This window comes from Geotrypetes seraphini, chromosome 3, assembly GCF_902459505.1.
Source record: "Geotrypetes seraphini chromosome 3, aGeoSer1.1, whole genome shotgun sequence".
Classification (NCBI taxonomy): Eukaryota; Metazoa; Chordata; class Amphibia; order Gymnophiona; family Dermophiidae; genus Geotrypetes; species Geotrypetes seraphini.
In genome coordinates this window covers 2,021,802-2,598,517 of record NC_047086.1, presented here as the reverse complement: position 1 = coordinate 2,598,517, position 576,716 = coordinate 2,021,802, and the positions used below count along the sequence as shown (strand labels likewise).

The 576,716-nt window shown below is 45.8% G+C and overlaps 2 protein-coding genes across 4 annotated transcripts; one reads left to right on the top strand and one right to left on the bottom strand.

Moving 5' to 3' along the window:
- Positions 1–178,785: 178,785 nt before the first annotated feature.
- On the top strand, positions 178,786–180,798 carry MARCKS (myristoylated alanine rich protein kinase C substrate). The gene is made up of 2 exons (XM_033939626.1): positions 178,786–179,015; positions 179,289–180,798. Exons 1-2 carry the CDS (start codon positions 178,908–178,910, stop codon positions 179,898–179,900), a joined length of 720 nt encoding a protein of 239 aa, XP_033795517.1. The 5' UTR covers positions 178,786–178,907; the 3' UTR covers positions 179,901–180,798.
- Positions 180,799–226,338: 45,540 nt separating this feature from the next.
- On the bottom strand, positions 226,339–571,403 carry HDAC2 (histone deacetylase 2). Of its 3 annotated transcripts, XM_033936642.1 has the most exons (14): positions 571,217–571,268; positions 545,749–545,861; positions 510,703–510,820; positions 447,499–447,573; positions 423,412–423,550; positions 396,908–397,049; positions 373,154–373,246; positions 372,968–373,076; positions 348,106–348,246; positions 294,710–294,818; positions 288,629–288,759; positions 286,202–286,357; positions 244,047–244,104; positions 226,403–226,681 (listed from the first exon to the last, which is right to left on the bottom strand). In XM_033936642.1, exons 1-14 carry the CDS (start codon positions 571,266–571,268, stop codon positions 226,651–226,653), a joined length of 1,467 nt encoding a protein of 488 aa, XP_033792533.1. In that variant the 3' UTR covers positions 226,403–226,650. The 3 variants fall into 3 exon arrangements, with proteins under 3 accessions (XP_033792532.1, XP_033792534.1, XP_033792533.1); XM_033936641.1 differs by lacking the exon at positions 244,047–244,104 and having other exon boundaries at positions 226,339–226,681; positions 571,217–571,403; XM_033936643.1 differs by lacking the exons at positions 244,047–244,104; positions 510,703–510,820; positions 571,217–571,268 and having other exon boundaries at positions 226,339–226,681; positions 545,749–545,767.
- Positions 571,404–576,716: the final 5,313 nt, after the last annotated feature.

Here is a 576,716-nt window from a genome sequence, read left to right as displayed (position 1 = left end):
GATACTCATGAAAGCAGATAAAAGAAAAATCAAAGCCTTCAAGCTGTGGTGTTGAAAAAGACTTCTACGAATCCCATGGACAGCTAGGATCACCAACAAAGATGTTCTTGATCTTATAAACCCAGAGTTGTCCCCGGAAGGCAAGATTATCAGAGAGAAACTAGCCTATTTTGGACATGTGATGAGGGCAAATTCACTAGAAAAGGAGTTACTTCTCGGAATGGGAGACCAAAGGTCCGTTGGCTGAATACCATCAAGAATGACACAGGAATGAATATCAAGCAATTGAAAGAAGCCATGGAAAACAGGTAAGCATGGCGAGGACTGGCCTACAGAGTATCCAAGGGTTGGACACAACTGAATGGATAGTAGTAGTAGTCTCTGTAGGTGCCACACAGAGGGCACTCATAAGAATAGCCTTCCTGGGTCAGACCAATGGTCCATCACGCCCGTTCTCAGAGTGGCCAATCCAGGTCACTAGTACCTAGCCAAAACCCAAGGAATGAGTAGCAATATTCCATGCTACCAATCCAGGACAAGCAGTGGCTTCTTCATGTCTTTCTCAATAACAGACTATGGACTTTTCCTCCAGGAAATTGTCCAAACCTTTCTTAAAACCAACTACGCTATCTGCTCTCACCACAACCTCTGGCAATGTGTTCCAGAGCTTACCTATTCTCTGAGTGAAAAAATATTTCCTCCATTTGGTTTTAAAAGTATTTTCCTGTAACTTTATTGATGGTGCAATCTTGCAATAAATCGCCCATGTTTCTGACTCAATTTATTTATCAACCACCTATGCAGCACTATGCAAAAGGCTTTAAAAAATACAAAAAAACAACAATAAACAGATACAGTTACATAGTTCTTAGTCAGATAAGAATTTTTTAAACAAGTAGGTCTTTTCTAGTTTCCTAAAGGAACAATATGAATCAGTTTGACGAATCAGATTGAACTTTGCCTTCTTTAAAAGCCAAGGTTCTATCAATGAACTTCTTGTAACAGCAGTTTTTGGGGTTCAGAAATGTAAATAAATTGGTACGACGAATCAACTTGACGGATCTATGCAATTCAAAATGAGAGATATCTAGATGGATCAGAAACTGGTTGGCGGGTAGGAGTGAAGGGCCAATACTCAGACTGCAGGAGGGTCATGAGTGGAGTTTCACAGGGCTCGGTGCTCAGGCCGCTGCTATTTAATATATTCATAAATGATCTAGAAACAGGGACGAAGTGTGAGATAATAAAATTTGCGGACGACACCAAACTATTTAATGGAGCTCAGACAAAGGAGGACTGCGAAGAATTGCAAAGGGACTTGAACAAACTGGGGGAATGGGCGACGAGATGGCAGATGAAGTTCAGCATTGAGAAATGTAAAGTATTACATGTGGAAAGCAGAAACCCGAGGTACAACTATACAATGGGAGGGATGTTATTGAATGAGAATACCCAAGAAAGGGACTTGGGGGTAATGGTGGACATGACAATGAAGCCGATGGCACAGTGCGCAGTGGCTGCTAAGAGAGCGAATAGAATGCTAGGTATAATCAAGAAGGGTATTACAACCAGAACGAAAAAAGTTATCCTGCCGTTGTATCGGGCGATGTTGCATCCGCATCTGGAGTACTGCGTCCAATATTGGTCGCCGTACCTTAAGAAGGATATGGCGTTACTCGAGAGGGTTCAGAGGAGAGCGACACGTCTGATAAAAGGGATGGAAAACCTTTCATACGTTGAGAAATTGGAGAAACTGGGTCTCTTCCCTTGAGAAGAAGAGACTTAGAAGGGATATGATAGAGACTTACAAGATCATGAAGGGCATAGAGAGAATAGAGAGGGACAGATTCTTCAAACTTTCTAATAATAAAAGAACAAGAGGGCATTCGGAAAAGTTGAAAGGGGACAGATTCAAAACGAATGCTAGGAAGTTCTTCTTTACCCAACGTGTGGTGGACACCTGGAATGCGCTTCCAGAGGACGTTATAGGGCAGCGAATGGTACTGGGGTTTAAGAAAGGATTGGACAATTTCCTGCTGGAGAAGAGGATAGAGGGGTATAGATAGAGGATTACTGCACAGGTCCTGGACCTGTTGGGCCGCCACATGAGCGGACTGCTGGGCACGATGGACCTCAGGTCTGACCCAGCAGAGGCATTGCTTATGTTCTTATGTTCTTAGGTAGAAGGAAATAATCCAAATAGCAATTTATAACAGAAGCAGGCAAATTTGAATAATATTCTAGCTTCAACAGGTAGCCAGTGCAGTTGCCGGTAATAAGGGCTGACATGTTCTTGTTTTTTCAACCCGAAGATTAAGCAAACTGCTGTATTTTGAATTAATCTTAATATTCCAAGTATTGTTTTATAGGATCCCAGATAGATTATATTGCAACAATCAAGAATAGACAAAATTAGTGCCTGAACTAGTAATCTGAATGGAATTGGGTCAAAGTATTTTTTAATGATTCGCAATTTCCTTAGATAAACATAGAAACATAGAAAATGACGGCAGAAAAGGGCCATGGCCCATCTAGTCTGCCCACACTAATGGTCCACCCCCTAACTACCTCCATGAAGAGACCCCACATGCCAATTCCAACTTTTCTTAAAATCTGGCATGCTGCTGGCCTCAATTACCTGTTGTGGAAGATTATTCCAGCGGTCAACCACCCTTTCGGTGAAGAAATATTTTCTGGTGTCGCCATGAAATTTCCCACCCCTGATTTTCAACGGATGCCCTCTTGTTCCCATGGGTCCTTTTAGGAAAAAGAGATCCTCTTCCACCTCGATATGGCCAGTGACATATTTGAACGTCTCGATCATGTCTCCCCTCTCTCTGCGTTTCTTTACAAGTATATCAGTATGTTCCACTAAGGTTAAATGACGATCTAATGTTATTCCCAGAACTTTAAGAGAAGAGACTATTGGATATTCTAAGCCTCTTAAATTAAGGGTCTTATCCTACATCAGCATAGATATCAGGAAATCTCCTAGCATTGGGGAAGCCAGTTTCCAAGTCATTTTCTTCCCAGCAAGTGTCGCAGGTCTCTACAGCATCGAGTCTCTTGATGCAGACCACACATCAACACCATCGATCTAAGGATCTACAGGCTGTCTCTCCTCCTAGGTGTGCATCCTAATCAAGGTCACCCTCTCCAAGACAACCTGTGGCATCGATAGTTCCGGCTGGTGAGCCTTCTGTATTGGTGCATGCTGTTCAGCAGGCGACACATGCCTCAATGACATCGAGTCTCTTGATGCAGGCCAAAAGATGTCATCATCATTCTGCTGAGCTGCAGGTTGTTTCTCCCATGCGGGGGGTGTCTTCTGCCTGGTTACCCGTACCGAAGCAACCTGCTGCACTGATGGTACCAGCTGTTGAGCAATCGCTACTGGTGCATTCTTTTCATGAGAAGCTCAATGAATTCTTTCACAAGGAGATTGCCACTGTTTTTAGGTCACATTGTATGCATCTCCTACACTCAACTCCCTTGGTACCAGCCCCACTTGATCATACCACTGCAAAGCATCAAGGTACCGATACCACTGATCCATTGTAGCATCGAAATATTGCTGAGGGATCTTCTATGAGGCGTCATGGTTCTATGTCTCGGTGCCGATCTTCCTCCAGACATGGTTCTTCACATCGAAGTTCTACTTCTTCTCAACATTGCTCCTCTTTGAGACTTAGCACTGCTACTTTGGGCCATAAGTCCTCTTGTTCTGTGAGGCGATCCAGACCAACACATCAGAGTTCCTCTTTTAGTCAACCTCCTCTTTCGAAGAGGCAACAGGAACTTCATTGATCCATTTCTGCCTCTTCGTCGGACCGGTACTAAAAACGTCACAGGACTTCTTCTAGACATTTTTTCCCAGAAGTTTTCTCGGATTCGAAGTCTGACTCAGAATGTGAGTTTTCCCTCTCTGAACCTGAGTCTGTTGGTGCTGTTAATCCCAAATGAAGATCATCTCCTGAAAAATTCTCATTTGCCACTTATATTAACCAATTGTGTAAAGATTTGTCTCTTTCAGTGGAGACTGATGCCTCGTTTAATGCTGAATTCCATATTGAACTTTTATGGACCTTCCAAAGATCTCTTCAAATTGTCATTGCATGAACTGTTTAAACAAATCCTTTTCAGAAATTGGGAAATGCCTTTAACTGTCAAGGCTGCTCCAGAGAAGATGAATTCGCTTTAAAGAATTTTCTCTACTCCAGGATTTGATAGTCCACAACTTCCACATCATTCATTATTGGTGGAATCGACCCTCAAAAAATTTTTTCCTACTAGAGTTCATGTCTCATTGCCTCCAGGATGCGAAGGCTGTACTATGGACAAATTTGGCTATCACCTTTATCAAAACTCTATGTTGTTGAGCATAATCCTTAATTACACTTTCTACATGTCTTTGTATCTTCAACCTCTTCCGAAATCACAACTCTAATTTTATTATTAAAACTTTCAATGCTATTAATAAATATATAATTTATAATTTAATTAGTAAAGTGTTCAGACCCTCAACCAATCTGTTTAGTGATAACACTAAACTATGGTTGCCAATGGGACCATCATCGCCTCTACTGTCCCAAAGCCACACTCTAACAGCCACAGTATCAAATAACCAAGTAGGATTAAAAAGAGTCACTTATCTTGTTTGGGGTTGTTTATGTTGTTTGTTGTTTGCTGATTGATGAGTTAGTGGCTTAATCGATCTTGTTGGCTTCCATAGCTCTCAATGTAAAGTGCTAGTGCTCAATAATGCTCACAAGGTGCTCTACATGTAACAATTTATCGCCATCAGTGAAAGTTTTAATAATAAAATTAGAGCTGTGATTTCGGAAGAGGTTTAATATCATCACAGAATAATAAAGTGTAGCTCCTTAGACAATTAGAAGACAAAATCAAAGACAAAATCAAAGACACCACAATTCAAGTAAAAGGATCCATTTTCCCCCTCGAACAAACCTTAAAAATACTGGGAGTCACACTGGACAAACATCTATCCCTTGACAAGCACACTGATATCACAGTCAGAAAAAGTATCTCGGTGCTCTGGAAACTCCACACCATAAAAAAATACTTTGACGACACCTCATTCCGCCTGTTAGTACAATCCTCCATCCTCAGCTTACTAGACTACTGCAATATTATCTACTTGAGCTCCACAAAAAAAAACATCAGGAGACTCAAAATGATCCAAAACACCACGGTCTGCCTCATATTCGGTCTGAAAAAATGGGAACACGTCTCCCCTTTTTACCACAAACTCCACTGGCTACCACTGGAATCCAGAATCCTATTCAAATTTGCCTGCTTTTGCTATAAAACAGTGTTTGGTTTATCCCCAAGCTACATCATCCCTCACTTCCTCCTGAATCACATCATCAAGAACACCTGCAGAATTCAACTCTTCGCCTACCCCTCCCTAAAACTATGCCACTCTAAAAAATTCCTTGACAAAACCTTCGCCTTCCAAGCTGCCAAGCTAAACCCATGGCTAACCCAAATGGCCCTCAAGGCCCCCAACTACCTCGGCTTCAGAAAAATGCTCAAAACCCACCTCTTCCAAGACCAGGATCCTTAATACCCCTTCCTAACTAAATAAACCTCCCCCCTCACCTCCTCCCCCTCCCCCCTGGCAACTCTGATCAAGTTGGTCTTGAACCGCTGTTATTCTGTTTAATCAATGTGAACCATTTGTAACTCTATTTAATTGATGTGAACCGCCTAGAACTCTTCGGGGTATGGTGGTATACAAAAATAAAGTTATTATTATTATTATTATTATTATAGAATACCATTTGTATCTTCAACATGTTCAGTGGTTGACCGATTTCGAGCAATACATTCCTTCAGAGCATCTTCTGTAATTTCAGTGGACTATTCATTCTGGGGCCGTTAGATGACCATGGAATAAAGGGAGCACTAAAGGAGGACAAAGCAATTGCCGACAAACTGAACACATTTTTTGTGTCTGTATTTACCGAAGAGGACATATCCAATGAACCTTCTTTAGAAAAATTCAAGCGTTCCTTAAAAAGCTTCCTGTACAAGGACGCATTTGAAACATAGATAGCTTAACTTACCAATCACTAAATTTTTTTGATCTTAATTAGACCTACGAGTAGGTCGTAAATTTATCTTCTTTTTTCTATGATCATTTCTGCCTTTATATCCCTTTTTTTCTCTTTTGTGTTCCCACCATATGTGTTTTTCCCTAAATGTTTCTTCTCTTTCTTTAAAGATTGTAGTTCATCCCCCTCACCCTCTGTATCAGTTATGTATTAGAACATATATAATTTGTATTCAATTGTATAAAAAATGTTTTGTTTTGTCCCCTATTTTTTTAAATGTTATACGCATTGAAGTCTATGATATTGCGTATACAACAAACCTTAATAAAACTTGAAACTTGATCCAATATACCATAAGCCGACAGGCTATGGACATAGGAAATGAAGATGAGAAACTGACAGGGTCGATGGTCAGCCTAGAAGAGGTATGCAGACAAATTTATAGGCTTAAAAACGATAAATCCCTGGGACCGGACGGCATCCATCCGAGTGTAATCAAGGAACTGAAAGGGGTTATAGCTAAACTGCTTCAACTAATAGCCAATCAGTCAATCAAATCAGGAAGGATTCCGGAAGACTGGAAAGTGGCAAATGTTACGCCAATCTTCAAGAAAGGTTCTAGGGGAAATTCGGGAAAGTGACCCTGACTTTGGTACCGGGAAAGATGGTAGAGGCGCTGATAAAGGACCGCATCATTGATCACCTTGACAGACACAATCTGATGAGGACCAGCCAACATGGCTTCAGTAAAGGAAGGTCTTGCTTGACAAACTTACTGCACTTCTTCAAGGGAGTAAACAAGCAGATAGACAAGGGTGACCCGGTCGACATTGTATATCTGGATTTTCAGAATGCGTTTTACAAGGTCCTGCATGAAAGACTACTTTGAAAAATTTCGAGCCATGGAATCAAGGGTGATATACTCATGTGGATTAAAAATTGGTTGGCGGATAGGAAACAGAGTGGGCGTAAATGGCCAATACTCAGACTGGAAAAGCGTCACGAGTGGAGTGCCACTTTTTTCTCTTCACTAACCCACCCACCAGGCTATTTAAGACACCTGTGTACAGCTCTACTAGGCTTTCCTATACCAGGTTATGATGTTCTGGAGACAGGTATGTACGTTTTTATTCTGATATTTGTGGAGGGTGAGGGGGTCAGTGAACCCTGTGGGAGTGTGGGGGTGTCTTACGTTGATGCATGCAGTTGTCATCTGGTCAGTATAAGCAACTTTGTGACACTTAGACCCTTCTAAAACAGGTATAGTTCCAAACGTATATGTTCTGTCCAGGATGTTTGATTATTGCTGCAAGATGTCCATGTGTAACCCACCCTTGAGACTGCCCAAAGCCCACTCATAACATGCCTCTACCATGCCCATCTCGTGCTCTGAACATACAGAGGCTGTTTTGATTATCGGCACTTGGACTTCCTGGCGATTAGGATGTCCAGGAGCTGATTTAGGATGCTTTTTAGGCTTCTATGTCTTTTGATGGGCCCCTAAGTATTTGATGTACCCTGGTGACCTATAAAAGAGAAAAAAAGACAGTTTTAGTTTAGTTTAGTTTAGTTTATAGGATGCAGCGTATCAGCTACCGAAACTTCCGATACGCTTTCTCCGTTGGTGAGTACCAGGTCTAGTATCGCCTGGTCCCTAGTGAGCTCCAATACCAATTGTTTGAGCCGTGCACCCTTCATGGAGGTTAACAACCTTCCGCTGCCGCTAGTTTGTGCGGTAAGTGCATTCCAATCTGCATCGGGCATATTGAAGTCCCCTAACAATACTGTGTCCCCACGCAAGGTGATGTTTTCAATGTCTTCGATTAATTCCATATCCTTGTCTACCTGTTGTCTTAGAGGTCTGTAAATCACACCAAGATACAGGCATTTATCTTTTCCTCTAGCCAGGTTCACCCAGAGGGATTCCCCGGTGTACTTGACATCTGTGATTATGGTAGTTTTGATGTCTTCTCTAGTGTATAGAGCTACCCCTCCTCCTAACTTGCCCTCCCTGTCTCGACGGAGTAAATTGTAACCCGGTATAACCATATCCCACCCATGTGAGTCCTTGAACCAAGTTTCGGATATCGCCACTACGTCTAGGTCGGCGTTCATTATTTCCGTCTCTAAATCCAGAATTTTATTGCCCAAACTGTGTGCATTGACATACATAGCTCTCCATACCTTATGTTTGCTAAGTCCCTGTACCGAGTTTCCCACCTGAGTTAGTGTGACCCCTAATGTATTGTTTACAATGTGTGCACTTACCTCAGACTCAGAGTGGCAACTCAACTCCTCAGGATAGTTACTTACTGCTCCAGAGTATGAGTGGGTACCCTCCCCCAACTTACCTAGATTAAAGCCCTTCGAAGTAGGCGGGCTAGTCGACGTCCGAAGACGTTCTTACCTCTTCTGGTCAGGTGGAGTCCATCTGGTCCCTGAATAAATACCTGCTTCTGTTTGGGTTTTTTTTTTTTTTTAAATTAAGTTCTTCTTGTCAACATATTTTAAATCCATATTTAATTTTCTTTCCAATTGACATTGAGATACTCTGTTCATCCATGAAAATTAACAGCTGATCCAATATTTTTTTCTCTCATTTCCCTCATGCGCTGACCTTTTTCTGATCTCTAGAGCCCTTCACAGCGACTGACCGGCGGGTTTTGAGTGTTTTGCTTAACTGGGCAAAAGAAGCTTCTGAGCTGGCCATTCCCGCATACTCAATGGCATTGAAGCAGATAGTGCTGTAAATATCACCTGCGGCTAGGTTAGGGGCAGTGCAGGGCTGTGGACCGTGCTTAACAGGCCAAGGCTGAAAGGTTGTCCTCATTTCATTCAGTCTGAATATCAGTTGGCACATGGTTATCTTTGGCTTGAGATCTGGCATTGAATATTCAGGCTTAACTAAGCCCATGACTGTGAGAGACTTACAAAGCCACGATCAGTGGTTCCAAGGAGCCCTGCCGGATTCGCTGATTGTGGCTCCAGAGTTGTGATCGAGATGAGCTGGCAGGGAGAGCAGGGGCTGCCTGCTCAGTTGATGGCTTCTTTTTTGTTTTGGGGAAGGTGCAGCCGTTGTGACAACTGCTACTGTCAGCTCCAGGGATGCTACAAAAATTTCAATAGAAATGGGTGGGGGGCACATTCTCTTCACAAGGAAAGCTCATTAAAATAAATAAATAGTAATGATCTCCTTGCAATGCATTTGCATAGGGTTCTCAGTAGCAGTCACAAAGAACCCTTTTGAACATCGGGAGGAGACCTTCTGTGGCACTGCTTTAACGAGTCATACCGGCACAGAAAGCTTTTGAGCATTGGGGGTGAGGGGTAAAGCCTAGGAGAAGCATAGAGGATCCTTTGCTGTATATGTCTTTGTGATAGGAAACAGAATACATGTGGGGCTGAGAGGTCCTTAGCTGTGGGGTGTGGGGTGACGGTCAAAGATTGGGATTAGCACAGAAGATCTTTTGCTGGGGGAGAGTGAGGACAGAGCAGAGATTATGATGATGTTCCTGTAATTCTGTAGCAAAAAAGGAAAATATTACTTTGGATTTTTTTACAAGTTTTGGTCTATATGATGTCAGTTCTGTTTCTTAGGAGGACACAATTTGCAGCCCTGGTTTGGAGATTTTGCTGTGGCAGGCACTGATAGACAGTCTACAGCTGACAGCTGGGGGAGGGGGGTGGGTCTGGATGTTTCTGGGGTGGGAGAGAAGGGTCTCTCTGTCTCCAGGGCCTCAGCTGCTCTTGGGGCTCACACAGCTGCAGAGCTCAATGTCCAGAGGATGGAAAAGTGCTTTTTATTCCTGCCAACTTGTCAAATGTATTTGGAAAAAGTTCTGTGCCACAGTTCATGCCGCACCTGCTCAATGCCCAGAGAATTACTCCGTCCTCTCTCATTATCCCACACGTCTGTTTCTGGAGTGACATGTCAGCTACGCTAGAATGGAAGGGGTGGGAGAGGATCTTGGGATCCTAGCGAGAGCAGTCCTGCTTCTCAGGTATGGTTATGTTTCAATTGATGGAACTCATAATACCTCTGGCCATAATCAAATCTAAGCTAAAATCCCACCTTTCTGAGACTGCTTTTAACTCCTAGCTACTAGACAACTTTTCAGCGCATAATCAAAAAACCCAGCTCAGTCGGCACGTGGACATCCGAATTGCCAGGATGTTCAAGTGCTGATAATTGAAGCCATTTTTCTGCATGTATAGCAAGATGTTTTCTTCACTGTGCATTCAGAGTTATGGAGGAGCTAGACTTGGATGTATTGCAGAGATCATCAAACCTTTCCCAGACGTCTTGGATGGAACTTAGACCTCTTTTGGAAGTGTTTAAGGCTATTCTTATGTTCCTCCTCCTTCTTTCTTCACAAAGCCAGGCAGCAGCAGCAGCAGAGTCTGACCAGAGGTCCTGGTGTGCTGGCTGCGTGGCCTGCTATCAAAAGGTGTGCAGCCACACAGCTTAGAGCGATCATTGCTTTATACCAGGGGTGTCCAACCTGCGGCCCCGTGAAGTATTTTGTGCAGCCCCAGTTGAGGGTAATGCAGTGATTTCCTCTGCTGCCCCTCGGTGTTTACCATCTTGCCGACTCCCTCCTCTATCTTGCTGCAGCGTTTGCGCGTTTGTGTGGCCTCAGAAACATTTTTTTTGGTCAATGTGGCCCAGGGAAGCCAAAAGGTTGGACACCCCTGCTTTATACCTTTTCACTTTTTATCTAAACAACTTTCTATTTCCTTCTCTCATCCCCTAGCTTTCATATTTCTGATCCTATTATTCCCTTTTATCTGCTACCCATTACCACATTTCTACCCTCCTATACTCATTATTCTGCTCATTCATCTCCTCGACAACTCACCCACATGGATCTACCATTTCTAGCATTGCTTACTCCACCATTGTTGCCCATCATTTCTTTCCTCTCTTTCTTTCTCTTTCCCTCCATCAAGTCCAACATCTCTCCTTTCTACCCTTCCACTCCCTCCTCCCAAGTATGACCTCTCACCTCTTCCATCCCACAGTCCATATCCCCTCTGCCTTTCCCTATCCATGTTTTCTCTCCCTCTTCTGCTCTCCCCAAATTGTCCATCTCTCCCTCCCCCTTCGGATCCCTCCCCTGAATTTCTTTCCCTTTGCTCATCTTGCCGTCTCCACCAAATCTATCTCTCTCTCTACCCATTTTGCCCCTCCACATCCATTTATCTCTTCCCCCTCTACCTTCTCCCATGTCCATCTGTCCTCCTCCAAATCCATATCTCATTCTCCCCCTTCTGTCCCCCTCTGCCACCTCTCCCTGTCCTCCATCTACCCCCTCTGCCATCCCCAAGTCCATCTCTCTCTGTCCATCACAAATCTGACATCTTTCCCTCCCTTATTCCATTCCTCACATCTCCCTCCTTCCCTCATTTGAGTCCAATATCTCTCCCTTCCCCCACTCTCTCCCCCAAGTCCTATATGCTCTCTCTCTACCTTCTACTCTTCCCCCAAATCTTAAATGTCTCAAGTGGGGCCTTTTTTCTAGGGCACTCCGGTAGAAGAGGCACCTTGCTACCAGCTCGCTCTGCCATGTCCCCTCGACGACATCTAATCCTTCCCACCTTCCACCTCCCACCAAGTCCACCTTTAATTTCTTGTAAAAGCGCAGTGCTGCCCTGCTGCCAGCCCCGGCATCTTCTCTCTGACAACTTCCTGTGTCTGCTAGGGCTGGCCGCAGTGGAGAGAAGACACCGGGGCCAGCAGCAGACTGCACTTTTTATATATTCCTTTCTGTACTCCTCTTCATGAGTTGTTTTTTTTATATTTCACGAATGCCAGTTCTTTTGCCTTTATTTTTTCCACCACTAGTTTGAAGAATCATATTGGTTTCCTTTTTCTCGTTTTTATTTCTTTCTTTCACATAAAGGTAAGTAGCTCTATATATTGCACCTTTGAACTTGGACCACTGTTTTTTCACTTCACTTAGGTCCTCCCATCCAATCAGCTCTTTCTTCAGGTACTCTCCCATGCTACTATAGTCCACATGTTTGAAATCCAGGACTTTGAGATTTGTGTGGTCATCCTCCTCTTTAATTGTTATATCGAACCAAACAGTATAATGATCACTACTTCCCAGGTAGGCCCCCACTCAGACATTAGAGACACTTTCACCATTTGTGAGAACTAGATCCAGTATCGCTTTTTCCCTCATTGGTTCCTTCACCATTTGTCTGAGCAGAGCCCCTTGAAAGGTATCCACGATCTTTCTACTTCTTTCTGATTCTGTAGACGGAACTTTCCAGTTCACATCTGGCAAGTTGAAATCACCCAGCAACGGCACCTCCCCTTTTTTTCACAACCTTTGTATATCCATAATCAGATCTTTGTCAATTTGCTGCGATTGAGTCGGATTTCTGTAGACAACACCCAAGTGGATAGAAGTTATATCTTCTCTTTTCAAAACAATCCATATCACTTCTTCCTTTCCCCAGGCCCCCTGCATTTCAGTTGCTTGGATATCTGTCTTTACCTAGAGAGCTACTCCTCCACCTTTTCGACCATCTCTGTCCTTTCTAAAAAGATTATAGCCTGGTATGATGGCATCCCATCCATGGGAATCACTGAACCATGTCTCTGTGATAGCAACAATATCCAGGTCTGCCTCTAACATCATGGCTTGCAGATCCAGATTTTTGTTGCTTAGACTTTGAGCATTTGTGGTTATTGCTTTTCAGCTTCTATTCCACAGCAAACTCATTTTTTTGTATAGTTTTTAATTTCAGCTCATTTCCTGTTGCATCACTAGGAAGTGAATTGCTAATATTGTTGTTTTCATTGCTATCTTTATTATCAAATCATCAAATTTCTCGCTTCATGAGAGGTCTCATTAATCTTAGACCTCTGCTATGATAACCTCCGTCATTGTGGGACCTCAGTATAGCTTTGATCAGTTGATAAAGGACCCTTTTGAACCACTGGGATCTGCCTCTCTCATGTTCCTTTCATGGAAAACAGCTTTTCTTACAGCACTCACATCCGCCAGAAGAGTTAGTAAGCTTTAGTCACATATTATCCTTATCTACAGCTTACAGAGTATAGTTACAGATTCACCCAAAGTTTCTTCCCAAGGTCGTCTCGGACTTCCATCTTAATTAACTATCACAAATAGCCAATCAGAGACTTCCATATGCTCCTTCCTAAGGAAGGCCCTGATTGGCTCAGATGCCTCAGGCCCCTCCCAAGGAAAGAGGGAAAATATCTACCCTATAAAAAAAATTTAAAAAATTCCTCCACCACATCCAACACCCCTCCCTCATGACCCCGACAATCACGCGCTTCCCCCCCCCCCCCAAGCCACCGTCCCCTCCCCAGAACCTGAAAAAAACAGCAGGAGTGATGCCCACTCCCTCCTGCCACTGCAGTGCCCCCCTCCCCGCCCCACACTGGTGCCTGTATCTTTCTGTTGGGAACAGTAGATACCGTAAACACCTCCTACTCCTCCTCTGGCCGCTACACCACTGGGCCTTAGGCCCTGCCCAATGCATCAAGTGATGCACGAGGTGGGGCCTAAGGCACCATGTGGGGCGGGGAGGGGGGCACTGCAGTGGCAGGAGGGAGTGGGCTGTGGTGGGGGAATTGGCTATGGTGGGGGAATATTTAAATTTTTTTTATAGGGCAGATATTTTGCATATGTAAAATATCAGTGCTAAGACAAAAAAAACAGGCAGACCTGTCGGTAGCACAGTTATCGACAGATCTATAGCAATCTGGCCTTGCAAATCAGTAAAACCCAATGCTAAATAGCCAAGCAATGTAAGTGAATCAATCGCTTGGCTATTTTGCATGGGGTTTTATTGATTTGCAAGACCAGATTGGAAAATGGGCAATCACGGGGAAAAACACACGGTGGGCCGTTTTGTGAATCGGGTTGGTTAGCAGCGATTGTTGCTAAACGTATGAAAATAGGTTTAGCAACAATTGCTGACTTTAGTGAATCTAGGCCTAAATCGTCAGACTAATGATCCATCAAGCCCAGTAGCCTTTCTCACAGTGGCCAATCCAGGTCACAAATACCTGGCCAAAACCCAAGGAGTAGCAATATTCCAAGCAGTGGCTTCCCCCATGTCTTTCTCAATAACAGACTATGGACTTTTCCTCCAGGAACTTGTCCAAACCTTTCTTAAAACCAGCTACGCTATCCGCTCTTACCACATCCTCTGGCAATGCTTAACTGCATAACATAACATAATAGCAAATTTCTAGAACGCATAACCATAAGTTAAATGCGGTTAACAAAAGATTATGCTATGAGAAAATACAGGAATAATGTGATATACAGAAATCTAATTGATCAACAATTTGGAAAAAAAGAAAAGTCTTCAAAAGTTTCTATAATGTTCATAAGATGTGGATCGGAACAATAATGAATGGAAATCTTTATCATAATAGACAATGCACATGATGTTTCTTACTGAAGGGAACGTAAATAGGAAATGAGATTTTCTACTATTCTCGTGCGCCACGATAACAAATCTGTCAACAAGATATAATGGGGCAACACCAAAAGTAACTTTATGGTATAGGCATCCCAACTTAAAGATCACCCGGGTCTCTACCGGAAGCCAATGCAACTCACAATAATAGGGGGTAACGTGGTCATATTTAAGAACATAAGATTTGCCGCTGCTGGGTCAGACCAGTGGTCCATCGTGCCCAGCAGTCCGCTCCTGCCGCGGCCCTTAGGTCAAAGACCAGTGCCCTAACTGAGTCCAGCCCTACCTGCATAAGTTCTGGTTTAGGAGGAACTTGGCTAATTTTGTCTTGAAACCCTGGAAGGTGTTTTCCCCTATAACAGCTTCCGGAAGAGCGTTCCAGTTTTCCACCACTTTCTGGGTGAAGAAGAACTTCCTTACGTTTGTACGGAATCTGTCCCCTTTTAACTTTAGAGACTGCCCTCTCGTTCTCCCTACCTTAGAGAGGGTGAACAACCTGTCTTTATCTGCTAAGTCTATTCCCTTCATTATCTTGAATGTTTCGATCATGTCCCCTCTCAGTCTCCCCTTTTCAAGGGAGAAGAGGTCCAGTTTCTCTAATCTCTCACTGTACGACAACTCCTCCAGCCACTCAACCATTTTAGTCGCTCTTCTCTGGACCCTTTCGAGTGGTACCATGTCATTCTTTAAGTACAGCAACCAGTGCTGGACCCAGTATTCTAGGTAACGTCGCACATGGCCCGGTACAGCGGCATGATGATCTTCTCCGATCTGTTTGTGATCCCCTTCTTAATCATTCCCAGCATTCTGTTCTCCCTTTTCGCCCTAAATCATTCTTACTGTTGTATTTTGAACCAGGGTCAGACTAGCCAAATTTTTCTTGGTACTTGTCAAATCCTATATAATAAAACCCTAGAGCGCACATGCGCTCTTGAAACTTTGTGATCCCTGCCACTGTGATTTCTGATCCGTGGCCGCGTTCCATTTTAGAACGCGGAGGAAGGGATCACTCTAGCCACTCCCCTCATCCCGCCCTCACTCACCAATTGCTGGAGGAAGCGCAGGCAAGCTCTCTCCCTGCCCGCATCCTCGCCGTCCCGATTGGTGCTGGCAGCGGTTGCCGGGAGGAGGACTTCGTGAAGCACCGCAGCACGCCAACACCTTCACATTCCCCTGAGCATCCTCGCCACCCCAATTGCCGCTTCCGCGACGCAGGCGGGGATAGGAAAGGGTAAGGGAGCCGAGTCAGCGGGGGTTCGGCTGGGAGGGAAAAGAAGCAGTCTGCCTCGGGTTTTTCAAGGCCTGTCTTCTTCGGGCAGCAGCAGCGTTTACAATTCGCTGCTGTTGCCAGCTTCAGGCCTTCCTCTCTGGCGGGTTCTGCCTACTTTCTGTTTCAGGAAGATGACCCGACAGAGAGGAAGACCTGAAGCTGGCAACAGCAATGAATTGTGAATGCTGCTGCTGCTGCCCAATGAAGTACAAGGAGGAAAGGGAGCAGAGGGGGAGAAAATGGCTTGGAGGGAAGAAGAGATGGCAGGGCATGGAGGGAAGGAGGAATGTATGCCAGACCAAGGGAAAAGGAAAGGGGAAAGGAAGGAGGAGATGCCATATGGAACAGAGAGAGAGAGGGTGGACACTGGATGGAAAGAGAAGAGAGGGCAGTGAATAGAAGGGGCAAGACAGAGGGTGAACAGTAGATAGAAGGGGTAGAGAGAGAGAGAGAGACAGACACTGAATGGAAGTCTGAGGGACAGGGGGAGCAGACGTTGGAAGAAGTGGGGAGGAGAAAGAAAAAAGGGCACATGCAGGATTGAGGGAAGAGGATAGAGTAGAAATAAAGATAGACAGACAGGGGGCCAGGGAGAGACAGACAGAAAGAATGACAGACAGACAGCATCCAAGGACAGAGAGACAAATTTAAAAAAAAACAGACAGACATGTACTCTAGCACCCGTTAATGTAACGGGCTTAAACACTAGTATACAATATTACAATAGTCCAGTATACTCAGAAGTACCGTACTTTCTCGCATATAACGCGCGTGTTATACGTGGTTTTTACATACCGCGCATACCCTTGCGTGTTATACGCGTGAGCACGTTGTACAAATTTTTTTTTACATAGTTCCCCCCCAACGTCCGATTCATCCCCCCCCCCCGCAGGACCGCTCGCACCCCCACCCCGAAGGACCGCTTGCACGCACCCGCATCCCCACCCCGAAGGACCGCTCGCACCCCCACAGCCTTCTGACCCCCCCCCATCATGTAGAAGCTCCTACCAGTGTCCTGTTGCTTCCTCTTGGCGGTCCCAACTCCCCGACACGATCGGGGCAAGAGGGAGCTCAAGCCCTCTTGCCCCAGCCAACCGCGGCACCCCCGACACGATAGGGGCAAGAGGGAGCTCAAGCCCTCTTGCCCCCCCGACTCCCCGACATGATCGGGGCAAAAGGGAGCCCAAGCCCTCTTACCCCGCCGACTCCCCAACTCCCCGACAATATCGGGCCAGGAGGGAGCCCAAGTCCTCCTGGCCCTTGCGACCCCACCCCCCGCTAGTTGTTCGGGCCAGGAGGGAGCCCAAACCCTCCTGGCCACGGCGACCCCCTACCCCCACTACATTATGGGCAGGAGGGATCCCAGGCCCTCCTGCCCTCGACGCAAACCCCCCTCCCCCCAATGACCGCCCCCCCAAAGAACCTCCAACCGCCCCCCCAGCCGACCCGCGACCCCCCTGGCCGACCCCCACGACACCCCCACCCCCCTTCCCCGTACCTTTGTGTAGTTGGCCGGACAGATGGGAGTCAAACTCGCCTGTCCGGCAGGCAGCCAACGACGGAATGAGGCCGGATTGGCCCATCCGTCCCAAAGCTCCGCCTACTGGTGGGGCCTAAGGCGCCTGGGCCAATCAGAATAGGCCCGGGAGCCTTAGGTCCCACCTGGGGGCGGGGCCTGAGGCACATGGGCCCAACCCGATCATGTGCCCAAGGCCCCGCCCCCAGGAGGGACCTAAGGCTCCCGGGCCTATTCTGATTGGCCCAGGCGCCTTAGGCCCCACCAGTAAGCGGAGCTTTGGGACGGATGGGCCAACCCAGCCTCATTCCGTTGTTGGCTGCCTGCCGGACAGGCGGGTTTGGCTCCCGTCTGTCCAGCCAACTACACAAAAGTACGAGGAAGGGGGGTGGGGGTGTCGTGGGGGTCGGCCAGGGGGGTCGCGGGTCGGCTGGGGGGGCGGTCGGAGGTTCTTGGGGGGGCGGTCGTTGGGGGGAGGGGGGTTTGCGTCGAGGGCAGGAGGGCCTGGGATCCCTCCTGGCCCGATATTGTCGGGGAGTTGGGGAGTCGGCAGGGCAAGAGGGCTTGGGCTCCCTCTTGCCCCGATCGTGCCGGGGGTGCCGCGGTTGGCTGGGGCAAGAGGGCTTGAGCTCCCTCTTGCTCCGATCGTGTTGGGGAGTCGGGGGGGCAAGAGGGCTTGAGACATACTTGGGACATAGAAGGGAGGGAGGGGGCATGAACTTGGGACATAGGATAGAAGAATGGGGGAAAGATATGCTGAGGTGGGGAAGGGAGTAGAAAGGGAGAATTGTTAAGCATGGGTGTGAGTGAGTGGGAAAGAGATGGTGTACATGGGGAAAGGAAGAAAGAGGAGAATTGTTGGGCTTAGGGAGGGAGAGAATTGGTGATGGGAAAGGAATGAGGTAGAGAGAAATGAGAGGGAGAAATGTTGGATGTGGTGGTGGAGAGGAAAGAGTGGGACAGATGGAAATAGATGCAAGAGGGTGGAATGTTAGAAATGGTGGTGGAGGGAATGGAGGAAGAGATGTGGCATGGAGTTGGAGGGGTGATAGAAGCACAAATGTTGGGCAGGGGCAAAAGATGGTGAACACAGTCTGGGGGATAAGAGAGGGAGAAATATTGGATGTGGCAGTAGAGGGGGTAGGAGAAAGGCACTCTGGATCCCTCTCTCTCTCTTCCCACTCCCTTTGCAGCAAGGAAGGGAATGAGAGAGAGAGAGATGGTGGACAGTGAGAGAGAGGGAGATGTTGCAAATGGGGGTGGAGGCGAGAGGAAGAAATGCTGTGCATTAGTAGGGAGGGGAAAAAGAGTGTGCTTTGTGTAGTTTAGTTTTGTGGCTACCATTGTGTATTATTAAGAAGATTATTTTGTGTGTATATGAAAAATGAATGGAAGAAATAGCATTTACAATTGGGGGTAGAGGCAGAGCTTGGGCAGGTCTGGGGCCCCCCAATCAAAAAAAACGTTCTGCTGGCTATGTGTATATAAACCAACCTTATATCGCATATCAAGTGTTGCTGGAAGATTTATGCAAAAAGTTCAGTAAACTAGCTGAGCTCAGAGCCCAGAGCAAGCAGCAGGACAGGTTAGAAGAAAAGCAGGACTGGCCTAAAATCTCTCTCCTGAAACGGGGAGCCTCTTCGTTCTCCATCGCACTGCATCCCAGACTTTTGTTGTATTTTCATTTCTGCATCATTATTTCTGCATTTTTTAAAAGATGTTCAGCTGTTTGCTTTGTTTGACAAGAAGTTTTGCCTGGCTTTGTCTTTGACTCTATGGGCAGATTAGAAATGCTTTACAAAATGTCACTGTGCATAAAATACAACACCCCATGTGGCCAACTAGTGAAGAAAAGTGGAGCTGTGCAATGGAAGGTGTCATCTTTTCTTTCCTTTCCTTTCCTTTCAACGGGGACCAACACGGCTACCCCTCCACTTCACGATGACAGCCATGTTCTCTCTCTGCCAGTTCAGTCCTTCCGCTCGTCTGCTTCTCGCACTTTCATGTTATTGCTATCAAATGCAGGGCAGAGCATCTATTAATAATCCGCCCATGGTGTAAGATCTATAAATAGATCATCTTCTAACGCTGATACAAACGAAAGTGTCGCAGGAATCGCACAAGCGCTATCTAATTAATCGAACCAGTCCGGTAACCTAGCAACAAGCAGAGAGATCTCTGTCATTACTCCACTATCTGAAAAATGGATGAGGAAAAGTTCCGCTTTTCAAATGACAATCTGAGATCAGGCAACATTTTTCATTCAAGCAGGAGTCTTTACTCTTTCCGATGAAAACACTTGTGGGAGGCTGCAGAGACTGGCAGGGGAAGAGAAACAGAGAAAAAACGACATGGCTTCCACACAATTACACCAGTTACAGCAATCTGAACACAGAGGCAGATTCAGTGGTGGAGCTGGGATTAGAACCAAGATAAGACTCAACTGAACCCCAAAGAATCAATTCTGCAATCATTCCAAACCCCATTTGAAATGACAAATTTCTATTTAGAGATATTTAAATGTTTTTGAAAAAAGGAACTGAGTAACCCAAGTTTGCTGACTTCAACATACTGTATCTCTGCTGAACTCCATGGATTCCGTTTTCTTTCGTTGGTCCAAAACCCCTAAATTAAAAAAAATATTTTTAAGGTTTATTATTTTAAGTTGCTTTCAAAGAAACATAGAAACATGACGGCAGACAAAGGCCCATCCAGTCTGCTATATCAAAGACTCCATACGTACATCATAGTTCAAATTCACAGGGTCCCTATTTTATCAACAATGTGATTCACTACAGGAAGGATACTTATTTGTATACTCAAGGGGCCTGTTTCACTATTTAATCAGCTTCCTCAGAGAATAGATTTCAAAAAAATGTGTCTACAGTATCCTTCTCAAACAAAAAAACATATATATACGAAAATCTGTAAGGCAAGTGTGGTGCTGCTAAAGTCTCAGCACCCTGAGGTTGTGGGTTCAAAGCCCATGCTGCTCCTTGTAACCCTGGGCAAGTTACTTAATCCTCCACTGCCCCAGGTACATTAGATAGATTGTGAACCCCATAAATTATTGTTTTAGGTTGCATTCAGGACATAATATCATATTAGGGCACAAATAGCTGTTGAGGAAAGGCTCTGGTGTTAATTTAATTCTCTCTCGCCCACCCCAAAGCAGAGCTTTTTGATTTATAGGCTCTTCAGCCAACCAGGAACATGGAATTACTTCGGTAGGATTTTTCTGCCCTTTCTTCATTCTTCCAGGTGTAAGTACTTCTGCACCACAGTATGGCTGGGAAAATCATATCACCAAAACTGCTGCTCAGGTTACAACTTTTGTCTCTGTGCAGACAGAATGTTACCCAGGCAGAGGGGGTGGTTCCATGTGCAAGCTGTCTTCAGCATGAATCTCTCATGAAGGAAGTGAAAGAACCGAGAGAGGAGGTGGCAAGACATGAGAATGAGAGGTACATTGATGAAATGGTTCATGAGGTGCCAAAGATTTCCAGCAGTGGGGAAGAAGAGGTTGTGCTGAGGGAAGACAGCTCGACTCAGATTACGGAACATTGCAACATTGGTAATGTGACTCCCCTTGCCCTTGAACTGAAGAACCTGGAATGCTGTCCTGGAAGTGGAGGGACCGAACCTTGAAATCTCAAAAATTACTGGATATGTGACCACTAGGAGACGTTGTTTCAACCAGTAGCTGCTCAATTTTCAATACGTGTCCAGAAAGTTGGGCCAAACAGGGGTACAATGCCTGTACCACAGCAGTGTAGCAGGACCTACATATGCTCTCTTTGAACATCGAAAAGTCCAAAGTAATGATTTTTCCCAAGGAAGGACTTTCCATCCAGACCACTCTTAAATTCAAGTCTCAACCTATTAAAATCATACCTTCACTCAAATTACTTGGAGTCATTCTTGATAGTAAATTTAATTATCATCTTCATATTAGTACTGTGGTCCAGCGTTGCTTTTATCGGCTACGTGTGATCAGGTCACTATCCAAACTATTAGACACTGCTTCTTTGAACATCTTGATTCATTCGCTTGTGATTTCGTGCATTGACTACTGTAATGCCCTATATAAAGGCATAACTAAAAAAGAAATAAGAGGACTCTAGATAATACAGAACACCGCTGTCAAGATTATATTCAATGCAAAGAAATCCGACCATGTTATCCCCCTCTTGCAAGAAGCCCACTGGTTGCCAGTGGAACACAGAATCACTTACAAAATTCTTCTGTTAACATTTAAGATCAGACAAAATAATCAATCCAAATTCATTAATAATCTTTTTATCCCTTATAATCCTTCTAAGATTCTAAGATCAACAGCCAAAAATCTTTTTTCTATTCCGTCACTGAAGTATATAAATACAATCAGGTCTACTATCTTCTCTGTTACCGCCCCTTCTCTCTGGAATAGTATCCCAAATTACTTATGTGAAGAATCAATTCTTAATGATTTCAAAGATGAAGCTAAAGACATTTCACTTTCTTGATGCCTTCGAGACCTAACTGTCCTTTTAAGGGCAATTGAGTTCAATTTTATTTACAGTTGCCCCTCCTATTGTTTTTTTCCCTAATTGTTCTCTTTTACTTTGACTATTGTAGTTCTTGCCCTTTTACCTTTTGTTCCTGTTTGTCTTTGTTTTAAAAGTCTCCGAAAGTTATTGTTAGATGACGCTTTGTCATCTTAAATTTGTATTTTAGCTAAAGTATGTTTTTATGATTTTGTACACTGCCTAGAATAGGGGTGCCCAAAACGTCGATCGCGATCTACATAGAAACATAGAAACATAGAAGATGACAGCAGATAAGGGCCATAGCCCATCAGGTCTGCCCACTCACTGACCCACCCCCAAGTCTACTATCCTAGGGATCCCACTCCTGGTGACAGGTTCCCTTGGCTTAACCCTCTAAGGGATCCCACATGGGCATCCCATTTGCTCTTAAATTCTTGCACGCTGTTTGCCTCGATCACCTGCACCGGGAGCTCGTTCCAAGAATCAACCACTCTCTCGGTGAAGAAATATTTCCTGGTGTCACCATGAAATTTCCCGCCCCTGAGTTTGAGCAGCTGCCCTCTTGTGGCTGAGGGTCCTTTGAGAAAGAGAATCTCTTCTTCCATCTCGATATGGCCGGTAATATACTTAAGCGTCTCAATCATATCTCCTCTCTCCCTACGTTCCTCGAGTGAGTACAGCCGCAAATTTTTCAGCCTTTCCTCGTATGATAGATCCTTGAGCCCCGAGACCATCCTGGTGGCCATCCGTTGCACTGACTCTACTCTCAGCACATCTTTTCGGTAGTGTGGCCTCCAGAATTGCATACAGTATTCCAAATGAGGCCTCACCCTGGTTCTGTATAATGACATTATGACTTCAGGCTTCCAGCTGACGAAACTCCTGCGGATGCAACCTAACAACTGTCTTGCCTTAGATGAAGCCTTCTCCACATGATCAGCAGTTTTCATGTCTGCGCTGATGATCACTCCCAAGTCTCGTTCTGTTGAAGTTCTAGCTAAGGTCTCACCATTCAAGGTGTAAGTTCTGCACGGATTTCTGCTGCTGAGGTGCATGATCTTGCATTTCTTAGCATTGAAGCCCAGCTGCCAGGTCAAGGACCAAAGCTCTAACATATGTAGGTCCTGTGTCATACTATCGGGGGAATTGCCATCTCTCACTATATTGCATAGTTTGGCGGCGTCAGTGAATAACGTTACCTTACCTTGAAGCCCCTGAGTTAGGTCACCTATGAATATGTTGAAAAGGAGCGGGCCCAAGACTGAGCCCTGTGGTACTCCACTGGTCACCTCTGATGTTTTAGAGAGGGTACCGTTAACTATGACCCTCTGAAGTCTGCCACTCAGCCAGTCATTGACCCATGTAGTTAGTGTTTCTCCCAGCCCCATTGATTTCATCTTGCTCAACAGCCTGCGATGCGGGACACTATCGAAAGCTTTGCTGAAGTCTAGGTATATGACGTCCACGGATTCTCCCAAGTCTAGCTGTTTTGTTACCCAGTCAAAGAAGCTGATGAGATTGGATTGTCAGGACCTACCCTTTGTGAATCCGTGTTGACTGGGATCCCGTAGATTCTCCTCATCCAAGATTGCATCTAATTTACATTTGATTAGTGTTTCCATGAGTTTGCATACTATTGATGTGAGACTCACCGGTCTGTAGTTTGCAGCCTCTGCCCTGCAACCCTTTTTGTGCAGTGAAACTACGTTAGCTGTTTTCCAGTCTATGGGGACTCTCCCCAAACTTAGGGAGAGATTGAAGAGTCCTGATAGCGGTTCTGAAAGGACATCACGCAGCTCACTGAGCACCCTGGGGTGTAGATTGTCCGGTCCCATGGCTTTGTTCACCTTGAGTCTTGCCAGTTCGTAGTAAACGTCGCCAGGTGTGAACTCGAAATTCTGAAACGGGTCTTCCACGCTGGGCCTTGCCTGCAACTGCGGACCGTGCCCCAGTGCCTCGCAGGTGAAGACCGAGCAGAAGTATTCATTCAGTAGTTCTGCTTTATCGGAATCTGATTCTGCGCAGTTCCCATCTGGTTTTCTAAGGCATACTATCCCGTCTGTGTTCTTTTTCCTATCACTAATATACCTGAAGAAGGATTTGTCCCCTTTCTTCATGTTCTTTTCCAGCGTCTCTTCCACTCGAAGTTTGGCCTCCCTGACTGCAGTTTTGACCGCTGCAGACCTCGCCCTATGTTCTAGTTTAGCTTCCCTAGTCTCCGTTCGTTTGTAGGAAATAAATGCTTTTTTCTTCTCCTTGACGAGGTACGAGATTTCTGCGGTAGATCGCAGAGCCAGTGTTCTCCCCAGTGCAGACATGGGCAAAGTATGGCCCGTTTAGTTTTTTTAATCCAGCCCGTGTCTACCTTTAAATTGTGCTGGTCCAGCAACGCACAAGGCAGGCGCGAGCTTTTCATGGACAAGCACGGCTGTGCGCTGCTTCCTGAATGGCTGCTGTCAATTCTCGTGGGACTTGCAAGAACTGACAGCAGCCATTCAGGAAGCAGCGCGTGGCCAGGCTGGAGCGCAAAAAGCTCGCGCCTGCCATATGTGCCGCTGGCCCCGAAGAAGAAAGAGAGTGGCTGGCTTTTAGCGCTCCAGCAGGGCTTGTCATTCTGGACACTTTTCGACTGTCCCTTGTGATAACTGCGCTAGAAACTTTGCTCACATGTCACTTTGGGAGTTTTCTCTTTGTCCTCCAGCTCTACTGAAGCCTCAGAGGTAGGAGGAACACTCATCTAGAAGTGAGGTTTATGCTTTGACAGCTAGATTTAAAAAAAATCCTACTATAATGGCTGGATGTTTTTTATTTTAAACTTCACGAGGGAGGGGCCATATATTTTACAAGATTTAATCACTTTCATGTTCAAAGTGTTCTTGTTTTAGATCGGGTGTTCTAAAAGGTACAGCCCTGCCTCTCTTGAAAGGACTCTAGGATTTGAGACTGACAGGAGTTTTATAACCTTTTGACGTTAATAACGTACATTAGCTGGGATGCTGTAGCAATTTTTCTGCTTTTTAGATTAGGGCAAGAGTTTTAAGGGTTACAAAAATTCTCTGATTTGAAATCTGGTCTAGGATTAAGAAATTAAAGTTCTGTACTGAAAGGGCCTATGTAGAAGTTCTTTATCAAACCTGTGTTTACAGTCAACTCAAGTTCATGTTGGTATGAGGGAGCAGTTTGCTGTATTTTTCAACCATACAGAATTTGAGGGCTTGGGTGTCCAGGCTGAAGAGCAAGTTAAAAAGAGAATTATGCCTGATATTTACATTTAATTTATATTGGAAGGGGAAAAGGGCAGACAGTAGATGGAAGGGGCAGATGCTGAATTGAAGAGACAGAGAGGGCGGACGCTGGAAGGAAGAGAATGAAAAGAAGATGAAAGCAGAAACCAGAGACAACAGTCTGCCCTTTGGGGAGGGGTTATTTCTTTTTGCCTTAGCCCTTTCTCTTACCATCATCATTCTGTGGCGCATCAGAACCCCCCCCCCCCCTTCTCCCCAGTCGCCTAGCCTCTCTGGCAAATTTAAGAACCCATTGTGGTCCACGAGTCAAAAAGTTTGCCCACCCCTGCCCTAGCATATTCCCCCATGGTCACTGTCTCACCTTTAAAGTAATTACGGCAGCCTGCAGAGCGAACGTAGCAGGCAGCCGTCAGCCTCTGTAGCACATTCCCTTTGCGACAGTCCCGCCCCTGACGTTAGAAGGGTGCAGGACCGTGGCAGAGGGAACGTGCTACAGAGAGGCAGCCTGCTACGTTCGCTCTGCAGGCTGCTATAATTACTTTAAACTTATGGTAGTTAGGCCCAGAGGTAAGAACTGCTCGATGATCCAGTCTGAGGGAAGCAGTGGAAGTAAGGCCCCGCACATCTGGGTAAGAGTGTGCCCATCGTGAGGGCCCCGGCGGAATGGGGGTTGCCTGGAGAGGGGGAAGACAAAGAGAGTGAGAGAAACAAAGACCTGGACAAAAGGTAGGAAGACTCAAAATGTTAGCAGAAGGAAGATAGAGAGAGGGAGAAGCCTGAAACAAAGGGGAGGCAGAAGAGAGGGGGCAGATGTTGGACTATGGGAGGTGCAATCAGAAGAGATAGAGGGGGAGAGAGACCCTGAGGAAGAACAGAGAGATGCAAGATCATAACAGAGGAGGAAGAGAGCAGGAGATATGTTGCCAATAGAGGTGGAGGAGAGAGGAAGAAAAGTTGGACTCCTGGAGGGACAGAGAGAGATGTTGGTTGGGGAATGGAACGAGGTCTGGAGGACAGAAGAGGTGCACACAGGATATATAATAAATAAATATGGGGGTCTTTTACTAAGGCATGCTCAATGCTAACGCGTCCATAGAATATAATGGGTGCATTAGCACTTAGCGCATGGTAAATTGGCTAGCGCACCGTAGTAAAAGAGGGGGTATATGTTTAGTATTTTTATTTTTGGTAGATCATTTTGACTTGGTCATTTTAAAAGTAGCTCGCAAGCCAAAAAAGTGTGGGCACACCTGGCCTAGAAGGTTGATTGGGCGGTATAAGAAATTTTAAATAAACTTGAAACTTGACACTGTTTTAGGCACTTTTTTCTTTTTTTTTTTGAGCAAATTTTGTATTTGTTTTTCATTATACTTTTACTTAAATACTATAAACAACAGTGGCAATACAGGAGTCTTGCTTATAAGCATGTATCGTCTTCATCTTGTCTGGATGCCTAAAGGGTTGGTATGGTAGAGACTTGACAAACAGTGTGAGAGACAATCCCTGCTTGACAGATAGACAAAACAAGACAACTGGGGTAGGGAGTAACAAGATAGACGTAGACACTTGGAGTTAGGAGTTAAAAGCAGCTTAAAAAGCTCTGGGTGTATTTTTGCATGCGTCAGTGGCCTTACTAAAGTGAAACCAAAACTTTAATAGACAGTACACCCCCACAAATTCATGGTTCAGAATTCACAGACTCAGTTATTTGCGGTTTTTCCCTTCACAAATTTGTAATGACTTTTTCCTTTGCAATACAGTACTGTATTCAATTTAAAACAATATGCAGTAATTCTTATTTCTTACTGTCATTAAATTTGTTTTTCCCATAACAAACCTGACTTCTGAGACTAAGAATCATTAAGCACGCATCATCCTATCTAAATTTAGAAAACTAGTTAAAACAAACCTCTTCAATTGATTTGTAACCAAGAACTCTTAATACCTTTACCATGAACGCTTCCTACATGTACTCGTTGCCTCTACTCTATGTTTATCACTTGACTTACTCCCACTCTACTTGTAACCACCCTTCCCCATTTGTACTCGACGATGTCTTTGTAATTTCTTTTCGCTGATTGTCCAGCTCTTCTTGTTGTAAACCGCCTTGAACTACCATGGCTTTGGCGGTATATAAGAATAAAATTATGATTATTATTATTATTATTATTAAAGCAAATCGAACAATGGATGGCCAAATTCAAATTGAAACTCAACCCAGAAAAAAACAAATTCTTCCTGGCGAGTCCGAACAACAAATTCAAAGATTCTTCAATCTCTTTGAATGGATAAGACTTTCCAATTGTCGATTCCATAAAAATTCTGGGAGTGACTCTGGACCTTACTCTAGATGCACACACGGAGTTATTGGTTAAAAAAGGCTTTGCGACATTATGGAAACTAAGAACCATCAGAAAGTACTACAACACAACTTCATTCTGTTTACTGGTGCAATCCTCCATTCTAAGCATGCTCGACTATTGTAACATCATTTACTTGGGGTCTTTCAAGAAAACCATTCAAAGACTCCGAATTATTCAAAACTCGGCAGAACGATTGATTTTTGGTATAAAAAATGGGATCACATTACCCCCTATTATCAAAAACTTCATTGGCTGCCCCTGGAGGCAAGAGTTCTGTTCAAATTTGTCTGTCTTTGTTTCAAATCTATTCTTGGTTTGGCCCCTATGTATTTGCTCTCTCATTTCAACTTGGATTGTTCCTTTAGGCCTACATGCAGAGTCCACATGTTTATCCATCCTCCAATAAAGGCCTGCCGATATAAAAGATACTTGGACAGAACCCTCACTTTCCAAGCAGGTCATCTGAACAATTGGCTGTGTAACATTATCAAGCACTCCTCATCCTATCTAAGTTTTAGAAAACTAGTAAAAACAAACTTGTACAACAAATTTGTAACCTAAGTACTCCTAAAGCCCTTTCACTTTATACTCTAACCGATTTGTAACCAAGAACTCTCAAGCCTTCTTAGTACTCTGCTTATATGTATTTGATGACTTTTTGCTGATCATGCGTTGATTGTTCCAGCTCCTCTTATCTCTGTATCCTACTTACATGTATTCAATGACTTTTCATTGTGCCTATCATCGTTGATTGTCCAGATCTTCTTATTGTAAACCGCCTCGAACTATTATGGCTTTGGCAGTGTATAAGAATAAAATTATTATTATTATTATTTTGGGGGCATATTTAGGCATATTTGTACTGCATCCGATATTCGCGGTTTTTCAAAATTTGCGGTCACTCCTGTGAATTTCAGGGGAGTACTGTAGTTCTAATTGTTCTAAAACCCCATGGTCCGAATTCTCTAACTGGTGCTGTTGTCAGCAGTCAACTCAAAAGTGGCCACCGATCATGTGTCAATCTCGTGATGGCACCGGTTAACGAATTGCGCCTTCGGCAAAGGTAGGCACTGGAAATGTAGGACAGTGTTTTCCAGGCCTGCATTTCTGGCGCCTACTTTTTGATGGGAATTGCGCCTCTATTGGCACTTTATGGTGCCTAACGCCAGTTCTGGCATTAGCCATGCCTACAGTGACATTAGGGCACCATAAAGTGCCTATGGAGACGTGATTTAAATGGTGTTGTTCACTGAGCTTGGGCCTCTGTGTGTGTGAGGAGAAAGAGGGCAGATTGGCTGCAGGCCTCTGTGGAGCTATAGGCATCATTTACAAACACTCTTTTCAATGCTAAGTAATTCAGACGCTGCCTCGGGCCTTCCTTCTGCTGCACTGCACTGGCAGATGCAGAAAAGGGAAATACCCACAGCTAGTAAAAATGACTCGTACAGAACTTCTTCCTTTTGCTTCACTCTAGTTATGTAAAACCAACTTCTTTCATCTAATAGCTCTCAAATGTAAAATGAGAACCCATTTCTGTCTGGGAAGTGACCCGATTGTGTAAATCAGTGTACACTGAAACCGAGATTCAGAATGCTTATCTCATCCAAAAAAATCCAAAGGCCACATTAAAACTGTAGAAGCAAATGTGTGTCAATCTACATTTCAGCACGTTTTAAGATAATCCACACTTTCAGTTTAAATGGCTGTGGTTCCATTCCTTGTAAGATCCAAATACAGTTTATTTATGTTTCATTCCTATGTGTTATTTATTTTTAATCTTAATTTGGTATGTGCATAGTAAGGTGTTTTGGTTCACTGGAGCCTATTTATTAAAACAAAACCCTGCCTGACTTCTCCCGACTTGCTTAGTTAATCTCAATCTGAATGTCTAAATTGAACAAAACGCTAAGCTAAATGGAATGTCTTATTTGTATCATCACTGTCTTGTATGTAACAATGCTGCCTTTTTTGTTTCATCGCTGTAAACCGCTCTGAACTGCCATGGTACTGCGGTATACAAAAATAAAGTTATCATTAAAAAAAAAGTCCTTCACAAAAGTTGAGAACTTACCCATTGTGACCAAGCAGATTTCATGTTTCATTTTCTTAGAGAAATAAAGCTGGAAAATTTTGTGGAGAACTTTCTTTTCTCCTGCTCTTATAATAGGCCCCGAGCATCATTGTTCATTTTTACTCAGTCTGTAAGAACAGCACACCACCTGTCAAGGGGCCAAACATGTTGTAGTCACATCACTATACCCTACATACCCATCCAACTATTGTCCCATCTCCTTATTCCTCTTCTTATCCAAGCTACTAGAACTTGCAGTTCACCACCATTGCCTGGACCTCCTTTGATCTCAAGCTATTCTTGACTCACTTCAGTCAGGCTTTCGCCTACTGCATTCCACAGAAACTGCCCTTGCTAAAGTTTCCAATGACCTGTTCTTGGCCAGATCCAAAGGCTCTACTCTAGCCTCATCCTTCTTGATCTATCTGCTGCTTTCAACACTGTTGCTCACCACCTACTCCTCAATATACTGTCCTTACTGGGATTCCAAGGTTCTGATCTCTCCTGGTTTTCTTTCTATGTCTCCCATCACACTTTCAGTGTATTCAATGGTGGATCCTTTCCCACTGCTATCCCAATAACTATTGCTTCACTCTAGTTATGTAAAACCAAGGCTCTCTTTTTCTCCACCTATACCTGCTCCTCCCATGGTTTTCAGTTATCACCTCTATGAAGATCTACCTCGCCACACCAGATATCTTTACAGGGAACCAGGCCTGAGTCTCACATTGCTGCCTAGATGTCTTACCGCCATCTAAAACTGAATATGGCTAAGACTGAGCTCCTCATCTTTTCACCTAAATCCATTTGGGTTTTTGCCAGGTATTAGGGACCTGGATTGGCCACTGTGAAGATGGGCTACTAGGCTAGATAAGTAAGTCTATTTTTATGTTCTTATGCCAACACTCTCCTCCCTGTATGGGTCATTTTGACTCCTCTCTCTCTCCTTCTCTACTCAGATTAAACAAACCACTAAAGCCTGTTTCTCCTTCCTCTATAATATTAACAAATTCCAACCTCTCCTTTCCGAGTACACTACTAAAACCCTTATCTACACTCATCACCTCTCGCTTAGACTACTGCAACTTCCACTCAACCATCTCTCTCCCCTTCAATCTGTTCAAAATTCTGCTGCACGACTCACATTACCCCTCTCCTCAAGTCACTTAACTATCTCCCCATCCATTTCCGAATATAGTTCAAACTTCTCTTACTGACTTAGAAGTACATTCACTCTGCAGCCTCTCAGTATTTCTTCTCACTTATCTCCCCCCCCCCCCTTCATGAACTCCATTCATTGGGTAAATATAACTTATTGGTGCCCTTCTTCTCTATTGCCAACTCCAGACTCTGTCCCTTCTATCTTGCTGCACTGTATGCCTAGAACAGACTGTCTGAGTCAATACATCAAGCTCTGTCTCTAGCAGTATTCAAATCCAAGATAAAAGCCCACTTTTTCGAGGCTGCTTTCAACTCCTAACTCCCACTCACTGTATGATACTTATCATTTTCTCTGCATGAAACTCCCCAACCCCTATCTGTCCCATGTGTTCTATCTATCCTAAATTAGATTGTAAGCTCTTCTGAGCAGTGACTTCTATTACATCTTAAATGTACAACACTGAGCATGCCTTTCAGCACTATAGAAATGAAAAAATAATAGTAGTAATGGAGTGAAATATAACAGATCCTGCCAACTGTGTTGTAGTCTGTATGCAAGTTGCAGTGACCTGTGTTTGTCCATTGAATGTTAGTTTCAAAATCTCTGCTGAATGGAAGTTGGGGGTACTCAGGTGAAATTTGTTTGACTTAGGGGGTACTTGGCTTAAAGAAAGCATTCTTGTTCACTTTTGGATTTTCAGAAGGCGTTCGACAAGGTTCCTCATGAATGACTACTTCGGAAAATTGCGAGCCATGGAATCGAGAGGTAAATGGACAATACTCGGACTGGAAGAGCGTCACTAGTGGGGTGCTGCAGGGCTTGGTGCTTGGACCCGTGCTCTTCAACATCTTTATAAACGATCTGGCTATAGGTACGACAAGTGAGGTGATTAAATTTGCGGACGATACAAAGTTATTCAGAGTAGTGAAGATGCAGGGGGATTGCGAAGATCTGCAATGTGACATAATCAGGCTCGAGGAATGGGCATCAACATGGCAGGATATCCGGGGCGGTACTTGGAGAGACCTCCCAGGAAAGAGACTTGGGAGTTCTGATTGACAAGTCGATGAAGCCATCTGTACAACATGCGGCCGCGGCGAAAAGGGAGAACAGAATGCTAGGAATGATAAAGAAGGGGATCACAAACAGATCGTATAAGGTTATCAAGCTGCTATACCAGGCCATGGTGCACCCTCACCTGGAGTACTGCGTCCAGCACTGGTTGCCGTACATGAAGAAGGACACGGTACTATTCGAAAAGGTCCAGAGAAGAGCGACTAAGATGGTTAAGGGGCTGGAGGAGTTGCCGTACAGTGAACGATTAGAGAAACTGGGCCTCTTCTCCCTCAAGCAGAGGAGATTGAGAGGGGACATTCCTGAAACATTCAAGGTACTGAAGTGAATATACTTAGTAGATAAGGACAGGTTGTTCACCCTCTCCAAGGTAGGGAGAATTAGAGGGCACTCTGTAAAATTGAAAGGGGATAGATTCCATACGAACGTAAGGAAGTTCTTCTTCACCCAGAGGGTGGTAGAAAACTGGAACGCTCTTCAGGAGTCTGTCATAGGGGAACACACTCTCCAGGGATTCAAGACAAAATTAGACAAGTTTCTGCTGAACCGGAACATACGCAGGTAGGGCTAGTCTCAGGGTGCTGGTCTTTGACTGCTGGGCACGATGGACCACTAGTCTCACCCAGCAGCGGCAAGTCTTATATTCTTATGTTCTAATTCAGGCCCTGATACTCAAAAGCTTACTTGCAAGGTAGCTCAGCCTCTGATACAAAAAATGGTTCTTGGGGGCTTTTATGTTTGTCCTTTAGACCACTGGTGCAGTCTCTGATCCTCTCAACACTGGACTACTGCAACATTGTTTACCTAGGTATCCCCAAAAAACAGTACAAAAATTAAGAAATAGTGCAAAACACAGCAGTTCGTTTGATCTTCGGTTTGAGGAAAAACGACCACATCAGCCCTTTCTACAAAAAGTTGCACTGGTTGCCAATGGAGGCGCGTATTCTGCTCAAATTTGCCTGTATTTGTTTCAAGCAGGTCTGGGATCTAGTGCCTTCCTACCTGCTACCACACTTCAAATTACACAACCCCACATGACAAACCAGTAACTGAAACATCTTTACGTACCCAAAGATCACAGGCTGCAAATACAAATCCTTCTTGGACAGGACCTTCATGTTCCAAGCAAGCAGACAGCAATCCTGGATGGATAACTACATAAATAGAGCTAGTCTGAGCTACGGTGCATTCTGAAAAATCAAAACCGTTCTGTTTGATAAATTCATCTCCTAAACAGAAGCCTCTCCACTCTTAATGATATTTTCCCCCTCTCTCTACCTCGATGTAATTTGCTGTCCTCTACCTATTTCTTATGCAACCCTCACTTCTTGGTTCCTGTAATTCGCTGATTGTCCAGCCTTCTTCGAATGTGAACCGCCTAGAAGACTTTCAACTATGGCGGTATAGAAGAATAAAGTTATTATTATTATTATTAAGTTATTATTAACATTAAAGCGGTTTACAAAACTAGAATTGAAAAAGAACAACATTTCTTGGGAAAGTAAAGTAATGAAAGAGGAAGACAGAGGACACATCATTCATTCATCAGGCAGACTGACACACGGTACTGACCTTCATTAAACATTCATTTCATCCAGCTGCTACAATACTCGTGGATCTCCAATAGTGCTACATATCTACTGGGGACGCTTGGCAGAAAAGATAGGATTTCAAAAAAACACCAAATCTTAGGTAAGAAAGTTCTCAGTGGACTTCACTTGGAAGAGAATTCTGTAAAGTTGGAACAGATGCAAAGAAAGCTGAGTGCCAGGTAGATGCTAATTTTCTCATATGAACTGGAGGTAATGTTAATGAGCCATGGAGGAACTTAAGGTCTGGACAGGTCTGTAAGGGACCAAGAGATTGGCCAAGTAATCGGGTTTACCTGAATATAAAGTTTTGAATGCCAAGGGTAAAACTACATGTATTAAATGGAACTTGGGTAACCAATGATGCTTTTTAAGGAATGGAGATACATGAACATATCTGCAGGCATTAGTGAGTAGCCATATTGCAGTGTTTTGAATTATTTGCAGGGTTTTTTTTTTTTTTTTAGTACACTCAATGGAAGACAAGTATAGATTAAGTTGCAATAATCATGTTTTGAAGCAACCAGATCATATAGAAGCACAACTTGGAGTATCAATGTAAGGATGGATTGCACGGATTTGACACAATGAATAGAAGCAAGATTTAACCACTGAGACAATTTATGGATGAAATGTAAGAGTAAAATCTACGTAGACCCCTAGATATTTCATAGTTTCTATTAACTGAATGAGTTGAGAACATAAGAGTGGAGAAACCGAGGGTGATTGCGGATAACCAATTACTCACATTCCAGTTGTTTTATGTGAGTTCAGTATTAATTTATTTTCCAAGATCCATTTGTTAATCATATTCAGACATGCTTACAAGGGATCCATATGTGGATTAATTGAATTTTGAGTAGAAACTAGGAAAATATCATCTGCATAGATATAACATTTGATTTGAAATTCTTGGATCCTCAAAGCAAGGTGGCTTAGAAAAGATATTAAATAGTAGAGGAGAGAGGACAGAACCATGGGGGGGATTCCCACAAGAAAGTTGACAGAGAGAAGATGTGGTTGAGGAGAATGATAATGAAACAGATCTGTCTTTCAAAAAGGATTTAAACCATATTAGAACAGTTCCAGAAATATCTAGTAACTCAAAATGAGATATTAGAAGAGAGTGACTGATCAAATATCCAAAGATATGAGAAGAATGGTATTGCCTCGATCAAGGGCTGAATAACAGTAATTGAGTAAATAAATAATTATTGTTTCAGTTGAGTGAAATTTCTGAAAGCCTGATTGTGATGGATTAAGTATGTTATCCCAGTGTTCTTCAACCACCGGTCCATGGACCAGTACCGGTCCACAGAAATTTCCTGCTGATCCACAGGGCCAGCACGTGCATCAGGCCCAAAACAGTGTTCTTCAACCGCCAGTCCACGGTGCGATCAATGCGGTGTTATCTTCAAGCCAGCTCCCTCTTTCTAACTGATTCATTACACAAAGTCACGGGCAATGGCTCCAATGTGCATCCTGCGCCTGAACCGGAAGTCTTCTCTCTGACATTGCAACGTCAGAGGGAAGGCTTCCAGATGAGGCACGGGACGTGCAAGGTGCAATTAGTGCTATTATGGGGGCAGGGTCTAGGGTGGAGATTGGATAGAGATGGGGGGGTCTGGCCCACAACTTAGCCCAGTGTTCTTCAACCGCTGGTCCATGGACTGATGCCGGTCCACAGAATAATTCTTTTATTTCTGCCGGTCCGTAGGTGTAAAAAGGTTGAAAAACACTGTGTTATCCTTAGACAAGCAAGCAGCATATTCTCACATGTGGGTGACGTCATCCATGGAGCCCCAGTATGGTCAGTGAAAAGTGTAGATCACTTTAACCTTTAGCAAGCTTTTAGACTGCCCACACTGTGCATGCGCGAGTGCCTTCCCGCCCGATGCCAGCTCGCGAAGTAGTCAGTTTTTTTGTTTTCCGTGGAGTGAAGACGTATCTCTTTTTTCTCCGTCGAGTTGTCTTCCTGTTTAATTTTTTTAACAAACTTTTTGAAGTATTTCAGTTTCTTCTTCTGTTCTTTACTATGAAAATCAATGAAGAAGAATAGTAGACATAAATGTTGGACTTTCTTTCTTTAAAAAACAAACTTCTTTTGAAGTTCAACGGCCCTTACGCAAAGTTCTATCCTTTCTTCATACCGGGATCATCGATGGATTTTTGGCCTAATTTCTATTTTAATCTGGCTTGCCCTCTTTGACTATATCTGACTCTGGGGCTATGGTTTAGGAGAAGAGAAGCTATATTGTTTAATGTCAAAGTTTTCCTTCTTTTGTTTCTCTTCTTATATAGATCTGGAGTCAGATTTCCAATGACTGGGTCTTACCGATACCGGTAACTTCATATATTAGCATTGAGTCTATTTGATGCATGTCCTCTGTACTGATGTTTCAACTATGTCGATGCAGATGTATCACAGTGACATCGATACTTCCATCTGCTTGCATTGAAGGCATAGTAGTATCGAGTCTATTTGATACATACCTTCTGTACCGATGTTTCTACCATGTAACAAAGATGCATTGCAGTGACATCAATACCTCCATCTGGCATATAAGCATTGAGTTTATTTGATGTATTCTTTTTGGTACCGATGTTTTAGCCATATCAACGCAAATGCATTGCATTGGGCAGTGCCGTGTCAATTAAGCATCGAGTCCATTTGATGCATGACTTTCTGGGCGATACAGGTTGTCATTCTGAAGTGCATCGCCTTTGCAGGCACTCATGCTTTGACACCTGTGGCACCTTCGATACCATTTGATACTACATGGTCATGGTGCTTCCACTTCATCGATGAACATCGATGCAGATTATTGTTTTGAAGTGCAGTACAGTACTGATCATTCAACAATGGTACTTTCTCCAGGTTCTTCTTACATAGTAGCATCGATGATCATCAAACCTTTGTGCAGTATTTCCTTGCATAGAGCAGTTTTTCTTGAGCATCTACGTCGATGGTACCTGTCCAGCATACATCATCGAGTAATAACTCCACTTCAGCACTGGTGTCTCCTTCTGTGCAGATTGTGTCTTTTATTGGACGTGCATCCTCTTTGAAGTCTTCTATCCCTTGACAACCTGTGCAGGATATTGGTTCCAGGGTGATGATTTTATGCGCATTGCTCTGCATCGTTTTCATCGACTATGATCTACTTACTTTTGACAGAATCCACCATGGGTGTAGGGCCTGTAAGGTGGTCTTTTTCCTGTTGTTTGGACTCAATCACACACAGACTAGTGGGGGAATCTAACATGGATGTAGAACCTGTTAAGTTAGATGCCAGAATCAACCAGCATCGATCCACGTTGCAACTGCCTTTCCATACTACTTCAGGAAGCCACCATGGTTGTAGTGCCTGTAAAGTGGTCTTTTTCCTGTTCTCTGGATACAAACATGCAAAGACAAGTGTGTGTAATCTAACATGGGTGTAGAGCCTGTTAACTTAGTTTCCTTACCATGTTTAAAGAAGACAAGCAGTGTTTACTTTTGTGCTTAAGTACTATCAATGGACATTCTCTTTCTCTATTTTATCCGTTGAGGCGAGACGCTCCAGGGACTACAAGGACCAGACGGACTCCACCTAACCAGAAGAGGTAGAAACGTATTTGGACATCGATTGGCCCGACTACTCCATAGGGCTTTAAACTAGGTAAGTTGGGGGAGGGTACATACTTATATCCCAGAGCAGTAAGAAACCACCCTGAGGAGGCAAGTCGCACTCACACTACCAAGTCTAAGGTAAGTACCAATGATACCCATGACAAGTCAGGGAGAAATATCACTGAATTTTTAGGAGCCACACTAACTCATAAAGTAAACTCTTCACAGAAATGGAGGGCTATGTATGTTAATGCGCACAGCCTGGGTAATAAAATTCTAGAATTAGAAACTGAGATAACTAACGCCGATCTTGACGTGATAGCGATATCCGAAACCTGGTTCACGGAATCGCATGGGTGGGATATGGTTATACCAGGGTACAACCTACTTCGCTGCGACCGAGTGGGTAAATTGGGAGGAGGAGTAGCGCTATACACCAAGGAAAGCATCAAAACCACCAGAATCACAGATGTTAGATACACCGGGGAATCCCTCTGGGTGAACCTGGCCAGAGGGAATGAAAGATGCCTATACCTTGGTGTGATATATAGACCTCCCAGGCAACAGGAGGACAAAGACATGGAATTAATCGAGGACATAGAGAACATCACACTGCGCGGGGACTCAGTAATGCTAGGAGACTTCAACATGCCAGATGCAGATTGGAATACACTCTCCGCAACTACGGGCAGCACCAGAAGAATATTAAACTCCATAAAGGGCGCACGTCTCAAGCAATTGGTATTGGAACCCACCAGGGACAAGGCGTTACTAGACCTGGTTCTCACCAACGGAGATAGCGTCACGGAAGTCTCAGTAGGAGACACACTGGCCTCCAGCGACCATAATATGGTATGGCTCAACCTCAAGAAAGGTTTCCCTAAGACAAACACAGCAACAAGGGTTCTCAACTTTAGAGGCACAGACTTCAACCGCATGGGAGATTTCGTCCATGAGGAGCTACATAAACAAGCAAAAACTGATAATGTGGAGGATATGTGGTCGTCTCTGAAGTCCATCCTACACGAAGCAACAGACCGATACATAAAGACAGTAAGTAAACGCAGGAGAAACAAAAGACCCCAATGGTTCAGTAAAGAAATTTCAGACCTAGTTAAACAGAAAAAAGACGCATTTATCGCCTACAAACATTTAGGCAGAGAGGGGGCGAAAGAGGACTATCTAGACAGATCTAAAGCTGTCAAAACAGCAGTCAGAGAGGCCAAACTCCGAATGGAGGAAGATCTAGCACGGAAAATCACGAAAGGGGATAAATCTTTCTTCAGCTATATTAGCGACAGAAAAAGAAACAAAGATGGGATAGTACGCCTGAAGCAATCGGACGGTAACTTTGCAGAATCAGACTCTAAGAAGGCAGAATTACTAAACCAATACTTCTGTTCAGTGTTCACCCGCGAAGCGCCGGGAGCTGGTCCACAGCTGCAGACGGGAGATAACCGGAAAGACTCGTTTCAAGATTTCGAATTTACGCCCAGTAGTGTCTATAGCGAACTATCAAGACTCAAAGTAAATAAAGCCATGGGACCAGATAACCTACACCCCAGAATGCTCAGGGAGTTAAGGGAAGTCCTGGCAGAACCATTATCTGTTCTTTTCAATCTTTCCCTAAGCACAGGAAGGGTCCCATTGGACTGGAAAACCGCCAACGTAATCCCACTCCACAAAAAGGGCTGCAGGACAGAGACAGCAAACTACAGACCAGTGAGTCTCACGTCTATAGTGTGTAAACTCATGGAAACACTGATCAAACAGAATATTGACACAATCCTAGATGAAGAAAAACTGCGTGATCCACACCAACACGGGTTCACCCAGGGCAGATCCTGCCAATCTAATCTGATTAGCTTTTTTGACTGGGTTACTAGACAACTGGACGCCGGAGAGTCACTGGACGTGGTATATTTGGACTTCAGTAAGGCATTTGATAGTGTCCCTCATCGAAGATTGCTGAACAAGCTGAAATCGATAGGATTAGGAAACACTCTAACTACATGGATTGGGGATTAGCTGAGCGGTAGACTTCAGAGGGTGGTGGTGAACGGTACCCCATCCGAAGCATCGGACGTGATCAGTGGAGTGCCGCAGGGATCGGTCCTGGGCCCGATTCTATTCAACTTATTCATAAGAGATATGACGCAAGGACTTAGAGGAAGGGTATCACTGTTCGCCGACGACGCCAAACTTTGCAACATAGTAGGCAGATGCTTATTACCTGATAATATGACACACGACCTACTGCTACTGGAACAATGGTCAAATACTTGGCAGCTAGGCTTCAATGCTAAAAAATGCAAGGTAATGCACCAGGGCAAAAGAAACCCGCGTAGAACTTATGTACTAAATGGTGAGACCTTGATCAGGACCATGGTGGAACGCGATCTAGGGGTGATCATTAGCAAAGACATGAAGGTTGCCAATCAAGTGGAGAAGGCTTCCTCCAGGGCAAGACAAATGATGGGGTGTATCCGCAGAAGTTTCGTCAGCAGGAGACCTGAAGTTATGATGCCGTTGTACAGAGCCATGGTGAGGCCTCACTTGGAGTACTGTGTTCAGTTTTGGAGACCACACTACCGAAAGGACGTGCTGAGGATCGAGTCGGTTCAGCGAACGGCCACCAGGATGGTCTTGGGGCTCAAGGATCTCACGTATGAAGAAAGACTAAAGAAATTGCGGCTGTACTCACTTGAGGAAAGAAGAGAACGGGGAGATATGATTGAAACGTATAAGTACATCACGGGACGCATTGAGTCAGAAGATGATATCTTCTGGCTCATGGGACCCTCGACCACCAGAGGGCACCCGCTGAAAATCAGGGGAGGGAAGTTTCATGGCGACTCCAGGAAGTACTTCTTCACCGAAAGAGTGGTGGATCATTGGAACAGACTCCCACTCCAGGTGATAACGGCCAGCAGTGTGACGGATTTTAAGAAAAAATGGGATACTCATGTGGGATCTTTAAGGGAGTAAATTCAGGGGGGGGGGGATACTTGGAATGGGCAGACTTGGTGGGCTATAGCCCTTTTCTGCCGCTTTTTTTTCTATGTTTCTAATGGTTCTCCGCTTTATCTTAAAAGCAGGATCAACCAGGTTTTTGACTGAAACATGCCTTCCACTGTACCATCAATGTTCATACAGTATTTTCCAGAAGGCTCATATAATCACTTTGAAGTATCTTTCCACTATATCCTTTTTAAGATGTTTTTTCATTTTACTCTAGTTTATCTTAAACAGAGTCTCTGCTCCGAAGGTATCAGTACACGGTCTAAAGTTACAGGATTATATGGTCAAACATCAGTGCGCACTACCCAAGTTCTAATAGATAAGATTATAGTTCTAGACCTGTTTCTGCTCTGCATTCTATACAGGTCATATTCATATATTTCAGTTTCCCTTTCAATTTCTAGCCAGAGAAACTGGCAATTTAGCAGCACATGGGGAGGAGCCAAGCGGCACACGCGGTGCCGAGCATCAGGGGAGGAAAGGAGAGGCAAGAGAAAGAGGAAGGCAACACAACCTACCAGCAAGGACAAGGCAGGAGAGAGCCGAAAAAGGCAAAAGCCAGAAGAAAGAGCAGAACAGGAAGCTCGGGGCAGGCGAGAGTAAGCTCCGCCCACCCCCACCACATCGGCAGAAGCAGTGCCGAACTCCCCCTTAAAAGGGGAGGAGCCAAGTGGCACACGCGGTGCCGAGCATCAGGGGAGAAGAGGACAGGCAGTAGAAAGGTGAAAGTGGAAGGCAGGACAACCTACCAGCAAGGACAAGGCAGGAGAGAACCGAAAAAGGCAAAAGCCAGAAGAAAGAGCAGAACAGGAAGCTCAGGGCAGGCGAGAGTAAGCTCCGCCCACCCCGTTGGCAGAAGCAGCGCCGAACTTCCCCTTAAAAGGGGAGGAGCCAACGGTGTGCAGCCATTCGGCGCGCAGCGAAGGCGCTCGCCTTAGCGAGAGCGCCTTTGCGAAGGGCCGTAAGAAGGGCCAGGTCACTATAAACAAGGACACAAGGGACTGACAGCAAGGTAAGAAAGCTTCAGGCACTGAAAGTAAAGAGGAGGCAAGCACAGAAGGAACACACACACACACACAAGCAAAGGTAAGGTAAGGGAAAGTAAAGACAGCACACACAAGCATAAGGCAGCAAGGTAAGGAAGCAGCAGGCACAGAAAGTAAGGGGGAGGTAGGCACAGAAGGAACACACACACATAAGGAAGAAGCAGGTACTGAAGAGAGCACACACACACAAGCAAAAAGGCACCGGGACATTAATAGAGAGTACTCCAAATAGGCAGACAGCAATGGAACCAGAGGGAATCCAGAAGATGAGCTTCCCAGTGTACTGCACGGACTGCCATATGTACGATTACCTCCCCTCGGGGAGGCAGTCGTATGTATGCGGTCGGTATCAGGAGCTGAAAAGCTTGAAGAAGGAAGTTAGTCGACTGAAGTACAGGATTGAAGAGCTGGAGGGACTTTACATCGCAGAAGACCCGCTCAGGATAGACGAAGACCCAGGGAGAGAAAGGCACATCGAGGAACAAGTCAGGGAGCTCGAGGAGTTCATCAAAGAGGCTTATAGGAGGGTGGAAGAACAAGAACATCGTAGGAAGGACGAAGATACACTCGCAAGGAATAGAAAGCAAGAGCAGTCGGACTCCAAGGAAGAAGAAGCTCATAGAAGAACTCCTCAGGAAGGGGAGGCAAGGTCTTTCCGATGCCTAGAAGAGGAAGCAGTAAAGCACACGGAGGACACAGACCTGCGACTGAAGCAAAAATTGAAGAAGGGAAAGTTTGCGATCCTAGTGGGAGACTCAATCCTAAGGAATGTAGACAGTCACATAGCAGATGGGAGAGAGGATCGACTAGTGACCTGTCTCCCAGGAGCAAGAACAAAGGATATAAGAACATAAGAAGTGCCATCTCCAGATCAGACCTTCGGTCTATCTAGTCCGGCGATCCGCACACACGGAGGCCCTACCAGGTGTATACCTGGTGTAATTTTTAGTCACCTATATCCTTCTATGCCTCATAAGAACATAAGACATAAGAAGTTGACTCCGCTGGGTCAGACCAGCGGTCCATCGCACCCAGCAGTCCGTACCTGCGGCGGCCCAGCAGGTCTATGACCTGTCCGGTGTACCTTGACATAGCCCTATGATCACCCTTTTTCTTCTATCTATACTCTTCCTAACCTATCTCTACTTTTATTTGTACCCCTCAATCCCCCTGTCGTTCAGGAATTTATCCAATCCTTCTTTGAATCATGGACAAAATTGGAGAGATCCTGGAAGGAGCAGAGACAGAAGAGACTGCAGTAGTGATCCACATCGGGACAAATGATGTCAGCAGGAGAGACTACAGAAGAAGTGCACTGATAGAACAGTTCAAGATTCTGGGAAGGAAGTTGAAGATGAGGACCCAGAAGATAGCGTTCTCAGAGATCCTACCAGTACCGAGGGCAGATGTGAAGAGGCAGACGGAACTACAATCAATAAATGTTTGGAGGAGATGGTGTGAAGAAGAGGGGTTCCACTTCACGAGGAACTAGACAGCGTTTTGGGAAAAGAGCAAGCTCTTTAGGAGAGATGGACTGCACCTGAGCGCGGCAGGAACTAGACTTCTAGCAAACTACGTCAGGAGAGGAATAGAACAGGCTTTAAACTAAACAGAAGGGGAAAGCCGACAGTCGACCAAGGGTCGACGATTCGGAAGAAGGTATCCTGCGAAGATACTAAGGGGGAAAAATGGGAAGAAACAATGGGCAAAACACAGGAGTTGACTAACCCAGAAGAGGAGGATAAAATACAGGAGTTGACTAACCCAGAAGAAGAGCATAAAAGGACTGCAGCACATGAAAAGAAAATAAAGTTCGAAGCACAGCGAAAGGAAATGAAGACAAAAAAATACCAGGACCTAAATTGCATATATACTAATGCATGGAGCCTAAGGAACAAAATGGGGGAATTAGAAGTCATGGCCAAAACTGAGAACATAGACATCATAGGGGTCTCCGAAACATGGTGCAATGAAGAACACAAATGGGATACAGCACTACCGGGGTTCAAACTCTATCGCCAGGACAGGTCAGGTCAGAAAGGAGGAGGAATAGCCCTATACATAAAAGAAAGCTTACACTCGACCAGAATGGGCACAGCAGAGACGACCAACAAATTGGAATCGCTATGGGTTAAAATACCGGGAAGGAAAGGTTCCGAGATAAAGATGGGCCTGTTCTAACGTCCACCTGGGCAAACCAAAGCTATTGATGATGAAATGGAAGCCGAGATGAAGCGAGAATGCAAAAGCAGTAACATGATTATTATGGAAGACTTCAACTATCCCGGGATAGATTGGAGTCTTGGAAGCTCAAAATGCACCAAAGAGACCAGATTCCTGGAGACTATACAGGATTGCTTCATGGATCAACTTGTTAGAGAACCGACAAGAGGGAATGCCACTCTGGACATAATCCTAAATGGGCTAGAGGACCTGCAAAGGAAGTGGAAGTAGTGGGACCGTTGGGAACAGCGATCACAATATGATCAAGTTCAAAGTTGAAGTAGGAATACCGAAGGGAAAAAGAACCATAGCGACAAATTTTAACTTCAAGAAAGGAGACTACAAAGCGATGAGAGTAATGGTAAGGAAGAAACTTAGGAACACTTCAAAGAAATGGCAGACTGTAGAACAAGCCTGGTCTTTATTCAAGGACACAGTGATCGAGGCACAAAATTTGCATATCCCAAGATTCAGAAAAGGGTGCAAAAAGAATCGAACAAAAGAGCCGGCGTGGATAACCAAAGAAGTGAAGAAAGTGATAGGTGATAAGAAGAATTCATTTAGGAAATGGAAAAAAGGCAAAACTGAGGAGAATTGGAAAAAGCACAGGAAGTATCAAAAAGTATGTCACCGTGTGGTCAGAAAAGCCAAAAAGGAATATGAAGAAAGGCTAGCCAAGGAAGCATGAAATTTCAAACCATTCTTCAGATATGTTAAAGGGAAGCAGCCGGCTAGGGAGGAGGTGGGACCGCTGGATGACGGTGAAGGAGGAGAGAGAAGTGGCGGAAAGACTAAACATGTTCTTTTCGTCTGAATTCACAAAAGAGGACACATCCAACGTAGATACCGGAACCTGAGCAAATCTTCAAAGGAGACCCTGTCTCTCCTTTCCTCTAGGGCAGGGGTGTCCAATGTCGGTCCTCGAGGGCCACAATCCAGTCGGGTTTTCAGGATTTCCCCAATAAATATGCATGAGATCTATATACATGCACTGCTTTCAATGCATATTCATTGGGGAAATCCTAAAAACCCGACTGGATTGCGGCCCTCAAGGACCGACATTGGACACCCCTGCTCTAGGGTATACATATTCAGGGCTTCCAGTCTCTCCTCATACGTCTTCTGGCGCAAGCCTCCTATCATTTTCGTCGCCCTCCTCTGGACCGCCTCAAATCTTCTTACGTCATTCGCCAGATACGGTCTCCAAAATTGAACACAATACTCCAAGTGGGGCCTTACCAATGACCTGTACAGGGGCATCAACACCTTCTTCCTTCTACTGACTATGCCTCTCTTTATACAGCCCAGCATCCTTCTTGCAACAGCCACTGCCTTGTCACACTGTTTTTTTCACCTTTAGATCTTCGGACACTATCACCCCAAGGTCCCTCTCTCCATCCGTGCATATCAGCTTCTCTCCTCCCACCATATACAGTTCCTTCCTATTATTAATCCCCAAATGCATTACTCTGCATTTCTTTGCATTGAATTTTAGTTGCCAGGCATTAGACCATTCCTCTAACTTTTGCAGATCCTTTTTTCATCTTTTCCACTCCCTCTTCAGTGTCTACTCTGTTACAAATCTTGGTATCATCTGCAAAAAGGCACACTTTTCCTTCTATCCCTTCAGCAATGTCACTCACAAACATATTGAACAGGATTGGCCCCAGCACTGATCCCTGAATGACTCCACTACTCACCTTTCCTTCCTTCGAGCGACTTCCATTAACCACCACCCTCTGGCGTCTGTCCGACAGCCAGTTTCTGACCCAGTTCACCACTTTGGGTCCTAACTTCAGCCCTTCATAAGAACATAAGAACATAAGAAATGCCTCCGCTGGGTCAGACCTGAGGTCCATCGCGCCCAGCAGTCCGCTCACGCGGCGGCCCATCAGGTCCAGGACCTGTGCAGTAATCTTTTATCTATACCCCTCTATCCCCTTTTCCAGCAGGAAATTGTCCAATCCTTTCTTAAACCCCAGTACCGTTCGCTGCCCTATAACGTCCTCTGGAAGCGCATTCCAGGTGTCCACCACACGTTGGGTAAAGAAGAACTTCCTAGCATTCGTTTTGAATCTGTCCCCTTTCAACTTTTCCGAATGCCCTCTTGTTTTTTTATGTTCTGAAAGTTTGAAGAATCTGTCCCTCTCTACTCTCTCTATGCCCTTCATGATCTTGTAAGTCTCTATCATATCCCCTCTAAGTCTTCTCTTCTCCAGGGAAAAGAGACCCAGTTTCTCCAATCTCTCAGCGTATGAAAGGCTTTCCATCCCCTTAATCAGTCGTGTCGCTCTCCTCTGAACTCTCTCGAGTAACACCATATCCTTCTTAAGGTATGGTGACCAATACTGGACGCAGTACTCAAGATGCGGACGCACCATTGCCCGGTACAGCGGCAGGATAACTTCTTTCGTTCTTGTTGTAATACCCTTCTTGATTATCCCAGCATTTTATTCGCTCTCTTGGCGGCCGCTGCGCACTGTGCCGTCAGCTTCATTGTCATATCCACCATTACCCCCAAGTCCCTTTCTTGGGTACTCTCATTCAATAACATCCCTCCCATCGTATAGCTGTGCCTCGGGTTTCTGATTCCCACATGCAATACTTTACATTTCTCAACATTGAACTTCATCTGCCATCTCTCTGCCCATTCCCCCAATTTGTCCAAGTCCCTTTGCAATTTTTCACAGTCCTCCTTTGTCCGAGCTCCACTAAATAGTTTGGTATCGTCCGCAAATTTTATTATCTCACTCTTTGTTCCTGTTTCTAGATCATTTATGAATATATTAAATAGCAGCGGCCCGAGCACTGAGCCCTGCGGAACACCACTCGTGACCTTCCTCCAGTCTGAGTAGTGTCCCTTCACCCCTACCCTCTGTTTCCTACCCGCTAACCAGTTTCTGATCCATCTATGCACGTCTCCGTCAACCCCATGGTTCTTCAGTTTCCGGAGTAGACGTTCATGAGGCACCTTGTCAAAGGCTTTCTGGAAATCTAGGTATATGATGTCTATGGGGTCTCCTTTGTCCATCTGTTTGTTAATTCCCTCGAAGAAGTGCAATAAGTTGGTCAGACACGATCTCTCCCTGCAGAAACCATGTTGGCTGGTTATCAGAAGTTCGTGTTTTTCAAAATGTTCATCAATTTTTTCTTTTATTAGTGCTTCCACCATTTTCCCCGGAACAGAGGTCAGACTCACCGGTCTGTAGTTTCCCGGGTCTCCTCTTGATCCCTTTTTAAAGATGGGCGTAACATTGGCTATCTTCCAATCCTCCGGAATCACACCTGTTTTCAGAGATAGGTTGCAAATTTGCTGTAGTAGTTCCACTATTTCCTCCTTTAGTTCCTTCAGCACCCTTGGATGGATTCCATCCGAACCCGGGGATTTGTCAGTTTTTAGTTTTTCTATCTGTCTGCGCACATCATCAAGGCTCACTTCTATGGATGTTAACTTTTGTGCTTCAAGTTTGTTCAACAGCCTCCTATGAGGAACTGTATCAAAGGCTTTGCTGAAATCCAAGTAAATTACATCTAGCATATGTCCTCGATCCAGCTCTCTGGTCACCCAATCAAAAAATTCAATCAGGTTCGTTTGGCACGATTTACCTTTTGTAAAGCCATGTTGCCTCGGATCCTGTAACCCATTAGATTCAAGGAAGTACACTATCCTTTCTTTCAGCAAAACTTCCATTATTTTTCTAACAACTGAAGTGAGGCTCACCGGCCTGTAGTTTCCTGCTTCATCCCTGTGACCACTTTTATGAATAGGGACCACATCCGCTCTCCTCCAATCCCCAGGAATCACTCCCGTCTCCAGAGATTTGTTGAACAAGTCTTTCATAAGACTCGCCAGAACCTCTCTGAGCTCCCTTAGTATCCTGGGATGGATTCCGTCTGGTCCCATCGCTTTGTCCATCTTCAGTTTTTCAAGTTGCTCATAAACTCTCTCCTCCATGAACGGCGCAGAATCTACTCCATTTTCTCGTGTAATTTTGCTAGACAATCTCGGTCCTTCACCAGGATTTTCTTCTGTGAACACAGAACAGAAGTATTTGTTTAGCACATTCGCTTTCTCCTCATCACTTTCCACATATTGGTTCCCAGCATCTTTTAGCCTAGCAATTCCATTTTTCATCTTCCTCCTTTCACTAATATATCTGAAAAAATTTTTATCTCCCTTTTTTACATTTTTAGCCTTTTGTTCTTCCGCCTGTGCCTTCGCCAAACGTATCTCTCTCTTGGCTTCTTTCAGTTTCACCCTGTAGTCCTTTCTGCTCTCCTCTTCTTGGGTTTTTTTATATTTCATGAACGCCAACTCTTTCGCCTTTATTTTCTCAGCCACTAGGTTGGAGAACCATATCGGCTTCCTTTTTTCTCTTGTTTTTATTGATTTTCTTCACATAAAGGTCCGTAGCCATTTTTATCGCTCCTTTCAGCTTAGACCACTGTCTTTCCACTTCTCTTATGTCCTCCCATCCTAACAGCTCTTTCTTCAGGTACTTTCCCATTGCATTAAAGTCCGTACGTTTGAAATCTAGGACTTTAAGTATCGTGCAGCCGCTCTCCACTTTAGCTGATATATCAAACCAAACCGTTTGATGATCGCTACTTCCCAGGTGAGCACACACTCGAACATTAGAGATACTCTCTCCATTTATGAGGACCAGATCCAATATCGCTTTTTCCCATCTTTGATTATCAGTACTTGGACAATCTGGCTTTTTGATCGTCCAAGTACCGATTTAGGCCACTTTTTGGACGTTTTTTAAAAAAAATTTATTATGAGCCCCTTATTTTTATTATGGAAATCTATTATAACAACATCAGATCAGGTTGATAAGCTTAGTAGGCGATCTGTAGAAAAATTGGCTACCTTTTTCAATTATAAAATTTTAACTATAAGGTCATGATTTTCAAACATTCCAAGGTTATTTAATTTACCTTGCATTGAAAATTCTTTTGATAAGATCTCAGTCGATAGATATTGGCACAATTTTGGCATAATAACTGAATCCCAACTGTTGAAGCTTTGTGCAAAATTTGGTCATAAAAAATGTTTGCTTGACCCGTTTTCTTCATATATTTTCTGTAGCATTCCCACAACTGCTATTTCTTGGTTTACAACGTTAGTAAACCATCTCCTTACTAGTGGTTATTTTGCACTGGACATGGGTCGCATTGTACTTACTCTGTTGCTAAAAAAAGCCCAGATTTAGATCCAACTTTAGCTTCCCATTACCGGCCTATCGCAAATATACCACTGTTGACAAAGATGATAGAATCCATTGTTTCAAAACAACTTTCGGAATATTTGAATGAATTTTTTATCCTTCTCCCATTCCAAAATGGATTTTGCCCAAACTTCAGTACTGAGACTCTTCTTATTTCAATGGTAGCTAAAATTCAGAATCTTTTGGCCCAAGGTTGATATGCCATTTTGCTGCAATTTGATCTTTCCATGGCTTTTGATGTAATTGATCACGACATCTTAATTCAATTGTTAACTAATATCAGCTTAGATCAAAAAGTTCTGAATTGGTTCATAGGTTTCTTGAAGTTACGATCTTATCAAGTACATGCTGAAGTTAATTCTCTCCATCTTGGTCTCCTATTTGTGGAGTATCACAGGGATCGCCACTGTGTCCCATATTATTTATCATATATATGACGATATTAAAATACCTGAATATATCCACCTCGGAATCGATCTTTACCTATGCTGATGATATTTTTATTTTACTTGAAGTTGAGCCGTCACTGTCTAATTTAACAGCAGATATTAATTCTTGCATTTCTAGAATTCAAGATTGGACTTCTTCCGTATGTATGAAACTAAATACCACCAAGACAAAGCATTGAGCTGGCGTTAGTTCTAGCCACGTAGGCTAAAATTCTGTGCGCTCTAAAAACGCTATCACAGCTTAATAAAAGGAGCCCTATGGTTTGTATTGGATTAATGGTCTTGCAGAGTTATTTTACTTCTTGTTTGTACTAGGAGAAGGAAAGTTAAGGGATACTTTTTCTGCCATTATGCTTCTATATTTCTGTAGGAAATATCGCGGTGTGCTTTCCTTCCACACACAAGATTTTATTCTGAGTTTAAGTTGATTTTTGCTGGTCCAGCATATATCTGCAAGAAGTCCTTAATGAAATGAACAATTTATTTTTCTTTTTTCTATATATATCAGGATCCTTTAATCTGTTCTTCATTAGCCACAGTCTGGCGATGAGGCATATCTGGAGTTACTGGCTCAGAAATGTTCCACCCTGAAGAGTGGCACCCTTCTCATGTATTTCCCCCCTTGTTGGGGCTTTTGGAAGGAATTTCTTATGATATAAATAAAAAGGCCCCATCCTTAGTCTGTTGTTTGGTCTTTATTGCCGTGAAATTTAGAATAAAGGAGCAGATTTTAAACCACAATAGGAATGCTACCTTCTGGGTAGGGGATTTCCTGTGAGAGGTTGTGCAGGGAAGTCCCTATTCAGAGTGTCACCTCACACCACAGCTTAGAAAGTACAGGAACTTTCTCAAACACAATTTCTCCAAAATATCCTTGTTATTCTCCTACTGATTAACACTCCCTTCTTCATCAAAATGAAACAAGAGAGAAATCAACAGTAGAGTCCTGGAAACCCTCAAGGCCTATAGGGCAAACTGGAGCCTTGCCCAGGTTTGTTTTGTAAACAGCTGAATGAGCCCAGTGTATCTCTCACAGGGCACCTGCTTCTCAGTGCTTGAGTCCTTCTAAATCTCTACCAGAGCTGTTTTGGATTCTTCAAATTGCTCCCCTGAAAATTCCCGACCTATGAAGTCTCAATCACACTCAGCTGAAGGCTCTGAAGCTCTTTCATTCCTTTCTTGTAGTTATGTGTAAAACAGCAGATGATGGTACTCAAAGATAAACCCTTAGCATAAGGTATGATGCGATACTACATATGGATACTTGATTTTAGTTTGTCTTTGCCATTTTCAGAGCAAGGGAGGGTAGAGTTAGAAAATGAAGAGCTCTGTATGTCTCTCTCTCTATTTATCTCTGCCTCTTATAACTGCTTCTTTTCCTCTGTAGATGATGATGCCCGCACATCTTAATTGGCTAATAAGCCATTAATAAGCCTTAATTGGACTCTATTCACCTATTATTGATGTCAGATGGTACCAGTTGGGATTTCTGCTACTATATAATGCCAGCCGACCCAAATCCTGCCATGTTCAAGTGAAAAGGGGCTCAGCCATGAGAAGAGCATCCTGCCTTGTTACTGAATAGTGCGCTCAGCTTGGGGACCAGCAAACTCTGGCGCAGTCATAAGGGCGACTCCATTAAAGGCGCACACTCTGTATACAATCGTGCTGGCTGCTGATCTTTTCCAGCACCATTGGTGGAATCTGGCCGAATGTTTGTCTGTCTCTAATTGAATTGAATTTTGCTATTTAGTTATAATCTAATGCCTGCAAAATTAAAATGCAAATAACAGATGTAACAAAGCCAGAATAAATAAAATGAATTTGCCAATAGTTTGTTCCTGTTAATGCTGATAAAGTATGTGTGTTTCTGTCACTGTGGAGGCTGATGCAGAAACCTTTAGGAACATAAGAGCTGCCCTAGTGGGTTGCACCAAGAGTCCATCTATCCCAGTATTCTGCTATCAACAGTGGTCAGGCCAGATACAAATGCCTGGCTGAAACCCAGAGAGTAGTTAGATTCTCTCTGCTAGCCCCAGAGTTAAGCAGTGGCTTTATAACTTTATTTTTCTATACCGCCAACACCCAAAAGGTTCTAGGCGGTTCACAAAGTAAGAGGACTTAAAATTTCAGTGCTAATACAAAGCACTCAAGAAGGCACAATACAATATTCCATTTATAAAACTACAGTATAAAAGCTATGACATAGTCTTCAATCAAGTAAATATTTTGAACAAATGGGTCTTAACTGATTTTCTAAAAGTGTAATAAGATGCAGTCTGTCGAATCAGATCATCTAACCATACTTGAATTTTACCTGCTTGATTGGCCAAAGATGGGTCAAAAAACTTTTTATAACGACAATTTTTGGGATTAGGGAAAGTGAATAAACCAGCACGCCAAGTAGACTTAGTAGGCCTATACAATTCATAGTGGGAGAAAAGATAAGATGGAGCTAATCCAGATAACAATTTATAGCAAATACAAGCAAATTTGAAAAGTATTCTTGCTTCTATGGGCAGCCAGTGTGGCTGGTGGTAATAAGGGCTGATATGGTCCTGTTTTTTCAATCCAAAGATTAAACGGACCGCTGTATTTTGGATTAGCCTTAATCTTCCTAGGATAGTTTTATAAGATCCCAAATAGATTATATTACAATAATCTAGAATAGATAAGATTAATGCTTGAACTAATAATCTAAAAGAAGTAGGGTCAAAATATTTTTTAACGGAATGCAATTTCCATAATGCGAAGAAACATATCTTAACAAGCATATCAGTGTGTTCCCCCAGAGTTAAATAACGGTCTAGTGTAACTCCTAAAATTTTGAGAGAAAAGACTATCGGATATTCTAGTCCTCTTAAATGGAGAGTTTTATCTGTGATTTTATCATTAGGACTAGCCAGGAAAAATCTAGTTTTTTCGGTGTTTAATTTCAATTTAAATTCAATAGTCCATTGTTCAATCTGATTTAGGATGAAGGTAATCTGATTTTTATTTCAGTAATAGGGAGATAACTAATATTATCCTGTGATGAATAACTCTGTTCTCTATGATCACAGCTCTAAGATTTTTTTGAAATAATTTGTTAAAACATATAGTGAAGTGCTCAGACCTTATACCTGTGATTCAGTGGTGACACCGAACCGAGGTTAGCAAATGGACCATCATCGCCTTCACCGTCCCTTACCCAACCACAAAAAAATCTTCTATAAAGGCAAAATCTACTTATCTGAAATGGCTGGGTCATTGGAGTTCTCAACCTCAGTGGTGTCAAAGTGCCATACGTGACAGTGTAACGACTTAAAATAAAGTGTTCTTAATCAAACCATCTCGTGATCCCTGTCCCCCCCGACTCGAGTTTCAGCTCTTCATCAGGGAGGGACACTGTTATGGGCTCTATGGATCGGGACGGCATCAAAACCAGGGCTACTTTGACACCACTGAAGTTGAGAACTCCAATGACCCAGCCATTTCAGATAAGTAGATTTTGCCTTTATAGAAGATTTTTTGTGGTTGGGTAAGGGACGGTGAAGGCGATGATGGACCCTTTGCTAACCTCGGTTCAGTGTCACCACTGAATCACAGGTATAAGGTCTGAGCACTTCACTATATGTTTTAACCAATTATTTCAAAAAAATCTTAGAGTTGTGATCATCGGCATAAATGTGAAATATAACATTTAAGCTTTGTAAAAGATTGACCAAGGAAGCAACATAGATGTTAAACAAAGTGGGTGACAATGAACCTTGAGGTACCAACAAGGGATAGTCCAAGAATTGGAATACTGACCATTGCTGAAGACTTGATACGATCTTTTTTCCAAAAAGCCCTGGCAACTCTTATGTTCTTATGAGTGTTCATTTTTGTGGTGATTGTTTTGGGGAGGGGGAGTTGCAGTAGTCTGTGAGATGCTGGGGCAGTTGTGGGGGTGTTAAGTTTTTCAGGGTGGGGCATTTGCTGCAGGAGTTATTTTTGAGGGTGTATCTTTGTCAGTGCCAACTGCATTAATGCTTTTTAAAAAATTCCTGACAGATAAGCACATAACTGACTATTTTAATTACAAAATGGCCAAAATTATAGGTTTAACCCCAGGATGTGCTTTGAGGCAGAGCAGGGAGGGACAAAAAATCTTTCCAGGTCAATATTCAAAAGGACTTATCTGAAATTGTGGCCCACACTATAAGAGAATAGTACTGAAAACGTTTTGTGAGCGCTCCGGTGCTGTCTGTTTTACACCAGGTAGAGTGAGGGTATTTCATCCAGCTCTCAGCCACTGCTGTCCACACTGCTCAGCGGGTTACGCTAGGACAGAAGATTACATTGCTTAGATACACGTATACTGCAGAGACTGATAAGGAACGGAGGGAGGAGGAATAGGCTAATGGTCTAAGCAAGGGGAACCAAAGCAGCAACTTGTGACCCTCCTTATGGGGCAGGTTCTGGCAGTATTGCCAGTTGGGGTCATGCCCCCTCCACCCCCCGGTGGTAGGCAGCAGCACAGCAACTTGGATGTCTCGGGCTGTATGGCAAAAGGCGATGGTAAACCACGCCTGTATAAAGTCAAGAAAACCTTAGGGGGGGTGTTCCTCATTGTGTGGCTACTAGGAGTCAGTTTGATTCAAGGGCAAATCTAGGGGGGGACTTGTGTGGTCAACATGAAAGAACATCTGGATTTGGAGGGGGTCCCTCAGTGGTCACTAGGGGTCAGTTGATTCAAGGGTGGGTCGGGGGGGGGGTTAATTGTGTAGTTACCTGGACTCAGTTTAACTTGAAAAGACATCTGGATTTGAAGTTTGACACAAGGGTGCATCAGCCACCAATGTCATTTCTCTAGCGCTACTCAACGTACAGAGTGCTGTTACTTTCTCTGCCCCCAGTGGACACACAATCTGAGGTGTTTTTTCCACCTGGGGGAATTGAACCCAGTTCCATCATTTCTCAGCCCATGGTGTGGCAGGTGCTTTTGCCTCTCCAGACACTGTTGAGTACTCAGGGCTTTGTAACAGGCCCTGGCTGGTGTTTGCCAAGAAATGCTCACCGCAGAGTTTAAATATTAACCCATGACATGTGCAGAGCATTGCAGTGCCAGGTGTCAGGCTTGGGCAGATAGGACCGTGATATCCCCAGCACTGGCTCCTTCTTATTTGTTCAGTTTGTAAAACACTGTTCAGGGGATCCCCATAGTAGCTGAGAGCCAATGACATCCTGACCTCAAGGCCTGCTTCAGCTGCCGTTCCTTCAGGATTTACATTTATCAAACATATGATAGCAGATGCCCCAATTATCCACGGCAAATCTGGAAGGAATTCAAAGGGTCTACATTTCAAGAAATGCTGAAAGAATGGTGGTTTCTGCAATGTTAGGCTGGGGTGTGAATTGTTAGAGGAAAAGTTATTTCTGTTTCTTGTATTTTCTCAGGGACTTTAAATGTTTATTAACTGCTGGTATGTTATGGTGAGAGGCACTATATGAATCAAATAGGTCAGATTTCTATAAAATTCTGGGTGGGCTAGAACAGGACACGCCCTGAAAGCATTAAGCAGCAGACTGAACAGAAACTGGGAAAGCAATTTTTCATCCTTCTTAGGGCCTGTTTTACAAAGCTGTTATCAGAGGATGTGGCAAAAGCATTTGGCTTTAAACATGGTTTAGTAAAGTTCCTGGAAGAAAAGTCCCTTAACCACAATACAAACTGGGGATCAAAGAGCAAAATGAACAGTCAAGTAAAGGTCCGGGTGGCGTGGGGGGAAACAAACACTGCAAGGTCTAAGTTGAAGAGGGATAGAAAATAAGACCAAGAGTATTATAATGCCTCTGTATCACTCCATGCTGCGACCTTACCTTGAATATTGCACTTAGTTCTGTAAAGATAGAGCAGAATTAGAAAAGATTCATAGAACAGTGGCCAAGATGATAAAGGGGATGGAATGCCTTTCGTATGATTGCAACTGATTCAAAATACTGCTGTGAAATTGATCTTTGGGAAACGTAAATTTAATCACGTAACTCCGTTGCTCCAGAGTCTCCATTGGCTCAAAGTTTATTCTAGAGTTCAATTTAAATGTACTTGTGCTGTTTTTAAAATCCTATATAAGAACATAAGAAGTGCCTCTGCTGGGTCAGACTAGAGGTCCATCGTGCCCAGCAGTCCGCTCACGCGGCGGCCCAACAGGTCCAGGACCTGTGTAGTAATCTTCTATCTATACCCCTCTATCCCCTTTTCCTTCAGAAAATTGTCCAATCCCTTCATAAACCCTAATACCGTACTCTGTCCTATCATGCCCTCTGGAAGTGCATTCCAGGTGTCCACCGTTGGGTGAAGAAGAACTTCCTAGTATTGGTTCTGAATCTGTCCCCTTTTAATTTTTCCGAATGTTCTCTCATTCTTGTAGTTTTCGAAAGTTTGAAGAATCTGTCCCTCTCTACTTTCTCTATGCCCTTCATGATCTTGTAAGTCTCTATCATATCCCCTCTAAGTCTCCTCTTCTCCAGGGAAAAGAGCCCCAGTTTCTCCAGTCTCTCAGTGTATGAAAGGTTCTCCATACCCTTTATCAAGCGTGTCGCTCTCCTCTGAACCCTCTCGAGTAACGCCATATCCTTCTTAAGGTACGACGACCAATATTGGACGCAGTACTCCAGATGCGGACGCACCATCGCCCGATACAACGGCAGGATAACTTCATTGGCTCTGGTTGTAATACCCTTCTTGATTATACCTAGCATTCTATTCGCTCTCTTAGCGGCCGCTGCGCACTGTGCCGTCGGCTTCATTGTTTTGTCCACAATTGCCCCCAAGTCCCTTTCTTGGGTACTCTCACTCAATAACATCCCTCCCATTGTATATCTGTGCCTCGGGTTTCTGCTTCCTACATGCAATACTTTACATTTCTCTACATTGAACTTCATTTGCCATCTCGTCGCCCACTCCCCTAGTTTGTTCAGGTCCCTTTATAATTCTTCGCAGTCCTCTTTAGTCTGAGCACCACTAAATAGTTTGGTGTTGTCTGCAAATTTTATTATTTTGCACTTAATCCCTGTTTCTATATCATTTATAAATATATTGAATAGCAGCGGTCCGAACACCGACTCCTGCGGAACACCACTCGTGACCCTCCTCCAGTCCGAGTAGTGGCCCTTTACTTCTACCCGCCAACCAATTCCTGATCCATCTATGTACATCTCCTTCCACCCCATAGTTCTTCAGTTTCCGAAGAAGGCGTTCATGGGGTACCTTGTCAAAGGCTTTTTGGAAATCTAAATATACTATGTCTATGGGGTCCCCTTTGTCCATCCGTTTGTTAATTCCTTCAAAGAAGTGCAGTAAGTTCGTTAGGCATGATCTCCCCTTGCAAAAGCCGTGTTGGCTTGTTTTTAGAAGTTTATTTCTTTCAAAATGCTCATCGATGCTGTCCTTTATCAGCACTTCCACCATTTTCCCCGGCACCGAGGTCAGATTCACTGGTCGGTAGTTCCCCGGGTCACCTCTTGATCCCTTTTTAAAGATGGGCGTACCATTGGCTATTTTCCAATCCTCTGGGATCACTCCTGTTTTCAAGGGATAGATTGCAAACTTGCTGCAGTAGTTCCACTATTTCCTCCTTTAGTTCTTTCAGAACCCTTGGGTGGATTCTGTCTGGGCCCGGCGATTTGTCAGTTTTTAATTTTTCTAACTGCCTGCGTATGTCTTCAAGGCTTACTTCCATGGATGTTAATTTATCCATTTGGTCTCCTTTGAAGATTTGTTCAGGTTGCGGTATGTTGGATGTGTCCTCTTTTGCGAATACAGACGAAAAGAACATGTTTAGTCTTTCTGCCACTTCTTTCTCCTCCTTCACCACTCCCTTCCTGTCTCCGTCATCCAGCGGTCTCACCTCCTCCCTAGCCGGCTGTTTCCTTTTAACATATCTGAAGGAACGGTTTGAAATTTCATGCTTCCTTGGCTAGCCTTTCTTCATATTCTCTTTTGGCTTTTTTAACCACCCGGTGACATTTTTTTGAATACTTCTTGTGCTCGTTCCAGTTCTCCTCAGATTTGGTATCTTTACTCCTCTCCTTCCTTTATCTTGGAATTCTTACAGACTTTCTTTCGCAAAAGGTAACCAACAATTTAAATTATCTCTTCATTTCAAAAAATGGATTAAAGGAGTCAAGGTTTTTAGTCAATCTCTGATCTTTAAGTTTTCTCAACTTTGGAATGATCTTCCATTTCTTTTAAAGAGTTCCGGCTCACTTCAGTTTTTTCAGAAATCTTTAAAAACTACTTTATTTGCTAAACACTTTGAAAATTAATTTCTCAAAATTTAGTCTTATTTTTTATAGTTTTTATTTAAGTTAATTATTGTAAACCGAGTCAAGCTTTCTTAGAATGATGACTCGGTCTATAAAGCCAAGCCTTAGATTAGATTAAAAAAAGACTAAAACAGTTAGCTTGGCAAAAAAGAGAGGAGATATGATTGCGGACTACAAAATCCTGAGTGGTGTAGAAAAGGTAAAAGTGTAGCGCACTGGTTAGAGCTACAGCCGCAGCACCCTGAGGTTGTGGGTTCAAACCCTGTGCTGCTCCCCATGACCCTGGGCAAGTCACTTAATCCCCCCATTGCCCCAGGTACATTAGATAAACTGGGACAGATAGGGAAAATTCTTGAACTATCTGCATGTAAACTGCTTTGAGCGTTGTTGTATACAAGTCTGAATCCCCCTAAAAAGTACAAAGATTAGGGGATACTCAATGATAATAGTTTATGATTTTTGAGAATAAAAGAATAGTGGATGATTGAATAATATCTCTGAAACTGAATAGGGAGAAGACAAAATTCCTTCCAAAAGGAAATTACAAAGGAAACAGGGGTATCCACTCCTTCCCCATTAATTCCATTGATTTTAAACTGGAATAGTCCATAAAAGATTAGTTAAATAAAATAGTAAGAACTTTTGCACTATTAAGGAAGTTAGAATAATTAGGAAATATTTTGAAAATCCGATCTTCAGATTAATTGTGCAATCTTTAATACTTTCAAAACAGGATTATTGTATTATTCCAGGACAAGCAGGCTGCATATTCTCACATATAGAAACATGATGGCAGATAAAGGCCAAATGGCCCATCTACTCTGCCCATCCGCAGTAACCATTATCTCTTTCTCTCTCCGAGAGATCCCACGTGCCTATCCTAGGCCCTTTTGAATTCAGACACAGTCACAAAAGGGCCTGAGATAGGCACATGGGATCTCTCATCCATGGAACCCCAGTACAGTCAGCTTTAAAAGTTCATCACCACTTTAAGAACTAAGAAAGTTCATTAACTGCCCGCACCGCACATGCACAAGTGCCTTCCCGCCCGATGTAGGCTCGTGGTACCTCAGTTCTCAGTTTTCCGCAGAGTTATTCAGTTTTTGGTCATTTGCCTTCATCTATTTTTATACTCTCTTTACTTATATTTTCTTTTAAAAAAAAAAAAAAAAAAGAGAGTGAAGAAACTTTCTTTTTTTTCCTCCCTTTACTCCTTGCGGGCTTTGGCTGGCGAGGCCGTTTCGTTTTTCCTCAGCCATTCAGTTTGGCTGAGGCACTTTTTCCATTGATGTCCCAGTTGTTATCGGGTTTTCAAAAGTGTTGCAAGTGCCAAAGGCCAATTTTCATCACTGACCCTCATAGTTGGTGTTTGCAGTGCCTTGGCTCATAACACTGGGTTGATTCTTGTGCTCGATGTTCTACCCTGCAGAAACGTTCCATTAAGAACATAAGAACATAAGAAATGCCTCCGCAGGTCAGGGTCAGACCTGAGGTCCATCATGCCCAGCAGTCCGCTCACAAGGCGGCCCAACAAGTCCAGGACCTGTGCAGTAATCCTCTATCTATACCCCTCTATCCCCTTTTCCAGCAGGAAATTGTCCAATCCTTTCTTAAACCCCAGTACCGTACTCTGCCCTATTACGTCCTCTGGAAGCGCATTCCAAGTGTCCACCACACGTTGGGTAAAGAAGAACTTCCTAGCATTCGTTTAGAATCTGTCCCCTTTCAACTTTTCTGAATGCCATCTTGTTCTTTTATTTTTTGAAAGTTTGAAGAATCTGTCCCTCTCTACTCTCTCTATGCCCTTCATGATCTTATAAGTCTCTATCATATCCCCTCTAAGTCTCCTCTTCTCCAGGGAAAAGAGACCCAGTTTCTCCAATCTCTCAGCGTATGAAAGGTTTTCCATTCCCTTAATCATACTTGTCGCTCTCCTCTGAACTCTCTCGAGTAACGCCATATCCTTCTTAAGGTACGGTGACCAATATTGGATGCAGTACTCCAGATGCGGACGCACCATTGCCCGGTATAGCGGCAGGATAACTTCTTTTGTTCTAGTTGTAATACCCTTCTTGATTATACCTAGCATTCTATTCGCTCTCTTAGCGGCCGCTGCGCACTGTGCCGTCGGCTTCATTGTCATGTCCACCATTACACCCTAGTCCCTTTCTTGGGTACTCTCATTCAATAACATCCCTCCCATCGTATAATTGTACCTCAGGTTTCTGCTTCCCATATGCAATACTTTACACTTCTCAACATTGAACTTCATCTGCTATCTCTCTGCCCATTCCCCTAGTTTGTTCAAGTCCCTTTGTAATTCTTCACAGTCCTCTTTAGTCCAAGCTCCACTAAATAGTTTGGTGTCGTCCACAAATTTTATTATCTCACAGTTCGTTCCTGTTTCTAGATCAGTTATGAATATATTAAAAAACAGCGGCCCGAGCACCGAGCCCTGTGGAACACCACTTGTGAACTTCCTCCAGTCTGAGTAGTGGCCCTTCACCCCTACCCTCTGTTTCCTACCCTCTAACCAGTTTCTGATCCATCTATGCACGGAGAAGATGTCATAGCCTTCGATATCAAAGATATCAACGCCGGCATCTGGTAAGCCAGCTAAGAAGCCACCAGCTTCCCAACAGATCTTGCAGGTCACTCTTGCATCGAGTCCCTCGATGCCAACTAAGCAATGACCTCTTCTGCATCTTGCCTCTCCTACATTGAGGTGTGCATCCTCTTTGAGGTCACCCTCTCCGAGGCAAGATGCGGCACCAATGGTACTGGCAGAAAGGTACCGATGCTTTCATTCCGCGAAAAGCTTGATACACTTTTCCAAGTGAGTGATATGTTCAAGCTCCTTACTCCAACATTGACTCCTTCATTACCGGTTCATCCTGAGCATAAGACAACCAGGTCCTGCGGTACCGACACTGGCTCTCCAGAGCAGCATCGACGTTCCATGCCTAATCATAGACCACAGGTCCAGTTCTCCATCCAGTTCATTGAGGCATCGTTATTCTCCCTCCTCATCTCAACGCTCCTCTTCAGAAGCTTTCAAAAGGAAACATCACTCTCCTTCATGGTCTTGCAAACGTAAAAGAGTGCCACATCAGACATCGTCCTCAGATCATCAGATCGACAGCAAGCTCAACGCAAGCATCGATCTGCTCGACGCACTCCTTCACCAAAATCCTTTTATGACTCTGACTTACAATCTGATTCAGCTGAGTATACAACGGAGGCTTATGATACTACCTTGGAAGTCTCCACAAAATTCTCCACCAAGGGCTAAATCTCCTACTGAGAAACTTTCTTTTATCAAATGTATTCGCCAGTTGGGCAAGGAATTACCAGTCAAGCTAGAAGCTGATTCTGCCTACAGTGCTGAATACTTGGAGGCCTTAGACTATGATGAGCCTCCTAAAAAACTTCTTAGACTACCTTTGTATGGTATACTCAAAGAGACTCTTCAGAAAAACTGGGAAATGCCTCTAACCATTACAGTGGCTCCCAGAAAATTGGACTCTCTTTATAAAATAATTTCTTCTCCAGGTTTTGACAAACCACAGCTTCAGCACCAGTCACTAGTGGTAGAGTCGACTTTGAAGAGATCTACTCCATTGAAAGTTTATGCCTCAATGCCACCAGGGTGTGAAGGACGCAATATGGACAAATTTGGGAGTTGTCTGTACCTGGTGAAGAAGTCCATAGTCTGTTTTTGAGAAGTGTGCTATTTGGGGGCTCTACTGGGGACTCACTGAGCTGCCTGTGTTTCTTGCTTCTTTTTATGTCTTGATCCATTAAAACTCAGCCCCTTCTCCAATGAGCATAGTCCTCCTCTGCACAACCCTATGACACCTCTCCATCAATTGTTTAAGGTTGCCAGTTATGGTGAGCACTGGGCAGGGTCCTTACAGCAATCATTCATTGAACAAGAGCACTGACCACCCCTTGCTTCCCTGGCATGCCTGACTGGAGAGGGTGGAAAGCAGGACATGCCTCCTTGCCCATTAATGGCTCAGTCTGCCCCTATTGACATGACATGGGTCTGTCACCCCAAAATACAACGTCCACAGTTACTTTTTCAAAGCAACAGCACGTCATCACCTGCCTTCCATATCACTGGCACGCACAATTTAACTGCGGATAAGTGAGTGGAGGGACAGTGGGCCTCCTTAACAGAACCTGGAATCCCCTCTCTGCAGAAACAGAAGCAGCTGAAATCCTGTTACATTTAGAGCTTCTGTTCTTTTAAGTTGTAAATGGAGGTGTTTCTTTTCCAGATAATTGGGGAGGGGGGGAGTATACAAAAATTGCTCAATTCTTACTGTAGCTATTTGTGCACCTGGGCAAGTCAGTTAACCCCCAATTAGGCCCTCCAGGGACAGAGAAAGCATGTAATAAATATAAACTGCTTGGGTAGTGCCAACCTAATACATGACCCTTACCTTTTCCAGAAGTCTCCAGTGCAGAAGACACACAAACCAGGGCAGGGGTGAGAGAGAATTAAGGGAAGTGGGTTATTTTCCAGGACTGATTTCATCTGGGGTATTTTATCAATATTTATTGGTTAGAATATACAATCAGGAGTGCTAATTATGATCCCTGCAGCTGGCATCATTCTTGGGATACTACGACGTGGCTTAAGGCCAGTGATTTCCTCAGGCTCAGTGTTCTGGGCAGGTGTGTTTTTAGCATATGCAGGCACAGAGGGACAGATGGTGCCCTGATCAGAGACCCAGGGGAGGCTCTTCTTTCACTTAGCACTTAGCACGACTGAAATGCAAAGGGTGAGTTGCAATACCAGTTTTCTGATCAGCCTGAGACCAGACCGCAGCAGCTGGGCTGTACCCCAGTGACACGGATCCAGCCTTAGATAAGCATCTGCTCCTGCCAGCAATGCTGCATCCGGATTTCGGCTGCCCTTGCATCACCATAGCAACCTTCACTACCAGCTAGAAGGATTCAGGGATTATTCTGTGCTTCCTTCCCACCATCCTTACAAGCAGCATCAGGAATGATGATAGGTATTATTTGTCACATCTGTGTATCTTCACTGGACCGTTAGCTTCTCCGAGCAGGTTTGCACAATGCTGTGTACATTTAACAATGCCTCAGAGAGGCTTCACTCACAATAATAATAGGAACACTTATATTCTCTCTTAGTGTATCAAAACCTGAATCTAAATCAACCAATATCTCACTGCACCCCTCTCACCTCTTCTCCTTCTCATTAAAAAATGAGGTCAGTTGCGAAAGATAATACCTCAAGTAAATTGAATTAGAGACCAACATACAGACACATTATTTTCCGCCTTCCATAAGAATTGCCATCAAGCCCAGTATCCTGTTTCCAACCGTGGCCAGCCCAGGTCCCAAGTACCAGACAGAAACCCAAAGAGTAGCAACATTCCAGAGCTGAGATTGTGATGTCATAATGCCTCATTCCACCAATGACTAAGAGCCCACCTCATCAGTGATGTCACAATGGCTCAATTGTTCTAGACTTGGCTCACATAAGAAGTGATGAACTGGGACAGACCAAAAGTCCATCAAGCCCAGTATCCTGTTTCCAACAGTGGCCAGCCCAGGTCCCAAGTACCAGACAGATTCTATGCTACTTATTTTAGGATTAAGCAGTGGATTTCCCCAAGTCATCTCAAGAATGGCCTATGGATTTCTCATGTCATTATCACATCAGTCTCTGCCTTCCATATCACACTGAAAATACATAAACAGGGGATTCACAAAAATGTTCACAGTGGCGCTGAATTTACCATTCATTCACCTTCTTACTTCTTTCTTTTATATCTGAACATGTAATGCTGAAGACTATAAGGGAGTTCCGACCTCCACCTGAGTGGGTAAGCTCCTGGTGGAGTTATTCTTCATTATTCCCAATGCAGCATTACTGATTCATATTTATTAACTTATTGTTTTCAATTAAATTATCTATTTATTAATTTTATAATGCATAAATTCATAACTTAAATAAGTTATCACACATAAGTTAAAGTTAAACTTTGCCTGTTCAAATCAGCTGCTGGTGATCAAAAGATGGCCGTGGCGTTCTTTGGCAGCGCTAAAATAGATCCTCCCTCTCATGACGTCATTACAGTGCCATAGCACCTAGAACCTATTCAAACACATAAATTACCCACAGGCTGAAACAGACTCAACTGTCAACCTGTGCCATCCAATCAGAGGTTTCATTCATGCCGTTTGGAGCTCAAACATCCATCTTAGCTCTCTAAGGTTCAGCGTACGCTCAGGTGGAGGTCGGAACTCCCTTATAGCCTTCAGCATTACATGTTCAAATATAAAAGAAAGAAGTAAGAAGGTGAATGAATGGTAAATTCAGCGCCACTGTGAACATTTTTGTGAATCCAATTTGAATATATGAATTTTTGAAAGATGGTTCAGATGCAGACTACTAAAGAACTATTTAGTTTTACAGAGGAAAAGAGAGTTACTAAATAGATCCCCTTTATATGATGGTAGCACAGCCACATATGAGCTCACCTTCATGGTATGAATTGGAAATTCAAGACAAAAAACTGATTAGAGCTGAGCTGCACGCAAATATGCTAGCTCAGGATGTGTCTACAGCTATGATACCACGAGGTTTGCGAATCTAAAAAGGGCCCATACTATTTGCTCAAGACCTGATTTGAATCTCCTAACTCCAGACAAATGCGTGCATCCCATATCACACCAGCATACAAACACATCATCATCATCATCTGTATATGATATGAATTTTATATCAAATACGTTTGCTTCTTCTTGATGTGTCCTTGCTATTTTTGAGTCACAGACTATACGTCTGCCTGGCACTGACCTAGGGTTATCATATTTATTGTCGTAAAATCCTGGATGCATGGCCATATCCTGTTCCATACCCAGCTCTGCCTTCTTCCGCCTCCAGCTCCGCCCCCATAAAGCCTTGTCTCTTCTTTCCCAACCTCTGGGTCACATTTGGAGGCCTCCAGCAAGCAGGATGCTTGCGACATCATCCATGCATGCTTGTTGAAGGCCCTCCAGACTCGGCCAGAGCTTGGGGCTTTCCAAAACCCAGACAAACTGCTGGGCTTTGGAATGTCCGCCTAGGCACCCAGACAGTCCTCTAAAAAGAGGTCATGACGGATTCTACACTGACTTTAGTTTCCAAATACTGCTGTCGAAGCCCACTCCAGCCCATCCAGATCTTCCTTTCCCTAATCAGGACACAGAGAGAAGAAATCTGCCCTGTTTTGCTGTGTTTTGCTTTTTGGTCACAGAAGTCTGCCCAGCACTGGCCTTTCTTCCCAATTACTGGCATTGTCATTGAAGCACTGTTAACTTTTATTTTGATTCCTTTCTCTTTCCATATAGGGATCCTCTATTTATCTCACACATTTATGAATTCAGTCACCATTTTTCTCCACCACCTCCCCGCTCCATGAAGAAAAGACTTCCTAATGTTACTCTTATTTTGTTATGCCTCCTGCAGCTTTGCCCTGGGTGTTACAGGGCTCTAAGTTATGCCTTTTGTAATTTAGTATTGTTTTAGGACCTTACTGCTATAGTCATTTCCTGCCAGGACATATGAGATAAGCATTATGGGCAATGTAGTCTGAGAGATGGTACAGTTACCCCTGCTTGCCTGTAAAAACTGTATTTCTATTGGTCTTTATTCTGCAAAACCTCTCCTCTTTCTCTCAGCTAAACTTGAATCTTTTGTCCTATTGCTGTGCTTTCTGATTACTCCTTCACCTCTGCCTAATAAAATCATCAAAGGGCAATCTTTCCTCGGTCACCTAGGGCTAAACTCAGCTCTGATTGACCTCTCTCTTGCACCCCCCTCCCCTTATCTGGGTGGGTTCTCTTTAGGAGTGCTTATAGACGGAGAAAGCGTTTCTGATGCTACAGTGGGTGATCATCTGGCATCTAGTGATCACTGCATGGTACGGTTTAATATTAAGATGGGTATAGAGAGGCTCATTCAAAAGCAAAGGTTCTAGACTTTAAAAAAACGAATTTTGTTCAGATGGGGGATTACGTCAAGGAATTGTTTGGATGGGAACATCTGAAAGGAGTGGAAATGCGATGGGCAAAACTGAAAGGAGCGACAAACCTTTTTGTGAGGCAAGAAAGTAAAAGTAAGAGGAAAAGAAGGCCACTTTGGTTCTCAAAACTAGTAGCTGAGAAGGTAAGGAATAAGAGGTTAGCTTTCATAAACTACAAAAGATCGCAGAAAGAGGAAGACAGCCAAAAATATCTGGAAAAGTTAAGAGAGGCTGGTCGTGTAGTCAGGAAAGCAAAGATGCAAATGGAAGAAAAAGTAGCTGGCATGGTAAAACGGGAAGACAAAACATTTTTTAGATATATTAGTGATAGGAAGAAGTGCAAAAGTGGCATTGTGAGACTCATAAGTGAAGGGGAGGAATATGTAGAAGCTGATAATGAAAAGGCCGAATTGCTTAACAAATATTTCTGTTCTGTGTTCACGGCTGAAGCACCAGGAGTGGGACCGCAAAAGACAAACATAAATAGGGATGGAGGAGTGGTAGACCCTGATTGATTTTCAGAGGTTTGTGTTTGTCAGGAGCTAGCTAAAATAAAGGTAGATAAAGCGATGGGGCCGGATGGTGTACATCTGAGGGTGCTGAAGGAACTTAGGGAAGTTCTGGTGGCTCTGCTGACCGACCCTTTCAACGAGTCTCTAGAGTTGGGAGGACTGGAGAAGAGCAGATGTGGTCCCTCTCCACAAAAGTAGAAGTAAGGAAGAAATAGGGAATTACAGGCCAGTAAGTCTGACTTCTGTGGTAAGCAAATCAATGGAAATGCTTTTAAAACAGAGAATGGTGAAATTTCTGGAATTCTGTGGCTTACAGGACTGGAGGCACCATGGATTCACTAGAGGTAGGTCTTGTCAGACAAATCTGATCAATTTCTTTGACTGGGTGTTCATAGTCTAGGAGCAACAACGTGAAATAGAGAGTCAGTGGATCAGGAGTCTTTCATGGAAAATTTAAGATGGGTCATCCTGTTTGGGGAAGAAGTTTTCTGAAGTGCCTGTAAGAGGATGATGTTCTGACCAGTTGACTGCATTTGGGATCTTGGGAGGCTGCTTGGTAGGGTAGGAGTCTTGATGAATCTCTTATGGTGCATCCTTTAATTGAGGAGAAGGTGAAGAATGATTGAGGTTAAGTAGATCGTCCAGGTCTGGTGAATGTGAACTGATTGGTGAGGTGGTTGGGCAATAGACCGTACAGTGCTTTATAGATGAGATGTCTAAATCTGAAAAGTACTTGGCTCTCAATTTTCAGCCAATGAAGTTTTTGGTAGAAAGGTGTGATGTGATTGAATTTTTTCAGGTTGAATATGAGTTTCACTGTGGTGTTTTGGATGATGCTTATTTTCCGGAAGTGTTTGCCTAGTCCTGCTAGGTAGATGATGTTGCAGTGGTTTACTGTGGAGATCTCAGACCTGATCAAGGAGAAGAAAAAAGCAGTCATCTCTTACAAACAATCAGGGAAGCAGGACTCTAGAGCAGACTACCTGGCCAAATCAAAAGCTGTCAAAACAGCAGTCAGGGAGGCTAAATTCCTCATGGAGGAGTCTCTAGCAAAGAACATCCAGAAGGGAGATAAATCCTTCTTCAGGTATATCAGTGATAGAAGAAAAAACTCAGGCGGGATTGTACGTCTTAGGAAACCAGACGGAGACTATGTGGAAAAGGATTCGGAAAAAGCCCAACTATTAAATGAATACTTCTGCTCAGTCTTCACCCGAGAAGCGCCAGGGCTCGGCCCTCAGCTACAGACAAGGGTTGGCTCAGTTGACCCGTTTAATAACTTTGAGTTTACGCCCAGCAATGTCTACGGTGAGCTGTCAAAGCTCAAGGTTAACAAAGCAATGGGGCCGGACAACCTGCACCCCAGGGTGCTTAGGGAGCTGAGTGATGTCTTGGCGGAGCCACTGTCCGCGCTCTTCAACCTCTCCCTTAGTACAGGCAGCGTCCCGTTGGACTGGAGGACGGCTAACATACCCACTCATGTACCCACTCATGTACTAGCGCAGTAAGGAATTTTCCAGGAGAGGTGAATCGACACTCCATTTCTGAGACCGAGGTAAGTTCACACAGTAAAAACAATCATATAAAAGCCGCTCAAACTCAGGTTGGAAATTCTACACAGGGTCTTAGCAAACATAAAGTATGGAGGGCTATGTATGTTAATGCACACAGCTTAGGCAATAAAATTCTAGAATTAGAAACAGAGATAACGAACGCCGATCTCGATGTAATAGCGATATCTGAGACTTGGTTCACAGACTCACATGGGTGGGACATGGCTATACCAGGATACAACTTACTTCGTCGGGACAGAGAGGGAAGGATAGGGGGTGGGGTAGCACTATACACTAGAGATAACATCAAAGTCACCAGAATCACAGATGTCAACTACACCGGGGAATCACTCTGGGTGAACCTGGCCAGAGGAAACGAAAAATGCTTGTATCTGGGTGTAGTATACAGGCCCCCAAAACAGCAGGAAGACAGGGATATGGAACTAATCAAAGACATTGAGAACATCACTTTACGCGGGGACACGGTTCTGTTAGGGGACTTCAATATGCCCGACGCTGATTGGAAGACACTTTCCGCTACTACCAGCGGCAGCAGAAGGCTTTTAACCTCCATAAAAGGGGCGCGACTCAAACAAATGGTGCTGGAGCCCACCAGAGATCAGACTTAAGAGGGTGGGTAAATAGTGTGGGCAGACTTGATGGGCTGTAGCCCTTATCTGCTGTCATCTTTCTATGTTTCTATTTTCAAGCGGCACCGGCACTTGTGGGCTGCGTGCTGGTGCCAAACGGGGGGTGAGTTAAAGTTGGTCGGGCGTGGGGTTCCTGTTCTCGCGGGGGGGGTGCCGATTCGAGCGGGAGGGGGCCCTTTGCGACCCAGAAGATAGCATTCTCAGAGATCCTACCAGTACCAAGGGCAGATGTGAAAAGGCAGGAGGAACTACAATCAATAAATGCGTGGATGAGGTGTGAGGAATAAGGGTTCCACTTTGTGAGGAACTGGACAATGTTCTGGGGTAAGAGCAAGCTCTACAGGAGAGATGGACTGCATCTGAGCGCGGCGGGAACAAGACTTCTAGCAAACAATGTCAGGAGAGGAATAGAACAGGCTTTAAACTAAGAAGAAGGGGAAAGCCGACAGTCGACCAAGCATCGATGATTCGGAAGAAGGTATCCCGTGAAGATACCGAGGGGAAAAAAGGCTGGGAAGAAACAATGGACAAATTACAGGAGTCGACTAACCCAGAAGAGGAGGTTAGAAGGATTGTAACAAAAGAGAAGAAACTAAAGACCGAAGCACTGGGAAAGACAAGAAAATACCAGGATCTAAATTGCATATATACTAATGCAAGGAGCCTAAGAAACAAAATGGGGGAATTAGAAGCCATGGCCAATGCAGAGGACATAGACATCATTGGAGTCTCTGAAACATGGTGGAATGAAGAAAACAAATGGGATACAGCACTGCCGGGGTACAAGCTCTATCGCCAGGACAGGTCAGGACAGAAAGGAGGTGGAATAGCCCTATACATAAAAGAAAGCATACAATCGACAAGAATGGACACAGCAGAGACGACCAACAAGCTGGAATCGCTATGGGTTAAAATACTGGGATGGAAAGGGCCTGAAATACAGATGGGCCTATACTATCATCCACCCGGGCAAACGGAGATATCGATGAAAAAATGGAAGCCGAGATGAAGCGAGAATGCAAAAGCAGTAACACGGTTATTATGGGAGATTTCAACTACCCCGGGATAGACTGGAGTCTTGGAAGCTCAAAATGCGCTAAGGAGACAGAATTCCTGGAGGCTATACAAGATTGTTTCATGGAGCAGCTTGTTAGAGAACCAATGAGAGGAAATGCCACTCTGGATCTAATCCTAAATGGGTTAAGGGGACCTGCAAAGGAAGTAGAGGTAGTGGGACCATTGGGAAACAGCAATCATAACATGATCAAGTTCAAGGTTGAGGTAGGAATACCGAAAGGAAAGAGAACCATAGCAACAACTTTCAACTTCAGGAAAGGAAACTACGAAGCAATGAGGGAAATGTTAAGGAAGAAACTTAGGAACACTTCCAAAAAATGGCAAATGGTGGAACATGCCTGGTCTTTTCTCAAGAACATGGTGAGTGAGGCGCAAAATCTGTATATCCCCAGATTCAGAAAGGGGTGCAAAAAGAGTCGAACAAAAGACCCGGCGTGGATAACTAAAATAGTGAAGGAAAGCGATAGGCAATAAGAAAAATTCATTCAGGAAATGGAAAAAGGACAAAACTGAAGGGAACTGGAAAGAGCACAGGAAGTATCAAAAAGAATGTCACTGAGTGGTTCGAAAAGCCAAAAGAGAGTATGAAGAGAGGCTAGCCAGGGAAGCACGAAATTTCAAACCGTTCTTTAGATATGTTAAAGGGAAGAAACCGGCTAGGGAGGAGGTGGGGCCGCTGAACGACGGAGACAGGAAGGGAGTGGTGAAGGAAGAGAAAGAAGTGGCAGAAAGACTTAACGTTCTTTTCATCTGTGTTCACAAATGAAGACACATCCAACATACCAGAACCTGAGCAATTCTTCAATGGAAATCAAGCAGAAAAATTAACATCCATGGAAATGAGCCTTGAAGATGTACGCAGGCAGATAGAAAAACTAAAAACTGACAAATCCCCAGGTCCGGACGGAATCCATCCAAGGGTTCTGAAGGAATTAAAGGAGGAGATAGTGGAACTACTGCAGCAAATTTGCAATCTATCCCTGAAAACAGGCGTGATCCCGGAGGACTGGAAGATAGCCAACATTACGCCCATCTTTTAAAAGGGATCAAGAGGTGACCGGGAAACTACAAACCGGTGAGTCTGACCTCGGTTCCGGGGAAAATGGTGGAAGCACTGATAAAAGAAAACATCGATGAACATTTTGAAAGAAACGAACTTCTGATAACCAGCCAACATGGTTTCTGCAAGGGGAGATCGTGCCTAACAAACTTATTGCACTTCTTCGAAGGAATTAAACGGATGGACAAAGGAGACCCCATAGACATCTGGATTTCCAAAACGCCTTTGACAAGGTGCCCTATGAACGCCTACTCCGGAAACTGAAGAACCATGGAGTGGAAGGAGACGTACATAGATGGATCAGAAACTGGTTGGCGGGTAGGAAACAGAGGGTTAGGAGTGAAGGGCCACTATTCGGACTGGAGGACTCGGACTGGTCACGAGTGGGGTCCCGCAGGGCTTGGTGCTCGGGCCGCTGCTATTTAATATATTCATAAATGATCTAGAAACAGGGACAAAGTGCGAAATAATAAAATTTGCAGACGACACCAAACTATTTAATGGAGCTCGGACTAAACAGGACTGCAAAGAATTGCAAAAGGACTTGAACAAACTAGGGGAATGGGCGACGAGATGGCAGATGAAATTCAACGTTGAGAAATATAAAGTATTACATGTGGGAAACAGAAACCCGAGGTACAACTATACGACGGGAGGGATGTTATTAAATGAGAGTACCCAAGAAAGGAACTTGGGGGTAATGATGGACATGACAATGAAGCTGACGGCACAGTGCGCAGCGGCCGCTAAGAAGGCAAACAGAATGCTAGGATAATCAAGAAGGGTATTACAACCAGAACGAAAGAAGTTATCCTGCCATTGTATTGGGTGATGGTGCATCCACATCTGGAGTACTGCGTCCAATATTGGTCGCCGTACCTTAAGAAGGACATGGTGTTACTCGAGAGGGTTCAGAGGAGAGCGATGCATCTGATAAAGGGAATGGAAAACCTTTCATATGCTGAGAGATTGGAGAATCTGGGTCTCTTTTACCTGGAGAAGAGGAGACTTAGAGGGGATATGATAGAGACTTACAAGATCATGAAGGGCATAGAGAGAGTAGAGAGGGACAGATTCTTCAAACTTTCAAAAAATAAAGAACAAGAGGGCATTCGGAAAAGTTGAAAGGGGACAGATTCAAAACGAATGCTAGGAAGTTCTTCTTTACCCAACGTGTGGTGGACACCTGGAATGCGCTTCCAGAGAGCGTAATAGGGCAGAGTACGGTAATGGGGTTCAAGAAAGGATTGGACAGGTTCCTGCTGGAAAAGGGGATAGAGGGGTATAGATAGAGGATTACTGCACAGGTCCTGGACTTGTTGGGCCGCCGCGTGAGTGGACTGCTGGGCACAATGGACCTCAGATCTGACCCAGCAGAGGCATTGCTTATGTTCATATATTCTCTCGTATGAGAAAAGACTAAAGAGGTTGGGGCTCTTCAGGTTGGAAAAGAGACAGCTGAGTGGAAATATGATGGAGATCTGCAAAATCCTGAGTGGTGTAGATCGGGTAAGAGTGAATCAATTTTTCACCCTTTCCAAATGTACAAAAACCAGAGGACACTCAATGAAATTACAAGGAAATACATTTATAACAAATAGGAGGAAAAACTTTTTACTCAAAGAATAGTTAAACTCTGGAACTCATTCTTATACATTCATTAGTGATCTCTGCCCATACGTTATACCCATTAAAAAATACATGATTAGATTAACTTGTCTCTTCTTTGATATTTCTGGGCTGTAGACTGTAAAGTCTGATATTGTCCTACTTTAACTCTATCAAGGTATTGCTAATAATGAGATTAGAAAACTTCAAATTATACAAAACACCTCCATCAAAATTATATACAAAGCAAGAAAATTTGATCATGTCAGCCCATTACTAAAAGACGCTCATTGGCTTCCTATATCCCACCGCATAACATTCAAAACCTTACTTCTCACTTTCAAAGCAAGACCAGGAAGTGATGTCAGAAGGAAGCCAAGGTTGGCATGAGCAGCAGGTGGAAGATGCTGCTCGCACTGGCAAGCATCTCAAGAAGTACGTGAGGGGGAGGGGGAAGAGAGAAAGAAAGGTGCCAGCGGTCCGCCCCCCCCCTTACTGTGCCACTGTTAGTGGGTAAATGTGAGAGACACTGCTTAATACAAAGCCTGTGTAGAGCATTTCAGCTCTGCGGGAAGATAGTGTGATCCTGTGCTGAGGGGTGAGACCTGAAGCGGCTCACCAAGTGTACTAAAGAAGCTGACTGAAGAGTTTAGGAAACACATTGGAGGAAGTTTTAAAGCTTTTACCTATTTCTGTGAATAGTTTGGACATGGAACCGACAATCAAGTGTTCAAGTCAAGTGTTTACGAGGTAATTTGCTTTCAGTCTCTGCTTGATTCATTAAATAGTGATTAAGTACAGACTGAGGCCTGGAAAGTGATCCTTTGACCTCCTGGAGTAAGTCTGGCCCCTGACCTATGCCCAGCTGAGAGACATAGTGACTATGTTTAAAACTCTTTTTGTAAGCCCTGGTGGTGGATGCCGTGCCCCAAGAATGAGTGTGAGTGAGACCAGGGTTACACGTGCATAAAATGTTGATGATTACATGTGAAATTGGCAACATTCATGATTTTGAAAGCTGAGAAAACCCATGTGCGAGAGCCCCTCTCTGCAATTTTTAAACTCTCACTGGAACATCTGTGTAAATTCATGATACGAAGCTTTGACTTTAAACAGAGCCTTTAGGAGGTGTCATCGTGCTGCCTGCAATGCGGTGGAAGAAGCATCTTGTCCCCAGTCCATGAAGCAAGCAATGCAGACAATAGGGCTCAGTTCCTGTTCTTCTCATTGTCTGCCTGCAACAAAATGGCAAGACACAAACCTTACTGTTGGAAAACAATCATCCCACTCTTCCAGACTCCGGCCAGCTTGCATTCAGAGGGCAGTCGGCCAACAGTACTTCTGTTTCTGAGGATGAAAGGAGGAGGACTGTGCAGAACTTACTTGACCATGAAATAAAAAAAAAATGCTTGTCTCACTATCTTAAACTTGTAAGCCTCTCTCTCCGCACATTATTCTTCCCTTTTCTCAGTAACTGCTCATGAGGTCATCCCCAAAGCCATCCAGAAACACAGAAGAGCAATAGCACTTCACATTGGGTCAAGACCCTGCAATTGTATCACTAAACCAAATAAAGGAAAAGAAAGAGATGGGAGAGAGGTGAGAAGACCCTCTGACCACAGAAGTGGAAACAAATCTGAAGCACTGCAGTGCATGGAGGTGAAGGAGAGGATGGGACACCTCTGTCCTCAATCTTCAGCTGCTACTATGCAACAGGGCATCAGATAATCTGGGCTGTCCAAAAGCCAGCCTAAAGCTCTGTTGCATGGGCCTCCAATGGTCCCTTCCCTCTCTTCTACCCCAGTACACAATGAGAAGCCCCTTCCCCTCTCCTGTGTCACAGTGAATTCAGCACTGAGGCAGGAAGGAGAGGATAAGCAGTTTGGCGTTTGCATTTGATCCTTCAGCTTTTCAGATTGGAGCTCAAAGTCACTTACCTTCTGGTGTGGTAGCCATTTTCCCAGGGCTACATTTACTAAACTCATTAGCATTTGTGCCTGCACTACATAAAGAATTGATAGTGACTGAATTGAAGAGCTTTACAGGTTTGGGAAGGTCTGTGGTAAGGTTATGGTAATGAGGGAGTCAGAGAGTAAGCTGCCTCTTCAGGATAAACCACAGCAACACTAGGTCACTGGACAACGCAAGTGAAGGTAACCCTTTTGTATCAATGACCTTTTGGTCAAAATATGAAGAGGAAATTTTAAACAATCCAGCAATGTCAAATGTGTGATGCTAAAACGATAAAACACCTTTGACAGCAACAAGGCGCAATCTGGGTTTCCTATCTAATCAAGAAAATGTTACGTAGGCGCTCAGCCTTTATGATTGCTTGGCATGTCTAAATTACAAGTAGGCTGGACTATGCAGTCTCCACTTTTAATGGCTTATTTAGCTACAGTATCAAGAGACTTCAGTCCATTGCAGCAGCTAAGAGTGTTTTGATAGGGTTACACCTGTTTAAAAAGAGACCTATCGGTTGCCCTGTGAACATTGTATGAAGTATAAACATAGTAATATCTCCCCTGTCCCTCCTCTCCTCCAAAGTATACATATTCAGGTCTTCTTTTGGCACAGCCCCCCTAACATATTCATCACCTTTCTCTTGAAGGCTTCAAGACTTCTTATATCCTTCACCAGATATGGCCTATAAAAATGTTAGTTTTGGCCCCTAAGACATTTTTCTCTGATCAACCATTTTATTTAGCTAATTTCCTCACTCTTTATTGCTCAAAATCAGAAGCATCTGCTAAATCCTCTACTCTCTAGAACAAGACTTGGTTTTACTCACTTCACTTTTTTCAAAATCTAGCCCCAGCACTATGGAATTCTCTTCTCTTCTCTTCCCTCCCTCCCCCCCCCCCCCCAAACAGGATACTGGGCTACATAGTTTATAGTTCATTATTCATATTCTGCCTTTATAAAAGCCATATCACAACATTACATACATAATAAGATACAAAAACAAACTTCATACAAAACAGTGATAGGTCTGACCCAGTACGGCTAATAACATAAGAATAGCCTTATTGGGTCAGACCAATAGTCCATCTAGCCCAGTATCCCATCTTCACGGAGGCCAATCCAAGTCACAAGTACCTGGCAAAAATCCAAAAAGTAACAGCATTCCATTCTACCATCCCAGGTCTGTCTCAACAGCATACTATGGACTTTCCTCCAGGAACATGTCCAAACCTTTTTTGAAAACCAGCTACATTAATTGCTCTTACCACATCCTCTGGTAATGTGTTACAGAGCTTAACTAGTCTCTGAGTGAAAAAATATTTCCTCCTCTTGGTTTTAAAAGTATTTCCCTGTAACTTCATCGAGTGTCCCCTAGTCTTTGTAATTTTTGACGGAGTGAAAAATTGATCCACTTGTACCCATTCTACTCCACTCAGGATTTTGTAAACTTCAATCATATCTCCCCTCAGCCATCTCTTTTCCAAGCTGAAGAGTCCTAACCATTTTAGTCTTTCCTCATATGAGAGGAATTCCATCCCCTTTACCATCTTGGTCGCTCTTCTTTGAACCTTTTCTAACGTCAATATATCTTTCTTGAGATAAGGAGACCAGAATTGAACGCAATACTCCAGATGAGGTCGCACCATGGAGCGATACAGAGACAATATGACATTCTTAGTCTTATTAACCATCCATTTCTTAATAATTCCTAGTATCCTGTTTGCTTTTTTGGCCGCTGCTGCACATTCCCCTGTCCTTTATGTTTTATCCTTATAGACCCCTCCTTTCCTATTTAAATTGTATTTCTTCCCCTGTTTTCCCAATGTGTCCTGTTCAAATCAAATCTGTCTATTTTTTAAAATGATTTTTATATAATTGTTAATCATTTTATTCTGTATTTTTTATTAATGTAAACCGCTTAGTATTTATGATAAGCGATTAATCAAATAATAAACAAACTTGAAACTTGAAACTTGAAACATTGGGTGGAAGGTTTCATCGTATTGTCTTCAATGACTCCCAGAAACTTTTCTTTGGGGCTAACCCCCAAGGTGGACCCTAGCATCCGGTAACTGTGATTTGGGTTATTCTTCCCAATGTGTATCACTTTGCATTTGTCTGCATTGAATTCCATATGCCATTCAACTATCATGACCTCATCTCCCCAGCCCTCCGCACAGAACACTGGCTACCAATCAACAAACGCTGCACATTTAAGGCTCTTGTAATAGCGTAAAAAAGATTCCACGCCACCACCCCAGCCTACATAAGTTCCAAGCTATACCTGTACGCCCCTACCCGCCCCCTCCACTCTAGAGCGGAGAGATGACTGTGCATCCCCCCCGGAAGGTCTCTCCTTATGAATACCGCCCGCAAACGCTCCTACAGCTACATTACATTATTGATTTCTATTCCGCCAATACCTTGTGGTTCAAGGTGGATTACATAAAAGTTTTCAGAAATTACATAAAAGTTTACAGGAATAGCATAAGAGATGTCGTAAGAGTTACATATGAATTACCAAAGAGTTGTCGAGATCTTAAGGTGATAAATGTTTGGGTAATAAGAATTCCAAGAGAGTTGTCGAGATCTTAAGGTGGTAAGTGTTGGGTAAATAGAGGCATTTAGCATTAGTTGGGTAGCTGGGGGCATATTAGAGTATATTAAGGGTATAGAGTGGGTAGGTGGGGTTTGGGTAGGAACTGGTCGTGTTAGATAGGTTTTATGTATTTTTTGAAGAGTAGGGTATTAGTATCTTTCTTGAAGGTTTTGTAGTCTGTGGTCGATGACAACAGAATGGTGATTTGTTTGTCCAGTTTAGCTGCTTTGGTGGCTATTAGGTTGTCATAGTTTTCCTCATTTAACATTTTTGGTTGGTGGGTTGTGAATAGTGAGTGGGTTCTCCTGTGCCTGGTTGAGGTGGATTGGGTTAGTCGGTTATTCCAGTAGGATGGACTTTCTCTGTTAATAGCTTTGAATAGTAGGCAGCTCTGGAACCAACTCCCCCCACAAATCAGATCACAGAACTCATTAATGACCTTCCGAAGAGCTGTGAAGACCTTTCTCTTCAACTAAAGGTCCAGCTGCAAACAATCCTTTCTAAACTCTCTCCCACCAACAACCACTAGTTGGTGACATTCTGGTCCAATCTACAGTACTGTATTACCTCCCCAGGAATTTCCTATGAATTTCCCCACCCAAGCTGTCCTTAAGTTACTGTACAGTCCACCCTTGTCGTTATGCTACTGTATTGGATGGTATTGTATTGTAGTATATTGTCTAATGTAACATACTGTGAATGTTAGCTTGTAACCCGTTACGAGCTCCCGGGAGAATGGGATAGAAATCGAATTAAATAAATAAATAAATAAATTTACAAAGGTGTTCCTACAGTTTTCTTATGTTCATCTAGAGCAGTGATTCCCAACCCTGTCCTGGAGGACCACCAGGCCAATCGGGTTTTCAGGCTAGCCCTAATGAATATGCATGAGAGAGATTTGCATATGATGGAAGTGATAGGCATGCAAATTTGCTTCATGCATATTCATTAGGGCTAGCCTGAAAACCCAATTGGCCTGGTGGTCCTCCAGGACAGGGTTGGGAACCACTGATCTAGAGACAAAATGAATTTCCATTAAGAAAGTCCTAAAGACTTTGGGCTCCTTTTACAAAGCCACAGTAGTGATTCCCCCCATGGCAAATGCACTAAAGCCCATTCAGTTCTGTGAGAGAATCGCTACTGTGGCTGTGTAAAAGGGACCCTTATTTCTTTGAGATGGATTTTTTTAGGCTTTATGTTTCCTGTTGTTTCTTTTCCATTGTTGTCTGTCTTCATTGCATTCTTTAGTTCTTGAGTTTGCATTTTCTACCTTTGTTATTTGAATTATTTCATTGATTTTGGTTGCAATTTAAACCAAATTATAAACTGCTTTGACTGACTTTCCTAGGATGGTTAAATATCAAGTATTATAAGTAATAAATAAATAATAACTGTCGCACTCCTCACAGAAAAAAGTGTTGATGAAGAGTTTTCAGAACTGAAAGTGGACAAATGCAGATGACAATCATCGCAGTGTGGCCCCGGGTTCCCTTTTTGCTTTGCCACTGCTTATTGTTCTGCCACTGTTTTCACTTGGCTTTTTGAGCCCATGTCCTGCACACAGCTTCTACGGAACACTTTATTTCGGAATGGCATTTTTATCCACGTTTTTTTTACCATAGGACGTCATAGAGACCCCTGAAGAAGCCATTCTGTCAAAACATGGACCGTGTTGGGTCCAGGGTCCAAAGCTTTTCAGTGGACTGCGTCCTAGAGGTTTTTATGTGGTTTACCAAGCTTTAATATTATTTTAATATTAATAAGTCCATCTCAGGAACATAATTTCTCCACATTGTTTTTTGTTTCTTCTTGGATTTGTCTGTGGAGATCATTGGGTCAATTCTCTTGTTTTTGTTTCTGCCACAGCTTATGCCGTACAGGAGGCTGGCCCTGGTTCACTTCGGGTAAGAGCAGTTTGGGTTTGTAGGAATGAATCTCTGTACTGGTTTATAAGTTTGTGGCTGGTTTCATATAGACAACAGTGTTCTTGGCTCTGTGAATAAACCCTCTGCAAATCAAAATTCCAACATGGAAACAGAGAAACATGACGGCAGATAAAGGCCGAATGGCCCATCCGTAGCATCCACCATCTCCTCCTCTCCCTAAGAATTTGCATGTTCCAGTCCCTCACTTCCTTGAATTCAGACACAGATTCTGTCTTCCGGGAGACTGTTCCATCCATCTACCACCTTTCTGTAAAAAAGTATTTCCTTAGATTACTCCTGAGCCTATCACCTTTTAACTTCATCCCATGTCCTCCACTCTGGAGTTTCCTTTCAACTGAAAGAAACTTGCCCGATATGTATGTATGTAATGTAGGTATTTAAATGTCTCTTATCATATCTCCCCTCTCCCGCCTTTCCTTATATAGATTGAAATCTTTAAGTCTGTTTCCATACGCCTTATGATGTAGACTACTGACCTTTTTAGTAGCCTTCCTCTGGACTGACTCCATCCTTTTTATATCTTTTTGAAGGTGTGGTATTCATAGGCTGTATTCATCGATTCCACTAATCTGAATTTTACTACCTTATTTTTTAAAAGTATTCTTAATAAAGTTATTTTATTTTGAACTCCTTCTCTCACCCTAGTAATTTGCAGCGTTTCCACTTGTGGCAGGAGACAGGAGGTTTGGCTAGGGATGGAATGGGGCAGAGCTGGAGGCAGAATGGGGCAGGGCTGGGGTGCAGAACAGGGTGTCCTCTTTTTTAAAGAGGAAATCTGTCAACCCTACCAGTGGGGCTAACCTGCCAGGTCCAGGCAGAGAGGGAGTTAAATGCCCTATAGCAGAACAGTTCAGAGAGACCTGAGTCAAGAAGTTTCTAAGGGAGAATGCCAGGGAAGAGAAATATCCAGAGCCAAATGTTTCCCTGGGGTGGGAAACTGTAAGCAGTGGCGTACCTAGGGTATGTGGCACCCGGGGCCCATCATTTTTTGACACCCCCCCCATGTAAAAAAATATTTTTTGTAATGACCATGAAACAGAATAAATGGTCAGAATAGAAACAGGCAGTGAAAATTTTCTTATATTCCAAACATAACATAACATAAATTATGTCTGAATTGTCATGACATCAGAAGTACATATGGAGTAGTTGCAGGTGATGCTTGGGACAGTTCTGATTGTGTTAGTTCGGTTTTATGTGTTTTTTGAATAGAAGGGTTTTTATTTCTTTTTGAAGGTTTTGCAGTCTGTGGTCGATGTCAATTGGTTGTAGAGTTGGGGGTCGAGTGTTGCAGCTCGAATGGCTAGGAGGTTGTCGAACAGTTTCTTTCTTTTGACGTTTTTGGTTGGAGGGTGTGTGAATGGTGCGTGAGTTCTCCTATGTCTGTTTGAAGTGGATTGAATTATTTAGCTGAAGAAATTAGTTACCCCCCCCCCATTCCACACACATTAATTCTCTTCCATTTTTGTTCCCATTATAAAAAACACTGATAAGTTCCCAGAAAAAAAATACATTAAAATAAGAAGTGAAACAAAGGCCCCTACAGATGAGAACATAACATAAGAATAGCCTAACTGGGTCAGACCAATGGTCCATCATGCCCAGTAGCCCATTCTCATGGTAGCCAATCCAGGACACTAGTACCTGGTCAAAACCCAAAGAGTAGCAACATTCCATGCTACCGATCCAGGGCAAGCAGACACTTCCCCCATGTCTTAATAACAGATTATGGACTTTTCCTCCAGGAATTTGTCAAAATCTTTCTTAAAACCAGCTACACTATCTGCTTTTACCATAACTTCTGGCCACTTCATTTTTAAGTTTAGATCTTTCCTTTCAAACAGAGACCTTGCTAGATGTCAAATACAGCACAAGGTAACTTCACATGGACTTAGCTGTGCAGGAAATGTGAATCTCCTCATACACCCACCATATAGTGCAAAAATGTGCAAAGGTCTCTTTTTTTCTTTCGATCACTACATAGCCTAATGCCACACAAGCAGTGCTGTTACAAACATATTCTGTAGGTCAATGCTAAGGATAACAAAGTTTCCTTCCTTGGACCAGAAGGAGATACTGATAAACCACTGGAAGAGATCCCAACACAACACCCAAAGTGTGTGAACCAATTGAGTGGAGTGGACTAACTGGGGGGTGGAAATGGGCCCAGAGTTTGCTCAGCAGAATTTCCCAGACCACCTCTTCCTCTCAACACATTGACACGCTGCCACCACCACCACTAGAAACACCTCACTGGGTAGGCCAGCTATGCTATAAACTTTATAAAACACATTATTATATTTTCTTATAAAGCACATATTTTAACTGAACTCTCTGACATCCTCAGCCTTTCCATTCACAAAAATAGAAGGAAGAAAAGTTCCCATTTCCTGCTGTCTCATGTCCCCGGCCTATAAAATATTTTTTTTCTGCAGACCCTTCAAAAGTCTGACCAAATCCTCGTTTCACTTGCATTATAAAGTACTGAGGATGCCATCTCTCCCCAATCCCAGGTCCTAAAGTCTAAGACAGTAGCGCAAACTAATGCTGCCAGATTCAGGAAAAAAAATTTTGATTCGATTCAGCCTATTGAATTGGTTTTTCAATTCGATTTTCCTGCCCAGTTGGGTGATTTTTTTCAAAACTCCTGGTGGGTTTTATAGCTTTTTCACCCCCTTTGGCTTCTCCTAACCACACTGGCGCTGTGGTGTAAATAAAATAAAGAAACAAAAAGGACTTTTCCTCTCTCTGTTAAATCCTAGCTCACGTTTGCAGTCCAACACCAGCTCTGTCAGGATACACATTTCAAATCTGACATATTATAATCACAAAACAGAAAATAAAATTAATTTTTCTACCTTTTGTTGTCTGGTTATATTTCAAATCTTGTTGGTCCAAGGCTCTGGTTTTCTTCTGATAACTTACTTGCCAGGGTCTCCTTCTTTCTGCGTGCTAACCATCCATCTGCCAACTCTGTCCTCCCTTTCCATTTCCCTTCCCTCCCCAGGAAGTCTGGTATCTTTCCTTTTTTTCATCTCCCTCCACAGATCCACCTTTTCTTAACTACCCTTTCATCTGGCATCTCTCCCTCCTTCCCCACCACCCCAGAGTCCACCATCTCTTCCTTTCTTTTCCCAATTACCCTCCTATCCAGTATCTCTATCCCTCCTCTACACCATCCCTTGTGTCCAATTTCTCTCCCTTTCAGTTCCTTCCCTCCCTAAATCTCATGGTCCATCATTTCTCTCCCTCTCCTCTATTTTCAGACCCATTATTTCTTCATCCCCCCCCCCAAAGTTTGGCATATGCACGTCTCTTTGAACACCCCCTTCCCTCCGTGTACTTCTAAACCAGGGTCCCCCCCAAAGGCCTGTCCCCCCTTAAAGGTCTGCCTGTCCCCCCTTGAAGGCCTGCACCCCCCTTGAAAGCCTGTCCCACCCCCTTGTAGGCCTGTCCCCCCCTTGAAGGCCTGTCCCTCCCCCTTGTAGGCCTGTCCCCCCACCTTGAAGACCTGCCTGCCTGTCCCCCCCTTGAAAGCCTGTCCCCCCCTTGAAGGTCTGCACCCCCCCCAAAGGCCTGCACCCCCCTGAAGGCCTGTCCCCCCCTTGAAGGCCTGTCCCACCCCCTTGTAGGCCTGTCCCCCCCTTGTAGGCCTGCCTGCCTGTCCCCCCCTTGAAGGCCTGTCCCCCCCTTTAAGGCCTGCACCCCCCTTGAAGTCCTGCACCCCCCCTGAAGGCCTGCACCCCCCCCTGAAGGCCTATCCCACCCCCTTGTAGGCCTGCCCACCCCCTTGTAGACCTGTCCCCCCTTGAAGGCCTGCCTGCCCCCCCCTTGAAGGCCTGTCCCTCCCCCTTGAAGGTCTGCACCCCCCCCGAAGGCCTGTCCCCCCCCTTGAAGGCCTGCCTGCCTGTCACCCCCCTCCCCCTTGAATGCCTGCCTGCCTGCCCACCCGCCCCACCCTGAAGGACCGCTCGCCCCCCTGGCCTCCCCGCACCACCTATGAAGCAGCACTACCTATGCTCCCGGCCTTGCCGTTCAGTCCCCACCACCCCCGAAGGACCGCTCGCCCCACTGACCTTCCTGCACCACCTATGAAGCAGCCACAGCAGGATCGCGACGTCAGCTATCCCTGCGCTGCTTAGGCACTGCTTCCTGCGCCGCGTTCCCGCCCCTCCTCTGACGTCAGAGGAGGGGCGGGACCGCGGCGCAGGAAGCAGCGCCCAAGCAGCTCAGGGATAGCTGACCTCGCGATCCTGCTGCTTGCTGCTTCACAGGTGGTGCAGGAAGGTCAGTGGGGCGAGCGGTCCTTCGGGGGTGTGGGGGGACTGAACGGCAAGGCCGGGAGCACCCCTTCAGGGCTGGCACCCGGGGCGGACCGCCCCTCCCGCCCCCCCCTTGGTACGCCACTGACTGTAAGCAGTCAGTTCAGCCTCCAGGAATTAAAGACTGCCAAGGTAGAAGAGAACCTCACAGTGTATTCTTAAAGTGTATAAGTTTGAGGTGTGCCCAGAAGGGATCAGAGACAGCACTAGTTCCCAGAGTGTTTGCGCCTGGCTAGGAGCTAGCCCCATGAAGAGCACTGACTGGGGCTTAAAAAGTCTATGCTTGTGAAGTAACAGAGCTGATTACCTGCAACCTGTGTATAAGTCTACCACATTTGCATGGTGCCCTGTAGTCAGCCACAGTAGACAACAGCAAAGTGATGCTCATTGGAAAGAATAATCCAAATCAAGTTACTTGATGCTAGGGTCTACCTTAGAAATCACCACTCAAGAGAAAAGATCTAGGTGTCATGGACAATAAATTGCAATCTGTTCAGTAAAGCAAACAAAATGTTAAGAATTATTAGGAAAGGATGGAAAACAAAAATGAAAATGTTATAATGCCTCTGTATCGCTCCATGGTGTGACCTCACCTTGAGTATTGTTTCAATTCTGGTCTCCTTATCTCAAGAAAGATATAGCAGCAATAGAAAATGTTCAAAGAAGAGCGACCAAGATGATAAAGGGGATGGAACTCCTCTCATATGAGGAAAGACTAAAAAGGTTGGGCTCTTCAGCTTGGAAAAGAAACCGCTGAGGGGAGATATGATTGAAGTCTACAAAATCCTGAGTGGAGTAGAACGGGTACAAGTGGATCGATTTTTCAGTCTTTCAAAAAGTACAGAGACTTGGGGACACTCTGGCCTGGATTTTCTCTATGATGCCAATATCAGCAGCCACCTAAAAAGCAACTGCCGATTGCATGTGCCCTAGAGAGAATTATGTGTTCGGGACAGATAGGTGCTGGGAATGTAGGCCAAGTTTTTCTGGTGCCTATCTATGCTATGAATCGCTTCTATGTAGGCGCTTTACAGCCATGTCCAACATTAGCCACGCCATAAAACGCCTAAGACGACACAATTCTGGTACCAGTAGATAATTTATTTTTACTGTTGATTCCAGTTTTAAACGGCATTTCTGAATTAACTTAGGTGCCGGTAGTGTGCCTACAAGTGGCTAAGTTTCAGCACCGTTTATAGAATATACCCCTCAATGATGTCAAATGGAAATATCTATTGAAAGAGAAATGGGGAAAGCCACTGCTTGCCCTGGATTGGTAGCATGGAATCATGGTACTCTTTGGGTTTCTGCCAGGTACTATAACCTGGATTGGCCACCATAAAGATGAGATACTGGGCTAGATGGTCTTATGTTGTAACCAGGTTGTGATGTCCTTTTGCAGCTGGAAGAAGTGTGCAGAGGAGCTGCAATCTCCCTAGTACTTGGCTGGCCTGGCAGGGTCAGGATCTCTTCTGTGGTTCATCACCAAGCAAACTGGAAATGTTCTGCTCATATACTGAAACCTCCACAGTGGATAAGTAGCAGAATAGTCACCACAGTGGGTTGATAAATGTTGAAACTGGTTTCTTGTGATCCTGGACATAGTAACATAGAAGATGACGGCAGATAAAGACCCGAATGGTCCATCCTATCTGCCCAACCTGATTCAATTTAATTTTTAATTTTTTCTTCTTAACTATTTCTGGGCGAGAATCCAAAGCTTTACCCGGTACTGTGCTTGGGTTCCAACTGCCAAAATCTCTGTTAAGACTTACTCCAGCCCATCTACACCCTCCCAGCCATTGAAGCCCTCCCCTGCCCATCCTCCACCAAACGGCCATACACAGACACAGACCGTGCAAGTCTGTCCAGTAACTGGCCTTAGTTCAATATTTAATATTATTTTCTGATTCTAAATCTTCTGTGTTCATCCCACGCTTCTTTGAACTCAGTCACAGTTTTACTCTCCACCACCTCTCTCGGGAGCGAATTCCAGGCATCCACCACCCTCTCCGTAAAGTAGAATTTCCTAACATTGCCCCTGAATCTACCACCCCTCAACCTCAAATTATGGCCTCTGGTTTTACCATTTTCCTTTCTCTGGAAAAGATTTTGTTCTACGTTAATACCCTTCAAGTATTTGAACGTCTGAATCATATCTCCCCTGTCTCTCCTTTCCTCTAGGGCAGTGATGGCTAACCTTTTTGAGCCCGAGTGCCCAAACTGCCGCACAAAACCAAAGAATTTCCTCAAAGTGCCAGCACGTCAATTAAACCTTAATAACAAGATTTTAGTATCTAAAAACTCTTTATAAAGTTGCCTGAACTATGTAACATCATTTTTAAAGGTTGGAATCTTTGTATTGTCAGAGAATCAATTTGATTCACAATCCTTTGGTTTTCATTTCAATTTATTGGCAATTTATAATGTTTTAATGATTTCATTCATGGGCCGAATACACACATACTTTTCTCTGTCGCCGCACTCTTTGACCAAAAGATTTGTAAGCCTGCAACCACGTCAAGGTAGACTCTTTCAGCAGCTCCCCTCCCTCCCCCTTACCTTTGTGGCCAAGTCAAAATGATCTACCAATAATAAAATTTTAAAAACACAAAGCACGCTGTACGCAGAGAAAATGTTAATTATCATTTATATTCCACGGGTTTTCAAAGAGGTCAAGGCAGATGACTTTATGCAATGTCACCTCAGTAACAACTATACAAAAATAGACAAATATACCCCCTCCCTTTTTACTAAACCGCGATAGCAGTTTTTAGCGCAGGGACCTGCGCTGAATGCCCCACGCTGCTCTTGAAGCTCATAGGCTCCCTGCGCTAAAAAATGCTATTGTGGTTTAGTAAAAGGGGGCCATAGTGCAAAATATAGACAGCATATATAAATTCTCAAAACGGACACATTTTGATCACTAAATTGAAAATAAAATCATTTTCCTACCTTTGGTAATTTCATCAGTCTCTGGTTGCACTTTATTCTTCTGACTGTGCATCCAATATTTCTTCCCTTTTTTCAGCCTCCTGTATGCTTCTTCTCCAGACCTCATTCCCTCCCCAAACTTTTTCTTTGTTTCACCCTGTCCCCTTCTTTTTTTTTCTCTCTCTCTCCATACCCCCTTTCATTCTGTATGTCTGTCTTTCTCTCTCTCTCCGTGCCCCATATTTCTTTGTTTCTTTTTTTTTTTTTATTGGCTCCCTGTCCCCCCTTTCTTTCTTTCTCCTTGCCCTCCCCTATGCCAACACCATTGGGAAAATGCTGCCACTTCCACTGGGGAATAGGCTGCCACTGCCGCTATCGGGAACAGGCCGGCGCCGAGTTTGCCCTGCTTCTCTTCCCCACGGGGCCGACCAACTCTCGCCACTCGACGTCAATTCTAACATCGGAGAGGACGTTCTGGGCCAGCCAGGCAGCGATTGGCTGGCCCAGAACGTCCTCTCCGACATCAGAATTGACGCGGGTGGCGAGAGTTGGTCGGCCCCACAGGGAAAAGCAGGGAGAACTTGGCACCGGCCTGTTCCCAATGGCGGCGGTGGCACTCAAGTGGCTAAAGAGACGCAGTTTGCCAGCCTAGGGAGAACACTGGAGGGTGGCCAGCTGTGCACCCCCTTGGAGCGTAAAACCGGGGCAGACCGCCCCCACCCCCAACTTGGTATGCCACTGTCTATACCTCACTCCCTCCCTATGACCAAAAATTCTCCTTTCTTCTATTCCCCATGTACACAACCATCTCTTTCCCTCCCTTCCTCTCTCCCAAGTCCTTGCCTTCTGTGTCCAAAAACACATTCCCTCCCCCACCTCAGCATCTCTTTCCCTCCGTTCCTCTCTCCCAAGTCCATGCCTTCTGTGTCCAAAAACCCATTCCCTCCCCCACCTCAGCATCTATTTCCCTCCCTTCCTCTCTCCCAGGTCCATGCTTTCTGTGTCCAAAAACCCATTCCCTCCCCCACCTCAGCATCTCTTTCCCTCCCTTCCTCTCTCCCAAGTCCATCCCTTCTGTGTCCAAAAACCCATTCCTTCCCCCACCTCAGCATCTCTTTCCCTCCCTTCCTCTCTCCCAAGTCCATGCCTTCTGTGTCCAAAAATCCATTCCCTCCCCCACCTCAGCATCTCTTTCCCTCCCTTCCTCTCTCCCAAGTCCATGCCTTCTGTGTCCAAAAACCCATTCCCTCCCCCACCTCAGCATCTCTTTCCCTCCTTTCCTCTCTCCCAAGTTCATGCCTTCTGTGTGAAAAAACCCATTCCCTCCCCCACCTCAGCATCTCTTTCCCTCCCTTCCTTTCTCCCAAGTTCATGCCTTGTGTCCAAAACGCACTCCCTCCCCCTTTTGTGTTTCCCGTTTGTCTCCCAGCCCATCTTAGCAACTTTCTCAGCAAAATGTAGCTCGAGCCGCGTAGGCTTGTCTTCTATTTCCTGCCTGTCCCGCCGCGCACACATAGCCGATTGGAAATCTTCCCCGACTTCAGCGCTGACGTCAGGGAAGATTTCCGATTGGCTGTGTGAGCGGCAGGGCAGTCGGAGTAGAAGACGAGCCTCGCGGCTCAAGTTATATTTAACCCCGCGGGTCCCCCATCGTCCCTGTTCAGCTCTCTCTCCTGTGCACTCCCTGGTAGTACTGCCCTGATGGCGGCCCTGCGCGTGCCAGCTGCAAGGCCTTCGCGTGCCACAGTTGGCACGCGTGCCATAGGTTCGCCATCGCTGCTCTAGGGTATACATATTCAGGGCTTCCAGTCTCTCCTCATACGTCTTCTGGCGCAAGCCTCCTATCATTTTCGTCGCCCTCCTCTAGACCGCCTCAAGTCTACTTACGTCTTTCGCCAGATACGGTCTCCAAAACTGAACACAATACTCCAAGTGGGGCCTCACCAATGACCTGTATAGGGACATCAACACCTTCTTCCTTCTACTGACTACGTTTCTCTTTATACAGCCCAGCATCCTTCTGGCAGCAGCCACTGCCTTGTCACACTGTTTTTTCGCCTTTAGATCTTCGAACACTATAACCCCAAGGTCCCTCTCCCCGTCCGTGCATATCAGCTTCTCTCCTCCCAGCATATTCGGTTCCTTCCTATTATTAATCCCCAAATGCATTACTCTGCATTTCTTTGCATTGAATTTTAGTTGCCAGGCATTAGACCATTCCTCTAACTTTTGCAGATCCTTTTTCATATTTTCCACTCCCTCTTCGGTGTCTACTCTGTTACAAATCTTGGAATCATCTGCAAAAAGGCACACTTTTCCTTCTAACCCTTCAGCAATGTCACTCACAAACATATTGAACAGGATTGGCCCCAGCACCGAACCCTGAGGGACTCCACTAGTCACCTTTCCTTCCTTCGAGTGACTTCCATTAACCACCACCCTCTGGCGTCTGTCCGACAGCCAGTTTCTGACCCAGTTCACCACTTTGGGTCCTAACTTCAGCCCTTCAAGTTTGTTCAACAGCCTCCTATGAGGAACTGTATCAAAGGCTTTGCTGAAATCCAAGTAAATTACATCTAGCATATGTCCTCGATCCAGCTCTCTGGTCACCCAATCAAAAAATTCAATCAGGTTCGTTTGGCACGATTTACCTTTTGTAAAGCCATGTTGCCTCAGATCCTATAACCCATTAGATTCAAGGAAGTACACTATCCTTTCTTTTAGCAACACTTCCATTATTTTTCCAGCAACTGAAGTGAGGCTTACCGGCCTGTAGTTTCCTGCTTCATCCCTGTGACCACTTTTATGAATAGGGACCACATCCGCTCTCCTCCAATCCCTAGGAATCACTCCCGTCTCCAGAGATTTGTTGAACAAGTCTTTAATAGGACTCGCCAGAACCTCTCTGAGCTCCCTTAGTATCCTGGGATGGATCCCGTCTGGTCCCATCACTTTGTCCACCTTGCCCGGGTACCAAATTTAGATTATGAGTTTTCTAGGAATAAAAAAAGTACCTGTATTTAATAAATGTAAACCCCTTTGGCATATCAAATTCATAACCCTTTACCTACCTAGTCATTGCCAGCCTTTTCCCTGAGATTGGCCAGTCTCCTCTCTTACTTCCTATGGGACCACTCCCAGTTCCAAAGAATGACCAGATCTGAGGCTGGACTTGCCAGTAGCTCTGTCGTCATATGTAGCTGGTCTGGCTTCATGGCTTGTGCCCTTCATGTTTTGATGCCAGGTGATGGCATTGTCATCTGAAGTAAACTGTCAGAACGTGCACAAGGAAGGCTTAGACAATGAAACATGGAAGCTTCCAGAACACTTTTTGTTCTTATTCTGATTTAATAATATAAAAACATAACATAGCATATGCCGCAATACACTGTAAAGTTCAGTAAACCATAATGAGAAGTGAGGATACAGGTACAAATAACATAGGATAATGACAAGGTCAGAGTCAAATACAAAAATGGTAACGATACAAAAAGAACTCTTGGTGAGGATATAACGTATGATCATGACAAGGTGTGAGTCAAATACAATTATGGTAAGGTAATACAAAAAGAACTTGAGTAGATGAACAAAATTTTGAATGTCAGTACAGATATAGATACAGGGACCCCGAAGAATAAAGCGAGAGAAGTGAGGGGGGGGTGGCAGTAGTAACAGTTGAATGAGTCTGTGCAAAGAGCTCTTTCCTTCGTCTTGAGGAGTGTATGAGACCTGCAAAGAGAGTACAGGGTTTAATGCTCTACTAGGAATTTGTTGAACAAGTATGTTTTCAATCCTCGCCTCAAATGCATATATGACGAAGAAGACCCTACAACGGGGAGTAGTTCCCGATTGAAGTGAGCTGCTTGTTAGAATAGTAATTTTGTCACGTAAGCTTTTTTAGGTTTTCCTTGCAGGGCCAGGTAGGCAAAGATGGAGTTGGTGCACAAAAGGCAGGTTGGGGGTAGGGGGAGGGTGAACTCAAATACTTTGGTTATGTAGTTTGGTTGGAGGCTGTAATGAAGCAACCCATTTTGAATAATGATTGGGAACTAGCGCAGTTGCTTGTAGTAAGGTTTGACATATAGTAAGCTGAAGATTAGGCACACTGCAGTGTGCTGAATTGTTCAGAGTCTGTTGAAGTGTTTTTTGGGGCATGAGATGTAAATGAGTTTGCAGTAGTCTAGTAGGCTGAGGATCAAGGCTTAGCATAGGATTTGGAAGGGAAGGGTGTCAAAGTATGAATGGATTGATCCTAGTTTCCACAGTGCTGCAAAGCCTTTGCGAACCACAGCAGCGATTTGGCTTTCCATGGTCATCTTTCGCTCTAGAGTCACTCCTAGCAGTAGGGGTGTACCCCTGATTGTGATGTTTTCCTCGTTGGGGTTCGAGGAGCTTGTGAAGAAGAACTTGGGGTTTTTTTAGGATTTAGTTTCAAGTTGTGTTTCAGGTTGTGTTCCATTCATTGGATAACCCCCCTCTATTCGATTCCTTTGAAGGCAGAGTGAGTATTGTGAGGACTGTGATGTAACTATTGCTCTTAACTCTTAATATCCTATTTTGAGTGTTTATTTCTTAATGAGTATAGTTATTGTGCTTGTTGGTAGTAAGATTAGGGATACTGGACCACCACTTCCATGGTTTCGCTTCACTGTCCTAAACTATCCAAAATACTACTGATGTTCTAACTGTAGAAAGAAGAGAGTTATCTATACACACTTTAAATATATTTTCACTCTTGGATTCCCTGGTCTTAGTTTAGTCTGTATGGAGAAAATTTGGTGGTGGCATTTATTAATGGCTGCCTAAGAGCCTTCGTTCCCTTCCCCCTTCTTTTCTAGCTGAGAAAGTGAGTATGTTGAAGGGAGGCTGTTTGCTTTCCTTTGCCAGCTTCTCTCCATGTAGGCAGTTGAGGTAATCGGTTCCTGAGAATGTCCTTCATAGATTATCCCCAGCAAAAGCTGTCCTGGTGCCTGGCTCTTCAAGCCTGTAGTTCAACTAGCCCAGGGTCACCACCATGAAACAGTCTTATTGGGAGTAGTTCCTGGCCTAAGTGGAACTTAGCTCAGGGACTGAGGCTTGAGAAAGCTTCAGCAGAGTGTATGATTTTTAAAATGTTATTAATTTATTTTAAAAACATAAGCATCTTTTCTTGTGAGTATGTACAATTTCTTTTCCATACAACCTTTTCACTCCTGTCTCTTCTTTTACATGAAAATTTACCCAAAAATAAAACGGTGCTAGGGTTCAGGGCTGGAGCAGGAGGCCTTTTGTTATCTGTCGGGCCTTTCAGATGGTAATTGTGGCATCCATGGCAACCATTGAAAGAAGGCGGCCTGGAGACAAAGGCCTGAGTGGGAATAGTAGAGCTCACAGAGTCCGTTCATGTCAGCCTGGCAGGGCCTTTTGTTCTAGTCCTGCCGTTAAAGCCAGGCTTCTTGGACCTTCCACATTCTACCCAGGCCTCTTTAGTTTTGGGGGAGGGGGTTGCAGAATCCTGAAAGTTTAAGGCTCAGACACTCATTCCTGACAGCGTCACTAGGTCAGCGTTCACAGCTGGCACCTTCAATTAAGACTCGCAAAAGGCCTGAAAGAGAAGCTAGTTTTGTTCTGAATGCTGTTTGAGGCACAATTAATGGGGTAATACGTTACTTACAGAAAATAAATCAGTTGTGTGCCCTTTAAGCTTTACTCGCTGGGCAGAGCATAGTGGCTCTAAATGAGAAGGCCTTAAAGCCTCATCCACTTTATTTATTTATTTGGATTTATTAAACACCTTTATGAAGAGATTCACCCCAGGTGGTGTACAGCAAATACAATTCACCATAAAACAATTTTGTTAACAGCATAACAGTAATAAAAAGACAAAATATAAACATAAATACATGGAATGAGGTAAAGTCAAAATCAGTCAATTGAAACTTAATAATAGGAAGGACGACCATGAAACAGTTTAAAAAAGATAATTATCAAGAGCACTGAAATTCAAATGAGAGAGATATGAGGCGAATCAAAAATTAAAGACGATAGCTAAATGATGCGATAACCGGAATAAAGCTAGCAAAATGCAACATTTGTACTCTTACATTGCACATGAGATCAGAAACATGGACGATCCATTGCAACGTGCAGGAGTGCGCTTTCTTTGGGTCGAGGGAGTAAAACCTGTGAAAATTCACCATCAGATATTGACTCAGTATGGACATAGCGCCATGAATCAATGAAAGGTTTAAAGTGGGAAGAACAGATGTAACGGGCAAAGGTCATTCTGGTTGCCCATCAACATCTCACCTTGAGAGGGCAGATGCCTTGATGAGAAGTGTCTCAGTTGGCTGCAAATTTGGAGATCAGCTATGGATCTGCATTTGCCATAATACATGATCACTAGGGATACAGGAAAGTCTGCGTACAATGGGTTCCCTAACAGCAGCGTATAGAGGTTCCTGAGTGGGGATGATGAAGATCCATGTATTCTGGAGAGAATCATCACCGGTGATGAGACAAGAGTGAGTTTTAGGGTAGGAGTTTTAGGGTAGGAGCACTATCAGGTCCTGGACCTGAGGGGCCGCCGCGTGAGCGGACTGCCGGGCACGATGGACCTCCGGTCTGACCCGACAGAGGCAAGTCTTATGTTCTTATGTTCTTATGTTCACTGTGACCCAGAGAGCAAAAGACATGATGAAATAAAGGAAGTGGTGCTCACCTGGCTTCGGGAACAACTGAAAAACTTCTTCTCTACAGGAATGCAGAAGCTAGTCGAACGATACAACAAATGCATCATCTTGCATGGGGACTATGTGGAAAAGTTACTTCTATTAAAGCAGTTACTTTTTGCTTTACCCTCGTACATACTAAAAGGGTGACCTAACACTTATGAAGCATCTAATAAACACGTCAGAACATTCAAATAACAGAGATATGACACTAATGCTGATTATCTTCTGATGCACACCCCAAGTGTGACCAATGTCAGCCTGAGACCTTCTAGACTCGGCACATCTGACAGACCTGACAATCTGTACATGTGTTGCCAAATACAGGTGTGGGGAGGGGGGTATGGGACAATATTTTATTATAGAGCACATAGGTGCACAGTAAACCAATGGAAATGCTTCTTAAGCAGAGGATAGTGAGATTCCAAGAATCAAATGGACCTCTGTTGATTTTTTTGATTGGGTGACCAAACAGTTGGATATGGGAGGGGTGTACTTGTATCACCAATTGACCAGTTCTTCTTATCTGTAAACCGCCTAGAACTCCTTAGGTGTTGGCAGTATAGAAAATAAAGTTATTATTATTATTTTCATAGGGCAACAGCTCCAAAGTTTTTCTGATGTTCATAGCGGAGCCAAACAGCTTCTCCCGTTGAATACGATGGGCTTTAATAGAATGCTTGTGCAAGGTGGAACACTTAATACACGATTCAATTTGGTGATCAGAGCCCAATCATTGAAGACACCAATTATGCAGCTTGGTTATGGAAATAGGCCTCTAGCACCTGCAGCACTTTTTAAACCCCGTTGTAGGTTTTGACATGGGAAAAATCTCATTGGCGATACTGAACTCAGTGGTGAACAAAGTCCCGCTGGGGAAAGAACCTTAAGTGAAGCCTGAGGTTGAACAAAAGAAAAGATATATATCTATTTTTATTATTATTATTCTTTTTAAACTATACAAACAAAAGTAAAATTATAAACTAGGAAAAAAGAAATGCGGAAAATGAAGAACTGAGGTACCACAAGCGGGCGTGGGCAGGAACGGTGCAGACAGTTCCAAAGTTTCTTAAAACTTAAAGTGACAGTACACTTTTCATGCTGTCCGTACCAGACTCCATGGATGATGTCACTCATATGTGAGAATATTCTGCCTACTTGTCCTAGGATAAAGGCTATTACAAATATCTAATTGTAATGAAATGCAAACTTACATGATAATTTTAAATGGATTCAAATGAAAGATATGTGATTAATTCAATTTTCATAGTTTCCAAAAGACACAGGGGCTTTTTCACTATAAGTCAGCGCATGTTGTCTCCCATAGGACCCATTTTATTCCTAAGGACCTGTTACTACTACTACTACTAATAATAATTTTATTCTTATATACCGCCAAAACCATAATAGTTCGAGGTGGTTTACAATAAGAGGAGCTGGACATTCAGAGAAATAGTCACAATGCAAAGTCTTAAATACATGTAAGCAGAATAAAGAGATAAGGCTTTAAGAGTTTACAAATCGGTTAAACAAGTTCATTTTTACTAGTTTTCTAAAACTTAGATAGGATGAGGAGTGCATAATGATGTTACCCAGCCAATCGTTCAATTGACCTGCTTGAAAAGCAAGAGTTCTGTCCAGGTATCTTTTAGAATGGCAGGCCATTATTGTTGGATGGATAAACATATGAACTCTACGTGAAGGCCTAATAGAACAGTCCAAATTAAAATGAGAAACCAGGTACAAAGGGGCTGAATCAAGAATTGATTTGAAACAAAGACAAGCAAATTTGAACAAAACTCTTGCTTCCAGGGGCAGCCAATGAAGTTTTTGATAATAGGGAGTTATATGTTCCCATTTTTTTATACCAAAAATCAATAGAACTGCTGAATTTTGAATAATTCGGAGTCTTTGGTTTTCTTGAAAGACCCCAGATAAATGATGTTACAATAGTTGAGCATGCTTAAAATGGAAGATTGCACCAGTAAACGGAATGATGCTGCATCAAAGTATTTTCTGATGGTTCTTAGTTTCCATAATGTCGAGAAGCCTTTTCTAACAAATAACTCCGTGTGTACATCTAGAGTAAGGTAATGGTCCAGAGTCACTCTCAGAATTTTTATGGAATCATCAATAGGAAAGACCTGTCCATTCAAGGAAATTGATGAATCTTTGATTTTATCATTCGGACTCGCCAGAAAAAATTTGTTTTTTTCCAAGTTGAGTTTCAATTTGAATTCAGCCATCCATAGTTCAATTTGCTTTAAAATAGATGCCAGCTGATTCTTCGTCTCAGAAATCAGGTATGTTAGGGGAAAAACTATAGTGATGTCGTCAGCATAGATATAAAATTTGACTTTTAAACTTTGCAATAAATTCCACAATGAGGCTAGGTAAATGTTAAACAGTGTAGGGGATAGGGGGGAACCCTGCGGTGAGTGAAGATGATGGTGAAGAGTTGAAAGCAGTGAGTGAAGAGTTGAAAGCAGCTTCAAAAAAATGTAGGCTTTTAGCTTAGATTTGAAGACTGCTAGAGACGGAGCATGACGTATTGACTCTGGCAGTCTGTTCCAGGCATTCCGCATGGCAAGAAAGAAGGGACGGAGTCTAGAGTTGACGGTGGAGGAGCAGGGTGCAGATAAGAGGAACTTACCAGATGAACGGAGTTCACGAGGGGGAGATAAGTAAGGAGAGATATTGAGGGGCTACAGAGTGAATGCACTTGTAAGTTGCTAAGAGGAGTTTGAATTGTATTTGGAAACTGTTTTTGGAAATGGATGGGGAGCCAATGAAGTGACTTGAAGAGAAGGGTAATGTGAGCGTGGTGGCTCTCGCAGAATATGAGTCAAGCAGCAGCAATTTTGAATGGATTGAAGGGGAGAGAGACGATTGAGTGGAAAACCTGAGAGAAGTACGTTGCAGTAGTCTAAGTGAAGGGTTTTGGTAGTGTGCTCAGAGATATCATGAGCCAATCTCCAGCAAAGACCCCACCCTCACTCCCACTTTGAACGAAGATATTAATGTGCAGATCCACAGTCAAAAAAGGGATCAATCGAGTTAAACTGCATATGATTGTTCCTCTTCACATTTTGTATTCATAAAATTTCAATAAACAAACCTTGACTAAAAAAAAAAAGGGATCAAATGTTCTTAAAATTTTCACAAAGGATAATGCAATAGTAGAATTATCAATATCCACATTTAGCAAAAGGTCTTAATTTGCTCATTCATAATATCCTAAGGTATACAAAATCTGTCTGAAATAGGACATATGAGTATCGTGAAAATTTTCTTTTACTGAAGGTTTTTTTTTATTTAGGTTTTTTTCATTGTGTAACACTTGATCATTCAGTTGTACAGTGTTAACTTTTACTAGACAGACTCTCATTGATATCCACCGTAATGCTCTCACAGTTTCTCCTATAATAGTTTTGTTGATCCCCTGTGTCTTTTAACAGCAGCAGGAAAATAAACAGGGGTATAAACTGGACAATAATGATGAGTCTAGTTCAAAATGGCACTTATGTATGTACTAGTATTATTGACAGATGGGTTATAAAGTTGAAAGGGGATAGATTCCGTACAAACGTAAGGAAGTTCTTCTTCACCCAGAGAGTGGTAGAAAGCTGGAACGCTCTTCCAGAGGCTGTTATAGGGGAAAACACCCTCCAGGGATTCAAGACAAAGTTAGACAAGTTTCTGCTGAACAGGAACATGCGCTGGTGGGGCTAGTCTCAGTTAGGGTGCTGGTCTTAGACCATGCAAAACTGCCTTTTCCTTTTCTGCCACTTCATTAGATACATGTCTAAAACAAAAAAAAAATTTTAATAATTTATATTCTGCATATCCTACAATTCTTTGCAAATTACACATTATTCAGGCGCTCAAGCATTTGTCCCTAATTGTCCCAGTGGACCTGTGGGATTTGAACCCACAACCTCAGGGTGCTGAGGCTGTTGCTCTACTCACTGCACCACACAGTCCCAGTAGATTTCTCTGCCAGCACCATGCCCAAATGCATGAAGACTCAAGGTTTCAGGAGGTGCATTTCTGAGCCCCATTTGAGGTGTCTGCAACATATCGAGAGCAGTAAAGAGAGCCGAGCTCTGATAGAAGCCACTTGCTGAGAGCACCTTACCATGAACCAGGACAGGGTCTGCTTATCCATGCACTTGAAATCCAATGTGGATTGGATGTAGGGGATCCTTTATCACCTCTATGTCCACCATAATATCACCACTGAACACATGGCTTTAGAAATCCAGCTTTACCACTCGTTGGTTTAAGATGAGCACATAAGAACATTAACGCTTCACATACCATAGCTAGATTGTGAGTTCACTGGGATAAATAGGGAAAAACACTTAGAAAACTTTTTTTAAAATTACCTGATTGCAAACCCCATAGATGCCACATAGTAGATATGTCATAGTACATCAAGAACTGTAACCATAATTATGAGTTGCTTACTGAGACAGGCTGCAGGTCCATCAAGCCCGGTATCCTGTTTCCAACATTGGCACCCAGGTCCCAAGTACCTGGCAAGATCCCGAAGCTTATCCTAGAAATAAGCAGTGGATTTTCCCAAGTCCGTCTAAATAATGGCTTCTGGACTATTCTTTTTTAGGAAATTATCCAAAACTTTTTCAAACCCTGCTAAGCTAACTGTTTTCACAACATTCTTCAGCAACAAATTACATGTTCTGGTTTGTTTTAAATCTACTACTTAGTAGCTTCATCGCATGTCCCCTGGTCTTCATAATTTTGGAAAGAGTAAACAAGTGATTCACATCTATCCTTTCCACTCCATTCAGTATTTTATAGACCTCTATCATATCACCCCTGAGCCGTCTCTTCTCCTAGCTGAAGAGCCCTAGTCGCTTTAGCCTTTCCTCATTTTTGTCACCCTTCTCTGTAACTTTTCTAATTCCTCTATATCTTTTTTAAGATACGGTGACCAGAATTGCGACTTTATTTCTTTTAATGTCATCCTCCCTTTTGTCCATTCCCTTTTTGTCTTATTTTCTTTAAAATATTGTATTTCTTTCCCTCCTCACTATGCGTAAGTCTTGTGGATATACAGTATGTGGCATGTTTTGTCCCCCTGAAAGTTGTATGGATTTTAGTTATTTACATTGCTTTGAAGTTTGATTAAGTCTTGAACTCCAAGATTGAAATTGGCGAGTCTAAGATCCTCTGGAAACATTGGCTGCAGGCAGGTATGCGTACTCTAGATAATGTGTTATCAAATGGGAAAATGCTTGATTTTTCACAACTACAACAATAATAATAATAATAATAATTTTATTTTTACATATCGCCAAAGCCATGGAAGTTCAAGGCGGTTTACAACAAGAAGCGCTGGACAATCAGCGAAGAGGTTACAATCAAAGTCAACAGTACAATTTTACATAATGAAAGAATTGGAAAGCTATATAGTTCTTAGCAGAGCTGTGTAGATTCTTAGTTTATAAATCAATTGAACAAACTCGTTTTTACCAATTTTCTAAAATTGAAGTAGGATGAGGAAAGCGTGATAAAGTTCCATTTGCCTGCCTGGAAGGCAAGAGTTCTGTCCAAGAATCTTTGGTAGTGGCAGGCCTTTATTGTCGGATAGGTGAACAGAAGTATTCTTCGTGTGGGCCTAAAAAACTTGCCAGATTAAAATGGGAAACTAGGTAAGCGGGAGCCAGATCAAATATTGATTTATGTTTGAATCATTTTTATTAAACAGAATTTGCGGAACAATAGGCACAGCAATACGTTTTTCAAAACATACCAAAGAACCAATCCCCGCCCACCCAACCAAACCCCCCACCCTCCCCCCCACCCCCCCCCCCCCACCCCGGCAGCAGCGGTGTAATCAAAAACAAATGGAACTAAGAAATTCAAACAGACCAAAGTTGGGATTGAACATAAGTAGTGAAAGTCAAACTAAATAGATGCCAGCATTTATAGTAGAGACGTCCAGATTTGGAGGATAAGTCCAGTATCTCACGGCGCTCCAACAGCATTTGGTGTAGCATTAAGGCTCTCCATTGTGAGATAGTAGGGGGTTGAGGCGAGAGCCATTGTAATAATATACATTTCCGTCCCAGAAGCACCGTTTTTCGGATAAAGGCTGCACAGCCTGGTATGGGCGGATGAAATCGAATCTGCAGGGTAAAGAGAAAACTGGGGTGTAGTCTCCAAGAGCAATTCCAGAGCCGTGCCACCCAAGTCACCACTTGCATCCAGAAGGAAGAGATCATGGGGCAGGACCAAAACATGTGTCCAAACGATGCCATAGGACAGGCGCATTTACCACAACAATGTCCCACACTAAGTCCCATGGTATGTGTCCTTTTCGGTGTATAGAAGGCTCGGAGGAGGAACTTATAATTCCGATCTCTCTCAACAGCACAGATAGTAGCAGTCCTGCCAGCACGCAAGCCCTTTCGAAGTACATCAGCCGATATAGGTAGTTGAAGATCTACAGTCCATTTCCGTGCCAAAGAAGAGAAGTCCAAGTCACCAGCACGCCCCTGTAACCACTTATGATAGAAACGAAGCGGCACAGACTCTTGTGCTGTAAGAGAAAGTGCTTCTTGAAAGTTGTCCTGAATCTCCTCACAGAGCCCCAGTGGAGTCAAAGCGTGCAAGTAATGGTGAAGCTGCCGGTACGCCAACCAATCCGTGGGTAAGAGGTGATATTTCTCTTGTAGGTCGCCAAAGGATAATGGAGAACCAGTAGGCTGAACGGCCTGAAACACATATGTAAGGCCGGCACGGGACCAACGTCGAATCACTGTAGAGTCCAAACTAGGGAGAAAGTCCCCATTACCCACTATGGGCAGGTAAGGTGTAATGTGCGAAGTAGTCCCAAGTGCCTTACAGAACAATTTCCAGGCTTTACGCATTGCAGGCAGAAGTGGGTGGGACCGCAACTGGGGTATATCAGGCAACCTAGAGGTATGGAGGAGATAGCTAAAATGAAAGGGCTGAAAAAAGAAGCATTCAATCACAGGCAATGAGAAATCAGTAGTATTACAAAACCAATCATGTATGTGACGTAGCTGACAAGCCAGATTTAGTCTAGCTATACATAATAATCCTAACCCCCCTTTAGTGAGCGGCAGCGTTAGTTTGGTCAAGGCTATCCTCGCTCGTTTACCCTGCCACAAGAATTGTGATAAATGGGATCTATGGAGCGCTAAGTGTTTTGTAGACAGCATGACTGGTAACATTTGTAGTATATATGTCCATTGAGGTAGCACCATCATATTATAAAGGGCTATACGGCCTGACAATGAAAGGGGGAGTTGCCGCCAACCCTGCAAGGTGTGATAGGATTTACGAAGTAAGGGCAAGACATTAGCAATGTATAGTTTATTTAGATTCCTGGGAATAATCACACCTAAGTATGTCAGAGAAGAGGAGGCCCACTGCAAAGGAAATTCACCCGGCCAAGTCTGTTGTACCTCCAATAGTGTAGGGAGAGCTAGAGATTTCTGCCTATTTAATTCCAGGCCCGAATAGAGGTGAAATTCATCTAATATTTCCAACGCTCGTGGTAAGGAAGTATGCGGGTCCCCCAGTGCAAGTAAGAGGTCATCCGCGAAGGCCAGCACTCGCAATTGGGACTCACCTTCCGAAAGACCTGTAAGGACATCATCTCTGAGAATGGTACGCAACAATGGGTCTAAGTATAATAAAAATAATAAGGGAGATAATGGGCATCCCTGTCGGGTCCCCCTACCTATCTCAAACGGTGAGGAACGTATCCCGTTGACCAACACCGAGGCCGTCGGATTAGTATATAGAGCTTGAAGGCAGGACATAAATCCAGGAGGAAGCCCTACATAGTGAAGGACCTGAAACAGATAATGCCAATGAACTTTATCAAAGGCCTCAGCTGCATCAAGGCCAGCCAACAAACCCGGGCGTTGTTCCAGCTGCGCACGAGAATAAGCTAAAAGTATACGGCGAACATTAACCGTAGATTGTCGGCCTCTAACAAAACCCACTTGTTCAGGTACAATAATGGAGGGCAAAATACGGGCTAGTCGGTCCGCCAATATTCGAGCCAGTATCTTGACATCCACATTCAGTAGTGAGATGGGGCGATATGAATCCATACTGTCCGGTGGTTTAGAGGGCTTTGGGATTAAAGTAATCAGAGCTACATTACAGTGTCTAGGGAAAGCCCCACTGTCCTGAATAGAAACATAATAATTTAAAAGAGAGGTGCTTATAACCGGGGACAAGATTTTGTAAAATTCAGGGGAATATCCATCCGGACCTGGTGCAGTACAAGATTTTAAAGTGTTTATGGCCTGGGTCACTTCAAGGGCATGTAGCGGGCGATCTAACTTAGATATCTGAGCAGCTGTCAGGCGAGGTAACCCCGCATCTGCAAGATAGTCATATACATCAGGACCTGCGTAGGGGCCAGGGGACGCATAGAATTGTTCAAAATATTTCTGGAAACCCTCCGAGATATCACCTGGAGCAGTTAAAAATTTACCAGATCCATCTCGTATTGTGGGGACATAACGAGATCCCTTCCAGCTCTTAGTTATAGAAGCCAATAACTTCCCGGCTTTATTACCATGTTTGTAAAAGTGAAATTTACGGTAGAACAGGAGTTTTTTAGTACGTTCATGAATTAACGCATTTAAGGTCGTGAGCACCGCCCTATATTCTTCATGATTGGCGTCAGAGGGGTCCTGCAATAAGGCTTGTTTCAGCGTTGTTAACTGTCTTTCTAGGTGTACTATGCGACATGCTATTCGACGGGTTCTAGTCGCAACATATGCAATAATATCACCACGCAATACCGCCTTGGCCGCATCCCAAAACAAAGTTGGCTGGTGTATGTGTTGGGCATTATGTGTGCAGTAGGTCTCCCACTTCTCCAGCAAATATGAGGTGAAGTGTGTATCAGTATGTAAGTAAAAGGGAAAACGCCAACCTGGCCCAGGACCTGTAGGACCCCCCAATGTCACGTCAAGCCAAATCATATTATGATCAGATATTTCTAGGGGACCTATTGTGGCCTCAGTGACTTTAGGAAACAACGCCTCTGAAAGTAGTATGTAGTCAATTCTGGAAAAGGAGCCATGTGCTCTGGATTGGTGGGTATAATCCCGTTCGGTCGGATGGAGCAATCTCCAGGGATCCACCAACCCCAGAGTTCGACACAGGTATGGAATGCCCCTGGCCTGGCTCCCCCCCTTCCCATCGGCTAACCCTGAGCGATCCATAGCCGAATTATGTACTTGATTCATATCCCCCACCAATATTAAAGGGCCATCCCGATCCTGCACACAAATATTCACCAAATTCTGGAAAAATGCATGCTGATAGTTATTCGGACCATAGCCCACCAATAATCGAAATGCCCCACTAGGCCCCTCCACTTTCACTAGTAAATACCTGCCCAGGGGGTCGCGTCGTAGGACCCGTATGACCCCTAAAAAGCCCTTACGAAATAATATTGCCACCCCAGCTTTTTTCCCCGGAGAGGAGGCAAAGAATATCTCTCCAACCCAGCCTCTCCGAAGTTTCAAGTGTTCACTATCAGTCAGTCTGGTCTCCTGTAAGCAAGCTATATCTGCAGAGTGAAGTTTCAGTTGATTCAATATTTTAGTACGCTTAACAGGTGAAGATATCCCTGACACATTCCAAGAAAGTATGCGTAATTTCCGATCACCCATAATATATGATAGGGTGCCTGTAAAGACATCTATGCCCACTATAACTATAAGTCCCAGGGCGCCCAGCCTCACCCCGAGGACCATCACTCAACCCCCAATCAGTCTCTCTATTGATCAGAATGTGTACCTTGCCAACAGAAAAAATAAAACTGTAAGTACAAATATACCACACCGCTGCTGCCCCAGAACAAATCCCAACCCCCACTTCCCTGTTAACACACCCAAAACCTCCCATTTAGGAGATCTAGAGTCACAGAAAATGACCTCTCCGGGACAGCCCCGACAAAAAATTGTCAACTCCAAAGATAACCATCCTGAAGCGTGTATTCTTCAAACGTAATGTAGCCCAAATATCCATGTCAGCCACCACTCGCAGCCATATCCCTCACGCAAGTCATTCATTCGGAACCGCTAGCTGTTTGATGTAGTCATCTGCGGCCTCCGGGGTCTGGAATGATTTCCAAAGGCCATTACATTGAATCTTCAGATGAGCCGGGTAAGTAAATTGGAAACGCTGCTTCAAATCCACCAGACGGGAGCACAGAGGGTAATATGGTCTCCGCCGCTCCTGCAGGGCCACAGAAAAATCCTGGCTAATGCGGACCGGATTTCCATCAAATTTCAGAGTATCTTTCATCAGTCTGTATTGTCGCAGCAATTCAATCTTGTGCTGGTAATTCAGGAGTTTTAGGATCACCACGCGCGGGCGCGCCTCCAGGCCAGGTCTAAGGCCTAAACGATGGGCCCGCTCAATGTGCAGGGGACCCATCGAAGGGCGCAGATCAAATTCCGCCTTAAACCAGCTCTCTAATCTTTCCGGCAGAGAGCGGTCCGGCAGCGTCTCGGGGATGCCCATCAGACGCAGGTTAGAGCGACGAGACCTGTTTTCCAGGTCATCGAGTTTGTCTGCCTGAGCCCTAACCTGCGCCTGCAGCGTGTCAATTTCAGTGCCCCGTGCTGTAGTGGAGTCCTCGAGGTCTGACATCCTCTTCTCAAGCTCCGTCGTGCGGGCTGCAGCTGCTGCAAGCAAGGATTCAATGCTGGTGATCCGGGCAGTAAGCGTCTCCATTTGGGGCCCCAGGACCTGCTCCAAAGCATTTTTTATATCTCTCAGGGCCGATTCAGTCAGGCCAGAGACCGCCGTCGCGGGGCTCGCCGCCATTTTAGGTTCCACGAGTCTTGCACGGTCTTTATCTTTTTTGGCTATTTTCGGCGGCATAGAGTCGGGCGACCTGGCGAGATACCGGTCCATGCAACGGCGATTCACGTCGGGTGCTTTTCAAGCTGCAGTTAAAGTTGGATGGGCTGTAAATCAGGCACGATTTCACAGGGCTGTCCCGGAGCGAACGAGGAGACGTCCTCACTCGCTCATATCATCACGTGACCCCTCTCAAATATTGATTTATAACATAGACAAGAGAACTTAAACAGGATCATTCGGTATTACAAAGTCTCAAGCACATAAATGGTTGAAGTTGAAGCAGGCCGTTCAGAAGGGGTTCCCTGATTGGCGAAATTTAAATAATCAGTATAGCTTGCCAAGCCTGTGCTTCCAGACAGATTTGCTAGGGCATCAGGCCACCAAATGGTATAAATTAATATCAGAATATCTAAATAAAAAACTAAAAACTAGCCTAAAAGACATTTGGAGCATTGAGATAAAGCAGCAGATTTCTGCTACTCAATGGCCACGAAGTTGGACTTGGAGGATGAGATGTACAGCGTCAGCATCTATGACAAACTTGATTTTTTCTGTTACATAGAGTTTTTTGGACCTCTGTTCGTTTGCAGAAGTTAAACAGTTCAAAATCTAATAGATGCTGGCATTGTCATCTTTGAAATAGGGACACTGGATCATCTTTTCAGGCGGCTAAACTAAATTCATGGCTTGCCCAAGTTGTGCTTGATGCCTCTTCATATCTCAATTTTAGAAAGCATATAAAAACTCAACTATTCAACAAACCGAATCCTTAACGTACTTGATTACTATCTCCTCTTACTTTTAAGATTGTGGCTTGTATGTATTTTTTTTCCCTTCACTTAAATTGTAGACATATAACTAGTTTGACTTCTATGACTTCATTGTTCATATTTTCTATTTCAATTGCATTGTTTGTATTTCATCTAACTGCTGTGAACCGCCTAGAACTCCCTGGGTATGGTGGTATACAAAATAAAATAATTATTATTATTGTCCTTTGATACTCAATTTGCATCGATTCCATTAACCTATGATGTAGTAATCTGTGGGACTTTGTTGCATACTAAACCCCCATTGGACCGGTATAAAAGCCAGCTTTTCATTATTATGACTGGGATTGCTATGCAAATAGTTACTCAGAATTGGAAAAGCTGGGACCAGCTTAATTTTTCCTTTTGGTGGGTGAATTTATGTATATGTTATAAATATGAGAAAATGAACTCAGCTATGTTGGGGCATAATCATTTATTCTGATTAGTTTGGGGGTCCATTAACAACTTTTGTTACTTCGGTATAGTTTTCTTACCTTTAATTTTCTGTTGATTTACACACACATCCAGGGAAGGGTGGGAGGGGCGATATCTCTTTTGTTTTATTCCTTGATTGGATGTATTGGAAGGGGGTGGGGGAATTCATTTGCTATTGTTATGGATTGATTGTAAGTGCTGTTTCTGATTATTAATGTATAGGTATAATTTTATGCACTTTCTATTAGCATTGAAAATTGAATAAAGATTTAAAAATAAGTGAAGTTTGATTAAGTGATCCATCAAATCTTAAATAAACTTGGAATTAATAACATTCTCATTTTTGATTTCCATTCCTCTCCCAACAATGCCTAACATTCTATGTTTTCTTTGCTGCTGCAAATCAAACAGAACATATGCAAAACAACGATCTGGAACTTGCTCCACACTTCCACTTCACACTACTGTCTGGATTAGTCCTAGATAAGACACAGGGCCAGATGCTCAAAAAATTGCTGTTAAAATTGGCAAGACGGATGTTCACCTTCAAAATGGTGGGTCTTTCCTTTCCTGATACATCTTGGGACATTCTGGGAGGGGCCTAAGACTCTGGTTTAGGTGCCTAAGGCCTCACCCTTAGGAGGGGCCTTAGATACCTGAGGCTTTAGGCACCTGGGCTAATCAGATGCATCGGGAAGGGGAAGGTCCACCATTTTGAAGAGGCGAGCCTGCCGGCAGCAGAGAGTGGGCATCCTTCCTGCCGATTTTTAATTACAGAGGGTGCAGGGGGGCCGGGGGGCCGAAGCAGGAGGGAATTGGCTTCCCTCCTGCTGATATTTTTTTTTTTAAGTTTGGAGTAATACACATATAACTTTTGTGGCCATTAAAAATTTTTTAAAGTTGCAGTTTAGATCACTTTTTTAAACACTATCGTAACCTCCAGACCTGTTAGATTTTGGAGTGCTTCATTTTAATACTGAGCAGCTTGTTGTAAATCAATTTACACATGATTATTGGAGATTGCTAGAAGACATTTTGGGCATCAATAGCTGAAATACTTTGACGCTAAACAGGTTAAAACTGGTTTAGCTTTGATCGTTAAAGGCACGGTAAGTTTTGAGCATATGGACCACAGTGCTTTGGTCATGTAGTGATGAATAATCTTTCCATATGGTGTGTACTCTCTAGCGGAACAATTGAGCCAAATGCTCCTTAACAGTGGGCCAATTCTCTCAGAGACAGGAGCAACTCTGAACTTGGGAGTAACCCACTTTTGTCCTTGATTCAGTCCTGCTTATTGATAGAGAAAGCATAGTTGCTTACCTGTAGTAGATGTTCTAAACTAAACTAAACCTTAGGTTTCTATACCGCACCATCTCCATGGTCGTGGAGCTCAGCACGGTTTACAGGGGTTGTAATAAGAAAGGAACTCCAGGGAAAGGGTTAGATGTAGATCGGAGGGGAGAAGAATGTTAGAGAGCTGGGATGTCAGAGAGGGGAGAAGTTAGATTTTAGAGAAAAGCCAGGTTTTCAGGTGTTTGCGGAAGGGTTGGAGAGCACTCAGGTTCCGAAGGGGAGAGGTGAGGTTATTCCAGAGCTCGGTGAATCTGAAGAGGAGGGAAGTCCCCAGTTCTCCACAGACAACAGGATTTATCAGGCATACAATCCCACCTACCTCTTGGTTACTTGATTCTGAGCTTTAAACTGACTGACTGACTGAGGAGCCCACTGTCCCCCCTAGTTCTTAAACCTGTGCACACAATTTGATGCATGGAGGAGGATAATCAAAAATGTGGTTAAGTCTGAGGTTGGACGTTTTGTGCAAGACGTCCACTAACTCAGCAAAAACAATGTCCATTTTCAAAACTGCCACGTCTATCTTTTATTTTTGAAAATGAGCTAAGTAGAAGTTTTGGTCCTTAGGATGTCTACCTTTTTTTGCTCATTTTCAAAAATAAAAACGTCCACAAGAAAAACATACAAAAGCAAGTTTTGTAGACGTACCCATCAACTATCTCCTGCCTCTAGCCGGCTGGCTTGTCTTCACACGAATGGCGGGTCAGCCCGGTGCATCATGGGATGCACTTGAGAAGGGCCTTAGACCCTGATTGGCCCAGGTGCTTAAGATCCCTCCCATGGGAGTGGCCTAAGGGATCTGGCCAATCGGAATCTTAGGCCACCGCCGGGGGGGGGGGGGGAGAGGGTAGTAACCTTACGGGGTGGGATGGGTGGGGTGGAATTGGGCATCCGGCAGGAGGAATGTGGCATGAGGGAGCGGGCATCTCTCCTACCAGCTGATTTGAGGTTGTGTATGAGGGTTCCTTGCCATGGCCACTCTCAACCAATTATGGCAAGGGAATTTCCCCATCCAAAATCAGCTGAGTGGCAGAGACTTCCTTAAGCTGCAAATCTGTAACCAGCACCCAGAACTTGGGCACCAATTACAGAATCATGGCTTTGGGGAATCCCTGCCACTCAGCTGATGGGGGTGGGGGAATCCCCCTGCTACGAGCAGCTGCTGCGGTTTAACGGCAAAGATAAGTGGCTGAAATGTAGCCTTGGCCTACATTTCAGCTGCCTATCATGAAGCGATTCTGTAACTAGCGCCATGGACTGATTGACAGGTGATCGGCAGCTGCTTTTAAGGCGGCCACCGACTTGGGCGTCAGTTACAGAATCCGGGCCAAATTGACCACATGTATGGAAATGATAGAAAACTGGATGAGGGATAATCAGTTCAATTTGAATTTGATGTTTTTAGGGATTGATGATGTGCAAGTAAGTGATATGAAATTTCCAATTTTGCCACATATGAGAATCTTGGGGGTATTGTTGGATGCAAGACTTACTATGCAGGACCATATATTGCAGCTGATTAAGGGGTTTCGGACAGGGATGATTTCTGCAATGCATTGCTTTTAGGTATCGTAAAATACATAAGAATTGTTGCAGCTGGGTCAGACCAGTGGTCCATCGTGCCCAGCAGTCCGTTCACGCGGCGGCCCCCAGGTCAAACACCAGTGCCCTATTAGAGTGAAAGCTCTGCAGGTTACGCAATGGTCGTTTGAGTCAGTTGGGGACACAGACAACAGCAATTTCAGTTGCAGGTCCAGTGGAACCAGATACCAGGTCATTTGAGATGATGAAGGGAATTGAAACTTAGGGGCCCTTTTACTATCTGATTTAGCACATACTAGAATGGCTGACATGTTGTGAAATAGTCCTTTTTGATTGATGTCTTTGTAAGATTTATATTTGAAATTTTAGAAGAGGGAATGATGTAGTGGGGTCACTTGTTGCAGTTGGTTTTGTTGTGAAAATTAAGTGAAATATTCTGTGTTTGTTTTTTTGTAATCTGCCTAGGTTGTAGGCGGAAAAGAAACTAAAAAAACAAACAAAACCCAAACACTTTATTTGATATACTAAAATAATTCAAAGTAAGTAAGCAATTTACATAAAGCAATAAATCAAAAGGAAAATTCACGAAGGGAGGCCTAGCCTACATAAAAATAGCATTACTGGGTCAGACCAATGGTCCATCAAGCCCAGTCCCTAGTACCTGGCCAAAAGCCAAGGAGTAGCAACATTCCATGCTATTGATACAGGGCAACTTTAAAAGACTCAACAATGAGGCAAAAAAGGTCTAGGGGTTCCCACAGTGGTAGCGGTGAAGAAAAACAACTCAACTAACAAAATGAATGGCTAACTAGAATGAAGGACAGCGATGGGAGAATTTCTCCAACGCTACTCAAATCAAGGCGGAGACAACCAAGCCCCCACCTACACACCATCACCGGGCACCTAGGTGTGCTTTAAATCAAATGGTGCAATCACCATAACATAATAAACAGTGAAAAAAGGGCATTCAAACACGGCTACCACTCTGGAAACCCCCCCAGCCAACTCCCAAAGCTGAAAGGAATTTTAGGGAAAAAGAGTACTTAGCTCAGTGAAAGTTGTAATCCAGGTGTCCAAAGTAAGACAATGAACGCCACGAGAAGCCAGGTTCAACCGGCTTGGTTTCGGGAGCAAGTCCCTTCCTCAGGAACCTGTGATTCAAAAAGTCAAACACATGATCCAAGTCAGCTGGGCGGAGGGAGGAGCTAACAGAGAGAAGCAGAGACGGGGCTCAAAAAGCCAAACTTCATGACATCACATATCAAACAACCAATCACACACGCAGACACAACTGAAGAGTATAAAGAAACACAAAACTACACAATACTGTCCTTGAGGAGACACACACTGTAGGTGAAAGATCCAGAATTGCTCCCTAAGTGTAAGATGAGCCATTTTGTCACCCCTGAATTCGCTTGGAAGTTGTTCAAGTACAAACCAAGACAGGTCAGCAAATTCATGATTTTTTTCTAGGCAATGGGGGACAAAGGGGGCAGAACTGGAAGCAGTGTGAATCCTGCTTTTGTGTTCTAACAGTCTCGTTCTGACTTTCCTGCTGGTGCGACCCACATAGATTAAGTCACAAGGACAGGTAATCACATAGATAACCCACTGCGAATCACAGGATGTAGACTGTCTTAGCTGGTAATTCCGGTGAGTGTGAGATGGATAATGTATTGCCACATGTACTACAATGTCCGCACGCTTTATGCCCGCCCCTTGTGCTGGCACGAACGGCTACAGATGTCAAACAGTTCTTTAAATTCTTAGGGCGGGAGAAGCCATTCATTTTGTTAGTTGAGTTGTTTTTTTTCACCGCTACCACTGTGGGAACCCCTAGACCAGGGGTGTCCAATGTCGGTCCTCGAGTGCCGCAGTCCAGTCGGGTTTTCAGGATTTCCCCAATGAATATGCATGAGATCTATTTGTATGCACTGCTTTCAATGCATATTCATTGGGGAAATCCTGAAAACCCGACTGGATTGCGGCCCTCGAGGACCGACATTGGACACCCCTGCCCTAGACCTTTAAAGTTCCTCTGGCATATATTTTTTTGGAGTCTTGTAGCGTTGTACTGATACAGGGCAAGCAGTGGCTTCACACTTTTCCTTCAGGAACTTGTCCAAACCTTTCTTAAAACCAGCTACGCTGTCTGCTCTTACCACAACCTCTGGCAATGCATTCCAGAGATTGGTTTTAAAAGTATTTCCCTGTAACTTCATCGAGTGTCCCCTAATCTTTGTAATTTTTCACAGAGTGAAAAATCGATCCACTTGTATCCATTCCGCTAATCCAATGTCTGTCTAATAATAAGCTTTGAAATGTAATTCCCTGAAAATGTCCAACTACTTCTTATTGTAATCCGCCTAGAACTGAAAGGTTAAGGTAGTTATGTAATCAATCCTAACCCCTCCTCAGCTGTCTCTTTTCCAAGCTAAAAAGCCCTAACCTCTTTGGTCTTTCCTCATACAGGGGAGCTCCATCCCCTTTATCTCTGAACCTTTTCTAATTCTGCTTTATCTTTTTTGAGATTCGGCAACCAGAATTGAAGGTGATACTCAAGGTGAGGTTGCTCCCTGGAACTATTATACAGAAGCATTACTGTATAATATTTTTGATCCTATTTCCCAGGACTGTGTGCACGTATCCAGTTTGCTCTCCTTTGTTAGTGCACAATTTTGGACTATGCTGTGATGCCTGTTTACTGTATCAGTTTTGGGGGACAGTCAGTCACCCTAGGTTTTAGGCAATCCACAAGAGCTATGCAGGAGACACAGTATGTACGAAGGGTAGATTAGCCACACAAAGCAGGGGAACCAAATTCAAATCCTACCACAGTGCTTGTAATCTTGGGCAAATCACTTAACCCTCTAGTGCTTCAGGTCCAAACTTAGCTTATGAGGCCTCCCTTATCTAGTGCTCCTGGATAGGCTATAAGCTCTCCTGTGGTGTCTGAACAGGGCTTTAGAGCTAAGTAGTTGTAATACAGTCTCTTTCTCCACCTCCTTTCTCTTTAAATTAACTCCTTACTTGATCGGTGGGCTCAGTGAATCTAGCCCCATGTGCCTGTAATTTTCCCAATGTAAAGCTGAGCTCTCGAGGGGCTTTTTGTCCGAAATGCTCAAAGGCTCTCCATTCCCCTCTTCACACTTCATCTCCACTCCCACTTTGTCCTTCTCAATCATCCACTAACTTGCTTCTCAATGACCCTGACTCCTGGCTTTTCTTTCACACAATGGCAGTCCCCACCTTGCTTTTCACTTGCAGAATGCTGTCTTTTACATAAAAATGACACCGGCTTCTGCTCCTCCCTTAAGGAATAATTCCTTTAACTGCTGAACTCACACAGTCAAATATAATAAAGTCATAAGCAAACAAATCTTTGCTCTGGGCTGCCCCCCTCTCCTTCTGGAATTGCTCACAAGGTCTTCTCCGTCCCCTCCTAAATTTTCTGAGCTGATGCCCAACTCTCCTGGACCTCTGTGCAGTGAGCAGACATGACCTCGGTCCTGGGTTTCTCAGACATCTCTGAACAAGAGACAGTCCAGCTAAGAGAGAAAACATAATATTTCAATGTCATGCTGGCTGCGATCTCTTTTAAAGAAACCAGTGGACTGGCCCTGCCCTGAAGTGTATAATTTCTGACGGTGAATTGTTCTCTGCCTTGGATGGCTGTGAATGGTGCAGTACAAATGTAAAAAAAAACCAAAACAATTATAGTGCCAAGTTTCTCAGACCACTGGGGTTGCCAATTGGCAGAAAATTTACTCCCAGAAAAAAAGAAAAGAAAAGAAATGGATTTGTCTGGCTCTTGTCTCCTGTGTTGTGGGCTCAGTTCTGCCAGGCTGTTGAACTCAAGCAGCAGGAAGCAGGTGAGGGTGCAGGAGAAATGCAGCCGCGCACCTGATGGAGACCGTGAAAGGTGAGGCCCTAAGAAGGTCTGACTGTCATTAATAAAGCATTGGACAGAGGAGCCCGAAATAATAATAATAACGGTTCAAGACAAAAGCACGCGGACAATTGCGTGTAGCGCTCACTTGTCTTCGTGCAATTCTCCGCGCACTTTTGTCTTGCCACCATAATAACAGGTTTCTATACCGCAGGACCGTGAAGTTCTATGCGGTTTACAATGATTAAAAATGCTACAAATTAAGTGGAACTAACAAGATTAAAAGCTAGTGACTAACAGCTCTAGAGATCAGTTATTGTGGAATCAGATTGTACAGGCCAGTTGCCTAAATACTTCAGGAACAGATATGTTTTTAGGTGTTTCCTAAATTCCCCATAAGTAGTAGGCGTAAGCAATTGTTCCAGATCTTTAGCCCATAATGCTGCCTGATGTGAGAAAAGATGCTGATGATGTCTTTTAAATTTACATCCTCTAACCGGTGGAGAAACAAAATTCAAGTGTGAGCTTCTCTTATGTCTGTTGGCTGAGAAAGAGAAAAGGTCAGTTATATATTTAGGGGCCAAACCAAATAGTACCTTGAAGCAAAAACATCCAAACCTAAACTTCACACATGCCTCCATCGGCAGCCAATGCAGGTGTTACACGATTCAACTTCTTCAACCCAAACATTAGCCTGACTGCCGCATTTTGCACCAGTTGTAGTGGATGCATATTCTTCTGGGATATTACCAGATAGGCGATATTGCAATAGTCATGTTGGCTTAGTATAAGGGATTGTACCATAATTCTGAGACATCAAAATATGCTCTAATGGACCAAAGCTTCCAGAGAGTAAAAAACCCTTTCTAACCAAAGAGTCCACCTGGTCTTTCATGGTTAGGCCCTGGTCCAATATTACACCCAAAACCTTCATAGTAGATTGAATAGGGTAATTAAGTTTATTGATGCACAGTGATGTTTTAGTATCAAGCGGGTGTGACGAAGCTACAAAAAATTTATTTTTTTCTGAATTAAGCTTCAGTCTAAATTCAGGCATCCATTGCTCCATCAAATTTAGTACTTCTGTTGCATTGAGAGTAACTTCAGAGAGAGAGATAGCGAATGGGACAACGATCGTAAAGTCATCCGCGTAACTAAATAATTTTATCCCCAGCTGGGTCAATTGCGCACCTAATGATGACATGTAAACATTGAAAAGCAATGGGGATAATGGTGACCCCTGTGGAACACCAGATGGATTACTCCAGGTATCAGAGAGATCGTAATTGAAATGTACTTGATAGGTGCGGGACATAAGGAAACCTCGAAACCAGTCTAACACCTCTCCTCTGATACCAATTGCATCTAAGCATTGTAACAATTTCCCTCTGCGACAGGGAAGAAAAGATGTTGATCACACATCGGGGGACTTGTCCAAAGTGAACTTTATTGGTCAACAGCATGATAAGTGTTAATGAAGTCCAAAACTCAGAAGGACTGCAGGGCACAGTGCACTCAGGTGCCACACACTGGGATAAACTTTGGCTACTTCATAAGAACATAAGAATTGCCGCTGCTGGGTCAGACCAGTGGTCCATCGTGCCCAGCAGTCCGCTCACGTGGCGGCCCTCTGGTCAAAGACCAGCACCCTAACCAAGACTAGACCTACCAGCGCACGTTCTTGTTCAGCAGGAACTTGTCTAACTTTGTCTTGAATCCCTGGAGGGTGTTTTCCCCTATAACAGCCTCCGGAAGAGCATTCCAGCTTTCTACCACTCTCTGGGTGAAGAAGAACTTCCTTACGTTTGTACAGAATCGATCCCCTTTCAACTTTAGAGAGTGCCCTCTCGTTCTCCCTACCTTGGAGAGGGTGAACAACCTGTCCTTATCTACTAAGTCTATCCCTTTCAGTACCTTGAATGTTTTGATCATGTCCCCTCTCAATCTCCTCTGTTCAAGGGAAAAGAGGCCCAGTTTCTCTAATCTTTCGCTGTACGGCAGCTCCTCCAACCCCTTAACCATCTTAGTCGCTCTTCTCTGGACCCTTTCGAGAAGTACCATGTCCTTCTTCATGTGCGGAGACCAGTGCTGGATGCAGTACTCCAGGTGAGGGCGTACCATGGCCCGGTACAGCGGCATGATAACCTTCTCTGATCTGTTCGTGATCCCCTTCTTTATCATTCCTAGCATTCTGTTCGCCTTTTTTGCCGCCGCCACACATTGCGTGGACAACTTCTTCGACTTGTCGATCAGAACTCCCAAGTCCCTTTCCTGGGAGGTCTCTCCAAGTACCGCCCCGGACATCCTGTATTCATGCATGAGATTTTTGTTACCGACATGCATCATTTTACATTTATCCACGTTGAACCTCTTCTACCTTGTCGATGCACATTCCTCGAGCCTGGTTATGTTACATTGTAGATCTTTGCATTCCCCCTGCATCTTCAATACTTTGAATAACTTTGTGTCATCCGCAAATTTAATCACCTCGCTCGTCGTACCTATGTCCAGATCATTTACAAAGATGTTAAAGAGTACAGGTCCAAGCACCGAGCCCTGCGGCACTCCACTGGTGACTCTCTTCCAGTCCGAGTATTGTCCATTTACCCCTACTCTCTGTTTCCTATGCTCCAGCCAGTTTTTAATCCACGTAAGTATTTCACCCTCGATTCCATGGCTCGCAATTTTCCGAAGTAGTCGTTTATAAATGACTTGTCGAATGCCTTCTGATAATCCAGATATACAATGTCAACCAGATCGCCCTTGTCTATCTGTCTGTTTACTCCCTCAAAGAAGTGCAGCAAGTTCGTCAAACACGATCTGCCTTTGCTAAAACCGTGCTCACTGGTCCTCATCAGCCCGTGTCCGTCAAGGTGATCAATGATGCTGTCCTTTATCAGTGACTCTACCATCTTTCCTGGTACCGAGGTCAGATTCACAGGTCTGTAGTTTCCCGTATCTCCCCTCAAACCTTTCTTGAAGATCAGCGTAACATTTGCCACCTTCCAGTCTTCCGGAATCTTTCCCGATTTGATCAACAGATTGGCTATTAGTTGAAGCAGTTCAGCTATGGTCCCTTTCAGTTCCTTGATGACCCTCGGATGGATGCTATCTGGTCCCGGGGATTTATCACACTTAAGCCTATCAATCTGCCTAGACACCTCCTCTAGACTGACCGTCAATCTTGTCAGCTTTCAGTCTTCATTTCCAGCATATAGCCTGATGGGTTTCGGTATGCTGTGTACATCTTCTTCGGTAAATACAGATGCAAAAAATGTGTTCAGTTTGTCGGCAATTGCTTTGTCCTCTTTTAGCGCTCCCTTTATTCCATGGTCATCCAATGATCCCACCGCGTCCTTCGCGGGTCGTTTCCCCTTAATATATCAAAAGAACGGCTTGAAGTTCTTCACCTCCTTACCTATTTTTTCCTTGTAGTCTCTTTTGGCCCCTTTTACCGCCTTATGGCACCTGCATTGATGTTGTTTGTACTTGTTCCAGTTTTCATCCGTTTTTGACCTTTTCCATTCCTTAAATGAAGTTTTGTTGTCTCTGATCACTTCCTTCACGTCTACAGTGAGCCACGCCGGTTCTTTGTTCTTTTTCCTCTTGGATCTCTTGTTGACCAAGCTTGCTCTAGCGTTTTTACAGTGCTTATCCTCTTCTTAATCTTCTTCTCTACCATGAGTCTCATCCCTTCATAATTCCCTTTTCGGAAGTTCAGTGCTGTGGCTGTCGTTTTGGACTGATGTTTCTCCCCTGTGTCCAGATCAAAGCGAATCATATTGTTATCGCTGCTTCCCAGCGTCCCTTCTACTTCTACATCTTGAGCCAGTCCTCGCAGGCCATTTAGAATTAAGTCCAGAATTGCATTTCCTCTAGTATTTTCCTTGACAAGTTGTTTCAGGAAGCAATCGCCTACAGCATCCAAGAACTTGGTCTCTCTAATGCAGCCAGAGGTGCCTAGGTTCCAGTCTATTCCCAGATAGTTGAAGTCACCCATGATAACTGTGTTGCCTCCCTTGCAGTTGGGTTTAATCTCGTCTGTCATTTCTCCGCCAATTTCTTCAAACTGCCATGGGGGTCGATAGTAGATTCTGATCCTCATTTCCAGGCCATTTGTTCCTGGAATTTTGACCCATAGAGACTCTAACTTATCCATCAGTTGTGGCGTGTTCTCTCCAGTAGATTCAATTTCCTCTTTGACGTATATGGCAACGCCCCCACCTTTTTGAGCCACTCTGTCTCTGCGGTATAGTTTGTATCCTGGTAGCACACTGTCCCAGATGTTTTCCTCAGTCCACCATGTTTCCATGATGCCTATGATGTCAACATTATCTTTTTGTGCCATGGCTTCTAATACACCCATCTTATTTCTAAGGCTTCTTGCGTTCGTGTACATACACTTGAGTTTGCGGCCTGTTCCTTTCTTGCATTTCCTTCCCTCTTGTGTCCTTTTTGATCTGTCTTGCCTGTAATCTGGTGAGTCTTTCCCTCTGTCTTCTTGCACGGTATCCTCCTGGTATACTGGTTCCCGAACCATTGACTCTCTCTCTCGGTCGACTGTCGGCTTTCCCCTTCTTCCTAGTTTAAAAACTTCTGAACTTCTCTCTTGATGTTGCTTGCAAGTAGCCTCGTTCTGTCTCTGCTGAGGTGGAGTCCATCCTTCCTGTAGAGCTTGCTCTTCCCCAGAACATCATCCAGTTGCGCACAAAGTGGAATCCTTCTTCCTCACACCAGTGTCACATCCACGTGTTGACTGCTTGCAGCTCCATCTGCCTCTTCTCCTCTGCCCTGGGTACCGGCAGGATCTTCGAGAATGATATCCTCTGCTTTCTGGTCTTCAGCTTCCTTCCTAGCATACGGAACTGGTCCTTCAGTACTTCCCTGTTGCTCACGTTGTTCTTCCCCACATAGATTACCACCGCCATATCTTTTTCTTTCACACTGTTGAGGATTTTGTCGATGCGGCTCACAATGTCTTCTATCTTGGCTCCCGGTAGGCAGGTCACCAGCCGATCAAGTCTTCCTCCCGCTATGTGGCTGTCAACTTGTCTGAAGATGATATTAATATCCCCAAAGGCAGCTGAAGTATATTGCAGTAGAAATTATGTCCTCTGGTTTTTACCATTTTCCTTTCTCTGGAAAAGATTATGTTCTACGTTAATACCCTTCAAGTATTTGAACGTCTGAATCATATCTCCCCTGTCTCTCCTTTCCTCTAGGGTATACATATTACCCTAGAGGAAAGGAGAGACAGGGGAGATATGATTCAGACATTCAAATACTTAAAGGGTATTAACGTAGAACATAATCTTTTCCAGAGAAAGGAAAATGGTAATCTCTAAATGATGATTCTCTAATTGGCACCAGTTGACATGAGTGCAGGTTAGAGAATCGGGGGTAAGGCATCCAGGGCCGATGAGAAGAATACACGAATACAGGATGTCCGGGGCGGTACTTGGAGAGACCTCCCAGGAAAGAGACTTGGGAATTCTAATCGACAAGTTGATGAAGCCATCTGCATAATGCGCAGCGGTGGCAAAAAGAGCAAACATAATGCTAGGAATGATTATGAAGGGGATCACGAACAGATCGGAGAGGGTCATCATGCCGCTCTACTGGGCTATGGTACGCCCTCACCTGGAATACTGTGTCCAGCACTGGTCGCCATACATGAAGAAGGACACGGTACTACTCGAAAGGGTCCAGAGAAGAGCGACTAAAATGGTTAAGGGGCTGGAGGAGTTGTCATACTGTGAGAGATTGGAGAAACTGGGCCACTTCTCCCTTGAAAAGGGGAAACTGAGAGGTGACATGTTTGAAACATTCAAGATAATGGACAAGTTGTTCACACTCTCCAAGGTTAAAAGGGGATAGATTCCGTACAAACGCAAGGAAGTTCTTCTTCACCCAGAGAGTGGTGGAAAACTGGAACGCTCTTCCGGAGGCTGTTATAGGGGAAAACACCCTCCTAAACTGGAATGTAAGCAGGTAAGGCTGGACTCATTTAGAGCACTGGACTTTGACCAGAGGGCCGCTGCGTGAGCGGACTGCTGGGCATGATGGACCACTGGTATGACCCAGCAGCGGCAATTCTTATGTTCTTATCTGTGACTTAGGGCTCCTTTTACGAAGGTACGCTAATGTTTTTAGCGCACGCACAAAATTAGTGCGTGCGCTAGCCGAAAAACTACCATCTGCTTAAAAGGAGGCGGTAGCAGCTAGCGCACATGGCATTTTAGCGTGCGCTAAAACCGCTAGCGCACCTTTGTAAAAGGAGCCCTTAAAGTAGATGCGATTCTATATGGGACGTTGGTGCTTGATTAACATATGATTCTCAGGTGCTTCTGAGGCAGCCGCAGCGACCAGCAATCTATATAGAATCAGGCCCTTAGGCACTACGATGGGGTGCTGAAAAGTTCTCAGCCCACCCAAGAAGGAAATCTCATGGAGCCATGAAACCTACAAGTTATTCCACATATTCACCCATAAGTACATCATGTCTGAAGTTTCTGTACCCTTCCAAAAAATACTCTGATATCTGGTCACTGAAATGTTGCTCTATTACTGCAATCACCTCTGAATCACTTATGGTTTGGAAACAGAAAATAGTCAGCTGGAGTCAGATCTGGTGAGTAGGGTGGATGGCCTAGACACTGAAACACCAACTGCATCAAAACATCCATCATTTTGCCAGCCTTGTGTGCAGGTGCATTGTTTTGCAAAAAGAGGACGCCTTTCCACAGCTTCCCTCTTCTTTTTTTCTTTCAATGTCTCCTTTAATCAATACAGCAAGTTACAGTAGTATTCTGCATTAACGGTTTAGCCCCTTGGAAGATAGTCAGTCATTACAACACCTTCTTGATCCCAAAACACTGTGGCCATAACCTTTCCTGGTGGCTTTTGGTCTTGAATTTCCTTGGCCGTGGAAAACCTGAGTGCTGTCATTGCACAGACTTGTTTTGTCTCAGGATTATAGTGGTGTAACTATGTTTCATCAACAGTAATTATTCATTCCAAAAGTTGGCACCAGTTTGCTGAAAATGCTGCAAAATCAACTTGGAAATGTCCACTCACCATTGTTTCTCATCAGCAGTCAAACATTTGGGCACTCACTTGGCTGACAGCTTCTGCATACCAAGCTGCTCATGGATTATACACCCAACACGTTCCCTGGATATCTGTAGTGTCATCGCAATGGTTTTAGCCAATATTTGCTGATCTGCCAAAATCAGGTCATGGACATGGTCAACAATTTCAGGAGTTGACACCATTTGAGGCCTCCCAGACCCTGCTTCATCTTCGGTCTCAAAATCTCCACGCTGAAAGTTTGCACACCACGTCTTAACTGTGGAGTATGATGGGCATTTGTCACTCAATGTTTGCATCATACATTCATGGATTTCCTTTGGCGTTTTCTTCTGCAGGAATAGGAACTTCATGACGGCTCGGAGTTCCACACTTGAAAATTCCACACATTTTGCTGACATGGTTCAATCAATGATCTGAAACAATGTCATAACTTAGCATTATGATTGTGCAAATTGGCACTTTGCACAATAAAATAACACACTTTTCAGCTATAGTAGCAAAATAAGGCTCAGAATTTAGGAAGTTGGTTGGGCTGAGAACTTTTCAGCACCCCTTCGTATCTTATGCTAGGGGTCCACCTTAGGAATCAGGGTATCGTTGTAGGCACTACACTGAAATGTTCTGCTCAGTGTACGGCTGTGGTGAAAAAGCAAACAGGAAAGAGATGATAAATAAGACCAAGAATATTATAATGCCTCTGTATCATTCCATGGTGCGACCTGCGCTCAGTTCTAGTTAACAATTAAGCAAAAAATAGTGTGTGTTGTACTGGTCACTTACAGTTCTAGTTGCCATATGGCAGAATTTAAAAAGGTTCAAAGAAGAGCAGCCAAAATGATTCAGGGGATGGAACTCCTCTCATACACCGTATGTAAAGACTAAAGAGGTTGCGTCTCTTCAGCTTAGAAAAGGTCTACAAAATCCTGAGTGGTGTAGAATGGACAAGAGTGAATCGGTTTCTCACCCTTTCAAAAAGTATAAAAACCAGGGGACAGTCAATGAAATTACATGGGAATACTTTTAAAACAAATAGGAGGAAATATATATATATATTTTTCAAAGAATAGTTAAGCTCTGGAACTTGTTGCCAGAGGATGTGATAACTGTGGTTAGCATAGCTGGGTTTAAAAAAAGGTTTGGACAGATTCCTGGAGGAAAAGTCCATAGTTTGCTATTGAGACAGTCACTGCTTGCCCTGGGATCAGTAGCATGGAATGTTGCTACTATTTGGATTTCTGTCAGGTATTTGTGACCTGAATTGGCCACTGTTGGAAATCTGATGAATCATTGGTCTGAGCTAGTATGGCTGTTCTTATGTAATTATATTGCTTTGTCACCTTCTTATCACCCATCTATGTCTTCCTAACTCTCACCCACCCATTCCTCCCTGTTTTTTCACCTTACCCTACCCCTCCCTTTTCCTGTAAAATTACCATTGTAATGATTTTATGTTTTACTTATATATTCTAATATTTGTCAACATTTGTTTATTTCTGGTCTGAAGAAGAAGGGATACCTTTGAAAGCTAATCGAATAATTCATTGTTAGTCTAATAAAAAGATATCACCTTATTTATTTTATATTGTTTTATAGAAGGTCATTTTCAATAGTGCATCTAAGTCCAATTTGGCCATCCTGAGAATTGTGTCCAAAATTCAGATGCCAAAATGTCCATTTTCAAAATCGCTAGGCAGCCATCTTTGGGTTTTTTTTTTTTTTTTACACCTATTTAGACATCTTGGCTGTCAGGATGCCCAACCTTAGGACACCTACATTTTTGGGCAATTTGTGACCACAAAACATCCAAGTTCAAAATGTCCAAACCCAAGCCATTTGGACGTAGGATGGGCTACCATTTATACTACACTGGCCACAAAGACAGCACAGCAGAGGGGCATCTTAGAAAGCAGTGCTGTGAATTTCACATAAAGGAAGTCAGGTACACATTTCACCATAACTTCATGCATGGTGAGCCCTCCAAAACTCCCCCAAAACCCACTATACCCACCTGTCTACCATCCCAATAGCTCTTATGGCTCCAAGTGATACCTACAGTATATGGCAGTATAGTAGCATTTTGGTGGGCTCACACTTTCCACCATAAATGTAGTGGGTAGAGTGGGATATGGGCCTGTGTCCCCCCACTCTATGATTTACTACACCGTCCACCAAATTACTCCAGACACCTGCTTGCTGCGAAGCTAACGAGATGTTGCTGTTGTAGACACAGGTATGTACTGTTTTATTAAGATATTTAGGGGGTGGGAAATCTGGACATTGGTACGACGAGTGAGGTGATTAAATTTGTGGATGAAACGAAGTTATTGAGAGTAGTGAAGAGACAGGGGGATTGTGAAGATCTGCAACGTGACATAATCAAGCTTGAGAATGGGCATCGACATGGCAAATGAGGTTCATCATGGATAAGTGTAAAGTGATGCATGTCGGTAACAAAAATCTCATGCACGCATACAGGATGTCCGGAGTGGTACTTGGAGAGACCTCCCAGGAAAGAGTCTTGGGAGTTCTGATCGACATGTTGATGACGGCAGCGGTGAAAAGGGCGAACAGAATGCTAGGAATGATTAAGAAGAGGATCATGAACAGATCGGAGAAGGTTATCTGGCGACGTAAGCAGCAAAACTTAACCACTCCATCTCCAACCTGTTGACGGCAGCGGGCGACTTCAAAACTTTTCGAAAAGAAATCAAAACCCTACTTTTCAAAAAATTTATCCAGTTATTTTAACCCAACCCTTCACCCTCCTCCTAGATAAATTCTCCCCCAAAACCTCCACTTAAATAATCTTTTCCTCCCCAAAACACCAACCAAGTATTCAGATCCCTAAATGTTACGTAATCTTATTTGTACTCTAACTGTAATCTATTTGTTATATCACACAGTAACGTACAGTCAATTTAATATCCAATTTGCAAGTTCTTCCAGAATTAATCCAGGTACCTCTCTTCCCTTGTAACCAAAAAAAAAACAAAAAAAACCAAAACTGTTGTAACTTCACTGGAAATGTCCAGTTAGCTCTTTTGTAATCCGCCTTGAACTGCAAGGTATAGGCGGAATAGAAGTCCCTAATGTAATGTAATGCCGCTGTACTGGGCCTGGTGCACCCTCACCTGGAGTACTGCATCCAGCACTGGTCACCCTACATGAAGGAGGACACGGTACTACTCAAAATGGTCCAGAGAAGAGCGGCTAAAATGGTTAAGGGGCTGGAGGAGTTGTCGTACAGTGAGAGAGTGGAGAAACTGGGCCTCTTCTCCCTTGAAAAGAGGAGACTGAGAAGGGACATGATCGAAACATTCAAAATACTGAAGGGAATAGACTTAGCAGATAAAGACAGATTATTCACCCTCTCCAAGGTAGGGAGAATGAGAAGGCACTCTCTAAAGTTAAAAGGGGATAGATTCCGTACAAACATAAGGAAGTTCTTCTTCACCCAGAGAGTGGTGGAAAACTGGAACGCTCTTCCGGAAGCTGTTGTAGGGGAAAACACCCTCCAAGGATTCAAGAAAAAGTTGGACAAGTTCCTGCTAAACTGGAACGTATGCAGGTGAGGCTGGACTCATATAGATCCATGGTGAGGCCCCATCTGGAATACTGCGTACAATTCTGGAGGCCTCATTACCGCAAGGATGTACTGAGGCTTGAATCAGTCCAGCGAATGGCCACCCGGATGGTCTCGGGACTCAAGGATCTCCCGTACGAGGAACGGCTGGATAAATTACGGCTATACTCACTCGAGGAACGCAGAGAGAGGGGAGACATGATCGAGACGTTCAAATACCTCACGGGCCGTATCGAGGTAGAAGAAGATATCTTCTTTTTCAAAGGTCCGACGGCGACAAGAGGACATCCATGGAAAATCAGGGGCAGGAAATTGCACGGTGATACCAGGAAATACTTTTTCACCGAAAGAGTGGTTGATCGCTGGAATAGACTTCCACTTCAGGTGATCGAGGCAAGCAGCGTGCCTGATTTTAAGAAGAAATGGGATCGTCAGTGGGATCTCTGCACAGAGATAAATAGGGAAGGGTCATTAGGGTGGGCAGACTAGATGGGCCGCGGCCCTTATCTGCCGTCTTTTTCTATGTTTCTATGACCCAGCAGCGGCAATTATTATGTTCTTATGAGAGGGTCAGTGACTACATTGAGAATGTATGTGGGGGAGACATGACTTAAAGCCTCCAGTGGTCTAGTTTGGGTACCTGTGTGACACTTAGATGCTTCTATAACAGGTCCTGAACTTCTTGGGAAATGTTCAGTTATTACCGTTAGATGTCCAAGTGCTAAACCCATGCAAAGCCCATCCATAACACACCTCCAATAAGCCCCCTTGCACTTTGGATGCTTGGCAGAAAAATAGCTTAGCAAGACGTCTAGAAAGCCAGTTTCGAAAATCAGCACTTGGATGTTTTGGTGAGAAAAACATTCAAGTGCTGACTTATGCCGTTTTTGGACATCTTTATGTTTTGTAAAGGTGCCCCATTACATTTCAAAAGTGGACTAACAGAGTTACCACACAGAGTGGGAGGACCACTAGGCAACAGTGATCACAACGCGATCAGATTCACATTAGAAAGGGGGACACCCATAGTAAGGAGGACCGCAACAACTGCGCTCAACTTCAAGAAAGGGAACTATGTTGCTATGAGGGAAATGGTGGGGAGGAAGCTCTGAAACATCTTTAGGATGGAGACTGTGGGAAGCGCCTGGACCCTATTCAGGGACACCCTGCAGGAAGAACAAAGAATGTACGTCCCCAGTTTCAGGAAAGGCTGCAAGAACAAGCGATCAAAGGACCCGGTTTGGATGTCAACTGAAGTAAAGAGGGCAATAAATGACAAAAAAGTATCCTTCCGGAGATGGAAAAAGGACCCAATGGAGGAAAATCACCAGGCGCACAGGAAATGCCAAAAGGAATGCCACCGAGAGGTTATAAAAGCGAAAGGGGAATACGAAGAGGGGCTGGCCAGGGAGGCGAAAAACTTCAAGGCATTCTTCAGTTACGTAAAGAGGAAGCGACCAGCGAGAGAGGAGGTGGGGCCGTTGGACGATGGGGATAGAAAGGGAGTGATTAAGGAGGATAAAGAGGTAGCTGAGAGGTTGAACACGTTCTTCTTGTCGGTTTTCACGAGCGAAGACACATCTAATATACCGGACTCAGAGGAGCTCATGAGTGGGGAACAGGCTGAAAAATTGGAGCACATAGAGGTAAGTAAGGAGGATGTCCTCAAACAGATAGACAGGTTAAAATGCGGTAAATCACCGGGCCCGGACAGGATCCACCCAAGGGTTCTGAAGGAACTAAGACAAGAAATAGCGGGCACAATCCAGCATGTTTGCAACCTATCCTTGAAAACTGGTGAGGTCCCAGAGGACTGGAAATTGGCGAATGTCACACCTATCTTCAAGAAGGGATCGAGGAGTGACCCCGGGAACTACAGGCCGGTGAGCCTGACTTCAATTATAGGGAAGATGGTGGAAGCTATGATCAAGGACGGCATTTGCGAGCACATCGAGAGGAATGGCCTACTGAGAACAAACCAGCACGGATTCTGTAAGGGAAGGTCGTGCCTAACGAACCTTCTGTACTTCTTTGAGGGAATAAGCAGTCGGGTGGACAATGGGGAACCCATAGACATCATTTACCTCGATTTTCAAAAGGCTTTCGACAAGGTGCCACATGAAAGGCTGCTTAGGAAGCTGTGGAACCACGGGGTGGGAGGGGATGTGCACAGATGGATCGAGCACTGGTTGTCGGGTAGACTGCAGAGGGTCGGAGTAAAGGGACAATATTCTGACTGGCGGGGAGTCACGAGCGGTGTGCCACAGGGATCGGTGCTGGGGCCGTTACTCTTCAACATATTTATCAATGACCTGGAAAATGAGGCAAAGTGCGAGGTTATAAAATTTGCAGACGATACCAAACTGTGCGGCAGAGTTAGGTCCAGGGAGGAGTGTGAGGACCTGCAAAGGGATCTGGACAAGCTGGAAGACTGGGCAAACAAATGGCAAAATGCGCTTTAACGTGGAAAAATGCAAGGTCATGCATATAGGGAAAAAGAACCCGTTGTTCAACTACAAATTGGGGGGGGCATTGTTGGGAGACAGCAGACTTGAGAGAGACTTGGGTGTGCTGGTGGATGCATCACTGAAGCCATCTGCACAGTGTGCAGCAGCCTCGAAAAAAGCCAACAGGATGCTGGGCATCATAAAGAGGGGCATAACAACCAGGACGCGGGAAGTCATCATGCCATTGTATCGAGCGATGGTGCGTCCACATCTGGAATACTGCGTTCAGTATTGGCCGCCGCACCTCAAGAAGGACATGGTGGTACTTGAGAGAGTCCAAAGGAGAGCAACGAAACTGGTAAAAGGGCAGGAACACTGCCCATACGCCGAGAGATTGGATAGGCTGGGGCTCTTCTCTCTGGAAAAAAGGAGGCTCAGGGGAGATATGATAGAGACCTTCAAGATCATGAGGGGCATAGAGAGGATGGATAGGGACAGATTCTTCAGACTGAAGGGGACAACAAGTACGAGGGGGCATTCGGAGAAACTGAAGGGAGATAGGTTCAAAACAAATGCAAGGAAGTTTTTTTTCACCCAAAGGGTCGTGGACACTTGGAATGCGCTACCGGAGGAAGTGATCAGGCAGAGTACGGTACAGGGATTCAAACAGGGATTGGACGGATTTCTGAGGGATAAAGGGATCGTGGGATACTGAGGGAGGAGCTGGGATGTAACACAAGTATAGAAAGCTAACCAGGTAATAAGTATAGAAACCCAACCAGGTCGTGCATGTGCAAGACCGGAGGGTTAGGACTTCGATGGGAAGATAGGACTTCAATGAGAAACCAAGGTGGCAAGGGAGCCCCTTCTGGTGATTCAGACAGGTCGTGACCTGTTTGGGCCGCCGCGAGAGCGGACTGCCGGGCAGGATGGACCTATGGTCTGACCCGGCGGAGGCACTGCTTATGTTCTTATGTTCTTATTTTACTCAAGATGGAAGATACCACCTACAGCCGTATGAAAAAGCAGAATGAGCTTCTGTGGATCTCTAACATCAAAATCTCTTTTGCAAACTATAAACTCCCCCTCAGATCACAAGTCAGAGCCTTGAAATACAGCTAGATTCAACACTTATGCTGATCCCCCAAATGCAAACAATCTTCAGGAGCTGCTTTTGTCATTTGCAACAATTACACTGCCTCTCTCCTTCCATTGAGAAGGCAAGTCTTGTGACAATTGTGCATGGCATGATAACATCAAGATTGGATTACTGTAATGCACTCTACACTGGTTTCACTACAAAGGGTCTACAACATCTCCAATTGATTCAGAATGCTGCAGCAAGACTAATGGAAGGCAATGAGGTCCTGATGCTCAAAAGGTTTCCGTGCCAGTAAACATAGAAACATAGAAATAGACGGCAGATAAGGGCCCATGGCCCATCTAGTCTGCCCACCTTAATGTCCCTCCCCTACCTTTGCCCTGTGAATAGATCCCATGTGCCGATCCCATTTGGCCTTAAAATCAGGCACGCTGCTGGCCTCAATCACCTGTAGTGGAAGATTATTCCAGCGATCAACCACTCTTTCAGTGAAAAAGAATTTCCTGGTGTCACCTCGTAGTTTCCCGCCCCTGATTTTCAACGGATGCCCTCTTGTTGTTGTGGGACCCTTGAAAAAGAAGATATCTTCCTCCGCCTCGATGCGGCCCGTAAGATACTTGAACGTCTCGATCATGTCCCCCCTCTCTCTGCGCTCCTCGAGCGAGCATAGCTGTAATTTGTCAAGCCGTTTTTCGTATGGTAGATCCTTGAGTCCCGAGACCATCCGGGTGGCCATTCTTTGCACCGACTCCAGTCTCAGCACATCCTTGCGATAATGCGGCCTCCAGAATTGCACACAGTATTCCAGGTGGGGCCTCACCATGGAACTATACAATGGCATAATGACTTCCGCCTTACGACTGACGAAACTCCTTCGTATGCAGCCCATGATTTGTCTTGCCCTGGACGAAGCCTGCTCCACTTGATTGGCAGACTTCATGTCCTCACTGACGATTACCCCCAAGTCTCGTTCTGCTACCGTTTTTGCTAGGATCTCGCCATTAAGGGTATAAGACTTGCATGGATTCTGGCTGCCCAGGTGCATAACTTTGCATTTTTTGGCATTGAAGTTGAGTTGCCATGTCCTAGACCATCGCTCCAGTAGGAGTAGGTCGTGCATCATGTTGTCGGGCACTGAATCTTCGTCTGTTGTGCATTTGCCCACTACATTACTCAGTTTGGCGTCATCGGCGAATAATGTTATTTTACCTCGAAGCCCTTCTGCCAAGTCTCTTATAAAGATGTTGAATAGGATTGGGCCCAAGACTGAGCAGTCTTACTGGCATGGAAACTCTCCTTGCAATGTTCAAAAGAGTTCTCTGTGGTTGCAACTGATCCTATGCAAAAATATCACAAGAAGCTCATTAGTATTCTAATGAGAGCTCCTTGCAATGCACAAAAGGGAATGCATCACCACCCCCTTTTGTCATCACTATTTTCCAGCAGCTCTGGAGCTGCCAGTAGCTGTTGTGCTTTGAGCACTGTCGCTGAAGTCTTTACAAGGTAGCATTGTCTTGAAAGACTATTCACTTAATCAAAACACCATCTGTTATATCTCAGTAGTTTCGCAAGACTCCTGAAGCAGGCCTATTCGGCCGAAACATGTACATGTTGAGTCATTGAGTTATTGGATGAATAAAGTGACAGGACTGCTTCATTGAGCAACTTGTCAGAGAACTGACGAGAGGGAATGCCACCCTGGATCTAATCCTTAATGGGCTAAGAGGACCTGCAAAGGAAGTGGAAGTAATGGGACCGTTGGGAAATAGCAATCACAATATGATCATGTTCAAAGTTGAAATAGGAATATCGAAGGGAAAGAGAACCACAGCAACAACTTTTAACTTCAAGAAAGAAGACTACGAAGCGATGAGAGTAATGCTAAGGAAGAAACTTAGAAACAGCTCAAAGAAATTGCAGACTGTAGAGCAAGCCTGGTCTTTAATCAAGGACATGGTGAGCGAGGCGCAAAATCTGTATATCTCCAGATTTAGAAAAGGATGCAAAAAAAGCTGAGCAAAAGACCCGGCGTAGATAACTAAAGAAATGAAGAAAGCGATAGGAGACAAGAAGAATTCATTCCGGAAATGGAAAAAGGACAAAAACAAGAACTAGAAAGAGCACAGGAAGCATCAAAAAGAATGTCACCTCGTGGCTAGAAGAGCAAAAAGAGAATATGAAGAGAGGCTAGCCAGGGAAGCACGAAATTTCTAATCATTCTTCAGATATGTTAAAGGGAAGCAGCCAGCAAGGGAGGAGGTGGGACTGCTAGATGAGGGAGATAGGAAAGGAGTGGTGAAGGAGGAAAAAAAAGTGGCGGATAGATTAAACATGTTCTTTTCGTCAGTATTTACAAAAGAGGACACATCCAACGTGCCGGAACCTGATAAAATCTTCAAAGGAGATCAAGCAGAAATATTAACATCCATGGAGGTAAGCCTTGAAGACGTACACAAGCAGAGAGATAGATTAAAAACTGACAAATCTTCGGGCTTGGACAGAATCCACCCTAGGGTATTGAAAGAACTAAAGGAGGAAAAAGCGGAACTACTACAGCAGGTTTTTAATCTATCCCTGCAAACAGGCGTGATCCCAGAGGATTGGAAGATAGCAAATGTTACGCCCATCTTTAAAAAAGGATCGAGACGTGACCCGGGGAACTACAGACTGGTAAGTTTGACTTTGATTCCGGGGAAGATGGCGGAAGTGCTGATAAAGGACAGCATCGATGAGCATCTAGAAAGGAATAAACTGATGAAAACAAGCCAACATGGCTTCTGCAAGGGAAGATCGTGCCTAACAAACTTATTGCATTTCTTCGAAGGTTAACAAACAGATGGACAACGGGGTCCCCATAGACATCGTATACATAGATTTCCAGAAAGCCTTTGACAAGGTACCCTATGAACACCTACTACGGAAACTGAAGAACCATGGGGTGGAAGGAGACGTACATAGATGGATCAGGAATTGGTTGGCGGGTAGGAAACAGAGTGTAGGAGTGAAGGGCCACTATTCGGACTGGAGGAGGGTCACGAGTGGGGTCCCGCAGGGGTCGGTGCTCAGACCGCTGCTGTTCAATATATTTATAAATGATCTAGATACAGGGACGAAGTGCGAAGTAATAAAATTCGCAGACGACACCAAACTATTTAGTGGAGTTAGGACTTAGCCCATAACCTAAAAAATGGGAAATTCCTCACTAATAACGGCAACATAATAATAACTCCAATCCTAAAAAATAGTAAAGAATCTTCAGCTCTAGTAACCAACTACAGACCGGTAGCATCCATTCCACTTATTATAAAAATCATGGAGGGATTGGTACATACCCAATTGATGGAATATCTTAATCAGTTTTCTCTCCTACATGAAACTCAATCCGGTTTTAGACCTTTATTCAGTACGGAGACAGTAATTGCGGCTATCTTAGATAATCTGCGTCTACTGTTTAGCAAGGGCCTCAATGCCCTGAACATGCAATTTGATATGAGCTCCGCCTTTGATTTAGTAGACCATGCGAAAATGCTACAATGCCTAGACGCTATTGGTATCGGGTGAGGTGTTGAACTGGTTTCATGGCTTCCTTATTTCCCGTACCTATCAAGTACGTTTCAATTATGACCTCTCCAATACCTGGAGCAATCCATCTGGTGTGCCACAAGGGTCACCGCTATCCCCATTGCTTTTCAATGTCTACATGTCCTCACTGGGCGTGCAATTAACCCAGCTGGGGATAAAATTATTCAGTTACGCAGATGACTTTACGATCATCATCCCATTTGCTAACTCTATCTCGGAAACTATTCCCAAGGCATCAGAAGTTATAAATTTGTTGGAGCATTGGATGACAGACTTCAAGCTCAAACTTAATTCAGAGAAGACAAAATTTTTCGTTGCTTCGCCACATCCGCTTGACACCAAAACACCACTATGCATCAATAAACTTAGTTACCCTATTCAGTCCACCATGAAGATACTGGGTGTAACTCTGGATCAATGCCTAACCATGAAAGACCAGGTGGACTCCTTAATCAGGAAAGGTTTTTTCACTCTCTGGAAACTTAGATCCATCATATCATATTTTGATACCTTAGCATTCATAATCCTGGCACAATCCCTCGTACTGAGTCAACTTGATTACTGTAACATCGCCTATTTAGCAATCTCCCAAAAGAATACGCGATGTTTACAATTAATGCAAAATGCAGCGGTCAGACTAATCTTCGGGCTAAAGAAATTTGATCACGTGGCACCTTACTACCGGCAGTTACACTGGCTACTGATGGAAGCACGGATAAAGTTTTAAGTTCGCCTGCCTCTGCTTTAAAGTACTATACGGACTAGCCCCTACATACATAACTGACCTTTTCTCCTTCTCAGCCAACATACACAAGAGAAGCTCACATTTGAACTTCGTTTCCTCCCCAGTTAGAGGATGTAAACTAAAAAAACACCATGAACACCTTCTCTCACATCATAAGAACATAAGAACATAAGAAATGCCTCCGCTGGGTCAGACCTGAGGTCCATCGCGCCCAGCAGTCCGCTCACGCGGCGGCCCATCAGGTCCAGGACCTGTGCAGTAATCTTTTATCTATACCCCTCTATCCCCTTTTCCAGCAGGAAATTGTCCAATCCTTTCTTAAACCCCAGTACCGTTCGCTGCCCTATAACGTCCTCTGGAAGCGCATTCCAGGTGTCCACCACACGTTGGGTAAAGAAGAACTTCCTAGCATTCGTTTTGAATCTGTCCCCTTTCAACTTTTCCGAATGCCCTCTTGTTTTTTTATGTTCTGAAAGTTTGAAGAATCTGTCCCTCTCTACTCTCTCTATGCCCTTCATGATCTTGTAAGTCTCTATCATATCCCCTCTAAGTCTTCTCTTCTCCAGGGAAAAGAGACCCAGTTTCTCCAATCTCTCAGCATATGAAAGGCTTTCCATCCCCTTAATCAGTCTTGTCGCTCTCCTCTGAACTCTCTCGAGTAACACCATATCCTTCTTAAGGTATGGTGACCAATACTGGACGCAGTACTCAAGATGCGGACGCACCATTGCCCGGTACAGCGGCAGGATAACTTCTTTCGTTCTTGTTGTAATACCCTTCTTGATTATCCCCAGCATTTTATTCGCTCTCTTGGCGGCCGCTGCGCACTGTGCTTCATTGTCATGTCCACCATTACCCCCAAGTCCCTTTCTTGGGTACTCTCATTCAATAACATCCCTCCCATCGTATAGCTGTGCCTCGGGTTTTTGATTCCCACATGCAATACTTTACATTTCTCAACATTGAACTTCATCTGCCATCTCTCTGCCCATTCCCCCAATTTGTCCAAGTCCCTTTGCAATTTTTCACAGTCCTCCTTTGTCCGAGCTCCACTAAATAGTTTGGTGTTGTCTGCAAATTTTATTATCTCACTCTTTGTTCCTGTGTCTAGATCACGCTCTTGGCCTCAATCACCCACTGCAGGTGATTGAGGCCAAGAGCGTGTCAGATTTTAAGAGACAATGGGATGTTCACATGGGATCTCTAAGGGAGTAAAATCAGAGGGGCGGGAATTTGGAATGGGCAGACTTGGTGGGCTATAGCCCTTTTCTGCCGTCTTTTCTATGTTTTCTATGTTTTCTATATTAAATAGCAGCGGCCCGAGCACTGAGCCCTGCGGAACACCACTCGTGACCTTCCTCCAGTCTGAGTAGTGTCCCTTCACCCCTACCCTCTGTTTCCTACCCGCTAACCAGTTTCTGATCCATCTATGCACGTCTCCGTCCACCCCATGGTTCTTCAGTTTCCGGAGTAGACGTTCATGAGGCACCTTGTCAAAGGCTTTCTGGAAATCTAGGTATATGATGTCTATGGGGTCTCCTTTGTCCATCTGTTTGTTAATTCCCTCGAAGAAGTGCAATAAGTTGGTCAGACACGATCTCCCCCTGCAGAAACCATGTTGGCTGGTTATCAGAAGTTCGTGTTTTTCAAAATGTTCATCAATTTTTTCTTTTATTAGTGCTTCCGCCATTTTCCCCGGAACAGAGGTCAGACTCACCGGTCTGTAGTTTCCCGGGTCTCCTCTTGATCCCTTTTTAAAGATGGGCGTAAACCAGTGTTCCCTCTAAGCGGGCGGGTGTTGTGAGCAAACTTTTTTCACTGTGAGCTAAAAATATCGGGCGCCAGCAAGTTATGAGCCAAATAAATATGTTGCTTTCTACCACAGAACTTCCTTACGTTTGTATGGAATCTATCCCCTTTCAACTTTAGAGAGTGCCCTCTCGTTCTCCCTGCCTTAGCTACTAAGTCTATTCCCTTCAGTACCTTGAATGTTTCTATCATGTCCCCTCTCAATCTCCTCTGCTCAAGGGAGAAGAGGCCCAGTTTCTCTAATCTTTCGCTGTACGGCAACTCCTCCAGCCCCTTAACCATTTTAGTTGCTCTTCTCTGGATCCTTTCGAGTAGTACCGTGTCCTTCTTAAAGTACCAGTGCTGGATGCAGTACTCCAGGTGAGGGCGTACCATGGCCCGGTACAGCAGCATGATAACCTTCTCTGTCTCTTCAGTCCAGCATCTGCCCCTTCCATTCACTGTCTGTCTTTCCCTGCCATCTCTCCTCCTGCCCCCCCCCCCCCCCCCCCAATTTGGTCTAGCATCCATCATCTTCCTTCTGTTCCCCTCATGGTCTGGCATCTCTATCCTTCCCTCCCCCCTGTGGTTTTTAGCATATCTCTCTTCTCATTTCCTCCACTCAGATCTGATCATTCTCTGCTCTCTCTTCCCTTTTCTTCTCTGGTCTTCCTTCTCTATTTTCTGCCTCCATCTAAATTAAATTCTTTCTTACTATTTAGTCCCGTTTCCCTCTTTTCACTGTGTCTACACACAGCTTGTCACCCCTTTCCCTCACCCCTCCATTATCTTACTATTTTCTTCCCCCTTTATTTATCTCCTCCTTCCATCCAGTATGTGTTCTTTCCCCACTTCCATTCAGCATCTGCTCTCCCTTCTCAACTGACATCCATCTGCCTTCTGCTCTCTCTCCCTTCTTCTCACTTCCATCATCTGTCCCCTTCTCTCTCTCTCTCATCTCCTCCATTCCATCATCTGCCCCTTCTCTCTCTCTCTCTCTCTCCCCCCCCCCCAACTTCCATCATCTGCCCCCCTTCCCCTCACCTTTGTGGGTCACTTTCTTTCCCCTGAGGGTGGCTCATGTCACAGGGGAAGCTTTGGCCGAGCAGAACCGCTTGATTGACAGTGGAACTTACTTGATTGATGTCGATGCTGGGGCCCGTTGCCGTTTGAAGGAAAAAAAAAAGGTGGAAAAAAGGAACCTGTAAAGGCGAGAGGAAGGGAAACCTCCAGGACAGCTGCTTTTTGCCCTCCTTCAGCGGCCCAAGAGTTCAGACCAGCAGCGGCAGCTCTGTATGCTTTTAACTTCGGCACAGAGCTGCCCCTAATCAATAGTTTAGCGCGGTTTCATGAGGCAGCCTCGGGGCCTTTGATAGCCGGCCCGCTTCGATGATGCGATGTGGGCCGGCCTAGCAAAGGCCCCGAGGCTGCCTTATGAAACCGCGCTAAACTATTGATTAGGGGCAGCTCTGTGCCGAAGTTAAAAGCATACACAGCTGCCGCTGCTGGTCTGGAGGTGCGGAGACAAGGCAGGAGGCAAACGCGGTGGAAGGCAGGAGTCCCGGCGAAGGCAGGAGTCCCGGCACAGCGACTGCAACAGGAAGTTGCAAGTCAGCTGACGCCGGCCTTTCGTTGCGGCGGGGACCAAATCCTTCGCGGACCGGCAAGATTTTGTTTGCGGACCGGCGGTTGAAGAACTGTGCTCTACACTGTGTGCGCTGTGACGAGAAACTTGTGCGCTGCGAGGTAATATTTTGTGCATCAGCGCACCCCAGCGCAGCTTAGCGGGAACACTGCTTCCGGAATCACACCTGTTTTCAGAGATAGGTTGCAAATTTGCTGTAGTAGTTCCGCTATTTCCTCCTTTAGTTCCTTCAGCACCTTTGGATGGATTCCATCCGGACCCGGGGATTTGTCAGTTTTTAGTTTTTCTATCTGTCTGCGCACATCATCAAGGCTCACTTCTATGGATGTTAACTTTTGTGCTTGATTTCCATTGAAGAATTGCTCAGGTTCCGGTATGTTGGTTGTGTCTTCGTTTGTGAATACAGATGAAAAGAACATGTTAAGTCTTTCTGCGACCTCTTTCTCTTCCTTCACCGCCCCCTTCCTGTCTCCGTCATCCAGTGGTCCCACCTCCTCCCTAGCCGGCTGTTTCCCTTTAACATATCTAAAGAACGGTTTGAAATTTCGTGCTTCCCTGGCTAGTCTCTCTTCATACTCTCTTTTGGCTTTTCGAACCACACGGTGACATTCTTTTTGATACTTCCTGTGCTCTCTCCAGTTTACCTCAGTTTTGTCCCTTTTCCATTTTCTGAATGAATTTTGCTTATTGCCTATCGCTTCCTTCACTATTTTAGTTATCCACGCCGGGTCTTTTATTCGACTCTTGTTGCACCCTTTTCTGAATCTGGGGATATATAGATTTTGCGCCTCGCTCACCGTGTCCTTGAAAAAGGACCAGGCATGTTCTATCATCTGCCATTTTTGGGAAGTGTTCCTAAGTTTCTTCTTTACCATTCCCCTCATTGCTTCGTAGTTACCCTTCCTGAAGTTAAAAGTTGTCGCTATGGTTCTCTTTCCTTTCAGTATTCCTACTTCCATCTTGAACTTGATCATATTATGATCGCTGTTTCCCAACGGTCCCACTACTTCCACTTCCTTTGCAGGTCCCCTTAGCCCATTTAGGATTAGATCCAGAGTGGCATTTCCTCTTGTCGGTTCTCTAACAAGCTGTTCCATGAAGCAATCTTGTACAGCCTTCAGAAATTCTGTCTCCCTAGCGCATCTTGAGCTTCCGAGACTCCAGTCTATCCCAGGGTAGTTGAAGTTTCCCATAATAACCATGTTATCGCCTTTGCATTCTCGCTTCATCTCGGCTTCCATTTCTTCATCGATGTCTCCGGTTTGTCCGGGTGGACGATAGTATAGGCCTATCTTTATTTCAGGCCCTTTCCTTCCTGGTATTTTAACCCATAGTGATTCTAGCTTGTTGGCCATCTCTGCTGTGTTCATTCTTGTCGATTGTATGCTTTCTTTTATGTATAGTGCTATTCCACCACCTTTCTGTCCTGACCTGTCCTGGCGTTAGAGCTTGTACCCCGGCAGTGCTGTATCCCATTTGCTTTCCTCATTCCATCATGTTTCAGAGATTCCAATGATGTCTATGTCCTCCGCAATGATCATGGCTTCTAATTCCCCCATTTTGTTTCTTAGGCTCCTTGCATTAGTATATATGCAATTTAGCTCCTGGAATTTTGCTGCCTTTAATTCCTTTCCCTGTGCTTCGGTCTTTAGATACTTCTCTTTGGCTACAATCTTTCTAACCTTCTCTTCTTGGTTAGTCGATTCCTGTAATTTGTCCATTGTTTCTTCCCAGCCTTTTTTCCCCTCAGTATCTTCACGGGATACCTTTTTCCGAAACATCGACGCTTGGTCAACTGTTGGCTTTCCCCTTCTTCTTAGTTTAAAGCCTGTTCTATTCCTCTCTTGACATTGTTTGCTAGAAGTCTAGTTCCCGCTGTGCTCAGGTGCAATCCATCTCTCCTGTAGAGCTTGCTCTTGCCCCAGAACGTCGTCCAGTTCCTCACGAAGTGGAATCCTTCTTCCTCACACCATCTCCTCATCCACGCATTTATTGATTGTAGTTCATCCTGCCTTTTCACATCTGCCCTCGGTACCGGTAGGATCTCTGAGAATGCTATCTTCTGGGTCCTCATCTTCAGCTTCCTTCCCAGAATCTTGAATTGTTCTATCAGCGAACTTCTTTTGTAGTCTCTCCTGCTGACATCATTCGTCCCAATGTGGATCATTACTGCGGTCTCTTCCGTCTCCACACCTTCCAGGATCTTTCCAATTTTGTCCACGATGTCCTTGGTTCTCGCTCCTGGGAGGCAGGTCACCAGTTGGTCCTCCCTCCCTCCTGCTATGTGGCTGTCCACATGCCTCAGGATCGAGTCCCCCACTAGGATCGCTAATTTTCCCTTCTTCAATGTTCGCTTCGGTCTCAGGTCAATGTCCTCGGTGTGCTTTGCTCTCTCTTCTTCTGGGCATCGACTGGTCAATTTCTCTTTGTGGGTGTCTTCTTTGAGGTCTTCTGTTTCTTGTTCTCCCTTCGATGTAGGTGTAGCTTCTTCTATCATCTGAAGCTCGTTCTCTTCCACCCTCCTCTTGTATGCTTCTTCAATGAATTTCTCAAGTTCCCTGACTTCCTCCTCGATGTGTCTGTCGCTCGTGAAATCTTCAGCTGTCCTGACTGGGTCTTCCGTGGTGTAAAGTCCTTCTAGTTCCTGTATCTTGTCCTCTAGTCGCTTGACTTCCTTCTTCAAGCTTTCCAGTTCCTGACACCGACCGCATACATATGACTGTCTCCCCGAGGGGAGGTAGTCATACATATGACAGCTGGTGCAGAACACTGGAAAGCTCATCTTCTGGTTTCCCTCTGCTTCCATAGTCGTTTCTACTTTAAGATAACACTTAAGATTACGTGCTCCTTGTGTGCCTGCTTTCTTCAGCGCTTTATCAGGCAGCATTATGGGGTAAAGATCTAGAACAATTGCTTTCGCCCACTACTTATGAGGAATTCAGGAAGCGCCTAAAAACACATCTGTTCCTGAAGTATCTAGACAGCTGACCCATACATCTCTTTCTCCTCAATAACGGTTCTCTTCACCTATCACTTGCTTTCACCTCTTTTAATTTCAATCAATTTGTACCTTCTTTTATTCTTTTGTAAACCGCTTAGAACTTCACGGTACTGCGGTATATAAACTGTTATTATTATTAGAAACATAGAAACATAGAAGATGACGGCAGAAAAGGGCTACAGCCCATCAAGTCTGCCCACTCTGCTTTCCCACCCCCTGTCTATGCCCTAATGACCCAATTTCCTTATCTTGACCCTCGTAGGGATCCCACATGGGTATCCCATTTATTCTTAAAGTCTGGCACGCTGTCTGCCTCGATCACCTGCACTGGAAGCTTGTTCCAATGATCAACCACTCTCTCTGTGAAGAAATACTTTCTGGTGTCGCCATTAAATTTTCCGCCCCTGAGTTTGAGCGGGTGCCCTCTTGTGGCCGAGGGTCCCTTGAGAAAGAAAATATCATCTTCCACTTCGACACGTCCCGTGAGGTACTTAAATGTTTCGATCATGTCTCCCCTCTCCCTACGTTCCTCAAGAGTGTAGAGCTGCAATTTGTTCAGTCTCTCTTCGTACGAGAGACCCTTGAGCCCCGAGATCATCCTGGTGGCCGTCCGTTGAACCGATTCAATTCTGCGCACATCTTTACTGTAATGTGGCCTCCAGAATTGCACACAGTACTCCAGATGAGGTCTCACCATGGCCCTGTACAACGGCATTATGCCTTCAGGCTTTCAGCTGATGAAACTTCTATTGATACAACCCAATATCTGCCTTGCCTTAGATGAAGCCTTCTCCACTTGATTGGCAGTTTTCATGTCTGCACTGATGATTACTCCTAAATCTCATTCTGCTGAAGTCCTAGTTAAAGTTTCTCCGTTCAAGAAGTACGTCATGCATGGATTTCCGCTTCTGAGGTGCATGACCTTACATTTCTTAGCATTGAAGCCTAGCTGCCAGGTTGAGGACCAACTTTCCAATGTAAGTAGGTCCTGCGCCATACAATTCTGTAAACTGCATTCACTTACTATATTACATAGTTTGGCATCATCGGCGAATAGTGTTATTTTACCTTGAAGCCCTTGAGTCAGATCCCCTATGAATATGTTGAAAAGGAGTGGACCCAGGACCGAGCCCTGCGGCACTCCACTGGTCACCTCCGATTATTATTAAAGAGGACTGTAAAGATTTACAAAGGGACCTGAACAAACTAGGAGAGTGGATGGTGAGATGGCAGATGAAGTTTAATGTAGAGAAATGTAAAGTCTTGCATATAGGAAGCAGAAACCCGAAGTACAGCTATACGATGGGAGGGCTGGTAATGGGTGAAAGGACCCTAGAAAAGGACTTAGGGGTAATAGTGGACAAGACAATGAAGCTGTCGGCACATGCGCAGCGGCCTCTAAGAAGGCGAATAGAATGCTAGGTATTATCATGAAAGGTATTACAACCAGAACGAAAGAAGTTATCCTGCCATTGTATTGGGCAATGGTGTGCCCGCATCTGGAGTACTGCATCCAATATTGGTCGCCATACCTTAAGAAGGATATGGCGATACTCAAGAGGGTTCAGAAAAAGCGACACAATTGATAAAAGGTATGGAAAATCTTTCATATGCTGAAAGATTAGAGAAACTAGGGCTCTTTTCCCTGGAAAAGCGGAGACTTAGAGGGATCATGAAGGGCATAGAGAAAGTGGAGAGGGACAGATTCTTCAAACTTTCGAAAACTACAAGAACAAGAGGGTATTTGGAAAAATTAAGAGGGGACGGATTCAGAGCCAATGCTAGGAAGTTCTTCTTCACCCAAAGGGTGGTGGACACCTGGAATGCGCTTCCAGAGGGCGTGATAGGACAGAATATGGTTTTAGGGTTCAAGAAGGGATTGGATGATTCCTGAAGGAAAAGGGGATAGAAGGTTATAGATAGAGGATTACTATACAGGTCCTGGACCTGATGGGCCGCCACCTGAGCAGACTGCTGGGCGTGATGGACCTCTGGTCTGACCCAGCGCCATAGAACGCTTATGTTCTTATGAACATTGGATGAGTAAAAAGACATTTCTATAATAGGTTATAGTCATCAGTCTGATTAGGACAATTCCATTCTTTATTTTATGTATTTGTTTCCCCTGTTTTATTCATTCATTCATTTATGCACTTGCACAACAGCTGTGCCCCTGAAGCAGGAGCCAGCAGGGGAAGCCCTGATCAGCTCATTTGCGGCTTTCTTTGCCGGCTTTGAATCAAGGCACCATATGAGAACAGGAAAAAATGTTAGTGCTACCACCACTACACAATAGATTCTGCTGCACTATCATGTAGAAACTGGAAAGAAGGATCAGTAGTGCTGTTGTTGCTGTCCATAGCAAGAGGCCAGCAAGTGCACCGTGAACAGGGAGAATCCAAGCACAAGCGCCAAACACCATGCAATCCTGCATGGACAGATGAGCACGACCCCCACCCTGCAGCCACCACGCTCTCCAGTTACTGGACCAGCAACATCTTGGCCGTAAGTACCAACATCACCACCGCCATTCCAACTTCAAACAGCTCACAACTCAAGCCTAGCTAGCCACTTGCACACTGACTATACTGCAGGTGTCACCCACCCGAGCCACACAGGGATGGCCATGATTGGCTCTCCTGCATGTTACTCTTTGCAACCTCTCTTCCCCATTAGTGAATTGCTTCCCAGTTGTCAAATAGTCGAAGGACCCAAAGGAATAGGGTGTGCGTGTCCTCATCGATTGTCAACATTTGTTTGAATGGTTGTTTAGATGAGGGTTAGTTGCAAGGCCGAAGCAGACCGCCTTAGCACTGTCTTTTCAATGTATGGAAATTTGTCGCCTCAGTATTTTCCTTCTGATTAGTTGAGCAGTTCCTTATCAGGTGACTCCAAAACAATATTTTGTTTGGATCAGTGGATGGGATGAGGAAATTGTTTTAAAGGGCTGTTTTGTCTCATGGGTCCCTGCTTTGGAGACAGCATTGAAAACCGTACCTAGGTTTCATGTGAACCACGTGTACAGAGGCATCTAAGGATGGCATTAGCCATGCCTACTTTGACCTTAGGCGTTCTATGGCGCCCCCATAAACGCAATCTGAGTGCCGGATTTGTAGGCACCTACATTTTTTTATTTGAATAATTTTTAAATCGTCTTGAAATGGTTTTGCTACTTCAGTTAGGTGCCTAACTTAAGGCACCTTTTATAGAATATGGGCCTAAGGTCCTCTGAAGGAGTATTCCTAATCACATCCTCTCCGCAGGGAGCTTTTTCTGAAATACCTCCCACACTCTGAAAGGCATGCCCTGAAAGTCTTGTGTTAATTGAAACATATCTCTACTTCAGGCCTTTAACGAAGAAGTACCTAACTTGCTAATCAGACACACAAACACAAGGAGTGACACCCAGTGGCACAGCAAGGGTAGGAGGTGCCCCCCACCCATGCACCTTCCCTTCCCCTTCCTCAGGAAATGACTTCAGAGGGAGAGCTGAGGCTGGCATGAGCATCAGGTTTGATATGCTGCTTGCACTGGCAAAGAACCAAAGAGGTACCGGGGGGAGGGGGAGGGGGAGGGGGCGGAGAAGGAGAGGTGCTGGCCCCCTACCAAGACCCCTCTCCAACCCCTCCTTACTATGCTACTGGTGACACAGGCTGCACATACTAAGCTTATCCACCCAGCTGAGAAAATATTCAAACACCTTTCATTAAATTAGATCTCTCATTTTCTAACTTCTGTTTATATGCTCCATCTTTGCTTATGCCTTATGTTGTCTATGGGCGTGGGAAAACATAAGAATAGCCTTCCTGGGTCAGACCAATGGTCCATCAAACCCAGCAGCCCGTTCTCACGGTGGCCAATCCAGGTCACCAGTACCTGGCCAAAACCCAAGCAGTAGCAACATTCCATACAGAATCAAAAATAGCAAGATTCTGGAATCCCAGAGAGTAACAAGATTCTAGAATCCCAACGAGTAGAAACATTCCATGCTACAGATCCAGGGCAAGAGGTGGCTTCTCCCATAACTTTCTTAATAACAGACTATGGACTTTTCCTCCAGGAACTTGTCCAAACCTTTCTTAAAATCAGCTACACTATCCGCTCTTACCACTTCCTCTGGCAAAGCGTTCTAGAGCTTAACTATTCTCTGAGTGAAAAAATATTTCCTCCTATTGGTTTTAAAAAGTATTTCCCTGTAACATTATTGAGTGTCCCCCCTAGGCTATTCTGAATAAAAGCTCCCTTGCAATGGCCTTGCGTCTTTGCTAAACACTGATACTTATTTCACAATGTCCTGTGAGGTATAAATCTCCCTCCCCACTCGCCCCTGCCATTCAGTCCTCAAGGCCATGTCTGCATGGATACATCAGCCAAATTGTAGCTCAAGCAATTTCTCTCTCTTCTACCAGTCTTTCTCTCTTTCATTTTATGGTGAAATGATTTTTATTAGAGCTGACCAAAAAAAAAAAATATCACAGGTACACTTCTCCCTCCAGATTTGGGGTTTCCCTATTCGCGGTTTCGCATATTCGTGATTTTTTTTTTTCTTCTTTTTTGCAGGCTGCCCGAACCTCCTCAGATCTTACCTGGTGGTCTAGCAGTGGCGTGGGGCAGGAGCGATCTTCCTATGTCTCGAGACTACAACGGGAACTCACTGCAGCCATTCTGATGACGGCTTTGCACGGGGAAGGAACATAGGAAGATTGCTCCTGCTCCGCGTCACCACTAGACCACCAGGGGGCAGCAGCCGAAGAGCCAACCTGAAGACTTCCACATAGCTAACAAGGAGCAAGGAGCTCCATGTAGCTAGCACATAGCAAGGAGCAGCAGTACTGCCGGCAGGAAGGGGAAGCGAACGCTGTAATTGCCAGTGGCCAGACAGCCTACCACAGGGAGAGCAGAAGTAAGGTTTGAGGAAGGTTCGGGACCAGGAGGGAGGCGATTGTGGGTCAGAGCCTGCCCAAAAAATTATTTGCGGGCCAGCTCTGTACCTAACCCCCGCTAATAGGGAGGGAGAAGTGTACAAGGTTTCTTCCCCCTCCCACCTCAGTCCAGAGTCCCCAACACCAAGCCCAGAAAAGAGCAACACAGAATGAGGCACAAAGAATCAAAATCAGCAGTTCAAAACACAGTTTCTGGCCACTGGAGTCACTGTATTCCAGAAAGGCTCCCAGATAGCCATGAAACGCTCTCCCCGCACGGTGGAAAGATCTGGAACATCTCTGCACTCCCAAGCCAACAGGAGAATCATCTGAGATCACCACAGCGAGGTGTCAGGAGCATCGGGGTCCAGCCATTTAAGAAAAATACATTTTAAAGCATACAAAATGGACCATCGGAGAAATACATTCAATCCCGGCTGCCTCAGATGATGAGACAGAGAAACTACAAAAAGTAGCAGAGGCGAGGATCGTATGGTCACTTTCCAAATAGTCCCAATAAAGGCAAAGAGTCTTGTCCAAAAGACTTGAATAGCCGGGCAGGACCACAACATGTGGCCCAGAGTAGCTGTCAGATGTCCACATTTATCACAAGTGGCTGTGGGCCGAAACTTAGCACAATATGCCCTGTGTGGTGATACATAAATTTGAAATAACAATTTGTAATGCATCTCCCAAAAATACATATACTTTCTCAAAGTAGGTAACTGGGCCACAGCACTAGATATGATATCCTCTGGAAGCACCATGGTCAAATCATGTGACCAAGATGCCTGGAGCTTGACATAGTCTGGCAAGGGGATCTCATCCTTCAAATATCTATGGTGAAACTTGAGGGGAACTTTCATCTAAGAGCCAAAAGTATAGGCCGTGGACAGTAATTCCTGGCAGTCAGAATGTAAGTTTTCCTTTTTCAAAGAGGCCACATAATGTTTAATCTGCAGATAGGCGAATCTATCAATGGCAGTAAGACCATGAGCCTGGCACAATGACTGAAATGATTGCATTGAGCCATCTTCCTGCACCAGATGAAATAAAAATGTTAACCCCCTTGCCTCCCACTACTTAAACTGTAAGCTCCCCATGCCTGGCGAAAAATTGCGGTTGCCACACAGAGGCAAAAAGGGAGACTCACGGGCACTAATACAATGAAACTTACACACCCATTTCCAAACCTTCAGCAAGGGAAGGCCAAACACCCTAAGTTGCACATCAGAGGAGTAAGTGGAAGGGACAGAATGTAAATAAGCACTGAAATGCTCCCAAGCACACAAGTTCTAAAGGTGTATTGGAGAAAAGCAGAGGTAGCCCGAAAATAGTCACCGATATGGCGCATGCCACAACCTATGGTGAGATAATGAAGGTTTAAAAGGCCCAAACCCCCCTTATACTGTGGATGCGCCACTTGTGAGTAGGGCAAACGAGCATGATGGCCTCGCCACAGAAAGCGGTGGATCAGATGGATATATTTGGTCTTGTCGCGACATAGTAAATACAGAGGAAGTACCTGAAAAATGTAGAGCCAAGTAGGAAGCGCTATCATATTGAGTAATGCCACCCTCCCCAAGAGAGAAAGAGGATGGGCCTGCCACAAACGCAATTTAACAGTCAAAGAGTGAAGTAAGGGAGTCACATTGGAAGCATATAACGTGGAAAGATCAGTGGGGATGTGTACACACAAATACTTAATAGCTTTGTCAGCCCACTGTAAGGGTAAGGCGCCCTCCCACAAATCACCAATGGAAGAATGAGATGGCAAAGCCACTGATTTATCTAAATCTGTGATTCCCAAACCCTGTCCTGGGGGACCCTCAGCCAGTCGGGTTTTCAAGATATCCCTAATGAATATGCATGAGAGAGATTTGCATATAATGGAAGTGACAGGTATGCAAATCTCTCTCATGCACATTCATTAGGGATATATTGAAAACCTGACTGGCTGGGGGTCCCCCAGGACAGGGTTTGGGAACCACTGATCTAAATTAATGGTGAGACCCGAGTAGAATTCATATTCTGCTATGAGATCCAGGGCTGCCCCAAGGGAGCGAGCCGGATTTATAAGAATGAGCATTAAGTCGTCTGCAAAGCCAAAATTTTGAATACCTGACCCACTATAGCCAATCCACTCACCTCCTTAAATTGGCGAAGAGCACATAATAAAGGTTCTAAGGTAAGGATGAAAATCAGAGGGGAGAGGGGGCACCCCTGGCGTGTTCCGTGTCTAATAGGAAAGGTATCAGAAAGTGTTCCATAAATGACTAGAGAAGCAGTAGGGCCGTGATACAAAGAAGCAAAGGCCGCATGATAAAAACCCGAGATCCCGATATAATCTAAAGTATGAAAAAGATAAGATCATGAAACATTAAAGGCCTTGGCCGCATCAAGGCTGACCAGCAAGGTGGGCACCTGAACCTGCTGAGCATGGGCAAGAGCCAATAGGATTTTATGAACATTCAACACCGACTGTCTCCCAGGAACAAAGCCCACCTGGTCCATGTGAATCAAAGTCGGTAGAAAAGGGAGAAGGCAGTCCGCCAGAATATGAGAAAAAAGTTTAAAGTCGACATTAATCAGTGAGATGGGTCGGTAAGATCTGGGATGATCTGGGGGCTTACCCGGTTTGAGGAGCAGAGCTATGGAAGCATCATTGGCATAATGACAAAAAGCATCCGTCTTCACGGCAGCATTGTAATAAGCCAACAAAGGTCCACACAGATGAGACTCCAGCATCCTATAAAATTCTGCTGAAAACCCATCAGGACTCGGGGCCGTACCCACCTTACTAGTCCTGATTGCACATTGTAGTTCGACTGCCTGCAAAGGCCTATTGAGACAACCAATGTCCTCTGCCCGCAAACGTGGCATGCCCGACGAAGAGAGGTAATCATCAATCATATCCCCAGGGGGGGCCGATAGATGGCTGTATTGGGCCGCAAAATGATCATGGATGACTTGAGCTATATCATCCATACGAGACACAACCACACTGCCCGCTGAACGCATGGCCAAAATAGGTTTCTTGCCCGCATGACTGTCCAACATTCTAGCCAGCAGTTTACCCGATTTGTAACCAAAGCGCTGAAATTGATATCTGCGATAAGTAGACCATCACTGTAAGCGGGAATGTAAGAGGGAGTTGAGCGCTGCCTGAGCCGCCAAGTAGTGTTCCCTGGTGGTGGCCAAAGGGCCACTCTCAAGGAACGCTCCAATGTAATAATGGCTTTATTCAGTCTCCGCACGCGGGTACAAGTGTAGGCTATGATATGACCACGGATAACAGACTTAGCCATCTCCCAGAATAAAAGTGGTTCATCCTGATGCTGTTCATTATTCAAGACATAATCCTCCCACTGTGCCAGCAAAAACGTTTGAAAGTCAGCAACTTGACTCAGGCAGAAAAACTCCAGTGACTAGAGCGAGTACAACTGGCATCTAATTGAATATCTATCCAAACAGGGGCATGATCAGATATCTGGATCGAACCCATGCGAGCTGCTGATACCTTTGGGAATAGAGAAGAAGACTAAGACATAGTCAAGCCGGGACCAGAAACCGTGGGCCCGGGACAGATGAGTGTAATCACGCACTTCCAGGTGTAACAGCCTCCAGGGGTCCACCAATTCCAAAGTAGAGCAAAAATTAGAAAGCAAAAAGACCCCAGAGCCCCAGAGAAGTCGAAGGACTGGAAGATTTGTCAAGATCTGGGTCCATGACTAAATTGACATCCCCCACCAACAGGAGTGGATCAGCTGCTGAAAAAAAGGCATTTCTGTCAAGTTAGGCCCATAAACTACTAAGAACATAAGAAGTTGCCTCCACTGGGTCAGACCAGAGGTCCATCGCGCCCAGCGGTCTGCTCCCGCGGCTGAAGTGACCATTTCTATAACCTACCTCTACTTCTATCTGTACCCCTCAATCCCCTTATCTTTTAGGAACCTATCCAAACCTTCCTTGAACCCCTGTAATGTGCTCTGGCCTATCACAACCTCTGGAAGCGCGTTCCATGTGTCCACCACCCTCTGGGTAAAAAAGAACTTCCTAGCATTCGTTTTAAACCTGTCCCCTTTCAGTTTCTCCGAGTAACCCCTAGTACTTGTGGATCCCCACAGTCTGAAGAATCTGTCCCTGTCTACCTTCTCTATGCCCTTCAGGATTTTGAAGGTTTCTATCATGTCTCCTCTAAGTCTCCGCTTTTCCAGGGAGAACCCCAGCATGTTCAACCTGTCAGCGTATGAAAAGTTTTCCATACCTTTTATCAGTTTAGTCGCTCTTCTCTGGACCCCCTCAAGTACTGCCATGTCCTTCTTGAGGTGCGGCGACCAGTACTGGACACAGTATTCCAGATGTGGGCGCACCATTGCATGATACAGCAACATGATGACTTCCTTCGTCCTGCTTGTGATACCCTTTTTAATGATACCCAACATTCTGTTTGCTTTCTTTGAGGCTGTCGCACACTGTGCCGATGCTTTCAATGTTGAGTCCACCATCACCCCCAGGTCTCTTTCAAGGTAGCTCACCCCTAGCAATGATTTCCCCATTTTGTAGCTGAACATCGGGTTCTTTTTCCTTACATGCATGACCTTGCATTTCTCTATGTTAAAACTAATTTGCCACTTTTTTGCCCATTCTTCCAGTCTCGTTAGGTCCCTTTGCAGGTCTTCACAGTCTTCTGTGCTTCTAACCCTGCTGCAGAGTTTGGTGTCATCAGCAAATTTAATAACCTCACATTTCGTCCCCGTCTCCAGGTCGTTAATAAATATATTGAACAGGAGCGGTCCCAGCACCGACCCCTGTGGAACTCCGCTCATGACCCATTGCCAGTCTGAGTAATGGCCCTTTACTCCAACCCTCTGTTTCCTGCCTGCCAGCCAGTGTTTGATCCATCGGTGGATATCCCCTTGCACCCCGTGGCTCCATAGCTTCTTAAGTAGCGGTTCGTGAAGTACCTTGTCGAAGGCTTTTTGGAAGTCAAGGTAAATGATGTCTATGGATTCCCCTTATCCATCTGGCTGTTTATTCCCTCAAAGAAGTACAGTAAGTTCGTGAGGCATGACCTTCCCTTGCAAAAGCCATGCTGGCACGCCTTCAGTTGTCCCTTGCTTTTTATGTGTTCGCAGATTGTGTCCTTGACCAGTGCTTCCATCATCTTTCCCGGGACCGAGGTCAAGCTCACCGGCCTGTAGTAAGTAATACATATCTCCCACCTGCAAGCACACAAACAAGTATCTTCCCAACCGGTCTGTCTCCAGCACCCGAACTCCAATAGGAGAAGATTTATGCAGTAGCAAAGCCACTCTACCATGACATCCTGTAGGCGAGGCAAAGTACACCTCACCCACCCAAGACCTCTGCAGCTTCAAGTGCTCCTCATCCATCAGCCTGGTCTCCTGGAGGCAAACTAAGTCTGCAGCAGTACGCTGCAGTGTGGTAAAGATTTTCTGCCTTTTGATAGGAGAGGTAATACCCCCCACATTCCAGGAGACCAGCCTAAAGGATGAGCCTGACATACCCTCCAGAAAAAGTGACCAAATGAAACCAAGTGAGAACAAACCCCAGAAGCCCAGCCTCCCCCAGGATAAAACAGAACCAAAGGTCCAAAGAGGTACAGTGAACTTGCCATATGTGCAAAGCAGATGAAAACAGCTTGTTCTGAGGTATAAACCTGACACCCATAGAGGACTCCGGACATCCCCCCACCCCAACATCCCAACCAAACCCTCCCAACCCGCTACCCCCCACCCACTCCCAAAACCCCCCCATATAGCCACACCCACCAACAGGACCCACATCCAGTGGAGCCCCAGGAGATCAACAAAATGCAATGGGCTCCCACACACACACTCAACGAACACTAACACGATACAGAACAATACAAAGAAAATAGAAATCAATGGTTCCTAGGCAAACCCGGCATCCTGTACTCCACAACTATTCCTACAGTTCAGGATATAAAACCGAAGCAAAGAAAAATACTCCGCCAAAATTGAGGTACTCCGCGGGTTTAATCAGGTCAATTATGCCACAAAGGGTTGTGCGGCCTCCATGGAGTCAAAAGACCTCCAGACCCCATTAGAATGAATCTTAAGAACTGCCGGATAGAGGAACAGAAATCTGATCTGCTTTGCAGCCAATGCTGTGCACAAAGGTTGAAACTTCCAACGCCGGGGCAAGGGGTAATCCTGAAATATGCGGATTGGCATATCATCATACTTTAGAGCATCCCTCCAGAGTCAATATTGTTTCAGGATTTCCACCTTGTGGAGATAGTTGTGTAACTTAGCCACCACGACCCTGGGCCTCTGCTGCTCTGCCTCCGGGCGTCCCACCCAATGGATTCTCTCTAAACAGATGGAGCCCATTCCAGCAGGCAATGGAAATTCAGCTGCAAGCCAGTCTTTAAATGTAGTGCCCAGCTGTCGATCCGACAGTGTCTCCGGGACCCCTATAAACCTGAAGTTGTCCCATCTGAATCGGTTTTCGAGATTTTCCACTTTGTCTTCACTGGTAGCCAGGCGCTGCTTCAGCTGGGTAAGGTGGTCACTCAGGGCCTGTGTGGAATCTTCCGCTGCAGAGATTCTCGTCTCAAGTTCAGTGGTATGAGTTACTGTGTCCCCCAACAGAGTCTCCAAATGCATAATTTGGCCCGACAATTTTTCCATCTGCGGGGCCAGGGCAGACGTCACCGCCAAAGTAAGCTGCCTCAGCTGACTGTCGGTAAACTCCGCCTCGTGAGACAGTCCCACCTCCGCCTTTGTGTCGTCCACCAGCCGCACTTTTTCTTTGGGTTTAGCTGCCGTTCTGCCAGACCGACTGCCCCACGATTTAGACACAAAGTGGTCCATATGCTGACCAATGTGAAGGGGAAACCACTGAGCTTCAAATCGCTGAGAAAAGGTAAGTAGACAAGGAATGCGCATGTGAGGGCCCAGGAGCTACAGAACTCACATCTGCTCTCCTCACTGCATCACGTGATCCATTCTCTCTTTCATTTTATATATTTAAACAATCTTATGTCCCCCCACCCCCTTCCAAATTCCAGTGTGGAGGGCAGTGAAAGCATCATAAAATCATATGAAATGCTTCCTGGATAAGTATCCTGTTCATTTCTATACAGTAAACCCCCACAAATTCGTGGCTCGCGAATCACGGACTCAGTAATTCGCGGTATTTTCTGACCGCCACTTCCTTATACTAAAGTCATGGTTACACCAATTAGGAGCTGCTTTGACACGCTATTTGGTGCCTCGTGCCTGAGGAGTTCAGGGGGGCACGATGCGCTGCTACGATGACATCACATCGTGCCTGGGTTAGGAGGCTGCATGTGGCAGTGGTGGTTCTGTGTACATCTTTCCTGCCTCTGCAGACAATGCTGCTGTTGGTGCTTGCCTGCACCGTGGCCCATCTGCTTGCAGCCTATCCACTGGCTCCATTTAATTCCATTCGCTGTCGCTGCTCCAAAAGAGCCAGGCGTGTGCAGCGATTGCACGCTGCCGGCCCATAAGCCTTCTCTCCATCAGAACTGACGTCGGGGGAAGGCTTATGGACCGGCAGGTGCAATCTCTGCATGCGCCTGGCCCTTTTGGAGTTGTGGCAGCAGCAGGGGGGGGTGTTAAATGGAGTCGGCAAGCAGTGGCAGCAGGCAGGGGATGAGTGGCGGGAGGCGGAATCGGTGGCGGGTCAACTTGGGGAAAGGCAGGCAAACTTCGGGGGGAGGATTCTGTGTGGATCCTGCAGCTCTTGCCATGAGACTTGACCCACAGCAGCACCAAATGAAGTACAGTATATTTAAACATTTCTTCTGCTGCCAAAAGAGATCAAGTGTAAGCAGCCTCAATCAGCCTGAGAGGAGAGCTGAGGGGAGGAGGCAAGGAGTGAAGAGCCAATAGGAATAGGCTATGAAGGAGTGAAAAAGTACTGAACGAAGGATGGGAATGAGAAAGGAGACAAGAAGAGAAATATAGGGTTGGAAAGAGGATAAAGAGTATTTGGAGAGAGGGATGGAGCGAAAGAAAGAGAACAGTGAAGAGGAGAAGCAGAGAAGCAAGAAGGGGAAAAGAAGTAAATAAGAAAATGGGTACATGTGGGCAGGGCAGGGGGCCCAGTGGACTTGTGTGCCTAGGGGCCCTCGATTAATTAATCCTGCCCTGGGTGTAGCCTGACTTTAGTAACAGGAAGAGGCGGTCGGAGCATATTGCGAGTGATTTTCTGCACCCGCTGGCGCCCCGGCTGCCCTCTCCTGCCTCTTCACAGGCAAAAAACCATATTTGCGGTTTTTAAAATTTCGTGAGGTTCCTGGAATAGAACCCCCACAAATTTCGGTGGAGTACTGTATTGCTCCTGGATCTTTGCAGCACTGTTTACATTAGATGCAGGTGCTTCCTCTGTCCCTAGTGGCAATGGAGGGTTGTGTGACTTTCCCAAGGTCATAATGAGCTGTGGCCTTTTAGTGGCACTGCTGAAAACTCTTATGGCACTTAACCACTGCAATCCAGTCTTGGTCTACCTGTCTGACATTGCTACATGAATATCAGCTCTATTATTCTGGCTACATTACTTGCCCTATTTGTTTGAAATGTTCTCAACAACCTCATTCTTTCTACCATGGTTTTAGGTCTTGTCCAAAAATCAATCGCTTTTGGAAATTTATACTGCAGTACATGAGCTGCATTCTGGATCAAATGCTACCACAAAACAATGGCCAATCAGGGACTTCCCTAGACTCCTCCCTAAGGAAGTCCCTGATAGGCTGAGGTGCCCCAGCCCCTCCTAAGGGAGGAGCCTGATGCGCCTCAGCCAATCAGTGCCTTAGGCCTCTCCCCGTGCATCAGATGATGCGCCGGGGTGGGGCCTAAGTCACTATTGGGCGGCGGCAGGGCAGGAGAGTAGGAGCAGGAGGAGTTTGCTCCTGCTCCTGAAGATATTGCCAGTGCATAGGAGCAGGAGGAGAGTCCGGGCACCCCTCCTGCTCCTGAAGATGTTAGGGGAGCCTTGCCCAAGGAGCAGAAGGGCACCCCTCCTGCTCCCAACAATTTTACAGGTACCAGGGTGGGTAGGGGGGTGGGCCAGGTCCGACCAGGACCGGGCGGGGGGTGGGAGGCCTAGGAGCAGGAGGGACCGAGCACCTCTCCTGCTCCAAGTTTCAAGTTTATTAATATGTTTGATGAATCGCTTATTAAAATTACTAAGCGATGTACAAAATCAAAATAGAGAATAATATAGAGAAACTAACATTTTAACAATATAGTTTCATAAAATACAAACATGAGTCGGGAGGGAAAGAATAAAAGTTACAATTTTCAATTTTTGGTAGAAAAAAGGAAAAAACAAGAGGGTGAGGGGTAGTTAACCATAGCACGATTTGAAACCTCACTAAAAAATTTAAATATTAAAAGCATCTTTAAACAGATAGGATTTTAAAGATTTTTTAAATATTGTGACATCTTTTTCATTTCTAATATATTGTGGCAGAGAGTTGGTGTTGGGATAATAATAATAATAACAGTTTATATACCGCAATACCGTTAAGTTCTATGTGGTTTACAAAAGATTATTGGGGTACAAGTTGAGTTGACGTACAAGTTGAATTAACTTAAGGGATGTGGGGAACAATTGGGAGAAAGGGCAAGAGAGGGGAAAGAGGGAAGTGGGTCAGCTGTCTAGGGGCCGTGCCACGCTGATTTTTTATATTTTTTTTTATATTCTGTTTTAACATGATGGCAGGAAGGAGTTGGTATCCCTTCTGCTTTTTTCTCTGGGGGGCAGCGCGCGGCAAAGCAAAGCAGGCAGGAGAAATTGTGGCCTGGGGAGGTGTCAGACAGATCTTTCCTGCTCTCTGCCGCCATTCCCCGCAGTGAAGCCCTGCTTTAAACCTGCGGGCTCGCACTGAAGGCGGCAGAGAGTAGGAGCCCAGGGCAGAAAGCAGGGCTGGAAGATCGGGGTGAGCAGGCAGGAGACATGAGGTAGAGCAGAGCTTCTATGGAGCTGGATAGTTGAAAAGACATTTTCGACTGGTCTCCAGCAGTCGCTTCTAGGGTTGAGTGGCCAGCCCAGTCAGATCTGAAATTTTGGGTAGTGAATTGGGTCGCTGTCCAATTTGCATGCATTTCACCTCATTTGCATGCATGGATTCCAAGTGGATCGCAGGGGAGGTGAGTAAATCAGGCCGGATGGAAATTTGATAGTTAAGTGGTCGCAAACTGATCGGTACACGATCGGTTTGTTTAGTGAATCTGGCCCTAAGTTGGGAAGGGTGGGGGAGGGGTTTGGTGCCGACTCTCCTGGAGGGCTATCAGAGTACAAGTCCTCTAGGCAGACTTTGGGTGATTTTATGAAAAAGACAGACAGAGAAATGGAACGGCTCAGTCTTCTATAGCACAAGCAAGCTGACCACACAATTGTGATCTTTCAGCACTGGAGCAGACACTCACCTTTATTAGCCAGGCAAGCAGGGCAGGCGAGCAGGAGGCAGGAAAAGAGAAGGAGAGAAAAGCAGAGCAGAGAACAGGAGAGGGGAAGAAAGAGCAACAGAAGGCAGGAGAGAGCAAGGGGCATCGGCAAGAGGTAGCTCCGCCTACCCCCTGACATCATCCCCACCGGAGTCCTCCTTAAAAGGGGAAGGGCCAATGGTGCTCAGTTGTTCGGCGCACGTCAAAGGCGAGCGTTAAAGGTGTTTGCCTTAGCGAGAGCACCTTTGCGAAAGGACCTTGAGAAGGGACCAGCCAACGCTAAAGGAGAACAGGGGACCACAGCAGGCGCAGAGGAAACACAACCAGGCAGACACAGAGGACACAGCAGGCGCAGAGGACACACAACCAGGCAGACACAGAGGACACAGCAGGCGCAGAGGACACACAACCAGGCAGACACAGAGGACACAGCAGGCGCAGATACACAACCAGGCAGACACAGAGGACACAGCAGGCTCAGAGCAAACACAACCAGGCAGACACAGAGGACACAGCAGGCGCAGAGGACACACAACCAGGCAGACACAGAGGACACACAACCAGGCAGACACAGAAGACACAGCAGGTGCAGAGGAAACACAACCAGGCAGACACAGAGGACACAGCAGGTGCAGAGGAAACACAACCAGGCAGACACAGAGGATACAGCAGGCGCAGCGGACACACAACCAGGCAGACACAGAGGACACCGCAGGCACAGAGGAAACACAACCAGGCAGGCACAGAGGACACAGCAGGCGCAGAGGAAACACAACCAGGCAGACACAGAGGACACAGCAGGCGCAGAGGAAACACAACCAGGCAGACACAGAGGACACAGCAGGCGCAGAGGAAACACAACCAGGCAGACACAGAGGACACAGCAGGCGCAGAGGACACACAACCAGGCAGACACAGAGGACACACAACCAGGCAGACACAGAAGACACAGCAGGCGCAGAGGAACACAACCAGGCAGACACAGAGGACAAAGCAGGCGCAAAGGAAACACAACCAGGCAGACACAGAGGACACAGCAGGCGCAGAGGACACACAACCAGGCAGACACAGAGGACACACAACCAGGCAGACACAGAAGACACAGCAGGCGCAGAGGAACACAACCAGGCAGACACAGAGGACACACAACCAGGCAGACACAGAAGACACAGCAGGCGCAGAGGAACACAACCAGGCAGACACAGAGGACACAGCAGGCGCAAAGGAAACACAACCAGGCAGACACAGAGGACACAGCAGGCGCAAAGGAAACACAGCCAGGCAGACACAGAGGACAAAGCAGGCGCAGAGGAAACACAACCAGGCAGACACAGAGGACACAGCAGGCACAGAGGACACACAACCAGGCAGACAAAGAGGACACACAACCAGGCAGACACAGAGGACACAGCAGGCGCAGAGGACACACAACCAGGCAGACACAGAGGACACAGCAGGCGCAGAGGACACACAACCAGGCAGACACAGAGGACACAGCAGGCGCAGATACACAACCAGGCAGACACAGAGGACACAGCAGGCACAGAGCAAACACAACCAGGCAGACACAGAGGACACAGCAGGCGCAGAGGAAACACAACCAGGCAGACACAGAGGGCACAGCAGGTGCAGAGGATACACAACCAGGCAGATACAGAGGACACAGCAGGCACAGAGGAAACACAACCAGGCAGACACAGAGGACACAACAGGCGCAGAGGATACACAACTAGGCAGATACAGAGGACACAGCAGGCGCAGAGCAAACACAACCAGGCAGACAGAGGACACAGCAGGCGCAGAGGATACACAACCAGGCAGATACAGAGGACACAGCAGGCGCAGAGCAAACACAACCAGGCAGACACAGAGGACACAGCAGGTGCAGAGGACAAACAACCAGGCAGACACAGAGGACACCGCAGGCACAGAGGACACACAACCAGGCAGGCACAGAGGACAGCCTAAATGATGACATTACTATTAACTAAAATCTTACATTGAATATTTTAGGAAACTTGTTGTATTTCAATTAATTGTAGTTTGCTGATTGTCCAGTCTTCTGTGTAAACCACTTAGAAATTGTCTGATTATGGCGGTATAGAAGAATAAAGTTATGTTATGTTTCTGTTGGCCACAGTAGACACAGAGGACAACCAGGCAGACACAGAGAACGTAGCAGGCACAGACGACAGCTACAGCAGGCGCAGAGGGCATCCATAGCAGACCGGCAAACAGGCAGCAATGGAAGCAGCAGACAGAAGCAGGATGTTGAGCTACCCAGTTTTCTGCACCAACTGCCATATGTATGACTACCTCCCCCCTGGAAGGCGGTCTTACGTATGCGCTTGATGCGGAGAACTGGAGAGCCTGAAGAAACAAGTCCTGGAGGGCAGAATATTGGATCTGGAGGCACTTCGAGCAGTGGAGGAGGAAGACAGAGATGCAGAGAACATCAAGGCAGAGGACACCATCAAGGAAAAAGTCAGAGAGCTGGAGAAGTTCATAGAGGAGGCATACAGGGAGGCCGTGGAAAATCACCAGCAACAGTGGAACAGCCGAGATACACCTACAGTGTATGGACCATCCGATGGACAATCACCAGGAAGAAAAGGGAGACACAGCAGCGAGATCTGGAAACACCGGAGGGAACCCACAAAAAGACGAGTCCAGTGCAAGCCAACGCCAGGAAGAGAGAAAATGGATGGGAATGAAGGACACGGACCTATGGCTGGAGAGATGGACATACACCAGGGACAAGGACCTGCAGCTGGAGAATCAAGAGAAGATAGAGAGGACAGCAATTGTCGTGGGGGACTCCGTCATCAAACAAGTCGACAGCCACATAGCAGGAGGAAGACTGGATCGGCTGGTGACCTGCCTACCAGAAGCCAAGGTAGAAGACATATTCAGCCACATCAACACGATCCTCAACACTGTGGAAGAAGAAGATACAGCGGTGGTGATCCATGTGGGGACAAACAACGTGAGCAACAGGAACTACAACAGGAAAGCACTGAAGGACTAGTTCCGGATGCTAGAAAGGAAGCTGAAGACCAAAACGCAGAGGATAGCATTCTCGGTAACCAGGGCCAACGAGAAGAGGCAGATGGAGCTGCAGTCAATGGATTCCACTTCGTATGCAACTGGACGACGTTCTGGGGGAAGAGCACCTCAGCAGAGACGGAATGAGGCTACTTGCAAGCAACATCAAGAGAGAAGTTCAGAAGTTTTTAAATTAGGAAGAAGGGGAAAGCCGACAGTCAACCGAGAGAGTGAGTCGATGGTTCGGGAACCGGTATACCTGGAGAATACTGTGCAGGAAGGTAGAGGGGAAGACTCACCGGATCACAGGCAAGACCGAAAGGGAAGAAAGGAACAGGCCGCAAACTCAAGTGTATGTACACGAACGTAAGGAGCCTAAGGAATAAGATGGGTGAATTAGAAACTATGGCACAAAAAGATAATGTGGACATCATTGACATCACGGAAACATGGTGGACCGAGGAAAACGTCTAGGACACTGTGCTACTGGGATACAAACTATACCGCAGAGTCAGAGTGAGTCAAAAAGGTGGGGGCATTGCCATATACGTCAAAGAGGGAATTGAATCTACTGGAGAGAACACGCCACAACAGACAGATAAGTTAGAGTCTCTATGGGTCAAAATTCCGGGAACAAATTGACTGGAAACGAACATCGGCATCTACTACCAACCCCCAGGGCAAAGAAATTGATGGAGAAATGACGGACGAGATTAAATTCAACTGCAAGGGAGGCAATGCAGTTATCATGGGACTTCAACTATCAGGGAGAGACTGGAACCTAGGCACCTCTGGCTGCACTAGGGAGACCAAGTTCCTGAATGCTGTAGGCAATTGCTTCCTGGACCAACTTGTCAAGGAAAATAAATGAGGAAATTCTGGACTTAATTCTAAATGGACTGCGAGGACTGGCACAAGGTGTAGAAGTAGAAGGGACGCTGGGAAACAGTAATCACAACATGATCCGTTTCGACCTGGACGCAGGGGTGAAACATCAGTCCAGAATGATGGCCATGGCACTGAACTTCCAAAAAGGGAATTACGAAAGGATGAGACTCATGGTGGGGAAGAATATTAAGAAGAGGATAAGCACTGTAAAGATGCTAGAGCAAGCTTGGTCCCTTTTTAATGACACAATCACCGAGGCACAAAATCTATATATATTGCGTATCAAGGGATCCAAGAGGAAAAAGAACAAGCGACCGGCGTGGCTCACTGTAGAGGTGAAGGAAGCAATCAGAGACAAGAAAACTTCATTTAAGGAATGGAAAAGGTCAAAAACAGATGAAAACTGGAACAAGCACAAACAACATCAACGCAAGTGCCATAAGGTGGTAAAAGGGGCCAAAAGAGACTACGAGGAAAAAATAGACAAGGAGGCGAAAAACTTCAAGCCATTCTTTCGATATATTAAGGGGAAACGACCCGCGAAGGAAGCGGTGGGACTGTTGGATGGCCATGGAATAAAGGGAGTGCTAAAGGAGGACAAAGCAATCGCCGACAAACTGAACACATTTTTTGCGTCTGTATTTACCGAAGAGGATATACACAGCATACCGGAACCCATCAGACTATATGCTGTAAACGAAGACAGGAAACTGACAGGGTTGACTGTCAGTCTAGAAGAGGTATGCAGGCAGATCGATAGGCTTATGAGTGATAAATCCCTGGGACCGGATTGCATTCATCTGAGGGTCATCAAGGAACTGAAAGGAACTATAGCTGAACTGTTTCAACTAATAGCCAATCTGTCAATCAAATCGTGAAAGATTCAGGAAGACTGGAAGGTGGCGAATGTTACGCCGATCTTCAAAAAAGGTTTGAGGGGGAGATCCGGGAAACTACAGACCGGCGAGTCTGACCTCGCTACCAGGAAAGATGGTAGAGGCCCTGATAAAGGACCCTTGAAAAGAGGCAACTGAGAGGGGACATGATCGAAACATTTAAGATAATGAAGGGAATAGACTTAGTAGATAAAGACAGGTTGTTCACCCTCTCCAAGGTAGAGAGAACGAGAGGGCACTCTCTAATGTTGAAAGGGGATAGATTCCGTACAAACGTAAGGAGGTTCTTCTTCACCCAGAAAGTGGTAGAAAGCTGGAACGCTCTTCCGGAGGCTGTTATAAGGGAAAACACCCTCCAGGGATTCAAGACAAAGTTAGACAAGTTCCTGCTGATCCAGAATGTACGCAGGTAAGGTTAGTCTCAGTTAGGGCACTGGTCTTTGACCTAAGGGCTGCCATGGGAGCAGACTGCTGGGCATGATGGACCACTAGTCTGACCCAGTAGCGGCATTTCTTATGTTCACTCAGGGGCTGAATCTATAAAAGGTGCCTAATTTAATTAGCAAAATACACTTAATAGACTTAATAATTGGTAAAAAAAAAAAAACAACAACACTTTTAATTGGACGATAGGCACCTTTCTGATTCAATAAAAGATAGGTGGCTATCATATGGTGCTTAGTACCACCTAATGCCTAAGCGGGCATTTCTATGGGCGAAGCGTGACTTAGGTGCCGTTACAAACTATTTTCCAAAATCTTAGGCACCTGAAGTGTAGGTCTTTAAAACCCTGGCCTACATTTCAGGCATCTAAGCTTTTACATAGGCACTGCTAGCCACAATTCTGTAAATGGCACCTAAGTGTAACTGACACATGGCTGGCGCCATTTTTCTAGGCACTGTTTATAGAATGAGCCCCTCAGTGAACAGTTAAGCTTAGAGGATGTGGTAAGAGCAGTTACCTTATCTGGGATAAAAAAAGATCTGAAGATATTCCTGGAGGAAAAGTCCAGTTTACTATTGAGAGAAACATGGGGGAAGCCACTGCTTGGCCTAGGATGTTGCTACTATTTGGGTTTCTGCCAAGTACTTGTGAGCTGGATTGACCACTGCTGGAAACAAGATACTGGGCTCCATGACCTTTGCTCTGACCCAGTATAGCTGTTCTTATGTCCTGATTTTAAGGCCAAATGGGATCGGCACATGGGATCTATTCACAGGGCAAAGGTAGGGGAGGGACATTAAGGTGGGCAGACTAGATGGGCCGTGGGCCCTTATCTGCCGTCTATTTCTATGTTTCTTTGTAATAGTTTAAACATTTAGCATGACCTTTGAAAATGCATCAGTATAAGGGATTTATGTCTAAACTAAGTAGCCACCTTCAACCTTGACACATTTGCAATCTCTTCAACATCACTGAGCTGTTGGGGGGTTTCATTAGATCAGAGCTCAGTTGCTTTGCGAGCTGGAGCTCCTCCTTCTTGAAAAATAAATAGACGTTTTTGTAGTAGTAGAATGTTTTTAGATTATTTGTAATAATGTTGGGGGTCCCGTTTCTTCCAGACATCAGCCCCCCTCCCTGGGTATTCAGCCAGTGGTGGTCAGTGTTTTTTTTAAAAACACCGATTGTTGCCAGCTTGATTTTGCCCTGATATTCAGTGCTGGACCATATCTGAGCACCCACATAAATATCAGGGCATAATTCTGGGTGGCCTGGTCTGAATATCAGGCTGGGACCATTTGCTTTTTTTTTCACTTAAATAAAAAAAATAAATAGCCGCAGAGCCCCCGGTCCCTGGCAACTCCCACAACAATGCCCCTTCCCAACCAGTCCATGGCAAACCCCCCCCCCCCCCACCCTCATGTCTAGGTAGGCCACTCTGGGTTTGCCTGAATACCTGGTAGTCCAGTGGAGTGTCACCCCTTTGTTCCTGCCCCTTGCCAGTGCCTTACAAAATGGCTTTTGCGACTTCTCATAGCAGCTGACAATACTACATGAAGTAGGGCAACCTACAATGTCACAATAGCATCTGCAAGGGCGGGAGTGAAGCCTCCACTGAACCACTTAGAAATGGGGGGATGGTAAAGGTTATGCCATGGGCTAAGGGAGGGGGATGGGGGGGGCTCCGGGCTGGATAGGAGACAGGACTTAGGCAAGCATCAATGATATTCAGCCATGGCCCCAGTTGAAAATTGGAATGAAACCCGTAGGAACTGGGGGAAGGGGGGGGGGGGTTAACCTCCCAAGCTCCCTCCCCCAGGAATAGTTTACAAAAGCATTTTGGACCACTCCAACCAAACAAAGGCCTGCCACTCCACCATTATATTTATGTGTGAACAGTATTTTAACCTAAAAATCTACTGTTGTTCTTTTTGATGTATCTACTCATATCGCCTCTCCGCATACCTAACGTGACCATTTATTTTTTTCATCAAAATGGGACATCTATTAATATTCAGTCCCGCCCCCAATCTGCCCTAGCCCCGCCCCCAATTTCTTCCATTCATTTTTCATGTACACACAATATCTTATTATTTCATAATGGTAACCATAAAATTTTTAAAAACTACAAAGCACACTATACGCAGAGAAAATGTTAATTATCATTTATATTTCGGGGGGTTTCTAAGATGTCAAGGCAGATGACTTTAAAATATGCAATGTCCCTTCAGTAACTATAAAAAAAATAGACAAATATAGTGCAAAATATAGACAGCAGATATAAATTCTCAAAACTGACACATTTTGATCACTAAATAGAAAATAAAATAATTTTTCCTACCTTTGCTGTCTGGTCACTCAATGCATGGAAAAAGGACACACTTTGAATATGCTCAAGTGTGGAACAGATGGGCGTTATGGGTAGATACTTATGTCAAAAAGTATAACAGTGGATTTTTAAACACCATTCACCCACGAGGTCTAAATATAATGGAGTGGCAGGCCTTTTTTGGATTGGGGTGGTCACTGGAATGATGATGTCATTATTACATGCCATTTAAGAATGGCAGTGGAAGGTGGGTCACTAGTCATGCTGAAGAACTGAGCGTCAAGTGGGATGAAGTTTTGAAGATAATTTTCCCTGAAATGGAGAGAATACCTCTGTCGAGATTTCGTTTTCAGTATGCATCTAGAGCAACTTGTGAAGACGTACCAGTTGCATGAAGGAAACATCAACTCCAGATAAGTGCTGGTGCTTTCTATTTTGTTCAACATCTCCTAGTATTGCCTCTCATGGATATTGTTTGCCCAGACCATTCAAACACAAGTGTGGGTTTAGCGTTTTTACACTACTGCCATGTTTAGAAAAGTCAAGAGTTTCATCTGAGTACACGTGAAGTGTGGAGTTTTTTTAATGACCAGTGATAATATAAGCTCATATGATAATTGAACCGAGCAAGTGCTTATATTGAGGTCTTTTTCGCCACATAGAAAACTTGGTGTATTTTTTCCACTTATAAGTGTTTGAATTAGAGTGCGCAGCAGCCTCGAAAAAAGCCAACAGGATGCTGGGCATCATAAAGAGGGGCATAACAACCAGGACGCGGGAAGTCATCATGCCATTGTATAGAGCTATGGTGCGTCCACATCTGGAATACTGCGTTCAATATTGGTCGCCGTACCTCAAGAAGGACATGGCAGTGCTTGAGAGAGTCCAAAGGAGAGCAACAAAACTGGTAAGAGGGCTGGAACACTGCCCATACGCCGAGAGGTTGGATAGGCTGGGGCTCTTCTCTCTGGAAAAAAGGAGGCTCAGGGGAGATATGATAAAAAGGAGGCTCAGGGGAGATATGATAGAGACCTTCAAGATCATGAGGGGCATAGAGAGGGTGGATAGGGACAGATTCTTCAGGCTGAAGGGGTCAACAGGCACGAGGGGGCATTCGGAGAAACTGAAGGGAGATAGGTTCAGAACAAATGCAAGGAAGTTTTTCTTCACCCAAAGGGTCGTGGACACTTGGAATGCGCTACCGGAGAAAGTGATCAGGCAGAGTACGGTACAGGGATTCAAACAGGGATTGGACGGATTCCTGAGGGATAGGGGGATCGTGGGATACTGAGAGAGGTGCTGGGATGTAACACAGGTATAGAAAGCAAACCAAGTAATAAGTATAGAAAGCCAACCAGGTCGTGCATGTGCAAGACCGGAGGGTTAGGACTTCGATGGGAAGATAAAACTCAATGGGAAACCAAGGTGGCAAGGGGGCCCCTTCTGGTGTCTCAGACAGGCCGTGACCTGTTCGGGCCGCCGCGGGAGCGGACTGCTGGGCAAGATGGACCTGTGGTCTGACCCAGTGGAGGCACTGCTTATGTTCTTATGTTCTTAGTTGTGTGGCAGGTTCTTCTTTGACTTTCCTGCTCTGTAACAAACATACCAATGAACATTGTAACAATCAAGTAACTGATCAAAACTGATACATAAAATAACATTTGTGAACCACATAATACTTATTATATAATTTCCCCCTCAGGACCCCTGACGAAGGAGTGCTTTCCCAAAGACGGACCGTGTTGGGTCCTTTGGACTCACACAAGAGGACCATTTGTTTGAAAAGCTACATTGCATCTTCTTTAAGAAAGAGAAGACCTTTATACCTTGTACACCAGTTATGCAGTATTCTTCTTTTGTTCTGTAACAAACATAGCAATGAACATTGTAACAATCCAGTAACTGATCAAAACTGATACATAACATTTGTAAACCACATTATACTTCAGATCTATGCAGTTTAACAAAAGCAAAACACTGCTACAACACAGAATGAAATAAATTTTCAATCTTTCAAAAATATCCTAAATAAATAAGTCTTTAATAGTTTCCTAAAATTTTGATATGATGTAGATGTAAAGAATAATTGACAAAAATCAGAATCCCAAGTAGTCGATTATGATATGTTTTATAGTAGCAACCTTTGGGCAATGGAAAATAAAAAAGGGAAGCTATCCGAGTAGAACGTCTGTGATGGGAAAAAAATAAATCGATCAACTAAACAGGCAGGATCCATACTAGATATCTGCAGAACTATATGCAACCAGCACTAATATTATATACATAGAGTTTGTAGCTACTCGTATGTCCTGCTATCAAGCAGAGACTTAGACCAGACTTTCATTTCATTTTGTGTTTTATTTTTTCCAGCTTATCTGAGAGACAAAGAAGTCTCCAAAGCCAGACTGATCCCAAGGCAGAAGGCAGGCGAAGCCCACTTACAAGGTGGGACTTCATGACTACATTTCCCTTTCCGTATTCATGGTTTCCGTATCTACAGTTTCGATTATTCGTGATTTTCTGCCAAAAAAAATCATTTTCATTTTTCAGGCTATTTTAAGCCCTGTGAGGCCCCCTCCCCCCCCCCCCAAGCCTTACCTGGTGGTCTAGCGGGTTTTCGGGCAGGAGCGATCTTCCCATGCTCCTGCCCCATGCAGATCGCTCAAAGGAAATGGCTGCCTTGAGCTCCCGTTGTAGTCTTGAGAGATGACGGGAGCTCAAGACAGCCATTTCCTGTGAGCGATCTGCATCGGGCAGGAGTGTGGGAAGATCGCTCCTGCCCGAAAACCCGCTAGATCACCAGGTAAGGCTTAAGAGGTGGGGGGGGGGGGGCTCATAGGGCTTCAACTAGCCGGGGGGAAGCGGTGGTTAGGGGCAGAACTGGCCCGAATATTATTCACGGTTTTTTAATCTTCGCAGGCCGGCTCTGCCCCTAACCACCACGAATACGGAGGGGGATGTGTACAATAAAGAAGATTATCACGGTAAGAACCTGATCTTTCTTTCTAGAGCAATGTGTCTAGTAGTTCTGAATGCTAGGTATGTACCAAAGCAGTCCCCTGAGTCTAGAGTGGTCCCAATGAGCCCTCTAAATCAGTGTTCTTCAACCTTTTTACACCCGTGGACCGGCAGAAATAAAAGAATTATTTTGTGGACCGGCAAACTACTAGGACTAAAATTTAAAAACCCTGTTAACGCCCCATCTCCATGAGCTCGGTCCCCGCAAACCATCTGATCCCATCTGCACAAGCCGCAATTATGATTTTATATTGAACATATTTTATTAAAGTATAAAAAGAAACAATATTCTGAACAATTGTGATTTTATAAATACAAATATACAGAGCACGGACCAACAAAACCCATGTCTCCCCTCCCCTTCATATATATCCCCTCTACTATCAAGAAAACTGAACAAGCCAAGTTATTATAGAATGCTACATAGAAATATCATGCTAACAGAATACTGCAGTCCCCAGTTATGTCTCTAGCAGGATATATAATTCAAATCTGATATATTCTAATGACAAAATAGAAATAAAATTATTTTTTTCTACCTTTTGTTGTCTCTGCTTTCATCTTCTTTTCACTCTTTTCCTTCCAGCATCTGCCCATTCCATCCAATGTCTGCCCTCTCCCCCTTCCATATGTATCTGACTTCTTTCTATGCCCCTCTTCCTTGTCCATCCTCCTCTCTCCTTTTTACATCATTCATTCCAGCTTCACTGCCTTCTTCATTTTAATCTCTCCTACACCAGATCTAGCATCTTTATCCCTCTCATTTCTCTGCTGACCCCCTTTCCAGCATCAATGTCTCTCTACTTTCTCATTCCTCTCTCTCCCCTTTCTCTCATCTGATCTCTCCATTCCACCCTGACCCCCTTCCCTTCCTGTAATCTCCCTGCCAGCTGTTTCCTTCCTTTTTTCTTTCTCCCTACCCTCCTTCCTTTTTTTCCTTCTCCCTTCCCTCCTCCCTCTATCCAACAGTAACTCTCTTCCCATCTCTTTCCCTCCTCCCCTCCCAGCAGCATCTCTCCTTCTTCTCCCTTCCCTCCTCCCTCTATCCAACATTAACTTTCTTCCCATACCTTTCCCTCCTCCCCTCCCAGCAGCATCTCTCCTTCTAACTCCCTTCAAGTCCAGTAACAGCTCTCCCTTTTCCAGACCTTCCCAGCCTCCTACAGTGGCTTCCTCCCCTTCCAGCAGCTCTCGGTACTTGCCTGCAGGAAGTTGCCGGTAAATCACTTCCCTGGCAAATTGGAGAGCTGGTGGAAGGGGAGACAGCCACTGTGAAGGCTCTCCAGGATCTTGTTCGCACACGCTGACCATCTCCCTCCACTTGCACCTGAATCTGCAGCTCTCTCTGGTCTAATCGCAACTTCCCCGCGGCCCTCTTCAGCAACTCAGCAGGGGTGGCGATCAAGACACGCTGCCGACGTTGGGACCTTCACTCTCTGAGTCCCGCCTATTTTGTTTCAACTTCCTGTTTCCAAACAGGTGAGACTCAGAGAGGGAAGGCCCCGACGTTGGCAGCCTATCTTGATCGCCTGAGGCTGGGAGGAACATTAGTTGGGAGGAACCGCATTCGGCAGGAAATTTAACTGCCGTCTTGATCTCGCCGGCCCTGTGCGGACCGGCAGAAATTTTCTGTGGACTGGCACCGGTCCGCGGACCGGCGGTTGAAGAACTGTGCTCTAAATGGAAGACCCAAAACCAGCATCTTTCTTGGCTGCTATAAAACTTGGTAAGGGTATGAAGGGTAGACCATGCAGCTGCTCTAAAGAGTTTCTCAGGCAAAATCACCCAAGTCTCCGCTCATGAGGTAGCAACTCCTCTGGTGGAATGCACTTTCAATGTGATCAGTGGCTGCTTACTGCAGTCCACATATGCAGAGGTATTGGCCATTTTAATCCATCTGGAAATCAAGCCTTAGACGCTGGCCTCCCTTTCTTAGTCTGACTAGTCAGAACAAAACGGTGATCTGATACGCTGTCACAACCCGCGGGCTCCTGAATCGCGCAGCGAGCTTGGGCCCCAGCGATGGATACTATTCTCAGCGCATTCCTTCCAACTAGAGAATCCTTCAGGCACCCCAGGCAACAGCCTAGGGTAAAACAGCAAGTAAAATGTCCACAGTGCAAGCAAGCAAGGAATCCACACACACTCAAAGAGGTTCAAGAAATAAAGTTAGACTTTTATTCCTGACCAGGAGTCAGGTTCCTCTGAGGTTCTCAAGTAGGTTGTGATATTTTCCAAATACAAATGCAAAAGCCAAAACATGCAATGCATATAAATGCATTGCATAAAAGCCAAAACATATAATTCCACACTGGTCTCACAACTGTCAGAATGACCCTTATTTCCAAAATCAGAAAAGAAAAGAAAACCACAAAAAACAAAACTATGGCTGGGCTTCAATTTCTACAGCTCAATCCTCTTCACCAGCCTAAATGGGACAAGGTAAGTTCAGCAATGAGGCAACATACACACAGGTCTTGCTGTATGGCAATGAATTTTTTATAAGCAAGCTGAAACACTCTGACACTGACTGACTGCAGTCAAGGAATCTATCCAAACGGAGCTCCTCCGTGGCTGACATTCCCTGCAGTGGCTTATCAGTAGTAATTAGTCTCCACTGTGTGGAGACGAGCGTAACGCCAAAAGCTCAGTGGTAAATTGTTCAAGAAGTTTTAAAGCAAAGACACAGCAACAGAATCTTCACAACATAGCTCTAAAAAAGTGAGACATTTCTGTTGCACACACAAAAAAATAACACAGTCCCAGGCTTTCACCAAAACCACAGGTAAGAAAAAAAAAATATCAAACACTCCCACCTTTTCAGCTTGTGTCCATGCCTTCTAGCCTCTCACTAGAAAAACCAATATCCATCGGTTCACAGCTTCCAAACTGCTTCTCACTGGTGGGTTCAGACTCTTCTGAAAGGTCCACCATCTCACACTCTTCCCCTGGCTCATCAGCATTCAGTCGGTGAGGGAAGTCATGCTGCCTTTCTGGGAAACGCTCCCAGCTCCTCTGCTCCTTCCCCCCTCTGGGTCTCAGCTGCCTCGTTTTAACAGGCTCCAAGCTGCCCCGTCCTGCTTTGAAGAGGGGGAAGGGAGAAAGCTCCCTCTGCAGCTGTGTCTGCTTAACATGCAAACACAGAAGAAACCGAAGACGAGGTAGGAGACAACCGCACACCAGGAGGAATAGTGAGACCACAGGAAGACATCGCCCCACCCAAAGAACAGGAAACAATTTCAAGAGTATCATTGGAGAAGGAAGACTGGCCCTACTCCAAGGACGTGGACCAACGCCCCCCAAGGAACTCCCGAATAAAGAAGATGGGGATCATCGTAGGCGACTCCATCATACGACATGTGGACAGCTACACCGCAGGAGGAAGAGAGGACAGAGTTGTCACCTGTCTGCCTGGAGCAAGAGTGAAGGATGTGACCAACAGGATCTCCAGGATCATAGATGGAGCAGGGGGAGAGGACACCGCTGTACTTATCCACGTGGGGACAAATGATGTGAGCGGGCGGAAGTATGACAGGGAAGAGCTGAAGGGCCAGCTCCGCTTTCTCGGAAGACAACTGAAGATCAGGGAGGTGAAGGTGGCCTTCTCCGAGATCCTCCCAGTACCAAGAGCGGATGGAAAGAGACAAGGGGAATTGCAAGTAATCAACGCCTGGATGAGACGATGGTGCGAAGAAGAAGGCTTCGACTTCGTGCGCAACTGGACGGCGTTCTGGGGAAAAAGCAAGTACTACAGAAAGGACGGACTACACCTCAACAAGGAAGGAGCAAGAGTTTTGGCAGGCAACATGAAGAAGGCAATCGAGAAGGCTTTAAACTGATAGATAGGGGAAAGCCGACAGTCGACCACCGGTCGATGGTACGGATAGCAGGATGCCCCGACGAAGAAGCCAAGGACAACTACACCTACACAAGAGAAGACGACCTCACAGCCAATAAGGGAGAAAAAGCAGGAAGGGACAACTCAGACATAGGAGGGGACGACCACACAGCAAAAAAGGGTGATAACACAGGAGCAGTAAAGGATACCAAAATTGAAGCTACAGGGACGGCCAAGAGTAGAAGGTCCAAAAAGGTAACACGAAGAGAACTTAGATGTATGTATACAAATGCTAGAAGTCTGGGTAACAAAATGGGGGAACTAGAGACAATAGCAAGACGTGACATATTGGATATCATTGGCATAACAGAAACATGGTGGAATGAAGAAAACAAATGGGACACAGTACTACAGGGATACAAACTGTATAGAAGAGATCGAATAGGGCAGAAAGGTGGAGGTATTGCTCTATATGTTAAGGAGGGGATAGATTCTGTTGAAATGGTTAAAACAGAAAGGAAAGAGAAGCTTGAGTCACTCTGGATCAAAATTCCTGGTCAATATGGCGCAGATACGAAAATTGGCCTTTACTATCGTCCACCAGGACAGGCAGAGGAAACTGACGCAGAAATGATGGAGGAAATCAAACAAGAATGCAAGACAGGCAATGTAATTATATTGGGAGACTTCAATTTCCCAGGGATAGACTGGAAACTAGCAACCTCCAACTGCGGCAAGGAAGCCAAGTTCCTGGAGGTGCTAGGGGATTGCTTCCTGGAACAAATGGTAAAAGAGCCGACAAGAGGCAACGCCACCTTGGACTTGGTCCTAAATGGCCTCACGGGACCGATAACAGAAGTGGAAGTCATAGTTCCACTGGGAACGAGTGATCATAATGTAATCAACTTTAAACTACACATCAGGAAAGGGAAACATGCCAAAACCTTAACCACCACCTTGAACTTTAAAAAGGGTAAATACGATAGCATGAGAGCCATGGTAGAAAAAACGACTCGAGAAGATGATGGACAAACTTGAAACGGTTGATCAGGCATGGACACTACTGAAAAATACTATCACAGAAGCACAAGATCTCTACATTCCGAAGATTTCCAAAGATCGGAGAACAAAGAGCAAAAGAGAACCGGCATGGCTTACCATACAGGTGAAGGAAGCCATAAAAGAAAAGAAGGACTCTTTCAAAAAATGGAAATGCATAAAGACAACCGAAGCCTGGAACAAACATAAAGATGATCAGAAGAAATGTCACAAGGCGGTGAGGAATGCAAAACAGGAATATGAGGAAAAAATAGCCCAGGAGGCCAAAAACTTCAAGCCCTTCTTTAGATACATGAAAGGGAAAAAACCTGCAAAAGAGGCAGTGGGACCCCTGGACGACCAGGGAAGAAAAGGGTACGTCAAGGAAGATAAACAAATCGCAGACAAACTAAATTCCTTCTTTGCGTCAGTCTTTACGAAGGAGGACACCTCAACAATACCTGAAGCGGAGAAAGTGTTTGCAGGAGAAATAGAAGACAGCCTCACCACAGTTGAAGTGGACTTAGACCAGATATACTATCAGATCGACAAACTTAAAAGCGACAAATCCCCTGGACCGGATGGGATTCATCCGAGAGTCTTAAAGGAATTGAAGGTTGAAATCGGAGAGTTATTGCAAAAACTTGCAAACCTGACAATCAGAACTGGACAGATACCGGACGACTGGAGGATAGCGAACGTCACCCCAATTTTCAAAAAAGGATCGAGAGGGGAACCGGGCAACTATAGACCTGTGAGTCTTACGTCTGTCCCTGGCAAGATGGTTGAAGCACTGATCAAGGATAGCATAGTCCGGCACTTGGACGCATATGACTTAATGAAACCCAGTCAACATGGATTCAGGAAAGGGAAATCATGTTTGACTAATTTACTCCAATTTTTTGAGTCCGTGAACGAGCAAATCGATAGTGGGAAGCCGGTGGACATAATATATTTGGACTTCCAGAAAGCGTTTGACAAAGTTCCACACGAAAGACTTCTCAGGAAACTACATAGCCATGGCATAGAGGGGGATATACAAAGATGGATAGGCAAATGGCTGGAAAACCGAAAGCAGAGAGTGGGCATAAATGGGAAGTTCTCCGACTGGGAGAAAGTGACTAGTGGTGTGCCCCAGGGCTCGGTACTTGGGCCGATCCTTTTTAATATTTATATCAATGACCTAGAGGAAGGAACATCCAGTGAGATCATCAAGTTTGCAGACGATACAAAACTATGCCGGGCAATCAGATCGCAGGATGATAGAGAGAAACTCCAGAGCGACTTGTGTCAGTTAGAAACATGGGCGGAGAAATGGCAGATGAAATTCAATGTGGAGAAATGCAAGGTAATGCATTTAGGCAATAAAAATAAGGAATACGAGTATACAATGTCAGGTGCAACTCTGGGGAAGAGTGAACAAGAAAAGGACCTGGGTGTGCTGATAGATAGGACCCTGAAGCCGTCGGCACAATGCGCGGCAGCGGCAAAGAAGGCAAATAGAATGTTGGGCATGATAAAGAAAGGAATCTCGAGTAGATCGGAGAAAGTTATAATGCCGCTATATAGGGCAATGGTCAGACCACACTTGGAATACTGCGTCCAACATTGGTCTCCCTACCTAAAGAAGGATATAAAACTGCTGGAGAGGGTGCAGAGACGAGCAACAAAACTGGTGAAGGGTATGGAGAAACTGGAATACGAGGACAGACTTATAACACTAGGATTGTTCTCCCTTGAGAAAAGGAGACTGCGTGGGGATATGATCGAGACCTTCAAAATACTGAAAGGAATCGACAAAATAGAGCAGAGAAGATTATTTACATTGTCCAATTTGACACGGACTAGAGGACATGTAATGAAGCTAAGGGGGGACAGGTTCAGGACAAATGTCAGGAAGTTCTGCTTCACTCAGAGAGTGGTTGACACCTGGAATGCTCTCCCAGAGGAGATTATTGCGGAATCTACCGTCCTAGGCTTCAAGAGCAAACTAGATGCATATCTCCTTAAGAGAGGCATATAAGGATATGGTGGAATATAAATTACGCCAGGTGTACACCTGGCAGGGCCTCCGCGTGTGCGGATCGCCGGACTTGATGGACCGAAGGTCTGATCCGGAGAAGGCAGTTCTTATGTTCTTATGTTAGCTTCCTGCCAGTTCTCTGGATTTCTGGGAGATGTAGTTCCCTGGCTCTTGAGGTCTTATGTGAGCTGACAGAGTAACCTGCAACTGGACTGAACTCTCCTTGGCAGTCACTGTCTGGCTCAATGTCGGTACAAGGAAAGTCAGCGCTTTCATAATCGGCAGGGCCAACCTGGTCAGCTCTTCTGCATAGGGTCTTACTGCTCTTCCTAGCTAACCCTGTGCCAAAGCTAGACGGAGAGCTAGATTTGTCACAACACAAAATTCATTGGTAACTTCAAGGTACTGGAGAAGAACTCATTTGACATCCAGCAATTCCAACGCTTAAGGAATGGCTCCCTACAGGACAGAGCTTGTAACTTGCAGACTCATCTCATTAACATAATCACCACCAGAAATACCATCTAGTGAGACCTTGCAATACGGTGTTAAGATTCCAGGAAGGGAATGGAAGATGCACAGGAGGGTGCAACCAAAGAGCCCCTTTAATGAACTGGGTGACATTTGGTGAGAGACCAAAGTGCCTCTTTCCCCTCAAGATCAGAAACAAGAAAGGCCTGCTATCTGCACTTTCAGAGATCCAACTGACAGACCCTTCTGAAATCCCTCTTGCAAAAAGTCCAGGAGGAAAAGTCCATAGTGTGCTGTTGAGATAGACATAGGAGAAGCCACTGCTTGCCCTGGATCAGTGGCATTGAATGCCACTACTATATGGGTTTTTGCCAGGTACTTATGACTTGTATTGGCCTCCATGAAGATGGGATACTGGGCTAGATTAACCATTGGTCTGACCCAGTAAGGCTGTTCTTACTAAAACTAGAGCTCGTAAGGGCTCTACATCATCCACAGCACATCAGGGTGGAAAGGACTTCCAGGCCTTAGCATAGACTGCCATCGTTGACAATTTCTTAGCTCTATGCAGAGTGGCAACAATCATGTCCGAGAAACTCTAACTTGTCAGGGCAGCCCACTCAAGAGCCCAAAAAGTTTTGGATTCTCTTTAGGGACCAGTCCTGCGTGAGAAGATCCACTTGGAGCGTACCATGGTCTACGAGGATCAATTAGGCACCACTAGGACTGCCAACTCCAGATGACTTGCAAAACTGCAAATGACTGAACCTAGCATGGGCCACAATGGGCTCCTTCTTAGGCTAAGTTTGGACTAATACATCCAACTCTGCATCTCCAGATCGTATCTTCAGCTGTATAAGCAAGCCACTTTTGTGGTTACTGCTGAGGCCTTCAAATCCATCTGTAGATGCCTCCACTGCTGAACAATGGAGCTGAATGCCTGGGGGTACGGAGACCATTCTCCCCAGACTGAAAGTCTGCTGAGACAGTCGGCTTGCACATTTTTCACTCCCGCTACATGCATAGTTGAGAGAGTCTGCAAATAAGCTTCTGCCCCTCCCCCCCCAAAAGAGGAGTTGAGCTTCTAGGCATAACGAAATGCCTCTGGCGCCTCCTGCTGACATATGTAGCCTTGACTTCCAGAGCCTTCTCCAGTGCCTGTTCTCCTTCCTTCCTAGATGGGGCTCTGATTAGCCAATTGTCCAAACATGGGTACACTTGGATCCTTGCCTTGCAGAGATGGGCTGCTACCACCACTATGACCTTGATAAAGGTGTGAAGTGCTGTTGCTAGGCCAAAGGGGAGCACAGAGAACTGGAAATGCTGCTCCAGTGCATGAAACAGCAAGAATCTCCTGTGGTCTGGAAAAATGGGAATGTGAAGATAGGCTTCCGTCAAATCGAGGGAGGCAAGAAATAACCCTAGCACCACTGCTGCTATGACCAGCCGAATGGTCTCCATGCAGAAGTGCAACACTACCAGTGCAGCATTGACCAGCCTGGGGCCCAAAATTGGCTTCCAGTCTGAATCTTTCTTTGATATGATGAAGTATCTGTCCGAGCCCGATCCTTTGTCCGGGACTGGTTCTATGGCATGTAGATCCAGTAGCCTTTGCATCATTGCCTGAACTCCGAGGGCTATCTCCTGCCAGTTGACCGGAGAATCTACAAAAAAAAAGTCCAGAAGGGAGGCATAGAACTCGATTTTGTAATGCTCTCGAACAACTTCCAGGACCCAACAGTCTATGCTAATCTGAACCAGATCAACCAATAGGCCAACAGCCTGCCCCTTTTCTGTGGGGGGTTTGGCCCCTGTCATGAAGTTGGAGGCTGGAGAGGGGTGAAAGCCAGAGGCTTGCTGTCTCCTGTCCCCGCTGGACCTCTGCTGTAACCACTGAAAGGACCTCTGCATTGCCTGACCTCCTGAGGAAAGACAGAATCTTCCAGAGTCTCGAAAATTTTCACATCCTGGACCCCAAGTCATCTGGGATCTACTGTCCAGCATGGCCTTAGGGTGATGGTCTGTAACACTGACCATTAAGTCATCCAGACCCTTGCCAAATAGCATCTGCCCCTGAAAGGGAAGCTGCTCAGTGTGGCTTTAGAGGCTGAATCTCCTGCCCAAGAGCAGATGGAAAGAGACAAGGGGAATTGCAAGTGATCAACGCCTGGATGAGACGATGGTGCGAAGACGAAGGCTTCGACTTCGTGCGCAACTGGACGGCGTTCTGGGGAAAAAGCAAGTACTACAGAAGGGATGGACTACACCTCAACAAGGAAGGAGCAAGAGTTTTGGCAGGCAACATGAAGAAAGCAATAGAGAAGGCTTTAAACTGAAGGACAGGGGAAAGCCGACAGTCGACCACCGGTCGATGGCACGGACAACAGGATGCCCCGACGTAGGAACAAAGGACTACTACTCGTACACAAGAGAGGTCGACCTCACAGCCAACAAAGGAGAACAAGCAGGAAGGGACAACTCAGACACAGGAGGGGATGACCACACAGCAAACATGGGAGATAACACAGGAGCAGTAAAGGATACCGTAAATGAAACTGTAAGGACAGCCAAGAGTAGAAGGTCCAAAAAGGTAACACGAAGGGAACTTAGATGTATGTATACAAATGCTAGAAGTCTAGGAAACAAAATGGGAGAACTAGAGACGATAGCAAGACATGAGAACATGGATATCATTGGCATAACAGAAACATGGTGGAATGAAGAAAACAAATGGGACACAGTACTACAGGGATACAAACTATATAGAAGGGATCGAGAAGGGCAGAAAGGTGGAGGTATTGCCCTATATGTTAAGGAAGGAATAGATTCTGTTGGAATGATTACAACAGACAGGAAAGAGAAGCTGGAGTCCCTCTGGATCAAAATTCCTGGTCACAATAGCGCAGATACAAAAATTGGCCTTTACTATCGTCCCCCAGGACAGGCGGAGGTCACTGACTCAGAAATGATGGAGGAAATCAAACAAGTATGCAAGACAGGCAATGTAGTTATATTGGGAGACTTCAATTTCCCAGGAATAGACTGGAAACTAGGAGCCTCCAACTGCGGCAAGGAGGCCAAGTTCCTGGAGGTGCTAGGGGATTGCTTCATGGAGCAAATGGTAAAAGAGCCGACAAGAGGCGACGCCACCTTGGACTTGGTCCTAAATGGTCTCACCGGACCGATAACAGAAGTAGAAGTCATGGTTCCACTGGGAACGAGTGATCACAATGTAATCAACTTTAAACTTGACATCGGGAAAGGGAAACATGCCAAAACCTTAACCACCACCTTAAACTTTAAAAAGGGTAAATACGATTGCATGAGAGCCATGGTAACAAAACGACTCGAGAAGATGGTGGACAAACTTGAAACAGTAGATCAGGCATGGTGCCTATTGAAAAATACTATTGCAGAAGCACAAGATCTCTACATTCCGAGGATTTCCAAAGATCGGAGAACTAAAGGCAAAGGAGAACCGGCATGGCTTACCATACAGGTGAAGGAAGCCATAAAAGAAAAGAAGGACTCTTTCAAAAAATGGAAATGCACGAAGACAACCGAAGCCTGGAACAAACATAAAGATGAACAGAAAAAATGTCACAAGGCGGTGAGGGATGCAAAACAGGACTATGAGGAAAAAATAGCCCGGGAGGCCAAAAACTTCAAGCCCTTCTTTAGATACGTGAAGGGGAAAAAACCTGCAAAAGAGGCAGTGGGACCCCTGGACGACAAGGGAAGAAAAGGGTACATCAAGGAAGATAAACAAATCGCAGACAAACTAAATTCCTTCTTTGCGTCCGTCTTTACAAAGGAGGACACCTCAACAATACCTAAAGCGGAGAAACTGTTTACAGGAGAAATAGAGGACAGCCTCACTACAGTTGAAGTGAACTTAGATCAGATATACTACCAGATCGACAAACTTAAAAGTGACAAATCCCCTGGACCGGATGAAATTCACCCGAGAGTCTTGAAGGAATTGAAGGTTGAAATCGGAGAGTTATTGCAAAAACTTGCAAACCTGTCAATCAAAACTGGTCAGATACCAGACGACTGGAGGAAAGCGAACGTCACACCAATTTTCAAAAAAGGATCGAGAGGAGAACCGGGCAACTATAGACCTGTGAGTCTTACGTCTGTCCCCGGCAAGATGATTGAATCACTGATCAAGGATAGCATAGTTCAGCACTTGGACACACACGACTTGATGAAACCCAGTCAACATGGATTCAGGAAAGGGAAATCGTGCTTGACGAATTTACTCCAATTCTTTGAGACCGTGAACAAGCAAATTGATAGTGGAAAGCCGGTGGACATAATATACTTGGACTTCCAGAAAGCATTTGACAAAGTTCCACACGAAAGACTTCTCAGGAAACTACAAAGCCATGGCATAGAGGGAGATATACAAAGATGGATAGGCAAATGGCTGGATAACAGGAAGCAGAGAGTGGGCATAAATGGGAAGTTCTCCGACTGGGAGAAAGTGACTAGTGGTGTACCCCAGGGCTCGGTACTTGGGCCGATCCTTTTTAATATTTATATCAATGACCTGGAAAACGGAACATCCAGTGAGATCATCAAGTTTGCAGACGACACAAAACTCTGCCGGGCAATCAGATCGCAGGAGGACAGTGAGGAACTCCAGAGCGATTTGTGTCGGTTAGAAAAATGGGCGGAGAAATGGCAGATGAAGTTCAACGTGGAGAAATGCAAGGTAATGCATTTAGGCAGTAAAAATAAGGAATACGAGTACAGAATGTCAGGTGCAACTCTGGGAAAAAGTGAACAAGAAAGGGATCTGGGTGTACTGATAGATAGGACCCTGAAGCCGTCGGCACAATGCGCGGCAGCGGCAAATAAGGCAAATAGAATGTTGGGCATGATAAAGAAAGGAATCTCGAGTAGATCGGAGAAAGTTATAATGCCGCTTTATAGGGCAGTGGTCAGACCCCACTTGGAATACTGCGTCCAACATTGGTCTCCCTACCTAAAGAAGGATATAAAACTGCTGGAGAGGGTGCAGAGACGAGCAACTAAACTAGTGAAGGGTATGGAGAAACTGGAATATGAGGATCGACTTAAAACACTGGGATTGTTCTCCCTTGAGAAAAGGAGACTGCGTGGGGATATGATCGAGACCTTCAAAATACTGAAAGGAATCGACAAAATAGAGCAGAGAAGATTATTTACATTGTCCAATTTGACACGGACAAGAGGACATGAAATGAAGCTAAGGGGGGACAAGTTCAGGACTAATATCAGGAAGTTCTGCTTCACACAGAGAGTGGTTGACATCTGGAATACTCTCCCAGGGGAGATTATTGCGGAATCGACAGTCCTAAGCTTCAAAAGCAAACTAGATGCATATCTCCTTGAGAGAGGCATATAAAGATATGGTTGGCTATAAAATAAATATATAATAGCAAGTGGAATATTAATAAGACACACCACCAAAAAGTATTCCAGTAAATGCTCACTACTATGGAGAAAATACAGACTAGAGATAAGGATATGTAGTTATATGGAGAAAAGACCTCAGTTTCCTCATAAAGAGGTCTCTATGTCTGCCGTACACAACTTAAAGCAGCATAGGAGAAAACATCCCTGGTCAGAAAAACTCCACTACATACTACTAGCAAAACGACTATTAGTTAGAATCAAAGGGACTAGTAGTAAGACAAAAAAACTTATCTCTTAAAGTCACAGTTCTCCAGGTGAGACAAGAATCCAGTTAGATAAACATAGGATTATCACATTAATCTTCATTCATTAAGACTCGTTTTGCTAGTAGTATGTAGTGGAGTTTTTCTGACCAGGGATGTTTTCTCCTATGCTGCTTTAAGTTGTGTACGGCAGACATAGAGACCTCTTTATGAGGAAACTGAGGTCTTTTCTCCATATAACTACATATCCTTATCTCTAGTCTGTATTTTCTCCATAGTAGTGAGCATTTACTGGAATACTTTTTGGTGGTGTGGCTATAAAATAAGCCAGTTGTATACCTGGCAGGGCCTCCGCGTGTGCGGATCGCCGGACTTGATGGACCGAAGGTCTGATCCGGAGATGGCGCTTCTTATGTTCTTATGATCCAGAGCATCCTCTGGGTGGAGATAGAATAGGCTGACACTTTGCTCATGACACAATGTCATACAGAGCTTCCACTAAATAATTCACATCAGATTGGAGGGTCTTGTCTTCCTCTGAGGCCAGGACTGAAACCACTTGGGTATGACAAGCATGTGCCACAAAGGAAGCAAAGGCTGCTGCCTTAATCCTTAGGGCAAAGCTTCAAATTGTATCTTGACGCCCACCACTTTACAGTCCTGAGTATCCTTGAACATCACAGCTCCTTTACTAGGAAAGAAGATTCGTTTGGTGACCTGCGCCAGCAGTGAACCCACCTTTGGCTGAACAAACTGCTGGCAATCAGGAGCATAGGGTATAGCTTGGATATAGTCTTAGCCACTCACAAGGACCCCTCTGGCAACTCCCAGTGGTCTGTGACCAGCTTTGTGATGTCCTGATTAGCGAGGTAGATAAAATGCCAGAGAAAACAAATGCTTTCAACAGCTGGTTCACTGTGGGGTCTTCCCCCATTCCAAGGCCACTATCACTTCTTGACCGTTGTTCTCATGCAGAGAACTAGACTCTGCCAAAGAAACTGCATTCTGGCACAATAATGGCAAGGAATTGGACTTTCCATACTCCGAGCCTATGTCAGATTGAACATCCTAGATGGGGCGCCTGTTCAGGGGAGAACCCCTGTGCTACCACCTCCATTAAGTTGAACACAGATGCTGAGGAGCCTTGGCAGTTCAAATAGGCCTTCCACATGAGGCTCACAAAATCCGAGGTGAAGCCTTGCACTGGGGGGTCTTGAGGGCCCTGGCAGAGAACCCATGTAGGTTCCTGGGCTCCATGGCAATCACACTTTGCGCTTATCCATTGCACATTCAGAGGGCTCTGAAAAGGAGTCTATTCCCTTGGGAGCACACCTCCTGCAGATCCTCAGCCCTGGACTTAGAAGAGGCTGAGCCCAAAGCTCTTGACCTTCCCCCACTTGCTCTGCCACACGCGGGATATGGATGCTCCTCGGACGGCCATCCAATGCAAACCTAGCATGTTACAAGGGTAGGAAGCCCTGAAGGGGTACATCCTTATCAATTTTAAATAAAATCGAGGAGTTCTGAGGCAGATGGAGGCTTTAGAAAAAAAAAAAAAAAGATTGTTTAAAATCCAAGGCGGCTGGCACCAGCAAAATTGTGCAAAAACGGCTCATGGGGACTTCTCTGAAAACAAAACAAAAAAAAAACTAGGCTCTGGATGCAGACACCTTAAAATTTCACTTGTGGAGACACCCTGCTTTTCCCCATAGGCTATAATAGCCTTACTCACTGTGCCATGTGCCTGCCTGCTTCAGCTTAGGAGTACAGCTGGGATAAATGGAAAAGAACTCTGCCTCACAGGACAAACTTGGTCTTTCGGCTGCCTGTCAGACTGATTTCGAACTGAGCCTCAACCCCTAGAAAACCTCATACTACAAAGAGGACCGTGCAGCCGGTGTACTATTAATGCCAGCCAAGCTGGGAAGGAGCCATACAGCCTGCACTCAAGCTCCTGATAAATCAAGGATGCAAGCAGCTACACAGGGGATGGCCCCTGAGCTGCAAAAAATATAAAATTATGCTGGCTAGCTAGGTGTCCCTGAGGGCTGATCCTGCTAGCAGCAGACTTCCGCAACACGAGTACCATACATCTTCTCCCAGGCAGAGATGCTAACAAGTGCGAGCTCTGGGCACCAAGCCTCCAACAAAACACTACGAAAAAATACCTGAAAATAATAAAATCAAAGAGTAGAGAAACCACAGAGAAACACTTGCTTGTAGGAAAAAACTTAGGGGGCAGAAGCAGCTGCCTGGGAAGAAGGTGGAGTTCAAAGATGATTAACAGCATTCTGCAAAGAACTTGCAGACTCAGATGCACAACCCTATGGTTCAGGATGACTAAACTAAATGCACTCATAGAAAAGTGGTTAGCTTTCATAAAGTATAAAAGATCTCAGAAAGAGGAAAACAGGCAAAAATATCTGGCAAAAGAGAGGCTGGTTTAGTCAGGAAAGCAAAGATGCAATTGGAAGAAAAAAAAATAGCTGACATTGTAAAAGTGAAGGAAAGACTTTTTTTAAAAGTGTTAGGAAGAAGTAGAAAAGTGGCATTGTGAGACTCAAAGGTGAAAGGTAAAAAATAAATAGTTTTGTTTGCAGCTGAAGCATTGGTAACGGGACCATAGAAGACAAAAGCAAATAGTGGTGGAGGTGTGGTAGACCCTGGTCAATTTTCTGAGGATTATGTTGGTGAGGAGCTCGCTAAAATAAAGGTGGACAGAGCGATGGGGCCGGATGGTGTAGATCAGAGGGTTCTGGTGGCTCTGTTGACCGACCTTTTCAATGAATGTCTAGAGTTGGGCGGATGTGGTCCCTCTCCACAAAAGTGGGGAATTACAGGCTGCAAAGTCTGACTTGTGTGGAGACGCTTTTGAAAGAGAGTTTCTGGATTCACTGGAGGTTGGTCTTGCCAGACAAATCGGATCCATTTCTTTGACTGGGTGACCAGAGAAAAATTGACAGACCTTAGAATTAGAGGTCAGCGCGGGAACGGGGATTTGGGGACTCCCCCGGGGACCCCCCTTTGGCCAACGCGGATGGAAGGCTTTGGAAGCAGGTCAGCCTTGAGGGAAACGGCTTGGCCTCCGCGTGTGCGGCTCAGCGGACTAGATGGACCAAAGGTTTCTTATGTTCTTAGTGAAAGAGGTTCGTTATCTGAACAGAAAAGAGCAAAAGAAACGGTGGAATGGATGATCCTGTCAGAAGGAATGGGGGGGGGGGGGGTTCTGTCTCTCTACTTAGACTTAGAAATTTCATGGGAAAAGGAGAGCGTCTCCCGGGGGGGGGGATGAAGTGACCAAGTCAGGGGTCTCTGAGGCGGCCAATGAAGCGAGTGGGGGACGGAGGTGCTGGCGGGGCAACAGGTGGGGTCTGGCTCGGCCGGCCGCAGTCGCCATGGCGACGTCACAGGAGGGGGAGGGGGAGGGGAGCCCCTTTGAGCGCACGCGGCGCTGCTCTCCGACGACGGAAGCGCGGGCGAGCGAGGCGGCCGTTCGGCCTCATGAATATGCATGAGCGGGCATCGGCTGCAGCCGGGCGCCGGCGCCGCCCCCGCCTCGCCATTGGCCGCGCGGCGCGGGGTGGGCGTGGCGGAGCGGGGCGCGGGGCAGTGAGGAGCGCGCGGCGAGCAGAGTGTGCAGCAGGCGCGCCAGGCTCAGCGGCTCCCTTCGGCTCCGTCTGCTCGTCCGGCTTTCCTCGTCCTCCCGCCGCCGCCTTCGCCATGGGCGCCCAGTTCTCCAAGAGCGCAGTGAAGGGCGAGACGGCCCCGCCCGAGAAAGCCGCGGGAGAAGTGGCGAGCGCCGCGTCGCCCTCCAAAGCCAACGGCCAGGTAGGCAGCGTTGCACGGACGCTTCTGCATGCATGCATGCACGCACGAGGCTCCTTGCACCGGGCGGCAGATGGCTCGTGCATCGCGTGGGGGGAGGGGAGGGATGGGGAGAGGGCGCCGCTCGCCTCTTTGTCTCCTGCGCCGGCATCCCGGGTGTGGCGGCTCCACCCGGCCACCCCTTTTGTCTGGCGCCCGGTGGAGCCGCAGCGCCCTCTGCCGGACAGCGGCGGCATTGCACTGGTCCCCGACTAAGCTTCTCTGCTTTGCTCCTAGGAAAACGGGCACGTGAAGGCGAACGGCGACGCGTCTCCCGCCGCTGCCGAGGACGAAGTGCAAGCGAACGGCAGCGCCCCGGCCGACGAGAGCGCCAAGGAAGAGGAGGAGGAGGCGGCGGCAGCAGCGGCGGAGCCCGCGGCCGACGGGGGCAGCAGCGGCGGCGCCGAGCCCGGCTCCCCCGCCGAAGGCGACGAGACCCCCGCCGCCACCCCTTCGAGCAGCAACGAGACCCCGAAGAAGAAGAAGAAGCGCTTCTCGTTCAAGAAGTCCTTCAAGCTGAGCGGCTTCTCCTTCAAAAAGAACAAGAAAGAGACGGAGGGGGCGGAGCCCGAGGCGGCCCCCGCCCCCGCGGAAGGGAGCCAGGAGGAAGCGGCGGCCGCCGCCCCCGAGGAGCCCAAAGCCGAGGCCCCCGCGGAGGAGCCCAAGGAAGCCGAAGCCCCGGAAGTGACGGAGAAAGCGGCCGAGGAGGAGCAGCCGCAGCCGCAGCAGGCGGAGGAGAAGCCGGCGGAAGAGACCGCCGAGGCCCCCCCCAGCCAGGCCGAGGAGCCAGCCGAGGCCCCCCCCGCCGCATGTAGCGCGGACGTGGCAGCCGCCGACTCGGCAGAGTAAAGGACTCTTCTCCCCCCCCCCCCTTCTTCTTGGACTGGTGCCAGCGACTGGTTTTGGAGAACTTTGTCTACAACCAGGATTGATCGAACCCTTTTTTTGTCTCTTCCCCCCCCCCCAATCATTTCCTGCCATTCCAACCAGCGGAGCAGAGACTTCGACATCCCTCTCTGCCTTGTTGCCTTTTCACATCAGTATTAATGTCTTTTGCAGATTTTGTAAACTGAAGGGGATTTTTGGGAATCGCTGAGGGTGTTTTCAACACTACACGTTTTGCAGAAGGTGAAAAGAACTCGTGCCCAGAATAAGGCGGATGAGGATGGTGATAGTTGTAGTAATTCATTTAAACCATAGGAACTCTTCACTTATCTCATGTTAGTTGTACCAGTTGGTGATTAGTAGAAAATCAAGTTGTATAGGCTTTTCTTGTTTATTGCTGGTTTCTGACCTTAATAAAGTATAATTATGTATTACCAGCAGGGTGTTTTTAACTGTGACTATTGTATAAAACCAATCTTGATATACGGAAGCACATGGAAGTTACAAACTCTTCCAACCTGCTCTTTTTTTGTACAACCGCAATCATCTTGGGACTTTTACAAATCAAGTTTTAAAGTGGAATGGTTACTGTTTCTACTGTGCTATGTCTGATTACAATGGGCACTGCTTTCTTTTCCAGTTGTCTCTTAAGAATTAAGGAAAACTCTCTTGCTAACGCAGTGGGTTTTTGTGTAGCATCTTGTCTATCCTGTTTTTTTGTAAATACTGGAGAAGCTTTCACTGATTTGACTTAGAGATGGAATGTGACTTTGCTTACAAAATTGCTATTAAACTCCTGCTTAAGGTGTTCTAATTTTCTGTGAGCACACTAAAAGCGAAAAATAAATGTGAATAAAATGTATGCTTGGTGTGTGGTCTTCTATGGATGTTCCACTAGAACTGCTACATCTTAACTTTATCTTTAAAATCTCCCTGGCAAGCTCCTAACCCTCTCTTCTGGGTCTCATCTGTAATACAGTGGGTGGAGGGCAGAATTTGGCAACTTGCTTAGTAAGATCATTAGCCCTGTCGTTATGCTAGGTGCTATTACCTTGGTTTATGCTCCTTGTAGTTAAGGGAAGCTGTTATCTCGTTTAAAATAAACAAAAAACATATAATGGGTCAATTGCTAAAACCAAATTAGGTTGGAGAGCAGCTCCAGCCTAGTTGAATCACCCACGCTTTAGCCGTTTAAATTGCTTTTCAGTTCAGAAGTAGTTCTGTTGCTGAGCAAACCTCGCAACCATACTTAATGAACACTGGATAGTACATAACCAGCTGTAAAAGACCTTTTTGAACATCATGCAAAATGTATAAACTCCATGCTGCACCAATTCTAACTAGCTTTGGTTTATTGTACTTTTTTCAGCGACATTTTGCATGATTGCAGAGACTTCACTCAACCTGAACATCTAAAACTTGGACAATAGCGAATACTACTGGCTTTAGCTAGTTGCTAAATGTTAAATGTGTTGCTTTAATCCCAAATAGGTGTGGTTTTTTTTTTTTCCTAAGAGCTCGCTATTCAGTCAGGTGTTAAGTAATGTGGAATACACTGCTGCCACTTCCTTAATGAAGTGCAAGCTGTTTCCTTAAGCTTTAGGTTACTAGATAAGATATTCCTATTTGTCTGTCTGCAGTCAGCACTTTCAATTTTGACCTCTTTAGAGATGTTCTTTTTAAAAGTGAAGCTTTGCTTTGTCCAGGTATAGTGACCCTTATTGAAGAGGTTAGTTTGGCTGCTGTCCTCCGACAAGGCTGTGGAGTTGGTACTGGGGCTCCTCTGGCTGGGACTTAAATTTCTACTGCTATTAGCTCCAAAACAAAATGTTTAAAGCCTAAAGTACTGGTAATTACAACATTTCCCCTTTTTTAATATCCAGAATGGATATATTAATATAACTTGTTTGTTTTGAAGTTGGTACATTCTTTACTGACTCCACAGCCCTGGTCAAAGATCTGCCAGTCGATGGGAGAATAATGACTTTCCCACGGGTGGTGTATGAGTTTTTTAATCCTACAAGAAGTCTTATGTGTTCGTTCTACCTCCATTTTTGACCTTAACTGTAGCTGCTTTTTTGTTCACTTACCTAGTTTTGAGCTTTTATTTTCCTTTTATATATCCTAAGTGTTTGGAATCAACCCAGAACAGACAATTTTCTGGCTACATATTTGAGGGATTTCTTATGTAATGGTGGGAAACAGTTTCAGATGACCAAGTGTGGTTAAAAAAAATAAAAAATTTTGACACATGTCAAAGATTCTGCCGTTGCACTAAAGAATGGGATTGGCTTGAACAATGCTACCTAAAATTTGGAAGTCTACTTGACTTGAGGTGTAAGATGTGATTTGATCTTCATATGGGTAAGAGATCTCTTTGTAACAGTAATCTTGATGATGAGTTTTGAAGCAAAGGTGCTGTGGACTTGATTGTCTTTTGTAGGAGTTCTGCACAAGCATAAGAAATGACCAGCTGCTGCCTGTTTTGTTCCAAGGGGAAGAGGCGGCTATGGCTTTGTTGTATCTAATTAAACCAGCATTGGTGAAAGCAGAAGGCGATCTCGCTTGTCAAGTTTCAAGTTTATTAGGATTTTATATACCGCCTATCAAGATTATCTAAGCGGTTTTTACAATCAGGTACTCAAGCATTTTCCCTCTCTGTCCCGGTGGGCTCACAATCTATCTAACGTACCTGGGGCTACGGAGGACTAAGTGACTTGCCCAGGGTCACAAGGAGCAGCGCGGGGTTTGAACCCACAACCCCAGGGTGCTGAGGCTGTAGCTCCAACAGTCCTTTAACAGTTGTGTCGTAGTGTGACCATGGATACAAACCAAGGCTCTGCATCAGCGCATGGATTTATAACTGCAGCTGAAGAAAGGATCCTGTACCTTCTCTCCAAAGGGGTAAAGAGGAATTTTGATACTTCAGATTGCAGTCTGGGAGAGAATAAACTATGAAACCGTTCAAGGGATTGTCACACAAGCCTTTTTCAAACCTTTAGCAGTCAAGCTTGGTTTCCTATGTGGACTATCCAAGGCCAAAGCCTGTGTGTGTGTTAAAGATACATAAGGCCTAACTAAAAATATTTATAAAAAGTGGCTGACAAGAAATGGCCAAGTGTGGCGATGGAACCTTTATTCTTCTTTTTTTAATGATCTTGAAGAGCTGCTGTTTGTTACAGCTGAAGGGAGAGTGGACTTCCACTTTTAGTATTAACAGCCCAGTAGAGTGAGGGCTGGATTGCATAGCTCATGCAATACCAGAGCACAAAAGCTGTTTATTATCTGAAGCAGGAGGTGGGGAAATATGCGGTTATGAACATGACACCTCCGCACTACTAGTGGATACAGTACTGGACACAACCTGTGACCTTATTTCCTGCTGGGGCCCTTGGATGGTCCAACTTAATACACTGGTCCCCCAGTGACAGCAATAATTTGTTCATGGTGTAGTCTTGACTTTCCTACTCTTAATGTTAGTAATTTTCCTGCTCTTAGGAAGGAAATAAATTGTTTCTAGAGCTGGCCTAGGCAAAAGGGACAGCTTCTAGAATTGTTGCAAGGTCCTCCTTCCGTGCACATCTCCAGTGCTCTGGGTAAATACATGTTGAAAACTAATTTTGAAACAAGTTTTAAATGAACTTTATGATTCTAAATGTAATGTTAAGAGAAATGGATTTGTGTAACAAATGCTATTCTAGGCAACCTGGTCCCTTTTAACATGCCTTTACCAATCCTTGCTTTGAGAGGAGTCTGCACCTTGGGAGCACTTGCCTTAGAATCCAAACCTATAGTACCATATATATATATATATATGCAAATATAAACAGAGGTCACCCTTTTTTTTTTTTCTCTTCCCCCCCACCTAAAAAAAAGGGGGGGGGAAGGTTGTGTTTAAAGTATTTAAGTATAGGTGAGCTAGGATAGGAGTCATCCTTCCTTGTCCTTGCCTGGCTGGCTCTGCATCCCTTCCCCAACCCTGTGCAGGCTTGTCTTCAACCCTGATTGTCCAGCAGTGAGTCAGGACTATTGCTGCCTGATTCAAATCAATTCACTTTCTAAAAAAAATTAGACTTTTGATTAGGAGGCCCAGAGTTATGTTAGAACTCGCTGAAAGTAGCCGCAGTGTAGTGAACAGGCTGCTGGTCTGCCCTGCCAGGGCCTTCCCTCTGCTACATTACTGATGATGCAGCAGAGGGAAGCCATAGCAGGCAGGACAGGATAAACCTGTTTATGATGCTGCTTCCTGCCAAGCTGGTCCCCACCACCTCTTAATGCTGCATATGTGGGGGAGAGAGGATCTGAGGAGAGGGAGAGATGCAACAGAGGTAGAAAGGGGTGAGAGGGCAATATCCTGCATATAGTAGAGGGGAGGGTGAGATGCTACATTGAGGGGCATAGAGAAGTTTGACCCAGGGCACAAGGCAGGGAGAGAGAGAGATGATAGACAGTGGGGAAATAACTACAGTGGTACCTTGGATTACGAGCATAATCCGTTCCAGGAGCATGCTCATAATCCAAAATGCTCATTTATCAAAGCGAGTTTCCCCATAGGAAATAATGGAAACTTCCCCCGCCGACACGATTGGGCATCCCCCTGCCGCTTCTTACCCTCATCTGGGCACCCTGAAGATCGGCCCCGAGCATCTGAGCATGCTCAAGGCCTGCGAGTTCACGTTCTGAACCATTCTCGGTTTCCGAGGCACCGATTTTGCAAATGTTTTGCTCGTCTTGCAAAACACTTGCAAACCGGTGCACTCGTAAACCGAGGTACCACTGTATATTGGATAGGGTGATGGAAGAGGGAAGATGAGCACAAAAAAGAAAATGTCAAATGGGTAGGAGACCCTGGTGAGTGACTTAACAGAAGACAAACAGAAACAAGAGACTGAGGCCAATGTGATTTGAATAATAAAATGACCAGACAACAAAAGGTAGAAAAAATCATTTTATTTTCTATTTTGTGATTATATGATGTCAGATTTGAAATGTGTATCCTACCAGAGCTGGTGTTAGACAGCAAGACTGAGCTAGGACCTAACAGAGCAAGGAAAAGTATTTTTTTGTTTATTTTGTTTACAGTGTCGGCATGGGGCTGGAGCAGCCAAAGGGGGATGGGGTGGGTGAAGAGGCTATAAAATAAACACACCAGGATGTTTGAAAAAAAAAAAAAAAAATCACAAAACAAACACCCCACAAAAAAAACATCCTATTGTGTGGGAAAAGTGAATTGAATCAAATTGAAAAATCCAATAAGCTGAATTAAAATTTTTTTTTTTCCTGAATCAGGTAGCACTATCCAGCACAAGAGTGACTACTCCTGTCCCAGCCAGCTCTATGCTCCCCCCCCCCTTCTTGACCTGTTGCAGGCTTCCCCTGAACCCTGGTGGTCCAGTGGTGAGCGACCCAGGACCACCAGCATGTGTAAAATAGTCCTGTACAGGGTTCAGGAGGTGAGGTGGAGCCAGCCAGGACAGGAGATGGGAGGAGTCGCTCCTGTCCCTGCTGGACCACCAGGACTCGAGGGCAGAGGTGCACTGCTGGATGACTGAAATATAAACTGAGACCCCCATTTTTGGCACCAAAATCTAATCGATCTAATCTACAATTTGTGAGTCACTCTATACCTAAGCAGGATCAAAGCGAAATATAATTCCAGAGGGGGGAAAAGTCTTCTGAAAGGGTGGTAACAGGAGGATTCATAGTACAATTTACATTGGAAGGAAGAAGCTACTGCTTGTCAATAGAGGATATTGCTTCGAAGAGTCTTCATTTTTTCCCGGAATTTGAGATAGCAGGGTTCAGTTTTGATAACTGTTGGGAGGCTGTTCCAGGTGTGCTCAATATGTGCTTGTATTTTATTCCTTTAGGGGATGGAAGGATAAGGAGTTTTGATGTTTCTGGTTGAGTTGGATAAAGAATTGGTGGAAAGGTTTATGAGAGGTGCTGCAGAGCTTGCATACAAGATAGAAACATGATGGCAGTTAAAGGCCAAATGGCCCATCTAGTCTGCCCATCTGCAGTAACCATTATCTCTTCCTCGCTCTAAGAGATCCCACGCCTTCTTGAATTCAGACACAGTCTCTCCACCACATCTTCCAGTAGACCGTTCCACGCATCTACCACCCTTTCTGTAAAAAAAAATATTTCCTTAAATTATTCCTGAACCTATCAACTCTAAACTTCATCCTATGCCCTCATTCCAGAGCTTCCTTTCAAATGAAAGAGACTCAACTCACGCGCATTTACACCATGTAGGTATTTAAACATCTGTATCATATCTCATCTATCCCCATACATGTTATGAAGAAGACCATGCACCATTTAAGTACATTATGCAGGATATTTTGAATTTAATGCATGCAGCAATTGGCAGCCAGTGGAGTTTGTTGAAGAAGGGTGAGATAATCATATTTCTGTGTTTTGAATCAATTGAAGTTTCCAGGTGAGAGTGGCGTTTATACCTGCATATAGTGAGTTACAATGGTCCAGTTGAGACTGAACTAACATCTGTGTCAGTAATGCGAAGTGATGACACTGGAAGGGTCTGATCAGCTGGAGTTGTCTCGTGCTGTAGAAAGCTTTTCTTCGTATGTTGGAGATCTGGGGTTCCAGTATGACCCCGAGTATCTCGGAGGTTTTGTTGATTTCTAGTTTGGGCCAAGGGCAGGGTGATGATGGCTGTGGGGACTGTTTGTAGGGAATTGTGAAACTACAGTGCTTTTGTTTTAGTTTTTTAGCTTGAGTGTGGCCCATCTTTTTTCTGTTGTTGGTGATTCTCTGCAGGATGTCTTTGGAGTTGTGTTCTCTTGGGATGAGGAGTATGTCATCAGTGTATAATGATAGGCTTTTATTGTTTTTGAAGGTAATGATGCCTAGGGAGCTCATGAATAGGTTGTAGAGTATAGGAGAGAGGGGGGAGGATCCTTGAGGGACACCACAAAATGCCTGCCAAAGTTTTGAGAATTCATCTTCTTTCTGAACAAGGTAGCTTCTATTCTGTAGGAAGTTTTTGAACCAATTAAATACTGTGCCCTAAGAGTAGTTGGTGATTAAGAGTCAAATGCTGCGGCAATATTGAATTGAAGAAAGATGGCTTGATGGCCTTTGCTTGGTCTGTTTGATTTTGGTAGTTAAGGTTAGTAGGAGTAGCTCCTACTAACTGCACTAATTCACAGTATGTGAGTTTGCTACTTTAATAATCCTGGTTTTCAGGATAATCATATTGCCTATAGGCTAGATTTGCTTTCATAACCTCATTTACAGTAAATGTAGTGTGGCTCTTCCAAAGCAAAACTGGCTGAGGCTTTACATGTCATCTCTTCTGGACTGTTTGTAAAGCCAAGCTTCTGGTGGCCTTCTGAATAATACAGCCTTCCACCTCCCACAATTTCGGTACCAAAGTATACTTGTTCCAAAATGTTAGACAAAGAACTTTTTCATTCATTGCTGCTATTTTCACACCACACAGTCTGTTATATCTTCCAGGAGGGAAACCAGACAACTGAGACCAGAGCGACCTTGTCAGACGACGATACAAGCTCCAGAGCCAAAAATGGTAGGATTTCTTTTTCTCTCAGATCTAACTGCTAAAACTTGTCAGTTCTTCCTCTATATTATTACCAAAATCTGATCTCTTTCCTCAGTACACTGCCGAAACCCTTCTCCACACAGATTACTGCAACTTGCTTCTCTCGGGTCTTCCATGCCACCATCTCCCCTTCAATCGGTTTAAAATTCTGCTGCATAACTCATATTCAGTGAAAGCCACTATACACTTCTCCCTCCGTATTCGTGGTTTCAGCATTCACGATTTTTAGCTTGCTGGCTCCTCCCCCCAAATTACATCAGCTTGCATAGAGAAATCACTGATTCCCAGTACTTTCTTCACCGTGTTTTGCCTCTCCTTCAGGAATAGGCCGTCTTCCACCATGTTATTTGCATTTTCACCACATTCATGATGGTTTTTAAGAGAAAATAGCGAATAACAAATGAAAAAGTAATTCACGGTTTTTCTGTATTTGCGGTTCTGTTAATCCCCTATCACAGCAAATACGGAGGGAAAAGTGTACTCACATTACCCCTCCTCAAGTCATTTCATTGGCTCCCCATCTATTTCTGAACATAGTGCAAACTCCTCTTACTGACCTTCAAGTGCATTCACTCTGCAGCTCCTCAGTATCTGTCCTCACTTATCTCTCCCCCCCACCCAATAACTCTGTTTATCTAGTAAGTCCCTCCTATCTGTACCCTTCTCCTCCACTGCTGACTCCATCCCTTCTATCTTGCACTGCCATATACCTGAATCATTATGTCAGGCCTTCTCTAGCAGTACTCAAATCCAAGCTGAAAGTCCACTTTTCAAGGCTGCTTTCAACTCCTAACTCCCATTTGCCATAAAACACCTATGTCCATCCTTTCATTTTCTCTGCAAGTAACTCCCCAAACTCTCTATGCTATCTGGCCATATTAGATTGTAAGCTCTTCTGAGCATGGACTGTCTTATTTTATGTTAAATGTACAGCACTCTAGAAATGATAAATAGTAGACCTTCCCCCAATGGCGAAGAAAGTTATCTGATACTAGTCTGCTGCACAAGTTGAGCCTGGAGCAAAATTGAGAGACTTTGTTGTTGAAGTAAGTAGTGAAAAGATCCAGTGAAGGGTGCCCCACTCTCAGAAGTTCATATTGAAAGACCACTCAGGTTCCATTACTCTGCTCAATTTGTCCACCAGGTTGCTGTTCTTGCCAGCCAGATAAGTTGCATGTAATACTAACCTGTGAAGGAGACCCACTGCCACATTCATATTTATTAATTTAACAATTTATATAAAGTGGTACCTCGGTTTAAGAGTACATCAGTTTGCGAGTGTTTTGCAAGACGAGCAAAACATTCGCAAAATCGGCACCTCGGAAACCGAGCGCGCTTCAATTTGCGAGCGCCCCCCCCCCCCCCCGAACCGGCACCCTCCCCCCGCGATCCGCACCCCCCCCCGCCGCGACTTGAGGTCCCCCCAACCCACCTGAACCCTCTTCTTACTTTGCTGTAGCCTCCACAGCGGCACTGGCACCGGCATGTCCTGTGCGTGGTGCCGGTGCCTGAAGATCTGCTTCCTGTGAACTCTCAAGGCATAGTAACATAGTAGATGACGGCAGATAAAGACCCGAATGGTCCATCCAGTCTGCCCAACCTGATTCAATTTAAATTTTTTTTTATTTTATTTTTTTTCTTCTTAGCTATTTCTGGGTGAGAATCCAAAGCTTTACCCGGTACTATGCTTGGGTTCCAACTGACGAAATCTCTGTTAAGACTTACTCCAGCCCATCTACACCCTCCCAGCCATTGAAGCCCTCCCCTGCCCATCCTCCACCAAACGGCCATACACAGACACAGACCGTACAAGTCTGCCCAGTAACTGGCCTAGTTCAATATTTAATATTATTTTCTGATTCTAAATCTTCTGTGTTCATCCCACGCTTCTTTGAACTTAGTCACAGTTTTACTCTCCACCACCTCTCTCGGGAGCGCATTCCAGGCATCCACCACCCTCTCCGTAAAGTAGAATTTCCTAACATTGCCCCTGAATCTACCACCCCTCAACCTCAAATTATGTCCTCTGGTTTTACCATTTTCCTTTCTCAAGAAAAGATTTTGTTCTACATTAATACCCTTTACGTATTTGAACGTCTGAATCATATCTCCCCTGTCTCTCCTTTCCTCTAGGGTATACATATTCAGGGCTTCCAGTCTCTCCTCGTACGTCTTCTGGCGCAAGCCTCTTATCATTTTCGTCGCCCTCCTCTGGACCGCCTCAAGCCTTCTTACGTCTTTCGCCAGATACGGTCTCCAAAACTGAACACAATACTCCAAGTGGGGCCTCACCAATGACCTGTACAGGGGCATCAACACCTTCTTCCTTCTACTGACTACGCCTCTCTTTATACAGCCCAGAATCCTTCTGGCAGCAGCCACTGCCTTGTCACACTGTTTTTTCGCCTTTAGATCTTCGGACACTATCACTCCAAGGTCCCTCTCCCCAGCACAGGAAGCAGATCTTCAGGCACCGGTACCACACACAGGACTTGCTGGTGCCGGTGCCGCTGCGGAGGCTACAGCAAAGTAAGAAGAGGGTTCGGGTGGGTTGGGGGGACCTCAGGTCGTGGCGGGGAGGTGCCCGATGGCGGCAGGGGGGGGGCGGATCACGGGGGTGGGGGTGCCGGTTCGTGGGGGGGCCTTTGGGGGGAGCAATGCCAGTTCTCGTGGGGGGGGGGAACCTATCAAAGCGAGTTTCCATTATTTCCTATGGGGAAACTCCCTTTGATAAACGAGCATTTTGGATTACGAGCATGCTCCTGGAACGGATGATGCTCATAATCCAAGGTACCACCATAAAACTATGCGATTTACACATTGCTTACACACGTATTATCCTGGTTGTCCTTTAGTCACTGAACATATGATGCAAACATAAGTTTCCCATCCCCACAATGGAAAATGATACATTATCAAATCATAAGTTCAACAATTAAAATGCATTTAAGTTCAAGGCAAAAATATTCTTTAACACTATATCTTAAAATTGAAGAGACTACTGAAACATTAGCATAGGAAAACATTGATAAAAAGCTGCATTTAACATTTTAAAATTGATCTTTCCCACACAAAATCGCAGAATGCCTGGTAGGGCATTCCAAAGTTTCACACCAGCCACAGACATCATTGATGCTCAAATCCTGACATCCAACCCTCTATACTCAATTTCAATGTGTTTTTAGATCTTAGATTTCTTCTAGGTTGGTACATTTTAAACATCTCCTGTAGTACCCTTGGAGAGACATGGTACAGTATCTGATGAATTGCAAGAACCTTAAAATGCACTTTTTGCTGCATAGGCTACCAATGCAATTGTTTCAATACAGGAGATATATGTGTACTCCTTGGAACCCCTGTAATCAATCTTGTGTCAGAATTACCGTATTTTCACGCATATAACGTGCACGTTATATACGATTTTACAAACCGTGCATAACCTTGCGCGTTGTATAATTTTTTTTTACATCGTTTCCCCCCCCCCCCGACGTCCGATTCACCCCGCAGGACCGCTCGCACCCCCACCCTGAAGAACCGCTCGCACCCCCACAGCCTCCCGACCCCCCCCCATCATGTAGAAGCTCCTACCGGTGTCCTGCTGCTTCCTCTTGGCGGTCCCGGCCCTTCTGTGAGCACTGCTTTCTCTTCCGGCGGTACCGCCCTTTCTCTGACATCAGAGAAAGGGCGGGACCGCAGGAAGAGGAAGCAGCGCAGGCGCAGGGTTCGCAGAAGGGCAGGGACCGCCAAGAGGAAGCAGCAGGACAGCGGTAGGAGCTTCTACATGATGGGGGCAGGGGGGGTCAGGAGGCTGTGGGGGTGCGAGCGGTCCTTCAGGGTGGGGGTGCGGGTGGGAGTGCGTGCGAGCGGTCCTCCTGGGGGGGGGGGCATCAGGCTTTCAGGGTGGGGACAGGACTTCAAGGGGGAGAGGAGAGTCGGGGCGGGTGAAAGGAAAGTCGGGGTGGCCAGAGGAGAGTCGGGCGGCGACGGGAGAGTCGGGGCAGCATGTGCGGTATACGGGTGTGTGCTGTATACAAAATTTTTTTTACATATATTTCGGTTTCCCGCGCGCTATACCCGTGTGCGCGTTTTACACGGGTGCGCGTTATCTATGTAAAAATACGGTAATTAACATCTGCAACACTCAATTTCCCTCTTACAATGGGTAAACCTATACTTCCCCTGCAACCTAGTTGTTGGTTTGGATGAAAAACAATTTTGTTCTGTAACTAATCCCTGAAAGCCTTTTGAGTGTTCCAAATAGCCCTTAACTCCAGGAGGTTGATGTGGAGATCTGTCTTCTGGGCAAATGCAAAGCCCATCTACATGAGCCTCCTACCCCAAGTTGCATCCATCCATTGTCAACACCTTTTGAAGAAATGGAATGAGAGTCCCACTGTCAAACTGGATTTAATCAGCCACCAGAGGAGATAATAGATGAGCTCTGGAGGAACTTCAATGACATTCACTAGGTTGTCTGCAGCCCGAGACCACTGGGAAGCCAGAGTCCATTGGGTACCTCTCAAATGGAGGTAGACCATGGGAGTGACATACACCGTGGAGGATACATGGCCTAATAATCTCAACATTTTCCAAGCTCTGACCTGCAAGGTGAGCACCATCAAGGTTTCTGCTCTGTATCAAACAGGGCTTCTAAAAATTCCAATTGTTGAGCTGGGAGTAGGTGGGACTTGGAGTAGTTTATGACAAAACCCTAGACATTTCAGCATGCCAGCAGTTGTCCACATTGACTCCTGGGATATAGGCATCCTTCAAGTTCAGACAGCATAGCCAGTCTTATTCCTCAATCATGGGAAGGAGGGTGCCCAGAGAAATCATTCAGATTTTTTCTTTAACCAGAAATTTGTTCAGTGCTTAAGTTTAGGATGGAACAAAATCCTCCCTTCTTTTTGGGCACAAAGAAGAACCTGGAATAGACCACATTGGCCTGTAGAAGGGTAAAAATGTCCTCTTCAAGTACCTGCTTGTGTTGAAAGCTAATGCTCTCACTGGACAATTTGGTGATGTCTAATGCCAATGAAAAGCATTACCAAAATGCACTGTTTGAAGAACCCAATGGTTAGTGATAAGGAACCACCTTTGTTGGTAAACATTTAGCCTCCCTCCCACCTAGTCAATCAAAAGCTTGTCCCTTGCTTTGACTAGGGAGCCAACTTGGACTGATGGGAATGGGGGCACCGAGAAAAGCGGGAAGGTGGTGGAAACCTATGCTTTTGAGGGCGAGAGGGTCACTGTCGAGATCCTGTCAAAAATCTCCTGCAAGAGGATGAGGAAGTTGGAGGCTGTTGAGGGACTGAATGTGTATGTTTCTTATGTGTCCCTTATATGGCAATTCAGTTTAGAATGGGCTTGGGAAGGCTATGATGGGAACCCCAGCTATTTAGATCACAAGAATGGTGCTGGGCAGACTTTCACGGTCTGAATTCCACAAACTATGAGATAGTTTGAATAGGCTAGAGCAGTGGTCTCAAACTCAGGGCCCGGGAGACACATGCGGCCCACCCGGTACTATTCTGAGGCCCTCAGTATGTTTATCATAATCAGAAAAGTAAAATATAACAGTTTCTTGATCATATCTCTAACTATAAATGACAATATTATTATTAAGACTTAGCCATAAGAAAAGATTAATAAACTATAAAGAGTTTTATCTCAAGCACAATTGTCATTTCTTTAATTAGACATTAACTATTTCTTCTGTACCTACAAATCCAAAATGTGGCCCTGCAAAGGGTTTGAGTTGGAGACCACTGGGCTAGAGTGAGCGTTGACAGCAAATACAATGCTTGGAAACCAAGGACAGTACTGGGCAGTCTTCCAAAGTCTATGGCCCAGAAATAACAAAGAATAAAGACACTAAATTAATAATGAAATCGTAATTATAGGGCAGACTGGATGGACCATTCAGATTTTTATCTGCTGTCATTTATTATCTAATTTATTTATTCCATTTTCTATACCATTCTCCCAGAGGAGCTCAGAACGGTTTACATTAATTTATTCAGGTACTCAAGCATTTTTCCGTCTGTCCCAGTGGGCTCACAATCCTTCTAATGTACCTGGGGCAATGGGGGGATTAAATGACTTGCCCAGGGTCACAAGAAACAGCGTGGGTTTGAACCCACAACCCCAGGGTGCTGAGGCTGTAGCTTTAACCACTGTGCCACACACTCTAATGTAAAACTTATTAATTGCACTATACCAAAAGCGATTTACATTCACAGAGTCTGAAAAATCTACAGGACAATACAAAAGCAATCAAAATATCATTATAACGTGAATATTACAAGTCATATTAAAATATTTTAAAATTTTTATGAAACCTTAAGTATTTTATATCAGTCCTAATGTAAACAGGAAGATTATTCCAAATTGTAATGGCAGTGTAAGCAAGAGTTGCTATGTAATAAGGTTCGCAACCTCCTCAACATTGTCCCCTAAAAGATTATCTCCTTGGCATGGCACATCCATTAACCTCTTCTAAACCACTGATTCCAGGGCAGAAACAACGAATCTGCACATTCCCACACCCACAGCAGAGCGCCTGAATGCAATATCAAAGGTGTCATAAGTGCCCTTGGCTAGATATTTCCTGTGCTCCAGCAGCTTGATGTTTAGCTGGTGAAGTTCGGTGGCCTGCTCCAAAGGAAGTGAGTCTGTAAGACTGAGTGGACTATGTACCAAAGACTTCAAGTAGATGCTTGGATAGAGTGACTGGATGCAGTTAATGATCAGAGGCCTGGTAAACCCTTCTCCCAAACAAATCCAGCGTCCAAGCCTCCCTACTCAGGACAGCCAAGGCATGAGTCCTGGAACTTCTGGCGAGCTTGAAAGTGGATTCAACTACCAGAGAACAGTGAGGTAATTGCACCCTCTTGAATATGGGAGCTCTCCAATAAATGATACCAAGTGTCCACCTTCTTTGATACCACATTCACTGCAAAGGGGATATTCCCAATTCTTTGTTAGTGCATCTTTAAGGATAGAGTGCAATGGAACAGGTTACCCCTTCCTTTGGCGGAGATTCATAGTCCAGGACAGATAACATCTCTGCCCTAGGCTTCTCCTCTGTCACCAATTTAAATGGGATGGCCAAAGTCATCTCCTTGACAAAACTGGTGAATGAGAAGTTCTCAAACGGAGATTTATGCCTGTCTTGAGCTGGGGAGGGGCCAGAAGGAATTCCATATGACTTCTCTGAGAAGTAATGTGGATTTTCATCTGACTTCCATGAACAGTTCAAATCTGACTCTTCACAGTACTCTGGCTGGGCAGAAGGAGACCACATCCATGTTGTGGAGGGCACCAGGGTATAGCCCTACTTTGACTCTGGGGAAACTCCTCCCCTGATGTAAAATGTGGTGCTGCATGTTGGGAGGTGCCAACATCAAAGACCACACCATACGCAGATTAGGGGCCTCAGGAAGAAGCTAAGGTTGATCCACAGCTGGCTCAAGTACCCTTGATGCCTCAGCAGCAAGCAGCTGATATATCTGCACCAGCTACTCCCTGAACATGGCCCAGTAGTACTTATCGAGGACAGGTATCAGCAAATGCTGGGGAGCTGGTTTTGAGACAGCCTGAGAAAGCCAGCTGCTCAAAGACTGGTGCAGCGGCCTACCTCTACCAAGTATGGTGAGCTATACTCTCAATGTAGACACTTCTCAAGTGCAGTGATGCCGATGTCCAAGCACCATGGACTGATGCTTCAGCTTCCATTGCTGCTGAGCATCACGGTCCCTCAGTGCCTATGCAGATGACGTCAAGCCTGTATGGATCATCAGGTTTCAGGTCTGATGTTGGCCTCCTATCAGTGCTCAACGTCAAGGCAGGTGGAGACCTCCTTGATGCCAGTGCACTCTCAGCGAACCTCCTTAGATGTATATCTCTGGTTCATATTTATATTTTATAAGAAGCTAGTTGGAAGAGAGTGCGCACTCAGTGCTAGATGTAGTCTGAGCAGCCATCAGGGTTAATGCTTCTGGTGCCAATATCAATAGACTGGCCTTCGAGGAGCCAACAGGTTTCTCATGTTGGACTCTCCATGTCCTCAACGGGGTTTTTAAATGGAAAGAACAAGAGTTAGGACCATGGTTATGTCCAAGACATACAATGCACCAAGAGTATGGGTCTGTTGCAGAACATTGGACACATTTTTTGAAACCAGAGGTCTGCTTGGACATTAAAAAAAGAATCACAGTCAAATTAAATTCCTCAATTTTAGGCAAGAAACCGGGGCCATGCTCAAATCATAGTTGGTGCTCAATACTAAAAGGAAACAATCAAAACTAATTCCCCCCCCAAAAACAAAAAGGGGGAGATCTCACTTAATATATAACTAACAGTCACCATACCTGCATTGCCACTTAAATAGAACTGCCTTTGAAAATTTTCAATATTTAAGATATTTTTGGAACTAGGAATTAGGAAATGGATTTTTAGAAAATGCTAAACACATCAGAGGATAGGTTTTTATGTCTATGACTGAATAAAGGGAGCTTTTGAGAGTCTTCAAGGTACCTTTGCAACTCCCATATATTGTGCTGAGGCTTTTCCTGCCCTCTGTGTTAGGCATGTATGGTGACTATTAGTTATATATTAAGTAAGGTTTCCCCACTTTTTTGTGGAAGGGAGTTAAGTTTTCAGTGTTTGCTATAACATAACCCACTTATCTTCATTCTAGTCAGTACTAAAAGGAGCCTATAGAGCTAGAAGGTATCCTATATAATAAAACCCTAGCTGCGCATGCGCACTCTGAACTGCGTACTTCCATGATCTGTAGGTCTATGGCCGCAGGAGTGCGCATGCGCGCTACTGGCAGCTAGCACGAACCTCCCTGTTCTCCAGCTCCTCCAGGCATCGAGCGGCAGTCCTCCATTCAGTCTACCGAAGGGGTCTTCTGTCTGCAAAAGCCTACTGAGGATCGCGGCAGGCAGTAGTGAACCTCGCTGGCCGCTCTGCACCTCATAGCATGTTCCCTCTGACGCACCGGATCGCGTCAGAGGGAATGTGCTACCAAGGTGCATAGCGCCTGCGAGGTTCGCTACAGCCGGCCGCGATCCTCAGTAGGCTTTTTTGATTGCAGAGTCTTGCTGATGGTGAAGATCGGCCCTTTAAAGGTAGGCGTTAGGAGAGGTTTCCGTGTTTAGCTGGCGGTTGTTGGGTATCCCCACCAGCTAAATTGTACATATGCTGCTACTGTGTAGAGCCACTTTAAATACCCAGGAACCCCTTTGGCCTCCCTTTAGGCTTCAGGTACTGGGTAGGACTGATATCTATCTGTTCTAAACCTCAACTGGAGTGACACAGGCACATGGGCCGTGGAGGGGGCTGAGAGTATTAGGCAAATTATTTACTTGAACTTTCTATACGGGATTTAATTGCAGTACATATGCACAGCAAAGCAGTTTTATAATCTACACAGTAGGTATTAGAAAAGAACTACAATTTCAGCTAGGACAGAATCAATCATACTCCCTTTGCTCTCTCTCTTTATTCGGGGCAGACCAGGAAGAGCAGGTAAAGGGTCGGGTACTCGGCTACCAGGCTGTAACCCAGGATGGGGCTGGGTTGAGAGCAGCCGCTCCCATGCTATAGTTCATGTGACCCCACTAGCGTTACAGAGGGAGAGCCAGGCCACAGACACCAAGGCGGGGTCCAAATCCAGGCTATGGTAGCCTCCATAGTCGGGGTACTAGGCGGCACCGGGGTAGCTCTGCAGGGAGGGGTGGGGGCGCAAGGAGCCCGGGTACATGCTGACGTCCGTATGCTGAAAGGGTGCGAGTGTTGGGGAGAGCTGGACAGAAGGGGGTGCTGCAGGCACCCTGGAAACGGGAGGGGAAGGAGAGGGCCCAGGGATCTGGGTGATAGGGGGAGAGAACATGGAGGGTGGTGTGGGCACCTGGGTGCAGAAACCCGGGCAGAGAGTGCAGTTACTGCTGCACCGGGATAGCGAGCTCAAGTGAAGCGGCAAAGATGATCGCTGGGAGCAGTACTGCTGAAGGAACTGAGAAGGGGGAAAGGGGCACTTCCAGTTGCAGCAAGTGGACTTTCTTTTTACAGCTGATACTACTGCTGCTCTGTCACTGAACTTGAAATGTTGTAAAAGGATGACACTGGATGTTGGAAAGGGGAAACAGAGACAAAGGGAGCCATGTTGGATGAAGGGAAAAGGATACAAGGGATTGACAAATAAGTTGGTGATGGATGAGGGGAGAAATATATAGAGAAAGATGGAGTGAGGGAGAAGGGCTACTGCTGGACAGGGGGAGCAGGGAAGGGGTACTGGGAGGTAAAAGGAAGGGAGAAGAAACAGAAAGAAAGACAGACAGACAGGGGGCAAGGGAGAGAGACAGACAGAAAGAAAGGGGGCAGGGTGAAAGAAAGACAGATAGACAGAAACAAACGCCTCAGCGCCCCATTACACATCTATTCTAGCACCCTCTAATGTAACGGGCTTAAACACTAGTTTAAAATAAAAACTGAGGAAGAATATTGAAAAAGCTTGCATGGGAAGGTATGAATATCTGTTCACATGCTCCAAGGAGAGGTCATGAAGACGTGACCTCTCAGACCCATGGAAAAAGAAAAGATTGAGGAACCTGTATTCATGCATCAGGTGAGAAGGCACCTGCATCTGAACAGAGGATGCTGCTAGAGTTTTCTGGAAGCTGTGTATGCTGGCAGCATCTGTTCCAGGCTTTGTTGGATGATGCCACCCAGATGTGAACATATTAATGGACTACTTGTCCTCAGAGAAAAGTTTGCTATAATTTGGTATCAGTCTCTTACATCACTGTTGAGGAATCTTAGACCACTCTTTGCAAAACTGCTTTAATTCAAACACACTTAACATAACCGTACACTTGTAGACTGTAGCTACGTTGCGGTTCTGTGCGGTTTACAGAATTTAAAGAGAAACGATGCATTCACAGAGGAATTACAATTAAGAATTTTTTTTAGTGATAAGTTTTTAACAATTTCCTAAAATTTAAATAGGAGTTAGAACTTGAGAGCAACTTACTAAAACTCTTATCTTAAGGAGCTGCCGGATAGGCCAAAATTAGTTACCCTCCAGGTTTATACTACTCCCTCCCTGTTTTTTCCATCTATGGTTCTTTTTTCTACTTTAAAGCATTGAATTGTAGTTCTATCCCTCCATTCCTTATGTATCGATTAGTCTGTAAGTCTGTCGGTCTAACCCATTAGTTTTAAATTTTAAACGATATGTCTAAATATATGCCTATCTTTTTTTTTTTTTATTATTGTAGCTCGCTTAGTAAATTTGAATAAGCGATTCATCAAATTAAAATAAACTTGAAAAAAAATCACTTGTAAAGAAAACCCTTTACTGAGGGGGGAAAAAAATCCAGCTTATCGAGCAAAGCGTCTTTTATTTACAAAGTTGAAATGATCAAGAATATAGGTAGGAATTAATCTATAGAGTGTCTTGTAACAGATGCAACCAAATTTGAGTAATATTCTTGCCTTGATTTGTAACCAATGTAGCTTTTGATAATAAACCGAGACATGATCAAATCGTTTCAGATTAAATATCAGTCTGACAAAGGTATTCTGAATAATTTGTAGCTTCTTGATGTTCTTTTTACACAAGGCTAAGTAAATCAGGTTGCAATAGCCTAAGGTACTTAAAACCTGAGTTTGGACCAGAAGCCTAAATGCATTAAAAGTAAAATAGGCCCTAATAGTCCAAAGTTTCCAAAGCAAGAAGTAACATTTCCTTACTACAGAGTTAATTTGAACCTCAAATGATAAATCCCGATTCATGTTGACCCCCAAGATTTTAATACTTGAAAGAATACAGTATGTTATCCCATTCAAATCTAGTGTATTCTCTTTAAGCTTCAGGTCCTGAAACACCATCTCTATTGGGTTAAAGTCAGGACTTTGACTAGGCCAGTTCAAAACTTTAATTTTGTTTTTCCTCAGCCATCCAGATGTAACTTGCTTTTGTATTTTGGATCATTGTCTTGCTGCATAAACCAGTTACGCTTCAGTTTCAAGTTCATTAACAGGTGACTGGATTTTCCCTTACGAATTTTCAGGTGCAGTGTAGAATTCATGGTTCCTTCAATAATTGTAAACTTTTCAGGTCTTGAGGCAGCAAAGTAGCCTCACACACTCACACTACCACCATGTTTAATTCTGTAGCACTACAAGACATACACAATGCTATATAATCAAAACATAGAAGAGAGAGTCCCTGTTCAAAAGAGCTTACAATCTAGTCAAGACAGACAAACTGGACACGAAGCTTCATCAATACACAGTGCTTGGGGGGGGGGGGAACTACAGAGGGAATGGTAAGATAGATATTGGCTCTTAAAAGGTGGGTTGGAGTTTGAAATTGAAACAGCTTCAAAGAAGTGGGCTTTGAGTCTAGATTTGAATACTGCCAGACATGGAGCCTGACATATTGAGTCAGGCAATTTGATCCACGCATACAGTGCAGCAAGGAAGAAGGGACAGAGTCTGCAGTTGGCTGTAGAGGGGAAGGGTACAGATAACAGAGACATACCCAATGAGCAGAGCGCCCGGGGGAATGTGGGGCAAGATGAGAGATACTTGTAGGTCATTAAGAGTAATTTGAGCTGTAAGTAGAAATGGATAGGGAGCCAATGAAGTGACTTCAGGAAAGGGGTAATGTGGGCATAGCGACATTATCCAGGTGTATTTTTGCAAATATGTGACAAGCACTGATGTTACCCTTGAATAGCAGTGGTTTGCACCATGCTTTCATATGAATCCCATTTTTGTCCAGTCTCACATTACACACACACACAGAAAAATAATGCAAAGTGTAGCCCCCCTCCCACCCATTACAATCCCTTGTGATCTAGTCAGGGCAAGAGTGATCCTCATTTGTGCTTGCCCATGTCAACGATTCATAGTCATAAGTGCGCGAGACAAACGTGCACCGACATTTCAGAGTGGACAAGTGAGCGCAAGACATGAGTCCGCCATTCTAAAAGCTTCTTTTAAAGGGCTCCAATGGGGGGTATGGGAGGAACCCCCCAGTTTACTTAATAGTGTTGTCGCTGCCGTTGGGGGTGGTTTTGGGGGTTGTAACCTCCCCATTATACTGAAAACCTAACTTTTCCAAAACAATAGGTAAAAAGTTAAGTTTTCTGTATAATGGGGGGGTTACACCCCCCCCCAACACGGCAGTGTGAACCAGTGTTCCCTCTAAGCGGGCGGGTGTTGTGAGCAAACTTTTTTCACTGTGAGCTAAAAATATCGGGCGCCAGCAAGTTATGAGCCAAATAAATATGTTGCTTTCTACCACAGAACTTCCTTACGTTTGTATGGAATCTATCCCCTTTCAACTTTAGAGAGTGCCCTCTCGTTCTCCCTGCCTTAGCTACTAAGTCTATTCCCTTCAGTACCTTGAATGTTTCTATCATGTCCCCTCTCAATCTCCTCTGCTCAAGGGAGAAGAGGCCCAGTTTCTCTAATCTTTCGCTGTACGGCAACTCCTCCAGCCCCTTAACCATTTTAGTTGCTCTTCTCTGGATCCTTTCGAGTAGTACCGTGTCCTTCTTAAAGTACCAGTGCTGGACGCAGTACTCCAGGTGAGGGCGTACCATGGCCCGGTACAGCAGCATGATAACCTTCTCTGTCTCTTCAGTCCAGCATCTGCCCCTTCCATTCACTGTCTGTCTTTCCCTGCCATCTCTCCTCCTGCCCCCCCCACCCCCCAATTTGGTCTAGCATCCATCATCTTCCTTCTGTTCCCCTCATGGTCTGGCATCTCTATCCTTCCCTCCCCCCTGTGGTTTTTAGCATATCTCTCTTCTCATTTCCTCCACTCAGATCTGATCATTCTCTGCTCTCTCTTCCCTTTTCTTCTCTGGTCTTCCTTCTCTATTTTCTGCCTCCATCTAAATTAAATTCTTTCTTACTATTTAGTCCCGTTTCCCTCTTTTCACTGTGTCTACACACAGCTTGTCACCCCTTTCCCTCACCCCTCCATTATCTTACTATTTTCTTCCCCCTTTATTTATCTCCTCCTTCCATCCAGTATGTGTTCTTTCCCCACTTCCATTCAGCATCTGCTCTCCCTTCTCAACTGACATCCATCTGCCTTCTGCTCTCTCTCCCTTCTTCTCACTTCCATCATCTGTCCCCTTCTCTCTCTCTCTCATCTCCTCCATTCCCTCATCTGCCCCTTCTCTCTCTCTCTCTCTCTCCCCCCCCCCAACTTCCATCATCTGCCCCCCTTCCCCTCACCTTTGTGGGTCACTTTCTTTCCCCTGAGGGTGGCTCATGTCACAGGGGAAGCTTTGGCCGAGCAGAACCGCTTGATTGACAGTGGAACTTACTTGATTGATGTCGATGCTGGGGCCCGTTGCCGTTTGAAGGAAGAAAAAAAAAAAGGTGGAAAAAAGGAACCTGTAAAGGCGAGAGGAAGGGAAACCTCCAGGACAGCTGCTTTTTGCCCTCCTTCAGCGGCCCAAGAGTTCAGACCAGCAGCGGCAGCTCTGTATGCTTTTAACTTCGGCACAGAGCTGCCCCTAATCAATAGTTTAGCGCGGTTTCATGAGGCAGCCTCGGGGCCTTTGATAGCCGGCCCGCTTCGATGATGCGATGTGGGCCGGCCTAGCAAAGGCCCCGAGGCTGCCTTATGAAACCGCGCTAAACTATTGATTAGGGGCAGCTCTGTGCCGAAGTTAAAAGCATACACAGCTGCCGCTGCTGGTCTGGAGGTGCGGAGACAAGGCAGGAGGCAAACGCGGTGGAAGGCAGGAGTCCCGGCACAGCGACTGCAACAGGAAGTTGCAAGTCAGCTGACGCCGGCCTTTCGTTGCGGCGGGGACCGAATCCTTCGCGGACCGGCAAGATTTTGTTTGCGGACCGGCGGTTGAAGAACTGTGCTCTACACTGTGTGCGCTGTGACGAGAAACTTGTGCGCTGCGAGGTAATATTTTGTGCGTCAGCGCACCCCAGCGCAGCTTAGCGGGAACACTGGTGTGAACACTAATAAGTAAAGTGTGGGGAGGGTTCCCCCCCCACACCCCTGTTGGAGTCCTTTAAAAGAAGCTTTTAGAATGGCGCACTCACGTCTTGCGCTCACTTGTCTGCTCTGAAATGTCGGCGTGCATTTGACTCGCACGCTTTTATCCCGTCAACCATGTCAACACTACTCTCAAAATGGCTGCATTGATATGCTTTGGCAGTCTCATGAGATTACTTTCAAAATGCCACTAGAGATCATGGCAGCCAGTCAGCATGGACAGAAGTGACTTGGGATCACGGTTGCCCTGACTATTTCCCTAGTGGGGGGCAACTCCTGTTTAGAGGAGAGGGAGGAAGACAAATAGGATGAAACACATATTTATGGCTTCCATTGAAAACACATGGTCAGTTTCAGCCAAAACTGAACCATCACCAATGCCAAAACTGAAAATGAGCAAAAAAGGATTTTGGGCTAGGCATTATAACCAAAATTTGGTCAGTCTCCATTTAAAATTGTGTAATCTGTGTACTCAGGTTCCCTTTTGTTTACAGATCAGAAACCATTCACTGCAACATATAGACAATAACAAGGGAAGCCTATAAGGGGTGAGGGCTTTTTCACACCACTGAAAAATTCTCAGCACAACCAAAGTTTTTCCGACTAAAAAAAAGAAGAGGAATACTTGTTGACTCCAACCTATCGCTTTCCAATCATCTCTCTCAGGTGCTATCTTCATTTTACTACCTGAAACAACTCTGAAAAATAAGGAACTACTTTTCAGAGTCTGACTTCACCCAACTATTCTATGCCTTAGTACTCTCCTGCATAAATTACTCCAATGCGCTATTCAACAGTCTCACAGCATATGTCATCTCCAGCATGTAGAAAACATGGCAGACTTCTAAAAAACCTCCGTGCCCGTGACTGTCTCCCAGGCTCTAGCGTCAGCTCACTGGCTGCCCGTAGCCAAACATTGTGTTTGCAAGGGCCTGATGCTAGCGTTCAAATCCTTGCACGACATAGCATCGAGCTACATGACAGCTAAGCTTTCTCCATACCTGCCGAACAGGTCCCTCTGCTCCCAGAACAAAATGCACCTCAAAATGCCCCCTGGTTGTGCTCTTCAACTGTAAACCACCAAATGATGTTCCTACTCCCACTTCATATCGAGGCACTGGAATCGCAGATCAGATCCCTTGAAGGACTCCTCAACTTTAGGAAAGCAATACAAACATACCTCTTCACCTAACTCCCCTGCCCTTGACTGATGGATTACAACAAAATGTATATTGGTAATGGATCCCGGTATGTGTCACTTTAGGAAAAAAACTTGTACTGAAAAATCTTGAACTGTAAAAATGGTAAATTTAACCTGTAAACTGTCCATGTGTATCAAGTTAGGATAAAACTTGTTTTGGAAAACTTGAACTGTAAGGATAATAACTATGGTAAATTGCAACTGGTAAACTGTATATTATGTATATTTGTATTAGGCCCCTAGTATGTGTCAAGTTAGGATAAAAACTTGTATCGTAAACTTGTATGGTAAGGCAAATCCAGTGCAAATAGTAACCTGTTAACTGTATATTATGTAACCCATTCTGAGCTCTTTGAGGAAAACAGGATAGAAAATAAATTAAATAAATACAGTAATTATATAGTCCTCGGAGAGTGCTCCAACTTTTTTTTTTTTTTTTTTAAAATATGTTTATTGAGGAGTCAACAAGAGAGACCAAGAAAATACTAAAAGAATAAAACAATGGTCAACAACAAAATACAATGAATTCACTCAGGAACGTGTAACACATCCACGGAGACCTCTATTTGCATCGAAAAGCAGAAATGAGGTATCTCTCATGGCAACCCCAACAAGTATTTTCTATATATAACAATCAAACAAACCCATCCACGAAACCCCCGAAACATAGAACTCAGCATCCACCCATACAAGCACACCATCCACTCCCACAAGCATATTGCAAGATCAAACGTTTAACTGTCAACACCATCAGGTAGATAAAGTGCCTCTGAGGAATCGTGAGGCCCTGTTCTTCCAACAAGGTCTGGTCACCCAACAACAACGTCTTATAATCCCACTCAATAGTGCAATGGAGAACCAACCGAAGCTGCGCAAAGGAAGAGTTCCACAAAGAGAGCTCAGGACATTCCAAAAAAGAATGTAGGAACGTCCCAGGTGCCCTGTTACACTTAATACATGTAGGTTCCTCCCACAAATACCTCCTGGCCCCCCGCGCCGTGGTAATATAGGCTCTATGGAGGATTTTGAATTGGGTCTCCTGCCAGGCCGCAGATTTCACAAAAGCATGAAGGGTGTGAAAGAGGGTCAGAAAGGAATCAGGGGTATATTGAGAGGCCAGGTCTCTATTCCAGGCATTGCATAACAATGTCAAAGGCCCCTGAGCCACGGACGAATGCACTACCTTGTACCATAGCGCAAGAGAACTCATGGCAGGCGGGGTACTCAAGAGGTGTAGATCCAAGGGTCCACATGGCCACTCCGCGCCATACTGCAAGCATAGACTCTGAAAGTAATGGCGGGCCTGTAAATAAGCGAAGAAGTGAGTTTTAGGTACATTCCACCTATCCTGAAATTGGGCGAAAGAGTCAAATACCCCCGTATCCCCATCCATCATGTAAGCGAGAGTCGAGGCCCCCCAAACCGCCCATGCGGCAAAGGGGGAGCATCCCAGCCCTGGTGAAAAATCCGGATTACCCTGTAGTTGCAGAAAAGGCGAAGCCCTGGGAGATTTCGTCTGCAGCCGTCGCCACCATTGCCAGGCCTGACGAAAAGGGCGTAAGAACTGCAACTTAGAGGATAGCTCGCCCCGTAATCCCCCCGTGGCATGCAAAAGGTTCAAGAAAGTATAAGGCGCGCACCATCCTTTCATCCATCCCTGTGGGGAAAACCGGGCCGACCCCGTCACTCCCTCGTGTATAAAGCGCATTAATGCTGCCACGTTGTAAGCACGAATATCGGGAAGCCCCAAGCCCCCCTCCAGCTTGAAAAGAGTCAACTTAGCATATGCAATGCGGGCGGTCCGGCCCCGCCACAGAAATACCGAAAAAAGAGAGCGAAGCCGGCAGATATCGTGCTGTAGAATCCAAAAGGGCACCGCTTGGAGGGGATAGAGCAGCTTTGGCAGTAATATCATTTTAATCAGCGCCGCCCTCCCCAAAAGGGATAGAGGAAGATCCCGCCACGTGTGACACAAAGCCTGAATTTTATCAATTACAGCCAGGATATTACTCCCGTACAGAACCCTAGGGTCCGGATGTAGATAGATACCCAAATACCTCATTGGAGCTGTCACCGGGGGTATAGGCATGCCGGCATGCCACGGCTCCCACCCAAGCCCCGACAGGGGTAGCAATTCCGATTTCGTGCAGTTCACTTGGAGACCAGAAAGAACACCAAACTCCGAAACTAGCTGTAGCGCCACCGGCAAATGAGTGGGGGCCTGGTCCAGGAAAAGTAATATATCATCCACAAATAATGCAATACGGCACTCCGACCTACCAATGCGAATGCCTCGCAGGGCCGGACAGGAACAAATCTTAATAGCTAACGGCTCTATAGCTAAAACAAACAATAGGGGGGAGAGGGGACAACCCTGGTGAGTACCCCGGCATAGTGGAAACGACTGCGAAAGGCTACCGTTAATAAGCAGCCTAGCTTGCGGTTTCGAATAGAGTCCCTGGATCCAAGCAAGGAAAGTCCCACTAATGCCATATTCCTGCAACACCCAAAAGAGGTACTGCCAAGAAATACTGTCGAAAGCCTTTTCCATATCGAGCCCGACGATCGCGGAAGCACCCCCTCTCCCCCTATGTTCATGGATTGCAGTCAATGCCTTAAGAAGATTCATCGATGCATAACGTCGAGGGACAAATCCCACCTGATCATCCCCAATAAGCTGAGGGAGAAACACATTGAGTCGAGATGCCATGATAGACGCTAACAGCTTAACATCTTGATTCAGTAAGGATATTGGCCTGTATGAACCGACCTGCATGGGATCTTTACCCGGCTTTGGGAGCAGAGTGATATGAGCAAGATTATGCGGAACGCCCGTGGGTGCTGAGGAAAGGAAATTGAAGTAATTACCCAAAGGTTGGATAAGCAGGTCAGGCAAAAGTTTGTAATATTCGGGGCCAAAGCCATCGGGGCCAGGTGATTTAGCGAGTTTTAGTTTTTTAATCCCCGACTGGATTTCCTCTGAAGAAATAGGGGCATTCAGCTGCTCCGTCTGAACCTCGGACAGCTTCGGGAGAGACAAATCTCGAAAGAAACGGTCCCGCTCCTCAATGGTAAAGTCTCTCCTCGCATAGAGCGCGCTGTAAAAATCAACAAATTGCTCCCTTATTCGAGATTCCTGAGTGAGGGTCTCACCCCGAGAGTTCTTGACCACTCGAACAATTTGCTTCTTCCGGTATGGCCGGACCATATTTGCTAGAAGTTTACCTGCCTTACCTCCCCAGCGATATAGGTGAAATTTTTGATAGTAAATATCCTGACGGGCCCTAGCATCCAAGATCTCATTAATTTGAGAGCGTAAGGAGTGAATCTGCTGCCCGTCCGTGCCCAGTAACGTCGCCCGATGACGTTTACGAATCTCTGCCAATTGCTCCGTCAGGGCAAGAAGTTTCTCCCCCTGGCGTTTCCGCTGTGACGACACAAATTGGATGATATGACCCCTCAACACAGCCTTCGAAGCCTCCCAGAACACTACCGGGTCTACGTCAGAGGTATTATTATACAAATCATAGTCCACCCACTTGTCCCTTAGAAATGCTCGAAACCTCTGGTCGCCATAGAGAGAAGCCGGAAACCGCCAAGATCTATCACCCTTACGCTCAGTGGCCGCTATAGTCACAAGGACCGCCGAATGGTCCGACAGAGTGATATCTTCAATAGAAACCTTATCCACACGGTGAAAGAGAGCTTGAGAGACCAAAACATGATCCAATCTAGAATACATGGAATGGGGATGAGAGTAAAACGTATATTCCCTATCAAAAGGATGGAGAGTTCTCCAGGTATCCACCACCGCCAATTGAGTACATAGAAAGTTCACACCCCTCTGGTCATGATTCCTAGGTCGCGGCCTGGCAGGAGAATAATCCATCATCGGGTCCGCTGTAACATTAAAATCTCCTCCCACAACCAAATGATAAGTAGGGAATTGAGCTAAAATACCCAGCAGCCCAGAGAGCACAGTTACTTACCGTAACAGGTGTTATCCAGGGACAGCAGGCAGATATTCTTGACTGATGGGTGACGGCACCGACGGAGCCCCGGTACGGACAATTTTAGAGTGATTGCACTCTAAGAACTTTTTAGAAAGTTCTAGCTCGGCCGCACCGCGCACGTGCGAGTGCCTTCCCGCCCGACAGAGGCGCGCGGTCCCTCAGTTAGTATAAGCCAGCTAAGAAGCCAACCCGGGGAGGTGGGTGGGACGCAAGAATATCTGCCTGCTGTCCCTGGATAACACCTGTTACGGTAAGTAACTGTGCTTTATCCCAGGACAAGCAGGCAGCTATTCTTGACTGATGGGTGACCTCTAAGCTAACAAAAAGAGGGATGGAGGGAAGGTTGGCCATTAAGAAAACAAATTTTGTAATACAGATTGGCCGAAGTGACCATCCCTTCTGGAGAATGCATCCAGACAATAATGAGATGTAAAAGTGTGAACTGAGGACCAAGTAGCAGCTTTGCAGATTTCCTCAATAGGAGTGGAACGGAGGAAAGCTACAGATGCTGCCATTGCTCTGACTCGATGGGCCGTGACAGAACCTTCCAGTGTCAGTCCGGTCTGAGCATAACAGAAAGAAATGCACGCTGCTAGCCAATTAGACAACGTGCGTTTAGAAACAGGACGTCCCAATTTGTTCGGATCAAAGGACAGAAAAAGTTGGGGAACTGATCTGTGGGGTTTCGTACGCTGCAGATAGTAAGCAAGAGCCCTTTTACAATCCAAAGTATGCAGAGCTTGTTCCCCAGAATGAGAATGAGGTTTTGGAAAAAAAACCGGTAGGACAATGGATTGGTTGAGATGAAATTCCGAGACAACCTTGGGGAGAAACTTTGGATGTGTACGCAGAACCACCTTGTCATGATGAAAGACCGTAAAAGGTGGATCTGCAACCAGTGCATGAAGCTCACTGACTCTCCTGGCAGAGGTAAGAGCAATAAGGAAAAGTACCTTCCAAGTGAGAAATTTGAAAGGAGAAGTAGCTAAAGATTCAAATGGAGGCTTCATTAAAGCTGAAAGAACCACATTGAGATCCCAGATAACCGGAGGGGCTTTAAGAGGTGGTTTCACATTGAAAAGCCCACGCATGAACCTGGATACCAGGGGATGAGCTGAAAGAAGTTTTCCATGGACTGGCTCATGAAAAGCTGCAATGGCACTGAGGTGGACCCTGATGGAAGAGGACTTCAGGCCAGAATCAGACAAAGAAAGAAGATAATCCAACAACGTCTCCACCGCTAGGGAAGTGGGATCAAGATGATGAAGAAGACACCAGGAAGAAAACCTCGTCCACTTTTGATGGTAACATTGTAGAGTGGCTGGTTTCCTGGAGGCATCCAGAATGGAACGAACGGGCTGAGATAAAAGAGTATCAGTCGAGTTCAGCCCGAGAGATACCAAGCCATCAGGTGTAGAGACTGGAGGTTGGGATGCAGAAGGGTTCCCTGCTGTTGCGTAAGCAGCGAAGGAAACAGAGGAAGAAGAAAAGGTTCCCTGGAACTGAGTTGAAGTAGAAGGGAGAACCAATGTTGCCTGGGCCACCTCGGAGCAATCAGAATCATGGTGGCTCGTTCCCTCTTGAGCTTGAACAAGGTTCTCAACATGAGAGGCAGAGGAGGGAAGGCGTACAGGAACAGATTCGACCAGTCGAGGAGAAAAGCATCTGCTGTTAGACGGTGTGGAGAGTAAAGTCTGGAGCAGAATAGGGGCAGCTGATGATTGTGAGGAGCTGCAAAGAGGTCTATCTGAGGAGTGCCCCATTGATTGAAGATAGAGTGCAGAGTTACGGGATCGAGTGTCCACTCGTGAGGTTGGAGAATTCTGCTGAGTTTGTCTGCTAAGGAATTCTGTTTCCCTTGAATGTATATAGCTTTCAGGAAGAGATGATGATCTATGGCCCAAGTCCAGATCTTCTGGGCTTCCTGGCATAAAAGGCGAGAGCCTGTCCCACCCTGTTTGTTGATGTAGTACATCGCAACCTGATTGTCTGTGCACAACAGAAGGACCTGAGGAAAGAGAAGGTGTTGGAAGGCCTTGAGGGCGTAAAACATCGCTCTGAGTTCCAGGAAATTGATTTGATGTTTCCTTTCCTGGGCTGACCAAAGACCTTGAGTCTGGAACTCGTTCAAGTGAGCTCCCCATGCATACAGGGAGGCGTCGGTGGTGATGACTAGTTGATGAGGAGGCTGATGGAACAGAAGACCTCTGGATAGATTTGAGGATACCAACCACCATTGCAGAGACTGACGAAGAGATGATGTCACAGATATGTGTCGTGAGCAAGGGTCCGACACTTGGGACCACTGGGTCGCAAGGGTCCATTGAGGAGTGCGCAGGTGAAGACGGGCATGAGGTGTGACATGAACTGTGGATGCCATGTGTCCCAAGAGCACCATCATTTGCCTTGCTGAGATGGACGGCAGAGGAAGTACCTGGTGACATAGAGATTGAAGGGTCTGAAGACGATTGGATGGCAGGAAAGCTCTCATGAGGAGTGTATCCAGGATCGCTCCAATGAATTGAAGTCTCTGAGTGGAAATGATATGGGATTTGGGTAGATTGATCTCGAATCCCAGAAGTTGTAGAAACTGGATGGTTTGGTTGGTGGCCAGAAGGACCGCTTGGGCAGAAGTGTCTTTGATCAACCAATCGTCCAGGTAAGGAAATACATGCAGGTGGTGAGAACGTAGAAAAGCCGCCACCACAATGAGACATTTGGTGAATACCCTTGGAGATGAGGCAAGACCGAAGGGCAGCACCTTGTACTGGTAATGACAATGATTGATCATGAATCGGAGATATGGTCTTGAGGTTACATTGATCGGTATGTGAGTGTAAGCCTCTTTGAGATCGAGGGAGCATAGCCAGTCGTTTTGATTTAGAAGGGGATAAAGGATGGCTAAAGAAAGCATCTTGAATTTTTCTTTTACCAGATGAATGTTGAGATCGCGAAGATCCAGGATGGGTCTGAGATCTCCTGTCTTTTTGGGAACTAGAAAGTAGCGGGAGTAGAATCCCTGCCCCTTTTGATCTAGAGGGACTTCCTCTATAGCGTTCAGAAGGAGGAGGGATTGGATCTCCTGAATAAGGAGGGCTGATTGAGGACTGTTCAAAGCAGACTCTTTTGGCAGGCTTTGAGGTGGAAGAGTCTGAAAGTTGAGAGAGTAGCCGTGGCGGATGATGTTGAGGACCCATTGGTCCGAAGTGATTACTTCCCACCGGCTGAGGAACAGAGAAAGTCGACCTCCAATTGGTTGAGGCAGGAGAGCAGGAATAGGGATACTGGCTATACTGCGGAGAATGAAGTCAAAAGGGCTGTGACTTTTGCTGAGGAGGTTGTTTTACAGCTTGTTGCTGTTGCTGTTGTCTGGGAGGCTGACGTTGCTGTTGTCTCTGACGCCTAGGTTGTTGAGCAGTGGTAGGCAATGGACGGGCTGTGAAACGGCGTTGATAGGCCGATTGCTGCCTGTATGGTCTTGGCGGAGGAGGCTTCTTTTTATTCTTGAGCAGGGTATCCCAGCGCGTCTCATGAGCAGAGAGCTTTTGTGTGGTTGAGTCCATGGAATCCCCAAAGAGCTCATCCCCTAGACATGGGGCATTGGCTAACCGATCTTGATGGTTAACATCAAGCTCGGATACCCGAAGCCAGGCCAAACGACGCATAGCTACTGACATTGCTGTCGCTCTGGATGTAAGTTCAAAAGTGTCATATATGGATCTCACCATAAACTTACGCAATTGAAGAAGAGACGACAAGCATGTGTGAAAAGCGGAATGCTTTCGTGAAGGAAGATATTTCTCGAAAGAAGCCATGGTGGTAAGGAGATGCTTTAAATAAAAAGAAAAATGAAAAGCATAATTACTAGCCCTATTAGCTAACATAGCATTTTGGTAGAGCCTCTTACCAAATTTATCCATGGCCCTTCCTTCTCTGCCAGGAGGGACAGATGCATATACACTGGCTCCTGAAGTCTTTTTAAGGGTGGATTCGACAAATAAGGATTCATGTGGTAGTTGAGGTTTGTCGAACCCAGGAATGGGAATTACCTTATATAGAGAATCCAGTTTACGTGGGGCCCCTGGGACAGTTAAAGGAGTCTCTAAATTCTTATAGAAAGTTTCCCTTAGGATGTCATGAAGGGGAAGTTTCAAAAATTCCTTTGGAGGCTGATCAAAATCAAGGGCATCCAAAAAAGCTTTAGACTTTTTGGATTCAGCCTCCAAAGGAATGGACAAGGACTCACACATCTCTTTCAAAAAACTAGAGAAAGAGGAAGTGGCCTGTTTGGAGGATGGGTCAGGGACAGCCGAATCCTCCTCCTCTGAGGAACATTCTCCTTCAGAAAGAAAGGGTTCCTCTGAGTCTCCCCACAGATCAGGGTCCCTTACATGGGAAGAATGGTCCCGAGACTCAGGTGTCGACGTTTGCATGTGTCGGGTTTTGCGCATCGACTTACCCGACCTCATCGATACCGTGTCCGGAGAAGTTATCGGACGCACCGGTGCCGAAGTCTGCACCGATTGATGGTGAGCTCTCGGCTCCGGTGCAAGGACTGGCATCGATACCGATGAGGTTAGGTGAAGCGGTACCGAAACAGTGGAAGCGGTTAAAACGGGTTCCACAATCGGTACCGATACAGGTTGTTCAACAACCGGTACCGATGGCTCGGTGCGAACTGGCACCGGAAGGTTCGGTGTCATGATAGCAGGAAGGAGTCGTTCTAATTGTTCCTTCAGCTGCACCTGAAGGATGGCCGTAATGCGGTCATCGAGGGATGGCACCGGTACCGCTTTTTTCTTCTGCGGTACCTGCGGTGCCGCTCGACGCCCCGGAGATGAGGAGCCCGATGTCGAGGGACTCACCTCTATAGGGGCGGAGCGCTTCCGCTGGCGTCGAACCGGCGGCAGGATTGGGCTCACTGCACTCGAGGCCGGAAGACGTTCCAGCGGAGAAGGCTTCTTAGCCGGCTTACCTGACTGTTGGGATGCCGGTGTGGAATCACGCGGCGTCGAAGACGAGGGTGCCGACTGAATCGGTGCCGAAGCCGGAGTCGAAGGAACGGGGTCGGACATCTCGGCACCGAACAACAATCGCTGTTGAATTAAGCGATTTTTTAAAGTTCGTTTTTTCAAAGTCGCACAGCGGGTGCAAGAGGAGGCCTGATGCTCAGGACCCAAACACTGTAAACACCAGTTGTGTGGGTCCGTGAGAGATATAGGCCTAGCACACCGCTGGCACTTTTTAAAACCCGGTTGAGGGGGCATGAAAGGAAAAACGGCTTCCGCCAAATCGAAGGCCGAGGCTTCGATGGTGGCAGAAGGCCCCGCCGGGGAAAACCGAAATTGAAGAAAAAATTGAAAGAATTTTTTTTTTTTTTTTTTTAAACAAAATAAAAGAAAGAAAAAAGGCAAATTAGCCAAACGTTTACGCGAGCGGGAAGGCAAGTAGAAAAAATTTTCAACAGCCGTTGAAAACGCGTCTTCTTAGCTCCGCGGAAACTAAGAAACTGAGGGACCGCGCGCCTCTGTCGGGCGGGAAGGCACTCGCGCGTGCGCGGTGCGGCCGAGCTAGAACTTTCTAAAAAGTTCTTAGAGTGCAATCACTCTAAAATTGTCCGTACCGGGGCTCCGTCGGTGCCGTCACCCATCAGTCAAGAATAGCTGCCTGCTTGTCCTGGGATAATAAAAAATATGGTCATAAACATTCGGGGCGTACAAATTGCAAAAAAGAAACTGAAAACCCCAAAGGTCCCCTGCAACCACAATGTATCTGCCCTGTTTATCCTGAATTGTCTTGTGAACATGAAGTGGTATGCTTTTATGAACCAGGATAGCCACTCCTCTCTGGCGGCCATTATAGGCAGAGTACCTCACATCCCCCACCCATTCCCTGCGCAGCTTCTCATGCTCAGCACTCGTGAGGTGAGTTTCCTGAAGGAATGCAATATCCACCTGATGCTGTCGAAGCCACGTGAGTATTTTCTTTCGTTTAATAGGAGAATGTATACCATCAACATTAAGAGTTACTACTGTCAAATTAACCATAACTATGCAGCATAAAAAGCCACCAGAAGTGCCATAAGGTATAAAAAGTAAATGGATTGAGAGACCAGGCCCCCCCAGCCAGGCCCATCCCCCCTCGATGAGAATACCCACAGTATCCAGCAATCCTCCACCCTCCCCCCTCCCCACCTCATACACACCGACCAAACACACAGCATCCACCATACATACTCCTCATGCATTCCTCCCATCTTCCCCTCCCTCCTACCACCCCCCTCCCCCCTTAGCATGTCAACCCCCCCAAACATGCACTCCCAGAAACAGATCCCCAACCTACCCGAAGAGCCCCCCCCACCACCCCCCCTCAGTGTCCCCTAAACTCTTAAATGCAGCAAGATCAAACTAGCACATAGAACAAACAGATTGTCCAGTCATAAAACAGAGCAAATAGTTCAGCATTATCCAGGGCTACAAACCACTGCACTCTGGACAGGTCTCCAGGCGGGTCCAATTGCAAGTGTGCCCTGCACAGCCACCAGTCAGCAGAAGACAAAGAAAAGGATTGTAAGGAGGGCAGTAATGATGAGAGCCATATCCACTCCAAAGATCCTGTAATTCAAGCGGCAGAACAAAGGATCTTGTAAACCCAGTGCAGGCATGCCTGACGGGCTATCCTGAACCCAGTAGGACCTCTCCCATCGTAGCGAACCCTCTGGATCTCAGAAGTCCCACCAGGCCAGAGCGGAAACATGTCATGATGGCATACTCAAGCTGGCAACTTAGCCAGGAAAGCCCGAGCCTCCTCCACTGTAGCCAAGGAATGGTTCTGGCCCCCATGCCAAACTCGCAGCCGGGCTGGAAACAACAAGGCGAACTTAATCCCCCGATTGTGCAGGTCTGTACAGCAGGGCGACATGGCCTTTCGCAAAGCAGCCACCCTGATCGAGTAGTCGTTAAAGGCCAGCACTTTCGAGCCCTCATATTCTAGGGCCCCCACCTTCCGGAACGCACGGAGCAGCATATCCTTCTCTCTCCAATTCACATAACGGGCTATAGCTACTCGAGGTCTCCCGGCCCCAGAAACACGCGCTCCTACTCGATGGGCCCGCTCGCAGGCAAATTGCATGGTGGTCTCCTCAAAACCCAAAGCAGTAGGCAGCCACTTACTGAAAATCTCATAGAGCCCCTCATCTGTGACCGATTCCGGAATCCCGATCAGCCGCAAGTTGTTCTGTCGGCTGCGGTTCTCATGGTCATCCAACTGTGCAGTTAACTCCCGAGTCTGCGTCTGCAGTGCCTCCATCTGCGCCGCCATAGCCGTGCACGTGTCTTCCTGAGCAGACATGCGCTGCTCTACCTCGTTCAGACGCCGATTTTGCGAGTCAAATTTTTCATGCATTTCATCAACCGGGACTGAATTTTGTTTAGTCTATCCGCCAAAGCAGCCGACACAGATTTGGTGATGTTGGTAATCCAGTCTCCGGCCGGGATTGGGAAAGTGGCCTGATCCGCCGCCATCTTGGAGGGGGTTGTCACAGATTTTTCCCGGGAACCCTTAGCCGATTTTATAGGCATACCCGGTGCTCAAATCGCTCTCCAAAGCACCCGGGGAGTAGCGGCAGCTTATCCCTAGAAGGTCAGCAGAAAAGCCCCGAGGGAACAACCGGAATGCAGGTAACAATCGCCGAATTTAGAGGGGGTAGGGCGGGAGCTCTCCACACAGACGTCCTCTAGGTAGGCTGCATCATGTGACCCCCTCCAGTGCTCCAACTTTTAGCGGCCCCTCGTACTGCAACTGGAGGCTATACAAATAGTTCCTGCAGCATTGGATTTTCATCCTAGGACCTCACGTTGTTCTTACTGAGTTTTTGATGAGTTCACTGTTTTGATCGTGTGGCTTAATCATTTTATTTTTGAATAGCAGATTCATGAACATGTTTTGTGCCTGGTACAGTCAATCTATTATTGGTACATTTTGAGAGGGAATAGATACATGCCTTTGGCCTGCAACATTTATTATGCTGGTGCAAATACATTACTAAACTAAAACTTAGCTTTATATACCGGGTAATTCAACCACGGGAAGCTTGACATGGTTACCAATAAAATTAATAAAAAATATTAAAATACATGGAAATTAATTTTCAAAGTGTTTAGCAAATAGATAAGTTTTCAAGGATTTCCGAAAAGATTGGAAGGAATTAAGACACCTCAGAATCAAAGGAAGATCATTCCACAATTGGGAAAATTTAAAAGCCAAAGAAAGGCTGAAATTCATAATTCCTTTCTTGGAAGGGAGGGAAAGTTTAAATTGTTGAGTTCCTCTTGCATATGAAAATCTATAAACGTTCCATAGAAGAGGAACAAGAGGAATAAAGATACCAAGTCAAATTTTAAAAATAATACATACATATGTATTTAAACTGAATTCTGAGACAAACTGGGAGCCAATGAAAGCTCAATAGCAAGGGAGTCACATGGTCGAATTTGCTTTTTCCATAAATCAACTTTACAGCGGTATTCTGAATCAACTGCAGTCTTTGAAGACAGATCCCTGTGATGCCAAGATAAACAGCATTACAATAATCTAGCTGAGAAAGTACAATTGATTGGACCAGAACGGAAAAGTGGCGTTGATGAAAAAGAGATCTAACCTTCCTCAGCATTCGTAAGTTGAAAAAACATTTTTTAACCAGAGAATTTATCTGATCCTTAAAGGTGAGGGAAGAGTCAAAAAGTATTCCCAAAATCTTGGAGAACTCAATTTGTAAGGAGGCTCCAGAGTCCAGAAGTACAGTAGGAGGGAGATAATCCGGTTTTGGGCCTAACCACAAAAGTTTCGTTTTGGCTGCATTTAGCTTCATCTGGACAGACAAAGCCTTTTTTTTTTCAATTGTGATTTGTGTCACACTGCTATTTGATTTGAGTGTAGCATTCTTTTACATTTGTAGAAGTGGCCTTTGAATGTGCTAATGGAAAGTTTGACAGAAGTTACCTTACTCCGTTGGCAACAGTAGGTACCCAAAGCATTTGAAAATGAGTTCACTGTTTTCTCAATTTCTACAATGTAGGCAAATTGGGCAATATTGCATTTCCTCTTCTATTCTGGCAGAGAAATTAAGTGATAGAGGGAATCCACCAAGAGTTGTGAAGTTGGCCAGAAAATGGACACTCTCAGTAATGATAGTGACCAGTTTTTATTCCAGTCAGTGAAATCACCTATGGAGGATATGATTGCCTGCGTGCTTATGCCAAGACTATCAAGACATGATAGGTTTTAGAGGCGCATGGCATTTTGTAGAAATACAAATCTTGGCAATGTATTATGCAAGTCGGATGTGTGGATAGAGGTAGCCCAGCAGTCTGGCCATAGAAAAAGTGGCCAGTGTTCAATGTGTTGTGATTGTTGAATGATCCCAGTTGGAGGATCTGAACACAGGTTGAACTACCTGCAGTGTCTGTCAAATGTGATGTGTTTATTATCTGTCATTGCTTGTTGCTGTCCAGAGATTTGAAAGCCAGAATTATACAACACTGCCACTGTGCGACTCAGAGTAAAGTGGAAGAACCACTAGCGTGCCACTGTTTAGAAAATCAGCATTTACTGTAACTAAATTTAACCCTTTATTTGGCATTGTTGCTCAGAAGCAACAAGTGTTTCTATGGCTCTTAGGGGCGATCTGCATCTCCAAATACCTGTTACCTTGGCACTGTTCTCGTTCAACCTCAAGTTACGTACAGCAGCAAATTAAAGGGTCAAGAAGGAGAAATATTTGGAGAGTACTATACCAAAAAGAACAGAAATTGATTTTTATACTTTCATACCACTAAGCTTTTTCATGTCGATTGCTTAGTCTGTAGACAGCAGTGCTAAAATGTAAATGATGGAAGGGTCTCAGTTTTGCAGAGAAATGTAAGAAATGCATTCTGTAGGTGGTCTGCCTGGACAGGGAAGAGCCATGGATAAAAGTCACACGTAGAGTCCTAGAGCAAAGGACCCTCATATGCACAAATGCATGCTGGAGCAATAGCTAAGAGACAGCTCTGCTGTGCCACCAAGGGGCCAAGTCTAGTACTGCACTTACAATTAGGTTCTTGTCTGAGCAACTGCGAAAAGTTATCTTCCCACCCCGGTGCCATTTTTTTAAAATTTAAGTTACTTATATACTATCTATCAATAGAGGTTGTCTAAGCGGCTTACATTCAAGCACTCAAGCATTTTTCCCTATCTGTTCTGGTGAATCTAATGTACCTGGATCAATAGTAGATTGACTTGGCCAGGATTATGAGGAGCAGAGCGGAGCTCAAACCCACAACCTCAGATTGCCGAGGCTGTAGCTCTAACCACTAGGACACGCTTCCTTCCCGCCATCAGAATGTATACAAGGGCATTTGTATATTATCTGGGAAGGAGTGTCTAGATGATCTCATTTTAAAGATGTCATTCAAGCTAAGCTGCTTCTTCCAAGTCAGAAAATCTAATGCCTCTTTTCAGGGGTGTTTACCTAATGTTTTTATTATTAGCACCTTTGTAGCTGGAGAAGATTCAGAGATGGCATTTCTTCCATTTCACTTTGGGCTTGATTCATGAACCTGCCCGATCAGGCCCGATGAATTCAGGAGACTTCAATATGCAGATGGGGCGAATGGAGGAACGCCCGCATGGATCGCAGGTCAGTGATCCAAATGCACGCGCAGACCATCTGTAGATGGTCTGCGCATGCATCTAGACCGGTCCAGCCGCGACTTTTCTTTTTTAAACTTTACTGCAAGCACCCTCCTGCTCTCCCCTTCCAAACCCTGTTCTTGCCGCCCAGACTCTCCTGTTCTCTGCTGCCTTCCCTGCAGTGCGAGCCTGCGGGTGGCTCGTACTGCAGGGAAGGCGGCAGAAAGAGTCACAATTTCTCTTCCTGCTTCTCTCTTTCCTGCACTCTGAAACTTTTCGGTTGCTGGAGCTCGGGGCAGAGAGCAGAGCAGGGACAAGAGCCGCACATTTTTAATCCCCCAGTGCTGCAAACCTCTTCCTACAGATTGGGGTGGAGAGAGCAGGGCTGGAAGATCGGGGCAAGCAGGCAGGAGACACAGGGCGGCATTTGGGGACAGCTGGCAGGAGACAGATCGGGGCAGAGCAGGGCATCTATGGACTGGAGAGTCGGAAAGATGTTTTTGACTTGTCTCCAGCAGTCGCTTCTTGGGGTGATTGGCCAGCCCAGTCGGTTTTAAATTTTTGGTTGATGAATAGCATCGCTGTCCAATTTGCAGGAGGGAAATCTGGTCGCAAACCGACCGGTACACGATTGGTTTGCTTTGTGAATCAAGCCCTTTGAGGCTGTGCTAAAGCGGCACACACAGACACTATGCTCACAGGAGACAAAAGACAAGTGTTTTATAGAAAGGTTTGGAAGTGCCTGTGCTATGTTGTAGATGGTAGGACTTGTTAAGGAGGAGGGGGGAGTGGGGTGTTAGCCAGGCCCGCACCTGGCATTTGTAGTGCAGTGATACATGCAGAGAGGCAGAGGAGCCACAGCCTATGGCACTTCCACCTTCTGTCTTGATAGTACAAAGCCACACAACAGATCGTACTACATTTCCTTCTCATTTGTAAATAACCAAGTTTTCAATAACTTCCTAATACAGTACTTTGTATAAACTCTACTGTGGTCTCTCTAATGCAGTGGTCTCAAACTCAAACCCTTTGCAGTGCCACATTTTGGATTTGTAGGTTCTTGGAGGGCCGCAAAAAAAATAGTTAATGTCTTATTAAAGAAATGACAATTTTGCATGAGATAAAACTCTTTATAGTTTATAAATCTTCCCCCTCCCCCCTAAAAGCCTGCATGTTCCCCCCTCCTTCTTTGCAGCATCCTCCAGCTTCCCCCTGGTTTCCCAGTCTTAGTTTCAGCTAATTTCCACAGCCTGCAGAGAGGATTGCTGGTGCTATAGCATTCCTTGTAGACTGGCATCAGCCTCGGCAGCATGTTCCCTCTGCTGCGGTCCCGCCCCTCCTCTGACGTCAGGGGCAGGATCGCAGCAGAGGGAACTTGCTGCTGAGGACGATGGCAGCCTGCAAGGATCACTACAGCACCGGCAATCCTCTCTGCAGGCTGCGGTAATTATCTGAAGGTAAGAGCAGGATGCCAGGGGAGAAGCCAGAGGATGCTGCAAAGAGTGGGCAGCACTAATACAGACAGCACTAGTACAGACCGTGGGCCACAAAATAGTACCTGGCGGGCCGCATGTGGCCCCTGGGCCGCGAGTTTGAGACCACTGCTCTAATGGTAGAGAGTTTTGGGGCTTGCCATTCTACTGTTTGCAAACTCATGTCTCTGAGGCAGTTGGCTGGAAAAGATACGGTAAAGTATATTTCGGCAGGGCAGAAGAGGCTGTTGGAAGTGGGAGCATTGGGCTTTCTGTCCCCCTTTCCTTTATGAACTCTTCCCTCACACTCTTCTCTCCCATCTCCCTCACCTCTACCCTTCCTATTCAAACAAACCTATTCCTATGAATGGACAGACAAACTGACGACAACAGGCATTGTGAGACTGAGATGATGAAATATGCTTTCAAACTGCAAATATTTCTTCTAAATTACCTCCAAATATCCATAATAATCAGTCAGATTTCAGATCTGGTTTCAGTACAGAAACAGTTATGGCCTCGCTATGAAATCACTTATATTTTCTTTTTAGTCAAGGCTCTAGCGCTATGATTCTGCAGTTGGATCTAAGCTGTGCCTTCGACCTGGTGGATCATACCATTCTATTAGATTGTATGGAATCCATGGGTATTGCAGGAAACAGTTTTAATTGGTTCCAGGGTTTCCTAGGCAAAAGATCCTACCGGGTGTTCAAGGATGACAACTTATCTTTTAGCTGGGACAACACTTGCAGGGTACCTCAGGGCTCCCCCCTATCCCCAACTTTATTTAATATTTATCTTATTTCACTGGGTAATTTGCTGCAAAGTCTAAAGCACAATTTTTACATTTATGCAGATAACATCACTGTGGTTATCTCATTAACCTGTCTGTCATCTGATTTTATTGATTTCTTAGCTAATATTTTAAATCAAATCGAGCTTTGGATGATTGCTTTTAAATTGAAATTAAATACCGAAAAACACAATTTTTTTTTAGCAACGCCCAATGAAAGGATAAAAGAAAACACGATTCATGTGAGCAGGCGGGAATACAAAATTGAACAATCTATAAAAATATTGTGTGTAACTCTCGATATTGATCTACTGTTTAAAAAATGTATTTCAGTCTTATGGAAGCTCCGCACCATTAAGAAGTTTTTGATGAACCTTCTTTTCGTTTGCTGGTGCAGACATTCATTTTGAGTATTTTGGATTATTGTAGTATTATATATTTAGGGGCCTACAAAAAAATAGTCAAAAAATTGAGACTGATTCAGAACACTAAAAAAAAGGGGAGCACATTATCCCTTTCTATCAAAAACTCCACTGGCTGCCAGTGGAGTCCAGAGTTCGGTTTAAGTTTTCTTGCATTTGTTACAAAGCAGTTTTTGGGATGCTACCAAATTACCTTGCTTCTCAGTTTTCTTTGAACTATTCTAAGAATACACGTAGAATAAATCTATTTAATTACTCTTCTCTAAAGTCATGTCAATATAAGATGTTTTGTGACAGAATTTTATCATTCCAGGCCGCTAAACTGAACATATGGCTTGGAAAACCTATACTTGAGGCTACTTCTTACTTTGATTTTAGAAAATCACTAAAGACGCGCCTGTTTGACATGTTTACATTTTAGTTGTGATACTGTTTTAACTTCTTGCTTTTTAATTGATGTATTCTTTATCGACTATGTTATTATGTACTTTATATACATTGACTATATGTATCTTTTCTGTTGTGAACCGCTTTGAACTTTTGGTATAGCGGTATACAAAAAAATAAATTATTATGTTTCTTGTCTAATAAACAGATCCAGTCAGCGGTGTACTGAGGCTACTGTGCTCAAGTCTTACAAGCAAACCAAACCTAGGGTGACATTCTTACACAATACTGTATACTAGAAAGTGTGTTAACTTGGTTTATGCTTATATAGAAACATGACGGCAGATAAAGGCCAAATGGCCCATCTAGTCTGCCCATCCACAGTAACTATTATCTCTTCCTCTAAGAGATCCTACGTGCCTATCCCAGGCCCTCTTGAATTCAGATACAGTCTCTGTTTCCACCACCTCTTCTGGGAGACTGTTTCATGCATCTACCACCCTTTCCGTAAAAAAGTATTTCCTCAGATTACTCCGGAGCCTATCACCTCTTAACTCATTGCAGTTTCCTTTCAAATGAAAGAGACTTGACTCATGCACATTTATATTAAGTAGATATTTAAATGACTATCATATCTCCCCTCTCCCGCCTTTCCTCCAAAGTATATAGATTGAGAAATTTAAGTCTGTCCCCATACGCCTTATCATGAAGACAACACACCATTTTAGTAGCCTTCCTCTGGACCGACTCCATCTTTTTTATATCTTTTTGAAGGTGCGGCCTCCAGAATTGTACACAATATTCTAAATGAGGTCTAAGCAAAGTCTTATACAGGAGCATCAATATCTCCTTTTTCCTACTGGCCATACCTCTCCCTATGCAACTTAGCATTCTTCTAGCTTTCGCCGTCGCCTTTTCAACTTGTTTGGCCACCTTAAGATCATCACATACAAATCACACCCAAGTCCCGCTCATCCGTCGTGCAATAAGTTCTTCACCCCCTAAACTGTACTGTTCCTTTTGGATTTTGCAGCCCAAATGCATGATCTTGCACATCTTAGCATTAAATTTTAGCTGACAAATTTCAGACCATTCTTCAAGCTTCGCCGGGTCTTTCTTCATGTTATTCACACCATTTGGCATGTCTACTCTATTGCAGATTTTGGTATCATCCGCAAAGAGGCAAATCTTACCCGATAACCCTTCAGCAATATCATTTACAAAAATGTTAAAAAGAACTGGCCCAAGAACAGAACCTTGAGGCACACCACTGGTAACATCCCTTTCTTCAGAGTGATCTCCATTGACCACCACCCTCTGTTGCCTTCCTCTCAACCAGTTTCCCCATTTGTAAGCATTAAGTCCAGTATCTAATTTAATGCTTGGCTTTATATACCGAGTTTACAATAGTTAACTTAAACAAATAACAACCATAAGAAAGATTTTGAAAAAATTAATTTCCAAAGTGCTTAGTGAATAAAGTGGTTTTGAAAAGTTTACGGAAGAATGGAAGAGAACCGGAGCTTCTTAAAAGGAATGGAAGATTATTCCAAAGTTGGGGAAACTTAAAAATCAAAGATTAACCAAAAATCTTACCTCCTTTAATCCCTTTTCTGGAAGGAAGAGATAGTTTAAGTTGTTGGTCGCCTCTTGCAAAAGAGAATCTATAAAAATTCCAGGATAAAGGAACTAGAGTGAAGATACCATAAATAATTTTAAAAATAACACAAGCACATTTAAACTGAATTCTAAAGTAAAGAGGGAGCCAATGAAGACTTTGAAGCAACGGTGTCACGTGATCAAACTTACGTTTCCCAAAAATCAATTTAGCAGCAGTATTCTGGACCAGTTGTAATCTATAAAGGCAAGTTTTTGTAATACTGAGGTAGCTACATTACAATAATCAAGGTGCAATAATATGATTATCTGAACTAAAATAGAGAAGCAATGGTGAAGAAAGAAATGTTTGACCTTCCTCAGCATACGCAGGTTAAAAAAACATTTCTTAATCACAGAGTTAATTTGTTCCTTGAAAGAAAGCAAGGAGTCAAAAAGGACTCTCAGAATCTTGGCAGAAAACTCAATTTGTAAAGAAGATCCAGAAGTCAATGTTACAGAACTAGGAAGACAATCCAATTTTGGGCCTAGCCATAATAATTTGGGTTTAGACGCGTTGAGTTTCATCCGGACAGACTGGGCCCACGCTTGAAGTTTAGAGATACAGAGATTTACTTTAGATACTAAATCAGTAATGTCCGGATCTATCTCTATCAATATGAAAATGTCATCCGCGTAAGTAAAGTTTCCCAAGTAGACAATTTAAAAATATTAAGAGTAGTCATATAAAGATTAAATAGAATTGGAGAAAGTGGAGAACCCTGAGGAACTCCATAGGAAGACTGCCAAGAGTCGGAAGTATTACGGTACTTTCAAAATTCACTGAATAAGAGCGATACAGAAGGAATTTAGAAAACCAGTCTAGAACTACTTGATGAAGACCTATATCTGAAAGTAACTGAAGGAGAATATCGTGATGAACCACATCAAACGCTACAGATAGATCAAACTGCAGTACAATAGAATATTGATTTTGAAAGTGAATTTGTTGAGTTTTTGAGAGAAGAAGAATCAGTAGGGTTTCGGTACTGAAGTTAGAGCGAAACCCATGTTGAAATGGCTGAAGTAGAGAAAATTTCTCTAGGTAATCAGTAAGTTGGTTAGCTACAATTGATTCTAACATTTTTGTTAATAGAGCAATTGGATGATAGTGAGAAGGGACAGTAGGATCTAAATCCTCTTTTATTAAAAGAGGAGAAAGTGTTATTTGTCCCATAGAATGCCAAAAGCGATCATTTGGAATTTCCTCTGTAGAATTTTTGAAATGTATGGAAGAATATTCAATTTCACTTGTAGGAAAAGATTGTCTTTTAAGGGAAATTTTATCTTGAAAGAAACAAGCTAAAGTTTCAGCAGAAGGAGATGAGAAATGACCAGTTTTAGATATAATATTAGTCAAATAGCGCCAAAGCTTAAAAAGAGTACTACTTTGATTAGTGGACTTGATTATTTTACAGACATAATAAGATTTTCTCGCTTTCCTAAGTTCAAGATTGTAGGATCTAAGTGTGCATCTCCAATTTGATTTATCCAAATCAGATCGAGATCTTTTCCATTTCTTTTCTAACTTTCTACAGTTTCATTTCCAAATTTTATGGGTAAGAACCATGGTGCAATCCAAGTTTCAACGATCGTTTTAGTAATAGCTGGAGCTAAAGAATGATAAGTGGATTCTGTGAGAGAATTCCATTTGGACCAGATTACATCAATAGGATCTTCCCTAGGGGAACAAGGGAGAGTAGTTAAAACTTGAGACCAGAAAAGTTCTGGATGAATTTTCTTTCTAAAAGTAAAAGTTTTATTCAATAATGATTGCTTCAAGATAGGGGACATAAAAATAGGAAGTGAGAACTCACCAAGATAATGATCTGTCCAGGGGACTGGTTGCCAACGGACAAGATCTATAAAAGTCTGTTGAGGAGTATGATCAAAGAAACTAACAATATCCAAAGAATGATCTTTTTCATAGGTAGAAGTGAAAGGTGAGCATGAGAAACCTAATGATTGAAGAAAAAGAACAAGATCAGAAACATCTCTATCAGTCATGTCTTCTAGATGTAAATTTAAGTCGCCTATCACCAAAAGTCTATGAAATTTAACTGTAGCATTAGCTATCATATCTAGGACTGAAGAAGATCTATTCCAGGAAATAGGAGGTCTATAAAAGAGAAGGATGCCAAGTGGATAAGAAGAGCATTCGTCTTTAACAGATGCCAACAAATACTCTAACTCTGGATTTCTGGCCTTTTCAAGTACTTGACCCCATCCCGCGTGGGTTCCATTAGCAACTGCTTTGACTGACTGTGTATAATGTTTTGAATTTCTACCTAGCAAGACAGACAGCGCAATTTATAAATAAAACATCTTTAAACAAATACGTAAATGGTGCATGCACATTTTGTGTTACTCTAGAATATTTTAATCACAAAGCAAGTTTAGCACCGCTGGATTTTCAGCACAGTGGGATTAAGTGCCAGACATTTGGGTGGTGGTGATGACCTTTAAAAGGTTAACACAACCTACTATGGTTCCCGTTTTCTCCAGATACATTTTTAGCAACATAGAAACTATTGTTTTAAAGCCTTGTTGATATTGCCAGGATTCATTTTCCCATACATAAGCGCAGACAAGTCAGGGGCTGGAGAATTAGGCGTGACTTCTGGAAAGTCACTCATCACGTTCACTTGAAGATTGAGAATATCTGTAACTTATGTTTCACTGTCTCTTCTATCTACCAGTAACCAATGGCACTTAAAACTGTCAACGTTTAAGTGGACTGAATTGGGTTGGCTGGAAGATTGCCTTTGCTTAGAAGGCAAGTCCAATAATGGGAAAATAAGGCCAGTGCTGGGGAGACTTCTGCAGTCTGTGCCCTGAAAATGGCAAGGACAAATCAAGATCAAGTATCCATATGTAGGATCACATCATACTAACGCTATGAGTTTATCTTATTGGGTCTTTATTTGACGTCATCTACTATGCTCCTATGACTGACAGTAGTTGTATCCTTCAATTTCATTGTCATGTGTCGGGAAGGGGGACATGCCTAAAACTCTGCTGGGCTTTTCTTTTCCACATTTTTGCCACCAGGACATGCCCTGGGTGCAGTGGGAGAGAAATTCAGCCCACAGCACAGCGTAAGCCCCAGGAAACATACATGAGCACTACAATAAGGAACACAGCCTAAATCCAAGCCCTTTTTTTAATAAAGATTTAATTATAAAAGAGGTAAAATTAAATCCAAAGTAAATCAAATTCCTTCTAGAAGAAATCCAATTTTAGACGTAACATAATAACTGACATCCACCTTAAATACTATCACATAAAGCACGGCCATGGCAAAGAGAAATTTCTGCTTCATAATTAGAAACGCAAAGCACAACTTGCCAAATAAACTGCACAATACCATCTGAAAATAAATACCAAGCACTAGAGAAGACAAATCGACACAGAGAACCCGCCTTCTTCCTGCTGCCGTACACAGCCATCTGACGTTCAGGGGTTGCTAGGTTGTTCTGACTTGGCACTGTAAAAAAGAAAAGAAAATGTGTCAGAAAATTGGGCTGTGAATCTGTAGTTTCACCTATCTAATGCTTTTTTTAATGCACCTGGTCAGGCCCAGGCTTGCTGTGGTACTGTGTGCACATCTGTGGCGATGCAGAAGAACCTGCGCAGGTTCCACCAGCATCTTATTCTAGACTAACGTTTCGCAACACGCAGTACGTGTACCCTTGGGGGTACGCGGCTTGGCTGCCATTTCTCGCCCGTCCATAGAGACGGCTACTGCCGCCGGGCATCCTGTGTTCCTGCCCCCCTCTCCTCCCCCCCACTGATCTCTGCCTGCCCACCCCTGAAGCCGACACAGTTACCACCTTCTTTGAGCCGCACTCGCTCCTTCGGTCTTCAGCAACACTCCTTGTATGGACGGCACACACCGCTGATCCAGAAACCATCTCTCCGACATCAGAGTTGACGGAGGGAAGGCTTGTGGGTCGGCCATATACAGCGTGTGAATTTCTGCTTGCGCCATCCCCACTGAAGACAGAAGGAGTGAGTGCGGATCAAACAAGCACTGAGTCGGGGGGGGGGGGGTGTTCGGGGGGCAGGAAGGCGGGGTTCCCGGAGGCAGCGGCAGCTTCTACAGATGGGCAGCTACTTATGTGCAGGGAGGGGGCATGAACATGGGACACAGAAGAGAGAGACAAGGGGACACTAACTTGGGATATAGGAGGGAGGGGATTGGAAAGGGAGAATTGTTGGGTATGAGTGAGAGGGAAAGATGGTGGCACATGGGGAAAGGAAAATTGGTCATAAAGGGAACGGTTAGGATAGTTGTAGTTGGCGAGTCCATCATTAGGCATATAGATAGCTGCAGGGCTGGTGGCATGAGGATTGCTTGGTCACTTGCTGACTGATATGAAGGTAGTGGACCTCACACATCACTTCAATAGGTTTTTAGATAGTGCTGGGCAGGAACCAGCTGTCTTGGTACATGTATGTATCAATGACATAGGAAAATGTGGGAGGGAGGTTCTGGAAGCCAACTTTATGCTCTTGTGTAGAAAGCTGAAATCCAGATACTCCAGGGATGACAAATTTTATCCCATTTCCACAGGAACTCAATTTCCCCGTCTCATCCCCGCATATTTTGTCCCGGTCCCTGCCCCATTCCTGTAAGCTCTGCCTTAACCACACAAGCCTCAAACACTTATGATTTTAAAGTGTTTAAGGCTTGTGCAGATGAGGTCAGAGCTTGCAGGAATGGAGCCGAGACAAGAAAAGAACTCGCGGGGATGGGACAGGAAAATGGGGAAAAAATTTGTCCCCGTGTCATTCTCTACTCCAGGGTAGCATTTTCAGAAATGCTCCCTGTTCCACATGCAGGATCCCGAAGGCAGGCAAAGTGCCAAAGTCTCAATGCGTGGTTGAGACAATAGTGCGTTGCCGAGGGTTTTAGATTTGCTATGAATTTGTTAGAATGTTACGCCGATCTTCAAAAAAGGTTAGAGTGGGGATCCAGGAAACTACAGACTGGCGAGTCTAATCTCAGTACCGGGAAAGATGGTAGAGGCGCTGATAAAGGACAGCATCATTGATCACCTTGACAGACACGGTCTGATGAAGACCAGCCAGCACAGTTTCAGCAAAGGTAGATCTTGTTTGACGAACTTGCTGCACTACTAAGGAACACGTGCCCAACAATCAACACACAAGCACATCAAATAGCCAACACACATGGAAATGAAATACCAGTGGATATGTTTTGGAACTCATTTCAAGATCCAGAATGGAATAACTTCATAAAACTCTATAATAAATATACTAAATCTCACTGCATTCTAGATCCCTGTCCCCCCAACATTATGAAAGCAGCTCCTTTAGACTTTAAACTAACACTATGGAGCTGTATGACCAATAAGTTCAAAAACGGGAAATTCCTAACGAATAACGGTCACATTATAATCACCCCAATTCCAAAAAATCGCAAACACTCCCTAACATCAGTAACCAATTACAGACCGGTAGCGTCCATTCCATTCTTCGTAAAAATAATGGAAGGTTTAGTACATACCCAATTGATGGACTACCTTGACCAGTTTTCTCTACTACACGAAACCCAGTCCGGCTTCAGACCTCTGTTTAGCACTGAGACGGTGATAGCAGCGATCCTAGAACACTTACGCAACCTATTCACCAAGGGCCATAACGCCTTAATCATGCAATTTGAAATGAGCTCGGCCTTCGACTTAGTGGACCACAAAAAATTACTACAATGTTTAGACGCGATCGGCATTGGAGGTGAGGTACTTGACTGGTTCCGAGGATTCCTTACGGCCCGCACCTATCAGGTACGCTTCAACTGCAACCTCTCTAAAACATGGAACATAGTAACATAGTAGATGACGGCAGATAAAGACCCGAATGGTCCATCCAGTCTGCCCAACCTGATTCAATTTAAAAAATTTTTTTTTTTTTTTTTTTTCTTCTTAGCTATTTCTGGGCGAGAATCCAAAGCTTTACCCGGTACTGTGCTTGGGTTACAACTGCCGAAATCTCTGTTAAGACTTACTCCAGCCCATCTACACCCTCCCAGCCATTGAAGCCCTCCCCTGCCCATCCTCCTCCAAACGGCCATACACAGACACAGACCGTACAAGTCTGCCCAGTAACTGGCCTAGTTCAATCTTTAATATTATTTTCTGATTCTAAATCTTCTGTGTTCATCCCACGCTTCTTTGAACTCAGTCACAGTTTTACTCTCCACCACCTCTCCCGGGAGCGCATTCCAGGCATCCACCACCCTCTCCGTAAAGTAGAATTTCCTAACATTGGCCCTGAATCTACCACCCCTCAACCTCAAATTATGTCCTCTGGTTTTACCATTTTCCTTTCTCTGGAAAAGATTTTGTTCTACGTTAATACCCTTTAAGTATTTGAACGTCTGAATCATATCTCCCCTGTCTCTCCTTTCCTCTAGGGTATACATATTCAGGGCTTCCAGTCTCTCCTCATATGTCTTCTGGTGCAAGCCTCCTATCATTTTCGTCGCCCTCCTCTGGACCGCCTCAAGTCTTCTTACGTCTTTCGCCAGATACGGTCTCCAAAACTGAACACAATACTCCAAGTGGGGCCTCACCAATGACCTGTACAGGGGCATCAACACCTTCTTTCTTCTACTGACTACGCCTCTCTTTATACAGCCCAGAATCCTTCTGGCAGCAGCCTCTGCCTTGTCACACTGTTTTTTCGCCTTTAGATCTTCGGACACTATCACCCCGAGGTCCCTCTCCCCGTCCGTGCATATCAGCTTCTCTCCTCCCAGCATATACGGTTCCTTCCTATTATTAATCCCCAAATGCATTACTCTGCATTTCTTTGCATTGAATTTTAGTTGCCAGGCATTAGACCATTCCTCTAACTTTTGCAGATCCTTTTTCATATTTTCCACTCCCTCTTCGGTGTCTACTCTGTTACAAATCTTGGTATCATCTGCAAAAAGGCACACTTTTCCTTCTAACCCTTCAGCAATGTCACTTACATACATATTGAACAGGATTGGCCCCAGCACCGAACCCTGAGGGACTCCACTAGTCACCTTTCCTTCCTTCGAGCGACTTCCATTAACCACCACCCTCTGGCGTCTGTCCGACAGCCAGTTTCTGACCCAGTTCACCACTTTGGGTCCTAACTTTAGCCCTTCAAGTTTGTTCAACAGCCTCCTATGAGGAACTGTATCAAAGGCTTTGCTGAAATCCAAATAAATTACATCTAGCATATGTCCTCGATCCAGCTCTCTGGTCACCCAATCAAAAAATTCAATCAGGTTCGTTTGGCACTATTTACCTTTTGTAAAGCCATGTTGCCTCGGATCCTGTAACCCATTAGATTCAAGGAAATACACTATCCTTTCTTTCAGCAACACTTCCATTATTTTTCCAACAACTGAAGTGAGGCTCACCGGCCTGTAGTTTCCTGCTTCATCCCTGTGACCACTTTTATGAATAGGGACCACATCCGCTCTCCTCCAATCCCCAGGAATCACTCCCGTCTCCAGAGATTTGTTGAACAAGTCTTTAATAGGACTCGCCAGAACCTCTCTGAGTTCCCTTAGTATCCTGGGATGGATCCCGTCTGGTCCCATCGCTTTGTCCACCTTCAGTTTTTCAAGTTGCTCATAAACACCCTCCTCCGTGAACGGCGCAGAATCTACTCCATTTTCTCGTGTAACTTTGCCGGACAATCTCGGTCCTTCTCCAGGATTTTCTTCTGTGAACACAGAACAGAAGTATTTGTTTAGCACATTTGCTTTCTCCTCATCACTCTCCACATATTTGTTCCCAGCATCTTTTAGCCTAGCAATTCCATTTTTTATCTTCCTCCTTTCACTAATATATCTGAAAAAATTTTTATCTCCCTTTTTTACATTTTTAGCCATTTGTTCTTCCGCCTGTGCCTTCGCCAAACGTATCTCTCTCTTGGCTTCTTTCAGTTTCACCCTGTAGTCCTTTCTGCTCTCCTCTTCTTGGTTTTTTTTATATTTCATGAACGCCAACTCTTTCGCCTTTATTTTCTCGGAAACCCATCAGGCGTTCCACAGGGGTCCCCATTATCCCCTCTACTCTTCAACGTCTATATATCATCACTAGGCATGCAGCTGGCCCAGCGAGGTATAAAAGTATTCAGTTACGCGGATGACTTTACAATCATTATCCCGTTTACTACGTCTCCCTCCGAAATCACCCCCACAGCAACAGAAGCACTAAACCTGATGGAATAATGGACCACAGAATTCAAACTCAAGCTCAATTCAGATAAAACTAAATTCTTTATAGCCTCGCCACACCCACATAACACGACAGAATCACTACGCATTAACAAACTCAATCACCCTATTCAACCAACAACGAAGGTTCTAGGGGTAATACTGGACCAAGGTCTAACTATGAAAGACCATGTAGACTCCCTAGTCAGAAAAGGATTTTTTACCCTCTGGAAACTTAGGTCCATTAGAGCATACTTCGACACCTCAGCATTCAGAATTCTGGTACAATCCCTAATACTAAGCCACCTTGATTATTGCAACATTACCCATCTGGCAATCTCTCGGAAGCAAATGCAGAGACTACAACTTATACAAAATGCAGCAGTCAGGTTGATCTTCGGGTTGAAGAAGTCCGATCACATAACCCCTTCCTACCGACTCCTGCACTGGCTGCCAATGGAGGCTCGCACGAAGTTCAAGCTAGGATGTCTCTGCTTTAAGGTATTATCAGGTCTAGCCCCTAAATATATAATAGACCTCTTCTCATTCCCAACTAACAGACATGAGAGAAGCACACACCTGAAATTTGTTTCCCCACCGGCTAGAGGATGCAGATATAAGAGACATCATCAACAACTTTTATCGTACCAAGCAGCCTTATGGGGCAAAGACCTAGGAAAACTAATCACACACTCAAACAACTATAGCGAATTTAGGAGACACCTAAAAACATACCTGTTCTTGAATTACATAGGTAACGAACAAGGACAATAGCCCCCTTCGTAATTACACCCATATCAGATCTTGCAAACTGTTAACCTCTAATCTCTAAACTATGAATGTCCCAATCAATTAATGAAACTTTTCTAACTCATTGTAAATAACACGGAACTTCCCGGTCCGGCAGTATATAAACTGTTGTTATTATTAATGTTGTTAATATCAGATGGTCACTGTTATACTCTGTAATTCACCGACTGTACAGTTTCACCTCACTGTAAACCGCCTAGAAGTCGCAAGATTGTTGGCGGTATATAAGAATAAAGTTATTATTATTATTATTACTTCGAGGGAGTAAACAGGCAGATAGAAAAGGTCGACATTGTATATCTGGATTTTCAGAAGGTGTTCAACAAGGTTCCACATGAACGACTACTTCGGAAAATTGTGAGACATGGAATAAAGGGTGAAAAACTCATGTGGATTAAAAACTGGCTGGAGCATAGGAAACAGAGTGGGGTAAATGGACAATACTTGGACTGGAAGAGCGTCACCAGTGGGGTGCTGCAGGGCTCGGTGCTTGGACCTGTTCTCTTCAACATCTTTATAAACGATCTTGACATTGGTACGACGAGTGAGGTGATTAAATTTGCAGACGATACGAAGTTATTCAGAGTAGTGAAGACACAGGGAGATTGTGAAGATCTGCAACATGACATAATCAGGCTCGAGAAATGGGCCACAACATGACAAATGAGGTTCAACGTGGATAAGTGTAAAGTGATGCATGTTGGTAACAAAAATCTCATGCACGAATACAGGATGTCCGAGGCGGTACTTGGAGAGACCTTCCAGGAAAGAGACTTGGGAGTTCTGATCGAAAAGTCGACGAAGTTGTCCGCGCAATGCGCGGCGAAAAGAGCGAACAGAATGCTAGGAATGATAAAGAAGGGGATCACAAACAGATCGTAGAAGGCTATCATGTCGCTGTACCGGGACATGGTGTGCCCTCACCTGGAGTACTGCGTCCAGCACTGGTCGCCATACATGAAGAAGGACACGGTACTACTCGAAAGGGTCCAGAGAAGAGCGACTAAAATGGTTAAGGGGCTGGAGGAGTTCCCGTACAGTGAGAGATTGGAGAAACTGGGCCTCTTCTCCCTTGAAAAGAGGAGACATAGGTTACATGATCAAAGCATTCAAGGGAATAGACTTAGCAGATAAAGACAGACTGTTCACCTTCTCCAAGGTAGGGAGAATGAGGGGGCACTCTCTATAGTTAAAAGGGGATAGATTCCGTACAAACGTAAGGAAGTTGTTCTTCACCCAGAGAGTGGGAGAAAACTGAAACGCTCTTCCGGAGTCTTTTATAGGGGAGAACACCCTCTGGGGATTCAAGACAAGGTTGGACAAGTTCCTGCTAAACTGGAACGTACACAGGTGAGGCTGGACTCATTTAGAGTACTGGTCTTTGACTAGAAGACCGCCGCGTGAGTGGACTGCTAGGTACAATGGACCACTGGTCTGACCCAGCAGCGGCAATTCTTATGTTCTTATTTGTTAGGAATTAGGCAATCTTCTGAGAAAGAGGGAGCTTGTTCCAAAAAGGATGGACTCCACCTTAACTAGGATGGAACCAGGCTACTGGTGCTAACGTTTACAAAGAGGATAGAGCAGCTTTTATACTGAGGTTTTGGGGTGGGGGGAGCTGATAGTCACCCAGGAGTAGATGGTTCGGTGTGAAGTATCCTTGAAGGATACTATTGAAACAGGATATTTAGGGAGTCCTAATAGAGAGGTTTCAATAATGGTGAAAGAACATAAGAATTGCCGCTGCTGGGTTAGACCAGTGGTCCATCATGCCCAGCAGTCTGCTCACGCGGCGGCCCTATGGTCAAAGACTGGCGCCCTAATTGAGACTAGCCCTAGCTGCATATGCTCTTGTTCACCAGGAACATCTAACTTTGTCTTGAACCCCTGGAGGGTATTTTCCCCTATAACAGACTCCGGAAGAGCGTTCCAGTTTTCCACCACTCTGGGTGAAGAAGAACTTCCTTATGTTCGTACGGAATCTATCCCCTTTTCAAGCCAGGAGTGTTTAAAAGGTAGGCAGAGTAAGAGACTCATCCCTGTCATCTTCTTAGCAGCCTGTAGATACAAAGAAAAAACACAATACAAATGCTAGAAGCCTAAAAAGTAAAATAGGAGAGTTAGAGTATATAGCACTGAATGATGAGATAGATATAATAGGCATCTCAGAGACCTGGTGGAAGGAGGAGAATCGAAAGGAAAATGTCACCTGGGTATAAATTATATCGCAAGGATAGAGTAGATCAAATTGAAGGGGGGGGTTGTGCTATATGTTAAAGAAGGAATTGAATCACATAAAATAAACATTCTGCATGGCATAGATAGCAGTGTGGAATCCTAATGGATAGAAATTCCATGTGTGAAGGGAAGGAATATAAAGGTTGGGTTATACTACCGTCCCCTGGAACAAAATGAGCAGACAGATGAAGAAATGTTTTCAGAGATTTGGAAAGCTGCAGAAATGGGTAACACTATAATAAAGGGTGATTTCAATTACAAGATAAATAACAAAATGTGCACAGGCTATATTAGGAGTTAACTGATCTTTTAACACGCCTCTAAACACCAGCACACTGCATTAAATATCTTCAAAAAGGTGTTAAAGTTAGCATCGTTTTGAAGATATGTAATGCAGTGTGTTGGTGTTTAGAGGCATGTTGAAAGAGATTTGTTAATAGGTGGAATACTATCCTGAGGAAATTTCAAATTCTCTATTAGAAACTTCTTAAACAATCGTCTATTAATATAGTTTCCCTGCTTTTGTTAAAACTTCACTGGCTCCCAGTAATTTCTAGGGTTCACTTTAAATGTGCCTAACATTTCAGATCTTCCTCCTTAATTCCAGTATTTTGGAACTTGGCGAGACCTGAGATTACCAGATCTATCCAAAAGCTTAAATTATCTTTCCCCTCATTAAAAGGTGTTATCTATGTTGGAAAATTAGGGAAATCTCTTTACTACAAAATTACTGAGCTTTGGAATAATTTTCCTCCCAGCTGTGGAATTTGGGTTCCTTCCAATTATTCCGAAAACATCTGAAAACTTGGCTATTCTCAAAAATGTAAATAGCTCTTTATACAATCACTAATTCTTATTAATTTCCTGTAAATCAGTGGTCTCAAACTCCAACCCTTTCCAGGGCCACATTTTGGATTTGTAGGTACTTGGAGGGCTGCAGAAAAAATAGTTAATGTCTTATTAAAGAAATGACAACTTTGCATGAGGTAAAACTCTTTATAGTTTATAAAACTTTCCTTTAACAGTTAAAAGGAAAAATATATAAACTATAAAGAGTTTTACCTTATGCAAAATTGTCATTTCTTTAATAAGATATTAACTATTTTTTCTGCGGCCCTCCAAGTACTCTATTTTTTCTGCAGCCCTTACATTTAAAGTTTAATATATTTTCCTTCTCAAAACTGGCACATATCAATCACTATATTGACAATAAATTCATTTTCCCTACCTTTGTTGTCTGGTGATTTTTTTTTCTTCTATGCTTTCAACTATGTTTCCAGGGCCTTCTTGTCCTTTGACTGTTTTTCTCTCCGTCTTCACTTTCTGCCTTGCATCCATCTTTGGCATTAACTTAATGTTCAATTTTTCTGCTTTCTTTTCAAAATCTACGTTTCCATGTCTTACCTTCCCTTCCTATCTCTCTCTTCTTCCGTTCTATTTCCATGGTCTGGCATCTCTTTCCTTCCCTTTCTCTCCCTCCCTCCTTCCTTCCTTTCCCCTGGTCTGGCATCTGTCTCCTTCTCTTCCCCCATGCCCTGGCATCTTTCCCTCCCCCTCCATGGTCTAATATCTCCTTTCCTTCCCTCCCTCCCATGAACTTGGCTTCTCTTGTTCCTCTCCTCTCCCTTCTCCTTCCTTCCCTCTCTTTCCCCAATTGGGTGCAGCAGCAACAGAAGCATTTCTCTTCTCCTTTCCCTCCCTTTCCCTGTGCAGCAGCAGCATTTCCCTTCCCCCTTTCCTGTGCAGGAGAGGCATTTCTCTTCCCTTTCCCTCCCTATCCCTTTCCTTGTACAGCAGCAGCATTTCCCTAGGGTCCCTCTTTCCTTTGCAGCAGAAGCATTTCTCTTTCCCCTCCCCTTCTGTTCCCTTCCTTGTGGAGCAGCAATGTGTCTGGCCGGCTCAGTTGATCTTTCCGTTCAAAGCCACGGGTGGCGGCTCCTCGTGAGATCCGTGCCTGCGTCTGAAGCCTCTTTGATGTTGTGATGCCAGAGAGGCTTCCGATGCAGGAGTGGATAGCGCGAGGAGCCGCCAACTCGCGGCTTTGAACGGAACGATGGACTGAGCCGGCCAGACACGCTGCTGCTCCAAAAGGAAGGGAAGGGGGAAGAGAAATACTGTCTTGATCGTGTCCAGACCGCGGGCCGCAAAATAGACCTGGAGAGCCGCATGCGGCCCGTGGGCCGCATGTTTGAGACCGCTGCTGTAAACCATGCCGAGCTCTATCTTTACAGAGAAGATGCGGTATATAAGGTTAAAGTTTAGTTTATTAAAGTTTTTAATTTGTTAAATTTTCTGTGAAATAAATTTATGATCTTTAACAAAGTTGAAATTGTTTCTTTCCAAGTGGTAGTTTCTGTATGAATTTTCTCCATGCAATCTTGACAAACTTTATCCAAGTTCAAAGAAAAAGCATCAACTTTGAAACCAGTACCTTCATGTCTTGCGCTATTTTCCCCACCTTCACATCCAGTTTCCTAATAACCACAAGAAGTGTCCCCAAGGTGACTGCAGGGTCCAGTGCTGGAATCCTAGCATCATTAGAGTTCCCTTTCCCCCTGCGGCTCCTTCAGGGATGAAGCTCTGCCCAGTGCCAACTCCGGGATCTCTTTTCCTAATCTCCCAGGGCTTGACTTCGGGCTCCGTGTTTCAGCTGGACAAGGTGGCACATTCGTTGTTAAGAGGCAAGAGTAAAATATCATGTTCCAAGGAGTCGTGAACTTCCCCGCTTGGCTCCGATGCAGAACCAGCCTCCGACTATCTGACCGAGGGATGGCGGTGGCTTGTCGCTCCAGCAACTGGAGCAACATCGACTGAATCGGGGAGGACGAGAGAGTTGGCAACGTCACGGATCTCACAGTCCTCTTTCTTTTCTAATGTGGCATCAGAAAATCGCCGAAAACCTCTCCAAAAGAAACATTAAAAGGTAAGCCACATTAGGGAAAAAGAAATCATTGGAGCATACAGAACGTCATCAAGGTTCATCTGCCATCTTGGTTCTACCCTGGACTGACCTTTTCAATGCTTCTCTAGAGTCGGGAGTGGTACCGGAGAACTGGAGAAGGGCGAATGTGGTCCCTCTACACAAAAGTGAAAATAAGGAAGAAGGAGGGAATTGCAAGCCAGTAAGTCTGACTTCTATGGTAACTAAATTAATGGAAATGCTTTTAAAACAGAGAATAATGATGTTTCTGAAATCCAGTGTATTACAGGATCCAAGGCAATAAGGATTCACTAGAGGCAGGTCTTGTAAAATAAATCTGAACAATTTCTTTAACTGGGTGATCAGAGAATTGGATAGAGGGAAAGGGCTAGTTGTGATGCATTTAGATTTTGGCAAAGTCTTTGACAGTGTTCCACACAGGTATTTAATAAATAAACTGAGTCCCCTCAATATGGGCCCCAAAGTGACAGACTAGGTCAGGAACAGGATGAGTGGAAAGCGACAGAGGGCAGTGGTCAATGGAGATCTTTCTCTGATGAAAGAGATGTTACCAGTTATGTGCCTCAAGGTTCGGTTCTTGGGCCTTTTCTTTTTTAACATTTTTAAGAGATATTTTTGAAGGGCTGTTAGGTAAGATTTGCTTCTTTGTGGATGATACCAAAATCTGCAATAAAGCAGACACTCCTGATGGTGTGAACAAAATGAGGAAGGACCTAGCAAAGCTTAAGAATGGTCTGAAATTTGGTAGCTAAGAAATGTAAGATCATGCATTTGGGCTTCAAAAACTTAGAAACATGACAGCAGATAAAGGCCAAATGGCCTATCTAGTCTGCCCATCCACAGTAACCATTAACTCTTTGTCTCAGAGATCCCATGTGCCAATCCCAGGCCTCTTGAATTCAGACACAGTCTCTGTTTCAACCACCTCTTCCGGGAGACTGTTCCCCGCATCTACCACCCTTTCCATAAAAAAGTATTTCCTCAGATTACTCCGGAGCCTATCACCTCTTAACTTCATCCTATGCCCTCTCATTACAGAGTTTCCTTTCAAATGAAAGAGACTCGACTCGTGCACATTTATATTATGTAGGTATTTAAACATCTCTATCATATCTCCCCTCTCCCGCCTTTTCTCCAAAGTATACAGATTGAGATCTTTAAATCAGTCCCCATACACCTTATCATGAAGACCACACACCATTTTAGTAGCCTTCCTCTGGACCAACTCCATCCTATTTATATCTTTTTGAAGATGCGGCCTCCAGAAATGTATACAATATTCTAAATGAGGTCTCATCATAGTCTTATACAGAGGCACTAATACCTCCTTTTTCCTACTGGCCATACCTCTCCCTATGCAACCTAGCATCCTTCTAGCTTCCATCGGCACTTATTCAACCTGTTTGGCCACCTTAAGATCATCGCACATAATCACACCCAAGTCACGCTCTTCCGTCGTGTACATAAGTTCTTCACCCCCTAAACTGTACCGTTCCCTCTGATTTTTGCAGCCCAAATGCATGATCTTGCATTTCTTAGCATTAAATTTTAGCTGCCAAATTTCAGACTATTCTTCAAGCTTCGCCAGGTCTTTCTTCATGTTATTCACACTATCTGGTGTATCTACTCTATTACAGATTTTGGTATCATCCGCAAAGAGGCAAATATTACCCGACAACCCTTCAGCAAAGGAGGGACAGGGGAGATACGATTCAGACGTTCAAACACTTGAAAGGTATTAACATAGAACAAAATCTATTCCAGAGAAAGGAAAATGGTAAAACCAGACTGCATAATTTGAGGTTGAGGTGTGGTAGATTCAAAAGTAATGTTAGGAAATTCTTCTTTATGGAGAGGGTGGTTGATGCATGGAATGCGCTCACAAGGGAGGTGATAGAGAAGAAAACGGTAACAGAGTTCATACAAGCGTGGGATGAACACAGAGAATCTCTAATCAGAAAATAATGGGTATACATTGAAGGAACTAAGGCCAGTACTGGTCAGGCATGCACGGCCTTTGTCCCGTATATGAACATTCAGTTGAGGATGGGCTGAGGAGGGTTTCGATGGCTGAGATGGTTAAGATGGGCTGGAGTGCGCTTTGATGGAGACTCCAATAGATGGAACCTAAGCACACTTCTGGGCTCTGGGTTTCTGTTCCAGAAATATCTAAGAAAAAGGACCATTTAAACTGCCTCTACAAAAAATTCCTCGACCGATCCCTAGCATTCCAAGCGGGCAAATGGAACAAATGCCTCTCTACTCTCATCTCCAATTCCCCCCCTATCAAACTTTCAGGAAGTTAACTAAAACCTACCTTTTTGACAAATTCCTCTGAACGTTCTCCTCTCCTCCCTCCTCCTCCTCTGACCTCGACTCTCCCCCAGACTCTTTACAGCCGTATGTAACACTTCTATTTGTAACTCTGCTGTATGTAACTCATAGCAAACATAACTACTCCGAATATATTACCTACCTGCAAAACTTAACTTCTCCGTAAATGTATCGTCTAAAATGTAAATTTAACTTGATTGAAAAATGCATTGTCTAAAATGTTAATGTAACATTAACGAACTTGTAACTTTGCTGTAATTGTACAGTCTCTTCTTCTGTTAATAATAATAATAACAGTTTATATACCGCAATACCGTTAAGTTCTATGCGGTTTACAGAAGATTAGTGGGGTACAAGTTGAGTTGACGTACAAGTTGAGTTAACTTAAGGGATGTGGGAACAATGGGGAGAAAGGGCAAGAGAGGGGAAGGAGGGAAGTGGGTCAGCTATCTAGGTATTTCAGGAATAGGTGAGTTTTGAGGCGTTTCCTGAATACCTCATAAGTGGTGGGCAATAGGAGTTGTTCTAGGTCTTTACCCCATAGGGCAGCCTGATGTGAGAGAAGATGCTCATGGCGTTTTTTTAGTTTGCATCCTCTAACCGGGGGAGAAACGAAGTGCGAGTGGGAGCTTCTCTTGTGTTTGTTGGCTGAGAAGGAGAATAGGTCAGTGATGTATTTAGGGGTTAGACCGTAGAAAACTTTAAAACAGAGGCAGGCGAACTTAAACTTTACACGAGCTTCCATCGGCAGCCAGTGTAGCTGTTTGAAGTATGGCGTCACGTGATCGAACTTCTTTAGACCGAAGATTAGTCTGACCGCAGTGTTTTGCATTAGTTGTAATCGTCGCATATTATTTTGGGGGATTGCTAAGTAGGCGATGTTACAGTAGTCGAGTTGACTTAATACGAGGGATTGTACCAAGATTCTGAAGGCAGCGTTAACAAAGTATGCTTTAATGGATTTAAGTTTCCAGAGGGTGAAAAAACTCTTTTTGATTAGGGAGTCCACCTGATCTTTCATGGTGAGGTATTGGTCCAGAGTTACACCCAGTATTTTAATGGTGGGCTGTATGGGGTAGTTATGTTTGTTGATGTCTAGTGGGGTTTTGGTGTCAAGAGGGTGCGGTGAAGCGACAAAGAATTTTGTCTTCTCAGTATTGAGCTTGAGTTTGAAGTCTGTCATCCAATGTTTCATCAAGTTTATGGCTTCTGATGCTTTTGGAATTGTTTCCGAGATGGAGTTGGCAAATGGGATAATAATTGTGAAGTCATCAGCGTAACTGAATAATTTTATCCCCAGCTGGGTTAATTGAACGCTCAGTGAGGTCATGTAGATATTGAAAAGCAGAGGGGAACGCCAGATGGGTTGCTCCAGGTGTTGGAGAGATCATTGTTGAAGTGAACCTGATAGGTTCGGGACGAAAGGAAACCATGAAACCAGTTTAGCACTTCGCCTCTGATGCCAATAGCGTCTAGACACTGTAGCAAATTCGCATGGTCTACAAGGTCAAAGGCAGAGCTCATGTCGAATTGCATGATCAGGGCACTGAGGCCTTTGCTTAAAAATAGGTGCAAGTAATCTAAGATGGCTGCAATTACTGTTTCTGTGCTGAAAAGCGGTCTAAAGCCGGATTGAGTCTCATGAAGGAGTGAGAACTGGTCTAGATATTCCATTAATTGGGAGTGTACCAGCCCCTCCATGATCTTTACAAAGAGTGGTATGGAAGCAATTGGTCTGTAGTTGGAAACTAGGGCTGACGATTCTTTGCTATTTTTTAGGATAGGGGTTATTATTATGTGGCCTTTGTTGGTGAGGAATTTTCCATTTTTCAGGTTATGGGCTAAGTAGTGCAGTAGAGATAGTTTAAATTCAAGTGGTGCCACTTTCATGATTTCCGGGGGACATGAGTCCAGGAAGCAGTATGATTTGGAGTATTTGTTGTATAATTTGGTATAGTTATTCCGCATAGAACTTCCATGGTAATGCGGTATACAAGAATAAAGTTGTTATTATTATTATTATTATTAAATAATTAATTTATGGTGCATGTAGGGTTGGGCAGACCGGATGGACCACTTGGGTCTTTATCTGCCGTCATTTACTATGTTATTATGAATAGCAACAGACTTTGGAGTAAACTGAGACCCATCCAGTCTTGACAATCCGCAGCATTTATGAGCATGCCTTTCCCACGCTTTCTTGAATTTAGACAGAGTCTTTGACTCCACCACCTCTACCAGGAGACTATTCCACGCATCTACCACAATTTCTGTAAAAAAGTATTTCCTTAGATTACTCCTGAGCCTATAGTTACTTATAAGCTTCATCCTATGCCCTGGAGTTTTCCTTCCTGTTTATTAATGCCGCAGAAATATTTAAACATCTCTACCATATTCCCTCTTCCAGAGTATATATATTGAGGTCTCCAAGTCTGTCTCCATAAGCTTTATGAGAGTGACCACGGACCAATTTTGTAATGATGGTATCTGAAATCATGCAAGTTTGGGTCATGTACATAGGATCTCTATCCAATTCATCCAGAATCATCAAGAAATTCTTATCCTTCCATCCCCTAAAGGAATAAAATACAAACGCACTTATCACCTACCTCGGCGCAAAAACCTGGAGCTGTCTCCCGATAGCCAGCAAAACTGAGAAAAAACGGAAGACACTTCTCTTTGGGACAAGACACTCCAAGACTTCAATTTCTTCTATGCAAAATGTACCACTAATTCTCTTCTCTACCTCATGTTAGAAGACCTTCCTTCCTACCTCTCCTCTTCTAGTCTCTTCTCCTCCCTCTATTTCTCAGCCTTTACTCAAATTGTACATCGCCTTGAACCTATTTAGGCATAGAGTGACTCACAAGTGAATCACAATTGTAGATTAGATTAGGATTGAGTAAAGGCCCTTGGATTTGGCCAGGAGCAGGTCACTGCAGATTCTGGTAAGGGAGAGTAGGGGCTAAAATCAGATTGTAGAGGATCAAAAGTCAATTGAGATGAAAGAAGTCAAGGCAGCGATGGAGGACAGAATGCTAAAGTAGCTTGGATAGGAATGGAAGAATGGACACAGGACAATAGTTGGAGGGGCAGGTGACATCCAGCTAGGGTTTTTTGAGAAGCGGCTTAACCACTGCATGTTTGAAGGCCTTGGGAACAGTTGCAGTAGAAATGAGTAGGTTGAGGATATGACAGATTGCAGGGATAACTGTGAGATGGAGTCAAGTAGAGGGGTGGGAATGGGGTCAGAGGGGCATGTAGTGGGCTTGGCTGAGGATAGAACATAAGAATTGCCATACTGGGTCCACCAAGCCCATTATCCTGTTTCCAACAGTGGCCAACCCAGGTCCCAAGTACCTTGCTAGATCCCAAGTAATAAAACAGATTATATGCTGCTTATCCTAGGAATAAGCAGTGGATTTTTCCAAGTCATCTCAACAATGGCCTATGGGCTTCTCTTTTAGGAAGTTATCCAAACCTATTTTAAACCCCGCTAAGCTAATTGGATTTCACCACATTCTACAGTTTCTTCCTCCGTCATTTCAGAGAAGGAAGAAAAGTCTACGGGATTTGAAGGTAGGTCGAGAGGTTGGAACTGGACAAGGGGAGGTGGGTCCAGAGGGGGAGGATGTAAGGATTTCTCCTGAGTTGTTTGTGTGAAGTAAGAAGAGATGGTAGGAGCAGGTTGGTTAGAAGAATGAATAGGGGAAAGGGAAGAATGATATGACTTTGCAGTGAAATCAAGGGCAATATTGTGAACCTTGTCATGGAAGTATTCAGCTAAAGTCTGGGGAGAGAGGGAAGAGGGAAGAAGGGTGTCGGAGGAGGGAGTGCTTTGAGGACAAAGTTCTGCATGGCAAAGAGATGGCTGGGGTAGGAAGAAAGAGTATTATCTGCCTTGATTTTTCTATGTTTCTATGAATTCTCTGACCCCTACAGCTTGGAGTAGAATTCTGAAAACATAATATTTACTTCTTCGAGAGATATTTGGGTTGGAGGACTAGCTTCTGAGGGAGAAAGGGAGGGATGAAGGAGGGAAATGAGGTAGTAAAGGGAAGATTAGGTAAGACATAACTGTACTTGTACATCTAGGATTACATTCTGCATTTGTTTAATATGTTCACAAAAAAAGTGATTCCCAAATTAGTCTATGTTGTTAAAGGCCAATAAGCATGTTTTACCATAAGTGGTATCTGTTGTGTAATTTTCCCTGCCTCCAATCATTTACCACCTCCACCCACCCAGTAGGGGAAGAAGCACTGATGTCATGCTGCCACCCAACAGATATCGTTAAGCTTTTACCCTTTGGTGTCTGTCTTTTCACCACTGTTCTCCTTCGACTTTTCTTCCTCTTTAACATCTGAAAGACAACAAGATACCTTCATAGCATACAGCTTTCAAGAAAAGGTTAAATAAGTTCCTGCTGAACCAGAACGTACGCAGGTAAGGCTAGACTTAAATAGGGCACTGGTCTTTGACCTAAGGACTGCCGCGTGAGCAGATTTCTGGGCACGATGGACCACTGAGCTGACCCAGCAGCGGCAATTTTTATGTTCTTAGTGCTCCTTTTTCTTCCACAGGGTGGAATGCCTACCAAATGACTGCTTTAATTACACTATGTAACAAAATTTTATTTTATTTTTTGTTCCTGGGTAATAAGTATTCTTTCTTAATTGCCTTTGCCATCCAAGAATCGAAAATGGCTTTCATTCGCCTCAAACTTTGCTTTTGTGCCAGGACACTGATATTTTGAAATTTACCTTTTCTGTGGAACATTCCAGATTGATTCCAAGCTGAGTAAACATAGGGACCTTTTTGACGTCTAGGCTCAAGCAGTGGAACTTGTTGGATCAAATTGTGCAAGTCACAGATCTGAGGAAGCATCTCTAAGCCTGTTCCACCTTTTTCAGCCATCATGATGCCACAATGTAACCAGTCTGAGGCAACTGGAATCACCTGTAACTCAAAAGAGTGGCATCTCTTCATTGACAGCTCATCCAGAAGCATCAAAGCCACGCTGCTCCATAACGGGAACAAGTACCCTTCTCTTCCACTGGCTCACTCAATGCACCTAAAAAAAATGATTATGCCCTTACCTTGATGATATCTTTTCCAGTAGATAAGCGAGCCATACCACATCCACTGGCAATGCGTTCCAGAGCTTAACTATTCTCTGAGTGAAAAAAATTACTCTTTGGGTTTTGGCCAGGTATTAGGGACCTGGATTGGCCACCGTGAGAACGGGCTACTGGGCTTGATGGACCATTGGTCTGTCTCAGTAAGGCTATTCTTATGTTAATTGCAATTATTGGTGCTGATTAAGTCCATTAGCAGATGTTAAGGCCCAAGAAAAAGATCTAGCTGGAAGATGTAGAAAGCTCTGGGCAACCCAGCAACAAAAGCCGTTTGGAAGCGTTTTTCTTTTGCCAGGTCAAAGAGGGGAGGAGCTGTGCCTGGCGCCTGCTCAGAAGAGCAAAGGCACAGCTCCGCCGATCAGCTGTGGAGGAGGGTATAGTAGAAGACCATTTCTGCAGTGGGAGCAAATCCGTAATTGTGTTGGCGCAGACAGGAAGGCTGTTCACTCCTATTTCTTCGTCTCTGTTTTTCCCAGATATCCTCTTTGATTTTAGCTCTTCTGCTGTGTCTTCGAAGGACTCGGTAGCCCAGCCATCCAGTGACCTCTGGGAGGGTTTCAACAGTGCAGCTAGGTAAGTGCCCTTTGCACCAGGGATTCTGCTATGGCCCAGATAAAAGCTAACTTTCAGATTTACTCTGTGTGTACTTGACAATAATTAATTTGGTGAAATTTTGAATCATTATCAGAACCCTACTGAATGTAAACTCAGACACCCCGACACTGTTCAGTTCAGATATCTAATTTACGTCACAGCCCTGTGACTTGCCTCTGGGCCCATTCTAGAACCACCGTACTCAGCTAAACAATTGACCCGCTCTCCCTCTCTCTCCCCCCTCCCTATTCCACCTGAACTTACAGCACTGTTATAAATATAATCTGCTATCTTCATCTTATCGTAACTTTACGTTGCTATTTATCCCCAACAGGTCCTGTCGGACATTACCTACTAAAATGAACATATTACATTTTCGCTCAGCAAATTGTATTTCTATACTATTGCCTCCTGAGGTCTCTGATCTCTGTATTTCCTCTGAATATCTACTTATTGTATTGCGCTGAATGTCCAGCACTCTTGATTGTAAACCGCCTAGAAGTCGCAAGATTGTGGCGGTATAGAAGAATAACGTTATTATTATTATTATTATTATTCTAGACAAATGGGTTGTCTCCCAATGGATAAGAGTCATCTGCAGAAGGAATCCACTTTGGAGTTTTTCTCTGACCCTTCTGTTATTCACTGAGAGCTCTACTGTCACCCGTAGTTAGAACCCAAGCACAAAGAGCTCTATCGAGAGTATGTGAAATAGGGTCACCAATGGGAATATTCCCAAGAATCAACTGTTCTGTTCAAAAGGGAAACATTAGAACAACAAACAGCCAACAAAGGCATCAAAAGGTGCACAAGAAGTACCCCTGCATGCACCTTGAACATATAAACAGAATTTTTCAAGGCCCCAAAGGGCTAACTGGCATCCAAAAATCAAACTTGGAGAAGCATAAGGAGAATGAGAAGTAGGCAGGCGCAGGAAGGACATCTAGAATGTCTCACCTATCTACTGGAAAATATATTATCAAGGTAAGGACATAATTTCTTTTTCCAGTGCAATAGGTGAGACATTCTAGAAAAATGGGATGTACAAAAGCAGACCCATAAAGCTAGGATGGGCTGACTGCACCAACCCTCAAGATCGAGGACCCAACAGTGGGTGTGGATAGAGGAGTGTGTGGCGCAGTGGTTGAAGCTACAGCCTCAGAACCCTGGGGTTATGGGTTCAAACCCTGCGCTGCTCCTTGTGACCCTAGGCAAGTCACTTAATTCTCCATAGCCCCAGGTACGTTAGATAGATTGTGAGCCTACCGGGACAGATAGGGAAAATGCTTGAGTACCTGATTGTAAACTGCTTAGATAACCTTGATAGGTGGTATATAAAATCCTAATAAACTTAAACTTAACAGCATAAAGCATAAATATCTCAATCTGGATACTCTGGAGGAAAGGTAGGAGAGGGGAGATATGATAGAGATGTTTAAATACCTGCTTAATGAAAATGATCATGAGTCGAGTCTCTTTCATTTGAAAGGAAACTCTGCAATGAGAGGGTATAGGATGAGTTTAAGAGGTGATAGGCTCTGGAGTAATCTAAGGAAGTACTTTTTTACAGAAAGGGTGGTAGATGGATGGAACAGTCTCCCAGAAGAGGTGGAGACACGAGACTGTGCCTGAATTCAAGAGAACCTGGGATAGGCATGTGGGATCTCTGAGAGAGAGAAAGAGATAATGGTTACTGCGGATGGACAGACCAGATGGGCCATTTGGCCTTTATCTGCCATCATGTTTCTATGTTTCTAAAAGCAGAGTGGGTCACGAGTGGGGTCCCGCAGGGCTTGGTGCTCGGGCCGCTGCTATTTAATATATTCATAAATGATCTAGAAACAGGGACGAAGTGTGAAATAATAAAATTTGCAGACGACACCAAACTATTTAGTGGAGCTCGTACTAAAGAGGACTGCGAAGAATTGCAAAGGGACTTGAACAAACTAGGGGAATGGGCGACGAGATGGCAGATGAAGTTCAACGTTGAGAAATGTAAAGTATTACATGTGGGAAACAGAAACCCGAGGTACAACTATATGATGGGAGGGATGTTATTAAATGAGAGTACTCAAGAAAGGGACTTGGGGGTAATGGTGGACATGACAATGAAGCCAACGGCACAGTGCGCAGCGGATGCTAAGAAGGCAAACAGAATGCTAGGCATAATCAAGAAGGGTATTACAACCAGAACGAAAGAAGTTATCCTGCCATTGTATCGGGCAATGGTGCATCCGCATCTGGAGTACTGCGTCCAATATTGGTCGCCGTACCTTAAGAAGGATATGGCTTTATTCGAGAGGGTTCAGAGGAGAGCGACGCATCTGATAAAAGGGATGGAAAACCTTTCATACACTGAGAGATTGGAGAAACTGGGTCTCTTTTCCCTGGAGAAGACTTAGAGGGGATATGATAAGAGACTTACAAGATCATGAAGGGCATAGACAGAGTAGAGAGGGACAGATTCTTCAAACTTTCGAATAATAAAAGAACAAGAGGGCATTCAGAAAAGTTGAAAGGGGACAGATTCAAAACGAATGCTAGGAATTTCTTCTTTATCCAACGTGTGGTGGACACCTGGAATGCGCTTCCAGAGAGCGTAATAGGGCAGAGTACGGTACTGGGGCTCAAGAAAGGATTGGACAATTTCCTGCTGGAAAAGGGGATAGAGGGGTATAGATAAAGAGGATTACTGCACAGGTCCTGGACTTGTTGGGCCGCCGCGTGAGCAGACTGCTGGGCACGATGGACATCAGGTCTGACCCAGCAGAGGCATTGCTTATGTTCTTATGTTCAGAGTCCTATCTTGCTGTCACATCCACTCTGTAAATTTTGGCAAACATGAGCAGAGTGGACCAAGGAGCTGCTCGACAAATCTCCTTGTTAAGACATATCAGACATACCATGGTCTTAGAGGCCAATCTGGAGCCACCAAAAAGCACAGTTACTTACCGTAACAAGTGTTATCCAGGGACAGCAGACAGCATATTCTCACATGTGGGTGACGTCATCCACGGAGCCCAGATGCGGACAGCCTCGCAAGCAGACTTGCTTGTAAAACTTTAAGAAAGTTTGTGACTGCCGCACAGCGCATGCGCGAATGCCTTCCTGCCCGAAGTAGGGCACGTGTCTCCTCAGTTCAGATAGCTAGCTAAGAAGCCAACCAGGGCAGGTGGGTGGGTTGTGAGAATATCTGCCTGCTGTCCCTGGATAACACTTGTTACAGTAAGTAACTGTGCTTTATTCCAAGATAAGCAGGCAGCATATTCTCACATGTGGATGACCTCCAAGCCAACCAGAATGGGATGGTGGGAGTGTTGGCAATTTATGAGAATAAATGGCCAACCTGTCTGACAATAATGAGACCGAGGACCAATTGGCAGCTTTGCAGATTTCCTCAACAGGAGTAGATCTAAGGAAAGCTACTGATGCCGCCAAGGCTCTGACTTTATGGGCTGTGACTCGAACTTGTAGATGCAGTCCAGCCTGAGCATAGCAGAAAGAGATGCAAGCAGCCATACAGTTGGAGATGGTGCACTTGGAAACTGGATGTCCCAACTTGTTTGGATCGAAGGAGACAAAAAGTTGAGAAGATCTGTGTGGCTTAGTACATGGCAAGTAGAAAGCCAAAGCACGCTTACAGTCCAGAGTATGGATGATTGAGATGAAATTCTGAAACCACTTTAGATATGAATTTAGGATAAGTTCGGAGGACCACCTTGTCATGATAGAATACTGTGAAAGGTGGGTCTGCTACTAAAGCAGACGTGAGAGCAATGAGAAAAACCACATTCCAAGTGAGATATTTTAGATGAGCCAAAGCCATTGGTTCAAAGGGAGGCTTCATAAATTGAGCAAGAACAACATTGAGATCCCAAACCACTGGAGGCGGTTTGAGATAACATAGAAACATAGAAACATAGAAGGTGACGGCAGATAAGGGCCAAGGCCCATCAAGTCTGCCCACATCAATGACCCTCCCCTACCTCTCTTTGCGAAGAGATCCCACCTTTCGATCCCATTTAGCTTTAAAATCAGGCACACTGCTGGCCTCAATCACCTGCATCGGAAGACCATTCCATCGATCCACCACCCTCTCGGTGAAGAAGTATTTCCTGGTGTCGCCATGTAATGTCCCTCCCCTGATTTTCCATGGATGCCCTCGTGTTGACGTGGGTTCCTTGAAGAAGAAGATATCCTCCCCCACCTCGATACGGTGCGTGAGGTACTTGAATGTCTCGATCATGTCCCCCCTCTCCCTGCGTTCCTCAAGGGAGTAGAGCTGCAGTTTATTCAGCCGTTCCTCATACGGGAGATCCCTGAGCCCCGTGACCATCCGTGTGGCCATTCGCTGGACCGACTCAAGTCTCAGCACATCTTTGCGGTAATGTGGTCTCCAGAATTGTACACAGTATTCCAGATGGGGTCTCACCATGGACCTATATAATGGCATTATGACTTCGGGCTTACGGCTAACGAAACTCCTTCGTATGCAACCCATGATTTATCTGGCTTTAGATGAAGCTTTCTCCACCTGAGTTGCAGTCTTCATGTCCTCACTGATGATTACCCCTAAGTCTCGTTCCGCTACAGTTCTCTCTAGGATCTCACCATTAAGAGTGTAAGTCTTACATGGATTTCTGTTGCCTAGGTGCATGACCTTGCATTTTTTGGCATTGAAGTTTAGTTGCCACTGAAAAGTTCTTTCATAAATCTGGAAACCACAGGATGGGATAGTTGAGACTTTTCAAATCCCGTACAGTGAACCATTTGATAGCGAGATTCCAGTTTCGCTGGCACAGCAGGAACGGAATATGGTGTAGCAAGATTTCTTTTGAAAGTTTGAGTGAGAATGCCATTCATGGGTAATATCAATAAATCCATAGGAGGATGAGGTATACTCAATTCTTCCAAATATTCCTTAGAATATGTTGAATCAGACTGCAAAGTGATGTTAAGATCTTTACTCATTTGGCATAAAAATTGAGTAAAGGATATCAAAGCAGAAGAGGAACCCAGGAAAGAGACTTGGGAGTTCTGATTGACAAGTCGATGAAGCCGTCCACACAATGTGCGGCGGCAGTAAAAAGGGCAAACAGAATGCTAGGAATGATAAAGAAGGGGATCATGAACAGATCAGAGAAGGTTATCATGCCACTGTACCGGGCCATGGTACGCCCTCAACTGGAGTACTGCGTCCAGCACTAGTCGCAGTACCTGAAGAAGGACACAGTACTACTCGAAAGTGTCCAGAGAAGAGCGACTAAGATGGTTAAGGGGCTGGAGGAGCTGCTGTAAAGCGAAAGATTAGAGAAACTGGGCCTCTTCTCTCTCGAACAGAGGAGATTGAGAGGGGACATGATTGAAACATTCAAGGTACTGAAGGGCAGTGTTCTCCCCAGGGCCTTACAGCCGGGCGCTGCGCCCGGCTGATTTAGATGACCGCCCAGCTAATCCTGCTGCTGCCGCCGATGCTCCTTCCCGGGCTGACTCGCCGCCGAAAATTTTGTTTGATGCCTGCCTTTTTTTTTTTGCCAGCATGTTTTTACTTGCTTCGGGCCTTCCTCGTTGCCGGATCCTGCCTACTTTCTGTTTCCGCGAAGGCAGGACCCAGCAGCGAGGAAGGCCCGAAGCAAGTAAAAAGCAGTAAGTTGTAAGCTTCCTTCCGGAGCTCTATCGTGTGCGTGCTGGCTTCCCCTCCCTTCCCCCCCCCCCCCCCGGGACGCTACTTCCGGTTTCGGAGGGAAGAGAAGGGAAGCCAGCACGCACACGATAGAGCCCCGGAGAGAAGCTTACAACTTTCTGCTTTTACTTGCTTCGGGCCTTCCTCGCTGCCGGGTCCTGCCTTCGCGGAAACAGAGAGTAGGCAGGATCCGGCAACGAGGAAGGCCTGAAGCAAGTAAAAGCAGCAAGTGTAGTGGTATACCATTTGAGAAAAACAAACGCATGGACATCGGACCAGATTCTGCTTGCTCTTTTAAAGCTCCGATCCAAGCAACCTTGGTGTCTATTGTGGAAGATAAAGTGATCACAAAAAATAAATAGAACCAAGGGAGGCTGTTAAATAAATCTATATCCACATAGCACAACCTCAAGAGTATAGGATAACAAGTCCAAGTGTTACTCTTAAGGGAGAAAAGACCTCAGTGTCTAATAGGGAAAATCAAAGCAACCCATATAGACAGGCTAGTTGCAAATATCACTTGCAGCCAGCAGACACATCCTCGGTCAAAAACTCCCAAAAAGTTCAGGACACAATTTCACAGTGAATTTCAACAGTCTTAATTCTAAGTCTCAAAAAGTTTTCAAAAAAACACTTATCTGAAAATTGTTGTCTTCTCAATCAAATTGCAAACACAAGAACGTGATCCTGGAGCTTGGAAGCAGGAGAAAATCACTCCATAGGAGACAAACTCAGAGCATAGCAGCTACTAAATATCACCACTAGCATAATCCAACAGGGTTCCCTGTTTCGCTGGTGCGCTTCTTCAGGGATTTGAGCATCGATTTACCCGCTTCAAGACTTGACTCAAATTCAAGCGGGTGAATCGATGGAGGCGGAGGAAGATATCTTCTTTTTCAAGGGTCCCACGACAACAAGAGGGCATCCGTTGAAAATCAGGGGCGGGAAACTACGAGGTGACACCAGGAAATTCTTTTTCACTGAAAGAGTGGTTGATCGCTGGAATAGTCTTCCACTACAGGTGATTGAGGCCAGCAGCGTGCCTGATTTTAAGGCCAAATGGGATCGGCACATGGGATCTATTCACAGGGCAAAGGTAGGGGAGGGACATTAAGGTGGGCAGACTAGATGGGCCGTGGGCCCTTATCTGCCGTCTATTTCTATGTTTCTATATTTTTGTCACTTGTTGCCACCCTCAGTACAGGCAACATGTTCTCTCTCTCTTTCTTTTCTTTGAATCACTTCACTGGACTCCGGCTGCTGGATGATGATACCTGGACTTCTTTCAGACAGCTTTCATTCAGAGTATGCATCTTACCAGTTTAAAGAGACTGCTAGACTTGAAACGCCACATCCTGAACTTTTAATTTCTTGGACACTTTCTCGCCCATGTTTTGTTTATGCCCGTTCTGACATTTTGCTGGACTTTATATTTTCTTCAGTTTTGGCGCAGGACATTATTTCTGTGAAGGATTCATTATTTTATCCTGTATTTTCTTTTTAAGTTACCCTGTTCTAATTTTTCTCCTCTGATGCCTAGGATAGGTTATGGACCCGTCTAGTTTGCCAGTGCTTTTGTTTTTCTTATTTACTGCCACGTCATTAGTTTCTTTTTACTGCTTTATTTTTATTTTGATTGCTTGCCTCTTGTACTTCACCCTGAAAGACACACATTTCACCTATGTATTTATTGCTTTCATTAGTTCCTATGGTCTGGTTCTCATATTATTAATGGTTCTCGCTGCTGCTCTTTAATTAGCAATGACCCATATGTTGTATTGATTGCTAAATTTGTGCCATCCCAATTTTCATGCTGTGTACGATGAATCAAAGTTCTGAATTCTATGCCTGTTATGTCCTGTGCATCTGCATTTGCCTACTGTTTGTTGTTGTTTTTTTTGGTATTGCTCTACTGTTTGCCTTTTGTGCCTCCATCCTCTGGTTCTGGCATGTACTGTTGTTCAGTTTAGCTAATTTGGGAGGGCTGCCCCTCCTCCACGCCTTTGTTTCTTCCTCTCTCTAACTCCCTTTGTGTGGCGGCCCTTGGCTTGCAGTTCTTTGGCCCGCCAAGAGGGGAATGTGACGGATAACCTTGACATACAGATGGATAAACTGGCCATAGAAACATAGAAGATGAAACATAGAAGATGACGGCAGAAAAGGGCTACAGCCCATCAAGTCTGCCCACTCTGCTTACCCACCCCATGTCTATGCCCTAATGACCCAATTTCCTTATCTTGACCCTCGTAGGGATCCCACATGGGTATCCCATTTATTCTTAAAGTCTGGCACGCTGTCTGCCTCGATCACCTGCACTGGAAGCTTGTTCCAATGATCAACCACTCTCTCTGTGAAGAAATACTTTCTGGTGTCGCCATGAAATTTTCCGCCCCTGAGTTTGAGCGGGTGCCCTCTTGTAGCCGAGGGTCCCTTGAGAAAGAAAATATCATCTTCCACTTCGACACGTCCCGTGAGGTACTTAAATGTTTCGATCATGTCTCCCCTCTTCCTACGTTCCTCAAGAGTGTAGAGCTGCAATTTGTTCATTCTCTCTTCGTACGAGAGACCCTTGAGCCCCGAGATCATCCTGGTGGCCGTCCGTTGAACCGATTCAATTCTGCGCACATCTTTACTGTAATGTGGCCTCCAGAATTGCACACAGTACTCCAGATGAGGTCTCACCATGGCCCTGTACAACGGCATTATGACTTCAGGCTTTCGGCTGACGAAACTTCTATTGATACAACCCAATATCTGCCTTGCCTTAGATGAAGCCTTCTCCACTTGATTGGCAGTTTTCATGTCTGCACTGATGATTACTCCTAAATCTCGTTCTGCTGAAGTCCTAGTTAAAGTTTCTCCGTTCAAGAAGTACGTCCTGCATGGATTTCCGCTTCCGAGGTGCATGACCTTACATTTCTTAGCATTGAAGCCTAGCTGCCAGGTTGAGGACCAACTTTCCAATGTAAGCAGGTCCTGCACCATATAATTCTATAAACTGCATTCACTTACTATATTACATAGTTTGGCGTCATCGGCGAATAGTGTTATTTTACCTTGAAGCCCTTGAGTCAGATCCCCTATGAATATGTTGAAAAGGAGTGGACCCAGGACCGAGCCCTGCGGCACTCCACTGGTCACCTCCGATGTTTTAGAGAGGGTACCATTAACCACCACCCTCTGAAGTCTGCCACTCAGCCAATCATTGACCCATGCAGTTAGTATCTCTCCTAACCCCATCGATTCCATCTTGCTTAGCAGCCTGCGGTGTGGGACACTGTCAAAAGCTTTCCTGAAGTCCAGGTACACGATGTCCAAAGACACTCCCAAGTCCAACTTTCTTGTTACCCAGTCAAAGAAGCTGATGAGATTGGATTGGCAGGACCTACCCTTGGTGAATCCATGCTGACTGGGATCCCGAAGATTCCCTTCATTCAAGATCGTGTCCAATTTGCTTTTAATTAGTGTTTCCATGAGTTTGCACACTATTGATGTGAGACTCACCAGTCTATAATTCGCAGCCTCTGCCCTGCAACCCTTTTTATGCAGAGGAACGAATTTAGCTAATTTCCAGTCCAGGGGAACTTTCCCCTTACTTAGGGAGAGATTGAATAGCTCAGCCAACGGTTTCGCCAGGACATCGCTCAATTCTCTGAGCACTCTTGGGTGCAAATTGTCTGGTCCCATGGCTTTATTCACCTTGAGTCTTGCCAGTTCACTGTAAACTTCACCTGGTGTGAACTCAAAATTCTGAAACGGGTCTTCTGTGCTTTGTGTTGCCTTCAACTGGGGACCGTGTCCCGGTGCCTCACAGGTGAAGACTGAGCAGAAGTATTCATTCAGTAGTTCGGCTTTATCGGAATCTGCTTCCACGTAACTTCCGTCCAGTCTTCTAAGGCGTACTATCCCGCCTGTGTTCCTTTTTCTGTCACTAATATACCTGAAGAAGGATTTGTCCCCCTTTTTAATGTTTTTTGCCAGAATTTCTTCCACTCGAAGTCCAGTAGCAGCTGTTCCTTTTTTTCCGTTGCCCAGCAGCTTCGCAGATTCCTTTCCCTCCTCCCCTCCCAGCAGCATCTCTCCTTCTCCCTTTCCAGTAGCATCTGTCCCTTTATTCCCTTGCCCAGCAGCTTCCCAGACTCCAATAGTGGCTTTCTCCCCTCCCAGCAGCTCTTCTTACTTCCAGCGCAGCGATTCAGAAGGCAGCCTTGGGTCCTTTGTTGGGTCGCGCCGCCTCTTAGGAAAGAGGAAGTTGCATCATCAGAGGCAGCCGTGACTCAGCAAAAGCCCCAAGGCTACCTTCGTGAATCGCTGCGCTGGGAAATAGAACCGCAAGGTAATGGCAGAATAGAATTACCAGCACTCAATTTCCTATCACCCTAACCTGGAAAAGAAGACCTACACATCCCAAAACCAAACCTCAACCTCTTTCCAAAGCACTCATATACTCTGAAACAGCTCAATATCATTAAACTGACATCGCCTCGCTGAATTGTGCCTACGTAAACATCAGAGCCTTAGGACCCAAAACAGAACACATAAAAAATTGGATAAAAACCGAAAACCTAGACTGCCTCTTCCTCACAGAAACCTGGTTAACCTTAGACACAGACCCCAGAATAACAGAGGTATGCCCTCAGGGATACAAAATAACAGTGACCTGCAGGGAGAAAAAAAGAGGAGGAGGACTAGCAATAATAATAAAGGACTCCCTAACCCTAAACATACTAGAAAAAACATCCACCCCGCAAATGGACTTCCTCGCCTGTTACCTTACAAGCACTACACTAAAAAACTCACTAAACTGCATGCTCTGTTATATAACACCAGGTAACTGGACCACAGTGAGACTGGAATTTGAAAACTTCATCTACCATAACTCTCTAACAGCAGAATATAACCTCATCCTAGGAGACTTAAACCTTCACCTAGAAGACCCAACCTCCACACCAGCAAAAAACTGTCTAGCTTTTCTCAATGCCCTATCCTTCCAAATCCTAAACCCACAAACCACACATGAAAAAGGCCATCAACTGGACATCGCAGCATTCATGATGCACCAAACATCCACCCCAGCAATCCTAACTACCAACGGAACCTGGTCCCCCTCCCTCTGGTCAGACCACTACACATACAACTTCAACCTCAACTGGACCAAGACCAAAACTACACCTCAATCCAAAAAAATAACATACACCTCACGCAAACATATCGAGCCAACCATTTTCTGGACAAAAGTAGATGAAACAATCCAAGACTGCGACCAATAGACTTCATCTCTCATTGGAAAAATCTATCAACCAACATCCTTGATGAACTAGCCCCACTACAAACCAAAACCAGAACCAGCAGGAGATCAGACCAATGGTTTGACAATGAACTGCTCCAACTCAAAAGACAGTGTAGAAGACTAGAAAGAAAATGGAGAAAATCAAACCTAGATCAAACTAAAATTGCTTGGAAAAAAATCAACAAACAATACAAACTTCTACTAAAAGACAAGAGAAAAACTCACTACACAAATCTTATAGGCACAGAAACTCAAGACTCCCAAAAACTATTTCAAATCTTAAAAGACCTCACAGATACCAAACCCTACACAACCACTAATAATACCCCTCCCCCCTCAGCTACCCTCCTAGCAGAGCACTTCAAGAACAAAATCACAAATGCCAGAGCCACCCTCAATGTTACCACATCCCACCTAAACGTAATCACAACTCACCCCACAGACAAAGATTCAACTGCAGCAGACAGAACTTGGTCTCATTTCCCCAATATACAATGGTCCGAACTCAACAAACTCTACAAAAAATACAGCCATGCCTCCTGTGACCTCAACCACTGCCCTTCATATCTCCTTACTACCTCCAGTGTAAAATTCCGTACTCTACTTCTACAATGGATTCAAACCACACTCAAAGACGGCATTTTCCCCTCGGTCCTCAGCGAAATCATTATCACCCCAATCCAAAAAGACCCAAAAGGACCACCAGATCAACCATCCAACTTCAGACCTATTGCCTAAATACCACTATATGTCAAACTCACAGAAGGCCTAGTAGCCAAACTCCTCACCAACTATCTGGATGACCATAACCTACTCCACCCCATGCAATCTGGCTTCAGAACCAACTTCAGAACAGAGACACTACTAGGCTCCCTCAAGGATACAATCAGACAACAACTAAGCACAGGAAAAAAAATACTTCTCATACAACTGGACCTAACTGCAGCATTCGATCTAGTAGACCATAATATCCTTCTGCAAATATTGGATGCAATAGGCATCTCAGACAAAGTATACTCTTGGTTTGAAGGCTTCCTAAAATCCAGAACCTATAGTGTAAAATCTAACAAAGAAAAATCAGAACCTTGGTCATAGAAACATATAGAAACATAGAAGATGACGGCAGAAAAGGACTACAGCCCATCAAGTCGGCCCACTCTGCTTACCCACCCCCTGTCTATGCCCTAATGACCCAATTTCCTTATCTTGACCCTCGTAGGGATCCCACATGAGTATCCCATTTATTCTTAAAGTCTGGCACGCTGTCTGCCTCGATCACCTGCACTGGAAGCTTGTTCCAATGATCAACCACTCTCTCTGTGAAGAAATACTTTCTGGTGTCGCCATGAAATTTTCCGCCCCTGAGTTTGAGCGGGTGCCCTCTTGTGGCCGAGGGTCCTTTGAGAAAGAAAATATCATCTTCCACTTCGACACGTCCCGTGAGGTACTTAAATGTTTCGATCATGTCTCCCCTCTCCCTACGTTCCTCAAGAGTGTAGAGCTGCAATTTGTTCAGTCTCTCTTCATACGAGAGACCCTTGAGCCCCGAGATCATCCTGGTGGCCGTCCGTTGAATCGATTCAATTCTGCGCACATCTTTACTGTAATGTGGCCTCCAGAATTGCACACAGTACTCCAGATGAGGTCTCACCATGGCCCTGTACAACGGCATTATGACTTCAGGCTTTCGGCTGACGAAACTTCTATTGATACAACCCAATATCTGCCTTGCCTTAGATGAAGCCTTCTCCACTTGATTGGCAGTTTTCATGTCTGCACTGATGATTACTCCTAAATCTCGTTCTGCTGAAGTCCTAGTTAAAGTTTCTCCGTTCAAGAAGTACGTGTTGCATGGATTTCCGCTTCTGAGGTGCATGACCTTACATTTCTTAGCATTGAAGCCTAGCTGCCAGGTTGAGGACCAACTTTCCAATGTAAGCAGGTCATGCGCCATATAATTCTGTAAACTGCATTCACTTACTATATTACATAGTTTGGCGTCATCGGCGAATAGTGTTATTTTACCTTGAAGCCCTTGAGTCAGATCCCCTATGAATATGTTGAAATGGAGTGGACCCAGGACCTAGCCCTGCGGCACTCCACTGGTCACCTCCGATGTTTTAGAGAGGGTACCATTAACCACCACCCTCTGAAGTCTGCCACTCAGCCAATCATTGACCCATGCAGTTAGTGTCTCTCCTAACCCCATCGATTCCATTTTGCTTAGCAGCCTGCGGTGTGGGACACTGTCAAAAACTTTACTGAAGTCCAGGTACACAACGTCCAAAGACTCTCCCAAGTCCAACTTTCTTGTTGCCCAGTCAAAGAAGCTGATGAGATTGGATTGGCAGGACCTACCCTTGGTGAATCCATGCTGACTGGGATCCCGAAGATTCCCTTCATTCAAGATCGTGTCCAATTTGCTTTTAATTAGTGTTTCCATGAGTTTGCACACTATTGATGTAAGACTCACCGGTCTATAATTCGCAGCCTCTGCCCTGCAACCCTTTTTATGCAGAGGAACGACATTAGCTAATTTCCAGTCCAGGGGAACTTTCCCCTTACTTAGGGAGAGATTGAATAGCTCAGCCAACGTAATGTAATGTAAAGGAGAGCTGCAGAGAGGGGTGAAAGTCACTGTCAGAGGCTCCCCATGATTTCTATGGCCCAGCATGGACCAGATGAAAATAACTCGTCGATCTTGCCGGCCCTGTGCGGACCGGCAGAAATTTCCTGTGGACCGGCGGTTGAAGAACAGTGCACTACAGTACTCAGGGAGCCGGCCCGAAGACTGTTTTTTGCCTTTAGATCTTCGGGGTGATAGTGTCCGAAGATCTAATGGCAAAAAAACAGTGCGACAAGGCAGTGGCTGCTGCCAGAAGGATGCTGGGCTGTATAAAGAGAGGCGTAGCCAGTAGAAGGAAGAAGTTGTTGATGCCCCTGTACAGGTCATTGGTAAGGCCCCATTTGGAGTATTGTGTTCAGTTTTGGAGACCGTATCTGATGAAGGACGTAAGAAGACTTGAAGCGGTCCAGAGGAGGGCAATGAAAATGATAGGAGGCTTGCGCCAGAAGACGTATGAGGAGAGACTGGAAGCCCTGAATATGTATACCCTAGAGCAGGGGTGTCCAATGTCGGTCCTCGAGGGCCGCAATCCAGTCGGGTTTTCAGGATTTCCCCAATGAATATGCATTGAAAGCAGTGCATGCAAATAGATCTCATGCATATTCATTGGGGAAATCCTGAAAACCCGACTGGATTGCGGCCCTTGAGGACCGACATTGGACACCCCTGCCCTAGAGGAAAGGAGAGACAGGGGAGATATGATTCAGACGTTCAAATACTTGAAGGATATTAACGTAGAACATAATCTTTTCCAGAGAAAGGAAAATGGTAAAACCAGAGGACATAATTTGAGGTTGAGGAGTGGTAGATTCAAAGGCAATGTTAGGAAATTCTACTTTACGGAGATGGTGGTGGATGCCTGGAATGCGCTCCCGAGAGAGGTGGTGGAGAGTAAAACTGTGACTGAGTTCAAAGAAGCGTGGGATGAACACAGAGGATCTAGAATCAGAAAATAATATTAAAAATTGAAGGCCAGTACTGGGCAGACTTGCACGGTCTGTGTCTGTATATGGCCATTTGGTGAAGAATGGGCTGGGGAGGGCTTCAATGGCTGGGAGGGTGTAGATGGGCTGGAGTAGGTTTTAACAGAGATTTCGGCAGTAGGAACCCAAGCACAGTACCGGGTAGAGCTTTGGATTCTTGCCCAGAAATAGCTAAGAAGAAAAAATTTAAAAATTTAAATTGAATCAGGTTGGGCAGACTGGATGGACCATTCGGGTCTTTATCTGCCCGATCTACTATGTTACTATGTACCAAGGACTGGCGGCTACAGAACAATCTCTTGGGCCCGATAGAGGTGCCGGCCCTGTGGACCGGTAGAAAATTTCTGCGGACCAGTGTACAGTCTCTTCCTCTTTAAACCGCTCTGAACTGCTTATGGTATTGTGGTATACAAAATAAAGTTATTATCATTATTGAACAACACTGCTTTAATCCATAATCCTACTCCCCACTGTCCTCCAACCTAGTCAGCAGATTAACTATTTTTCTTAACGGTATTCATCAAATCCTGTTTGTCTGTCTTGTCTGTTTAGATTGTACAGCGCTGTGTATGTCTGGTAGCACTATAGAAATAATTAATAGTAGCAATAGTAAACTAAACTAAACTAAACCTTAAGTTTATTACCGCATCCTCTCCATAATTATAGAGCTCGGCACAGTTTACAAGAGTTTAATAAAGGAGCAGCATAGAGGAGTTGGATGTTGAGTCCAAGGGGGGAGAGAACATTACATTTTTGTGAATAGCCTAGTTTTCAGGTGCTTACGGAATAATTGGAAGGAGCCCAGATTCCATAGTGGGGCAGTAAGATTATTCCAGAGCTCTGTGATTCTGAAAAAGAGAGATTTGCCCAATTTTCCTGCAAAGAGGATACCTTTTAGCGAGGGGGAAGAATAGTTTAAGTTTTTGGGTGGGCCTGGTGGGTCAGGGCTTTGGGGAGTTCCAAGAAAGCGGGATTAGTGGAGGGAGGATGCCATGTAGGATCTTAAAAGCTAGGCAGGCGCATTTGAAATGAACCCTGGAAATTATTGGGAGCCAGTGAAGTTTGGACAGAAGTGGGGAAACATGATTGAATTTGTGTTTTGCGAAGATCAGCCTGGCCGCAGTGTTCTGAATTAGCTGAAGTCTTTGAAGGCTTTTATTTAGTTAGACTTAGATAGATGGAATTACAATAGTTTAGTCTGGAGAGGATGATAGATTGAACAAGGACGGCAAAATGTTGTTGGCGGAAGCAGGATCTCACTTTCCTCAACATGTGGAGGCTAAAGAAGCATGATTTTACCAGGGAGTTGAGGTGGTTGTTTAAGGAAAGAGAAGAGTCAATAATGATGCCTAGCACTGTGCTAGAGAACTCGAGCTGAAGTGTGGCTCCAGAGGGTAGTGAGAAGAGGGTGGGTAGCTGTTCTAATTTTGGTCCGAGCCAGAATAGTTTCGTTTTGGATTCGTTCAGTTTCATTTGAACTAAGAGGGACCAGGATTGGAGTTTCATTATGCAGGCTGTGATGTTCTCAGAGAGGTTGGTAATGTTCGAGTCTGTCTCGAGAAGGACAAGGATGTCATCAGCATATGTATAGATAGTTTCAAGGGGAAATAGATGGAAGAGTTTTAGGACATATAGATGTTGAAGAGAATAGGGGACAGGGGTGATTCCTGCGGGACTCCACAAGTGGGTTTTCAAGGGGCGGACGTGGTGCCATTTGTGTTGACAGTGTAGGAGCAGGAACGTAAGAAGCTTGAAAACCACTCTAAGACTGTGGAGTCGATGCCGATCTCAGAAAGTTGATAAATTAGAATATTGTGGTGGATGACATGAAAAGCTGCAGAGAGATCGAATTGTAATAGGACAGCAAATTTGTTGCGAGAATGTAATTGTTGTACCTTTGAGATTGAGACCAGTAGAGATTCGGTGCTAAAGTTGAGTCTGAAGCCTTGTTGGTAAGTAAGAGAATGGAGAATCTCTCTAGGTAAGATGAGAGCTGGGTAGATATGATGGCCTCTACCATTTTAGTCAGGAGAGGGATATTTGCTATGGGATGGTAGTTAGAAGGAGAGGAAGGGTCAAGATCGTCTTTTTTCAGTAATGAGGACAAGGCAATATGTCCCATATCTGCGGAGAATAGGCCCGATAGTAAAGCAGAGTTTATAAGTCTGGTGAGGGATGAGATGGCCTGCGTGGGAATATTCTCATATAGGTAGGAAGGGAATGGATCCAACGTACATTTGCAGGATTTCAGTTTGAGACAGAGTTTAGAGATCTGGGGTTCAGATACGAGTTCATAGGCAGTCCAGAATCTGTCTGCTGGGATAGGGTTAGAGTCGTTGGGAGCCAGAGAGTTCTAAGAGACTGCTGGTGGGAAGGAGCTCCTTATTACTAGGCAAAGAAGAACTCAAACCCCACTCCTTCAGGTTGCACGCAGAAGGGAAAAACTACAGGTGGCAGTAGAGTTCTCAGTGAAGAACAGGAGGGTCAGAGAAAAAAATTTGGAGTGGATTCCTTATGCAGGTGGCTTGTGGCCATTGGGAAATAACCCACTTGTCTAGAATTTCTCACCTATTGTACTGGAAAGAGGATTACAAAAGCATCAAGACCTTGCTAGGCACCTTGAAGTATGATGAGTATGGCTGGGAGATCAATGGAGACTTCAAAATGATGGCATTCCTAATGAGTCTCTAAGGCAGTTTTACCAAGTTTCCCTGCTATCTCTGCCTTTGAGACAGATGGACACAAAGACGAACTACCAAAAGGTGGGACTGGCCACAACAGACTGAGTTCTCTGTGGGGAGAAACGACGTCAAATGGAAACCACTGGTGGACCCCCAGAAGGTGCTGATGCCACCACTGCACATCAAATTGAGCCTAATGAAACAATTTGTCAGAGCCCTAGATAAGAAGTCAGGAACATTCAGGTACCTTTAAGACATCTTTCCTAATCCAAAACTGGTGTCTTCATCAGATCACAGATAAAGATGATCCTGTAGTGCAAGGAATTTCCCAAGAAACTAACTAGGAAGGAGAAAGTAGATTGGAACAGCTTTGTCACAGTGATTCAGGGCTTCCTGGGCAATCACAAGGTCAAAAACTACATGGAGTTGGTTGAGAATCTGGTGAAGAATTACAGTAAAATGGGCTGTAGGATATTTCTCAAAGTCCATGTCCTTGATGCTCATCTTGAGACATTCAAGGAGAATATGGAAGCATACTCAGTGAGGCAAGGTGAGACTTCGAATGCTGCTACCAAGGACAACATAATGAGAACATGATGGGAGACTACACCTGGGGGCTGATTTGTGAAAGTGACTAACAACATAATTGCAAATCTTGAAAAACTACTCACTTCTAAATCTGTGGTCATCTTTGTATAACTTCAATATAAATACATGTTAATTGTGATTCATGTGTTGCTTTTTATGACTTTAAGGGATAAGAGAGACTTGTATACTGCCTTTTTGTAGTTACATAACCACATTCAAAGAGGCTTACATACTTAAGAACATAAGATTATTTGCTGCTGGGTCAGACCAGTGGTCCATCGTGCCCAGCAGTCCGCTCATGCGGCAGTCCTTAGGTCTAGACCAGTTAAGCATTTTCCCTATCTATCCCGGTGGGCTCACAATCTATCGAATGTACCTGTAAGAATGAAAAGATGAACATTTGGCATTTTCATATTTTAAGTAGGTAAATTTCAAAATTTGACTATCCTGGTCACAAAAGCAAAGCTTTATGGAAACAACAGACATTTTCTATACTTTTTAGGCATGAGCAATTAGGAAATTACACTTACTGCCTAGGAATAAAAATCGTATTACATAGTGTTATTAAATAAACTAGATAGTGTGACTCAGAGATTCAAAGTGAAGGGCCAGCCACATCAGACCCAGTATCTTTCTTCTTTAAAGAACTGCAACCTGTGGGTAATTATCTTCCAAAGAGATTTGTGTGTCTTAAAGGTTACAAAAAAATAAAAAAGTCATAGAACCGAACAGATGGAAATATAACTAATGAGTGAGTAAAAAAATGTCCTTTAAATACAAGTAAGGAGACTAATGGGGTGGAGAGGTATCTATCACACTGAAAACTTTCACGTAAACATAAATTATAACCAAATAAAATAGCAATTTAAATTAGACTCCATATTTGTATTTAATGGAAGATTACCATATTTTCGCTCCATAAGACGCACCTTTTTCCCCAAAAAAAGTGGGCGGAAATAAGGGCGCATTTTATGAAGCGAATATATCAACCCCCCTCCCGGTGGTACCTTTAAATTTTGGAGGTCGGTGGACTGCTGCCTGCTGCTTGGCAGGGCCTGCGGCGCACAAGCGCGCTAATGCCTGGGTCCATGACACTTCCCTAATTATGCTGTTTGCTGGTGCTTCACAGGGCAGCTGCCTGCTGATTACCGGCACATTGAGGCCAGCGGCGCACAAGCGTGCTGTTGTGTGGCTGCTCAGTTCTACCTACGAGGGATCACAGAAGACATCATCTACTCTTTCGGTTCCGCCTCCTTATGTCATTGGCCAGTGCCCTATCTCCTCAGTTCATACCAAAACAGCGGATAACCCCTGAAAGATGAGAAACAACAAGGAGGGGTATGGCGTAGTACTAACAAGCTCAGGGCTCTTTCTGGAGAACCTCCGCAAATACTTGGGGATGTTGACATCCACACCCTCTAGATGCGGCACCGAGTTTAGTGTGCTGTGGCTTCAAAAAGTTTGTAAGACACTGACCTTCTGTAATATAAGCCTCTGGAGAACTCCCATTCTCTGACCAAAAGCAGGTTATGCGAAATACAAACAGGGTGGGGCTTCAAGACTCATGTACTTTCTACTGGAAAGATTATCGAGGTAAGAACCTAATCTTCCATTCAAGTGCAAAAGAACACAAGTCATAGAAACATAGAAAAAAGCAGCAGAAAAGGGCTATAGCCCACCAAATCTGCCCATTCCAAGTATCCCCTCCCCTGAATTTACTCCCTTAAAGATCCCACTGAGTATCCCATTTTCTCTTAAAATCCGTCACGCTGCTGGCCTTTATCATCTGGAGTGGGAGTCTGTTCCAATGATCCACTACTCTTTCGGTGAAGAAGTACTTCCTGGAGTTGCCATGAAACTTCCCTCCCCTGATCTTCAGCGGATGCCCTCTGGTGGTCGAGGGTCCCATGAGCCAGAAGATATCATCTTCTGACTCGATGCGTCCCGTGATGTACTTATATGTTTCAATCATATCTCCCCGTTCTCTTCTTTCCTCAAGTCCTGAACCAGTGGGACGTACCAAAGCAGTCTCTTGAGTCTAGGGTGGGATAGATATACCTGCTGAAAGCACTGAGGACCCAAAAGAATAGTCCTTCCATGCCACCATGTACACTCAATAAAACTTAGTAAAAGTATGTACTGGTCACCGTACATGAAGAAGGACACGGTACTACTCGAAAGGGTCCAGAGAAGAGCGACTAAGATGGTTAAGGGGCTGGAGGAGCTGCCGTACAGCAAAAGATTAGAGAAACTGGGCCTCTTCTTCCTCGAACAGAGGAGATTGAGAGGGGACATGATCGAAACATTCAAGGTACTGAAGGGGATAGACTTAGTAGATAAGGACAGGTTGTTCACCCTCTCCAAGGTAGGGAGAACAAGAAGGCACTCTAAAGTTGAAAGGGGATAGATTCCGTACAAACGTAAGGAAGTTCTTCTTCACCCAGAGAGTGGTAGAAAGCTGGAACGCTCTTCCAGAGGCTGTTATAGGGGAAAACACCCTCCAAGGATTCAAGACAAAGTTAGACAAGTTTTTGCTGAACAAGAATGTGCGCTGGTAAGGCTAGTCTCAGTTAGGGTGCTGGTCTTAGACCAGAGGGCCGCCGCGTGAGCGGACTGCTGGGCATGATGGACCACTGGTCTGACTCAGCAGTGGCAATTCTTATGTTCTTATGTTATTAATCATGGACCATGTGGCTGCCCTGCAAAGTTACATGGGTGGAACTGACCTGGACTCCGCCTATAAAGAAACTACACCTCTGGTGGCATGAGCTTTCAACGCCATTGGTGAGCGCTTACCACATCCAATGCAAGCTGAATTACTGTCTTGATCCATCTCGAGATAGAGGCCTTCAAGGCCTGTTTACCTCATCTGCTGAAATTAGTTAAGACAAAAAGACGATCTGAATAATGAAACTCATTTGTGACCTCAAGATAATGGAGAAGCTCTCTCCTGACATCCAGAAGTGCCAACACCTTATCCCTTTTTCAGCAAATCAGACACCTGGAATGCTGGCAGCCTGACTTCCTGGCTCACATGAAACGCTGAGATTACCTTCAGAAGAAACTAAGGTACCGTGCAGACACATTTCCACCTCTGTAACTGAGAAACTGCTCTCTGCAGGACTAAGCCTGGTATTCCCAGACTCATCTTGCTGAAGCAATGGCTACCAAGAAAATCGTGTTGATGATAAGATCCATCCATGAATCCTCCTGTAGTGGCTCATATGCCACTCTATTGGGAGCTCTGAACATGAAGTTAAGATTACACATAGGAAAAGGCTTTTGTACAGAAGGACACAGACGCATCATTCCCTTTAAGAACCTGGAAACATTAGGATGGGAGGCCAAGGAACCTTTCTCCGTCCTCCCTTAGAAACACGAGAGGCTGGCTACTTCCACCTTGAGAGAACCTACTGCCAAGACCCTTCTACAGATCTCCCTGAAGAAACAACAGTATTACGGGAATCGATGTCCTGACCAGATCTATCTGAGGAGCTTCTTGGCTCATAGGAGAGTGGTTGTGATCACCCCAAAATAGCCTTTCCGCGCTAAAGCCGCACAATAAAGATTCATACCGCGAGACCAAAGCATTCTGGATTCTCTATGGCAAGTGGACCCTGTGAAAGAAGTCCTGATGTAATGAAAAATGAAGAATCTTACTTTGTTGAAGCCAAACCACATCTGTTTACCATGGACGACAGGGCCAGTTCTGCAAATGACTTGGCTTAACAATGGCCAATGCTGTTGAACGTTTCCCGGGACAACTGCCACACCCCTGGACCTAGTGTCTGGTAACTAAGATAGTCAGCCTACACATTCTGTATTTCTGCCACTTGTGTCACCGAAAAAGCCACTAGAAAAATCTCCTCTCAGTGAATTAACAACTGGGCTTCCAGCTTTAGTGAAGAACTCTTGGTGCCTCCCAGCCAGTTGACATATGTTGCAGCCATGGCATTGTCCAAGAAAACTCTGAGTGCTCTCCCTCACACTGTCTCTTGGAAGTACTTCATTCCCTAAACTGTACTGTTCCTTTGGGTTTTTGCAGTCCAAATGCATGACCTTGCATTTCTTAGCATTAAATTTTAACTGCCAAATTTCAGACCATTCTTCAAGGTTCACTAGGTCTTTCTTCATTTTATTCACAACATCTGTGATGTCTACTCTATTGCAGATTTTGGTATCATCTGCAAAGAGGTAAATCTTACTTGGGAGCGGATGGTTTGGTGTAAGGTATCCTTGGAGGATACTATTGAAACAGGATATTTAGGGAATCTCGGTAGAGAGGTTCCAATAATGGTGAAAGAAAGCCAGGAGGGTTTAAGAGGAAGACACAGTAAAAGACTCAAATTTTCCCTGTAGTTACAAGGAAAAAACACAATTTGGAGTGTCTGTACACAAATTCTAAAAGCCTAAAAAATAAAATAGGAGAGTTAAGAGTATATAGCACTGAATGATGGATAGATATAATAATAATAATGACTTTATTTTTCTATACCGTCACAATCTTGCGACTTCTAGGCGGTTTACAGTGAAGAGAGCTGGACAATCAGCGAATTACAGAGTACAAATTGGGAAGATGTCGCTGAACAGTCAATGATTACAGGGCACAATTAGTGAGACCACAATATCAACATGTTGCATAAGCATCTCGGAGACCTGGTGGAAGGAGGACAATCAATGGGACACTGTGTTACCTGGGTACAAATTATATCGCAAGGATAGAGTAGATCAAATTGGAGTTGGGGGAGGGGGGGTTGCACTATATGTTAAAGAGGGAATTGAATCAAATAAAATAAACATGGCATAGATAGCAGTGTGGAATCCTTATGGATAGAAATTCCATGTGTGAAGGGAAGGTTATACTACCGTCATAGGGGACAAAATGAGCAGACAGATGAAGAAATGTTTTCAGAGATTAGAAAAGTTGTAGAAATGGGCAACACTATAATAATGGGTGATTTCAATTACCAAAAACCCCCGAGTACCTGTTTTTGATTGGTCTTCATGCTTCAATTTTGATAAGTTTGCTGTTTTTTGGGCCATGGACTGTGTGCTCTTTTCTTTGTTCCTGCTGGAACTTAGACTGTCTACTTCATACTTAAGCAGTTGCACTACACTTCTCATAAAGAGAATTTTTCTCATCCGGTTTCCTCCCATTCCTGCATATGCCTGCTGTGGATTGGAAAGGGATATTGCTGTTTTGTTTGAAGGAGTTTTTACTTATGACTAATGATGATTCGAGGGCTCACTCTTTTTACAGCTTAGCTCTGTTATGATGAGTGCCTTGATGGAATTGAGGTCTTTTTCTCCTTCACATTGTTGTACAGCAATTTCGCTTCCCTCTCACCAGTAGGAGATTCATTTAATAGTGTTTTTTGTGATTTCAATTACCCCAACATTGACTGGTTAAATGTTACATCGGGGAGTGCTAAGGAGGTAAAATTCCTAGAGGTCATAAATGACTGCTTCTTGGAGCAACTGGTCCGGGAACTGACAAGAGGGGGTGCTATTTTAGATTTGGTCCTTAGTGGAATGCAAGACATAGTACAGGAGTTAATTGTGTTTGGTCCGCTGGGAAACAGTGATCATAACATGATCGAATTTGAGCTGATATTGGGAGTAACGTTGCAAAAGAAATCTACTGTAGGGGCGTTTAATTTTCAAAAGGGCGCGCTTAGTGTTGTATTATAGTAGATGATCTGGAAATTGGAACGAGAGAGGTGATTAAATTTGCAGATGACAAACTGTTCAAAGTTATTAAAACGCATACAGATTGGGAAAAATTGCAGGCGAACCTTAGGAAATTGAAAGACTGGACGTCCAAATGGCAGATCAAATTTTATGTGGACAAATGCAAAGTGATACACATTGGGAAGAATAACCTGAATCTCAGTTACCGGATGCTAGGGTCCACCTTGGGGATTAGCTACCAAGAAAAGGGTCTGGTGTCATAGTAGACAATACGATGAAATCTTCCACTCAATGTGTGGCGGCGGCCAATAAAGCAAACAGGATACTAGGAATTATTAAAAAGGGATGGTTAACAAGACTAAGAATGTTATAATGCCCCTGTATCGCTCCATGGTGCAACCTCATCTAGAGTATTGCGTTCAGTTCAGGTCTCCTTATCTCAAGAAAGATATAGTGGCGCTAGAAAAGGTTCAAAGAAGAGCGACCAAGATGGTAAAAGGGATGGAACTCCTCTCGTATGAGGAAAGATTAAAACTGTTAGGGATTTTCAGCTTGGAAAAGAGACGGCTGAGGGGAGATATGATTGAAGTCTACAAAATCCTAAGTGGAGTAGAATAGGTACAAGTGAATCGATTTTTCACTCCGTCAAAAATTACAAAGATTAGGGGGACACTCGAAGTTACAGGGAAATACTTTTAAAGCAAAAATTTTTTTTCACTCGGAGAATAGTTAAGCTCTGGAACGCATTGCCAGAGGTTGTGATAGGAGTGGATAGCGTAGCTAGTTTTAAGAAAGGTTTGGACAATTTCCTGAAGGAAATGTCTATAGTCTGTTATTGAGAAAGACATTGGAGAAGCCACTGCTTGCCCTGGATCAGTAGCTTGGAATGTTGCTACTCCTTGGGTTTTGACCAGGTACTACTGACCTGGATTGGCCACAGTGAGAACGGGCTACTGGGCTTGATGGACCATTGGTCTGACCTAGTAAGGCTATTCTTATGTTATGTACTCTATCATTCCAATATAATTTGTACCCAGGTAATACATACAGTGTCCCATTGATTGTCCTCCTCTCACCAGGTTTCTGAGATGCCTATTATATCTACCTCATCATTCAGTGCTATATACTCTAAAGCACAGTTACTTACCGTAACAGGTGTTATCCAGGGACAGCAGGCAGATATTCTTTACGCATGGGTGACGTCACCGACGGAGCCCTCGGTACGGACCTTCTTAACTAGAAGTTTCTAGTTGGCCGCACCGCGCGTGCGCGAGTGCCTTCCCGCCCGACGGAGGAGTGCGTGGTCCCCAGTTAGTATAAGCCAGCTAAGAAGCCAACCCGGGGAGGTGGGTGGGACGTAAGAATATTTGCCTGCTGTCCCTGGATAACACCTGTTACGGTAAGTAACTGTGCTTTATCCCAGGACAAGCAGGCAGTATATTCTTTACGCATGGGTGACCTCCAAGCTAACAAAGAGGGAGGAGGGATGGTTGGCCATCAGGAAAATAAATTCTGAAGTACAGATTGGCCGAAGTGCCCATCCCGTCTGGAGAAAGCATCCAGACAGTAGTGAGTGGTGAACGTGTGAACTGAGGACCAGGTGGCCGCCTTGCAGATTTCCTCAATGGGTGTGGAACGGAGGAAAGCAACAGAAGCGGCCATAGCTCTCACCCTGTGAGCCGTGACAGCACCGTCTAGTGACAGACCGGCCCGAGCATAACAGAACGCGATGCAAGCTGCAAGCCAGTTGGATAGCGTCCGTTTAGAGACCGGTCGACCCAAGCGATTCGGGTCGAAGGTCAGGAAGAGCTGAGGGGACAAGCGGTGAGCCCTTGTACGATCAAGATAGTAAGCCAGGGCACGCTTGCAATCAAGACTGTGCAATGCCTGTTCCCCGGGATGTGAATGAGGTTTCGGGAAGAAAACTGGCAACACAATGGACTGGTTGAGGTGAAAGGCTGAGACCACCTTGGGGAGGAACTTAGGATGGGTGCGCAGAACCACCTTGTCATGGTGAAAAATAGTGAATGGTGGATCGGCAACCAGTGCATGAAGCTCACTAACCCTCCTGGCAGAGGTGATGGCAATGAGGAAAAGTACCTTCCAAGTCAGAAATTTGAGCGAAGTTGTGGCAAGCGGCTCAAAAGGAGGTTTCATGAGGGCAGACAAAACCACATTCAGGTCCCAGACGACGGGAGGAGGCTTCAGAGGTGGTTTGATGTTGAAGAGGCCCCTCATGAATCGGGAAACCAGAGGGTGAGCCGTGAGGGGTTTTCCCAGGATAGGCTCATGAAAAGCTGTGATGGCACTGAGGTGGACTCTGATTGAGGTAGACTTGAGGCCTGCGTTGGACAAGGAGAGTAAGTAGTCCAGAACAGGTTCCACCGCTAAAGAGGTGGGATTGAGATGATGACGGAGGCACCAAGAGGAGAACCTGGTCCACTTCTGATGGTAACATTGGAGGGTGGCAGGTTTCCTGGAGGCGTCCAAAATGAGACGGACAGGCTGGGATAGATTTCCTGGAGAGGTCAGCCCGAGAGAAACCAAGCTGTCAGGTGGAGCGAAGACAGATTGGGATGCAGTAGAGACTGATGCTGCTGCGTAAGTAGAGTAGGAAACACAGGTAGAGGAATGGGCTCCCTGGAGCTGAGCTGGAGCAGGAGGGAGAACCAGTGTTGACGAGGCCACCGGGGAGCTATGAGGATCATGGTGGCTCTGTCCCTGCGGAGTTTGGATAAGGTCCGCAACATCAGAGGTAGGGGAGGAAAGGCATAGAGGAACCGATCCGTCCAATCGAGAAGGAATGCATCCGGTGCCAGACGGTGAGGAGAGAAGAGTCTGGAGCAGAACTGGGGCAGCTGATGGTTGTGAGGGGCTGCAAACAGGTCCACTTGGGGCGTGCCCCAGCGAGCAAAAATGGAGAGGAGCGTGGGAGGATCCAAAGTCCACTCGTGAGGTTGCAGGATGCGACTGAGATTGTCTGCCAGGGAGTTCTGTTCGCCCTGGATATAGACAGCCTTGAGGAAGAGACTGCGGGTCGTGGCCCAGGTCCAAATGCGAAGAGCCTCCTGACAAAGGAGGCGAGATCCCGTGCCGCCCTGTTTGTTTATGTAGTACATGGCGACTTGGTTGTCCGTGCACAGGAGCAGAACCTGAGGGAAAAGAAGGTGCTGGAAGGCCTTGAGAGCGTAGAACATGGCTCGAAGTTCTAGAAAATTGATGTGATGATGACGCTCCTGTGGGGTCCAAAGACCTTGGGTGCGTAGGTCTCCCAGGTGAGCTCCCCATGCATAAGGGGAGGCATCCGTGGTGATGGTCATGGAATGCGGGGGCAGATGAAAAAGAAGGCCCCTGGAAAGATTTGAGGAGTTCAACCACCATTGTAGAGATTGCTGAAGAGACGATGTCACAGAGATGGGATGAGAAAGAAGATTCGAGGTCTGTGACCATTGGTTGGCCAGAGTCCATTGAGGTGTCCTGAGGTGGAGTCGTGCCAGGGGAAGCACATGCACCGTCGAGGCCATGTGGCCCAGGAGGACCATCATCTGTCTGGCAGAAATGGAGTGATGAAGGAGCACCTGACGACACAGGCGGAGCAGGTTCCGCTGACGGTCGGAGGGGAGAAACGCCCTCATTAGTGTGGTGTCGAGAACTGCTCCAATGAACTGAAGGCGCTGTGTGGGAAGCAGATGCGACTTGGGGTAGTTGATCTCGAACCCCAGAAGGTGGAGGAGAGAGATGGTATGATGAGTGGCTTGTAGCACAAGTGGAGACGTAGGTGCTTTCACCAACCAATCGTCCAAGTAGGGAAACACCTGGAGGTTGTGAGACCTGAGGAAGGCCGCCGCCACAATGAGGCATTTGGTGAACACCCTGGGTGATGAAGCGAGGCCAAAAGGTAGCACTTTGTACTGATAATGGCGATGGTGCACCTGGAATCTTAGGTAGCGACGTGAAGCTGGATTGATTGGTATGTGAGTGTAGGCCTCTTTGAGGTCCAGGGAACATAGCCAGTCGTTCTGAGAGAGATGAGGGTAAAGCGTGGCAAGGGAGAGCATTCTGAACTTCTCCTTGACAAGACATTTGTTGAGGTCCCTGAGATCGAGAATGGGACGTAGGTCTCCTGTCTTTTTCGGAACCAGAAAGTAACGGGAGTAGAATCCCCGGCCCCTTTGTTCCAGAGGTACTTCTTCGATGGCATTGAGGAGAAGGAGGGATTGGACCTCCCTCAGGAGGAGGGGGGTTTGAGTTGAAAGAGAAGCAGACTCTACGGGAGGATTGTCTGGTGGAAGAGTCTGGAAGTTGAGAGAGTAGCCGTGGCGGATGATGTTGAGGACCCACTGGTCTGATGTGATGACCTCCCAACGGCTGAGAAAAATGTGGAGCCTGCCTCCGATTGGTTGAGGAAGAGGCAATGAGGGTGGAAGACTGGCTAAGCCCTGGAGAGAGGAGTCAAAAGGGCTGAGAAGGTTTGGCAGGAGGAAGAGGCTTAGCAGGTTGATTAGACTGTGCACGAGCCTGGTTGTGTTGGTGTTGGCGAGCCCGCCTAGGTTGCTGTGAAGGTGGGTTAAGCGGCCTAGCGGAGAACCTGCGCTGGTATGAAGACTGTGGTTTGTAAGGCCGAGCAGGAGGGGCCTTCTTCTTTGGTTTAATTAGAGTATCCCATCGGGTCTCATGGGCGGAGAGTTTTTGTGTGGTGGTATCCAGAGACTCTCCGAACAATTCGTCTCCCATACATGGGGCGTTGGCTAGTCGGTCCTGATGGTTGACATCCAGATCAGAGACCCTGAGCCAGGCCAGGCGGCGCATGGCCACAGCGATGGCAGATGCACGGGAGGTGAGCTCAAAGGAGTCATAGATAGAGCGCACCATAAATTTTCTTAGTTGAAGCAGGCTGGAGATGTGCTGCTGGAATAGTGGAACCTTGTGCTCCGGCATGTACTTTTGCATGGCGGAGAGTTGCATTACCAGATGTTTCAGGTAGAATGAAAAATGGAAAGAGTAATTGTTTGCCCTGTTGGCAAGCATGGCATTCTGGTAGAGCCGCTTGCCAAACTTGTCCATAGTTTTGCCCTCCCTGCCAGGAGGGGTAGAGGCATATACACTGGAGCCTTGAGTCTTTTTTAAAGTGGACTCAACCAGGAGAGATTCATGGGGCAGCTGGGGTTTATCAAATCCCGGGATTGGAATAACTCTGTAAAGGCTATCCAGTTTACGGGGTGCCCCAGGGACAGTTAGTGGATTTTCCCAATTTTTATAAAAAGTTTCCCGTAGGATGTCATGCACGGGTAACTTCAGGAACTCCTTAGGAGGTTGATCGAAATCTAATGCCTCCAGGAAAGCTTGTGACTTCTTGGAGTCAGATTCCAGAGGCAAAGATAAGGCCCCCGATAACTCTCTGAGAAACTTTGAAAAAGAAGATTGCTCAGGTTTAGATGTGGTATCGGGGGCCGAGGGCTCTTCGTCTGACGACGATGCGTCCTCCTCGGTACCGAGGGGAGATTCTTCCCAGAGGTCCGGGTCTCTGACATCGGTGTGTGCGTGCCGAGAGACTGGAGTGGAAGGCTCGGTATGATGAGTTTTAGACCGAGACTTGCCTGAGCGTACCGAGACGGTACCGGGGGATGAAGACCTGTGTCTGTCTCGGTCCCGGGAAGAACGGTGCCGGTCAGGTTCGCGGGAAGACCGGTGTTCCGCTCGGTCCCGAGGAGGATCGGTTGTCGTCAGGGCGACGGCCTCGGCATGGGCATGGATATGCGGTGCCGAGAGAATGGGCATGGAGGAGTCCATAGGTACCGATGGCGTGGATACCGGTTGGACGGTGTGGGGCTCGGGCCGGTCTGGTACCGAAAGCAGCGGTGCCAGGATAGAGGGCAAGAGCTGTTTAAGTTGCTGTTGGAGTTGTTCCTGCAACTTATCCTGGAGGATGGCCGCAATGCGGTCATCCAGGGGTGGCACCGGAACCACTTTTTTCTGCTTTGGTTCCATGGGTGCCGCTCTACGCTCCGGCGATGAGGAGGCCGATGACGAGGCACTCACCGATATCGGAGCGGAGCGCTTTTTAGTTCGGCGTGGAGCCGAAAGAGCCGGTGTCGCCACCGAGGTGGGAGGGCGCTCAAGGGTGGAAGGCTTCTTAGCCGGCTTACCTGGCGCCGGTGGCGCCGATGTAATTTCAGGCGGTGTCGATGTGGTCGGTGCCGACTTCGACGGTGCCGCAGTTGAAGAAGTCGAGTCCATAGTCGGGCCGGTGCCGAACAGCAGACTTTGCTGGATTTGGCGATTCTTCAAAGTGCGTTTTTTAAGAGTGGCACAGCGGGTGCAGGAGTCCGCCCGATGCTCCGGTCCCAAGCACTGTAAACACCAATTGTGTGGGTCAGTGAGGGAGATCGGGCGTGCACACCGCTGGCACTTCTTAAAACCGGGCTGCGGGGGCATGAATGGAAACACGGCCTCCGCAAAATCAAACCCCGAGGCCTGGATCGTGACAACAGGCCCCGCCGGGGCAAGAACAAAAAACGAAACAAAAAGAAAATATATATTTTTTTTTTTTTTTGGAAATGAAAGAAAAAAGTACCCGAAGGTAAATAAAACGAAAAAAGAACGCGAGCGGGAAGGCAAAAAGAGGATTTCAATCGGAGTTGAAAAACGCACGTCTTCTTCGCTCCGCGGAAACGAAGAAACTGGGGACCACGCACTCCTCCGTCGGGCGGGAAGGCACTCGCGCACGCGCGGTGCGGCCAACTAGAAACTTCTAGTTAAGAAGGTCCGTACCGAGGGCTCCGTCGGTGACGTCACCCATGCGTAAAGAATATACTGCCTGCTTGTCCTGGGATAATTCTCCTATTTTATTTTTTAGGCTTCTAGCGTTTGTATATAGACTCATCAAATTGTCATTCCCTTGTATCTACAGGGTGCTGAGAAGATGACAGGGAGGGAATATAGACTAAGCCAGAAGGATCAAACTTACAAAACTGTAGACCTGTAAAAGGCTATTATTCTATGGAGACTAGCTAAATAAAGTTTGCTCTTTTAAGATCTAAACTGTCTATAGAAGAGAATCTGCAATTTAGCTTTTCTCCCTAAACCTATTAAAGCTCAGAACAAAATAATGTATACTTATCCAGAGAGATGCTTTCTACTTTTCAACTCTCAGAAAAAGAATGTCCTCTTCCCTCTTTCTCTCCTCTCAGCCCCAATCTGGCCTGGTAAGAGGATGTGGTAAGAGCGGATAGCGTAGCTGGTTTTAAGAAAAGTTTGGACAAGTTCCTGGAGGAAAAGTCCATAGTCTGTTATTGAGAAAGGCATAGGGGAAGCCACTGCTTGCCCTGTATTGGTAGCATAGAACAGTGTTTTTCAACCTTTTTTGGGCAAAGGCACACTTGTTTCATGAAAAAAATCACGAGGCACACCACCATTAGAAAATGTTAAAAAATTTAACTCTGTGCCTATATTGACTATATATAAAGTAATTCTCTTGAATAGGAATCAAATAAACACAAAGAAAGTATTTTATAATTACTTTATTATGAAATATTAAGTAAACAGAATAGTGAAAAATTTTAAATACTTTATTCAGTGCGAAACCTGGGCCTGTTTGTCTGAACACAAAGCTGATATTCTGGCTGGAATCGAAGAAAGACACACACGTAGCTCTTCGTCAACAGCTCTCAGTCTCTCTCTGTATTTGGTTTTTATAGCATACAAAAATAGACAAATATACCCTCCATCCTTTTTATTAAACCACAAAGCACAGTTACTTACCGTAACAGGTGTTATCCAGGGACAGCAGGCAGATATTCTTGACTGATGGGTGACGGCACCGACGGAGCCCCGGTACGGACAATTTTAGAGTGATTGCACTCTAAGAACTTTTAGAAAGTTCTAGCTCGGCCGCACCGCGCACGCGCGAGTGCCTTCCCGCCCGACAGAGGCGCGCGGTCCCTCAGTTAGTATAAGCCAGCTAAGAAGCCAACCCGGGGAGGTGGGTGGGACGCAAGAATATCTGCCTGCTGTCCCTGGATAACACCTGTTACAGTAAGTAACTGTGCTTTATCCCAGGACAAGCAGGCAGCATATTCTTGACTGATGGGTGACCTCCAAGCTAACAAAAAGAGGGATGGAGGGAAGGTTGGCCATTAGGAAAACAAATTTTGCAAAACAGATTGGCCGAAGTGTCCATCCCGTCTGGAGAAAGCATCCAGACAATAATGAGATGTGAAAGTGTGAACTGAGGACCAAGTAGCAGCCTTGCAGATTTCCTCAATAGGAGTGGAACGGAGGAAAGCTACAGAAGCTGCCATTGCTCTGACTCTATGGGCCGTGACAGAACCTTCCAGTGTCAGTCCGGTCTGAGCATAACAGAATGAAATGCACGCTGCCAGCCAATTAGACAACGTACGTTTAGAAACGGGACGTCCCAATTTATTTGGATCAAAGGACAGAAAAAGTTGAGGGACTGATCTGTGGGGTTTCGTACGCTCTAGATAGTAAGCCAGAGCCCTTTTACAATCCAAAGTATGTAAAGCTTGTTCTCCAGAATGAGAATGAGGTTTTGGAAAGAAAACAGGTAGAACAATGGATTGGTTGAGATGGAATTCAGAAACAACCTTAGGGAGAAACTTTGGATGTGTACGCAAAACCACCTTGTCATGGTGAAAAACCGTAAAAGGTGGATCTGCGACCAGTGCATGAAGCTCACTGACCCTCCTGGCAGAGGTAAGAGCAATAAGGAAAAGTACTTTCCAAGTGAGAAACTTGAAAGGAGAGGTAGCCAAAGGTTCAAATGGAGGCTTCATTAAGGCGGAAAGAACCACATTGAGATCCCAGATAACAGGAGGGGCTTTAAGAGGTGGTTTCACATTGAAAAGCCCCCGCATGAACCTGGATACCAGGGGATGAGCTGAGAGAAGTTTTCCATGGACTGGCTCATGAAAAGCTGCAATGGCACTGAGGTGGACTCTGATGGAAGAGGACTTAAGGCCAGAGTCAGACAAAGAAAGCAAATAATCCAACAATGTCTCCACTGCCAGAGAAGTTGGATCAAGATGATGAAGAAGACACCAGGAGGAAAATCTCGTCCACTTCTGATGGTAACATTGCAGAGTGGTTGGTTTCCTGGAGGCATTCAGAATGGAACGAACAGGCTGAGATAAAAGAGTATCATGAGATGTCAGCCCGAGAGATACCAAGCTGTCAGGTGCAGAGACTGGAGGTTGGGATGAAGAAGGGTTTCCTGCTGTTGCGTAAGCAGAGAAGGAAACAGAGGAAGAAGAAAAGGTTCCCTGGAACTGAGTTGAAGTAGAAGGGAGAACCAATGTTGCCTGGGCCACCTCGGAGCAATCAGAATCATGGTGGCTCGTTCCCTCTTGAGCTTGAATAAGGTTCTCAACATTAGAGGCAGCGGAGGGAAGGCGTACAGGAACAGATTCGACCAGTCTAGGAGAAAAGCATCTGCTGCCAGACGGTGAGGAGAGTAAAGTCTGGAGCAGAAGAGGGGCAGCTGGTGATTGTGAGGAGCTGCAAAGAGGTCTATCTGAGGAGTGCCCCATTGAGTGAAGATAGACTGCAGAGTTACAGGATCGAGTGTCCACTCGTGAGGTTGGAGAATTCTGCTGAGTTTGTCCGCTAAAGAATTCTGTGCTCCTTGAATGTAGATAGCTTTCAGGAAGAGATGGTGATCTATGGCCCAATTCCAGATCTTTTGGGCTTCTTGGCATAAAAGGCGAGAGCCTGTCCCACCCTGTTTGTTGATGTAGTACATCGCAACCTGATTGTCTGTGCACAACAGAAGGACCTGAGGAAAGAGAAGATGTTGGAAGGCCTTGAGGGCATAAAACATCGCTCTGAGTTCCAGGAAATTGATTTGATGTTTCTTTTCCTGGGCTGTCCAAAGACCTTGAGTCTGGAACTCGTTCAAGTGCGCTCCCCATGCATACAGAGAGGCGTCGGTGGTGATGACTAGTTGGTGAGGAGGCTGATGGAACAGAAGACCTCTGGATAGATTTGAGGATACCAACCACCATTGAAGAGACTGCCGAAGAGATGATGTCACAGATATGTGTCGTGAGCAAGGATCCGTCGCTTGGGACCACTGAGTAGCAAGGGTCCATTGAGGAGTGCGCAGGTGAAGACGTGCGAGGGGTGTGACATGAACTGTAGATGCCATGTGGCCCAAGAGTACCATCATTTGCCTGGCTGAGATGGAAGGCAGTGAAAGTACCTGCTGACATAGAGACTGAAGGGTCTGAAGACGATTGGATGGTAGGAAAGCTCTCATGAGGAGTGTATCCAGGATCGCTCCAATGAATTGAAGTCTTTGAGTAGGGATGAGATGAGATTTGGGTAGATTGATCTCGAACCCTAGAATTCGTAGAAACTGGATGGTTTGGTTGGTGGCCAGGAGAACTGTTTGAGCGGATGTGGCTTTGATCAACCAGTCGTCCAGGTAAGGAAATACATGAAGGTGGTGAGAGCGTAAAAATGCCGCTACCACAATGAGACACTTGGTGAATACCCTTGGAGATGAGGCTAGACCGAAGGGCAGCACCTTGTATTGGTAATGACAATGATTGATCATGAATCGGAGATATGGTCTTGAGGTTACGTTGATCGGTATGTGAGTGTAAGCCTCTTTGAGATCGAGGGAGCATAGCCAGTCGTTTTGATTTAGAAGAGGATAAAGGATGGCTAAAGAAAGCATTTTGAATTTTTCTTTTACCAGATGTTTGTTGAGATCGCGAAGATCTAAAATTGGTCTGAGATCTCCTGTTTTTTTGGGGACTAGAAAATAACGGGAGTAGAATCCCTGCCCTCTTTGATCTAGAGGAACTTCTTCTATAGCGTTCAGAAGGAGTAGGGATTGGACTTCCTGAATAAGGAGGGCAGATTGAGTACTGTGTAAAGCAGACTCTTTTGGCAGGCTTTGAGGTGGAAGAGTCTGAAAGTTGAGAGAGTAGCCGTGGCGGATGATGTTGAGGACCCATTGGTCCGAAGTGATTAGTTCCCACCGGCTGAGGAACAGAGAAAGTCGACCTCCTATAGGCTGAGGCAGGAGAGCAGGAATAGGGATACTGGCTATACTGTGGAGAATGAAGTCAAAAGGGCTGTGACTTCTGCTGAGGAGGTTGTTTCACAGATTGTTGCTGCTGCTGCTGTCTGGGAGGCTGACGTTGTTGTTGCCTCTGACGCCTGGGTTGCTGAGCAGTGGCAGGTAATGGACGAGCTGTGAAGCGGCGTTGATAGGCCGACTGCTGTCTATATGGTTTTGGCGGAGGAGGCTTCTTTTTATTTTTAAGCAGGGTATCCCAGCGCGTCTCATGAGCAGAGAGCTTTTGTGTGGTTGAGTCCATGGAATCCCCAAAGAGCTCATCCCCTAGGCACGGGGCGTTGGCTAACCGATCTTGATGGTTAACATCAAGCTCGGATACCCGAAGCCAGGCCAAACGGCGCATAGCCACCGACATTGCTGTCGCTCTGGATGTAAGTTCAAAGGTGTCATATATGGATCTAACCATAAACTTACGTAGTTGGAAAAGAGACGACAAGCAGGTATGAAAAGGTTGATGTTTTCGTGAAGGAAGATACTTTTCGAAAGAAGCCATGGTGGTAAGGAGATGCTTTAAATAAAAAGAGAAATGAAAAGCATAATTACTAGCCCTATTTGCTAACATAGCATTTTGGTAGAGCCTCTTACCAAATTTATCCATGGCCCTTCCTTCTCTGCCAGGAGGGACAGATGCATATACACTGGCTCCTGAAGTCTTTTTAAGGGTGGATTCGACAAATAAGGATTCGTGTGGAAGTTGAGGTTTGTCGAATCCAGGAATGGGAATTACTTTATATAGAGAATCCAGCTTACGTGGGGCCCCTGGGACAGTTAAAGGAGTCTCTAAATTCTTATAGAAAGTTTCCCTCAAGATGTCATGAAGGGGAAGTTTCAAAAATTCCTTTGGAGGCTGGTCAAAATCAAGGGCATCCAAAAAAGCTTTAGACTTTTTGGATTCAGCCTCCAAAGGAATGGACAAGGATTCACACATCTCTTTCAAAAAACAGGAGAAAGAGGAAGTGACCTGTTTGGAGGATGGGTCAGGGACAGCCGAATCCTCCTCCTCTGAGGAACATTCGCCTTCAGAAAGAAAGGGTTCCTCTGAGTCTCCCCACAGATCAGGGTCTCTGACATGGGAAGAATGGTCCCGAGACTCAGGTGTCGACGTTTGTAAGTGTCGGGTCTTGCGCACCGACTTACCCGACCTCATCGATACCGAGTCAGGAGATGTTATCGGTCGCACCGGTGCCGAAGTCTGTACCGATTGATGGTGAGCTCTCGGCTCCGGTGCAAGGACTGGCATCGATACCGATGAGGTTAGGTGATGCGGCACCGAAACAGTGGAAGCAGGTAACACGGGTTCCACAATCGGTATCGATACGGGTTGTTCCACAACCGGTACCGATAGCTCGGTGCGGACCGGCACCGGAAGGTTCGGTGTCATGATAGCAGGAAGGAGCCGTTCTAATTGCTCCTTAAGCTGCGCCTGAAGGATGGCCGTAATGCGGTCATCAAGGGATGGCACCGGTACCGCTTTTTTCTTCTGCGGTACCTGCGGTGCCGCTCGACGCCCCGGAGATGAGGAGCCCGATGTCGAGGGACTCACCTCTATAGGGGCGGAGCGCTTCCGCTGGCGTCTTACAGGCGGCAGGATTGGACTCACTGCACTCGAGGCCGGAAGACGTTCCAGCGGGGAAGGCTTCTTAGCCGGCTTACCTGACTGTTGAGACGCCGGTGTGGAATCACGCGGCGTCGAAGACGAGGGTGCCGACTGAATCGGTGCCGAAGCCGGAGTCGAAGGAACGGGGTCGGACATCTCGGCACCGAACAGTAATCGCTGCTGTATTTGGCGATTCTTTAATGTCCGTTTTTTTAGAGTAGCACAGCGGGTGCAAGTAGAGGCCTGATGCTCAGGACCCAAACACTGTAAGCACCAGTTGTGTGGGTCCGTGAGAGATATAGGCCTAGCACACCGCTGGCACTTTTTAAAACCCGGTTGAGGGGGCATGAACGGAAAAACGGCTTCCGCCAAATCGAAGGCCGAGGCTTCGATGGTGGCAGAAGGCCCCGCCGGGGAAAATCAAATTAAGAAAAAGAAAAGAAATTTTTTTTTTTTTTTTTTTTTACAAAAAAGAAAAAAGAAACCAAATAAGGCCAATTAGCCAAAAGTTTACGCGAGCGGGAAGGCAATAGAAAAAAAGTTTCAACAGCCGTTGAAAAAAAAACGCGTCTTCTTAGCTCCGCGGAAACTAAGAAACTGAGGGACCGCGCGCCTCTGTCGGGCGGGAAGGCACTCGCGCGTGCGCGGTGCGGCCGAGCTAGAACTTTCTAAAAGTTCTTAGAGTGCAATCACTCTAAAATTGTCCGTACCGGGGCTCCGTCGGTGCCGTCACCCATCAGTCAAGAATATGCTGCCTGCTTCTCCTGGGATAATAGCAATTTTTAGCGCAGGGAGCTGCGCTGAATGCCCAGCGCTGCTCTTGACGCTCATAGGCTCCCTGCGCTAAAAACCACTATTGCGGTTTAGTAAAAGGTGACCATATTGTAAAATATAGACAGCAGATATAAATTCAGAACTGTGCATAGTAAGTGAAGGGAAGTTTTCATCTCTGGGAATTTACCCAGTTAACTATTAAGTTATTTGGGCAAATTCCTTTGAAAACTGTGGTAATACTGCCTCCACTTTGCTAAATTTAAAATAAAATCATTTTTCCTACCTTGTCTGGTGATTTCTGGTTGCACTTTCTTCTTCTGACTGTGCATCCAATCTTTCTTCCCTTCTATCAGTCTGTATGCTTTCTCTCCTCCACACCTCATTCCCTCCCCCAACTTTTTCTTCCTCTCTTCATGCCCCCTTTCTTTTTTTCTGTTTCTCTTCTTTCCTTCTGTCTCCCTGCCTGCCCCCTTTCTTTCTTTCTCCCTGCCGTTCCCCAAGCCACTGCCACTGCCGCTGCCATCGGGGAACAGGACCCACCAATGGATAACAGGCCCCAAAGCCGACGCCGACGCATGCTCTCCCTGACGTCAATTCTGCAATCGGAGAGGAAGTTCCGCCCAGCCAGGCAGCGATTGGCTGGCCCGAACTTCCTCTCCGACTGCAGAATTGACGTCGGGGAGAAGAAGACTTATCGGCTCGATAGATTAGATCGCCAAGACAAAGTGAGTCCTGGGTGATCGACTCACTTTGCCTTGGCGAGCTACTGGCGCCCCTGCCTCGGGCCCCCTGTCAGCTCCGGGCCCCTGAATGCAGGACTGGTAGTACTGCCCTGATGGCGGCCCTGCGGCACACCAGGCAACATCTCGCGGCACACTAGTGTGCCGCGGAACAGCGGTTGAAAAACACTGGCATAGAATATTGCTACACCTTGGGTTTTGGCCAGGTACTACTGACCTGGATTGGCCATCATGAGAATGGGCTACTGGGCTTGATGGACCATTGGTCTGGCCTAGTATGGCTATTCTTATGTTCTTATGATATAGGGGTAAAAAGGCCTGAGAAGTCCTTTAGTATTAGTCAACTCTAAGTGTTTTGAAGCAGATGAAGGCTTTTAATAAAAAGTCGGGAAATCCAAGATGGCCAAGGCGGCAGCATTTTGGTGCTACAAAACAGCACGAAGGGATCTACAGTACAATAAAGTGCCAAAAATTCAAAAAAACAGGATTATAGTGGAAGGGAACCCTCTAGTAAGGCCCAGGGATTCACAAAAATTCCTAAATCAAACTTACCCAGGTTTAAGAAAGGATTGGACAATTTCCTACTGGAAAAGGGGATAGAGGGGTATAGATAGAGGATTGCTGCACAGGTCCTGGACCTGTTAGGCCACCGCGTGAGCGGACTGCTGGGCACGATGGACCTCGGGTCTGACCCAGCAGAGGCATTTCTTATGTTCTTATGTCTCCCATAAACAGTAAAGGGCTGTACTCATGGGGCAAACAGAATGCTAGGAATGATTAAGAAGGAGATCACCAACAGATCGGAGAAGGTTATCATGCCGATGTACCGGGCCATGGTATGCCCCCACCTGGAATACTGCGTCCAGCACTGGTCGCTGTACATGAAGAAGGACATAGTACTACTCGAAAGAGTCCAGAGAAGAGTGACTAAAATGGTTAAGGGGCTGGAGGAGTTGCCGAACAGTGAGAGATTGGAGAAATTGGGCCTCTTCTCCCTTGAAAAGAGACAGAGGGGATATGATCGAAACATTCACGATAATGAAGGGAATAGACTTAGTAGATAAAGACAGGTTGTTCACCCTCTCCAAGGTAGAGAGAACGAGAAGTCACTCTCTAAAGTTAAAAGGGGATAGATTCCGTACAAACGTAAGGAAGTAGTTCTTCACCCAGAGAGTGGTAGAAATATGGAACACTCTTCCGGAGGCTATTATAGGGGATAACACCCTCCAGAGATTCAAGACAAAGTTAGACAAGTTACTGCTGAAACAGAACATACGCAAGTAGGCTAGACTCACTTAGGGCACTGGTCTTTGACCTAAGGGCCGCTGCGGAAGCGGACTGCTGGGCATGATGGACCACTGGTCTGACCCAGCAGTGGCAATTCTTATGTTCTTATGTGCTACACCTGCATCAGCTTTCACTCTGGCTGGTTCAGAGAGAAGCTCTCTGCATCAGACAAAACCAGGGAACTGCTCCAGGGACTTGTCTTTTTAGGCTGCTTTTACAAAGGCTCTGCCAGCTTGTACCTGGTACCCCACTGGACACCCACAATTCTTCGGATAGAAAGGGGAGGGGGGTTGAATGCATCTGGCTCCCGTAAAGTCTCCCGGACCAGCTATGCTCCCAAGAGCTGAACACGGAGCACATGCCAGTGTTGGAGTTTGCTGGTCAGGCAGGTGCCCTATGACAAGGGTGGCCAACCCAGCAACACAACTCTGAATAGAGAGTCTGCAGCTTCTTCCAGCCAGAGCTGTCCGAGGAATACTGGGAACATCTGTAGCGTCAAAAACCTCCACAACCTGGATGAAAAACCCAAAAATAAAGTTTCAGAAGCAGAGCAGATAAAAAGGCATGTTCTCATCTCACTTGCAGAAGAGAAAAATGAAGGAGATTGGGTAGTGCCTTGCAACACAGAGGTGGAGCTGAAAAAGTAGATGATGTCTTCTGTAGTCCCTCGCATGGAAAGATACATAGGACTCATGTGCTTTTGCAATGGAAAGGAAATTTGTTTACTCTCAAAAGAGAAACCACTAATTTGAGGAGGCTCTGCATTGTCTCCTTTATTATTAAACATCTTCTTAAGTCCCCTTATAGCATTGATCCAGGAGCATGGTCTAAATGTCTACTGTTATATAGATGGTATTTTGCTATTGGCTAAAATATCACCCACTTCTTTGGACTTATCAGAACTCCAACAGGATTAACTAGAATATCCAAGTGGATAGAAACTCATAAATTAGTTTCTAGCTGCTTGGTTCACAGGCACAAACGAATGTCCTACATTAGGCCTCTTCAATTGGTTCCCCGTTTTAAATGCATAAGGAATTATTCTCGACATTGCTCTCACATTTAAGAATCAGGGAAATGCAGTTATCAAGAAAGGATTTTACATTTTGAGACAGTTACGCTCAATAAGAAATTCTTTAAACAGAAGGCCTTACAAAGCTTGCAAAACTCAGGTATTAGGTTACCGGGACATGCCAAGAAATTTGATCATGTTACTCCTTTACACAAACAGCATCATTGGCTTCCTATGCCCTTTAGAAACAAATTTTAAATTACTCTGTTTAGCTCACAAGGCTCTTTGGGATCAGGAGCAGAATATTTAAGATCCCTTCAAGACTTTCGATTAGCATTGTCTCACTTCAAAATAGCTCATTGAAATGAGCTACAAAAAAATTCCATTTTGTTGAGGAAGGTCTTACAGGACTGAACAAGTGTGTTAAATATGATTTAGGCATACTGGTTTTGTTTTAGGTTGATTGCATTTACTTATGTCTTGTTTTTTACGTAAATCTCATAAGAACGTGTGGCTTAGACTTTCCTGTTCAATTACCAGAGTTCAACCAACTAAACCTAATGTTTTTATTGTAAACTGCCCTGATCCGATGAGGCTGGGTAGTATATCAAGCTTTTGAAATAAACATCTCCTGTATTACAGCCCTGCAAAGCTACCAACAGTGCAAACCTGATTTTTTGTCTTCAGTTTCCTTCTTATCCTCTTCGATTCTGGCTTTCTTGATTCCCTTCTTGTGATCTGCCACATTGCGTCTTCCTCCTTCACCCTCATCCTCTGAGTCTGAAAATTCTTCATCACAAGCTATTCTCTTGTCTGAGGCACGAACTAGGATGAGAAAAGGTCTGGGAAATTATACATCATATTGCTAAAAGTATTTTATATGATGTACAAAACAGCAACAATCTAACATAACATAAATTTTATTTGGATACCGCAATACACTGTGAAGTTCAATGTGGTTAACAGGGGTTAAATAGAAGGATAGTGCATAAGAGGAGAGGGTACAATGACCGTAACATAGGAGTGTAAATAACAAAGGATGGTGGGTTTTGGGTACAGGTGATATTAATTCACTTTCCTTGGTCTAGGTGGCATCAGTCACGTTCAGGCGCCGGTTAGAGAATCGTGGCTACCACCACCTAATGACAAAGGAATGCTGGTAATATAGGCCAGGGTTATTCAAGGCCTATATTTCATAGTAGAATTGCACCTAGCGGCGGCTCTGCTCTTAAATACACCTACTTAGGCATGAAGCATCACTAAGAGCCGTTAGGTGCCTGGGAAGCATCTAGATTTTATTGTTTTTTAAATCGGCTTTTAATGGCATGATCAATTATTGCGTCGCTTAAGTCAGTGGTTCCCAACCCTGTCCTGGAGGACTACCAGGCCAATCGGGTTTTCAAGCTAGCCCTAATAAATATGCATGAGAGAGATTTGCATATAATGGAAGTGACAGGCATGCAAATCTGCTCCATGCATATTCATTAGGGCTATCCTGAAAACCCGATTGGCCTGGTGGTCCACCAGGACAGGCTTAAGTTATAGAACATAGAAACATGATGGCAGATAAAGACCAAATGGCCCATCTAGTCTGCCCATTCACAGTAATCATTACCTGCGGATGAATTATAATAGTTTTGTGTTTTGTTTTGTGGGGGGGAATGAAAAGCACACTTCTTGAGCATGTGTATTAAATGTGCATCTTATGCACGCTTGTTGAAAACTGACACTTGCATCTTCCTTCCCTTGTTGCTTTACGGCAGGAAAACCCTGCAAAGCATGCACTGCTTTTCCCGGCACACATGCACATTTAAGCCTCTTTTCGTGGTGTGTTCTGTGCATGTGCCGATTGTTATCACCAGCGAACCTCATTTGCTTGTGCATTTTTTGAGAATGACTCGTCTTTTTTAAATCATTACAATAATGGCCGCAACAGGGGCTCATTGGATTTTACTGAGATATTAGAAAATTTTTCCCTGTGTTCCTCTACTCTAACTTAAATCAGGCTCAACCTTTCATCCACAAAATTAGCAAATCGGAGCTTCTCTGGTAGGAACTGTGTTCTCTCATGTGGGTTGACAGATTTGAAGATAATCCAGCTGACCCTCTGTTTAGAGAAAACATCTGGATTATAATCAGAATCCCAGTTTTCAAAAAGCTTAAAAAATACTCAAGGAGTAGTCTGGGTTTCTGCAACTGACAGATGTTTTCCAATTATTTTTAAAAAATGCTAAAATAAGTACTGTGGTCTGGACTGGTCACTGTTAAGATGCAGGAAACTGGGCTAGATGGACCACTGGTCTGATGCAGTATGGCTGTTCTTAATGTACGAGAATTACTGTACTTGTAGAATTATTTTCATTATAACAATTACTTATACTTTTGAGATTCTGAAACTATTTGTTATACTTGCCATGTTATACTTGGCTTGTAGAGTACATATTTGAGCTCATTTTGTATAAAGTTACAGTAAAGAACTTTATTGCACACGCAGCTTGTCAAAACTAAAGAAGATACCGAGTGCAGCACTTGCGAGTGTAATCTCTCTTTATAATAATAATAATAATAATTTTATTCTTATATACCGCCATGCCCATCGAGTTCTAGGCGGTTCACAACAATTACATAAGGATCCACATTGACATGCCGATTTACAAACAATATGTTGGATTTACAACATCTTCAGCCGAACATGGCTGGGGAAGCGGAAGTGGGAAGGAGAGAAAGGAAAGCGGTCAGTGGAGGGGGGGGAATGGCCGAACAGGCCGAATTACCACAGTTTATTGGGTTTACAACAACTTTAGCCGAACTTGGCTGATAAAGAAGGAAGCGGGTAGGGGAGCAGGAGACAGCGATCAATAAGGGTGGAACGAGTGGCCTGTTAATTCCAGAAAGGGGGCGTTACGGGGTTTGTTTGTTGAATAGATAAGTTTTGAGTGTTTTTCTGAAGTCGAGGTAAGAGGGAGCCTCGAGAATCATTTGGGCGATCCATGGGAGCAATCCATACGCAAGGAGTCATGTTAATACCTTCACTGCTACGAACAAGCTCTCTTAGCTTGGGGGACAAATACAATTCAGAAAGCAGATCATTCTTACTGGAAATGCGTTTATCGGGATCTTCACCATCCTCATCCCCACTGTCCTCTTGCACTGCGTCCTCAGGGATAGTCTGCATCTGTACACCAGGTGCATGTGGTAACATCCGCAAATTCTCAAACAACCGCTGCCTGCAAAGGTCAATGCAAGTAATAATTAAATCATTTCATTCTTTATCCCTCAAATTCAACTATCACTCAGTAGCACCTTCAACATCCTTGGAGACTGTCCTGGAGTTGCTGCAGAGCATGGCATTTTTAAGAAGGTCACTATGCAAACACAATAAATCCATGGAGGAAGTAAGTCCTTTATGATATCCAACCCCTACTAATCACTTCATAGGTACACTTAGGGGGATCCAAGCAGAAAAGTGCGTTAGGCTTTGTGCACTGTTCAGCTCAGCTTTAACAGAACTCTGATCACAAAATAAAAAAGTGGGTTTTTTCTGCACACAGAAACATGATTGGCATATAAAGGTCAAACGGCCCAACCAGTCTGCCCATCCACAGTAACCATTATCTCTTCCTCTCTCTAAGAGATCCCACATGCTTATCCCAGGCTTTCTTCAATTCAGACAGTCTCTTGTCTCCACCACCCTTTCATTTCCTTAGATTTGCTCCTAAGCCTATCACCTCTTAACTTCATCCTATGCCCTCTCATTCCACAGCTTCCTTTCAATTGAAAGAGACAACTCATGCGCATTTATACCACGTAGGTATTGAAACTTCTCTCAAGAACACTATCGTAGTGACAATTAAACCAACAATTCAAAAAATGTCACTCACCAGCAGTGGGTTACCACAATAAGATCTAACATTAAGATATAAAGCAGGTGGCAAAAAAGCCTCAAAATCTTATATCATGCAGCAATCTTTGATGATTTTCAGCTGGCGTTCTTATTGTCATTAGCAAAACACTCACATCCGTAAGACAATGTTGAAAGATCTAAAGAGGGAACAACCCACTACTATGCACAGTAATAATTTTTTTAAGTTTTCAAAATGTTTTAATACTTTTTAATAGTTTAAACAAGCACTCATTTCACCAACATTCATTCGGTTTTTTCAGGGATTCTAAATCAGCTTCAGACTGCAAAGTGTTAGATCTTTCAACATTGTCTTATGGATGTGAGTTTTTTTGCTAATGACAATAAGAAAGCCAGCTGAAAATCATCAAAGATTGCTGCATGCTATAAGATTTTGAGGCTTTTTTGCCACCTGTTTTATATCTTAATGTTAGATCTTATTGTGGTAACCCACTGCTGGTGAGTGACATTTTTTGAATTTTTGATTTAAACTTCTCTATTATATCTCCCCTCTCCCGCCTTTCCTCCAAAGTATACAGATTAAGATCTTTAAGTCTGTCCCCATACGACTTATAATGAAGACCACACACCATTTGAATAGCCTTCCTCTGGACCGACTCCATCCTTTTTATATCTTTCTGAAGATGTGGTCTCCAGAATTGTATACAATATTCTAAATGAGGTCTAAGCAAAGTCTTATACAGGAGCATCAATACCTCCTTTTTCCTCTTGGCCATACCTCTCCCTATGCACCCTAACATCCTTCCAGCTTTCGTTAACCTTGTGAAAATCATTGTGTAGACATCAATACATTTAAATCCATGCAAATTAAGATATTAGTTTTTCAGTGCAGATGCAGGGAAATACATAAAAGACCAAGAAGCTGAACTCAACACTGGACTTAATGCAAGGTCGGAGAGGAATGAAAGAAACTCCTTTTTCTAAAATCAGCCTAAGTGGGCATTTCAAGTTTGTTTCTTCTTTTCACTGTGAGAATATAGATCTACAACTTTTTCTGGGTTCCATAAAAGCATGGAATTAAAAGAAGGGAAAGTAAACTAAGGGGGAAGTGCTCTGCTCATGCTGGAGTGCTGTTCTGTGCATTGTCATAGGCCCCCTTAGGGCGATGATTCATTGGGTAACCTATGGCAGAATTTAATAACTTATTGGGTCAATTTGGGCCTCATAGGAACAGGCAGGAAAAAGGCACATGAGCATGAAATCACACACCACCAGTATTTCAGTTCTCAGTTCTTGTCCCTTTATTATCCTCAAGGAAAAACATGAAAAACAAGGCTTATGGCTCCCAAACCAAATATATACTATTCAACAGAAAAAGAGCTTCAGATTCAGCTCAGCAGGGAACAAAAACAAATCAACTACAAAACTTCCCCAGTTCAAACTCCAACTCTCTCAGGAACAGTTCCCTCGGAAACTTTTAAGGCAGTTCTAGGCTTCAGCGAGCCTGCAATTAATATAAGAACATAAGAAATGCCGCTACTGGGTCAGACCAGTGGTCCATCATGCCCAGCAGTCTGCTCCCACGGTGGCCCCTAGGTAAAAGACCAGTGCCCTAACTGAGACTAGCCCTACCTGCATACGTTCCGGTTCAGCAGGAACTTGTCCAACTTTGTCTTGAATCCCTGGAGGGTGTTTTCACCTATAACAACCTCCAGAAGAGCGTTTCAGTTTTCTACCACTCTCTGGGTGAAGAAGAACTTCCTTACGTTCGTACGGAATCTATCCCCTTTCAATTTTAGAGAGTGCCCTCTCGTTCTCCTTACCTTGCAGAGGGTGAACAACCTGTCCTTATCTACTAAGTCTGTTCCCTTCAGTACCTTGAACGTTTCGATCATGTCCCCTCTCAATCTCCTCTGTTCGAGGGAGAAAAGGCCCAGTTTCTCTAATCTTTCACTGTACGGCAACTCCTCCAGCCCCTTAACCATCTTAGTCGCTCTTCTCTGGACCATTTCGAGTAGTACCGTGTCCTTCTTCATGTACGGCGACCAGTGCTGGACGCAGTACACCAGGAGAGGGCGCACCATGGCCCGGTACAGCAGCATAATAACCTTCTCCGATCTGTTTGTGATCCCCTTCTTTATCATTCCTAGCATTCTGTTCGCCTTTTTCGCCACCACCGCACATTGCGCGGACGGCTTCATCGACTTGTTGATCATAACTTCCAAGTCTCTTTCCTCAGAGGTCTCTCCAAGTACTTCCCAGGACATCCTGTATTTATGCAAGAGATTTTTGTTACCTACATGCATCACTTTACACTTATCCACGTTGAACTTCATCTGCCATGTTGATGCCCATTCCTCGAGCCTGATTATGTCCTGTTGCAGAACTTCGCAATCCCCGTATCTTCACTACTCTGAATAACTTCGTATCGCCGCAAATTTAATCACCTCACTTGTTGTACCAATGTCCAGATCGTTTATAAAGATATTAAAGAGCACGGGTCCAAGCACCGAGCCCTGTGGCACCCCACTGGTGACGCTCTTCCAGTCCGAGTATAGTCCATTTATCCCCACTCTCTCTTTCCTATGCTCCAGCCAGTTTTTAATCCACGAGAATATTTCACCCTCGATTCTGTGGCTCGCAAGTTTCCAAAGTAGTAGTTCATGCGGAACCTTGTCAAACGCCTTCTGGAAATCCAGATATACAATGTCGACCGGGTTGCCCTTGTCTATCTGTCTGTTTACTCCCTCAAAGAAGAGCAGCAAGTTCGTCAAACACGATCTGCCTTTGCTAAAACTGTGCTGACTGGTCCTCATCAGCCTGTGTCCGTCAAGGTGAGCAATGATGCGGTCCTTTATCAGTGACTCTAGCATCTTTCCTGGTACCGAAGTCAGACTCACTGGTCTGTAGTTTTCTGGATTTCCCCTCGAACCTTTCATGAAGATCGGCATAACATTCACCACCTTCCAGTCTTCTGGAATCTTACCCGATTTGATCGACAGATTGGCTATTAGTTGAAGCAGTTTAGCTATAGTCCCTTTCAGTTCCTTGATGACCCTCAGATGGATGCCATCCAGTCCCGGGGATTTATCGCTCTTAAGCTTATCAATATGCCTACACACCTCCTCTAGACTGACTGTCAATCCTGTCAGCTTTCAGTCTTCGTTTCCAGCATACAGCCTGATAGGTTCCGGTATGCTATGTAGATCTTCTTCGGTAAATACAGACGCAAAAAAATGTGTTCAGTTTGTCGGCGATTGCTTTGTCCTCCTTTAGCGCTCCCTTCATTCCATAGTCATCCAATGGTCCCACTGCTTCGTGGGTCGTTTTCCCTTAATATATAGAAAGAACGGCTTGAAGTTCTTCGCCTCCTTGGCTATTTTTTCTCGTAGTCTCTTTTGGCCCCTTTTACCGCCTTATGGCACCTGCATTGATGTTGTTTGTCCTTGTTCCAGTTTCTGTCCGTTTTTGAACTTTTCCATTCTTAAACAAAGCTTTCTTGTCTCTGATCGCTTTCTTCACCTCTACAGTGAGCCACACTGGTTCTTTGTTCTTTTTCCTCTTTGATCCCTTATTGATGCGCGGTATATATAGATTTTGCGCCTCAGTGACCGTGTCCTTAAAAAGGGACCAAGCTTGCTCTAGCGTTTTTACAGTGCTTATCCTCTTCTTAATCTTCTTTCCTACCATGAGTCTCATCCCTTCGTAATTCCCTTTTCAGAAGTTCAGTGCTGTGGCTGTCATTTTGGACTGATGTTTCTCCCCTGCATTCAGATCGAAGCGGATCATATTGTGATCGCTGTTTCTAAGCATCCCTTCTACTTCTACATCTTACGCCGGTCCTCACAGGCCATTTAGAATTAAGTCCAGAATTGCATTTCCTCTAGTATTTTCCTTGACAAGTTGTTACAGGAAGCAATCGCCTACAGTATCCAAGAACTTGGTCTCCCTAACGCAGCCAGAGGTGCCTAGGTTCCAGTCTATTCCCGGATAGTTGAAGTCACCCATGATAACTGCGTTGCCTCCCTTGAGGGTGAGGGGAGCTGTGCAGAAATAAAAGAATACTTAAAGAAGCTGAAAATTGCTAAGGAAAAGGAGATAAACTGTAAAAAATAAAAAAGGTCCTGTGTACCATCCAAGAAAGCAGCAAAAACTCTGAAAAGATGACGCTGAGGTGAGCTTACAAATACAACTGCTTTACTAGGTGGAAAAACAAAAGACTGTTGGCTCGCACACTCACATTTGACGGTAAGGCACCCACAAATGCATGGTGTGATGCTGCTTAAGGCTTGAAGAGACTTCCTAAACATAGGGTAGCATCCGTGTTGGGCTCTTTCGGATGATACCACGCATATATGTTCCGCTTATCATCAGAGAAAATATAATATTGCATAAAATTTTAATTAGGAGTTGCAAAGCAGCAAAGAGATTCTGAACTGTGTGATGTTTTTAAATTTTTTAATATAAATTCTATGCTAAATAGCATGTAGAATACTTTCATGAAAACCACTTTCAAACTCAATATCATTTGCATTATATTTGGTGAGGTACACTTGGCTTGTAGCACATAAATTAAATTAATTTACAAAAGGCTGCACAGTAGAAAAGTTTTGTGCACTTCATATACTGCTTGTTCTTGGAGACGTCATTAAGACAGTCTGGCATAACTGCTTTATGCAAGAATGAACATAAGAACATAAGAATTGCCACTGCTGGATCAGACCGGTGGTCCATCGTGCCCAGCAGTCCGCTCACGCGGCAGCCCTCTGGTCAAAGACCAGTGCCCTAACTGAGACTAGCTCTACCTGCGTACGTTCCGATTCAGCATAAACTTGTCTAACTTTGTCTTGAATCCCTGGAGGTTTTTTTTCCCTATGACAGACTCCGGAAGAGCGTTCCAATTTTCTACCACTCTCTGGGTGAAAAAGAACTTCCTTACGTTTGTACGGAATCTATCCCCTTTCAATTTTAGAGAATGCCCTCCCTACCTTGGAGAGGGTGAACAACCTGTCCTTATCTACCAGGTCTATTCCCTTCAGTACCTTGAATGTTTCGATCATGTCCCCTCGCAATCTCCTCTGTGGTCCTCCGCTGAGGTCATAGATTATAAAACAGGTGACCGTGCTCCATACAAATATAGTATGTTTAACTTGTTATAGTGAATAACATGGCTTTGCATAAGCCTGGAAAGGGGAGGGGAGGGGCAGGGTGAATATTGGCTCAAAAATTTAGGTGAAGGTAGATTTCTTTTTTGGGTGATAAATTTTGGCTTGCAAATCATCACCTTGCACCAATGCAACCAGTACAACACTCACTTGATTTTTTCCATATACTCAGGGGTGTTCTGGTTTGTCATGTTGGAAGGACTGATATGAAGTTTGAAGTCTGGTCCAAAATATTCAAAGTAGTCATTATAGGGCAGTTCTACAAAACAAGAGTTAGATAAATCATTCCTGCATAACAAACCATATAAAAAAATGCTTTTTCAGGTAACAAAAGATGCTCAATTACACCTCTCTATTTAATTTAATTAACTAGTTCCCCCCACATAAAAAAAACAAAACTAATGAAGCACAACAAACTACAGTACTATGAAATAGTCCAAACATTAGTACGGCAAAAAACAAAACTACACAATTTCAACAAAGTAGAAAACCAATTAAATGATGAGTCTACATACACTAATAGGATAATTAGGACAGACAAAACAGTGCTTTCATGTTCTCTAAAAATAAAATAGGAGATGCTGTGAATGACGACAGTGGCCCCCTTCTTGAAATGGACCATTCCATACAGTGCTTGTGCTTTCGCTTTCACTTTACTTGAAGATGGAATGCAAAGAAAAGCCTTGACAGTTGGTCTGTGGAGCTGAAGTTCAGGAGGGCTCAGAGCAGCAGGCAGATAACCAGGGAAACTCGAGTTCAAATCCCAGGTCCCTCTCTATTTTTTTCTTAAATACAGACACAGGACCTATTTACTGGCTCATGGTAACCCTAGTTGTGCATTATTTTACTGCAGAACAATTTACCCCCCCCCCCTCTTATTTAGCAGCCTGACTCCTAGCAATACCACCATGAGACTACCCTACAGGCCTTTTAAAGAAGGAACTGCCAAGGCAGGAGTCCTCAGAGTTTGCATCTTCCCCTACTACCCACCAGGTATACCTTTACAGCTGTATAAGAACAGCTATACTGGGTCATAAGAACATAATAGCCTTTCTGGGTCAAACCAATGGTCCATCAAGCCCAGTAACCAAATCTCATGGTGGCTAATCCAGGTCACTAGTACCTGGCAAAAACCCAAGGAGTAGCAACATTCCATGCTACCGATCCAGGGCAAGCAGTGGCTTCCCCATGTCTTTCTCAATAACAGACTATCTCTGTAAACTTAAGATTTAGCCAAGCATTTTTTTGTTGCTAACATCTTTTGCAGTTCAAACTCAATTGTTCTCAATGCAGCAACAGCAAACCAACCAACCATAATTTACAAGTTGGGGAGCAGTTTATAGAGTTTAAAATATAGTGTAGAAATGATCAGGTCAAGTTTTGTTGAAAGTTCTGTATTTTTATTAAACATTTATAAAACATAGCAACATATCCAGATGATATATGGCAACTTAAGTACTTGATTAACAGGGACGACTGTTTTCATAGCAAGTGGAAGTCAAATAAGCTACTGAAAAGCACAGTTACTTACCGTAAAAGTTGTTATCCAGGGACAGCAGGCAGATATTCTCAACAGTGGATGACGTCACCGACAGAGCCTCGCAGCGGACAGCCTCGCAAGCAGACTTGCTTGAAGATCTTTGTAAGAGCTTGAGTGCTGCACTGCGCATGCGCAAGTGCCTTCCCACCCGAGTTAGGGTGCGTGTTTCCTGTGAGGTACCTCAGTTCAGATAGCTAGCTAAGAAGCCAACCAGGGGAGGTGGGAGGGACGCAAGAATATCTGCCTGCTGTCCCTGGATAACAACTGTTATGGTAAGTAACTGTGCTTTATCCCAGGACAAGCAGGCAGCATATTCTCAACAGTGGGTGACCTCCAAGCTAAGCATAGAAACATAGAAATAGACGGCAGAAAAGGGCCACGACCCTTCTAGTCTGCCCACCCCAATGACCCTCCCCTTTGACCTTTCTCTGTGAATAGATCCCACGTGTCTATCCCATTTGGCCTTAAAATCAGGCACACTGCTGGCCTCAATAACCTGAAGTGGAAGATTATTCCAGCGATCAACCACCCTTTCAGTGAAAAAGAATTTCCTGGTGTCCCCATGCAGTTTCCCGCCCCTGATTTTCCACGGATGCCCCCTTGTTGCCGCGGGACCCTTGAAAAAGAAGATATCTTCTTCCACCTCGATGCGGCCCGTGAGATACTTGAATGTCTCGATCATGTCACCCCTCTCTCTGCGTTCCTCGAGTGAGTACAGCTGCAACTTATCCAGCCGTTCCTCGTACGGGAGATCCTTGAGTCCCAAGACCATCCGGGTGGCCATTCTCTGGACCGACTCCAGTCTCAGCACATCCTTACGGTAATGCGGCCTCCAGAATTGCACACAGTATTCCAGGTGGGGCCTCACCATGGATCTTTACAATGGCATAATGACTTCAGGCTTACGGCTGACAAAACTCCTGCGTATGCAACCTATGATTTGCCTTGCCTTGGATGAGCTTGCTCCACTTGACTGGCAGTCTTCATATTCTCACTGATGATCACCCCTAAGTCTCGTTCTGCTTCAGTTCTTGTTAGGATCTCGCCATTAAGGGTGTAAGTCTTGCATGGATTTTGGCTGCCCAGGTGCATGACTTTGCATTTTTTGGCATTGAAGCTGAGTTGCCAGGACCTAGACCAGCGCTCCAGAAGGAGTAGGTCGTGCATCATGTTGTTGGACATTGAATTTATGTCTGTTGTGCTTTTGCCCACTACATTGCTTAGTTTGGCTTCATTGGCAAATAATGCTATTTTACCTCGCAGCCCTTCTGCCAAGTCTCTTATAAAGATGTTGAATAGGATCGGGCCCAGGACCGAGCCCTGCGGCACTCCACTGATTACCTCCGTCATTTCGGAGGGGGTGTTGTTCACCACTACCCTCTGAAGCCTACCTCCAAGCCAGTTCCCAACCCATTTCGTCAATGTGTCGCCCAATCCTATAGAACTCATCTTGCTCAGCAACCTGCGGTGTGGTACGCTATCGAATGCTTTACTGAAGTCCAGGTATACGATGTCCAGGGACTCCCCAACATCCAGCTTCCTCGTCACCCAGTCAAAGAAGCTGATCAGGTTGGATTGGCAGGATCTCCCCTTAGTAAATCCATGTTGATGGGGATCCCGTAGTTTCTCCTCGTTCAGGATCATATCCAATTGGCGTTTGATTAGAGGTTCCATTAGTTTGCACACTATTGATGTGAGACTCACCGGTCTGTAGTTTGCTGTCTCCATCTTGGAGCCTTTCTTGTGGAGTGGAATGACGTTAGCCATCTTCCAGTCCAACGGGACTAACATGCACACTTTCCAGAGCGTACACAGCGCTGTACACTGTAACATACAAGAAATGGGCCATGCTCAGATTCCGCGGAGAGAAAGTCTATCCAAACTCTTATCCTGATCCATAAAAGGATCTGCCAACAGAAGAAGAAGATGAGAGTCCACCCATTGAAGCAGAACAACTTCACCTGCCAATGAGTACAACACTTACTGCCCAAGCAGTAGAGAAATACCCCCATCCTAATATTGACCAAAAGGACCCTCAGCGGCAATCCGGAAGAATGATCTGAAGCTCCAGAAAGGTAGCCTGACCCTGCTCAAGAGCAGAAGAATGAATAAGTACTGAGTCGCCTCTGAAGACCAGACTCCAGGAACTGAGGATGGAAGCCACGGAGCCCCCCAACCCGACAGCCCGGGATGGTCGGTGGTCATGAGATAGTCCAGCAAAGACCGAGGCATGCCTTGAAAAGAGAAATCGCGCGGAGCCACCAAATCATACAGAGTGATGCAGGAGGATCATACCAAATAATTGGTGCCCTGAGATACCGGGAACCACCGGAACAAAAGCGACTGCTGTAGCGTAAGAAGGGGAAAGCAGCCGAAGTCCCCAGTGGAGTCAGCAATATGGATCCCAGAAACTGTACAGAATCCCATACTCTTGGTCATGGTAAGCGAAGAAGAATACCAATCTGAGTCCGAGACCCCACGCCCAAGTCTCCGGAAAGAAACACATGTCTCTCCTATATGAATAAAAACATCACCCCGATATACCTATAAATAGTACAGGAGAAAAGAGTGCTGTGCAAATTCAAAGATGCACGTGTAAAGAACTGAGGAAAAGATATCACCCTTTTCATGTCAGTCAAATGGCCCGACTGGAAGTCGTCCGAATCAAGCAGGCAGTCAAGAAGAAATTAGATGAATCGCCTGGTAGCGCCAAAACGGTACCACCGCCCACATCACCTAAAACGTTCGTGAAGCCTTGGGTAGGCAAAATGGCATGTGCCAAAACCGAAAGCACCGCTCCAAGAGAGGCAGGCAAACCAAGTGCCGATTCGGAGTCCATAGAGAAAATGTAAATATACTCCCAGGTTGTCTGCAGAAATGTGTAACCCCGAGAAACTAATTCAGCAGAATGGGATCCAGCCTGCCCAATGCCCCCTATCTCGGGCACCATGCGGTAAGTGGAACAACATCCCTTAGTTCCCGAAGAACTACAAGAACCGTCCTGAGGACCAGTAACACTGAAAAGGGAAACACAAAACATAGAGACTCCAAGAACGAACTGGAAAACCTGAGGAGAATGCAAAGATGCAAGCATCCTGAAAAATCTTCACAGCCCTCTGACCTGACATTATAGTGTCTTCTCCCTCATGAGAAAGCCTGAAGAGTCATTGGAAGAAGTCAAGATCCCCTCAGAATGAAGTGCAGAAGGTCAGGGAATGGCAGAATAAGACTGTAGGATCTGCAAGAAGATTCTCCTAGGAAAAATCAAGGTTCACAATGTAAAGAGGAATATACTGGAACCATGAAAACAGTACTAACCCCATGCAACATGAGCGAAATACGTATGTCCTTTAAAGTGAATACGTACTAGACTCAATCAAGATGCTGCATCTACCGCCCCGTGGAAAACAACAGCCTCCTTACAGGTATCAGACAAAGCTCACATCGTTAATGAGAGCTTCAGGGATGAGGCTAACAGCCACATAGTGCATGATCCTCCATGGGTTTGATAGAATAGGTAACTGGCTCCTGGTTAAAAGGAGCTGTACAGCCTTTTCTGTCTGGTTGGGGGGCCCGTCTAGCATGTGCCATGAGAAAATGGTGACAGGAGAAACCAGCGTGATAAGCATGGAAATCTGAAGTCCAGGCCCCCTCAGAAATAGAGAAAGAGAGTCCTGGCCGCAGGAATATGCACAGTGTCATTATGCCCATAGAGACAGCCCGAACTTGGAAACTGCTTGTACTACCTTTAGGCATAAATATCCTGTGCCACTACTAGACACATGCAGCTCAGCACAGAGGCCCAAACAAGGACAGTTACCAATAGACAAAGGCTCAATCTGCAGGGACCCCAAGAGAGACAATGAGATACCTGTGTGAAATACAGGGCACTATCTTACTGCTGATCTCACTGTGCCGTGAGTTGCCATATGTCGCCCCAGTCTGGAGACAAACCGAGACTGGGTGACCTAGCACAGGTCAGAGTCTCTCTGGTAAACCCCTTGAATGCTAACCCCAGAGTCCGATTAAACAAGCAGCTTCCTTCAAGGGAGTACAGCAGAAACACAGACATAGACATATAAAGCTGCCCAAGCTTGTCCCAAAGCTGGTGAAACACATACAACTTGTCTGAACCGGAAAGGAGAGAAGCCCCGGCATACCCTGACCAAAGTCAGCTGGAAACAAACTACCGGAACGCTGCAGCTCTCCCGCCATCGCCGGAGACCCGTGCGCACGCCTGATTCTCGCTGACATGTGGCCGCTGCATCAACGCTCCTAGAAACATAGTCGGATTCGAGCCCCGCAAAATTTACCCTGCCGCGGCTTGCATAGAAAGAAAATCAGACTCGGGGAATAACCAGAAGAACGGCCCACAGCGCCGGAAAAAACATATCCCATCTCATGCGCGCTGCTATAAACCGGCACCTGCACAATCAGCTGCACATGGCCGTGACAAACACTGATGAAAGAGAGCCTCAGAATAAACAGGACTACTGCTGCACTGAAACCCAACAAAGAGAACAAGTACGAGCATGAAATCGCATCGCTACTGCTGCGCTGTAACCAACAAGGAAACAAAGTGCGTGCATGCAAAGGGCGGGAAGTCCCGGCTCCCTCCATGGATTTCTAGTCATAAAACTTAACCTCAATAAAATATCCATACCTTAAATGTATGGTGACCGAACCCACAGTACTAAGACTCCCAAACAGAACCTGAAGTTCAAACAACTGTAAAAGCCAGACATACTCACAGCTTGTTGTTAGGGCCGGTTGAGAGGGTCCAGAGGAGAGCAACTAGGATGATAAAGGGAATGGAGAACCTTTCATATGCCGAAAGGTTGGACAAACTGGGGCTCTTTACCCTGGAAAAGCGGAGACTGAGAGGAGACATGATACAGACATATAAAATCATGAAAGGCATAGAGAGGGTGGATAGGGACAGATTCTTCAGACTAGCGGGGACAACAAAAACAAGAGGTCACTCAGAAAAACTGAGAGGGGACAGATTCAAAACGAATGCAAGGAAGTTTTTCTTCACTCAGAGGGTGGTGGACACCTGGAACACGCTTCCAAAGGAGGTAATAGGACAGAGTACAATACTGGGTTTCAAAAAGGGACTGGATGACTTCCTGAAAGAGAAGGGGATTACAGGGTATAGATAGAAGGTTACACTACAGGACAAAAGCGAAAAGCATATGTGAGTTTTAGGGTAGGAGCACTATCAGGTCCTGGACCTGAGGGGCCGCCGTGTGAGCGGACTGCCGGGCACGATGGACCTCCGGTCTGACCCGACAGAGGCAAGTCTTATGTTCTTATGTTCTTATAAGCCAGTTTGCAGCAAAAGCATGGCAGAATGTAACAACTGTGGTCTCTTTTTTTTTTTTTTTACAGAGAAGGGAAAGAAGAAAAAATTTGAGACCCAGTCAGACCCTCTAGCAATGGAGGGAGGGTGAGGCAGGGACAAGGGGGGGCCCAAGTGTAACCTCTAAAGCCGGCACCGTTCAGCCGGACACCCCTGTCTCACTGAAGAGAAAAATCTCAACAGGAGAAACAGAATGGCAGTCTCACTGAAGAGAAACCTCAACAGGAGAAAATAAAGTTCCAGCCACAGCCAGAATTCAGGAGCTAGTTGAATAGCGACCTTTTCCTGCTGGGAGATAGAGATTACTGATGAGACAGGAGGAGTGCCAGCCAATAGGACCACCTGTTAATCAATTTCTCTATCTCCGCCTGCTGGTAGATGTGAGCTATCCCATTGGTCTCTGGATTCATCTGCTGCTGTTGCTAGGGAACTCCTGTTTATTTGGGTACCAGAAAATAACGGGAGTAGAATCCCTGCCTCTTCTGATCGAGAGGAACTTCCTCTATGGCGTTCAGAAGAAGGAGGGATTGAACTTCTTGAATAAGAAGGGAGGACTGAGGAGTGTTCAAAGCAGACTCTTTTGGCAGACTTTGGGCAGGAAGAGTCTGAAAGTTGAGAGAATAGCCGTGGCGGATGATGTTGAAGACCCACTGGTCCGAGGTGATGATCTCCCAACGGCTGATGTACAGAGAAAAACGTCCTCCTATGGGTTGAGGCAGATGGGCGGATGGTAGAACACTGGCTATGCCCTGGAGAATGAAGTCAAAAGGGTTGCGTGGACTTCTGTTGTGGAGGTGGTTTCACCTGTTGCTGTTGTTGCGTCCGAGGTGGTTGCCATTGCTGATGTTGACGCCTAGGTTGCTGAGGAACCTGTGGTAAGGGTCTAGCCACATAACGGTGTTCATAGGCTGATTGTTGCCGAAAAGGCCGGACAGGTGGAGTTTTCTTCTTGGTTTTTAGAAGAGTGTCTCAGCGAGTCTCATGTGCGGACAACTTTTGTGTGGTGGAGTCTATAGAGTCACCAAAAAGCTCATCCCCGAGACATGGAGCATTAGCTAGACGATCTTGATGGTTGACATCAAGCTCTGAGTCTCTCAGCCAAGCTAGACGACGCATGGCAACAGACATGGCCGTGGCTCTGGAGGTAAGTTCAAATGTGTCGTATATAGAACGTACCATGAACTTCCGGAGCTGGAGAAGGGAGGAAGAACAGTGGTGAAAAGCAGATCTCTTGCGGTCAGGTAGGTATTTCTCAAAAGAAGCCAGATTTTGAATGAGATGCTTCAAATAAAAAGAGAAATGAAAGGCATAATTACCAGACCGGTTAGCCAACATAGCATTTTGGTATAACCTCTTACCAAATTTGTCCATGGCCTTCCCTTCTCTGCCAGGAGGGACTGAGGCGTACACACTAGCTCCCGCAGACTTTTTGAGAGTAGATTCCACTAATAAAGACTCATGTGGGAGCTGGGGTTTGTCAAATCCAGGTATGAGGATGACTTTGTACAAAGAGTCTAATTTACGAGGAGCCCCTGGAATAGTCAATGGAGTTTCTAGATTTTTATAGAAAGTCTCCCTTAAAATATCATGGAGGGGCAACTTCAAAAATTCCCTTGGAAGTTGGTCGAAGTCCAATGCATCAAGGAACGCTTTGGATTTTTTGGACTCAGCCTCCAAGGGAATTGACAGAGACTCACACATCTCCTTCAGAAAAGTCGTGAAGGAGGCATTGTCAGGTTTAGAGGATGGATCTTGAACAGAAGGATCCTCTTCACCAGATGAACATTCACCTTCAGAGAGAAGTGGCTCTTCAGAGTCGCCCCACAGATCAGGATCTCTGATTTGAAAACTTCGATCCCGGGAATCCGGTGTCGAGGGCTCAAGGTGTCGGGATTTATGTACCGACTTACCCGACCTCAAAGAAGCGGTACCGGGAGAAGTGAGAGGCTGTAACGGTGCCGAAGTTTGGACAGCCTGATGAAGAGCTCTTGGTTCCGGTGCCAGTACCGGCATGGAAGTCGATGAAGCTGAATGGACCGGTACCGATATAGTGGAAGCGGACAATAGGGGCTGCCCCACTGTCGGTACCGGTGGCTCAGACCAGACCGGGACTGGAAAGTTCGGTGCCAAAAGAGCAGGAAGGAGCTGCTGCAACTGCTCTTTAAGCTGCACCTGGAGGACAGCTGCAATTCGCTCGTCCAGTGAAGGCACCGGTACCGCTTTCTTTTTCTGCGGTACCTGTGGTGCTGCTCGACGCCCAGAGGATGAGGAGGCTGATGACGATGCACTCACCTCTATGGGGGCGGAGCGTTTGCGCGGGCGCCTCGTGGTCGGCAAGACTGGACTCGCTGCCACAGCGACCGGAGAGCGCTCGAGCGGGGAAGGCTTCTTAGCTGGCTTACCTGACTGGTGCGACATCGGCGCGGTGTTGCGCGGCGTCGAAGAAGTGGGTGCCGATTGCGAAGGAGCCGATGCCGGTGTCGATGCCGCAGAGTCAGCCATCTCGGCACCGAAAAGTAATTTCTGTTGAATTTGACGGTTTTTCAACGTTATCTTTTTCAATGTGGCACAACGGGTGCAGGTGGAAGCCCTATGATCCGGACCCAAGCACTGTAAGCACCAGTTGTGCGGGTTGGTCAAAGAAATGGGCCGTGCACACCGTTGGCACTTCTTGAACCCTGGCTGAGGGGGCATGAAAGTAAAAACGGCCTCTGCCAAATCGAAAGCCGAGGCTTCGATGGTGGCAATAGGCCCCGCCGGGGCGAACCCGAACGAAAAAAAGAAGAAAGTATTTTTTTTTTACTAATAAAGAAAATAAAATAAAAGAAGGAAGAGTGTCTTCCGATACCAAAAGTATGCGAGCGGGAAGGCGAAAAAAGGGCTTTTCAACAGCCGTTGAAAAGAACGCGTCTTCTTAGCTCCGCGGAAACTAAGAAACTGGGGACCGCGCGCCTCCGTCAGGCGGGAAGGCACTCGCGCGTGCGCAGTGCGGCCTACTAGAACTTTCCAAGTTCTTAGAGTGCAATCACTCTAAAATTGTCCGTACCGGGGCTCCGTCGGTGCTGTCACCCATCAGTCAAGAATATGCTGCCTGCTTGTCCTGGGATAATGTCCTGTACAGATTTAGAAAACTGTAAACAGTCCGTTACGTTGAAAGGTACCAAGCTGTTGTGTAGAGACTGCAGATTGGGATGAAGTAAGGATCCTTGACTCTGAGTAAGCAGAGAGGGAAAAACTGGTAGAAGTAGAGGCTCCCTGGTATTGAGTTGAAGTAGATGGGAGTACAATGGTTGTCTGGGCCACCAAGGAGCTATCAGAATCATGGTGGCATGTTCTGTCTTGAGTTTGACAAGAGTCTTGAGAATCAGAGGGAATGGAGGGAAGGCATAGAGAAACTGACTCATCCAGTCCATGAGGAAAGCATCTGCCTTGAGATGCTGGGGAGAGTAAATTCGGGAGCAGAACTCAAGCGGTTTGTTGTTGAGGGGAGACACAAAGAGGTCTATCTGAAAGGTCCCCCATTGAGCAAACACCTGACGCAGAGGCGAGAATTGAGTGTCCATTCGTGAGGTTGCAGAAGATGACTCAATTTGTCCGCCAGACAGTTGTGCTGACCTTGAATGTAGACAGCTCTGAGAAAGATGTTGTGATGGATTGCCCAATCCCACAGCTTCAGAGCTTCTTGACAAAGGAAGTGAGATCCTATACCTCCATGTTTGTTGACATAGTACATGGCGACTTGGTTGTCCGTCTGGACAAGGACTACGTTGTCATGAAGGTGTTGAAAAGCTTTCAGAGCATTGAAAATCGCTCTGAGTTCCAACAGATTGATGCCACAAAGACGGTCCGCAGGCGACCAATGACCTTGGGTATGGGGACCGTCTAGATGGGCTCCCCATGCGTAGATTGAAGAGTCTGTTGTGAGAACCTTCTGATGAGGGAGATTGTGGAATAGCAAACCTCTGGAAAGATTGGAAGAGAGCATCCACCAATGGAGAGACTGCTTCAACAAAGGATTTACTGTAATTTGTTGAGAAAGCGGGTCGGTAGCTTGTTGCCACTGAGATGCCAGGGTCCACTGAGGTATGCAAAGGTGAAGTCTGGCAAAAGGTGTCACGTGAACTGTAGAAGCCATGTGACCGATCACAACCATCATTTGTCTTGCTGAAATTGATGTGAGATGAGACACTTGATGGCAAATGCGAATGAGGGTATCCCGACGTGGTGGAGGTAGAAACGCTCTGAGCTGGCCAGTGTCTAGAGTGGCCCCAATGAACAGAAGAGACTGAGATGGGGTCAACTGGGATTTTGGAAAGTTAACTTCGAACATAATAGTCTGTTGGGTCGCTGCAATAACCCCTTGTTGAGAGGGGGCTTTGATGAGCCAGTCGTCCAGGTACGGAAAAACTTGAAGACCCTGGGTATGGAGGGCTGCAGCCACCACCACCAGACACTTTGTGAAGACTCTGGGGGATGAGGCGAGTCCAAAAGAAGAACTTTGTATTGTAGATGAAGATTCCCCACCCGGAATCGTAGATATTTGCGAGAGGCTGGATGAATTGGGATATGAGTGTAAGCCTCTTTGAGATCCAGAGAGCATAGCCAATCTCCCCGATTCATCAGGGAATATAAGGTAGGTAAAGAAAGCATCCGAAACTTCTCTTTGACTACAAATTTGTTGAGGGCTCTGAGGTCCAGAATAGGTCACAAATCCCCCGTCTTCTTTGGGACTAGAAAATAATGGGAATAAAAGCCCATGTCCTCTTGGTTTAAGGGAACTTCCTCAACAGCTCGAAGGCAAAGAAAAGCCTGAGCTTCCTGAAGAAGAAGGGGAAGTTGTGACAAATTTGAAGGACATTCTCTTGGAGGGCGATATGGAGGCACCTGAAGAAAGTAAAGTGAGTATCCCTCCTGAAGGATGGTGAGAACTCAGAGATCTGAAGTGATCATTTCACATGTGATAAAAATGGTGAAGACGACCTCCTATGGGCAGAAGAGAAGTCTGATGAAAGGAGGTTGGTATGCTCAGACTGGGAGTGTCAAAAAGACTGAGCTGGTTTAGCCGCAGCAGGAGTCTGAGCTTTCTGCTGTCGTCGTTGCTGTGGTGGCCATCTAGGCAGAGGCCTGGAGAAAGCTGGCGTCGTTTTTTGAGGATGCCTCGAGCGATGCCTCGATCGAGGTGGAGGAGACTGTGTCCGAGGAGTAGGTGAAGAGTCACTTGATGAGAAACGGCGAGACTTCCAAGGCTTGCCTCGAGGTGCTTCCACAGGGGTCTCAGATGCTTCTCAGGCTGGCTCGTAGGAAGCAGGGTCAAAGATGGGAGGAGTTGAGCCATGACCGAGGAAATCTGAGTGGTCAGAATGGCTTTCAACATGTCCTCAAACATAGGCACCGAGACAAAGGGATCAGGTCTTGAAGATGCAGCATTGCGCTCCAATGAGGGTGACCTCGAAGATGAGTATTTCCTATGCTTGGAGGCACGCTTGGTTGGAGGTCTGGAAGAGGCTGGTAGAGCCGCAGATACGGCCTGGGAAGCCTGGGACTCTGGAGGCTTCTTAGGAATAGTACCTGAAGGAGAGACAGGAGACTTACCCACCGAGGAAGACTTCTGAGGAACTGCCGGCGAGGCCTTCGAGACTGGAGGTGTCGAGGTCAAGGCCTTGGTGGAGGCAGATGCGGGCGTTGAGGTCGAGGTCTTGGAAGTTGAGGTCGTCCCCGAAGCCGAGGTCGAAACCCTCTCAGCAGATTGTTCCATAGTGCCAAATAGTTGAAGAACCTTGGCACATCGTCTGCGAAGGGCTCGAGGTTGAAGGATAGCACAGCGTGAACAGGCATCGGGGCAATGTTCAGGACCCAGGCAATAACCGACTATGAGGATCGGTTATTGAAATGGCCTTGCTGCACTGGCTACACTTTTTGAACCTGGTAAGAGGCCGGGACATAGAAAAAATAAAGGCCGACGCAACGAACGAGGTAAGCGGCCAGTGTTAGGCCCAAAAGGCCGTTGGCCGGAAGAAAGTCAAAAAAATAAGTTGTTTTTTTTTAACGAAAAAGAGACAGTAAGAAAACGCGAGCACAGCGACTAACAAAAATAAGAAAGCCGCGGTGAGAGAAGGCACGAAGGCTGCAGAGCTGAAGTGAAGAGGACTTCTCGGCTCCGCGGAAAACTTTGAACTGAGGTACCTCACAGGAGACGTGCGCCCTAACTCGGGCGGGAAGGCACTCCCACATGTGCAGTGCAGCACTCGTAAGCTCTTACAAAGATTTTCAAGCAAATTTGCTTGCGAGGCTATCCGCTGCGGGACTCCATCGGTGATGTCACCCACTGTTGAGAATATGCTGCCTCCTTCTCCTGGGATAATGTATAGTTTTCCATCCGGACAAACACAAATTTCATACAGTTCTTGAGCATGGCCAGAATTACTTTTTGTCCCCAGAGGCAATAAGGGGAATCTCAGAGTTTTAGAATCAAGTATAATTCTTCCTTCACTGCTCAGCAAGTTGATATCTGTTTCAGAAAGTACTGTAATATTACAATTGGTCTGACCCAGTAAGGATATTCTTATGTTCTTAGTTAACAACTTCATGACATGTCTAACATTGTACTTTTTGAAAAATTAAGTAATTGATTCATGTCAATCCATTTTATTCCTCCTCCAGAGATCAGATCTCTTTCCTGTGTCCTTGGAGATCTTTGCACAAAGTATATACCTATGACCTCTCACCAACTGGGAGATAAACATGTGTCACTCAGTGCAAAAGCCCCCATCTCGCTGGGACTGCTATCTTAATCGTATTATTGATGACCTCTTAATAAAATTGCTAAAGGTGTGAAAATATGCAATCTTAAGTCCCCTAACATTGCTAGTTATATAGTAGGCTATGCTAATATTTAGTTTTTAATATTATTATTTTAGCTCAAATATTCTTTATTAAACTTTTAAAGCAAAACAATTAGAAACTCACAAAATGGAACAGCAACAGATCCTGAAAAATAATTTTAAAACATGGGGAGAATAATCTAGCACATGCAGAAAACAAAAATATTACTTGTTTTACAAATCTCCAGAATACAAATAGTGTTTAAAACAAGACCAAGTAGAGATGACAAGGTGATGATGAGAAGTTTAAGCAGCCAAAAAAGCAAACAGGATGCTAGGAATTATTAAAAAAGGGATGGCTAACAAAACTAAGAATGTTATATAATGCATCTGTAAGAACATAAGAATTGCCATCTCTGGATCAGACCTTCAGTCCATCAATTCCAGCGATCCGCACACGCGAAGGCCCAGCCAGTTATACACCTGGCGTAATTTTAGTCACCCATATCCCTCTATGCCTCTAGTACGGAGATGTGCATCTAGTTTGCTTTTAAATCCTAGAACAGTGGATTCCGCAATAACCTCCTCTGGGAGAGCATTCCAGGTGTCCACCACTCGTTGCATGAAGCAGAACTTCCCAATATTTGTCCTGGACTTGTGCCCCCTTAGCTTCAGTCCATGTCCTCTTGTCCATGTCACATTGGACATTGTAAATAATTTTTTTTCCTGCTCTATTTTGTCGATTTCTTTTCAGTATTTTGAAAGTCTCAATCATATCCCCTCGCAGTCTCCTTTTCTCAAGGGAGAACAATCCCAGTCTCTTAAGTCGTTCCTCATATTCCAAGTTCTCCATAACTTTTATTAGCTTCGTTGTATGACTCCATGGTGCAACCTCACCTGGAGTACTGCGTTCAATTCTAGTCTCCTTATCTCAAGAAAGGGTAAAGGGGAAGGAACTCCTCTTGTATGAGGAAAGACTAAAACGGTTAGGGCTCTTCAGCCTGGAAAATAGACGGCTGAGGGGAGTCTACAAAATCCTGAATGGAGTAGAACAGGTACAAGTAGATCGATTTTTCACTCCTTCAAAAATTACAAAGACGAGGGGACACTCTAAGTTACAGGGAAATACTTTTAAAACCAATTGGAGGAAATTTTTTTCATTCATAAGAACATAAGAATATCCATCAAGCCCAGTAGCCCGTTCTCACAGTGGCCAATCCAGGTCACTAATATCTGGCCAAAACCCAAGAAGTCTCAAAAACAAGAAACACGGATCCTTTCCAAAAAAATCCTGCCCAAACTTGAAAACTCTAGTACATGGGGCTACAGGATAATTCTTAAATTACTTTAAATTATTTAAATTAGGTAAAATAAAAGTGTACCTTGAAGTTTTCTTTTATAATTAAATTGCACTACTATTTTATAAACCATATAGTCAATCACTAAACCCTCAAATAATAAACTAGGAGGGTGGTATATCATATAATAGAAACAGATTTCAGTGCATAGGACCTCACATTCTGTCAGTTTTTAAATAATCATTTATACCATGGCCTCCTTCCCTTAGGTAATTAATATCTATCTTTATTTTATTTCATTAAAGTCCAATATAGAATGCGCTTTTGAAGTGATAAAAACTGTTAAAGGAATAGCAGCAAACACAATCTCCCCTGATGAAGGTCCATTGACGTAAATGCTCATGTAAAAGTGGAGCGTCGGGCAGTTGTAGTTTAAAAAGCCAACGTTGGATCAGCAGTTCGCTGTTTAAGATAAGTGTTGCTGATGAAAAGTTTAAGTCTCATAATTAATTGGTAAAAACTATTATAGCCAAATTTATGAATTATGACATTGTACAACATTAAATTAGAAGTATTTTCATCAATTTATTGGACTTTAATGAGATAAAATAAAGATAGATATTAATTACTTAAGGCAGGGGTGGGCAATTCCGGTCCTCGAGAGCTGGAGTCAGGTCAGGTTTTCAGGATCTCCACCATGAATATGTATGAGATGGATTTGCATGCAGTGCCTCTTTGAGATGCAAATCTATCTCATGCATATTTATTGTGGATATCCTGAAAACCTGACCTGGCTCCGGCTCTCGAGAACCGGAATTGCCTACCCCTAACCTAAGGGAAGGGAAGGAGGCCATGGTATAAATGATTATTTAAAAACTGACAGAATGTGAGGTCCTATGCACTGAAATCTGTTTCTATTATATGATATACCACCCTCCTAGTTTATTATTTGAGGGTTTAGTGATTGACTATATCAGTGATCTCAAACTCGTGGCCCGGGGGCCACATGTGGCCTGCCAGGTCCTATTTTGAGGCCCTCAGTATGTTTATCATAATCACAAAAGTAAAATAAAACACTTTCTTGATCCTATGTCTCTTTAGCTATAAATTACAATATTATTCTTAAGACTTAGCCAAACAGAAAGATTTATAAACTATAAACAGCTTTACCTCATGCAAAATTGTCATTTCTTTAATAAGACATTAACTATTTTTTTCTGCGGCCCTCCAAGTACCTACAAATCCAAAATGCGGCCCTGCAAAGGGTTTGAGTTTGAGACCACTGGACTATATGGTTTGTAAAATAGTAGTGCAATTTAATTATAAAAGAAAAATGAACTTCAAGGTACACTTTTATTTTACCTAATTTAAATAATTTAAAGTAATTTAAGAATTATCCTGTAGCCCCATGTACTAAAGCCAAAACTCAAGGAGTAGCAACATTCCGTGTTACCGATCCAGGACAAGCAATGGCTTCCCCCATGTCTTTCTCAATAACAGAAATGGAAATTATAAAAGGTTTAATGAAATATGGGGGCCATTGACATTGTTTTGTAATGAATAAACACCATTTTATTAACATTATTTATGATTGGAAGGGAAAGGGGAGGGTTTATATAAATGAAAAAAAAAAAAAAAATGTAAAAAAAGAAATATGACAAAGATTGATTCAATTAAATAATTGTATGGAAAGGGAGGGGGGAAGAAGGGTTTAGATATACAGTGGTGCCTCGCATAACGGACGCCTCGCACAGCGAACGCTGCGCACAACGAACTTTATGTCTTGATTCGTACAACGAACTTCGTTTCACACAACGAAGTCGCCCGAGCTGCATCCTTCCGCGCAGGCACTGCGCTTAACTGCCCTCTCTCCGCCTGGCTCCCTCTTGCCCCCCCCCCCCCGACTCCCCGACACGATTGGGGCAAGAGGGAGCCCAAGCCCTCTTGCCCCCCCGACTCCCCGACACGATCGGGGCAAGAGGGAGCTGAAGCCCTCTTGCCCCCCCGACTCCCCGACACGATCGGGGCAAGAGGGAGCCCAAGCCCTCTTGCCCCCCCGACTCCCCGACACGATCGGGGCAAGAGGGAGCCCAAGCCCTCTTGCCCCCCCGACTCCCCGACACGATCGGGGCAAGAGGGAGCCCAAGCCCTCTTGCCCCCCCGACTCCCCGACACGATCGGGGCAAGAGGGAGCCCAAGCCCTCTTGCCCCCCCGACTCCCCGACACGATCGGGCCAGGAGGGAGCCCAAGTCCTCCTGGCCACGGCGACCCCCTAACCCCACCCTGCACTACATTACGGGCAGGAGGGATCCCAGGCCCTCCTGCCCTCGACGCAAACCCCCCCCCCCCCCACCGACCGCCCCCCCCCCAAGAACCTCCGACCGCCCCCCAGCCGACCCGCGACCCCCCTGGCCGACCCCCACGACACCCCCAACCCCCTTCCCCGTACCTTTCTGTAGTTGGCCGGACAGACGGGAGCCAAACCCGCCTGTCCGGCAGGCAGCCAACGACGGAATGAGGCCGGATTGGCCCATCCGTCCCAAAGCTCCGCCTACTGGTGGGGCCTAAGGCGCCTGGGCCAATCAGAATAGGCCCGGGAGCCTTAGGTCCCTCCTGGGGGCGGGGCCTGAGGCACATGGGCCCAACCCGACCATGTGCCTCAGGCCCTGCCCCCAGGAGGGACCTAAGGCTCCCGGGCCTATTCTGATTGGCCCAGGCGCCTTAGGCCCCACCAGTAGGCGGAGCTTTGGGACGGATGGGCCAATCCGGCCTCATTCCGTCGTTGGCTGCCTGCCGGACAGGCGGGTTTGGCTCCCGTCTGTCCGGCCAACTACAGAAAGGTACGGGGAAGGGGGTTGGGGGTGTCGTGGGGGTCGGCCAGGGGGGGCGCGGGTCGACTGGGGGGGGGGTCGGAGGTTCTTGGGGGGGGCGGTCGTTGGGGGGAGGGGGGGTTTGCGTCGAGGGCAGGAGGGCCTGGGATCCCTCCTGCCCGTAATGTAGTGCAGGGTGGGGTTAGGGGGTCGCCGTGGCCAGGAGGACTTGGGCTCCCTCCTGGCCCGATATTGTCGGGGAGTTGGGGAATCGGCGGGGCAAGAGGGCTTGGGCTCCCTCTTGCCCCGATCGTGTCGGGGAGTCGGGGGGGCAAGAGGGCTTGGGCTCCCTCTTGCCCCGATTGTGTCGGGGAGTCGGGGGGCAAGAGGGCTTGGGCTCCCTCTTGCCCCGATCGTGTCGGGGAGTCGGGGGGGCAAGAGGGCTTGGGCTCCCTCTTGCCCCGATCGTGTCGGGGAGTCGGGGGGCAAGAGGGCTTGGGCTCCCTCTTGCCCCGATCGTGTCGGGGAGTCGGGGGGGCAAGAGGGCTTGAGCTCCCTCTTGCCCCGATCGTGTCGGGGGTGCCAGGGACCACACGGAGTCACCCACCGTACCACCCGATTCGGGTAAGCGCAGGTATCGGTGGGTGGCTTATTTGCGGGGGGGTGCCTTATTTTACATTTTTTTCTAAAAAGGGGGGGCTGTCTTATTTGATGGCCCTGCCTTATTATCGGGGAAACACGGTAGAAAAAAAAAAAAAATGAACAGTTAAGTCCCAGTTTTTGCCGCTGAGACTCTGCCCTCTCTCACTGTAAAATTAGACTCTACTTAGTCTGTCTTTAAATTTAAAAAACAATTATGTTTTTAGATGTATCTAAATAAAAATAATAACCAAAAATTTATCTTTTTTTATGTCATCTTAGCATATTTTATGCTGCAGAACGAATTATTTTTTTTTACATGTATTCCTATGGGAAAACGCGTTTCACATAACGAACGTTTCACATAACAAACTTGCTCCTGGAACCAATTAAGTTCGTTGTGTGAGGCACCACTGTATATACCTTTGTTATGATCTTGATAGATTTATCAAGTGATGTTAGTAAATCTATGTATTACTTATATTGTACACTTGTTGAAAGTTTAAAAATGAATAAAGAATAAAAAATAAAAAAAATAAAAAAAAAAAATAACAGACTATGGACTTTTCCTCCACAAAATTATCCAAACCTTTCCTTAAAACCAACTATGCTATCCGCTCTCAGAGAATAGTTAAGCTCTGAGAAACGCATTGTCAGAGGTTGTGGTAAGATTGGATAGTGTAGCTGATTTTAAGAAAGGTTTGGACAATTTCCTGGAAGAAAGTCCATAGTCTGTTATTGAGAAAGAAAAGGGGGAAGCCACTGCTTGACCTGCATCGGTGGTAAGGAATATTGCAACTCCTTGGGTTTTGGCCAGGTACTAGTGACCTGAATTGGCCACTGTGAGAACGGGCTACTTGGCCTGATGGACCATTGGTCTGACCCAGTAAGGCTATTCTCATGGTCTTAAGTTAGACAGACTAAATTCCACCATATTGAAATATGAACATTACCATGAGACTTCCAGTTTTTGAGGATTACTTTAAGAGCAAGAGCCAGCAAAATACCTAGCAGTTTGGAGTGATTCTTTCAAGATTGTGCTTCTCCAACCGACAATCTCTAAAGAGAGCTCTACAGAAAGGGACAAAATTTGTGTTATAATATCCCACACAGAAGTCCAAAATGGTTGTAAATATTTATAAGTATAAAGCATGTGTGTGAATATACCATGCTCAGTATGACAATGCCAGCAGAGGTCTGAAGGTTCCTGACCAATACAAAACAGCTTAGATTGAGTGGGAGCGCACCAGGACAGTTAGGGAAAAATACTTGAGTACATGTATAATTTGTAATCTGCACAAAACTGTAGGATATGCAGAATATAAATTATTAAAAAAAAAAAAAAAAAAAAGCTTACGGGGAGTCCACAGTGCACGATGAACAAAAATCAATGACTGGGGCAGGAACGTTGACATTATAAGCTTGGAAGTCCTAATTCAGAATTCAGACCATTGATCAGACAAAAGATGACCATCAAGGTCATGTTTCCAAACATGATGCAGTGCTTTAGGAGGGATAGCTGCAACTTCTGCAGATGTTATAAATCCTGAAAGAAAGATGGTGTTGACCTACCAGCAAATTGAAATACAATGGCACCTTGGTTTGTGAGCATAATTCGTTCCAGAAGCATGCTCGCAATCCAAAGTGTTCGTATATCAAAGCAACTTTCCTTATAGGTCATAATGGCAACTCAGATGATTCGTTATAGTGAATATCGGTAGGTACATCTCTCCGACCTGACCCCTGACACCGGCTTTGTTGCTCCCCCGAGGTCACTGGCACTGCTCCATCCCTTCTTGATCACCTCCTCTTCCTCACTGACCAGCCCTAGCCTTACCCTTGCGCCGCTGGTGTTGAAATGTCCCCACAGCTCACCAGCTAAGCCAGCTGAGCCATAGCCGCTGTTCTTATATCTCCCCAGCCCTAAAAAAATACTAGAACCCGCAGAAAAAAACAACAATCTGTATGCAAGCAAAAAACCCGCAAACACCACATAAAGACAGATAGGGTTGGTGACTATACCGGTCTACAGGTTAACAGAAAGAAAATTAGCAGGTAAAAACTTAATTTCTCCTTCTGTGTCACCTGGTAGACCGGTATAGTTCTTTACGAATGGGACATACCAAAGCAGTACCCATCAAGGGTGGGACCCCCGAAGGGCCAACACCAGAACATCTCCATGGGATTGAGGGTGAAATATTCACGTACATCAAAAACTGATTAGCAGATAAAAAAGAGAGAGTGGGGGTAAATGGACAATACTTGGACTGGAAAAGTGTCACCAGTGGAGTGCCGCAGGGTTCAGTGCTTGGGCCTGTGCTCTTCAACATATTTATAAATGACCTGGAAATTGGAATGGCAACTGAGGTGATTAAATTTGCAGACGATACAAAGTTATTCAGAGTAGTGAAAACGCAGGAGGATTGCAATGACCTGCAACAGGACATAATCACGCTCAAGAAATGGGCCGCGACATGGCAAATGAAGTTTAATGTGGATAAGTGTAAGGTGATGCGTGTCGGTAACAAAAATCTTGTACACGAATACAGAATGTCTGGTGCAGTACTCAGAGACCCCTCCCAGGAAAGAGACTTGGGATTACTGGTTGACAAGTCGATGAAGCTGTCGCGCAATGTGCGGCGGCGAAAAAGGTGAACAGAATGCTTGGAATGATTAAGAAGGGGATCACGAACAGATCGGAAAGGTTATCATGCCGCTGTACCGGGCCATGGTATGACCCCACCTGGAATACTGCATCCAGCACTGGTTGACGTACTTGAAGGAGGACACGGTACTATTCGAAAGGGTCCAGAGAAGAGCGACTAAAATGGTTAAGGGGCTGGAGAAGTTGTCGTACAGCGAGAGATTAGAGAAACTGGGCCTCTTCTCCCTTGAAAAGAGGAGACTGAGAGGGGACATGATTGAAACATTCAAGATAATGAAGGGAATAGACTTAGTAGATAAAGACAGATTGTTCACCCTCTCCAAGATAGGGAGAACGAGAGGGCACTCTCTAAAGTTAAAAGGGGATAGATTCCGTACAAGCGTAAGGAAGTTCTTTTCACCCAGAAAGTGGTGAAAAACTGGAACGCTCTTCCGGAGGCTGTCGTAGGGGAAAACACCCTCCAGGGATTCAAGACAAAGTTAGAAAAGTTCCTGCTAGACCAGAACATATGCAGGTAAGGCTAGACTCAGTTAGGGCTCGGGTTCTTGACCTAGGGGCTACCGCAGGAGTGGACTGCTGGGCATGATGGACCACTGGGTCTGACCCAGCAGCGGCAATTCTTATGTTCTTATGTAACTGCACTTTCGGCAGCTAAGGAGGGAGATTGGGCCGGCGTGGGAGACCAGCTCCGCCTCCCGATGCTCCCCGCGGCTCAAACTTGTCCAGCTAACTCTGCAGGGCAGCTCCACTGCTATTGGGAGCTGTCCCAACTGAAACTACACTTTCGGCAGCTAAGGAGGGAGATCGGGCCGGCATGGGAGACCAGCTCCACCTCCTGACGCTCCCCACAGCTCAAACTTGTCCAGCTAACTCTTCAGGGCAGCTCCACTGCTATCGGGAGCTGCCCCAACTGAAACTGCACCTTCAGCAGCTAAGGAGGGAGATCGGGCCGGCATGGGAGACCAGCTCCGCCTCCCAACGCCCCCCGCGTCTCAACTTTGTCCAGCTAACTCTTCAGGGCAGCTCCACTGCTATCGGGAGCTGCCCCAACTGAAACTGCACCTTCAGCAGCTAAGGAGGTGAAGCGTTGGCCTCCAGCGACCACAACATGGTGTGGTTTCATCTCAGGAAAGGAACCACTAGGTCAAACACATCAACAAAGGTCCTTAACTTTAAGGGCACTAACTTCAAGAGCATGGGAGATTTTGTTTATGAGGCGCTGCAAAACCAGGACACAACAGATAATGTGGAGATAATGTGGTCAGCTCTGAAATCTACCCTACAGGAAGCAACAAATCTCTATGTAAAAGCCGTGAGCAAACGACGGAGAAATAACAAACCCCAGTGGTTCTCTGCGGAGATCTCGGAACTCATAAAACAGAAGAGAAGAGCATTTGTATCCTACAGCTGCAAACAAGGGAAAGCTCAGAGGACCCATTCAGGAATTTTGAATTTACTACCAGCAGCATCTACCAGGAATTATAAAGGCTCAAAGTGAACAAAGCCATGGGACCAGATCAATTGCACCCCAGAGTGCTTAGGGAATTGAGAGACATCCTGGCAGAACCGTTAAACGCGCTCTTCAATCTTTCCCTGAGCACGGGAAAAGTTCCATTAGACTGGAAAACAGCTAGTGTCATTCCGCTTCACAAAAAGGGATGCAGGTCAGAGACTGCAAATTACAGGCCGGTAAGTCTTACATCAATAGTGTGGAAACTCATGGAAACGTTGATTAAAAACAAATTAGATATGGTTCTGGACGATGAGAGGCTGAGGGATCCCCATCAGCATGGATTTACAAAGGGAAGGTCCTGCCAATTCAATCTAATCAGCTTCTTTGACTGGGTAACAAAAAAACTAGATAAGGATAAGTCCCTGGATGTGGTGTATCTGGACTTCAGTAAGGCTTTTGATAGTGTCTCACACCGTAGATTATTGAACAAGATGAGCTTGCTGGGACTAGGAGAAACATTAACTACATAGGTTAAAAACTGGCTCAGTGGCAGACTTCAAAGGGTGGTGGTAAACGGCACTCCCTCCGGAACGTCGGAGGTGTTAAGTGGAGTACCTCAGGGCTCGGTCCTGGGTCCAATCCTATTTAATATCTTTGTACGGGATCTGCCTCAGGGACTTCAGAGTAAAATTGCATTATTTGCCAATGACGCTAAATTATGCAATGTAATGGGTGGAGGTACCGTACCTGACAGTATGACACAGGACCTACTTTTACTGGAAAATGGTCTACTATTTGGCAGCTGAACTTTAATGCCAAGAAGGGTAAAGTTATGCACCTTGGTAGCGGAAATCCTTTCAGAACCTACACTCTGAAGGGTGAGATCTTAACTAGAACTGTTACAGAACAGGACCTGGGAGTAATCATTAGTGAAGATATGAAGGCTGCCAATCAAGTGGAGAAAGCTTCATCCAAGGCTAGACAAATGCTGGGTTGCATCCGGAGAAGTTTCGTCAGCCGAAAGCCCAAAGTGGTGATGCCGCTTTACAGGTCCATGGTGAGACCGCATCTGGAATACTGTGTTCAATTTTGGAGGCCACATTATCGAAAGGATGTGCTGAGAATAGAGTCGGTTCAGAGATTGGCCACTAGGATGGTCTCAGGACTCAAGGATCTCCCATATGAAGAACGTCTAGGTAAGTTGCAGCTATACTCTCTCGAGGAACGCAGAGAGATAGGAGACATGATAGAGACGTTCAAATATGTTACTGGCCGTATGGAGATGGAAGAAGACATATTTTTCCTTACAGGACCTACGGCGACAAGAGGGCATCCGCTAAAAATCAGGGGTGTGAGATTTCATAGGGACATTAGAAAGCATTTCTTCACCGAAAGGGTGGTTGATCGTTGGAATGATCTTCCACTTCAGGTAGTAGGAGCCAACAACGTGCTCGCTTTTAAAAATAAATGGGATAAACATGTGGGTTCACTTCGAGGAAGTGCTTAGGGGGGTGGGTTATCAGAGTGGGCAGACTTGTTGGGCCATCAGCCCTTTTCTGCCGTCATACTCTATGTTTCTATCAATGTTGATGTGCCTGGTGCCAATGACAAAGGACTGGAGTTCAAAGAGCTAAAAAGTTTCTCTGTTGGACTTGCTGTACTTTGTGTCATCAACTGCATTTGAAAAAAATCTAATTATACGTGCTGAAGAGAGACCATGGATTTGCATGGACATAACCTTTCAGTTCCACAGAAAAAGAAAGACTGAGGAACTTGGGCACTGGGTGAGAAGGCTCCCATGCATTCATGATGGAACACTGCTAGAATTTTCTACTTGCTATAAAAGCATCTGAACTGGATTCAATTGGATATGTCACCCAGATGGGAGTATACTAAAGGCTTGCTTGTCCTTGGAGAAAAGATGACATGTCTTCACTGCTCCACGGATGAGAGAAAACTTTTTGTCCTGTGCAAGTTGGGAAGGCAGGAAGACAGGTGTGGCCTGCCCAAAACTTCCAGAATATAATGGAACTCTGGGCAGTATCCATACCAGCACTCTGTAGATGATGCTACCCAAGATGTGAAAATATGAGAAACTAACATATACACAGCTTGAACTGAATACATGTTCTTATTGAAAGACAATGTAATCTTGGAGACATCTTTGATTCCTCTCTCTTCTCTGAACAAATTAGCCAGACTGCCAAAATTTGCCATTCTTTCTCTATATCATCGCCAAAATCTGATTCTTCCTCTCTGAGTACACCACCAAAACCCTTATCCACATTCTTATCACTTCTCGCCTAAACTACTGCAATCTGCTTATCACTGGTTTCCCATTAAGCCACCTCTCTCCAATCTGTTCAAAATGCTGCTGACTTATATTCTGCCAGAGTCTCTATTCTTACATCATTCCCTTCCTCAAGTCACTTCATTGGCTCCCTATGTCTCTACATATAGTTCAAACTCCTCTTATTGACCCATAAGTGCATTTACTCAGTAGCTCCTCCGTATCTCTCCTCCCTTATCTTTAACCTAAATCCTTCCTGGGAACTCCGATCATTGGGCAAGTCTCCCTTGTCTGTGCCCTTCTCTACTGCCAACTCCAGACTCCATCTCTTCTGTTTTGCTGTACCCTATGCCTGGAACAGACTGCCTGAGGGCTAGATGCACAAAACACAGTAGTTAAGACTGTGTGAGTTGCTGTTGGCCAACTCTGGAACAGTGATTGATGTTCCGACAAGTTTCCATGCAAATTATTTGCACGGGGGTTCACCGTAATCCCGTCCCACCAGTCACTCCGAGAGTGACATGGATACCTGTGCAGAGCCGGTTTGGGGAAACCCCAAAGCAGCCTCCTGCAACTCAGCTGTTGGGGCTTGTTTTCTCTTTCTTTTATTTTTAATGACACAGATGTTGTGTGTGTGTAACCATGTGAGCCTGTTTAGAGCATCGGGTTGGCTAAGATCATCGGTTGCTAAACCAGTCAAACCATTTTAGCGACGACAGTTAGACGATCAAAAGCTTTAGTGCATCTAGCCCTGAGTCAGTAAGTCAATCCCTGTCAGTATTCCAAGTCCAGACTAAAAGCTCATTTGTTCATGGTTGCTTTTAAATCATAATCCCTTCATCCTAAAGCACTCACTATATCTTCCTTGTAATCCTGGGTAGGTCACTTGACACTCCATTGCCCCAGGTATAAAACTTAGATTGTGAACCCACTAGGGACAGAGATCGTACATAGAAACATAGAAGATGACGGCAGAAAAGGGCTATAGCCCATCAAGTCTGCCCACCGTACTGTCCCTTCCTCTTAAGTCTATACCCAGTGACTATTTAGTCAGATTGACTCTCTTATGAATCCCCTCTTTCCTCCTCTGACCCTCGTAGGGATCCCACATATGTATCCCATTTATTCTTGAAGTCCAACACGCTATTGGCCTCGATCACCTGCGCTGGAAGCTCATTCCAACGGTCAACCACTCTTTCTGTGAAGAAGTACTTCCTTATGTCGCCACGAAATTTCCCGCCCCTGAGTTTGAGCGGATGCCCTCTGGTGGCAGAAGGTCCTCTGAGAATGAAGATATCATCTTCCACCTCGATACGTCCTGTGATGTATTTAAACGTCTCAATCATGTCTCCTCTCTCCCTACGTTCCTCTAGAGTGTAAAGCTGTAGTTTGTTTAGTCTCTCCTCATATGAGAGACCTTTGAGACCCAAGATCCTCCTGGTGGCCATCCGTTGAACCGACTCGATTCTGAGCACATCTTTACGGTAATGAGGTCTCCAGAATTGTACACAGTATTCCAGATGAGGTCTCACCATGGTTCTGTACAATGGCATTATGACTTCAGGCTTCTTGCTGACAAAGCTTCTACTGATACATCCCAACATTTGCCTTGCTTTAGATGAAGCCCTCTCCACTTGATTGGCAGTTTTCATGTCTGCACTGATGATTACTCCTAGGTCTCGTTCCGCCGAAGTACTAGTTAAAGTTTCCCCATTCAAGGTGTATTTTCTGCATGGATTACCGTTACCGAGGTGCATAACCTTACATTTCCCAGCGTTGAAGCTCAGTTGCCAGGTCGAGGACCATCTTTCCAATGTAAGCAGGTCCTGTGTCATACTATCCTGTAAATTACATTCACTTACTGTATTGCATAGTTTAGCATCATCGGCGAATAATGTTATTTTACCCTGAAGCCCCTGAGTCAGATCTCCTATGAATATGTTGAAAAGGAGTGGGCCCAGGACTGAACCCTGCGGTACTCCGCTGGTCACCTCTGATGTTTTAGAGAGGGTACCGTTAACCATTACCCTTTGAAGTCTTCCGCTTAGCCAATCCTTGACCCAAGTAGTGAGTGTTTCTCCTAACCCCATCGATTTCATTTTGTTCAACAGCCTGCGGTGTGGGACGCTATCAAATGCTTTACTGAAATCCAGGTACACGATGTCCATAGACTCTCCCAAGTCTAGCTTCCTTGTCACCCAGTCAAAGAAGCTGATGAGATTGGATTGGCAGGACCTACCCTTGGTGAATCCATGTTGATTGGGATCCTGTAGATTTCCCTCATACAGGATCGTGTCTATTTTGCGTTTAATTAAAGTTTCCATGAGTTTACACACTATTGATGTGAGACTCACCGGTCTGTAATTCGCAGCCTCTGCCCTGCAACCCTTTTTGTGCAGAGGAATGACGTTGGCTGTTTTCCAATCCAAGGGTACTCTCCCCGTGTTTAGGGAGAGATTGAAGAGTGCGACTAGTGGGATCGCCAGGACATCGCACAGCTCTTTGAGCACTCTTGGGTGCAGATTGTCTGGACCCATGGCTTTATTTACCTTTAGTCTTGCCAGTTCGCTGTAAACTTCACCAGGTGTGAATTCAAAATTCTGAAACGGGTCGTCCGCATTTGACTTAGCCTCTAACTGAGGACCATGTCCTGGTGCCTCGCAAGTGAAGACCGAGCAGAAGTATTCGTTCAGTAGTTCAGCTTTATCTGAATCTGCTTCCACGTAATTCCCATCCGGTTTGTTAAGGCGTATTATCCCGTCTGTGTTCTTTTTCCTATCACTAATATACCTGAAGAAGGATTTGTCCCTCTTCTTAATGTTCTTTGCTAGAGTTTCTTCCACACGAAGTTTGGCCTCCCTAATTGCTGTTTTGGCCGCTGTAGATCTGGTCCTATATTCCATGATAGCTTCTCTTGTTTCCGTATGCTTGTAGGAAAGAAATGCTTTTTTCTTCTCCTTAACAAGGTGCGAGATCTCTGCGGTGAACCATTGGGGTTTATTGTTTCTTTGTCGTTTATTTACCGATTTTATGTAGCGGCTAGTTGCTTCATGTATGGTTGATTTCAGTGTTAACCACTTAGCTTCTACATCATCAGTCTCCACTTGGTCCTGCAGCGTCCGATGGACGAAATCTCCCATGCGTGCGAAGTCTGTGCCGCGGAAATTGAGTACTTTTGTTTTCGTGTGTGATCTAGGGAAGCCCTTCCTAAGATTAAACCATACTGTGTTGTGGTCGCTGGAGGCTAACGTATATCCTACTGAGACCTCTGAGACGCTTTCCCCATTGGTGAGTACCAGGTCAAGGATTGCCTGGGCCCTAGTGGGCTCCATCACCATTTGTTTGAGACGGGCTCCCTTTATGGAGTTTAACAGCCTCCTACTAGCGCTGGTTGTCGCTGAAAGTGTGCTCCAGTCTGCATCAGGCATATTGAAGTCTCCAAGTATTACAGTGTCTCCCCTTAGAGTGATATTTTCAATGTCTTCAATTAAGTCTGTGTCCATGTCATCCAGTTGTCTAGGGGGTCTGTACACCACACCAAGATACAGGCACTTCTCTCTGCCTCTTGCCAGGTTTACCCAGAGGGATTCCCCTGTGTATTTGACATCTGTAATCCTGGTGGTTTTGATGTCCTCTTTAATATATAGTGCTACCCCACCACCTAACCTGCTCTCTCTGTCCCGACGAAGTAAGTTATAACCCGGTATTACCATATCCCACCCATGAGAGTCTGTTAGCCAAGTTTCGGATATCGCCGCCACGTCTAGGTCTGCATTCCTTATTTCAGTCTCTAATTCTAGAATTTTATTACCTAAACTGTGTGCATTAACGTACATAGCCCTCCATTCTTTCTGTTTGCTAAATCCCTTTGAGATTTTTTCTACCTGAGTTGGTGTGACCCCTAGAGAACTGTTTGTAGTGTGGGTACTTACCTCTGAGCTTTGACTCATCTCATCAGAATAGTTCCTTGCTGCTCTGGTATGTGAGTGGGTACCCTCCCCCGACTTACCTAGTTTAAAGCCCTGCGAAGCAGGCGGGCTAGTCGGTGTCCGAAAACGTACTTACCTCTACTGGTCAGATGGAGTCCGTCTGGTCCCTGAAGTCCCTGTAGTGCCTCTCCATGGTTCAGGAATCCAAAGTTCATATCCCGACACCATCCCTGTAGCCACTCGTTAGTCCTCAGGATACGCTCGTCCCTGGCTCTCCCCTTGCCTCTAACTGGGAGGATAGAGGAGAAGACCACCTGCGCTCCGGTCTGCCTTAGCCTCTCGCCCAGTGCTCTGAAGTCTCTGGTGATGTTCTCCGGGGTGTTCCTTGCAGTGTCGTTTGTCCCTACATGGACGAGAAGCATGGGAAAGTTATCCTGGGGCTTGAGTATTCTGTCAAGACAGGTGGTGACATCCCGTACTCTGGCTCCAGGCAGACAGCAGACCTCCCTCGAATCCATATCTGGTCTGCAAATTGGTCCCTCGGTGCCTCTCAGCATGGAGTCCCCAATAACTATCACTCTGCGCTTCTTCGTAGGGGGTTGGTCAGTTGTTCCCGGAGATGGAGTTGTGAGTTGGGCCCGCTCCTGTTCCTCATCAGTAGGTCCTTCCTGAAGAATCTGGAATCTGTTCGTCAGGGTGAGTTGAGGGGTTGGTGTTGGTGTAGAGCTGCCCTGTCGAGAGAAAGAAGAAGATGAGATTGAAAAAGGTGGGGGGGGGTTTCCTGTGCTTGCCCGTGGAAGAGGTCACAAGCTGCCATGGCTCAGTGTCACCAGCCATTTCCTGTATCCCAATTGTTGGTCTCAACGCTGATGACTGGGGTGTCCCGAGGATGGACTTGTCATGGGTCTGCTCGTTGATTTGGGATAGCTCCTGGACGACTCCGTCGATGTAATCCTCATCCTCCCGGATGCATCTCAGGCGTTTTACCTCCTCCCTGAGGTTCTTTAGTTCCAGCATGAGGTCACTATCCAGTTGGTCTACCTCCTCCGTCTGCGTGGACGCTGTAGTGTAGTGCTGGGGGATGGTCTCGGTCTGTGCAGAGACAGAGAGAGAGAGAGAGCCCTCTATCAACCGTCCTGGGTCCTCCTCCTTTTGCATGCAGTCCATGGTTGCCTCCTGGATCCCTATGGCGATTGGAATGCTGGGCTTGATACAAGACTTGGCGCTTCTTGTCCTCCCTGCCATATCTAAGTTGTAAGCTTGGTCTGCCTGTCAGTAAGAGAGAATAGAAGAGTTAGAGAAATGGATATTTAGAGTATAAAAGAATAGGGTGTTTGTGAGAGAGTGTGTGAGATAAGGGTGTCTGTGAGAGTTTGTACAGTTGGGGTGAAGGGATAGGGTGTTTTTAGAGGTCCTCTCGCCGCCCTAGAATGCCCTTGTTGTCTGTAAGTTGGTCCTTCTTAAGGCTTCTTCGCAAAGGCGCTCTCGCTAAGGCGAGCGCCTTTGCCTCTCGCCTTCGCCGCGCGCATATTGGATTGGATTTATTCCAATATGCCGTACCTGCATATTGGATTGGATTTATTCATTTGATATATTGCTACTGACAACCAGGTATTAAGCAGTTTACAATATAAACAAGTCACAAGAAAAAAATATTATATTAGTAAAAAAACAAAATATAAAACCAAAATATCTTAGTCTAAATAAAAAACAACAACAAAAAAGTCATGCTTGTTTCAGGTTTCCGAGTCTCACTGCATCTTGTCGGGTAGAACCAACTTTTCAGCCATCATGCTGTGAGATCTACAGATTGTCTTTATATGTAGGTACTCAAACTCGATTTGTTGGGGCATGAGATGAATGAGGCAGGAAAGTTCACTGGTCACCATAAGAACATACGAATTGCCGCTGCTGGGTCAGACCAACGGTCCATCCTGCCCAGCAGTCCGCTTACGCGGTGGCCCCAAGGTCAAGACCAGTGCTCCAAATGAGTCCAGTCTCACTAGTTTAGCATGAACTTGTCCAACTTTGTCTTGAAACCCTGGAGGGTGTTTTCGCCTATAACAGACTCCAGAAGAGCATTCCAGTTTTCTACCACTCTCTGGGTGAAGAAGAATTTCCTTACGTTTGTACGGAATCTATCCCCTTTCAACTTTAGAGAGTGTCCTCTCGTTCTCCCTACCTTGGAGAGGGTGAACAGTCTGTCTTTCTCTACTAAGTCTATTCCCTTCAGTATTTTGAATGTTTTGATCATGTCCCCTCGCAGTCTCCTCTTCAAGAATTCTGGTGGGAAAATTAGTTGGTCTCTTTCCCATAGAATGGAAAAGTCTCTGATGAGTTTAAAGATGTTCTTCCCGTGAAAATGGGCTATAAGTTCTCTCAGGGGTTCTGCAGCTGGGATCGTGCAGGTTTCCGGATATCGTAGCGTTTTGTCAGGTAGAACCGACATTTCAGTCAAGACACGAGAACCTTGGCACTCTAATTTCCTTCCATGGCTTCCGGTTCCATTTCTATGCTGGTCCATCCGCAACCACCAAGAACCCACAGACCCGATCCTGCCAGGAGCGTGAACTCCTCCCCCTGCAGTCCATTGGAGAGATCAATCTGCCTGCTTTTAAATATCAGCAGCAGAGGAGATCAACTGCTTTTACATCTAAGCAGCAATGAGACCAGCCACAACCACCGAGAGCACTCAGACCCGATCCTACCAAGAGTGTGCACTCTTCCCCCCCTGCAATCCGCTAAGAAGATCGACTGTCGGCTCCGGGCGGCTTTCCCACAGAGGAGAGAATCCTGCATTCACCGTGGACCTCATCTGGGGCAGCCTCCTTGGAGCGGCTGGGGCACGGGCAGTGTGTCTGGGAGGGAATGCATGGATGGGAGAACATCGCAGGGGAGGAGACATAGGCATCCTGGGACTGTCGGCCAGAAGAAGCCATTTCTGGATACGTCAATCGCTCCTCCTAAACTTACTTGCTCCACTTCATCACTGACGCTGACCCATTCTGCTTCTATTCCTTTCTCTCCTCTCTTCTACCTTCCAAAGTATTTAGATCAATGCTGTCTTTTTAAAATGTTTATTTTATTTTTATTTTTCCTCTAACTCTACTTTTCACTTCACTATTACCCTCCAGGTACTTTAGTTAGATTGTGAGCCTTCGGGACAGTAAGGGAATTTTCCAAGTACCTTTCTTTTTTTTTTTTTTTTTCCATTATATTTTTATTTTCAAATTTCACAAAAAGTGTACACAATAATAAAATACATTTGATACATGCATGGTATCACTTTTATATCTATCACAATGTATATCTGAATTTGATTTTCCCCTTCACCCTCCCCCCACCCCTTCACCACTTTAATATAATGTTTTCAAATTTTATAAAAGTCTATAACATATTAGAATATAATTGATAATTATTCAATAATATATTTATATCTAATGCAATATATTCTGGATAAATTTTATTCATTTTCCCTCCTCCCACCCTTCTATTATCCCTTAAACATTTGTTACATTTTGTATCATATATTATAATATATTATATCTAAATTGTTTTCCTTACCCCCCCCTATATGTGTGTCATAAGAAGATCTCTAAAAGAAGAAAGGAAGAAAAAGTATTCTATTATTTAATCATTACAATATTTTGTCAATGGCCCCCATATCTTTATAAATTTATTATATGTCCCTTTTTGTATTGATATTGTTCTTTCCATTTTAAAAACATGGCATATTGTATTCCACCAAAATGTGTAGTTTAGGTTGTTGTAATTTTTCCAATTGTTAGTTATATGTTGAATGGCAACCCCTGTCATAATTAATAAAAGTTTATTATTTTCTGGTGAAATTTGACTTTTTTTTCTCATCATTGTTCCAAATAAAATTGTATCATATGATATTGCAATATGATTTTCCATTAATTTGTTAATTTGTGGCCAAATTGAATTCCAAAATATTTTAATATAAGGACAATGATATAATAAATGATCTAATGTCCCTGGTTCTAGATTACAGTGCCAGCATCTATTAGACTTAGAACTGTCTAGTTTTTGTAAACGAGTAGGGGTCCAAAAAGCTCTATGTAATAAAAAGAACCATGTTTGTCTCATAGACGCTGACACTGTACATCCCATTCTCCAAGACCAAATTAGTGGCCATTGAGATGCATTAATTTGATGTCCAATCTCAATGCTCCAAATGTCTCTTAGACCATTTTTTGGTTTTTTATTCAAATATCCAGATAATAATTTATACCACAATGCGGCTTGATGTCCTAGGAAGTCTGTTTTAAAGCATAAGAACTTTAAACTATATTGATTGTTTAATGATTTCCATTCAGGGAACCCAACCTGAATGGCCTGCTTCAATTGCAACCATTTAAAACTTTGTGTTTTATTAAGACCAAATCTATGTTGCAATTGTGGAAAATCCAGCAGTTTACCTTCTGAAATAATATCATCTAGAGATCTAATTCCTGCAATAATCCAGTTCTTCCAAAGGATTTGAGCTCCGCCAATTTTGATCTTGGAGTTTATCCATATGGATTGATTAGTTGATTTATATATTGGGATGGGTGTTAATTTATCAATAAATCTCAATGTTTTCCAAGTATCCATTATTATTTTATTTTCTCTGTATCTTTTAGGTATATTAATACTTAGTATATGAACTAAATTTAGGGGAAACATAAGGCGCCATTCCAAATATAACCAATCTGGTGCATTATCTATAAGTTCTGGGAGGATCCAATACATACCCTGACGTAGAATATAGGCTTGATGGTACCTATAGAAATTTGGAAAATTTACCCCTCCCTCCTTAATTGGTTTTTGTAAGGTTACTAAAGCTATTCTAGGTGTTTTACCAAGCCAAAGAAATTTTGTTAAAATTCTATTGAGCTTCTTATAAAAGGACCCCTGAAAATAAATAGGTATCATACTCATTTGGTAGCAAACCACAGGCAACATCATCATTTTAATAGTTTGAACTCTGCCCCACCAAGATATATGCAATGGGTTCCATTGTTCACATAACTCCGTTACTTTTTTTAATACATATTTTTCATTTTCTTTTACAGTATCTTCAATTGTTTTTTTAACTTGAATGCCTAGATATTTAAATCCTTCTTCTTTCCATATGAATGGAAAAATATCAAATAATCCTTTTACACAGTAAACATTCAAGGGTATAATTTCAGATTTATTCCAATTAATTTTGTAACCTGAAAATTTGCCAAACTTATCAATTAATTCCAATAAAGAAGATAAGGTAGACTCTGGATTTCTCAAATAAAGCAAAATATCATCAGCATAAGCCGATATTTTATATTCCATATCTAAATATGGAATTCCTTGTATCTCTCTCGTTTGCTGTATTGCTAACAATAAGGGTTCTAATACAACATCAAATAACAAAGGAGATAAAGGACAACCTTGTCTAACTCCCCTCTGCAATTGAAAACCATCAGATATCTTGTTATTAATATTTAATCTTGCAATCGGGAAGCTATACAATGTTTTTACCATTTGTATAAATCCAGAACCTATACCAAACCATTCTAAAGCCTGATACATAAAATTCCATTCTACCCTATCAAATGCTTTCTCGGCATCTAATGAAACTGTAAATGCCGGTTCATCCATTTTTTTTGATAAGTTTAGCATGTGAAATAATAATCTAGAGTTATTGGAGGAATGTCTTTTAGCAACGAAACCCGTTTGGTGCATATCTATAATATGTGGGAGAGCTTTGGCTAATCTCAAAGCCAAAATTTTCGCCAAAAGTTTATTATCAACGTTTATCAAAGATATAGGCCTGTAGTTTGAAACCAAAGTAGGATCTTTATTTGGCTTAGGCAAAACAATTATTATTGATTCAGCCATAGTACCTTTTATATTACCTTTTATAAGTTGTGTTTCATATAATTTTAATAAATGTGGGGAGAGGATATTTTGAAATGTTTTATAAAATTCTACTGTGTAACCATCACCACCTGGAGCGGATCCAACTCTAAGAGATCTCAATGCTATTTCTAATTCTTTTAATGATATAGGTTCTTCTAAACTTCGTTTTATATGATCAGGAATCTTAGGTCCATTTATTAAATCTAAAAATTTTTTTCCATCTTTTTGTTTCTCCAAATAAGGTTCGGAAGAATATAGATCCTTATAAAAATTTAAAAATTGTTTTAATATTATATTTGTTTGATTTGTTATTATACCATTATCATCTTTTATTCCATTAATGTTAGTTCTCCTTTTTTTTGCCTTAAGATAATTTGCTAATAATTTTCCCGCCTTATTAGAATTTCCATAATACACCGTTTGTTTGGAAAACAAATCTTTTCTTATCATTTTTGAAGTTAATTCATTATATTTACCTTTTACTTTCAAAAGAGCTTGCAAAACTTCATATTCCCATTTACTTATCAATTTAGCTTCTAATATTTTTATTTCTTTTTCTAATTCAATATATTGTTTTTTAATTTGTTTCCTAATAAAAGCTGAATATGATATGATATTACCCCTCATAGTTGCTTTAAATGCATCCCATACATTCTCTATAGATGTATCTTCCACTAAATTTATTTGAAAAAATTCATTAATTTGTGTTTTAATATTTTCCAAAAATTTGTCATCCACAAGCAATGCATTATCAAATCTCCAAAGAGGTCTATTATTTTCTAATTGATCTATTTGTAATTCTATCCATATTCCCGCATGATCCGAAATGATAATAGGATCAATGGAGGCTTTAATCACTTGTTGCACTTTATTTGTTGAAACAAAAATATAATCTATTCTTGAAAATGATTTATGAACCTGTGAACAAAATGAATATTCCTGATCGTTAAAATGAAGAATACGCCATATATCTTTCAAATCACATGATTGAACCAGATTATCTAGACCTAAAGATTTAATATTTTTACCTGGTTTTTTATCCAATAATGGATCCATTACAGCATTAAAATCTCCAGCCACCATTAAATTAGAGGCAGCCAGTGGTAATAACATATTTTGTAGCTTTTTGAAAAATTCTGATTGATTCGAATTAGGGGCATATATATTAAATAACGTCAGGGTATCATTTCCCATACCTATATCGATATGTATCCATCTTCCATGTGGATCTGAATTTTTTACCTTTATATTGGCCATACATTTTTTATTTATAAGGATTGCAACCCCTGCTTTTTTATCCACTGCTGGAGCAAAAAAACATTCTTTTATCCATCCACCTGTTAATTTCTGTGATTCCTTCATATTAAGATGGGTCTCTTGCAGACAGTAAATATCCGCATTTTGTTTTTTTAAAAATGTTAATATTTTTTTCCTTTTAATTACGTGATTCAGGCCATTGACATTAATAGAATATATTTTAAAAGACATTATATATTCTAATACTTTTCATTATCTTATTCTTCCTCTCCTCTTTCATATTTAATATCCAAAAAATTTTCTTCATGACACACATATTTAACCCTAATGTATCTCCCTTAATTATTCTAATAAATTTTCTCCTTATCCCTCCCTTTCCCACCCAATACATTGGCTGCTTAAGGATACACATTTGAACTGTAATCCCAACATTCTCCCCATTCCAGGCAATCAATATTCAATTGTTTAAACAAATTTCCCTTCTATTTATCTATATTAATCTTTTATATTTATTTAATCATTTTTCATAACATTTTATTAATGTATCATTTTCCATTTAACAATATGTTAATTTGTATTTCTTTAATATTATGATTTCAACATATAATTATTTTAAACATATATGCAGTGTATTATTTAATAATTTTCCTATATTCTGTTCTTTCTTTCATATAATTATTATTGTCTTTTCTTTGTATTGTTTTCCTCCATTTCTTCAAATATTTCGATATGTTATATTTTCTAATTTTTCATAGAGTTTTCAGAACCATCTTAATATATTTTGTTAATATATCATAGGTTCTGGTTTAGAGAGAAACTCTTTTAGTTTTTCGGGATCCTCAAAATATAAGGACTTGTCTCCAGATGACACTCTCATTTTCGCAGGGTAGTATAGACCATATTTAAATCCTTTTTCTTTGAGTAGAGGTCTCATGTCTAGTAGTTTTTTCCTTTTAGTTGCTGTGTTTTTGGCGAAGTCTGGTAAAAACCATAATCTTGATCCTTTATAATTCAAGTTTTTATCTTTTTTTGCAGCATTTAGTATCTCTAGTGCTTGTTGGTATCTCAACATTTTGAAAATGATTGGTCTTGGTCTGTTTTTATTTTCTAAATTTTTAATTGGGATTCTATGCGCCCTTTCAATTTCAATTGGTTGTTTCAAGTCTAATTGTAGAATTTTTGGAATTAAATTTTCAAGGAAAAGGATGGTATTTTTTCCCTCTAAATTTTCTTGTATTCCAAAGAGTTTGATGTTCTTTCTTCTTCCTCTATTCTCGTAATCCTCCAGTTGATCTTTTAATTTATTTAATTCCAGGCTGTCGTTTTTACATCTTTTTGATTCACATTCTATATTTTCCATTTTTGATTCTAGTTCAGTTGTTCTTTTGTTGTTAACTTCCATTTGTCTATGTATATTTAAAATTTCTTCTTTCATTTCCGACATATTAGTTATAGTTTCCTTCAGCATTTGTTTGATTTGTTTTAATTCTTCCATAACTTCTGTTTTGCTTAATGTGTCTGATTCTTCAATAGGAAGTGGTATTTTACTAGGTGTTATTTGGTCTTGTTTCTGTCTTTTTGCAGATGTACCAGCCTCATTTTTGTTTTGTCTGGTGCTTGCCATATTGTTGTTTTTAATCTCTTTTCTTCCAAAATTTAGTTTTATCTTTTAAAGTAGAAATTTTCTTTTCCTTTTTTGCCTTTTTTCCTTTTCCTTTTCTCTCTCTCAGTTATCTGTCTCAATCTTAAATACTCCTTTTTTAGTGTCTTTATCTCTTTAATATTGGTAAAAATGTTCTTTGAAGTAAGTGTCAGTTATTTGTTTCCAGTTCTCTGGCAGTCACTCTTTTTTTTTTTTTTTTTTTTTTATGACACCTCGCTTCAGCGCTGAATAAATAAAATAAAAAAACAAAAAAAAATTGTTTGGTAGTCCTTTCTTTTAATTCTCCTCTCACAAGCCCAATCGCAGCCCTGACCAAGGAGAGCAACCATTCATCTAATTTTCTTCCCTTGTTTTGACAAACTTGAAGCAACTGTTTTCTGTTCACTCACAGCGTCTCTCAACTGTCTCGATGTCTTGCCGCTTCAGATTTTTTCCAAAAGTTCCGTTAACCTCTTCCTCTGTCTCCTCTCATACAAGCCCAATCGCAGCTTTGTAAGAGAAAAGCAATTTCAATTCAGTATTTTGTTTATTTAGTAAGTTGATATTCCTTCTCTGTCTTCAGCATCTCGGTGTTCAATCACTGAGAGAAAACGCCGGTATTTCTTTCTCTCAGTTTTCTTCAATCAATCCCCCCTTTCAGCGTCGTCGCCGAAGGGCTTTCACATATATTGTCAGCTCTTTTTCCCTCTAGCTCCGTTCAGCTTTACTCTCTCCCAATATCTATTCGTTTTAGCACGGAGGGAAAAATTTTTTTTTTTTTTAATCAGCCTTTTTCAGTGCTGGCAGGAGAAGGCTGTATCAAACTGTCACAGCTCCACAATCAACCGTCAGCAGTCTCACATCAAAATCGGCTTCCTGTTCAACAGTTATTCAGCACACAGAGAAATAACAACACTTTTTATATTTCAAGCTTCTCTTTCAATATCTTACTCAGGCTTGGGAATTTATAATATCAGGTTGATGTCCCCTCATCTTCCTGTCATGAAAGAACTCAGCATAAAGAGAAACAAACCTTCTTTATTTACTTTCCTCCTTCAGATTATTGTTTGATTATCAGGCAGTATACTTTTCATCAATCTTTAAATTTATATCTTTCAACTTCTCTTCACTGCCTCGTCTTTTCAGCACATATAAAAGCCGGTAAAAGATTCAATTACCGTCTCCTCAGCTTTCTTTTGATGTCGGCGGTTTTCAATTTATTTTTTCAAAACAATCTTTCTATTTCTTTCCTTTCAGGTTTTTTTTTCAATATCAGCAGTATATATCTGATAATTTCCATTGATAGATTTTTCCCCCTCTTTTTTTCGTCGGTTAACTTTCCGTTGTCTTACTGATTCACTTTAAAATCGATCAGTCTCCAACTTATTCTGCTGTTAGTTTCTCTTTCTTAATGTCTTATTTCTATTCAATATATGACAGGATTATTTTAAAACGGCATTGAAACTTTCCCTTTCTTCCGTTGGCCAATTTGATTCACTATAAGCCTGCTTTTACTGCCTCTCTGTATCAGCTCTAAGACAAGCCGGTAGAAGAAGCAATTAACCTCCCCCAGCCTTTCTTCTCTTCAGTGTCGGCGGTTTTTCGATTTATATCTTCTGATATGTATATTAGTTTCAATGTCTCACCGCTCTATCTCTGAGAAAGCTGTCAGTCCAAATTTTCAACAGCCTTTTTTCACTCACCCTGTTGCCGATTTTATCACTCCCCTTGTTCTCTTTCTTCAGGATTTTTTTTTTTTCCTCGGCAGGTACAAGTCTTTGTTTACATCAATCTTGAATCAACTGTCAGTTACCTGTCATCAGTGCCTCTCCGTTCCAGCGCCCCGATGTCTTTTCGTTTCAGCGCTAAAAAAACCGGCAAACTTTATTTTTTTTCTTCCCTCTTACAGTCTCTGTCACAGTTTCGGAGGAGTGCAATATCCAATCCGTCAGCTCTCCTTCTTTTAATTCCTTCTAGTTTTAACCCGATGTCTCTCCGTCTCAGCGCTGAGGGAGAGAAAACCAGCAAATCTCACTTTGGTTTCTTTTACTCGGTTCCTATCCTCGTTTCGTCAAGAGGATGTTAAATCTGATTTATCAATAGTTTCAGCTTCAAATATAATTGTTTTCTATTGAAATAAATAATAGTGGGATAATTTTATTTAATGTCAGTTGCCTAGTTGGAGAGGAGCGTCACGATCACCCGTCCATTCTGTGTTCGCGTTAAGCCACGCCCCCTCCAAGTACCTTTCTTATTTCTAATCTTAATGTATATTTTCTGTAAACCGCTTAGAACCTAACGGATGTAGCGGTATATAAGAAATAAATTACATTACATTACATTACATAACTCGCAAATCTACCTCTCTACATCTGAAGTTTCTACGGGAATCCAAATCTGAGTCTCAGCTTGTCTGTCCGACATTGCTACCTGGATGTCTTGCCACCATCTAAAATTAAACATGGCCAAGACTGAACTCCTTATCTTTCCTCCTAAACCTGCATCTCCCCTTCCTTCATTCTCTATTTCAGTAGTTAACACTCTCATCCTCTTGTCTTGTCAGCTTGCAAACTCAGGATCATCTCTGATTTGTCTCTCTCCTCTTCACATATCCAACAGGCCGCCAAAACTTGTCTCTTCTTTCTATACAACATTGCTAAAATCTGGACTTTCCTTTCTGAACACGCCTCCAAGACCCTTCATCCACACTCTCGTCACCTCTCACCTAGAGGATGAGCATTTTTATGAGCATTATGCTAGTTTTAGTGATTATACAGTACTAGTCTTTAAGCCTGTTACGTTAATGGGTGCTAGAATAGATGTGTGTATGTTGTGGCCGGGCCCGTCCCCGAGTAGGTGGGAAACTCTGGCCCGGACCACAAGTAAGAATTTTAGTACGCCTTTTATATGGTGGTGAAAGGAAGACCCGGATACCGGATTCCTTGGAAAACAGTACCAGGTTTATTAGTGTCCCAAAGTACAAAGAAAAGAAAACAGAAGCAAAAAGAAAACATTCACCTTGGTTTGTTCAAGTCCTTTGGGTGCATCCTGCACATTATTATATTACAGTCCAGGTGAGTCTCAGGTGTTTTACTGAGGAGCTGGATTGCCCCTCCTTATCACAAGCAAAAATACTATAACATCAAAATATTATATCAGTTCAATGCCTTCCTTGGCTCGTATCCCCACTGGGATTTATTGATCTCTCTGGACCTTAACACCTTCTGGCTTTTATAGCTGAGCACGGCTTGTGTCAAGCCTTTTCCTCTCTCAGCTCCCTTTATCTTATTGATACGTCTTTCTCACCTCATTAGCTTTGCCAGCAATGCTCTGGCTTCCGTGTGAAACAAAGCAACACTGGGAGAACGTTCTTCAGGAGATTAGCTGAGGACTTTCACATACTGTATTCCCCCAGGTCCATGTCCTCTTCACTTATATTATCACTCAGGACACTGCACATTTCCCATTCACCCTCATGGGAACTCTGGCTTAACGTTTCCTCATTACTACCAGGCTGTGCTTCCCATCCCCCTCTCTGCAAGTCTGCCAAAATGCCTGCAGCCTTTCCCTGGGGATAATTTCCCAGCCCTTCTCTCTGGGGTTTAAGTTGCCAGTCACTGTACCTCCCAAGTGCTGTACCACCTTTCCTTAGGTGCTGGCTTCCTGCCATACGCTCATGCTGGGTCTTAGGCACCCTCTGTGACCTGGAACCTCCTTGAGTGATTTGGCTTCTCTCATCAGAGTCAGCTGTGTCCTCCTTCTCTCTCTTCTCCCCCTTGTCTGCCAACTGACTTTGCCTATAAGGCAAACTCCCGGGTCGGACTCCACCCCTCTCCAAATTGGTCTCAGGTTTCTCCCTGACTTGGGGAAAGGAGTGATAGGGGCAATTAGTAGTTTTCAGAGCCTTCCCTAACTGGCTCTTCAGCTGTGCTGGGACCTGCCTGGGCTTGCATTCTTTTGGCTGAGCCAGCTGTCCTGGCTCCATGCCGGGTTTTACAGAGCCCTGTGCTGCATTCTGGGGAGTTTTAGCAGTAATTTTCACTGTGACAGGAGCTTCCCTGTCACAATGTCTTTCTTTCTCTTTCTCTCTCCTTGGCCGCTTTCTGTCTGTCTTTCTTTCTGTCTCTATCTTTCCTCGGCTGTGCACCACCACCCCTTGCCTGCTCCCCCTGTGCTGCAGCAGCCCTTCTCCCTTCGTTTTACGTCTCCTCCTGTCCAGCAGCACCCCTTCACTACTCCCCCTTGTCCAGCAGTAGGCCTTCTCCCTTCCTTTTACCTCCCCCCGTCTAATAGCACCTCTTCCCTGTTCCCCCTGTCCAGCAGTAGGCCTTCTTCCTTCCTTTTACCTCTCCCCCCTGTCTAGCAGTAGGCCTTCTCCCTTCCTGTTATCTCCCCCCCTACCCAGCAGCACCTATTCCCTGTTCTCCCTGTCCAGCAGCACCCCTTACCTGCTAACCCCTATCCAGCATCTGGCTTCCTGGTCGTTCGCGTCTGCCCTCCTCTTCAAAAAAGCCTGCTGAGGATCGCGGCTGGCTGGAGCGAACCTCGCAGGCGCTATGCACCTCGGTAGCACGTTCCCTCTGATGCGATATGGTGCGTCAGAGAGAATGTGCTACCGAGGTGCAGAGTGAACTGCGAGGTTCGCTACAGCCAGCAGTGATCCTCGGCAGGCTTTTTTGAAGATGAGGGCAGACAGAAAGAGCCGCTTCGGTGGACTGGATGGAGGATTGCCGCTTCGATGCCTGGAGGAGCTGGAGAGCAGGGAGGCCCGCACTTTACAATCTCTCTGCTGGCCTTTGGCACAGCTAAGTGCGCATGCGCACTCCTGCCGGCCACGGACCTATGGATCACGCAGGTTGGAGTGCGCATGCGCGCTTAGCGTTTTATTATACAGTATGTGAAGAATAGAATAGGATAGGATGCATATATTATGATATATTTGAGTATGTCCTGAATATGTATGTTTTCAACTGTAACCCGCTTAGGTGTTAAAGCGGGGAAGAAATTTTTAAAATAAATAGATTACTGCAATGGAATGGCCCCGGAAAATTTGATGAGTTCCATTCTTCCTTATGTCCCATTACCAAAATTACGTTCTGCTAATCATGCAGAGCTGTATATTTCTCTGGTTAAATGCCTGCGGTTGGTGAGCTCTAGAACTAGCATGCTCTCTTGCTTAGGTTCTCAGGAATGGAACCGAATACCATGTTGTATATATGACAGTAGGGAAATTTGCACGATTTCAAGAAATTGCTGAAGAGACATTTGTTTTGCAGTATGAAATATGGGCACCGAGTTTTAGAGTGATAATGTTAGTGAGAGTCGTGTACAGGTGAAGATCTTAAGTCCTCTATGAAACTAGAGGTGAAGACAAAACCCCCTGAAAATCCCCCAGAATAATAGGCCAATAAACACTACTAAAGGCCTAAGATGGCTGAGAATGCTCTGACTAAAGCTGTCAAGCCTTTGCACAATCTATGCTTGCTGAAATCAGCAAGCCAAGTGAAACTTATGCTAAAATAAGCATGTCAAGCGAAACTTTTTCTTTTACATGGCAACTGGTACCACATCTGCTGTAGTGCCATAAGAACAGGGAAGAGAACATAAGGATGAGGATATGTCCTGACCAAGAATATAAAAATACATTATTTGTAAGATATATCCTGGAATGGGCAGAGCTTTACTGGACCCTTAGCTCAAAATTGCTACGTTGATATTAAAATGACATTTCCAAGTTTCCAAGTTTATTAAATGTCTTGATTTATCGCCTATTCACATTTCTAGGCGATGTACAAATTATTCAAAAAGTTAATTAATATATCATTTACATTAAAAACAAACACAAAAAAGAAAAATTAAACCTTAAATGGGATATAACTGACAATACTAAAACATAAGGAAAGTTATTTAATTCGAGGGTTACATACAGTTATTATGTTTAAAAATTCAAGGGAAATACATTAGGAGGGGTAAACAATAAATTCAAAGAATTAAATTGACAAAGCAGAGAGATTTAGTCAGTAGTAGACTTAATCATTAAATGCATCTATAAATAAGAAGCTTTTAAGAAGAGCTTTAAATTTTCCTAAATTTTTTTCTAGTCTTAGGTAAAGTGGGAGGTTATTCCAGGACTGAGGGGCTGTTATAGAGAAGATTGTGGTACGTCTTGTATTGATGACTTTCAATGAGGGAATAGCTAATAGATGTTGATCCTGTGATCTGAGAGATCTAGAGGAAGTATACGGTATTAATACTCTATAGATAAAGGCAGGAATATTTGACGGGAATAGTGATTTTAGTAAACAGGACAAGCGTACTTCCACTGCAGGTAATTGAGGCCAGCAGCGTACTTGATTTTAAGAAAAAAATGGGATAAGCATGTGGGATCACTTTAAGGAAGAACTTAGGGGGGTGGGTCATTAGAGTGGGCAGAATTGTTGGGCCGTGGCCCTTTTCTGCCGTCATATTCTATGTTTCTATGTTATGACACAGATAATGTTAACCAATTAATAAACTGATAAATGTAATGGCGTTTGTAAGTGACCAATAAAAACTAACAATATGATATGTAACAATGTGGCCTCAGGCTATCAAGAATTGTATAAGAGACAGCCTTTGTGATTATGTAGAGAGGACAGACATCCAGGTATACTCAAGCGCTTGAGGCATACTATCTGTCAGCTCCATATGCTGTAAAGATTTTCTCTTGTAACCTGTTATTGATTGTTAATAAAATATATATTAATTGTAACAGCATATTGGGTTTCCGTGAAGTCAGGTACTGAAGGCTGTAAACAGGCGGCTTTTAAATCCACTCAGTTAAAAGCGCTTATAAATGAATAAAAAAGAAACGTGCTTCTCAAAAGGTCTTCTGCTGAGCCATCTCTCTCCTCTTCATCTGCTCAGAATTCTGCTGCACGCCTTCTACTCCTCTAGGGTTGTTATGCTCATGTTACCCCCCCTTAGGTCACTTCATTGGCTTCCGCAAACAGTTAAAACTCCTCTATTGACCTATAAGAGTATTCTCCTAAATATCTCTCCTCTCTTATCTCTCATCTCTCCCTATACTCCGCCCTGGGAACTCCGTTCGCCAGGTAGGTCTCTTGTCTGTATCCTTCTCCTGACTCCGTCCCTTCTGCCTTGCTTGGAACGACCTGCCTGACTCGGTATGTTGGGCTCTGTCTCTGGTGGTATTCAAGTCCAGGCTGAAGGCCTACTTTTTTGAAACTGCGTTTTAAGTCTTAACCCTACCTATTTGTAAGCACATTTGTTTTTCATTTCCTCTGTAGCCCCTACCCTCTCTACCTCTCCTCCCTTTGTATTTCCCTACATGAGCAGCATATATTGATTCACCATTTTTGTCCAGTATGTCTTTCATAATTAGATTGAAAGCTCTTTTGAGCAGGGAAAATCTCTTGTGTGTTTAATTTACAGCGCTGCATGCATCTGGTAGAGCTATAGAAATAATAAATAGTAGTAGTAACATAGTAGATGACGGCAGATAAAGACCCGAATGGTCCATCCAGTCTGCCCAACCTGATTCAATTTAAATTTTTAAATTTTTTCTTCTTAGCTATTTCTGGGCAAGAATCCAAAGCTTTACCCGGTACTGTGCTTGGGTTCCAACTGCCAAAATCTCTGTTAAGACTTACTCCAGCCCATCTACACCCTCCCAGCCATTGAAGCCCTCCCCTGCTCATCCTTCACCAAACGGCCATACACCGACACAGACCATGCAAGTCTGCCCAGTAACTGGCCTAGTTCAATATTTAATATTATTTTCTGATTCTAAATCTTCTGTGTTCATCCCATGCTTCTTTGAACTCAGTCACAGTTTTACTCTCCACCACCTCTCTTGGGAGCGCATTCCAGGCATCCACTACCCTCTCCGTAAAGTAGAATTTCCTAACATTGCCCCTGAATCTACCACCCCTCAACCTCAAATTATGTCCTCTGGTTTTACCATTTTCCTTTCTCTGGAAAAGATTTTGTTCTACGTTAATACCCTTCAAGTATTTGAACGTCTGAATCATATCTCCCCTATCTCTCCTTTCCTCTAGGGTATACATATTCAGGGCTTCCAGTCTCTCCTCATACGTCTTCTGGCACAAGCCTCCTATCATTTTCGTCGCCCTCCTCTGGACCGCCTCAAGTCTTCTTACGTCTTTCGCCAGATACGGTCTCCAAAACTGAACACAATACTCCAAGTGGGGCCTCACCAATGACCTGTACAGGGGCATCAACACCTTCTTCCTTCTACTGATTACGCCTCTCTTTATACAGCCCAGCATCCTTCTGGCAGCAGCCACTGCCTTGTCACACTGTTTTTTCGCCTTTAGATCTTCGGACACTATCACCCCAAGGTCCCTCTCCCCGTCCGTGCATATCAGCTTCTCTCCTCCCAGCATATACGGTTCCTTCCTATTATTAATCCCCAAATGCATTACTTTGCATTGAATTTTAGTTGCCAGGCATTAGACCATTCCTCTAACTTTTGCAGATCCTTTTTCATATTTTCCACTCCCTCTTCGGTGTCTACTCTGTTACAAATTTTGGTATCATCTGCAAAAAGGCACACTTTTCCTTCTAACCCTTCAGCAATGTCACTCACATACATATTGAACAGGACTGGCCCCAGCACCGAACCCTGAGGGACTCCACTAGTCACCTTTCCTTCCTTCGAGCGACTTCCATTAACCACCACCCTCTGGCGTCTGTCCGACAGCCAGTTTCTGACCCAGTTCACCACTTTGGGTCCTAACTTCAGCCCTTCAAGTTTGTTCAACAGCCTCCTATGAGGAACTGTATCAAAGGCTTTGCTGAAATCCAAGTAAATTACATCTAGCATATGTCCTCGATCCAGCTCTCTGGTCACCCAATCAAAAAATTCAATCAGGTTCGTTTGGCACGATTTACCTTTTGTAAAGCCATGTTGCCTCGGATCCTGTAACCCATTAGATTCAAGGAAGTACACTATCCTTTCTTTCAGCAACACTTCCATTATTTTTCCAACAACTGAAGTGAGGCTCACCGGCCTGTAGTTTCCTGCTTCATCCCTGTGACCACTTTTATGAATAGGGACCACATCCGCTCTCCTCCAATCCCCAGGAATCACTCCCGTCTCCAGAGATTTGTTGAACAAGTCTTTAATAGGACTCGCCAGAACCTCTTTGAGCTCCCTTAGTATCCTGGGATGGATCCCGTCTGGTCCCATCGCTTTGTCCACCTTCAGTTTTTCAAGTTGCTCATAAACACCCTCCTCCGTGAACGGCGCAGAATCTATTCCATTTTCTCGTGTAACTTTGCCAGACAATCTCGGTCCTTCTCCAGGATTTTCTTCTGTGAACACAGAACAGAAGTATTTGTTTAGCACATTTGCTTTCTCCTCATCACTCTCCACATATTTGTTCCCAGCATCTTTTAGCCTAGCAATTCCATTTTTTATCTTCCTCCTTTCACTAATATATCTGAAAAAATTTTTATCTCCCTTTTTTACATTTTTAGCCTTTTGTTCTTCCGCCTGTGCCTTCGCCAAACGTATCTCTCTCTTGGCTTCTTTCAGTTTCACCCTGTAGTCCTTTCTGCTCTCCTCTTCTTGGGTTTTTTTATATTTCATGAACGCCAACTCTTTCGCCTTTATTTTCTCAGCCACTAGGTTGGAGAACCATATCGGCTTCCTTTTTCTCTTGTTTTTATTGATTTTCTTCACATAAAGGTCCATAGCCATTTTTATCGCTCCTTTCAGCTTAGACCACTGTCTTTCCACTTCTCTTATGTCCTCCCATCCTAACAGCTCTTTCTTCAGGTACTTTCCCATTGCATTAAAGTCCGTACATTTGAAATCTAGGACTTTAAGTATCGTGCGGCCGCTCTCCACTTTAGCCGTTATATCAAACCAAACCGTTTGATGATCGCTACTACCCAGGTGAGCACCCACTCGAACATTAGAGATACTCTCTCCATTTGTGAGGACCAGATCCAATATCGCTTTTTCCCTTGTGGGTTCCGTCACCATTTGTCTGAGCAGAGCCTCTTGAAAGGCATCCACAATCTCCCTACTTCTTTCCGATTCCGCAGACGGAACATTCCAGTCCGCATCTGGCAGGTTGAAATCTCCCAACAGCAGAACCTCCTCTTTCCTTCCAAACTTTTGGATATCCACAATCAGATCCTTATCAATTTGCTGCGATTGAGTCGGAGGTCTGTAGACTACACCCACGTAGATAGAAGTTCCATCTTCTCTTTTCAGAGCAATCCATATCGCTTCTTCCTCTCCCCAGGTCCCTTGCATTTCGGTCACTTGGATACTGATCTTTACATAGAGAGCTACTCCTCCACCTTTATGACCATCTCTGTCCTTCCTAAAAAGATTATATCTCGGTATGTTTGCATCCCATCCATGTGATTCACTGAACCATGTCTCTATGATAGCAACAATATCTAGATCTTCCTCTAATATCAGGGCTTGCAGATCATGAACTTTGTTGCTTAGACTGCGAGCATTTGTGGCCATCGCTTTCCAGCTATTTTTCAGCGATAATCTCCTTTTTCGTATGGATTTTTGTGTCGTTTCACTTTCCGTTGCAATACTAAGAAATGAGTTGCTGATATTGCTTATGTTGCAGCCTTTACTACTATCACATCTTTTCTTTTGCCGGGGGTGGTCTCTATAATTGTCCTTCGTACATACACCACCCCCACCTTCTAGTTTAAATGCCTAGAAAAATATTGTCTAAATTTCTCTGCAAGGCTTCTTTTTCCTGCTGTAGTAATATGTAGCCCATCAGTGCAATATAGCTTCTTGTCCTTCCATGTATTTCCCCATCCTCCTATGTACCTGAAGCCTTCTTGATGACACCAGGCTCTGAGCCATCTATTAAAGTCCTCTGTGTTTTTCACTCTTTGCTCTCCCTTTCCATATGCAGGCAGTATTTCAGAAAAAGCTAAAGTCTTTACAAAAGGTTTCACGCCCTCACCAAGCTCCCGAAAAGCTTTCTGTGCTGCAAATGTGGAGTTGTTGGCCAGGTCATTTGTTCCCAGATGGATAACAACATCAGTGTTAAAATCCTTAGTTTCTTCCTTAATTATAGTCAGTATTTGTCTGGAACTCCTGGTAGCTGAGGATCCTGGAAGATATTTCACTATTTTGGTCTCCTCGCCCTGTGTTCCAAGGTTAATGCCTCTGATGATGGAATCCCCCAACAGTAATAGTTTTCTGTTTTTTGGCTTTTTTATTTGTACTTAGGCACGGTGCGCTTGTTCTCTTGAGTTACCTTCATTGGTTCCAGTCCCACCTCCCTTCTGTTTTCCTGAGTATCGCAGTGCACTAGTGGAGCGAAGGAATTCTGTAGAGGTAATATTAGTGAAGGTGGATGTTTCTGTGTTACATGTCGCAGTCTTCCTGAGCCTACTGTGACCCATTTATTCCTGGGCTGTTTTATTCTTTGAGGTAGAGGTGGTAAGTTGGTATGATTTTGTGGAGTGATGGAAGCTGCTTTAATTGTATTCAATTCCTGTTTAAGTTTGCAGAGCTCCTCCTTAATACTGGCAAGTTGAAGACAGATGGGGCAAGCCTTAAGCCTCCAAATAGTATGTCTTGGAATTAAAGCACCACAGTGATTGCATAGAATAAAGGTCATCTTGATTGGTTGTGAAGTGACTTGATTTGAGTAGTCCTGATTATATGGGTCTCTATATATGAATAGTGGTCCCTGGGGTTGGTGGGACTATAAGTCTTACCCTTATTCCTATGAAGGGAAAGGAAAAGAGGAAATAAGATTTAAAAGAGGAAAGATAATTTTTTGTGCTTTTTTTTTTTTTAGTAAGAAATAGGGATTAGAAGAGAAATTAAGCAGATATAATGCTGAAAACCAGTGAAAAGAGCAGAATATGAAATGCTGAGTAACTTAGCTTTTAGAAGTTCACAGGGCAGCCTTGTTCACAGCAATGTCCCAAAGATAATGCAATTAACCTTAGAAGTAAAACAGAGCCCCTCCCTTCTCCACCTAATCAGCAGAAAACAATGGCTGAATACTAGTAAGACAGAAATATAGGCTCTATACCACCTAAAACACAGTATTTTAAACAAAAATGCAGGATCTATCAGTGCTACCCTAAAACACAGGATTTATAACAGGATTTTCCCTACTTTAGTCACCCTGAGCCACAGGCACCAGGATTTAATTAGAGTTAACAAAGTCTTATCCTTTTTCCTATGAGGAGGAAGAGGAAATAAGATTTAACAGAGGAAAGAGAAGGGTTTATTTTTTTGTGTTTTTTTAAATATTTTTTTTAGTAAGAAACAGGGAGGAGAAGAGAAATTAAGCAGATATAATGCTGAAAACCAGTGAAAAGAGCAGAATATGAAATGCTGAGTAACTTAGCTTTTAGAAGTTCACAGGGCAGCCTTGTTCACAGCAATGTCCCAAAGATAAGTAGTTTTAGCAGAGGTATTACAAATCCAGCCTAGGGGAATGGAGGCTGATGCCACACAGACTTGTATGGAATGTGTCCCAGGTGGCCTATTGGTAGAGCTGCTGCCTCAGCTCCCTGAAATTGTGGGATCGAATCCCAGCACTGCTCCTTGTGACCCTGGGAAAGTCACTTAAATCTGTCAAAATAAGCACCTGTATATATGTAAACTACTTTGAATGTATAACCGCAAAAAGGCAGAATATAAGTCCCATCCCCCCTCCCCACATGTGGCCAAATTCAGCATGGGGGAATGAAGGCCAATGTGCCCACCTGTGGCTAAGTCACTGAGCAAGCCATAAAATAGGGTTAAATGATACCATAATATATTTAAACTGAAGGCCGTTGATTCACTAGTCATATGCTGATGTACATGTGTCAGAACAAATTTCTGTAAATTCCTGGAAAATCATAGAAAACCATAGATGTCATTTCTGAGATTGGCATCCAAAATCTATTTAATAAACCACCACCTAATCTCGTTATAGCAAAGAAAAGTCATGTCCCGTGAGAGCTTGGATGCAAGGTTCATGGCATCCATGCCACTTACTGTACCAATGATATGGCGAGAATAATAATAATAACTTTATTTTTATATACCGCCAGCTATCTTGCGACTTCTAGGCGGTTTACAATAAAAGAAACTGTGAATACAATGAAGGAAAATGTAAATACAATAAAGAGAAACTTTACGTACAATGAATTAAAGAGTATAGCAGTGTATATCTCAATACAATAAAGGGAAACTTTACGTACAATGAATTAAAGAGTATAGCAGTGTATATCTCAATACAATAAAGGGAAACTTTGCATACAATGAATTAAAGAATATAGCCGTATACATCTCGTACAATGGATTAAAGAGTATAGCAGTATACATTTGATAATATTAATAATGTTAGCAACAGTTTGTGTGTTGCAAGGCCAGGAAGTGCCAAGCTGTTTGCACAGAAGTAGAAATGTTCCGTAAATTGAATAGAGTGTTCATAGTTAGTGGTTAGGGGTTGGGGTTAACAGTTCGCAAGATCAGGTATGTGATGATGTTACGAGGGGGGTTGATGTTCCGGTTCGTTGCCTAGGTATTTCAAGAATAGGTAAGTTTTTAGGTGTTTCCTGAATTCTTCATAGTTGTTTGTTTGTGAAATTAGTTTTTCTAGGTCTTTACCCCATATGGCTGCTTGATATGATAGCAGTTGTTGATGGTGTCTCTTATATTTGCACCCTCTAGCCGGTGGGGAGACAAATTTCATGTGTGTTTTTCTTTCGTGTCTGTTGGTTGGGAATGAGAAGAGATCTGTAATGTATTTTGGGGCTAGACCATTTAATACTTTGAAGCAGAGACATCCTAGCTTGAACTTTGTGCGCGCCTCCATCGGCAGCCAGTGTAGGAGTCGGTAGGAAGGGGTTATGTGATCGGACTTCTTCAGCCCGAAAATCATCCTGACTGCTGCATTTTGTATCAGTTGTAGTCTTTGCATTTGCTTCTGGGGGATCGTCAGATGGGTGATGTTGCAATAATCCAGGTGGTTTAGTATTAGGGATTGTACTAGCATTTTGAAAGCTGTAGTGTGGAAGTACGCCTTGATGGACTTAAGTTTTCAGAGAGTGAAGAACCCTCTTTTGATTAAGGAGTCTATGTGGTCTTTCATGGTTAGGCCTTGGTCTAGTATTACTCCTAGGATCCTAGGATTACTAGTAGGATCATGTAACAGATTGCTATTTCTGTCCGACAAATGGTTTGGGGTTTTCTTGCAAATACAAAAATATCAATTTTATATGCTAATTTGCCATCAGCTTTGTGACCAGTGGCACATGATACTTTCCTCTCTTCAGAAATATCTAGATTCTATAGATTCTTGGCTACCCTTCAATCTCTCTAAAATGCTGGCTTTATGGGTCACTGGACGCCCATCTAGAAATAAAATAATCCACATAAAAACCTTGAGGACCTAATCTGCCAAAAGCATGGACCCAACATGATCCGTATTTCGACAAGATAGTCTTCTTCAGGGGTCCTATAAATGATAGGGTAACATTGAAGTAATGTGTAAACATAACCACTCTGAATATCCTTAAGTTGTCATCCTGGGAATCCTTAGTCACTTATGCAAATGACATTTTCATATTGCTAGAGATAGATCCGGACACTACTGACTTAGTATCTAAAGTAAATCTCTGTATATCAAAACTTCAAGCCTGGGCACAATCTGTCTGGATGAAGCTTAATACAACTAAAACCAAAATTATTATGGTTAGGCCCAAAATTGGATTGTCTTCCTCTTTCTGTAGCTTTGGTTTCTGGATCCTCTTTACAGATTGAGTTTTCTGCCAAGGTTCTGGAGTCCTCCTCGACTCCTCTCTCTCTTTTAAGGATCAAATTAACTCTGTGATCAAGAAATGTTTCTTTAACCTGCGTTTGTTGAGGAAGGTTAGACATTTCTTTCATCATCGACATTTTTCCATATTAGTTCAGTCAATTATATTATCTCACCTCGATTATTGTAATGTTATCTACCTCAGTACTACAAAAACTTGTCTTTATAGATTGCAACTGATTCAAAATACTGCTGCAAAATTGATCTTTGGGAAATGTAAATTTGATCACGTGACTCTGTTGGCTCCAGAGTCTCCATGTTTATTCTAGAGTTCAATTTAAATATGTTTGCGTTGTCTTTGAAATCCTATATGGTATCTTCACTCCTCTCTTTCCTTTATCTTGGAATGCTAACAGATTCTCCTTTGCAAGAGGTAATCAACAATTTAAATTATCTCTTCCTTCCAAGAAAGGGATTAAAGGAGTCAAGATTTTTAGTCAATCTTTGATCTTTAAGTTTTCTCAACTTTGGAATGATCTTCCATTTCTTTTAAGGAGTCCTGGCTCTTTTCAATTTTTTCATAAATCTTTAAAAACCACTTTATTTGCTAAACACTTTGAAAATTAATTTCCTGAAACTTAGTCTTACTCTTTATGGTTTTTATTTGTTAAGTTAATTATTGTAAACCGAGTCGAGCTTTCTTAGAATGATGACTCGGTATATAAAGCCAAGCCTTAGTTTAGATTAGATCTAAGGATGCAAGTGGCATCATGCATGAAAGTGATATAGTGCAAAAATCAAAAAGTGACTGGTGAAATCAAAGAATAATTGGAGCAGATACTACAAAAACAGAACACTTCTTGAGGAGTTAACTTTTCAACTCCACCACAGCTTCAGGAGTTTAATGCAAATTACATAATAATTTGCAAGCTTCACATTTCATTATTAAGCCTGATAGGGTGCACATTTACTGCATTAAGCTGTGCCAAAATGCAATGTGCCTACTCAGTGTTAGTATGGGTTTGCTAAGGTAATAAAAATCTGCATTCCTGCTGCTGCTGGGTGAATTACATATATTTTTTCTTATTAATCAATTTAAGCACTTCTCTCTGAGCTGCTGTGAAAATGGCATCACACAGCAAAACTTACCATTGGGAATTTCGCAATCTAATGCAACGGCTGTCTCATATGTCCAACAGCGTGCAACATTACGGATCGTGTATCCACCCCCACCAAGCATCAGCAGAGGCAAATTAAAGGTCTTTACAACCTCCACACATTTAGCATGACCTGTGAAAACAAAGCCAGAAACAGCTCAGTATAAAACCCCAAAGCAAAGAAAGCCTTTACACATTAAGGGCATCCAACCCCCCCAGATTGCAATATTTAATATACTGTATTACAGTACATTCATTGGCTTCTAGTCCACCTAACCTTTCAGTTCTAGGCAGATTACAATAAGAGGTATTTGACAATACCAGGGAATTACATTTCAAAGTTTATCATTAAACAAACATTGGATTAGTATTCCCTTCTGTACCAATGACCTAATCTTCAACGGACTAGGGGGACCCGCTAAGGAGGTGGCGGTACTAGCCCCACTAGGAAACAGCAATTACAACACGATCCAGTACAGGCTAGAAATTGGACCATCAAAGGTGAAAAGAACCACAATGACAGCACTCAACTTCAAAAAAGGGAATTATGATGCCATGAGGAAAATGGTGGGAAGAAAACTCATCGATACCACAAGGAAGATAGAGTCCGTAGAAAAGGCCTGGACCCTACTCAAGGGCACGGTGCACGAAGCACAGAACCTGTGCGTCCCCAAGTTCAGGAAAGGGTGCAAGAAAAATAGAACAAAAAACCCAGTGTGGATAACAAATGCAGTGAAAAAGGCAATAAGCGATAAGAAGGCATCATTCAAACAATGGAAAAAGGACAAATCAGAGGACAACCAAAAGGAGCACAAAAAACACCAAAAGGAGTGTCTCCGAGTGGTTAGGAAAGCAAAAAGAGAATATGAAGAGAGACTGGCGGGGGAAGCAACAAACTTCAAATCATTCTTCAGGTATGTCAAGGGGAAGCAACCAGCTAGGGAGGAAGTAGGACCCTTGGTTGATGGAGACAGAAAGGGAGTGGTAAAAGAGGAAAAGGAGATAGCTGACAGGCTAAATGAGTTCTTCACGTCAGTTTTCACAATGGAGGATACAACCAACATTCCGGAAACTGAGGAGATCGGAAAAGGAGATCAGGATGAAAATCTGGTCTAACTAGAGGTGAGCAAGACAGATGTCCTCAGGCAGATAGACAGGCTAAAGTGCGACAAATCGCCAGGTCCGGACGGCATTCACCCCAAGGGTACTCAAGGAACGAAATAGCTGGGCCACTTCGACAAATATGCAACCTATCCCTAAAAACTGGAGAGATCCCAGAGGACTGGAAAATAGCAAATGTCACGCACATCTTCAAGAAAGGCTCAAGGGGAGACCCAGGAAACTACAGGCCGGTGAGCTTGACCTCGGTCCCTGGAAAGATGATGGAAGCACTGATTAAAGACAGCATTTGGGAACACATCGAAAAAAATGGGCAGCTAAAGTCGAGCCAACATGGCTTCTGCAAGGGCAGGTCATGCCTCACAAATTTATTATATTTCTTTGAGGGGGTAAACAGCCAGGTGGATAGAGGGGAATCCATAGACATCATTTACCTTGACTTCCAAAAAGCCTTCGACAAGGTACCACACGAAAGACTGCTAAGGAAGCTATGGAACCACGGGGTGCAAGGGGAGGTCCACCGATGGATCAAAAACTGGCTGGCGGACAGGAAACAGAGGGTTGGAGTAAAAGGCCATTACTCAGATTGGCAATGGGTCACGAGCGGAGTTCCACAGGGGTCGGTGCTGGGACCGCTCCTGTTCAATATATTTATTAACGACCTGGAGGCGGGAACAAAATGTGAGATTATTAAATTTGCGGATGACACTAAATTATACAGCAGGGTCATAACCATGGAGGACTGCGAAGACCTCCAAAAAGACCTGACAACGCTGGAAGAGTGGGCCAAAAAGTGGCAAATGAGCTTCAACATAGGGAAATGCAAGGTCATGCATATTGGGAAAAAGAACCCGATGTTCACTTACAAGATGGGGGGATCACCGCTAGGGGTGAGCAACCTTGAAAGAGACCTGGGAGTGATGGTGGACACAACATTGAAGGCGTCGGCGCAGTGCGCCACAGCCTCAAGGAATGCGAACAAAATGTTGGGTATCATTAAGAAAGGTATCACAACAAGGACGAAGGAAGTCATCCTGCCACTGTATCGTGCAATGGTACGCCCGCACCTGGAGTACTGTGTCCAGTACTGGTCGCCGTACCTCAAGAAGGACATGGCGGTACTTGAGAGAGTCCAGAGAAGAGCAACTAAGCTAATAAAAAGTATGGGGGACCTCTCATATACTGACAGACTGAAAAAGCTGGGGCTTTTCTCCCTGGAAAAGCGACGACTCAGGGGAGACATGATAGAAACCTTCAAGATCATGAAGGGCATAGAAAAAGTGGATAGGGACAGATTTTTCAAACTAAGGGGAACCACAGGTACAAGGGGGCACTCGGAGAAATTGAAAGGGGAAAGGTTTAGAACAAACGCCAGGAAGTTCTTTTTCACTCAGAGGGTGGTGGATACATGGAACGCACTGCCGGAGGATGTGATAGGCAGAAGTACGCTACAGGGCTTCAAAGAAGGTCTGGACAGGTACCTGGAGGACAAAGGGATTGAGGGGTACAGATAGGAGTAGAGGTAAGGTTATAGGGACAGGATTAGAGGTAAATTACAAAATTAGTCAGAGACCACTGTTCAGGCAGTGGGCCTGATGGGCCGCCACGGGAGCGGACCGCTGGGCAGGATGGACCTCTGGTCTGCCCCAGCGGAGGCAACTTCTTATGTTCTGCTTTCTATTGTGATCATGTGAACTTTATGTCCTTTCTAGTACATTTAGAACCAGTCAGGACCAAAGGCTCTGCATTTCATTGCCTTGGGCCCCCCTCCCCTCCCCCATGAGGTTATCCCCGCTGGAATGAATGAATTCAGAATCTCTAGCAAAATGTTCTTAGAAACACTATAGTACAGGAGGATAACTACATATAAGATCGAAAAGAAATGCAAAGCAATAATCAAGCAGTGGAAAACTCATTAGAAAGCTAACACCACGTCTGCCATCACCTACACTGTCCCCTAATCATTTGAGGTGATTTACATAGAAACATGATGGCAGATAAAAGCCTGACTGCCTTTCTGCAGCATCCACTATCTCCTTCTCTCCCTAAGAGATCACATGTGCCTGTCCCATGTTTTCTTGAATTCAGACACAATCTTTGTCTCTACCACCTCTACAGGGAGACAATCCATGCATCTAACACGTGACATCAGAAGGGACCCGCTGAACATTTCATGAGATACGCAGGGGGGATAGGAGAGCGCTGAAGAGGCAGGAAAGAGTAGGGAGGGCACACAGTGCGACGATACCGGGTTCCATTGTTCTTGGCGCCATCCTCCCTCACTACGCCACTGTCCACAGGCTTTCTTTCTGGAGGGTCCTGCCTTAATAGGAACAGGAAGTTACGTCAGAGAAGGCAGGATCCACTAGAGCAGTGTTTTTCAACCTTTTTTGGGCAAAGGCACACTTGTTTCATGAAAAAAATCACGAGGCACACCACCATTAGAAAAAGTTAAAAAATTTAACTGTGCCTATATTTACTATATATAAATATATAGGAATCAAATAAACACAAAGAAAGTATTTTATAATGCTGCCACCGCCACTGGGGAATAGGCTGCCACTGCCGCCATCGGGAACAGGCTGGCACCGAGTTCTCCCTGCTTCTCTTCCCCGCAGGGCCGACCAACTCTCGCCACCCGTCGTCAATTCTAACGTCGGAGAGGACGTTCTAGGCCAGCCAGGCAGCGATTGGCTGGCCCAGAACGTCCTCTCCGACGTCAGAATTGACGCGAGTGGCGAGAGTTGGCCGGCCCCACAGGGAAAAGCAGGGAGAACTTGGCGCCGGCCTGTTCCCGATGGCGGCGGTGGCACTCAAGTGGCTAAAGAGCCGCAGTTTGCCGGCCTAGGGACAACACTGGAGGGTGGCCAGCTGTGCACCCCCTTGGGATGTAAACCTGGGGTGGGGCAGACCGCCCCCCCACCCTGGTATGCCACTATCTGTACCTCACTCCCTCCCTATGACCAAAAATTCTCCTTTCTTCTATTCCCCGTGTACACAACCATCTCTTTCCCTCCCTTCCTCTCTCCAAAGTCCATGCCTTCTGTGTCCAAACACTCATTCCCTCCCCCACCTCAGCATCTCTTTCCCTCCCTTCCTCTCTCCCAAGTCCATTTCTTCTGTGTCCAAAAACGCATTCCCTCCCCCACCTCAGCATCTCTTTCCCTCCCTTCCTCTCTCCCAAGTCCATTTCTTCTGTGTCCAAAAACGCATTCCCTCCCCCACCTCAGCATCTCTTTCCCTCCCTTCCTCTCTCCCAAGTTCATGCCTTGTGTCCAAAACGCACTCCCTCCCCCCTTTTGTGTTCCGTGTTTGCCTCCCAGCCCATCTTTGCAACTTTCTCAGCAAAACGAAGCTCAAGCCGCGAGGCTTGTCTTTTGCTTCCTGCCTGCCCTGCCGCGCACAAATAGCCGAACGGAAGTATTCTCCGACCTCAGCGCTGACGTCGGAGGGCAGGCTTTGCTTAAGCCCTCCCTCCGACGTCAGCGCTGACATCGGGGAACGCTTGCGATCGGCTATATGTTAGCTGCAGGGCAGGCAGGAACAGAAGACGAGCCTCGCGGCTCGAGATGTATTGAACTTCGCGGGTCCCCCGTCCAGCTCTCTCCTGTCCACGTGGGGCGGACCGCCCCTCTCCCTAGACTTGTGGTACTGCTCTGATGGCGGCCCTGACCGTACGGCACACCAGGCAACATCTCGCGGCACACTAGTGTGCCGCGGAACAGCGGTTGAAAAACACTGCACTAGAGCAGTGTTCTTCAACCTTTTTACACCCGTGGACCGGCAGAAATAAAATAATTATTTTGTGGACCGGCAAACTAATAGGACTAAAATTTAAAAACACCGTTTACGCTCCATCTCCGCAAGCTCGGTCCCCGCAAACCATCTGATCCCATCTGCACAAGCCGCAATTATGATTTTATATTGAACGTATTTTATTAATGTATAAAAAGAAACAATATTCTGAACAATTGTGATTTTATAAATACAAATATACAGAGCATGGACCAACAAAACCCCTGTCTCCCCTCCCCTTCACATATATCCCCTCTACTATCAAGAAAATTGAATAAGTCAAGATCATAGAAATATCATGCTAACAGAATACTGCAGTCTCCAGTTATGTCTCTAGCAGGATATATATTTCAAATCTGATATATTCTAATCACAAAATAGAAATAAAATTATTTGTTTCTACCTTTTGTTGTCTCTGGTTTCTGCTTTCATCTTCTTTTCACTCACTTCCTTCCAGCGTCTGCCCTCTCTGTCTCTTCAATCCAGCATCTGCCCCTTCCATCTACTGTCTGACCTCTCCTCCTTCCATATGGTATTTGTCTTCTTTCTATGCCCCTCTCCCCTTTCCATCCAGCCTATGCCCCTCTCTCCTTTTTACATGATTCACTCCAGCTTAACTGCTCTCTTCATTTTTATCTCTCCTACACCAGATCTAGCATCTTTGTCCCTCTCAATTTCTCTGCTGACCCCCATTCCCATCTCATTCCTATCTCTCCCCTTCCCCTCCTCTAATCTCCATGCAAGCTGTTTCCTTCCTTTTTTCTTCTCCTTTCCCTGCTCCCCCTGTCCAGCAGTAACTCTCTTCCTTTTCCTTTCCCTCCTCCCCTCCCAGCAGCATCTCTCCTTATCCCTCCCTCCAGGTCCAGTAGCAGCTGTCCCTTTTTCCCCTTGCCCAGCAGCTTTCCAGACTCATTTCCCTCCTCCCCTCCCAGCAGCATCTCTCCTTATCCCTCCCTCCAGGTCCAGTAGCAGCTGTCCCTTTTTCCCCTTGCCCAGCAGCTTTCCAGACTCCTTTCCCTCCTCCCCTCCCAGCAACATCTCTCCTTCTCCCTCTCCAGGTCCAGTAGCAGCTGTCCCTTTTTTTCCCTTGCCCAGCAGCTTCCCAGACTCCTTTCCCTCCTCCCCTCCCAGCAGCATCTCTCCTTCTCCCTCTCCAGGTCCAATATCAGCTGTCCCTTTTTCCCCCTTACCCAGCAGCTTCCCAGACTCCTTTCCCTCCCCCTCCCAGCAGCATCTCTCCTTCTCCCAATCCAGGTCCAGTAGCAGCTGTCCCTTTTTCCCCTTGCCCAGCAGCTTCCCAGACTCCTTTCCCTCCTCCCCTCCCAGCAGCATCTCTCCTTCTCTCTATCCAGGTCCAGTAGCAGCTGTCCCTTTTTCCCCTTGCCCAGCAGCTTCCCAGACTCCTTTCCCTCCTCCCCTCCCAGCAGCATCTCTCCTTCTTCCTATCCAGGTCCAGTAGCAGCTGTCCCTTTTTCCTCTTGCCCAGCAGCTTCCCAGACTCCTTTCCCTCCTCCCCTCCCAGCAGCATCTCTCTTTCTCCCTCTCCAGGTCCAATAGCAGCTGTCCCTTTTTCCCCCTTACCCAGCAGCTTCCCAGACTCCTTTCCCTCCCCTCTCCCAGCAGCATCTCTCCTTCTCCCTCCCTCCAGGTCCAGTAGCAGTCCCTTTTCCCCCCTTGCCCAGCAGCTTCCCAGACTCCTTTCCCTCCTCCCCTCCCAGCAGCATCTCTCCTTCTCCCTCTCCAGGTCCAGTAGCAGCTGTCCCTTTTTTTTTTTTTTCACCATGCCAGCAGCTTTCTCCCCTCCCAGCAACTCTCCTTACTTGCCAGCGCTGCGATTCAGTAAGGCAGCCTCGGGTCCTTTGTTGGGTCGCACCGCCTCTGAGGAAAGCGGAAGTTGCATCATCAGAGGCGGCCCGACTCAGCAAAAGCTCCAAGGCTTCCTTCCTGAATCACTGTGCTTGTAAGGAGAGCCGCTGGGAGGGAAGAAAGCACAATCTGAGGCTCCCCATTATCTCTGCACTCCTTGATCTTGCTGGTCCTGTGCGGACCGGCAGGAAATTGAAGAAGTTGATCTCCCCGGTCCTGTGCGGACCGGCAGGAATTTTCTGCGGACCGGCGGTTGAAGAACTGTGCACTAGAGCACAGTTCTTCAACCGCCGGTCCGCAAAAAAATCTTGCCGGTCCGCGAAGGATTCAGGACCCCGCTGCAGCAAAAGGTGCCGGCATCAGCTGACGTGCAACTTCCTGTTGCCGTCGCTATGCCGGCACTCCTGCCTGCCATCAACGACTCCTGCCGCGTATGTCTCCGCACCCCCAGAAAAGCAGCGGCAGGTCTGTGTGCTTTTAACTTCGGCACACAGCTGCCCCTAGGCAGTATTTTAGCGCGGTTTCATGAGGCAGCCTCGGGGCCTTTGGTAGGCCGGCCCACATCGCATCATCGAAGCGGGCCGGCCTACCAAAGGCCCAGAGGCTGCCTCATGAAACCGCGCTAAAATACTGCTTAGGGGCAGCTGTGTGCCGAAGTTAAAAGCACGTAGAGCTGCCGCTAGCCTACATCGAGGAAACATTTTCTGGAGAGGGAAGGAAGGAAGGGAGTAGAGGTGCTCCTAGACAAGGGAGGGAAAGGGGCTACTGCTGGCAGGGGAGAAGGGAAAGGGAAGGGATGAGAATTACTGTTGGATAAGGGGAGGAGGAAAGGGAGAAGGGGTACTCCTGGACAAGGGAGGGGAAGGGGCTACTTCTGACAGGGGAGAAGGGAAAGGGAAGGGACGAGAATTACTGTTGGATAAGGGGAGGAGGAAAGGGAAAAGGCATACTCCTGGACAAGGGAGGGGAAGGGGCTACTGCTGACAGGGGAGAAGGGGAAGGGAAAGGGAAGAGAGTTACTGTTGGATAAGGGGAGGAAGAAAGGGAGAAGGTACTGCTGGAACATTGGAAGGAAACAGCTGGCAGGGAGATTAGAGGAGGGGAAGGAGTCAGGATGGAATGGAGAGATCAGATGAGGGAAAGGGGAGAGATAGAGGAATGACAAGGTAGAGAGAGATTGATGCTGGGAAGGGGGGTCAGATGAAAAATAAGGAAAGAGGGACAAAGATGCTAGATCTGGTGTAGGAGAGAGGGGCATAGAAAGAACGCAGATACCATATGGGAGGGGGAGGGCTGAGGGCAGACAGTGGATGGAAGAGGCAGATGCTGTATTGAAGAGACAGAGGGCAGATGCTGGATGGAAGAGAGTGAAAAGACGATGAAAGCAGAAACCAGAGACGACAAAAGGTAGAAAAAAATAATTTTATTTCTATCTTGTGATTAGAATATATCAGATTTAAAATATGTATCCTGCTAGAGCTGATGTTAGACATAACTAGGGAGTGCAAAGCCCAGGCAGTGCGTCTTTAGCTTCCAGCTGGCTTAGGGCTCTCTCTGACCAGGAGGCAGTTGCCCTAGTTCCACTCCCCTAACACCATTCCTGCCATGTGTGACTGTGGTATTCTGTTAGCATGATATTTGTGTAGCATTCTGTAATAATTTGGCTTATTCAGTTTTCTTGATAGTAGAGGATATATGTGAAGGGGAGGGGAGACGGGGGTTTTGTTGATCCTTGCCCTGTATTATTTATATTTATAAAATGACAATTGTACAGAATATTGTTTCTTCTTATACTTTAATAAAATATGTTCAGTATAAAATCATAACTATTTGAGGCTTGTGCGGATGGGATCAGATGGTTAACGGGACCGAGCTCGCGAGGACAGGGCGGCAATGGGGTTTTTTAAAATTTCGGTCTTATTAGTTTGCCGGTCCACAAAATAACTATTTTATTTCCGCCGATCCATAGGTGTAAAAAGGTTGAAGAACACTGCACTAGAGAATCTCTGGAGCTGACCTACTGTGCCCTTCAATCACTAACACTGCAAAGAAGGAACCGGCAGGTTAGAGGGACGCCTGGGGGCAGGAGCAAGGGAATTAATAGCGAGGCAAGGGTGGAGGATGAGGGAGGATAATGATACTGCACTGGGGGGTGGGGGGAGGAAACAGATGCCTGACTGAAGGTGGGACCTTGGGTAGTGAGGAGAAAGAAACATGGGATGGCCACTAGAGAGAAAGAGGGAGGCTTTGGGTGAGTGAGAGAAGCAGGAATTCAGTGAGTAAGATAGGAGAGTGAGAGAACAGCGGACAGGGTGGGTGGGTGGGAGATGAAGGCTCAGAAGTGCTGGAAGAAGTGCCAGAAGACAGAGAGATGTGGGCATGGGGAGGGGGTGAGAGAGGGTTTGAGAGGGAGAAATGCTACAAATAGAGGATGGAAAAACAAAAAAGGAAAACGGTGACCATGGATGGAGGGGAGAAATTCTGACAGAGGTGGGGAGAGAGAAGGGAAGAAATGTTGAACCATGGATGGAGGGAAGTAAAGAGATGGTGCTTATGGAGGGGAGAGGGGAGGGGAGATCAAGTTTCAGGTTTTATTAAAATTTTGATGTATCGCAATATCATTAATTCAAAGCGATTTACAATTAAAAACAGGGTCTTAATTATTAACTACAACTGACACACACGAACATGATGTACCAATACATAAGGGAAGTAGGGAGAACTACAATAAGCATAGTAAAGGACACATGAAAGGAAAGTACAGAAGGAGATTAAGAAATTTTAAAAGTAATAATAAAAAGGAATAGAAAATTAAGAACTTTTTTTTTTTTTTTTAAATTTCTCGGAGCCTAAAGACAGTGTACATGTGAGTTTAAGCAACAAATGGGATCAAAAGAGACTGATGATTAGGTTTCAAGAGCATCCTTGTAGAACCAATATTTTAACAATCTTTTAAATTTATTTAGTGATTTTTCTTCCTTAATAAATGCTGGTAAGGAATTCCATATTCTGGGCGCTGTAACCGCAAAGATCATATCTTGTCTTGTATTTATTATACTAAGTGGTGGAATTACTAGAAGGTATTTGTCCTCTGATCTCAAACTTCTAGTAGGAATATATGGAATAATGTACCTTTCTAAAAATGATGGAGCTTTAGTTGTTAATTTATTGAATGTTAATATTGCTAATTTGTAGGAGATTCTGTGAACAATTGGAAGCCAAAGAGCTTCTTTAAGAAAAAGTGTCACATGATCAAATTTTTTCATATTCGTTATAATCTTAATTGAGATGCTTTGAATTAGTTGTAATCGACAAATTTTTTAAGAGCTACTCCTTTGTAGAGCGAGTTGCAATAGTCTAACTTTGAAATGATCAGCGAGTGTACAAGGATATTCAGTGAATGAGTCTAGAAAGGGGAGCGATTGATCTACTGTATTTTCACGCGTATAACGCACGCGTTACACACGATTTTACAAACCAAGTATAACCATGTGCGTTATATGCGTGAGCGCGTTGTACAAATTTTTTTTTACATAGTTCCCCCCTGACGTCCGATTCATCACCCCGAAGGACCGCTCGCACTCCCACCCCGAAGGACTGCTCGCCCCCCCCAGCCCCTCCCCCGCATGGAGAAACTGCCTACCGTTGTTTCCCGATGCTAGTGAGCTCTGCTGCTTCCTCTGTCGGCGGTCCCGCCTCTTCTCTGAGCCCTGCGCTGCGCTGCTTCCTCTGCCGGCGGTCCCGCCCTTTCTCTGACGTCTGTATTTCCAGAACAGGGGGAAGGTTACCTGAAGTAACTGAAATGAAGGAGGAGGTTCCCGCCGAAATTGGACATGACACCGCCAAAATCTGAGCTCCTGCGGTTTGCCGCATCTGAAAAGCCTGGGACTCTCCTGACGCTAAGGCTGAGGAAACGATCGACGCAAAAAGGGAATTCCCAGCCGTTCCGGCAGCAAGGGAATCCTTTTCTCCCTGACCGTCAGCGGCTGGGGAACCCTCCGTGTGGGCGTCAGGGGAAGTCCGGGCTTCCCCACAATCTGAAGCCAACTCTCGAGGTACATACGGCAGGGTGCCCTGGCCACCAGCATCCGCTGCCAACGAGGCTGCCCCCCCCACTCCAGCCTGCACAACGCTTGCACAACGCTTTTTCCCTTTAAAAGTGCTCATTGTGCTGAAAACCCCCCTAGCTGGGAGTAAAAGTGCCGGTTAGATGAGAAAAACACAGAAAAGTACAGTTACTTACCATAACAGGTGTTATCCAGGGACAGCAGGCAGATATTCTCTACATGTGGGTGACGTCATCCATGGAGCCCCGTCGCGGACAGCTTTTCAAGCAAACTTGATTGAAGATCTTCAAAGTTTGCCAGTGCTGCACCGCACAATGCGTGTGTGCCTTCCCGCCCGAGTTAGTGCGCGCGTCTCCTCAGCATGGCCTCAATTCAGATAGCTAGCAAAGAAGCCGACCAGGAGAGGTGGGTGGGTTGCGAGAATATCTGCCTGCTGTCCCTAGATAACACCTGTTACGGTAAGTAACTGTGCTTTATCCCAGGACATGCAGGCAGCATATTCTCTACATGTGGGTGACCTCTAAGCTAACCAAAAAGGGATGGTGGGAGAGTTGGCAATTTAGGAGAACAGATTTTGCAAAACAGACTGGCCAAAATGGCCGTCATATCTGGAAAAAGTATCTAGACAGTAGTAAGAGGTGAAAGTATGAACCGAGGACCAAGTGGCAGCCTTGCAGATTTCCTCAATAGGAGTTGATCTGAGGAAAGCTACAGACACCACCATCACTCTGACCTTATGCCCCGTTACTAGACCCTGCAGAGGAATACCAGCCTGAGCATAGCAGAAGGAGATACAAGCAGCCAACCAGTTGGAGATGGTTCGCTTAGAAACCGGGCACCACAACCAATTCGGATCAAAAGATATGAAGAGTTGAGAAGCAGTCTGATGAGCCTGAGTGCGTTGCAAGTAGAAAGCCAACGCACGTTCCTTGAGTGAGTATAGCTGCAATTTATCCAGCCGTTCCTCATTCGGTAGATCTCTCAGATCTCAGGGATCTACCGTATGAGGAACGGCTGGATAAATTGCAGCTATACTCACTCGAGGAACGCAAAGAGAGGGGGTGACATGATCGAGACGTTCAAATATGTCACAGGCCGTATCAAGGTGGAAGAAGATATCTTCTTTCTCAAAGGTCCCGCGGCAACGAGAGGGCATCCATTGAAACTCAGGGGTGGGAAATTTCATGGCGATGCCAGAAAGTACTTCTTCACCAAAAGGGTGGTTGATCGCTGGAATAATCTTCCACTACAGGTAATTGGGGCCAGCAGCTTGCCAGAATTTAAGACAAAATGGGATTGGCACGTATGGGGATCTCTTCATAGATGAAGGGAGGGGTGGGTCATTAGTGTGGGCAGACTGGATGGGCCGTGGCCCTTTTCTGCCATCAGTTTCTATGTTTCTATGTTGCAGTCCAGAGTGTTAAGCGCCACTTCTCCAGGATGAGAATGAGGCTTCATGGATTGGTTGAGGTGGAAATCCGAAACCACTTTAGGCAAGAATTTAGGATGGGTATGAAGGACCACCTTATCATCATGGAAAACGGTGAAAGGTGGATCTGCAACCAAAGCTTGCAGCTCACTGACCCTGCGAGCAGACGTGAAGGCAATCAGGAACACCACTTTCCAAGTGAGCTCTATCAATCGGCTCAAACGGAGGTTTCATCAACTGAGCAAGGACCACATTGAGATCCCAAACCACCGGAGGAGGTTTGAGCGTAGGATGGACATTGAAAAGACCCTTCATAAACCGGGAAACCACAGGATAACCAGAAAGAGGTTTCCCATCAATTGGCTGATAAAAGGCAGCAATGGCACTGCGGTGGACTCGAATAGATGTTGATTTGAGACCAGCCCGAGACAAGTGCATCAGATAATCCAACACCGAAGACAAGGAGGCAGATTGCAGCACCGTGCGATGTGTAGCACACCAAGAAGAAAATCTAGTCCACTTCTGAGTGTAACACTGCCTAGTGGACTGTTTCCGAGAAGCCTCGAGAACATCCTGTACAGATTGTGAAAATTGGAATGAGGCAATCGTGTTGAGAGGAACCAAGCTGTTAAGTGTAGAGACTACAGGTTGGGATGAAGCAGAGAACCTCAACTCTGAGTAAGCAGAGAAGGAAAAACAGGTAGAAGTAGAGGCTCCCGGGCACTGAGTCGAAGCAGAAGGGAGAACCACGGTTGCCTGGCCATTGAGGAGCTATCAGAATCATAGTGGCATGGACTGACTTGAGCATGACGAGAGTCTTCAGAATCAGAGGGAATGCATACAGAAACAGGTTCGTCCAATCCAGAAGGAAAGCATCAGTGTGGAGAGTAAATCCTGGAGCAACTTGTGATTGAGGGTGGATGCAAACAGATCTATCTGCGGAGTCCCCCACTGAGCAAACACCTGACGCAGAGTTGAGGAATGGAGTGTCCATTCGTGAAGTTGCAGAAGGCAGCTCAATTTGTCTGTCAAGACAGTTAAGAACATAAGAAGTTGCCTGCACTGGGTCAGACCAGAGGTCCATCGCGCCCAGCGGTCCGCGCCCAGCGGTCCGCTCCCGCGGCGGCCCATCAGCTCTATGATCTGTGAAGTGGTCCTGACCATTTCTATAACCTACCTCTACTTCTATCGGTACCCCTCAATCCCCTTATCCTTTAGGAACCTATCTAAACCTTCCTTGAACCCCTGTAATGTGCTCTGGCCTATCACAACCTCCGGAAGCGCGTTCCATGTGTATGATCTACTTTAAACTTGACATCGGAAAGGGGAAGCGAACCAAGACCCTAACCACAACCTTTAACTTTAAAAAAGGAAGATACGACAACATGAGAGCCATGGTAAGAAAACGGAGAAAAAAAAGGATAGCTGAAATCGAAACGGTAGAGCAAGCATGGTCCCTACTAAAAAATACTATCACCGAAGCACAGAATCTATACATTCCGCAGATAATCAAAGGAAGGAAAACTAAAGCCGAAAGAGAACCAGCTTGGCTAACCAAAGAGGTGAAGGATGCAGTTAGGGAAAAGAAGGACTCATTTAAAAAATGGAAACGCGGGAATACAACCGAGGCTTGGAACAGTCACAGAGACAACCAGAAGTGCCACAAGGCATTTAGAGAAGCCAAAAGGGCCTATGAGGAAAAGATAGCCCAAGAGGCCAAAAACTTCAAACCCTTTTTTAGATATGTTAAAGGGAATAAACCTACAAAGGAGACAGTGGGCCCTCTCGACGACCAAGGAAGAAAAGGATACATCAAAGAAGACAAACAGATTGCAGACAGATTAAATTCCTTCTTTGCTTCTGTCTTTACCAAGGAAGATGCCACATCCAATACCCGAAACAGTGAAAGTTTTCAAGGGGGAAATAGAGGAGAGCCTCACCACAGTGAAGGTGGATCTGGACCAGATATACTATCAGATTGACAAATCCCCTGGCCCAGATGGAATTCACCCGAGAGTATTAAAGGAACTAAAGGTGGAAATCGGAAAACTACTGCAATCCCTCGCTAACATGTCAATTAGAACCGGACGGATACCAGAAGACTGGAAGATAGTGAACATCATCCCAATCTTCAAAAAAGGATCAAGGGGAGAACCGGGAAACTATAGACCTGTGAGTCTCACATCAGTCCCTGGAAAAATGGTTGAGGCTTTGATTAAAGACAGCATAGTACAGCATCTAGATAACCATGATCTGCTGAAAGGTAGTCAGCATGGCTTCAGGAAAGGAAAGTCGTGCTTGACCAACTTACTTCAGTTTTTCGAGGGAGTGAACAAACATGTGGATAGCGGAGAACTGGTAGACGTAATATACTTGGATTTCCAGAAAGCGTTCGATAAAGTACCTCATGAGAGACTTCTCAAAAAACTACAAAGTCATGGAATAGATGGGGATATACTAAGATGGATAGGAAAATGGCTGGAAAACAGAAGACAGAGAGTGGGCATAAATGGGAAGTACTCAGACTGGAAGAAAGTAACTAGCGGTGTGCCTCAGGGCTCGGTTCTTGGGCCTATCTTATTCAATATCTTCGTAAATGACCTGGAACAAGAAACGACCAGTGTTATTGTCAAGTTTGCAGATGACACAAAGCTATGGCAACTTGAGAGATGGGCAGAAAATTGGCAGATGAGTTTTAATGTGGAAAAATGCAAAGTGATGCACCTGGGCAGAAAAAACAAGGAGCATGAGTATAAACTGTTAGGTATAACATTGGGGAAGAGCGAACAAGAAAAAGACCTAGGGGTACTGATAGACAGGACCCTAAAGCCGTCGGCTCAATGCGCAGCAGCGGCAAAGAAAGCTAACAGGATGTTAGGCATGATAAAGAAGGGAATCACAAGTAGATCAAGGGAGGTCATAATGCCGCTTTATAGAGCAAAGGTCAGACCACACTTGGAATACAGTGTCCAACACTGGTCTCCATACCTGAAGAAGGATATAACACTGCTGGAGAAGGTGCAGAGGTGAGCGATGAAGCTAGTAAACGGTATGGAGAACTTGAGCTACAAGGATCGCCTCAGAAAACTGGGATTATTCACCCTTGAGAAGAGAAGACTGAGAGGGGATTATTATTATTATTATCTCTATTATTATAGAGACTTTTAAATTGCTAAAAGGAATCGACAAAATGGAGCAAGCTCACTACCAGCAGGGGGAAAGGATGGAGAGCAAGAAATAGCTTTATTCACATTGGAGAATGTGACCCAGACTCGGACCAGAGGTCATGGCCTGAAGCTGAGAGGGGATACGACCAGGACAAATGTCAGAAAGTTCAGCTTCACACAGCGAGTGGTGAACGCCTGGAACTCTTTCCCGAAAGAGATGGTGGAGGAAACTACCATTCTAGGATTTAAGGGAAAATTGGACGCACATCTTCTTGCAGGACACATTGAGGGATACGAGTGACCAATGTATGCACCAGGGTACGCCTGGCTGAGCCTGTGCGTGTGCGGATCACCGGCCTGGATGGACCCCGGGTCTGATCCGGTGCAGGCATTTCTTATGTTCTTAACCACCCTCTGGGTAAAAGAGAACTTCCTAGCATTTGTTCTAAACCTGTCCCCTCTCAGTTTCTCCGAGTGACCCCTTGTACTTGTGGTTCCCCACAGTCTGAAGAATCTGTCCCTGTCTACCTTCTCTTTGCCCTTCAGGATTTTGAAGGTTTCTATCATGTCTCCTCTAAGTCTTCGCTTTTCCAGGGAGAACAGCCCCAGCATTTTCAACCTGTCAGTTCTTCTGGCCCTAGATGTAGATTGCTCTGAGAAAGATGTTGTGACGTATTGCCCAATCCCAAATCTTCAGAGCTTCCTGGCAAAGAGACAGGGATCCCGTACCTCCCTGTTTGTTGACATAATACATGGCCACCTGGTTGTCCGTCCAAACCAGGGTCACGTGGTCTTGAAGCAGATGACGAAAGGCTTTCAGAGCATTGAAAATGGCCCGAAGCTCCAGCAGATTGATGTGACAGCGACGATCCATGCGGGACCAAAGGCCCTGGGTATGGAGACTGTCGAGGTGAGCCCCCCATGCGTACGCGGAAGAGTCTGTTGTGATTACCTTCTGCGGAGGAGGCGCGTGAAACAGAAAACCTCTGGAAAAATTGGAAGAGAGCATCCACCAGTGGAGAGATCGCCTCAACAAAGGAATCACTGCAATGTGTTGAGAGACGGGTTCCCGGTCCTGCTGCCACTGCGACGCCAGGGTCCGAGGAACTTGGAGGTGAAGTCTGTTAAAAGGAGTCACATGAACTGGAGGTCATGTGACCCAGCAGGACCATCATGTGCAGGGCTGAAACAGACAACAGAAGAGAAACCCTCTGGCAAAGGCGAATGAAGGCATCCTGACGAGGCCAAGTTAGGAAGGAGCGAAGGCAAATAGTTTCCAGCACCGCTCCGATGAATTGAAGAGACTGAGAGGGACACAACTGGGACTTGGGAAAGTTGACCTCGAAGCCCAGACTTTGAAGGAAGGTAATAGTCCGGTTGAGACGGCGCTTTGATGGAGGTATGGAAACATCTGAAGACCCTACGACCGAAGGGCCGCTGACGGCACTTTGTGAAGACCCTCGGGGAGGATGCGAGTCTGAAAGGAAGAATCCGATACTGGAGATGGAGATTCCCCACCCGAAATCTCAGAAATCTGTGAGAGGCTGGATGAATTGGGATGCGAGTGTAAGCCTCTTTGAGATCCAGCGAGCATAACCAATCCCCCTCATCCATCAAGGGGTACAACGTGGGAAGAGAGAGCATGCTAAACTTTTCCTTGATCAGAAACTTGTTCAATGCTCTGAGATCCCAAATAGGATGTAGGTTCCCGGTTTTCTTGGGGACTAGAAAATACCGGGAGTAGAACCCGGTGTCCTGTTGACACAAAGAAACTTCCTCGACCACCCGGAGGTGAAGGAGGGCTCGAGCCTCCCGAAGAAGAAGGGGAAGCTGCGACCTGTTGGAAGGACACTCTTTTGGAGGCAGGTCTGGAGGTACTGTCAGAAACTGAAGGAAGTACCCCTCCCGGATGACGGTGAGAACCCAGAGGTCCGATGTAATCAGCTCCCACTGATGACAGAAAAGACTGAGATGACCTCCGATGGGCAGGAGAGAAGGTTGATGGATGAAAGAGGGGGCGGCATGCTCAGACCAGGATTGTCAAAAAGACGGCGCAGGTTTAGCCGCCGCAGGGGCCTGAGGCTTTTGGGGGGGGGGGCCCTCTGCTGCTACTGATATCTGGGCAGTGGGTGGGAAAACACCAGCATAGACTTTTAGGGATAGCGCCGAGGCGGCTGTTTGAATGACTTAGGAGGAGCCACCTTCGCCTTTGGCCTTACCAGGGAGGTGAAGGACCTCTCATGCTCTGAGAGGCATTTGGTAGCTGCTTCGATGGAGTCATCAAACAGCTTGGTGCCCACACAAGGAAGATTCGCCAGACGATCCTGGAAGTTAGGGTCCATGTCCACTATGCGCAGCCAGGCCAAGCAACGCATAGCCACCACAAAGGCCGTAACCCTCGATGACAATTCCAAAGCATCATATGTGGCCTGGAGCATAAAGAAACGAATCTGAGAAAAAGTCTCCTGAAGCTGGCGGAACTCCGGCAGACGGTGAGCCGCCAAATCAGCAAGGAAAGACGGCGTGGTCTTGATGCAGTGCTTGAAGTAGGATGTAAAGTTAAAAATATAATTGAGGACCCTGTTCACCATCATCGAGTTCTGGTACAGATGACGGCCGAACTTGTCCATGGTACGCCCCTCCCTACCCGGGGGGACAACAGCGTAGACCTTGGAGGGGTTATACTTCTTTAAAGAAGATTCCACAACCAAAGATTGGTGGGAGAGCTGCACCTTCTCAAACCCTTTGCACGGGACCATCCGATAGCAGGACTCCATCTTGGACGGTATGGCAGGAATGGCATAAGGTGTCTCCAAATTCCAGAAGAAAGTCTGCTTCAAGACTGGGTTCAGCGGGAGGCACAGAGATTCCCTGGGCAGATGGGGAAGCTCCATCTCCACCAAATACTTCGGGGTATATCTGGATTAAGACTGGAGATCCAGCTGAAGAGCCTTCCCCATGTCCACAATGAACCTGGTGAAGGAGTAAGTCTTGGAAGAGGAAGGCCCCTCCAGAGGCGTCAAGGATCTGGACCTCGGGGCAGCTGAGGAGGGAGAAGCCTCCCTCGAATACTGCACCAGCATATCCATGTCTAAAAGCATGGACACCGAGGAAGCTCTACTAAGAGACAGCGGAGGCGAAGAATGCTTACGCTTAAGCTGCCGGGAGGGAGAAGACCCTGGAGTCCGAGGAATGGAAAACTGCGGGGCAAGCTTCGTAGAGCCCAGGGAGGAGGAGACCCTCTGGAACGGCTGTGAGGAGGGAATCCTCGTCATCGACTTGGAGACCGAGGAGGTGTGGAAGACAGCCGAGGCCAGGCCTCAACCCTATGGTGCACAGAGGCCTCGACGGACCTCGAGGCGCCGGAGACCTACCCCACCGAGGAGGGTAGTCTTTCAGCCACTTGGCAGACAGATGCTTCGAAGATGAGGCACGTTTCGAATGGTTCTTCAATCGTTGCGGGGCAGCCAGTGACGCAGGCCTCGAAGGAACAGGTGAAGAATCACTCGAAGACAACCGGCGATGCTTGTCCCGGGGACCTCAGTAGGGCACTCAGGCTGGCTCGCAGGGAGCAGGGTTGAGGCAGGGGCAAGCTGGGCCAGAACAGAGGAGATCTGTGTGGTCAGAATTGCCTTAAGCATGTCCTCAAACATCGGCACCAAGACCAATGGATCTCGTCGGGCAGATGCAGCAGTGAGCTCCAATGAGGGCGACCTCAAGGAAGAGTATTTCCGTAGCTTGGAGGCACGCATGGAGGGAGGTCTTGTAGAGGCTAGCAGGACTGTACTTACTGCCTGGGATGCCAGAGACTCCGTGGAAGGCTTCTTCGGTTGGGAACCTGAAGGAGGAAGAGGAGACTTATCTGAGGACGAGGCTTTAGCAGGCGGAGCAGACGGGGCCTTCAAGGTCGAGGGCGACTTGATCGAGGCCAAGGTCTTGTCTGCAGGCTGTTCCATCGTGCCGAAGAGCTCAAGGATCTGGGCATGCCGCCAAAGAACCTGCGGTTGGAGAGTGGCACAATGCGGGCAGGACTGTTCGGTGGTCGGAGCCCAGGCACTGTATACACCAACGGTGGAGGTCGGTAATAGAAATCACCCGACCACACTGAGTGCACCTTTTAAACCGGGTAACAAGCCGGGACATAAGGAAAAAATCTAGCCATGGCCGAACGAGGTCAGGCGGCCGAATGGAAACCTGGGGTCCCCCGGACCAAACAAACAAAAAATCAAAAATACAATTCTTTTTTTTTTTAACGCGCCACACAGCGACTCACATGATTACAAACAAGAAAGCAAGCCGCGGTGCAAGAAGGCACAGAGCTGGGAGACAGGGCTCTCTGGCTTCGCGGAAAACTAAGAACTGAGGAGACGCATGCCCTAACTCAGGCGGGAAGGCACACACGCTTGCACGGTGCAGTTCTAGCAAACTTTGAAGATCTTCAATCAAGTTTGCTTGAAAAGCTGTCCACGACGGGGCTCCATGGATGACATAACCCACATGTAGAGAATATGCTGCCTGCTTGTCCTGAGATAAAAGGCAGTTTTAAAGGGAACTGAGCCCTTTTACTGGCACATCTCAGGAATTATTATTATTTTTTATAACTTAAATAGAACAGACTCCACGACTCTCAAAGCTGAAGGACTCTACAAAAACGTGGGGAGGTGAAGGAAGGTTTGTGAGGGACCCAGCACGAGACCCGCCAAGTTTAAGACCCCAGAGGTTGGACGGACCCCCAAACAGGAACCGTCCAAACTCTATCCAGCACAAAAGAGGAACCCATGAGTCCAAAATAAAGTTCCAACATTACTAAGAGGGGAGCCAAATTAGTCTTATCACCTGCTTTAGCGGAGGCTGAGGAAGACTGGATAGCTAGGGGGGAATCTATCCTGATATACAAGTTTGTGCTCAGTCTCCACCTGCTGGTAGCAGTGAGGTATATAACCCATTCGTAAGGACTATACCAGTCGATATAGAATATTGTTTTTTGAATCTGAGGGGTCAGTGGGGGAGAGATGAAGTGAGGAGATTTATAGACTTATGTACTGTATGTTATGTACAAAAAGCTATATTGCAAAGTACTGGAAAACCACACACACCTCAGGCAAAAGAGAAGTGGTTCAGTCCCTGACGGACATTCATTCAGTGGAACGCTTTGCTGCTTTTCAGACCATAAAATGAGCTATCTTAATAGACTCTGGGACTCTTATTTGCAATGTTGGAAGGAGCAATCCAAATATTGACTGAAGAGCAGACGTGGCCCTTCCTAGGCATCTGGAGTGAGGGGGATGGACTATCTTTGGGGTGATAAAGATCTAACTGTTGGAGTGGTTGGGAAGTATTGGGGAACAGTATTAAAATTAAAGTCAACAGTGAGGTATCTGCGATTCATAAATTTAGTTTTATTTTACAGTTTTTGAGTAGTTTTAAATGTAATGCTCAATAACTTCATGGTAGGCCCCTTAGCCTTTATAGGGTCCTGTGAAAAAGTCCCAAATTAAATTTCCACCAACAGATTTTGGTTCAGAGAGGAGACAGATGCTATCACCTGCAAAAAGCCTATTAACGATGAACTAAGCACAAAAATTCAGCCTTCATCCAAAATCCCAACACAAGATTCCAAAGGAAAGTATTCATTTGTCTTAATGTTGAGACAGAAAAATGCTCCTTTCTTCCAACTCCTTGAAAATATTTTCCATTTGTGACCTGAACACATTAGCCCATGGATTAATTACACTTTTTGGTGGGTAAATGTGTGTACCACAGTATGATGGCGGAACGTTTGGGGAATAGTAAGTCCTTTAATGATGTATGGAGTCCATTGACTACTTTTGTTGCATTACAGTAAGGGTCATGTTTCTTTCTTTTTCATTAGATTTCTTTACACATCCGGAGGGTGGGTGGGTGTGGGGACGGAAATGTACTTTGAGAAGTTAAAATATTGTAATCACTTCTTATGTTTTATTGTATTAATAATTAAGATGAGGATGGGAGTAAATGACGGAAATGAGGAACACCGACCTAGATGTGGTGGCGATATCCGAGACTTGGTTCACGGACTCCCATGGGTGGGATATGGCTATACCGGGATACAACTTATTTCGGCGGGACAGAGAAGGCAAAATGGGAGGAGGGGTAGCACTATACACTAAAGAGGACATCAAAGTTACCAAAATCGCAGATGTCAAGTACACCGGGGAATCCCTCTGGGTGAATTTGGCTAGGGGGAAAGACAAATGCCTGTATCTTGGTGTAGTATACAGACCTTCAAGACAACAGGAGGACATGGATATAGAATTAGTCGAAGACAATGAGAATATCACTTTGCGTGGAGACACAGTATTGTTAGGAGACTTCAATATGCCTGATGTGGATTGGAACAATCTTTGCGCTACGACCAGCGGCAGCAGGAAGCTATTAACCTCTATAAAGGGAGCGAGACTCAGACAAATGGTATTAGAGCCCACTAGGGATCCGGCGATACTAGACCTAATACTCACCAACGGAGAAAGTGTCACAGAGGTCTCGGTAGGCGATACGTTGGCCTCCAGTGACCACAACATGATATGGTTCAACCTCAGGAAAGGTTTCACTAAGTCAAGCACATCAACCAAGGTCCTCAACTTTAAGGGCACAAACTTTGAAAGCACTGCAAAACTATGCCGAAACAGATAATGTAGAGGTAATGTGGTCAACTCTGAAATCAACCTTACACGAAGCAACCAACCGCTACGTCAATTCAGTAAGTAAACGGCGAAGAAACAATAGACCACAGTGGTTCTCTGCAGAGATCTCAGACCTCATAAAAAAGAAGAAAAGAGCGTTCATCCTCTACAAACAATCAGGGAAGCGAGAATCCAAGGAAGACTATCTGGCAAAGTCAAAAGGGAGGCCAAACTCCGAATGGAGGAGAACCTTGCGAAGAACATCAAGAAGAGTGATAAATCCTTCTTCCGGTATATTAGTGACAGAAAAAGAAACACAGATGGGATAGTACGCCTTAGGAAACCCGACGGGAACTATGTAGAATCGGACTCCGACAAAGCCAAACTTTTAAATGAATATTTCTGCTCAGTCGTCACTTGCGAGGCGCCCGGATCCGGCCCTCACCTGCCGACGAGGGAAAACTCGGAAGACCCGTTTCAAAATTTCGAGTTTACGCCCAGTAGTGTCTATGAGGAGCTATCAAGACTCAAGGTGAACAAAGCTATGGGACCGGACAAACTACACCCCAGGGTGCCCAGGGAGTTGAGCGACGTCCTGGCGGAACCATTATCCACGCTCTTCAATCTTTCCCTAAGTATAGGAAGAGTCCCGTTGGATTGGAAAATGGCTAACGTCATTCCACTCCAGAAAAAGGGATGCAGGACGGAGGATGAGAATTATAGACCGGCGAGTCTCAAATCAATAGTGAGTAAACTTATGGAAACACTAATCAAACGCCAATTGGATACGATCCTGAACGAGGAGAATCTACGAGATCCCCATCAACATGGTTTTACGAAGGCAAGGTCCTGCCAATCAAATCTGATCAGCTTCTTTGACTGGGTAACAAGAAAGCTGGATATAGGGGAGTCCCTGGACGTCGTGTACTTGGATTTCAGCAAAGCGTTTGATAGCGTCCCACACCACAGGTTATTGAGCAAGATGGGTTCGATGGGACTGGGTGAAACATTAACCGCATGGGTTAGGGACTGGCTTAGAGGTAGACTTCAGAGGGTAGTGGTAAACGGTACCCTCTCCGATACGACGGAGGTGATCAGCGGAGTGCCACAGGGCTCGGTCTTGGGCCCGATCCTATTTAACATCTTTGTAAGAGACTTGGCTGAGGGGCTATAGGGTAAAATTACATTATTCGCCGATAACGCCAAACTATGCAACATAGTAGACAACCGCACAACAGATGAAAGCACAGTGCCCGACAAAAGCTCAATGCCCGACAGTATGACACAGGACTTACTCCTACTGGAGTATTGGTCAAAGACTTAGCAACTAAGTTTCAATGCCAAAAAATGCAAGATCATGCACCTTGGCGGCAAAAATCCATGCAGGACTTACATCCTAAATGGTGAGATCCTAGCAAGGACTGTAGCAGAACGTGACTTGGGGGTGATCATTAGCGAAGACATGAAGACTGTCAATCAAGTGGAGAAAGCTTCATCCAAGGCTAGACAAATCATGGGCTGTATCCGTAAAAGTTTTGTCAGCCGTAAGCCCGAGGTCATAATGCCGTTGTACAGATCCATGGTGAGACCCCATCTGGAATACTGTGTACAATTCTCGAGGCCGCATTATCAAAAAGATGTGTAAAGAGTTGAATCGATTCAGCGAATAGCCACCAGGATGGTCTCAGGTCTCAAGGATCTCCCGTATGAGGAACGACTGGGTAAGTTGCAGCTGTACTCACTCGAGGAACGCAGAGAGAGGGGAGACATGATCGAGCTGTTCAAATATGTCACAGGCCGTATCGAGGTGGAAGAGGATCTCTTTTTCCTTAAAGGACCCACGGCAACAAGAGGGCATCTGTTGAAAATCAGGGGTGGGAAATTTCATTGCGACACCAGAAAATATTTCTTCACTGAAAGGGTGGTTGATCGCTGGAATAATCTTCCACAACAGGTAATTGAGGCCAGCAGCGTGCCAGATTTTAAGAAAAGATAGGATTGGCATGTGGGATCTCTTCATGGAGGTAGTTAGGGGGTGGGCCATTAGTGTGGGCAGACTAGATAGGCCGTGGCCCTTTTCTGCCGTCATGTTCTATGTTTCTATGTTAATGTAATAATTGTATAGTTATTAGTGCGTTCTATGCAGTATTTATGATTTACCAATTGTATTGCACTATCAAAGTTTGAAAATCAATAAAGATTTAAACAACAACAAAAAAAAATATCTGTGGCCTGTGGTTCTCAACGTGCTCTCAAAGCTAATGAGTTCACAGGAGCTTACACCCTAGTGGCTCCACACCAAGTCCTTGGCAGACACACCCAGCTAGTCAGGTTTTCTGGGGACCCACAAAGAATATTCATGAGATACATTTGCATGCTCTACCTCCATTGTATGCAAATCTATTTCTTGCATATTAATTTTGGATATTCTGGGTTGAGAACCTCTGCTTTACATAGGCATAACTCACACAAGACATTTATTGTCACTGACACCAAGGAAAAGCTTAGAGAGAACATCCCCATCCTTATGATGGGGATGTTCAGGAACCATCAGAGAAATAGAGGGGACGGGACTTCTGCCAGGAGCAGTGCTTTTTCCACCATGACCATCTCAGAGAAAAGAACAATGGGGAAATAGTCCTTAACTAGTGGAGAGGAAGCAGCCCCACTTCACACAGATGGGTGTATTAACTACTGGGGACAGGCCCCTTCAAAGTGGTCCTTCCTCTGTACCTTCCTGTATAGTTACCTTTCACAGTAAGATTGAAACATCCCAGTCGATCCCCTGATAGCGAATCCGCCCCGCATTGCAGCACCACAGCACTGGGCTGGTACATCTCCATCACTTTGGAAATAATCTAGGAGGAAAGGAAATACAGAGTTAACCTGCTGCCGCTCCAGCAGGCAGAGAGCAGTCATAGGTAGCACCACTCACCGGCTTAAAGATTTGCCCATAAGACTCGTCATCTATCCCGTCTCTCATGGGGAAGTTAACAGCATAGTATTTGCCTTTTCCTGCTCCAATATCCTGCAAGTAAAACCAAAGTAACCTTTGCTGTAAATCAAAGTATACCACAGCCCTAATACCTGCTTCCACAACCTTTTCCATTTTAAACTGCTTTAGGAGATCAAGAAAATGAATATCAAATACTTCCTAAAAGCTGCACTTATGTCTTCATACAGTGCAGAGAAGAAAAGTTATTTTAACATGGTGCTGATTGATTGTAGCAGTTTTCCAGGTCTTGCCGTGTCTGTGTCAAAAGAACCGACGTTTCAGCCATCAGGCTGTGGCTATACAGATCAGAATTCATCAAACCCAGGCCTTGCAGATAGACCAGGAGAACTGAAAAACTGGCCTCAAGGATATGAGTGGGGTCTAAAAAGAAGGTCTCTACTAACATGTAGAACCCTCTTCTTACTTTGCTGTAGCCTCCGCAGTGGCACCAGCACCAGCATGTCCTGTGTGTGGTGTCGGTGCCTGAAGATCTGCTTCCTGTGCTGGGTCTTGAGAGTTCACGTTTGACGTGAGAGTTCACGTTCGACGTGAACTCTCAGGCCTTGAGCATGTGCACATGCTCAAGGCCCAGCACAGGAAGCAGATCTTCAGGCACCGGCACCACGCACAGGACATGCTGGTGCCAGTGCCGCTGCTGAGGCTACAGCAAAGTAAGAAGAGGGTTCAAGTGGGTTGGGGGACCTCAGCTCGCGGCGGGGGAGTGCCCGAAGGCGGCAGGGGGGGGGAGGTGCCCGATCACGGGAGGGAGGGTGCCGGTTCGCAGGGGGGGGGGGGCGCTTGCAAATCGAAGCGCGGTCGGTTTTCAAGGCGCCGATTTTGCAAATGTTTTGCTCGTCTTGCAAAACACTTGCAAACTGGTGCAATCGTAAACCGAGGTACCACTGTAGTTTGATTTGATATGTAAGTATGTAATTCTTTACAGTGTATCCTTATTTTGTGTGACAAATGTAAAAGTTTTATTTTGTATTTTAATATGTAACTCGTCCTGGATAAGGGCAGGTGACAAATAAACAAACAAAAACAAGCAAAAACTAAGGAACCCGACAAAAGGCCACATCCTCATTTCCCCCTCAAGCCCAGAGAATGTCTGAACCTGTTCCATGATAGTAGCCTTGTTTTCATTACTTCCATTCGCTCACTACTCTTTCCATACACAAGTACAGTATTTCCTTTGATTACTCGAGTCTACTTTTTCACCTTCATCCTTTACTCCAGTGTTTCTATCCCACTGCAAGAGGCCTGCTTCCTTTGACTTGTCTATCTTATCTCCCCTCTCCTGTCTTTCTTCCAAAGTATTCATAGAAGATCTGTTTGTCCCACATATGCTTCATGATGAACATAAGAACATAAGAATTGCCACTGCTGAGTCAGACCAGTGGTCCATCATGCCCAGCAGTCCGCTCACGCGGCGGCCCTCTGGTCTAAGACCAGCACCCTAACTGAGACTAGCCCTACCAGTGCACGTTCTTGTTCAGCAGAAACTTGTCTAACTTTGTCTTGAATCCTTGGAGGGTGTTTTCCCCTATAACAGCCTCTGGAAGAGCGTTCCAGCTTTCTACCACTCTCTGGGTGAAGAAGAACTTCCTTACATTTGTACGGAATCTATCCCCTTTCAACTTTAGAGAGACCACTGCTCTTAGGAAAAGTTCCATCCTACTGACATCATTCTAAAGGTGTGCTATCCAGAATGAGGTCTCTCAAGAGATGTACACAAAGGCATTACCAACTCCTTTTTCCTGCTGGCCATTTCTCTCCCTATGTATCCCAGTATCCTTTTGGCTTTTGCTTTTACCTTATCAGCTTGTGTGATTCGCTTAAGATTGTTCAACATGATTACTGCCAAGTGCCCTCTCTTTTTCTGGGTAAATCAGAATTTCACTCACTATACTGTACTGTTCCCTGGGATTTTTGAACTCAAAATGCAAGCACCTCAACCCCAAGTGCATACACCTGCACGTCACCCGAGAGCACACCTCCACATCAGTCTCACATACATTGAAGCTACTAAGTAGTAAATTTAAAACAAACTGGAGAAAATATTTCTTCACACAACATGTAATTAAACTCTGGAATTTGTTGCCGAAGAATATGATAAAATCAGTTAGCTTAGCAGGGTTTAAAAAGGCATTGATAATTTCCAAAAGAGACATCCATAGGCCATTATTGAGATGGCTTGGGGAAATCCACTGCTTATTCCTAAGATAAGTAGCATAAAATCTGTTTTACTACATAGGACCCCAAGTTCCTTCAGCACCCTCAGATGTACACCATCCGGCCCCATTGCTTTGTCTACCTTTATTTTATCTAGCTCCTCACGAACAAATCCCTCTGAAAATCAATCAAGGCCTACCACTCCTCCATCCCTTTTCATATTTGTCTTCTGCACTCCCATTCCCGGCGCGTCACAGAAAGCACAGTTACTTACCGTAACAGGTGTTATCCAGGGACAGCAGGCATATATTCTCACATGTGGGTGACGTCATCTACGGAGCCCCGATGCAGACAGCTTTTTTCAAGCAAACTTGATTGAAGATTTAAGTTTGCTCTGCTGCTCCACGCATGCGTGCCTTCCTGCTCCACTAGAGGGCGCATCCCCTCCTCGTGGTCTCCAGATCACGTTACCAGCAAAGAAGCCAACCTTGGGGAGGTGGGTGGGTTGTGAGAATATATGCCTGCTGTCCCTAGATAACACCTGTTACGGTAAGTAACTGTGCTTTATCCCAGGACAAGCAGGCATGATATTCTCACATGTGGGTGACCTCCAAGCTAACTGAAAAGGGATGGAGGGAAGTTGGCAATTTAAGAAAACAGATTACGCAATACCGATTGGCCAAAACGGCCATCGCTCCTGGACAATGTATCCAGACAGTAGTGGGAGGTGAAAGTATGAACCGAAGACCACGTGGCAGCCTTGCAGATTTCCTCAATAGGCGTGGACCGGAGGAAAGCTACAGAAGCTGCCATCGCTCGGACCCTATGTCCCGTTACTCGACCATGCAGCGCGAGACCAGCCTGAGCGTAGCAAAAAGAAATACAAGCAGCTAACCAGTTGGACAAGGTGCGCTTGGAAACAGGGCAACCCAACCGATTAGGGTCGAAGGACAAAAACAATTGTGGAACTGTCCGGTGAGACTGAGTGCGTTGAAGGTAAAAGGCCAACGCTCTCTTACAGTCAAGAGTGTGGAGCGCCACCTCTCCAGGATGAGAGTGGGGCTTGGGAAAAAACACAGGCAAAACAATGGACTGATTGAGGTGGAAATCAGACACCACTTTAGACAAAAACTTAGGGTGAGTGCGGAGAACCACCTTGTCATGATGGAATACAATGAAAGGCGGGTCCGCCACCAGCGCCTGCAGCTCACTGACCCGCCGAGCGGAAGTGAGTGCGAGTAGGAAAATCACCTTCCAAGTGAGAAACTTAAGATGGCATTTGTCCAGAGGCTCAAACGGAGGTTTCATGAGTTGAGCCGGAACCACATTAAGATCCCAAACCACCGGGGAAGGTTTGAGAGGAGGGTGAACATTCAAGAGACCTTTCATGAAGCGAGAAACTAAGGGATGGAGTGAGAGAGCCTTCCCCTCCAGGAGCTGGTGAAAGGCAGCAATCGCACTAAGATGTATTTGAATGGAGTTGGTCTTCAGGCCGGAGTGCGATAAATGAAGTAAATACTCCAGAACCAAAGACACAGGGACCGACACCGGGTTCTGGCGGTGAGAAGAACACCAGGATGAGAATCTAGTCACTTTTGGGAATAGCAGATTCTAGTCGAGGCCTTCCTTGAAGCCTCCAATATTTCCCTGACTGATTGAGACATCGGGAGAGAAGTCAGGGGGAAAGAAACCAAGCAGTCAGATGAAGAGACTGAAGATTGGGATGTAACAGCGAACCCTGACTCTGAGATAGCAGAGAGGGAAACGGAGGCAGAAGTAGAGGTTCCCTGACACTGAGTTGAAGTAGAAGGGGAAACCAAGGCTGGCGCGGCCACCGAGGGGCAATCAAGATCAGAGTGGCTCGCACCGATTTGAGGTGGACCAGCGTCCGCAGGATCAGAGGAAAAGGCGGAAACGCGTACAGAAACCTGTCCTCCCAATCCAGGAGGAAGGCGTCTGCCTCGAGGCGGTCCGGGGAGTACATCCGGGAGCAGAAGTGAGGCAGTTTGTGATTGAGGGGGGAGGCGAACAGATCTATCTGAGGGGTCCCCCACTTGTCGAATACCTGTCGTAAGGCCTGAGAGTGCAGTGACCACTCGTGCGGCTGGAGGAGGCGGCTGAGTCTGTCCGCCAGACAATTCCGCTCTCCTTGGATGTACACCGCTCGAAGGAAGATGTTGTTGGCAACCGCCCACTTCCAGAGGCGCAGAGCTTCCTGACAGAGGGACCAAGACCCCGTCCCCCCTTGCTTGTTTACGTAGTACATTGCCACCTTGTTGTCGGTCCGAACGAGAACCACCCGGTCGTGTAGCAGATGTCGGAAGGCCACGGCAGTGAGGTAGATGGCCCGAAGTTCCAGCACGTTGATGTGACAGCGAAGGTCCTCTGCTGACCACATTCCCTGAGTGCGTAGACCGTCCAGATGAGCCCCCCAAGCGTACTCCGACGAGTCCGTAGTGAGTACCTTGCTGTGTGGAGAGGCTAGAAAGAGCAAACCTTTGGAAAGATTTGAAGAGTCGGCCCACCAGCGGAGCGATCGTTGCAAGGAAGGAGTCACTTGCACGAGGCGGTTGATCGGGTCCCGATCCTGACGCCATTGAGAGGCCAGAGTCCATTGAGGGATCCGCAGGTGGAGACGGGCGAAGGGTATGATGTGGATGGTAGAGGCCATGTGGCCCAGAAGCGTCATCATCTGCTGTGCTGAGACCGAGGTCAGTAGCGAAATCCGTCGACTCAGACTTACTAATGCCTCCAGACGTGGAGGGGGAAGGAAGGAATGGAGGCGAGTCGTGTCCAGCATGGCTCCGATGAACTGTAAGGATTGAGAGGGGTGCAACTGGGATTTTGGAAAGTTTACCTCGAACCCCAGACCCTGAAGGTAAATAATAGTCTGTCGGGTCGCTGAGATAACCCCCTCCCTGGACGGGGCTTTGATCAGCCAGTCGTCCAGGTAGGGGAATATCTGAAAACCCTGAGAGCGCAAGGCAGCTGCGACCACCACGAGGCACTTTGTGAAGACCTGAGGTACGGCGGTTCGAGGTTTCGATCATTTTAGAGCGACGCTTCGCCCCGCGGCGGTCCGTGGAGGGATAGCGTCTCGAGAGCCTCGGCGAGGAATCCGAGGAAGATGAAATGCGGCGAGGTTGGCGCACCTTGCCCCGAGGGGGCTCGCCGCGAGGCTCAGGCTGGTCTGGCGCACGCGAGGTCGAGGTCGGGACCGGTTGCAGATGGGCCAGCGCAGCGGACAGCTCCGACGAGATCATCGCCCGGAGCATGTCTTGAAAAACGGGCACGGACAGCATCGAGGGCATGTCCGATGCCGCAGTGCACTCCACTGAGGGCAACCTCGATTTTGAGTATTCCCGGGTGGTGGAGGCACGTCCCTAGGCTTTGGAGGACTTCACCGGGGCTGAGGACATGGTCTTCCCCCAAGCGCCGCCGGTGTCCCCGAGGCTGGCTTCTTCGTCGGCGCGGAACCTGAAGAAGGAAGAGGAGACTTACCCGGAGCCGAGGCTTTCTGCGTACCCGAGGACTTCGGGGTCGAGCCTCGAGGCGGTGCCGAGGTATTCGGGGCCGAGGTCAAGGCCGGGGCCGACCTCGAGGCCGAGGTAGTGGGCTGGTCGCCATGCGGGCTTTCCTTCGACGGAGGGCCCGGTTCTGAAAAATAGCGCACTGGGGGCAAGAATCGGTTGGATGGGCGGCCCCCAGGCAGAGGATGCACCGGCGATGCGGGTCTGTGATAGAAAGAAGCCGCTCGCACCGGGTGCACTTTTTAAAGCCGGTCAAAGGCCGGGACATAGAAAACGAAACTGGCCGCGGCCCAAGTAGCCACGCGGCCGCGGCGACCCGTAAGCCTCCGGGTCGGTCAAAATGAAGCAGGAACAGATAAATAAAAACCAGAAAAAACATGCACAGCGACTAAATCAATAAAACAAGAAAAAAACGCGGTGCTAGAAGGCAGTTGGGGCAGAGCCTAAAAATACACGACTTCTAGGCTCAGCGGAAAAATTTGAACTGGAGACCACGAGGAGGGGATGCGCCCTCTAGTGGAGCAGGAAGGCACGCATGCCTGGAGCAGCAGAGTAAACTTAAATCTTCAATCAAGTTTGCTTGAAAAAAGCTTTCCGCATCGGGGCTCCGTAGATGACGTCACCCAGATGTGAGAATATCATGCCTGCTTGTCCTGGGATAACAGAAATATTTGTTAAGCAAATCAGCCTTTTCTTTATCAACGCCTATATATTTCTCCCCTCCACTTTTTAGACTCACAATGCCACTTTTTCATTTCTTACTATCACTGATATATCTAAAAAATGTCGTCTCCCCATTTTACTGTATCAGCTATTTTTTCTTCCATTTGCATCTTTATTTCCTGACTACACGACCAGACTCAACTTTTCCAGATATTTTTTCCCGTCTTCCTCTTTCTCTGATCTTTTGTGTTTATAAAAGCTAACCTCTTATTCCTTACCTTCTCAGTTATTACTTTTGAAAACCAAAGCAGCCTTCTCTTTCTTTTATTTTTACTTACTTGCTTCATAAAAAGGTTTGTCGCTCTTACAATTACTCCTTTCAGTTTTGCCCACTGTATTTCCACTCCTTCCAGACGTTCCCATCCAAACAATTCCTTGATGTAATCCCCCATCTGAACAAAATTAGTTTTTTTAAAAATCTAGAACCTTTGCTTTTGAATGAGCCCTCTCTATACCCATCTTAATATTAAACAGTGAACACTGGATGCCAAGTGATCACCCACTGTAAAATCAGAAACACTTTCCCCAATTGTAAGCAATAAGTCCAGTATGACTAGTGTGACCATATTGCTCCAGAAAAAAGGAGACGGATTGAGACATCCGGGTTTTACTTCCATTGAAAGCAACCAAGATGTCTCAATCTGTTCTCCTTACTTCCATTACTTTCAATGGAAGTAAAACCCGGATGTCTCAATCCGTCCCCTTTTTTCTGGAGCCATATGGTCACACTAAGTATGACCCCCATCCCACATGGGTTCCATTACCACCTGGTGAAACAGTTCTCCTTCTAGAGAATCCAGGATCTCCCTACTTCTAGAAGACTCCGCAATAGGGATATCTTAATCAACATCCAGCATGTTAAAAATCACCTATTCGCAAGCATTCCCCTTTTTTAGATATATTCTGAATGTTTACTATTAAATCTTTATCTACTTCTTCCATCTGTGAAGGAGGTCTGTATATCACACCAATGTAAATATATTCACCATTCCCTCGTTCCAAATTGATCCACAGTGCCTCTTCCTTGCCCTGCAGATCCTGCAATTGTGTGGGAGGTCGTGGAAAATCACCAACAGTGGAGCTGCCAAGATACACCTACAGTGAGTGAGGACCAAGATACACCTGGAGGACAATCACAAGGAAGATGAGTCCGGTGCAAGCCAATGCCAGGATGAGGGAAGATGGAAGTGCACAGAGGACACAGACCTACAGCTGGAGAGATGGTCATACACCAGGGACACGGACCTGCGGCTAGAGAGGCAAGAGAAGATAGAGAGGACAGCAATCGTCGTGGGGGATTCCATCATCAGACAAGTCAACAACCACATAGCGGGAGGAAGAAAGGATGGCTGATGACCTGTCTACCGGGAGCCAAGGTAGAAGATATAGTGAGCCAGATCGACAGGATCATCGACAGCGTGGAAGAGGAACATACGGCAGTGGTGATCCACATGGGGACAAACAACGTGAGCAACAGGAACTACAGCAGGGAAGGACTGAAGGACCAGTTCTGGAAGCTAGGAGGGAAGCTGAAGAACAGAATGCAGAGGGTAGCGTTCTCGGAGATCCTGCTGGTACTCAGGGCTGACGAGAAGAGGCAGATGGAGCTGCAAGCAATCAACGCATGGATGAGGCGCTGGTGTGAGAAAGAAGGATTACACTTCGTGCGCAATTGGACAACGTTCAGGGGGAAAATCAAGCTATTCAGGATGGATGGACTCAACCTCAGTGGAGACGGAACGAGGCTACTTGCAAGCAACATCAAGAGAGAAATTGAGAAGTTTTTAAACTAGAAAGAAGGGGAAAGCTGACAGTCGACCAAGAGTCGATGATTCGGGAACCGGTATACCCAGAGGATACCGTGCAGGAAGATTGCGGGGAAGACTCACCGGATCATAGGCAAGACAGAAATCCGGACAGCTCGAAAGGGACACAAGAGGGAAGGAAATGCAAGAAAATAACAGGCCGCAAACTCAAGTGTATGTACATGAACGCAAGGAGCCTAAGGAATAAGATGGGGGTATTGGAAGCTATGGAACAAAAAGATAAACTTGACATCATCGGCATCACGGAAACACGGAACGAGGAAAACGTCTAGGACACTGTGCTATCGGGATACAAGCTATATCGCAGAGACAGAGTAGGTCAAAAAGGTGGAGATATTGCCCTATATGTCAAAGAGGGAATTTAGTCTACCAGAGAGAACACTTTGGAAACAAAAAATAAGGTAGAGTCTCTATGGGTCAAAATTCCAGGAACAAATGGAACGGAAACGAAGATCGGCATCTACTACCAACCCCCAGGGCAGTCCGAAGAAATTGATGGAAAAATGACGGACGAGATTAAACGCAACTGCAAGGGAGGCAATGCAGTTATCATGGGTGACCTCAATTATCCGGAGATAAACTGGAACCTAGGCACCTCTGGCTACAGTAAGGAGACCAAGTTCCTGGATGCTGTAGGCAATTGCTTCCTGGAACAACTTGACAAGGAAAATACGAGAGGAAATGCAATTCTGGACTAATTCTAAATGGACTTCGAGGACCGGCACAAGGTGTAGAAGTAGAAGGGACGCTGGGAAGCAGTGATCACAATATGATCCGCTTCAATCTGGACACAGGGGCAAAACATCGATCCAGAACAATGGCTAAGGCACTGAACTTCCAAAAAGGGAATTACGAAAGGATGAAACTCATGGTGGGGAAGAAGTTTAAGAAGAGGATAAGCACTGTAAAAACGCTTGAGCAAGCATGGTCCCTTTTTAAGGACACAGTCACCGAGGTGCAAAATCTATATACTGTATACCGCATATCAACAAGGGATCCAAGAGGAAAAACAACAAGGAATTGGCATGGCTCACTATAGCGGATCAGAGACAAGAAGACAAAAACGGCCGAAAACTGGAAAAAGCACAAACAACATCAAAACAAGTGCCATAAGGCGGTAAGAGGGGCCAAGAGCGACTACGAGGAAAAAATAGCCAAAGAGGTAAAAAACTTCAAGCCGTACTTTCGATATAACACGGGGAAATGACCCGCAAAAGAAGAAGTGGGGCCGTTGGATGACCATGGAATAAAGGGAGTGCTAAAGGAGGACAAAACTATCGCTGACAAAATGAACACATTTTTTGCGTCTGTATTTACCGAAGAGGATATACACAACATACAGGAAGCCGACAGGCTATACACAGGAAACGAAGACAGGGTTGACGGTTAGTCTAGAAGAGTTATGCAGGCAGATTGATAGGCTTAAAAACTTTAAATCCCCAGGACTGGATGGCATCCATCCGAGGGTAATCAAGGAACTGAAAGGGGCTATAGCTGAACTGCTTCAACTAATAGCCAATCTGTCGATCAAATCAGGAAGGATTCCGGAAAACTGGAAAGTGGCGAATATTACATCGATCTTCAAGAAAGGTTTGAGGGGAGATCCGGGAAACTACAGACTGGTGAGCTGACGTCGGTACCGGGAAAGATGGTAGAGGCACTGATAAAGGACCGCATCACTGATTATTTTGATGGACACAATCTGATGAGGACCAGCAAGCACGGCTTCAGCAAAGGAAGATCTTGCTTGACGAACTTGCTGCACTTCTTCGAGGGAGTAAACAGGCAGATAGACAAGGGTGACCAAGCTAACATTGTATATCTGGATTTTCAGAAGGCATTTGACAAGGTCCCACATGCGAGCCATGGAATCAAGGGTGAAATACTAACGTGGATTAAAAACTGGCTGGTGGATAGGAAACAAAGAGTGGGATAAATGGACAATACTCTGACTAGAAAAGCGTCACGAGTGGAGTGCTGCAGGGTTCGGTGCTTGGACCTGTGCTTTTCAACATATTTATAAACGACCTGGAAATTGGTATGATGAATGTGGTGATTAAATTTGCAGATGATACGAAGTTATTCAGAGTAGTGAAGATGCAGAAGGATTGCAAAGACCTGCAATGTGACAAACACACTCGAGAAATGGGCCACAACATGGCAAATGAGGTTTAACATGGATAAGTGTAAGGTGATGCATGTCGGTAACAAAAATCTTATACACAAATACAGGATGTCCGGTGCAATACTTGGACAGACCTCCCAGGAAAGGTTAAAGGGCTGGAGGAGTTGCCGTACAGCGAGAGATTAGAGAAACTGGGCCTCTTCGCCCTTGAAAAGAGGGGACATGATCAGTATATCAAAATAAAGAAACTTGAAACATCCAAGATAATGAAGGGAATAGACAGCACAGTTACTTACTGTAACAGTTGTTATCCAGGGACAGCAGGCAGATATTCCCACACATGGGTGACGTCACCGACGGAACCCCGCAGCGGACAGCCTCGAAAGCAAACTTGCTTGAAGATCTCGATCTTTCGAGCACTGTACCGCGCATGAGCGCGTGCCTTCCCTCCCGAACTAGGGGGCGCATCTCCTGAGAGGATCCTCAGTTCAGATACCTAGCCAAGAAGCCAACCAGGGGAGGTGGGAGGGTTGTGGGAATATCTGCCTGCTGTCCCTGGATAACAACTGTTACGGTAAGTAACTGTGCTTTATCCCAGGACAAGCAGGCAGCATATTCCCACACATGGGTGACCTCCAAGCTAAGTAAAAAGGGATGGAGGGAAGTTGGCAATTTACAAAAAAAGATTTTGCAAAACAGATTGGCCAAAGTGGCCATCCCTCCTGGATAAGGAATCCAGACAATAATGAGAGGTGAAAGTATGAACCGAGGACCAAGTGGCAGCTTTGCAGATTTCCTCAATAGGAGTTGATCGAAGGAAAGCTACAGATGCCGCCATAGCTCTAACTTTGTGGCCCGTCACTCGACCTTGCAGAGGAAGACCAGCCTGAGTGTAGCAGAAAGAAATACAAGCAGCCATCCAGTTGGAGATTGTGCGTTTTGATATAGGACGTCCCAACTTGTTTGGATCAAATGAGATGAAAAGTTGAGGAGATGTTCTGTGAAGTTGAGTGCGTTGGAGGTAGAAAGCCAAAGCACATTTACAGTCCAAGGTATGAAGAGCAGCTTCTCCAGGATGAGAATGAGGCTTTGGAAAAAACATAGGTAGAACAATAGACTGATTGATGTGAAATTCTGAAACAACTTTAGGTAAGAATTTAGGATGAGTACGGAGGACCACCTTGTCATGGTGAAAAACTGTGAAGGGTGGATCTGCAACTAAAGCTTGTAAGTAACTGTGCTTTATCCCAGGACAAGCAGGCAGCATATTCCCACACATGGGTGACCTCCAAGCTAAGTAAAAAGGGATGGAGGGAAGTTGGCAGAAGTGAGAGCAATCAAAAACACAGCTTTCCAAGTGAGATACTTGAGGTGGGCTTTGTCAAGCGGTTCAAAAGGAGATTTCATAAGTTGAGCTAAAACAACATTGAGATCCCAAACCACTGGAGGTGGTTTAAGCGGTGGATGGAGATTGAGAAGTCCTTTCATAAAGTGAGAAACGATAGGATGTGCAGAAAGGGGTTTTCCATCCAAAGGCTGATGAAAAGCAGCTATAGCACTAAGATGGACTCGAATAGATGCAGTTTGAAGTCCAGATTGTGATAAATGGAGTAAGTAGTCCAGAACGGATGTCAAGGAGGAAGATCTGGGTGGCAAGTGACGTGTAGAACACCAAGCAGAGAATCTAGTCCACTTCTGGCCATAACATTGTCTAGTTGATGGTTTTCTGGAAGCAAGTAAGATATCTTGAACAGACGGAGAGAATTGAGAAAAGTCTGTTATGCAGAAAGGTACCAAGCTGTTAAATGTAGAGACTGCAGATTGGGATGAAGCAAGGATCCTTGACTCTGCGTGAGTAGAGAGGGAAATACTGGTAGAAGAAGAGGCTCCCTGGTGCTGAGTTGAAGTAGAAGGGAGAACCAAGGTTGTCTGGGCCACCGAGGAGTTATCAGAATTATGGTGGCATGTTCTGACTTCAGTTTGACTAGAGTCTTGAGAATCAGAGGAAACGGAGGAAAAGCATAAAGGAACTGATTCCTCCAGTCCAGTAGAAACGCATCCGCTTCGAGACGTTGAGGGGCATAGATGCGGGAGCAAAATTGAGGCAGTATGAAGTTGAGAGGTGACGCAAACAGATCTATCTGTGGAGTTCCCCAACGGGCAAAGATTTGGCGAAGAGTAGGAGAATTGAGTGTCCATTCGAGGCTGTAGAAGACGACTCAATTTGTCCGCCAAATAATTGTGTTGACCCTGAATATAAACAGCTCTGAGGAAGATGTTGTGAAGAATTGCCCAATGCCACAATTTCAGAGCTTCTTGACAGAGGGAGTGAGAGCCCATCCCTCCCTGTTTGTTGACATAATACATGGCTACCTGGTTGTCGGTACGTACAAGAATCACCAAGTCGTGAAGGAGATGTTGAAAAGCTTTGAGAGCATAGAATATCGCTCTGAGTTCCAATAGATTGATATGACACCGACGGTCTGCTTGAGTCCAGAGACCCTGAGTGCGAAGACCGTCCACATGAGCTCCCCATGCGTACATTGATGAGTCGGTTGTGAGGACTTTCTGATGAGGAAGAGGGTGGAACAGCAAGCCTCTGGAAAGATTTAAAGAGAGCATCCACCAATGGAGAGACTTCCGCAATGAAGGAGTTATGGAAATCAGTCGAGTTGGTGGATCCACTGATTGCTGCCATTGGGATGCCAGTGTCCATTGAGGAATACGAAGGTGAAGTCTGGCAAAAGGAATCACATGAACTGTAGAAGCCATGTGACCGAGCAGAACCATCATCTTTCGTGCTGGAACAGTTGAAAGTTGGAAGAGTTGTTGAGAAATCTGAAGCAGGGCGGCCTGACGTGGTTGTGGAAGGTATGCTCTCAGATTGATAGTGTCCAGAGTTGCTCCTATGAATTGGAGAGACTGAGAAGGAGTCAACTGAGATTTGGGAAAGTTGATGTGAAATCCCAAACTTTGCAGAAAAAGAATAGTCTGTTGGGTCGCTGCAATAACCCCTGAAAAAGAGGGAGCCTTGATGAGCCAGTCGTCTAGGTATGGAAATACTTGGAGACCCTGGTTGCGAAGAGCTGCAGCCACGACCACGAGACATTTTGTGAAAACCCTGGGAGAAGAAGCCAATCCGAAGGGGAGAACTCGGTACTGCAGATGAAGGTTTCCTACTTGGAATCTGAGGTACTTGCGAAATGCTGGATGAATAGGGATATGAGTATACGCCTCTTTGAGATCGAGGGAACACATCCAATCCCCTTGGTCCATTAAGGAATATAAAGTTGGCAGTGTGAGCATTCGAAATTTCTCTTTGACTAGATATTTGTTGAGAGCTCTGAGATCCAGGATCGGTCGCAAATCCCCCGTCTTTTTGGGAACTAGAAAATAACGGGAGTAGAATCCCAAGTTCCTTTGGGAAAGAGGAACTTCTTCCACAGCTCGTAGGAGAAGCAGAGCTCGAGCTTCTTGGAGAAGAAGGGGAAGATGCGACTGATTGGAAGGACACTCTCTTGGATGGCGATCTAGAGGCACCTGAAGGAGCCGAAGAGAGTATCCCTCTCGTAGGATGGTAAGCACCCAGAGATCTGATGTAATGAGCTCCCACTGGTGATAAAATGTGGAAAGGCGACCCCCTATGGGGAGGGGAAAATTTGGAAACAGAGAAATTTGAATGCTCATGTCGAGATTGTCAAAAAGACTGAGCAGGCTTGGTGGCAGCAGGAGTCTGAGATTTTTGTTGTCGCTGTTGTTGAGGAGGACAACGAGGAGGAGGTCTTGAAAAAGCAGGAGTCGTTTTCTGAGGATAACGACGTGGAGTCTGTTTGAAACCTCTAGTTGGTGCAGGTTTAGGTTTTGGTCGAATGAGGGAAGCAAAAGAGCGTTCATGTTCTGAAAGACGCTTGGTAGCTGCCTCAATAGAGTCATCAAATAATTCATTTCCCTGACAAGGTAGATTTGCCAATCTATCTTGAAGGTTGGGATCCATGTCCACAATACGTAACCATGCTAAACGACGCATGGCTACAGCAAAGGCCGATACTCGAGACGAGAGTTCAAATGCATCATATGAGGCTTGTAACATGAAGAGTCGTAATTGAGAAAGAGTCTTAAGGATGAGTTTAAATTCTGAAAGACGAGTGGTAGAGATATCCGGGTAAAAAGATGGTAAAATCTTCAGAAAATGGTTGAAGTAGGACGTAAAGATGTAGCTGTAATTAAGAACTCTATTTGCCATCATAGAGTTTTGGTATAAACGGCGACCAAACTTATCCATGGTACGACCTTCTCTACCTGGAGGAACTGAAGCATAGATTTTGGAAGGATGTGCTTTCTTTAAAGAGGATTCTACTACCAGGGATTGATGAGATAGTTGAGACTTTTCATAACCTTTACATGGAACTGTTCGATAACGGGATTCCAATTTAGATGGAATGGCAGTGATGGAATAAGGAGTCTCCATATTACGAACAAAGGTTTGTTTCAGAACAGGAGTCATAGGTAATCTGAGGGACTCTTTCGGTGGATGAGGAAGCTCCATATCTGCTAAATATTCAGGAGTATATTTAGAATCTGAATGAAGATCCAGTTTGAGAGCTTGTCCCATATCAAAAATAAATTTGGCAAAAGAAATGGATTTGGAATCAGACGCTTCCTCAGGAGATACACTGCGAGATTTAGGAAGAGCTGAGTATGAGGGAGAAGCCTCTCTAGAATATGGTGAAAGTGGTTCTGAGTCTAGACGTAGAGTCACAGAAGAAGCTGCACTGTGAGGTGGAGTAAGAGAATGTTTTCTCTTCAGGCTCCTGGATGGAGAAGTACCAGGTGTACGTGGTACAGAATGAGTCGAGGTCTGTGGTGAACTGTCTTGACGGGGTGGCTTCGATGGTGGAGTCTTCGGTTGAGAAGGACTTCGAGTCGATGCGCGATGGTGTCGAGATCTGTGCTTCTGCTTCGAAGAATGAGGCAGAGAAGTCTCAGTATCCAATGCCGAAGACTCCCTCCGAAGCTTGGGAGCAATAGGTCTCGAATGCTTCGACCGGTGCTTCGGAGGAGGCGAGTCTGGAGAAGAATCAGACGAAGAAATTTTCTTCGGTGTCCTGGATCGGCCTCGAGATACTGGAAGCTCTGGTTGTGTGACAGGCTGATCAGTCCGAGGCAAGGTCGAGGACGGGACCAATTGAGCCACTAAGGAGGAAATCTGAGTGGTGAGTATAGATTTCAGCATGTCCTCCAGCATCAGCACCGAGACAGAAGATTCTGACCTCGTAGGTGCAGCAGTACGCTCCGAAGAGGGCGACCTCGAAGGTGAGTATTCCCTTATCTTGGAGGTACGCTTGGAAGATGGACGTGCAGAGGAGTCTGGTGGCTTCTTGGGTACGGTACCTGAAAGAGAACCCGGAGACTTACCCCCCATAGAAGACTTCGCAGATGGCACCGTCTTCGAGGGAACCGAAGCAGGTAAGGTCGAGGCCTTCGAGACCGAAGCTCCAGCCGGAGCCTGGGTCGAAGCCTTCGAGACCGTAGTCGTCGATGTCGTCGGAGTGAAGCCTTCGAGACCGGGGCAACCGCCGAGGCCGAAGCAGAATCCGAAGGTTGCTCCATGTCTCCGAAAAGTTGAAAAAATTGAGTGCACCGGCGTCGAAAAGCCCGTGGAGTAAGAGTGAAACAACGGTGACAATCTTCGGGGGAATGAGTGGGACCCAGGCACTGTAGACAGCGGCAGTGGGGATCGGTGACTGAAATCACACGATTACACTGGCGACAACGTTTGAACCCGGTAAGAGGCCGGGACATGGAAAAAATAAAGTCCGTGTCGAACGAAAGGAGCAAATGGGCCTAGGCCCAAGGCTCACCGGCCGGACACAAAATCAAAGAAACAATTGAAACTTTTTTATTTTTATTTATTTATTTTTTTTTTTAAGAAAAGAAATAGGAGAGCACAGCGACCGAACTTAACTGAAAGAAAAGAAACAGCCGCGGTGAAGAGAAGGCAATGCTGCAGAGATGTAGAAAAACGTGTCTTCTTGTCTCCGTGGAATTAAACGAACTGAGGATCCTCTCAGGAGATGCGCCCCCTAGTTCGGGCGGGAAGGCACAAGAGCATGCGCGGTACAGTGCTCAAAAGATCGAGATCTTCAAGCAAGTTTGCTTTCGAGGCTGTCCGCTGCGGGGCTCCGTCGGTGACGTCACCCATGTGTGGGAATATGCTGCCTGCTTGTCCTGGGATAATTAGTAGATAAAGACAGGTTGTTCACCCTCTCCAAGGTAGGGAGAACGAGAGGGCACTCTATAAAGTTAAAAGGGGATGGATTCTATACAAACGTAAGGAAATTCTTCTTCACCCAGAGAGTGGTAGAAAACTGGAACGCTCTTCCGGAGGCTGTTAGAGGGGAAAACACTCTCCAGGAATTCAAGACAAAGTTAGACAAGTTCCTGCTGAACCAGAACGTACACAGGTAAGGCTAGTCTCAGTTAGGGCACTAGTCTTTGACCTAAGGGCCGCCGCATGAGTGGACTGATGGGCACGATGGACCACTGGTCTGACCCAGCAGCGGCAATTGTTATGTTATTATAATGCTACTCCCTCTCCTTTTCTTCCTACCCTGTCTTTCCTGAACAGATTAAAGCTCAATATAACTATATCTCAATCATAGTTCTCCATGAACTACATCTCCATGATCACCACTATATCCAACTCCTCTTCTTCCATCACAGCTTCTAGATCCAGAATTTTGTTTCCTATACTTCAAGCATTAGTATTTACTGTTTTACAGACATTGCCCCCCTTTCCCATCCGTATAGAGATATTCAGTGATTTACTTACCTAAGGGCTTATACTCACCGGGGGGGGGGGAGGGGAGAGGCTTTGATCACCCTGCCCCATAGATAATTTGCAGTCTTGAAAAAAAGGTCAAATTCTCCAGGAACTGTTCCAAAACTGAGCGATCTGTGTGAATATCTGATGCCAATAAGAAGTAATACAGGGATAACACCAAAACATATGGTTGCAGTACATTTTGGACAGGTGTCCGTATCACTTATATGTGCCTCAAATGCCCTGCTTGTAGTAAAATAAGCATGGAGGAAAAATTTGTAGTACCTTTCTTTTTCTGTGGCTGTTAACAACTTGTCTCCTTTTTTTAAACTTTTCTTGAGTAGGTCAGTTGTAATTGGCGTTTGGAGATCCTGAGACCACTTGGAAGCAATCTCTTTGTAATCCAATTCCCCTGCTGTCTCTTGCAAAAACTTGTGATGAAAATGCAGGGGAATGGGTACTTGAGCAGTTAAGCAGAGAGCTTCTGATAATTTTTCTTAAGTGTCCTCCATAGATATTGCTCTTGTGAAAGATGAAACGTAATGCTGCAATTGTAGGTATGGATACCAGTCTCTGGAGGATAAATGGAAGGTCCTTTTAAGAGTTCCAAAAGATTGTAGTGTCTTGTCAGCCTGTAGTGTTTGTGATAGGTAAATTAGACCTTTCTGGGATCAAACTCGGAAAGCCTAATGACTTTGTCCAAGAATAAAGTCTGTATTTCCCACGATAGGCAAACAGGGTGTCATCTGTGAGTGTATATTTAGCATTTTACAGAGACATAGTAACATAGTAGATAACGGCAGATAAAGATCCGAATGGTCCATCCAGTCTGCCCAACCTGATTCAATTTAATTTTTTTTTTCCTTCTTCTTAGCTATTTCTGGGCAAGAATCCAAAGCTCTCCCCGGTACTGTTCTTAGGTTCCAACTACTGAAGTCTCCGTCAAAGCTCACTCCAGCCCATCTACACCCTCCCCAGCCCATCCTCAACCAAAAGGCCATATACAGACACAGACCGTACTGGCCTTAGTTCTTCAATATTTACTATTATTTTCTGATTCTAGATCCTCTGTGTTTATCTCACGCTTTTTAAACTCTGTAACCATTTTCAACCTCCACCACCTCTCTCGGGAGCGCATTCCAGGCATCCACCACCCTCTCTGTAAAGAAGAATTTCATTACATGTTTCCATGTAAGTCTCAGGGGATATAGAAAAAGATCACCATAATGAGAGTGCATTCAGGCATTTTTTAAACATGTAGTAAGTAGGTAACTAAAATGGTAGGGAGAATAAGATGAACACTCAGCTTCCTTTGCAGAGAAGTGTGTAGTCTTACAGGACCAATCATTTATACGTTAAGTTGACGGGCAATGTTAAACCTTCCTACACTCAATAATCCCAGACCCCCTTGATCTTTAGGCAAAAACGAGTGTGCTCAAGGAAATACGAGAATGTATCCCTCCTCACAAGTACCCCATCAATGATTTATTTAATGAGGCTAGATGCTTTTGCTGTAGGAATAAAGGAAGTATCTGAAGTACGTAGAGCCACTGAGGTACCACCATCAGATTGTATAAAGCAATTTTACCTGTCAATGACAGAGGATAGGCATGCCAAGCGTGCAATTTTTGTATTGTGTTAATCAGCAGAGGGGACACATTCAACTTGGGATAAGTTCCTTAAGTGTGTGTCAGCCCACCAGAGGAAAGGGGCTTATCTATTGGTCTCAAATCCAAAATTTCCAAGGCTCTAAACAATGATCTCTGGGGATTTGCCAGCCAGAGCCCCAGGTAGATAGTGTTGGAAGTGGCAAAGGGAAAGGGTGGAGGGAGACAGATGAGGTGTTGGAGGAAAGAGGGGACAGCGTATGCTGGATGGAGGGGGCAAGACAGTAGAAACATAGAAAAAGACGGCAGAAAAGGGCTATAGCCCACCAAGTCTGCCCATTCCAATTATCCGCCCCCCAGAGTTTACTCCCCTAGAGATCCCACGTGAATATCCCATTTCCTCTTAAAATCAGTCACGCTGCTGGCTTTAATCACCTGCGATGGGAGTCTATTCCAATGATACACCACTCTCTCGGTGAAGAAATACTTTCTGGAGTCGCTATGAAATTTCCCTCCCCTGATTTTCATCGGATGCCCTCTGGTGTTTGAGGGTCCCTTGTGACTGAAGAGATCATCTTCCGACTCGATGCGTCCCGTGATGTACTTATACGTTTCAATCATGTCTCCCCGTTCTCTTCTTTCCTCAAGTGAGTACAGCCGCAATTTTTTTAGTCTTACTTCATACGTGAGATCCTTGAGCCCCAAGACCATCCTTGTCGCCATTTGTTGAACCGACTCGATTCTTAGTATGTCTTTACGGTAGTGTGGTCTCCAGAACTGAACACAGTACTCCAAGTGAGGCCTCACCATGGATCTGTATAACGGCATCATTACTTCAGGTCTCCTGCTGACAAAACCTCTGCGGATGCAACCCATCATCTGTCTTGCCCTGGAGGAAGCCTTTTCCACTTGATTGGCAGCCTTCATATCCTCACTAATAATCACCCCTAGATCGCGTTCTACAGTGGTCTTAACCAATGTTTCTCCATTCAGTACATAAGTTCTACGCGGATTACTCTTGCCCAGGTGCATTATCTTGCATTTTTTAGCATTGAAGCCTAGCTGCCAAGTAGTTGACCATCTTTCCAGCAGTAGTAGGTCATGTGTCATATTGTCAGGTAATACGCTTTTGCCTACTATGTTGCAAAGTTTGGCGTCGTCAGCAAACAGTGCAACCCTTCCTTTAAGTCCTTGCGTTATATCTCTTATGAATAAATTAAATAGAATCGGGCCCAGGACTGAGCCCTTGGGCACCCCACTGATCACGTCCGACGCCTTGGATGGGGTACCGTTCACCACCACCCTTTGAAGTCTACCGCTCAGCCAATCCCCAACCCAGGTAGTTAGAGTGTCTCCCAACCCTATCGTTTTCAACTTGTTCAATAGCCTTCTGTGTGGGACGCTATCAAATGCTTTACTGAAATCCAAATATACCACGTCCAGTGATTCTCCGGCATCCAGTTGTCTAGTAACCCAGTCAAAAAAGCTAATCAGATTAGATTGGCATGATCTACCCTGGGTGAACCCATGTTGGTGGGGGTCACGTAGGTTATCCTCGTTTAAGATTGTGTCAAGATTCTGTTTAATCAGAGTTTCCATGAGTTTACAGTAGATACTGGTTAGAAGAGTGAAAATAAAGAGAGAAAGAGAACATGCTGGAAGGGGTGAGAGGAAAGAGCAAACCCCTCCCAAAAAAACGGAGAACAGGATGAGGAAGATGGAAAGCTGTAAATAGAAGAAGATAGAGATGCAGAAAAATAAATGGAGGAAAACTGAAAAGAAAACGTTAAAGTCAGAGATGGATGTAGGAGAGGAAGTGAAGGAAAGAAAAGGCAGATAGAGTGAAGACCCTGAAAGAAAATTAAGAAAAGACAGAAGAAAGCAGAAACTGGGATAAACATGAATAAAATAGGCAGACAACAAAAGTGGAAAAAATAATTTTATTTTTTATTTTATTTATTTATTTCTATCCCATCCTCCCAGTAGCTCAGAACAGGTTACAAGCCAACATTCACACTGGAAAACATTTTGGACAGTACAAGACTATACAGCAACTTAAAGTACATTTTGGACAGTTTATTTTTTATTTCATGAACAGAAAAAAGCAGTTTTACTGTAAATTTACACGGCTTTCTTTTTATTTTCCAAAGTGTAGAGTGTTGTTTCTCTTTCTCTGCTGTTGAACTGCAAATGGCTTCTTGAGGTTTAATTATGATTTTGGTTTGTGGTTGTTTGTAGTTTCATTTTCTTATGTAGGGGCCTTGTTGTGATATATGCATCACAGATATTTGTATTATGTTTAGTGACTTAGGAGATGCTGATGGGGAGGGAAGGTGAGCAGTCTTTATAGATTGGGTTATTTTATTTATTTATTTATTTAGATTTTTATCCCGTTCTTCCAGAAGCTCAGAACAGGTTACAATTTGACATTCACAATAATTTTAAGAACAGAATAGTCATGACAACAATTAGGTTACATTTAGACAATTACAGAACTATTTGAGAGTCCAGCCTAGTCATAGCAAAAAATAATTGGAGATGAAACAGGAAACTGTTCAATTGAGGCCCTGTTGTTGGAAGAGGAGTCTAGTAACCTTATCTGTGTGGGTAGCTGGTTCCATAGCTGAGGAAGGAAATGGCTGTAGGAGTGCCATGCTCATCCGGAGGGATCTTCCTGCGGGAATGCTGAGTCTTTGTTCTGCTTTGAAGCGGAGGGGGTGGTTAGGGGTGTATGGGCGGAGCTTGGATGCTATGTAGGGCAGGGTTTTTTTGGTGGAACTTCTTGTGGGTCATAACCAGGGCTTGAAGATGCAGCGCTTTTTGACTGGTAACCAGTGGGATGCACAGAGCGCTGGAGTAATGGGGTCACAGAAGCTGAGGTTGTATAGGAGCCAAATTGCTGAATTCTGGACTTTTTCAAGGCATTTTAGGTCTCTTGCAGTGAAACTCCATTGAATAGGGAGTTTCAGTAGTCTAGCCTAGAGAGTATGAAGGCATAGAGCAGCTGGGCTAAGTCTGTTTCTGGGAGGAAGGGTTTGATCCTTCCAGTTGGTTTAGGTAGTAAAAATATGTGGAAACTACCTGTGAGACATGGGCAGAGGACAGGTGGCCATCCAGTATTATTCCGAGACTTCGTACCTGGTCTTTTGCCAAATTTCTAAACTCTAGTTTATATTCAAGTCAACATTTTCCCCCCTATTGGAGGGAAAGAAGGATACTTTGGTTTATATTTGGATTGGTTTATATTCGAGTAAATACAGTACATGGTATAAATACACAGGAAGAGAGTCTCTTTCAATTGAAAGGAGGTTCTGGAATGAGAGGGCAAAGGATGAAGATGAAAAGGGAACAGACCTGGAAATAACCCAATGATATACTTCAAGAAAAGGGTGATAAATTTGTGGAATGGTCTCCCTGTGGAAATGGAGATAAAAACTGTATCTGAGTTTAAAAAAGCTTGGGACAAGTACATAAAACTACTCTATGTTTGTTCCCAAGGTAGTAGATAATTAACTGACTTGCCCAAGGTCACAAGGAGCGGCAGTGGGCCTTGAACATCGTCTTCCCTGGTTCTCAACCCACTACTCTCCCTACTGAACCACACTTCCACTCCAAAATTCCAAGCAAACACTTAGAAACAAGCCTATCAAGTAGTCAAGCAGGTTTTGTAGACCCTGAAAGGTGCTATGTGAGGATTACACCCCCCCTGCTGAAAACCTATATAGTGAAATATAGGTATAAAGAATATACAGCTATTTCAGCTAAGACTTGTTATGGTAGAAAGTTTGCACTCTGTGCTAGAAAAAATCCTTGCTTGACGATAAAGGGTTTTTATGACGTTAGAACCTTATGATTTATGATGTGTGTAATGTATCTTTTGTCCACTGACCATATGACCTATGGCTGAATCTTGTGATATATGTAATCATTACCAATAATTTTGCCTCCAACTTCTCAATAAAAGGAATCAGTGCGGTATGCCTCGGGGAGTCATTTCTTGATGATGCTGCTGCTTTAAACATCAGATGGAAATCTCAGTTACTGTATATTATAGGATTCTAGTTGTGTGTGCGCCTGGTGTGTTTCTCCTCTCTCTCTTAGCAATTCAGTGAGAATTTCCCTACTAAGAACAGGGTGGGAGGGGTGACTTCCTGGGTAAGTGATATTCACTCTCCAACAGTTTATAAAAGCACCATTCTGGATAAAAGCTTTATAAAATTACCCCATTAATCTAAAAATAAAATATAGGGAATAAAGTGTTCAGCAATAAGTCATAGGATCAGGGCAGGATTAACCAATAGGCCAAGTAGGCACGTGCCTAGGGCCTGAAATGGTCAGGGGGGCCTGATGAAGGAGGGCATCAACAATGTTTTTTCTAAACAGCGATGGGCCCCTCCAGCATCGATCGGCAATGCGGCCCCCCTCATTGACGGAAAGTAAGACAAGCAAGCAACGCGGGTAAGAAAGGCAACGGGAACTGTAATTGTGCAAGCGGTGCTGCTTGCCCAAAGCTTCCCTCTGACGCAGCTTCCTGTTTCCGCCTGGGCGCATGGTGGGGTGGGTTGGGGCGGGGGGCCCAGTGTACTTGTGTGCCTAGGGGCCCTCAACGAATTAATCCTGCCCTGCTTAGGATACTGCAATACTGTATGCTAAACAAGATATCTCTAGCAGTATTTCTCAGGCTGGTCCTGGAATACTCGATTGCCAGTCAAGTTTTCAGGATATCCATAATGAGTGTGCATGAAAGAAATAAATTTTCATGTAATGGAGGCAATGTATGCATCTCTAACTAGTCAAGGTGCTCCTCCAGCACCGATTTGGGAAACACTGATCTACAGCAAGAAGTATTTTCAAAATAAGGGACTGAAGATGTTGTCGTTGGACTTACCCGCAGGTCTCCTGTGCCAGGGAAATACTCCCCATACTTGTGGAACGAAACAGTCATTACTCTGTCAGTTGTATAAAAAGCTTCTTCAACACCATCACCATGGTGGATATCGATGTCAATATAGAGCACTCGCTGGTGGTACCTGAAAGAGGAAATAAAAGAGTACATTACATTACATAAGAGATTTCTATTCCGCCATTACCTTGCAGTTCAAGGCGGATTAAAAAAGAGATAAAAAACGGAGGGTTACAATGGAAGAACATTTGTCCTTTCTAGAGAGGTAAGGAGTAACATAGAAACATAGAGTATGACGACAGAAAACGGCCGACGGCCCAACAAGTCTGCCCACTCGAATAACCCACCCCCCTAAGCACTTCCTTGAAGTGAACCCACATGTTTATCCCATTTATTCTTAAAATCAAGCACATTGCTGGCCTCTACTACCTGAAGTGGAAGATTATTCCAATGATCAACCACCCTTTCAGTGAAGAAATACTTCCTAATGTCCCCATGAAATCTCCCACCCCTGATTTTTAGCGGATGCCCTCTTGTCGCCGTAGGTCCTGTAAGGAAAAAGATGTCTTCTTCCATCTCCATACGGCCAGTAACATATTTGAACGCCTCTATCATGTCTCCCCTCTCTCTGTGTTCCTCAAGAGAGTATAACTGCAACCTACCTAGACGTTCTTCATATGGGAGATCTCGAGTCCTGAGACCATCCTAGTGGCCAGTTTCTGAACCGACTCTATTCTCAGCACATCCTTTCGATAATGTGGCCTCCAAAATTGAACACAGTAATCCAGATGCGGTTTCACCATGGACCTATAAAGCAGCATCACCACTTCGGGCTTTCAGCTGACGAAACTTCTCCAGATGCAACCCAGCATTTGTCTAGCCTTGGATGAAGCTTTCTCCACTTGATTGGCAGCCTTCATATCTTCACTAATGATAACTCCTGTTCTGTAACAGTTCTAGTTAAGATCTCACCCTTCATAGTGTAGGTTCTGCAAGGATTTCTGCTACCAAGGTGCATAACTTTACCCTTCTTGGCATTAAAGCTCAGCTGCCAAATAGTAGACCATTTTCCAGTAAAAGTAGGTCCTGTGTCATACTGTCGGGTACGGTACCTCCACCCATTACATTGCATAATTTAGCATCATTGGCAAATAATGCAATTTTACTCTGAAGTTCCTGAGGCAGATCCCGTACAAAGATATTAAATAGGATTGGACCCAGGACCAAGCCCTGAGGTACTCCACTTAACACCTCCGACGTTTCGAGGGAGTACCATTTACCACCACCCTTTGAAGTCTGCCACTGAGCCAGTCTTTAACCCATGCAGTTAATGTTTCTCCTAGTCCCAGCGAGCTCATCTTGTTCAATAATCTATGGTGTGGGACACTATCAAAAGCTTTACTGAAGTCCAGATACACCACATCCAGGGACTTACCCTTATCTAGTTTTTTTGTTACCCAGTCAAAGAAGCTGATTAGATTGGATTGGCAGGACCTTCCCTTTGTAAATCCATGCTAAACTAAACTAAACTAAACCTTAAGTTTGATCTAGTGTGTCCCTTATTTCCCCGTTTGAGTTATTTTGTCCCTTTCGAGTTAGTTTATCTCCTGCAGTACTGTCTGCAACGAAAGTACTTACCTCAGAATTAGTAGTGGAGTGATTACTTACCATACCGGGATGATTACTTACCACACCAGGATGAGAGTGGGTACCCTCCCCCAACTCACCTAGTTTAAAGCCCTTTGGAGCAGGCGAGCCAGTCGTCTACCGAAGACATTCTTCCCTCTTCTGGTGAGGTGGAGCCCGTCTGGTCCCTGTAGTCCTTGAATTGCCTTTCAATGGTCCAGGAAACCGAAGTTCATCTCTCTGCACCATCCGTGTAGCCACTCGTTTGTCTTCTGGATATGATCTTCCCTGGCTCTACCCTTGCCTTTCACTGGAAGGATGGAAGAGAAGACCACCTGCGCTTCCATCCGCTTCAGCTTCTCACCCAGGGCTCCAAAGTCTTCGGGTATCTTCTCCAGGGTGTTCCTGGCGGTGTCGTTCATCCCGACATGGATGAGAAGCATAGTTTAGTGGTCTTGGGGCTTGATCAGTCTTCCTAAGCTGGTGGTCACTTCCTGGCTCCTGGCAGACAACAAACCTCTCTTGATTGTAAATCTGGTCTACATATTGGTCCCTCGGTGCCTCGCCCGAGGCCTGCCCGAGGGTGAAGAGCCTCGGGAGGACCTCGAGGAAGAAGAGGAGGAAATCCGACGCACCCTGCGCACCTTGTCAAGGGGCCGTACGCTTCGCTCAGGCGGGGCCCCCGAGGTCGAAGTCGAGGGCAAGGTCGGGGTCGAGGCCGGTGCCGCCCCAGTGCCCGAGGGAGTTGAGGCTGAGGCCGCCGAGGGCGGAGCCATTGAGGTCGAAGCAGCTGAGGTCGCGGCTTGCGGCAATTGCTCGAGGGCCCCGGAGAGCTCCGAGGCAATCAGGGCGCGCAACAGATCCTGGAACGCCGGGATCCCTACCATGGTTGGTAGGTCCGAGGCCGGGGGATGCTCCCTGGAGGGCGACCTCGGTCTCGAGTATTCCCTCGGGGCATGAGTGGCCGTAGTCTTTGGCGGGGCCGAGGACGACCCACCCGCCGTTGAGGAGCCCGAGGATGGCTTCTTAGTCGACCCTGGAGTCGAGGAAGGAAGAGAGGACTTACCCGAGGCAGGCTTGAGCGAGGGTGCAGGCTTCGAAGAAGGCGAGGGTCGAGGCGAGGCCGAGGGAACCGAGGCCGACGTCGAGGCCGGGGCCGAGGCCGACATCGAGGCCTTCCCCGGCACGGAGTCGACCGAGAAAAGCTCCGCCATCCTGGCACGGCATCGGCGGAGCGCTCTGGCCTGAAAGGTGGAGCACCGATCACAAGAGTCAGTCGGATGCTCGGGCCCCAAGCAGAGCAGGCACCACCGGTGCGGGTCTGTGATCGAAAGTAACCGCTCACACCGGGTGCACTTTTTGAAACCCGTCACAGGACGGGACATGAAACCCGAACAGGCCGGATGCTGCGACCGCGGCTCACGGGAGCCCCCGGAGCCGCTTGAAGAAAAAATATCGGGTGTCGTTTAAGTTTTTTTTTTTAGAACTAAAAAAGAAGAAAGAAAAGACAAATTAAATCACAGCGACCGACGAAAAAACAACCGGACGCGGCGACAGAAGGCAAATTTCACAGAGCTCAATTTCCACAGGGCTTCTGGTCCGCGGAAAAAACTGAACTGAGGACCACGAGGTGGGATGCGCCCTCTAGTGGGCGAGAAGGCATGCACATGCGTGGTGCAGTGTAGCAAACTTGAAACTTCAATCAAGTTTGCTTGAAAAGCTGTCCGCACGAGGGCTCCGTAGATGACGTCACCCACATGTGAGAATATGCTGCCTGCTTGTCCTGGGATAAATATATATATATATATATATATATATATATCTCAATTTGAAGAAGCAGAAACAGACTGAAACAGTAGGTAGGCACAGGAAGGACAGAGTGGGAGTCTAGAATGCGTCACCTATCTACTGAAAAAGAGCTTATCTGGGTAAGTACATAATCTCTTTTTCCAGTGCAATAGGTGAGACATTCTAGACCAGGGATAGGCAATTCCGGTCCTCGAGAGCCACAGGCAGGTCAGGTTTTTAGGATATCCATAATAAATATGCATGAGATAATTTGCATTTCAAGGAGGCAGTGCATACAAATCCAACTCATATATATTCAATGTGGATATCCTGAAAACCTGACCTGCCTGTGGCTCTCAAGGACTGGAATTGCCTAGCCCTGTTCTAGACAGATGGAACATACAAAAGCAGTCCCCAAAAAGCTATGGAGGGCTTGCTGAGCCAGCCCATAAGACCGAGAACCCAAAGACAGAGTCCTGTTTTGCTGCCACATCCACTCTGTAAAGCTTGGCAAACGTGTAAAGAGGACCACATTGCTGCCCTGCAGATCTCCGCAGGGAAGACAGCTCTAGCTTCAGCCAACGAAGAAGCCACACTCCTGGTAGAATGCACCTTGAGAGAAATGGGAGACTGTTTCCCAGAAAGAATATAGGCTGACGAAATGGCCCTACAGATCCACCTGGAAATCGTGGCCTTGGAAGCAGGAGTGCCCTGCTTAATAGAATGAGCCAGCACAAACAGATGGTCATTCTGCACACATCAAGTTTCCTCAAAAAGCAATCTTGTGTCCTGAAACCAATAGGCTGACAAACAGGCAAACACACTTCCTGATTAACATGGAAAGCCAAAATCACCTTCAGCAGGAAAGAAGAACTGTACATAGGGAAATTCCAGTCTCCGAGATGCGAAGGAACAGTTCCCCACAAGAAAGAGCCTGGAGTTCTGAGACTCGCCATGCTGAGAAAATAATGACTAGAAACACGGTCTTGAGAGTCAAGTCCAAGAAGGAAGAATCCTAAAAGGGTTCAAAGGGAGCCTTGGTGAGGCTAGACAGCACCAGGTTGAGGTGTCTCAGGAAGAAAATGGCTGAAGAGCCCCTTTCTTAGATCTAGCGACATGAAGAGGAGATGGAATGATGATCCCGGGCACTAAAACAGAAGAGCCCACCTTCCTGGACCCAAAGAGAAATTACAGAGGCCTTTATCAAGACCAGCCTAAAGAAAGGCAAGAATCACCGAGATCAGAGCCGAATAAAAGTCCACAATGTCCTGAGCACACCAATATTGGAAAGACTTCAACGCGTAAGCAGAAATTGCAGACCAGTGCTTCTCAACACATGGTGCATGTACCCTTGGGTGTACGCGGGTCGCCTGTTGGGGGTATGCGGCCTGGCTGCCGCCAGGGATCCCTTCCTGCCTCCCGCTGAGGAACCATGCCTGCCCCCTGTTGAAGCCGCTGGGGTTCCTTCCCTGCCTCCCTGTCTGCCCGCTGCATCATTTCCCACCCCTGAAGCCGACCCTGCAACCAAGCCAGAGCCGATATGTTCCATTGCCACCCCAGCAGCAACTCCGTGAAGGGACGGGCCATGACGGCGCATGCAGTGACTCGCATGCGGTCGGCTCACAAGCCTTCCCCCCGTCAATTCTGAGAGAAGATTTTGGGCCAGCCAATCACTGACTGGCTGGCCTAGAACATTCTCTCCGAGCAAAGATAGAGGGAGCTACAGCTATTAGTACTACAACCAAAGTTTGGTCTCAGTCTCCATCTGCTGGTCAAAGTGAGCTATTACTCATCCATGAAGCTATACCGGTCTAGAGAGATGATAAAGAACAGTGGTTCTCAACCCTGTCCTGGAGGACCATCAGGCCAGTCAGGTTTTTGGGATAGGCCTAATGAATATGCATGGAGCAGATTTGCATGCCTGTCACCTCCATTATATGCAAATCTCTCTCATGTATATTCATTAGAGCTATCCCCAAAACCCGACTGGCCTAGGGTTGGGAACCACTGCATTATAACATCAGGAACATTCTTCCTGTTTGTCCACTTAGCGCAGGGGTGTCCAATGTCGGTCCTCGAGGGCCGCAATCCAGTCGGGTTTTCAGGATTTCCCCAATGAATATGCATGAGATCTATTAGCAAACAATGAAAGCAGTGCATGCAAATAGACCTCATGTATATTCATTGGGGAAATCCTGAAAATCCGACTGGACTGCGGCCCTCGAGGACCGACATTGGACACCCCTGATTTAGCACTAAGTCCAGTATAGCCCCATCCTGCGTGGTTTCCATTACTGACTGCAGGAGCAGTTCTCCTTGCAGGATCTCCCTAATACTAGAAGACTATGCAATAGGGCCTTCCCAGACAGTTGGGAGGAGGGACAAGTGACGGTGTCTCCGACTGAACGAGACAGAATTCACAAACTAATTCTTACCTGATCGCTATGCCGCACACTAAATGGAAGGATCCGTCTTCCCCTGCCCAGCGCTCTATTCTGCAGTTCGCCTCAATTTTGAGGTCCCAGGAAGGGTCCCGGAGGTGTGTCTGCTGCCTTCTTGGCTGGAGGAGAAGCCGAGGAGCTGGATTTAGAAACATCTCTGTTGCCTCCAGGAGTCATTACTCCACCGTGCCCTGCTCTCAACGCAGCAGTGCTGGGGAAGTCTTGTGAGGATTCTCATGTTAAGGAAACCCCGTTTTGAGGGGCACCAGCAGCAAGGAACATGGGAGAGCAGGCAGAGCTGGGAGTTGGAGTTTGTTCCCAGCTAACAAAACTGCCAGTGATAATTCTGGAGAACATATGGGAAGTTCTCCAGCAACCTAAACAGTAATGTTACCAAATCTTCTCAAGATACTTCTCAACTTGTAAGTACTGTTGCTTCTTTAGAAAAAAAAGTGAAAAGTATAAAAGAAGATTTTGCCTCAGATTTAAAGCAAATTAAAGAAAAGGTAGATAGTCTCCAAGATTTAACATCTGAAATTGTGAAAGAAATTGTCATTGAATAGAAAGATAGAACAACTGGAAAATTTTAACCGCAGATTGAACATCCGTTTTGTTAAATTTTCCTAAATCGCCATAATGTCTTCTCTGGATTTATTTAAAAAATATCTGAATGAAGTTTTGAAATTTCCTTTGGAAGCTTTTCCGCCATTAAATAAAATTTACTATGTGCCATCTAAAAAAGCAATAGCTGTAAATCCAGATATGGGACAAATTAATACAAAAGGTCAGGAAAATTTAAATATTACAGACTTGCTTGAAACAAGTATATCAGAAACAACTGAAAGAGCTACTTTATTGGTTTCTCTTGTATTTGAGCAAGATGTTAACAATATATTCAAATTGTATTATCAGAATTCACAAGTTTGGATGTTTCCGGACTTAACCCGTCAAACACAAGAAAGAAGAAAACTATTTCTTGCAATAAGACCCAAGGCATTGAGTATTGGTGCCTCATTCCTTTTGGCATACAAATGCAAGTGTATGATTAAGTGCTTGGGAGTGAAATACACTTATAGGACAGAATACGGTATTGGGGTTCAAGAAGGGATTAGACAATTTCCTGAAGGAAAAGGGGATAGAAGGGTATGGATAGAGGATTACTATACAGGTCCTGGACCTGATGGGTCACCGTGTGAGCGGACTGCTGGGCATGATGGATCTCTGGTCTGACAGAGGCACTGCTTATGCTTATGTTCTTACATCTTCTATGCACCAGAAGAACTGAGAACATTCTTGGATGTGAAGAAGTTGGTGACATGAATATTTGAGAGAGATTAAGAACCGCTCTTATGGATATTGGGACCTTCCGTTAAGCCTTTTTCCTATTCTTTTGGGGTCTTAAATGTGACTCTCTTCTCTTTACCAAGATCTTCCTCCTTATTAATGGGGTCTAAGGAAGATAGTAATTTTCATGTTAATTGAAGATTTCCTCTATTACTTTGATTTTCTTTCTGAATTTCTCGTGCAAGAGTTTATCTTGTTTAATTTGTTAAATTTCAATAAAATAAAATTTTTTTAAAAAAGCAATAGGGCTATACCAGTCTACATCTGGCATATTAAAATCACCTATTAGTAATACTTTGAATGTCTTCCATCACATCTGTTCACTTCTTCCGTCTGTGGAGGCCTGTATATCACACCAATGTAAAAAGAGATTATATTCTAACCTTGATAATATCTTTTCCAGTGGATAGGTGTGTCATTCTGTAGAAGCAGGTTATCTCCCCATGGATGTGAGCCATATGAAAAAGGAATCCACTCCAGATATTTTCTGTGACCTTCCTACTAGAGAATGACATGGGGAAAAAAAATTGTCCTCGTCACCGCCCCATCCCCATGACAACCGTCCCTGTCACCAACCCATCCCCGCGACCGTCCCTGTCACCACACCACTGTCCCCCATCCCCACAGCATCCATACAAGCTATACTGTAATATTTAGCTTATTCCTTCCTTATAAATCAAAGTTCTGGCTGCTGAAATAGAGAAAGAGATTTTCAGCTGGCAGGGCTTTGTTTATAAATTTTTTTCAACACAACTAATATACTACTTTATCCTAAAGCAAAAACAAAGAAAAGAAATAAAAAGTTTTATATATACCTTTGTTGTCTGGTTTCTGCTTTCCTCATCTCCTCATTCAATTCCTTCCATCCACTATCTGCCTTCTCTCCTTGTCTTCCATTTGCTGTTATTGTGCCTCTCCCTCCCCCCTCCCCCCAATTGGTCTGGCACCCATATTCTTCCTTCCACTCCCCCCATAGTCTGGCATCTGTCTTCTTCCCTTCCAGCATCTTCTCCCCACTCTTTCTTCCCCATCTCCCTTCAGCTTCTTCTTCCTCATTTCCCTTCAGCATCTTCTTCCCCATTTCCCTTCAGCATCTTCTTCCCCATTTCCTGTCAGCGTCTTCTCCCCACTCTCTTCCCCATTCCCTTCAGCATATGTTCCTCTCCACCCCCGGGGCCCCTTCAGCATCTGTTCCCTTCCACCACCCTTCAGCGTCTGTTCCTTTCCACCACCACCCTTCCCTCTCATCAACCCCCTTCAGCGTCTGTTCCTTTCCACCACCCTTCAGCACTCCTCGTGTGGTCCGAGCATCTCCCTTCCCTCTTACCTTCGTGGCGCGTTTTACTTTACAGGGTAATTTGTTCAAGCCGCTGGAGCCTGCCTGAAGTGCGTCTGCGGGTGGTAGCTTCTCCTCTAATGCAACTTCTGGTTGCATCAGAGAAGAAGTTTCCGCCCGCAGATGCACACAACTTCAGAGGCAAGCCGGGGACGCAGAAAGGAAGAGGCAGGCAGGCAAACCGGGGTAGCGGCGAGAGATAGCTCTGCCCACCCCCAACACGTCACAGGTCACTTCGGCCCGGGCTCTCATTTAAGAGGAGGGGAGCCGGGACACGAGGTGAACTGCGGCGGCTTCTTTTAGCTTTTATTTGTTTTCTTTTTTGTCAGTTTCCAGGCGGGGAGGCGGAGGAGAGGCAAGCCGGGGACGCAGAAAGGAAGAGGCAGGCAGGCAAACCGGGGTAGCGGCGAGAGATAGCTCCGCCCACCCCCAACACATCACAGGTCACTTCGGCCCGGGCTCTCATTTAAGAGGAGGGGAGCCGGGACACGAGGTGAACTGCGGCGGCTTCTTTTAGCTTTTATTTGTTTTCTTTTTTGTCAGTTTCCAGGCGGGGAGGCGGAGGAGAGGCAAGCCGGGGACGCAGAAAGGAAGAGGCAGGCAGGCAAACCGGGGTAGCGGCGAGAGATAGCTCCGCCCACCCCCAACACGTCACAGGTCACTTCGGCCCGGGCTCTCATTTAAGAGGAGGGGAGCCGGGACACGAGGTGAACTGCGGCGGCTTCTTTTAGCTTTTATTTGTTTTCTTTTTTGTCAGTTTCCAGGCGGGGAGGCGGAGGAGAGGCAAGCCGGGGACGCAGAAAGGAAGAGGCAGGCAGGCAAACCGGGGTAGCGGCGAGAGATAGCTCCGCCCACCCCCAACACATCACAGGTCACTTCGGCCCGGGCTGCCAGCGCCTTTGCGAAGGAGCCTTGAGAAGGAGACCAGGCATCCCAGCATCATACCTAATTTTCTAACTTTAACTGTATAAAAAAAAAAAAAAAACAACAAAAAAATTTATTCTTCTCTCATAATCTCTCTCATACTCTTACTATCTCTTATACTCATACATACATTTACTCTCTCTCATTTACTCTCTCCCTTTTGTTATGGCAGGGCGGACGAGGAGTGTGAAAACTACATGCAAGGTTGACATCCCCTGCACTGAAGAGATGAACTCAGCCTACACACAGACAGAGGAAAACACAGCCCCGGGAAAGGACGTCTCCACGCAGACCGAGGCCATCCCACAGCAGTACATCACGGTCTCTACACAGACGGAGGAGGTCGGTCAGTGGGATGAAAACATCATGCAGGAACTTAGAAGCCTTAGGGAGGAGGTGAAACGTCTGAGAGGCATTAGAGAGGATGAGGCCTATATCGATGGGATAGTGCAGGAACTATCCCAAATCACAGAGCGGGCCCGTGACAGTTCACCCATGATGACTCCAGGGCCGCAGACAAAGAAACCAACTATTGCAGTTCAGGAGATGGATGGAGACACTGACTCCTGGCAGTTAGTGACCTCCTCCACAGGTAAACGTAGGAGACACCCCCCCCCCCCCCCCCCCATTTACAATCTCGTCACCTTCTCACTCTTTCTCTCACCAGGGCAGCTCCACACCGACTCCACAGCTGAGCCTGAAGAACAGATTCCAGGTCTTGCAGGAAGAGACTACCGACGTGGACCAAGATCAACACATTTCTCCATCTCCGGGGACGATGGATCGACACCCCCAAAAGAAGCGTAGAGTGATAGTCATTGGGGATTCCATGTTGAGGGGCACCGAGGGACCAATATGCAGACCGGATGTGCAGTCGAGGGAGGTCTGCTGTCTACCTGGAGCCAGGATACGAGATGTGACCACCTGTCTTGATAGACTTCTCAGGCCCCAGGACCACTTCCCCATGCTGCTCATCCACGTCGGGACGAACGACACTGCCAAGAACAACCTGGAGGACATAGCTAGAGATTTTGGAGCTCTGGGAAGGAGGCTGAAGCAGACAGGTGCACAGGTAGTATTCTCTTCAATTCTTCCTGTTAGGGGCAGAGGAAAGGACAGGGACGAACATATCCTGAAGACGAATGAGTGGCTACAACGATGGTGCCTGGAAATGAACTTCGGATTCCTGAATCACGGAGAAGCACTACAGGGACTACAGGGACCAGACGGACTCCACCTGACCAACAGAGGTAAGAATGTCTTCGGACGCAGACTAGCCCACCTACTTCGAAGGGCTTTAAACTAGGTAAGTCGGGGGTTGGTACCCACTTTTACACCAGAGCAGTAAGTAACAATCCTGATGGGACGAATCAAAACTCCACTTCTAAGTCTGAGGTAAGTACCCTTATTGCAAAAGAATCGCTAGGTTACACTTTAATTCAAATGGGTAGCTCACTACAGGAGATTAGTAAACAGAAAGAGTGGAGAGCTATGTATGTTAACGCACACAGCCTAGGGAATAAATTTCTAGAACTAGAAACAGAAATAGTTAATGCAGACCTAGACGTAGTAGCAATATCCGAAACATGGTTCAAAGACTCTCATGGGTGGGATATAACTGGGATTCGGAAGGTTCGCCCCCCACATTTCGCCCCCAGCAATTCGCCCCTCACATTTCGCCCCCCACATTTCGCCCCCAGACACATTTCGCCCCCACACATTTCGCCCCCCGGATGTTTCGCCCCCACACATTTCGCCCCCACATTTCGCCCCCACACATTTCGCCCTCGTCTCGGAGCGCAAATCCTTACCTCGGAGCGCAAATCAGTCCAGCTACTGTTGTGAGCGCGAGAGAAGCCAAGGGGGATCGAGGCTTGGCCAAAGCGAGACAGCGTCCCGCGAGAGCTGTGCGCGAGCGAAGCCAAGGGGGGGAGGGAGTTGTGAGCGCGAGAGAAGCCAAGGGGGATCGAGGCTTGGCCAAAGCGAGACAGCGTCCCGCGAGAGCTGTGCGCGAGCGAAGCCAAGGGGGGGAGGGAGTCGAAGGCCAGAGCGAGACAGCGGAAAGGGATGAAGGGGGATCGGGGCTTGGGCCAGAGCGAGACAGCGGAAAGGGAACATAAGCTGTGCGCGAGTGAAGCCAAGGGGGGGGTAGGGAGTCGAAGCCTGGGGATGAAGGGGGATCGGGGCTTGGGCCGAAAGGGAACATGAGCTGTGCGCGAGCGAAGCCAAGGGGGGGTAGGGAGTCGAAGCCTGGGGATGAAGGGGGATCGGGCCCAAGGCCAGAGCGAGACAGCGGAAAGGGATGAAGGGGGATCGGGGCTTGGGCCGAAAGGGAACATGAGCTGTGCGCGAGCAAAGCCAAGGGGGGGTAGGGAGTCGAAGCCTGGGGATGAAGGGGGATCGGGGCTTGGGCCGAAAGGGAACATGAGCTGTGCGCGAGCGAAGCCAAGGGGGGGTAGGGAGTCGAAGCCTGGGGATGAAGGGGGATCGGGCCCAAGGCCAGAGCGAGACAGCGGAAAGGGATGAAGGGGGATCGGGGCTTGGGCCGAAAGGGAACATGAGCTGTGCGCGAGCGAAGCCAAGGGGGGGGTAGGGAGTCGAAGTCTGGGGATGAAGGGGGATCGGGCCCAAGGCCAGAGCGAGACAGCGGAAAGGGATGAAGGGGGATCGGGGCTTGGGCCGAAAGGGAACATGAGCTGTGCGCGAGCGAAGCCAAGGGGGGGTAGGGAGTCGAAGCCTGGGGATGAAGGGGGATCGGGGCTTGGGCCGAAAGGGAACATGAGCTGTGCGCGAGCGAAGCCAAGGGGGGGTAGGGAGTCGAAGTCTGGGGATGAAGGGAGATCGGGCCCAAGGCCAGAGCGAGACAGCGGAAAGGGATGAAGGGGGATCGGGGCTTGGGCCGAAAGGGAACATGAGCTGTGCGCGAGCGAAGCCAAGGGGGGGTAGGGAGTCGAAGCCTGGGGATGAAGGGGGATCGGGCCCAAGGCCAGAGCGAGACAGCGGAAAGGGATGAAGGGGGATCGGGGCTTGGGCCGAAAGGGAACATGAGCTGTGCGCGAGCGAAGCCAAGGGGGGGTAGGGAGTCGAAGCCTGGGGATGAAGGGGGATCGGGGCTTGGGCCAGAGCGAGACAGCGTCCCGCGAGTGTACGCCGCGCGCCTCCGACGATGTTTTGTGTGCATGACACACATAGCACGGAGCTCTGGCCCAAGCCCCGATCCCCCTTCATCCCCAAACTTCGACTCCCTACCCCCCCTTGGCTTCTCTCGCGCTCACAACAGTAGCTGGACTGACCTACCCCCCCTTGGCTTCGCTCGCGCACAGCTCATGTTCCCTTTCGGCCCAAGCCCCGATCCCCCTTCATCCCCAGACTTCGACTCCCTACCCCCCCTTGGCTTCTCTCGCGCTCACAACAGTAGCTGGACTGACCTACCCCCCCTTGGCTTCGCTCGCGCACAGCTCATGTTCCCTTTCCGCTGTCTCGCTCTGGCCCAAGTGCGCGATCCCCCTTCATCCCCAGACTTCGACTCCCTACCCCCCCTTGGCTTCTCTCGCGCTCACAACAGTAGCTGGACTGACCTACCCCCCCTAGGCTTCGCTCGCGCACAGCTCTCGCGGGACGCTGTCTCGCTTTGGCCAGGTGCTCCTGCTTGGATAATCACTGGCGTGTATGGGGGGAGGGGAAAGTAGCCGTGTTCAGCACACACATCCCACCCTTCTCTAATACAGCTGTCTAATGCTGCAGTTGATTGCATCTCTCCAGAAGCCTCGATCCCCCTTGGCTTCTCTCGCGCTCACAACAGTAGCTGGACTGATTTGCGCTCCGAAGTAAGGATTTGCGCTCCGAGACGGGGGCGAAATGTGTGGGGGCGAAATGTGGGGGCGAAATGTGGGGGGGCGAAATGTGGGGGCGAAACATCCGGGGGGCGAAATGTGTGGGGGCGAAACATCCGGGGGGCGAAATGTGTGGGGGCGAAATGTGTGGGGGCGAAACATCCGGGGGGCGAAATGTGCGGGGGCGAAATGTGAGGGGCGAATTGCTGGGGGCGAAATGTGGGGGGCGAAACTTCCGTGAACCGATATAACTATACCAGGATACAACCTGCTTCGACAAGATAGAGAGGGTAAGTTAGGAGGAGGGGTAGCACTCTATATCAAAGAGAACATCAAGACAACCAGGATCACGGATGTCAAGTATACTGGGGAATCCATCTGGGTAAACCTGGCCAGAAGTGGAGAAAAATGCCTGTACCTTGGTGTGGTATACAGACCTCCAAGACAATCGGAGGACAAGGATGCAGAATTAATTGAAGACATTGAGAATATCACCCTACGGGGAGACGTTGTTCTGTTAGGAGACTTCAACATGCCTGATGTAGACTGGAACACACTCTCAGCGACAACTTGTGATAGCAGAAGGATATTAACGTCCATGAAGGGAGTACGGCTCAAACAAATGGTACTACAGCCCACTAGGGCCCAGGCCATCCTGGACCTGGTACTTACGAACGGGGAAAGCGTCTCGGAGGTCTCGGTGGGAGAAACGCTAGCCACCAGTGACCATAACATGGTATGGTTTAACCTTAAGAAAGGCTTCCCTAGGTCACAAACAAAAACAAAGGTACTCAATTTCCGGGGCACCGACTTCACACGCATGGGAAATTTCGTCCATCAGACGCTCCAGGTTCAAGAAGTAACTGATAATGTGGAAGCTATGTGGTCAACCTTGAAATCAACTCTTCATGAGGCAACTAAACGCTACATTAAATCAGTAACCAAACAGCAAAGAAAAAAGAAACCCCAATGGTTCACTGATGAGATCTCGCACCTCGTCAAAGAGAAGAAAAGAGCATTTCTCTCATACAAACGCATGGGGGAAAAAGAAGCAAACATTGAATACAGGACAAAGTCAGCAGCGGTCAAAACAGCAGTCAGGGAGGCCAAACTTCAAATGGAAGAAACTCTAGCGAAGAACATTAAGAAAGGAGACAAATCTTTCTTCAGATACATTAGCGACAGGAAAAAGAACGCAAATGGGATAGTACGTCTTAGAACGCCAGAAGGGAACTATGTGGAAACAGATTCCGATAAGGCCAAACTACTAAATGATTACTTCTGTTCAGTCTTTACATGCGAGGCACCAGGGCACGGGCCACGTCTGGAAGCAAAGCAAAGCATGGAAGACCCATTTCAGAATTTTGAGTTCACACCAGCTGATGTTTACAGAGAACTGTCAAAACTCAAGGTGAACAAAGCCATGGGACCGGACAATTTGCACCCAAGAGTGCTCAGAGAGCTATGCGATGTTCTGGCAGAACCGTTAGCCATGCTCTTCAATCTCTCTCTAAGTACGGGGAGAGTCCCCCTGGACTGGAAAACAGCCAACGTTGTCCCTCTGCACAAAAAGGGTTGCAGAGCGGAGGCTGCGAATTACAGACCGGTGAGTCTCACATCAATAGTGTGTAAACTTATGGAAACTTTACTTAAAGGTAAATTGGACATGATATTGGATGAGGAAAATCTGAGGGATCCCTGTCAACATGGATTCACTAGGGGCAGGTCATGCCAATCCAATCTTATCAGCTTCTTTGACTGGGTGACAGGAAAGCTAGACTCGGGAGAGTCTCTGGACGTGGTATACTTGGATTTCAGTAAAGCTTTTGACAGTGTCCCGCACCGTAGACTATTAAACAAGATGAAATCGATGGGGTTAGGTGAGAAACTAACTGCATGGGTCAATGATTGGCTGAGTGGAAGACTTCAGAGGGTGGTGGTCAACGGCACCCTCTCTGAGACATCGGAGGTGACTAGCGGAGTGCCGCAAGGATCAGTCCTGGGACCATCTCTTTTCAACATATTCATAAGGGATTTAACCTGGGGGCTTCAGGGTAAGGTAGCACTGTTCGCCGACGACGCCAAACTGTGTAATATAGTAAGTGAAAGCAGTCTCAAGGGTAGTATGACGCAGGATCTGATCATGTTGGAAAACTGGTCCTCAACATGGCAGCTGGGCTTCAACGCTAAGAAGTGTAAAGTCATGCATCTCGGCAGCAGAAATCCATGCAGAACATACACCTTGAATGGAGTAGCACTAGCTAGGACTTCAGAAGAACGCTATTTGGGAGTAATCATCAGTGCAGACATGAAGGCGGCCAAACAAGTGGAGAAGGCCTCATCCAAGGCAAGGCAAGGCAAATGATGGGATGTATCAAGAGAAGCTTCGTCAGCCGCAAGCCTGAAGTCATAATGCCACTTTACAGAGCCATGGTGAGACCTCATCTGGAGTACTGTGTGCAATTCTGGAGGCCACATTACCGCAAAGATGTGCTTCGAGCCGAGTCGGTCCAGCGGATGGCCACTAGAATGGTCTCCGGACTCAAGGGTCTCTCATACGAAGAAAGACTGGGCAAATTGCAGCTCTATACTCTAGAGGAGCGCAGGGAAAGGGGGGACATGATTGAGACATTTAAATATGTCACAGGACGTGTCGAGGTGGAAAACGACATCTTCCTTCTCAAAGGACCATCGGTCACAAGAGGGCACGAACTCAAACTCAGAGGAAGGAACTTTAATGGTGACACCAGGAAGTACTTCTTCACAGAAAGGGTGGTGGATCACTGGAACAAACTTCCGATGCAGGTGATCAAGGCCACCAGCGTGCTCGACTTTAAGAATAAATGGGACATCCACGTAGGATCACTACGAGGGTCGAGCTAAAGAACTAAGTCATTAGCACCCAGACTTAATGGGGTGGGTCAGTAGAGTGGGCAGACTTGATGGGCTGTAGCCCTTTTCTGCCGTCATCTTTCTATGTTTCTATGTTTCTATAGCCGCAGGTAACAGCCATCGTGTCATTCTCTACTTCCAGGAGCTCTGCAGTTAGTATCCAAGCTCTATCAAAATTATGTGAAGTAAAAGAAAATGGGAAATTACCCAAACAAATAAACTGTTCTGCTTGAACATAATAACTGCATGGAGTGGAACAAGCAATGAACAACTAACAACAAATAGAAGCATCAAAGGAGCTCAGGTAGTACACCCATGTAGACACTAAAACATATTATATAGCATTCTTCAGGGCCCAAAGGCTGACTGGCATCTCAGATACATGCTTAGAGAATAAACAGAATGAGACAGTAGGCAGGTGCAGGAAGGACAGGGTGGGGGTCCAGAATGAAACACCTATCTACTGGAAAAGATTATCAAGGTAAAAACAATCTCTTTTTCCAGTGCAATAGGTATGTCATTCTGGACAAGTGGGATGTAGAAAAGCAGTCACAGAAATCTAGGGCAGGCTTTCTGCACCAGCCCGTAACACTGAGGACCGAAAGTTAGAGTCCTCTCTTGCCTCAATGTCCACCCTGTAAAAAACTTTACAAATGTGAGTAGAATGGACCAAGTTGCAACTCTACAAATCTCCGTTGGAGAGACTGCCCTAGCTTCCACCAGGGCTGGCGTTAAGGGAGGGTAAACAGGGAATTTGCCCTGGGCCCCACGGTCCAGGCACTTCTTCCCCTCATTGATCCGCTCCCTCCCTTCCCCTCACCTTCAAGGTCGCCTTTGAAGATCAAACTTTTCCTTTCCAGAGGTGCACCAGCGAAGCAGACACTCTCACAAGCAGCTGCTAGCTGACCCAAAGCTTTCCCTCTGCTGCAATCCACCCAGGCAGAAACAGGACGTTGCGTCAGAGGGAAAGCTTCCGGGCAGCTGCTGGCTGTTTGTGAGAGAGTGTCTGCCATGCCAGCACACCTCTGAAAAGGAGAAGTTTGATCTTCAAAGGTGACCATGAAGGTAAGGAGAAGGGAGGAGACAACCATCGAAGGGTAGAGGTTGCCCAGACTGAGTTCCTCTGGATCTATTTTAAGTTAGCTCAGGGGATGAGAGAGGGGAAAATGAGGATCACAGGTGGGGGAGGGACTAGAAGAGAACCAAATTATAAAAGGGGGTGGAAGTGAGGGAGAGAAAGAGCGAGAGATGGTGGACAATGGGATGGAGAGAAGGAAGGATTTTAGAGGCTTAGGCAGCCCTCCAATGTGGGGGAGGGGAGCCAACTAAATTAAACTAAACCTTAAGTTTGTATACCGCATCATCTCCACAGAAGTAGAGCTCGGCACGGTTTACAGGAATTGATATAGAAAGGAACTCCAAAGAAAAGTAGAAGAAACTTGGTACAGAGAAGTTTAGAGAGACTTAGTATATCGAAGAGGGAGAGGTCGTTACATTTTAGAGAAAAGCCATGTATTTAAATGTTTTCGGAAGAGTTGGAGGGAGGTCAGACTCCGAAGCGGGATAGTAAAGCTGTTCCAGAGTTCGGTGATCCTGAAGAAGAGGGATGTCCCTAATTTTCCTGCATGGGATATGCCTTTTAAAGAGAGGAAGGATAGTTTGAATTTTTGAGTAAATCTAGTGGTGTTGGGATTCGAGGAGTTCCAAGATAGTGGAAAAAGGGGAGGAAGGATGCCGTGTAGAGACTTGAAGGTTAGGCAGGCGCATTTGTAGTAAACTCTTAAGGATTACTGGGAGCCAGTGAAGCTTAGACAGAAGCGGGGAGAAGTGGTCGAATTTGCTTTTTGCAAAGATTAGTTTAGCCGCGGTGTTCTGAATCCGCTGGAGTCTAAGAAGGCTTTTTTTTGTTAGGCTTAGGTAGGTGGAGTTACAGTAATCTAGTCTGGAAAGAATGATGGTTTGAACGAGGACAGCAAAGTGTTGTTGATGGAAACAGGATCTCACTTTCCTTAACATGTGAAGATTGAAAAAGCATTTTTTTACTAGGGAGTTAAGGTGGTCGTTAAAGGACAGTGTAGAATCAATGATGATGCCCAGAACTTTGCTTGAGTGTTCAAGCTGCAAAGTGGTGCCAGAGGAAAGTGGGATGAGGGTGGGTAGCTGATCTAATTTTGGGCCAAGCCATAGTAGTTTTGTTTTGGTCTCATTTAGTTTCATTTGTACGGTGAGGGCCCAGGATTGGAGTTTTGATATACATGAAGAGCCCCAGGGGTAAACAGTGTTTGGGGCAGCACATTCCTCCTCTCTCCTCCACTTCCTCCCCCCGTTCCCTCCAGCGGGTGGCCATGCATTTTTTCCCTCTCACACTTCACATGGTCCTGTGTCTCTCTCCTTTCCTTCCTTCCCTTGGGGTACAGCGTCTCTCCTTTCCTTCCTTCCCTTGAGGTCCAGCATTTCTTACCCCACATGCTGCCACTTTAGTTATACAGCATCATCTCTTTCAAGGTAGCCTGCCTCTTGCCAACCTTGAAGCTATCTCTCTGTACAATTCTGCAGAGAGAAAGCTTCTAGGTTGTCAAGAGGCAAGGTTGCCTTGAAAGAACTGATTCTGGAGAACTGAAGTGGCAGCGTGTAGGGGAGAGGAAGTGAAAGACGCCACACCATGGAGGAAATAAAGAGAGAGAGAGAGAGACACTGGACTGTATACTCTGTAGGATGGGGGAATGCTGGATAGTATATGCACTGCCACTGGGGAAACCTGAGCTAAGAATGGGGGACTGGGCCCTTGAGACCTCCCCATGGCTATGCCCTTGGAGAGGGAAGAAACTAGCAGAGATGCTGGACTCAAGAGAAGCAGGCTGGATGGAAGGGTAGTTGGGAAGAACAAGAACTGTGTTGGAGCAAAGAATGAGAAGGAGAAATGTTGGACAGTGGGGTGGTAGTGATGCTGTATCATGGGGCAAGAGGAGGGAAGAACATCAGGAAAGAGTGAGAACAATATTGGACCATGAGAGGGAGGAGAGAGGGTATGTGATGATGGACAGGGGGGAGGGACAGGAAGGAAGTGAGATGGGATAGGAAGATGGTGGAGGAAAATGGACAGGGAGATGTCAGACCATGAGGGGGAGAGGGACAGGAGATGCTGGGTTACAAGAACGGAGGGAAGGGATACACTGGAAATTGTGGAATCATGTGGGAGAGACTGAGGGGGTGGCAAAGAGATGGATGAGAGGAGGATATTAAATAAAGATACTGTATAAGGAAATAGGAGGCTGGTGAAGGCATGCGATAGGAAATGGGAGAGCTAGACCAGTGTTTCTCAACACCTTGGAGGTATGCGGTCTGGCCACCGCCAGGGATGCCTCCCTGCGTCTATCTGCACACCTGCTGCACCACCCCCATCCCCAAAGCCAACCCAGAACAGACATGCTCTACCTCCCTCCCCCCCAGCAGCAACTCCGCACAGGGAACGGGCCATGGCGCATGCAGCGGCCAGTCCACAAGCCTTACCCCCAACATCAATTCTGAAATTGAAGAGAAGGTTCTGGGTCAGCCAATTGATGCCTGGCTGGCTTGGACCTTTCTCTCCGATATCAGAATTGACATCAGGGGCAAGGCTTGTGGGCCGGCTGCTACACGCGCCATGGCCCATCCCCTGCGCAGAGGTGCTGCTGGGGGGTGGAGGATGGAGCACATCTGCTCCGGGTAGGCTTGGGGGTGGTGCAACAGGCGTGCAGACAGAGGCAAGGAGGCATCCTTGGCGGCTTCAGTGAAGGGGGGGGCAGGCAGGGATCCCGGTGGGAGGCAGGAAGAATCCCTGGCAGCGGCCAGGCCGTATACCCCCAACAGGTGGCCCACATACCCCCAAGGGTACTTGTACCACGAGAAACACTGTGTTAGAAGACCAGCTATTTGCTATTGAATATGTACCTAAATTAAGGGAAGAAAAGAAAAACCTACGTAGACAACTGGTGGAAGTGCCAGAAGCAAATAGAAAAATTAGATTTAGAGCTGCAAGCCATTCAGGATTTAGATTTAGAGCTGCAAGCCATTTAGAGCAGCTCCAAAAGAGACAGACCTATTGAATGGAAGAAGTCTCCGCCCAGGGTCCAGCCCTTATGGGGCTGAGAGAGACTAACTGGGAAGAGAGTACCCAGGGACCCTGAAGAGGGGGGCCTGGCAACCTCTACAGAATTCTGGAAGGAATTAAAGACAGGCATGCGTGCCTGGCGATGGGGTAAGAGTAAAGAATACCACAGAGAAGTCCTCCAGAGGTGGCTATCCAGTCTAATTCTACCCAGATGCGAGCAAAATAACCACAGATGGGAAGAAGTCTCAATCTGTAGCACCTGACAAAACTCCCTGGATAAAGGATAGTGAAGTTCTCCCCCCCAAAAGAATGAATACCTTGGGAGAAACTGGAGTGAGTCTAGGAGGGGACTGGAACCCAAATCTGAGTAAAGAATAAAACATGCTAGACCCGCTTTGAGGAAAGCGTAACCTGTGAATTCTGAGAAAAAGAGCCGAGAATCAGGAAGGACTCTAATTTGGTTATAGGAAGTAACCATAGTCCTAAACCAAAACCCAAGTCTACAGGTGCAAGCGTTTTACATATGTAAAATTAAGGGGAGACACAAATTTAAAAACAGGACACATAATAACCCAGAATTCTTGATGACATCATAATGCATAAGCTATATATCAATTTTTCACAGCTATAAATCATTTAAAGTCCAAACTTATTGTGATTATAAAAGATAAATTCTATAAATAATTTGTGAAGTGCTCAGACCTGATAACCCATATAGTAGTGATGTCACCACAATGAGGTTAACTAGGGGACCATCATTGCCTTCACTTGTCCCCTACCCTCCCTGAATGTTGAATACTAAATCCAATCTAATGGTGGTACTTATCTTCGTTCAGGGGCTGTTCATGTTGATGCTGTTAACTCTCATTGGTGACTGGTGCAAAATAAAGTGCTCGTGCTTCTTTAAAATCTTGTTAGTTCTTTCTTAGAAAAACTCCCGTCCCCCCGACCCGGATTTCATCTCTTCGTCAGGGAGGGACACTAAGAAAAATCGAACAGCAAACTAGAAATATATGGTAACAAAATATACTGGGTTATATTTCTACCATCTAAACGTTATCAAATACTTAAAAGGCTCTTATATCCAATTTCATATATAAATCTTAAATATAAATATTACCTGATATCGGCTCACTATGATCAGAGTAGTTCAAAGTGGACTGAGCGAATGAAGCTCACTTCACGTTGTATTTTTTATAAAGGGTAGCTAACCGGAACTTAATCTTAAAAATCGCCAACAACCGGAAGTAAATGCAACATCGAGAGATTACTTCACGGATTATTAGTCTACATAGCTAACCATTCAATATCTAAATTTAATCCTGTTGGCTGTAGGGTTTGCCAATTGTATATCAGACGCTGTTCTTTGAGTATTAAAGTTCTTGATATATCCCCTTCATTTTTGCGTGTTTGGATTAACACTGTATACTTAAGGTCTTCTAATGAGTGTGAATGCTGGGACCAATGAGAAACCAGGGGGGCGGTAACCCTATTGGTTCTAATATTACTTAAATGTTCCGTGATTCGAGTTTTGATTTTACGGATCGTTTGACCAATATAAACTTTTTTACATGGGCATTGTATGTAATAAACCACGCCCCTGGAATCACAATTAGTCCCGGTATTCAGAAAGAAATGACGTGATCCTGTTGGTGGGATTTCTACAAAAGTAGCGTCTAATACATAACTGCAGACCCTACATTTTCCACAAGGTTTGTGGGGTGATTTGTTTATGGGGCTTTGTTGGTGAAGATTATATTTGAGCAGTTCGCCCAAATTAGAAGCCCGCGAATAAGCAAATTTAGGTAGATTTTGAAAGGATGAATGATATTGCAATATTGCCCAATGTTTTAAAATGATATGTTTTATGGCATTACCTTTATTAGTGTGAGGCATCACACAAACCATATCCTGCTGTTTTTGTTTATTTTGATCATTGAGCAATAACCAGGGGCGATGACAATTTTTGGCTCTTTTCCATGCTTTCCTAACGATTTTCCCAGGATACCCTCTCTGAATAAATTTATTATACATATCATAAGCTTCCTTATCAAAATCGGATTCATCAGAACAAATTCTTCGGATCCGAAGGAACTGTCCAATTGGAATACTGTTCCTAAGAGCTTTTGGATGAAAGCTCTGATATTGTGACAGAGTATTTCGATCAGATTTTTTCTTGTGGAGAGTGGTGGAGATTTGTTGTTCACTTTTAACAATCTTTATATCCAGAAAAGATATTTGATGCTTATCATATGTATATGTAAAAGCTATATTAGCATCTTTTTGATTTAATTCTTGCATGAAGATTTTTAAAGCTTCTTCTCCACCACTCCACACAAAAAATATATCATCGATGAAGCGTTTCCAACAGGAAACCAAATGAAATTGTGAAGAAGTGTAAACATTAGATTCCTCGTACTGAGTCATATACAGGCAAGCTAATGTGGGAGCAACGGTGGCTCCCATTGCTACTCCCTTGGTTTGGAGATAGATCTTATTCTCAAATTTGAAATAGTTGTTGAAAATAACCATCTCTGCAAATTTTATCAACAAACTGCGTTTGGAAGTGGAACAGTTCAATTTTGTAACCTGTGACTCAACCAGCCGTACTACTTCCATTTGCGGGACGTTAGTATATAACGCAACCACGTCGGCAGTAACTAATAATACTTCTTGGGAATCAATCTGTTCAGAATATTGTTGTATAAATTGCAAAAAATGGGTTGAGTCCTTTATATATGACTCAGCACGAGGAACCAAATGCTTTAATTGACTGTCTAGGTATTGGGAAACTGGCTCAAGAACTGAGCCAGTTCCCACGACTATTGGTCGTCCTGGAGGTGTGGTCTCTGACTTGTGTATCTTGGGGATGAAATGGATTCTGGGTATCCTGGGAAAATCGCTGGTAAGAAATTTAATCTCTTTAGATGTTAAAGTTTGTTCAATTCTGGCTGTCATTAGTATCTCATCAATGTTGCATTTAATTTCGGCTGTAGGGTCAGATTGCAGCTGCGTGTAATATGCCGTATCTTTTAATTGGCGCTGGGCTTCGTTTTTATAGTCAGTATAGTTCTGAATAACAATTCCCCCTCCTTTGTCAGCCCTGGAGATGTAAATCGTACTGTCATTTTTTAATTTTAATAAGATTTGACGTTGTTCATGCGTGAGGTTGGGGTGACTCGTCTCACGGGAATGTTCCTCTAAATTTTGTATGTCTTTGAGGACCAATTTTTCAAAAGAAGCAATTAAAGGGTCCGGGTGCCCTGGGGGCATCCAGACAGATCTATGTTTTAAGCCTTCTGGGAGGGTTGCTTCATTGGATGGTTTGTCATGAAAAAATTGTTTCAATTTAATAGATCGAAAAAATCTTTGTAAATGTACTCGGGTTTCAAAACCATCATAGTTAGTACTTGGGACAAAAGAAAGTCCTTTCATCAACAATTCTTCTTCTGCTTTATTAAGTTGACGTGAAGAAAGGTTAAAAATACCTGTTGACACCGTAGCTACTTTTTGTCTTTGTTTTTGCTGCGTGTTCCTATTCTGTTTATCGGATAGGAAGTTCCTTCGATGGGTTGTAATCTTAAAAAAGAGTCTGGAAGAGTACTTATTTCTTTATGAGTGGTTACATCTGGCTGTTGATTAACTGTATTAGAGTCATCAGACGAAGATGAGTTACTGGTGGATAAATTAAAATTTATTCTCTTATTCTTGTTGTTAAGTATATTTCGCTGTCTTCTGGTTTTAATGTTACGATTCATCCAGGGGTATACATAGCCCCTGGTGAAGTCACTTTCATCTCGACGAAATTTTTTTATTTTTAATTGCCTTTGTTCCTTTTGATATTTATCCATTTGGGATAAGTGTTCTTGATAACTATTCATGAAAGAGTCATCTGGTAGCTGTTGTTTAATTAATTCTAATTTAGACCCCAATTCTTTTTGTTGTGTTTCGATCAATGGGGCTAATGCATCAATGGTTAAAAGCATAAGATCGATTGAGCATCGCGTTAAAGTCTCATTCCAATTTTTTATATATTCTGAGTTCTCTTGGAACCTAGGTTCTTTATAAAGACGTAACCCTCTAGGTACTCGCATGGAGTGGCAGTATTGGAGCGTCTGATATACAATTGGCAAACCCTACAGCCAACAGGATTAAATTTAGATATTGAATGGTTAGCTATGTAGACTAATAATCCGTGAAGTAATCTCTCGATGTTGCATTTACTTCCAGTTGTTGGCGATTTTTAAGATTAAGTTCCGGTTAGCTACCCTTTATAAAAAATACAACGTGAAGTGAGCTTCATTCGCTCAGTCCACTTTGAACTACTCTGATCATAGTGAGCCGATATCAGGTAATATTTATATTTAAGATTTATATATGAAATTGGATATAAGAGCCTTTTAAGTATTTGATAACGTTTAGATGGTAGAAATATAACCCAGTATATTTTGTTACCATATATTTCTAGTTTGCTGTTCGATTTTTCTTAGTGTCCCTCCCTGACGAAGAGATGAAATCCGGGTCGGGGGGACGGGAGTTTTTCTAAGAAAGAACTAACAAGATTTTAAAGAAGCACGAGCACTTTATTTTGCACCAGTCACCAATGAGAGTTAACAGCATCAACATGAACAGCCCCTGAACGAAGATAAGTACCACCATTAGATTGGATTTAGTATTCAACATTCAGGGAGGGTAGGGGACAAGTGAAGGCAATGATGGTCCCCTAGTTAACCTCATTGTGGTGACATCACTACTATATGGGTTATCAGGTCTGAGCACTTCACAAATTATTTATAGAATTTATCTTTTATAATCACAATAAGTTTGGACTTTAAATGATTTATAGCTGTGAAAAATTGATATATAGTTCCTGTTAGCCACAGATTACTAAGTAATTTATCTCTCTATTAAGTAGTCAATCATAATGCATAAGAACATAAGAATAGCCGTATTGTACTGGGTCAGACCAATGGTCCATCAAGCCATTCTCACGGTGGCCAATGCAGCTTATATGGTTCCCCCACCTGAGCACTGTGTATTGACGCACCTTCTTGTCCAGTTTGTCTGTCTTGACTAGATGGTAAGCTCTTTTGAGCAGGGACTGTCTCTTCTATGTTTTGATGAACAGCGCTCTGTATGTCTAGTGACGCTATAGAATCGTGGGCAAAGGTCAACTACAACAGAAGCTGAAGGAGGCATTGATCCGGGACTCTCCAACAGGGGAGGGAACCAAGAGACTGACAGCCAGTAGCTCCATGACTATTACACGAAGAGATTGACTCAGCCGGAGTGATAATGGTACTGCTTGCTATGCCCTGTTCACTTGTGTATGAATGAAGAATGGGGTGTAATAAAGGAAGTTGTGGCCCTGTGGTGGTCTTGGCAATTCAGAATAGTGGATAAGGTCCTAAATGCCCTGGGGATGCCTTGCTCTCCACCCTTGGGGAAGGGGTCCCTCTTAAAAGCAGGCACTCATCCTATTAAAGATGAACTGAGGGGGAGGGTATGTAATAGATTAAGGGTTTTTCCCTCCCTATGCAAATGTTATAGCCCCAGGCAGCAGTTGGTATTTATCAAATGTGGAACTACAGGTCCCAGAATGCAATGGGCTATGGAGATCAGCGTAGAGTCACAGGGGCGGGACTCACAGGAGACAGGTATTTCTACCCAGGCTGGCTTTACTCTTCAGAGGTCCTCGAGGGAGAAAGAGGAACTCTCAAGTTTTCCCTAAAGATAGGTGGAGGCAGGCAGGCCTTGAAAAAACAACTGGGGCCTGCATTTGCTTGGCTGAGGTAAGCCAAATAATAAAACAAGGCGTTTTGTTTCTATGAAAGGTGTTTGTGTATTAATTGCTCCTGCCAAACTAGGCTTGTCTACCACATAGATTTAAATGCTTTTCTTGAGCTATCTACAATTATTTTTTAGTTTGCCATGGACCATACACAAACCTCCAGGATGCTCATGGACTCCAGATTACGAGCCCCATGTTGAAGTAGTATCTTCCCTCTGAATTAAATCTGATCCAACAGCCAAGCTTGCTGTCCCTTTCATTCAGTACCACTGATCATGTGTCCCCCTCCCCCATCTGTAGAGGAACATGCACAGGTGCTGGTCTTACCTACTCTTCAGAATAGAAAGGCTGGCTTTTCAGGACTAGCCTTCCATTTCCTACCATATGCCCCCCCCTGAAGTCTAATGTCAAGGTGATAACTTACTTTAGCAACTCCAAGATGGCCAGAACAATGTCATTCACATAGCAGAAGCCAGAAGCCTCAGATTTCTTCGCATGGTGCAGACCTCCAGCCCAGTTTACTGCCATGTCCGTCTGCTGTCTGTTCAGTTTTACTGCTCCAGCTGCCACATTAAGAAGACAACCAAACTCCGTTAAAAATAGATTAGGTTCTTACCTTTCTAGTAGATATGAGTGTCATTCTGGACGAACGGGTAATATCCCAGTGCCCGCGAGATGTGCAGAAGGAATCTACTCCAGCTTTTGAATCCCCCCTACTCCACCAGAGGGCTCTGCTACCCTTTTAGTTTAGTTCCAAAGCAGGTGATAACCCCTTCTAGAACACCAATGAAGGAGGGATACGGAGGAATCTCCCCGAATAACAAGTCTGTTCTGCTCTGAAATCATAACAAAAAAGCTTTCCCAATATAATGCTCTTCTAAAGTAAACTACACAGGCCTCAGTAGTGCAGTCCAGAAACCAATTTATCACTGGGTATGTAGGCACTCACTTCTTCATCGGTCTCTAATACTTTTTATTATTGTTATCAAAATGCCCAAATTTCAGAACATAAGAATAGCCCTACTGGGTCAGACCAATGGTCCATCAAGCCCAGTAGCCCCTTCTCATGATGGACAATCCTGGCCAAAACCCAAGGAGTAGCAGCATTCCATGCTGCCAATCCAGGGCAAGCAGTGGCTTCCCCCATGTCTTTCTCAATAACAGAGTGTGGACTTCTCCTCCAGGAAATCGGCCAAACCTTTCTTAAAACCAGCTATGCTATCTGCTCTTCCACAATCTCTGGCAATGCGTTCCAGAGCTTAACTATTCTCTGAGTGAAAAAATATTTCCCTGTAACTTTGAGTTTCCTCTAGTCTTTGTAATTTTTGACGGCGTGAAAAAACTGATCCACTTGTACACGTTCTACTCCACTAAGGATTTTGTAGACTTCAATCATATCTCCCCTCAGCCGTCTCTTTTCCAAGCTGAAGAGCCTTAATCTTTTTAGACTTTCCTCGTACAAGAGGTGTTTCATCCCCTTTATCATCTTGGTCGCTCTTCTTTGAACCTTTTCTAGTGCCGCTATATATCTTTCTTGAGATAAGGAGACCAGAAATGAATGCAATGCTCCAGGTGAGATCGCACCATGGAGCGATAAAGGGGCATTATGACATTCTTAGTCTTGTTAACCATCCCTTTTTTAATAATTCCAAGCATCCTGTTTGCTTTATTGGCTGTTGCCACACATTGGGTGGAAGGTTTCATCATATTGTCTATGACGACATCCAGATCTTTTTCTTGAGCACTACTTAACCATTTAGCTTAAATGCACTTAACCTTATGTCGGCAGGGTCACCTTCCGATAGGTTTTGCCATCAGGCTTTCTCAAGAAAAAATCCCCTTATTTAACCCACACACCTTTATGACCACGTATCTTCTTTAAGTTGAAACATGTCCGAAGGTGCCCCTGCCACCATAAAGCTGAGAACGCTTTGCCAATTTATTTAAGAGAAGAAAGAATTTTAGATAAATTTAAGAGCAAACTTAAGGGATTTCTTTTTAAAGATGCTTTTAGTGATTAATTGATTTTTTTACATTTTATATTGAATCTTTTTTGCAGTCCATATCAAATTTCTGCACCCCTCCCTACTGTTTTTATCCTTAAATGTTTCTTTTATATTGAATTTTATTTCTTCCCATTACCTTACCTATTGTCATCACGTATGTTTATTGTTTTAATGTATATGTTTAGTCATGTTACATGTTTTAGGCTATTTGATTTGTTTTAAGTTGTTCTAAATATGTATTTTTACGCTAACTCTGTAATTGATGATGTACATCGCCTAGAACCTGGAATAGGCGATTAATCAAATCTTATAATAAACTTGGAAACTTGGATTTAAGCTAACTATACTATAATAAAATGCTAAGCGCGCATGTGCACTCTTACCGCCGTGTTCCTTGATCCCTGATATGTATTGCTATGGTTGGCAGAGCGCGCTAAGGCGCATGAAAGGCGGTGCGGAGCAGCAGCTGCTGGGAGGAGGACTTCGAGCCACTGAGGGTCGGGTGCTGCTCCCGTGAGGATTGCGGCCGGCCACACAGCACCTCAGTAGAACGCAGGCCACACAGCAACTCAGTAGAACGTTTCTTCTGACATACGCGATCGTGTCAGAGGGAAACATAGAAACATAGAAAGATGATGGCAGAAAAGGGATATAGCCCATCAAGTCTGCCCACTCTACTGACCCATCCTCTTAAGTCTATACCTAGTGACCAATTCTTCAGATCGACCCTCGTAGGGATTAGAGAGCTGCACGGGAACGGGGACGATGGAAATCCCGCGGGACCCGGGGGCATCCCGCGGTTCCCCCTTTGGGTCACGGGGATCCCGTGGGGACGCCCCCTAGGGTCGCGGGGATCCCGTGGGGACGCCTCCGAGGGTCGCGGTGTTCCTGCGGGGCTGGATGTACTCAGTCGCGCGGCTCTTCTCTCTACCTTCTCTGCTTGCAGCACAGAGCCGAACGGAAGTCTTCCCGACGTCAGCGCTGACGTCGGAGGGGAGGGAGGGCTTAAACAAAGCCCTCCCTCCCTCCGACGTCAGCGCTGACGTCGGGAAGACTTCCGTTTGGCTCTGTGCTGCAGGCAGTGCAGGTAAGGAGGAGAGTAGCCTCGCGGTTCGAGTGGCTACCAAGGGAGGGGGCGGTCCGCCCCGCCACACCCCGCCCCGGTTGCAACACAGCCGGCCAGGTCCCCTTACTTTTGTGGCACTTCCCCGACCGACCGACAACAGCCCCGGTCCGACAATCCTCCCTGCCCTGTAGCCGCGAATCTAAATTATCTTCTTACAGCAGCTGTAATAAGGTAATTTAGATTCGCAGTTAAGGGCAGGGAGGTTTGTCGGACCGGGGCTGTTGTCAGTCGGTCAGGGAAGTGCCACAAAAGTAAGGGGACCTGGCCGGCTGTGCTGCACCCGGGGCGGTAGAGAAGGAGGGGGGGAGAAGGACGCTGAAAGGCCATGGTGAAGACAGGAGGAGAGGGGAAGGACTCTGAAAGCACTTGAAGACAGAGGAGGGAGAAGGACGCTGAAAGCACATGGGGGAATACAAAGGGGTGGAGAAGGACGCTGAAAGGCCATGGGAAGGGCGGGGGGGGGGAAGGACTCTGAAAGCACTTGTGGAAGACAGAGGGGGGAGAAGGATGCTGAAAGCACTTGTGGAAGACAGAGGGGGAAGAAGGATGCTGAAAGCACATGGGGAAGACAAAGGGGTGGAGAAGGACACTGAAAGCACATGTGGAAGACAGAGGGGGGAGAAGGACGCTGACAGGACATGGGAAAGATGGGGGGAGAAGGACGCTGAAAGGAAATGGGGAAGAGAGAGTAGGGAGAAGACGCTGGCAGGGAAGAAGACAGATGCCAGACTATGGGGGGAGCGGAGAGAAGAAGATGGGTGCCAGACCAATTTGGAAGGGGGAAGAAAGGGAGAGGCACAGTAACAGAGCAAATGGAAGATGCAGAAGGAAGAGAGACAGTGGATGGAAGGAATTGAATGAGAACATGAGGAAAGCAGAAACCAGGCAACAAAGGTAGGAAAAGAATTATATTTCTTTTTTTTTATTTTGCTTCAGGATAAAGTAGTATATTAGTTGTGTTGATAAAAATTTATAAACATTAGAGGCTCTGGTAGAAACCCATTTGCAAAGTATGTATTCTTCCCAATTAATATTTTCAAATTAATAAAGTCTTTTTGCTTATTTGTAAATGGGTTTCTACCAGAGCCTTTAATTCAGTAGCATAATTAAATGAAATAACTATTTCTGAAGTTTATATGGACGGGCGGGGACGGAGGGGATTCCTCGCGGGGACGGGTGGGGACGGAGGGGATTCCTCGCGGGGACGGGTGGGGACGGAGGGATTCCTCACGGGGACGGGTGGGGACGGGTGGGATTCCTCACGGGGACGGGTGGGACTTTGGCGGGGACGGGTGGGATTTCTGTCCCCGCGCAACTCTCTAGTAGGGATCCCACATAGGCATCCCATTTATTCTTAAAGTCCAGCACGCTGCTGGCCTCGATCACCTGCACCGGAAGCTTATTCCAACAGTCAACCACTCTTTCTGTGAAGAAATACTTCCTGATGTCGCCATGAAATTTCCCGCCCCTGAGTTTGAGCGGATGCCCTCTTGTGGCCGAGGGTCCTTTGAGAAAGAAGATATCATCTTCCACCTCAATACATCCTGTGATGTATTTAAATGTCTCAATCATGTCTCCCCTCTCCCTACGTTCCTCAAGAGCAGTGTTCTTCAACCTTTTTACACCTATGGACCGGCGGAAATAAAATAATTATTTCGTGGACCGGAAAACTAATAAGAATGAAATTTTTAAAAACCCCATTGCCGCCCTGTCCCCGCGAGCTCGGTCCCATTAACTATCTGATCCCATCCGCACAAGCCTCAAATAGTTATGATTTTATATTGAACATATTTTATTAAAGTATAAAAAGAAACTATTCTGTACAATTGTCATTTTATAAATATAAATAATACAGAGCAAGGATCAAAAAAAACCCCAGTCTCCCCTCCCCTTCACATATTTCCCCTCTACTATCAAGAAAACTGAATAAGCCAAATTATTACAGAATGCTACACAAATATCATGCTAACAGAATACCGCAGTCACACATGGCAGGAATGGTGTTAGGGGGAGTGCAACTAGGGCAACTGCCTCCTGGTCAGAGAGAGCCCTAAGCCAGCTGGAAGCTAAAGACGCACTGCCTGGGCTTTGCACACCCCAGTTATGTCTAACATCAGCTCTAGCAGGACACATATTTTAAATCTGATATATTCTAATCACAAGATAGAAATAAAATTATTTTTTTCTACCTTTTGTCATCTCTGGTTTCTGCTTTCATCGTCTTTTCACTCTCTTCCATCCAGCATCTGCCCTCTGTCTCTTCAATACAGCATCTGCCTCTTCCATCCACTGTCTGCCCTCAGCCCTCCCCCTCCCATATGGTATCTGCGTTCTTTCTATGCCCCTCTCTCCTACACCAGATCTAGCATCTTTGTCCCTCTTTCCTTATTTTTCATCTGACCCCCCTTCCCAGCATCAATCTCTCTCTACCTTGTCATTCCTCTGTCTCGCCCCTTTCCCTCATCTGATCTCTCCATTCCATCCTGACTCCTTCCCCTCCTCTAATCTCCCTGCCAGCTGTTTCCTTCCAATGTTCCTTCTCCCCTGTCCAGCAGTACCTTCTCCCTTTCTTCCTCCCCTTATCCAACAGTAATTCTCGTCCCTTTCCTTTCCTTTCTCCCCTGTCAGAAGTAGCCCCTTCCCCTCCCTTGTCCAGGAGTATCCCTTCTCCCTTTCCTCCTCCTATTATCCAACAGTAACTCTCATCCCTTCCCTTTCTCCCCTGTCAGCAGTAGCCCCTTCTCCTCCCTTGTCCAGGAGTACCCCTTCTCCCTTTCCTCCTCCCTTTATCCAACAGTAATTCTCATCCCTTCCCTTTCCCTTCTCCCCTGTCAGCAGTAGCCTCTTCCCCTACCTTGTCCAGGAGTACCTCTTCTCCCTTCCCTCCTTCCCTCTCCAGAAAATGTTCCCTCTATGTAGGCTAGCAGCAGCTCTGTGTGCTTTTAACTTCGGCACACAGCTGCCCCTAAGCAGTATTTTAGCGCAGTTTCATGAGGCAGCCTCGGGGCATTTGGTAGGTCGGCCCACTTTGATGATGCGATGTGGGCCGGCCTACCAAAGGCCCCGAGGCTGCCTCATGAAACCGCGCTAAAATACTGCCTAGGGGCAGCTGTGTGCCGAAGTTAAAAGCACACAGACCTGCCGCTGCTTTTCTGGGGGTGCGGAGACAAACGCGGCAGGAGTCTGTGGTGGCAGGCAGGAGTGCCGGCATAGCGACGGCAACAGGAAGTTGCACGTCAGCTGACGCCGGCACCTTTTGCTGCGGCGGGGTCCTGAATCCTTCGCGGACCGGCAAGATTTTTTTGCGGACCACCACCAGTCCGCGGACCGGCGGTTGAAGAACTGTGCTCTAGAGTGTAAAGCTGCAATTTGTTTAGTCTCTCTTCATACGAGAGACCCTTGAGGCCTGAGATCATCCTGGTGGCCATCCGCTGAACCGATTCGACTCGGAGCACATCTTTACGGTAATGTGGCCTCCAGAATTGTACACAGTATTCCAGATGAGGTCTCACCATGGTTCTGTACAATGGCATTATGACTTCAGGCTTCCTGCTGATGAAACTTCTATTGATACATCCCATCATCTGCCTTGCCTTAGATGAAGCCTTCTCTACTTGATTGGCAGTTTTCATGTCTGCACTGATGATTACTCCTAAATCTCGTTCTGCTGAAGTCCTAGTTAAAGTTTCTCCATTCAAGGTGTAAGTTCTGCAAGGATTACTGCTACCGAGGTGAAACATAGAAACATAGAAAAAGACGGCAGATAAGGGCCGCGGCCCATCTAGTCTGCCCACCCTAAAAACCCTCCCCTATTTAACTCTGTGCAGAGATCCCACGTGACGATCTCATTTCTTCTTAAAATCAGGCACGCTGCTTGCCTCGATCACCTGAAGTGGAAGTCTATTCCAGCGATCAACCACTCTTTCGGTGAAAAAGTATTTCCTGGTGTCGCCATGCAATTTCCCCCCCCCCCCCCTGATTTTCCATGGATGTCCTCTTGTTGCCGTCGGACCCCTGAAGAAGAAGATATCTTCTTCTACCTCGATACGGCCCGTGAGGTATTTGAACGTCTCGATCATGTCTCCCCTCTCTCTGCGTTCCTCGAGTGAGTATAGCCGGAATTTGTTCAGCCGTTCCTCGTACGGGAGATCCTTGAGACCGGAGACCATCCGGGTGGCCATTCGCTGGACTGACTCAAGCCTCAGTACATCCTTGTGATAATGAGGCCTCCAGAATTGCACGCAATATTCCAGATGGGGCCTCACCATAGATCTATACAACGGCATAATGACTTCAGGCTTACGGCTGACGAAACTCCTACGTATACATCCTAAGATCTGCCTAGCCTTAGATGAAGCCCGTTCCACTTGATTGGCAGTCTTCATGTCTTCACTGATGATCACCCCTAGGTCCCGTTCTGCAACCGTCCTTGCTAGGATCTCGCCATTTAGGGTGTAAGTCTCGCATGGATTTTGACTGCCAAGGTGCATGACTTTGCATTTCTTGGCATTAAAACTCAGTTGCTAGGTCTTTGACCATTGCTCCAATAGGAGTAGGTCATGTTTCATATTGTCCGTTGTGCTCTTGCTTGTTATATTACACAGTTTGGCGTCATCGGCGAATAACGTTATTTTACCACGAAGCCCCTCAGCCAGGTCCCTTATAAAGATATTGAAAAGGATCGGGCCTAAGACCGAGCCCTGTGGCACCCCGCTGATCACTGCCGTCATTACGGAGGGGGTGCCGTTCACCACCACCCTCTGAAGCCTACCACCAAGCCAGTCCCCAACCCATTTTGTCAAAGTGTTACCTAATCCCATAGAACTCATTTTGCACAACAACCTGCGGTGTGGGACACTATCAAATGCTTTGCTGAAATCCAAGTATACAATGTCCAAGGACTCTCCAATATCAAGCTTCCCCGTCACCCAGTCAAAGAAGCTGATCAAGTTGGATTGGCAGGATTTCCCCTTGGTAAATCCATGTTGACGGGGATCCCGTAGATTCTCCTCATCCAGGATCTTATCTAATTGGTGTTTGATTAGGGTTTCCATTAGTTTGCTCACTATAGATGTGAGACTCACTGGTCTGTAGTTCTCAGCCTCTGTTCTGCAACCTTTTTTGTGGAGTGGGATGACGTTAGCCGTTTTCCAGTCCAACGGGACTCTACCTGTACTAAGGGAGAGATTGAAGAGAGCGGATAGTGGTTCCGCCAGGACGTCCCCTAACTCCCTGAGCACCCTGGGGTGTAGGTTGTCTGGCCCCATTGCTTTGTTAACCTTGAGTTTAGTCAGCTCACAGTAGACACTGCTTGTTGTAAACTTGAAATTACTAAACGGGTCCACTGAGCCATCCTTTTTCTGTAGCTGAGGGCCGGAACCCGGTGCCTCGCGGGTGAAGACCGAACAGAAGTATTCATTTAACAATTCAGCTTTTTCCGAGTCTGGTGCATAACCTTACATTTCTTAGCGTTGAAGCCCAGCTGCCAGGTCGAGGACCATCTTTCCAATGTAAGCAGGTCCTGTGCCATACTATCCTGCAAATTGCATTCACTTACTATGTTACATAGTTTGGCGTCATCGGCGAATAATGTTATTTTACCCTGAAGCCCCTGAGTCAGGTCCCCTATGAATATGTTGAAAAGGAGTGGACCCAGGACTCCACTGGTCACCTCCGATGTTTTAGAGAGGGTACCGTTAACCACCACCCTTTAAAGTCTTCCACTTAGCCAATCATGGACCCATGCAGTTAGTGTCTCTCCTAACCCCATCGATTTCATCTTGCTCAACAGCCTGCAGTGTGGGACACTGTCAAAAGCTTTACTGAAGTCCAGGTACACTACGTCCATAAACTCTCACAAGTCCAGCTTCCTTGTCACCCAGTCAAAGAAGCTGATGAGATTGGATTGGCAGGACCTACCCTTGGTGAATCCATGTTGACTGGGATCCCGTAGATTCCCCTCATTCAAGATCGTGTCTAATTTACGTTTAATTAATGTTTCCATGAGTTTACACACTATTGATGTGAGACTCACCGGTCTGTAATTCGCAGCCTCTGCCCTGCAACCCTTTTTGTGCAGAGGAATGACATTGGCTACTTTCCAGTCCAAGGGTACTGTCCCCGTACTTAGGGAGAAATTGAAGAGCACGGCTAGCGGTTCCTCCAGGACATCACACAACTCTTTGAGCATTCTTGGGTGCAGATTGTCCGGTCCCATGGCTTTGTTCACCTTGAGTCTTGTCAGTTCGCTGTAAACGTCACCTGGCGTGAACTCAAAATTCTGAAACGGGTCTTCCGCGCTTGTATTAGCCCTTAACTGAGGACCATGTCCTGGTGCCTCGCATGTGAAGACTGAGCAGAAGTATTCATTCAGTAGTTCGGCTTTATCGGAATCTGCTTCCACGTAATTCCCGTCTGGTTTGCTAAGGCGAACTATCCCGTCTGTGTTCTTTTTCCTATCACTAATATACCTGAAGAAGGATTTGTCCCCCTTCTTAATGTTTTTTGCTAGAGTTTCTTCCACACGAAGTTTGGCCTCCCTAACTGCTGTTTTGATCGCTGTAGACCTGGTTCTATATTCTATGATAGCTTCTCTTGTCTCCGTACGTTTGTAGGAAAGAAATGCTTGGTCCTGCAGCGTCCGATGGACGAAATCTCCCATGCGTGCGAAGTCAGTGCCTCGGAAATTAAGTACCTTTGTTTTTGTGCTTGATCTGGGGAAGCCTTTCTTCAGGCTGAACCATACCATGTTGTGGTCGCTGGAGGCTAGCGTATCTCCTACCGAGATCTCTGAGACGCTTTCCCCATTGGCGAGTACCAGGTCGAGGATCGCTTGGGCACTAGTAGGCAGAGGGGCAGAGCGGCCTACAAGGTTCGCAAAAGCCGGCTGCGATGCTCACAACGCTGCATACTGGACCGGGGAAACAGGTAAGGGGTGCTGCTGGAGCAGGGAAGAGGGACAGGAGGAGCAGGGAAGAGTTGCTACTGGAACGGGGGAGCAGGGAAGAGGTGCTACTGGACCAGGGGAACAGGGAAGAGGTGCTACTGGACTGGGGGAGCAGGGAAGAGGGACAGGGGGAGCAGGGAAGAAGTGCTACTGGACCGGGGGAGCAGGGAAGAAGTGCTACTGAACCGGGGGAGCAGGGAAGAGGTGCTGCTGGACCGGGGGAGCAATGAAGAGGGACAGGGGGAGCAGGGAAGAGGTGCTGCTGGAAAGGGACATGGAGTGGGGAGGGAAATGCTGCTGGTGAGAAAAGGGCAGGGAAGTGGAGGGGGGAGAGAAATGCTGCTGCATAGGGGACAGGGAGAGAGACAGATAGAAAGAAAGACAGATAGTAGGAGGGATGAAGACCGAAAGAAAAGAAGAGAGAGACAGGGGCAGGGAAAGAGACAGAAAGACAGACATATATTTTAGCACCCCTTAATGTAACCGGCTTAAAGACTAGTAGTTAAGTAATGACAATATTATAAATTTATTTATTTAAAAAATTTCTATACCGTTTAAAACTAAACGGTTTACATGAATTACATACATCCTCTATAATAAAACCCTAAGCGTGCATATGCACTTAGGGTTTCATGATCCCTGCCGCCGTGTTTTCTGGTCAGTGGCCGAATTCTATTGTAGAACACTCTGGAGACTCCTCCCCTCCCGCCCTCACTCAACAACCACTGCTGACGCTGCTTCTCTTCAAAGGAGCCTGGTGAGGATCGCGGCTGGCTGTAGCAAACTTCGCAGGCCGCTCAGCACGTTTCCTCTTACGTACGCGATTGCGTCAGAGGGAACGTGCTACAGAGGTGCAGAGCGGCCTGTGAGGTTCGCTACAGCCGGTCGCAATCCTCACCATGCTGCTTTAAAGAAGAGGAGGGCAGACGGAAACGACCAAGTAAGGAGTACTGCTGGACAGAGGGAGCAATAAAGAGTGCTGCTGGACAAGGGGAGCAGAGAAGAGGGACATGGGGAGCAAATAAGGAGTGCTGCTGAACAGGGGGAGCAGGGAAGAGGGACAGGGGGACCAGGTAAGGAGTGCTGCTGGACAGGGGGAGCAGGGAAGAGGGACAGGGGGGAGCAAGTAAGGATTGCTGCTGGACAGGGGTAGCAGGAAAGAGAGACATGGGGAGCAGGTAAGGAGTGCTGCTGGACAGGGGGAGCAGAGAAGAGGGACAGGGGGGAACAGGGAAGGGGTGCTGCTGGGCAGGGGAGACGTAAAACAAAGGGAGAAGGGCTGCTGCTGGACAGGGGGAGTGGACAAGGGGTGGTGGTGGACAGTGGAGGAAAGAGAGAGAGAAAGAAAGACAGACAAAAAGCGGCCAAGGAGAGAGAGAGAGAGAGAGAGAGAAAGAAAGACAGATAGGCAGAAAGCGGCCAGGGGGAGAGAAGGAGAGAGAGAGAGAGAAGGAGAGAGAGAAAGAGAGAGAAGGAGAGAGAGAAAGAGAGAGGAAAGAGAAAGAAAGAAATAGAGAGAGAAAGAGAGAGAAAGAAAGAGAGAGAGAGAAAGAAAGAGAGAGAGAGAAAGAGAGAGAGAGAGAGAAAGAAAGAGAGAGAGAGAAAGAGAGAGACACATACATCTATTCTAGCACCCGTTAATGTAACGGGCTTAAAGACTAGTAAATTATAAAAGAACATAATAAAACAAACAATCCTAAAAACATATCTGCAAAATAGCAGCAAAAGCATAAACAAAAAGATCATGAATAATTCTTCAGCTAAACCAGAGAAGATTGCTGACTAGAAAAAGGCGTCTACAAATAATTGTGTCTTTAGCAATTTTCTAAACAATCCCCTTTCACAACAATTTCGTATTTGGTCCACAAGGGAGTTCCATATTTTAACTCCTGCACAACAGAAAGTCATTTTACCAGTCTCCACCAACCTCAGGTTAGCATTCATAGTAACATAGTAGATGACGGCAGATAAAGACACGAATGGTCCATCCAGTCTGCCCAACCTGATTCAATTTACAATTTTTAAAATTTTTTCTTCTTAGCTATTTCCGGGCAAGAATCCAAAGCTCTACCCAGTACTGTGCTTGGGTTCCAACTGCCGAAATCTCTGTCAAAACCACTCCAGCCCATCTACACCCTCCCATTCGTTTTCAGTAAAGCTAAATTCTCAGAACGTAATGATCTGCTTGGTAAATAACTAAGCTCTTGATAGAGTTTTAAAATTTGGGCATTTTGCCGATGAAGTGGGCGCTTACATATCCAGTGATAAATTGGTTCCTGGGCTGCACTACTGAGGTCTGTGTAGTTTAGTTTAGAAGAGCATTATATTGGACAAGTTTTTTTGAGTATTGAGTTTACTCTCTGGAGGTCCAATTACTATTTTTGAAAAATAGAGCTATTGCTGATTGAGAATTATTGCTGAAATTATAGCAAACATGTTAAACATTGAACAATCAAAATAGCAAAACAATCTTGCCAAACAGAAACATTAATGGAGCTCAAATAAAACCCCAAAGTGGCCTAATACACAGACTATTCTTTATACTCTTAAGGTCTGACAGGCATCCAACTAACAGGTTTGGATACGAACATTCTGAATGAGACAGTAGGCTGGCACAGGAAATAAATGACAGGGTGGGGATCCAAAATGACACACCTATCTACTAGAAAAGATATTAGTAAGGTAAGAAACAAATCTCTTTATCCAGTGCAATAGGTGTGCCATTCTGGATAGACAGGATGTAGAAAAGCAGTCCCAGAAATTCCTCCTTTGCCGCTACATTTTCTCTTTAAAACTTGGAAAATGTATGTAGAGTGGACTAAGTTGCTGCCCTACAAATCCCCTGAGGGGAGACAACCCTAGCTTCTGCCAACAATGAAGCCATTCTTCTAGTCGAATGCACCTTTATGGAAACAGGGGACTGTTTTCCACAAATAATATATGCTGATGAAATGGCCCTATGAATCCATCTGTAAATCATGGCCTTGGAAGCAGGCGCACTATGTCTAGCTGGATTTGTAAGCACCAAACGACAGTCAGATAGTCTGAACTCGTTGGTGACCTCAAAATATTGCAGAAGCATTCTTCTAAAAGTCCAACTTCTTCAGAATCTGGTCCTTTTTCTTGAAACCTGTGGACTAGAACACTGGCCCTGACTTCGTGATTGACATGGTACGCTGAAACAACCTTCAGCTAAAAGGATAGAACGGTGCACAAAGACTCCAGCTTCAGTGAATTTGAGGAAATACACTCTGCAAGAAAAAAACCTGCAACTCCAAGACCCTTCTCGCTGAGGTAACAGCCACCAGAACAAAATGTTTTGTGCATCAGATTCATCAAGGACTCTTCCTTCAACGGCTCGAATGGAGCCTGGCTGAGATCTTGTAAAACTACATTAAGATCCCAAGAAGGGACTGAGGTAGGAAAGAGTAGGCATCCCTCTTCCCAAACTTCAACTAAAAAGTATGGTGGGGGGAAATTGGCGGGACCGCCCACTAGACCACCAGGTATATTTTTTTCAGTGGGGGCCATGGTAAGGGGGGTGGGTTGTTGGATTTCTGGCCCTGTGGCAGGAGGGAGTGGGCATCCCTCCTGTCAATCTTAAAAAAAAAAAAGATATCGAGTGTCCTGTGGGGGGGGGGGGGGTCCCAAGATCAGAATGCTTTATTTTTATTTTTTTAATGGGAGCAGCTGCTATGCTTGTGTGTTGTGTGCTCACCCAATACATGGCCAGCAGCAACAGGCAGATCCAGAGCTGCCATAAATTTTTGGTGTTGGGGGTGGGGGGACTTCCCTTTAGTGTATCACAAGGAGAACTCATAAGAATACTAATGCATTTGCATAGTGTACTCGGTGGCTGCTGCAGCAAACCCTTTGGTGCATTGGCAGGAGAGCTTTCCATGACAGTAAGACTGCTTTAACGAGCCTTACTGAAATGGAAAGCTTTTATGCATCAGGACCTCTGTGACTAGAGCTGCATTCCAGTGCTGCGCCCATACAGAATTCCCATTCCTGGGCTTTACTTACTATCTCTTTAGTGGAAGGAGGAGGATAGCAAAGTTACTTACCGTAACAAGTGTTATCCAGGGACAGCAGGCAGATATTCTCACATGTGGGTGACGTGTGGGTGATGTCATCCATTGAGCCCCGCTATGGACAGCATTAAAAGTGCATCGCCACTTTAAGAACTTGAGAAAGTTTGCGAACTGCCTGCACCACACATGCGCGAGTGCCTTCCTGCCCAACGTAGGCTCGCAGTACCTTAGTTCCGTAAGCAAGCTAAGAAGCCAACCAGGGGAGGTGGATAGGTTGTGAGAATATCTGACTGCTGTCCCTGGATAACACCTGTTAGAGTAAGGACAAGCAGGCAGCATATTCTCACATGTGGGACTCCCTAGCTTACTAGCATGGGTTGGAGGGAGTGTTGGCCATTAAGAAAATAAATTTTGCAATACTGCTTAGCCAAAGTGACCATCCCATCTGGAAAAAGATTCCAAACAGTAGTGCGATGTGAATGTATGAATTAAGGACCAAGTAGCAGCTTTACAGATCTCATCAATAGGAGTGGAATGTAAAAAAGCAACTAAAGCTGCCATAGCTCGGACTTTGTAGGCTGTGATGTGACTCACCAGTTGCAGCCCAGCCTGAGCATAACAGAAGGCAATACAAGCCACCAACCATGTAGAAATAGTTCTTTTGGATAGAGGACATCCCAACTTATTAGGATCAAAGGAGACTAAAAGTTGAGGAGATGTTTTATGCAACCGACTTCTCTGTAAGTAATAAGCCAGAGCTCATTTACAGTCCAAAGTATGAAGAGCCATTTCTCCAGGATGAGAATGAGGCTTATAAAAGAACAATGGAAGCACAATAGATTGATTGCGATGGAATTCAACGACTACTTTTGGAAGGAATTTTGGATGAGTGTGAAGTACAACTTTGTTATGATGAAACACTGTGAACGATGGATCCGCCCCCAGATGTAAGGGAGATGAGAAAAACTACTTTCCAAGATGAGCCAAAAACATTGGTTCAAAAGGAGGCTTCATAAGTCTAGAGAGAACAACATTGAGATCCCAAACTCCTGGAGGTGATTTGAGTGGTGGTTTGACATTGAAAAGTCCTTTCATGAATCTGGAATCACAAAAGAGGATGAGCCGTTAGAGGTTTACCATTAACCAGGCTGTGAAAAGCATTGATAGCACTAAGATGAACTCTAATTGAAGTGGTCTTGAGATGAGTTGGATAGATGTAGAAGATAATCCAATATAGAAGATATAGAGGTGGATTTAGCATCATGATGATGAAGAGTACACCAAGTGGAAACCTTGTCCATTTCTGCTGGTAACACTGCTGCATAGAAGGTTTTCTTAAGGCTTCTAAGATAAGTCTGACAGGATGAGAAAGATGAAACTCAGCCAATGTCAACCCGAAAGGTACCAAGCTATCAGGTGTAAAGGCTGAAGATTGGGATGCAGAAGTGATGGAAAAATCTGAAGAGGCATTGATTCCCTGATACTGAGTTGAAATAGAAGGGAGAACCAGGGTTGTCTGGGCCACCAAGGAGCTATTAGAATCATTGTGGCTGATTGCTGTTTTATCTTGACAAGTGTCTTGAGGATGAGAGGGATCGGAGGAAACACATAGCGAAACTTGTGCATCCAATCCAGAAGAAAAACATCTGCTTCCAGATGTTGGGGAGAGTACTGCCTAGAGTAAAAATGGGGCACCTTGTGATTGTGGGGGGGACACAAACAGGTCTATTTGAGGAGTCACCCAGAGAGAGAATATGTGATTCAGAACTAAAGAGTTGAGCGTTCACTCATGTGGCTGAAGAAACCTGCTGAGTCTGTCTGCGAGAGAATGTTGTTCCCCTTGAATGTATATTGCTTTCAAAAATATGTTGCAAGCAATTGCCCAGTTCCAAATCTTCTTGGCCTCCTGACAAAGAAGGAGAGAGCCCGTGCTTCCTTGCTTGTTTATGTAATACATTGCCACCTGATTGTCCGTGCAGATTAGAAAAACATGGTTGGGCACAATGTGCTGAAATGCTTTGAAAGACTTGTAAATCACTCTGAGTTCTAAGAGATTAATATGGCAAAGCTGATCCTGGGTAGACCAGTGACCTGAGTGTAAAGACCGTCCAGATGAGCTCCTCAAGCGTAGGTGGACAAGTCCATGCTTAGAACCTTCTAATGTGGAGATATTTGGAATAAAAACCCTCTGGAAAGATTTGAAGAGTTCATCCACCACTGCAGAGATTGTCGAAGTGAAGATGTGAATGTAATGTGTTGAGACAGTGGGTCGACAGCTTGAGACCACTGAGATGCGAGAGTCCATTGAGGCGTCCTAAGATGAAGTCTTGCAAATGGAGTAACATGCACCGTGAAAGCCATGTAACCCAGGAGCACCATCTTTTGTCTGGCTGAGATTGATGGACGATGATAAGTCTGATCGCAAAGCTGAATCAAATTCTCTTGTCTTTGCTGATGCTCTGAGATAAATGGTGTCTAGCAGAGATCCGATAAATTGCAGATTCTGAAAGGGTTGAAGTTGGGATTTGGTAAAACTGATTTTGAACCCCAACCGCTGAAGGAAAATAATTTGTCAATCAAGTCATTGCCATCACCCCTTGTGAGGTTGGATCTTTGATTAGCAAATCGTCCAGATAGAGAAACATCTGGAGAGCGTGAGCCTGCAACACTGCTATCACCACGATCAGGCAGTTGGTGAATACTCTTGGAGAGGATGCAAAGCCAAAGGGTAGAACTTTGTATTGATAATGGTTCTGTGATACCTGAAATCTGAGGAATTTTCTGGAGGTCGGATGCACTGGAATATGAGTATAAGCTTCTTTCAGATCTTGAGAGCATAGCCAGTCTTTACGATCTAAGAGAGGAAAGTTCCAGGGACAACATATAAAATTTTTCCTTCACTAGAAAGTTGTTCAGGTCCCTGAGATCTAAAATTGGACATAGACCTCCCATCTTCTTTGGGATGAGGAAATACCGGGAATAAAATCCCCAATTCCTCTGGAGAGGTGAAACCTTTTCTATTGCTTTGAGAAGAAGAAGAGATTCTATCTATCGAAAAAGAAGGGATGTCTGCTGAGGGTTGAAAGAAGACTCTCTTGGAGGATGATCTGGATGCATAGTGATGAAGTGAAGAGAGTATCCCTCTCGAATGACTTTTAGAACACAGAGGTCTGTGGTTATCAATTCCCAAAGGTGATAATACAATTGGAGCAGACCTCCGACTTGTTGAGGAAGAGGCTGGGTAACAGAAACAGTTGCGATGGTCTCTAGAAGCTCATCAAAACGACTGAGCAGGCTTTGGAGGAGCTGCTGATTGAGATTTCTGAGGGCGTTGTTGCTTCTGCTTTTTCTGCTGCGGCCTAAGAGGAGCAGCTGGCTTCAAAGAAAAACACTTTTGATATGAAGGAGGTTTAAAAGATTTAAAAGTTGAGGGCTTAGCCTTGGATTTAACCAAAGCATCCCAATGCTTTTCATGGTCAGTGAGCTTTTGTGTTTTCAATAGAGTCACCAAAAAGCTCATCTCTCAAGAAGGGAATGTTAGCTTATCTGTCCTGAAGACTTATATCAATATCATCTCATGGCCACTAACATAGCTGAGGCTCTGGAAAATAATTTAAACGCAACATAAGAGGATCGTGCCATATACCTTCTGGTGCAAAATATATGATGAAATTCTTGTAGATGTTCAGAAGGAATGTATCTGTCAAAAGAAGGCAATTTCCGAACTAGATACTTGATATAGCAGGAGATATAGAAATTGTAATTTAGTACTCTGTTCGCCAACATAGACTTTTGATACAGGCAACGTCAAAATTTATCCATAGTGCGCCCTTCACGCCCTGGTGGCATTCGGTGCCCACACTGAGCGTTAGCTACTAAGGAGCATTTATGGATTTAATTCAACACTGTTGTAATCAATATGGTTTTCAACTAGTGCAGCACAGGACAATTTGGACCCCTGAGGAAGCAGTGTTAGGACTGGTCCCCATGCACACAAGAGCCATCCTTTGGAATATATTTTATTGATTTTTAATAAAATTCCTGCAACTTGTACATTTTTCTCTGCAGTCTCTTTTTGTTTTTGGTTGTCAAAAGAAGGCAATTTCCAAACTAGATGCTTGATATAGCAGGAGATAAAGAAATTGTAATTTAGTACTTTGTACATGAACTTTTGGTACAGGTGACGCCCAAATTTATTCATAGTATGCCCTTCACACCCTGAGGCATAGACTCTTAATGGAGTAGATTTTTTCAAAGTCGACTCTACCACTAATGACTGGTGCTGAAGCTATGGTTTATAAAAACCTAGTGAAGAAATTATTTTATACAGGGGCGTCCAATTTTCTGGGAGCCACTTATACTCGTTCTACTCCACTCAGGATTTTGAAGACTTCAATCAAATTTCCCCTCAGCCGTCTCTTTTCCATGCTGAAGAGCCCTAACCTTTTAAGTCTTTTCTCATATGAAAGGAGTTACATCTCCTTTATCATCTTGGTCGCTCTTCTTTGAACTTTTTCTAGTGCCACTATATTTTTCTTGAGATAAGGAGACCAGAATTGAACGCAATACTCCAGATGAGGTCGCACCATACCGCGAAACATGGGCATTATAACATTCTTAGTTTTATTAACCATCCCTTTTTTAATAATTCCTAGCATCCTATTTGCTTTTTTAGCTGAAACCGCACATTGGGTGGAAGGTTTCATCATATTGTCTACGATGACACCCAGATCCTTTTCTCGGGTGCTAACCAATGTAGACCCTTGCATCCGGTAACTGTGATTTGGGTTATTCTTCCCAATGTGCTTCACTTTGCATTTGTTCACATTAAATTTTATCTGCCACTTGGATGCCCAATCTTCCAATTTCCTAAGGTCTGCCAGCAATTTTTCACAATCCGCATGCGTTTGAACAGTTTAGTGTCATCTGCAAATTTAATCACCTTACTCATCATTCCAATTTCCAGATCATTTATAAATAAGTTAAATAGCACCAGTCCCAGTACAGACCCCTGCGGCACTCCACTGTTTACTCTCCTCCATTGAGAAAAATGACCATTTAACCCTAACCTTCTGTTTTCTATCTGATAACCAATTCCTAATTCACAACTGAGCTTTGCCACCTATCCCATGACTCTTAATTTTCTCTGGAGCCTCTCATGAAGAACTTTGTCAAAAGCCTTCTAGAAATCTAGATAAACTGGCGCAGTGGTTAAAGCTCCAGCCTCAGCACCCTGTGGTTGTGGGTTCAAACCCACGCTACTCCTTGTGACCCTGGGCAAGTCACTTAATCCCCCCATTGCCCCAGGTACTTTAGAAAGATTGTGAGCCCGCTGGGACAGAGAGGGAAAACTGCTTGAGTACCTGAATAAATGCATGTAAACCGTTCTGAGCTCCCCTGGGAGAACGGTATAGAAAATTGAATAAATAAATAATAAAGAAATAAATAAATGTTTATTCACATCTTCAAAGAAGTCAAGCAAATTGGTCTCCCTCGGCTGAACTCATACTGACTCCGTCTCATTAAATCATGTTTGTCTACAACATGTTCCACAATTTTATTTTTTATAATTGTTTCCACTATTTTGCCCTGAACTATAAAGTTTCCTTTGGATTTACTCAATCATACCTAGTTGAAAGGTTTGATATAGTGTTGCATAAGAATAGCAGGAAATCACATGCTTTATTTACGTTTCCTTCATTTAAGGGCTGTAAAAGTAAGAAATATCACGAGCATACTCTTTCTTATTAAGCGGCATATTATGATAAAGATTTCAGATTATTGTCACTTAAATCTATTTCAAATGAACATTTTAGAAAGTTGTTGAAAACTTTTCTCATTTCTAAATTTTTGCCCAATTAGATTTCCTCAAATTCTTTCACAACATACTCTGTATTTTTCCATAGCATAATCTTTTGTTAACTGCACTGAACTTATGGCTATGCAGTCTAGAAATTTGCTGTTATTTTATGAAGTCAGGCTTACTGGTCTGTAATTTCCTGGATCTCCCCTAGAGCCCTTTAAAAAAAAAAAAATCGGTATAACATTGGCCACGCTCCAATCTTCAGGAACTACAGACAATTTTAGTTACAGGTTACAGATGACTAATAGCAGGTCATCAATTTTATGTTTGAGTTCTTTTAGTACCCTGGGATGTATACCATCTGGTCCAGGCGATTTATCACTTTTTAACTTGTCGATTTGGCTTAGTACACTGTTCTTCAACCGCCGGTCCGCAGGAAATTTTTGCCGGTCCGCACAGGGCTGGCAAGATTGACTCACTTCAATTTCCTGCCAGTCCGCGCAGGGCCGGCAAGATCAACAGCTGAAGTCTGTGCTGGGCCGGAGAGATCTTGGGGAGCTTTCGACAGTGGCTTTCTCCCCTCTCTGCAGCTCTCCTTTACTTCCCAGCGCAGCGATTCACGAAGGCAACCTCGGGGCTTTTGCTGAGTCGCGGCTGCCTCTGATGATGCAACTTCCTCTTTCCTCAGAGGTGACGCAACCCAACAAAGGACCCGAGGCTGCCTTCCTGAATCGCTGCGATGGGAAGTAAGGAGAGCTGCTGGGAGGGGAGAAAGCCACTATTGGAGTCTGGGAAGCTTCTGGGCAAGGGGAAACAGGGACAGCTGCTAATGGAGAGGGAGAAGGAAAGATGCTGCTGGGAGGGGGAGGAGGGAAAGAAATCTGGGAAACTGCTGGGTAAGGGAAAAAAAGGGACAGCTGCTACTGGACCTGGAGGGAAGGAGGAGATGCTATTGGGAGGGGAGGAGGGAAAGCAGTCTGGGAAGCTGCTGGGCAAGGGAAAAAAAGGGACAGCTGCTACTGGACCTGGAGGGAAAGAGGAGAGATGCTGCTGGGAGGAGAGGAGGGAAAGGAGTCTGGGAAGCTGCTGGGCAAAAGAAAAAAAGGGACAGCTGCTACTGGACCTGGAGGGAAGGAGGAAAGATGCTGCTGGGAGGGGAGGAGGGAAAGGAGTCTGGGAAGCTGCTGGGCAAGGGAAAAAAGGGACAGCTGCTACTGGACCTGGAGGGAAGCTGCTGGGCAAGGGAAAAAAAAGGGACAGCTGCTACTGGAGAGGGAGAAGGAGAGATGCTGCTAGGAGGGGAGGAAGGGAAGAAAGAAAAAAGGAAGGAAACAGCTGGCAGGGAGATTAGAGGAGGGGAAGGGGAGAGACAGGCATGAGAAAGTAGAGAGATTGATGATAGGAAGGGGTCAGCAGAAAAATAAGCAGAGAGGGACAATGATGGTAGATCTGGTGTATGAGAGATAAAAATAAAGAGAGCACTAAAGCTGGAATGAATCCTATAAAAAGGAGAGAGGGGCGCAAGTTGGATGGAAAGGGGAGAGGGGCATAGAAAGAAGACAGATACCATATGGAAGGGGGAGAGGACAGACAGTGGATGGAAGGGGCAGATGATGGATTGAAGAGACAGAGAGGGCAGATGCTGGAAAGAAGAGAGTGAAAAGAAGATGAAAGCAGAAACCAGAGACGACAAAAGGTAGATAAAAATAATTTTATTTCTATTTTGTGATTAAAATATATCAGATTTGAAATATATATCCTGCTAGAGCTGGTGTTATACATAACTGGGGACTGCAAAGCCCAGGCAGTGATTCTTTAGCTTCCAGCTGGCTTAGGGCACTCTCTGACCAGGGGGCAATTGCCCTAGTTGCACTCCCCTAAAACTATTCCTGTCATGTGTGACTGCAGTATTCTGTTAGCATGATATTTCTGTGTAGCATTCTGTAATAATTTGGCTTATTCAGTTTTCTTGATAGTAGAGGGGATATATGTGAAGGGGAGGGGAGACAGGGATTTTGTTGATCCTTGCTCTGTATTATTTGTATTTATAAAATGACAATTGTACAGAATTTTGTTTCTTTTTATACTTTAATAAAATACATTCAATATAAAATCATAACTGAGGCTTGTGTGGATGGGATCAGATGATTTGTGGGGACCGAGCTCGCGGAGATGGGGCAGAAATGGGGTTTTTAAATTTTAGTCCTAGTAGTTTGCCGGTCCACAAAATAATTCTTTTATTTCTGCCGGTCCACGGGTGTAAAAAGGTTGAAAAACACTGGCTTAGTACATCTTCCAGAATCACCGAGATTTCTTTCAATTCCTCCACATCATCACCCTTGAAAACCATTTCCAGTTCAGGTAGATCTCTTACATCTTCTTCTGTAAAGACCGAAGCAAAAAATTCATTCAGTCTCTCCGCTATGGCCTTATCTTCCCCGAGTACCCCTTTTGCTACTTGATCATCCAACAGTCCCACAGATTCCCTCACAGGTTTTCTGCTTCTGTTGTAACTAAAAAAATTGTTATGAGTTTTTGCCTCTTTTGCAAATTCCTCATATTCTCTCTTAACTGTCTTTATCAATGCTTTGCATCTAAATCGTCAGTGCTTGTGTTTCTTCTTATTTTCTTCATTCGGATTCTTTTTAGGATTTTTTTGGTTCTAATAGCCTCTTTCACATCACCTTTTAACCACGATGGCTCTCGTTTCCTCTTATTTCTACCTTTGCCGATATGTGTCATAAGCCTCCATTGTAGATTCAGACAAGTCCTTAGATGAATCAGACTGTAAGTCAGTCATAGAAGGACTTTGGTGAAGGAGTGCGTTGAGAAGATCAATGCTTACATCAAGTCTGGTTCTGATCCGATGATGAGGGCCGAGGCAAAGCTCTTTTCTCTTCGAAGAACGTGAGGGAGAGCAATGTTTTCTTTTTGAAGTATGTGAGGAGGAATGATGCTTACTGGACTTTAAGTGTCGAGAGGAGGAGAAGGTACAACGATGTCTTGAACTGAATCGATGCCTCGATGGAGAACTAGACCTGCGATGAGATGAACGATGTTTAGGCGTGGAGCGTCAATGCCGTTCTGGAGAGGCAGCTACAGTACCCTTAGACTTGAGAGCATCATGCTGAGGCTGGGCCGGTACCAAGGGAGTCGATACAGTGGTAAGCAATTTGAATGCATCACCCAACTCCGCTTGGAAAAGCACATCAAGCATTTCACGAAAGGAAATCACCAGTACCTCTGGCTTATCTGCCAATACTATCGGCGCCGTGGCTTGCCTTGGAGAGGGTGACCTTGATGATGAGGCAAGCCTTTAAAGTGGCTGCCGCTGTTTGGTTGGCATCAAGGGACTCTATGCAAGATTGACCTGTGACTGTGGTTGGGAAGCAGGTGGCTTCTTAGCTGGCTTACCAGATGGAGCGAGGTCTCCTGATGCCAGTGTCGATGGTTGCAATATCTTCTCAGTGTCCATGCTTGTCCCGAACAACTTCTCCTGTTGAAGTTTCCGGCTCTTGATGGAACATTTCTGCAGGGTAGAACACCGAGCGCAAGATTTTACCTGGAGTTCAGGCCCACGGCACTACAAGCACCAACTGTGTGGGTCGGTGGTAGAAACTGGCCTTTGGCACCTGCAGCACTTCTTAGCTCCGTGGAAAACTAAGAACTGAGGTACCGTAAGCCTACGTCGGATGGGAAGGCACTCACGCATGTGCGATGCAGGCAGTTCGAAAACTATCTCAAGTTCTTAAAGAGGCGATGCACTTTTAAAGCTGCCCATACCGGAGCTCAGTGGGATAACAACAAGATACAGAGAGCTGATATCTGAAAAATATCCACACACTTTAGCAATCACTGAGGACATCTGGCAATCCTAGCCTCCTGAATATATCTAACAAGGCATCACTAAACTTTTGGGCCCTAGGCACAAGCCTAGTTTGCCAGTGCCTTAAACCATCCCTGACTGTTCTTGGCCCCTTAGAACTCAGTGCTGTACAGAGATCAGAACACAGCACAAAATCCACTCTCTCTTTCTAAGGCTAGTGTGGGTCACTGCCAAAGTGTTCAGTTCTTTTTGGCCAATGGGTGCCAACATCAGTAGGTCTATGTGAGAGCTGTCAAACTCTCTTTTGTTGGCCCTTTGCTGGGTATTCCTCCCTGCACTTCATCTTCCTGTGTAATCCTGTACCAGTTACTGCAGTCCCTCTCTTCCTCAGCCTCCAGTGTAGTTTGGGCATCTCTGTGAGAAATGATAGGTGAGTATTCAATGAGAAATGGGTTGTTTACCTATGTCAGGGGTGTCAAAGTCCCTCCTCGAGGGCCGCAATCCAGTTGGGTTTTCAGGATTTCCCCAATGAATATACATGAGATCTATTAGTATACAATGGAAACAGTGCATGCAAATAGATCTCGTGCATATTCATTGAGGAAATCCTGAAAACCCAACTGGATTGTGGCCCTGGAGGAGGGACTTTGACACCCCTAATCTATGTCTAGACTTTCCCATGGTTAATTTTGCAAATTCCACCCTGAGTTAAATAAAGCCTTAGTTTCACATTTGAGCCAATCACACTACCAGGGAAGGGTATATCTTACCAACAGAGCCTCCAGTTGAGAGCTGACAAAACTCAAACAGCCCGTCAAACACAGGACAATCTTCTCCGACATTAACTGTAGATAGAAAATGGTATTAGTTAAACAGGCAAACATTGAAACACTAATACATATAGAAAATTGGCAAATTATACCTAATAAAAGGTGCAGCTTTTTATAATGCTAGGAGACCACAACTGAAATTCAAGTACTCCACTGTCTAAATCCCCAAATGATATGATGTACAATTCTTTGGGCAGGGAATTACTACATCTAATCAAAAGATTAGGGGCTCCTTTTACAAAGGTGCGTTAGGGCCTTAACACGCAGAATAGCGCGCGCTAGCCGCTACTGCCTCCTCTTGAGCAGGCGGTAGTTTTTCAGGTAGCGCACCTTTGTAAAACGAGCCCTAGGTTATGCTTTATTCCAGGACCAGTGGGTTAGGAAGCCTGAAAATTTCATAGACTTAAACCCCTTCCCCTCATACTTCATCACTGTGCCCACACATCAGACATCTAAGCCTAGTGACTGGGGATTGCTGGACTTTTGTGCTGTGTGCTCTTCCAAGCAGTGCTAATATTCCCGAGGAAGGGGGGACATTCTCCCGAAACGGAAGCTGTTGAATTTATAGCAAGCACACGCTCTGATGATTGTTGCATTTATCACAGCTACAAAAAGATAAATTTTATATCCTGTTGGACTCTCTCACCTATGGTCCGATATGAACTATGTACGCTGAACTGTGTTTATAACAGCAGCCAAGTGTGAATGTATACCAAGGCCAGTACTGGGCAGACTTGCACGGTCTGTATATGGCCGTTTGGGGGAGGGTGGGCTGGGGAGGGCTTCAATGGCTGGGAGGGTTTAGATGGGATGGAGTCGGTTTTGACAGAGATTTCGGCAGTTGGAACCCAAGCACCGGATAGAGCTTTGGATCCTTTCCCAGAAATAGCTAAGAAGAAAAAATTTAAACTGAATCAGGTTGGGCAGACTGGATGGACCATGCGGGTCTTTATCTGCCGTCATCTACTATGTTATTATGTGTTTTTCATGAGTTTTTCACATTTTTATTTATTTATACTCACGCTTGTGTACTATCATTCACAACGGGGGTGAGACCAGGGATGTAACACCTCCTAAACCCCGAGTGGGTATAAAGAGCGACAGCTGATGCTTTGGTCAACTGAGGACTCCCCCCCATCACATTTAATTTAATTCACTTCATCACTGTTGTGTAGTGTGTGAACCATCGTCCTTGGCTGCTGCTATCTCCACTTTATCCAAGAAGAATTTTTGGATCTCTTCTATTGTGACATTCTTCTGAGTGGGTTTTCACATTTGAAATCAAAATTAAAACAAGATATGGCATACACAAAGAAACAAGAAAAAAAGCTGCAGACAGAATGTACAAGATGCAGGCTATGTTTATTATATCAAATATAAATGCAGTTAATGTTACCACCCTTCAAACAAACCTAAGGACCTGACCGGTCCATGTTTGGGTAAACATGCCTTCTTCACCGGTGAAAGTTTTTGCCGAGTTTGTCGGTGCGCAATTATCCCAGATTTTTTACAGGCCTATGTTTACTATCATTTTAGATTATGGTTTTATTCAAACCTTATCAACCCTGGCCCCCTGAAGAAGGCATGTTTACCCAAACATGGACCGGGTCGGGTCCTTAGGTTTGTTTGAAGGGTGGTAACATTAACTGCATTTATATTTGATATAAGAAACATAGCCTGCATCTTCTACATTCTGTCTGCAGTTTTTTTCTTGCTTTTCGTTTGTTGTCCCAATTCCACTGCAATTTCTGTTGGATTTTCTCTTTGTTATTATCAAATAACAACACCCAGCAAAAAGCCTTAAACCTATACCTTAAAATAATTAAAGCCAAGCAATTACAAAACCAGAACAAAGCAGTGCTATAGGGAGACACAGCCTGCACTGTCAGAAGCGAGTGCCTGAACCAGGGACCACCTCAACTAAGTGCTAAACCCATTCAGATGACACTCTTATAAAGGCTGGTCAGAAAACAGAAATCCAGTTTACCAGTACAGTCAAACCTTGGTTTGCGAGTAATGCTGTTTGTGAGTGTTTTGCAAGACGAGCAAAACATTCTCGTAAATCGTGACTCGCAAACCGAGCATTGACTCAATTTGCAGGCACCCCCCCCCCCCCGGGAACCGGCATCGCTCCACCCCCACTCTTGAACGCTCCCCCGCCCACCCAAATAGAAGCCTTACCCCATCTGGCATCGGCACGCAGTCCACAGGATGTGCCGGTGAATGAAGATCCTTCCTGTTGCCTGGCCCTTGAGCATCTGCACATGCTCAAGGCCTTCTGGCTCTCGCTCTCTCCGAGATTCTCAGAGATCTCTGAGAATCTCAGAGACAGCAAGAGCCAGAAGGCCTTGAGCATGAGGAGATGCTCAAGGCCCAGACAACAGGAACGATCTTTGTTCACAGGCACCGGCACGTCCTGGGGCTGCGGGCTGGTGCCAGATGGGGTAAGACTTCTGTTCGGGCTGGCGGGGGATGCCAGTTCAGTGCTGTATCTCTAAAAGTATACGCAGACGCCAGCACACCAGATGGAAAATTTAAAGCTTGGTGCACGCCGGCAAAAGCCGACGTAACTACGTGGAAATTACGTGAAACTCCTGACCCTCGTATTAGGTTGAGAGGGTCAGGAGTTTCACGTAATTTCCACGTAATTACGTCGGCTTTTGCCGGCGTGCACCAATCTTTAAATTTTCCATCTGGTGTGCTGGCGTCTGCGTATACTTTTAGAGATACAGCACTTCAAAGTACAGTAAAATTCAGCGCATTCGCGGTTTTTTCATGGTGAGCACCTTCCTTTAGCTGTTTCATTTACATATTGTGAAGATTTGAAAGATATACATTTATATATTTTTAGATATGGTAGTATTAAAGTTTGTAGGTTTTAACTTATGTCGTTTCGTTTCAGAGCTTTCACCTCCATTGTAATTATTCTTGCTGCCGGTTCCCTGACGCAGGGTCGAAACGTGGCACGTCGGAACCAGCCACATTCTAAGTTAAGTTTTTCAAACTACTTCTTAAACATTCGTTACTTGGATGGAAAGCTTAGCATAGCTGTAATAGCTAGCAATATACAAATGAAAGCAAGGCTATATATACACATTTTTTGAACACTGCAATGATTGGGTGGTGAGGCGGAACTAATTGCCTTCATGTCTCTGAGCAGAGTTCTATTGAATGTTATATGAGCAATACAGTAACACTAATGCAATTGTGATGTAGTGACTTTTTTATTTGTGAAACAAATACAGGCAAACTTAAACATTATAAGAACATAAAAACCGCCATCTCCGGATCAGACCTTCGGTCCATCAAGTCCGGCGATCCGCACAAATGAAGGCCCAGCCAGGTGTACACCTGGTGTAATTTTAGTCACCCATATCCCTCTATGCCTCTCGTAAGGAGATGTGCATAGTTTGCTTTTAAATCCTAGGATGGTGGATTCCGCAATAACCTCCTCTGGGAGAGCATTCCAGGTGTCCACCACTTGCTGCGTGAAGCAGAACTTCCTGATATTTGTCCTGGACTTGTCCCTCCCCAACTTCAGTTCATGTCCTTTTGTCCGTGTCATATTGGACATTGTAAATAACTCATTTTCCTGCTCTATTTTGTCGATTCCTTTCAGTATTTTGAAAGTCTCAATCATATCCCCTCGCAGTCTCCTCTTCCCAAGGGAGAACAATCCCAGTCTCCTAAGTCGTTCCTCGTATTCCAAGTTCTCCATACCTTTTACCAGCTTCGTTGCTCGTCTCTGCACCCTCTCCAGCAGTTTTATATCCTTCTTTAGATTGGGAGACCAGTGTTGTACACAGTATTCCAAGTGTGGTCTGACCATTGCTCTATAAAGCGGCACTATAACCCTCTCCGATCTACTCATGATTCCCTTCTTTATCATGCCTAACATTCTATTTACTTTCTTTGCCGCTGCCACGCATTGTGCTGACAGTACACTCAGGTCCTTTTCTTGTTCACTCTTACCCAGAGTTGTACCTGACATTTTATACTCGTGTTCCTTATTCTTTCTTCCTAAATGCATTACTTTACACCTTTCCACATTAAACTTCATCTGCCATTTCTCTAACTGACACAAGTCACTCTGGAGTTCCTCGCTATCCTTCTGCGATCTGATTGCCTGGCATTGCTTTGTGTCATCTGCAAACTTGATGATCTCATTGGATGTTCCTTCTTCTAAGTCATTGATGAAAATATTAAATAAGATGGGCCCAAGTACCGAGCCCTGGAGCACACCGCTAGTCACTTTCTCCCAGTCTGAGAACTTCCCATTTATGCCCACTCTCTGCTTTCTGTTCTCCAGCCATTTGTCTACCCATCTCAGTATATCTCCCTCTATTCCATGGCTTTGTAGTTTTCTGAGAAGTCTTTCATGTGGAACCTTGTCGAACGCTTTCTGGAAGTCCAAGTATATTATGTCCACCGGTTCTCCACTATCAATTTGTTTGTTCACTGTCTCAAAAAATTGAAGTAAATTCGTCAAACATGATTTCCCTTTCCTTCTAGCCATGTTGACGGTGACAGGTCAAAAGCGCGCAAGACAATTGTGCGCAGACAACTCAGCGCTAAGACAATGGCGCTCACAGACAATTGCGCTAAAGACAATTGCGCGCAACTATATCTCCACGCAAGACAATTGAGCGCAGCAACAACTCAGCGCGAGACAATTTAGCGCAAGATAACTGAGCGCAATGACAATTCAGCGTGCCACTAGAGGCCGCTTGCCGATCGAAGGACACGTGCACGTACAGCACGTTAACACGTCATGTTACACGTGATCACGTCAACGCGTGTTCAGTATGATTCCCTTGACTCTTTGCATTTTCAATATAAGTCACGTGAATGCATTTTCGTTACTATGGTTACGTTATCTCATTATATATATTCTCTGAACAGTATTTAAATATAAGTCACGTGAATGCATTTTCGTTACTATGGTTACGTTTCCACATTATATATGTCCTCCGAACAGCCCGCCTTCCTTTCGCTGCCTGACCGTGTCCGTTATAGGTAAAGATCTGGTTTTGCTAGTACTTGATCTATAACGAATATTTGTCTTACGCAGATTTTTATCACCTCTGGTGAGAGCGAACGTCCACATTTCTTCATTTACAGGTATGTTTATATTTCCGGTTCACGCGCAAGAAAAGGGAGGGTATGATCATAAAACTCAGCATTGTGCCTTGCATGCGCGCAATTGTCTATGAACTGTTTATATTGGGTATGTTGATATTTATATTTCCGGTTCACATGCAAGAAAAGCGAGGGTATGATCATAAAACTCAGCGCAATTGATTATGAAGTTTATATAGGGTATGTTGACATTTACATTTCTGGTTTGCACGCACACGCGCGCCGACCGTGTTTGTAAATGTCACTGCCTTTGCAAGCGATACCAGATGCGTGCTACACAATCACAACAAAAGCGAGGGTATAAGTTTAAAAATCAGCCAAATTCACTATGAATTGTTTATATTGGGTATGTTCATATTTATATGGGTATGTTAATATATCATGGAATGCTCATTGCGCATGCGCACATCGATAGTCATTCTTGCACCCGTCTTGCGCTTAGTTTTCCCGGATGGTAAAAGAGCGAGAAGGCTGAGTTATGGTATTAAAATTATGTATCATGTGATGATTGATATTAATTGGAAGCATAATTAGATGGAGTTATAGAATTGAAAAGTAATAAAGATGTAAAGAAACATGTTGGCATGAGGTAAAAACTCTTATGCCAGCAACACTAGTATCTGAATATGTTTAATTTGAGTGTTGCATTATTTAATGATACAATATTATTTGGTAAGTCCATGAGAAAAAAAAAGTAAAATATCAGCACTGGAGTCACCATTCAACATATAAGTAATAATTTGAAAGATCATAGTAGACTCAAGTATATAGTTTCGGTTGCAATTCATTATGTCACATTATCAAAATGGAAAGAACAGGAACAATAAAAAAGGGAAGTTGTAATAATTTTAATAAAATTTGGGAGCCATTAACATCTTACTGTAATGAATAGACACTATTTTCTATTTAAAGATACACCGTCTTATAGTTGTGAGGGGGGTCGTTATTATACTATTATCATTCATATTGGGAAAAGTAAGTGTGGGGAAGTGGGGTGGGAAGGGAGGTACTTATATCTATTATGTGATAATATAGACAGATTGACATGTGATGTATTTCATTTTAATGTTTTGATTCTTATACACATGATGTGTCATTGAAAATGAATAAAGATTAAAAAAAAAATAAGAGTGTGCTCATGGTTTATAGTTTTATAAAGGCATTGGGTACCATTTTCTTTTGCAGGTATCATACATAAGAGGATATTCACATTTACAGGTATATACATAGCTTCATTTTTTGGTTTTGCTAAATCGGAACAATAGGATGGGATAAGTAGTCTGATGGTGGGGCTTATTGGTGTAAACTTTTTGCCTTGGGTGTGTAGTGAGGGTGATTGTATACCAATGTTGTGGGTACTTTTTTTGGGCCTCTGCCTTCCTTCTGTCTGTGCTTAGGTATAATGACGTTCTTAATCCATGATGGTTGTCAAGCCAGATTTCCACTATTAGAGGTATGATTGCAAAGGTAAATACAGACATAGTGGGTCCTGTTTGTTATATCTATGTGCTAACCTTATAAATTCTAGTCTTGCAGTGATGTGCTGAGGGATATGAATTTGCTGAAACCCTAGTGTTGTCTAGAAGTTCAATTTTGGAGGCAAGGTAAGTACAGAGGTATAGGGATTTGTATGTCATATGTATGTAATAACCTCATATAGTCTACTATTGGAGGTGACTACAATCATCAGAGGACAGACATCTTCAGTTTTTTCCTGCCAGGGATTGTACCCTTGCAGGTATATGGTGTTGTGCCATAGTGCTGAACTCTACATATGTATGGCCTAACCTCACCTATTTTACCTTTGCAGGTTTTTTTGTGTGCTGGAGGTTGGTGGGGGCGAACATGAAGTTTACATGTATGTTATAACTCTTGCAGGTACTGGTTCTGGGTCGAAGGTCGTCTACAGTTCCTGAGGGTTTCATTGATATACTTCCAGTCTTACAGGTATGATTTTCTTTTGAGTAGTGCACTCATGATATAGGGAATTGTATATCAATTGGGAGTCAAAATAGGATAATGTTATTAATTGTATGGTTTCAGGAGTGATTTGACATAGACATGGAAGTAATAACTTCACAGCGTGGGAGAGAGCACTGGGTTCATGAGGACTATCGTTATCGTAGTGACCGAGTGATGGCAAACGGTTCCACGTCCTGGAGGTGTGTGCGCCGTGACTGTGTCGGAAGAAGAAAGAGGCACGTTGATGGATCTTCTGACGAGATAACGGCACATGTGCATGCACCCAAGAACGCCAGAATTGAAGCTGAACGAATGATGGAAGAGATATGCGAAAGAGCTGTGGCTACGTTTGAAAAGCCACGACAGATCATTCATGGGACAACAGCTGGTACAAGTTTAGAATAGAGAGCTGCACGGGAACGGGGACGACGGGAATCCCGTGGGACCCGCAGGCATTCCCCCTTCGGGTCGCGGGAATCCCGTGGGGACGCCCCCTAGGGTCGCGGGGTTCCTGCAGGGCTGGATGTACTCAGTCGCGCGGCTCTTCTTCTCCCTACCTGCTCTGCTTGCAGCACAGAGCCGAACGGAAGTCTTCCCGATGTCAGCGCAGACGTCGGAGGGGAGGGAGGGCTTAAACAAAGCCCTCCCTCCCTCCGACGTCAGCGCTGACGTCAGGAAGACTTCCGTTGGGCTCTGTGCTGCAGGCAGGGCAGGTAAGGAGACGGAGAGTAGCCTCGCGGTTCGAGTGGCTACCAAGGGAGGGGGGCGGTCCGCCCCGAATGCAGCACAGCCGGCCAGGTCCCCTTACTTTTGTGGCGCTTCCCCGACCGACCGACCGACAACAGCCCCGGTCTGACAATCCTCCCTGCCCTGTAGCTGTGATTCTAAATTACCTTCTTACAGCAGCCGTAAGAAGGTAATTTAGATTCGCGGTTAAGGGCAGGGAGGTTTGTCGGACCGGGGCTGTTGTCGGTCGGTCAGGGAAGCGCCACAAAAGTAAGGGAACCTGGCCGGCTGTGCTGCACCCAGGGCGGGAGAGAAGGAGGGGGGAGAAGGACGCTGAAAGCACCGGAGAAGACAAAGGGGTGGAGAAGGACGCTGAAAGGCCATGGGGAAGACAGGCCGGGGGGGGGGAAGGACTCTGAAAGCACTTGTGGAAAGCAGAGGAGGGAGAAGGACGCTGAAAACACATGGGGAAGACAAAGGGGTGGAGAAGGTCGCTGAAAGGCCATGGGAAGGGCGGGGGGGGGGAAGCACTCTGAAAGCACTTGTGGAAGACAGAGGGGGGAGAAGGATGCTGAAAGCACATGGGGAAAACAAAGGGGTGGAGAAGGACGCTGAAAGGACATGGGGAAGATGGGTGGGGGGTGGAGAAGGACGCTGAAAGGCCATGGGAAAGACAGAGAGGGAGAAGGACGCTGAAAGTACATGGGGAAGCAGAGGGGGGAGAAGGACACTGAAAGCACATGTGGAAGACAGAGGGGGGAGAAGGACGCTGACAGGACATGGGGAAGATGGGGGGGAGAAGGACGCTGAAAGGAAATGGGGAAGAGAGAGTAGGGAGAAGACGCTGGCAGGGAAGAAGACAGATGCCAGACTATGGGGGGAGCGGAGGGAAGAAGATGGGTGCCAGACCAATTTGGAAGGGGGAAGAAAGGGAGAGGCACAGTAACAGAGCAAATGGAAGATGCAGAAGGAAGAGACAGTGGATGGAAGGAATTGAATGAGAATATGAGGAAAGCAGAAACCAGGAAACAAAGGTAGGAAAAGAATTCTATTTCTTTTTTTCGCTTCAGGATAAACTAGTATATTAGTTGTGTTGATAAAAATTTATAAACATTAGAGGCTCTGGTAAAAACCCGTTTACAAAGTATGTATTCTTCCCAATTAATATTTCCAAATTAATAAAGTCTTTTTGCTTATTTGTAAATGGGTTTCTACCAGAGCCTTTAATTCAGTAGCATAATTAAATGAAATAACTATTTCTAAAGTTTATAGGGACAGGTGGGGACGGAGGAGATTCCTCACGGGGACGGGTGGAGACAGAGGGGATTCCTCGCGGGGACGGGTGGGATTCCTCACGGGGACGGGTGGGACTTTGGCGGGGACAGATGGGATTTCTGTCCCCGCGCAACTTTCTAGTTTAGAAGCAGCTACATTATTGCCTGCATACACCTCCATGCAGAGAACAATTAATAGAAAGAGAAATGCAGGCCATCTAGCAATGGGTAATCCCAGGTGCAAAAGAGAGATACAAATTCCTGAGCCGCTCCAACGAAGCATATGTGGTAAACAATTACTGTTGTGGGATTCTGGTGAAAATGATGAAAGACGCATTTTCATTTTTATAACACAATCAAATCTTGAGGTGTTGGAGCAACATGGACATTGGTTCATGGATGGGACATTCAAAGTTGCCCCCCATTTGTTTGTACAAGTGTTTACCATCCATGCATTTGTAGACAATCGTGCACTTCCCATGGTGTACGTGTTGTTGAACACGTACACCATGGGAGGAGGAGGACTATGAACGTGTGTTAAGGAAACTGGTAGAAACCAGAAACACGTTGGCACCATTGACTATCTTGATGGACTTTGAGAGAGCAAGTCTGCAAGCTGCCCACACAGTATTTCCGAATGCTACAGTTTCTGGCTGCCTGTTCCATCTGGGTCAATCATTGTGGCGCAGAATTCAACATGAGGGACTGACCGCCAACTATAGAGATAATAATAATAACAGTTTATATACCGCAATACCGTTAAGTTCTATGCGGTTTACAGAAGATTAGTGGAGTACAAGTTGAGTTGACGTACAAGTTGAGTTAACTTAAGGGATGTGGGAACAATGGGGAGAAAGGGCAAGAAAGGGGAAGGAGGGAAGTGGGTCAGCTGTCTAGGTATTTCAGGAATAGGTGAGTTTTGAGGCGTTTCCTGAATACCTCATTCATGGTGGGCAATAGGAGTTGTTCTAGGTCTTTACCCCATAGAGCAGCCTGATGTGAGAGAAGATGCTCATGGTGTTTTTTTAGTTTGCATCCTCTAACCGGGGGAGAAACGAAGTGTGAGTGGGAGCTTCTCTTGTGTTTGTTGGCTGAGAAGGAGAATAGGTCAGTGATGTATTTAGGGGTTAGACCGTAGAAAACTTTAAAAAAGAGGAAGGCGAACTTAAACTTTACACGAGCTTCCATCGGCAGCCAGTGTAGCTGTTTGAAGTATGGCGACACGTGATCGAACTTCTTTAGACCGAAGATTAGTCTGACCGCAGTGTTTTGCATTAGTTGTAATCGTCGCATATTCTTTTGGGTGATTGCTAAGTAGGCGATGTTACAGTAGTCGAGTTGACTTAATACAAGGGATTGTACCAAGATTCTGAAGGCAGAGTTATCAAAGTATGCTTTAATGGATTTAAGTTTCCAGAGGGTGAAAAACTCTTTTTGATTAGGGAGTCCACCTGATCTTTCATGGTGAGGCATTGGTCCAGAGTTACACCCAGTATTTTAATGGTGGGCTGTATGGGGTAGTTATGTTTGTTGATGTCTAGTGGGGTTTTGGTGTCAAGAGGGCTTGGTGAAGCGACAAAGAATTTTGTCTTCTCAGTATTGAGCTTGAGTTTGAAGTCTGTCATCCAATGTTCCATCAAGTTTATGGCTTCTGATGCTTTTGGAATTGTTTCCGAGATTAGAACTATGATTAAGCGATTAATCAAAAGAATTAATAAACTTGAAACTTGATGGAGTTGGCAAATGCGATAATAATTGTGAAGTCATCAGCGTAACTGAATAATTTTATCCCCAGCTGGGTTAATTGAACGCTCAGTGAGGTCATGTAGATATTGAAAAGCAGAGGGGATAGTGGGGACCCTTGCGGAACGCCGGATGGGTTGCTCCAGGTGTTGGAGAGATCATTGTTGAAGCGAACCTGATAGGTTCGGGACGAAAGGAAACCATGAAACCAGTTTAGCACTTCGCCTCCGATGCCAATAGCATCTAGACACTGTAGCAAATTTGCTTGGTCTACAAGGTCAAAGGCAGAGCTCATGTCGAATTGCATGATCAGGGCACTGAGGCCTTTGCTTAAAAATAGGTGCAAGTAATCTAAGATGGCCGCAATTACTGTTTCTGTGCTGAAAAGCGGTCTAAAGCCGGATTGAGTCTCATGAAGGAGTGAGAACTGGTCTAGATATTCCATTAATTGGGAGTGTACCAGCCCCTCCATGACCTTTACAAAGAGTGGTATGGAAGCAATTGGTCTGTAGTTGGAAACTAGGGCTGACGATTCTTTGCTATTTTTTAGGATAGGGGTTATTATTATGTGGCCTTTGTTGGTGAGGAATTTTCTGTTTTTCAGGTTATGGGCTAAGTAGTGCAGTAGAGATAGTTTAAATTCAAGTGGTGCCACTTTCATGATTTCCGGGGGACATGAGTCCAGGAAGCAGTATGATTTGGAGTATTTGTTGTATAATTTGGTATAGTTATTCCAATCTATGTCTTGAAATGAATCCCAGAACATGTCTGCAGGGGTTTCATTTCCTTGTGTGTTAGTTATAGAGATGAGGAGAGAGTAAGATTGTTCACCAAAATGCTGTTAGCATTAAGTTTTGTTCCTGTGGATGATGTTGCTGAGTGTTTCGAGACCTTGGAGGAGAGTCGACCAGATGAACTGACCCCGGTGTATGACTATTGGGAAGACAATTACATCGGTAGAATGCGGCATAATGGGAGACGTGTCCCACCGTTTCCTATTCCTCTGTGGAATATGCGCTCCCGTGTGGAAGATGGACTGCCTCAGACCAATAATTCAGTTGAAGGTTGGCACCATGCATTTCAATCCTCTGTTGCATGCCACCATCCAACCATATTTAAACTCCTTGAACATATACAGCGTGAGCAAGATCACACAGAAGAGCTGCTTGCTCGATTTCAGGCTGGTAACCGCGCACCACCCAGCAGTAAGAGCACGTATGTGAGAGTGACGCAAAGACTAACAACGCTGCTGCCAACATACAGAAAAGACCTCTCTTTCAATATCTCCGTGGTATAGCACATAACCTGGAACTTTAGAGTTTGTTATTGAAGTTCAGGTTTTCCTGTTGCTATGCTACAATTGTGTTCACTCAGTGATATGTGAACTTTGCTTTGACATGTCCATACGGTCTTCCCAAGCACATATGCTGCAGGAACAGATGAGACACTTTGAAATGTCTATGTCCCCCTCTCCTTTTGGTGGCCCGAAAGCTAGAGGTCTGCAAACTGTTGCGCTCAGGATCTCTCCCCCAGGAGTTTCCCTGAAGCCCTCCTCTGGCCCCTACCTATCCTAGTATCCACTGCTCCGACATGTGCCAAGCGTGAAGGTTTTATATGCCGACCAAGGTAACCCACTCAAGCATACTGTACTCGCTTTGACATTCTCAAGGTGTTGCGAGTGGTGTTCAAAAGATTTTTCCTTCACATAGGGCAGGTCAGATGGTGTCTTGGATGGAGCGGCTTCAGGGATAGCCAGTGTTAACGAAAATTTGAAAAACTTGAAATTGTACATTTCCTCCCTTGTTTTTGGTGGCCCAGAAAGTACACAAGCAGGAATGTCAGTCAGGTGCTGTCTCAGAAACCATGAGATGTAGAAAAAGTCATGGCTTTAGAATTCAGCATGTTGTACATAACAGAGGTGCAAACCTGATGGTGGCAGTCATGTGTTGGCCTTTGCAGGACCCAGAATGGGTTGACAAGGGTGCAAACGTGATGGTGGCAGTCAGGTGTTGACCTTTCTAGAACCCAGAAGCAGAATCCCCCCAAGCAGGAATGTCTTCCCAAGCACACATGGTGCAGGAACAGATGTTGGTTAACTGCTCTGCCAATATCTTTCTCTCTCCCACTGATTGGTTAACTGCTCTGCCAATCTTTGCTCTCACACCCACAGAAATTGGTTACACGCTCTGCCAATATCTTTCTCTCTCCCACTGGTTGGTTAACTGCTTTGCCAACAGTTGCTCTCACACCCACAGATATTGGTTACACGCTCTGCCAATATCTTTCTCTCTCCCACTGATTGGTTAACTGCTCTGCCAACCTTTGCTCTCACACCCACAGATATTGGTTACACGCTCTGCCAATATCTTTCTCTCTCCCACTGTTTGGTTAACTGCTCTGCCAACAGTTGCTCTCACACCCACAAATATTGATATAGCCCTCCCTGAAAAAAAATACAAAAAAAGAAAAAAAACAACTCCCTCCCCTTCTTCTTCCCCCTGCCTCACTCCCTCCCCCTCCTGCCCTTAGCCTTCCCTGAAAAAAATACAAAAAAAGGAAAAAACCAACTCCCTCCCCCTCCACACTCCCACCCCTCCACATCCGTTCCCAACTTACCCACCCCACTCCACCTACAGTCTCCAGCATCATGACTCAACTCGCCTGCCTCCTACCGTCTCGTGGGATCTTCAATCCTCCTGTGAGTGGCTCTCTCCCTCTCCCTCCCTCTCTCTCTCTCTCCTCCCTGACAACAGTGTTTTCTTTGCCCTCCAGCCTCCTGTGTTGCAGCAGCTGTGACTACAAATTGACAATTGAATTCTCCAGCATCATGACTCGCCTACCTCCTACCGTCTCAGCTCCCATGTCTGGACTTGGCTTGCCAGCTCTCCTTTGATGATCAGAAAAATGTGACATCATATCTGATACTTTTAAAAATACATTTTAATATACAGTTTATTGAAAATAAGGCACAACTGCGTACAGGATAAATGCAAAACCTTATCAAACATAAGTGTTAATTTACATGGCTGTGTCAACTAGGTAGAATTTGTAAAGCTACAAGATTGACAGCTTATCTTTTTTAGAGATGTTTTTAATAGAGTAGAACACTTATCGTTTTTAATCATTTAAGTATTAGGTGAAATGTATATATGTTAACATCTTTCCTTTCGTGCACACACAATGTGATTGCTGTATAAGGTATACACCTGGTGTAATTTTAGTCACCCATATCCCTGTATGCCTCTTGTAAGGAGATGCGCATTTAGTTTGCTTTAAATCCAGAATACTTACCATTAATAAAACAGGGGCACTGGTCTCCTGAAGTAATAGCATGTATTTAATACGTACTTCCTGAGCGCAGTGTCAAGGCACTAGCATTGAACAGGTGCGCCAGTTTCCCCCTGGCCCTGTCCATTTCACCTATATTTCTGTTTCCCCTTGATGGGGAACAGTAGTTTAGCATTAAGCGATATGTACTCAGTTAATCAGAGTACTTCACTCTTGGAGAATTTGTGCTTGTGCACCAAAAAATCCATAATAGGAAGCCATCTTCTCTGTGAATCTATGACATTTTTGCAAAGTACTCAGTTAATCTAAGTACCTCACCACCCACCACCCCTGTTTCAGCGACCACTATTGTGGCTCAAACTGCACACAGACACACACACACTGACTGAATGAGAGCCAAAGAGTCAGTTTTCTCCACATTCTGTCCATTTTTCAAATGTTCCTGTGCTTGATGGGGAACAATACTTTAGCATTAAACAAAAAGTACTCAATATGTATATATGGACTAGATTTATGTATGTATCTCTATATATGATCTTTTAAAGTTCATAGCCTTTTACATCCTCCAGTTCAAACACTGTGAAGCTCAAGGCTTAACTATTTTATACCTAAAGCATACAGGATACAGTGGTGCCTCACACAACGAACTTAATCCGTTCCAGGAGCAAGTTTGTTATGTGAAACGTTCGTTGTGTGAAACGCGTTTTCCCATAACAATACATGTTAAAAAAAATAATTCGTTCTGTAGCATAAAATATGCTAAGATGACATAAAAAAAGATAAATTTTTGGTTATTATTTTTATTTAGATACATCTAAAAACATAATTGTTTTTTAAAACAACACACATTTTTTAAATTTAAAGACAGACTAAGTAGAGTCAATTTTACAGTGAGAGGGCAGAGTCTCAGCGGCAAAAACTGGGACTTAACTGTTCATTTTTTTTTTTTTTTCTACCGTGTTTCCCCGATGATAAGGCAGGGCCATCAAATAAGACAGCCCCCCCTTTTTAGAAAAAAATGTAAAATAAGGCACCCCCCCGCAAATAAGCCACCCACCGATACCTGCGCTTACCCGAATCGGGTGGTACGGTGGGTGACTCCGTGTGGTCCCTGGCACCCCCGACACGATCGGGGCAAGAGGGAGCTCAAGCCCCCTTGCCCCCCCCGACACGATCGGGGCAAGAGGGAGCTCAAGCCCTCTTGCCCCCCCGACTCCCCGACACGATCGGGGCAAGAGGGAGCTCAAGCCCTCTTGCCCCCCCGACTCCCCGACACGATCGGGGCAAAAGGGAGCTCAAGCCCTCTTGCCCCCCCCGACTCCCCGACACGATCGGGGCAAAAGGGAGCCCAAGCCCTCTTGCCCCGCCGATTCCCCAACTCCCCGACAATATCGGGCCAGGAGGGAGCCCAAGTCCTCCTGGCCACGGCGACCCCCTAACCCCACCCTGCACTACATTACGGGCAGGAGGGATCCCAGGCCCTCCTGCCCTCGACGCAAACCCCCCTCCCCCCAACGACCGCCCCCCCCCCAAGAACCTCCGACCGCCCCCCCAGCCGACCCGCGACCCCCCTGGCCGACCCCCACGACACCCCCAACCCCCTTCCCCGTACCTTTCTGTAGTTGGCCGGACAGACGGGAGCCAAACCCGCCTGTCCGGCAGGCAGCCATCGACGGAATGAGGCCGGATTGGCCCATCCGTCCCAAAGCTCCGCCTACTGGTGGGGCCTAAGGCGCCTGGGCCAATCAGAATAGGCCCGGGAGCCTTAGGTCCCTCCTGGGGGCAGGGCCTGAGGCACATGGTCGGGTTGGGCCCATGTGCCTCAGGCCCCGCCCCCAGGAGGGACCTAAGGCTCCCGGGCCTATTCTGATTGGCCCAGGCGCCTTAGGCCCCACCAGTAGGCGGAGCTTTGGGATGGATGGGCCAATCTGGCCTCATTCCGTCGATGGCTGCCTGCCGGACAGGCGGGTTTGGCTCCCGTCTGTCCGGCCAACTACAGAAAGGTACGGGGAAGGGGGTTGGGGGTGTCGTGGGGGTCGGCCAGGGGGGTCGCGGGTCGGCTGGGGGGGCGGTCGGAGGTTCTTGGGGGGGGGCGGTCGTTGGGGGGAGGGGGGGTTTGCGTTGAGGGCAGGAGGGCCTGGGATCCCTCCTGCCCGTAATGTAGTGCAGGGTGGGGTTAGGGGGTCGCCGTGGCCAGGAGGACTTGGGCTCCCTCCTGGCCCGATATTGTCGGGGAGTTGGGGAATCGGCAGGGCAAGAGGGCTTGGGCTCCCTTTTGCCCCATCGTGTCGGGGAGTCGGGGGGGCAAGAGGGCTTGAGCTCCCTTTTGCCCCGATCGTGTCGGGGAGTCGGGGGGGCAAGAGGGCTTGAGCTCCCTCTTGCCCCGATCGTGTCGGGGAGTCGGGGGGGCAAGAGGGCTTGAGCTCCCTGTTGCCCCGATCGTGTCGGGGAGTCGGGGGGGGCAAGAGGGCTTGAGCTCCCTCTTGCCCCGATCGTGTCGGGGAGTCGGGGGGGCAAGAGGGAACCAGGCGGAGAGAGGGCAGTTAAGCGCAGTGCCTGCGCGGAAGGATGCAGCTCGGGCGACTTCGTTGTGTGAAACGAAGTTCGTTGTGTGAAATGAAGTTCGTTGTACGGATCAAGACATAAAGTTCGTTGTGCGCAGCGTTCGCTGTGCGAGGCGTCCGTTATGCGAGGCACCACTGTACTTCTCTTTCTGTGAATTTAGGCTTTCGCACTGGAGTTTCATCCACTCCCTGTCAATTTCTACAATGTTCCTGTGCTTACCCTTGCAGTCATAATATCTCTGTTGACTAAGAATTTTTTTAAGCATTAACAGGTCTTCATATACTTCTGACACAACATGCATTTATTTCTTCAGATGAGAGTGAAGATGTGGAACAATAATTGTCTTTTCAATTTACAACTGCTTTTAATGTTCAATTCTCCAATATTCCTGTGCTTGCCCTTGATGAGGAAGAATACTTTCTCATTGACAGAAAAGTACTCTATATGTGTATATGTACTATACTTATGTATGTATATAATCTTTTACATCCTCCAGTTCAAACACTGAATCTCAAGTATACAGAATACTTCTCTTTCTGTGAATTTATGCTTTCGCTCTCATCATCATCCTATTTTTAGACCATGTAATTGTCTTTTCAATTTCAAACTTCTTATAATGATCTTTATCATTCAATGTTATTATTTGCTGTTCACATCATGTTTACTTGTGTTCAATAATACTTACTTTGCATTTAACTTTGCCCTGGGGGACCTATGTTATCCATTCTATATGTTCACTGTATTATGCTTTCTTCAATAATAGAGTTACCCAGAAATAAAAACATTATAATACAACTATTGATTCCAGAATTTATTTTACACTCAAACTCCAATGACATTATGAACTTATAATGACTTAGGTTGCCATTTAACAAATTGGTTATTATTATCTTTTAACATATTAAGACACTTCATAAAATCAATAACTAGAAGGCTGCAAACAAATTGTAGACAGTTTTGTTTGGGTTTTATTCGGGGGGGGGGGGGGGGTGCAGTGAAGCTTGTCTTTAATCTTTGAAATCTGTTGGGCCTGAAGACAACTGAGCATGAAGACGACAGAGCGTGAAGACACTTGTAAGTTTGAACATGAATAACGATTTAAACAAACAAAGAAAACGAGATAATGATCTTCATAAACACTTTAAACATATTCTGTCATGTAAAGATCATTAAGCAAATTCAGCTTTACAAAATTTTAACAATTCATACAACAAACATATCATGCAAGACAAACACAAATAATGAAACTTAGCATTTGACAGATGGATCAGATGAATAGACACTGCAGGCATCAGACTATGGGCATTTCATTATGACCCCAATGCAAACACCCACTATGCCCATTTACCTTCCACTATTACAGGTCTCACAGTCCCCAATGAATGTGTCTGGTAACAGGACAAAAACACCTGGGTCAAAAATTGAGAACTATCCCAAAATCTGCAGCCTGGAACTGGGTAACCTGGCCACCCTGTTACTTTGATTTATTAAACTCTTTTTCCAAATAGAGAATGACACAGGGACACAGGAACTAAATTTCACCATCCTGTCCCTATGAGTTATGTTGCTGTCCTTGTCCCTGTCCCATTCCTATCAGCTCTGCTTTAACGGTGTCAGGTCAAGAGCACGCCAGGACAAAGGCCGCACGCAGACAACTGAGTGCAGTGCGGAGGTGCGTGACGAACAAAATTAATATTTTTAAGGTCTCCGATGGGGGTGTGGAGGGGGGAAAACCCCCACTTTACTTTATACAGATTGTGCCACGTTGTGGGGGCATTGTGGGGGGTTTGGGGGAATGTAACTCCACACATTTTACTGAAAACTTCACTTTTTCCCTAAAAAACAGGGAAACAGTTAAGTTTCCAATATGAGGGAGGTTACAACCCTCCAAACCCCCCACAACGCCGCCACGATCTGTATTAAGAAAACTGTGGGGGGTTCCCCAACAAAACCCCCTTTTTCTTCGGCGCGTGCTTCCGTCTTGCGCTGAGTTGTCTTGTGCTCACTTGCAGGCGCTGAGTTGTCTTGCGCTCACTTGCTGGCGCTGAGTTGTCTTGCGCTCAGTTGTCTTGCGCACATTTCGGGAAATAATTTGCGCTCAATTGTCTTGCGCTCAAATGTCTTACGCTCGGTTGTCTTTGCGCTCACTTGTCTTCCGCTCATTTCTCGCGCTCAGTTGTCTCGCGCTGAGTTGTCCGCGCGTTTTTGTCCGCGCGCAATTGTCTTGTGCGCAATTGTCTATGAACCCATGTTGACTGGCTCTCATCAGGTCGTGTGTATCCAAGTGCCAGACTATGCTATCTTTAATCAGTGCTTCAACCATTTTTCCAAGGACAGATGTAAGACTCGCAGGTCTGTAGCTGCCCGATTCTTCTCTTGATCCTTTTTTGAAAATTGGCATGATGTTTGCTATCTTCCAGTCGTCCGGTATCTGTCCAGTTCTAATTGACAGGTTGGCAAGTCTTTGCAATAGTTCTCCGATTTCAACCTTCAGTTCTTTTAAGACTCTCGGGTGAATTCCATCCGGTCCAGGGGATTTGTCACTTTTAAGTTTGTCGATCTGGTAGTATATCTGGTCCAAATCCACTTCTTCTGTGGTGAGGCTGTCCTCTTTTACTCCTTTGAACATTTTCACTGCTTCTGGTATTGTTGCGGTGTCCTCCTTCGTAAAGACAGACGCAAAGAAGGAATTTAGTCTGTCTGCGATTTGTTTGTCTTCCTTGATGTACCTTTTTCTCCCCTGGTCGTCCAGCGGTCCCACCGCCTCTTTTGCGGGTTTTTTCCCTTTTACATATCTAAAGAAGGGCTTGAAATTTTTGGTCTCTTGCGCTATTTTCTCCTCATAGTCCTTTTTGGCATACCTCACTGCCTAGTGACATTTCTTCTGATCATCTTTGTGTTTGTTCCAAGCTTCGATTGTTTTCATGCGTTTCCATTTTTTAACTTTTTCCTATCGTATGTCCCGGATTTTGGGACATTTCAAAAATGACAGACAGTGGATAAACAGTCTGTATGGACTAATAAAGAGCCAGGAACACAAAATATTTGAATTTACAGACTTATGACTTATTTACATTATGTTTACAATAGCCGTAAATGATAACGGTGAATACAAAACTTTGCTAAAATAATTACGATTGGAACCAGCGTAACGTAAAATTTATTATGATAGGAAAAGGTTAAGAGTCCTTCTTTTCTTTTATGGCTTCCTTCACCTCTCTAGTAAGCCATGCCGGTTCTCCTTTGCCTTATTATTTGCACCTCCATGGGCAACCAGTGTAACCTTCTGTAGTAGGGGCTAATGTGGTCGTTTTTCCTCAGTCCGAATATCAAGCGAACTGCCTTGTTCTGTACTATTCTTAATTTTCATACTGTTTTATTTGGGATACCTAGATAAACAATATTGTAGTAGTCCAGTATTGATAGGACCAGAGACTGTACCAGTAATCTAAAGGATGTAGAGTCAATGTATTTTTTAATGGTCCTTAGTTTCCACAGTGTACAAAAGCATTTCTTCACTACTAAGTTCGTATGGTCAGCCATGGTTAGATGTGTGTCTAGTGTGATTCCCAATATTTTTATAGTTTTAGAAATTGGGTATTCGTGGCCATTTAGATGCAGCGATGTTCTGGTAATTTAGTGCTTTGGGCTAGCCAAGAAGACTTTCGTCTTTTCTGTATTTAGTTTCAGTTTGAAGTTGATTGTCCATTGTTCAATTTCAGTCATTATATGAGAGATGTGATCTAGAATTTCATTTGTTTTGCTATTTAAGGGGATTAAGATAGAAATATTGTCTGCATATATGTGCAATAGTTTAAATTTAACTTTTGTAATTGATGTCCTATGGATGAGATGTAAATGTTTAATGGGCTAGAGTAGTTCCCATCGCTGGCCACTCGGTATGATATTTTTGTTAGGAAGTTCTGGAACCAGTTCTTAACTTTTCCCGAAATCCCCATTGCGTCTAGGCAGAGTAGCATTATTTCGTGGTCTACTAGATCAAAAGCGCTACTAAAATCTAGTTGTTGTGCCTCTGCTGAAAAGACCATAAAGGTGATTAAGGATAGAAGCTATAACTGTCTTAGTGCTGTAACCTTTTCTAAATCCTGATTGATGTTCATTAAGAATGTTAAATTTGTCTAAATAGCTCACTAGTTCTAAGTTGACCAATCCTTCCTGTAGCGTAGTGAATAAGGGGATGCTCGTTGTGGGCTGGTAATTGGATATCAGAGCAATTGACTTTTTCTGATCTTTGGGGATAGGTGTGATCAGTATGTGTCCCATTTCCTCGTTCAGTATCCCTCTAGTAAGAGTAGTTAACCAAGTAAATAGCTCCTTTTTAAAGTCAGGTGGTGCAACTTTCATGATCTTGGAGGGACATTCGTCCAGTAAGCAGTTTGACTTGGTATATTTGTTGAACAATATTAGAAATTGATGCCAGGACCACGGCGGAACGCGACCTAGGGGTGATTATTAGTGAGGACATGAAGGTTGCCAATCAAGTGGAGAAGGCTTCCTCCAGGGCAAGACAAATGATGGGGTGTATCCGCAGAGGTTTCGTCAGCAGGAGACCTGAAGTTATGATGCTGTTGTACAGAGCCATGGTGAGGCCTCACTTGGAGTACTGTGTTCAGTTTTGGAGACCACACTACCGAAAGGACGTGCTGAGGATCGAGTCGGTTCAGCGAACGGCCACCAGGTCTTGGGGCTCAAGGATCTCACGTATGAAGAAAGATTAAAAAAATTGCGGCTGTACTCACTTGAGGAAAGAAGAGAACAGGGAGATATGATTGAAACATATAAGTACATCATGGGACGCATCGAGTCAGAAGACGATATCTTCTGGCTCATGGGACCCTCGACCACCAGAGGGCATCCGCTGAAAATCAGGGGAGGGAAGTTTCATGGCGACTCCAGGAAGTACTTCTTCACCGAAAGAGTAGTGGATCATTGGAACAGACTCCCACTCCAGGTGATAAAGGCCAGCAGCGTGACGGATTTTAAGAGAAAATGGGATACTCACGTGGGATCTTTAAGGGAGTAAATTCAGGGGAGGGGATACTTGGAATGGGCAGACCTGGTGGGCTATAGCCCTTTTCTGCTGCTTTTTTCTATGTTTCTATGTTCAGAAACTCCAAGTGGTCCCAGTGCATATCTGCTCTGGACTCCTGTTCGTGGGGTCCAAAATGGAATTCTGTGTTGGGTGCAGGTATAGTTGCCCTTAGGTCAGTAATTTTATTTTTAAAGAAATTGGCTAGGGTTTGGGCAGATGGAATGCACTCGTCCTTTTTCAGGACCCAAGTAGTGTCTGTTATCGTTTTTACTAGTTTAAACAGCTCTTTACTATTTATTTTTGAAGTACCTATTTTCTGTGCATAGTGTTTTGAGCGTTTTTCTTTGATCAAAGTTTTGTATTTTTTCATATTTAGTTTTCAGTCTGTCTTGTCTTTTTCTTTCTTTGTTTTTTTTCCAGAATCTCTCCAATTTTCTTAGTTCCTGTTTGAAAACTGGTAGTTCCGAATTGAACTACTCATTTAACACTCTTTCTTTCTTTTTGTAAGTTTGGTATGGTGCTAACTGGTCTAATACTTCCTTACTGAACATTCCCCATCTTGTTGGGAAGTCCTGTATTTCCTCCGTTTTGGGATATAATTCATAATGAGCCCAGAATTCAGTTGGGTTTACAATACCATGGCTGGTAATTGTTTTTGCTTCTGTATTTTGGTTGGGATGGCTTCTTTTGTCATTGTAGGTTGAAATTGCCTATATAATGGTCTGACCAAATGCATTTTTCCCATGGGTCGGGGGGTTTCCTTTTATGAAAAAGTAACTTTGTCTAGTTGATGTCCCTTTTCATGCGTTACTTCTGTGTCTGGCATTGTGAAACCAAGCGATGTTAAGAAGGTGTCTATTTCAATCACTTCTGGTTTTCCCATTTGCTCTAAGTGTAAATTTATGTCACCCAATAGCAGGTTGTATGATCCTTTTAGGGTGTTTATGGTAAGAAATTCGAAGAATTCTTCTCTGCATTTGTCCATTTCTTGGGAGAGATATAAAATAATGTCACAAACAATGACTCTTCTAATTGGGCATTAGTGATCTTACAAGTTAGTATTTCCAGGTTTTCCATAGTTTTAAAATCTATCTTGTTGTAGACAAAAGATTCTTTTAAAATAATTGCGGGGGGGGTCACGTGATGCGTTTGCCTGGTTAGGACGTGTCTCCCTGAGCTCTCCGACCCTGAGCCCCCTGAAATCAGCTTAACTCCTTTCATAACGCGGTCGGGTGATCTCCGTCGGCTCCGGATCCTTTAGTAGGACTGTGAGTACCGCCCTGAGAGCTGCGAGCCCGCAGGCATCTGGGATGCCGGTAAAATCGGCGAAGACAACTAAAACTAAGTCTGCTGTGTCTGGGGCTAAAATGGCGGCGCCCTCAACTCCCCCTGCGGCACCGGTTCAATGGGGAGAATGGGCGCAGGAGATCTCGCGAATGGTCACCGCGGCCCTGGAGGACCGCCTGCACAAACTGCAGTCCGCTGTGGAGGGTTTCCATGAGCGGTTTGAGTCCCATGGTACCCGTCTGGCGGCGGTGGAACAGCGGGTCTCGGACGGAGAGGATGCGGCCTTACAGGACCACGCCAGCATTGTGGCTCTACAGGCACAGGTGGCTACCTTGACGGGCAGGCTGGACGACCAGGAAAATCGCCAGCGTCGGAATAACATACGCGTGGTGGGCCTGCCGGAGATGAGAGCGGAACATGAGCTATATGCTTTCTTTCAGGTTTGGCTCCCCACGAAGCTGGGCCTGGAGCCGCCGGCGGTGGTTTTTTTGTGCGAGAGAGCGCATCGTCTGGGGCCCCGGACAGAAGACAAAAACCGAACAAGAGCAGCTATCGCCCGATATATCAATTGGAGAGAGAAGGAGGCCCTAATTCAGGCTTACCGGAAGGTTGGGGTGTTGGAGTACGAAGGGAAGAAACTGCTGCTCTTCAATGATTATTCTCCCCACGTGGCTTCTCTCCGAAAAGACATGGCGCCTATCTGCACTGCTTTCCATAGAAGGGGTGTGCGCTTTGCGCTTGTCTATCCGGCGTCCCTGCGAGTCTGGAGAGAGGGGAAACCCCATACCTTCCCGGATAAGGCGGCTGCTCAGACCTATTTGGACTCGTTGCCGGAGGTGGCTGATGGAGGGGCTCCGGCGGCTGTCTGACCTGCTAGATGGCGGTGCTTGAGGGACTCTGCTGGTCTCGTTTGCGGCGCTCTGCTATGAAGATCATGCCTGCAGTCTCCGTGGAGTCTCTGCTACTTTCAAGTTTACCTGAACTGTTGTTCCCTTGTTGGCCTGCTTTCCCTGACTCTTGGTATTGGACTGCCTGCTATCTGTCAGTTGGTGAGGGGCCGATTGGTGGGATATGACATTGGAGGGGCAGGGAGCTTGGGCCGTGTTCTGTCCCGGCTGATGGACCTGTGGATGCTGGCTGGACGGCTTACAGTGGTTTCTGGAGATCCCTCAAATTTTTTCTAGGCACTGACTGCTTTTGCTTTAATTTCTGTGTGGGGGATCTCCTCCATTAGGTGGGGAGGGGGGGGGCCTTCCTCGGGGGTCTCTTGGACTGTAGACCTGACATGGGCGGCTGGGGCTTGGGAGAGCTCATCCTATGGACTTTAGTTGCTCCACTTGTTGGGAGAGCAGTTTTCTGTATTTTTTCTTTTTCTTCTTACTAGTTTTTTCTTTGGGTGGGAGGGGGTTTGTTGGGGGGCCGCTGGAGATGGATTTCTTCAGGGGTGGGAGGGGGGCTGTTCTCCGTTTCTTGCTGGGTGGGGGAAACTAGGAGAATGCTGGGGGGTTGAGAATCTTAGGGGTGGGGGGTGTGGTGTTGGGTGGGGGTGGCGGGGGGTGGCAGGGAGGGGGAGCCTTGTGGTGGTTGCATGTGGGGGGGTGTGGGTGTGGTGTGTATGGGTTTGGAAGTGTTCAGTGTGGGTGGCGGTGCAGCGCTCTAGGGCCCGACTTCAGATCTTTGGGATGGGAGGCCTAGCTGGGGGGCTACCCATCTCGGCTATTTTACTGTTTTCTGCACTGACCTCCATTAATACTCTTTTGAATGACTAAGTTGACTATAACAACCCTCAATGTGGATGGGATTCATTCCCCTATTAAGGGAAAAGGGCATTTGCAGGAAAAGGTTAGGCCTTACGGCAAACTGAACAGACGTATAAGATGCTGAATCCCAATATAAACAACTGGGTATGATTCAAAAAGAATGTTCCTAAAGGGCCATGACAACGGAGTAACACATAAAGGAACAATGTCTACTTCAAACGTCTTTTATCATACAGTGGTGCTCAGATTCCAAGATGGAAAGTTAAAGAACTCAATAAGGGCAAAAAGCCCAAAAGAGACTTAAATGGTATCGATCATTGCACCGGGTTGTAAAAGATGTTATGAAGTACTAATAGTTGGTTTATAAAGTTCATAAATCCAAAGATTGCAAAAAGGTTAATAGTCCGATTTTTAAGCAACTTTGTATAGTTAAAGCTTCAATGAAGTAAATAACTTAGCTGAGATATAGAGAATGCATAGGTGTAGCTGGGTCCTGACGCGTTTCGCCGCTCTGGCTTCTTCAGAGAACCCACTCGCAATCAATATATTCACTGCTTGTTTTCAATATAAGTCCTGCAACATCAAAGAACAAAGTGCATGAAAATGTCAAAATTCAAAGTAGATGTTAGTAACTTAACCGAAAACTCTACCAAACTCTCGACGCTGTCGGCGGGACACCTACTGTTGATTCTGTAATCTTTCAGTTTCCTGTGACGTAAGCGCTCAGCTGAGCACCCGGCATTTATACACTGAAGAGGATGTCAGTCATCTAGTGGAGGAACGCCCACCATTCAGTCCCGACTAGTCCCGACAGAGGCGCGCGGTCCCTCAGTTTCTTAGTTTCCGCGGAGCTAAGAAGACGCGTTTTCAACGGCTGTTGAAAATTTTTTCATACTTGCCTTCCCGCTCGCGTAAACGTTTGGCTAATTTGCCTTTTTTCTTTCTTTTATTTTGTTAAAAAAAAAAAAAAAAAAAAAAAATTCTTTCAATTTTTTCTTCAATTTCGGTTTTCCCCGGCGGGGCCTTCTGCCACCATCGAAGCCTCGGCCTTCGATTTGGCGGAAGCCGTTTTTCCTTTCATGCCCCCTCAACCGGGTTTTAAAAAGTGCCAGCGGTGTGCTAGGCCTATATCTCTCACGGACCCACACAACTGGTGTTTACAGTGTTTGGGTCCTGAGCATCAGGCCTCTTCTTGCACCCGCTGTGCTACTTTGAAAAAACGAACTTTAAAAAATCGCTTAATTCAACAGCGATTGTTGTTCGGTGCCGAGATGTCCGACCCCGTTCCTTCGACTCCGGCTTCGGCACCGATTCAGTCGGCACCCTCGTCTTCGACGCCGCGTGATTCCACACCGGCATCCCAACAGTCAGGTAAGCCGGCTAAGAAGCCTTCCCCGCTGGAACGTCTTCCGGCCTCGAGTGCAGTGAGCCCAATCCTGCCGCCGGTTCGACGCCAGCGGAAGCGCTCCGCCCCTATAGAGGTGAGTCCCTCGACATCGGGCTCCTCATCTCCGGGGCGTCGAGCGGCACCGCAGGTACCGCAGAAGAAAAAAGCGGTACCGGTGCCATCCCTCGATGACCGCATTACGGCCATCCTTCAGGTGCAGCTGAAGGAGCAATTAGAACGACTCCTTCCTGCTATCATGACACCGAACCTTCCGGTGCCAGTTTGCACCGAGCCATCGGTACCGGTTGTTGAACAACCTGTATCGGTACCGATTGTGGAACCCGTTTTAACCGCTTCCACTGTTTCGGTACCGCTTCACCTAACCTCATCGGTATCGATGCCAGTCCTTGCACCGGAGCCGAGAGCTCACCATCAATCGGTGCAGACTTCGGCACCGGTGCGTCCGATAACTTCTCCGGACACGGTATCGATGAGGTCGGGTAAGTCGATACGCAAAACCCGACACATGCAAACGTCGACACCTGAGTCTCGGGACCATTCTTCCCATGTAAGGGACCCTGATCTGTGGGGAGACTCAGAGGAACCCTTTCTTTCTGAAGGAGAATGTTCCTCAGAGGAGGAGGATTCGGCTGTCCCTGACCCATCCTCCAAACAGGCCACTTCCTCTTTCTCTAGTTTTTTGAAAGAGATGTGTGAGTCCTTGTCCATTCCTTTGGAGGCTGAATCCAAAAAGTCTAAAGCTTTTTTGGATGCCCTTGATTTTGATCAGCCTCCAAAGGAATTTTTGAAACTTCCCCTTCATGACATCCTAAGGGAAACTTTCTATAAGAATTTAGAGACTCCTTTAACTGTCCCAGGGGCCCCACGTAAACTGGATTCTCTATATAAGGTAATTCCCATTCCTGGGTTCGACAAACCTCAACTACCACATGAATCCTTATTTGTCGAATCCACCCTTAAAAAGACTTCAGGAGCCAGTGTATATGCATCTGTCCCTCCTGGCAGAGAAGGAAGGGCCATGGATAAATTTGGTAAGAGGCTCTACCAAAATGCTATGTTAGCTAATAGGGCTAGTAATTATGCTTTTCATTTTTCTTTTTATTTAAAGCATCTCCTTACCACCATGGCTTCTTTCGAGAAATATCTTCCTCCACGAAAGCATTCCGCTTTTCACACATGCTTGTCGTCTCTTCTCCAATTGCGTAAGTTTATGGTGAGATCCATATATGACACTTTTGAACTTACATCCAGAGCGACAGCAATGTCAGTAGCTATGCGTCGTTTGGCCTGGCTTCGGGTATCCGAGCTTGATGTTAACCATCAAGATCGGTTAGCCAATGCCCCATGTCTAGGGGATGAGCTCTTTGGGGATTCCATGGACTCAACCACACAAAAGCTCTCTGCTCATGAGACGCGCTGGGATACCCTGCTCAAAAATAAAAAGAAGCCTCCTCCGCCAAGACCATACAGGCAGCAATCGGCCTATCAACGCCGTTTCACAGCCCGTCCATTGCCTACCACTGCTCAACAACCTAGGCGTCAGAGACAACAGCAACGTCAGCCTCCCAGACAACAGCAACAGCAACAAGCTGTAAAACAACCTCCTCAGCAAAAGTCACAGCCCTTTTGACTTCATTCTCCGCAGTATAGCCAGTATCCCTATTCCTGCTCTCCTGCCTCAACCAATAGGAGGTCGACTTTCTCTGTTCCTCAGCCGGTGGCAAGTAATCACTTCGGACCAATGGGTCCTCAACATCATCCGCCACGGCTACTCTCTCAACTTTCAGACTCTCCCACCTCAAAGCCTGCCAAAAGAGTCTGCTTTGAACAGTCCTCAATCAGCCCTCCTTATTCAGGAGGTCCAATCCCTCCTCCTTCTGAACGCTATAGAGGAAGTTCCTCTAGATCAAAAGGGGCAGGGATTCTACTCCCGCTACTTTCTAGTTCCCAAAAAGACAGGAGATCTCAGACCCATCCTAGATCTTCGCGATCTCAACATTCATCTGGTAAAAGAAAAATTCAAGATGCTTTCTTTAGCCATCCTTTATCCCCTTCTAAATCAAAACGACTGGCTATGCTCCCTCGATCTCAAAGAGGCTTACACTCACATACCGATCAATGTAACCTCAAGACCATATCTCCGATTCATGATCAATCATTGTCATTACCAGTACAAGGTGCTGCCCTTCGGTCTTGCCTCATCTCCAAGGGTATTCACCAAATGTCTCATTGTGGTGGCGGCTTTTCTACGCTCTCACCACCTGCATGTATTTCCTTACCTGGACGATTGGTTGATCAAAGACACTTCTGCCCAAGCGGTCCTTCTGGCCACCAACCAAACCATCCAGTTTCTACAACTTCTGGGATTCGAGATCAATCTACCCAAATCCCATATCATTCCCACTCAGAGACTTCAATTCATTGGAGCGATCCTGGATACACTCCTCATGAGAGCTTTCCTGCCATCCAATCGTCTTCAGACCCTTCAGTCTCTATGTCATCAGGTACTTCCTCTGCCGTCCATCTCAGCAAGGCAAATGATGGTGCTCTTGGGACACATGGCATCCACAGTTCATGTCACACCTCATGCCCGTCTTCACCTGCGCACTCCTCAATGGACCCTTGCGACTCAGTGGTCCCAAGTGTCGGACCCTTGCTCACGACACATATCTGTGACATCATCTCTTCGTCAGTCTCTGCAATGGTGGTTGGTATCCTCAAATCTATCCAGAGGTCTTCTGTTCCATCAGCCTCCTCATCAACTAGTCATCACCACCGACGCCTCCCTGTATGCATGGGGAGCTCACTTGAACGAGTTCCAGACGCAAGGTCTTTGGTCAGCCCAGGAGAGGAAACATCAAATCAATTTCCTGGAACTCAGAGCGATGTTTTACGCCCTCAAGGCCTTCCAACACCTTCTCTTTCCTCAGGTCCTTCTGTTGTGCACAGACAATCAGGTTGCGATGTACTACATCAACAAACAGGGTGGGACAGGCTCTCGCCTTTTATGCCAGGAAGCCCAGAAGATCTGGACTTGGGCCATAGATCATCATCTCTTCCTGAAAGCTATATACATTCAAGGGAAACAGAATTCCTTAGCAGACAAACTAAGCAGAATTCTCCAACCTCACGAGTGGACACTCGATCCCGTAACTCTGCACTCTATCTTCACTCAATGGGGCACTCCTCAGATAGACCTCTTTGCAGCTCCTCACAATCATCAGCTGCCCCTATTCTGCTCCAGACTTTACTCTCCACACCGTCTAACCGCAGATGCTTTTCTCCTCGACTGGTCGAATCTGTTCCTGTACGCCTTCCCTCCTCTGCCTCTCATGTTGAGAACCTTGTTCAAGCTCAAGAGGGAACGAGCCACCATGATTCTGATTGCTCCGAGGTGGCCCAGGCAACATTGGTTCTCCCTTCTACTTCAACTCAGTTCCAGGGAACCTTTTCTTCTTCCTCTGTTTCCTTCGCTGCTTACGCAACAGCAGGGAACCCTTCTGCATCCCAACCTCCAGTCTCTACACCTGATGGCTTGGTATCTCTCGGGCTGAACTCGACTGATACTCTTTTATCTCAGCCCGTTCGTTCCATTCTGGATGCCTCCAGGAAACCAGCCACTCTACAATGTTACCATCAAAAGTGGACGAGGTTTTCTTCCTGGTGTCTTCTTCATCATCTTGATCCCACTTCCCTAGCGGTGGAGACGTTGTTGGATTATCTTCTTTCTTTGTCTGATTCTGGCCTGAAGTCCTCTTCCATCAGGGTCCACCTCAGTGCCATTGCAGCTTTTCATGAGCCAGTCCATGGAAAACTTCTTTCAGCTCATCCCCTGGTATCCAGGTTCATGCGTGGGCTTTTCAATGTGAAACCACCTCTTAAAGCCCCTCCGGTTATCTGGGATCTCAATGTGGTTCTTTCAGCTTTAATGAAGCCTCCATTTGAACCTTTAGCTACTTCTCCTTTCAAATTTCTCACTTGGAAGGTACTTTTCCTTATTGCTCTTACCTCTGCCAGGAGAGTCAGTGAGCTTCATGCACTGGTTGCAGATCCACCTTTTACGATCTTTCATCATGACAAGGTGGTTCTGCGTACACATCCAAAGTTTCTCCCCAAGGTTGTCTCGGAATTTCATCTCAACCAATCCATTGTCCTACCGGTTTTTTTTCCAAAACCTCATTCTCATTCTGGGGAACAAGCTCTGCATACTTTGGATTGTAAAAGGGCTCTTGCTTACTATCTGCAGCGTACGAAACCCCACAGATCAGTTCCCCAACTTTTTCTGTCCTTTGATCCGAACAAATTGGGACGTCCTGTTTCTAAACGCACGTTGTCTAATTGGCTAGCAGCGTGCATTTCTTTCTGTTATGCTCAGACCGGACTGACACTGGAAGGTTCTGTCACGGCCCATCGAGTCAGAGCAATGGCAGCATCTGTAGCTTTCCTCCGTTCCACTCCTATTGAGGAAATCTGCAAAGCTGCTACTTGGTCCTCAGTTCACACTTTTACATCTCATTATTGTCTGGATGCATTCTCCAGAAGGGATGGTCACTTCGGCCAATCTGTATTACAAAATTTGTTTTCTTAATGGCCAACCTTCCCTCCATCCCTCTTTTTGTTAGCTTAGAGGTCACCCATCAGTCAAGAATAGCTGCCTGCTTGTCCTGGGATAAAGCACAGTTACTTACCGTAACAGGTGTTATCCAGGGACAGCAGGCAGATATTCTTGCGTCCCACCCACCTCCCCGGGTTGGCTTCTTAGCTGGCTTATACTAACTGAGGGACCGCGCGCCTCTGTCGGGCGGGAAGGCACTCGCGCGTGCGCGGTGCGGCCGAGCTAGAACTTTCTAAAAAGTTCTTAGAGTGCAATCACTCTAAAATTGTCCGTACCGGGGCTCCGTCGGTGCCGTCACCCAATCCTGCCCTCAAGTGAGAAATTTGAAAGGAGAAGTAGCTAAAGGTTCAAATGGAGGCTTCATTAAAGCTGAAAGAACCACATTGAGATCCCAGATAACCGGAGGGGCTTTAAGAGGTGGTTTCACATTGAAAAGCCCACGCATGAACCTGGATACCAGGGGATGAGCTGAAAGAAGTTTTCCATGGACTGGCTCATGAAAAGCTGCAATGGCACTGAGGTGGACCCTGATGGAAGAGGACTTCAGGCCAGAATCAGACAAAGAAAGAAGATAATCCAACAACGTCTCCACCGCTAGGGAAGTGGGATCAAGATGATGAAGAAGACACCAGGAAGAAAACCTCGTCCACTTTTGATGGTAACATTGTAGAGTGGCTGGTTTCCTGGAGGCATCCAGAATGGAACGAACGGGCTGAGATAAAAGAGTATCAGTCGAGTTCAGCCCGAGAGATACCAAGCCATCAGGTGTAGAGACTGGAGGTTGGGATGCAGAAGGGTTCCCTGCTGTTGCGTAAGCAGCGAAGGAAACAGAGGAAGAAGAAAAGGTTCCCTGGAACTGAGTTGAAGTAGAAGGGAGAACCAATGTTGCCTGGGCCACCTCGGAGCAATCAGAATCATGGTGGCTCGTTCCCTCTTGAGCTTGAACAAGGTTCTCAACATGAGAGGCAGAGGAGGGAAGGCGTACAGGAACAGATTCGACCAGTCGAGGAGAAAAGCATCTGCGGTTAGACGGTGTGGAGAGTAAAGTCTGGAGCAGAATAGGGGCAGCTGATGATTGTGAGGAGCTGCAAAGAGGTCTATCTGAGGAGTGCCCCATTGAGTGAAGATAGAGTGCAGAGTTACGGGATCGAGTGTCCACTCGTGAGGTTGGAGAATTCTGCTTAGTTTGTCTGCTAAGGAATTCTGTTTCCCTTGAATGTATATAGCTTTCAGGAAGAGATGATGATCTATGGCCCAAGTCCAGATCTTCTGGGCTTCCTGGCATAAAAGGCGAGAGCCTGTCCCACCCTGTTTGTTGATGTAGTACATCGCAACCTGATTGTCTGTGCACAACAGAAGGACCTGAGGAAAGAGAAGGTGTTGGAAGGCCTTGAGGGCGTAAAACATCGCTCTGAGTTCCAGGAAATTGATTTGATGTTTCCTCTCCTGGGCTGACCAAAGACCTTGCGTCTGGAACTCGTTCAAGTGAGCTCCCCATGCATACAGGGAGGCGTCGGTGGTGATGACTAGTTGATGAGGAGGCTGATGGAACAGAAGACCTCTGGATAGATTTGAGGATACCAACCACCATTGCAGAGACTGACGAAGAGATGATGTCACAGATATGTGTCGTGAGCAAGGGTCCGACACTTGGGACCACTGAGTCGCAAGGGTCCATTGAGGAGTGCGCAGGTGAAGACGGGCATGAGGTGTGACATGAACTGTGGATGCCATGTGTCCCAAGAGCACCATCATTTGCCTTGCTGAGATGGACGGCAGAGGAAGTACCTGATGACATAGAGACTGAAGGGTCTGAAGACGATTGGATGGCAGGAAAGCTCTCATGAGGAGTGTATCCAGGATCGCTCCAATGAATTGAAGTCTCTGAGTGGGAATGATATGGGATTTGGGTAGATTGATCTCGAATCCCAGAAGTTGTAGAAACTGGATGGTTTGGTTGGTGGCCAGAAGGACCGCTTGGGCAGAAGTGTCTTTGATCAACCAATCGTCCAGGTAAGGAAATACATGCAGGTGGTGAGAGCGTAGAAAAGCCGCCACCACAATGAGACATTTGGTGAATACCCTTGGAGATGAGGCAAGACCGAAGGGCAGCACCTTGTACTGGTAATGACAATGATTGATCATGAATCGGAGATATGGTCTTGAGGTTACATTGATCGGTATGTGAGTGTAAGCCTCTTTGAGATCGAGGGAGCATAGCCAGTCGTTTTGATTTAGAAGGGGATAAAGGATGGCTAAAGAAAGCATCTTGAATTTTTCTTTTACCAGATGAATGTTGAGATCGCGAAGATCTAGGATGGGTCTGAGATCTCCTGTCTTTTTGGGAACTAGAAAGTAGCGGGAGTAGAATCCCTGCCCCTTTTGATCTAGAGGAACTTCCTCTATAGCGTTCAGAAGGAGGAGGGATTGGACCTCCTGAATAAGGAGGGCTGATTGAGGACTGTTCAAAGCAGACTCTTTTGGCAGGCTTTGAGGTGGGAGAGTCTGAAAGTTGAGAGAGTAGCCGTGGCGGATGATGTTGAGGACCCATTGGTCCGAAGTGATTACTTGCCACCGGCTGAGGAACAGAGAAAGTCGACCTCCTATTGGTTGAGGCAGGAGAGCAGGAATAGGGATACTGGCTATACTGCGGAGAATGAAGTCAAAAGGGCTGTGACTTTTGCTGAGGAGGTTGTTTTACAGCTTGTTGCTGTTGCTGTTGTCTGGGAGGCTGACGTTGCTGTTGTCTCTGACGCCTAGGTTGTTGAGCAGTGGTAGGCAATGGACGGGCTGTGAAACGGCGTTGATAGGCCGATTGCTGCCTGTATGGTCTTGGCGGAGGAGGCTTCTTTTTATTTTTGAGCAGGGTATCCCAGCGCGTCTCATGAGCAGAGAGCTTTTGTGTGGTTGAGTCCATGGAATCCCCAAAGAGCTCATCCCCTAGACATGGGGCATTGGCTAACCGATCTTGATGGTTAACATCAAGCTCGGATACCCGAAGCCAGGCCAAACGACGCATAGCTACTGACATTGCTGTCGCTCTGGATGTAAGTTCAAAAGTGTCATATATGGATCTCACCATAAACTTACGCAATTGGAGAAGAGACGACAAGCATGTGTGAAAAGCGGAATGCTTTCGTGGAGGAAGATATTTCTCGAAAGAAGCCATGGTGGTAAGGAGATGCTTTAAATAAAAAGAAAAATGAAAAGCATAATTACTAGTTTCTTAGTTTCCGCGGAGCTAAGAAGACGCGTTTTCAACGGCTGTTGAAAATTTTTTCATACTTGCCTTCCCGCTCGCGTAAACGTTTGGCTAATTTGCCTTTTTTCTTTCTTTTATTTTGTTAAAAAAAAAAAAAAAAAAAAACAAAAATTCTTTCAATTTTTTCTTCAATTTCGGTTTTCCCCGGCGGGGCCTTCTGCCACCATCGAAGCCTCGGCCTTCGATTTGGCGGAAGCCGTTTTTCCTTTCATGCCCCCTCAACCGGGTTTTAAAAAGTGCCAGCGGTGTGCTAGGCCTATATCTCTCACGGACCCACACAACTGGTGTTTACAGTGTTTGGGTCCTGAGCATCAGGCCTCTTCTTGCACCCGCTGTGCTACTTTGAAAAAACGAACTTTAAAAAATCGCTTAATTCAACAGCGATTGTTGTTCGGTGCCGAGATGTCCGACCCCGTTCCTTCGACTCCGGCTTCGGCACCGATTCAGTCGGCACCCTCGTCTTCGACGCCGCGTGATTCCACACCGGCATCCCAACAGTCAGGTAAGCCGGCTAAGAAGCCTTCCCCGCTGGAACGTCTTCCGGCCTCGAGTGCAGTGAGCCCAATCCTGCCGCCGGTTCGACGCCAGCGGAAGCGCTCCGCCCCTATAGAGGTGAGTCCCTCGACATCGGGCTCCTCATCTCCGGGGCGTCGAGCGGCACCGCAGGTACCGCAGAAGAAAAAAGCGGTACCGGTGCCATCCCTCGATGACCGCATTACGGCCATCCTTCAGGTGCAGCTGAAGGAGCAATTAGAACGACTCCTTCCTGCTATCATGACACCGAACCTTCCGGTGCCAGTTCGCACCGAGCTATCGGTACCGGTTGTTGAACAACCTGTATCGGTACCGATTGTGGAACCCGTTTTAACCGCTTCCACTGTTTCGGTACCGCTTCACCTAACCTCATCGGTATCGATGCCAGTCCTTGCACCGGAGCCGAGAGCTCACCATCAATCGGTGCAGACTTCGGCACCGGTGCGTCCGATAACTTCTCCGGACACGGTATCGATGAGGTCGGGTAAGTCGATACGCAAAACCCGACACATGCAAACGTCGACACCTGAGTCTCGGGACCATTCTTCCCATGTAAGGGACCCTGATCTGTGGGGAGACTCAGAGGAACCCTTTCTTTCTGAAGGAGAATGTTCCTCAGAGGAGGAGGATTCGGCTGTCCCTGACCCATCCTCCAAACAGGCCACTTCCTCTTTCTCTAGTTTTTTGAAAGAGATGTGTGAGTCCTTGTCCATTCCTTTGGAGGCTGAATCCAAAAAGTCTAAAGCTTTTTTGGATGCCCTTGATTTTGATCAGCCTCCAAAGGAATTTTTGAAACTTCCCCTTCATGACATCCTAAGGGAAACTTTCTATAAGAATTTAGAGACTCCTTTAACTGTCCCAGGGGCCCCACGTAAACTGGATTCTCTATATAAGGTAATTCCCATTCCTGGGTTCGACAAACCTCAACTACCACATGAATCCTTATTTGTCGAATCCACCCTTAAAAAGACTTCAGGAGCCAGTGTATATGCATCTGTCCCTCCTGGCAGAGAAGGAAGGGCCATGGATAAATTTGGTAAGAGGCTCTACCAAAATGCTATGTTAGCTAATAGGGCTAGTAATTATGCTTTTCATTTTTCTTTTTATTTAAAGCATCTCCTTACCACCATGGCTTCTTTCGAGAAATATCTTCCTCCACGAAAGCATTCCGCTTTTCACACATGCTTGTCGTCTCTTCTCCAATTGCGTAAGTTTATGGTGAGATCCATATATGACACTTTTGAACTTACATCCAGAGCGACAGCAATGTCAGTAGCTATGCGTCGTTTGGCCTGGCTTCGGGTATCCGAGCTTGATGTTAACCATCAAGATCGGTTAGCCAATGCCCCATGTCTAGGGGATGAGCTCTTTGGGGATTCCATGGACTCAACCACACAAAAGCTCTCTGCTCATGAGACGCGCTGGGATACCCTGCTCAAAAATAAAAAGAAGCCTCCTCCGCCAAGACCATACAGGCAGCAATCGGCCTATCAACGCCGTTTCACAGCCCGTCCATTGCCTACCACTGCTCAACAACCTAGGCGTCAGAGACAACAGCAACGTCAGCCTCCCAGACAACAGCAACAGCAACAAGCTGTAAAACAACCTCCTCAGCAAAAGTCACAGCCCTTTTGACTTCATTCTCCGCAGTATAGCCAGTATCCCTATTCCTGCTCTCCTGCCTCAACCAATAGGAGGTCGACTTTCTCTGTTCCTCAGCCGGTGGCAAGTAATCACTTCGGACCAATGGGTCCTCAACATCATCCGCCACGGCTACTCTCTCAACTTTCAGACTCTCCCACCTCAAAGCCTGCCAAAAGAGTCTGCTTTGAACAGTCCTCAATCAGCCCTCCTTATTCAGGAGGTCCAATCCCTCCTCCTTCTGAACGCTATAGAGGAAGTTCCTCTAGATCAAAAGGGGCAGGGATTCTACTCCCGCTACTTTCTAGTTCCCAAAAAGACAGGAGATCTCAGACCCATCCTAGATCTTCGCGATCTCAACATTCATCTGGTAAAAGAAAAATTCAAGATGCTTTCTTTAGCCATCCTTTATCCCCTTCTAAATCAAAACGACTGGCTATGCTCCCTCGATCTCAAAGAGGCTTACACTCACATACCGATCAATGTAACCTCAAGACCATATCTCCGATTCATGATCAATCATTGTCATTACCAGTACAAGGTGCTGCCCTTCGGTCTTGCCTCATCTCCAAGGGTATTCACCAAATGTCTCATTGTGGTGGCGGCTTTTCTACGCTCTCACCACCTGCATGTATTTCCTTACCTGGACGATTGGTTGATCAAAGACACTTCTGCCCAAGCGGTCCTTCTGGCCACCAACCAAACCATCCAGTTTCTACAACTTCTGGGATTCGAGATCAATCTACCCAAATCCCATATCATTCCCACTCAGAGACTTCAATTCATTGGAGCGATCCTGGATACACTCCTCATGAGAGCTTTCCTGCCATCCAATCGTCTTCAGACCCTTCAGTCTCTATGTCATCAGGTACTTCCTCTGCCGTCCATCTCAGCAAGGCAAATGATGGTGCTCTTGGGACACATGGCATCCACAGTTCATGTCACACCTCATGCCCGTCTTCACCTGCGCACTCCTCAATGGACCCTTGCGACTCAGTGGTCCCAAGTGTCGGACCCTTGCTCACGACACATATCTGTGACATCATCTCTTCGTCAGTCTCTGCAATGGTGGTTGGTATCCTCAAATCTATCCAGAGGTCTTCTGTTCCATCAGCCTCCTCATCAACTAGTCCTCACCTAAGAACTCCGATTTTTAAGCAACTTTGTATAGTTAAAGCTTCAATGAAGTAAATAACTTAGCTGAGATATAGAGAATGCATAGGTGTAGCTGGGTCCTGACGCGTTTCGCCGCTCTGGCTTCTTCAGAGAACCCACTCGCAATCAATATATTCACTGCTTGTTTTCAATATAAGTCCTGCAACATCAAAGAACAAAGTGCATGAAAATGTCAAAATTCAAAGTAGATGTTAGTAACTTAACCGAAAACTCTACCAAACTCTCGACGCTGTCGGCGGGACACCTACTGTTGATTCTGTAATCTTTCAGTTTCCTGTGACGTAAGCGCTCAGCTGAGCACTTCTTCTAGAAGTGGAATGGTGGGCGTTCCTCCACTAGATGACTGACATCCTCTTCAGTGTATAAATGCCGGGTGCTCAGCTGAGCGCTTACGTCACAGGAAACTGAAAGATTACAGAATCAACAGTAGGTGTCCCGCCGACAGCGTCGAGAGTTTGGTAGAGTTTTCGGTTAAGTTACTAACATCTACTTTGAATTTTGACATTTTCATGCACTTTGTTCTTTGATGTTGCAGGACTTATATTGAAAACAAGCAGTGAATATATTGATTGCGAGTGGGTTCTCTGAAGAAGCCAGAGCGGCGAAACGCGTCAGGACCCAGCTACACCTATGCATTCTCTATATCTCAGCTAAGTTATTTACTTCATTGAAGCTTTAACTATACAAAGTTGCTTAAAAATCGGACTATTAACCTTTTTGCAATCTTTGGATTTATGAACTTTATAAACCAACTATTAGTACTTCATAACATCTTTTACAACCCGGTGCAATGATCGATACCATTTAAGTCTCTTTTGGGCTTTTTGCCCTTATTGAGTTCTTTAACTTTCCATCTTGGAATCTGAGCACCACTGTATGATAAAAGACGTTTGAAGTAGACATTGTTCCTTTATGTGTTACTCCGCAGACGTATAAGATGACACAAATAGATAAGCCAATAAATGAATTTACTTATGTATTGACGTATAAGAAAAATAACCAATAAAGATGTACCAAGTGGAATGGTGGGCGTTCCTCCACTAGATGACTGACATCCTCTTCAGTGTATAAATGCCGGGTGCTCAGCTGAGCGCTTACGTCACAGGAAACTGAAAGATTACAGAATCAACAGTAGGTGTCCCGCCGACAGCGTCGAGAGTTTGGTAGAGTTTTCGGTTAAGTTACTAACATCTACTTTGAATTTTGACATTTTCATGCACTTTGTTCTTTGATGTTGCAGGACTTATATTGAAAACAAGCAGTGAATATATTGATTGCGAGTGGGTTCTCTGAAGAAGCCAGAGCGGCGAAACGCGTCAGGACCCAGCTACACCTATGCATTCTCTATATCTCAGCTAAGTTATTTACTTCATTGAAGCTTTAACTATACAAAGTTGCTTAAAAATCGGACTATTAACCTTTTTGCAATCTTTGGATTTATGAACTTTATAAACCAACTATTAGTACTTCATAACATCTTTTACAACCCGGTGCAATGATCGATACCATTTAAGTCTCTTTTGGGCTTTTTGCCCTTATTGAGTTCTTTAACTTTCCATCTTGGAATCTGAGCACCACTGTATGATAAAAGACGTTTGAAGTAGACATTGTTCCTTTATGTGTTACTCCGCAGACGTATAAGATGACACAAATAGATAAGCCAATAAATGAATTTACTTATGTATTGACGTATAAGAAAAATAACCAATAAAGATGTACCATGTGATTTAGGCTAACGTGGTATTGAACACCAAGAAATGTATAAAACCAGGCCTATAAGCAGAAGTAATCAGAACAGACATCAGAGGACCCTCAGGCCTGAGGATCACATCTGTTACATTATATGCTGAATCATTTATTCTTGTAAGCTGTTACTGATTTGCTAATAAATGTATACCTATTGAAACCAGTATATAGTGTGTGGAGTCTCCATTTCGAGGTAGGCCTAGACAGCGGCCTACTTCAGTTGGGGGCTGGGCTGCAAACTGTTCTCCCTGAAGACTAGGCTCCTAGAGAATCAGAAGAGAGAGGAACAGCAGCAGGGAAGGTCACAAGGCTCAGGGCTGAGAGCTCCTGATAGCAGTCAAGCTCCAGAGGACATGGAGTTTACAGAGGCTGGAGGAGAACCACCTTCCAGTCTGAGTGAGGAATCATTGGCCATGGAGTTAGAAACAATCCCTGAAGCCAGTGTTGGGCTGACTCCTGATAATGCTCCTATGGAGGTTTGCCTCACAAAAGCAAGTATTATTTGAATATTGCTGAAGTTTATTGCAAGTTTGTTTTGGACTAACTTTTCTCAGACTGAATTATTCTAACTCATGTTAAGAGTGGATTTGTACTATGCTGAATTAAGCAAGGACTTTTATTTTGGAAGTTTTGTTTTTCCATTTTTGAAAACTTAATTGTGCTTTTCCTTTTTGAGTTAAGCATACTTGATGTGCTAAGACAGTGGGGTTAGCCCCGTGTTACGTGGTGGGATAGCGGGCCTAATTTCTGGCAATTCAAGACCACACGGTGCACACTGTCTTTCCAGCCTTGAGTCGCTGAAGAAGCCAGTATTTTTACACTGTCTTGTAACTTTGTTTTGGTGGAAAAGTTTTTTCCTTTTCTTTTGGTAATGAACTCCACCTGGACTATGATTTAAATGAGAGTTTTGTTTAAGTTTGGACTCTTTTTGGTTTCTCAACCAGAGACTGTTTATTGAACATTGTGTTTAACTTGTATGGGAAGCCCGTTGACTTGGCCATTGTAATCCTGACAAGCAAGTTACTGTGGGTTTTTTTTTTGTTTTGAACAATTAAATGCAACTCTTTATTCAACATTGAACTTATTGTTTGGATGGTGTCCCTTTCACTGAACGTTGAAATAACTTATCCTTGTGAGACACGCAGCGACTCACAAGAGTTTAATTGTGGCCAGTATTCCCAGGCCCTCTGCCTGGAGCGTGCCGGCTACAATGTCCAAATCAGCAGCCATCTGCCGAAGGAAGGAGGAGAAAGATAGCCGGTCGGCCAAAGCCAGGCCTCGAGAAGGACACGAGGACGTCGAGGCCTCTGGATCCAATGAGGACGGGGATCGTGATGGTGAGATAGACCCCATTGAGTCCTCGAGCTCCGGTAGCGGAGGTGGAGAAATAGCCGGTGGTGCATACTGCAGGAACGTCTGTTTTCGATGAGGCGAGGCATGCCTGGTCGAGTGCCTCGATGAATGCCTCGATCGATGATGCGAGCTGTGTCTGGATGCCGGTCTCGATGGACGAGGCGAGTGTGTCTTCGCTGAGGCCCCCAGATAGTGGATGGGGCTGGAGGCCGATGATCGAAGCAGGGGTGGATGTTTGGAATCACCCCGAGGCACCCGCAGTGACTCGAGCCCCTGCATCGGGTGGATCGGCTCCAACGGAGGCACTCGCAAAGACTCTACTCCTTGCATCGAGTGGATCGGTTCCAATGGAGGCACTCGCAAAGACTCTACTCCTTGCATCGAGTGAATCAGTTCCAACGGAGGCATGGGCAAAGACTCTGCTCCTTGCAATGCATGTACCGATGCCAGACCAGAAACTCGCAGAGACTCTGCTCCCTGTAGAGAGTGTGTGTATCGCTGAGGCACTGGAGGCAGTTCGACCTCGCGTGCCCAGGCTGGATTTGAACGAGAAGCTTAGGCCCTATGGTGGTGAAGAGCTCAATGAATTGCTTCTCTAGCAAGGTCTGGAATGAAGCCGGCAAGGATGGATCCGCATCTGCAATGGGACCACTTGCACGGGCCTCGCGCTCCTTAGAGGCAGTGTGAGAGTGCTTGGGCTTAGAAATTTTGGGCACTTTTAGCACTACCGGTGAGATAGGCTGCTGTGCTACCTGACCTGACGAGACCGAGGAAGGCATAGCAGCGGGCGCTGGAGTCAGGGGCGGCACGAACGATGCAGGCTTGATGAGACTCGGCACCGCAGAGGTGAAAGGCTGGGAAGCAACAGACAATGTTGAAGGTGAAGGGCCCTTCGATGAAGATTGCTCCGTGAGGACTCCATGCTGAACAGCGACTCCCACAAGATGCACCGCCACTTGAAAGCACGTGCGGTGAGTGTGGAGCAAGGCCGGCACGATTTCAGGAGGTGTTGAGGCCCGAGACACCGAATACAGCGTCAATGAGGGTCCGTTAGCGAAATCGCGCGCTGGCACTTAGCACACTTTTTAAAACCGGTGATAGGCCGGGACATAGGCCGGAAAAGCTCGCCGCAAGATCGAAGCCACGGGGCTGTGGCCATGTGGCCTGCCCGGTTGAGCGGATGGAAGAATTTTTTTTTTTTTAAACAAGAAAAAACGACGAAAATCAGCAATTAAGATAAAAATAACCCAAAACCGCGGACTTTAGAAGTCACAAGTGAAAAAACTTCACGCAGAGAGTCGAAGATGGACTTCTCGGCTCCGCAGAAAAGTAAGAACTGAGGAGACGCACCCTGGTCTGGGCAGGAAGGCACTCGCGCATGCGTGGTGCGGGCGACTCAAAACTTCGAGCTTCTTCAAGCAGGACTGCTTGTGAGGCTTCCGCATCGGGGCTCCGTTGGATCACGTCACCCATTAGTGAGAATGACTGGGAGGATCGCATCCAGAGGGCAAATGACTGGCTGCAGGGATGGTGCAAGGAGATGAACTTTGGGTTCTTGCACCATGGAGAGGCACTGCAAGGACTACAAGGACCAGACGGGCTACACCTGACTAGAAGAGGGAAGAACGTCCTTGGACACCGTCTAGCCCGCCTACTACACAGGGCTTTAAACTTTGTAAGTTGGGGGAGGGTACGGGCACAAACAACCCATCGGGCGAGCTAAGCTGCCAATACTTTTTTGAGACTAAGGAAAGTACAAACTGCATTTCTGAGTCAGGGGTGAGTAAACATACTTTCAAATCTGGGGTTGGCTCACATTATAATTCTGGGTCACATTGTAATTCTGGGTCTAGCGGGAGTACACATTGTATTTCTGGATCTAGAGGGAGTACACATTGTAATTCTGGGCCCAGCGAGAGAACATACATTGCAAGTTGCACTAAAGGAGTTCAAGTAGCCCAAGCAGGAATACCCCCACAGGGTATACACATTTCCGAGTCTGGGATAGGAACACACTGTAGTTCTGGGTCTAGGGAGTCCGGGATAGATGCACGTTGTAACTCTGGGTCTAGGGAAAGTTCAAAACATGTGAATAATGCTAAAGGTATCCAAGTAGCTCAAGCGGGAACATCCCCACTGAGACGTAACAATCATACAACATGGAGGGCCATGTACGTAAACGCCCAGTCTGGGAAACAAGATCCTGGAATTAGAAACAGAAATTAGGAATGCCGACCTAGATGTGGTGGCGATATCTGAGACCTGGCTCACGGACTCCCACGGATGGGACATGGTCATACCGGGTTACAACTTGCTCCGCTGGGACAGGGAGGGCAAAATGGGAGGAGGTGTAGCATTATATACTAAAGATGACATTAAAGTCACCAGAATCACAGATGTCCAATACACTGGGGAATCCCTTTTGGTAAACTTGGCCAGAGAGAAGGACAAATGCCTGTATCTCGGAGTAATATACAGACCCCTAGACAACAGGATGACCTAGATATGGAATTAATTGGAGATATAGAGAATATCACCTTGCGTGGGGACACAGTATTGTTAGGTGACTTCAACATGCCTGATGTGGATTGGGACATGCTTTCCTCTTTTTCCGGCAGCAGCAGGAGGCTATTAAATTCTATGAAGGGAGCAAGACTCAGGCAATTGGTGTTGGAACCAACAAGGGATCAGGCAATTCTGGACCTGATACTTACCAATGGAGAAAGTGTCTCAGAGGTCTCGGTGGGCGACACGTTGGCCTCCAGTGACCACAACATGGTGTGGTTCAATCTCAGGAAAGGTTTCACTAAATCTACTACATTGGCCAAGGTCCTCAAATTCAAGGACACAAACTTCAAAGAAATGAGAGACTTCGTTCATCAGGCGCTACAAAGCCAAGCAGGAATCGATAACGTGGAAGAAATGTGGTCGACTTTGAAAGCCACCATACAGGAAGCAACAATCCGCTATGTTAAATTAGTAAGTAAACGGCGAAGAAACAATAAACCTCAATGGTTCTCTGCGGAGATTTCGTCCCTCATCAAGGAGAATAAAAAAGCATTCATCTCTTACAAACAATCAGGGAAACAGGACTCTAGGGAAGTCTATCTGGCCAAGTCAAAAGCCATCAAAACAGCAGTTAGGGAGGCCAAATTCCGCTTGGAGGAGTCTCTAACAAAGAACATCCAAAAAGGAGATAAATCCTTTTTCAGGAATATCAGTGATAGAAATAGGAACTCAGGCGGGATAGTACATCTTAGGAAACCAGACGGAGACTTTGTAGAAACGGACTCGGAAAAAGCCCAACTGCTAAATGAATACTTCTGCTCAGTCTTCACCCACGAGGCACCGGGACTCGGCCCTCAGCTACAGACAAGGGTTGACGCAGTTGACCCGTTTAGTAATTTCAAGTTTACACCAAGTGGTGTCTACTGCGAGCTGTCCAAGCTTAAGGTTAGCAAGAAAATGGGACCTGACAACCTACATCCTAGGGTGCTCAGGGAGTTGTGCGATGTCTTGGCAGAACCACTATCCGCTCTCTTCAATCTATCCCTTAGTACGGGCAACGTCCCGTTGGACTGGAAGACGGCTAACGTCATTCCACTCCACAAGAAAGATCCAAGATGGAGAAGGCAAACTAAAGACCGGTGAGTCTGACATCAATAGTGAGCAAACTAATGGAAACTCTAATCAAATGCCAATTGGATACGATCCTGACCGAGGAGAATCTACGGGATTCCTATCAACATGGAATTACTAAAGGGAGATCCTGCCAATCCAACCTGATCAGCTTCTTTGACTGGGTGATGAGGAAGCTGGATGTTGGGGAGTCCCTGGACATCAAATACCTGGACTTCAGCAAAGCATTCGATAGCGTACCATACCGCATGTTGCTGAGCAAGATGAGTTCTATGGGATTCGGCGATACACTGACGAAATGGGTTGGGAACTGGCTTGGAGGTAGGCTTCAGAGGGTGGTGGTGAACGGCACCCCCTCCGAAATGACGGAGGTGATCAGTGGGGTGCCGCAGGGCTTGGTCCTGGGCCCGATCCTTTTCAACATCTTTATAAAAGACTTAGCGGAAGGGCTGCGAGGTAAAATGACATTATTCACCGATGACGCCAAACTGGGCAATGTAGTGGACAAAAGCACAACGGACAGATTCAATGCCCGACACCATGATGCACGACCTACTACTACTGGAGCGCTGGTCTAGGTCCTGGCAACTCAGCTTCAATGACAAAAAATGCAAAGTCATGCACCTGGGCAGCCAAAATCCATGCAAGACTTACACCCTTAATGGTGAGATCCTAACAAGAACTGAAGCAGAACGAGACTTAGGGGTGATCGTCAGTGAGAACATGAAGACTGCCAATCAAGTGGAGCAAGCTTCATCCAAGGCAAGGCAAATCATAGGTTGCATACACAGGAGTTTTGTCAGCCGTAAGCCTGAAGTCATTATGCTATTATATAGATCCATGGTGAGGCCCCACCTGGAGTACTGTGTACAGTTCTGGAGGCCGCATTACCGCAAAGATGTGCGGAGACTTGAGTCGGTCCAGAGAATGGCCACCAGGATGGTCTCGGGACTCAAGGATCTCCGTACGAGGAACAGCTGGATAAATTAAAGCTATACTCACTCGAGGAACGCAGAGAGAGGGGTGAAATGATCGAGACATTCAAGTATCTCACGGGCCGCATCGAGGTGGAAGAAGATATCTTCTTTTTCAAGGGTCCAGCGGCAACAAGGGGGCATCCGTGTAAAATCAGGGGCGGGAAACTGCACGGGGACACCAAGAAATTCTTTTTTACTGAAAGGGTGGTTGATCGCTGGAATAGTCTTCCGCTTCAGGTTATTGAGGCCAGCAGCGTGCCTGATTTTAAGGCCAAATGGGACAGACACGTGGGATCTATTCACAGAGAAAGGTAGGGGAGGGTCTTTGGGGTGGGCAGACTAGATGGGCCGTGGCCCTTATCTGCCGTCTATTTCTATGTTTCTATGTTACCTGCCTGCTTGTCCTGGGATAACGGAAAGATCCTGGAAGGAGTGGAGACAGAAGAGACCACAGTAATGATCCACATCGGGACGAATGATGTCAGCAGGACAGATTACAGAAGAAGCACGCTGATAGAACAGTTCAAGATCCTGGGAAGGAAGCTGAAGATCAGGACCCAGAAGATAGCGTTCTCAGAGATCCTACCGGTACCGAGGGAAGATGTGAAAAGGCAGGAGGAACTACAATCAATAAATGCGTGGATGAGTAAATGGTGTGAGGAAGAAGGGTTTCACTTCGTGAGGAACTGGACAACGTTCTGGGGCAAGAACAAGCTCTACAGGAGAGATGGACTGCACCTGAGCGCGGCAGGAACTAGACTTCTAGCAAACAACATCAGGAGAGGAATAGAACAGGTTTTAAACTAAGAATAATAATAATAACTTTATTTTTCTATACCACCATAGTCAAGACAACTTCTAGGCGGTTCAACATTGAAAAAAGGCTGGACATTCAGCAAATTACAGAAGCATGAGGGGAAAGTTACAGAAGAAGGGGGGGGGAAGTGGAGGGAAAAGTAAGAGGGGTTGAAAGTGGGAGGGAAAGTGAGGGGTAGGAATTGCCTGAAGATTGCTTTGTGTTGTAGGGGGACAAAGAGTAGGTCTGGTTTTGTTTTTTTTATAAACTGTTTATTCACAAGAGAAAATACACGCAATAAACAGAAATCACAATTTCCAATACAAAACTAGTAGCAAACAACCCACAGAAGAACCCGAAATAGAATAGAAGGGGAGTCCAGGCCTGTGGTCTGATAGCCTGGACCCCGCCAAGCCATACCCCAAAAGCACCCTTCCCACCCACCCCAACTCAAAGACCCCCCTACCACCCTCACCCCTCAAACCCCACCAAGAGTAGGTCTGTTTAGGTGATGAATTTGTGAAACAGTGGTTTTGATAGATTTTCGGAAAGCGTTGTAGGTCTGTCTAGTTTTATTTATGTAGTTTCCCAGCCAGGATTGTTGTCTGCTAGCTTGGAACTTGAAGGTTCTGTCAAGGTAGGATTTGTATTTGCAGCCAGTAATTTTAGGATAGGCAAAGATGTTTTTGTTTCTGGTTGTTCGTGTTGGGTTGTATAGAGTAAAGTGTGTTTGCAGGTAGGAAGGTGCTAGGCCCCAGATTTGTTTTAAGCAGATGCATGCAAATTTGAACTGTATTTGCGCTTCCATTGGTAGCCAGTGCAGCTTTTTGTAGTATGGGCTAATGTGGTCTTGATTTCTCAGTCCGAAGATTAAGCGAACTGCAGTGTTTTGTATTAATCTCAGTTTTTTTTATTGTTTTTTGTGGCATACCAAGGTAGACGATGTTGTAGTAGTCCAGGGTGGATAGGATCAGCGATTGCACCAGTAACCTGAAGGACGTTGTGTCAAAGTATTTTTTTAATGGTCCTTAGCTTTCATAGAGCGGAAGAGGGTATCCCGTGAAGATACTAAGGGGAAAAAAGGCTGGGAAGAAACAAGGGAAAAATTATAGGAGTCGACTATCCCAGAAGAGGAGGTTAGAAAGATTGTAGCAAAAGAGAAGAAACCAAAGACTGAAGCACAGGGAAAGGAAACAAAGATAAGAAAATACCAGGATCTAAACTGCGTATATACTAATGCAAGGAGCCTAAGAAACAAAATGGAGGAATTAGAAGCCATGGCCAATGCAGGGGACATAGACATCATTGGAGTTGCTGAAACATGGTGGAATAAGGAAAACAAATGGGATACAGCACTGCTGGGGTACAAGCTCTATCGCCAGGACAGGTCAAGACAGAAAGGAGGTGGAATAGCCCTATACATAAACGAAAGCATACAATCGACAAGAATGGACACAGCAGAGACGACCAACAAGCTGGAATTGCTATGGGTTAAAATACCGGGAAGGAAAGGGCTTGAAATAAAGATGGGCCTATACTTTCGTCCACCCGGGCAAACCGGAGATATCGATGAAGAAATGGAAGCCGAGATGAAGCGAGAATGCAAAAGCGGTAAAGCACTGTTACTTACCGTAACAGGTGTTATCCAGGGACAGCAGGCAGATATTCTCAACATGTGGGTGACGTCACCAACGGAGCCCCCTAGCAGACGTTTTCTCAATCAGACTTGCTTGAAGACCTTCAAGCTTGCAATAGGCCCGCGCATGCGCGCGTGCCCCTCCCGCCCGGTCTACGGCATGCGTCTCCTCAGCATGGCCTCAGTTCAGATAACTAGAAAAGCAGCCAACCACGGGGAGGTGGGTGGGTTGCGAGAATATCTGCCTGCTGTCCCTGGATAATACCTGTTACGGTAAGTAACTGTGCTTTATCCCAGGACAAGCAGGCAGCATATTCTCAACATGTGGGAGACCTCCAAGCTAACCAGAATGGGATGGAGGGAGAGTTGGCAATTTAGGAGAACAGATTTTGCAAAACGGACTGGTCACAATGGCCTTCACGCCTGGAGAAAGTATCCAGACAGTAGTGCGAGGTAAATGTATGAACCGAGGACCAAGTGGTAGCCTTACAGATTTCCTCAATCGGAGTCGAGCAGAGGAAAGCAACAGATGCCGCCATCGCTCTGACCTTGTGGCCCGTGATTCGACCCGGCAGGGAGAGACCAGCCTGAGCGTAACAGAAAGAGATACAAGCGGCCAACCAATTAGAAATGGTCCGCTTAGAAACAGAGCGACCCAAGCGATTAGGATTGAAATAGAGGAACAGCTGGGGAGCAGAACGGTGAGGAGCGGTGTGCTTCAAGTAGAAGGCCAGCGCATGCTTACAATCAAGAGAATGCAGAGCCACTTCTCCAGGGTGAGAATGGTGCTTCGGAAAAAACACAGGAAGAACAATGGATTGGTTGATGTGAAACGCAGAAACAACCTTAGGCAAGAACTTAGGATGGGTACGGAGAACCACTGTACCAACGACCAAGGAAGAAAAGGATACATCAAAGAAGACAAACAGATTGCAGACAGATTAAATTCCTTCTTTGCTTCTGTCTTTACCAAGGAAGATGCCACATCCAATACCCGAAACAGTGAAAGTTTTCAAGGGGGAAATAGAGGAGAGCCTCACCACAGTGAAGGTGGATCTGGACCAGATATACTATCAGATTGACAAACTAAAAAGTGACAAACCCCCTGGCCCAGATGGAATTCACCCGAGAGTATTAAAGGAACTAAAGGTGGAAATTGGAGAACTACTGCAATCCCTCGCTAACATGTCAATTAGAACTGGACAGATACCAGAAGACTGGAAGATAGCGAACGTCATCCCAATCTTCAAAAAAGGATCAAGGGGAGAACCGGGAAACTATAGACCTGTGAGTCTCACATCGGTCCCTGGGAAAATGGTTGAGGCTTTGATTAAAGACAGCATAGTACAGCATCTGGATAACCATGACCTGCTGAAAGGTAGTCAGCATGGCTTCAGGAAAGGAAAGTCGTGCTTGACAAACTTACTTCAGTTTTTCGAGGGAGTGAACAAACAAGTCGATAGCAGAGAACCGGTAGACATAATATACTTGGACCTCCAGAAAGCGTTCGACAAAGTACCTCATGCGAGACTTCTCAAAAAACTACAAAGTCATGGAATAGAAAGGGATATACTAAGATAGATAGGAAAATGGCTGTAAAACAGAAGACAGAGAGTGGGCATAAATGGGAAGTACTCAGACTGAAAGAAAGAAACTAGCGGTGTGCCTCAGGGCTCGGTTCTTGGGCCTATCTTATTCAATATCTTCGTAAATGACTTGGAAGAAGAAACGACCAGTGTTATCGTCAAGTTTGCAGATGACACAAAGCTATGCCGGGCAATCAGGTCACAAAAAGACAACGAGGAACTCCAGAGAGATTTGAAGCAACTTGAGAGATGGGCAGAAAATTGGCAGATGAGTTTTAATGTAGAAAAATGCAAAGTGATGCACCTGGGCAGAAAAAACAAGGAGCATGAGTATAAACTGTTAGGTATAACATTGGGGAAGAGCGAACAAGAAAAAGACCTAGGGGTACTGATAGACAGGACCCTGAAGCCGTCGGCTCAATGCGCAGCGGAGGCAAAGAAAGCTAACAGGATGTTAGGCATGATAAAGAAAGGAATCACGAGTAGATCAAGGAAGGTCATAATGCCGCTTTATAGAGCAATGGTCAGACCACACTTGGAATACTGGTCTCCATACCTGAAGAAGAATATAACACTGCTGGAGAGGGTGCAGAGGCAAGCGACGAAGCTAGTAAAAGGTATGGAGAACTTGAGCTACAAAGATCGCCTCAGAAAACTGGGATTATTCACCCTTGAGAAGAGAAGACTGAGAGGGGATCTGATAGAGACTTTTAAATTGCTAAAAGGAATCGACAAAATGGGGCAAGCTCACTCACCAGCAGGGGGAAAGGATGGAGAGTAGAGAATGACACGGTGGCGGTTACCCGCAGCTAGCCGCGGGTAACCCGCCGAAAAGGGGACGAAAAAATAGTGGCCTCTGCAGGGACGGGGACAAGGCCATTCACCGCCCCGTGGAGCGGTGAATGAACTTGTCTCCGCAGTGAGGCAACCAAGGATCGCACGGTCCCCACCCGGCCATCTCCCTTCCTCCCTCCACCTCACCTTAGAAACATAGAAAGATGACGGCAGAAAAGGGCTATAGCCCATCAAGTCTGCCCACTCTACTGACCCACCCCATTAGGTCTGAGTACTAATGACCTAGTTCCTTAACTCAACCCTCGTAAGGATCCTACTAGGGCATCCCATTTATTCTTAAAGTCAATAACGCTGGTGGCCTTGATCACCTGCTCTGGAAGCTTGTTCCAGTGATCTACAACCCTTTCTGTGAAGAAATACTTCCTTATGTCACTATCGAATTTCCCTCCTCTGAGTTTGAACGGATGCCCCCTTGTGACCGAGGGTCCCTTGAGAAAGAAGATGTCTTCTTCCACCTCGACACGTCCCGTGATGTATTTAAATGTCTCAATCATGTCCCCCTCTCCCTGCGCTCCTCTAGAGTGTAGAGCTGCAATTTGTTTAGTCTTTCTTCGTACGAGAGACCCTTGAACCCCGAGATCATCCTAGTGGCCATCCGCTGAACCGACTCAACTCTAAGCACGTCTTTACGGTAATGTGGCCTCCAGAATTGCACACAGTACTCCAGATGAGGTCTCACCATGGTTCTGTACAGTGGCATTATGACTTCAGATTTGCGGCTAACGAAGCTTCTATTGATACATCCCATAAGTTGCCTTGCTTTGGATGAGGCCTTCTCTACTTGTTTGGCGGCCTTCATGTCTGCACTGATGATTACTCCCAAGTCTCTTTCTTCTGAAGTCCTAGCTAGTGTTTCTCCATTTAAGGTGTAAGGTTTGCATGGATTTCTGCTACCGAGATGCATAACCTAACATTTCTTACATTTCTTAGCGTTGAAGCCCAGCTGCCATGTCGAGGACCAGTTTTCCAACGTAAGCAGATCCTGTGTCATACTATCCTGCAGATTGCTTTCACTTACTATATTACATAGATTGGCGTCATCAGCGAATAGAGTTACTTTACCCTGAAGCCCTTGGGTCAAGTCCTTGGGTCAAGTCCCTTTGATGAAGAGCACCGGTTGAATTTCTGCCGGTTCGCGTGGAAAAAAAAAAAGCCTCTCTTTTTCCCCTGCTCTCAGTTCGTCGCTAAAGCCGACAGGAAGTCTTTCCGACGTCAATTCTGACGTCGGAGAGGATGTTTTGGGCCACTCAATCACTGCTGGCTGGCCCAGAATGTCCTCTCTGACTCAGAATTGAATCGGAAAGAAGACTTCCGGCGCCGATCCTCCCTGGGAGTAGGAGCCGGGTGGGGGGGGGGGGAGAGGCAGGGCTTGCACCGGCTAGTTTTGGGACGTCGGAAACTCGAGAAGTTCCACCTTTAAGCCTCAGAGCGGGTTATTTTTGTGCGGCTGGGGGTTGCTCACTTGAGAGATTCGGCCTCGCTTCGGGTGGCCTCATTGGCTGCCCCTGCGGATGCCTCCGGCCGTCAGCCTCTCCCACTACGTTCGTGAGAGCTGTGCGAAGATCGTGAGAAAGTTCAGTCATTCTACTACTTAAGTGCAGAGAAGCTAGTTTATTTAGTGTAGCCATTGGAATGTTGCATAAAATAGATGGACAGCGACCGGATGCATTGTCAAATGCCTAGTCATTGTGAGCTAGAACATTTTCTTTAGAGACTGTATGTATATGTATATATACACAAAAAAAAGCATGCTGAAGATGGCCAACTTTGGTGTAATGCAATCAAGTCAGGCAGTAGTTGATAGCCAGCTTAGATACTGATTTATTTAAACTTTTGCTCAATGAGCGGAAACCCAGAAACCCTATAGTGACCCAAGCCCCATAGGGTTTTATTACAATAGACACCATTCCTCAAAAGAAATTCTTTGTAAACCCAGACCGAGGCCAGAGGGGAGGCAGTGAGAGGGACATAGGAAGGAGGCACTAGGGGCACTAAAGACATGGGAAGGAGGCACTAGGGGCACTAAAGACAGAAAGGGGCACTAAGGACATGGGAAGAAGGTACTGGGGCACTAAAGACAGAAAGGAGCACTAAGGACATGGGAAGGAGGCACTGGGGCACTAAAGACATGGGAAACAGGCACTGGGGGCACTAAAGACAGGAAGGGGCACTAAGGACATGGGAAGGAGGCACTGGGGCACTAAAGACATGGGAAGGAGGCACTGGGGCACTAAAGACATGGGAAGGAGGCACTGGGGCACTAAAGACATGGGAAGGAGGCACTGGGGCACTAAAGACAGGAAGGGGCACTAAGGACATGTGAAGGAGGCACTGGGGGCACTAAAGACAGGAAGGGGCACTAAGGACATGGGAAGGAGGCACTGGGGCACTAAAGACATGGGAAGAAGGCACTGGGGGCACTAAAGACAGGAAGGGGCACTACGGACATGGGAAGGAGGCACTGGGGGCACTAAAGACATGGGAAGGAGGCACCGGGGCCACTAAGGACATGGGAAGGAGGCACCGGGGGTACTAAGGACATAGGAAGGAAAGAGGGAGGGAATAGAAAGGGACAATTCTTGGGCCTGAGTGCAGAAAGAAAGAAAGGATACACAGACAGAAGGAAACGCAACCAGAGACTCATGAAATCAATCACCAGACAGCAAAGGTAGGAAAAATGATTTTATTTTCAATTTAGTGATCAAAATGTGTCAGTTTTGAGAATTTATATCTGCTGTCTATATTTGTCTATTTTTCTATAGTTACTGAGGTGACTGAGCTTGCGGAGATGGGGCAGAAACAGGGTTTTAAAATTTTAGTCCTAGTAGTTTGCCGGTCTACAAAATAATTCTTTTATTTTTGTCGGTCCACGGGTGTAAAAAGGTTGAAAAACACTGATATAGAGTATGCTGGCTTTCTTTTTCGCCCAGCCGCACGCGCGGCTGCTCGAGTTGTTCAATCTTCTCCTCTCTTGCAACTTCCTGTTTCCGGTTGCGTCAGAGGAGAATATTGAACAAATGAGCAGCCGCGCGTGCGGCTGGGCGAAAAAGAAAGCCGGCATACTCTACATCTAACGTGAGGTGGAGGAAGGGAGATGGCGGAATGCTGTAATCGGTCGGGTGTCTGCTGTTTTTGTATCACTGCCTGCCTGCGCTCACGTTCCAGATCCTCCTGGATTTTTAGTGTGCACGAGCTATAGGTGAACATGGGGGACACGTCATTGCAAGGGAGGATAAGTCAATTGATTTATTTTATGTTCTGTTTTTATTACAGGGCAGAGGCACTGAAACAGATTCTCAGTGCAGTAGTAGTAGTGGCAGGACTCTCTTCTGTCTTCATGGTGTTTCGCAGTACTGAGGCTTATATGGATGCTACGAGGACAGTGACGGGGCGGTGAATGGGATGGCAGTGGCAGTGACGGGGCGGTGAAAGGGGTGACGGTGACGGGGCGGTGAAGAGAACGGCGGTGACGGTGCAGTGACGGGGACACATTTTTTTCCCCGTGTCATTCTCTAATGGAGAGCAAGAAACAGCGTTATTCACATTGGCGAAGGACCGAGATTGTCTGGCAAAGTTACACGAGAAAATGGAGTAGATTCTGCGCCGTTCACGGAGGAGGGTGTTTATGAGCAACTTGAAAACCTGAAGGTGGACAAAGCGATGGGACCAGACGGGATCCATCCCAGGATACTAAGGGAGCTCAGAGAGGTTCTGGTGAGTCCTATTAAAGACTTGTTCAACAAATCTCTGGAGACGGGAGTGATTCCTGGGGATTGGAGGAGAGCGGATGTGGTCCCTATTCATAAAAGTGGTCACAGGAATGAAGCAGGAAACTACAGGCCGGTGAGCCTCACTTCAGCTGTTGGAAAAATAATGGAAGTGTTGCTGAAAGAAAGGATAGTGTACTTCCTTGAATCTAATGGGTTACAGGATCTGAGGCAACATGGCTTTACAAAAGGTAAATCGTGCCAAACGAACCTGATTGAATTTTTTGATTGGGTGACCAGAGAGCTGGATCGAGGACATATGCTAGATGTAATTTACTTGGATTTCAGCAAAGCCTTTGATTCTGTTTCTTCATAGGAGGCTGTTCAACAAACTTGAAGGGCTGAAGTTAGGACCCAAAGTGGTGAACTGGGTCAGAAACTGGCTGTCGGACAGACGCCAGAGGGTGGTGGTTAATGGAAGTCGCTCGAAGGAAGGAAAGGTGACTAGTGGAGTCCCTCAGGGTTCGGTGCTGGGGCCAAACCTGTTCAATATGTTTGTGACATTGCTGAAGGGTTAGAAGGAAAAGTGTGCCTTTTTGCAGATGATACCAAGATTTGTAACAGAGTAGACACCGAAGAGGGAGTGGAAAATATGAAAAAGGATCTGCAAAAGTTAGAGGAATGGTCTAATGCCTGGCAACTAAAATTCAATGAAAAGAAATGCAGAGTAATGCATTTGGGGATTAATAATAGGAAGGAACCGTATATGCTGGGAGGAGAGAAGCTAATATGCACGGACGGGGAGAGGGACCTTGGGGTGATAGTGTCCGAAGATCTAAAGGCGAAAAAACAGTGTGACAAGGCAGTGGCTGCTGCCAGAAGGATGCTGGGCTGTATAAAGAGAGGTGTAGTCAGTAGAAGGAAGAAGGTGTTGATGCCCCTGTACAGGTCATTGGTGAGGCCCCACTTGGAGTATTGTGTTCAGTTTTGGAGACCGTATCTGGCGAAAGACGTAAGAAGACTTGAGGCGGTCCAGGAGGGCGACGAAAATGATAGGAGGCTTGCGCCAGAAGACGCACGAGGAGAGACTGGAAGCCCTGAATATGTATACCCTAGAGGAAAGGAGAGACAGGGGAAATATGATTCAGACATTCAAATACTTGAAGGGTATTAACGTAGAACAAAATCTTTTCCAGAGAAAGGAAAATGGTAAAACCAGAGGACATAATTTGAGGTTGAGGGGTGGTAGATTCAGGGGCAATGTTAGGAAATTCTACTTTACGGAGAGGGTAGTGGATGCCTGGAATGCGCTCCCGAGAGAGGTGGTGGAGAGTAAAACTGTGACTGAGTTCAAAGAAGCGTGGGATGAACACAGAAGATTTAGAATCAGAAAATAATATTAAATATTGAACTAGGCCAGTTACTGGGCAGACTTGCACGGTCTGTGTCTGTGCATGGCCGTTTGGAGGAGGATGGGTAGGGGAGGGCTTCAATGGCTGGGAGGGTGTAGATGGGCTGGAGTAAGTCTTAACAGAGATTTCGGCAGTTGGAACCCAAGCACAGTACCGGGTAAAGCTTTGGATTCTCGCCCAGAAATAGCTAAGAAGAAGAAAAAAAAAAAAAAAAAAAATTTAAATTGAATCAGGTTGGGCAGACTGGATGGACCATTCGGATCTTTATCTGCCGTCATCTACTATGTTACTATGTTACTCACTAACCCTCCTGGCAGAGGTGATGGCAATGAGGAAAAGCACCTTCCATGTTAGAAGTTTGAGCGAAGTTGTGGCAAGAGGCTCAAAAGGAGGTTTCATGAGGGCTGATAAAACCACAGTCAGGTCCCAGACGACAGGAGGAGGCTTCAGAGGTGGTTTGACATTGAAGAGGCCTCTCATGAACCGGGAAATAAGTGGGTGAGCCGTGAGAGGTTTTCCGAGGATAGGCTCATGAAACGCAGTGATGGCACTAAGGTGGACTCTGATTGAGGTAGACTTGAGGCCAGCGTCGGAAAGGGAAAGCAAATAGTCCAGTATAGTTTCCACCGCCAAAGAGGTGGGATCGTGATGATACAGAAGACACCAAGAGGAGAACCTGGTCCACTTCTGATGGTAACATTGGAGGGTGGTCGGTTTCCTAGAGGCATCCAAAATGCGACGGATGGGCTGAGACAGATTCTCTGGAGAGGTTAGCCCGAGAGAAACCAAGCTGTCAGGTGGAGCGAAGACAGATTGGGATGTAGTAAAGACTGATGCTGCTGCTTAAGTAGAGTAGGAAACACAGGAAGAGGAATGGGCTCCCTGGAGCAGAGCTGGAGCAGGAGGGAGAACCAGTGTTGGCGAGGCCACCGAGGAGCGATGAGAATCATGGTGGCCCTGTCCCTGCGGAGTTTGGATAACGTCCGCAACATCAGAGGTAGAGGAGGAAAGGCATAGAGGAACCGATCCGTCCAGTCGAGCAGGAATGCATCCGGGGCCAGACGATGAGGAGAGAAGAGTCTGGAACAGAACTGGGGCAGCTGATGGTTGTGAGGAGCTGCAAAGAGGTCCACCTGAGGAGTGCCCCAGCGAGCAAAGATGGAGCGGAGTGTTGGAGGGTCCAGGGTCCACTCATGAGGTTGAAGGATGCAGCTGAGATTGTCGGCCAGGGAGTTCTGTTCGCCCTGGATATAGACAGCCTTGAGGAAGAGACTGTGGGCCGTGGCCCAGGTCCAGATTCGGATGGCCTCCTGACAGAGGAGGGGAGAACCGGTGCCACCTTGCTTGTTTATGTAGTACATGGCGACTTGATTGTCTGTGCACAGGAGAAGAACCTGAGGGTAGAGAAGGTGCTGGAAGGCCTTGAGAGCATAGAACATGGCTCTGATTTCCAGGAAATTGATGTGATGTTGACGCTCCTGAGGGGTCCAAAGTCCCTGGGTGCGTAGGTCTCCCAGGTGAGCTCCCCACGCATAGGGGGAGGCATCCGTGGTTATGATCATGGAGTGAGGGGGTAGATGGAAGAGTAGACCCCTGGAAAGATTGGAGGAGTTCAACCACCATTGAAGAGATTGCTGAAGAGACGATGTCACAGAGATGGGATGAGAAAGAGGATCCGTGGTCTGAGACCATTGGTTGGCTAGAGTCCACTGAGGTGTCCTGAGGTGGAGTCGAGCCAGAGGAAGTACATGGACCGTCGAGGCCATGTGGCCCAAGAGGACCATCATCTGTCGAGCTGGGATGGTTTGATGAAGGAGCACCTGACGACAGAGGTGGAGCAGGGTCCGGTATCGGTCGGAGGGGAGAAATGCCCTCATCAGAGTGGTGTCGAGAACTGCTCCGATAAACTGAAGTCGTTGTGTGGGAAGCAGATGCGACTTGGGGTAGTTGATCTCGAACCCCAAGAGATGGAGGAAAGAGATGGTGTGATGAGTGGCTTGCAGCACAAGTGGAGACGTGGTTGCTTTCACCAACCAATCGTCCAAGTAGGGGAACACCTGGAGGTTGTGAGACCTGAGGAAGGCCGCCACCACAATAAGGCACTTGGTGAACACCCTGGGCGATGATGCGAGGCCAAAGGGTAGTACCTTGTACTGATAGTGGCGGTGCTGAACCTGAAAGCGGAGGTAGCGTCGTGAATTCAGGTTGATGGGGATGTGAGTGTAGGCCTCTTTGAGGTCCAGGGAACATAGCCAGTCGTGTTGAGAGAGAAGAGGGTAAAGCGTGGCCAGGGAGAGCATTCTGAACTTCTCTTTGACCAAACACTTGTTGAGGTCCCTGAGATCGAGGATGGGACGGAGGTCTCCTGTTTTCTTGGGAACCAGGAAGTAGCGGGAGTAGAATCCCTGACCCTTTTGGTCTGGAGGTACCTCTTCGATGGCATTGAGAAGAAGGAGGGATTGAACCTCCCTTAGGAGGAGGGGGGTTTGGGAGGAGTGAGAAGCAGACTCTACGGGAGGATTGTCTGGTGGAAGAGTCTGGAAGTTGAGAGAGTAGCCGTGACGAATGATGTTGAGGACCCATTGGTCTGATGTGATGACCTCCCAATGGCTGAGGAAAAGTTGGAGGCGACCTGCGATCGGCTGAGGAAGAGGCAATGAGGTTGGGAGACTGGCTATGCCCTGGAGAAAAGAGTCAAAAGGGCTGAGATGGTTTTGACGGAGGTAGAGGCTTGGCAGGTTGGTGAGATTGAGAGCGAGCCTGAGTTTGATGTTGTTGCCGAGGTCGGCGCGGCTGCTGTTGAGGCGGGTTGAGAGGTCTGGCCGAGAACCTGCGCTGGTAGGAAGACTGTTGTCTGTAGGTGCGAGCAGGTGGAGTCTTCTTTTTAGGTTTGATCAGAGTGTCCCACCTGGTCTCATGTGCGGAGAGTTTCTGAGTTGTGGAGTCCAGGGACTCTCCGAAGAGTTCATCACCCAGACAAGGTGCGTTTGCCAGGCGGTCCTGGTGGTTAATGTCTAGGTCAGAGACTCTCAGCCATGCCAAACGGCGCATAGCCACCGCCATGGCAGAAGCACGAGAGGTCAGCTCAAATGAGTCGTAGATGGAGCGAACCATGAATTTCCTAAGTTGGAGGAGGCTGGAAATATGCTGTTGGAAAAGAGGGACCTTACGTTCAGGAAGATATTTCTGTAAGGAGGATAGCTGTTGCACCAGATGCTTCATGTAGAAGGAGAAGTGGAAGGTGTAGTTGTTGGCTCTATTTGCTAACATGGCATTTTGGAAAAGGCGCTTACCAAATTTATCCATGGTTTTACCCTCTCTGCCAGGAGGGATGGAAGCATAAACACTGGAACCCTGAGATTTTTTCAAAGTGGATTCCACCAGGAGGGACTCGTGGGGCAATTGAGACTTGTCAAAACCTGGGATTGGAATAACCCGGTACAAGCTGTCTAACTTACGAGGGGCTCCAGGAACCGTGAGGGGAGCTTCCCAGTTTTTATAGAAAGTTTCCCGTAAGATGTCGTGGACGGGCAATTTCAGGAATTCTTTGGGAGGTTGCTCAAAGTCTAGGGCATCGAGAAAAGCTTGAGACTTTTTAGAGTCGGACTCCAAGGGAATGGAAAGAGCTGCTGACATCTCCCGAAGAAATTTGGAGAAAGAGGATTGCTCTGGTTTTGAGACGGTATCGGTCATGGAGGGTTCTTCATCGGTTGATGAAGCGTCCTCCTCGGTACCGTCCTCCCACAAGTCTGGGTCCCGAACGTCGGGGTGTGTACGTTTGGATATCGGTGTGGAGGGCTCGGCATGGCGGGTCTTTGAGAGAGATTTGCCTGAGCGCACCGAGGCGGTACCGGGTGAGGAAGACCGATGTCGTTCCTGGGACCGGACAGGGGCGGCAGCATCACGGGTATGTACTGTAGGTGTTTCTGCCAAGAGCACCGGCATGGAAGTATTAAGCGGTACCGAGGGGGTCGATACCGATGGAACGGTGTGGGGCTCAGACCGGTCCCGTACCGGAAGGTGCGGTGCCAGCAACGCCGGCAACAGTTGTTGGAGCTGTTGTTGCAGTTGCTCCTGTAACTGTGTTTGGAGTATGGCCGCGATGCAGTCGTCCAGGGGAGGCACCGGTACCGCTTTTTTCTTCTTCGGTACCATAGGTGCCGCTCTACGCTCCGGCGATGAGGAGGCCGATGACGAGGCACTCACCGAGATCGGAGCGGAGCGTTTGCGGGGTCGGTGCGGTGCCGGAAGGGCCGGTGTCGCAACCGTGGCAGGAGGGCGCTCAAGGGAAGAGGGAGGCTTCTTAGCCGGCTTACCTGGGCCCAACGACCCCGAGGAAGGATCCGGTGGTGTCGATGTCGTCGGTGCCGACTTTTGTGGTGCCATCGACGTCGTAGCCAGTTCCATGGCAGATCCGGTGCCAAACAAAATATTTTGCTGGATCTGCCGATTTTTCAAAGTACGCTTTTTAAGCGTAGCGCAGCGGGTGCAGGTGTCAGCCCGATGCTCTGGACCCAAGCACTGGAGGCACCAATTGTGTGGGTCGGTGAGGGAGATCGGGCGTGCACACCGCTGGCACTTCTTAAAACCCGGTTGAGGGGGCATGAAGGGAAACACGGCCTCTGCAAAATCGAATCCGGAGGCCTGTATGGTGGCAACAGGCCCCGCCGGGGCCGGCCTGAAGAAATAAAGAAAACTCGATGTTTTTTTTTTTTTTTTTTTTCCGAAAACAAAATAAGGGAAATCCGATAAGAAAAAAGGAAAAAAAAAATTTAGAAAATACGCGAGCGGGTAGGCAAAAATTAGTTTTTCAACGGCCGTTGAAAGCACATGCGTCTTCTTCGCTCCGCGGAAACGAAGAAACTGGGGACCACGCTCTCCTCCGTCGGGCGGGAAGGCACTCGCGCATGCGCAGTGCGGCCAACTAGAACTTTCTAGTTAAAAAGGTCCGTACCGGGGCTCCGTCGGTGACGTCACCCATGCGTTAAGAATATGCTGCCTACTTGTCCTGGGATAACACCTGTTACAGTAAGTAACTGTGCTTTATCCCAGGACAAGCAGGCAGCATATTCTCACATATGGGTGACCTCCAAGCTAACCAAAAGGGATGGAGGTAGAGTTGGCAATTTAGGAGAACAGATGTCGCAAAACTGATTGGCCAAAATGGCCGTCACGCCTGGAGAACGCATCCAGACAGTAGTGAGAGGTGAAAGTATGAACCGAGGAGCAAGTAGCAGCCTTGCACATTTCCTCAATTGGAGTCGATCAGAGGAAAGCAACAGATGCCACCATCGCTCGGAACTTATGCCCCATGACCCGACCCGGCAGGGAGAGACCAGTCTGAGCATAACAGAAAGAAATACAAGCAGCCAACTAGTTGGAAATTGTCCGCTTAGAAACAGGATGCCCCAACCAATTGGGATCGAAAGAGACGAAAAGCTGGGGAGCAGTCCAATGAGGTGCAGTGTGCTGCAAGTAAAAGGCCAGCGCACGCTTACAGTCAAGAGTATGCAGAGCCACTTCTCCAGGGTGAGAATGGGACTTGGGGAAAAACACTGGAAGAACCACGGACTGGTTGATGTGAAAGTCCGAAACAACCTTAGGCAATAACTTAGGATGGGAACGAACAGTGTTCTCCCTAGCGTGTTTTAGCCAGGCGCACCGCCCAGCTACTTTAAGTGAGAGCCCGGCTGTCATTTTGCAACTGCGCATTCTCAAATCCCTTGACCGGGACCGTTCGGTAATGGGACTCCATTTTGGAGAGAATGGCAGTGACAGCATAAGGAGTCTCCAGAATCCGGAGAATGTCTGCCGGAGCACCTGATGCAGAGGCAAACGGATTGCCTCACGGGGCGGATGAGGGAGCCCCATCTCCGCCAAATACTACTGAGTGTATCGGGATTCGGACTGGAGATCCAGTTTCAGAGCCTTGCCCATGTCCGAGACAAACTGGGTAAAGGAGGAGGTTCGAGAAGAGGAATCATCCTCCAGAGGCGAAGTAGAGCGAGATCTCGGAGCAGCAGAAAAAGAGGGGGAAACCTCCCTCGAATAATAGGGAGGAGCCTCAGTCTCAAGAACGAGACACCGAGGATGTTCTACTGAACTGCCTCGGGGGCGTTGAGGAACGGCCTCGCTAAAGACGACTCGGGGAGGATCCCGGGGTCCGAGGCACCACCATCCGAAGCATCGGAGAAACCGGCGGGAAAGATAATTCCTCCACAGAAACCCCTCGCCTTGAAGAAAGAGGTGGGGAAGGAGTCTGGCGAGGCCTTACACCCAACGCCGAAGTCACCATGGACCCCGCATGTTTCACGGTCGGGGAAAGTACAAGGTACGAGGAGGAGGAAGTCATAGTCCGGGGTCCTGCCCGGGACACCCGGAGAGACGCAAGCCTTGAATCAGAAGAGGAATCACTCGAGGACAAGCGGCGGGACTTGCGAGACATGCCTCGAGGAACCTCAGAGGGAGGCCCAGGCTGGTCAGACTGGGGCCGGGTCAGGGCCGGGGTCAACTGACCCAGAACCGAGGAAACCTGCGAAGTAAGGATAGCATTAAGCATGTCCTCGAACATAGGCATCGAGACCAGCGAATGCTGGGGTTGTGGTGCAGCAGTGCGCTCCTTCGGAGGCGACCTCGAGGAAGAGTATTCCCTACATGAGGAGGCACTCGCATGAGAATCCGAGGGAGGCTTCATTGTTGGCACACCTGCGGAAGAAAGCGGAGACTTACCCGAGGCCGGGGTGGCAGGAGGAGCAGAAATCGGGGCCTTTGAGGTCGAGGGTGACCTCACTGAGGCCGAGGCCTTCGAAGTCGAGGCCCCCACTGTCGGGGCCAAGGCCGTGGCTGTCCCCGCTGTCTCCATGGGGCCAAAAAGTTGAAAGATTTTGGCCACTCGCTAACAAAGAGCCCACGGCTGGAGAGTAGCACAATGCGGGCAAGACTCAGCGCGATGATCAGCCTCAAGGCACTCCACACACCAACGATGGGGGTCGGTGATGGAATCACCCGGGCGCACTTAGTGCAGTTCTTAAACCCGGACAGAGACCAGGACATAGGAAAAAATACAGCCACGGCCCCGCGAGGCCAGGCGGCCTAACAAAAACCGGTAGCCCGGTCGAAAAAACGTATGGTTGTTTTGTGTTTTTTTTAAACAAGACAAGACACGCTGCACAGCGACTCACCCGAAAAGAATAAAGCAAGCCGCGGTGCAAAGAGGCACTATGAATTCGCGCAGAGCAAGGGAGCAGGGCTTCTGGCTCCATGGAAAACTTAGAACTGAGGCCACCCCTGAGGAGACGCATGCCCTGAGTCAGGTGCATGCGCGGTACATTCGCAAGCTTGAAGATCTTCAAGCACATCTGCTAGGGGGCTCCGTAGATGACGTCACCCACGTGTAGAGAATATGCTGCCTGCTTGTCCTGGGATAATATCTAACAATAAGAATTTGGGAGATTTTCGTTTAATGAAAATTATATTTAATGTTTAGCCTGCACACAGAGGATTTTTGAATTTCTGAGTTTGAACATTTGCTTTATTAATTCACGGCACACAGTAACACATTACAAGAGGTCTTGCGATGTTCCTAATGACTATACCCAATTGGATTGAGGTCTACTAAATTACCCCTCACCTAGGGAGGTCGGGTGGTATTCACACATGTCATAGAATTCATTAAAGTGAAGTAATGAAAATTATTTCCTTTGGTCAGGTGCATAATATGTCTTGATTTCACGTCTGCCTCCCCACATATCAGAAGAATTTTTGTTTTGTTCAAGTTCTTATATTCTTTTGAAAAGAGTTTTTGTTATAAAAAAGTAATTTTTTATTTTGGTCAGGTGAAGAACTATACAATTTTTCTGAATTTCTAACCATGGAAAATGGGCCTTGTAATGCAACCCCTTTAGGTTCAAATGGAGTTGCTTGGAACTAAAGGTGGGTGCCCCATCTTTGCCATAAGAATGGATTTTAAGGAAGAAGCCAAGAAAATGTCTATGAAAGACTCACATCTCTGCATCTGCTTGCTGTACTCCGACATGTTGTCTGGCCGTATTGATCGGAGAAACTTGATGTATTCATCGCTGTGGTACTTGGTCATTTCTTCAGCTGTTGCCTTGTGGGGTCGCTGGTGAAGAAACAACCCCTAATATTATTCTGGTAGATAGAACTCTTAAGCAGAAAGAGACAGGAGAGGGGGGCATTTATTCCACACAAAGGCAGCATGCATACCTAAAGCGAAGTTCCTTACCTGTAGTAGATGCTTTCTAAGGAGAGCAGGCTGAATATTCTCACAGCTGGGTGACATCATTCGATAGAAAGCTTTGTAACGTAAAATATAAGCAGAAGCTTCTAGCAGCTCTGCACGAGCACAGATCCATCAGTTTAATAATATAACTGAAAGAATACAACTCCAAAGGGAGGTGGAAGGGTATGTGAGAATATTCAGTCTGTTTACCTCGCAGACCATCTACTATAGATAAGTAACTTTGCTTTCTTCTAGGATGCAGGTCTCCTATTCTCACAGCTGAAAATCCCTAGCTACTAGGTTCACCAAAAACAACAACTTTAGAAACGTCAAGTCATGTTAGCAATTTACCTGAGAAATAAATCAATCTATAGTGGAGGTACAGTCTGGAACAAAACAGAAAAAGGGCCATGAGGTGGAGGTGAGAAGTTGGATTCTAGATAACAAACAAATCCTGCAGGACTGTCTGGAATTCTGTTCAAGATAATAATGAGATATGCAAAGCCACAACATGGTCATTTGTCCTCATATTCGTATCTCCTCTATGGAGGGTTGACCTCAAGTGAGCTACTGACATCATGATGGCTCTGACATTATGACCCTTGACATCACCTCCAAGAATGAACCCATCCGGGTATAAGTAAAAGAGGTGCAATCTGTTACCCAAATTGAGTGTGTGCTTTTGCTGAAACTACTCCCAACTGATTTGAGTCGAAAGAAACAAAAAGTTGAGTAGACTGGGCTTTAGTCTGCATCAAACAGAAGGCTCACATGCAGTCTACAGTATGCAATATGCTTAAGTCAGAATGAGAATGTAGTTTGGGGGAAAATGTTGGCAGAACAAGTAATTAATATAGTAACATGGTAAATGACGGCAGATAAAGACTAGAGGTCTATGGGACTCCCGTGGGGATTCCCCCCAGGCACATGGAGATGGAACCGGGATTCCTGAGGCCTGGAAAGAGAATTAGTAGAAGATAGACAAAACAGAAACTGGGACCAAGATGACGGAAAAACAAAATGTTCCACCAGCTACAGCAAGGGAGATGTTCATTTTGAAGGGGACTAAGCTCAAAGTGGGAGGCCCAGCCCCCTCTCCTAGTTATGCCACCAATTGTGTTAAGTACAAATGAAGTACTTGCTGAGGTTGTTTTGGGGTTTCCAGTTCAGTTTTGGCACATTTTTCTTATGCAACTATTGTCCTGAAAAGTGCCTCTCGCAATTCTGCTTTAAATGATTTTGATGCTGTATTATTTGATTCTTTACTCATTGCTGCATTAAAAACCATTTATGGGTCTTGGAAGGAATTCTCACAAGTTACCTATGCCAGATGGTGGAACCAGATTTGTTTGTTCTACAGATATGAGCTTTACATTGCCAAAAAATCCACACAAGGCAGGGAGAAAGAACAGCGCGAGGAGAGCTGTAGATCCATCGGGGCAGCGGCGAGAGTAACTCCGCCCACCCCCACCGCATCAGCAGTAGGCGCCCGGGCCCCTCCATAAAAGGAGGCGGGCCAACGGTTTCGCCACTGCTGCACCAGCAAGGAGAGGGCTGAGGGAAGAAAGAGGAGACTCACCAAGCAGCGTGTGAGCTGAAAAGCACAAGGCAGAGAGAAAGAACAGCGCGAGGAGAGCTGTAGATCCATTGGGGCAGCGGCGAGAGTAACTCCGCCCACCCCCACCGCATCAGCAGTAGGCGCCCGGGCCCCTTCATAAAAGGAGGCAGGCAAAGGCGCTCGCCTTAGCGAGATCGCCTTTGCAAAGGGCCTTGAGAAGGGCCTATACAAGGCCTAATCTAACCTCTACATTCTCATTCTCACACTCTTCCCTTTTCTTACACACTCTCAATCAGATAGTCAATCTTCTCTTGAACCTCTCAGTCTCTCTAATCTCTCAAACTCTCTAATATCTCAATCTCCATCTTTCTCCTTACCAACTCTCTGATATCTCAACCTTTCTCTTTACAGAAATAAATCCCTCAAACCTGGAAATGGCAGGGAGGACACGGAGCACCAAGGATACTATCAAGATCTACACTCCAGCGTCCGTAGGGACCCAGGGGATGGCAAAGGTCTGTACTCAAGAGGAAGAGGGTGATACGGATCAGAGGCCAGAGGTCTATGTGCAGACTGAGATCATCCCCCTCCCAGGATACACCACATTCTCTACGCAGACAGAGGAACTGAGACAGGGAAACCTAGATGAGGATATCTTGCAGGAACTGCTGAGCCTCAGGGAGGAGGTAAAGCGCCTGAGGAGCATCAGGGATGACGAGGCCTTCATCGACGACGCCATCCTGGAACTGTCACACATCACAGAGAGAACCCACGACAAGTCCATCCTCGTCACACCCAAACCTGCAGCCCTAAATTCAACGATTGGAGTACAGGAGATGATTAGAGATGCCAGCCCCTAGCAACTGGTAACCTCCTCTACGGGCAAGCAAAGAAAACCCACCTCATTCTCACTTTCTTCTCCTTCTTTTTCTTTCCAACAGGATAGTTCTACGACAACCCCACAACTCACTCTCAGAAATAGATTTCAGATATTACAAGAAGGAACCACCGAGGAAATAGCGGAAGGGGCTCAGGAGGATACCCAGCACACAACGTCAAATCCAGCACTCGCGGATCGGCCCCCCCGAAAGGAACGAAGAGTGGTGGTCATTGGGGACTCCATGCTAAGGGGCACCGAGGGACCAATTTGCAGGCCTAATTTACAGTCAAGAGAGGTCTGCTGTCTCCCCGGATCCAGAATCCGAGATGTCACCACCAGCTTAGACAAACTTCTAAAGCCCAATGATCATTTTCCCATGTTTCTCATCCATGTAGGCACAAACGACACTGCCAGGAGTACCACGGAGAACATTCCCAAAGACTTTGGAGCCCTGGGAAAGAAGCTGAAGCAGACAGGAGCACAGGTGGTTTTCTCATCGATTCTCCCAGTAAGAAACAAAGGCAGAGCTAGAGAAGAGCGTATCCAACGGACTAACGAATGGCTCTGCGAATGGTGCATAGAAATGAACTTTGGATTCCTAGACCACAGTGAGACGCTCCAGGGACTACAGGGACCAGACAGACTCCACCTAACCAGGAGAGGTAAGAACGTATTCGGACATCGACTGGCCCGCCTACTCCATAGGGCTTTAAACTAGGTAAGTCGGGGGAGGGTACATACTTATATCCCAGAGCAGTAAGAAACCACCCTGAGGAGGCAAGCCGCACCCACACTTCTGGGTCTAAGGTAAGTACCCATGCTATCAACGATAATTTAGGGGAAATTATCAATGATAATTTAGGAGTCACACTAACTCAAAAGGGAATCTCTTCACAGATATGGAGGGCTATGTATGTTAATGCACATAGCTTGGGCAATAAAATTCTAGAATTGGAGACTGAAATAATAAACGCCGACCTAGACGTGGTAGCAATATCTGAAACCTGGTTGACGGACTTGCATGGGTGGGATATGGTTATATCAGGCTACAACCTATTTCGCTGCGACAGAGAGAGTAAGTTAGGAGGAGGAGTAGCACTGTACACGAAGGAAAACATCAAAACTACCAGAATCACAGATGTTAAATACACCAGGGAATCCCTCTGGGTGAACCTGGCCAGAGGGAGTGAAAAATGCCTATACCTTGGTGTGATATATAGGCCTCCCAGGCAACAGGAAGACAAAGACATGGAGTTAATCGAAGACATAGAGAACATCACACTGCGCGGGGACACAGTATTGTTAGGGGACTTCAACATGCCCGATGCAGATTGGAACTCACTCTCTGCGACTACATGTGGCAGCAAAAGAATTTTAACCTCCATAAAGGGTGCACGTCTCAAGCAAATGCTATTAGAACCCACTAGGGACCAGGCGATACTAGACCTGGTACTCACCAACGGTAATAGCGTCTCAGAAGTCTCTGTAGGAGATACACTAGCCTCCAGCGACCATAATATGGTATGGATTAACCTCAAGAAAGGTTTCTCTAGATCAAACACAGCTTCGAGTTTACGCCCAGTAGTGTCTACAGTGAACTATCCAAACTCAAGGTTCACAAAGCTATGGGGCCAGACAACATACACCCCAGAGTACTCAGGGAGTTAAGAGACACCTTGGCGAAACCACTATCAACACTCTTCAATCTCTCCCTTAGCAAAGGAAAAGTCCCGCTAGACTGGAAAACGGCTAATGTCATTCCACTCCACAAAAAAGGAAGCAGGACGGAAGCTATGAACTACAGACCAGTGAGTCTCACATCAATAGTGAGCAAACTAATGGAAACTCTAATCAAACACCAATTGGATACGGTCCTGAACGAGGGGAATCTGCGGGATCCCCGTCAACATGGATTTACTAAGGGGAGATCCTGCCAATCCAACCTGATCGGCTTCTTTGACTGGGTGACGAGAAAACTGGATGTTGGGGAGTCCCTGGACATCGTATACCTGGACTTCAGCAAAGCATTCGATAGCGTACCACACCGCAGGTTGCTGAGCAAGATGAGTTCTATAGGATTGGGCGACACGTTGACGAAATGGATTGGGAACTGGCTTGAGGGTAGGCTTCAAAGGGTAATGGTGAATGGCACCCCCTCTGAAACGACGGAGGTGATCAGTGGAGTGCCACAGGGCTCCGTCCTGGGCCCGATCCTGTTCAACATCTACATAAGAGACTTGGCAGAAGGGCTCCGAGGTAAAATAACATTATTCGCTGATGACGCCAAACTAAGCAATGTAGTGGCCAAGAGTACAACAGACAAAAATTAAATGCCCGACAACATGATGCACAACATACTACTACTGGAGTGCTGGTCTAGGTCCTGGCAAATCAGCTTCAATGCCAAAAAATGCAAAGTCATGCACCTGGGCAGCCAAAATCCATGCAAGACTTACACCCTAAATGGCGAGATCCTAACAAGAACTGAAGCAGAACGTGACCTAGGGGTGATCGTCAGTGAGGACATGAAGGCTGCCAATCAAGTGGAGCAAGCTTCCTCCAAAGCAAGGCAAATCATAGGTTGCATACGCAGGAGTTTCGTCAGCCGTAAGCCTGAAGTCATTATTCCATTGTATAGATCCATGGTGAGACCACACCTGGAGTACTGTGTGTAATTTTGGAGGCCGCATTACCGAAAAGATGTGCTGAGACTAGAGTCGGTCCAGAAAATGGCCACCCGGATGATCGCGGGTCTCAAGGATCTCCCGTACGAGGAAAGGCTGGATAAGTTACAGCTCTACTCACTTGAGGAACGCAGAGAGAGGGGAGACATGATCGAGACGTTTATTTTTTTTTATTTTTTTCAAGTTCACGTTTATTTGATTAATCGCCTATATAAGAAATTCTAAGCGATGACGTTCAAGTATCTCATGGGTCGCATCGAAGTGGAAGAGGATATCTTCCTTCTGAGTAGTGGCTCGTGGCCAGCAGGGGGTGCTGTTTATGGGACGATATTGAGGTCAGAAGCATGATAGTGCAGTATTTTTGTAGCGCCAGTTTTTCGTATGATTCTGGGTAATTCTAGTTAGACAAACATCTGTGTTAGTTAAGGACCGCGCCCAAATAGAAGCGTGCGAAAAACAGGTGAATAAAACATTTAAATATAATGTAGCTAAGGCCAGAAGAAAAAACACACTAAAGATTAATATAAGGAAAAGAATGGTGTTTTCTTGTGTACTTTGCTGTTGAACTAAATCATGGTGGAAATCATGACTACATGAGACATGGAGTCCAGTTTAGATTCTTTTGTATGTACTATGACTGTCCTGTCTTAGGCCAGCATCTTGTGCCAGTGAATAGTTTCTGTTCTTTGTTCAGCTTCCCGCCTTTAGCCTCGTGGTTCTAATTGAAAACAGATGTGCTCAGGCCAGTTAGGAAAACTCCATATTCCAAACTGAGATATAAAATGTATGAAGTATGAATGGCCAAGATATGAATGAAATTATGAATGTTTGGGGCCCATGGATGTGATATGATTGTGGATATATAAATGGTTTTATAAGCAGAAACATTAAGAAAAAATCTTGAGCACAACATCTGGAAGTGATTAGAGTCAGTCTCAAGAATAGGGAGAAGGGGGGGCATTGGAAGCCCACGCTTCAGGAAGAGGAGAGGGGGATTTAACCCCCCCTTTTTCTCCTGAGTAAGATTTCTGTGTAAGGCTGTGCAATTTGAATCTGTCAGCTTAGGAGTTTTTTTCCTTTAAGGCTCAGAACTTGTCAGCATGGAAGGACTGAGAATTTACCATGTTAATAATTGTGAATTCTTTTGAATGTTAATGTTAATTCAGAAATCATCTGAAACTTTGACTAACTTTTAAACATGGAGGAATGTTTCTTTGTCTAAACTTTAAGACCACCCAGAGAAATGTTATTGGTCGTCAAACTTGATGATGTCACTAAACCAAAAGTTATATAATAGACTGTAATGAGATAGAAAGACGAGACCATTGTGAGAAGGCCAGTCTTTGGCCACGATGATGATCTCCCATGAGCGCAACGTAAGCAATTATGCTATTCTTTTGATCTAATAATGGGAAAATAGAACCAATAATTCAATAAATCCTGGTTATAATTTTAAAACCTTGCGCTGGTGTCATTTTGCATGTAGAATTATTTTCAAACCTGAAGCTTTCACAAATGGCGTCAATGCCCCATGCTCAATTGGTGCCGAAACCCGGGAACTAACTAATTTGACGCCTTGAAAAAGCTTATAGGTTATTCATGGAAACTCTGGGAACTTTAGAGATTTCGCATGGTTGTGTAACAAAAGGTAGTCACAGGTTGACTGGCTGCGCAGGAATATGGCGGAAATTAGAGATAAAACGGGACCGGAAAACTGGAAAATTGTGAGTATTACGCCTGTTTAAAGAAAAAAATAATAAAAAAAAAAAATATTAAAAATTAAAAAATAATAATAAAAAAAAATTATTTAACAGTAAGGAGCATGCATGCTTGTATATATCTGTACATAATTATATGAAGTTAGTGGAAATTAAATATTAATGGAAAAAGAAAAAGAAAAAATTAGAAATAAAAGTAACACAGAAAGAATGAAACAGCCCTTGCAGTGCTGGCATTTTTCCATCTGGCTTTTAAACTGAGCAGTGCCTGTCTGAAGAAGAAAAAAATTAAGTTTTTGCTTGTCTGATAACAGAGGTTACTGAGTTTGAAGAGAAAAAAATATATATATTTTCCTGCTGTGTGTATAAGCTTTGTCTCTGAACTAACTCTTTCTCTCTGTGAAAAAGAAAACTGTCTGTTTTAATCTGACTTTGAAAAGTTTCCCTCACCCGTCTCTTTGTTTGAAAAAACGGGCTGAGGGTACCCCCTCTTTCTTTGTCTCCCTCTGCATTTTCAGTGCCTATCTGAAGTAACTACTTTGAAAAGAAAAAAGAAATTGTGTTTCTCAGCTTTGTCTTTCTAAACTCCAGTTCTGTCTCTCTCTGTCTTTTTTGCTCTGCCCTAACTTTTTCTCTTGTCTCTGGAAAAAGAAAAATAAAGTTAATGGCTTCCCGTTCCCTTCAGTCTTCTTTGTTTGAAAGAGCGGGCTGCAAATGGGGGATTTTCACCCCCACCTTTTTCCTCCACGCCTTCCACAGAGCTATCACGTGAGCTGAAGGCGGGCTTCTCCTTTGTTCATTACCAGGAAGAGGGGAAGGGGGAGGAAAGAGGGGGAGGGAATGGAACAGCAATGGAGTCCTTTGTCTCAGGGCTACAGATTTTCCAACAGGTATTTGCTTATATACTAGTCAGTTAACGAATTTGATTCTTCTTTTTTGAGAAGTCTCGGAGCAAGTCTGTTTTGCATATTAAAAGGGTTTATTGAGAACTGGTAGTTTAGCAAGACATGAGAATCCTATGTATCCGTGGCTTAAATTTGTTTCCGATGTAGTAGAAAAAAAGAAAAGCTTATGTAGTGTGAATATCAGAATGTGGTCTCTCTCTGATAAAACTTTACCAGCATGCTGTTTAGAGTTCCGGAAAGTTTGTGTATGTTGTTTTTGTAGTGTAGATCTGTGCTGTTAAGAACAATTGAGGTACTTTAGTAGCTTCAGAGCTGTTTGTAGCCTAGGGCTATGTTAAAGAATGCATTAAAAAGATGTTATGTAGCCTGTATGTTGTTTCTTTATATTTTAAAAAAAGGTTATCAGAAAGTGAAGTGAAAAGGAAAAGAAAGTTTGAATAGCTAGATCGTTTAAATGTCTGGCGGTTTCAAAGCAGGGAGATAGTCTGTAGAACGAACGTACAAGAATGTGGAAGAAAGTTTTGTGAGACGTGTTAAGGAAGGATGTGCTATGAATTATGACCTGATTGTAAGGGATCTGATATGGAGGAGTTCGATAGGGAAGATGGGAGAAAAGAAAAGAATTCTGCTGGACTTGGGAATGTATTCAACAGTGAAAGGATAATTTTGTGGAAAAGAAAAAGATTTATTCCAAAAAACAGATACCATGCTTAAAAGCAGGCAAGTGTGCATAAGGGAAAAATAAAATCCCTGCCTTTATATTTTTATCTCAGGGTTCAAATTAATTTTGAATATGAATTTTTGTGCCCCTGCATGGTTTATAAAGTATTTTTAAACTTGTGCATTGTCCGAAATGTATGATTAGGGAGTAATTAAATTTAAATGCATTTTAAAATTAAATTGGGAAGTTTAAAATAAAAAGATTAACAAAAGTAGAGGTTAAGTACCTATATTTTTTTGAAAATCGAAATAAATGTGAAACAAAAAGCTTGCTAACTTAGTTAACGGGAAAAGAACAATTATAATAAACTTTTATATAAGTGGATGAATTCGGAATTGAAATTTTGCTTACTTTTTACAAGTAAGCTCTTCAGGATAGGAACCTAATAAAGAATATGGAATTGAGAATAATTCCCTGATGTTAGAAAAAAGAAAGTCTAATTTTACCATGTAGAGAATGTGTCTGCATGTTTAAATTTTCCTGTGGCCATATTTTGGTACTACAGGACCCTGAAAAAAGTCTATTTAATCTGTATGTTTTGTGTTTCAGTTAAGAACCTTCTTTGAATCTTTTCAACAATTCTACACAGAAGACTCTGCAATACAAGAATTAGTACTGTTTGCAGAGGGGATAACGTGATAACGTGCATGTGTTTCTTTTTCTTTGTTCTTTTGTTAATGAACATGTGCTTTCCTTCCAGGATTTACACTGACCAGCAGTACCACATACCACCACTAGAGCTGTGGAGAACACAGAGAAAAATTCCGATGCTGAATTTTCGGCGGGAATTTCAGTGTTCCTTTGTCTTCAACTAATGAGCTGTGCTTACCTTTCAGTTGTACCAGTACGGGTGTAAAGAAAAGCAGTTCCATAGTTACAGAAAAGCCAAGCTTGAATTATGAAAACGTTGCAGCATGAACTTTTTAAAGCCATGATTTAAATTTCACTGAAATTAATTTAGAGACTCCGATCTTACAAGTTGCTAAAACTATTTGCAAAAGACATTTCTGGACTCATATAAAAAAAAATTTTGAACGAAAAAACAGACTTTATCTTAAACCACGTTACTTTAAATCATTTCATTTGAATTAGGCTTCTGAACTTTAATTATGCTTTTGCATAATTTCATAGACTTATTCTGATATTGTATTAATAACTGTATTTTCTTTATCATTGTTTTCATGCATTGTTCTCAGAAAATATTTTGTCCTGTATTTTAAATTTTATTTCATATGACTGTATTTCTATACACAGTGGCAGCTTCTAAGCTGTAACACAGTGCCACAATATTGTTTAATTGGGTTTAACAGCTGATATCATCAGTCCTTTTAATGATTTTAATTTAAATTTGAGAAATGAGTTCCTGCAACACACAGAAAAAAGAAAACTTATATCTGATGTGCATGCATTATCTGCACATAAGTACATTTCCATATTAAGCATATATTTGGGTTTTCTTAACACTGTGCATTATTTTACACTTTATTGATATAATTCCAAGATTTTATAACATAACACTTTTGAGCATAGGGACTAATTAAATTAGGTAATACTGAGGTTCTCTTTATCTTAGGGAAATCTAGGGTTCTATTTTTCTTTAGCTATACTTTCTCTAAATTTTCTGACTTTTAAACTTTAAAAGTACTGGAGTTTCATGAATACCTCTATGAATAAAACAACAGACGTCTCTGCTCTAGGACTGTATTTGCACCTAGAACAGACACTGACTGTCTAACTACCACTGGAATGGTAAGTTTCCTATATGATATGGTTTAGACAGCAACTTACATAAATGTACACTTGAATGGGTTTTATCTAGAATAGTGGATGGGATTTGCTTGCATTCTCACTAGAAAATTCAAGTAAGCTTTGGGTAAGATCTTCTAGGCACCTGCCGTTGCAGGCCTAGGTAGTACATTTTTCTGGCTTTTGCTATCTAATTGGCATTTAAAAGAATATACTTGCACAGACACACTGATCCATAAGAAGAACCGTACCCTGAGTGAACCCCAGCGCCACAGATAAGACCACGAGCTCAATTCTGAATATTACTTCATAAATTCAGAAATATTCAAGAGGGGATTGAGTAGTGGCTCGTGGCCAGCAGGGGGTGCTGTTTATGGGACGATATTGAGGTCAGAAGCATGATAGTGCAGTATTTTTGTAGCGCCAGTTTTTCGTATGATTCTGGGTAATTCTAGTTAGACAAACATCTGTGTTAGTTAAGGACCGCGCCCAAATAGAAGCGTGCGAAAAACAGGTGAATAAAACATTTAAATATAATGTAGCTAAGGCCAGAAGAAAAAACACACTAAAGATTAATATAAGGAAAAGAATGGTGTTTTCTTGTGTACTTTGCTGTTGAACTAAATCATGGTGGAAATCATGACTACATGAGACATGGAGTCCAGTTTAGATTCTTTTGTATGTACTATGACTGTCCTGTCTTAGGCCAGCATCTTGTGCCAGTGAATAGTTTCTGTTCTTTGTTCAGCTTCCCGCCTTTAGCCTCGTGGTTCTAATTGAAAACAGATGTGCTCAGGCCAGTTAGGAAAACTCCATATTCCAAACTGAGATATAAAATGTATGAAGTATGAATGGCCAAGATATGAATGAAATTATGAATGTTTGGGGCCCATGGATGTGATATGATTGTGGATATATAAATGGTTTTATAAGCAGAAACATTAAGAAAAAATCTTGAGCACAACATCTGGAAGTGATTAGAGTCAGTCTCAAGAATAGGGAGAAGGGGGGGCATTGGAAGCCCACGCTTCAGGAAGAGGAGAGGGGGATTTAACCCCCCCTTTTTCTCCTGAGTAAGATTTCTGTGTAAGGCTGTGCAATTTGAATCTGTCAGCTTAGGAGTTTTTTTCCTTTAAGGCTCAGAACTTGTCAGCATGGAAGGACTGAGAATTTACCATGTTAATAATTGTGAATTCTTTTGAATGTTAATGTTAATTCAGAAATCATCTGAAACTTTGACTAACTTTTAAACATGGAGGAATGTTTCTTTGTCTAAACTTTAAGACCACCCAGAGAAATGTTATTGGTCGTCAAACTTGATGATGTCACTAAACCAAAAGTTATATAATAGACTGTAATGAGATAGAAAGACGAGACCATTGTGAGAAGGCCAGTCTTTGGCCACGATGATGATCTCCCATGAGCGCAACGTAAGCAATTATGCTATTCTTTTGATCTAATAATGGGAAAATAGAACCAATAATTCAATAAATCCTGGTTATAATTTTAAAACCTTGCGCTGGTGTCATTTTGCATGTAGAATTATTTTCAAACCTGAAGCTTTCACAAATGGCGTCAATGCCCCATGCTCACTTCTCAAGGGTCCCACGGCAACCAGGGGGCACCCGTGGAAAATCAGGGGAGGGAAACTGCACAGTGACACCAGGAAATTCTTTTTCACTGAAAGAGTGGTTGACCACTGGAATAATCTTCCACTTCAGGTCACTGAGGCCAGCAGCGTGCCTGATTTTAAGGCCAAATGGGATAGACACGTAGGATCTATTCACTGAGTTAGGTGGGGAAGGGTCATTGCGGTGGGCAGACTAGATGGGCCGTGGCCCTTATCTGCCATCTATTTCTATGTTTCTATGTTTCTATGTACTCCAGGTGCGGTCTCACCATGGATCTATACAGTGGCATAATGACTTCAGGTTTACGGCTGACGAAACTCCTGCGTATGCAACCCATGATTTGCCTTGCTTTGGATGAAGCTTGCTCAACTTGATTTGCAGACTTCATGTCTTCCCTGACAATCACCCCTAAGTCTCTTTCTGCTTCAGTTTTTGTCAAGATCTCGCCATTTAGGGTGTAAATCCTGCATGGATTTCGGCTTCCCAGGTGCATGACTTTGCATTTTTTGGCATTGAAACTGAGTTGCCAGGACCTAGACCAGTGCTCCAATAGAAGTAGGTCATGCATCATATCGTCTGCCATTGAATTATTGTCTGTTGTGCTCTTGTTTACTACATTGCTTAGCTTGGCATCATCGGCGAATAATGTTATTCTTCCTCGGAGCCCTTCTGTCAAGTCTCTTATGTAGATGTTGAACAAGATCGGGCCCAGGACAGAGCCCTGTGGCACTCCACTTATCACCTCTGACATTTCGGAGGGGGTGCCATTCACCACTACCCTCTGAAGCCTACCTCCAAGCCAGTTCCCAACCCAATTTGTCAATGTGTTGCCCAAACCTAAAGAACTCATCTTGCTTAGCAACCTTCGGTGTGGTACGCTATCAAATGCTTTGCTGAAATCCAGGTAGATGATGTCCAGGGACTCACCAGCATCCAGCTTCCTCGTCACCCAGTCAAAGAAGCTGATCAGGTTGGATTGGCAGGATCTCCCCTTAGTAAATCCATGTTGGCGGGGATCCCGTAGATTCTCCTCATCCATGATTCTATCCAATTGGTGTTTGATTAGGGTTTCCATTTGTTTGCTCACTATTGATGTGAGACTCACTGGTCTGTAATTTGCCATCTCCATCTTGGAGCCTTTCTTGTGGAGTGGAATGACGTTAGCTGTCTTCCAGTCCATCGGGACGTTGCCTGTACTAAGGGAGAGATTGAAGAGCACGGATAGCGGTTCTGCTAGGACATCTCCCAACTCCCTGAGCACCCTAGGGTGTAGGTTGTCAGGCCCCATTGCCTTGTTGACCTTGATTTTTGACAGCTCGCAATAGACGCTGCTGGGTGTAAACTTGAAATTACTAAACGGGTCAACTGATTTAACCCTTGTCTGTGACTGAGGGCCAGTTCCCGGTGCCTCGTGGGTGAAGACTGAGCAGAAGTATTTATTTAACAGTTGGGCTTTTTCCGAGTCCGTTTCTGCATAGTCTCCGTCTGGTTTTCTGAGATGTACTATCCTGCCCGAGTTCTTATTTCTGTCACTGATATACCTGAAGAAAGATTTATCTCCTTTCTGGATGTTCTTTGCTAGAGACTCCTCCATGCGGAATTTGGCCTCCCTAACTGCTGCTTTGACGGCCCTTGACTTGGCCAGATATTCTACTCTAGAGTCCTGTGTCCCTGATTGTTTGTAAGAGATGACTGCTTTTTTCTTCTCTTTAATGATGTCCGAGATTTCCGTAGAGAACCACTGTGGCTTGTTGTTCCTACTCTGTTTGCTTACTGATTTAACATAGTGGTTTGTTGCTTCCTGTATGGTGGCTTTCAGAGTTGACCACATTTCTTCCACGCTGTTGGTGTCTGCTTGGCTTTGTAGTGCCTGGTGAACGAAGTCTCCCATGTCTTGGAAGTTTGTGCCTTTGAATTTGAGAACCTTGGTCATTGTGGTAGATTTCGTGAAACCTTTCCTGAGACTGAACCATATCATATTGTGGTCACTGGAGGCCAAAGTTTCACCCACCGAGACCTCTGTGATACTTTCCCCATTGGTAAGTACTAGGTCCAGTATTGCCTGATCCCTCGTTGGTTCAAATACCAGTTGCCTGAGTCTTGCTCCATTCAAAGAGTTTAATAGCTTCCTGCTGCTGCCGGAAGTAGAGGAAAGAGTGACCCAATCTACATCAGGCATGTTGAAGTCACCTACCAATACTGTGTCACCCCGCATGGTGATATTCTCTATATCTCCGATTAATTCCATATCTAGGTCATCTTGATGTCTTGGGGGGTCTGTATACTACGCCAAGATACAGGCATTTGTCCTTCCCTCTGGCCAAATTTACCCAAAGGCCCGTGATATATATATAAATTTACCCTCAATACGGCCCGTGATATATTTAAACGTCTCTTATCATGTCTCCTTTCTCTCTACGTTCCTCGAGTGAGTATAGCTGCAACTTATTCAGCCTTTCCTCATACAGGAGGTCTTTGAGTCCCGAGACCATCCTGGTGGCCATTCGTTGAACCGACTCAACTCCCAGCACATCTTTTTGGTAATGTGGCCTCCAGAATTGTATTCAATACTCCAGATGAGGCCTCACCATGGATCTGTACAACAGCATTATAACTTCGGGCTTCGGGCTGATAAAACTTCTATGGATACAACCCATCATTTATCTTGCCTTTGATGAAGCCTTCTCCACTTGATTGGCAGTCTTCATGTCTTCGCTAATGATCACCCCCAAATCACGTTCCGCCTTGGTCCTAACTAAGGTCTCACCATTAAGTGTGTAAGTTTTGCATGGATTCCTGCTGCCAAGGAGCATGACCTTACATTTTCTAGCATTGGAAGTTTAGCTGCCAAGTCGAGGACCAGTGTTCCAATAGAAGTAGGTCCTGCGTCATACTGTCTGGTAAAGTGTTCTCACTTACTATGTTGCATAGTTTGGCGTCATCGGCGAATAATGTGATTTTACCCTGAAGCCCCTGAGTCAGATCTCCCACAAATATGTTGAAGAGGATCGGACCCAAGACCGAGCCCTGAGGCACTCCACTGATCACCTCTGATGTTTTTGAAGGGGCACCATTCACCACCACTCTCTGAAGTCTACCGTTTAGCCAATCACTGATCCATGTAGTTAATGTCTCTCCCAGTCCCATTGATTTCATCTTGCTTAATAGTCTGCGGTGTGGGACGCTATCAAAAGCTTTACTAAAGTCCAAGTACACGACGTCTAGGGACTCACCCACATCCAGTTTCCTTGTTATCCAGTCAAAGAAACTAATCAGATTGGATTAGCAGAACCTGCCCCTGATAAATCCATGTTGGTGGGGATCCCGTAGATTATTCTCGTCCAGGATCGTATCCAATTTATGCTTAATTAGTGTTTCCATGAGTTTACTCACTATGGATGTGAGACTCACCGGTCTGTAATTCTCAGCCTTTGTCCTGCAGCCCTTTTTGTGGAGTGGGATTGCATTGGCTGTTTTCCAGTCCAAGGGGACTCTTCCCGCCCTCAAGGAAAGATTGAAGAGCACAGATAACGGCTCTGCCAGGACATCACAGAGCTCTCTAAGCACCCTAGGGTGTACATTGTCTGGTCCCATGGCTTTGTTCACTTGGAGTCTTGATAGTTCACAGTAGACTTTGCCGGGAGTAAACTCAAAATTCCAGAATGGGTCTTCTGATCTTTGCCTTGCTTGCAACTGTGGACTGGACCCCAGTGCCTCGCAGGTAAAGACTGAGCAGAAGTATTCGTTTAGTAGTTCGGCTTTATCGGAATCTGATTCTGCATAAGTCCCGTCTGCTTTCCTAAGGCGTACTATCCCATTTGTGTTTCTTTTCCTATCACTGATGTATCTGTAGAAGGATTTGTCCCCTTTCTTAATGTCCTTTGCTAGATTCTCTTCTATTCGAAGCTTGGCCTCTCTGACTGCCGTTTTGACAGCTTTGGACCTGGCCAGATAGTCTTCTTTTACTTCTCCTATTCCTGATTGTTTGTAGGAAACAAATGCTTTTTTATTTTTCTTAACGAGGTCCGAGATTTCTGTAGTGAACCACTGGGGCCGTTTGCTTACTGTTTTTATATAGCAATTCGTTGCTTCATGTAGGGTAGATTTCAGGTTTGCTCACATGGCCTCTACATTATTGGTTTCGGCATGGTCTTGCAGTGTCCGACGGACGAAATCTCCCATGCGTTTTAAGTCAGTGCCCCGAAAATTAAGGACCTTTGTTGTTGTGGTTGATCTGATGAAACCTTTCCTAAGATTGAACCAAACCATGTTATGGTCGCTGGAGGCCAGCGTATCACCAACCGAAACTTCCGATACGCTTTCTCCGTTGGTGAGTACCAGGTCTATTAACGCCTGGTCCCTAGTGGGCTCCAATACTAATTGTTTGAGCCGTGCACCCTTTATGGAGGTTAACAACCTTCTGCTGCCGCTAGTTTGTGCAGTAAGTGCATTCCAATCTGCGTCGGGCATATTGAAGTCCCCTAACAGTACTGTGTCCCCTCGCAAGATGATGTTTTCGATGTCTTCGATTAATTCCATATCCTTGTCCATCTGTTGCCTTGGAGGTCTGTAAATCACACCAAGATACAGGCATTTTTCGTTTCCTCTAGCCAGGTTCACCCAGAGGGATTCCCCGGTGTACTTGACATCTGTGATTATGGTAGTTTTGATGTCTTCTCTAGTGTATAGACACTAGTGCCCGCAGATTTTTTAAGGGTGGACTCAACCAACAAAGAAAAATACGCGAGCGGGAAGGCAAAGAAAAAATTTCAACGGCCGTTGAAAAACACACGTCTTCTTAGCTCCGCGGAAACTAAGAAATTGGGGACCGCGTACCTCCGTCGGGCGAAAAGGCACTCACGCGTGCGGCCTACTGGAACTTTCTAAGTTCTTAGAGTGCAATCACTCTAAAATTGTCCGTACCAGGGCTCCGTCGGTGCCGTCGCCCATCAGTTAAGAATATGCTGCCTGCTTGTCCTGGGATAAAAGATGGAACTCTGAGAGCCCTGTTAACCCCTTTCAAATCTAGGATTGGCCGAAAAGTCCCCTCTTTCTTGGGCACCACAAAGTAAATCGAGTATCTGCCAGTGCAACTCTCCTGAGGGGGCACTGGAACAACTGCTTTGAGATCTAGAAGTCTTTGAAGGGTCTGGCTAAAAGTCTGCTTCTTCCACGCCACCTGACAAGGAGAAGCTAGAAAATGATCTGGCAAGGAGCGGCAAACTCCAGAGCATACCCATCCTGAATAACCTCCAAGACCCACTGATCAGATGTGATCTCTGCCCATTTTGGATAGAAATCGAATGGATGGGCCCTACCGGAATCAGAGGGGGTGCCGGCAAGGAGTCATTGGGCATGACGGGCAGCAGGGGAACAGGCGGAGAAATTCCCAGCTCCCTTGGGGGCCCCCCAAAAGGACTGCATGCGCTGAAAGAAATGAGCCTGGGAAGACCCGGAGGCCAGAAAGGGAGTGGCCCCTCATCCCAAGGTGCAGCGGTGGAAATCATGCAAGCACCCCCAAGCAGTGCCACCCCATGTCAGCAGCCTAGCTTTATCTTCAGACAAGCGAGGCACTTTAGAATCAGTTAAGGTCTGAACCAACTTGTTCAAATCCTCATCAAATAAGACCCCCTAATGGGGAATTTTGTCAGCTTAGCCTTGGTTGCTGCATCCGCCGACAATGACTGAAGCCACAAGGTATGGCGCACAGCTACACTGAGATCCACAGACTTGACTGAAGCCCGCAACAGATAATAACAACTATTTCATTTTTATATACTGCAATACCACAAGCAGTTCAGAGTGGTTTACAGAGGAAGAGAGTGTATACAGACAGCAATATCACAAAAAAACTTTCAAATTACAGTACATTAGCAAGTTAAGATTAGTCAAATTTATCTGGCATCCGAGAGATAAGAAGCTCCCATTTCAATCTTGGCTACTTCCTGCTTTACTAAGTCCCAGTTATCAGACTCACTATCAAGGACATGCTCGGCCCTCCGAAAACAAGCCCGAGCAACCAGAATGCCACACATCGCCATCTGGAGTGCCAGGGCAGTAACAACAAAACTCTGTTTAAGGAGGGACTCCAACGTACGCTCCTCAGGGTCCCTCAAAGCAGAGTCACCCTCAACAGGCACAGTATGCCGCTTCGGGATGGCCGAGACCACCACGTCCCCAACTTTAAATGTCCCGATCCCCCTCCGGGGGATCGTGCTATGGTTCAATCACCCCTTACCTTCTGTTTTTTCCTTTTTTCTACCAAATATTTAAGATTGTAACTTTTAATTTTTCCCTCCCGACTCTTGTCTGTAATTCATGTAATTATATTGTTAAAATGTTAGTTTCTCCTTATTATTCTTTACTTGGATTTTGTACATCGCCTAGCAATTTTAATAGGCGATTCATCAAATGTATTAATAAACTTGGAAACTTGGATACAGGTGGGCCATAGAACGTGAAAAGGACTCTGCGAGCACAAAGCACAGTTACTTACCGTAACAGGTGTTATCCAGGGACAGCAGGCAGATATTCTCACATGTGGGTGACGTCATCTACGGAGCCCCAGCGCGGACAGCTTTTCAAGCAAACTTGATTGAAGTTTCAAGCTTGCTATGCTGCACCACGCATGTGCATGCCTTCCTGCCCACTAGAGGGCGCATCCTCACCTCGTAGTCCTCAGTTCCATAGCCAGCAAAGAAGCCATCCCCGGGGAGGAGGGCGGGTTGTGAGAATATCTGCCTGATGTCCCTGGATAACACCTGTTACGGTAAGTAACTGTGCTTTGTGCTCGCAGAGTCCTTTTCACTTTTCGCGTTCTATGGCCCGCCTGTATCCAAGTTTCCAAGTTTATTAATAACCTGTTACGGTAAGTAACTGTGCTTTATCCCAGGACAAGCAGGCAGCATATTCTCACATGTAGGTGACCTCCAAGCCAACCAAAAAAGGGTAGGCGGGAGGATGGCAATTTAGGAAAACAGGTTACGCAAAACCGACTGGCCAAACCGGCCGTCGCTTCTGGACAACGTATCCAGACAGTAATGGGAGGTGAAAGTATGAACCGAAGATCAAGTGGCAGCCTTACAGATGTCCTCGACCGGCATAGACCGGAGGAAAGCCACAGAAGCTGCCATAGCCCGGACCTTATGCCCCGTGACTCGACCATGGAGCGTGAGACCAGCCTGAGCGTAGCAAAAAGAGATACAAGCAGCTAACCAGTTGGACAAGGTGCGCTTGGAAACAGGATGTCCCAACCGATTAGGATCGAAGGACAAAAACAATTGAGGAACCCTCCGATGAGACTTAGTGCGCTGAAGATAAAAGGCCAACGCCCTCTTACAGTCAAGCGTGTGAAGCGCCACCTCGCCAGGATGAGAGTGGGGCTTCGGAAAAAACACCGGAAGAACAATGGACTGATTGAGGTGGAAATCAGACACAACCTTAGGTAAAAATTTTGGATGGGTGCGAAGAACCACCTTGTCATGATGGAACACAGTTAAAGGAGGATCCGCAACCAAAGCCTGCAACTCACTAACCCGCCTAGCGGAGGTGAGTGCAAGCAGAAAAATCATCTTCCAAGTGAGAAACTTAAGATGCGATTTGGCAAGAGGCTCAAAAGGAGGTTTCATCAGTTGAGCCAAAACCACATTAAGATCCCAAACCACCGGAGGAGGTTTCGTAGGAGGATGAACATTCAAAAGACCTCTCATGAAACGAGTAACCAGAGGATGAAGAGAGAGAGGCCTACCCTCGAGATGCTTATGGAAAGCAGTAATAGCACTGAGATGCACCCGAATGGACGTCATCTTCAGGCCAGACTGGGACAAATGCAACAAATATTCCAGAACTGAAGACACCGGAACCGAACTCGGATCCAGATGTTGCGAGGAACACCAGGATGAAAATCTTGTCCATTTCTGAGAATAACAAAGCCGAGTCGAAACCTTACGCGAGGCTTCCAAAACGTCCCGTACAGACTGAGAAACGGGAAGCGAAGTCAAGGGGAAAAGAACCAAGCCATCAGATGTAAGGACTGAAGATTGGGATGCAACAGTGACCCCCGACTCTGAGACAGCAGAGAGGGAAAAACAGCCAGTAGCAGAGGCTCCCTGACACTGAGTTGAAGAAGCAGGGAGAACCAGTGCTGACGAGGCCAACGAGGCGCAATGAGAATCATAGTGGCCCTGGTCAATTTGAGATGTATCAACGTCCTCAAGATCAGAGGAAAAGGAGGAAACGCATAAAGGAACCTCCCTCCCCAGTCGAGAAGGAAGGCATCGGTCTCGAGACGGTCCTGGGAGTACATCCGAGAACAATAGAGGGGCAGTTTGTGAGTCTCTGGCGAGGCAAACAGATCCACTTGAGGAGTCCCCCAACGGTCGAAGACCTCGCGCAGAACCCGGGAGTTGAGCGACCACTCGTGCGGTTGGAGAAGATGACTCAGTTTGTCGGCCAGACAGTTCCTCTCTCCCTGAATGTAAACTGCCCGAAAGAAGATGTTCTGGGAGACCGCCCATTCCCAAAGGCGCAGGGCTTCCCTGCACAGGGACCAAGAGCCGGTCCCCCCTTGCTTGTTCACATAGTACATTGCCACCTGATTGTCCGTCCGCACCTGATCGTGCAGCAGCTGGCAGAACGCTTGAGCAGACAGAAAAATGGCCCGAAGCTCCAACACATTGATGTGACAAAGACGGTCTTCCGCCGACCATAGACCTTGAGTCTGCAGACCGTCGAGATGAGCCCCCCACGCGTACTCCGAAGAGTCCGTGGTCAGGACCTTGCGATGCGGAGGGACGAGAAAGAGCAAACCCCCGGAAAGATTGGAAGAGTTGGTCCACCAACGGAGCGAGCGTCTCAAGGAAGGAGTCACTGTTACAGGACAGGAGACCGGGTCCCGATCCTGACGCCACTGGGAGGTCAAGGTTCTCCTGAGGAAGCCTCAGGTGCAAGCGGGCGAACGGCGTGACATGAACTGTCGACGCCATGTGGCCGAGCAGAATCATCAGACTCTGTGCCGATACCGAGGGCTGCAGCGAAATCTGGCAGCTCAGTCGAAGCAGGGCCTCCAACCGTGGAGGGGGGAGGAACGAACGGAGGCGAACCGTGTCCAGCATGGCCCCGATAAACTGAAGGGATTGAGCCGGGCACAACTGAGACTTGGAAAAGTTCACTATTGAAGGTGCAACTCCCCCACCTGGAACCGTAGAAACTTGCGGAAGGCGGGATGCACCGGAACATGTGTATAAGCTTCCTTCAGGTCCAGGGAACACATCCAGTCCCCTTCTTCCAACAGTGGGTACAGGACCGGAAGCGACAACATACGGAACTTCTCCCGGACAAGGAACTTGTTGAGCCTCCGGAGGTCCAAAATGGGGCGCAAGTTCCCGGTCTTTTTCGGGACCAAAAAATAACGGGAGTAAAACCCCTGACCCCGTTGGTCGGGGGGCACCCGCTCGACCGCCCGGAGACTCAACAAGGCCCTGGCCTCCGAGAGGAGAAGGGGAAGTTGCGTCCGGTTGAAAGGACACGCGCCGGAGGGACTGTCCGGAGGAGCCTCCCTGAAGTTGAGGGAGTAACCCTCCGAGATGACACGGAGCACCCAAGCATCGGACGTGATCTGAGTCCAGGTCGAATGAAAAGCTCGCAGCCGGCCCCCGATTGGAAGCGGGGACGGCAACAGCGCGGAGGGGGCCCGCCCACATCCGCTCAGAGCGTCAAAAAGACGGCGCCGGTTTGGATGCCGCTTGCGCCTGAGGCTTCTGGCGGGACGCCCTGGTCTGCTGAGGGGTGTCGCCGAGGAGGAGGCCTAGAAAAAGCCGGCGTGGACTTTTGTGGGTAGCGCCACGGGGGAGGTCGGTAAGGCCTCGGAGTGGCCACTTTGGCCTTTGGACGGACCAATGAGGCAAAAGAGCGCTCATGATCGGACAGGCGCTTGGTAGCCGCTTCCAGGGACTCATCAAATAGTTCCGACCCCACGCACGGCAAATTTGCCAGGCGTTCTTGTAGATTCGGGTCCATATCAACAATGCGCAGCTACGCAAGACGGTGCATGGCCACGGCAAAGGCGGAGACCCGGGACGACAACTCAAAGGCGTCGTAGACTGCATGAAAAAGAAAGAGACGCAGCTGGGACAAAGTATCCATGAGCTCACTAAAGTCCCCCTTATCGGAGTCAGGCAGGACCCCGTGATAACGGGGCATAGACTTGACTAGGCGACGCAGATAAGAAGAAAAGGCGAAAGTGTAGTTGAGCACTCTGTTGGCCATCATAGAATTGTGGTAGAGGCGGCGCCCAAACTTATCTAGCGTCCGCCCCTCACGCCCGGGCGGAACCGCTGCAGAGACGCGAGAAGGTTGAGATTTTTTCAACGAGGATTCCACCAGCAAAGATTGGTGGGACAATTGCGCCTTCTCGAAGCCCTTGCAGGGCACCGTGCGGTACTTCGATTCCATTTTCGAAGGGACAGCCGTGACCGCATAAGGGGACTCCAAATTACACAAGAACGTATGATGAAGGATCTTGTGCAAAGGCAAACGCGGAGCTTACCGCTGAGGAGAGGGCAAATCCTGCTCCTCCAAAAAGTCCTTCGTATATTGAGACCCCGAAAACAGGTCGAGGTCCAAGGCTTTCCCCATGTCCACCACAAACCTCGAGAATGAAGAGGGCCTCGAGGGTGGGGAAGAGGAGCGAGAGGCCCTTGCCGCCATGAAGGACGGAGAAGCCTCCCGGGAGTATCTGGGTTCCCGCCCGGTGCCAGATTCCGAACCCCAGGAAGCTGCACCAAGGGACTTCATCGGAGTCTGAGATCTCCGACGACCCGAGGAGCCCCTCGGGGAAGTCCCCGGGTACGAGGCACCGAGGTCCGCCCCCTCCTCCTCGGGGAGGAGTCCCTGGATCCTTTCCATGCAGGGGAACGCAGAAGCCTCGGATTATCAAGGCGGAGTTCCGAAACCCCTAGTCGCTGCGCCTCCCGGGTCGGCGAGGAGCGACCGCGCCTCTGCGGAGACCCCCGAGGGCGCATGGGCTTCCGGGACCGGTGCTTCGCCCGAGGCCGACCCGACGAAGAGGAAGAAATCCTGCGAACTCGGCGCACCTTGTCCCGAGGTCGCACACTCTGCACAGGCTGGTCCACCGCCGGGGTCGAGGTCGGGGTTGAGGACGGGACCACCACCGGAGCCGAAGTCGGAGCCGAGGTCAAGGCTACGGTCGAGGACGACTGCAGGTGGGCCATGGCGCAGGACAGCTCCGAGGCAATAAGCGCTCGGAGCATGTCCTGGAAGACAGGGATAGCCATCATAGATGGCATGTCCGAAGACGGCGGGTGCTCTCTAGAGGGTGACCTCGGCGAGGAGTATTCCCGTGGAGCACCCAACTTCGACGCCCGGGGTGGGGCCGAGGACGACCCCCCCGCCCCTGTCGAGGAGCCCGAGGATGGCTTCTTCGAAGACCCTGGAGCAGAAGAAAGAAGTGAGGACTTACCCACAGTTGACTTCGGGGTCGAGGACGCAGGCTTCGACGAAGAAGGCCTCCGCGGCGAGGTCGAGGGAGTCGAGGCCGAGGTCAAAGCCGGGGCCGAGGCCAACGTCGAGGCCTTCCCCGCAGCGGGGTCAACACTAAAGAGCTCTGCCATGCGGGCACGCCGGCGGCGGAGCGCTCGGGGCTGAAAAGTCGAGCAGCGAGTGCAGGAATCAGTCGGGTGATCCGCACCCAGGCAAACAAGGCACCACCGGTGTGGATCGGTGATGGAAAGCAGCCGATCGCACCGGGTGCACTTTTTTAAAGCCCGTCAAAGGACGGGACATGAACACGAAAAACGGCCGGGAACAAGCGAGGTCCCGCGGCCGCGGCAACCGTGAGCCCCCAGAGCTGGAACGAAAAACTTTTTTTTTTTTGACGATTTCAAAAACACGAACAAACAAAAATAATAAATCAAGCACAGCGACCGAGAAAACAAACCCAGCCGCGGTGTCAGAAGGCAAAAGGCACGGAGCACAAATTCCACAGGGCTTCTGGCTCCGCGGAAAAAACAGAACTGAGGACCACAAGGTGAGGATGCGCCCTCTAGTGGGCAGGAAGGCATGCACATGCGTGGTGCAGCATAGCAAGCTTGAAACTTCAATCAAGTTTGCTTGAAAAGCTGTCCGCGCTGGGGCTCCGTAGATGACATCACCCACATGTGAGAATATGCTGCCTGCTTGTCCTGGGATAATATCCTTATGCATAGGAAAAAAGCGGGAAGTTGCATGGATCCCCCAAAGCAAGGGGTTCATCACATGTGGGGGCACCTTCTCGGTTTCCTTGAAATGTAACACCAAGAAGACCTACAGAATAAGCTCGATCCGCTGAAAAATGCACATCACGGATGCATCCTCGCCAGCAAACAGAAGCGCAAAACTGCCGCTAACGGAATCCGTTCCCCCAAGAGGATCCTGGTGTTCACCCCAAGGATCCAGGTCCTCATCTACCAAATCCTGCTCCTCCTGCAAAAAAGTCATCGCCCGAAGAGACCCGCGGCCACTTGGATGAGAGAGGAGGACAAAACAGGTGTTATTTGGGGGCCGATCTGTAGAGAATGTCGAGAGCAAACCCCCTCCCCCCCCCCCCCCCCCCCGGGGCAGAAGCATGACCTCTGGCCGCATTCAGATAAGCCTTACAAAGGGCTAAAACAAAATCTGAGGGAAAACCCTGCAAAGTGCTCATTGCTCCATACGCAACCTAGCTGAAATAGTTAGTTGAAAAATACAGTAAAATTCAGCAAATTTTAAGGGAAAGAACCCTTTAGACCTGAACAGCCTCAGGATTTGGGTTTGGTTTTTTTCCCAGAACAGACTCCGGCTCTCTAAGCCGGAGGCCTGACCAGTATTGGTGGCCAGGCTGCCGGGGGGGGGGGGGGGGGGGGGGAGACCTAGCACGAGACCTGCCTGATTTGACAATCCTGATGTTGGCGGATCCCCAAACAGGACCATCCAAGCCGTTCAGCACCAGAAAGGGGACCAGGAGTCCTAAACAAAATCCAACAGCTCTAACAAGGGGAGCCTTACAGTTTTCTATATTACCACCTGGAGACTAAGAACATAATAAGTTGCCTCCGCTGGGTCAGACCAGAGGTCCATCGTGCCCAGCAGTCCGCTCCCGCGGCGGCCCATCAGGTCCATGACCTGTAAGGTGATCCTTGTCTAAAACTCTTTATGCTTCTATCTATCCTTTCATAATCCTATCTCTACCTCTTTCTGTATCCCTCAATCCCCGTATTCTTCAGGAATTTATCCAATCCTTCTTTGAAACCCCGTAATGTACTCTGTCCTTTCACAACCTCCGGAAGTGCATTCCAGGTGTCCACCACCCTCTGAGTGAAAAAGAACTTCCTAATATTGGTTCTAAACCTGTCTCCTTTCAATTTCTCTGAGTGCCCCCTTGTTCTTGTGGTTCCCAATAGGCTGAAGAATCTGTCCCTCTCTACCTCCTCTATGCCTTTCATGATCTTGAAAGTCTCTATCATGTCTCCTCTGAGTCTCCGCTTTTCCAGGGAGAAGAGCCCCAGCCTTTCTAACCTGTCTGCATATGAGAGGTTTTCCATACCTTTTATCATTTTTGTCGCTCTTCTCTGAACCCTCTCAAGTATCGGCATGTCCTTCTTAAGGTACGGTGACCAATACTCCAGATGCAGGCACACCATTGCACGATACAGCGGCATGATGACTTCCTTCGTAATACCCTTCTTAATAATACCCAACATTCTGTTTGCTTTCTTTGAGGCTGCCGCGCATTGTGCTGTTGAGTTCATTGTTGTATCCACCAGCACACCCAAGTCTTTTTCAAGGTTACTTTCCCCTAGTACTAATCCCCCCCATTTTATAGCTGAACATCAGGTTCTTTTTCCCCTATATGCATGACCTTGCATTTCTCTACATTGAAGTTCATCTGCCATTATTTGCCCACTCCTCCAGTTTGTTCAGGTCCCTTTGTAGGTCTTCACATTCCTCCACTGTTCTAACCCTGCTACAGAGTTTAGTGTCATCCGCAAACTTTATAACATAAGAATTGCCGCTGCTGGCTCAGACCACTGGTCCATCGTGCCCAGCAGTCTGCTCCCGCAGCGGCCGCCAGGTCAAAGACCAATGCCCTACCAGCGTACATTCCAGTTCAGCAGGAACTTGTCTAACTTTGTCTTGAATCCCTGGAGGGTGTTTTCTCCTATAACAGCCTCTGGAAGTGCATTCCAATTCTCTACCACCCTCTAGGTAAAGAAGAACTTCCTTATGTTTGTCCGGAATCTATCCCCTTTTAACTTTAGAGTGCCCTCTCATTCTCCCTACCTTGGATAGAGTGAACAACCTGTCTTTATCTTCTAAGTCTATCCCCTTCAGTATCTGGGTTAAGAGGGGAGCCTCAGATATATACTATAACCAAAGTTTTGGTCTCAGTCTCCACCTGCTGATCACAGTAAGATATTACCCATCAGTAAAGAACAGTACCAGTCTAGAGAGCGATAAAGAAGTACATTTTTAATCCTCACCTGAAATTCATGTATAACCAAGTAGTTCCCGACTAAGGTGAGCTGCCTGATAGTAATTTTGTCATATAAGCTTTTTTAGGTTTTCCTTGCAGGGAGGGGTAGGTAAAAATGAGGTTGAAGTGCAAAAAGCAGGTCGATGCGGAGGGGTGGGGAGTAAACTCAAATACTTCTGTCAGGTAGTTTTGGGAGGATGCCATAAAGAGCCTTGTACATGAAGCAACCAAATTTGAATAATGAGTGGGCATCGATCGAGGGCCAGTGCAGTTGGTTGTCATAAGGCATGACATGGTCAGTTTTCCTTAGGCCGACGATAAGGCACACAGCTGTGCGCTGAATCATCTGGAGTCTGTTAAAGAACATAAGAATAGCCTTACTGGGTCAGACCAATAGTCCATCAAGCCCAGTAGCCTGTTCTCATGGTGGCCAATCCAGGTCACTATTATCTGGCCAAAACCCAAAGAGTGGTAAAATTATGTTCTTACCTGTTAATTTTCTTTCCTTTAGAAGCAGCAGATGAATCCAGAGACTAGTGGGTATAGCTCACATCGACCAGCAGGTGGAGATAGAGAACTGATTACAGTTGGCCTTATAGCCTGGTGTTCCTCCTGTTGATTCAGTTATGCACCTTGCCCAAGCATCCCGAAAGGAGAATGAGCATCCACAAAACTTCATTCCAGTAGTAAATGTGTAACTCAGAAATGTAATAATACAATTACCAACCATACCCCAACTGAAAAAGACAAACAAACACACAGACAGACAGTCCACTGGGGAGGGGCTCTGGATTCATCTGCTGCTTCTAAAGGAAAGAAAATTAACAGGTAAGAACATAATTTTACCTTCCTTAGCAAAGCAGCAGATGAATCCAGAGACTAGTGGGATGTAGCAAAGCAAACTCAAACTGGGTGGGAAGCCAATGCCACCTCTGCCAGCACTGAAGCGCCAAAACATGCCTCCGTACGGGCAGCTACGTCTAAACGGTAATGCTTCGAAAAGGTATTCCCAGACGACCAAGTGGCCGCCCGGCAAATTTCCTCCAAAGACATACCACCGGACTCCGCCCAAGACGTAGCCAATGCTCGAGTCGAATGAGCACGAAGGTGCTCCGGTACTTGCTTCCCGTCAACAAATAAGCCGAAGCAATAGCCTCTTTGACCCAACGAGCAATGGACGCTTTAGACGCCGCCATACCCTTGTTTTTGCCAGCGAATAACACGAAGAGATGATCCGACCGACGAAAATCGTTAGTCACTCCCAAATAATGTAGAATCATCCGTCGTACATCCAGTAGACGCAAGGACGAAAATCGTTTTCCCCAATCCTCCTTCCGGAAGGATGGGAGGAACAAACTCTGGTTCACATGGAATGAAGAAATCACCTTAGGAAGGAAGGACGGCACAGTCCGCACCGACACTCCAGCCTCCGAAAAACGTAAAAAGGGTTCCCTGCAAGAAAGCGCCTGTAGTTCCGACACTCGTCTTGCAGAAGCCATCGCCACCAAAAACACTGTTTTCAACGTGACATCCTTCAACGTTGTCGCCGACAGAGGCTCAAAAGGCGCCGCCTGCAACCTCCCAAGGACAAGTTTAAGATTCCATGTTGGACATACTCGCTTTACCGGAGGGCGGATATGGTGAACCCCCTTGAGGAAACGGACCACGTCAGGCTGTGAAGCGAGCGACGAGCGAGACACCCGGCCCCTGTAACAGGCAATGGCCGCCACCTGAACCTTTAGAGAGTTATAGGCTAACCCTTTAGCTACGCCCTCCTGCAGAAAAGCAAGAATAGCCGACAGAAATGCTTGGAAGGGCGCAATCCCCTGCCGTCCGCACCATGACTCAAAAATTTTCCAGACTCTCACATAGGAGGCAGAAGTCGAAATTTTCTTAGCTTGAAGTAGAGTGGCAATAACCTGTTCCGAATAGCCCCTCTTTCTCAGCCTCGACCGTTCAATAGCCAGGCCGTAAGACCAAATTGGGCCGGATCTTCCATCGAGATTGGACCCTGAGTCAGTAAGTCCGGAGTCACCTGGAACGTTACCCGATCGCCTGCTGAAAGCTGAATCAGATCCGCGTACCATGGCCGACGCGGCCAATCCGGAGCCACCAGGATCACTCTGCCCTGAAAGAGAGAGATGCGTTGTAACACTCGACCTATCATGGGCCAAGGCGGAAACACATACAGAAGGGAATTTGGAGGCCACGGGAGAGCTAACGCGTCCACCCCCTCCGAGCCCCTCTCCTTGCATTTGCTGAAGAACCGAGGCAGCTTTGCATTGCGGGATGAGGCCATGAGATCCATCTCTGGCAGCCCCCAACGAAGGACTAGCAGGTCGAAAGCTCGAGCAGACAACTCCCATTCGCCTGGATCTAGAAGATTTCTGCTGAGGAAGTCCACTTGCACGTTTTCGTGACCCGCAATGTGAGCCGCTGACAGAAGCGGAACATACACTTCCGCCCATCGAAACAGCCTCATTGCCTCTTCGGCCAACTGAGGACTCCGGGTACCCCCCCTGACGATTGATATATGCCACCGCCGTGACACTGTCCGAAAAGATCCTGGTCGGACGGTCCTGAATCAGGGACTGAAAAGCCCGCAGCGCAAGTCTGATCGCTCTTAACTCCAGCAAATTGATTGACCACTGGGCCTCCTCCGATGACCACACCCCCTGCACTGAAGCTTGCAGGCACTGGGTCCCCCAGCCCAGAAGACTGGCATCCGTTGTAATCACGACCCATTCCGGCGTAGCTAACGGCATGCCCCGCCAAAGATGCAACTCGTGTAGCCACCACTGCATGCTGCGAGCCGCCCGAGGACTCCATTGGAGCCGCAAATTGTAGTCCAGAGATGCTGGGGACCAACGAGAAAGAAGAGACTGTTGCAAGGGCCTCATGTGGAACCGAGCCCAAGGAACCACCTCCAGAGTCGCCACCATTGAGCCCAGAACTTGTACATAATCCCAAACCCGAGGTCTGGGCGACCCGAGAAGTAGCCGAATCTGAGACTGCAATTTCTCTCCCCGGTCTCGGGGTAGAAACACTTTCCCCAGACAAGTGTCGAACCTGACCCCTAGATGCCCCAAAGACTGTGACGGGGACAGAAAACTCTTGGGAAAGTTGACGATCCACCCCAACGACTGAAGGAGAGAGATTACTCTCTGAGTTACCGCCAAACTCTCCTGTCTGGAAGAGGCGCGGATCAACCAGTCGTCTAAGTAAGGGTGTACCCGAATTCCTTCCTTGCGTAGAAAAGCTGCCACAACCACCATCACTTTGGAAAAGGTGCGGGGAGCCGTTGCAAGGCCAAAGGGCATCGCCCGAAATTGATAATGCTGGCCGAGAATCGCAAACCGCAGATACCGCTGATGCGGAGGCCAGATCGGAATATGGAGGTACGCCTCCTTGAGATCGAGGGACGTGAGGAACTCCCCCGGCCTTACTGCCGCAATGACCGAGTGAACCGTCTCCATACGGAAATGGCAAACACTGAGAAATCTGTTGACCCCTTTGAGATCCAGCACCGGTCTGAAAGACCCCCCCCTTTTTTGGTACAATGAAGTAAAGGGAATATATGCCGCGCCCCACCTCCTCCGGGGGGCACCGGTACCACCGCCCCCAGATCCTGAAGCACCTGAAGAATTATGCGGACCGAGTTTCCCTTGGCCGCCCCATTGCACGGGGACACCAAGAAAGAATCGACGACGGGAGAGGCGAACTCTAACTTGTACCCTTCTTGAATAATGTCCAAAACCCACTGATCTGACGTGATTTTGGCCCACTCCGCCAAGAACGCCGACAGCCGTCCCCCTAAGGGAAAGGCGGAGGGAGCCAAGACCCCGTCATTGTGGAGTGCGACTTGCTGGGGCACGTGCTGGCTGACCTGAAGAGGGTTTCGTCGTACGAAAGGAACTTTTCTGCTGAAACCTAGGTCTCGAAGAAGAGAAAGGACCAGATGCGGATCTGAAGAATGGTTTACCGGACCTGTATCTCCTAACATCCCTGAAGCGCGTTCTAGACGACGAGGACTTCAAAGGGGGCCTAGACCTATCTTCCGGTAATCGCTGTGTTTTGGTATCCCCAAAATCCTTCACCAATCTATCTAAATCTTCCCCAAACAATAAACCCCCTTTAAAAGGGAGTTTCACAAGCCGAAGCTTGGATGCTGCATCTGCCGCCCAATGACGGAGCCATAAAGATCTGCGAGAAACAACCGAAAGAGACATCTGCTTCGCAGAAGCCCGAATAATATCATATAAGGAGTCTGCCAAATAAGCCAAACCCAACTCCAAATCAGCCAGTTCCGAAGGGACAGAACCCCCGGACTCCATTAAATTATCCGCCATCCCTTGCGACCACTGCAGACACGCCCGCGCCGCATAAGAGCTGCAAATCGCGGCCTGTAAGGTAACCGCAGCTACTTCAAAGGACATTTTCAGTGAAGATTCAATCTTCCTATCCTGTGCATCCTTCAGCGTAACTCCCCCTTCCACCGGCAAGGTAGTCTTTTTAGTCACCGCTGCCACCAATGCGTCCACCCTGGGCAACCTAAACTTCTCGAGTTCGGTCGGGTCAACCGGATACAAGAGCCGCATGGCCTTTGCCACTCTTAGACTGGCCTCCGGCGTATCCCATTGCGCCGAGATCAGCTCCTGCATGGCTTCATGCACCGGAAAGGACTTAGGTGGCCTACGTGTTCCTGCCATAAGGGGGTTTCCCGACACCTTAGCATCTTCCTGAGAGATGTTTAAACCCTGCAATGCCTTTGAAATTAAGGAAGAAAGTTCTTCTCTATGAAAAAGACGGAGAGCGGAAGGGTCATCCACTTCCCTACCCGGGGGATCCTCTGCTTCCCAATCCAAGACCTCACCTTCCTCCAAAGATTCAGGAAGAGAAAAAAGGGACACTGGAAAATTATCCTCCGCGTCCGCGTCCTCCGAGTCTGCGTTTCTTCGCTACCTGCGACTGCCCTGGAGACACCACATTACCCGCAGACGGTCTGGCATTAATACAATTCAAAAAAGAAGAGGTAGAAGGCCCAGGAAGGGACGGACAGGTCACAGGCACCGGCTGAGCAGGCTACGAGCCCTGCAACATGAATGCCTGGTGCAACAGCATAATAAATTCAGGTGAGAACAAGCCCAACCTAAGTGACGCTGAACCGACCTGATTCGCGCCTGGAAGTGGAGCCGCGACTTCTCCTAGCGCTCCCGACTCCCCGACCGCCGCCGAACTCCCCTCAGCCGTGGAAGAGCCCTGCAGCAAAACCGAGTCGACCTCGAGAGCCGGGGACTTCGAACGTGCCTCCCTGACATGGGAAATGGCGACATCACATGCCTGCAGAAAAGCATCTTCTGCCGGTGTGTCAGAACAACTGGTAGAGCAGAAGCCCGAAAGTGTTCTGCGCTTCCCACAGCGCGAACACCGCTGACTAGCCTCTGCTGCCATCCTTCGTTCCGGCAAACAAAACTTTTTTTTTTTTTTTTTTTCACACGCGGAGAAAGTCGCCGACTGCCGACACCGCCCACCAACTAAACCGGCACTCGGGAACGAAACACAGTACAACAAACGATCAAAGAGTAAGCAGAAATCACTCACCACCAAATTCTTCGACCGCCCCACCGGAAGCCAGGTTACAGCTGGTAATTGTACTGAAAGCCAACTCAAAAACGGCACGGCTCAGCACAAGCAGGAAGTCTATTTTTTTATTTTTTTTTTTTACTGGAATGAAGAAAAAAACTTCCGCAGCGTCCAAGGAAACCCCTCAATCAACCGGAGGGGAGGGTGGAGAAGGGACCTGGGAGAGCCCAGGTGTAGCTCCCAAAGCCGGCACCGCTCAGCCAGGCACCCCTGTCCTGCTGAAGAGAGCTAGTCTCAACAGAGGAATACAAAGGAATACCAATTTACCCGGCACAAGCCAGAATCCAGGAGCTAGAGAGCTAGCTCAACCCCTGCTGGGAGATAGAGCAAAACTGAATCAACAGGAGGAACACCAGGCTATAAGGCCAACTGTTAATCAGTTCTCTATCTCCACCTGCTGGTCGATGTGAGCTATACCCACTAGTCTCTGGATTCATCTGCTGCTTTGCTAAGGAAAGCTACATTCCAGAGCTGAGATTGTGATGTCATAATAACTCATTCCACCACTGCCTCAGAGCCAACATCAGCAGTGATGTCATGATGGCTTGAATGTCCTATTCTTGGCTCATGTAAGAACATAATAGTCTTACTGGGTCAGACCAATGTTCCATCAAGCCCAGTAGCCCATTCTCACGGTGGCCAATCCAAAGAGTAGCAACATTCCATGCTAGCGATCCAGGGCAAGCAGTGGCTTCCCCCATGTCTGTCTCAATAACAGACTATGGACTTTTCCTCCAGGAAATTGTCCAAATCTTTCTTAAATCCAGCTACGCTATCCGCTCTTACCACAATCTTTGGCCTCACATTCCTGAGCTTAACTATTCTCCAAGTGAAAAAATATTTCCTCCTATTGGTTTTCAAAGTATTTCCCTGCAGTTTCATCACCCATTACTATCCTCTATATCAGTGTTCTTCAACCTTTTTACACCTATGGACCGGCGGAAATAAAATAATTATTTCGTGGACCGGCAAACTAATAAGACTGAAATTTTTAAAAACCCCATTGCCGCCCCATCCCCGCGAGCTCGGTCCCATTAACTATCTGATCCCATCCGCACAAGCCTCAAATAGTTATAATTTTATATTGAACATATTTTATTAAAGTATAAAAAGAAACAATATTCTGTACAATTGTCATTTTATAAATATAAATAATACAGGGCAAGGATCAACAAAACCTCCGTCTCCCCTCCCCTTCACATATATCCCCTCTACTATCAAGAAAACTGAATAAGCCAAATTATTACAGAATGCTACACAAATATCATGCTAACAGAATACCACAGTCACACATGGCAGGAATGGTGTTAGGGGAGTGCAACTAGGGCAACTGCCTCCTGGTCAGAGAGAGCCCTAAGCCAGCTGGAAGCTAAAGACGCACTGCCTGGGCTTTGCACACCCCAGTTATGTCTAACATCAGCTCTAGCAGGACACATATTTTAAATCTGATATATTCTAATCACAAGATAGAAATAAAATTATTTTTTTCTACCTTTTGTCGTCTCTGGTTTCTGCTTTCATCTTCTATTCACTCTCTTCCATCCAGCGTCTGCCCTCTGTCTCTTCAATCCAGCATCTGCCTCTTCCATCCACTGTCTGCCCTCTACCCCTCCCTCTTCCATATGGTATCTGCGTTCTTTCTATGCCCCTCTCTCCTACACCAGATCTAGCATCTTTGTCCCTCTTTCCTTATTTTTCATCTGATTCCCCCTTCCCAGCATCAATCTCTTTCTACTTTGTCATTCCTCTGTCTCTCCCCTTTCCCTCATCTGATCTCTCCATTCCATCCTGACTCCTTCCCCTCCTCTAATCTCCCTGCCAGCTGTTTCCTTCCAATGTTCCTCCTCCCCTGTCCAGCAGTACCTTCTCCCTTTCTTCCTCCCCTTATCCAACAGTAATTCTCATCCTTTCCCCTTCTCCCCTATCAGCAGTAGCCCCTTCCCCTCCCTTGTCCAGGAGTACCCCTTCTCCCTTTCCTCCTCCTCTTATCCAACAGTAACTCTCTTCCCTTCCCTTTCCCTTCTCCCCTGTCAGCAGTAGCCCTTTCCCCTCCCTTGTCCAGGAGCACCCCTACTCCCTTCCCTCCTTCCCTCTCCAGCAAATGTTTCCTCTATGTAGGCTAGCGGCAGCTCTGTGTGCTTTTAACTTCGGCACACAGCTGCCCCTAGACAGTATTTTAGCGCGGTTTCATGAGGCAGCCTCGGGGCCTTTGGTAGGCCGGCCCGCTTTGATGATGCGATATGGGCCGGCCTATCAAAGGCCCCGAGGCTGCCTCATGAAACCGCGCTAAAATACTGCCTAGAAGCAGCTGTGTGCCGAAGTTAAAAGCACACAAAGCTGCCCCTGCTTGTCTGGGGGTGCGGAGACATACGCGGCAGGAGTAGGAGGTGGAAGGCAGGAGTGTCGGCATAGCGACGGCAACAGGAAGTTGCACGTCAGCTGACGCCGGCACTTTTTGCTGTGGCTGGGGACCCGAATCCTTCGCGGACCGGCAACATTTTTTTGCGGACCGGCGGTTGAAGAACTGTGCTCTATATGACAGAACTTAGCTTTTGTGTTCTGTCTCTACCTGCCGGTGGATAACCATAACCCACTAATGACAAGGAAATGTTTCAGGTTTATTAAAAATTTGATATACCGCCTACTCCTGGTTTACTTTATCTTCTTGATCCATTTGGAATAGAGAACACAAGCTGTATTATGATTCAATGACTGAGCCTATTAAGTCTGAATGTTGAAAGCAGACTATTTTGTAAGCGAGTCCTTGTCACAATACAATATTATTAATAAAATATCTGAAAAGTAAAACTCACATAGATTTCCATTTTTCTATACAGGCCATAGTTCAGCAGTAGATTGTGCGTCATGCGGATTCTGTGTGGTTTCATAGGGTGACCCTGCCCATAATAGTAATTTCCAATATCACCTAGAAAGAAGAAAGATAGAAGTTACCTAGGTTTCTCAGCAAGGATTTTTTTGACCATCTAGGACATTTAAATAAGACAGCAAATGAAAGTAATAAATGAATGAACCGTGTTTTAGTCATAATTTAATTTCTACCAATTTAATTTAAAATCACGCTCTGGAAAATAATTTTTGAAAAACCTATAAGAGCTTCAGTTCACATAAAAAGAGCAATACAAACCCCAATATTTCCAAAAAAAACCAAATTATTCAGAAACAAAAAGAAAAACATATGCCTTCTAGATACCAAGAAACCCCGAACATATCCCTGCAACGTCTTGCCCAACATTTGACAGTCTTTGGAAAGGAACACTGCTTAAGATTTCACACCGAGATTGATTTAGGTGAAAATAAACAGGATCAGCAGAACAAAGGATGTGTACTGGCATATCATGGGAGGGGGGGGGGGAGTTTATAACTGGGTGCCTTCACTTTGGCATTCTGAATCAGTGACTTAGTTTTAATGCCAACCGCTTACAGCAGGCTTAAGTGAAAACCCCTAAATGTGCCATGGATACAAGCAGTGTTCTCCCCAGAAATTTAGCTGGGTGGCACGAAAAAATAGCCGGGTGGGGCGGGGCAGGATGGGGAAATTTGGTGGTGGGGAAAATTAAATGTGCACTATTTTTATTAGTTAATTGTTATTAATTGCTACTGTATTTTCCAATGCTCAATATGACTTTCTTTTTTAAGGTTTGACACTTAGGCAGTGTTCCAGTAGCATTTAAGCCACCCTTGAAAAAAGCAATGCAGATCCTCTTATTCCGAATAACTACTGACCAGTATCAAACCTTCCATTTCTTTCAAAACTACTGTACTTGAGAGAGTGGTATTGAACCAACTTCAAACTCCATGTTGAATCAGTTAATGCTTTGCACCCCCGGCAATCTGGTTTTCAAGACATAGCACAGAGACAGTAGTTCCTGCCTTAGGGCTCCTTATACAAAGCTGTGATAGCAATTCTGCCACAGCAAATGCACTGAAGCCCATAGGAATTGAATGGACTTTGATGCATTTGCCATGGGAGAATTGCTACTGTGGCTTTGTAAAATGGGCTCTTACTGAATGAACTCCATAGGTACCTAGACAAGCGTTTCTCAACTTCTTCAAGCCAAGTATCCCCTAAGTCTAACAAATACCAACCGAGTACCCCAGCCCAAGCTCCGCCCCTGACCCCAACCCCATTATAATAGTACTTACTAATTGTAATGCAATTTCTTCCGTTCATTTTTCATGTACACACAATATAATCTTATTAATTCATAATGGTAACCACAAATCTTAAAAAAAACCCACACTGTATGCAGATAAAATGTTAATTATCATTTATATTTGTTTTATTTTTCAAAGAGGTCAAGGCAGATGACTTTAAATTATGCAATGTCACCTCAGTAACAACTATAGAAAAATAGACAAATATAGTGCAAAATATAGTAGATATAAATTCTCAAAATGGACACATTTTGATCACTAAATTGAAAATAAAATAATTTTTCCTACCTTTGTTGTCTGGTGATTTCATGAGTCTCTGGTTGCACTTCCTTCTGATTGTGCATCCAATATCCTTTCTTTCTGCTTCCTGCACGCTTCCTCTCCTCCGGACCTCATTCCATTCCCCATCCAACATCTCTCCGTCCCTTCATGAATCCAACTTTTCTTCCTTTCTCCTCCACCTCCCATTGACAACATGTCTCCTCTCTCTGTTCTTCTCTCATTTCCTCCCTTGCTGCAAAGGGAGTGGGGAGAGAACCAGAGTGCATCTCTCCTAGTTCCTCTACTGCCACATCCAACATTTCTCCCTCCTTTCCCCCACTCCAAAATCTCTTTCTCTCTGCTTCCTGAATGCTTCCTCTCCTCCAGTCCTCATCCCTTCCCCCAACCAACATCTCTCTCTCCATGAGTTCAACTTTTTATTATCTGCCCTCTCTCCCTTCTCCCGAGTGTGACATTTCTCCTTCCCTCCCTATCCATCTCTCATTCTCCATGAGTTCAACACTTTCTGCCTCCTGCACGCTTCCTCTCCTCTGGATCTCATTCCCTTCCCCAACCAACATCTCTCTCTGTCCCTCCATGAGTCCAACTTTTCTTCCTTTCTCCTCCAGCCCTATTGGCAGCATCTCCCTTTCTCTTCCTCCTCTGTTATAATTTTGCATCTCTCTGTTCTTCCTCAGGGTCTCTCCCCCCCCCCTACCTCTTGTCTCTTCTGTCTGCACCTCCCATAATCTAGCACCTGCCTCATGTCATACAAACGTAATGACAGATAAAGACCAAATGGTCCATCCAGTCTGCCCCTTTAGTCCAGGCCTCAGTCTTTCTTCTGCTTACAACCCCATCCCTTGCAACCTCCCCCCAAGTCCAGCATTTGTTCTGTTTTCTTCCAGGTCTTTCTCTGCCTCTCTCTTCTTCCTTCCTCCCTCCTTGGTCCAAAATCTTTCCACCTCTCTGCAGTTTTTCTCTCTCTTCCCTAAGTTCAACATCTGCCTCCCCCCTTTGTTTCATGTTTCTCCTTCTATCTTCCTTCTGCTAACATTTTGAGTCCTCCCACCTTTGTTCCAGGTCTTTCTCTCTCTCTCACTCTCTTTGACAATGTAACATTATCTCACTATGTCCTTGTTACAAGCCCCAGAATTGGACTAAGGTCATTCTCTCAATTCATATAAGCTAGGCACCTTCCTTAGCTAGTAACAGAAGATGAGACCAAGAAAAACAAACAAACTATAATGCTGTGAGCCATTCAATCTCCACCACCACCATCCCCCCCCCCCAAAAAAAAGCAAAAGATAGAAATTTTCAAGAAGGTATGCACAAGCACAGAAAATCCCAACTTATCTGATAACTGAAAATCAACTGGAGTTTATGGCATGGTATCAGGAATTAAACTGAATAAATAGGTCTTCATATTCTGTTTCAAATGAAAACATAACAAGATACAGTACTCATTCGGGGACCGGACTCCCCTCCCTGCGAATCCTGCCATCTCTTCTCTCCTCATCTAGCTACTCTAGACCTATCCCGCAAGGAAGCACGTCAACTGAGCTCAAGTGCTCCAACAAAGCTGCGCCGACAATTCCTTCCTTCGGAAGGACAAAACTGCTCAGTTAAACTGCGCGCAGGACCGGACCTTGTGGCAGTAGATACCTTGCAGTGATAGATTGTTTTTGTCCCGGACCTGGTGGCGGAGGATACTGTTTTTGTCTCAGAACGATCCCACTACTTTTTTCTCCGGCAGTCCTTCACCCATACCACAATTTCTCTCCCGCTGAGGCGTCCCGCCTTGCCGGAAACAGGAACTGGCGTCAAAAGAGGGCGGGTCACCAGACAAGAAAAGCGGTGGGGCGTGTCGTGGACGAGCAGCACTAAGGGTCAGTTGATTGACTGGCGCATGCCTGTGGCAACCTCCACCTGAAACCAGATGCTACTTGTAGCAGTCACCAGCCACACCCAAGTGCAAGAAAATAGCTGATGACTTCATGTTGCTGCATCAGTCCAGGCAGAGATACAATGCCGAGATGACAGCCGGGCACTCGCCTAAATTAACTGGGCGGAGCACCCGGCTAAAACGCGCTAGGGAGAATACTGGATACAAGTTAAATTCTCAAGCAGAGCCCCTCCCTCCATACTGTGTAAATGAAGCAAGTATTTGCAAAATAACATCTATGTGTTCCTGCTAGCATGTATCTGGGTTTGTGTGCACACACATGGAAACGTCATTCTAAACATTTACAAAATTAAATTATAGAATTACCGTATATACTCGAATATAAGTCAATCTGAATATAAGCCGAGACTAAAAAAAGAGAGGGGGGGGGGGGGGGGGGAAATATGGTTGACTCGAATATAAGTCAGGCGGCTTAATATTTAAGTGCCCTGCCCTGTCAGGCTCTGCACCCTGCCCCCTCCCTGCCAAGCTCTGCACCCAGCCCCCTTCCCGCCCTCACCTGATCTTTCCCTTCAAAGATAGGTTAGCCTTACAGGCCCCCCTATCAATCAAAATCGTACCCACTTTGAAGTTGCTAGGAGTAAGAACATAAGAATTGCTGCTGACACGGCGGCCCTCTGGTCAAAGACAAGCACTCTAACTGAGACTAGCACTACCTGCATACGTTCTGGTTCAGCAGGAACTTGTCCAACTTTGTCTTGAATCCCTGGAGGGTGTTTTCCCCTATGACAGACTCCGGAAGAGCGTTCCAGTTTTCCACCACTCTCTGGGTGAAGAAGAACTTCCTTACGTTCGTACAGAATCTATCCCCTTTCAATTTTAGAGAGTGCCCTCTCGTTCTCCTACCTTGGAGAGGGTGAACAACCTGTCCTTATCTACTAAGTCTATTCCCTTAAGTACCTTGAATCTTTCAATCATGTCCCCTCTCAATCTCCTTTGTTCGAGGGAGAAGAGGCTCAGTTTCCTTAATCTTTCACTGTACGGCAACTCCTCCAGCCCCTTAACCATTTTAGTTGCTCTTCTCTTTTGACAGTAAATTTACATACCACGATCATATTAGTACAGTTGTTCAGAAATGTTTTCATCGACTTAGAATGATTCATTCCGCGTGAGCGGACTGCTGGGCATGATGGACCTCTGGTCTGACCCAGCAGAGGCACTGCTTATGTTCTTATGCAACATGACATAATCAGGCTCGAGGAATGGGCATCGACATGGCAGATGAGGTTCAACGTGGATAAGTGTAAAGTGATGCATGTAGGTAACAAAAATATCATGCACTAATTCAGAATGTCCGGGGCGGTACTTGAAGAGACCTCCCAGGAAAGAGACTTGGGAGTTCTGATCGACAAGTCGATGAAGCCGTCCACACAATGTGCGGTGGCAACGAAAAGGGCAAACAGAATGCTAGGAATGATAAAGAAGGGGATCACGAACAGATCGGAGAAGGTTATCATGCCGTTGTACCAGGCTATGGTGCGCCCTCACCTGGAGTACTGCATCCAGCACTGGTCGCTGTACATGAAGGACACAGTACTATTCAAAAGGGTCCAGAGAAGAGCGACTAAGATGGTTAAGGGGCTGGAGGAGTTGCTGTACAGCGAAAGATTAGAGAAACTGGGCCTCTTCTCCCTCGAACACAGGAGATTGAGGGGACATGATCGAAACATTCAAGGTATTGAAGGGAATAGCTTGGTAGATAAGGACAGGTTGTTCACCCTCTCCAAGGTAGGGAGAACGAGAGGGCACTCTCTAAAATTGGAAGGGGATAGATTCCGTACGAATGTAAGGAAGTTCTTCTTCACCCAGAGTGGTAGAAAACTGGAACGCTCTTCCGGAATCTGTCATAGGGGAGAACACCCTCCAGGGATTCAAGACAAAGTTAGACAAGTTCCTGCTGAACCAGAACGTATGCAGGAAGGGCTAGTCTCAGGGCGCTGGTCTTTGACCAGAGGGCCGCCGCGGGAGCGGACTGCTGGGCACCATGGACCACTGGTCTGACTCAGCAGCGGCAATTCTTATGTTCTTATGAGCTCTTTAATCGAAAAAGCATGACGGCAAACAAAATATTTTAATAGAGAGCATTTACTGGAGGAACAGAGAAGCAATAAATTTGAAGAGGATGTTGAAACCTTTGTTATGCGCTATAGTTCAAACAGTAATTTGTGACACAAATTGTAAAGAAAAATTGGGACAATATTAATTTACATCCAGTTTTTGAAAAAAAGAACCTTCGGATAGCATTTTTAAGAAATGCTAATTTAAAGGAGATCCTGTGTCCCTCAATGATTAAACCAAGAAAAGCACAAACAAGTTAAAATGACACACTAACTGGACATTTTAAGTGTGGTTCTTGGAGCATATGTCAAGTAGCTAAGAAATGCAAGGTCATGCATTTGAGTTGCAAAAACCCAAGGGAAAGGTACAGTTTAGGGGTGAAGAACTTATGTCCACAAAAGAGGAGCACCTTCAAAAAGATTTAAAAAGGATGAAGTCGGTCCAGAGGAAGGCTACTAAAATGGTGTGTGATATTTGTGATAAGGCATATGGGGACAGATTTAATTATCTCAATCTGTATTCTTTGGAAGAAAGGCGGGAGAGGGGAGATACGATAGAGACGTTTAAATACCTACATAATATAAATGCGCAAGAGTCGAGTCTCTTTCATTTGAAAGGAAACTCTGCAATGAGAGGGCATAGGATGGAGTTAAGAGGTGATAGGCTCCGGAATAATCTGAAGAAATACTTTTTTACAGAAAAGATGGTAGATGCATGGAACAGTCTCCCAAAGAGGTGATGGAAACAGAGACTGTGTCTGAATTCAAGAGGGCCTGTGATAGGCACGTGGGATCTCTGAGAGAGAGAAAGAGATAATAGTTACTGTGGGTGGGCAGTCTAGATGGGCCATTTGGCCTTTATCTGCCATCATGTTTCTATTACTGGCCTGCAATTCCCTACTTCTTCCTTACTTCCACTTTTATGAAGAGGGACCACATCCGCCTTTCTCCAGTCCTCCGGTACCACTCCCGACTCTAGAAACTCGTTGAAAAGGTAAGTCAGCGGAGCTACCAGAACTTCCCTAAGTTCCTTCAGCACCCTCAGATGTATACCATCTGGCCCCATCGCTTTGTCTACCTTTAATTTAGCCAGCTCCTCATGAACCCAACCCTCTAAAAATCAATCAGGGTCTACCACTAATCCATCCCTATTCACGTTTGTCTTCTGTGGTTCTGCTCCCAGCGCTTCAGCCATGAACACAGCACAGGAATATTTGTTAAGCAATTTAGCCTTTTCTTTATCAACGTCTACATATTTTTTCCCTTCACCTTTTAGTCTCACAATGCTATTTTTGCACTTCTTCCTATTACCAATTTACCTGAAAAATGTCTTGTCCCCCTGTTTTACCATGTCAGCTATTTTTCTTCCATTTGCATCTTTGTTTTCCTATCAATAGCTTCTTAAGTTTTCCAGATATTTTAGTCTTTCTTCCTCTTTCTGCGATCTTTTGTAGTTTATGAAAGCTAATCTCTTTTTCCTCAACTGCTCTCTTTGCCTTAATCTGATTTTATCTTATGCTCTGCACAATCTAAATTACTACCGTATTTTCACGCATATAACGCACGCGTTATACACGATTTTACAAACCATGCATAACCGTTATATGTGTGAGCGCGTTTTACAACTTTTTTTTTTCAATCCGATCGGCATCCTCCCTGCGAACCGGTATCCTCCCCCCCGCTCGCGTCACCCCCCCCCTCCCCCGCGATCCTACATCCCCCCCAGCACTGCAAAACATCTCTTACCCGATTGGGCACCGGCACCAGCACCAATGCACAGGACGTGCCAGTGCCCGAAGATCATCCCTCGTTGGTTTGGGCTGGGCGGTGCGGGGTGGGAGAGATCCTCCTTCTTCCTGCGCCGGGCTGGACTAGGCTTTGAGCATTTGCGCATGCTCAAAGCCTTCTGGTCTCGCTCTCTCTCGGAGAGAGCGAGACCAGAAGGCTTTGAGCATGCGCAAATGCTCAAAGCCTAGGAGAGAGCGAGACCAGAAGGCTTTGAGCATGCGCAAATGCTCAAAGCCTAGCCCAGCCCGGCGCAGAAAGAAAGAGGATCTCTCCCACACCGCACCACCCAGCCCAGCCCAAACCAACGAGGGAGGATCTTCGGGCACTGGCACATCCTGTGCATTGGTGCTGGTGCCGGTGCCCAATCGGGTATGAGATGTTTTGCGGTGCTGGGGGGGATGTAGGATCGCGGGGGAGGGGGTGACGCGAGCGGGGGGGGGAGAGGATGCCGGTTCGCAGGGGGGATGCCGGATCGGATTGAAAAAAAAAAGTTGTAAAACGTGGGTAAGCGAGCGGGGTGGAGGATGCCGGTTCGGAGTAGGCGGGAGGAGGTTTTAGCATGCGCGGTATACGCGTGTGCGCGCTATATTAAATTTTTTTTTACATAAATTTGTGTTCCCCGCGCGCTATATCCGTGTGCGCGTTTTACACGGGTGCGCGGTATGTGGGTGAAAATACGGTAATCTAGACCAGTGTTTTTCAACCGCTGTTCCGCGGCACACTAGTGTGCCGCGAGATGTTGCCTGGTGTGCCGCAGGGCCGCCATCAGGGCAGTACTACCAGTCCTGCATTCAGGGGCCCGGAGCTGACAGGAGGCCCGAGGCAGGGGCGCCAGTAGCTCGCCAAGGCAAAGTGAGTCGATCACCCAGGACTCACTTTGTCTTGGCGATCTAATCTATCGAGCCGATATGTCTTCTTCTCCCCGACGTCAATTCTGCAGACGGAGAGGAAGTTCGGGCCAGCCAATCGCTGCCTGGCTGGGCGGAACTTCCTCTCCGATTGCAGAATTGACGTCAGGGAGAGCATGCGTCGACGTTGGCTTTGGGGCCTGTTATCCATTGGTGGGTCCTGTTCCCCGATGGCAGCGGCAGTGGCAGTGGCTTGGGGAATGGCAGGGAGAAAGAAAGAAAGGGGGCAGGCAGGGAGACAGAAGGAAAGAAGAGAAACAGAAAAAAAGAAAGGGGGCATGAAGAGAGGAAGAAAACGTTGGGGGAGGGAATGAGGTGTGGAGGAGAGAAAGCATACAGGCTGATAGAAGGGAAGAAAGATTGGATGCACAGTCAGAAGAAGAAAGTGCAACCAGAAATCACCAGACAAGGTAGGAAAAATGATTTTATTTTAAATTTAGCAAAGTGGAGGCAGTATTACCACAGTTTTCAAAGGAATTTGCCCAAATAACTTAATAGTTAACTGGGTAAATTCCCAGAGATGAAAACTTCCCTTCACTTACTATGCACAGTTCTGAATTTATATCTGCTGTCTATATTTTACAATATGGTCACCTTTTACTAAACCGCAATAGTGGTTTTTAGCGCAGGGAGCCTATGAGCGTCAAGAGCAGCGCTGGGCATTCAGCGCAGCTCCCTGCGCTAAAAACTGCTATTGTGGTTTAATAAAAAGGATGGAGGGTATATTTGTCTATTTTTGTATGCTATAAAAACCAAATACAGAGAGAGACAGAGAGCTGTTGACGAAGAGCTACGTGTGTGTCTTTCTTCGATTCCAGCCAGAAAGCAATGTTACTTACCGTAACAGTTGTTATCCAGGGACAGCAGGCAGCTATTCTCACTAGTGGGTGATGTCATCCGACAGAGCCCCGATACGGACATCTTGCAAGCATGTCTTGCTTGAAGAAACTCAGAAGTTTCGAGATGCCCGCACTGCTCATGCGCCAGTGCCTTCCCGCCCGATGTACCGGGCGTGTCTCCTCAGTTCAGGTAGCTAGCCTGAGAAGCCAACCCAGGGGAGGTGGGTGGGACGTGAGAATAGCTGCCTGCTGTCCCTGGATAACAACTGTTACGGTAAGTAACATTGCTTTATCCCAGGACAAGCAGGCAGGTATTCTCACTAGTGGGTGACCTCCAAGCTAACCCCAATGGGATGGTGGGAGAGTTGGCAACTTAAGAGAACAAATTTTGTAACACTGTTTGGCCAAACTGTCCATCCCGTCTGGAGAAAGTATCCAGACAATAATGAGAGGTGAATGTATGAACCGAGGACCAAGTGGCAGCCTTACAAATCTCCTCAATCGGTGTCGATCTGAGGAAGGCAACAGAGGCTGCCATTGCTCTGACCTTATGGGCTGTGACCTTACAGGGAAGGGATAATCCAGCCTGGGCATAGCAGGAAGAGATACAAGCCGCCATCCAGTTGGAGATGGTGCGCTTCGATACAGGTCGTCCCAACTTGTTTGGATCAAAGGAGACGAAAAGTTGAGGAGCAGTTCTGTGTGGCTTTGTGCGATCCAAGTAGAAAGCTAAAGCACGTTTACAGTCCAGAGTGTGTAAAGCAGATTCTCCAGGATGAGAATGAGGCTTTGGAAAGAACACTGGAAGCACGATGGATTGGTTGATGTGAAATTCAGAGACCACTTTAGGCAAGAATTTTGGATGTGTACGAAGAACCACCTTGTCATGATGGAATACAGTGAACGGTGGATCCGCCACTAGGGCCTGAAGCTCACTGACCAGGCGAGCAGACGTGAGGGCCACCAGAAAAACCACCTTCCAGGTGAGATACTTAAGTGGAGCCTTGTTGAGAGGTTCAAACGGAGGCTTCATGAGATGAGACAGGACAACATTGAGATCCCAAACCACAGGAGGAGGTTTGATAGGAGGGTTGACATGAAAAAGACCTTTCATAAATCTGGAAACCACAGGATGAGCAGACAAAGGTTTCCCCTGTAGAGGCTGATGGAAAGCCGCAATAGCACTCAGGTGGACTCGTATAGAGGTAGACTTGAGACCAGACTGAGACAGGTGTAGAAGATAGTCCAATACAGAAGAAAGGGAAGCTCGCTGAGGTTCCGTGGCATTGGAAATACACCAGGAAGAAAATCTAGTCCATTTTTGGGAATAGCATTGTCGAGTAGCAGGCTTCCTGGAAGCCTCCAAGACCTCCCTCACTGCTTGAGAGAACTGGTGAGGAGTTATGTTGAAAGGAACCAAGCTGTCAGGTGGAGGGACTGCAGGTTGGGATGAAGTAGTGAACCTTGATGTTGAGTAAGTAGTGAAGGAAACACTGGAAGAAGTACTGGCTCCCTGCTGCTCAGTTGAAGTAGAAGGGAGTACCAAGGTTGTCTGGGCCACCGAGGAGCAATCAGAATCATGGTGGCATGGTCTGATCTCAACTTGACCAGAGTCTTTTGAATGAGAGGGAATGGAGGAAACGCATATAGGAAGCGATTCCCCCAATCCAGTAGAAAGGCGTCTGCCTCGAGGCGATGAGGAGTGTAGATCCTGGAGCAAAACTGAGGCAGTTTGAAGTTGTGGGGGGCTGCAAAGAGGTCTATCTGAGGCGTTCCCCACTGAGCAAAGATCTGATGAAGGGGGTCGGAGTGGAGCGTCCATTCGTGAGGCTGGAGAAGACGACTCAATTTGTCTGCCAAGACGTTGTCTTTCCCCTGAATGTAGACAGTTCTGAGGAAGGTGTTGTGGCGGACCGCCCAATCCCAGACTCGAAGAGCTTCCTGGCAAAGAGGGGCCGAGCCCGTGCCCCCTTGTTTGTTGACATAATACATGGCGACCTGATTGTCTGTGCGAATAAGGACCACCATGTCGTGAAGCAGATGCTGAAAAGCTTGGAGAGCATTGAAGATGGCTCTGAGCTCCAGAAGATTGATTTGATGGAGTCGTTCCGCACTGGTCCAGAACTCCTGAGTGCGAAGACCATCCAGATGAGCCCCCCATGCATAGTTCGATGAATCGGTCGTGAGAACTTTCTGGTGGGGAGGAGAGTGAAACAGCAAACCTCTGGATAGATTCGAAGAGGTCATCCACCAGAGAAGAGACTGCCGTAGAGCAGGAGTGACTAAAATGTGACGGGACAACGGGTCGGACACCTGAGTCCACTGAGATGCCAGGGTCCATTGAGGAATTCTGAGATGAAGTCTGGCAAAAGGCGTTACATGAACTGTAGATGCCATGTGGCCCAAGAGGACCATCATGTGTCTCGCTGAGATGGATTGGCGAGAAGACACCGACTGGCAGAGTAGAAGGAGAGCATCCCTGCGTTGAGGAGGAAGGAATGCTCGAAGTTGGATGGTATCCAGGACAGCCCCAATAAAGGGGAGAGACTGGGTGGGCTGAAGATGTGACTTGGGAAAGTTGATCTCGAAGCCCAAGTTCTGCAGGAAACAAATTGTAGTCAAGGTCGCCGAAATGACCTCTGGAGCCGACGGTGCCTTGATGAGCCAGTCGTCGAGGTTTGGAAACACCTGGAGACCCATGTTCCGGAGTGCAGCGGCCACCACCACCAGACACTTCGTGAAGACTCTGGGCGACGAGGAAAGGCCGAATGGAAGCACTCAATACTGCAGATGCAGATGTCCCACCCGAAATCTGAGGAACTTGCGGGAGGCCGGATGAATCGGGATGTGAGTGTAGGCCTCCTTGAGGTCCAGAGAGCATAACCAATCGTTCTGCTCGAGGAGGGGATAGAGAGAGGCAAGGGTCAGCATACGGAACCGCTCCTTGACCAAAAACTTGTTGAGGACTCGAAGGTCCAAAATGGGACGCAGATCGCCCGTCTTCTTCGGGACCAGGAAGTACCGGGAGTAAAACCCCAGGTTTTGCTGATCTAATGGAACCGGCTCGACGGCCCGAAGCCGAAGCAGAGCCTGAGCCTCCTGGAGGAGAAGAGCGGTCTGCGTCAAGTTTGAAGGATACTCTCTTGGCGGGTGGTCCGGGGGGACCCGTTGGAAATGAAGAGAGTATCCCTCTCTTACGATGGTAAGGACCCAAAGGTCCGTGGTGATTGTCTCCCATCGATGACAAAAATGATGGAGACGACCCCCAATGGGAAAAACGGGGGGAGACAGAACGAGGTCGGTTATGCTCCCTGGAAGAGAGTCAAAAAGGCTGAGTAGCCTTGGGTGCAGCCGGCATCTGAGGCTTCTGCTGAGGCTTCTGGGGAGGCTGTCTCTTCGCAGGCTGTCTCGCCGGAGGAGTCTGCCTCGGTTGATAATGCCGCTGGTAAATTAGAGGCGGCCTAGAGGGACGAGACTATTGAGGCTTGGGCTTAGGCCGCAGAATAGACTGGAAGGACTTCTCATGGTCCGAAAGCTTCTTAGTAACAGTCTCGATAGACTCATCGAACAGATCCGCCCCCGCACAAGGCACATTTGCAAGCCTGTCTTGGAGGTTTGGATCCATATCAATCGTACGAAGCCATGCCAGGCGACGCATGGCGACCGAACAGGCCGCAGCCCGTGCCGAGAGCTCGAAGGCATCGTAGGAGGCGTAACTGCATCAGCTGCAGGCGTAACTGGGAAAGGGTCGCCACCACCTCTTCAAACTCGTATCGAGCCTGAGCATCGATAAAAGGGATGAACTTGCGGAGCACCGGCAAGAAAAAGTCCAAATATGAAGAAAAGAAGAAATTGTAATTGAGCACTCGAGTCGCCATCATCGAGTTCTGGTAGATACGTCTACCAAATTTGTCCATCGTCCTCCCCTCACGGCCCGGTGGTACTGAGGCGTAAACCTGGGAGGGATGAGATCGTTTGAGGGAGGACTCTACCAGAAGGGACTGATGAGATAGTTGGGCCCCCTCAAATCCTTTGTGGTGGACGATGCGGTATCGAGCATCCAACTTACTGGGAACTGCAGGGATGGAATACGGTGTCTCAAAACAACGCATGAAAGTCTGGTCAAGCAGTTTATGCAGAGGAAGCCGGAGCGTCTCCGCCGGAGGATGAGGCAAATGCATGGTGTCCAGATACTCCTTAGAATATCGAGAACCCGTGTCCAAAGTCACATCCAAGTCATCCGCCATTTGTCGGAGGAAGGAGGAGAAGGACAGTTGGTCCGCCAGCGCCGGCCGGCGCGACGGACTAGAAGAAGTGGAAGCCTCCGGGTCCAGAGAAAGCTGAGAGCGGCAAGGAGAATAGGAGGTAGATGGTTCCTCATACTCCGGCCCCTCAGGCGGGGATAAATCCGACGAGGAGTATCCCATACGCTGGATCTTCTTTTGCGGGGACACCTCTGAATGACGTGAGGAGTGGCGAGATGAGTGGCGAGATCGATGCCCCTCTCGGTGCCGGGATGGGGAACGAGATCTTCTATGCATCGCACGATCCCCCGAAGCTTCCAAGGAATGGATGGGACTAGATGCAGTGGATCGCAGAGGTGGTAAGGATGCGAACTCACGCAGTGCCACCCAGGTCTGGTATGGAGTGCGGAAGAACTCTTCCTGCGATGCAGTATGCCCAGGACTTCGATTATCAGGGGCTGACCCAGCACTCTGCTGTCGAGGAGGCGTAATGGGCTCCAAAGGCGGCATATCACTAAATGAAGGCCGTCTCGAGACTCCCGCCGCCCTCCGCCGATCCTCCTCGTCGAGCAGAGAGATCGAACGACGAGGAGGAGGGGGAGGGGGCGGTCCGCCCCCCTGGACCGGGACCGGGAGGTCACCCTGAATGGAGGCGATAAGCCGGGGTCCCATAGACTGCATAAGCTCGACAAACTGAGCTTCCAGCAGGGATCGCAGCGAAGCCGATATGGAGGGATCCGCACCGAAAGGGGGTCCTCCAGCACGGTCTTCGCGCTCCTTCGTGGCCAAGTGCTTCTGCTTGCTAGCTTTAGGCACTTTGATGACCACCGGAGGGACAGTGGAAGGCGGTACCTGAGCCGAGGAGACGGGGACAGGCACTGATGCCGAACTGGAGGCAGAAGTCGGAGTGAACGATGCCGACTTCACAATGCCAGATGCAGGAGTTGTCGATGCAGGTTTCGACCGGATCGGCGAAACATCAGTAGAAGTAGAAGCAGACGGCTCTTTGGCAGACTCCATCTTAAACATCGACTCCCAGAGCAAGCAGCGCCTTTTGAACGAGCGCGCAGTGAGCGTGGAACAAGGCCGGCACGATTTCGGAACGTATTCTGGACCAAGACACTGAAGACAGCGTCGATGCGGGTCCGTCAACGAAATCGCACGCTGGCACTTGCTGCACTTTTTAAAACCGGTGATTGGCCGGGACATAGGCCGGAAAATCGTCGCTGCAAGGTCGAAGGCGCTAGGCCCAAGCCACGAGGCCGGCCCGGCCGAACCGCCGGAAGAAATAATTTTAACTTTTTTTTTTTTAGAAAATATAAAGTAAAATTGAAATAAATCAAATAAACAAAAAAACGCGGTAGAAAGAAGGCAAATTACTGAAATTCAGTCAGCGCAGAATGAAGTGAAACTTCTCAGCTCCGCGGAAAGAAAAGAACTGAGGAGACACGCCCGGTACATCGGGCGGGAAGGCACTGGCGCATGCGCGGTGCGGGCATCTCGAAACTTCTGAGTTTCTTCAAGCAAGACATGCTTGCAAGATGTCCGTATCGGGGCTCTGTTGGATGACATCACCCACTAGTGAGAATACCTGCCTGCTTGTCCTGGGATAATATCAGCTTTGTGTTCAGCCAAACAGGCCCAGGTTTCGCACTGAATAAAGTATTTTATAATTTTTCACTATTCTGTTTACTTAATATTTCATAATAAAGTAATTATAAAATACTTTCTTTGTGTTTATTTGATTCCTATTCAAGAGAATTACTTTATATATAGTCAATATAGGCACAGAGTTAAATTTTTTAACATTTTCTAATGGTGCTGTGCCTCGTGATTTTTTTCATGAAACAAGTGTGCCTTTGCCCAAAAAAGGTTGAAAAACACTGATCTAGACTAAAATACTTTTTATATAAAATCCTAACAGAGACTTTAAAGGCTATACTATTTCCTTAACTGAAAGCTGAAAATTTCCCTTTAAGTTTCTCTCAATGTCCAGAACAGCACAAGAACATAAGAAAATAAGAACTGCCATCTCTGGATCAGACCTTCGGTCCATCAAATCCGGTGATCCGCAAAAGCGGAGGCCCAGCCAGGTGTACACCTGGCGTAATTTTAGTCAACCACTACAAGCCCACAACATATGGCAGCCAGTGTTTCGTTTTGCTTCATCAGGGCCAATGGATAAAACTGCTTATAATCAGGTCTTCTACCAATGTGTAGTCCAGATCTAAGAGCAGGTTTTGTCCATTGGTTCTTTTCTTTATCCTGCAACATCATGATTTTTCCCACCTTTCCCCTGTGCATGCGCACATGAGGCCATTTTGTCTTTTCATCCGCAACTGAGAAAGGCATTCGAGAGAGGTAAGCTACTTGGTTTCTCTTTTTATCCCAGTAGATTCATTTAATGTTTTATGTGCAACATTTAAAGTTACTCACAATGTCACAGGAAACACTTTATAATTAAACTGAATTCCTATAAGGATCATCTAAATTTTTTTTTTTTTTAATTTGTATTTTATATGAAGTGCTAAATTATGACGATGGTCCCTTTGCTGGCCTGTGCTTGCACTTGATTTAGCACATAAGCTGCTGGTCTGAGCACTTCATTGTGAGCAATTTAATAGCACAGGACTATTTTCATTTTTTTTTTTAACTCCCTGACAGTCATAAGACAACATTTAAAGTTGACATGGCCTTTTTCATATAATGGAAGATTAGCTTCTTACCTTTGGTAATCTTCTTTCTGTTAATCAGCGAAGGAGTCATCCCAACCTATAAACATGGTGTTGCATAAATCCAACACACTTTTCTCTTCTGCTCCTCCCATTTGGCTGAGGAACATAAAGCCCCCTACAGTACCATCCAAAAGCGACCAAATAGGACTGAAATAAAACAGACACCAAGGGGGCAAGGGGAAACTCCCCACTATACAACTTCAATCTGTTCTGATCTGCAATATAGAAAAGAATAAATAAACAGGCAAGAATGGCAACAACATAGAACCAGCCTGCCGTGTGCAATAAGAACAAATTGGAAACACGCTTTTCGGTAGAGATATGTACCCACATATATAAAAGGTTTCTCCACAGGTTCTTGTCTGCTGGTTGGAAGATACTGAGGCCTGAAAGGAGAAAAATTTGAGGCAGAAATATGCAGGTGATACAAGAGACAGAGAAGACTGAGGGCGAGCTGTAATGACTCCTTCATGGATTAAGAGAAAGAAGATTATCAAAGGTAAGAACCTAATCTTCCATTCTGTTACATCCACTCTGGAGTAATGACAACAGGTGGCGTACCAAAGCAACGGCAACATCTAGGGTGGGACAAAAGAGCCTGCCGCAACACCAACCTGAAGCCCCAAATGTGATTGCCATTCTGTAAAATCCGGTAAAGGTATGAAAAGATGACTAAGTGGCTGCTCTAAAAATTTTGGCTGGATTAATCATGCGAGACTCCACCCACAAAGCGGCAACACCTCTAGTGATAATTTTAAAAAGTATTTCTGTTGGTAGGTTTGATATAAACATTAGTTTGAAAATATTCTGCTTTTTGAATGATACTCAAATCCAAAAAACTAATGGTCTCCTTGGAATAATTCATAACATAAACAGTATCTCTGCTGGGTCAGATCAGAGGTCCATCATGCCCAGCAGTCCGTTCATGCGGCAGCCCATACAGGTCCAGGATCTGTATAGTAATCCTCTATCTATACCCTTCTATCCCCTTTTCCTTCAGGAAATCATCTAATCCCTTCTTGAACCCCAAAACCTATCACACCCTCTGGAAGCTCATTCCAGGTCAGTGTTCTCCCCAGAAATTTTTTTCCAGCCTGGTGGCATGAAAAAGTAGCCGGGTGGGATGGGATGGGGAAATTTGGTGGTGGGGAAAATTAACCCCCTCTTTTACTAAGGTGCACTAACATTTTTAGCATGCGCAAACTCCCGCGCTATGTGGGAAAACTAACACCAGCTCAATGCTGGCATTAGCGTCTAGCGCGCGTGGTAATTCTGTGCGCGCTAAGCACACGCTAAAACCATTTTTGCAACTTAGTAAAAGGAGCCCTAAATGTGTACTATTTTTATTAGTTAATTATTATTTTCCAATGCTCAATATGACTTCCTTTTTTAAGGTTTGACACTTGTGCCAGAATATTTTTACTAAATTTAAGAAGCATCCAATGCTAGAACGGAATAATTAGATATTTGCCCTCTTTCAAATGGTATTAAGCAGTGGTCTCAAATAGAGGTCTGCACGGCAACAGGGATCGCGGGAATCCCACGGTCCTGTGGGAATCCCCCCTAACCCACAGGACTCCTACGGGGACCACCCTCTGGCCCACGGGACTCCCATGGGGACCCCCCTCTAGCCCACGGGACTCCCATGGTGATGGAAGGCTTTGGAAGCAGGGTTCATCAATATAATATAACGGATACGTCAGCCTTAGTAAAAGAGGGGGTTTATAAGTTAATTATCTGAACAGAAAACAAAAAAAGGGTTCCACCAAAGAGATTCCCCAAGGAAAACAGCAGCGGAAACACAAAGGAAACTGTGGAATTGATGATCCTGTCAGAAGTAATTGCTGTTTTTTATGGGGACGGGCGGGGATGGAGGTAATTCCTTGCGGGGACAGGTGGGGATGGAGAGGATCCAGACGAGGACGGGTGGGGATGGAGAGGATCCTGGCAGGGACGGGTGGGGATGGAGAGGATCCTGGCGGGGACAGGCGGGGATGAGTGGGATTTCTGTCCCCACGCAACTCTCTAGTCTCAAACTCGGGCCATGGGGGGAGGTGCAGGGGGCTGTGTATGAGGATGCTTTAGGGACATGGGGGGAGGTGCAGGGGGCTGGTGTATGAGGATGCTTTAGGGACATGGGGGGAGGTGCAGGGGTTGTGCATGAGGATGCTTTAGGGACATGAGGGGAGCACGTGCAGGGGCTGTATATGAGGACTCTTTAGGGACATGGGGGAGGTGCAGGGGTTGTGTATGAGGATGCTTTGGGGCCATGGGGGGAGGTGCAGGGGCTGTGTATGAGGATGCTTTGGGGCCATGGGGGGAGGTGCAGGGGCTGTGTATGAGGATGCTTTAGGGCCATGGGGGGTGGTGCAGGGGTTGTGTATGAGGATGCTTTAGGGCCATGGGGGGAGGTGTAGGGGGCTGTGTATGAGGACTCTTTAGGGCCATGGAGGGAGGTGTAGGGGGCTGTGTATGAGGACTCTTTAGGGCCATAGGGGGAGGTGCAGGGGGCTGTGTATGAGGACTCTTTAGGGCCATGGGGGAGGTGCAGGGGTTGTGTATGAGGATGCTTTAGGGACATGGGGGGAGGTGCAGGGGTTGTGTATGAGGATGCTTTAGGGCCATGAGGGGAGGTGCAGGGGTTGTGTATGAGGATGCTTTGGGGCCATGGGGGGAGGTGCAGGGGGCTGTGTATGAGGACTCTTTAGGGCCATGGGGGGAGGTGCAGGGGGCTGTGTATGAGGATGCTTTAGGGACATGGGGGGAGGTGCAGGGGTTGTGTATGAGGATGCTTTAGGGACATGGGGGGAGGTGCAGGGGTTGTGTATGAGGATGCTTTAGGGCCATGGGGGGAGGTGCAGGGGCTGTGTATGAGGGTGCTTTGGGGCCATGGGGGGAGATGCAGGGGGCTGTGTATAAGGATGCTTTGGGGACATGGGGGGAGGTGCAGGGGGCTGTGTATGAGGATGCTTTAGGGCCATGGGGGGAGGTGCAGGGGTTGTGTATGAGGACTCTTTAGGGCCATGGGGGGAGGTGCAGGGGCTGTGTATGAGGATGCTTTGGGGCCATGGGGGGAGGTGCAGGGGGCTGTGTATGAGGATGCTTTGGGGCCATGGGGGGAGGTGCAGGGGGCTGTGTATGAGGATGCTTTAGGGCCATGGGGGGAGGTGCAGGGGGCTGGTGTATGAGGGTGCTTTGGGGCCATGGGGGGAGGTGCAGGGGTTGTGTATGAGGATGCTTTGGGGACATGGGGGGAGGTGCAGGGGGCTGTGTATGAGGATGCTTTAGGGCCATGGGGGGAGGTGCAGGGGTTGTGTATGAGGACTCTTTAGGGCCATGGGGGGAGGTGCAGGGGCTGTGTATGAGGATGCTTTGGGGCCATGGGGGGAGGTGCAGGGGGCTGTGTATGAGGATGCTTTGGGGCCATGGGGGGAGGTGCAGGGGGCTGTGTATGAGGATGCTTTGGGGCCATGGGGGGAGGTGCAGGGGGCTGTGTATGAGGATGCTTTAGGGTCATGGGGGGAGGTGCAGGGGTTGTGTATGAGGACTCTTTAGGGCCATGGGGGGAGGTGCAGGGGCTGTGTATGAGGATACTTTGGGGCCATGGGGGGAGGTGCAGGGGGCTGTGTATGAGGATGCTTTGGGCCCATGGGGGGAGGTGCAGGGGGCTGTGTATGAGGATGCTTTAGGGCCATGGGGGGAGGTGCAGGGGGCTGGTGTATGAGGATGCTTTAGGGCCATGAGGGGAGGTGCAGGGGTTGTGTATGAGGATGCTTTGGGGCCATGGGGGGAGGTGCAGGGGGTTGTGTATGAGGATGCTTTAGGGCCATGGGGGGAGGTGCAGGGGGCTGTGTATGAGGATGCTTTAGGGACATGGGGGGAGGTGCAGGGGTTGTGTATGAGGATGCTTTAGGGACATGGGGGGAGGTGCAGGGGTTGTGTATGAGGATGCTTTAGGGCCATGGGGGGAGGTGCAGGGGGCTGGTGTATGAGGGTGCTTTGGGGCCATGGGGGGAGGTGCAGGGGTTGTGTATGAGAATGCTTTAGGGACATGGGGGGAGGTGCAGGGGGCTGTGTATGAGGACTCTTTAGGGCCATGGGGGGAGGTGCAGGGGGCTGTGTATGAGGATGCTTTAGGGACATGGGGGGAGGTGCAGGGGTTGTGTATGAGGATGCTTTAGGGACATGGGGGGAGGTGCAGGGGTTGTGTATGAGGATGCTTTAGGGCCATGGGGGAGGTGCAGGGGCTGTGTATGAGGGTGCTTTGGGGCCATGGGGAGAGGTGCAGGGGGCTGTGTATGAGGTTGCTTTGGGGCCATGGGGAGAGGTGCAGGGGGCTGTGTATGAGGTTGCTTTGGGGCCATGGGGGGAGGTGCAGGGGGCTGTGTATGAGGACTCTTTAGGGCCATGGGGGGAGGTGCAGGGAGCTGTGTATGAGGATGCTTTAGGGACATGGGGGGAGGTGCAGGGGTTGTGTATGAGGATGCTTTAGGGACATGGGGGGAGGTGCAGGGGTTGTGTATGAGGATGCTTTGGGGCCATGGGGGGAGGTGCAGGGGGCTGTGTATGAGGACTCTTTAGGGCCATGGGGGGAGGTGCAGGGGGCTGTGTATGAGGATGCTTTAGGGACATGGGGGGAGGTGCAGGGGGCTGTGTATGAGGATGCTTTAGGGACATGGGGGGAGGTGCAGGGGTTGTGTATGAGGATGCTTTAGGGCCATGGGGGGAGGTGCAGGGAGCTGTGTATGAGGATGCTTTAGGGACATGGGGGGAGGTGCAGGGGTTGTGTATGAGGATGCTTTAGGGACATGGGGGGAGGTGCAGGGGTTGTGTATGAGGATGCTTTGGGGCCATGGGGGGAGGTGCAGGGGGCTGTGTATGAGGACTCTTTAGGGCCATGGGGGGAGGTGCAGGGGGCTGTGTATGAGGATGCTTTAGGGACATGGGGGGAGGTGCAGGGGGCTGTGTATGAGGATGCTTTAGGGACATGGGGGGAGGTGCAGGGGTTGTGTATGAGGATGCTTTAGGGCCATGGGGGGAGGTGCAGGGGCTGTGTATGAGGATGCTTTGGGGCCATGGGGGGAGATGCAGGGGGCTGTGTATGAGGATGCTTTGGGGACATGGGGGGAGGTGCAGGGGGCTGTGTATGAGGATGCTTTAGGGCCATGGGGGGAGGTGCAGGGGTTGTGTATGAGGACTCTTTAGGGCCATGGGGGGAGGTGCAGGGGCTGTGTATGAGGATGCTTTGGGGCCATGGGGGGAGGTGCAGGGGGCTGTGTATGAGGATGCTTTGGGGCCATGGGGGAAGGTGCAGGGGGCTGTGTATGAGGATGCTTTGGGGCCATGGGGGGAGGTGCAGGGGGCTGTGTATGAGGATGCTTTGGGGCCATGGGGGGAGGTGCAGGGGGCTGTGTATGAGGATGCTTTAGGGCCATGGGGGGAGGTGCAGGGGTTGTGTATGAGGACTCTTTAGGGCCATGGGGGGAGGTGCAGGGGCTGTGTATGAGGATACTTTGGGGCCATGGGGGGAGGTGCAGGGGGCTGTGTATGAGGATGCTTTGGGCCCATGGGGGGAGGTGCAGGGGGCTGTGTATGAGGATGCTTTAGGGCCATGGGGGGAGGTGCAGGGGGCTGGTGTATGAGGATGCTTTAGGGCCATGAGGGGAGGTGCAGGGGTTGTGTATGAGGATGCTTTGGGGCCATGGGGGGAGGTGCAGGGGGTTGTGTATGAGGATGCTTTAGGGCCATGGGGGGAGGTGCAGGGGGCTGTGTATGAGGATGCTTTAGGGACATGGGGGGAGGTGCAGGGGTTGTGTATGAGGATGCTTTAGGGACATGGGGGGAGGTGCAGGGGTTGTGTATGAGGATGCTTTAGGGCCATGGGGGGAGGTGCAGGGGGCTGGTGTATGAGGGTGCTTTGGGGCCATGGGGGGAGGTGCAGGGGTTGTGTATGAGAATGCTTTAGGGACATGGGGGGAGGTGCAGGGGGCTGTGTATGAGGACTCTTTAGGGCCATGGGGGGAGGTGCAGGGGGCTGTGTATGAGGATGCTTTAGGGACATGGGGGGAGGTGCAGGGGTTGTGTATGAGGATGCTTTAGGGACATGGGGGGAGGTGCAGGGGTTGTGTATGAGGATGCTTTAGGGCCATGGGGGAGGTGCAGGGGCTGTGTATGAGGGTGCTTTGGGGCCATGGGGAGAGGTGCAGGGGGCTGTGTATGAGGTTGCTTTGGGGCCATGGGGAGAGGTGCAGGGGGCTGTGTATGAGGTTGCTTTGGGGCCATGGGGGGAGGTGCAGGGGGCTGTGTATGAGGACTCTTTAGGGCCATGGGGGGAGGTGCAGGGAGCTGTGTATGAGGATGCTTTAGGGACATGGGGGGAGGTGCAGGGGTTGTGTATGAGGATGCTTTAGGGACATGGGGGGAGGTGCAGGGGTTGTGTATGAGGATGCTTTGGGGCCATGGGGGGAGGTGCAGGGGGCTGTGTATGAGGACTCTTTAGGGCCATGGGGGGAGGTGCAGGGGGCTGTGTATGAGGATGCTTTAGGGACATGGGGGGAGGTGCAGGGGTTGTGTATGAGGATGCTTTAGGGACATGGGGGGAGGTGCAGGGGTTGTGTATGAGGATGCTTTAGGGCCATGGGGGGAGGTGCAGGGGCTGTGTATGAGGATGCTTTGGGGCCATGGGGGGAGATGCAGGGGGCTGTGTATGAGGATGCTTTGGGGACATGGGGGGAGGTGCAGGGGGCTGTGTATGAGGATGCTTTAGGGCCATGGGGGGAGGTGCAGGGGTTGTGTATGAGGACTCTTTAGGGCCATGGGGGGAGGTGCAGGGGCTGTGTATGAGGATGCTTTGGGGCCATGGGGGGAGGTGCAGGGGGCTGTGTATGAGGATGCTTTGGGGCCATGGGGGAAGGTGCAGGGGGCTGTGTATGAGGATGCTTTAGGGCCATGGGGGGAGGTGCAGGGGGCTGGTGTATGAGGGTGCTTTGGGGACATGGGGGGAGGTGCAGGGAGCTGTGTATGAGGATGCTTTAGGGCCATGGGGGGAGGTGCAGGGGTTGTGTATGAGGACTCTTTAGGGCCATGGGGGGAGGTGCAGGGGCTGTGTATGAGGATGCTTTGGGGCCATGGGGGGAGGTGCAGGGGGCTGTGTATGAGGATGCTTTGGGGCCATGGGGGGAGGTGCAGGGGGCTGGTGTATGAGGGTGCTTTGGGGCCATGGGGGGAGGTGCAGGGGTTGTGTATGAGGATGCTTTAGGGACATGGGGGGAGGTGCAGGGGTTGTGTATGAAGATGCTTTAGGGACATGAGGGGGGCACGTGCAGGGGGCTGTGTATGAGGACTCTTTAGGGCCATGGGGGGAGGTGCAGGGGCTGTGTATGAGGACTCTTTAGGGCCATGGGGGGAGGTGCAGGGGGCTGTGTATGAGGATGCTTTGGGGCCATGGGGGAAGGTGCAGGGGGCTGTGTATGAGGATGCTTTAGGGCCATGGGGGGAGGTGCAGGGGGCTGGTGTATGAGGATGCTTTAGGGCCATGAGGGGAGGTGCAGGGGTTGTGTATGAGGATGCTTTGGGGCCATGGGGGGAGGTGCAGGGGGCTGTGTATGAGGACTCTTTAGGGCCATGGGGGGAGGTGCAGGGGGCTGTGTATGTGGATGCTTTAGGGACATGGGGGGAGGTGCAGGGGTTGTGTATGAGGATGCTTTAGGGACATGGGGGGAGGTGCAGGGGTTGTGTATGAGGATGCTTTAGGGCCATGGGGGGAGGTGCAGGGGGCTGGTGTATGAGGGTGCTTTGGGGCCATGGGGGGAGGTGCAGGGGTTGTGTATGAGGATGCTTTAGGGACATGGGGGGAGGTGCAGGGGTTGTGTATGAAGATGCTTTAGGGACATGAGGGGGGCACGTGCAGGGGGCTGTGTATGAGGACTCTTTAGGGCCATGGGGGGAGGTGCAGGGGCTGTGTATAAGGACTCTTTAGGGCCATGGGGGGAGGTGCAGGGGGCTGTGTATGAGGATGCTTTGGGGCCATGGGGGGAGGTGCAGGGGGCTGTGTATGAGGATGCTTTAGGGCCATGGGGGGAGGTGCAGGGGGCTGGTGTATGAGGGTGCTTTGGGGCCATGGGGGGAGGTGCAGGGGGCTGTGTATGAGGACTCTTTAGGGCCATGGGGGGAGGTGCAGGGGCTGTGTATAAGGACTCTTTAGGGCCATGGGGGGAGGTGCAGGGGGCTGTGTATGAGGACTCTTTAGGGCCATGGGGGGAGGTGCAGGGGGCTGTGTATGAGGATGCTTTAGGGCCATGGGGGGAGGTGCAGGGGTTGTGTATGAGGACTCTTTAGGGCCATGGGGGGAGGTGCAGGGGCTGTGTATGAGGATGCTTTGGGGCCATGGAGGGAGGTGCAGGGGGCTGTGTATGAGGTTGCTTTGGGGCCATGGGGGGAGGTGCAGGGGGCTGTGTATGAGGATGCTTTGGGGCCATGGGGGGAGGTGCAGGGGGCTGTGTATGAGGATGCTTTGGGGCCATGGGGGGAGGTGCAGGGGGCTGTGTATGAGGATGTTTAAGGCCATGGGGGGAGGTGCAGGGGGCTGTGTATGAGGATGCTTTAGGGCCATGGGGGGAGGTGCAGGGGGCTGTGTATGAGGATGCTTTAGGGCTATGGGGAGAGGTGCAGGGGTTGTGTATGAAGATGCTTTAGGGACATGAGGGGGGCACGTGCAGGGGGCTGTGTATGAGGACTCTTTAGGGCCATGGGGGGAGGTGCAGGGGCTGTGTATGAGGACTCTTTAGGGCCATGGGGGGAGGTGCAGGGGCTGTGTATGAGGACTCTTTAGGGCCATGGGGGGAGGTGCAGGGGGCTGTGTATGAGGATGCTTTGGGGCCATGGGGGGAGGTGTAGGGGGCTGTGTATGAGGATGCTTTAGGGCCATGGGGGGAGGTGCAGGGGGCTGGTGTATGAGGGTGCTTTGGGGCCATGGGGGGAGGTGCAGGGGGCTGTGTATGAGGGTGCTTTGGGGACATGGGGGGGAGGTGCAGGGTGTGCATCAGGGCATGAGTTTATGGCTCTGAAGCTGAGCATCCCGAGAGAGTGAAGGGCTTTCTGCAGCCTTTGTTACTTGCTGCTGGCTTCCCTCCATGAAGCATTAGAAGAAGGTGCCTGTTCTTCAGGGCCTCAGACCTCCTCCCCCTCCCCCCCCTCTTCCTCTCACGCGCTACGAGCGCCATGACACTCCCCCCAGCGGGCCCAGTGGAGCAGCCCAGCCCCCTCGCTGCTACGGAGCCTGGAGGCCGCAGGCGTCCCCGTCACTCACCGTCGTAGTAGTAGCAGACCTTCTTCTTCCCTCCGCCCTGACTGTACGCCATGGAGCCGGCGGAGGAGCGACGAGACGGCGGCGGAGAGCGGGAACGTGCGGGGTGAGGGGGTGGGGCCGGGCTCGAGGAACAACCTTAACCCGCGGCAGGGGGCGGAGACTTGCTCCAGCGGCTAGGCCGGGGGTGGCGCGAGGCGCGGTGGGCGGGGCTACCAGGGAGCGGAACTATAAGGAACAGACGTCTAACGCGGGCGGGGCCAGATGCACTGTTCCAAAGCGTGTTGCGATTGGCTAGGGCGGGTCTATCGGCTTCTCTCAGGTACTACTAGGGCCCTGCGTTGGCCGAAGCTGCCCTGACCCAACAGAACGATCCCCAGGCGGGAGGCGGGGCTCTGGCCAGAGACAAAGTGGAGCAGGAAGAGCGGGGCGGGGCGTCAGTGATTGTAGGCTTCTTGACGGGAGAGGCGGGGCTATAGGAACTAGGCTGAGGAAGGGGCGGGGCCTAGAAGTACAAATGAGCGCGAAGAAGCTGTGTGGCTGCTGCCATAAAGGCGGGAGAGTTGGAGGCGCGAGCCAGGAGAAGAGGTGATGGTATAGGAGCTGCACCAGTTCCTCCACTACTTTCACTTGACATCGAGCAATATCACTTCATAATAATAATAATTTATATAGCCCCCCACCAACAGTTTTAGGTGGTTTACAACAGAAAAAACTGAAACATTTCAGTTAAAAAATCAAAAAAACACACAACTACTATGGATACAACATCAGTTAAAAGATACAATTAAAATACATAGCCTAATAAAACAGGTTTTCAGGATTTCCCAATTGAATATGCATGAGGTCTATTTGCATGCACATGGATCTGATGTGAATTCACTAGGGGAATCCCGAAAACCCTTGAGGACCCACATTCAACAACCCTGTACCAAACTATTACTTGAAACTGATGGCAGATAAAGGCTGAATGACCCATCCACAACATCCGCCGTCTCCTCCTCTAAGACATCCCACAACATGCCTAGCCCATGCTACTTCCTCACCAAGACAGGCTTCTGAGCATCTTTCCCGCTCTATTACACATCCAAGACATCCTTGAAAACAAACTAACACCGCAAGACTAATCCCTAATCCCAATTCTCTTTAGCAATTCACTCTAGAAACATAGAAATAGACGGCAGATAAGGGCCACGGCCCATCTAGTCTGCCCACCCCAATGACCCTCCCTTACCTTTCTCTGTGAATAGATCCCACGTGTCTATCCCATTTGGCCTTAAAATCAGGCACGCTGCTGGCCTCAATAACCTGAAGTGGAAGACTATTCCAGCGATCAACCACCCTTTCAGTGAAAAGGAATTTCCTGGTGTCCCTGTGCAGTTTCCCACCCCTGATTTTCCACAGATGCCCCCTTGTTGCCGCGGGACCCTTGAAAAAGAAGATATCTTCTTCCACCTCGATGCGGCCCGTGAGATACTTGAATGTCTTGATCATGTCACCCCTCTCTCTGCGTTCCTCGAGTGAGTACAGCTGCAACTTATCCAGCCGTTCCTCATACGTGAGATCCTTGAGTCCCAAGACCATCCGGGTGGCCATTCTCTGGACCGACTCCAGTCTCAGCACATCCTTACGGTAATGCGGCCTCCAGAATTGCACACAGTATTCCAGGTGGGGCCTCACCTTGGATCTATACAATGGCATAATGACTTCAGGCTTACGGCTGACGAAACTCCTGCGTATGCAACCTATGATTTGCCTTGCCTTGGATGAAGCTTGCTCCACTTTATTGGCAGTCTTCATGTTCTCACTCTAAGTCTCACTGTCTCGTTCTGCTTCAGTTCTTGTTAGGATCTCGCCATTAAGAGTGTAAGTCTTGCATGGATTTTGGCTGCCCAGATGCATGACTTTGCATTTTTTGGCATTGAAGCTGAGTTGCCAGGACCTAGACCAGCGCTCCAGTAGGAGTAGGTCGTGCATCATGTTGTCGGACATTGAATTTATGTCTGTTGTGCTTTTCCCCACTACATTGCTTAGTTTGGCATCATCGGCGAATAATGTTATTTTACCTCGCAGCCCTTCTGCCAAGTCTCTTATAAAGATGTTGAATAGGATCGGGCCCAGGACTGAGCCCTGCGGCACTCCACTGATTACCTCCCTCATTTCGGAGGGGGTGCCGTTCACCACTACCCTCTGAAGCCTACCTCCAAGCCAGTTCCCAACCCATTTCGTCAATGTGTCACCCAATCCTATAGAACTCATCTTGCTCAGCAACCTGCGGTGTGGTACGCTATTGAATGCTTTACTGAAGTCCAGGTATACGATGTCCAGGGACTCCCCAACCTCCAGCTTCCTCGTCACCCAGTCAAAGAAGCTGATCAGGTTGGATTGGCAGGATCTCCCCTTAGTAAATCCATGTTGACGGGGATCCCGTAGATTCTCCTCGTTCAGGATCGTATCCAATTGGCGTTTGATTAGAGTTTCCATTAGTTTGCACACTATTGATGTGAGACTCACCAGTCTGTAGTTTGCTGTCTCCATCTTGGAGCCTTTCTTGTGGAGTGGAATGACGTTAGCCGTCTTCCAGTCCAATGGGACGTTACCCGTACTAAGGGAGAGATTGAAGAGCGCAGATAGCGGTTCATCCAAGACATCACACAACTCCCTGAGCACCCTGGGGTGTAGGTTGTCAGGCCCCATTGCCTTGTTAACCTTAAGCTTTGACACAGTAGACACCGCTGGGTGTAAACTCAAAATTACTAAACGGGTCATCTGCGTCAACCCTTGCCTGTAGCTGAGGGCTGAGTCCTGGCGCCTCGCTGGTGAAGACTGAGCAGAAGTATTCATTTAACAGTTGGGCTTTTTCCGAGTCCACTTCTACATAGTCTCCGTCTGGTTTCCTAAGACGTACTATCCCGCCTGAGTTCTTATTTCTATCACTGATATACCTGAAGAAGGATTTATCTCCTTTCTGGATGTTCATCGCTAGAGACTCCTCCATGCGGAATTTGGCCTCCCTAACTGCTGTTTTGACGGCTTTGGCCAGATAGACTTCCCTAGAGTCTTGTTTCCCTGATTGTTTGTAAGAGATGAATGCTTTTTTCTTCTCCTTGATGAGGTCCGAAATCTCCGCAGAGAACCACTGTGGCTTATTGTTCCTTCGCCATTTACTTACTGATTTAACATAGCGGTTTGTTGCTTCTTGTATGGTGGCTTTCAAAGTCGACCACATTTCTTCCACGTTATCGGTTTCTGCTTGGCTTTGTAGCGCCTGGTGAACGAAGTCTCCCATTTCTTTGAAGTTTGTGTCCTTGAATTTGAGGACCTTGGTCAGTGTGGTAGATTTAGTGAAACCTTTCCTGAGATTGAACCATACCATGTTGTGGTCACTAGAGGCCAATGTGTCGCCCACCGAGACCTCTGTGACACTTTCTCCATTGGTAAGTATCAGGTCCAGTATTGCCTGATCCCTTGTTGGTTCCAACACCAGTTGCCTGAGTCTTGGTCCCTTCATAGAGTTTAATATCCTCCTGCTGCTGCCGGAAACAGAGGAAAGCATGTCCCAATCCACATCAGGCATGTTGAAGTCACCTAACAATACTGTGTCCCCACACAAGGTGATATTCTCTATATCTCCGATTAATTCCATATCTAGGTCATCCTGTTGTCTTGGGGGTCTGTATATTACGCCAAGATACAGGCATTTGTCCTTCCCTCTGGCCAAATTTACCCAAAGGGATTCCCCAGTGTACTGGACATCTGTGATTCTGGTGACTTTAATGTCATCTTTAGTATATAATGCTACATCTCCTCCGCTATGACCATGTCCCACCCGTGGGAGTCCGTGAGCCAGGTCTCAGATATCGCCACCACATCCAGGTCAGCATTCCTCATTTCTGTTTCTAATTCCAGAATCTTGTTTCCCAGACTGTGGGCGTTTACGTACATAGCCCTCCATTTTGTATGTTTGTTATGTCTCAGTGGGGATGTTCCCGCTTGAGCTACTTGGACACCTTTAGCATTATTCTCATGTTTTGTACTTTCCCTAGACCTAGAGTTACAACGTGCACCTAACCTGGACTCCCCAGACCCAGAACTACAGTGTGTTCCTATCCCAGACTCAGAAATGTGTGTACCCTGTGGGGGTATTCCCGCTTGGGCTATTTGAACTCCTTTAGTACAATTTGCAATGTGTGTTCTCTCGCTGGACCCAGAATTACAATGTGTACTCCCCTTAGACCCAGAATTACAATGTGTACTCCCCTTAGACCCAGAATTACAATGTGACCCAGAATTATAATGTGAGCCAACACCAGACTCGAAAGTGTGTATACTCTCCCCTGACCCAGATCTGTGTTTACTTACCTTAGTCTCAAAAAAAGTATTGGCAGCTTAGCTCGCTAGGTAGGTTGTTTGTGCCTGTACCCTCCCCCAACTTACCTAGTTTAAAGCCCTGTGTAGTAGGCGGGCTAGACAGTGTCCAAGGACATTCTTCCCTCTTCTGGTCAGGTGTAACCCGTCTAGTCCCTGTAATCCTTGCAATGTCTCTCCATGGTGCAAGAACCCAAAGTTCATCTCCTTGCACCATCCCTTGTGACATTTCCGCTCCCCGAGACGATCATGTCAGAGTGAAACCCCATAGTAAATCCTTTGACCGAGACCAGAGACTGACTGAGAATGATCAGGCAGGAGATCCTGAAAGCAGAGCTGCCTATCCTGAGCCATCTGAACCTGAGCAGGAGCCAGAATACAGGTTTGCTCCACATCCCAGTAAGAAACCCAGCTCCCTTAAGAGGTTTAATCGGGCACCCAGTGGTATTCTGCCCAGCAACCTGGGGGGGAGCCAAAGAGCACGAAAGCTAGGAACATAGACACCTAGAACAGGGAGTGGCACCAATACTCTTAAACAGCTCTCCAAGGTAGTAAGGGAGGCTGCACATGAGGACCTGGCAGAGAAGGTTCTCCGGGCCAGGCAAAGGCCAGACCTCGTACAGGAGTCTATGGAATGGGAGGATTCCATTGCCCAAGAGTCAGCAGAGCAGTTGGGGGCTCCAGAAAGTATGGACACAGCTGAAGAGAATGTGCCTGAAGCTGAAAACGTGGAAGATATGGAGGTGAGCTTGGCAGTCTCTCACTAAGGATTGGAGGTACTGGTCTCTATCAGGATATGTGTGTTGGACTATTTGCTGAAAGACTATTTGTTTTCTGTTGCTGAAGAAGTTTTGGTTCTTCTGTGGAACAGGGCTGAGAGCAGTGCTGCAGCAGCATTAATTGAGTTGCTACACCTCAGCTGTGCACAAGCCAGGGAAGGCTGAAGGAAGTTTGCCTTTCAGCTTGTGTAGTATTGTCCGTGTTAGCTGCTAAACTCCATGGGACTTTCAGAATTGGGGTAGGATCCCCGAAGATCTATGGGTTGGGATTCTGCGGGAGCTTGTTAAAGCTATTTAATAAAGGGGAACCAGCAATTCTGTGGCCCAACAGTGAGAAGGACTGGAGAGCTATTGCT

Bases quoted from the DNA above. Each gene is read 5' to 3' on its own strand.
- MARCKS (XM_033939626.1), top strand. From the start codon at position 178,908: ATGGGCGCCCAGTTCTCCAAGAGCGCAGTGAAGGGCGAGACGGCCCCG. The intron at 179,016-179,288 runs GTAGGCAGCGTT...CTTTGCTCCTAG, and splicing joins CCTCCAAAGCCAACGGCCAG to GAAAACGGGCACGTGAAGGC.
- HDAC2 (XM_033936641.1), bottom strand. From the start codon at position 571,268: ATGGCGTACAGTCAGGGCGGAGGGAAGAAGAAGGTCTGCTACTACTAC. The intron at 348,247-372,967 runs GTAACTATACAG...TTGTTTTCACAG, and splicing joins TTTCAATCTTACTGTGAAAG to GTCATGCTAAATGTGTGGAG. The intron at 294,819-348,105 runs GTAAGTTTTGCT...CTTGTTTTGTAG, and splicing joins AGATTGCGAAATTCCCAATG to AACTGCCCTATAATGACTAC.